General features: G+C 45.9%; 5 protein-coding genes across 7 annotated transcripts; 3 read left to right on the top strand and 2 right to left on the bottom strand.

The window, feature by feature from the left end:
* The first annotated feature begins 31593 nt into the window (after positions 1-31593).
* Positions 31594-57060, top strand: LOC139275661 (general transcription factor II-I repeat domain-containing protein 2B-like). Its single transcript, XM_070892828.1, has 3 exons — positions 31594-31657; positions 33518-33628; positions 56333-57060. The coding sequence occupies exons 1-3, from the start codon at positions 31594-31596 to the stop codon at positions 57058-57060; spliced, it is 903 nt and encodes a 300-aa protein (XP_070748929.1).
* A 12210-nt stretch (positions 57061-69270) lies between these two features.
* On the top strand, positions 69271-124269 carry ppp2r1bb (protein phosphatase 2, regulatory subunit A, beta b). The gene is made up of 15 exons (XM_070894453.1): positions 69271-69384; positions 88595-88685; positions 88813-88913; positions 93665-93897; positions 95061-95208; positions 97034-97189; positions 99664-99778; positions 102423-102493; positions 105640-105774; positions 108111-108284; positions 111621-111681; positions 118850-119004; positions 120198-120340; positions 121237-121328; positions 122596-124269. Exons 1-15 carry the CDS (start codon positions 69298-69300, stop codon positions 122610-122612), a joined length of 1779 nt encoding a protein of 592 aa, XP_070750554.1. The 5' UTR covers positions 69271-69297; the 3' UTR covers positions 122613-124269.
* Positions 124270-224058: 99789 nt separating this feature from the next.
* On the bottom strand, positions 224059-532699 carry LOC139276446 (alpha-1,2-mannosyltransferase ALG9-like). Of its 3 annotated transcripts, none has more exons than XM_070894450.1 (19): positions 532682-532699; positions 530243-530430; positions 527176-527332; positions 517186-517389; positions 512385-512543; positions 491942-492080; positions 489942-490076; positions 486448-486518; positions 485381-485469; positions 482918-483053; positions 481491-481578; positions 478524-478629; positions 415692-415814; positions 398865-399019; positions 379916-380045; positions 379489-379636; positions 375329-375458; positions 339226-339356; positions 224059-224732 (listed from the first exon to the last, which is right to left on the bottom strand). In XM_070894450.1, the coding sequence occupies exons 2-19, from the start codon at positions 530415-530417 to the stop codon at positions 224609-224611; spliced, it is 2400 nt and encodes a 799-aa protein (XP_070750551.1). In that variant the 5' UTR covers positions 530418-530430; positions 532682-532699; the 3' UTR covers positions 224059-224608. The 3 variants fall into 3 exon arrangements, with proteins under 3 accessions (XP_070750551.1, XP_070750550.1, XP_070750553.1); XM_070894449.1 differs by lacking the exon at positions 532682-532699 and adding an exon at positions 531607-532652; XM_070894452.1 differs by lacking the exons at positions 512385-512543; positions 517186-517389; positions 527176-527332; positions 530243-530430; positions 532682-532699 and adding an exon at positions 499488-499662.
* Positions 532700-554008: 21309 nt separating this feature from the next.
* On the bottom strand, positions 554009-563018 carry cryabb (crystallin, alpha B, b). The gene is made up of 3 exons (XM_070893129.1): positions 562558-563018; positions 557646-557768; positions 554009-554400 (listed from the first exon to the last, which is right to left on the bottom strand). Exons 1-3 carry the CDS (start codon positions 562762-562764, stop codon positions 554197-554199), a joined length of 534 nt encoding a protein of 177 aa, XP_070749230.1. The 5' UTR covers positions 562765-563018; the 3' UTR covers positions 554009-554196.
* A 1442-nt stretch (positions 563019-564460) lies between these two features.
* hspb2 (heat shock protein, alpha-crystallin-related, b2) lies at positions 564461-567133 on the top strand. The gene is made up of 2 exons (XM_070894447.1): positions 564461-564684; positions 566407-567133. The coding sequence occupies exons 1-2, from the start codon at positions 564591-564593 to the stop codon at positions 566868-566870; spliced, it is 558 nt and encodes a 185-aa protein (XP_070750548.1). The 5' UTR covers positions 564461-564590; the 3' UTR covers positions 566871-567133.
* Positions 567134-576716: the final 9583 nt, after the last annotated feature.

Here is a 576716-nt window from a genome sequence, read left to right as displayed (position 1 = left end):
ATCTTAAAAATCGCAATTCTGTCCATTTAATTTACTCCAGTGCAAGTGAGTGAGTTAAGTTTTTTTTTTTAGTTTAGTTTTTTGTCCAAAACGGGGCGTTGCCAGCCACTTCTGGGGGAGGTGGGACCAGTACAAACAGGATGGTCTGCATCTCGGCAGGACCGGAACCAATGCCCTAGGGGGAGTGTTTGCGAGTGCTGTTGGGGAGGAGTTAAACTAATATGGCAGGGTGATGGGAACCAATGCAGGGAGACAGAGGGAAACAAAAAGGAGACAAAAGCAAAAGACAGAAAGGAGATGAGTAAAAGTGGAGGGCAGAGAAACCCAAGGCAAAAAACAAAAAGGGCCACTGAATGTAAAGGGGCTGCAGGAGGGGTCAAAACTAAAAATCATGGTTTAAAAACTAGTATTAAAACACTCTACCTAAACGCACGCAGCATTCGAAATAAAGTAAATGAGTTGACGGCACAAATCATTACAAATGGGTATGATTTGGTGGCCATTACAGAAACGTGGTTGCAGGGGGGCCAAGACTGGGAATTAAACATACAGGGGTATCTGACGATTCGGAAAGATAGACAAGAAAGGAAAGGAGGTGGGGTAGCTCTGTTAATAAAGGATGATATCAGGGCAGTTTGAGAGACGATATTGGCTCTAATGAACAAAATGTTGAATCATTGTGGGTGGAGATTAGAGATAGTAAGGGGGAAATAAGGCTCCCAAATAATAACTTCACGGTGGGGCGGGCAATAATCAAGGGAATAATGGAGGCATGTGAAAAAGGAATGGCAGTAATCATGGGGGATTTTAACCTACATATCGATTGGTCAAATCAAATCGCACGGGGTAGCCTGGAGGAGGAATTCATAGAATACATACGGGATTGTTTCTTAGAACAGTATGTTACAGAACCTACAAGGGAGCAAGCTATCTTAGATCTGGTCCTGTGTAATGAGACAGGAATAATAAACAATTTCCTAGTAAAAGATCCTCTCGGAATGAGTGATTACAGTATGGTTGAATTTGTAATACAGATTGAGGGTGAGGAAGTAGTGTCTCAAACGAGTGTACTATGCTTAAACAAAGGGGACTACAGTGGGATGAGGGCAGAGTTGGCTAAAGTAGACTGGAAACACAGACTAAACGGTGGCACAATTGAGGAACAGTGGAGGACTTTGAAGGAGCTCTTTCATAGTGCTCAACAAAAATATATTCCAGTGGAAAAAAAAGGGCGGTAAGAGAAGGGATGACCAGCCGTGGATAACCAAGGAAATAAAGGAGAGTATCAAATTAAAAACCAATGCCTATAAGGTGGCCAAGGTTAGTGGGAAAATAGAAGATTGGGAAAATTTTAAACGACAGCAAAGAATGACTAAGAAAGCAATAAAGAAAGGAAAGATAGATTACGAAGGTAAACTTGCGCAAAACATAAAAACGGATAGTAAAAGCTTTTACAGATATATAAAACGGAAAAGAGTGACTAAAGTAAATGTTGGTCCCTTAGAAGATGAGAAGGGGGATTTAATAATGGGAAATGTGGAAATGGCTGAGACCTTAAACAATTATTTTACTTCGGTCTTCACAGTGGAAGACACAAAAACCATGCCAAAAATTGCTGGTCACAGGAATGTGGGAAGGGAGGACCTTGAGACAATCACTGTTACTAGGGGGGTAGTGCTGGATAGGCTAATGGGACTCAAGGTAGACAAGTCCCCTGGTCCTGATGAAATGCATCCCAGGGTATTAAAAGAGATGGCGGAAGTTATACCAGATGCATTCATTATAATCTACCAAAATTCTCTGGACTCTGGGGAGGTACCAGCGGATTGGAAAGCAGCTAATGTAACGCCTCTGTTTAAAAAAGGGGGCAGACAAAAGGCAGGTAACTATAGGCCGGTTAGTTTAACATCTGTAGTGGGGAAAATGCTTGAAGCTATCATTAAGGAAGAAATAGCGGGACATCTAGATAGGAATAGTGCAATCAAGCAGACGCAACATGGATTCATGAAGGGGAAATCATGTTTAACTAATTTACTGGAATTCTTTGAGGATATCACGAGCATGGTGGATAGAGGTGTACCGATGGATGTGGTGTATTTAGATTTTCAAAAGGCATTCGATAAGGTGCCACACAAAAGGTTACTGCAGAAGATAAAGGTACGCGGAGTCAGTGGAAATGTATTGGCATGGATAGAGAATTGGCTGGCTAACAGAAAGCAGAGAGTCGGGATAAATGGGTCCTTTTCGGGTTGGAAATCGATGGTTAGTGGTGTGCCACAGGGATCGGTGCTGGGACCACAACTGTTTACAATATACATAGATGACCCGGAAGAGGGGACAGAGTGTAGTGTAACAAAATTTACAGATGACACAAAGATTAGTGGGAAAGCGGGTTGTGTAGAGGACACAGAGAGGCTGCAAAGAGATTTAGATAGGTTAAGCGAATGGGCTAAGGTTTGGCAGATGGAATACAATGTCGGAAAGTGTGAGATCATCCACCTTGGGAAAAAAAAAGTAAAAGGGAATATTATTTGAATGGGGAGAAATTACAACATGCTGTGGTGCAGAGGGACCTGGGGGTCCTTGTGCATGAATCCCAAAAAGTTAGTTTGCAGGTGCAATAGGTAATCAGGAAGGCGAATGGAATGTTGGCCTTCATTGCGAGAGGGATGGAGTACAAAAGCAGGGAGGTCCTTCTGCACCTGTATAGGGTATTGGTGAGGCCGCACCTGGAGTACTGCGTGCGGTTTTGGTCACCTTACTTAAGGAAGGATCTACTAGCTTTGGAGGGGGTACAGAGACAATTCACTAGGCTGATTCCGGAGATGAGGGGGTTACCTTATGGTGATAGATTGAGTAGACTGGGTCTTTACTCGTTGGAGTTCAGAAGGATGAGGGGTGATCTTATAGAAACATTTAAAATAATGAAAAGGATAGACAAGATAGAGGCAGAGAGGTTGTTTCCACTGGTCGTGGAGACTAGAACTAGGGGGCACAGCCTCAAAATACGGGGAGCCAATTTAAAACCGAGTTGAGAAGGAATTTCTTCTCCCAGCGGGTTGTGAATCTGTGGAATTCTCTGCCCAAGGAAGCAGTTGAGGCTAGCTCATTGAATGTATTCAAGTCACAGATGGATAGATTTTTAACCAATAAGGGAATTAAGGGTAAGCAGAGCTGAGTCCACGGCCAGATCAGCCATGATCTTGTTGAATGGCGGAGCAGGCTTGAGGGGCTAGATGGCCTACTCCTATTCCTAATTCTTATGTTCTTATGTTATGTTCTTATGCTTGTTTTGGCCTTTTAAGCAAGTTTAGACAGCTAAAAGTTACTCCAAACTATAACTTAGGCCAGCGTATGTGGTCACTTGTGGCCGCACAGAAAATCCTTGCGGTGAGTTCAGAAATCAGCGCAGGTAGCCAGAGATCGGGGGGGAAGGGAAGTGAGAGGACCTTGCAAAGCACTCAGCACATTCACAACAACATTAAAGAAGCATAAAAACCATCATCAATAATAAATGAAAAATAAATAAATTACTAAAAAATAAAAAGTCCTACCTCGCCAAATGCAGCACTCACCGGCAAGCCCTTCGGCTAGGGTTAGGGGCGGGAGGTACGCAAGAAGCAGCAGGAGAGCCCTTCAGAGTACGACTCACCACACCGGCAAGCCCTTCGGCCAGGGCTAGGGGCGGGAGGCACACAAGAAGCAGCAGGCTGGTAGTGACCCATTGCGCATGCGTGCACACTCCACCGCGCATGCGCAATGCTTCCGGCACTCTCACACACGCTGGGCCCTAGCCCCGCCCCACTGCCGGCTCTGTTTATCCAGCACGGCCCTAGCTCCGCCCCCCACTGCTTGTGCTGCATCTCTGGAGGTGCGCTGTTTTAACCGGAGAGGCAAACTTGGGCCCATAGAGAGGTTATTAAACTGACATTAGAATTTCTCTTCTTTCTTGCTAATTTTTTTTTGTCATTTTTCCCTCTCTACACATCCTGATTCTGAAGGTGTTGATTCCTTCCTTCTAAAGGCATCAGGTGCCCTCGATATCTCACCCCAGTGGCCAAGTTTTGTTTGTGAGCATTAACAGTGAGAGTTGGCAGGTTGTTTGACTACAAGGAAGGGTAGGGTGGGGGGAGTGGGGGAGTAAGGGGTAGGGGGGTGTTCTAGCCCAATCGTGTCCTCACCTGATGTCTACATCAACATTGTCCGCATGCCCGACACAAGATTCCCAAAGCAAGCGCTCTACTCAGAACTCCTACATGGCAAGTGAACCCAAGGTGGGCAGAGGAAACGTTACAAAGACACCCTCAAAGCCAGCCTCCTTGTTAAAGTGCAACAGCCCCACCGACACCTAGGAGTCCCGGGCCAAAGACCGCCCTAAGTGGAGGAAGTATATCTAAGTGGAGGGTGCTGAGTACCTCGAGTCTCATCGTTGAGAGCATGCAGAAACCAAGCGCAGGCAGCGGAAGGTGTGTATGGCAAACCAGACTCCCCACCCACCCTTTCCTTCAACGATTATCTGTCCCACCTGTGACAGAGACTGTAATTCCCATATTGGACTGTTCAGTCACCCGAGAACTCACTTTTAGAGTGGAAGCAAGTCTTCCTCGATTTCGAGGGACTGCCTATGATGATGATGACATACATGCACTTCCAGAGCCAGACATGTGGACGTTACAACACAGAAACAGACTATTCGGTCCCACCAGTCCATGCAGTGTTTACCCTCCACACAAAGCAAATCGTTCTAATCACATTTACCCACCCTCATCCCATATCCCTTCAACCCCTTGTCCTATCCAATCGACCAGGTGTTGCTGTTTTGTTGGTGTTAGAAAGACTCCAGACAACAGAGAGTTAAACACTGTATTGTTATATGAAGAGGAAAGTAGTTCAATGTGATGCATTACATTGTCAGTGAGTACGATTACAACAGGGAAAGTATCCTCACATTGTGGGTAAAGGCAAGGCAAGCTCGAGTTACAAACACATTTGTAAAAGAGCAGTTGGTTGTCACATAACAGCAAAAAATACAGTCAGTCATGCTTTGATTCCAACATGAAGCACACTGATTATAATCAGATGACTTGCTGAACATGAGCCACAGATTGCATGAAAGATGCTTAGTATAATCTTAATATAAATCTGCAGTCAAAATTTCCAAAGAATTCTGTGTGATCATGCAGATTACTGGCAGGGTCCTTTCTCCGGAATAAAGAGATTTGCAATAGCTGCATTAAAATTTTTAATTTCACATTAATTTTTTTCTCCACAGGTAATCGCACAGCTTAACACAAAAAGCAAAGTAAATTGAATTAGTATTCTCATTTCACTTTAGAATTGTACAGCACAGAGGAGGCCAATTGGCTCATCGTGCCTGTGCCAGCTCTTTAAAAGAGCTGTCCAATTAGTCCCACGCCCTCACTCTCTCTGAGTTTGGATTGCAAAGAGATAAAGTAGAATATTGAAGTCAAAATGGAGAGCTGCCTGTATTGTTTTGAGTGACTGAGGGCAAAGCCCCCTCAATCAACCTACAACCAACAACCTTATGAAGGGGAAGTCATGTTTGACAAATTTGCTGGAATTCTTTGAGGATGTAACAAACAGGTGGATAAAGGGGAACAAATGGATGTGGTGTATTTGGACTTCCAGAAGGCATTTGACAAGGTGCCACATAAAAGGTTACATATAAGATAAAAGTTCCCGGGGTTGGGGGTAATATATTAGCATGGATAGAGGATTGGCTAGCGAAGAGAAAACAGAGTCGGGATAAATGGGTCATTCTTGGGTTGGCAAACCAGTAACTAGTGGGGTGCCACAGGGATCAGTGCTGGGACCCCAACTATTTACAATCTATATTAATGACTTGGAAGAAGGGACCGAGTGTAACGTAGCCAAGTTTGCTGACAATATAAAGATGGGAGGAAAAGCAATGTGTGAGAAGGACACAAAAAATCTGCAAAAGGACATAGACAGGCTAAGTGAGTGGGCAAAAAATTGGTAGATGGAGTATAATGTTGGAAAGTGTGAGGTCATGCACTTTGGCAGAAAAAAATCAAAGAGCAAGTTATTATTTAAATGGAGAAGGATTGCAAAGTGCTGCAGTACAGTGGGACCTGGGGGTACTTGTGCATGAAACACAAGCGGTTAGTATGCAGATACAGCAAGTGATCAGGAAGACCAATGGAATCTTGGCCTTTATTGCAATGGGGATGGAGAATAAAAACAGGGAAGTCTTGCTACAGTTGTACAGGGTATTGGTGAGGCCACACCTGGAATACTGCGTGCCGTTTTGGTTTCCATATTTACGAAAGGATATACTTGCTTTGGAGGCAGCCCAGAGCAGGTTCACAAGGTTGATTCCGGAGATGAGGGGGGTTGACTTATGAGGATAGGTTGAGTAGGTTGGGTCTCTATTCATTGGAATTCAGAAGAATGAGAGGTGATCTAATCGAAATATATAAGATTATGAGGGGGCTTGACAAGTGGATGCAGAGAGGATGTTTCCACTGATGTGGGAAACTAGAACTAGAGGGCATAATTTTAGAATAAGGGGCCACCCATTTAAAACTGAGATAAGGAGAAATTTCTTCTCTCAGAGAGTTGTGGATCTATGGACTTCGCTGCCTCAGAGAGCTGTGGAAGCTGGGACGTTGAATAAATTTAAGACAGAAATAGACAGTTTCTTAAATGATAAGAGAATAAGGGGTTATGGGGAGCAGGCAGGGAAGTGGAGCTGAGTCCATGATCGAATCTGCCAGGATCTTGTTGAATGGCGGAGCAGGCTCGAGGGACCGTATGGCCTACTCCTGTTCCTATTTCTCATGTTCTTATGTTACAAGTACAACGTCTAAAATCCGTCAACCTCGTGACTGAGACAGTGCCGATTTTTGGATTTTGCCAGATTTCGGACCTCAGAGTTGATGCTCCTCGCCGCCCATCGATTCACCGATTCTCGCGGCTGTCGATCCACCGATCCTCGCAGTCCGCCGATTCTTGTCGATTGCTGCCGATTTTTTGCAGGTTTTTACCGGTTTCCTCGTCCAATGTCGCCATCTTGGCCGCCTCAAAAATGTCCAGTTTTCGGACAATTCCACGGTTTTCAGGAGGTTGTACCTTTTTGCTTAACTTAACTTTTGCAGCATAGTCGAATCCATTAATATTAGTCAAAGTTTCTATTTCTGTCTGAGGCACTGGCTGGGTTTCCTGGCCCTCTTTTATTCATATTAGGTCAGCTTATTATCTACAGAATGTGTTGCAACGACCCAACATGACTTCTTCGGCAGCACCTCCCAAACCCGCGACCTCCACCACCTAGAAGGACAAGGGCAGCAGGCACATGGGAACACCATCACCTCCACGTTCCCCTCCAAGTCACAGACCATCCTGACTTGGAAATATATCGACCGTTCCTTCATCGTCACTGGGTCAAAATCCTGGAGCTCCCTCCCTAACAGCGCTGTGGGAGTACCTTCACCACACGGACTGCAGCGGTTCACAGAGGTCGCTCAAGGGCAATTAGGGATGGATGCCCACATCTCGTGAATGAATTTAAAAAAACATAACAGGGCGAAAGTGTGATGTATGTAGCACACAAATCACTGACTCCACACGGTCTGGTGTTGGTCTAACTGACGTGACCGTAGTCCTTTATTGAACAGCTCCAGAGTGCCCCACAGGTGTGGTGGGCAGCCTTTTATACTGCCTCATGCAGGTACTTTCAGGTCTCCCACCACAGCGCCCTCTGTGGTGCACCATTGTACTTATCATACATTTAATGTACCAGAGCAATACACAACATCACTGACCCCCCCCAGTTCAAAGAGCCGTTGCTAGAATCCCCTAAATCGAAAAACGCATTAGCCCATTGGTAACGTTGGTCACGGATCCACGTCCCTGAATTTAAACACAGTGACCGTTTAGCATTGAAATATTATTTCTTGTCATAAACCCATCATCCTACATTCACATGGCACACTTAGGCTCGCTCTAGCCTTACAAAAGTCCAAAAGTCTTTATGTGGGGACCGCAGTGGGACGCCCGGGAGCATTTCCCTTTTAAGATGCCATCTTGTGGCTCCCACGAGGCTTCCATTGGGCGCCGCCATCTTAGGTGTTCCTGCTGGCCTAGAAAGAAGAAGAAGAAACACAGAAGGAGGGAAAGGGAAACTCAGAAGGTGGGGAGAGGAAATTGGGGAAAGGTTTCAGGCATTTGTCCACGATCCTCTTCCTCTGATGCTGATGCTGGACTTACTCGATGCTGGCGCTCTCAAATTCGGCGTGGCGTTTCGTTACAGCTACCTCCGTGGCCGCCACCATCGCGGCCGCTGCCGCTGCCCGCTTGTTCCGCTGCGTGGGTCCCCCGGCCACCGATGGAGCGCAGCGCCCCGCCGGCCCGCACCCCAGCAATGGGCCCGCACCTGTAGCCTTGTGTGGAGACTAAGGCTGCAGGATTGCTTGGGGCCAGGAGTTCTGGGCTGGTGCTGCAGCTCCAGCTCGGTTGCCGTTGCCCTTTGGGAACCCGGGGAGCAGCAGCCTGTGGGGGAGTGAAGAAGCCTTCCCAGCTCCCACGGACCTTTCCCATCCATCTTCTGCCGAGGAGCGTCGCCCCATCGCCTGCAACGACCCATAAAGGTAAACTGTGCGTCTCGCCCCCGTGAGATGTCTGTACATCCGCTCTGCCGAGAACAGGTATCAGTTCCTTGGTGTAGGTACCCAGCTTCGCCGTGACCGGGACCAGCTTGGGTCGTGCAGCCGGGTTACCCCACAGTTTATCAAAAGTTCTCTGACTCATCAATGACGGACTCGATCCCGTATCCACTGCCATACTCACTGGAACTCTATCAATTTTTACTTCCATTATCACTGGGGGAGAATCGTTGGTGCACTTATACAGTCCCAACCCCTCATCTTCTTCTGCCTGCTCCCCGCTGAACAGTGGATCATCCCCCATCTCCTCAGCCACATGGTGAGTCCGATTTCTTTTACACATACGCTGAAGGTGGCCTTTCAGGTGGCAGGTATTGCACGTGTACTCCGCAAACCTGCACCGGTGAGCCCCATGGCTTCCTCCACAGCGCCAGCATGGTGCTGCTTGATTGGCCCCCCTCAGTGGACTCTGAGTTCCAGGACCCTGAGGTCCATGCTCTCTGCCCCGGGAAGAGCCACGTTCTGCAGTTTTGTCCGTGGTGGGCGCTATCCTGTGGACAGTGCCTGCCGGGTTCGAGACTGTGTGGATCATTTGCTTGGTGCTGCACGTCGAGGTCATATATGCCCGGCTGATGATGATGGCCTTTGTCAGAGTGACTGTGGGTTCCATGGCTAGCAGCTTGTGAAGGAGGCCCTCGTGGCCAATCCCCATAACGAAAACGTCCCGCAAAGCCTCGTCAAGGTGTGCCCCAAAATCACACGGCGCCGCGAGTCTCCTGAGGCCCGCAGCATATTTGGTGACATCCTGGCCCTCGGGTCTGCAGTGATGGTAAAATTTGTATCTGGCCGTGAGGATGCTCTCCTTCGGTTTCAACTGGTCATGAATGAGTTCAGTCAGCTCCTCGTGTGACTTGTCCCTGGCGCTCCCGGGTGCCAGCAAATCCCTGACGAGACAGTAAACCTCATCTCCACAACTGAAGAGCAATATCGCCTTACGCTTCTCTCTCTGTGCGTTCGTGTCCTCCGTCAGATCGTTTGTTGTGAAGTAGTACTCGAGCCTTTCCGTAAAGTCCTCCCAATCATTGCCCACGGTAAACTCCTTTAGCGAGCCCAGAGTAGCCATGGTTGCATGGAGTTCGTCCGCTTCCTTGTCACCAATGTGATGTATGTAGCACACAAATTACTGACTCCACACGGTCTGGTGTTGGTCTAACTGCTGTGACCTTAGTCCTTTATTGAACAGCTCCAAAGAGCTCCACAAGTGTGGTGGGCAGCTTTTTATACTGCCTCGTGCAGGTATTTTCAGGTCTCCCACCACAGCGCCTTCTGTGGTGCATCATTGTACTTATCATACATTTAATGTACCAGAGCAATACACAACTGATAGAGACAACTGTAGTCGGGTATGCACCTGACGATTTATGCTCCACCTGTCCATCCATTACTCCCTTGCCCCTTCCCTGGCCTGTTCTCCATGGGACATGAATGCAGATACCAGCCTTGTTGACATCAGTGAAGATGCTTTTTCCTATTCTATGAATGTCACGCCTGAGCGTGGTCGAGGGCATTGAACCCCCCCAATTGATTATGCCACAAAATAAGTTTGTATGCAATTGCACAATTTTGGGCTGGCTCAACCCTCAGGTGGACATAAAAAATCCCATGGCACTATTTCGAAGAAGAGCAAGGGAGTTATAAGAACATAAGAAATAGGAACAGGAGTAGGCCATACGGCCCCTCGAGTCTGCTCCGCTATTCAATAAGATCATGGCTGATCTGATCATGGACTCAGCTCCACTTCCCCGCCCGCTCCCCATAACCCCTTATCCCTTTATCAATTAAGAAACTGTTTATTTCTGTCTTAAATTTATTCAATGTCCTGGCCAATATTAGTCCCTCAACCAACACCACTAAAACAAAACAGATTATCTGGTCATTATCACATTGCTGTTTTTGTGCGCAAATTATCTACCACATTTCCTATCTCCATCATCATCATCATCGACAGTCCCTTGGAATCGAGGAAGACTTGCTTTCACTCTTAACATGAGTCCTTAGGTGGCTGAACAGTCCAATACAAGAACCACAGTCCGTGTCACAGGTGGGACAGATAGTCATTGAGAGAAGGGGTGGGTGGGACTGATTTGCCGCACGCTCTTTCCGCTGCCTGCACTTGTTTTCTGCATGCTCTCGGCGATGAGACTCGAGGGGCTCAGCGCCCTCCCGAATGCTCTTCCTCCGCTTAGGGCGGTCTTTGGCCAGGGACTCCCAGGTGTCAGTGGGGATGTTTCACTTTTTCAGGGAGGCTATATTACAACAGTGACTGCCCTTCAAAGGTACTTCATTGGATGTAAAGTGCTTTGTGATGTCTGGAGATCGAAATTTCACAAAAAGCACTCTGAAATGGAGTCTTAGCTTTGTAGAGAACAGTGACCCTGAATGCAAGTTAGCTGATTCCTAAATATTGGGATGAATTGGAGTGCAGAACCTATCTTGTCAATCATCTGCCAGCTTTTCACTGCATTCATTCCCTACCATTCCAGAGTGATTATCCAAACACACTCCAGTTTATTAGCTCGCTGCTGATTCTGCCAGCGTGTTTCATTTCTCTGTCTAATTAGGGTCAGATTACCAGCATAGATGCAGACGCTGCTTAAATATTCATGATGTTTCAGTGTACTGGGTATATTTTATCTCACATTTTTGCCTTGGGATACATGTTATCTCTTCTGTCAAACTCAGGAGTTGAATTATCACCAGGTTTAAAATCTGCTGCACCACATTTGTATCTGTATCAGGGGACCACCTACCTACGCTGCTTTTGAAGAATCTCATGGGAAAATGCTTCTTTGCTGTTAAGGGATTACTCCAGGGATAGTATGTCTAGGCTTTAACTCTATAACTCTCAGTCTTCAGGTAAAGGCCAAGGTCACAGGTCACAGAGGTTCAGTCTCTATTGGGTATGAAGTGTCAGCTGTAGCTCAGTGGGTAGCACCCTCACCTCTGAGTCAGAAGGTCAAAGGTTCAATTCCTACTCCAGGGATTTGAGCGCATAAATCTAAGGTTATGCTCCAGTGCAGTGCTGAGGGAGTGCTGCACTGTCAAAGGTACCGTCTTTCAGATGAGACGTTAAACCAAGGCCCCTGTCTGCTCTCTCAGTTGGACGTAAAAGATCTCATGGCACTATTTTGAAGAAGAGCAGGAGAGTTATTCCTGGTGACCAGGCCAATATTTATCCCTCAATCAACATGATAAAAAAAACAGATTATCTGGTCATTATCACATTGTTGTTTGTGGGAGCTAGTTGAGTGCAAATTGGCTGCCACGTTTCCCACATTGCAGCAGTAACTGTACGTCAAAAAAAGTACTTCATTGGCTGTAAAGTGCTTTAAGACGTCCGGTGATCATGTAAGGTGCTGTATTTAGCCCAAACCCTTGGACTGGGGCGTGGTGGGGTGGAGGGGATAGGAAAAAATGAAACAAATCATTCAGAGTTCCTTGTTAGCTCAGTGAGTAAATGTGGTGTAGTACTGGGCCACACAGGCCAGGAAAGGCCCAGGTTCCATACCCTTATTTACGTGTGTCAGCTGTGGCTCAGTTGTTAACACTTTTGCCTCTGAGTCAGAAGGTTGTGGGTTCAAGTCCCACTCTTGGGACTTGAGCATATAAATCTATGCTGACTCACCAGGGGAGTGCTGTACTGTCGGGGGTGTCATCTTTTGGATGAGACGTTATACTGAGGCCCCGTCTGCTCTCTCAGGTGGATGTAAAAGATCCCATGGCACTATTTTGAAGAGTAGTATGGGAGTTATTCCTGGTGTCCTGGCCAATATTTATCCCTCAATCAACATCAGGAAAACAGATAATCTGGTCATTATCACATTGCTGTTTGTGGGAACTTGCTGTGTGCAAATTGGCTGCCTCACTTCCTACATCATCATCATCATAGGCAGTCCCTCGGAATCGAGGGAGACTTGCTTCCAATCTAAAAATGAGTCCTTAGGTGGCTGAACAGTCCAATACGAGAACCACAGTCTCTGTCACAGGTGGGACAGATAGTCGTTGAGGGAAAGGGTGGGTGGGACTGGTTTGCCGCACGCTCTTTCCGCTGCCTGCTCTCGGCGGTGAGACTCGAGGTGCTCAGCGCCCTCCTGGATGCACTTCCTCCACTTAGGGCGATCTTTGGCCAAGCACAGCTTGGACACATGTTATGCTCCTCCTATACTATGTGGGAAGTCAGGGACGCTTCCTGTGTCCCTGACGACTATGTGTGCAGGAAGTGCATTCGCCTCCAGCTCCTGACGGACCACATTGCGGCACTAGAGCTGTGAGTGGATTCACTCTGGAGCATGCACGATGCTGAGAATGACGTGAATGGCATGTTTAGCGAGTTGGTCTCACCGCAGGTGAAGGGTACACAGCCAGATAGTAAATGGGTGACCAACAGGAAGAGCAGTGCAAGGAAGGTAGTGCAGGGGTCCCCTGCGGTCATCCCCCTGCAAAACAGATACACTGCTTTGGGTACTGTCAAGGGTGATGACTCATCAGGGGAGGGCAGCAGCAGCCAAGTTCATGGCACCGTGGCTGGCTCTGCTGCACAGGAGGGCAGGAAAAAGAGTGGGAGAGCTATAGTGATAGGGGATTCGATTGTAAGGGGAATAGATAGGCATTTCTGCAGCCGCAACCGAGACTCCAGGATGGTATGTTGCCTCCCTGGTGCAAGGGTCAAGGATGTCTGAGTGGTTGCAGGACATTCTGAAAAGGGAGGGTGAACAGCCAGTTGTCGTGGTGCACATAGGTACCAACAATATAGGTAAAAAATGGGATGAGGTCCTACGAGATGAATTTAGGGAGCTAGGAGCTAAATTAAAAAGTAAGGTCTCAAAAGTAGTAATCTCGGGATTGCTACCAGCGCCACGTACTAGTCAGAGTAGGAATCGCAGGATAGCGCAGATGAATACGTGGCTTGAGGAGTGGTGCAGCAGGGAGGGATTCAAATTCCTGGGGCATTGGGACCGGTTCTGGGGGAGGTGGGACCAGTACAAACCAGACGGTCTGCACCTGGGCAGGACCGGAACCAATGTCCTAGGGGGAGTGTTTGCTAGTGCTGTTGGGGAGGAGTTAAACTAATATGGCAGGGGGATGGGAACCTATGCAGGGAGACAAAGGAAAATAAAATGGAGGCAGAAGCAAAAGATAGAAAGGAGAATAGTAACAGTGGAGGGCAGAGAAACCTAAGGAAAAAGCAAAAAGGGCCACATTACAGCAAAATTCTAAAGGGGCAAAGTGTGTTAAAAAGACAAGCCTGAAGACTCTGTGCCTCAATGCGAGGAGCATTTGGAATAAGGTGGACGAATTAACTGCGCAGACAGCAGTTAACGGATATGATGTCATTGGCATCACGGAGACCTGGCTCCAGGGTGACCAAGGCTGGGAACTCAACATCCATGGGTATTCAACATTTAGGAAGGATAGGCAGAGAGAAAAAGGAGGCGGGGTGGCATTGCTGGTTAAAGAGGAAATTAATACAATCGTAAGGAAGGATATTAGCTTGGATGATGTGGAATCGGTATGGGTGGAGCTGCAGAATACCAAAGGGCAGAAAACGCTGATGGGAGTTGTGTACAGACCACCAAACAGTAGTAGTGAAGTTGGGGACAGCATCAAACAAGAAATAAGGGATGTGTGCAATAAAGGTACAGCAGTTATCATGGGCGACTTTAATCTACATATTGATTAGGCTAACCAAACTGGTAGCAATGCGGTGGAGGAGGATTTCCTGGAGTGTATTAGGGATGGTTTTCTAGACCAATATGTTGAGGAACCAACTAGAGAGCTGGTCATCCGAGACTGGGTGATGTGTAATGAGAAGGGACTAATTAGCAATCTTGTTGTGCGAGGCCCCTTGGGGAAGAGTGACCATAATATGGTAGAATTCTTTATTAAGATGGAGAGTGACACAGTTAATTCGTAAACTAGAGTCCTGAACTTAAGGAAAGGTCATTTCGACGGTATGAGGCGTGAATTGGCTAGAATAGGCTGGCAAAGGATATTTAAAGGGTTGATGGTGGATAAGCAATGGAAAACATTTAAACATCACATGGATGAACTTCAGCAATTGTACAGCCCTGTCTGGAGTAAAAATAAAACGTGGAAGGTGGCTCAACTGTAGCTAACAAAGAAATTAAGGATCGTGTTAAAACCAAGGAAGAGGCATATAAATTGGCTAGAAAAAGTAACAAACCTGAGGACTGGGAGAAATTTAGAATTCAACAGAGGAGGACTAAGGGTTTAATTAAGAAGGGGAAAATAGAGTACGAGAGGAAGCTTGCAGCGAACATAAAAACTGACTGCAAAAGCTTCTATAAATTTGTGAAGAGAAAAAGATTAGTGAAGACAAATGTAGGTCCCTTGCAGTCGGATTCAGGTGAATTTATAATGGGGAACAAAGAAATGGCAGACCAACTGAACAAATACTTTGGTTCTGACTTCACGAAGGAAGACACAAATAACCTTCCGAATGTCCTAGGGGACAGTGGGTCTAGTGAGAATGAGGAACTGAAGGATATCCTTATTAGGCGGGAAATTGTGTTAGGGAAATTGATGGGATTGAAGGCCGATAAATCCCCGGGGCCTGATAGTCTGCATCTCAGAGTACTTAAGGAAGTGGCCCTAGGAATAGTGGATGCATTAGTGATCATTTTCCAACATTCCATAGACTCTGGAACAGTTCCTATGGAGTGGAGGGTAGCTAATGTAACACCACTTTTTAAAAAAGGAGGGAGAGAGAAAACGGGTAATTATAGACCGGTTAGCCTGACATCAGTAGTGGGGAAAATGTTGGAATCAATCATTAAGGATGAAATAGCAGTGCATTTGGAAAGCAGTGATAGGATTGGTCCAAGTCAGCATGGATTTATAAAAGTGAAATCATGCTTGACAAATCTTCTGGAATTTTTTGAGGATGTAACTAGCAGAGTGGACAAGGGAGAACCAGTGGATGTGGTGTATTTGGACTTTCAAAAGGTTTTTGACAAGGTCCCGCACAAGAGATTGTTGTGCAAAATCAAAGCGCATGGTATTGGGGGTAATGTACTGACGTGGATAGAGAACTGGTTGGCAGACAGGAAGCAGAGAGTCTGGATAAACGGGTCCTTTTCAGAATGGCAGGCAGTGACTAGTGGAGTGCCGCAGGGCTCAGTGCTGGGACCCCAGCTCTTTACAATATACATTAACGATTTGGATGATGGAATTGAGTGTAATATCTCCAAGTTTGCAGATGACACTAAACTGGGTGGCGGTGTGAGCTGTGAGGGGGACGCTAAGAGGCTGCAGGGTGACTTGGACAGGTTAGGTGAATGGGCAAATGCATCACAGATGCAGTATAATGTGGATAAATGTGAGGTTATCCATTTTGAAGGCAAAAACACGAAGGCAGAATATTATCTGAATGGTGGCAGGTTAGGAAAAGGGGAGGTGCAACAAGACCTGGGTGTCATGGTTCATCAGTCATTGAAGGTTGGCATGCAGGTACAGCAGGCGGTGAAGAAGGCAAATGGTATGTTGGCCTTCATAGCTAGGGGATTTGAGTATAGGAGCAGGGAGGTCTTACTGCAGTTGTACAGGGCCTTAGTGAGGCCTCACCTGGAATATTGTGTTCAGTTTTGCTCTCCTAATCTGAGGAAGGATGTTTTTGCTATTGAGGGAGTGCAGCGAAGGTTCACCAGGGATGGCTGGACTGTCATATGAGGAGAGACTGGATCAACTGGGCCTTTATTCACTCGAGTTTAGAAGGATGAGAGTGGATCTCATAGAAACGTATAAGATTCTGACGGGACTGGACAGGTTAGATGCAGGAAGAATGTTCCCGATGTTGGGGAAGTCCAGAACCAGGGGACATAGTCTTAGGATAAGGGGTAGGCCATTTAGGACTGAGATGAGGAGAAACTTCTTCACTCAGAGAGTTGTTAACCTCTGCCGCAGAGAGTTGTTGCTGCCAGTTCATTGGATATATTCAAGAGGGAGTTAGATATGGCCCTTATGGCTAAGGGGATCAAGGGGTATGGAGAGAAAGCAGGAAAGGGATACTGAGGGAATGATCAACCATGATCTTATTGAATGGCGGTGCAGGCTCGAAGGGCCGAAAGGCCTACTCCTGCACCTATTTTCTATGTTTCTATGTTTCTACTCCCAGGTGTCAGTGGAGATTTTGCACTTTATCAGGGAGGCTCGAGGGTATCCTTGTAACGTTTCCTCTGCCCACCTTTGGCTCATTTGCTGTAAAGGAGTTACGAGTAGAGCGCTTGCTTTGGGAGTCTCGTGTCTGGCATGCGAACAATGTGGACTGTCCAGCGGAGCTTATCAAGATGCTGGGGATGTTGGCCTGGACGAGGACGCTAACGTTGGTGCGTTTGTCCTCCCAGGGCATTTGCAGAATCTTTTCCTCAGGCGGCCGAAGACTGCACTGGCGCACTGGAGGCGGTGTTGAATCTTGTTGTCAATGTCTGCTCTTGTTGATAAGAGGCTCCCGAGGTATGGGTAATGGTCCACATTGTCCAGGGCCACGCCGTGGATCTTGATGACTGGGGGGCAGTGCTGTGCGGCAGGGTCAGGTTGGTGGAGCACCTTTGTCTTACGGATGTTTAGTGTAAGGTCCATGCTTTCGTACGCCTCAGTAATACGTTGACTATGACTTGGAGTTCAACCTCTGTATGTGTGCAGACGCAGGTGTCGTCCGCGTACTGTAGCTCAAAGACAGAGGTAGGGGTGGTGTTAGATGGCCTGGAGTGAACAAAGTTGCCCAGGAACTTAGACACTTCGATGTCGACATCGCCGCCCTAATCGAGACCCGGCGGTCAGGGGAAGGCCAGCTCAAGGAACAAGGTGGAGGTTACACCTTCTTCTGGAAAGGGAAACCAGAGGAAGAATGCCTCCTCTACGGAGTCAGTTTCGCCATCAAAATTAACACAACACTACATTACGAATCAGGTCCAAACAGTAAACATGGTCCATTTGGAATAGTTGCGGCTGAGCCTTCAGGCAGCAAAGCGTTCACGGATGAGCTGCTGGTGCAAGGCTTGAACAATCGTTAAAGGGGCACGATCGCCCGCCCTCCTCCGCCGTTATGCTCCGGGTTCAGGTAGTTGCATGGCTTCCTCGTTGTCGTCCTCCTCTTTGTCATCTGCATCTTCCTCCTCATCATCAGCCACTATCAGCTCAGGTGGGTCTTCTACTATCAGTTGCTGCTGCCTCATGATGGCTAAGTTATGCAGCATGTAGCACACAACAGTGAACTGACTGACAATCTCAGGGGAGTATTACACGCAGCCTCCGGAATGGTCCAGGCATCGGAAACGCTGCTTCAAGATGCCAATTGTCCTCTCTACCATGCTGCGCGTCGCAATGTGCGACATGATGAATTCTCGGTTAGCATCCGTCCGGGTTACGTGTAGGGGTGTCATGAGCCAAGTGGCGAGACCGTACCCTTTGTCTCCCAGCAGCCAACTCTGCCCTTCTGGCTGCTGCTGAAACATGGCTGATATCGTGCTCTCGTGTAGGATGAACGCATCACGGATGCTCCCAGGGTATCTCGCATCAACTACCGTGATGTGATGCGTGTCATCACAGACGAGCTGCACATTAACAGAGCGGAAGCCTTTTCTGTTCCCGTACATATCCGAATCCTGCAAAGGTGCCCGCAAAGTGATGTGGGTACAATCAATGCAGCCCTGTATCTTTGGGAAGCCAGCAATCCTGGAGAAGCACACAGCCCTGTAACGCATCGCCTGGGCGGTCATGGGGAACGTAATGTAGTCATTCCTCCGGGCATATAGTGCAGCAGTCGCCTGCTGAATGCAGATATGTGTTGCATGTTGAGAAATGGCACAGACATCCCCAGTTGTGGCCTGGAATGATCCAGATGCATAAAATGAAAGTGCAGCTGTAACCTTTACTTCACCTGACAAAGCAGTCCTCCTGACGCTTCCAGGTTGCAGGTCTGCTTTTAGTAACTCACAGATCTTGGTTACAACTTCTTTGCGGAAAGGCAGCCTTCTGACACAGTCTGCATCACTCAGGTGCAGGTATGAACGCCTGTCTTGATATATCCGACGTGGGTAAGGCCTCCTGCCCATCATCCTACGTGCTCTGAAGTTCCTCATGCGATGATGTCGAATCAATTGTCTCCTCCGCAGCACCATCATGCAGAACGCTTGCACGGGGTATGGCATTTTCAATATTGCCCTCATAATTAAATTGTAGCTTTGCAAGAAGCTCAAAACAGCAGGACAAAGGACTTAAAGCTGCTTTCCTCTCTCACCCCAAGGTCGACGCCCAAGTATGGACCACACCCAGGTCTGTGCTTGCTCAATAGGCTTGCTTAGAACGGGAAGCTAGGCATGCAATGAAGACATTTGGGGCAACGAAGTCTAATGCAATTCTAAATTTTAGATGTTTTGCAAAGTACCACCCCACCACTGATCGAACATCTCACTGGGCTCGAGGGTCAGCTGACAGAATCGCTCCCTCGCCGGTACACAGGGGCTCGGCATCCACCACTACCCGCACCCCGCCCCACCCCCCCACGGGGCTTCTTTTGGAAGCTGCTGTATGTATAAGGGTTCTCATCCCTTCAGTTCGGCTTCCACCCACCCTCCCCCTCCAATCCAAGGGCTTCTTTTGAAGCAGAGCCCCTGTGTCCGGGTGAGGGAGCGATTCTGCCGGCTGACACTCCGACCCTCGAGCCCGGTGAGGAGACGTTCGGTGGTGACGTGGAACTTTGAAATAAATCAAAAATGTAAAAATTGCATTAGACTTCTATTTTCTCCCTTTTGACTTTGAAAAAATGTAGGTAAGCTTCACAATGCACATTCTTTGTCTGCTTGACTCTCTCCAAAACTTCGCTTAAAAACAATGGCGTCTTTCTGCGGCAATTTTTTAATGTGCGCTGGTTTTACTTAAGTGCCCAGAAAGTTTTTTGGGGAGTGGCCACATATGCCACCTTGGAAAAATGTAAGTTAGCCAACCTTGCTTAAATCTGAAAAACTGGCGCAGCCATCAGGTTACAAAGAAATACTAACCTGAAAAAATCGTAACTAACTGAGTTACACTGGCGCAGAAACTTTGGGGAAACTTGGATATTTTATTGGCCAAAAAAAGCGGCGTGCGCCAAAAAACAGCGCAGATAACGGGGGAAAATTGAGCCCATAATTACCATAGATGTGACGTCACACTATTGAAGCGTACCGTTTATTGATAATACAACTCTGATCAGTCCAGTGACCCGAAACTGCCATTCTGTCTAATGGTATGATGTACGTGAGAACACCAGAGGCAGGTCGGGGCCATAAAAGGAGCGGTGAGCAGCGGCCTGGGAGCAGCGTGGAGTCGTGCAGCTTCAGGGAGCAGCGCGAGCTGCTACGGCAGCGGAGTGACATCATCAAGGTCCAGGTCGGTGATTGGAGAGTGGGCAGGTACAGCAGGAGCGGCGAGAGACTGTGGAGGGATGTGATCGGGGCCCAGGAGAGGCGCGAGTTCGGGGCCAGGGGCCCAGGAGAAGCACGGGCCCAGCCCACACTGCGATATGCGTACGCACTAGGTCCGTGCAGCAGAGCTGGTCTCCAGTCATCTTGGGTAACCCTTGCCACTGGACCAAGACCTAGCTCTGTCAAGCCCGTGTGCTGGCTGATGTGCAACGGCCACCACACGTTAAAAAAATCCATGTACAGGCATCTTCCACTCTTCAAGATGTAGTTCAGGACCTGGAATATTAGGTCCTTCATTGGAACACCGGTGGACTTATCCTTTTTTGGCGTGGAAACAAGTCATCCTCGTTTCAAGGGACTGCCTATGAAGATGATGATGTGCATATATTCCAACGACTATGGCTCTGGTCAATTTGGGGAAGAGTTTTGTAAACCAGGAACCTTTCCGGGGATATTGTTTGCCTGGAGACACAGTATCTCATCTGGGGAATGTCCCCGGAAAATGGGGACGTACGGTCACCCTAGGTGAACATTGCCCCTACGTCCCCACTGACCTAACTACAGCTCTGAGTCAGGCACGAAACTAAAGCAGAATGTCACCATATACCAGCAGTAGATATCCCTTTTACACTTTTCATCAGATGATACATTTTCACACAGGTTATTTCTACAGCATCCTCCCAGGAGTATATATTTAATTACTGTGCAGCAACACAATGGAACAGATTGCTCTGACTGCGGTTATTTAAAAGAGCTCTGTGCAAAGCTCTCCATCCTATGGTACTAATACACCCGAATCTCCTGTTTCATATATGAACTCTCCAAAACCAATCGGGCTCAGCATTACTAACAGAAAGGCTCCACCGTACTAGAACATGCCTATTCTGGTCTGATTTATTTTTTGAGGGCTTCTCCCCTCCAATGAGCCAAACCGTTTTATTCCACATTTTCTTTCCCTGTCCTAACTCGCACCAAGACCCGCTCAACCAACACCCCCTGTGCTCGCTGACCTACATTGGCTCCCGGTTAAGCAACGCCTTGCTTTCAAAATTCTCATCCTTGTTTTCAAATCCCTCCATGGCCTTGCCCCTCCCTATCTCTGTAATCTCCTCCAGCCCCACAACCCCCGAGATGTCTGCGCTCCTCTAATTCTGCCCTCTTGAGCATCCCTGATTATAATCGCTCCACCATTGGTGGCCAGGCCTTCTGTTGCCTAGGCCCCAAGCTCTAGAATTCCCTGCCTGAACCTCTCTACCTCTCTTTCCTCTTTCAGAACATTCCTTAAAACCTACCTCTTTGACCAAGTTTTTGGTCGCCTGCACTAATTTCTCCTTATGTGGCAGTAAGTCGTTCTTTCCTTAGAGGTCTAGATGCAAGGTTTGAGTCTCTATTAAGGAATAATATACTGAGGGATTAAAGAAAGAAAGACTTACATTTATATAGTGCCTTTCACGACTGCCGGACATCTCAAGGTGCTTTACAGTCAATGAAGTACTTTTGAAGTGTAGTCACTGTTGTAATGTAGGAAACGCGGCAGCCAATTTATGCACAGCAAGCTCCCACAAACAGCAATGTGATAATGACCAGATAAACTATTGGTTATGTTGATTGAGGGATAAATATTGGCCAGGACACCAGGGATAACTCCCCCCTTCTTCGAAATAGTGCCACGGGATCTTTTACGTCCACTTGAGCGGGCAGAAGGAGCCTCAGTTTAACATCTCTTCCGAAAGTCAGCACCTCCGACAGTGCAGCACTCCCTCAGCATTGCACTGGAGTGACAGCCTAGATTTACGTACTTAAGTCCCTGGAGTGGGACTTGAACCCACGACCTTCTGACTGAGAGGCAAGGGTGCTACCCACTGAGCCACAGCTGACACATTGTAGGGAAAGTTTTCCTCTTGCCCAGCAGTGCCTGCGATTTACATCCCGTGTAACAGGAAACTCTTTGATTCCCTGAAACCTCGGTGTGGGGAGGATCCTTGATTACCTCAGGGCCCAGCATCTATTGGTGCATCCCTGTTGGAGTCCTCACAGAGTCAGATCCTGTAAAGGAGGCAATTCCCAATGCTGGCGGGGAAGCTAAGCTGTCAGAGTTAAGTGGGTTATAGACTTCTTCCTTTGATCTTAATAATAGCCCCTTTATTGTCACAAATCAGAGCTGAATTAATCCAGCGGGCAATGTTGCCTTTGAAACATGATCACTCATCTGCACAGGACATCCCAGTGACCCGGGGAGCTATCGAAGCAAAAGAACCTAAAACTTTGCTTACCCCACTGAGCAGGAGCCATCGGAGCCGCTTTTACATTGACTTTAGAAAGCTGCTTGTGTCACCAGTTCCCCACACTCAACACTCACGTACCGAGCGGTGGTCACGGGTAGCGTGGAGGCGTGCCACTACAAGGTACAGCGCGAGCTGGTGCAGGAGGGCGACGGCTGTGAAGAGTGACGTCATCAAGATCCAGGTCGGTGATTGGAGCGTGGGCAGGTACAGCAGGAGCGGCGAGGTCGGGGCGAAGGAGCGGCGAGAGACTGTGGAGGGACGTGATCGGGGCCCAGGGGCCCAGGGGCAGCACAGGCCCAGCCCACACTGCGATATGTGCGCGCACTAGGTCCGTGCAGCAGAGCTGGTCTCCAGTTGTCTTGGATAATCCTTGCCACTGGACCACGACCTCGCTCTGTCAAGCCCGTGTGGCTGGTGTGCAACGGCCACCACACGTTAAAAAAATGCACGCACAGGCATCTTCCACCCTTCAGAATGTAGTTCTGGTCCTTCATTGAAACACCTGTGAACTCATCCTTTTTTTGGCGTGGAAGCAAGTCATCCTCGTTTTGAGGGACCGCCTATAATTGATTGATTGATTGACCCAGCGACAATACCAATGTAAACTTGCGGGTTCACGAACTCCAGCCGCTGAGTAAACCCAGATTTTACCCAGGATACAATTTTAACCTACCTCGACTGGCGGGAATGGAGCACGGTGGGGGTTGGGTGGGGGAGTGGGGGTTGGGTGAGGGAGTGGGGGTTTAGGGGATTGCAAAATGGAAAGAAAGAAAGACTTACATTTATATAGCACCTTTCATGACCACCGGACGTCCCAAATCGCTTTACAGCCAGTGAAGTACTTTTTGGAGTGTGGTCACTGTTGTAATGTGGGAAACGCAGCAGCCAATTTGCGCACAGCAAGCTCCCACAAACAGCAATGTGATAATGACCAGATAATCTGGGTTTTTTTGTTATGCTGATTGAGGGATAAATATTGGCCAGGACACCGGGGCTAACTCCCTTGCTCTTCTTTCAAATAGTGCCATGGGATCTTTAACATCCACTTGAGAGAACAGATGGGGCCTCGGTTTAATGTCTCATCCAAAAGACGGCACCTCCAATGGTGCAGCACTCCTTCAGCACTGCACTGGAGTGTCAGTCTAGATTTTTATGCTCAAATCCCTGGAGTGGGACCCTCACCCTTCAGTCTCAGAGTCGAGTGTGCTGCCCACTGAACCATTGTGATGGCTTACTGCCCGGTTCCTGCACGAAATTAGCTAGCCACCAATTTACTGCTCACTGCAGCTCGGTGACTGAGGCACCACCGGAAGTTGCCGTGAGCTTCATAGACCTATGCAAATTGGCTTCCTATTATGTCATTGACTTTGACCTGAGTATGGTGGGGGCGGGCGAGGTTAGCGGAGGGGAGCGGGGGAAGCAGGTGAGGAGATCCACAGTTTGAGGTATTGGGAAAGAGAGACTTAGAGTAGGAGACTTGTTTCGATGAGTCCTTCTTTCAACACAGTGAAGATAGGGAGGGGGAAGAAACATATCGGATCTTACACTTCCAGATTTAGAGGAAAGTTCAGAAGAGCAACGACCTTGGTATCAATGAACAAGGGAGGACATAATCTAACGGAGGAGAGAAAACTAACTGGAAGGGAAGCGAGGGAGTGACTGCAGGAAATGAGACTTAATAGACTGAATCACTTAAAATGAAGATAATACAGGTGGCTCTTTGTTGTTTAAAATCAGAGCAATTCAATACAGATCTGGCTTTAGGCCAAAACAGTGAAATGCATCAAAAATGATCGGACTGGATGACAGTGTACGATCCAGATCGTTTTTCTTCGTATTGGATTATGAAAGAAAGAAAGACTTGGATTTATATAGCGCCTTTCACGACCACTTGACGTCTCAAAGCACTTTAAAGCCAATGAAGTACTTTTGGAGTGTAGTCACTGTTGTAATGTGGGAAACACGGCAGCCAATATGCAGATAGCAAACTCCCACAAACAGCAATGTGATAATGACCCGATAATTTGTTTTTTTGTTATGTTGATTGAGGGATAAATATTGGCCAGGACACTGGGGATAACTCCTCTGCTCTTCTTCGAAGTAGTGCCATGGGATTTTTTTACATCCACTTGAGAGAGAAGACAGGGCCTCAGTTTAATGTCTTATCCGAAAGACGACACCTCCGACAGTGCAGCGCTCCCTCAGCACTGCACTGGAGTGTCAGCCTAGATGTATTTTTGTGCTCAAGTCTCTGGAGTGAGACTCGCCCTCAAACACTCAGAGGTAAGAGCGCTACCCACTGAGCCACAGCTGACACATATTGGCCCCAAGTTTCGACAGACATGATTTGCTCCTGATTTTTCGGAGCAACTGGTGTAGAACGGAGTATCTTAGAAATCGGAATTCTCGCTATTTAGTTTGCTCCAGTTCTAGTCAGTTAGAACAGTTTCACTTTGGAACAGAATTTTTTTTTCAAAAAGGGGCGTGTCCGGCCACTTACGCCTGTTTTCAAAGTTTCGGCAGTGAAAACTTACTCCAAACTAACTTAGAATGGAGTAAGTGAAGATTTTTGTACACTCGAAAAAACCTTGTCTACACTTTAGAAAATCAGGCGCAGGTTACAAATCAGGCGTAGGGAATGGTGGGGGGGGGGGTTTAAAGGGAAGTTTACAAACATTAAACACTTCAGTTTTACAAATAAAGAGCCATAATAAATTATAAATACATTAATAAATCAACCAATAAATCAATCAAAAAAAATTGATAAGAAATAATTTTTTTTTTTAAACCAATAAATAAAACATTTTCTACTTACCGACTGCAGCACCGGGAGCCCTCCAACAGCGTGCTGGGATGCCCCCCCCCCCCCCCCCCCACCAGTGTGTCTCTGTCAGTGTCTCTATCTCTCTGTCTGTCTGTCTGTCTGTGTGTGTCTCTCATTCTCTGTCTGTCAGTGTCTCTGTTTCTGACAGCGAGGGGAGGGGGAGGAGGGGGGTAGCGGGAGAGAGCAGAGGGAGGGAAAGGGGAGGGATGGGGGAGAAGGGGGAGAGGGGTAGAAGGGGAGGGGGGGAGAAGGGGGAGGGGGGAGGAGGAGAAGGGGGGAGGGGGAGAAGGAGAAGGGGTGGGAGGGGGAGGAGGAGAAGGGGGTGAGGCAGGAGGTGGAGAAGGGGGGAGGGGGAAGAAAGGAGATTGGGGGGGAAAGGAGATGGGGGGGAAGGAGAAGGGGGGAAAGGAGATGGGGGGGGGAAAGGAGATGGGGGGGGGGAAGGAGAAGGGGGAGGGAGGCTGAACGGGCCGGGCCCGAGACTTTGGGCAGGGCCCGTCCCCAGCACCAGATTTACAGGTAGGTGGCGTTGGGTTGGGTCGGGTCGGGGGGGAGCGCGGGTCGGGGGGATGGTGGGAGGGAGGTCGGTTCGGTTCGGGTCGGGGGGAGGGAGGGAGAGGGAGGTCAGCTCGGGTCCAGTCGGGTGGGAGGGCGGGGGGAAGCGGGAGTTGGGTCGGGTCCAGTCCGGGGGCGGGGGGGGGGGGGAAGCGGGAGTCGGGTCGGTGTCGGGGTCGGGGTCGGGTCCGGGTCCGGTCCAGGGGCGGGGTGATGGGGGGGAGCGGGAGTCGGGTCGGGTCCGGGTCCGGTCCAGGGGCGGGGGGGCGGAGCGGGAGTCGGGTCGGTGTCGGGTCCGGTCCGGAGGCGGGGGGTGGGAAGCGGGTGTCGAGTCGGGTCGGGAAGAAGCAGGAGCTGGCCGTGGGAGGAGCCTTATGCACGCAGCCCCAGTGAGGCCATTCGGCCAGGGCTAGGGGCTGCGTACTTCGGCCCCTCCCACACAGTTTTGGGCGCCTGGAGCTACTGCACATGCGCGCCCACTGTAGCGCGTATGTGCAGAGGTCCCGGCACTGGCTCCGCCCCCTACAGCTCCTGCTGCGCTGCGCCGAGGGCCAGAGGACCTGCAGGGAGCTGGAGAATCTGGAAGTTTTTTTTAGGCGCACTTTGTGGCGCGAAAAACGGGCGTCCAGGTCGGGACTGCGCCGTTCTAGGCGCGGCTTGAAACTTGGGCCCATCGTAACTTAGTTTTGTATCACACACTAATCACAACTGGGCAACAAAGGAAATCAGGTTTAGAAAGAAAAGATACGAATACTGAAAATCAGAAATAAAAGCACTGGAAATACACCGCCGCTCCCTCTGCCACCACCTGAACAGGTCGAAGATCCTTCACCCGAACAGATGATGTTTCCCTGGTGTTGAAGTCACCCTGTGCAATTTTAGCAACACACTGGCAGCATTGTATGAAATCCCTCCGCCCTCTATGAGGCTATTAACTCTTTCAAGGCAATTTCCTAATCTCATTAACAAATCGATTACTAATGACTCACAATATTTGTCCTTCACAAGGGCTTGCTTGACATTTTGTAGTCTCGGGGGAGGCCCCATCAATATAGCTGAATGTATTAACATTGCAGTTTGAGTGCAATGTTTAGATTTAGATAACGTTGAACACTAAATGTGATCGATAAATAAATATGTGAACAATAAATATGAGAAATGTAGTATATAAGATAAACAGATAAATAAGCATTCTTTGTTCACACACAGAGTATTTTATTGAAAATCACTGGACTGTCTGAATCTAACCATTAACTGACTTTTTTTTAAACTGTTACTAAGAATTATAATTACATTTAACAGCTTCCTTGTTTAGCTCTTTCCTGCTCCAACAACATCTCTCTGCCACTGCAGGATTTCTCTTGTGATTATGAGGCAATGACGCACGCTGGGATTCACAGGCAGTGACCGTAGCCATTCTTCTTCTTTGCCTCGCACAGTCAGTAATGAAGACCAGCACAACCAAGCTATGCCCCTGTCCCGACCCAATATCCACATCAAGCAGGGAAAACTGATAGCAGTCAGAAGCAGGAGCCCTGGCCTCCCGAACCCAAGTACACTGAAGCTAATTGTCATATCCTTGCTGCTGTTCTGTGCGAGAACGCACCACAGGACAGAGATGGAGGTTAGGATGTTGTGTGTCTGTGTGGCTACACGAGCAGGAGTTCCGAGCGCTCGACTCGGAACTCCTACACGGCAAGCAAGCCCCAGGTGGGCAGAGGAAACGTTTCAAGGACACCCTCAAAGCCTCCTTGATAAAGTGCAACATCCCCACCGACACCTGGGAGTCCCTGGCCAAAGACCACCCAAAGTGGAGGAGGAGCATCTGGGAGGGCGCTGAGCACCTTGAGTCTCGTCGCCGAGAGCATGCAGAAAGCAAGCGCAGGCAACGGAAGGAGCGTGCGGCAAACCAGACTCCCCCACCCACCCTTTCCTCCAACCACTGTCTGTCCCATCTGTGACAGAGACTGTAATTTCCGTATTGGACTGTTCAGTCGCCTGAGAACTCACTCTTAGAGTGGAAGCAAGTCTTCCTCGATTTCAAGGGATTGCCTATGATGACACCAGACAGAGTTCCCAAAGCTGCCAACAAAGCTGGGGTTATCCCATATAAAACAGAAAATGCTGGAAAGGTTCAGCGGGTCAGGCAGCATCTGTGTAGAGAGAAACAGAGTTAACGTTTCAGGTCAATGACCCTTCGTGAGTTCTGGCGAAGGGGTCATGGACCCGAAACGTTAACTCTGTTTTTCCCTCTCCACAGATGCTGCCTGACTCACTGAGCATTTCCGGCATTGTCTGTTTATAATTCAGATTTACAGCACCCGCGGTGTTTTGCTTCTCTATTGGCATTATCCCATGTCTGGGGCTGTTATAGACTAATTGATGGAGATTAATTGCTATGATTAATAAACATCATTGTATCATGCGACGACCAGGATGATTGACGGTAAACTAGATGGCTCATGATCTTTTTCCTTCGAGCAACCCCTCTGTTCCTGTGACACACCAGCTCGTGCACCTACTCACTGAGCCATCTGATATTTGAGTATCCTTGATTTTGTAAAGATCTTCTAATTTGAAAAATGAATCATGGCACCATGGGTTGATTGAAGTGAGAGGGGTTAATGGGCCTGGCATTGCAGAAAGACTGAATTAATATCAGCAGAGATAGTCATTAGCCCAGGGTGCTTCAGTGATTAGGTCATCTCATATCTTGATGTTAGTCCATTTCTTCTGCAACATCAGGATTAGCAGCTCCTTCAAACCAGTTTCCCCAAATGATACAACCCCATCGAACTGTTCAAAGGGGCATCGTCTTCATAAAAGACTTAGGAGTCGAAATTCAGTTCATACCGCCACCCGTTACCATGCGTGGGAGGCGGCTAATGGGTGTAAGTGGTTTTGCCCTTGGTGGTTTCGAATCACCCCCCTTATAACAGTTCTAGACCCGGGAATTACAGTAGTGAACAGAATACTCAGTTATAGACAGATCTTTCGGTCTCAACCGTCACAATGCTTTTATTCAAGTTAAAGCACACACCTGCTTCCAGTAAAACACACCCTGGTGGTATGAAACAAAAAAAACCACAGTACAACGCACACAACACTGGCCCATCTGAACAGGCCCCTATCGTGAAGTACCCATGACTAAAACACCCCTGCTTGGCTCAATAGGGCACCACCGAATCTGTCCAACAGACTGTGCTTACGCCTATGATCCCGCGCAGAAACCTCCCCACTAAACCCCTAAGGCATGGTTGGGACACGCGACACCCCTTCACACTATGCAGTGGTCTTAAGGATGCGTGGGCTGGGATAATGCTCACCAGTTACTCTGGCTTATTCGCTGCTTCTCCCGATGAGCGAGGCTCTCTTTGCTCGGCGATGGTGGTTTCTTCTCTCTGTCCCAGAGGGAATGCTCGGTCCATGAGTGCGTTGAACGAAGCAAGCAAGCGTAGAAGAGGAGAGAGGGAGAGAGAGGGCTGCAAACTGCCATCTCTTATACTTGAAAAATGCTTCTGAATTGTCACGCCAAAACCCATTCCTTTGCCTGAGGCAGTCCAACTAAAAGCAATGAATCACATCTTCGGCCTGTGCCTTTGTTACTGGGCTGTTCCTGGGGATAAAGGCTCCAACGAGTCTGGGTGGCCAAATAGCTTCCTTTGTCCTGTGGTTCCCTTGCTCCGGGGCTCTCAGTCATTTCGATGGCTTGAGCACTGACCAGTTTACCTGTCCTCTCACTGATGGGTTCCCATTACATGACAAAGGGTCCTCCATCAGCCATCTTCCTGTGATTTCAGCCATTGACCCGTGTGTATTCCTGTGGAACATATCTGGACCTATCCCAGTCCACTGTCTGCTCTTCTGCAGTAACAGAAAATATGGAAACGCAATGTCCAAAACTTAAAGTCCAAAATTTTTTTGCTGATGCTCTCGATGTTTCTGCCGATTCTTACATGGGCGGCAAAGGCCGACCTTCGCCGGTGAGCAGTGTCCACGCCCCGGCTGAAATAGAGTCGACTCTTTGGCAGAGGTGCCAAGAGGCAATGCTGTGCCGACTAACGCCACCCACGTGATGACATCATCCAGCGTAACAACGCCTCTTTGATGCCTCTGTCGTGATATTTAGTTTGTACGGCTGCCTTACCGGCAGTCGACCGTACAGCCTGAAAAAAGTGTAGGTTAAAGAGCGGAGCTCGGGCAGTATTGACCAGAGAGCAAGTTAAGTATTATTTATTTATTTATTTCCTCTTTTTTTTTCATCAGTTGTAACAGTGGGGAAGTTTTGAGTTTTTTTCTTTCTTCAAAAAGGAGTTAGATGTAGTCCTTACTACTAGGGGGATCAAGGGGTATGGCGAGAAAGCAGGAATGGGGTACTGAAGTTGCATGTTCAGCCATGAACTCATTGAATGGCGGTGCAGGCTCGAAGGGCCGAATGGCCTACTCCTGCACCTATTTCCTATGTTTCTATGTTCCCGTTTCCCAGCGATCACGGTGGCAGCCTCCTGCTGCGAACTTCAGTCGGTCTCCTGAGTTCCCGCCCGAGGATGTGTGTGCAATGCTACTTTTTAGCGCTGCTCCCTCATCTTTGGGCGTAAAAGCTGAATTTGGCAGTTGGAGCCTGCACCTAACGCCCGGCGGTAAAATCACCGCTCAGGTAGTGACATCGCCTCAAGAACAGCGGTACCGAACATCAACCCCTTGGTTTTGTGTAGAGGAAGATCATCATCATCATAGGCAGTCCCTCGAAACAAGAATGACTTACTTCCACGCCAAAAAGGGATGAGTTCACAGGTGTTTCAATGAAGGCCCTAATATTCCAGTCCTGAACTACATGATGAAGGGTGGAAGATGCCTGTGCGTGGATTTTTTTTAACATGTGGTGGCCGTTGCACACCAGCCACCACACGGGCTTGACAGAGCTGGGACTTGGTCCAGTGGCAAGGGTTAACCAATACGACTGGAGACCTGCTCTGCTGCACGGACCTAATGCGCACACGTATCGCAGTGTGGGCTGGGCCCGTGCTGCCCCTGGGCCCTCGCCTCTCCTGGGTCCCGAACTCACGCCTCTCCTGGGCACCGATCACATCCCTCTACGAACTCTTGCCGCTCCTTCGCCCCGACCTCACCGTTCCTTATGGACCTGCCCGCACCGCAGTCAGCCGTCGCCCTCCCGCAGTAGCTAGACTATAGCACCTTTAACCCAGTGAAACAGCCGTAAAGCACTTCACAGTGGGTTCGGGCAGGGATTTGGAAGAAGAGTTGGTGGGAAGTGGCTGAAGGCATGATCAAAGAGGTAAGTTTAGAGGAGGCTTTTGAATCTGGAGAACGAATTGGAGGGGCAAATTGGAGGGGCTGAGGACGAGAATTCCACGGTCGAGCAGGTTGCAGAGGCAGGCTGGAACAAGGCTACAAATGGATTCATAAATGGGTTTGAGCTTCCTGAAAGCGGTGCATCATTTCTGTAGAATGGTATTACAGATATGTACAAGTGATATGGTCTGTGTTGTGGTGGAATGTAAATCATCATACTGTGAGTTCAAACAAATAAAGAAAGGCTTGCCTAATATTTTTTTCATGAAGATGCAATGCTTGTTAAAACAAGAGTGAAATTTAACAGAGACTTAGTTTCTTTGCAATGATTGAATTTCATTTTAGGCTGAGAGTCCCTTTGATTTCACATAAGCATTTCTATTAAGTCAGCTTATAGAACAGTACCTTTCAAATACGTATAAGGCACTTTTATGTTTAGTGTTCGGCCTTTGGAGAGCACCACTCAAATAGAGGCTTGTGACTTCCCTATGCTGCTCCGCGACTTCTGTTTCATGGTCCTGTTACTCATTAAAATGATCTTACAATCAAGAGGTAAGTGGAGACCGACAACAGGGCAAGGGAGACACAAACATGTACATGCCCGACTCTATTAGGCTTGAGAAAGAAAGAGCTGCATTGATATAGCGCCTTATCTTGTCCCTCAGCAATGTGTGAAAGGGCTGCGACATACAATGACTTACTTTGAAAGGCTGAGACTGTTGTAATGTCGGTAATTACAGAATCCATTTTGCACACAGCAGGATCTGACAAATAACTGGATGACAAGCCAATCTGCTTTTGGTGATGCTGTCTGAGGACTGAGGGCTAGGACTACTTCATGCCTTTCTTCAAGTAGGGTGCGATCTTTAACAGCCACCTGAACTGCTGGAATAGGCAGGTAGAACTTCAACCTAATATTGAAGGGTGGTATCTCCTGACACAGCAGTGCTGCCTCAGCACTGCACTGGATTTTTATGTATCATATGTTCTCAAGCCCAGGGTTTGAACCCCAACTTCACACTAGACTGTGCGAGTAACAAAGACGCAGAAAGAACGTGTGCGTATAAAGTGACCCATCGCCACCTCGAAGAGACCAGGTAACTCAGCAGAGACCAGGATCAAACCTAGACCCTTCTGCCACTCTTTGCTCTGAATCAGAAAATTGTTGGATTCAATGCCCTATTCTTGGACTTGAGCACATCCAGGATGAGACTCAAGTAGAATAATGCAGGAGGTGATCCAGAACTCTGCAGCCTGTGTCCTAACTCGCACCAGGTCCCGCCCACCCATCCCCCCTGTGCTCGCTGACTACATTGGCTCCCAGTTAAGCAACGCCTCCATTTCAATATTCTCATCCATGTTTTCAAATCCCTCCATGGCCTCGACCCTCCCTATCTCTGTAATCTCCTCCAGCCCCACAATCCTCCCGAGATGTCTGCACTCCTCTAATTCTGTCCTCTTGAGCATCCCTGATTATAATCGCTCAACCATTGTTGGCCGAGCCTTCTGTTGCCTAGGCCCCAAGCTCTGGAACTCCCTTCCTAAACCTCTCCACCTCTTTCCTCCTTTTAAGACACTCCTTAAAACCTACCTGCTTGACAAGATTTTGGTCATCTGCTGTAATTTCTCCTTATGTGGTTTGCCGTTAAATGTTTTGTCTTAGACTACTCCTGCAAAGCGTCTTGGGACGTTTTACTACACTATAAGTGCTATAGAAATACAAGTTGTTGTTGTTATTGTCGTTGTTGAGAGCTGCATTGTCAGAGAAGCCCTCCATTGGATAAGGCATTAAGCCAAGACCCTCTGTCTGTTCCAGCAGTTCAGGTGGATGTTAACGAGCCATTTGAGCTATTTGAAGAAGAGCAGAAAGTTCACTGTGGGGCCTAGCCGTTACTCCTCCCTCCACTGGTACCACCATAATTGTTAATTGTGGGGTCTTGCTACAAAATGGCTGCTGCATTTGCCTATATAACAACAGCCTCTGCATTTCAAAGTGTGTGAAGTGCTTTGAGGTGTTTCTGAAGAAAGGCAGAACAGTAGGAATTTCAGTTATTTCTAGTCATTTTGACCAGTCAGCCTTCTCAGTTACAACAGTAAGCTTGGCTAAAAAGCTACCCAATCCCTATGTGCTGCTAAGAAACGCTGTTTCTGTTTGCCGGAGGTAGTGAGTGAGCCACAACATTGCAAGAAGGATTTTGCTTCCTCTGATTTCAAGGACATCAGGTCATCTTCAAGCCAGCTCTGTGCATTAACGGTGTAGATCTGCAGCAGATTTGTAGGCCCAATTTTAGAACAGGGCATAGAGGCAGAGAAAGCCCATGTTTAATCACTGACTATGACCTGTTTTTCCATAATCACCTAATAAATAAAGTCTGCCTTTGTTGACATTTCAAGTTTCCCTGTGTATTTTAGCCAGGAGTATGACTTCATCATCAGGTGACAAGGCTGTTAATGATTCCTCCGCAGCAATCGATGGTTGCTCTCGGTTAGCGGAAAGCAGCTACTTTGAAACTTGCTTTTCCTGTAAGTGAGACGATTCAAATTAATTTGTGTTTGGAATCAAGCATGGGAAAATTCGTTGTGTCTCTTTGAGTGTAGCTATCTATGTGACTTTTAAAAACAAGAGAAAAAACTTCTTAACCACTTTATTTACAGTTGCCCTAACGGGTCCTGACACTGCCTGGTGTGGCACTGAGGCATACAGGCCAAAGAAAAAGCCTCACGTTCAATCTTTCTGCACCAACAGATGATCTCAGCCTGAGACCAACAATTCATATTCGCAACCCGAGGCTGCGAGGGGGAAAATGATTGTAAGACTCCCATTCCCAATAGCTATCCAGTGAACTCTGCTGGAAAGTGCACACATATTGATGCCAGGTGAGAACAGCATTAGCTGTGATGCCTTCCACAGTTGAATAAGAAAGACATGCATTTATATAGCGCCTTTCACGACCACCGGACATCATAAAGCGCCTTACGGCCAATGAAGTACATTTTGATTTGTAGTCACTGTTGTAATATAGGAACCGTGCTAGCCAATTAGCGCACAGCAAGCTCCCACAATTAGCAATGTGATAATGACCAGATAATCTGTTTTAGATGTCAACTGAGGGATAAGTATTGACCAGGACACCGGGGATAACGCCCCCTGCTCCTCTTCGACATAGTGCCATGGGATCTTTTATGTCCAGCTGAGAGAGTAGACGGGGTGTCGGTTTAAGTTCATCCAAAAGACAGCATCTCCTACAGTGCAGCACTCCCTCAGCACTGCACTGGAGTGTCAGCCTAGATTTTTGTGCTCAAGTCTCTGGAGTGGGACTTGAACCCACAGCCTTCCTGACTTAGAGACGAGAATGCTACTAACTGAGTCACAGCTGACACTATGACTGATACTGGGTCTTGGTTAGTCATCCATCATGTGTGAGGCCTGCACAGTGAGTGTTGGCAGCGTATTTGATCATGGGGGTATCTTGGCTGAGCGAGATCTTGTGCTTGACTAACATCCACACTTTCCATTAGGAATGACTGGCTAGAGACCTGGAGTAACATCACACGAGGGGAATTACAAGAGTACTGTCTTCAAGAAAAAAAAATTGATACTTCTTTTTAGGAGAGATGGCAGCACGAACTCCAAAGGCATCATTTAATCACAGTGACGTCCTGCACAAGGGATGCAGTTTTTATTTTTTTATATTTTTGCAGCGATTTGTGAGGTAAGGGTGTTGGTAATGTTTTTTGAATTTTTTATTGTTCCCCCTCCCAAGGCCTCGCTCGGGGCGCTCCCGGCCCCGCACTAAAGTTGGCGAAGATCCCGGTTTTGCGCCGCGAAAATAGTTCAACACCTCTCTTTGCTCTGCGCTCCTGGCACAGACCCCAAATGCCGAAACTTAAGTAATTAATCGGTAATGCTAATTGGGCGGTAATTTTCCCGCCCCACCTCTGTTTTCGCCGCGTAAATCGGAGAAGCCGCAAATCCAGCTGGTTATGTGCAATTTTCCTTTAACATTCCTGTGCCACAATTTACTGTGACGTTAAAGGCAGTACAATGACCCCTTTGTAGAAATGACCATAGCTCCAGGTGGAGGTAGATCAAACAATACTAATATGTGAGAACACGCTACAGATTGTAGGCAGAAATTGCACTGTGCATCATCGCACCAACGCCCTTCTCGATCTTCCTCGCTGCAATGCTCCATCTCACTCTCAATAAACTCCCACAGGAGTTGAACTAAACTATAGAACCAATAGGAACCTTCGTCGCCTCCAGGCTAGGTCCAAGGTCGTCCCATCCTCTGTTATCGAACTATAGTACGCGGACGACACTTGCGTCTGCACACATTCAGATGCCGAACTCCAAACCATCATCAACATCTTCACTGAGGCATATGAAAACATAGGCCTTACACTAAACACCCGTAAGACAAAGATCCTCCACCAACCTGACCCCGCCTCACAGCTCTGCCCCCCGGTCATCAAAATCCATGGCGCGGCCTTGGACAACGTTGACCATTGTCCATGCCTCGGGAGCCTACTATCAGCAAGGGCAGACATCAATGACGAGGTCCAACACCGCCTCCAGTGTGCCAGCACAACTTTCGGTCGCCTGACGAAGAGAGTGTTGAAGACCACAACCTCAAATCTGGCACCAAGCTTATGATCTACAGGGCAGTAGTGATACCCGCCCTCCTATATGGCTCAGAGATGTGGACCATATACAGTAGACACCTCAAATCACTGGAGAAGTACCACCAGCGCTGCCTCCGCAAGATCCTGCAAATCCCCTGGGAGGATATACGCACCAACATCAGTGTTCTCGATCAGGCCAACATCCCCAGCATCGAAGCACTGACCAGCTCCATTGAGCATGCCACATCATCCATGTTATGTTCATAATAAAGTAATGTAACTAAGTACTGTAGACATGAGTAAGTGTGACCTTAGCTCCTTTATTCAAACTCCAGAGTGTTGGTACAGCATGGGAGACCTGCTCATATAAAGTGCTACCAAGGGATGCTGGGATCCCTTGGGACTCCAACAGGTATGCCCTCTGGTGGCGGTATGATACAGATTACCTAGGGTTGCATACATAACAGTCCACATGCCCGACACGAGACTCCCTAAGCAAGCACTTTATTCGAAACTCCTACACGGCAAGCGAGCCCCAGGTGGGCAGAGGAAACGTTTCAAGGACACCCTCAAAGCCTCCTTGATAAAGTGCAACATCCCCACCAACACCTGGGAGTCCCTGGCCAAATACCGCCCTAAGTGGAGGAAGAGCATCCAGGAGGGGACTGAACACCTCGAGTTTTGTCAGCGAGAGCATGTAGAAACCAAGCGCAGGCAGCAGAAGGAGCGTGCGGCAAACCAGACTCCCCACCCACCCTTTCCTTCAACTACTGTCTGTCCCATCTCTGACAGAGACTGTAATTCCCATATTGGACTGTTCAGCCTCCCGAGAACTCACTTTTAGAGTGGAAGCAAGTCTTCCTCGATTTCGAGGGACTGCCTATGATGATGATGATGTATGTAACGCCTTCCTATAAATGACTTTAGTATTTTCATAAAGGCATTACCTTGTTTATTTTAAATGGGACAACACCTACGTTTAAACAGTGGGGGAAAGAATTTCATCCAAACACGTTAAGAGTTCAATCACTAATGTTCTGCAGCGTATTATCAAGGCAATTAGTTTATCCTCAGCAATACTGATCTGTCAATACACACGAGTTCTTTGTCCATGACGGAATACATTGTTATACTGTTAAACACAACGAGAACCATTCAACAAAAGAATAGATAAGTATATGCAAGTAGATTATTTAACTTGAACTGTGAACCCAGAACTGGAGGACACAAGGTTACAGTTATATGGGATGGGCTCACTCGATAACACAGTTGGTGCTGTGTCAAATAACACTTTTACAGGGAATTGGACAAATATCTGGTTAGGAACAGGAATTGAAGTTCGAAGGATAATTACAGATATGAGTAAGTCCAGATAGCAATAATGAAATGGTGTATGGAACGTAAGAAAGAAAGACTTGCATTTATTTATAAAGCACATTTCAGGACCACCGGATGTCTCAAAGTGCTTTACAGCCAATGAAGTACTCTTGGAGTGTAGTCACTGTTGTAATGTGGGAAACACTAATACAAGATACTGCGGATGCGGGAAATCTGGAATAAAAACAGAAAATGCAGCATTTGTGGAGAGAGAAACAGAGTTAACATTTCAGGTCAATGACCTTACATCAGAACTTGAATAGGTTAGTGTTGCGTATGCAATAACTCAATAGGCTTAGTACTGTGAACTCAATCAGGTGCGACCTGACTCTACTTTATTAGCTCTCAAAGTGAGAATTAAACATGGAGGCTTTCTTTATAAACAAGGGCTGCACGTGTGTCTGTGGCCCAATGACCTCCGACGGTCGCTCCCCCTGGTGGCAGGTAAACCCAGGTATACATACATTACAGTTAGAGATGCAACAGGTTTTAACCAAATGCAGAGGCAGGGGAAGTGGGGAGGGAAGAGCTAAAAGGGAAGGTCTGTGATAGGGTGGTGATTAAATGTATGAGTCCACCTGGAATGGTCACCAGAGGATGGTAGTGATAGGCCTCTTGGAGTTGCCAACTGCCACAGAGCTGCCAGAATAAATTCAATAAATCGTTCAAAACTTTTTGAATTGGATGACAAATTTTTTGCAATCGATTGCTGAGTGATCAAGCGCCCAAGCTTTAGGGCCACTTGAATGTTAAATACCCGGAGTGGACAGGCGTTACTTGGGCCCAGTGTTGCTATGGTGCAATTAGAACATAAGAACATAAGAAATAGGAGCAGGAGTAGGCCATACGGCCCCTCGAGCCTGCTCCACCATTTAATACGATCATGGCTGATCCAATCATGGACTCAGGTCACTTCCCTGCCCGCTCCCCATAACCCCTTGTTCCCTTATCGGTTAAGAAACTGTCGATCTCTATCTTAAATTTATTCAATGTCCCGGCTTCTGAGGCAGCGAATTCTACAGATTTACAACCCTCTGAGAGAAGAAATTCCTCCTCATCTCAGTTTTAAATTTGCAGCCCCTTATTCTAAGATTTAGCCCTCTAGTTCTAGTCTCCCCTATCAGTGGAAGCATCCTCTCTGTATCCACCTTGTCAAGCCCCCTCATAATCTTATATGTTTCGATTAGATCACTTCTCATTCTTCTGAATTCCAATGAGTAGAGGCTCAATCTACTCAACCTTTCCTCATAAGTCAACCCCCGTATCCCCAGAATCAACCTCGTGAACCTTCTCTGAACTGCCTTCAAAGCAAGTGTATCCATTTGTAATCATGGAAATCAAAACTGCACGCAGTATTCCAGGTGTAGGAAGACTTCCCTGCTTTTATACTAGTTGACAGGAAATAGTTCAGATCTGGTATTTCCATAATTTACATGTTATTACAATACACTCACCCGTATATGGGCGGATATATTGTATTTCCTCTTGTCACTTGCAGTGGGTAATCCCAGAGGTAGCAGGGGTGGACTTGGTATTAACAGGTGGTCACCATTTGCTTCAGTCCTTTCAAGTATGCGTCAAGTCAGCATAACTCAAGTAGGTAATTTATGCCGCAACATTTTGCCAAAGCAGTGAGCTGATTGAATATGATGCTTTGCAAGTGCAATATGACAGTAGGTCATATCTTATGTAAGGGATACCCAATTTGCTTGCTATTTCAAGTCTTACTCCAGAGACATGCGCACAAAAATTTAGGCTGACGCTCCCAGTGCTTGCTGAGGGAGTGCTGCACTGTCGGAGGTGCTGTCTTTTGATGAGACGTTAAACTGAGGCCCCGTCTGCTCTCTCAGGTGGACATAAATGATCCGATGGCACTATTTTGAAGAAGAGTAGGGGAGTTATCCCCAGTGTCCTCGCCAATGTTTATCTCTCAATCAGCATTACTAAAAACAGATTATCTGGTCGATATCACATCACTGTTTGTGGGAGCTTGCTGTGCGCAAATTGGCCCAATCCTTCAGTGTGCTGTGCAGCTAAAGTTGCGTGGCTCTCATTAAGCGATTTATCTTTGTTCCTGACCAGCCACTGACATCTAATATTGACTGACACCTCGGGCTTTTCAGTAATATTCCAGCTACTATCTGTCTACTTCCCAAAAAAAGCTACCCACGTTATCATTATGCAATCCCAGCGAATTGACGTAAAACAATCGCTATTTTCGGTGTGGGCTGAATGCACCCCGGAGTTCAAACAATACAACGTCGAAATTTCTCTCAATCAACATCATAAAAAGCAGATTATCTGGTCATTATCACATTGTTGTTTGTGGGAGCTTGCTGTGCATAAATTGCCTGCCGCATTTCCCACATTACAACAGGGACTACATTCCAAAAAATACGTAATTGTCGGTAAAGCTCTTTGGGGCATCTGTGGTCATGAAAGGCGCTATATAAATGCCAGTCTCGCTTTCATTTATTTATACCATGGACATAGACACAATGGGATAAATGGCCTCCTTCAGTAATGTAAACTTCCATGGAGAAATCTTTAACCACAAAACTATTTGGCTGTCTTGCTAAAGGGCATTAAATACATCATGACAGTATAGGAGATTAATACAGAGGGGGTTTTCATTGCATCAACTGTTTCAGCTCTGACTCTTTAGTGTATTTATTGGTAGCTGTGAGTACGAGAAGGCAACTTCCTTGGCAGTTAGTGATCAAGTTGCCAGCACAATTTAGCACGTCCATGCAAAGGGTTCATGGTCTGAAGAATGCTTTTGCTTAGTGGCCAACAGGAAAGAAAGACTTACAGTTATATAATAAAAACTGAAACTGCTGGAAATCTCAGCAGGTCACGCAGCATCTGTGGAGAGAAACATTATAGAGCACCTTTACAGCCAATGAAGTACTTTTGGAGTGTAGTCACTGTTGTAATGTGGGAAACGCAGCAGCCAATTTGCACACAGCAAACTCCCACAAACAGCAATGTGATAATGATCAGATAATCTATTTTAGTGATGTTGATTGAGGGATAAATATTGGCCAGGACACCGGGGATAACTCCCCTGCTCTTCTTCGATATAGTGCCAGGGGATCTTTTACATCCACCCGAGAGAGCAGACGGGGCCTCGGTTTAACGTCTCATCCAAAAGGCGGCACCTCCGACAGTGCAGCACTCCCTCAGCACTGCACTGGAGTGTCAGCTTAGACTTATGTGTTCAAATCCCTGGAGTGGAAGCTTGTGGGAAACGCGGCAGCCAATTTGTGCACAGCAAGCTCCCGCTGCGACCTATTGAGCCACGGCTGACACAGGGGAGGGGGCGAAGTCGCAGAGGCAGCTAAATGGATGGTCTCAACCTTAAATAAGTCCATTGCATTGTTGGAAGGAGCAGGGGAGAGAGGTTTAAGGATACAGTTGGTCATAGAGAAAAGAAGCCAGTGTTTACCTTTGCATTCTAGGATGATTCTGGAGTAGTGAGTGGTTACTTAAAGAAAGAATTTGCATTTATACAGCTCTTATCACATTCTCAGGATGTTCCAAAGCACTTTAAAGCGAATGAATTGCATTTGAAGTGCTGTGAGCATGGTTAAGTAGACAAACAAAGCAGACAATTTGCACACTGCAAGGACCAACGAGCAGCAGATGAATAAATGACCAGATAATTGTTTTTTGGTGGTATCAGTTGAGGGAGGCTACAGCATCTCTTTGCTCTTCCTCAAATAGTGCGATAGGATCTTTTACACTCACCTGAGCAGGCAGGGTTAACATCTCATCTGAAAGACGATAATCTGACAATACAGCAGTCCCTCAGCACTACACTGAAGTATCAGCCTGTATTACGCGCTCAAGTTTCTGATGACAATTTTCTGACTCAAGTAAGAATGCTGCCAGCTTAAACAAGTGGATACATTTAGGGACAAACATTTGTCTGTTTCTATATTTTCAACCGCCTAAGCCTCCATAGAGATTTCCAGGAATCAGATAACATTCAGGCTGCAAAAATACAACACGCTTTGATAGACTGAGGTTCCAGCATTCCCTAGGGAGTAATTCGAGGCCTTGAAGTCAAGTGCCTGCTCCAACTCTAGCTCCTTTTGCATCAGCTGGCTGAGAACCAGTTCTAATGCTCTGCTTCTCTGGAATCGCAGAGAGTGTCTCTGGCAAAGGAAATGTCCTGAACGCAGCAGAGTTTACTCTTTCGATTTCTTCTTTCAATTTGTGTATTCAATTGTGTCAGTCATGCTTCAGCGGGCAACACTCCCACCTTTGAGTCAGAAGGTTGTTGAGACTTGAGCACAAAAATCTAGGCTGACACTCCAGTGCAGTACTGAGGGAGTGCTGCACTGTCGGAGATGAGATGTTAATCGGAGGCCGTGTCTGCTCTCCCAGATGGAAATAAAAGATCCCATAGCACTAATTTTAAGAAGAGCAGGGGAGTTATTCCTGCTTCCTGGTCAATATAAATCAACATTAAAAGAAACAGATTATCTGGTCATGATCACCTTGCTGTCCGTGGGAGCTTGCTGTGCAATTTGGCTGCCGTGTTTCCTACATTACAACAGTGACAACACTTCAACAGTACTTCATTGGCTGTAAAGCGCTTTGGGGTGTCCTGAGGTTGGGAAAGGCGCTATATAAATATAAGTTTTTCTCTTTTGAATGATCAGGAAATGCTGCCCCGATGAAAATGTAGTACTTACAGAGTGATATCTAAGGACATGAATGGTAAGCTCAAGTCTGCTAACTCTCCAGATTGCAATCAGTGACTTGCATTTTTGAACTGTGTTTCTCACCTTTCGGATTGATTAACCAAAGCTACAGATATTCTCAAATAAAACACACACCTGATTTAAAATGTTGTAGGGGTTGATTTTCAATTTGCTGCCTTGGCAAAAAACTAGCGCAGCGGATTGAACATAAGAACATAAGAATTAGGAACAGGAGTAGGCCATCTAGCCCCTCGAGCCTGCTCCGCCATTCAACAAGATCATGGCTGATCTGGTCGTGGACTCAGCTCCACTTACCCGCCCTCTCCCCATAACCCTTAATTCCCTTATTGGTTAAAAATCTATCTATCTGCGACTTGAATACATTCAATGAGCTGGCCTTAACTGCTTCAATGGGCAGAGAATTCCACAGATTCACAACCCTCTGGGAGAAGAAATTCCCTCTCAACTCGGTTTTAAATTGGCTCCCCCGTATTTTGAGGCTGTGCCCCCTAGTTCTAGTCTCCCCTACCAGTGGAAACAACCTCTCTGCCTCTATCTTGTCTATCCCTTTCATTATTTTAAATGTTTCTATAAGATCACCCCTCATCCTTCTGAACTCCAACGAATAAAGACCCAGTCTACTCAATCTATCATCATAAGGTAACCCCCTCATCTCCGGAATCAGCTTCGTAAATCGTCTCTGTACCCTCTCCAAAGCCAGTATATCCTTCCTTAAGTAAGGTGACCAAAACTGCACGCAGTACTCCAGGTGCGGCCTCACCAATACCCTGTACAGTTGCAGCAGGACCTCCCTGCTTTCGTACTCCATCCCTCTCGCAATGAAGGCCAACATTCCATTCACCTTCCTGATTACCTGCTGCACCTGCAAACTAACTTTTTGGGATTCATGCACAAGGACCCCCAGGTCCCTCTACACCGCAGCATGTTGTAATTTCTCCCCATTCAAATAATATTCCCTTTTACTGTTTTTTTTCCCAAGGTGGATGACCTCACACTTTCCGACATTGGCTGCCCGTTACAGAAACTGCCCGATTTTCGGCTCCATTGATTTCCGTTGGGCGGTTTCTATAAGTGCCGGCCAATCCGAAATGTCAGTTTTACACCTGGGTGTCAAGATAAAAATCTATCCCATAGTAACGAGAGATGAGAAAGTAATGTATCATCATCATAGGAAGTCCCTCGAAAACAAGGAAGGCTTGCTTCCACTCCAAAAATGAGTTCTTAGGTGACTGAACAGTCCAATACGGGAATTACAGTCTCTGTCACAGGTGGGACAGATAGTCGTTGAAGGAAAGCGTGGACTGGGAGCCTGATTTGCCGCACGTTCCTTCTGCTGCCTGCGCTTGATTTCTGCACGCTCTCGGTGATGCGACTCGAGGTGCTCAGCGCCTTCCCGGATGCACTTCCTCCACTTAGGGCGGTCTTTGGCCAGGGACTCCCAGGTGTCAGTGGGGACGTTGCACATTATCAGGGAGACTTTGAAGGTGTCCTTGAAACATTTCCTCTGCCCACCTTGAGCTCCCTTGCCGTGTAGGAGTTCCGAGTAGAGCGTTTGCTTTGGGAGTCTTGTGTCAGGCACGCAGACAATGTGGCCCGCCCAGCAGAGCTGGTCGAGTGTGGTCAGTACTTCAATGCTGGGGATGTTGGCCTGGTCGAGGACTTTAATGTTGGTGCGTCTGTCCTCCCAGGGGATTTGCAGGATCTTGCGGAGATATCGTTCGTGATAATTCTCCAGCGACTTGAGGTGTCTACTGTACATGGTCCATGTCTCTGAGCCATACAGGAGGGTGGGTATTACTACAGCCCTGTAGACCATGAGCTTGGTGGGTAGTTCTGTCTTTTACTTTTACATAGAATTACATAGAATGTATAGCACAGAAACAGATCATTGGGTCCAGTTAGTCCATATTGATGTTTAAGCTCCACACGAGCCTCCTCTCACCCCTCTTCACCTAACCCTATCAAGATAACCTTTCTCCCTCATATGTTTATCTAGCTTCCCCTTCAATGCATCTACGCTTATTGCCTCAATTACTCCTTGTGGTAGCAAGTTCTAACCACTCTCTGGACAAAGAAGTTTCTCCTAAAGTCCCTATTGGATTTGTTAGTGACACCCTACAGGGAGCATGCATGCAGGTGGTAACACTACCCGGACAAATCTCCACAGGTAGGGATTGCATTGTGTCATGTTTTGCTGGTGATCTTGTGTACATGTGACAGAATGCTGAGGTACAGCGACATCAGCTCCTGCGTCGATAGCAGAAACATGGAGGTGTGGTTTAAGCACCAACAACTCCTGTGGTTCTGCCGCAATCAAAACATTTTGAGAGATCGACGTCAGTATTCACAATGGAATAAGTGAAACTTTGATAAGTTACATGTGGTGTTAATGCTTTAAATCTAATTGACCTCTTCCATGTAAATCGGATGGATAATTAGTGATGAGGTTAAAAAAAGAAAGGAAACACTAGAGAGGATACTTTTTATTCAAAGTGAATAATAAATAATATTGAACTAGTGTCAGCTATGGCTCAGTGGGTAGCACTCTCGCCTCTGAGGAAGAAGGTTGTGTGTTCAAGTTCTGCATGAGAGACTTGAGCACAAAAATCCAGGCTGACACTCCAGTGCAGTGCTGAGGGAGTGCTGCACTGTCGGAGGTGCTGTCTTTCAGGTGGACATAAAAGATCCCAAGGCACTATTTCAAAGAAGAGCAGGGGAGTTATCCCCGGTGTCCTGGCCCATATTTATCCCTCAATCAACATAACAAAAAGCAGATTATCTGGTCATTATCACATTGCTGCTTGTGGGAGCTTGCTGTGTGCAAATTGGCTGTCGCGTTTCCTACATTACAACAGCGACTACACTCCAAAAAGTACTTCATTGACTGTAAAGCACTTTGGGATGCCTGGTGGGCATGAAAGACGCTATATAAATGCAAGTCTTTCTTTTAAGTAGATCATCATCATCATAAGCAGTTCCTCGGAATCGAAGAAGACTTGCTTCCACTCTAAAAATGAGTCCTTAGGTGGCTGTACAGTCCAATACGAGAACCACAGTCTCTGTCATAGGTGGGGCAGATGGTCGTTGAGAGAAGGGGTGGGTGGGACAGGTTTGCTGCACGCTCTTTCCGCTGCCTGTGCTTGGTTTCTGCATGCTCTCGGCGACGAGACTCGAGGGGCTCAGCACCCTCCTGGATGCACTTCCTCCACTTAGGGCGGAACCCACAACCTTCTGACTCAGAGACGGGAGTGCTGCCCACTGAGCCATAGCTGACACTATTTAAGTATATATATTGGGGATAAATAGACATAGTAACAAACATAAATGATAAATACATACTCAGGATTAAAGAAATGCAACACTTAATTGGGTGAATAGGACAATACAAGAGAAATAAGTAAGAGAAGCAAGTCTCTACCCCACCTTTCCCCCAGTGACGCTGAAACCTTTGCCCACACATGCTCAGGCTTGCTGCTCCAACATTCCCCTCAACAGCTTGCTGTGCTCCACCCTGTATCAACTACAAGTACTTCAACACTCCTTCACTACATTAAATGCCTCTCCAATATCACCCTTGCCCTCATCAGCGTTCAGTGGCTCCCTGTCCACAGCTCAAAGAATTCAAAATCCTTGACCTAGTGTACAAGTGCCTCCCTGGTCTCGCCTCTCGCTGCCACGGCACCTTCCTCCAGCTCTATGTGTCGGCGCACTCTTCAACCTTCCAGATCTAGCCTCCGGTTCAACCCCTGACCCTTCTCTGCTCCACGTTCCGTCGCATAGACTTCAGTTGTCTTAGCCTCGCACTCTGTAAAACTCTCCCTGAACCCATCAGCCCAGCAACCTCCCTTTCCTGCTGCAGCTGTACAAAGTCCTGGTTAGACCACACCTGGAGCACTGTGAGCAGTTCTGGGCACCACACCTTGGGGAGAATACATTGGTCTTGGAGGGAGTGCAGCGTGGGTTTACCAGAATGATACCCGGACTTCAAAGGTTAAGTTACGAGGAGAGATTATACAAATTAGGGTTGTATTCCTGAGAATTTAGAAGGTTAAGGGGTTATCTGATTGGAGTTTTCAGGATAATAAGGGAAACAGATAGGGTAGACAGAGAGAAACTGTTTCTGCTGCTGGGAATTCTAGGACTAGGGGGCACAGTCTAAAAATTAGAGCCAGACCTTTCAGGAGTGAAATTAAGAAACACTTCTTGTAGAATTTACCAATATCTCGCAAAGATTCCAGGTACCTTTCCCCTGCAGAGGAGAAGAATCCCTTTCTGGGCTTTTAAAATGAGTTTAAAGGGGCAGACGAAGCCTGCGGGGGATAAAAGGGGATGCATTCATGGAGACCCCCCCCCCCCCCCCGCCAGTGTTTGGACTCATATGAAAGGGAATTCAAAATGGACCTAAATATCAGAAGTTTGAGGTCCCCTAAGCATCTATGGGAAGGAGCATATCAATTTTAAGATTCTACAACATTTTGGTAGCGAGAAAGAGTTACCAAATACAGGAGGTGGGGCCAAACTCTGAAGCAAATTTGTGCATTAAGGACCCCAGGCTATTCACCCTCTAAGAGATAATCAAATTACCCAATCAAGCACAATGGAAATCATGGTCAAGAAACTGGACAATCCTAAAACAATGCAAACCCAGTGATAGCACATTCTCACACCCTAATCGAGTTACTGCTGACAAAGGAGACATTTGAAAATCAATGGACAGAACAGTTTAAACAGAGCCCAAGAGATTTGATGGGAGATAACGGAGCTTTTTTTGGGGGGATATATCTATCCCCCAGTTTTACAAGGAAAAACTAGCAGAACACAGACTCGAAGAGAACACAGACTCGAAAGGAACACAGACAGACACAAGCAGCCGGAGTGAAGAAATGGAGTCATGAAGGAACCTACAAGAAATCGTCAAGGACCGACTGAGCACGAGGCCCATGAAATGGAAGGTTGTCAGCAAACAAATTGACAAAACCGGGCTACCACAACCAGCGAAACGACCAACCAACTCAGCAAAAACCGAAGAATCGACATTTATTTCCACTCTACAATCTACTTCTGAACGACCCAACGGGGGAGAAATTACCAAAAGGGACTAAATAAAACTATTCCTAACCAAAGAAAGTGGGTACTTATCCCATACATCCAAAACGCAACTTAGCGCATCAACGGATGCACCCCAACCAAAGACTACGCAGTCCGAAGTCCTCTCCTCCGTCCGGGGTACGGCTTGCCTAGAAGGCCAAGTGCAGCGAACCCCGAAACCGTGATTCAACGGCAACTGTCTAAAGGGATTGGTGGGCATAGCCCCTGAACCCTCAGAGCTATAACTTAGTTAGTTAGGGGAATTGGGAGGGGGGAGGCTGGGATAACTTGTGTAAATGTATCTGCATTCTCCTTTTTACCCCATTTAGAGTTTAAGCTGTATTCTTTTCCCCACAGGCTGTAATTTGACATTTTATTTAATGTGTTGTACCCCTCAGTGTGTATTGGTCTATGTGTGTTATTAAAGGTGTGCCTTTGACTTCTTTTTAAACACAATAAAGCCATACCTGCTTCCTACCTTGAAACTGATTGTCTGTCCAAGTCTGTCACAGTCCCTTCATAATTCCAGTGTCTAGAACCAAGGAGCGATTCGGAACCGCTCATATAAGATCAGAAGGGAAAGCTGACCCCCTGCAAACCACCCCTTACATTCTACAAGCCTTTGGCTTGGTGGAAGCTAAGTTCTGCCCAAGTGTCGCCCAAAGGACTGCTGGGATCCTGACGCTACTTTGGGCGGAACTTTCATGACAAAGTCCGGGAAAGACCGTTCGGCGGCAAGAAAAGGACTTACGCCATTAATATGGGCGGCAGCGGGCGGGAGCTCTCAATCTCGGCGGCAACTGCAATCCTCGGCAAAGTACCGCCAAGGATCGAGTCGGGCCCAGGGAGGGGGGAACAAATAAAAATAAAAAATGTCCAAAAATGTTTTTTAAAGAATCCTGAATCGCTGGGGAATAAAAATAAAGCGAAGTTGACCAACTTTTTTTGTAGGTCTTCATACTTGCCGTTGAGGTTAGACCTGCCTCCACGTGGTGGTCCTTCCCCCTGCTGCAGCGGACTCCCGCCCGGACCTAACTGGCAGGTCGGCGAGCGGGAGGACGCTTACGCACATTGCACGCCAGCGGACGTCAGCGGTCGGTCCCCAGCGGTCTTCCCTCCCCGCCGGTGGGAGGTCTCCACTAAACTCGCCCGGGGGGGGGGAGACTGCCCAGAAAACTCGGCGGCAGCGGGCAGTGAGTCCACCGAGTTCAGCCCCAAAGGGCGGTAGAAGTTTGCAACTCTCTTCCGCACTTGATGCTAGATCACTTCGGAGTCAAGGATGACTTGCTTCCACACTAATATGAGTTCTCAGGTGACTGAAGAGTCCAATGCGGGACCTACAGCCTCTGTCACAGGTGGGGCAGAGGGTGGTTGGAGGGATGGGTGGGTGGGGTGCTTGGGTTGTCGTGCGCTCCTGCCGCTGTTTGCGCTTGGCCTCCGCGTGCTCCCGGCGAAGAGACTCGAGGTGTTCGGCACCTTCCCGGATGCTTCTCCTCCACTTTGAGCGGTCTTGGGCCAGGGACTCCCAGGTGTTGGTGGGGATGTTGCACTTCTTCAAGGAGGCTTTGAGGGTGTCCCTGAAGCGTTTCCTCTGCCCACCTGGGACTCGCTTGCCATGTTGGAGCTCTGAGTAGAGCGTTTGTTTTGGGAGTCTCGTATCGGGCATGCGGACGCTGTGGCCCGTCCAGCGGAGCTGATCGAGTGTGGTCAATGCTTCGATGCTGGGGATGTTGGCCTGAGGAAGAACACTGACGTTGGTGCGACTATACTCCCAGTGGATATGCAGGATCCTGTGGATGCAGCGCTGGTGGTACCTCTCCAGTAAAGACAATGCTTCTTTAAACAGGCAGATTGACAGGTAAATGTTAATACAGACAAGCTCACTTAAATGAATAACTTTATAAAATAATAAATTGTTTAATGGAATATAATCTCAATGCATAAATTCCTTTTCTATCTTTATCAACGATAGCTATCCCTGTTAAATTAATAAAATGTTTAAATGAATTACCAAAGTCTGGATTCATTCATTGCCCTGCCTCGCTAAAACTGATGCGTTAAGTCCTTTTTGCCAGTCAATATGTCTTTTACAAGTGTTTTTGTCTCGGTGTGAAAATCGCCTAGTAACCAATTTAGTGATGTTTCAAAGTCTTTTTTCACATCACCAGGTGCTAGGGCTCCACTATTGGCAATCGATGTGATTGTTTAATGTAGGTGTTAAACTTCCAACTCGGCAGGCGCTGTTGCTCCAGCTTTATGATGCTTGTAACTTACCCATGTTTTAATGATCGACTTTGGGCCAGTCTTATGCCCAGCCTGAAAACCGCAATAAAGTATTGCAGAACTGGTTGCATGGATCTCAACCACGTTTATCTGGTCCCCCAGTGCTTACTCTGTTTCTGCATCATTGTCCTTCGCGACCGAGAAATACAGCCCAGATTCTCCAACTTCAGATTATTTCCTGGTAGATATGCTGTTATGAGCGCCGGGGTATGTTAAAGGTGCGATATAAAGGAGATTAATGATCGCAATGTCATCAGCAACAACAATTTGCATTTGATGCGGACATCATCATGCATCCACAGCATTGGGGGACATATTAGTTTAACATCTGTAGTGGGGAAAATGCTTGAAGCTATCATTAAGGAAGAAATAGCGGGACATCTAGATAGGAATAGTGCAATCAAGCAGACGCAGCATGGATTCATGAAGGGGAAATCATGTTTAACTAATTTACTGGAATTCTTTGAGGATATAACGAGCATGGTGGATAGAAGTGTGCCGATGGATGTGGTGTATTTAGATTTCCAAAAGGCATTCGATAAAGTGCCACACAAAAGGTTACTGCAGAAGATAAAGGTACGCGGAGTCAGAGGAAATGTATTAGCATGGATAGAGAATTGGCTAACTAACAGAAAGCAGAGAGTCGGGATAAATGGGTCCTTTTCAGGTTGGCAATCGGTGGTTAGTGGTGTGCTTCAGGGATCGGTGCTGGGACCACAACTGTTTACAATATACATAGATGACCCGGAAGAGGGGACAGAGTGTAGTGTAACAAAATTTACAGATGACACAAAGATTAGTGGGAAAGCGGGTTGTGTACAGGACACAGAGAGGCTGCAAAGAGATTTAGATAGGTTAAGCAAATGGGCTAAGGTTTGGCAGATGGAATACAATGTCAGAAAGTGTGAGATCATCCACCTTGGGAAAAAAAACAGTAAAAGGGAATATTATTTGAATGGGGAGAAATTACAACATGCTGCAGTACAGAGGGACCTGGGGGTCCTTGTGCATGAATCCCAAAAAGTTAGTTTGCAGGTGTAGTAGGTAATCATGAAGGCGAATGGAATGTTGGCCTTCATTGCAAGAGGGATGGAGTACAAAAGCAGGGAGGTCCTGCTGCAACTATATAGGGTATTGGTGAGGCCGCACCTTTGGTCACCTTACTTAAGGAAGGATATACTGGCTTTGGAGGGGGTACAGAGACGATTCACTAGGCTGATTCCGGAGATGAGGGGATTACCTTATGATGATAGATTGAGTAGACTGGGTCTTTACTCGTTGGAGTTCAGAAGGATGAGGCGTGATCTTATAGAAATATTTAAAATAATGAAAGGGATAGACAAGATAGAGGCAGAGAGGTTGTTTCCACTGGTCGGGGAGACTAGAACTAGGGGGCACAGCCTCAAAATATGGGGGAGCCAATTTAAAACCGAGTTGAGAAGGAATTTCTTCTCCCAGAGGGTTGTGAATCTGTGGAATTCTCTGCCCAAGGAAGCAGCTGAGGCGAGCTCATTGAATGTATTCAAGTCACAGATAGATAGATTTTTAACCAATAAGGGAATTAAGGGTTACGGGGAGCGGGCTCGATCAGCCATGATCTTGTTGAATGGCGGAGCAGGCTCGAGGGGCTAGATGGCCTATTCCTGTTCCTGATTCTTATGTTCTTATGTTCTTATTAACCTAACCTGTCTCTCCGGGAACTGATGGAATGGGGTGCAATGCTGCTTTTACATCCCGCCCGATTTTATTTTCCACTGAATTATCAGCTGTGGCTCAGTGGGCAGCACACTGGTCTCTGAGTCAGAAGGTTGTGGGTTCAAGTCCCACTCCAGGAACTTGAGCATAAAAATCTATGCTGAGGGAGTGCTGCACTGTCAGAGGTGCTGTCTTTTTGATGATTATATTAAACCGAGGCCTCACCTGCTCTCTCAGGTGGACGTAAAATATCCCATGGTGCTGTTTCAAAGAAGAGCAGGGGAGTTAACCCTGGAATGTTGGCCAATATTTATCCCTCAATCAACATAACAAAAACAGATTATCCGGTCATTATCACAATACTGTTTTTGGGAGCTTGCTGTGCGTGCATTGGCTACTACATTACAACAGTGTCTACACTTCAAAAAGTACTTCATTGGCTATAAAGCGCTTTGAGATGTCTGGTGGTTGTGAAAGGGGCTGTATAAATGCAAGTCTTTCTTTTTGAAGTCAATAGAGTAATATTGGGCAGGGCGCAAAAAGTGGGCGAGATATAAAAAGCTCAAACCTGACCCCAACCCGCCCACTTCTGGGTTTAATGGAGGTAGGACAGGGTGCGGACAGCCAACCCGCTGCCAGAAAGAGGGTTGGCCGTTTAAACAACAACAACATTTATATAGCGCCTTTAATGTGGTAAAATGTCCCAAGGCGCTTCACAGGAGTATTATGAGACAAAAAATTTGACACCGAGCCACAAAAGGAGAAATTAGGGCAGGTGAGCAAAAGCTTGGTCAAAGAGGAAGGTTTTAAGGAGCATCTTGAAGGAGGAAAGAGAGGTAGAGAGGCGGAAAGGTTTAGACAGGGAGTTCCAGAGCTTAGGGCCTAGGCAACAGAAGGCACGGCCACCGATGGTTGAGCGATTATAATCAGGGATGCTCAAGAGGGAAGAATTAAATGAGAGCAGACATGTTGGGGGCGGGAGCTGGTGGGGAGGGGTTGGGAGACTGGGAGACTCACATTTAACCTGATTTATAGTTTTAACTCCAACCAGCCAGGTTTCCCAGGCCTCAGGAAACGTCATCACCATAGGTAGTCCCTCGGAATCGGGGAAGACTTGCTTCCACTCCTGAAGTGCGTTCTTTGGTGGCTGAATAGTCCAATACGAGAGCCACAGACTCTGTCACAGGTGGGACAGGTAGTCGTTGAGGGAAGGGGTGGGTGGGACTGGTTTGCCGCACACTCTTTCCGCTGTCTGCGCTTGATTTCTGCATGCTCTCGGCGTTGAGACTCGAGGGGCTCAGCGCCCTCCCGGATGCTCTTCCTCCACTTAGGGCGGTCTTGGACCAGGGACTCCCAGGTGTCAGTGAGGATGTTGCACTTTATCAGGGAGGCTTTGAGGGTGTCCTTCTTAGCGTTTCCGCTGCCCACCTTTGGCTCTTTTGCCGTGAAGGAGTTTCGAGTAAAGCAATTGCTTTGGGAGTCTCGTGTCTGGCATGCAGTCTATGTGGCCCTGCCCACCGGAGCTGATCGAGTGTGGTCAGTGCTTCAATGCTGGGGATGTTGGCCTGAATGAGGACGCTGATGTTGCTGCGCCTGTCCTCCCAGGGGATTTGTAGGATCTTGCGGAGACATCGTTGGTGATATTTCTCCAGCAACTTGAGGTGTCTGCTGTACATGGTCCATGTCTCTGAGCCATACAGGAGTGTGGGTATTACTACAGCCCTGTAGGGAGGCGAGGACAACTTCGGCCAAAGGATAAGGGCCCTTACAGCACTGCTTGTGTGCCAGGGAGAGCAGGAGTGCTTCCCTTCAGTTCCCCAAGACATCTGATTCCCTGGGATTGGACCCCACCCCCATTAGACCCTCCCCCCGATTGTGAATAGGACCCTCTCTCCCCCCGCCCTGGCTCAGCCCTCACCCCCACTAGCAGCTGCAGGCTTCTTCCTGCAGCTGTGGCCTGCTCCGCTGTGCTCCCTGCCCAAGTGGAAGCTAAACCTGTTAATCTGTCTTTATTCTAAGCAGCGATCCTGTCGAAAAATACATCCGCTGTGGAGTTAAAACTGCTCAGCATGCGGGAAGTCTGGGCTTCTGGGTTTCCCGTATGAAACTCTGCCACCCCGCTCGTAAATCCCGGCCCTTTCAATGTCGTTTCCTTAGATGCTATAATGGGAAGTTGGTACAGGTGCAGCGTCGAGAATCCGGAACCCTCGGGACTGAGGCCATTGCAGATTCCGGGCTTTTCCGGACTTTCAATCGTCTTTCAGACGTCACGAATCAGGAAACACCCGAGCCCAGGTTCGGGTATTTCCGGATTTTGGAACGTCAGAAAGGGGGGGGGGGGTCCCACCAAGGAGGTGTTCAGGTGGGCCCCGTCGAGGAGGTGGTGTTCGGGCAGGCCGGCAAGGTGACCCCGAGGTAAGGGCAGGGGCGGTGAAGCGAGGCCCGAGGTCGGGGCAGGGGCGGGACTCCGAGGTCGGCAGGGTCGGTGGGTCCGGATTCCGGAACATTTTACGGATTCCAGACGACCCTGCCACCAATTGGTCTGGAGTCCGGATTGCGGAACATTCCAGATTCCGGAACTCCAGATTTTCGACGCTGTACCTGTATATGTTAATATTATGGAAAGGAATAAAATGGCTGAAGAGCCTTCTCCACACAAACCCCATTCTGTGAACTCACAAAGTCTCACTGACCTCTGTTCTTCGGGTCTTACCAAAATATACTTTTTAAGCCCCATCTTTATTTGAAATCCCAACTCTACACTATGTTTATGTATGGCCAACATTTGAGTCTTAACCAATACCACCAAAAACAGATGAACTGGCCATTTATTTCATTGCTGTTTGTAGTACTCTACTGTGTTCAAATTAGATGCCATGCATACGAAACATATGAAAAATGACAGACAGAAAAAGACACACTGGTGCCTCCAGCCTGTTCCATGCAGATACTCCCAACTGTAATGTATTTGCTTCATGTGTTCTTTGCTTCAGCATTCATAGAACTAGTTGGTTTATTAACAAAGGTTTAACAATCACACTACACATTACCAGTTCATCCACTGGGCTCACAACTGCATACCTCATCGTGGAGGACCTCGACCAGGGGTGGGCAAAGTACGGATCCAGCTCTCTCCGGCCTGCGGGCGCTCGAACTTTGCAGTCATCCGATCTTGCGAGGGCCCCCCAGAGGAGAGAGCTCGCTCAGGGTTACTGCGGCTGGGAATAGGCTGCGACCCTGAACCGGGGCAATTAAAAAAATAAAGCTTCCAGGACCGCCTGATGCAGATCTACTTCCCGTTTCTGTCTCGGAACTGGCCTAACGTCCTCCCGCGGCTCTCTCACGCTCTGACTGCGTGAACCGCTTTTCAAAAACCCGCCAAATCCGCCGATCTTCACTGGCTGGTGGGGGCGCTCCTGCGCGTGCGCACCGGATGCTCTTCCTCCGTCGAGTCATGGCTGCTCATCTCACTCCTATTAGTTTTACCAAAGAAAGACGCCACTTATAAACATTCCTCCACAATTTAATACAATGGCCCTGAAATTCCGGTTGAAAAAGCTTCCCGCGGGCAATTGCCTCCGACCGGAGAATTTTTACGGAAGTACCTGGTGGTCCCGGAGATGCCCTGGATTCCGTTAGGGAGGCCTACTCTTCCCATACTGTGAAGCGGGCTCCCGTCAGGAGGGTTCCCATGCAGAAGGTTCAGTCACGTGTAACTGCTCAGCCAATCAGGTCCAGTATTCCACAGCTTTCCCATTAATAGCACTGAGACTCGCGTACCTACGTGTCCTCAGTGCTATTAATGGGAAAAAATAAGAAACGTACACTCATAAAAATTAAAAAACAGACCTCACATAATTAAAATTAATTGAAATTAAAGTTAATAAATGCCTTAGAAAAAAATCAATATTTTTCTGATTTTTTTTTAAACTTTTGTAATTTGGTTTAAAAAAAAGCTACCTTAGTGAGCAGTTTTTAACAATAAAATGTGTTTATTTAATTTAATTTAATTATGTTTATGTATATTTTTAAACACTTACGACTGTAAAAGTAGGTTCTGCGCCTGCTTTTTCAGGCGCAAAGATTTTGAGGACATTTGCTGGGCAAGATATGCGTAACTCCCGCAATCTTGCTCAAGCAAATGTCCTCAGAGAATTGTGAACCTGTGGAATTCTTTACCACAGAAAGTTGTTGAGGCCAGTTCGTTAGATATATTCAAAAAGGAGTTCGATGTGGCCCTTACGGCTAAAGGGATCGGGGGTATGGAGAGAAAGCAGGAATGGGGTACTGAAGTTGCATGATCAGCCATGATCATATTGAATGGTGGTGCAGGCTCGAAGGGCCGAATGGCCTACTCCTGCACCTATTTTCTATGTTTCTATGTTTCCTCGTTCCCGATCTGCAGATGATCTGTCAAGCTCCAGCTTGACAGATCGGAAAAGCCGGTTTTCAGCGCATGCACATTGTGTGCTGAAAACCGGCTTTTCCGATGTCTTCCCGGGTCCGTAGAAACTTCGTTAGGACCCGGGGAGGCCGGGATTTCCAGGCCAATAAAATAGTAAAAAATTCTTTGTTACATAAAAAACCTTGCATCACATCTGCACTAATCACCCAATCTTTAAACATTGCAAATGGAAGGCAATAATTGGCAAATGTGAGTAATCCGTTCTTGAATTTTGAAAAAAGATGGGCAATTATATTTTTAATTTTCCTTTCAAAAATGAGCGATGCAAAAAAAAAGCGGATAGTGAATGCCGGGTTTTCTACAAAGAATGGACTGCAAAATATCTTTTCACAAATGTGGACTCGAAGGCTGTAAGCCTGATTTGTCAGGAAAGCCATTTTGAATCGCCATTTTTCAACCAAACATCTTAATTATGGCAGCAACTTAGCAACTGAGGAAAGGGCAAGAAACGCTGAGAAAATCGCGACAAACTTAAAAGCTCAGCAAAACATTTTTGTGCAACAAACTAAAGTTCAGGAAGCCACTGCAGAGGCAAGTTGGGTTCTGCCGTTTAAAACTGCCAAACAAAATTAGCCTTTTGCTGAAGGGGAGTTTTTGAAAGAATGCATGGTCAATATTGCTGGCATGCTGTGCCCCGAATACCCCCCAGAAATTTGAGGACATCAGTTTGTCACAAAGAACTATTACTCGCTGTGTAGAAATGATTGATGAAGACTTGGCTTCTGAGTTGAACAAGAAAGTAAAGTGCTTCACGTAGTTTTCATTAGCTCCCGATGACAGCACTGCCATCAATTATACAGCACAGCTCTTAATTTTTATCAGAGGAATTAATGACACACTTGAAATCACAGAGGAATTTTTATCAATGGAATCAATGAAAGGCACAACAAAGAGATGGGATTTTTACAAGAAGGTGGCTGCATTGAACGTCTGAAGCTACCAAGGAGTAAACTGGCAAAGTGACCACAGATGGATCACCAAATTTAACTGGGAAAAACAGCGGACTTTTAAAAAGAATTAAAGACAAAGTAAAAGAAGAAGGCACTGAGAATGAGGGAATTTTTCTGCATTGTATCATACATCAGGAGGCCCTCTGCAGCAAAGTCCTGAGCATTGATCATGTTGTTCGCACAGTAGTAAAAGTAGTGAACTGCAAAAGGGCAAGGGAACTTAATCATCAGCAATTCATTTCCCTTCTTGAAGACACTGACGCCGAACACCAAGACTTACTTTATCATTCAAATGTCCGCTGGCTTAGCCTAGGAAAAGTATTGCAGCGAGTGTGGGAGCTTGGAGATGAAATTTGCATTTTTCTGGAGATGCAGGGGAAAGAAAATGATTCCCCTGAATTAAGGAATTCCAATTGGGTGTGCGACCTCACTTTCGGTGTGCATATCTTGGCACTTTTAAATGAACTTAACGTGAAGCTGCAAGGCAAGAATGTGTTTGTACACACATTGTATTGTAGTGTGAAAGCTTTCAAGGTCAAGTTAGTCTTTTTTTCAAAACAAATGAAGAGTAAAGAGTTCGCTCACTCTCCAACACTGAAATACTTGGAAGTGTTGCCAGAGCAAATAGAGAAGTACAGCAACATTTTGAGTGCCTTGCACGGAGAATTTTCTTGTCAGTTCTCTGACTTTGAGAAGATAGAAGACACTGGAGCTGCTGTCATGCCCGCTGTCATTTGACTATGAGAAAGCTCTGCAAGAATTATAACTTGAGCTCAGTGATCTCCAGTGCGATTCCACCTTCAAGGAAAAATATCATTGAGAAAAACCGGACCAGTTTTATGCCTCCTTGAGTGAAACAAAGTTCCCAATATCTGCAAGGTGGCATAGAACATCCTTGTTTTGTTTGGCTCCACCTATGTGTTTGAACAAACATTTTCCCTGCTGAAATGCAACAAATCTCAGTACAGAGCCCAGTTAACTGACCAGCATTTCAGCTCCTTGATGCAGATTTCCACAACAGGAATAACACCGGACTTTGATGCCATTGTGAAGAGGGGTGACAAACTGCATTGTTCACATTAAGCAAAGAGGGCGTGAGAAGGGGGGTAAGTTTGGTTTCATTATTGTAATGCATAATTTCTTGAGCATGTATGGCCCTCCAGAGCCAAGTCCAAGGTACCACAGGTGGCTCAGCTGCACAGGGGGGGGTGGGAGGGACAAAGAATAAAAGAGCGATAGTGCTAGGGGATTCAATAGTTAGGGGAATAGAGGCGTTTCTGCAGCTGTAGATGTGACTCCAGGATGGTATGGTGCCTCCCTGGTGCCAGGGTCAAGGATGTCACAGAGCGGACGCAGGGCATTCTGGGGGGAGAGAGTGAACAGCCAGAGCTCATGGTCCATATCGGGACCAACGACATAGGTAGAAAGAGGGATGAGGTCCTGCAGGCAGAAGTTAGGGAGCTAGGAGAACAATTAAAGGGTAGGATCTCAAAGGTAGTAATCTCCGGGTTACTGCCGGTGTCACGTGCTAATGAGTACAAGAACAGAAAGATAGAGAGGATGAATACATGGCTGGAGAGTTGGTGCAGGAGGAGGGCTTTAAATTCTTGAGGCACTGGGACCGCTTCTGGGGGAGATGGGACCTGTACAAACCGGACAGGTTGCACCTCAACAGTGCTGGGACCAATATCCTCGCGGGAAGTTTTGCTAGTGCTGTTGGGGAGAGTTTAAACTAGCTTGGCAGGGGATGGGAACCTGAAAACAAATTCAATTAGGAAGGAAGTAAAGCTGATATTGGAAAGCAAGAATGTAGAAAGTGAATCTGTAAGACAGAGGAAACAGGGGTTAGTAAGTCACAATCAAGGAGGTCTTCCTGTGCTAAATGGTGTATACGTCAATGCAAGGAGTATAGAAGGTGGATGAGCTGTGAGCACAGGTAGACACTTGGGAGTATGACATTATAGCCATTACAGAGACATGGCTGAAAGAGGGGCAGGTTTGGTAGCTCAATATTCCTGGTTACACGATTTTTAGACAGGACAGAGAGGGGGTCGTGGTATTGATTAAAGAAACTATTACAGCTGTGAGGAGAGATGATGCTATGTTAGAGGGATCATCAAATGAGGCCATATGGGTCAAACTGAAAAATAAAAAAGGGGCGATCACACTGCTGGGCATATATTATAGACCCCCAAACAGTGGGAGGGAGGTAGAAGAGCAAATGTGTAGGCACATTTCTGTGAAGTTCAAAAACCATAGGGCAGTAATAGTACAGGATTTCAACTATCCTAATATTGATTGGGACAAATTTAGTGTGAAAGATATAGAGGGTGCGGAATTCCTAAAATGCATTCAAGAGAACTTTTTTAGTCAGTATGTAACAAGCCCAACACGGAAGGGGGCGGTTCTGGATTTAGTTTTGGGGAATGAAGCTGGGCAGGTGGAAGGGGTATCAGTGGGAGAGCACTTGGGTGCCAGTGACAATAATTCAGTCAGATTCAAGGTGGTTATGGATAAGGACAAAAATACACCAGGAATAAATGTCCCAAATTGGGGAAAAGCTAACTTTGCTAAGTTGGGAAGTGATTTGGCCACAGTGGACTGGAAACAGCTACTTGAAGGTAAATCAGTGTCGGAACAGTGGGAGGCATTCAAGGAGGCGATCCGGAGGGCTCAGGCCAAACATGTGCCCTTAAAGAAAAAGGGTAGGAATAACAATTCCAGAGCTCCCTGGATGTCTTGGGACTTACAGGGGAGGATAAAGAAAAAAAGGGATGCCATATACTGACGGCTAAACACTGTAGAATCTCTGGAAGAATATAGAAAGTTCAGAGATGAAATTAAAAAGGATATTAGGAATGCGAAGAGAGAGCATGAAAAATTATTGGCAAGTAAAATCAAGGAAAACCCAAAGATGTTCTGTAAATATATTAAGAGCAAGAGGATAACTAAAGGGTAGGGCCTATTAGAGGGCCTATGAGGGTAATCTGTGTGTGGATGTGGGTATGGTTCTTAATGAATACGTTGCATCTGGTTTCACAAAGGAAAGGGGCAATGCAGATACTGCTATCGAGGAGGACTGTGAAATTCTGGATGAAATAAATGTAGTGAGAGAGGAAGTATTAAGGGGTTTAGCAGCTTTAAAAGTGCGTAAGTCGCCAGGCCCGGATGAAATGCATCACAAGCTGTTGAGCGAAGCAAAAGAGGAAATAGCAGAAGCCTTGACCATCATTTTCCAGTCCTCTTTGGATTCTAGCATGGTGCCAGAGGACTCGAGGACTGCTAATATGATATCCTTGTTTAAGAAGGGAGAAAGGGATAGGCCGAGTAATTACAGGCCTGTCAGCCTAACCTCAGAGGTGGGAAAATTATTGGAAAAAGTCCTGAAGGACAGGATAAATCTACATTTAGAAAGGCAAGGATTAATTAGGGACAGTCAGCATAGATTTGTTAAGGGAAGATCGTGTTTGACTAACCTGATTGAATCTTTCGAGGAGGTAACCAGGAGGATCGATGAGAGTAGTGCATACGATGTAATGTATATAGATTTTAGCAAAGCTTTTGATAAAGTCCCACATGGCAGACTGGTCACGAAGGTAAAAGCCCATGGGATTGTGGAAATGTATTTTTTATCTAAGCTGATACCACACGGTATTTGTGTGCCCTTTGCAATATATATATAACAAAATGGAGTCCTGGTCCTTCCAGAACTTTCTGCATAAAATCAGTCAGCTTGCATAAACAGCTAAACCTGGTTTGAGATGGCTGATGGCCATCAGACAGCTAGGAGACAAGTCATGCTGAGCCAAGTACCCCCCCCCCCCCATGGTGCTCTCCTATTGTCCATACAACACCAGTTCCACTCCATCCCAGCCTTTTCGAAGTACTCAAACCACCAGCCATTATCACTTGTAGAGACCTCATCCATTTGATGCAAAAAGATAACTGACTAGGAAACTGGACAATCCTGACACAATGCAAGACAGGTAATAGCTCATTACCACACTCTCATGGAGTAATGGCCGGCTGGCCAACTAATAACCCTGACAAAAGGAAATATCTGGAAACCATGTCAGGACAAGGATGTAGTAATTAACTCTTTATCTGTATTCACTGACTGCGAGACAGAGCCAATACACAGGGAGAGGCCATAACTTGGGTTTTACTGTATAAATATCTTGTGAAACTGTACCATTGCGGAGGTGTTCACTTAGCCATTGACTGAGTGTGACCTGCCCCTTGCTAGCAAGTAAATTAAAGAAACTTCTGCCGGAGCTGTAAGTGTCGGAGTCATTTTTTTCGGAGCTCGAGATTTCGACAGTTACTTCTTGGAGGTTCCACCGAGATGCATACTCTCTGTCCTGTGAGTAAAACGGATACAGGCATAGTGCCTTTCCAGTGAAAGGCTTCAGTGGCCAAAACAAGGTGAGCCTTTTGCTCACAAGAAGGTTTCTTCACTGTTGAATCGCATATGTAATCTGTTGTCCACAGGGGAGGTACTGCAATCTACAAGACTCGACATTTAAAAGCTAAAGTTTTTTTTTAACCATTTCTTTCTCAGCTTGCAAGCAGAAGAGAATGGGTTCTGGAAAAATCTCGAAACAGCCCGGGGAAGGTTTCAGTAGGTAAGGTAGAAACAGCGCTAGTCGATCGAAAAAGGTTCCTGAAGGTTCTTATGTGATAAGGTTAGAAAAAAAAAGCGCTAATCGATCGAAGGTTCTTATGTGATAAGAGTTAATTGTTTTTAATTAGGAAAAGGTTCTTATGTGATAAGAGTAGGAAAAAAAATAGAAGTGCAATCGATCGAAGGTTCTTATGTGATAAGAGTTAGGGTAATGGAACCATAAGTTTTATAAGTTTTATTAAGATAAGTTAAGGACTCGGTCTGTAGTGGCGTACAACGCAGACTGAGAATTGATTATTTGTTTAGATAAAGTTTAAGGTTATGATTCGTATACTCGCGTGAATGTTGTTTGTCCTAGTTGTCCTTGTTATACTGTTGTGTGCAATACCTTTGTGCGACATTGCAATTAGAGAAACGGGAAGAGTCACTAGGGAAAATTGTGATTCGGAAAAAAAAAACAAGGATTGATTAAGAGAAGAAACAGTAACTGATTGATCAACTACGGTTGGTTTGTGCCAACATATCTCACACCACCCAGACTGAGCCCGAATTAAGAGCCTTTTCAGGCCACGTAACGGCCAGGAGAAGTGGGTGTAGAGAACTCGGTTGGCCGAAAGGATTGTGAGATCAGAAACTGTGGAGAATATTAATCATCCAGAATGGGTGCCGGAGCAAGTTAAAACACCACAAAAGGCACACCAGCCTATGTCATGCTCCAGAATTGTGGTCAGTCTTCAATTGACCAAAGAAAAAAAAAGGATAAAGTGGACTAAGGATGAAAACAGGCCATTTCCACCCGAGGGTTCATTTAATTTAGAGAGAACAACATGTCTAGAGGAGTGTCTTATAAACAGAGATCCAGGTAGAAGAGCTTAAAAAAAAAAGGAAAGTAATAGAAAAGGCCTGGGTTCCGATTCTTGTAAAATTAGAGGAAGTAAATCAATATGTAAAAAAAAAGAGAACCTGATAGTGACTTATGGATTCAAAAAAAAAATAAAGCTAGCCAAAAAAAAAAAGCTTTATTGAATGGAGAGAGACTTTTGTGAATGTCTTGTCTTTGAATGAGAGTTCTTCTGTGTTTTTTTTTCTCATGTGTCTGGAAACCTGTTTGGAAAGGTTGTGGAGCTGCCTGTTTGTTTTAGCTCCACCCACTTTTTCAAACAGAGTGAAGTTTTTAACCCTTCATAGTGTTGTCCTGTATGTGGGAAGTTTAAGACATTTTAAGTTAGAAACGCAGGTGTGGATTTATTCGGATGAGAAGTTACGGAGCTAGGAAATGCACAAAGGATAGGTTTGTTGAGACATGGTCCCGGTGGTTAAAAAAAAAGAGAATTTATTTGACACGCTCACTTACTTGTCGAAAGAAGACACGCAATCATTGATTATATTGGTAAGAAAAACATAAATTTAGTCTAGGAGTAAGATAAAGAACGGGGAAGGGAAGTTGTAATGCCTTTTTTAAAAAAAAAGCCTTTGTGGGTCTCTCGAGGTTCAGGCTGGGGAGTACACTCCCAGTGTCCTTGGTGTAAAATCTTGACGCGAAAGCTTCTAGCTCAGTAAGAGGATTTGTTTTTTTTGATAAAGAGTGGCAGTACAATAGTTGAATTGGGATTTTGAGATATTTCAGGTGATCTCCTTGATCAACATTTTGGGTGTATTAGAAAAATCTTGGGTTTGGAAGCCTTTTAATAAAATTAGAAAACAAGTACCTTACATTCTGTGATCTGTGAATCACTATAAACATAAATGAGAAGTCCATGTAACACACCGATTCTTCCGGTTCAGAAGCCTAATAGTGACAAATGGAGGTTTGTCCATGACCTACGAGCTGTGAATGAATCTACTATATTCTCACAATGCTTAAAGAAGGATTTGGAATGAACTATCCCGGAATGCTTTCCAGAACCTTAAACAGTCCCTCACTTCAGCACTCGCCTTGGGATTACCAGATTACACTAAGCTATTCAACTTATTTGTGCATCACAAGTCGGGTTTTGCACAATCTGTTTTGACTCAGTTACATGGGGACAGGCAGCGGCCGGTAGCGAATTTCAGTACCCAACTGGACTCTGGCACGCGGACTACCAGGATGTCTTCCTTCATTGGCAGCAGCTTATTATGCTATGCAACAGGCTCAGACAATAACTCTAAATCATCAGACCATTTTGTATATCCCACACTCTGTCGAGATTTTACTTACTAAGTGTGCCACCCAACACCTAACCTCCGCAAGAACCACTAAATATGAGGTCGAACTGTTATCAAATCCGAACCTTATCATCAAAAGATGCACTACCTTAAATCCAGCCACTCTACTCCCCACGGAAGAAGACGGCGAACCCCATTCATGTGAAATGGTAACCGAATTAGTGACCAAACCACGTATCAATCTAACAGATGTACCAATGTGTAACCCTGATCTAGTGTACTATGTTGACGGATCAGCCCTACGAAATGATAGGGGCCAACCTAGAGCGGCTTATGCAATTGTAACCCAGTTTAATGTTGTCGAAACAGCCTCTCTTCCAGACTCCTTTTCAGCCCAACAAGCCGAATTGTTTGCGTTAACTCGAGCCTGTATTCTGGCTGAAGGACAAACAGTTAATATCTACACTGATTCCAGCTTTCATTCACAGGTAAAGGAAGCTCAAGTCAAGCCAGCGGAAGGGAAGTGTCATAACCTGGAGCCAGGGGAATTCGTTTACATCAAGATTTTTAAAAGAAAAAGCAGTCTACAGCCAAGATTCGAAGGACCATACCAGGTCTTGCTGGCGACCAATACTGCAATCAAGGTAAAGGAAAGACCAACATGGATCCATGCATCCCATTGCAAACGGGCACCCGACCAGGAGGAAGGGAAGAAGGAACCAGAGGAACAGAAAAAGGAAGACTGAATAAGGAACTGTATGGACTATGGGAACTGATGGTGCTGGGCTTGACAGGGTTTTACTTTGCATTATTGATTATACCAGGGGTACAGACATGCCACCGAAGGGAACTGCAAGTAAACGTATTTATGGCACTGAGTCATAGGTATGCTCAAGAAATTTGTCGAGTCGTTGGATATGTTCCCATGTACCTGTCCACTCCGAAGGGGGTATTCCCCTGAGATCTGTCCCCTTTAACGAATCAGAAATGGTAGAATGGTTAATAGTGCAAAATAGGACAAACCTAACTAAGGGGCCAGAAACGAAGGAGCAAACAGAATGGAGGTCAGCAGGGTATAAACTTACAGCCTTCCAGGGATGGTACCAGCCCAATTATGGTAATAACCGTCAGCCTCCCTTCCTAAGCATTACTCCCAGAATAGGAAATCCTGAAGGTATAATATGCCTAGTGAGTAATGAGACTAAAGGACCAGAAATGGGACGCAGCAAGTGTTCCCAAATGACTAAATGGCAAGCCACAACTAATCCCACGGATGGGAGAAATATAGCAACCGTTGGCTGGACAATGGTCCATAACAAAGCCCCAGGTGAAGGGTGGGAAGGTGAGACCACTCGAATATGGATGGCGCGAAAGGACCAAGAGCTGACGTCCTATAATTGCACCTACTTTATTTGTGGCCATAAAGCCTACCCATGGTTACCAGCCAACTGGATAGGGTCCTGTTACTTAGGATATGTGGTACCTTTATCAGATCAATAAAGACTCTAAGGGATGCCGATGGAAGTCATAGACTTAAACGGGATTTGACATGGCTAAACTGAATATTCAAGGTAATGGTGCTACCCTATGGAATAGCATCAACCGAATGGCAGTTACGGGAACTGGCTAACTTAGTCGAATCAGTAGCCAACGCGACTTCCCAAGCCTTTGAAGGGGTGAATGATGAAATGGTAGCTATTCGAACAGTGGCTCTCCAAAATCGTATGGCCTTAGATTATCTCCTAGCCAAGGAAGGAGGGACATGCGCATTAATAGGTGGAGAATGCTGTACGTATATCCCAGATAAATCAGAAGAAATCGGCAGTCTAGCTTTATACATTAGGAAAAAGGTAATAGAGTATAAACAGATAGTTGGCCAGGACGGTATCATCTTGTGGGGTTGGGCATCGGGATGGTTGGGATCTCTAGGGAGATCTGTGGTACAGGGTTTGATCATATTCCTGCTGATAGTCTTCGCCCTGTATCTATTATTTGTCGTCGTTAAGTGTTGCTGTGCCAGGGTGGGAAAAACTATGTTACCTACCGAGACCATGGCTAGAGTTATGGTAGCAACAACTGCTGAAGGCTCTTTTGTGGAAATGGAAATGGAGAGACTGTACAAGATCAGAATGGATTAAGTTGTCCTTGTGAAGGACAAAATGGGGGAACGTGGAAATGTATTTTTTATCTAAGCTGATACCACACGGTATTTGTGTGCCCTTTGCAATATATATATAACAAAATGGAGTTCTGGTCCTTCCAGAACTTTCTGCATAAAATCAGTCAGCTTGCATAAACAGCTAAACCTGGTTTGAGATGGCTGATGGCCATCAGACAGCTAGGAGACAAGTCATGCTGAGACAAGTACCACCCCCCATGGTGCTCTCCTATTGTCCATACAACACCAGTTCCACTCCATCCCAGCCTTTTCGAAGTACTCAAACCACCAGCCATTATCACTTGTAGAGACCTCATCCATTTGATGCAAAAAGATAACTGACTAGGAAACTGGACAATCCTGACACAATGCAAGACAGGTAATAGCTCATTACCACACTCTCATGGAGTAATGGCCGGCTGACCAACTAATAACCCTGACAAAAGGAAATATCTGGAAACCATGTCAGGACAAGGATGTAGTAATTAACTCTTTATCTGTATTCACTGACTGCGAGACAGAGCCAATACACAGGGAGAGGCCATAACTTGGGTTTTACTGTATAAATATCTCGTGAAACTGTACCATTGCGGAGGTGTTCACTTAGCCCTTGACTGAGTGTGACCTGCCCCTTGCTAGCAAGTAAATTAAAGAAACTTCTGCCGGAGCTGAAAGTGTCGGAGTCATTTTTTTCGGAGCTCGAGATTTCGACAGGATCCAGGGCAAAGTGGCAAGTTGGATTCAAAATTGGCTTGGAGGTAGGAAGCAAAGGGTAATGGTTGATGGATAATTTTGTGACTAGAAAGGTGTTTCCAGTGGGGTTCCGCAGGGCTCAGTACTGGGTCCCTTGCTTTTTGTGGTATACATCACTGATCTAGATTTGAATATAGGGGGTATGATTAAAAAGTTTGCAAATGACAGTAAAATTGGCTGTGTGGTTGATAATGAAGAGGAAGGTCATGGACTGCAGGAGGATATCAATCTACTGGTCAGGTGGGCAGAACTGTGGCAAATGGAATTTAATTCAGAGAAATGTGAGGTAATGCACTTGGGAAGGGCTAATAAGGAAAGGGTATACATATTAAGTGCTAGGCCACTTCGAAGTGCAGATGAATAAAAGACCCTGGAGTACTTGTCCACAGATCCCTGAAATTACCAGGCCAGGTGGATAAGATGGTTAAGAAGGTATACAGAATGCTTGCCTTTATTGGCCGAGGCATAGAATACAAGAGCAGGGAGGTTATGCTTAAATTGTATAATACACTGTTTAGGCCACTGCTAGAACACTGCGTGCATTTCTGGTCACCGTATTATAGGAAGGAAGTGATTGCAGAGGAGATTTACGAGGATGCTGCCTGGAATGGAGAATCTTAGCTATGAGGACAGATTGGATAGGCTGGGTTTGTTCTCCTTGGAACAGAGGAGGCTGAGGGGAGACCTCATTGAGGTGTATAAAACTTTGACGGCCCTGGATATAGTGGATAGCAAGGACCTATTTCCCTTGGTGGAGGGGTCAATTACGAGGGGCCATAGGTTTAATGTGGTTGGTGGAAGGTTTAGAGGGGATTTGAGGGGAAGCTTCTTTACGCAGAGGGTTGTGGGGGTCTGGAACTCACTGCCTGGAAGGGTGGTAGAGGCAGAAACCCTCACCACATTTAAAAGATGCTTGGATGGGCACTTGAAGTGCTGTAATCTGCAGGGTTACGGACCTAGAGCTGGTAAGTGGGATTAGACTGGATAACCTCTTGTTGGCTGGTGCACATACGATGGTAAGTACTGCAGGGAATCGAATACGGCCAGGGTGAACTCCTGGACTAGTTTGACCGCTTGGATGGGTCGGAGAGGAAGTTTCCCAGATTCTTTTCCCCAATTGGCCTGGGTTTTTATCTGGTTTTTGCCTCTCCCAGGAGATCGCATGACTCCGGGTGGGGTGGAGTGTAAAATGTTGCGATACATGGGGTATCGCAGTTGTGTGGGGTGGACTGGTTAGGCCGAATACTCTTTACCTGTCCACCATTGTTCATAGGTTTATATGTAACCTTCAGGGCTGCTGACCTGATTAAAGGGGGCACTAAAACCGACACATTGAACAAATTAAACTTTTGACGGTAATCTTAAATCAAATTAAAATTTGGTTGCCGGGGGTGATGATGCACTCCAGTCCCTCCGCCTCCGGCGCCCACCTCTCGCCGAAGGCCATAAGTGTACTGGTGGACACCGCATGTTCCATCTCCAGGGACACTCTGGCTCGGATGTCAACAGCTCTACAAACCTGTGAGCATACTCACTGGTGCACACATTGCACCCACCCCACCATGCAATCCCTTGGGAGAGGCGAAAAACAGATGAAAAAACCCAGGTCAATTTAAGGAAAAAAATCTGAACAATTTCTCGCCGACCGCCTGAAGCAATCTGTACCAGTCCAGGAGATCACTCCGGCCCTGATCAATTTTATATGGTATCTCTATTGCACGAGGTGATCTCCGCCCTAGTCAGAAGCAGGTCCAGCTCTCGCTTGAAGGAATTCAGCGAATCAGCAAGACTATCATCATCATAGGCAGTCCCTCGGAGTCGAGAAAGACTTGCTTCCACTCTAAAGGTAAATGGCAAGATCCTATAAATCCCCATGGAGAACAGACGCACTAACATTAGCGTCCTCGACCAGGCCAACATACCCAACATTGAAGCACTGACCACACTTGACCAGCTCCGCTGTGCAGGCCACATTGTCCGCATGCCAGACACGGGACTCTCAAAGCAAGCGCTCTACTCAGAACTCTTTCACGGTAAATGAGCCAAAGGTGGGCAGAGGAAACATTACAAGGACACCCTCAAAGCCTCCCTGATAAAGTGCAACATCCCCACTGACACCTGGGAGTCCTTGGCCAAAGACCGCCCTAAATGGAGGAAGTGCATCCGGGAGGGTGCTGAGCACCTCAAGTCCCATCGCCAAGAGCATGCAGAAATCAAGCGCAGGCAGTGGAAAGAGCGTGCGGTAAACCTGTCCCACCCTCCCTTACCCCCAACAACTATCTGTCCCACCTGTGACAAGGACTATGGTTCTCATATTGGACTGTTCAGCTACCTAAGGACTCATTTTAAGAGTGAAAGTAAGTCTTCCTCGATTCCGAGGGACTGCCTATGATGATGATGTACAGTCCAATGCGGGAATTACAGTCTCTGTCACAGTCACTACTAATTCATTGGCTGTGAAGTGCTTTGGGTGATTGTAACTGTGTACGTGCTAGTTCTTTCTCTAAACTCTGTCACTTAATATACCAACACTACTTCACTACATAACATCTGAAAAGAACTGATGGAAGAAGGTCCTCCTCATTGTGTTCGTAATATCTATTAAATTAATTTACCAGAATGATACCCACACTCCAAGGGTTAAATTACGAGGCAAGATTACACAAACCAGGGTTGTATTCCCTGGAATTTAGAAGGTTAAGGGGTGATTTTATTGAAGATTTGAAGATATTAAGTGGCGCAGATAGAGTAGATAAACGATTTCCGCTGGTTGGGAAGTCTGGGACTAGGGGGTAGAGTCTAAAAATTAGAGCTAGAACTTTCAGGAGTGACACAAAGGATAGTAGGCATTTGGAATGCTCTTGCGCAAATTGTAACTGATGCTAGATCAATTGTTAATTTTAGATCTAAGATTGGTAGCTCGCTGTGAACCAAAGGTATTAAGGGATATGGGGTAAAAGCGGGTATGTGGAATTAGGTCGCAGATCAGCCATGCTCTCACTGAATGGCGGAGCAGGCTCGAGGGACTCAATGGCCTACTCCTGTTCCTATCATTCAAACCTTGGCAAGAACCAATGCAGTTTTTCATTCTGGCTTATCCCTTCCCCTGTCATTTCTTTCCTGCATCAAACATGGCATCGCGCCTCATGTCCTCACAGCGCGCAGGACGCAAGCGCGCGCTGGGCTCGCCAGGAGCGGGGAGGGCGGGACCCGAGCTTCCGCGCTTTTTTCATTGGCCCGCGGCGACTTCCGCTCGTGCTGCCGACTCCCGGGAGGCCCCGTACCGGACAAGATGGCGGCGGCGGAGGTGGCCGATGGCGACGACTCGCTGTACCCGATCGCCGTGTTAATCGACGAGCTGCGGAATGAAGATGTGCAGGTAGGCGGGAGTGGAGTGGGGAGGAGGAGGAGGGTTTTTGGAGGAAGGCGGTGGCGCCGCTTCTGCCTCACGGCCCAGCCTGGCCGCTTTCTAACTGGGGGCGTTGCCGCCGCCATCCCATTGTGGGCCTCACCCCCACTGCTCCCACCAATATTCGCAAAAGGCTGAAGCTGCCATCCGCGACTAAAAAGGCCGTCGATGATCAGCATTTGCAAAAGAAAAAATTAAGCATTAAAAGGATATGAGGACAGGAACCAGGACAAACTGGATAGCTGTCAGCAGGCCATGGGCAAAATGGCTGTCTGCTGGTGCGCAGACTTCTTGGACTAGGAGGACATTGCTCTCCAAACAAGGAGATTAATCCTGAGCACAAGCATGTCCCCCTTAAATTACAGGTCTCCTAATACATAGTTCTGTGATTTAAGGAAAAAATTCTTATGAACAGGATTTAAGTCTCATTGCTTAGGGAGAAGGTTCTCATAGTCTTTCTAAAAAATACTCCCATTTTATTTCCTTTAAGTAGCCAGAATGCAAACCATTTTCTGCTTGCAGGGGTAGGCTTTGTGCCATAATTCTGTATCTTCACTTAATTTTTCTGCAGAAACTCCTGTTTCATCCCCAAAGTGTGAATTTATTTGTAATTCATTCTGGGGATGTGGGCATTGCTGGCAAGGCCAGCATTTATTGCCCATCCCAAGTTGCCTTGAGAAGGTGGTGATGGGCCACCTTCTTGAACCCACGGTAACGGTTTGATACAACCGAGTGTCTTGCTAGACCATTTGAGAGGGCAATTAAGAGACAACCACGTTGGTGTGGGGCTGGAGTCACATATAGGCCAGACTGGGTTAGAACAGCAGGTTTCTTTCCATAAACAACATTAGTAAACCAGGTGGGTTGTAATGAAATTCCAACAGCTTCATGGTTTACTTTCACTAATCATTTTTATTTCCAGATTTTTAAAATCTTTACATCTGAATTTAGATTTGAATAACCAATTCTCTGGATTCTTCGTGCAGGCCTCTAGACTTATTAATCCAGTAAAACTACATTACTGTAAGATGTTTTTTGTAAAACTAAATGTGTCTGAAGGAATTTTGACAAGGCCATAACAGGACTTGAACATATGGAATCATACAGTACAGGAGACCAGTCATCCCATTGTTCTTGTGCTGGCTCTTTGAAATCCCTGCAATTTTTTCCTGTTCAAGTATGCATACAATTCCTTTTTGAAAGTTTGAATCCTCTTCCACCACCCTTTCAGGCAGTGCATTGCAGCTCACTGAATTAAAAAAAAACTTCTGGGGCTATTTTGCCAATTTTCTACCCTCATAATAGAAATAGTTTCTCCTTATTTACTCTTATCAAAACCTTTCATAATTTTGAACATCTCAATTAATGTTCTCATTAACCTTCTCTGCTCCAAGAACAATCCTTGGAGGCGGTGCAACGAAGGTTCACTAGATTGATCCTGGAGATGAGAGGTTGTCTTATGAGAAGAGATTGAATAGATTGGGCCTGTACTGTCTTGAGTTTAGAAGAATGAGAGCAAATTCTGGTGGTACATAAGATTCTGAGGGGGATTGACAGGGTAGATGCTGCAAGGTTGTTTTCCCTAGCTGGAGTGTCTATAATTGGGTGCATAGTCTCCGGATAAGGGGTCGGCCATTTAAGACTCAGATGATTAATTTTTTGAAATATCCACCCCCAAAAGGCTGTGGATGCTGAATCATTTGAGCATATTCAAGGCTGAGATCGATAGAATTTTGGACTCTAGGGGAATCGAGGGATATGGGGATCGGCTGGAGATGAGGTCAAAGATCAGCCATGATATTGAATGGTGGAGCAGGATCGAGGGGACGTATGGCCTACTCCTGCTACGAATTCTTATGTAATCCCAGTTTAGAAACAAAGAAACATAGAAAAATAGGTGCAGGAGTAGGCCAATCGGCCTTTCGAGCCTGCACCACCATTCAATAAGATCATGGCTGATCATTCACCTCGATACCCCTTTCCTGCTTTCTCTCCATACCCCTTGATCCCGTTAGCAGTAAGGGCCACATCTAACTCCCTCTTGAATATATCCAATGAACTGGCATCAATAACACTCTGCAGTAGGGAATTCCACAGGTTAACAACTCTGAGTGAAGAAGTTTCTCCTCATCTCAGTCCTAAATGGCTTACCCTTTATCCTTAGACTGTGACCCATGGTTCTGGACTTCCCCGGCATCGGGATCAATTTACCCGCATCTAACCTGTCCTGTCGTATCAGAATCTTGTATGTTTCTGTGAGATCCCTTCTCATTCTTCTAAATTCCAATGTATAAAGGCCCAGTTCATCCAGTCTCTCCTCATATGTCAGTCCAGCCATCCCGGGAAGCAGTCTGGTGAACCTTCGCTGCACTCCCTCAATAGCAAGAATGTCCTTCCTCAGATTAGGAGACCAAAACTGAACACAATATTGCAGCTGAGGCCTCACCAAGGCTGTACAACTGCAGTAAGACCTCCCTGCTCCTATACTTAAATCCCCTGGCTATGAAGGCCAACATACCATTTGCCTTCTTTACTGCCTGTTGTACTTATATGCCAGCTTTCAATGACTGATGCACTATGACACCCAGGTCTCGTTGCCGCCATTCAGATGATCTGGCTTTGCGTTTTTGCCCCCAAAGTGGATAACCTCATTTATCCACATTATACTACATCTGCCATGCGTTTGCCCACTCACCTAACCTGTCTAAGTCACCCTGCAGCCTCTTAGCATCCCCCTCACAGCTCACACCACCACTCAGTTTAGTGTCATCTGCAAACTTTGAGATATTAAATGTAATTCCTTCATCCAAATCATTGATATATATTGTAAAGAGGTCCCAGCACTGAGCCCTGCGGCACTCCACTAGTCATTGCCTGCCATTCTGAAAAGTACCCGTTTATCTCGACTCTCTGCTTCCTGTTTGCCAATCAGTTCTCTATCCACATTAGTATATTACCTCCAATATCATGTGCTTTGATTTTGCACACCAATCTCTTGTGTGGGACCTTGTCAAAAGCCTTTTGAAAGTCCAAATACACCACAACCACTGGTTCTCCCTTGTCCACTCTTAGTTACATCCTCAAAAATTTCCAGAAGGTTTGTCAAGCATGATTTCCTTTTCATAAATCCATGCTGACTTGGACCGATCCTGTCACTGCTTTCCAAATGTGCTGCTATTTCATCCTTAATGATTGAGTCCAACATTTTCCCCACTGCTGATGTCAGGCTAACCGGTCTATAATTACCCGTTTTCTCTCCCCCTTCTTTTTTAAAAAGTGGTGTTACATTAGCTACCCTCCAGTTCATAGGAACTGATCCAGAGTCGATAGACTGTTGGAAAATGATCACCAATGCATCCACTATTTCTATGGCCACTTCCTTAAGTACTCTGGGATGCAGACTATCAGGCCCCAGGGATTTATTGGCCTTCAATCCCATCAATTTCTCTAACACAATTTCCTGCCTAATAAGGATATCCTTCAGTTCCTCTTTCTCACTAGCCCCTCGGTCCCCTAGTGCTTCCAGAAGGTTATTTGTGTCTTCCTTCGTGAAGACAGAACCAAAGTATTTGTTCAACTGGTCTGCCATTTCTTTGTTCCCCATTATAAATTCACCTGAATCCGACTGCAGGGGACCTACGTTTGTCTTCACTAATCTTTTTCGCTTCACATATCTATAGAAGCTTTTGCAGTCAGTTTTTATGTTCCTGGCAACCTTCCCCTCGTACTCTTATTTTCCCCCTCTTAATTAAACCCTTTGTCCTCCTCTGCTGAATTCTAAATTTCTCCCAGTCCTCGGGTCTGCTGCTTTTTCTGGACAATTTATATGCCTCTTCCTTGGATTTAACACTAGCCTTAATTTCCCTTGTTAGCCATGGTTGAGCCACCTTCCCTGTTTTATTTTTACTCCAGACAGGGATGTACAATTGCTGGAGTTCATCCATGTGACCTTTAAATGTTTGCCATTGCCTATCCATCGTCAACCCTTTAAGTATCATTTGCCAGTATATTCTAGCCAATTCATGCCTCAAACCATCGAAGTTACCTTTCCTTAAGTTCAGGACCCTAGTTTCTGAATTAACTGTGTCACTCTCCATCCTAATAAAGAATTCTACCATATTATGGTCACTCTTCCCCAAGAGGTCTCACACAACAAGATTGCTAATTAGTCCTTTCTCATTACACATCACCCAGTCTGAGGATGGCCAGCTCCCTGGTTGGTTCCTCGACATATTGGTCTAGAAAACCATCCCTAATACACTCCAGGAAATCCTCCTCCACCGCATTGCTACCAGTTTGGTTAGCCCAATCAATATGTAGATTAAAGTCACCCATGATAACTGCTGTACCTTTATTGCATGCATCCCTAATTTCTTGTTTGATGCTGTCCCCAACCTCATTACTATTGTTTGGTGGTCTGTACACAACTCCCACTAGCGTTTTCTGCCCCTTGGTATTCCGCAGCTCCACCCATACCGATTCCACATCATCCAAGCTAATGTCCTTTCTTACTATTGCATTAATTTCCTCTTTAACCAGCAATGCCACCCCGCCTCCTTTTCCTTTCTGTCTATCCTGTGCTATCTGCGCAGTTAATTCGTCCATCATATTCCGAATACTCCTCGCATTGAGGCACAGAGCCTTCAGGTTTGTCTTTCTAACACACTTTGCCCCTTTAGAGTTTTGCTGCAATGTGGCCCTTTTTGCTTTTTGCCTTAGGTTTCTCTGCCCTCCACTTTTACTTTTCTTTTTTCTATCTTTTGCTTCTGCCCCCATTCTAGTTCCCTCTGTCCCTCTGCCATATTAGTTTAACTCCTCCCCAACAGCACTAGCAAACACTCCCCCTAGGACATTGGTTTTGGTCCTGCCCAGGTTCCGGACCTTCCGGTTTGTACTGGTCCCACCTCCCTCAGAACCGGTTCCAATATCCCAGGAATTTGAATCACTCCCTGCTGCACCACTGCTCAAGTCTCTCCGCATAACTGAAGTCCCTCATCACTGGTATCACTCTAGTAAATCTCCTTTTGAAGCATCATTACAGGTATGGTGCCCTGAATTGGACACAATATTACAGCTGAGACCTAACCAGTGATTTATAAAGGTTTACCATAACCTCTTGGCTTTTTAAATCGAGGCATAGAGTACAAAAGCAAAGGACCCATATGCTTATTTAACAGCCATATCAATTTGTCCTGCCACCTTCAGAGTTGTGTATGCGAACACTCAAGTGTCTCTGTTCATCCACCCCCATTGATCTAGGATGGCACTCCAGTGTCGTACCGAGGGACTACTGCATTGTCAAATTAAATGTTGAATTGAGGCCTGATCTGCAGATGAATATTGAAGATGCCATGGCATTATCCAAAAAGAGCTTTACTGTTTGAGAAGATTACAGTGTTCCTTGGTTTCCTGACATGCATTCTTCCCAAAATCAGCATGACAAAATAAAAATTCACTGGCCATTTTATTGCTGTTTGTGGATCCTTGTTGTGCTTAAAAAGGCTGTTGTGTACATCTGCAGGGCAAATAATTTTGTGAAGTTTTTTGATATGCTCTGAGGGACTTCACCTAATCACTAGATTTGGAGCAGATTGATTTTGGTGGGATGTCCAGTTAAGTAAGTTTTTGCTACAATTTGGCCATACTTTTGCTGAATTTACTGACTCATCCTGGTTCCACAGGTGGCAGGTGGTTGAAGTGGCCAATCTTTGTGTAAAGCTAGAAAACCAATAGACTATTTAATAGTGGAAGGTCACATAGCTAACATAGGAACAGGAGTAGGCCCTTCAGCCCCTCGAGTATTCAGTGAGACCATGGCTGATCTATAATCAAACTCCATATACCCACATTTGGCCCATAACCCTTAATATATTTTGTTAATAGGCGATCATTTAAAATTAACAATTGATCTTGAATCTATTGCTGTTTGCAGTAGAGACTTCCAAAATTCTACCATCCTTCGTGTGGTGAAATGTTTCCTAATTTCACTCCTGAAGGGTCTGGCTCTAATTTTATAGACTGTGTCCCCTGGTCCTGGACTCACCAACCAGTGGAAATAGTCCCTGTCTATCTACCTTATCTGTTCCCCTTAATATCCTGAAAACTTCGATCAGATCACCCCATAACCTTCTAAATTCAAGGGAATACAACCCTAATTTGTGTAATCTCTCCTCGTAACTTAACCCTTGAAGTCTGGGTATCATTCTGGTAAACCTACACTGCACTCCCTCCATTATATCCTTCCTCTGGTGTGGTGCCCAGAACTGCTCACGGTGCTCCAGGTGTGGTCTAACCAAGGCTTTGTACAGCTGCTGCATAACTTCTACCTCCCTTGTATTCTCGTCTCCGAGATATAAAGGCCAGCATTCCATTAGCCTTTTGATTATTTTCTGTACCTGTTCATGACATTTTAATCTATGTACCTGAGCCCCCAAGTCTCTTTGGATCTCCACTGCTTTTAGCTTTTCACCATTTAGAAAGTACACTGTTCTGTTCTTTTTAGGTCCAAAGTGGATGACCTCACATTTGCCGACATTGAAATCCATTTGCCACAGTTTTGCCCATTCACTGAATCCATCGATATCCCTTTGTAATTTTCTGCTTTTGTCTACAATGCCGCTTATCTTTCTGACATCGTAAAAGTTGGATATACAGGTACAACGTCTCAAATCCGGCAACCTTGTGACCATGCTGGTTTTTGGATTTTTCCGGATTTCAGACAAGCGCATACATATGCTACCGAGACTGACAAAGTACTAATGGTGGCATGGGTCGAGTCGAGGGTCATACTGCAAAACTCAGCAAGGCTTGGATCGATCGCACACCATTTAAAACATAACGGCAAAGCCGATAACTAGTCCGGCCTTCCGGTGTTTGGACAATAATTCTGGATTTTATTTTACTGAATATCAAATGGGTTTTCCTCAAAACTGTCCTGTTTTCAGACAATTCTGATTTTCGGGCAGCCGGATTTGAGAAGTTGTACCTGTATGACTTTTTATGCCATCATCTAAGTTGTTAATAAATACTGTGAATAGTTGAGGCCCCTGCACAGATCGCTGTGGGGCACCACTAGTCACTTTGAGTACCTGCCCATTATTCCTACACTCTGTCTCCTGCCGCTCAGCCAATTTCCTAACCAGCTCAATAATTTGCCCTCAATTCTGTGGGCTTCTGGAAGTATTTTATGAGGGACTTCTCTCAATGGCCTTCTGGAAGTCCTTATAAATAACATCCTTAGACATTCCCCTGCCCACTACTTTAGTCACCTGCAAAATGCAATCAGGTTTGTTAGGTATGACCTGCCTTTCATTAATCCATGCTGGCACTCTCTGATCAACTGAAAATTTGAGGTGTTCAGTCACCCTATCCATAACCAGCTCCGTTGGGCGGGCCACATTGTCCGCATGCCTGACACAAGACTCCCAAAGCAAGCGCTCTACTCGGAACTCCTACACGGCAAGCGATCTCCAGGTGGGCAGAGGAAACGTTTCAAGGACATCCTCAAAGCCTCCTTGATAAAGTGCAACATCCCCATCGACACCTGGAAATCCCTGGCCAAAGACTGCCCTAAATGGAGGAAGAGCATCCAGGAGGGCACTGAGCACTTCTAGTCTTGTCGCCGAGAGCATGCAGAAATCAAGCACAGGCAGAGGAAGGAGCATGTGGCAAACCAGACTCCCCACCCACCCTTTCCTTCAACCGCTGTCTGCCCCACCTGTGTCAGAGACTAATTCCCGTATTGGACTGTACAGTCACCTGAGAACTCACTGAGAGTGGAAAAAGTCTTCTTCGATTTCAAGCGACTGTCTATAATGATGAATTATAGTCTCTAGCAATTTCCCGACAACAGATGTTAGGCTAACTAATCTATAATTCCCTGATTCCCCTTCTCGCCATTCTTTAAAAAGCGGAGTGACATGTGCAATTTTCCAATCTAAAGGGAAGGTTGCTGAATTTGAGAACTTTGGAAGATTATAGTTGGGGCATCTGCAATGCGTTCACCTACTTCCTTTAAACCACTGGAATGGAAACCATCTGGCGCTGGGAATTTGTCACTCTTTAGTGCCATTATTTTCTTCATTACTGTTCTACTTGCATTAAATCCTAATCCTGTCCTCACCCGAAACCTATGCATGAAGTTTGTGACAAGGATCACTAGAGAGTGATCAAGAGCAGGAACCGTGGCTGGTGCTTCCCTCTTTCCCCCCCCCCCCCCTGACCATCTGCAGCATTCAGATAAGTCAGCACAGACTGAAGATCATACACTAATGACTTGCATTTATAAAGCATCCTTTAATGTTGTGAAACCTCCCAAGGTGCTTCACAGGAGCGTAATCTGACACAGATTGACACCGAGCCAAAGAGGTTTAGGACGCGCAACTTCAGAGCGTAGGACCATCCCAGTGTTTAATTGGGGGAAATTGCTGCTCATTCAGGACAGGATGTCAGACAAAGCAGCCTGCCAACCGAAGCCTTGGTGGGGTTGAGAGCAGTGGTGGTGAGGTGGAATTGAATGTTGTCAGCGTACATATATAAACTGGCATGATGACACAGAGAGGCAGCATGTAGATGAGAAATAGGAGAAGGCTAAGGATAGATCCTTGGGGCAGCCCAAAGGTATGGGATGGGAAGAGGTGTCATTACAGGCGATTCTTTGGCTGCAACAACGTGAATTTATGTAGTGCTTTTAGCGTAGCAAAACGTTCCAAAGCACATCATAGGAGCATTATCAAACAAGATTAGACACTGAGCCACAGAAGGAGATGCCAGGACAGATCACCAAAAGCTTGGTCAAAGAGGAAGTTTTTAAAGAGAGCATCTTGAAAGGAGAGAGAGGCAGAGAGGCTTAAGGAGGGAATTCCAGAGCTTGGGCCAAAACAGCTGAATGTACCAGTGGTGGAGCAATTAAAATCAGGGATGCGCAGGATGCCAGGATTGGAGGATTGCAGGGATTTCGAAGGCTTGTAGAGCTGGAGTAGGTTACAGGTAGGGAGAGGAGAGGGAAGGAAGGGATTTTAGAATTTTAAAATTGAGGCGTTGCTGAAGCGGTAGCTCAGCAAGTGCAGGTGATAGGTGAATGGGATTTGGTGCGAGTTAAAATACGGGCAGCAGAGCTTTGGATAAGCACAAGTTTCTGTAGGGTGAAAGACGTGAGACCGGCCAGGAGAGCATTGGAATAGTCAAGTCGAGAGATAACGGGCATGAGGATTTCAACAACAGACGGGGTAAGGCAGGGACGGAGCTGGGCGATGTTACAGCGGTGGAAGTAGGCAGTCTTGGCGATGGAACAGATATGTGGTCGGAAGCTCATTTCGGGGTCAAACCAAGGTTGCGAACGGTCTGGCTCAGCTTCAGGCAGTTGCCAGGGAGAGGGATAAAATAGGTGGCCAGGGAACAAAGTTTGTGGCGGAGACCAAAGCCAATGACGTTGGTATTCCCAATATCTAGTTGGAGGAAATTTCTGATCATCCAATACTAGATGTCGGACAAGCAGTGTGACAAATCAGAGACAGTGCAGGGTCAAGAGACGTGCTGAGGTAAAGCTGGATGTCAGTGTATATGTGGAACCTGACATTGAGATTTCAGATGATGTCGCTGAGGGGCATCATGCAGATGAGAAATAGATGGAAGTCAAGGATAGATCCTTGGGGCTCCAGAGGTAACACTGCAAGAGCAGGAAGAGAAGCCATTGCAGTTGATTCGATAGATAGGAATGGAACCAGGTGAGTGACGGTGAAGAGGCGTTGGAGGAGGCTGATGTGGTCAGGCGTGTCAAAGGCTGCAGACAGTTCGAGAAAGGATAGTTAACCACGATCACAGTCGCACACAATGTCACTTGTGACTAATAATGGTTGTTGCAGGACTGTGGTGGGGACTGAAAACCTGATTAGAGGGAATCAAACGTGGCATTGTGGAAAAAGATAGGCACGGATTAGGGAGGCAACAACACATGCGAGGACTTTGGAGAGGGGAGGGAGGTTGGAGATTTGTGGGTTTTTTGAAGGGGAGGGCAACGGTACCTGAAGCGAGGAAAGTGTTTACAGTATTAGCTAGCATGGGGCCAGGAAGGGAAGTTGGGTGGTCAGCGGTTTAGTGGGATGAGGGTGAGCGAGCAGGAGATAGGTCTCATGGAGAAGATACAAGATCCTATGAACTTCCTGGTTTGTGTGACTCAGCACCTCCAGTGGCTGGTGTATTTGTCATTAAGATTGACAAATAAGCAGCCAAAATTCATAAGACGGCATGACTGCACCTTGGAAATTGGGGAAACCTTTATTGCTGAAGCAAATATACTCCACGAAGATGGCTTATTATTTCATAGTCATTTGCTGCAGCGTTCCTGTCAGAATATTCAATTATGGGATCTCTGCTGGCACAGCTCCAGTTTCAGTTTTAGCACTGGAAGGGCAAGAGCTTTGCATGTAAAATTATTTACAGAGCGCAGTGGTGAGCTAAAGAGAGGTAACTATTTTTGGTTTGGGAATGGGGCTCCTTACCAGTTTAAAATAAGGATGGGTACTAAGAACTCTGAAGGTTTTTACAGGCAATTATCACATCATAGGCGGTCACTCGGAACGAGGATGACTTGCTTCCATGAGTTCACAGGTGTTTTGATGAAGGACCTAATGTTCCAGTCCTGAACTCCAATTGAGGGGGTGGAAGATGCCTGTGCGTGAATTTTTTTAACGTGTGGTGACTTGCACACCAGGCATCACATGAGCTAGGCATTTATCCAGTGGCAAGGATTAACCAAGACATCTGGAGACCTGTTCTGCTGCACGGACCTAGTGTGGGCTGGCCCATGCTGCCCCTGGGCCCTCGGCTCTTCTGGGCCCCGGACCTTTATTTACCGCACCTCCGCCACTATCTCTCATCGCTCCTCTGCCACAAACATTAATCACATCTCGCCACAAACTCTCGCCGCTCATCCGCCCCGACTGTCCCAATTATAAAAAGTTAATGAAAGCTGAGACATTGTGAGTACCATTCCCTTGGGATTGGCGGGATTGCGAAGCTGCTGAATTGAATGGAGGCCAACAAAGAAGGATGGAAACTGAGCAAAAACATCCAAAAAAGGAAAACCGAGAAATCACGACAAAGGAAAGAAGTGGAACTAATAAATGTGATCAAGAAAGTGACAAAAAACACTATTGCAAAGGATAGAAAAATAAATCTGGAGGAAGATTTCACAAAAATGGAAAGTGTAAAGTAAAAGTTGGTCTTGGTCAGAGGCCTATATGATGATGCAGCTTTTGTAGCCTTGCTTATCCCAGGACTCCTGACAGTGGGTCATCCTACTGTGGAGGTTGCCATCTATTAATCTTTGCAGATCTAATTTTGAGCAAAGGTCCAGGCCTTACTGGAGTTCAGTGCCCCACTGCACCTGTCGGCCATATTGAGTTACAATGTGGTAGAGATTAGTTTAGGAAGACAACGATTGAATCACTTGGAGCCATTCTTTGGAGGTGACTTGGCCACTGTAGTCTGCTTTGTGGTATGATAGCTTTGTAAATTGTCTCAAGTATCTGGTAGTTAAATTATATTTTAGCCGTATTCTCGGAAATGTACACATCATGCTTATTGGTATTTTGAAGTGTTTGAAGTGCAGCTGCAGAACATGGTGGAAGTACACATGCTGTCGAATGTTGCTGCATTTTAACGCGTCGAGATCATTAAGTTGGGAACTACTGACAGTTCTGTTTTGTAACAGAACGACGGTGTAAATTTCTTTCTTCCCAGGACTTTTGGTACTTTCTCTAGTTAAAGCAAGAAAGAGACTCGTATTTATATAGCACTTTTCACGACCGTATGACATACAATGAAACCTGTAAATTAAGGACAATTAAAGGACTTGCATCAGATGGTCATTGTATATAGAATAAATCAGATGAGCCAAATATCTCAGAATTGGCAGATTCCAGATATCTCGTGCAGCATTCCTTCCTTTTATTGCCCTCACCTAGGATCGGGGCTAATTCTAGAGCCCTGCCATCGGGATGTGATTTCAGTTCCTTTTCTTGTTGGTTTTCCCAGTTCAGTATTATCCTGGTGTTCTTTTCCATTGAGGGAGAGATGTCCTGATCAGTCAGACTCGCCCTCAGTCAGACTCGCTCCTTGTAGGGCTGGAGTGCCTGGGAGATCGCAGCCAAATTAGGAGGGGAATTAATGTCCTGCAGACTCCAGCCTGGGACCCCCTCCTGTGTGCTGCAGTTGCTAATGTTTGGAGTGCTGTGAGGTGGGTAGGGGGTTTGTTACCAGCTCACCAGTACTTGCCTTACTGGTGGAGCAGTGTTGCCAACTCTGTTTGGAGGCATTCCTGGAGGTTTGACCACGTGACACCAACAAGTCGCATTGAATTTCAGCGTTCGCTGTTATTACCCCATTGAAACTGACCACAACTTCAGGATATAGCGCATGTGTATCCTAACACGGAAATCCTGAAGTTGTGATCAGTCATTCACTGCTCTGACTCTGGCTGCGTTATGGCCCCCTTTCTCCCCCCCCCCCCCCCCCCCCATCTTTTCCCTCCCCCTCAAAATCAGGGAAACTGCCAATCTTGGGCTTTTCTGCAGTATTATCGCTGTTAAATACCCCACTAAATATTAGGTCTTCAATTAGGTGTAAATGGAATTTTACAACGTATTGACTGCAAAACAAATGCTATGAACCTAAAAACTCTAATTTTGTGGAGTGTCAAATTTCTCCTTAATAAATTACAATTTGAAGAAACATTAATGAAAAATTATATTTTTATTTCATATTTATTTCAGGTTTACCTTTTCCCCATGTGAGAGCCCCAATCTCTGTTTTGCTCACTGACACTTTTACAGTCTGAATAAAAGCAATGTTTTCACTTCCTGTTTCCCTGTCTGAGAATTCTGCATTGTGATTGGCTACTTGAACAGCTTGTTGATGTCACTGCAGCTTGCACTGGGGATTCCTCACTATTCTGCACACGTCGGACTTGTGCACCAATCTGTTTTTAGATGTTAGTTGAGGAATAAATAGTGACCAGGGCACCTAGGAGAACTTGTTAATACGGATTCTTTTTCCCTCAATCTGTTTCAGCGAATACACTGATGCGAACACCTCTGCCTTTTCTGTAAAAGACCTTTATTGAAGATTCTCTGGCCGGGACTTGTCAAGACAAAGGGACACTCTCAATCAGAGCCTGTTTACCTTCCCCTGGACAAGCCCTTTTCAGCACGAAAAGCACAGTAGATATACATTTTCAAAACAGAACACATTTGATTATCCAATCCCTTTCTGCCTCCCCTCCCCCCCCCCCCCCCCCCCCGGAGTACATCAAATGGCAGGCAAGAAAGTCTCCTAATTAGGGCTGGTGTCAGGTTAGTTATAGCTTTGCTACACTGTCTTCCCTTATCAGTAAAGAACCCAATTAGTTTCCCTTCCTCATCAGTAGAAGCTATTACTTTTCCCTTCCTATCTAGAATTGCTTTCTTTCTTTGTGCTGCCTTGCGGCTTTCTCATGACCCGTGTCTAACCTCAACTTCAACTCTTGGTAACCCCTTTTTTTTCTGTCGATTCTGCAGTTGTCTGCATCTTGACATTTCTTTAGCTATTTTCCCATGATTCCCTATCTCCATCCTTTTGCCACCTTCTCTATCCATCTACCACCTTCACAACCCTTCTTTACACATCCTCAAACTCTCCTGCACTTCTTTGAAACAGTGCTCCGGGATCTTTTCGCCCACCTGAGAGCGCAGACAGGGCTTGGTTTAATGTCTCATTCGAAAGACGGCACATCTGACAGTGCATCACTCCCTCAGTACTGCACTAGATGTTGGATGTTGCGCTCAAGTGTCTGGGGTGGGATTTGAACCCACATTGACTCAGCCGAGAGTGCTATCACTGAACCATGGCTGACACCGTTAGTTATTGTGCATAATGTGCTGTGTCAAGGGATTGAAGATTGCTGATGAGAATGGAGCTTCCCCAATCCCCACCCTATAACTTGGGGGTACTCATGCTTTTTGGAGCAGCTCACTAGTGTCCCGAGTTGAGATCAGTTCGCACACGACAAGAGCGGAGGGATGAGATGCCGAAGGGGGACATTTTTGGTCTGTGTGGCTGAGGTTTTCGCTGGATAAACTCAGAGCCATTGGGTGCTGGTAGCATTTATCCTGTCACAGGAGTTTCCAGTCGATGCCAGTCGATATTTTAAGTGTTCCTCTTTTAACCCGCCTTTTAAGTCAAGAAAGTGGCAGACGTGAGTTTCAGTACGTGCATACTGAAACGGAACTTGCGAAGTGTTTATACCCAGATTCTGACTTGCTTGGCAGCAGTCTTGAGAAATCGTAATTGATTTGTGACTCATTTGTACTCGCATGTTTTTATCTTTTGTAACTATTTAAAAACAGAACTTAAAAAGACCATTAGGTCCAGCAAAATGTCACTTATTTTAGGTCACCCCCACCTACCAGTCTACTCATTACACCATCCAATCCCTTCTGTCTCCAGAAATGTATTTTTATCTCTATGCTGTCTGCTGCAATGGGCTGCTCAGGCCACATACTTGAGAATTCTCTCAAACTTTAGATTAAAAAAAATACTGTTTGAACATAACATAAGAAATAGGACCAGGAGTAGGCCATAAGGCCCCTCGAGCCTGCTCCGCCATTCAATAAGATCATGGCTGATCTGATCATGGACTCGGCTCCACTTCCTCACCTGCTCCTCATAACCCCTCATCCCCCCCCATCGCTCAAGAAACTGTCTATTTCTGTCTTAAATTTACTTAATGTCCCAGCTTCCACAGCTCTCCGAGGCAGCGAATTCCACAGATTCACAACCCTCAGAAGAAATTTCTCCTCATCTCAGTTCTAAATGGGCGGCCCCTTATTCTAAGATCATGCCCTCTAGTTCTAGTCTGCCCCACCAGTGGAAACATTCTGCATCCATCTTGTCAAGCCCCCTCATAATCTTATACGTTTTGATAAGATCACACCTCATTCTTCTGAATTCCAATGAGTAGAGGCCCAACCTACTCAACCTTTCCTCATAAATCAACTCCCTCATCCCCGGGATCAACCTAGTGAACCTTCTCTGAACTCTCCCAAAGCAAGGATATCCTTTCGTAACAAGACTTCCCTGCTTTTATACTCCATCCTCTTCTGGCCCTCCCTTGCCGTTTAGACTAAGTTGTGGAACGTTGATCATAGTGCATAGGTGTCCAAATCCAAGGAAGGGGATCCCAGAGCATCAATGAAATTACTCGTTTTCTGTATGTTGTTTTGCCTCTATAATTAAAAAAAAACTTAATATCTGAAACAAGCAGAAGTTGCTGGAAATGCATAGCAGTTCTCAGTATCTGTAAAGAGGAAAGACAGGCTAACGTATTGGATCTCGGTCCAAGTTAACATGGATTTGTGAAAGGGAAATCGTGCTTGACAAATCTTCTGGAATTTTTTGAGGATGTTTCCAGTAGAGTGGACAAGGGAGAACCAGTTGATGTGGTGTACTTGGACTTTCATAAGGCTTTCGACAGAGATTAATGTGCAAAGTTAAAGCACATGGGATTGGGGGTAGTATGCTGACGTGGATTGAGAACTGGTTGGCAGACAGGAAGCAAAGAGTAGGAGTAAATGGGTACTTTTCAGAGTGGCAGGCAGTGATTAGTGGGGTACCGCAAGGTTCTATGCTGGGGCCCCAGCTGTTTACATTGTTCATTAATGATTTAGACGAGGGGATTGAATGTAGTATCTCCAAATTTGCGGCTGACACTAAGTTGGGTGGCAGTGCGAGCTGTGAGGAGGATGCTATGAGGCTGCAGAGTGACTTGGATAGGTTAGGCGAGTGGGCAAATGCATGGTAGATGAAGTATAATGTGGATAAATGTGAGGTTATCCACTTTGGTGGTAAAAACAGAGAGACAGACTATTATCTGAATGGTGACAGATTAGGAAAAGGAGAGGTGCAACGAGACCTGGGTGTCATGGTACATCAGTCATTGAAGGTTGGCATGCAGGTACAGCAGGCAGTTAAGAAAGCAAATGGCATGTTGGCCTTCATAGCGAGGGGATTTGAGTACAGGGAGGTATTTACTACAATTGTACAGGGCCTTGGTGAGGCCACACCTGGAGTATTGTGTACAGTTTTGGTCTCCTAACTTGGGGAAGGACATTCTTGCTATTGAGGGAGTGCAGCGAAGGTTCACCAGACTGATTTCTGGGATGGCGGGACTGACATATCAAGAAAGACTGAATCAACTGAGCTTGTATTCACTGGAGTGTTCAGAAGAATGAGAGGGGATCTCATAGAAACGTTTAAAATTCTGATGGATTTAGACAGGTTAGATGCAGGAAGAATGTTCCCAATGTTTGGGAAGTCCATAACCAGGGGTCACAGTCTAAGGATATGGGGTAAGCCATTTAGGACCGAGATGAGGAGAAACTTCTGCACCCAGAGAGTGGTGAACCTGTGGAATTCTCTACCACAGAAAGTTGTTGAGGCCAATTCACTAAATATATTCAAAAAGGAGTTAGATATAGTCCTTACTACTAGCGGGATTAAGGGGTATGGCGAGAAAGCAGGAATGGGGTGCTGAAGTTGCATGTTCAGCCATGAACTCATTGGTGGTGCAGGCTCGAAGGGCCGAATGGCCTACTCCTGCACCTATTTTCTATGTTTCATTAAAACCAGAGGATATATGAACAATATTTAAAAAGAGAACAAAACAAAGGAACACACAGACACACACACACAGACACACACACACACACCTCAAGTGAAAAATAAATGTTTGAATGGCAGAAGTTACAGTAGCGTGAGACAAAAGGAGGCATAATTACACAAATTAAAAATATTTATGAAACACAGAACGTGAGTATAGCTATGGAGGTGGGGACGAAACAGATAGAACTGGAAGCACTAAAATCTGGCAAAGCTAGGTCGGTTGCAATGGCTCAAGAGCCTGGGAGAAGATGAAAGCACGAAGTGGAATCTATAGTGAAGGTCTGGATGTTATTCGTCATTATTAAGGCCAGAGGGCTGCAAAGTGCCTCATAGAAAGATAATGTGCTCGAGTCTTGCTTTGAACAGTGTAGAAGACCAAAGACTCGGAGGCTGGAGTGGGGTGGGGAATTGACATGGCAAGTGATGGGCTGCTTGGGGTTGCACTTGTAGAAAGAGCGGAGGTATTCGGCAAAGCCTTCATCTAACCTACTTTTGGTCTGTCCAATGTAGACAAGGCAGCACCTTGAGCAATTAATACAATATACTTTGTTGGAGGAAGTACACATGGATTATGTGACTACTTTGCTGAAATGTGAACTCTGTTCTCTCCAGAGATGCTATCTGAACTGCTGTTTCCAGCATTTTCTGTTTTTGCACCAAATGTAGCTTTAGTTGTTTTTGGAGCATAACACTAAAGTTGGAGTCTTGTGACGTATTTGGTCAGCTACATAACCTCATTCGAGGTCAGAGACATAAGGAAAAACACATGTTCAAGTATTGTGCACGTGCACTTATTTGTGCATTGTACTCGTTCCAATGTTCCTGCTGAAATATAAATACACACACGCATCTTATTGGAAAGCCACTTCCAGTGGAACTGGTTCCAATATAAATGGCTATTAAACCTGGCAGATAGCCTTGCACTGCATACTGGCACATCTCATTCGTACTGGTGGTTACATCTCGTGCCGAGCAAGGGTCATATTTCAGTCAGTTTGACACCATTCAGACTCCTTTAACCGTACTGGAAGAATATTGATTCAGTTCCCCTGGTGCTAGTGCATGCAGATCAATGCCGTTTTATAGTCAGTCTGTTAAGGATTGGAAATGGTGTCACTATGTGGATTTTCTGATTTAAGCTGAGATGCAACTATACTCCGCCCTCTCAATATAGCCATGGGAGCTGAGCATTTTGTGTGTTCGAACATGATGCGTGCTACTGTGCATCTCCCTTAAGGCAGCATCACATGGAGCACGTCCAATTTAGGAGCAGCCTTTAGGAGCTCACCAGTAGTTACTTGCAGGAGTTTGTGTGAAATACCTGCAAGTGCTAAGAGTCACGGGGTTCGTTTCATAACTTGATGCGTGAAATAATTTTTGGAATGTACTGATCAAGGTATTCTGAGATGTTAATTGATTATATGCAGTTCAATATTTTATCCTGTTCTGGACACTGAATGGATTAAAAGTTCCCATCTAACGTTACAGTGGCCGCTTATTTTGCATTCTGGCTGTCCAGTTAGATTGAGATGATCTTTCAGTACAGCATGATACAGCACTCACCTAATTCATACAATTTACTTTGAGTATAAATACTATTTATACTAATACAGTAAATTTGTGTTCATGCAATGATAGTCCAACATTTCTACCCTGCTTTACAGAATGGAAAAGGCAAGCTACTAATTTCTCTAAGATGGTGAACTTAGTACAGGGTAGCTCATTCTATTTTTTCCTGTATCGATGCAAAGGGCTAAAATTTCCCGCAAGTTGAAGACTCGCTCAGTAGTAGAATTTGGAGGACGTGAAACAATCCCTGAATTTTGCAGTTCGTAGAGAAAGGTGAAGGGGCTGCAAATATCCCAATTGTGAATATTAATATCCTCAAAAAGTGAGGCAGAGCGGGTTCCCTAGTGAGTAGCTGAGCCATACGGAACAGGTCTGAGTTAACGGATTTCAGCGAGGACCATCGGTAGAGGAGCTAAAATTACTTGGCCAGAGAGGAGGGAGATCAGTCAGGGTTCTCGCTCCCTATTGCTAATTAGAAACCATGCTGGAAGCGTGTCTGTGAACATCAGGTGGTGATGGGTGCCCTGCAATGCCCTGCACGGTGGAATGACCAGCATTCACATGGCTAATGACCATTTGGACTGACTACCCGAAGGTCCCCATTGTCCACAAAAAAATACCCCAGCAAGGAATAATTGATTCAGTGCGTCAAACCATGAGATATCTAATCTTTTTGCCTTGAGTTAGCTAACTTTTCCTTTTGGAATAAGCTTATTTCCATGGTTCTCTGTTGCATGTCTATTTGTACTGATCTGCTGTAAATTGCCACTAAGCATAGTTACTTAAGGAGTTATCCCTCTGGCATATTTGTCTAATTCCATTTGATACAGGGAAAATTACTTGTATGGTCATTTTCAAAAACTGCTTTCAAGACCTAACTGGCATTCACAAATAAAATGTTTCCTTTTCTCAGCTGCGTCTGAACAGTATTAAGAAACTGTCAACGATTGCCTTGGCTTTAGGAGTTGAAAGGACCCGGAGTGAGCTCCTTCCATTCTTGACTGGTATGTACAAAGCTGCTAGTGTTTGCTACTATATTTTTATTCTTACAAAGGAACTGGCTAGCTGAAACATGTGCACCCGACCTGTCCTTTTAAACTGATTTTCTACTGGTTTCTTCTTTCGATGTAGATACCATCTATGATGAAGATGAAGTGCTGTTGGCCTTGGCGGAACAATTAGGAAGCTTCACCGTTCTTGTTGGGGGACCAGAATATGTTCATTGTTTGCTGGTAGGAAAGAACTTGCATTTATATAGCACCTTTCATGACCTCAGAACATCCCAGAGTGATCACAGTCAATTAAGTACTTTTGATGCATTGTCACTGTTGTAATGTAGGCAAACGCAGCAACTAATTCTTGCGCATAAACAGCAATGAGGTAAATGTCTAAATAATCCAATTTTAGTGATGTTGGTTGAGGGATAAATGTTGGCCGGACGCCGGGAGAACTCTCTTGCTCTGCTTCTAACTGCCATGGGATTTTTGGATGGTCACTCCGAGGGAGCAGATGGGGCCTTGGTTTAACGTATCGTACAAAAGACATAGAAATATAGAAAATAGGTGCAGGAGTAGTCCATTCGGTCCTTCGAGTCTGCACCACCATTCAATATGATCATGGCTGATCATGCAACTTCAGTATCCCATTCCTGTTTTCTCTCCATACCCCTTGATCCCTTTAGCCATAAGGGCCACATCTAACTCCCTCTTTAATATATCTAAGGAGCTGGCCTCAACAACTCTCTGCGGTAGAGAATTCCACAGGTTCACAACTCTCTGACTGAAGAAGTTTCTCCTGATCGCGGTCCTACATCGGGAACATTCTTCCTGCATCTAACCTGTCCAGTCCCGTCAGAATTTTATATGTTTCTATGAGATCCCCTCTCATTCTTCTAAACTGCAGTGAATACAGGTCCACTCGATCCAGTCTCTCCTCATATGTCAGTCCTGCCATCCCTGGAATCAGTCTGATGAACCTTTGCTGCTCTCCCTCAATCGCAAGGCCGTCCTTCCTCAGATTAGGAGACCAAAACTGAACACAATATTCCAGGTGTGGCCTCACCAAGGCCCTGTACAACTGCAGTAAGATCTCCCGGCACCTCTAGTTCACGGTTCAACACTCCCTCAGTACTATATTGGAAGTGTCGGCCTAGGTTACGTGATCCAGTCTCTGGAGTGGGTATTGAACCCATGATCTGCTGACTAGGTTCTTGGTAACACACAGGCAAGCTGTGTTTAAGCAAGTAGTTTTATTTTTGACATGAGCAATAATAAAGAAGAAAGACTGACTTGCATTTATATAGCCCCTTTCACAACCTCAGGATGTCGCAAAGCACTTTACAGCAATGAAGCACTTTTTGAAGTGTGATCATTCGTGTAATGTAGGAAACATGGCAGCCAATTGGCACATAACAAGGTCCCACAAACAGTGATGTGATGATGACTAGCTTGGTTTTGTTGAGAATAGAGCAGAATGCATCCAGTGACAATACTGTAATGTGATCAGCTTCGGACAAGGTTTCATCCAAGGTTTATTGAATATGACGATGATGCATTGAAATGTACTTAATTTGCTTTGTCGGAGTTAACTATTGAATCCCCAGGCCACCGCCTCCAGTTTTATCAGCTGATTAAAGCTGTGTTCCTTATTATTTTGTAACAACTGGTAATTGTTCCATTCTCCTCCCCATCCCTCCTAACACTAACCCATGCTGTTGTATAGTTCCATAGGTGCCAATCACCCTGCGATGCCTTGCATGGTGTATATTCTTCATGTGTAGCCTAGTTGTAGTGTCAAAAGTCTATTTTGCTATTGGGGTCATCACAGTCGAGCCTAATTTTGTCCTCACTCAATGTCCACAAACATAATTTCCATGGGGTTACTGGATCGGGTTGTGGATTGAGGACCCTGGCTGATCCCTTCTTGACCCGATGGCACTAAGACTAACTGCAGTTCTCTAACTGTCACTCAGCGCAGGAACTTCTTGTCTGTATTGATGAGGTATATGCTACATTTACGAGATGGCCTATTGGAACCAAAACACATTTCAATAAGATTTTATATTCTATGCACAAACACAAATCTGTCATATCCTTTGTATTGCAATACAGGAGTTATTTAATCTGAAATTGTTGTAATGGTGGACAAATAATTGAAGTGATCTGCATAATGTGGACAATGTAGAACATGATTCAGACTGAAGTGGTCTGATTTTCTATGTGGTGATGTCATGATTAGTTCTTTGTCCTGTGATTCTCCCTTATCTGCTCATTTCCCCCCAAGAAGTTGTTTTTGTAACTTCAGGTGCCAATAGCTGCAGTTCTAAACTAAAACACAAGCACGGTTATTGTTTGGGAAGTTGGCATTTTGGCAAACCCAAAATAAAACTGGTTTCAGATTTATAGATGCATTATAACCAACTGTGATAGAAACACAGAAACATAGAAAATAGGTGCAGGAGTAGGCCATTCGGCCCTTCTAGCCTGCACCGCCATTCAATGAGTTCATGGCTGAACATTCAACTTCAGTACCCCATTCCTGCTTTCTCGCCATACCCCTTGATCCCCCTAGTAGTAAGGACCTCATCTAACTCCTTTTTGAATATATTTAGTGAATTGGCCTCAACAACTTTCTGTGGTAGAGAATTCCACAGGTTCACCACTCTCTGGGTGAAGAAGTTCCTCCGCATCTCGGTCCTAAATGGCTTACCCCTTATCCTTAGACTGTGACCTCTGGTTCTGGACTTCCCCAACATTGGGAACATTCTTCCTGCATCTAACCTGTCTAACCCCGTTAGAATTTTAAATGTTTCTATGAGGTCCCCTCTCATTCTTCTGAACTCCAGTGAATACAAGCCCAGTTGATCCATGCTTCATTGCTGCACAGTGTGGAGAAGGAATATTAATGACTACAGGTTGAACCTCCCTTATCCAGAACCCTCGGGACCTGGCCTGTTCCGGATAAGTAATTTTTCCGGATGAGGGGTGGTCACTTTAAATTAGATGGTGCAGATACTGAGCAAGGGGATATCAGGCCTGGCTGGCTGGCTGGCTTGGGCTCGGGCTCGGAGTGCGACAGAGCGGTCATGGGGGGGGGGGGGGGGAGGTGGGGGGAGATCGCGGGGTCAGGCCAGTGATTGCGGGAGTCGGCAGCGAGGAAGGATTTCAATTTCTTCATGTCGGAGTTCTGCGCATACGCCACCCGGTGGCCAGGAATGATTCCAGATGAGGGGTGGTTCTGGATAATGGAGTTCTGGATAAGGGAGGTTCAAGCAGGAAGCTATAGACCAGTTAGCCTAACATCTGTGGTTGGGAAAATGTTGGAGTCCATTATTAAAGAAACAGTAGCAGGACATTTGGGAAAGCAAAATTCGGTCAGGCAGAATCAGCATGGATTTATGAAGGGGAATTTATATTTGACAAATTTGCTGGAGTTCTTTGAGGATGTAATGAACAGGGTGGATAAAGGGGAACCAGTGGATGTGGTGCATTTGGACTTACAGAAGGCATTTGACAAGGTGCCACATAAAAGGCTACTGCACAAGATAAAAGTTCACGGGGTTGGGATAATATATTGGCATGGATAGAGGATTAGCTAACTAACAGAAAACAGAGCGTTGGGATAAATGGTTCATTCTCTGGTTGGCAACCAGTAACTAGTGGGGTGCCGCAGGGATCAGTGCTGAGATCCCAACTATTTACAATCTATATTAACGACTTGGAAGAAGGGACTGAGTGTAATGTAACCAAGTTTGCTGATTGTACAAAGATGGGAGGAAAAGCAATGTGTGAGGAGGACACAAAAAATCTGCAAAAGGACATACAGGCTAAGTGAGTGGACAAAAATTTGACAGATGGAGTATAATGTTGGAAAGTGAGAGGTCAGGCACTTTGGCAGAAAAAAAATCAAAGAGCAATTGAGAAAGATTGCAACTGACACAGTATAGCGGGACCTGGGGGTACTTGTGCATGAAACGCAAAAGGATAGCATTGGCCTTTATTGCAAAGGGGATGGAGTATAAAAGCAGGGAAGCCTTGCTACAGCTATATAAGGTATTAGTGAGGCCACACCTGGAATACTGCGTGCAGTTTTGGTTTCCATATTTACGATAGGATATACTTGCTTTGGAGGCAGTTCAGAGAAGGTTCACTTGGTTGCTTCTGGGGAAGAGGGGGTTGACTTATGAGGAAAAGTTAAGTAGGTTGGGCCTCTATTCATTGGAATTCAGAAGAATGAGAGGTGAGGGGGTTTGACAAGATGGATGCAGAGGATGTTTCCACTGAAAGGGAAAACTAGAACTAGAGGACATAATCTTAAAATAAGGGGCCGCCCATTTAAAACTGAGATGAGGAGAAATTTCCTCTCGGGTTTGTGGATCTGTGGAATTCGCTGCCTCAGAGCTGTGGAAGCTGGGACGTTGAATAAATTTAAGACAGAAATAGACAGTTTCTTAAACGATAAGGGAATAAGGGGTTGTGGGGAGCGGGCGGGGAAGTGGAGCTGAGTCCATGATCAGATCAGCCATGATCTTATTGAATGGCGGGGCAGGCTCGAGGGGCCGTATGGCCTACTCCTGCTCCTATTTCTTATGTTCTTATTTAACCTGTATTACGAACACACACAACTTCAATCCCTAACATGCCAATACCTCATTTACTATAACGTTTGTGCAACATTCTGAGAGTGAGTCCTATACCTACCCCCATGCTTCAATGAGGATACCCACATGCATCCTTATTACATGAATGGAAATCCTTTTGTGGTCAAGCAAATAGTATATGAACCTTTGAAGATAATTTTTGTTCTCTTGAGCATCCATATGTTTGCATTTCAGTATCTCTGTTGTGCCTCATTTTTTCCCACTCATTATTCTTGTGAATTCGCTCAAGAATTTATCTTAAACAGCGCTTGCTTTAAAAATGTAATTTTAAGGGAAAAAAATCATGGCCATGCATTTCACTTTATTTTTTTTTTTGCTATACAGCCTCCCTTGGAGAGCCTTGCCACAGTGGAAGAGACTGTGGTGCGAGATAAGGCTGTTGATTCACTGAGAGCGATCTCCCATGAGCATTCTCCTGCAGACCTAGAAGTTCACTTTGTGCCACTGGTGAAACGCTTGGCTTGTGGTGACTGGTTCACATCTAGAACTTCTGCTTGTGGTCTTTTCAGTGTCTGCTACCCTCGGGTATCCAGCTCTGTAAAAACTGAACTGCGCCAGTAAGTATGTCTTTTACTTTGATTACTGCAGAAGTTCATGATGGATTATAGATTAAAGGTCGACCAGAAAACTTACAACTTTTATAGTGACAATCTTTCTACTTTATTGATGAGTTAGAAAGGTTTCCAATTCCAGTAAGTGGCTTTATTGGAGGTGGTAGGAGCTGTGTACTTCCATCATGGGATACATGACCGTGTATTAATTCAGAATGTTTTTTTTCTGGGAATAGCTGTAACTTGAGTACTCGTAGTAAGAATCTTGTTTAATGACATTTGAATGTTGGCTTTTTGTGGGTTGTTTTTTGGGAGGGAGAGGGGCAAGAGACTTCTTGTAAAATGGTCCTTTGGCATCACCCATTTGAAGCCATACCATTGCGATAATTGTGTAATTTACAAAGAGTACATTGGGAGTCATGTTTCAAAAAGCTCACAACTGAAATATTGCTAAAGTTGAGAGCTATTTGATAAGGAGGGATACAAAGAATTTCACTTGCCAAAAAAACGTAGCTTGCTTATTTGGAAAAGTGGAAATTTGCAGAACAGGAAGAGGCCGTTTGGCCTAGCATGTCTACCATCTCTTTGCTAGAACGAATCCAGAGCGAATCCCACTGCCATGCTCCCTCTACAGCCCTGCCTTTTGCTTTAAATATGTACAGAACTATATTTATGAATTGTTTGTGTATTGTACCAAATCTTGCCTTCCGTCCCCTCCCCTCTTGCACCACATCTAGTGTGGTCCAGTATCCAGCAGGTTTAGCCTTTTAATTGAAATGCTGCTTAGTGTAGTTTAAACTTTCATTCCCATTTAAAAACAACGCATTTACATGGATACCATAGGAAGTTTTGCAGTTGCCGAGTAAATATTTGTTTAGGCAGACTTTTTTTTTTCTTTTGCCATGTTCTAAATTGCCTTGGAGTGACCTTATTCGGGTCATTTTTGAAGCAAAGAATTCTGAGGGTGTTTAAACATTAAAAAGTTTGGAGTAAGTAAAATGTTTTTTTAGTAGTGTCTGACTTGCACTGCTTGGAAAAGTTTATGCAGAAAATCCATATTCTCGACTCTTGCACTTATTTTTCTACTTTTATTTTGGCTAGAAGTTGCACGTAGAAATTTGTAATATCACATAAACCAATCCTGGCTGACATTGATCTTTTTCTTGCAGGCATTTCCGTAGCCTGTGTTCAGATGATACACCAATGGTCCGCCGGGCTGCAGCATCAAAGTTGGGTGAATTTGCAAAGGTTCTTGAGCTGGAGTTTTTAAAAAATGACATTATACCCCTCTTCACTTCCCTGGCTTCTGATGAACAGGTATGTAGTTAAATTGCCTGACTTCTCTTTAGCTACCTCAATTCCTAAACTACCACAAAGGAATTTTCAGTCTTTATATTATAAGAGAACAATTTTCCACTAGATGCCATGATTATCTCTCTCAGTTCCGTCTTGCTGAAGTTGCTGTGACCCTCTTGTTCAAATCATTTCTGAATCCAATTACTTAAATCAACAAGAGCCCTGATTTGTACCACATGTACGTGATTGCCATGAAATATTTCTCCTATTTCACAGAGATGATATAATGGGGAACAGATGGTGCTTTTAGGAAACTGGTTCACAATCAACTCACTGGAGCTACTGCTCAATCTGTATACAAGTATAAGTTGTACTTTACTGTGTGGCGGGGGGGGGGGAGGAATATAAATAGAGTACATGGCGAGGCATCGAGGAATGTATACCAACTGAATTGTATACCATCTTGAGTTATCATCACGAACATAGTAAACATCCTCTCTGTGGGCACTTCCTGTTTACAAAACCTTACTTCCTGTTGTCACACTTTTTGTGCCACCCTTTTACCAGTGCAAGTTCCTATATCCACATTGATAATAGAACCTGCCCATGTAAACGTGTTGCGATGCAGTTGCACCATCCTGCCATTTCTGGCGCTGTAGCATTTAAGTTTGCGACTCCCAGATTCACCTCATGTACTGACTGGTGAGAAACTCTTAATGCTCCAAGTAATCCTGTTTCACCTGAAGACAATGCTTTGTCTTGGCTCCCTGTGTGCGACACCACAGTGGATCAACAAAATGACGACATATAGTTATATATTGGATATAATTAATATTTTGTGGCTAATCTCTTTAGAGCAAGTGGTCTGGGAATTAGTTATTTTCCACATATAATCTTATAAGGATTTTAGAGACCTTTAGTTAAATGTTGGTTTTTCAGCCAATGTGCACTCGGTTCAAATTTCCCCTATGAATAATCCACTTGAGTAAAGGACTCTGTATAAGTGGTCCACAGTTTACTCGGCTGGCAAATAGATGCCTGCCGTACTAGGAAGTTTAGAAGGAGTCCTGCATGAACATCGAGCATCCATTTTGAGTCCGGGGCTTTGAAAGGAAGATGGACGCTCCCTCCTTTGCCTGGCGTTCGATTAAGGGGTGGCTGTGGGAAGCTATGTTTTTTGCCACATTAACTTTACTTATTGTGGGCTACCCTGGCTAAGCAGGTTTATTCTGAGAGTAAATGAGCCGCATAGATCAGAAACATTCCAGGTTTTATCCCTGATCTGTGCTGAGTGACCTTGGCCAAGTTGGCAGGAGAGGCACTTTAATTGGCATCCGTTCTCCTGGCTTAAGTAGGAAATTGGGTAAGATTCCAAATTCTGGTCACTTGGAAATGCGCTTTTGTGGATTTGCGGTGAGGACAGGACCATGCTTGTCGCAGGGTCAAAGAGTCTACCATCACTCACTTGAGGCTCACAGGTGAACATTGTCCACATGGGTAGGTGACTGGTACCTTGAATCATACCTAGCAAGGAGTCACACTTCAGGAGTAGAAGGGAGAAAATTGGCTCTGCACCATGTGCCTTGATCGTGTACTATAATACACTGCTTCTGTCGAAGATGCGTTTGGATATTAATTCACTCTAAATCTCCATCACTTGCATGTAACCTGGCAAGTTGCTGCTACATGTTGGTTGGTGATGTCTGGGTCTAAATCTGTGAGCATCATTTTCAGAGTTTATTGAGGAAGTCAGTCTCTTGCTAAAGTGCATTTGTATAAATGTTCTGTTTTTAATTAAGAACAATCGTGAGCCTTGTTTTAAAAATCTTTTATTTTCATTCCACAGGATTCAGTGAGGTTGTTGGCAGTAGAAGCTTGCGTGAGCATAGCCCAACTACTGCCCCAGGAAGATCTGGAGGCACTGGTGATGCCGACTCTACGGCAAGCAGTGGAGGACAAATCATGGCGTGTTCGCTATATGGTGGCGGACAAATTTTCTGAGGTGTGTATTGTGATTGTATTAATGGAGCTGAATTCGCGGCCCCTATAGGGCTCCGTTAAGTTCCAGGTTTAAGCGTGCACAGCGCATGCACTGAAACCCGGAATTTGCAATCCTCTTAACAGATCTTGCGAATCTAACAGAAATGGGCATTTGCTGGCAGAAAGTTGGGCTATTTGCCCGTGAAATTCTTGAGACTGATAAAGACTTTTAAAAGACAGAAAAATATTTTTCCCAATAATTTAAACATTTTAAAAACCTGTGAAGTACGGTATGTTTATTTTCAGATGCTTTAAAGTATGTAAATTTATTTTTCAAAAAAAAATTAATTAAATTCTATTTTGATTCATTTTAAATATATGATGGTTTAACAAAATTGTGTATTTTTGGGGGTGCTCCCATTCATACTTATGATTCCGTATATGCGGAACTCATCAATTATGAAAGGGATACCCCTACTTCGGTTGGGCAAGCCCACGGGGTTCGGCGGCTTCGACCGCAATTTCTGCACCAATATATATTGATTGTTCATCGGTTTAAGCACAAATTTGCACCATTTCCTTTTCTGGGCCTCCTACAACTCCAAATTAAATTTGTAGCCTTTTTAATGGTCTATTTCTCTATGCCAGCCACACACACACTTTTTTTCATTCTGTCAAAAGTCATGAAAACATAGTTTTTACCATCAGTAACGGTGTTCAAATTCATTCGAAGTAAGAACATGCAGAATAGTCTGGCTTGTTTGTAAATTTCCATTATGAGAAAGACATGTAAAGCTGTGGGTGGGTGAGAGCGAGTGAGAGAAAGCTGCTGAGATTTTATTAGGTTCATCTAATTGACTTACTCTCCATATAATAAGTGCATAGATGTTTCAAAGCCTCCTTGATGAAGTGCAACATCCCTAACAGCAACTGGGAATCCCTGGCCCAAGACTGCCCTAAGTGGAGGAAGAGCATCCGGGAAAGCGCTGAGCACCTCTAGTTTCGTTGCCGAGAACATGCAGAAACCAAGCGCAGACTGTGGAAGGAGCATGCGACAAACCAGTCCCACCCACCCTTTCCTTCAACGACTGTGACAGACTGTAATTCCTGTATTGGATTGTGCAGTCACCTGCGAGCTCACTTTGAGAGTGGAAGCAAGTCTTCCTCGATTTCGAGGGACTGCCTATGATGATAAGTGCATATTGATGCACGTTTTTAAACCAGATCAAAACAGTGTAATTTAGGAAAGATGGTTGTTTACTCTTAGTATGATCTGAGATTTGGAAATCTGTTTTGTAATAACCATGCATTAAGTGCATCTGTCGAATACCAAAAGGATTTGCACTGCCTTGGGAATAATGCCATGGAGAGGCTGCACAGGAGATTTACTAGAATGATGCCAGGGATGAGGGACTTCAGTTATGTGGAGAGAGCAGTGAAGCTGATATTGTTGGACTTGGAGCAGCGAAGGTTAAAGGGAGAGGTGTTTAAAATTATGAAAGGTTTTGATAGAGTAAATAAGGAGAAACTTTCCATTGGCAGGAGGGTTGGTAACCAGAAGCAGATTTAAAATAATTGGCAACAGAGCCAGAGGGGCGATGAGGAGAACCTTTTTTACACAGCGAGTTACGATCTGAATCGCACTGCCCGCAAAGGTGGTGGAATTGGATTCAATAGTAACTTTCAAAAGGAAATTGAATATATAGTTGAATTGGAAAACTTTTGCAGGCTGCAGGAATAAGGCAGGGGAGTGGGACTAATTGCTCTTTCGAAGAGCTGGCACAGACACGAAGGGCTGAATGGTCTCCTTCTGTGCTGTAACCATTCTATGATTCTTGCTTACAAGCAAATGGTTAGATGGGGGGCTTGAAATTTGTACAAATTAAAGGCGACCTTCTGTGCTCTATGATTCTATGATACTGAATGTAACTTTACTATATCTCTGACAGCAATATGGATTGTTCTGTGTAAAGCAGGAAACAATCAGACCAAAAGCTTTATTTTGGCAAATGTTGCTATTATAAGGGGCTCTAGAGTATTGGGCCAAGAAGTAAATTGTCTTCACAAACAGGTTGTTTCAAATTCTATGCATTACGAGAAGCACTTACAAAATTGGTACCAATGCACAATTGGAAAATAAATTGCATTAAAGACAGTATAGTTTTGTGTAATAAGTTTCTTTTGTGACAATTTTAATTCAGTTTGCTGCTGTTGTCACCAGTGGGAGACCTGTAACCAAAGATACTTTCAATCTAGTGCTGTGCGACTCTAAATTCCCTGTCCACATACAACCCAATTTTAGAATAAGATTTATAACTACATTGCCGAGTTCTTTTTGAAGTTTAAATGAAAATATAATCTAGAACCCACCATTACACTTTAGTGGAAATCCTAGTGGCCGCTCTGTTTATGCGCGGGTATGTAGATTGTTGGTAATGAACCTCGCTCGCAAGCTTCCTTCCTTTTACCACTCATTTCATTCCTCTTGCCTAACAGCTTCAGAAAGCAGTCGGCCCTGAAATTACGGAAAATGACCTCGTCCCAGCTTTCCAGAACCTGCTGAAAGACTGTGAGGCTGAAGTCCGCGCAGCTGGAGCCAACAAGGTTAAAGGTAGGTTTGGAATTCTTTCTATTTCTCATCTTCCCAGCCCACTGTATTCAGTACCGTACTGAGGGGGTGCTGAACTGTCAGAGGGGCAGTCAGGTGGACATAAAAGATCCCGTGGCACTTCTTCAAAGAAGAGCAGGAGAGTTTTCCCCCGTTGGCCTGAGCCAGTATTTATCCCTCAACCAACATCACTGAAATGGATAATAAAAACAGAAAATGCTAGAAATACTCAGCAGGTCAGGCAGCATCTGCGGAGAGAGAAACCGAGTTAACTTTTCAGGTCGATGACCTTTTTTTGTCAGATCTGGATAAAAGTTAGAGCTCTTAATGTTTTTCCTGGTTCTGATGGAAGGTCATTGACGTGAAATGTTAACTCTGTTTCTCTCTCCACAGGTGCTGCCTGATCTGAGTATTTCCAGCATTTTCTTTTTTTATTTCCGATTTCCAGCATCTGCAGTATTGTATCACTGAAATAGATTATCTGATAATTATCTCATTGTTGTTTGTGGGAGCTTGCTGTGCCCAAATTGGCTGCCACATTACAACAGTGACTACACTTCAAAAAAAGTACTTCATTGGTTGTAAAACACTTTGGACCGTTCTGAGGTTGTGAAAGGTACTGTATAGATGCAGTTCTTAATCAATCATCTATAAGATATTAAATTCAGTATGTACATCAACCACTTCTCGTTTGGGTCTCACCATTTCTGAGGTGCCTCTATGTGGTATCGTGACTGGATTTCTTATAATTAATGAAAGTTGGCATGCAGGTACAGCAGGTGGTGAAGAAGGCAAATGGTATGTTGGCCTTTATAGCTAGGGGATTTGAGTATAAGAGTAGGGAGGTCTTACTGCAATTGTACAGGGCCCTTAGTGAGGCCCCACCTGAAATATTGTGTTCAGTTTTGGTCTCCTAATCTTAGGAAGAACGTTCTTGCTATTGAGGGAGTGCAGCAAAGGTTCACCAGACTGATTCCAGAGATGGCAGATCTGACATATGAGGAGACTGGATCGACTGGGCCTGTGTTCACTGGAGTTTAGAAGAATGAGAGGGGATCACGTAGAAACGTATAAAATTCTGACAGGCCTGAACAGGTTAGATGTAGGAAGAATCTTCCCGATGTTGGGGCAGTCCAGTCGAAGGATAAGGAGTAAGCCATTTAGGACTGAGATGAGGAGAAACTTCTTCACTCAGAGTTGTTAACCTGTGGAATTCTCTACCGAGAGAGTTGTTGATGCCAGTTCTTTGGATGTATTCAAGAGGGAGTTAGATATGGCCCTTACGGGAAAGCAGGAAAGGGGTATTGAGGTGAATGATCAGCCATGATATTGAATGGTGGTGGAGGCTCGAAGGGCCAAATGGCCTACTCCTGCACCTATATTCTATGTTTCTGAGAAACTACTGGGTGTCACAGCCCCCCAGTCATGCCTTCAGCTGCAGTTCTGTCACCTAGATGGAGATTGAGAAGCCCCTGATCCCCAAGTTTCAGAACTTGTAGTGTTTGAATATATCTAATGTTGGAGTGGTGCAGTTTGCATGCAGTCATATTGCAACTCTGAGATGATGGGGATTCTGAATCCTGCCTGTTTTGACCTAACAAGATATTTAGTATAAAAAACGAAAGCAAAATACTGCGGATGCTGGAAACACTCAGTGGGTCAGGCAGCATCTTTGAAAAGAGAGAGAAAGAGTTAACGTTTCAGGTCGACGACCCTTCATCAGAAGATACTTAATATGCTAATTTATCATCCTCTTTCAGGTGCTGATTGATCTGCTTTGTATTTCAGCATTTTCTGTTTTTATTTCAAACTTCCAGCATTTATGGTATATTTTTATCAGAAAATCTGAGCCTTGTGGTGCAGCTTTATGTTTGTTGCTCCTTGGGACAATCTTGCGGGTTCTTTTCAGGTGATTACATTACAGAACATGGATTTATAGTGGGTTTTTTGTAACTGAGCAAGTTCAGTACAAAAAGATGGAATCTTTGATCCTTCTGTGATTTTGTTTCCCCACTGCATGTTATTTTATCCACAGAATCTGCCTTTAATCTTGCAACTTGAAATTAGGTAGATAAATTATATTTGCTGATTTGAATTGTGTCTAATTGCCAATCACACTTGTGTAATGGCCACCGCCTTACTGCGAATTAGTATGGAAGTGGAGCTGACGCTGATAAACATCACTGAATCGGCCATCTGGCCTGCCTCCATAAATCAAATGTTTCAAATAATTCTCGTGCGTCTGCCAACATATTTTGCCGTCGTCCTCAGTGCTGCAGCTGGTCCTGTAGCGTCCATTGATGCCAAATCACTATTTGAATCAATTTGCATTCTTTGCACCAATACAGCTTTGCCAAGAGTAAACAAAGAGGGAGTTTGGCACTTTGATGCCTCCTTAAAAACTCTCTGTTTAAGCTACAAATGCCAGCCTTGTCATTCCTAAATTGTATCTTAATATATTTTTTTGTCACCCTCTTCCCAAAGGAATTCCAGTGCTATTTTTAAGCTGATAAATAAGGTTAGGTAGGCGTCTTAAACCGTCTACTGTGCATTATGCTTAATTTGTTTTAAAGGTAAAGGTTGAAGTTAAATGTCTTTGTTCTGTGAGAGAGCCATGCTTTTAATGGTACTATATATTATTCTGCAGATTTTTGTGAAAACCTGCCAGCAGATTGCAGGGAGACGGTCATAATGAACCACATCTTGCCATATGTTAAGGTAAAGTATTTTCTCACATTCCTGGCTGATTATGCCGCTTAAAAATGATGCAGCAGCTGAGTAGATTTGCCTTAGAAAAACCCAAACCCCTTCATTTTGGGGGTAGATGAGAAGCAGGTGTTAATAGTAGATATGTGTTTCTATGTCCGATCATTTTTGGTCACCTCCTTATAACTGAAAACCTTAATGTTTCTGAGCTGCTTGTTAATGTGGGAGTGACTTGTAAAGGCACTTTTTAATATTGTTTTGAAGCAGGGAAGGTTCAGAAAGGTACAGGGCCTAGTTTGCATAAAGAAGAAAGTATTGATGCTTGTTGTGAAATAACCTAATAACCTGAAATTAGTTTAGAATTTGCTCCATTTTATCCAAGGCTGGAGTGCTGCGATGTTGCATTTCAATTTTTTTAAATTGAGAAACGAAGGTCCAGGCCCTATAGTGGACAACACCACCAAAATGGAAAAGGGTGCAGGGAAAATGAGGTTAATCAGAAAGTAGTAATTCCGTGGTGCCAAGTATAGAGAAGTTGAGGGAGATGAGAAGTTCCAGAATTTTGCAGTCCTGGGAAATGATGACATAGAGTAGGAGACATAATTTCAACATAACGAGGATGCAGAGTGGAAGAAGAATGTGTGTGGCGGCATCTGCAGCTTAGCAGCAAAAAAGAGGAAGTTGAGATTACTGACCTCAATAGTGTCAATAAAATGGAGAACGGTTGCAACAGAGAGATTCGTGGCTACAGATGAGCGGGGTATCTCCTGTCATGAGCTTTTTCTTGAATCTTGTTAAGACGTGCAAGATGGAAACCATATTCATGCCTTGAACAAGACATGGGCTTTATAAAGAGTTAAAATTATGTTGTGGGGAATTGAAGTGTGAAAAGTCGATTGTTGGGGGAAGCTTTAGCAATATGGGTCATATGTCTGAGGATTCCATTTAAAGCCTGAGAAGATTTGAATCCAAGAATGTTTATAGAAGAGGGACTAAAGGATGGCGTCAAGTTGGTACCTATTGCTTGGTCTTGCGAGAGAACTGAAAAGCTGCATTGGTGAATCAACAAAAAATCGAAGCTCCGTCTTAGCTGTTGAGATCATCCTCCCCTCCTAATCCTGGTGTTTTTCAAGACTGAGCGATAAGTTTGAGATCTTTAAATTTCATTCCTTCTATTAGCTTGCCATGTTGGCTTATTGCTTAATGTATGAAAGATGGATGATTTCTCCCACCCCCCTACTCCAGGCTGAAATGTTAAGTTTATTTTAAGATGCCTGTGTATCTGATCTGCCCTTGCATTTGGGTGTTGTAATGATTCTAGGAAACTTGGATGTAAAAGCATTTCTTTTTTAGATTTCAGAAAATGTAATGAATTATACCTACTATTAGAAACAGAATTAGTCAGGACACAGTGGTCTACCCAAATTAATTTGAGAGTACTTATATCAACTTTGAGAGGAATTTGAATGTACTAATGTAACGTTGGTTAATAGTTTAAATTTGTGCTAATGATTGCAATCCTGTTGGAATAACATACAATTGTAACACTGGTTGCAAAGATTACTTGTACTAAATATACATATTTAGCACTGATTATATTCCCAACCTGCAAATTGTGTTCGCATAATGTACCAGTATATTGCCCATGATGTTGCCCATGGTCAGTTGGTGAATATGTTAAAGATACTACTGGTATTGGGAGAGAGAGACTACAACAAACATACTCCTCAGAACCACCTAGTAGCCTGAGCTTGTAACCACACCATACAGTGGACATGTTAACCCTAACCCTAACTTGGAAATGTTGACATAGCAATGGTAAGTGCTGATGCAAAAGTGTGACAAAAATCATGACCACATTAATTAAAGATTTGTGGGCGGAACTGCACACAATACAAGATTTTTTTCATAGTATACACACACAAATTCATTTATTGTCAAACTAATTTCTTTGCTTAGCAATTTTTTTTGATTCCATCCTTTCCTGAAGCTGCTGGCTCATTTTGAGGTACTAGTACTGGGCCACCGTCGAGTACCTTGGCATAGTATCAGTCCTTTAATATGCGATCCTGAACTGTGAATATCAACAAGCTCTTTGATTTGAGGAGGGATCAAGGCCCACTTCCAAACACTACCTTTTAAGCCTGAATACAATTAGTAAGTCCATTCTGTCTTTAAGCCAGTGTTTTTTTTTCCCCTTGCAAGTAATCTGACCATCTCAAATTGTGTGTTTAGATAGTGGTTGTCTTTGCTGCAATTCTCACGTGATTACGTAATCTGCTTTATATCTAGGGAGGTGGTTGACGGATCAATGGGCACATACAGGCGACTAGTCACGTGCATTGAAATGCATTGCGTGCCAGTTAGCGATGGGAGAATGAAGACCTGTTTGAATCTGTAGTTTTAGTAATCGTGAGGGGACTTTAAGACCAGATTTTGATTTAACACTTTGCTGGAATTGCTAGTTACATTGACCTATTCTGCTTCATTAAAGTTACATTTGAATGTTGTAGGTCCTAGTACATGAGAGTTTTATTGTTCTTCAGTTCAGACAAATGGATATCCTATCCTCATCTAGCATAAGGTAGTAATTCCTCAACCTTCCTCTGCCCTCCATGTAACTTGCATCAGGACCTGGAACTTTTGAAGTGCAATGTTTTAACTATTACGTATTTTAGTTGTTGCAAATTCATAGACCATAAAAGCAACCACTCGATCTTCTTTTAAAACTCTTAATGTTGCATGACTGTCCAATTTTGAAAGTGAAAACTCGAGTGTTATCTGAATCGGGGGAAGTTATATATTTTGGGTCAAAGTTTGATCACAGATGGAAAATTGTCGTCATTGTGAGTGGAGCTAAGAGTTTCACAAGGAAGCATCCAGAACCTAGTTTAATTACACTTTTGAGTTTCACAGGTTTAAAGAAAAATGGGAATTGGCCATTGTGATTTTGCATTCATAGAAATATGGACAAGAAAAGTTTAATTAGCACCCTACACAGATGTGAAGAACAGAAATGCCAAGTTTGATTTTGTCTAACGTTAGAGCTGTAAGGGACTGCCTATGATGATGATCTCATGTGTGAGTCTGTCTAACACTGCGGCCTGTGACCTGTCTGACTAGGCTTTTATTTCATGATTATATGGTTTATTTTTCAGGAACTTGTCTCTGATACTAATCAACACGTGAAGTCAGCTCTGGCCTCTGTTATTATGGGTCTATCCACCATCCTGGGCAAGGATAGCACAGTGGAACACTTGCTTCCTCTGTTTTTGGCTCAACTCAAAGATGAGGTAATGTTCATACCATGCAGCAAAACTAATATACTGATTTTAGAGGAGTAAAACTAATTGCAGTTATAGATAAACTAAAATTACTGCAATGGAACATTAAGTTGTCACAGTTGACTACTTCACACAGGTGATTAGTAAAACTGGTTTCACTGTATACTGCTTTGGAACTGCTGCTATTCAAAGTGGAGATGGCAGAAGGTCACTCTTTTACTGCCCATTATACAATTGTAGATAAGCACACCACTTGAATAATTATTAATCATGCATCTAGATGCTGGAACTTGACAGAAAAGCCTTATACTTTTAATCGCTAACTGAAGGTGATGAGGGTATACATGCTTATCTTGATGCAGGACCTTGGATTAATGCGATAGTATGTCAGAATGTAGACTAAAAATGACAGTGACGCACTATGCTGTTGGCTAATGTCACCCTGATTACTATTACCGTGAGAGATTCATGGAAAGAAAATGGCAGGCAACTAACATTCCCGCTAAGCTGCGCGGTGGTGGGGGGCAGCGGTCTGGAGGTCCCGCGCAGGCAGCCCACCAGATTTTCAATGGAAATAACTGGGCATGTGTGAAAATTTGAATGGGCTGCACAGTCCGTTAAATGGCCCATGCATGGGAAAAAAATGCAGGGAAATTGCAGTCAACCCATGGCCATATTGTTTGGTAACAAATGCTATAATCTGGCATTTGTAATGTTTAATACTAATTGCTTGTAACTATACCCTGATGTTTAACATTTTAAAAATGTTCTATTTTGTGCTGAATGTACAGAAAGGTCAACTGCAGTTGCCAGTGGATTCTCTCCAGCTGTGCAGTGTTAGTTTCATGAGTTTTAGATGGATTAGAGTTAATTTGCAGTACATTCTTCAGATGCAATGATTTTCTGGCATGGGAACGCGCCTGACCATGGTGCTGAACGATTTTATGGAGTTGCTTTGCTATGTTACAGAATTTTGTGTATTCTGCTGAAGGTGAATTGCTTAATGGTGCGAGGGGACTATCTTTTTTTGAAAACAATCCTATAACACACTGCATCCTCTTCAAACTTGGCTTGAAGTGATCTTTGAACAAAAATGCTGCCCAATGCAGTTACAAATCTGAATTTAGTTTTATAAGTAATCTTTATGGATCATTGCACATGGGACACTCTGTTTTTCTTGTTAATTCAATAGTGTAGAAAACACTTTGATCTTTCAGAAGTAGTTGACAGAAATTCCAAATGTGCATCTTTAAATGGTCTACTCTTAATTTGAGGTTGTTTAATTTGAATTATGTTCATTTGAATTGAAATCATGCAAAAAATGCCTTATGTTGTTTCATTAACATTTCTTAATTTGATACTGGATAATTTGATTTGAATTAATAGCAGACTAGTAACAAAGTAGGAACTGCATAATTATTGCTTATTCATTGTGTACGAATTAATCGCCACATGGTCGGTCAATCCTACTATTCAGAATAAATGAGGACGATGAAAGCTGGGGTACCCTTTGGTGCGACCTTTGAAATAACATTTCCCTGAATTAGAGATGCACAATGGGAAATATCTTTCCTTTACTATTTTTTTCTGATGAAGGATAGGAGGCTGTGCAAATATTTCCTGTGTAGGTTATAGTTTCTAACAGCAAAGGAATGATTTGTTTCTAGAAATGTAAAACCCTCAATCGTGCTTTGTGTGTAGAAGGAGATGACTTCAAAGTATTGATTATTCTTACTCTGAGCCTGCACTCAAAATACATTCCTGTTTAATTACTTGTCTGTTACTGGAAGCACTAAATTGGTTACAGTCTCGACCTCTTCTAAAACAAGTCTGTGTTTGTGGCCAATTGCTTGTCGACATTTTGGTTCCTCATTGTATATAATTTGTCAGTAAGCTTATTTAGTATGCTGGTCTCAAGGAAAAACCATGGTTTAGCATTGTGCCATTAAGCTTCTGTGACTCATTCAAGCTCCATTACTGTTAATTTATGAAATTGGCTGCAAACCTTGTTCACTTTTAAGGGTTCTGTCCGTAAAGCACCCTAGCAGCAAGTTCACTTCAGAACATTTAAGCTAAAGCAAAATACAATTTAGAGAAACTTTTGCAAACAATTTCCCTAATTTGACCATTTATAAAACTCTTAAGTATATCTCTATACTCCTTTTGTCACGGGGCCAATACCTTATGAATGTTTAAATAACTCTTTGGAGAGGAGGAAGAGTAGGAAAAAGCGACTGTTTGATCCATCTCGCATTCTGTTCCATCCTCAGCATCGTTTGAGGTAAGAACCGTTGATTTGCTTGGCTTATCATTTGTACCAAAGTAAGATTATCTTTCTCCCCTAGTGTCCTGAAGTTCGTTTGAATATCATCTCCAATCTGGACTGTGTGAACGAAGTTATAGGAATTCGCCAGCTATCTCAATCCCTTCTGCCAGCCATTGTGGAGTTAGCAGAAGATGCCAAGTGGAGGGTGCGTCTAGCAATAATAGAGTACATGCCTCTGCTTGCAGGACAGTTGGTAAGTTGAGTTTTCCAAATGTGTTTGTGACATGTTAATGGTCTAAAATGTATTCCCTAGATGGGACTTGCCAGTGCTTCAGAAAAATGTCTCTTTTAAAACTGAATTCTCAAAGATGCATTCACCTATATTTATGAAAGTCAATTCTTTTTTAAATTTGGTGAAAGAACTGACTTTGTGCATGCTTGAGTGACTGCTCCCTTTTGTGCCAAAAGAGAGTTGATAATGGTTGTTTACCTGCAGCAGACAGACCTAGAAAGTCCCAGTTTAATCTATACTATGTTAGCTGATCGATCTTGAGGTGGCAGTAGGGGTACTAAAATTGATCTCTGGCTTAGGAGGGTTCCTGCTCCTGATTCCTATACTTGAAATAAACCTCTAATTGCGCTTATGTTTTGTGATGACGAGATTGAGTTTGGTTGTGATGTTGACCGTGGTCAAATAGCCTGTCAATACAGCCTGCCTCTAATCTGATGCAGAATGGTCACTTGGGTGAAACACTGAAGGCTTACTGCTCAAGTGTCCTTCAGTGAGGTGGGTAGTTAAGTTATGCAGAATCACATCCTGCACATCAAGTGACACTTGAACTGATCATGTCTAACATAATATTTTGCTAAATTCAGGTAGCTTCATTTCAGTTGAAGATTGCACTTTTCCATCTTCTGTATTTGCATCATTTAGAAAGGAAGCAACTACTCATTAGAAATTGTGTATAAAGTTTGTAATACATTAATTGTTTGTGCATCATTTGAGTTTTGCCATAGGGTTTGGTCTGAAAATAACTACAGGTATAATTCAGCTAGATAGTTGAAGTGTGCAATAAGTGGGTTAGATCACATTTTGAGGGGGTAAGTCTGGGCTAGCAGTTACTATAACTTTGCCTCATGTTTCAAAACCTTTGGGCAGGACCTAGAAATTAACATAAGTATATAAGAAATAGGAGCAGGAGTAGGCCATACGGCCCCTCAAGCCTGCTCCGTCATTCAATAAGATCGTGGCTGATCTTCGACCTCAACTCCACTTTCCCACCTGATTCCCATATCCTTTGATTCCTTTACAGCCCAAATATTTCAGTCTCAGCCTTGAATATACTCAACAGCATCCACAGCCCTTTGGGATAGAGAATTCCAAAGATTTACAACCCTCTAGTAAAGAAATTCTTCCTCATCTCAGTCTTAAATGGCCGACCACTTATCCTGAGACTGTGACCACCTAGTTCTAGACTCTTCAGCCAGGGAAAACAGCCTCTCAGCATCTACCCTGTCAAATTAAAGGTGTACCCGTGCTGTAGTGATGAAACAAATTCAAGTAAAATTTGAAGTATTACCAAATTGCCCAGCAAGAAACCGTTTTTCTATAACTGCAATAAATAACTTATCTTCTCTGATATTATTGCCTTTGGCTACGATGCCAAAGATTGCTCCCTACAATCTGGAGTGTGCCTTTATCTGTCCAGCACCTATGTAATTGTAGTGACCCCAGAGTTGAACAGAAATCTTCCCTGTTGTATTTGGATTAGTTAATGTATCACATGCTCCCATGTGATCTTGACTTTGGAAAGCGGTAGAGTAAACATTCTATTAGACTTGCTTAGGCTGTAAGCTACCAAACAGACTTATTAACCAGCCAATAGCCATAGGAACAGTCACAAAGGCAAACTGTAAATTACAAACTTTACTGTTCCTCATCGGTGTTTTTAAAAAAAGTCACAACTCCTGTACTGATAATTTAAAAACTGGACCTGAGATAAAGTCCAGAATGTAGCCTCGCATGGTAATTTGCTGATGAGCTTCGACAGAGCCTCCCCAGAAGAACTAGTAAACTGGTTGATGGTTATCAAATTAAAAAAAACACCTTATGCAGCTCCTCACTGCAGAACTGACCACCAGATAGACTACAAAGTATTAACCTGTCCTCCCACAGCCTTTTTACAGACCTGACTCCAGTCTTTCCTGGATGGACAAAGGGGCATCAAGTATTTACCAGTTGCCACTTCCAATCGGTTTGCAACTCATCTCCCAGTATGTCTGTCTGTACCCAACCAAGGTTTTAAGCTGACAGTCAACCAAACGGAATAGACAAAATAATTACCCCATTGAAGTGACTTTTTGTGCACCCAGACCACAGTGTGTAATCTCTGCAGCCTGAGAAAGCAACGAGCAGCAGCTAAGATATTTAAAGTAACTGCCAGGTTTTATACAAAGATTTTAGGATAAATAGGTTTTCTTATTAGCAATGTGACCAAAACTCCCTGTCCATCATGCAGTGCTTACGTACTTTAAAGCTGTGGCAAGTAAAGAGATGATGGAGCCCTGTTGTAAGCAGTGTACACAGATCATAGATAATTGAAAATACAGCTGCATGAATACCCATGGGAGTTTTTAATTGGGTTGCATATGAAAATAAAGTAATCATAGAATCGTGCAATCATGCAGCCACATACTCTCTGGGAAAATCCTAGATTGTCCCATGTGATTGAATCCTCTCCAAAATATGAGTGTTTTAAAATCAATTGGATGGGGGAAGAAAATGAATAATGTGTTGCAATGTGAAGGGAGAGGTACTGCACTGGTACAGAAATACGGGACTTGTTGCTCCAGCAGTGCAGCGCAAGTAAAATAACCAGTCCATTTTTTTAAATTAATTGTTAAATTAAAAACATCTCCTGCTATGGGCCTGGCTTGCTGGTACTGTGCTTACCAGTTTTTCATCAGAGTTCGATGTCCCCAATCATTTAGTTACCGGAATGATTACCATGGAGTGACATGATGACGCAATGCAAAGCTGATTGCTGTAGCTTAATGGGTTTCTATTATTGCAGTCGGATATTTAAGTGCTATTACACACGGTGAATAATAAGCAAACCATTTCCTGTGGAAGGGGAGAGGACTATTTTGAAGGAGTGTTTTTTGTTTTCCTCTTGGATGATGGTCTTGTGTATTATCCTAATGCGAACCAACTTATTTAAGAATATACTTGATGCAAGTACCTTAAGTGAAATAACACAACTGAGTATATTTTGTATAACCTACTACTGATAGATCTAGTCCTGTAGAGTTCAGTGCGATAGTTTTGACCCTCTCCAATGCAGACCTGACGTTAAGTCACTGAAATTAGTTGTTGGGCATCTGCTAAATATGCTATTATTAGCTGGGCCTTGTACAAATATTTTTAACATGGGTTTAAAAAAAGCTGTGATGAGTATATTTGCAAAACATATGGGACACATGAATTATTTTGTTTGCCACTGAAGAGGTACACGAGTCTGCCAGACCTTCAAAGTGATGTATTTTGTCAGAATCTTCATTGACATTCTTTTTTTTTCAACCTATTTAGGGAGTAGAGTTTTTTGATGAGAAGTTGAATTCCTTGTGCATGACATGGCTGGTGGATCATGGTGAGTATCAGCTTGATAATTGCATTTTGCTGCTATAATGGTTCTGTGTAGTTACTTTCTTGAGATCCACTCATCAGTATTTTATTTTATTCAGCATCCTTAATTTTAGTTTTTCATTTTCTTTATAAAAAAAAATTCTATCATGGATTGAAATCTGCATGATATTGGGTTGCATTCCTCTTGTATTTTATCTTCATGTGGCATCTGCCAAACTGGCATGAAGCGCCAGTGACTTTTTTGATTGGAGTTTAACCAGCAAGGGGATACCTTGGTGATGTCTGGTGGGAATAGAAAATGTTGGCTTGGGGGAGGAGCTGTTGTGTGAATTTTGTGGAGGAGAGAAGCTAACCATCACTGACTGAAATATTGGGGACTGAGCTGTTGCAGTGGTGTTAAACTGTAGCTTTGCTGAACCACTTGTATAATAATTTTTCAAGTTTTAATTTACCTCTGCTTTGACACATGGCTGCAAAGTTGAAGATCTTGTGATCGATTTTTGACATCTATATACGTGGGTTGGGAACTATTTTCAAGTGTTTAGTTAAGGTTTGACGATCTGTGCTACAGTTGCAGGGCCTATTTAGGGCCCTGGGATGTTCACCTTTAGCACTTTCTAGCTGCATATTGTGTTAGATTAATTTCAGGATGCGTACCTGAGTTTGGAGATCCAGTTCCAAAATGATCCTGACAATATCAGGAAGATGGCAGGTTAGTCTCTCGTGTTTTAAATCAGATTGATGGCCAGAGTTGGCCAGAACAAAAGAAGTTTGAGATTTTAAATTCTGGCGTTTAAAAACCTCCTTTACACTCCCCAACTACTCCACGATATGATTTGAATAGATAATTGAAACGGCTTTAGTGCTGAATCAGTTCCAACTTCTAAACCAGCTGTATAAGAGAAGAATATACTTATGGATGTAATAAATTGAGTCTAGATTAAAGATTTGTGAATATTGCAGAATGGCCCAGCTGTGTCTCAGAATTATGGATGAAGGCTTATTTTTTCAAATGGTTTTTCCCTCTCCAAAGAACCACTTTTATTCCCTCCACTTCTATAGAGTAGTTATTCTAAATATATTCTGCATTTCGTCCCTTATAAATGTCTTATTAACAGTTAACTTGCAAATGTGTCTGTACTATAAGCAGCCTGTATTATAAATTATACTTTTCACAATTTTGATAGATTTTGTATGCACTTGATGTCTACTGCATTTAAAAAAAGAAATACTTCAAGAATATATTGTTACCGGACATATTCCGCATTCATTCATTAATCACTGCCACCCTTAAATTGCAGTAAAGGTTGGTGTCAAATGAGAATGTGAAACCCCAAATTAAATGTCTAAGTACGTGGATTAGTAGTGTTTGAGACTTGTGCATGTCCTGCTTGTGTGAAGTGACCGGTCTCTCATCATTCATACAACTGAATTCTGTGACTTTTTTAGAAGCCATTCCCTCCTCGTAAAATGTTAGCGATGTAAATTCAACGTTGCCCTTTATCGTGACTATCTCATCCAGTGCCTGGAGCTCCTTGTATTGCAGCTCGCCACTGACTAGTTGTTGGAATTCCATGCATAGGACAAATGTCTGAGTAGCGGTTGGCTGAATGTCAAGGTTTAGTTAAGGTTAATTTACAGTAAACATGCAACCTTTCTCTCTGGAATGTGTCACAGATACTGGCAGTAACCCATGCTGGACGACTAGAATTGCAGGCGGTCCCAGGGGGAGTCCGACAGATCAGCACTTTGCAGAACAGTAAACAACGCTAGGGAGACATGCAAAGTAGCAGGTTTCATTTAAATCCCTGTTTAGATTTTCTTTTTAAAAACCTTTGTTTCAAACAGTAAACAATTTTTTTTCTCCATCCTCTTATTAGCTTAATTGGAAAATTAATGTTTGGAATGCACACTGATGCTGTGAAATTAATGTAAAACCATATTTTAATATCTCAAGGAGGAACTGGAGCTATGTACACAGTCTGGTGTTGCAATATGTTGACGTGGTAACAGTGTACCATAGAGTAGCTAAATGTGGGTTTCTACTTGTAATTCCTCACAATGTTCCCAGCCTCAAAGGGGAACCTGGGGAGTGGTGAGAAAATGGTGAGTTACTTCTCTTGGAGAAAAAATTCTGAGGGGGCTAACTTCATTGTTCTCATTTTCCTCTAAGTGGGAGATTCAAATGGCCTTGACACAAATATGAGAATAGGCTGACATCCTTACTCAGGAAACACGGCATTGCTTACAGTCAGCGCTTCCTTTACTGGAACTTGGTAAACCACTCTGATCCCACATTGTCTATTAATGAGCCGAAAATTCTGGCGTTGCCGGGTCTGTACGAAGTGCGACAGGCCCGGTGAGGCCTCGCAAAAGCCGGTTTCGGGGTGCAATGCACATGTGCTGAAAACCAACTTTTCCCTTCTGTCAAGATTTCTAAAGACAGATCCTCCTTGTCCTTCAAACTCTTACGCCTGGTAAAAGCAGGCGCAAAGCTTACATTTACCAGCGTGAGTTTTAAAACATATAAAAAAATTCAATTAAACACACATTTTTATATTAAAAACCCTGTCCATTAGGGTAAGTTTATTTTTAACACTATTAAAACACATTAAAAAATTCCAAAAAATATCTCTTTTCTAAAACATTTAATTACATTTCATTCAATTAATTTTAAATGAGGTATTTTATTCTGTATTTTAGGGGGTTGTTCCCATTGATAGTAATGGGAATTAGTACAATGGCATTCCCATTTTTATCAATGAGGATACTGCATAGTGATTGGTGGTCCAGACCCACATGACCTGAATGACATCTTCCCGTGCGCTGCGCAGCGGATCTAGGCTCTGACTGGGACTACCAGGTGCTTTTGTAGATTTTTTTTCTGGTTCAGAGGGATTCGTACGGAGGAAGCCTCCGATCGCAATTTCCCCCCCCGATATATATGTAATACTGATGTGTATTTTAACCACCTGGTTTCATTTATAATCAAAATTTGTAAAATAAAACTGCAGTTATCCACAAGAACTGTTGAGCTGCTGAGTGTAATTTATAAAAATAGGTTTTTGTATTGGTTATGTTTTGAATGAATCCTTGCAGTGCTGGAAGCTAGGTGTACAGACATGATACATAAAGGGGTAATGTTTCCAATGAAACACTTTTTTTAAAAAAAAATTTAAATTACTTGCTTTGATTCTACTTTTATTTGGTACCAGGGTGGAGCTTAGCAATAGCTGTATGCTGCAATTGTTGACCCTTAAAGGGGCTAATTATCTTAAGTATCTGGAAGAATTTCTGGTGGTGGAGCAGACTCCTGTGTTTGTGTTATGACATTGTGTGTTATGACATTGTGCAAATGACTGGAGTGTTTTTGCTGTGACATTGCATTATCAAATGGGACATTTTCTTAGCCAACAAAGGCCTACCAAATAGTCTCTCTTTAATACCTTGCACCTTTGGAATTCTGTAACTGCAATATTTCCTTGCTGAATATTGCAGTGAAATCTGAAAGATTTATAGAGCTGTAGAATAACATTTGAGGCCTTTTTGAATATGAAAACTGTAGCATTGTAATCTATTTATTATAAAATTCATGGGAAAATAATTTTAATCAGGTCAACCTTAAATTCTGAGCTCTTTCTGACCATAACAGTGCCTCTGCAGGGCCAGGAAAAGCTCATAATGGGTCTCCATTATAATTGGTGCAGGAAACTATTATAGTCCTTGAAAGGGTTAATAACAGAGTTATCTCAGCCTTGTGTATAGTTGTGACCTTAGCAAACAGAAGTGCAGCTTTAATCTGGAAGACGGAGCAAGAGCATATGTGATCTGTCACCCAGACACCGATTGATAATTGGATTGAAGCATTGTTTCCTTGACAACCCTAAATGAAAAGTGTATTGATATCTTGTGGAAGGCTGTGCAGGCCAATTTCCACAATATGTTCGATGAGCACTCCAGTCATCTCCGTGTCTTTCTTTCTCATAAATGACAAATTATGAATTCATATGATCAGCACCATTTGTAGCTTTGCAACAGCTTTAAAAGAACAATCTGGAAGATCGCTACATCCTCGCTTTTTACTGTGGATGGTCATCTACTAAATAACCTATTTAAAACATTTTATATCTCGATCTATACTAGTACTTGTATTTTTATTAATAAGGAAAAACTCAATTACTCGTACCTGAAATATAAATCTTTTACATATGTGAAATAAAACCAATACCCCCCCCCCTTATGGACTGAAGTTTTGCTTCTTAAATGTCGCATCTCCTAATCCCGCATCTTGCATAATTTAGGAATTCAAGAACTTTATGCAATTGAGTAATGTAACTTTGAAATAAGAAAAGGCCATTCACTTTTCGCAATTATTCTTATCCTAGTTGGCTAGCTTTAAACAAAATATAGACTTCTGAAACAAAAAACGTTCAATACAACTTAAACATCGGCAAAATTGACCACATCTTACTCCCTTACTACCATTGTCATTGCATGGAACGGAGATTAGCTAACATTTTGATGTAGCTAAAGAGCTTTGCTCACTTGTCATAAATGCTCTTTAGGACTGTTGTGAGGGAGTATTGGAGCTCTCCATAGTACCGTGCCAGTAAAAGTGCTCACACCCTTGTAAGTTTGGGTTATTTTTTGAGCCATTTGTTTTGAACCGACAAAAAACAAGTGATGGGGAGGAGAAGGTGTACAACGGGAACAATAGCTTAGTGGTAATGTTACTGGGCTAGTTATAGTGGTAATGTTACTGGGCTAGTTATAGTGGTAATGTTACTGGGCTAGTTATAGTGGTAATGTTACTGGGCTAGTAATCCAAATAGGTCCATCATCCCTTTTGTGTCTCTAATCTCTCCTGCCTGCCACCCTATCACAGACCTTCCCGTTTGTTCGTTCTTCCCCTCCCCCTTTCAGTGTTTAAGAATGTGCTCTTTTCGAACATTCGGCAGTTCTGACATGGGGTCGTTGAGCCGAAACGTTAACTCTGTTTTTCTCTCCACAGATGCTGCCTGATCCGCTGAGATTTCCAGCATTCTGTCTTTATTTCAGATTCCAGCATCCGCGGTATTTTGCTTTTGTAGTAATCCAGAGGCCTGGACTAATGATCCAGAGGCATGAGTTCAAATCCCACCACGGCAGCTGGGGAATTTAAATTCAGTTAAATAAATCTGGAATATAAAGAAAAGCTAGTATCAGTAATGGTGACCATGAAACTACCAGATTGTCATTAAAAACCCATTTGGTTCACTAATGTCCTTTAGGGAAGGAAATCTGCCGTCCTTACCTGGCTGGCCTGTGACTCTAGATCCACAGCAATGTGGTTGACTCTTAACTGGCTTGCTCGACCATTTCAGAGGGCAATCAGTTGTCAAGAAGGCAGCTCACCACCACCTTCTCGAGGGCAATTTGGGATGGGCAAAAAATGCTGGATTTTCCAGCAGCACCCAAATTCTGTGAATTAATTTTAAAATAAAGATGCTCCAATATCCCATTTACTTGAGCAGCCATATTTGCATCATCCTGTAAACAAAGTGTTGTCTGTTGGATGCACCAAGACCTCTGAATGGAAGGGGCTTCTTCCAACCACAAGATACTGGCTTCATAAAATGTAAAATTTGCTGAACTCCCCATTGTTAGTCTTCCCCGATAGGGGTGTCCCAAGCCAGGCTGCCGTCGCTTTAAAGTTTCAGTCACAAATCTCACGCACGCACGATTATCTGTTCAAAAATCCGCTTAACAATATAGATTTGGCACAAAGGAACGGGGTTATTCCGTAGAACTTGTTGAAGCGATTCTGCAGTCTTAGTGGGGTGTGATTTTCCTCGGTTGTGTGCTGAAGCCTTCTCTCCCAAGACCAAGCTATAATGTAACAGAAGTTACTATGGCAGAGGGGGTTGCTGGGACAATTGTGATTAACAGTATTCTAAAATTGGCAGTCATCAGTTAAATGTTCCTTAGACCTCATAGTGACTGGCTTGGTTATACTGTTTGTACTGATGTACCGACGACATGGGTTTTGTAATGGTGACGAGTGCACGCAGTGCCAACATTGGTCTGAACCTGTAACAAGATAGCACTACGTTAACTCGCTGATTCTGGTTTTAAAAGGAGGTATTGACAGGTGCATGTTTTCTCAGAATTGTAGCACTTGTGAGGTGTAAGTGTGTCGGTGAATTTATCGCTGGTATCTATTTACCTCTTGTCTTGAGGACAGAAGTAGAATAAGTAGAACACCATGTACCCAGACACTGCAGGGTTGTGGTGTGGTAACAGCGTAAGCTCTTATCAATTACACTGCATGGGTGACAGCTGAACAAGTTATTTATTTAATTGATGCTAGAAGCCTCTTCTAAGACTTGAAAAGCTCAGATATACTTAACTTAGTGTGGCAGACATTTTAATTTCTCCCAACCTTATGGCCATTTAAATGTGGTTGGGTTTATCTGGTTGAATTGATGTACTGTTATCAGTCAAGAGATATTTCATACGGTTGGGACTGTATAGAACCTCTATTCAGATTTGTTATTTTTATAAAGCAAATGTGGATAATGTAATTTTTGTGTTTGAAGCTGTAAATAAAATGTTGAAAAATTTAATGTTTCCCAAGGTGCAAGCAGTTCTGCTAATAGGATCGGTTACCCAAAAACTGGCAGAATTCGTTTTATTAAAAGTAACTACAGTAGCACGTTTTAATCCAAAGATCCTGATCACAATGAATAAATTAGATTTGAGCCTGCATGTATTTATCCTGTCTTGGAGACAAATTACGTTAGATTTTGTGTTCCAATTGGGAATGTTGGAACAACGACCATTTGCTACATAGTGCACCTTGAATCAGTTCTTCTGTACTTATTGTATTGTCGGGCTGTTTTGCATTGTATTCAGTTGACCCATGCATGCACTTTAAAGGTGGTGTATGCATTTTTTAAATATGACAATGATGTAATAAGAAATTCTAACCCATTGTACTTTCCATGCACTCAATATTTTCCCTGTGTTAATATTGAACAGTTTGATATTTGAGGCTGCAATGCAAGCCTGCATTCAAGAAAATATTATTTTCATCTAAGAAATTTCTGCACATTTGTTGGTTTGAAACTGGGTAGTAGGCTTGTCTAGACCGTTCACATCATTAATTGACTATGGATTCTGCATTTTTCCAGTATACGCCATTCGAGAGGCTGCTACCAACAACTTGACCAAACTGGTGGAGAAGTTTGGCAAAGACTGGGCAGAGTCAACTATTGTACCTAAAGTCCTTGCCATGGCTAGTGATCCCAACTACCTTCATAGAATGACCACCCTGTTCTGCATTAATGTGAGTATCATTCTCTTCAGGCTTGTTTTAATCTTTTGAAAACTGCAGTAGTATTTCTATACACATAAAAACACAGTTTGAGTTCTGTCTTGAATATAATGAATTTTAGAAAAGTGAAATGAGTCAAATTCTGTTTTATGGTCCATGTAGGACCTCTATAGTGTCTGTTCTATGTGTGTATTTAGGTTCTGCACGAATCAATTAACAGTGTTTAACCTATTCCATTCAAGGGTATCACATCGTGCTGTGCCAGCATTGTTAAGCTGCCAATGTCAGGGGAAAACAGTTGCCCGTCTAGCAGTCTGTTGACTTACAATCCTAGAGCACTGCACCCTCGACCAAAATACTGAAGTTCAACTCTCTGCTCGAATGGAATGTCTAACTCTGGCATTCCCCAACTGGAGAGTTTGACAGTCTCCTGTTTACTGAAATGAACTGGTCAGAGAGACATTCCATCCAACACCATTTCTGTGTGCCTGCCAGTCTTTTCTGTAAAGGTAGTAATTAATGTTTATGGAGATGTCCATGTGAGGAGCTAAATACGAGAGGAGGGCAGAGTTAGCCTTTTTATTTTTGTCATTTTATAGTTGCAGGAAAATTAAATGTGGAAGGCACTGCTTTGGTTTTGATAGTTAACTGTTTAATTTGTATGCCATAGTTATTTAAACTAGTGTCCCTGGACTCTAGGGAGGCATCATAGACTCATCAAATTTCTATCTGTTATCCCAATTTCCTTAATTATTGACTTACTACCCTGTTATTTCTACTGCTGGTTACTAATAAACTCTCAATCATTTTATTTTGGGTAGTTGAGAAGCTCGCACATCTCTTTCTGAGCGCTTCTTTTGAATAAAATAGTGTGTTGGTGTATGTCCTTGTGGAGGATGGTGAATGTATGGAATAGACAGCCAAGGGAGGCGGTGCGGGCTGATTGTATTGGCACATTCGAGAGAGTGGAGAAAAATGTGGTAGAGGGATATGCCTATCGTGGGGCGTAATATTTTCTAAGCACAGTTGGATTGTGGTGGTCCTTTCTAGTCCTATACATTCCTCTGTCCCTGTAAATGTTTGGGGTTTTGTTGGGTCTGTGATTAATGCCTGTTGTCCAAACTCTGCTGGCCTCAGTATAATAAAAATGGTCAATAAAGTTGTGACTTTGTGAGTGAGCATTGCTTTTTCTGATGAATTTTCAGGTGCTGTCTGAAGCCTGTGGGCAGGATATCACAGCAAAGCAGATGCTGCCAACGGTTCTACAGATGGCGGGTGATCAGGTGGCAAATGTTCGCTTTAACGTGGCTAAATCGCTGCAGAAAATAGGACCGGTTTTAGATGCGAAGTAAGTTTTGTAGGCAATTACCAGTTTAAATTAACTGGGATTCAGAACTAAGACTAAAAGGATCTAGAATGGAGAATCTTGTTTACTGACGGTAAGGCGAGGACAACTGATCTGTGGCATCTAGTTTCTTGAAACTGTTGATTTTCCTGCAGCTGGAATGGAGCTCGAGACTTCAGTGTGACTGAGATTGTTGGCAGTGGTTATAGTTCTACAAACAGTTTGAGCAAATGCTTATAAATAGTTCCCTTCCCCCATTCCAATTTTCTCCCTTCCTGCGTCCAACATTACAATAAATTCTACAGGTACCAGTAGACCTGCAAAATTATTCATTTATCACACGAGCTTTTAACTGTAGGAGCCATTGCAGCTGAACCTAATTGTGTCCTCAGTCACATGCGCACATTTTCAAGAAAAGGCCACTGAACTGCAGATACTGATCGGGAGCGAAAGCCTTGTGGGGTCATTTTTAGTTTTCGGCAGTAGTGGAAAGCGTGCTGTCGTGGATTGGCCGCAAGTTATACAATTCGGCAGATTTTGTTCCCCATGGAAAGGGAGCTAATCCACTACTGCCCACTCTCTGCCACCACCAAAAGTTAAAATTGACCCCTTTAGGTGATTTTCTTTTGCTTCCCCACCCTCTAGCCCAAAGAAAGAGAGCCCACTTGCAGCTTCTTGCAGTACTTCACTGGCTGAGGTCAGCTAACGCGTTTCAGACCAGTGAGCAATCTCTAGTGGGGGAAGGAGGGAGCGGGGGAGAGGCATAAAGATAGATTTTAATCAAAGTACACTATCCAGTATAATAGTGGATTTCAATGTAATAAAATGAAATTGCTGATATTTCTGACATCTACTTTTCAATAGCTATGGAAGCTAAAATGTTTATTTTTAAATGGCAGCACTTTACAGAGTGAAGTGAAACCAATATTGGAGAAATTGAGTCAGGACCAAGATATGGATGTAAAGTACTTTGCGCAGGAAGCTATAACTGGTAAGTTGCTGCTTTGGATGCTATTTGGTGCTGGAATGGATATTATTCACGGGACATCGCCCTTCTGCCTTCTCGGGTGGGTGTAAAAGATCCTGTGGCACTATTCGAAGATGAGTAAGGGGTTCTTGTGTTTCAGTCAACATTTATCCCTCAACCAACACCACTAAACCAGTTTAATGGGTCCCTTTTCTTATTTGCTGTTTGAGGGATCTTGCTGTGCACACAATGACTGCCATTTCCCCCTACATTGCATCAATGACTGCAATTCAAAAGTAGCTAATTGGATGTGAAGCATTTTTGGACGTCCTGAGGCTGTGAAAGGTGCTATAGAAATGAGAGGTTTTTTTTCTCTGTGATCCTTTTCACCGATTTTGTGGTGTTCCATCAAAGATGCGAGGCTCCTACCTGTTCTACCTCCTGTGAGCCGTACTCAAATTTTTCAGAATTCTGAAGTACAGATAAAATGTTCAGTACTTTCAAAATTGAACAGGGTTAGTACAAGCTGGTAGGTTTTGAAGCAGCAGGAAGTAATGTTTGCTAACAGTTCTTCAGGAAGGATGTGAGGGACTTCAACTACGTGGATAGACTGGCGAAGCTGGGGTTGCTCTCCTTAGAGCAGAGAAGGTTGAGAGGAGATTTGATAGAGATGTTCAAATCATGAGGGATCTGGACAGAGTAGATGGAGAGGAACTGTTCCCATTGGCAGAAGGGTCGAGAACCAGAGGACACAGATTTAAGGTGATCGGCAGAAGAACCAAAGGCCACATGAGAAAAAACTTTTTTACGCAGTGAGTGGTTAGGATCTGGAATTCAATACCTGAAAAAGTGGTGGAGGCAGATTCAATTGTGGCTTTCAAAAGGGAATTGGTTAAGTACCTAAAGGGAAAAAATTGCAGGGCTACCGGGAAAGGTCGGGGGAGTGGGACTAGCAGAGCTGCTCTTGCAAAGAGCCAGCACGGGCTCGACGGGCCAAATAGCTTCCTACTGTGCTGTAACTATTCTATTATTCTAAGCAATGAATTAATCTGTAATGCACAAGAGATCTACCAACATTGGAAGGAAAATGAAGGATAATATCTCAGCCTAGACCGATTGTTGAAATCTCACCCAAAATGTTACTCTAATTTTTCCCCCCTCAAATTCTGGCTGACCTAGTGTGAATTTCGATCATTTTCTGTTTTAAATTCAGGTTGCCAGCATTCACATTTGTTTTCCCTTTTAATATTTAATCTGTAAAATAATGCGTACTTCTCTTTCCTTTATCTAGTGCTTGCTTTGGCATAGAAAGTAAAAGAATGAAATGAAGAAATTATCTCTCCATATTTGCAGAAAGACCCTGCCGTTGGTGCTGACGTCCTTGAAAACTGTGTGTTCCACTATTCCTTAAAAACCAAACCGTGAAAAATGTAAATGTATCATTGGTAGTGTCACTGGATTTTGGCTGCATTGGAGACTGTAGTTTCTGCGATTTGCTGCTGCCTAAATTTAGCTTGAGTGATCATAGTTGCGAGCTACATTTATTTATTTTCATCGGTTGTAGAGTACCCAGTGACATCATGTATCTAAAAGGTTTAGCTGTTGACTGCAAAAAGTGGGTGAAGTGGGATTGTGTTTTTGCTGGTGGTGTTTGCTCGAGTGACTACCCTGTTGCTAATGTAACCACCACTGTACCAAAACTCACTTGTATTCAACAGTTGCCAGCATGTTTCATCCCCTGTCTTCCCATCCCCTGTCTCCCCCCACCTCGGCCCAAAAAAGAATTTTTGAGTGCATCCAAATATCCCAATGGCAAATATAAACATTGATCATAAAACTGAAGATGTTGGAAATGCCCAGCAGGTCGGTCACCTGAAAGTGAAGGGTAGATTAGTGTTTGGGTTGGATTCCTAATGAAGGGTTCCACCTGAAATGTTAATCTGATTTTTCTCTTTTGGGTGCTGAATGACCTGCCATGTATTTCCATCTTTCTGACTTTTCTTTATCGTCAATCATTGTTGACTGCATAGACTTGTGGCAAATTTCTCCTATTTTTAAAAAAAACTACAGGTGTTCATTTTTATTGAAAAGGAGAACTCTTGTCCGATCTTCCAATCAAAACAGCTAAGAAATTGCCTTGATTTCAACGCAATTTAAATTAAATTGCCACCCCTCCTGCTTAAGTTTATTCATTTCGATCACTTAACATCGGTGCCAACAGGTATTGTGGGTATTTAGTCGTTTTGTAACCTTTACCCCTGTTACGCTGCATTGCTTTTGTACTTTATTAGTTATGTAGATTTTCCAGTTCTGCTCTGTTTCAGAGAAGACCGTGTGGCTGAGACTCCCTTGCAGAACAGAACTACAAGAAATCATGTCATTCCAGTTGACGGGGGGTAGTCGAATTTTGGAAGCTACTTCAATGCTGAAAATCGTGCGGTTTTACAGTTGGGAGTTGCTTTCAACATTGGTCTTTTTGAACAATTTTAGATCATGTTAGTTGGTTTAACCCATTTGCCAGTGGATGTTTTTTCTTAGTTTGTATATTACACTATTGTTTTGTTGTCACTCAAATAAAATGGAAAAAGGCAAACGTTGTTTTGTGTTGCAAACTTGAGAAAACTGCGGGGTTAGATTTTTCATGACTTTATAGACTGAAAGCCGTAAAAAGTGCATGGTATGCTGTATTTTGTAATTGTTTCCCGCTGTTTTGCTTTTAAAAATGATGTGTATTTTATTGCGGGGTCAGCCAAGAATAAACTGCGTTTGAGCTGTCTACCATGTACACAACCTTAAAGGAACCTTGTATACGTGTGATGAGAGCAATTTCATGAACCAGTGTTAGTCATCTGAGGAAGTTGGATTAATTTTGGTCCATAATTCATTGATGAGCTATGTGCTTGTGACAAGGTGAGCAAGTCCTCTGATAAACTGATTTTAAAAATAAATCCAGCATGCAACTTTACTACGGGCTGATCAAATTTATCTCCACTTGGGACAGTAAGAGTTGACTTGGGGTCGGAGGCCTATAAAAAGGCTGCGAGAAGCGTCGGGGAGTTCGTTGGAGAGGCGTGCTTGTGTAGCTACAGGGAGAAGACAAAAAAAAAGTTGAAAGAAATCAAAAGGTGACGTCACAGCCAAGGGGGTAAGTGATTGGTAAGTAGCTTTTCTTTTTTTTTCAGTAAATAACATTTAGCATTGTTGTTGCCAAATTAACTTATTCTAAGGGTAAGTCATGGCAGGAGAACTCGGACACATTTTATGCTCCTCCTGTAATATGTGGGAACTCGGGAACACTTCCGGTGTCCCTGACTACTACGTGTGCAGGAAGTGCATTGCGGCACTGGAGCTGCTGGTGGATTCACTCTGGAGCATCCATGATGCTGAGAATGACGTGAATAGCATGTTTAGCGAGTTGGTCTCACCGCAGGTAAAGGGTACACAGCCAGATAGTAAATGGGTGACCAACAAGAAGAGCAGTGGAAGGAAGGTAATGCAGGGGTCCCCTGTGGTCATCCCCCTGCAAAACAGATACACCGCTTTGGGTGCTGTTGGGGGGGATGACTCATCAGGTGAGGGCAGAAGCTGCCAAGTTCATGGCACCGTGGGTGGCTCTGCTGCACAGGAAGGCAGGAAAAAGAGTGGGGATAGTGATAGGGGATTCAATTGTAAGGGGAATAGATAGGCGTTTCTGTGGCCGCAACCAAGAATCCAGGATGGTATGTTGCCTCCCCAGGTGCAAGGGTCAAGGATGTCTCGGAGCGGGTGCAGGACGTTCTGAAAAGGGAGGGTGAACAGCCAGTTGTCATGGTGCACTTAGGTACCAATGATATAGGCAAAAAATGGAATGAGGTCCTACGAGACGAATTTAGGGAGCTAGGAGCTAAATTTAAAAAGTAGGACCTCAAAAGTAATAATCTCAGGATTGCTACCAGTGCCACATGCTAGTCAGAGTAGGAATCGCAGGGTCGCTCAGATGAATACGTGGCTTGAGGAGTGGTGCAGAAGGGAGGGATTCAAATTCTTGGGGCATTGGAACTGGTTCTGGGAGAGGTGGGACCAGTACAAATCGGATGGTCTGCACCTGGCCAGGACCGGAACCAATGTCCTAGGGGGAGTGTTTGCTAGTGCTGTTGGGGAGGAGTTAAACTAATATGGCAGGAGGATGGGAACCTATGCAGGGAGGCAGAGGGAAATAAAAGGGAGACAGAGGCAAAAGATAGAAAGGAGATGAGTAAAAGTGGAGGGCAGGGAATCCCAAGGCAAAATACAAAAAGGGCCACATTACAGCAAAATTCTAAAGGGGCAAAGTGTGTTAAAAAGACAAGCCTGAAGGCTCTGCGCCTCAATGCGAGGAGTATTCGGAATAAGGTGGACGAATTAACTGCGCAGATAGCAGTTAATGGATACGATGTAATTGGCATCACAGAGACATGGCTCCAGGGTGACCAAGGCTGGGTAATCAACATCCATGGGTATTCAACATTTAGGAAGGATAAACAGGAAAAGGAGGCAGGGTGGCGTTGCTGGTTAAAGAGGAAATTAATGCAATAGTAAGGAAGGACATTGGCTTGGATGATGTGGAATCAGTATGGGTGGAACTGCGGAATACCAAAGGGCAGAAAACGCTGATGGGAGTTGTGTACAGGCCACCAAATAGTATTGGGGACAGCATCAAACAAGAAATAAGGGATGTGTGCAATAAAGGTACAGCAGTTATCATGGGCGACTTTAATTTATATATAGATTGGGCTAACCAAACTGGTAGCAATGCGGTAGAGGAGGATTTCCTGGAGCGTATTGGGGATTGTTTTCTTGACCAATATGTCGAGGAACCAACTAGACGGCTGGCCATCCTAGATTGGGTGATGTGTAATGAGAAGGGACTAATTGGCAATCTTGTTGTGCAAGGCCCCTTGGGGAAGAGTGACCATAATATGGTAGAATTCTTTATTAAGATGGAGAGTGACACAGTTAATTCAGAAACTAGGGTCCTAAACGTAAGGAAAGCTAACTTCGACAGCATGAGGCGTGAATTGGCTAGAATAGACTGGCAATGATACTTAAAGGGTTGACGGTGGATAGACAATGGCAAACATTTAGAGATCACATGGATGAACTTTAACAGTTAAACATCCCTGTCTGGAGTAAAAATAAAACCGGGAAGGTGGCTCAACCATGGCTAATGAGGGAAATTAAGGATAGTGTTAGATCCAAGGAAGAGGCATATAAATTGGCCAGAAAAAACAACAAGCCTGGGAGAAATTTAGAATTCAGCAGAGGAGGATAAAGGGTTTAATTAGGAGGGGGGAAATAGAGTACGAGAGGAAGCTTGCCGGGAACATAAAAACTGACTGCAAAAGCTTCTATAGATATGTGAAGAGAAAAAGATTAGTCAAGACAAACGTAGGTCCCTTGCAGTCGGACTCAGGTGAATTAATAATGGGGAATAAAGAAATGGCAGACCAATTGAACAAATACTTTGGTTCTGTCTTCACGAAGGAAGACACAAATGACCTTCCGGCTGTACTAGGAGACCGAGGGTCTAGTGAGAAGGAGGAACTGAAGGATATCCTTATTTTTAGGCGGGAAATTGTGTTAGGGAAACTGATGGGATTAAAGGCCGACAAATCCCCGGGGCCTGATTGTCTGCATCCCAGAGTACTTAAGGAGGTGGCCCTAGAAATAGTAGATGCATCGGTGATCATTTTCCAACAGTCTATTGACTCTGGATCAGTTCCTATGGACTGGAGGGTTGTTAATGTAACACCACTTTTTAAAAAAGGAGGGAGAGAGAAAATGGGAAATAATAGACTGGTTAAACCTGACATCAGTGGTGGGGAAAATGTTAGAATCAATTATTAAGGATGTGACAGGATCGGTCAAAGTCAGCATGGATTTGTGAAAGGGAAATCATGCTTGACAAATCTTCTGGAATTTTTTGAGGATGTAACTAGTAGAGTGGACAAGGGAGAACCAGTGGATGTGTATTTGGACTTTCAAAAGGCCTTTGACAAGGTCCCACATAAGAGATTGGTGTGCAAAATCAAAGCACATGGTATTGGGGGTAATGTACTGGCGTGGATAGAGAATTGGTTGGCAGAGAGTCGGGATAAACGGGTCCTTTTCGGAATGGGAGGCAGTGACTAGTGGAATGCCACAAGGCTCAGTGCTGGGACCCCAGCTCTTTACAATATACATTAATGATTTGTATGCAGGAATTGAGTGTAATATCTCCAAGTTTGCAGATCACACTAAACTGGGTGGCGGAGTGACCTGTGAAGAGGATGCTAAGAGGCTGCAGGGTGATTTGGACAGGTTAGGTGAGCGGGCAAATGCATGACAGATGCAGTATAATGTGGATAAATGTGAGGTTATCCACTTTGGTGGCAAAAACATGAAGGCGAAATATTATCTGAATGGTGGCAGATTAGGAAAAGGGGAGGTGCAATGAGACCTAGGTGTCTTGCTTCACCAGTCAATGAAAGTTGGCATGCAGGTACAGCAGGCGGTGAAGAAGGCAAATGGCATGTTGGCCTTCATAGCTAGGAGATTTGAGTATAGGAGCAGGGAGGTCTTACTGCAATTGTACAGGGCCTTAGTGAGGCCTCACCTGGAATATTGTGTTCAGTTTTGGTCTCTTAATCTGAGGAAGGACGTTCTTGCTATTGAGAGAGTGCAGCGAAGGTTCACGAGACTGATTCCAGGGATGGCTGGACTGACATATGAGGAGAGACTTGATCAACTGGGCCTTTATACATTGGAGTTTAGAAGGATGGGAGGAGGGGATCTAATAGAAACGTATAAGATTCTGATGGGACGGGACAGGTTAGATGCGGGAAGAATGTTCCCGATATTGGGGAGGTCCAGAACCAGGGGACACAGTCTTGGGATAAGAGGTAGGTCATTAAGGACTGAGATGAGGAGAAACTTATTCACTCAGAGTTGTTGACCTGTGGAATTCCCTACCGCAGAGAGTCGTTGATGCCAGTTCATTGGATATATTCAAGAGGGAGTTAGAAATGGCCCTTACGGCCAAAGGGATCAAGGGGTATGGAGAAAAAGCGGGAAAGGGGTGCTGAGGTGACTGATCAGCCATGATCATATTGAATGGTGATGCAGGCTCGAAGGGCCGAATGGCCTACTCTTGCACCTATATTCTATGTTTCTATGAAGGTAACTCTCTGATTGATGGTCCAGTTTGTCGGTGCTGCATTACTGGCATAGCTGAACTATACATGAATAATTCTCCATCCTTTCTCGCTCTTTTGTTCCTCCTTTCTTTCCTCTTCATCCCATGTCCCTTCATGAACCTGTCCAGAATATATTATAATGGTTAACCAGTTGGCCCAATTTTGTGCTTTAGGATGCATGACTTACTAAGTACAATAAACTGGAAGATCGCTAGCAAAAGCTGAAAGCAGGTATGCACTCTGAACAGTTATCCTGGCAGCTGGCATCTGCTGCCAGCTGTTCAAAAAACCAAAATCAAATTTAATCTCTAATGTAACTGGCTGTGCTGCCAGGTTCCACACCGATAACTTAAAATACTCAATGTAATATTCTCATGAAATCTATTTTTCACATCCATAAAGTCGGCTGCCAATAATTGGCCTGTCTTCATAAATCGCCCAACACCAAAGTAAAAGAAATGCTGATGAACTGTTGGCAGCATCACACCATACAATGTTTTAAGCTGCATGGATCAAAAATTGGCAGCAGAACTTATGCTGTGTGCTACAGAGGTGCCCAGTAATGAAAGATAATTAACTCCTATTCTGTACAAGTGAAACATAGGGAATATTTTGCCAGTAAAATATGGAACAAATCATTGTGGGTAGCACACGCCTGCTACATATATAAAGTGGGATGTTAAAGGGCTCGTCTCCCAAGCATGTACTGTATTTAAAGCAGATCAGTAGTGACATGATTTTTTTTTTTTAAATGTGAAATTTCCACCATCCTTCAGTGTTCTATTTGTACTATATTTGAATATAAGGACTGGTACAAAAATTGTTTTGAATCAAATTTCTTCTGCGCATAAACTATACTGAGACAGTACTGACAGACATACTTAGAGCCTGTCGCCTGAGTGATAAACAGCCTTTGTGCTTGGCAGCAATCTTTTATGCAGACGTCAAGCTTACTGCTGTGACTGGTGGATGAAATGTTTCTTAATTTTAATCTCTGACATGGTGATGGAGTCATTCAGTTCTAGATTCTGACTGACAAGTGATACAATGCCATGTCGTGCTCAATGTCACTTAAACTGTTGAAATTTTGCATTGATCATCACATGAAGCATTTCAAAAAGTAGGACTGCTGCATAAGCTGGGCTGCATTTCACTGCCTTGACCCTGAGATTGAAAGACACAGGAAGCACCCCAGAAGTATTTTATAGCTGTTTTCATTTGTATGCACTTAATTAATAACACAAATTTAACTGACACCCCAACCATTGAATAAATAAGCATTTAGCTTCTGCTATCTGCTTTTTGTTCTGTGTTTTTTGAGTTAATTATCTCTACTCTGCAGGAAGGAATAGCCATGTAACCTCCCGGGTGTCTCTCAATCGCATATAACCTTTCAAGACCAGCCCTGGTTGACTCCCTCTGCTGTTCTGCCCTTCATTTCTATGTGGAAGTGCCTCACAATGAGAGCAGCCACCCTGTCCTGCAGGATGTTAGTACTTGACTGTTGTGGCATTGGGTACCTTTGGCATTTAAAAAATAATTCTTCAAATAGCTAGAATATCTGAATTTTCTGAACAGCTCTTTGCCTCTTGAAATACCAGAGCTGTTCTGTTTACAGGCTCTTTCATGAAGTGCTTTATTCATCTCTTTCTTTAATGTTGCTCACAATCACGCTGCCAAGAGACTGAGCCCATTAATAGCAGTGCTATATTGTGGCTGCATTGCAGGGGGCTCAATCCCACGGTGCTTTCGCTCTTCTGCACTGCATCAATTAAACAATGAATTAATTAAAAATAAGTTGATTCTTAACTAATGATCAGTATTTGCAATTACTAGTTCTATAATCCAGGTTATCGTAATGTTTCTTCAAAGAAGGACTTATTTAGAATTACTTTTTACTTGCTGCATTCATGTTGATTATATATTTGCTTTGATATATCATAGAATTACTTGGAAATTGGTCTATGCCGGTGTTTATGCTCCACACGAGCCTCCTCACAGTGCACCCTACCTCATCAAACCCAGACAGCATAACCTCCTATTCCTTTCTTCCCCATGTACGTATTGAGATTATTCTTAAATGCATCTATACTATTTGCCTCAACTACTGTTTGTGGTAGCAAGATCCACGTTCTAACTACTCGCTGGGTAAAGTAAGTTTTCTGCTGAATTTTTTTATTGGATCTAATAGTGATTTATGTTTATATCAGTTAGGGAATGATCTGCGAGGAATTACTGAGCCTAGCTCGTGTGTGGGGCCTAGATTGGTGCTTCAGCTCGCAATCTCGTTCAGACCAAATTGTTGATTCCCATTAGCATTTACGAAAAAGTAACTTCTTTAAAAATCTAAAAAAAATTTGCGAGTGAATTTTAAAATTGATGAGGCATAAAGGGGAAAGATGTGAGTTCATTGTTCTATCTGGCTGCAGTGAAGAAACAGTGGCCAAGGTCTATCACTGAATTTCAGCTTGGCTTTGTTGGTAGCTGCCCTGCCCCTGAGTCAAGGATGTCTCGGAGCGGGTGCAGGACATTTTAAAAAGGGAGGGAGAACAGCCAGTTGTAGTGGTGCACATTGGTACCAACGACATAGGTAAAAAAAGGGATGAGGTGCTACGAAACGAATTTAAGGAGCTAGGAGCTAAATTTAAAAAGTAGGACCTCAAAAGTAGTAATCTCGGGATTGCTACCAGTACCACGTGCTAGTCAGAGTAGGAATCGCAGGATAGCGCAGATGAATACGTGGCTTGAGCAGTGGTGCAGCAGGGAGGGATTCAAATTCCTGGGGCATTGGAACCGATTCTGGGGGAGGTGGGACCAGTACAAACTGGACAGTCTGCACCTGGGCAGGACCGGAACCAATGTCCTAGGAGGAGTGTTTGCTAGTGCTGTTGGGGAGGAGTTAAACTAATATGGCAGGGGAATGGGAACCAATGGAGGGAAACAAAAAGGAGACAAAAGCAAAAAACAGAAAGGAGATGAGAAAAAGTGGAGGGCAGAGAAACGCAAGACAAAGAACAAAAAGGGCCACTGTACAACAAAATTCTAAAAGGACAAAGGGTGTTTAAAAAAAACAAGCCTGAAGGCTTTGTGTCTTAATGCAAGGAGTATCTGTAATAAGGTGGATGAATTAACTGCAAATAGATGTTAACAAATATGATGTGATTGGGATTACGTAGACGTGGCTCCAGGATGATCAGGGCTGGGAACTCAACATTCAGGAAGGATAGAATAAAAGGAAAAGGAGGTGGGGTAGCATTGCTGGTTAAAGAGATTAATACAATAGTTAGGAATGACATTAGCTTGAATGATGTGGAATCTATATGGGTAGAGCTGCAGAACACCAAAGGGCAAAAAACGTTAGTGGGAGTTGTGTACAGACCTCCAAACAGTAGTAGTGATGTTGTGGAGGGCATCAAACAAATTATGGGTGCATGCAATAAGGGTGCAGCAGTTATAATGGGTGACTTTAATATGCACATAGATTGGGCTAACCAAACTGGAAGCAATACGGTGGAGGAGGATTTCCTGGAGTGCATAAGGGATGGTTTTCTAGACCAATATATCGAAGAACCAACTAGGGGAGAGGCCATCTTAGACTGGGTGTTGTGTAATGAGAGAGGATTAATTAGCAATCTCGTGCGAGGCCCCTTGGGGAAGAGTGACCATAATATGGTGGAATTCTGCATTCGGATGGAGAAGGAAACAGTTAATTCAGAGACCATGGTCCAGAACTTAAAAGAAGGGTAACTTTGAAGGTATGAGGCGTGAATTGGCTAGGATTGATTGGCGAATGATACTTGAGGGGTTGACTGTGGATGGGCAATGGCAGACATTTAGAGACCGCATGGATGATCGACAATAATTGTACATTCCTGTATGGCATAAAAATAAAAAAGCGAAGGTGGGTCAACCGTGGCTATCAAGGGAAATCAGGGATAGTATTAAAGCCAAGGAAGTGGCATACAAATTGGCCAGAAATAGCAGCGAACCCGGAGACTGGGAGAAATTTAGAACTCAGCAGAGGAGGACAAAGGGTTTGATTAGGGCAGGGAAAATAAAGTACGAGAAGAAGCTTGCAGGGAACATTAAGACGGATTGCAAAAGTTTCTATAGATATGTAAAGAGAAAAAGGTTAGTAAAGACAAATGTAGGTCCCCTGCAGTCAGAATCAGGGGAAGTCATAACGGGGAACAAAGAAATGGCGGACCAATTGAACAAGTACTTTGGTTCGGTATTCACTAAGGAGGACACTAACAACATTCCGGATATAAGAAGGGTCAGAGGGTCTAGTAAGGAGGAGGAACTGAGGGAAATCCTTATTCGTCGGGAAATTGTGTTGGGGAAATTGATGGGATTGAAGGCCGATAAATCTCCAGGGCCTGATGGACTGCATCCCAGAGTACTTAAGGAGGTGACCTTGGAAATAGCGGATGCATTGACAGTCATTTTCCAACATTCCATTGACTCTGGATCAGTTCCTATCGAGTGGAGGGTAGCCAATGTAACCCCACTTCATTAAAAAAAGGAGGGAGAGAGAAAACACTGAATTATAGACCGGTCAGCCTGACCTCGGTAGTGGGCAAGATGATGGAATCAATTATTAAGGATGTCATAGTAGTGCATTTGGAAAGAGGTGACATGATAGGTCCAAGTCAGCATGGATTTGTGAAAGAGAAATCATGCTTGACACATTTTCTGGAATTTTTTGAGGAAGTTTCCAGTAGGGTGGACAAGGGAGAACCAGTTGATGTGGTATATTTGGACTTTCAGAAGGCTTTCGACAAGGTTCCACATAAGAGATTAATGTGCAAAGTTAAAGCACATGGGATTGGGGGTAGTGTGCTGACATGGATTGAGAAATGATTGTCAGACAGGAAGCAAAGAGTAGGAGTAAATGGGTACTTTTCAGAATGGCAGGCGGTGAGTAGTGGGGTACTGCAAGGTTCTGTGCTGGGGCCCCAGCTGTTTACACTGTATATTAATAATTTAGACGAGGGGATTAAATGTATCTCCAAATTTGCGGATGACACTAAGTTGGGTGGCAGTGTGAGCTGCGAGGAGGATGCTATGAGGCTGCAGAGTGACTTGGATAGGTTAGATGAGTGGGCAAATGCATGGCAGATGAAGTATAATGTGGATAAATGTGAGGTCCACTTTGGTGGTAAAAACAGAGACAGACTTATCTGAATGGTGACAGATTAGGAAAAGAGGAGGTGCAACGAGACCTGGGTGTCATGGTACATCAGTCATTGAAGGTTGGCATGCAGGTACAGCAGGCGGTTAAGAAAGCAAATGGCATGTTGGCCTTTATAGCGAGGGGATTTGAGTACCAGGGCAGGGAGGTGTTGCTACAGTTGTACAGGGCCTTGGTGAGGCCACACCTGGAGTATTGTGTACAGTTTTGGTCTCCTAACCTGAGGAAGGACATTCTTGTTATTGAGGGAGTGCAGCGAAAGTTCACCAGACTGATTCCCGGGATGGTGGGACTGACCTATTAAGAAAGACTAAATCAACTGGGCTTGTATTCACTGGAGTTCAGAAGAATGAGAGGGGACCTTGTAGAAACGTTTAAAATTCTGATGGGTTTAAACAGGTTAGATGCAGGAAGAATGTTCCCAATGTTGGGGAAGTCTAGAACCAGGGGTCACAGTCTAAGGATAAGGGGTAAGCCATTTAGGACCGAGATGAGGAGAAACTTCTTCACCCAGAGAGTGGTGAACCTGTGGCATTCTCTACCACAGAAAGTTGTTGAGGCCAATTCACTAAATATATTCAAAAAGGAGTTAGATGTAGTCCTTACTACTAGGGGGATCAAGGGGTATGGCAAGAAAGCAGGAATGGGGTACTGAAGTTGTATGTTCAGCCATGAACTCATTGAATGGCGGTGCAGGCTAGAAGGGCCGAATGGCCTACTCCTGCACCTATTTTCTAGGTTGTGCTCAAGCTCTACTCCAGCATATTATCTAGGCTGCCACTTCAATGCAGTACTGAAGGAGTGCTGTATTGTAGGAGACAGCCTTTCAGATGAGATGTTAAACTGGGGCCCGATTTGCATGTTTAGATGCATGTAAAAAGATTCCATCTTTGACCAAGACACGTGTATCATGCATCTCGTGTTCTGTTTGTGGGGCAAATTGACGGCCATGTTGGTCACAAAGATCGTGATTACATTTCAAAAGTAATTCATTGGCTATGAAGTGTTTTGGGACATGGAAGGTAATCTATAAATGGAAATTGTTCCTTTGGTCTAACTCCCAGTGGCTGACATATAGCAGAGGTCTTGGGGTTGGGAGAGAGAGGAGAGGATTGAACAGTTTAAGCAGAAATAATGCTAACAAAATAGATTTGTATATGTATTTTTTATGTTCTACAGCCGTTGGCAACATAAAGAAAAGTTTAAATAATTTGCCCTGTTAAGACCAGGCTCCTTCTCAAGAAAATACAATACTGTCATTAAATCCATGAACCAGGCTAATTCAGCATATGTGTGTCCACACGTGCAATTGATTTTCATTGATCCCTTGTTACTGAAACGTCAGTTACACCCAAATGTCTTAACACAATAAATGCATTATTTCAGATGTTAAACAACCACTACAAAATAAAACACTTGGCTCAAAGGCAATTTACAAATGTTCTTGTCATGTGTGTGACCCAGATAATGAGGTTAGCTCCTAGGTGGTTTTGCCTTCTGAATTATTGTGTGCTAAGAGACAGTTTTGCCAAACTGGGTATAGAAATCCACTGGTCACCTTTTAGAAGTATATCTGCTAGATTTACATAAAATACCATTCTAATAAGACTATAGTAGACCATTATCTGATTTTTTTTTTTTACGGAATTGTTTTGCCAATGACTGAGGGTTTATCAATGGCTGAGCTACGCAAATCTGAGGTAGCTGATCGAAGTCAAGTTAGCAGAACATAAGAAATAGGAGCAGGAGTAGACCACCTGGCCCCTTGAGCCTACTCTGCCATTTCATCATCATAGACAGTCCCTCGGAATCGAAGAAGACTTGCTTCCACTCCTGAAGTGAGTTCTTTGATGGCTGAACAGTCCAATACGAGAGCCACCGATTCTGTCACAGGTGGGACAGATAGTCGTTGAGAGAAGGGGTGGGTGGGACTGGTTCGCCGCACGCTCTTTCTGCTGTCTGCACTTGATTTCTGCGTGCTCTCGGTGTTGAGACTCGAGGTGCTCAGCACCCTCTCTTGATGCACTTCCTCCACTTAGAGCGGTCTTGGGCCAGGGACTCCATTAATAAGATTGTGACTGATCTGATCATGGACTCAGCTCCACTTCCTTGCCCACTCCCCATAACCCTTATCGCTTAAAAATCTGTCTATCTCTGCCTTAAATATATCCAATGACCCAGCCTTCACAGCACTCTGGGGCAGAGAATTCCACAGATTTACAACCCTCTGAGAAGAAATTCCTCCTTATCTCAGTTTTAAATGGGCGGTCCCTTATTCTGAGACTATGTCCACTAGTTTTAGTTTACCCTACGAGTGGAAATATCCTCTCTGCAGCCACCTTGAGCCCCCTCATTATCTTACATGTTTTGATAAGATCACCTCTCATTCTTCTGAACTCCAATGAGTATAGGCCCAACCTATCTTCATAAGACAACGCCCTCATCTCCAGAATCAACCTAGTGAACCTTCTCTGAATAGCCTCCAATGTAAGTATATCCTTCCTTAAATACAAAGACCAAAACTGTACGCAATACTCTAGTACAGTTGTAGCAGGACTTCTCTGCTTTTATACTCTCTCCCCCTTGCAATAAAGGCCAACATTCCATTTGCCTTCCTGGTTACTTGCTGTACCTGCCTATAATTTTTTGTGTTTCATGCACAGGGACCCCCAGGTCCCTCTGTACTGCAGCACTTTGCAATTTTTCTCCATTTAAATTATAATTTGCTTTTCTATATTTCTGCCAAAGTGGATAACCACATTTCCCCACATACTCCATCTACCAAATTTATTGCCCATTCATTAGCCTGTCTATATCCCTTTGCAGATTTTTTGTGTCCTCATAATTTGCTTTCCCACCCATCTTTGTATCATCAGCAAACAGCCAATCCTCTATCCATACTAATATATTACCCCCTAACCCCGTGAACGTTTATCTTGTGCAGTAACCTTTTATGTGACACCAAATGCCTTCTGGAAATCCAAATACAGCACTGGTCCCACCCCCCCCCCCCCCCCCCTCATCCACCCTGCTAGTTACATCCTCAGAGTTCCAGAAAATTTGTCAAACATGATTTCCCTTTCATAAAACCATGCTGACTCTGCTTGATTGAATTAGGCTTTCTTAATAATGGACTGCAGCATTTTCCCAATGACAGATGTTAGGCTAACTGGTCTATCGTTTACTGCTTTTTGTCTGCCTCCTTTTTTAAATAGGGATGTTACATTTGTGGTTTTCCAATCCACTGGGACCACCCCAGAATCCAGGGAAGTTTGGTAGAATAAAACCAATGCATCCACTATCTCTGCAATCATTTATTTTAAGACCCTAGGATGTAAGCCATCAGATCCAGGGACTTGTCTGCCTTTAGCCCCATTATTTTACCGGGTACCACTTTATTAGTGGTTGTATTAAATTCCTCCCTCCCTAGCCACCGTCTTGGGCTGAACCAGATTGTTCACAACCTGTCTTATTTGACCCTGAACTGAGTTTCCGACTGCGTATCCTCTCCACCAAAACCGCCTCCATCCATCTGTAATATCGCCTGCCTCCACCCCAACACAGTCCATCTGCTGCAGAAACCCTCATCCATGTTTTTGTTAATTCCACACTCGATTATTCCAGTCTGCTCCTAACTGGCCTCCTCATCTTCCATCCTCCATAAACTTGAGCACATCCAAAGTTCTGCTACCAATATCCTAACTTGCATTCATCTATTGCCCCTTTGCTGACCTACATTGGCTCCTGGGCCAGCAATGCCTCAATTGTAAAATTCTTATCCTCTTGTTCAAATTCCTTCATGGCCTCACACCTCCCTATTTCTAATCTTCTCCATCCCCGCAACCCTCTGAGAACTCTTTCTCCAACTCCGCCCTCTTGTGCATCCCCAATTCCTTTTGCCACACCATTGGTGGACATGCCTTCAGCCATCTGGATTCCTAACTCTGGAATTTCCTTTCTAAACCACTTGGCCTTTCCCTGCTCCTTTGACCAAGCTTTTGTCACCTGTTCTAATACCTCCTTGGCTCACTGTCGATTTCTATCTGCGCTCTTGTGTAGTGCCTTGGAACGTTTTACTACGTTAAAGATGGTATAAAAATGCAAGGTGTTTTATTTATTCAGTGCCCTGGTCTTGGTTAATTCAATCGCTGCTGATCATAGTGCTCTCAGCCACTCTAGCTTTCTACCAAATTATCACTTGTGTAATACGTTACAGAAACTACAACAAAAAAAAAGCTAGGATAATGGGAATTATTCAAAAAGACTGATAACTGATATTTTCAGGTGACTTGGGGGAAAAAGATTACATTACCGGCAATTGAATTCCTTTTCGAAATTGACTAACTGCATTTTAAGGGATTTTTTTTGTGAAGTACTAAGTGGATTGTGATGTAGATCCCGAAGAAGTTACGACGGGAACCATCACAACATCCATGTAAACATCCAAAGGCACATCACAGCAGCATATTTTGAAACTAGAGAAATTCAAAAACGAATGTGCAAAATGGTTATGCAAAGCTTCAAAATGACAAGCTACTTACATAATTTCTACGCAAGACAGCAGCGAGTGCTTTTAAATGTTGAGCATGTTATTGAATTTCCACATCATACTCATGTAAAGGGAGGAAAGATCCACTTACTAGTGCGTCTGAGTTGTGTTGAATCTCTTCAGTGGCATCACAAAGGTTTGTGCCCATGAGTCTATTGAACTTCTGATACTAAACATATTGCAGGGGAAGTACAGAGGTACTTCTCAGAGGGAAATCTGAAAGCAGTGCACCCTGGGATGTACATGTGCAATTCCTAGTATCACAGGAAGGACCATTATGAAACATGTTTCTATCAATATTTGCCTTCTGTTATTTTGTTTAGTGTACCTTCAGTTTCTCTCTCTCGCTCACGTGTTCTCATTCTGCACAGTTGGGCAGAGGAGCCAGCCAGGTGTGGTTAAATTAACTGCTTTTATTTAACCACAGGAGCAGTTTCATCAAGGTCAGACCAACACTGCCAGCTACACTATCAAGTTAAGTAAACTGTTCATGAAATAGACATTCTCTCAGGGAACCAAAGGTCACGGATACATACACATTACCTGTAAACTAAAACACATTTACTGGGCTATTTTGGCCACATTCTTTCCAATTCAAAACATAAATTTCAAACATTTAACGCTCTACTTTATGGTTCGCCCTTCTATAGAAACTTAATCCTTTCAGCATAAGATCTAACTGTTCTTAACTGAAATCAGAATAATTGTTTCCTCCACTCTTTCTAGAAGTTGATATATATGTTAATCATTCTATAAAGAACAACTTCCCTATATTGGTCTTAAATTTACCGTATACGAATTTGAGTTCATAGCCCCTGTCTTTTTGAATGATGCTAGAATTTTTGCATCCAATCCTACCCAGCACACCATTCCAGATGCTATTCACTATCTGTAATGTTTAAATACCTACGGGTGAGGTTGAGAGACTCCTTGCAGTCTTAATAGATTCAATGCTAGGCATCTTTAATTCCTGCAGACTCTAGTCAGTCCTGCTTCCCGTATCCTAACTTGCACCAAGTCTCGATTACTCATCACACTTGCGCTCGCTGACCCACATTGGCTCCGGGTCCGGCAGTGCCTCAATTTTAAAATTGTTGTTTTCAAATCATTCAGTGACCTCACCCCTCCCTATCTCTGTAACCTCTTCCAGCCCTACCCCCCAAGATCTCGCCCCCCTCCAATTCTGGCATCTTGCGCATCCCCATTTTTCATCACTCCACCATTGGCGGCCGTGCCTTCACAGCCGAAGCTCTAGAATTCCCTCCCTAAACACTTGTTCAGGAACACCTTGGCACTAGAGCATTGTGATCATGTTAACGATAAATCTTTCAAAATGTTTTGAAGTTTCAAAGTGGTCCTGAGGGTGGAACTCTTGACTGGTTTTAATTCTGTTACTGTGCCAAATTTAAACTCTTCAATCACAAACCAACGTTGTTAAATTAATGCTAATATTGACCCCAATGGTAATATGTAATATATTATTCATGTTTACCAATGGAATATTGTTTTAAAATGAACAATTTGACCTTGACGTAACTGAATACCAAAGGCTAATATTTGCTTTACTTTTGAATGTTTAAGGAAAAATTGAGACCCTTTACATAGAAAAATAGGTGCAGGAGTAGGCCATTTGGCCCTTCGAGCCTGCACCACCACTCAATAAGATCATGGCTGATCATTCCCTCAGTACCTCTTTCCTGCTTTCTTTCCATGCCCCTTGATCCCTTTAACTGTAAGGGCCATATCCAACTCCCTCTTGAATATATCTAACGAACTGGCCTGAACAACTTCCCGTGGTAGAGAATTCCACAGGTTAACAACTCTCAGTGAAGAAGTTTCTCCTCATCTAGGTCCTAAATGGCTTAGACTGTGACCCCAGTATCTGGAACATTCTTCCTGCCTCTAACCTGTCCAATCCCGTCAGAATTTTATGTTTCTGAGATCCCCTCTCATTCCTCTAAACTCCAGTGAATACAGGCCCAGTCAATCCAGTCTCTCCCCATATGTCAGTCTTGCCATCCCGGGAATCAGTCTGGTGAACCTTCGCTGCACTTCCTCAATAGCAAGAACGTCCTTCCTCAGATTAGGAGACACAAACTGAATACAATATTCCAGGTGAGGCCTCACCAAGGCCCTGTACAACTGCAGCAAGACCTCCCTGCTCCTATACTCAAATCCCCTAGCTATGAAGGCCAACATGCCATTTGCCGCCTTCACCATCTGCTGTACCTGCATGCCACTTTTAATGAATGATATACCATGACACCCAGGTCTTGTTGCACCTCCCCGTTTCCTAATCTGTCGCCATTCAGATAATATTCTACCTTCCTGTTTTTGCCCCCAAGGTGGATAACCTCACATTTATTCACATTTATCCACATTATACTGCATCTGCCATGCATTTGCCCATCACCTAACCTGTCCAAGTCACCCTGCAACCTCTTGGCATCCTCCTCACAGCTCACACCACCACCCAGCTTAGTGTCATCTGAAAACTTGGAGATATTACACTCAATTCCTTCATCTAAATCATTGTTGTATATTGTAAATAGCTGGGATCCTAGCACTGAACCCTGCGGCACCCCACTATACACAATAATGTAGGAAATATTCTCCGATGCCATCTCTCGTTAACCCTTTCCACCTCTTTAAAATGCTCCTTAAAACCTAACTCTTTGAGCGAGCGTTTGGTAATCTGTCCAAATGTCTCCTTTGGCATCCTGTCAATTTTTGTCTGATTACGCTCCTTTGAAGCACTTTGGGACATTTTGCTATTTTAAAGGCACTATATAAATGCAAATTATTGTTGATTGTACTAAAACAAAATATTAATCATGCTAATTGGTCATTGCAATTTTTAATATTTTGCCTTGTTTTCCCTTCTACTTCTCCCTGCATGTCACAGGATAGCTGAGAAAGCAGACAGGTGGCAAACGTTCAGGCCTTTTTCCCCACACGAATGAGGACACCCCATGCTGACTCCCTCCTATTTTACTTTTTCTCTCCATCCTGCGCCTCCCTACAGTAGTAAAATTATGAGCAAAAGCTCTCCATTAAAGAGAGCCATGGCAAAACCCAAGAACTATTGCACCGGAGCATCAATGGCCAGCTGTGGCTCAGTGAGTAGCACTCTTGTCTGAGTTAGAAGGTTGTGGGTTCAAGTCCCACTCCAGAGACTTGAGCACATAATCTAGGCTGACCCTTCAATGCAGTACTGAGGGAGTGCTGTATTGTCACAGGTGTTAAACCGTGGTCCCGTCTGTCCTTTCAGGTGGATGTAGCACATCACTAATTGAAGAAGAGCAAGGAAAGTCAGTTGGGGATGTTGGTGCCCTTGTACCTGGTACTTCTCCTTGCATAACACTTCTGTTCTGGTTAATATTAATCCTGCAACCAACATGTAAAATACACATTATTTGGTCATTATTTTGTTGCTATTTGTGTGACCCTGCTGTGCATTAATTGGCTAGGTTACCTACATTATAACAGTAACCACATTTTCACAAAAAAAAATACTTGCCGGTAAAGTGCTCTGGGATGTCCTGAGGTTGTGAAAGATGCTATTTAAATGTTAGTTATTTCTTATTTCAACATACTGCCACCAAACTGTCCCATCAATGGCCTAGGCATTCTGCAAGTCTGCTATGATTCTTGGGTTTCCACCAACACTAAACATAAGGCCCTAAATCAGAAATGTGAAGATTCTTTTTCCTATAGCACCTATCCTTGTAGCCTCCGAGAGTAAGTTTGTCATTTTAATGCCATGGTTTGCACCCTCCTACTCCTTGCTGACCTCCCACTCAGAACTCCAGTGGACAACTGACCACCTAATGCCTGCTCCCAACCAAGCCTCGGGTCTCCTACCATCAAGGGCGCTATGCGGCGCCGAGCATGCGGCCAACATCTTGCCATAGGCAATTAGGTTCATGCAGCAGGGCCTGGTCCCCAGTTGTCTTGAACCCCCTTGCCACTGGACAAGACCTTGCTCAGCTAAGCCCGTGTGATGGCCGGTATGCAACGGCCACCCCACGTTAAAAGAATTCAAGCACAGGCATCTTCCACTCCGTTAACATGAAGTTCAGGACCTGGAACGTCAGGACCATCATGGACAACTCCAACAACGACAGGTCGGAACGCCGCACCACCATAGTTGCCGGGGAACTTGGGCACTTTGACATCGACATCGCCGCCCCAAGCGAGACCCGGCGGGCAGGGGAAGTCCAGCTCAAGGAACAAGATGGAGGTTACACCTTTTTCTGGAAAGGAAAACCAGAGGAAGAACGTCTCCTTCATGGAGTCGGCATCGCCATCAAAATGAGCTGGTCGACTGCCTCAAAGACACCCCCTGCGGGGTTAACAAATGCCTCATGACTCTTCGACTCACCCTAATCCGGAACCAATGTGCCACAGTCATAAGAACATAAGAATTAGGAGCAGGAGTCTGCCATCGAGCCCGTCGAGCCTGCTCCGCCATTTAAAATGATCATGGCTGATCTGGCCGTGGACTCAGCTCCACTTACCCGACCGTTCCCCATAATCCTTAATTCCCTTATTGGTTAAAAATCTATCTATCTGTGATTTGAATACATTCAATGAGCTAGCCTCAACTGCTTCCCTGGGCAGAGAATTCCACAGATTCACAACCCTCTGGGAGAAGAAATTCCTTCTCAACTCGGTTTTAAATTGTCTCCCCCGTATTTTGAGGCTGTGCCCCCGAGTTCTAGTCTCCCCGACTAGTGGAAACAACCTCTCTGCCTCTATCTTGTCTATCCCTTTCATTATTTTAAATGTTTCTATAAGATCACCCCTCATCCTTCTGAACTCCAACGAGTAAAGACCCAGTCTACTCAATCTATCATCATAAGGTAACCTCCTCATCTCCGGAATCAGCCTAGTGAATCGTCTCTGTATCCCCTCCAAGGCTAGTATATCCTTCCTTAAGTAAGGTGACCAAAACTGCATGCAGTACTCCAGGTGTGGCCTCACCAATACCCTATACAGTTGCAGCAGGACCTCCCTGCTTTTGTACTCCATCCCTCTTGCAATGAAGGCCAACACTCCATTCGCCTTCCTGATTAACTGCTGTACTTGCAAACTAACTTTTTGGGATTCATGCACAAGAACGCCCAGGTCCCTCTGCACCACAGCATGTTGTAATTTCTCCCCATTCAAATAATATTCCCTTTTACTGTTTTTTTTTTCCAAGGTGGATGACCTCACATTTTCCTACATTGTATTCCATCTGCCAAACCTTAGCCCATTCGCTTAACCTATCTAAATCTCTTTGCAGCCTCTGTGTCCTCTACAAAACCCGCTTCTCCACTAATCTTTGTGTCATCTGCAAATTTTGTTACACTACACTCTGTCCCCTCCTCCAGGTTATCTATGTATATTGTAAACAGTTGTGGTCCCAGCACTGATCCCTGTGGCACACCACTAACCACTGATTTCCAACCTGAAAAAGACCCATTTATCCCGACTCTCTGCTTTCTGTTAGCCAGCCAATTCTCTATCCATGCTAATACATTTCCGCTGACTCACGCGGGTACCTTTATCTTCTGCAGTAACCTTTTGTGTGGCACCTTATCGAATGCCTTTTGGAAATCTAAATACACCACATCCATCGGTACACCTCTATCCACCATGCTCGTTATATCCTCAAAGAATTCTAGTAAATTAGTTAAACATGATTTCCCCTTCATGAATCCATGTTGTGTCTGCTTGATTGCACTATTCCTATCTAGATGTCCCACTATTTCTTCCTTAATGATAGCTTCAAGCATTTTCCCCACTACAGATGTTAAGCTAACCGGCCTTTTGTCTGCCCCCTTTTTTAAACAGAGGCGTTACATTAGCTGCTTTCCAATCCACTGGTTCCTCCCCAGAGTCCAGAGAATTTTGGTATATTATAACGAATGCATCTGGTATAACTTCCGCCATCTCTTTTAATACCCTGGGATGCATTTCATCAGGACCAGGGAACTTGTCTACCTTGAGTCCCATTAGCCTGTCCAGCACTACCTCCCTAGTGATGGTGATTGTCTCAAGGTCCTCCCTTCCCACATTCCCGTGACCAGCAATTTTTGGCATGGTTTTTGTGTCTTCCACTGTGAAGACCGAAGCAAAATAATTGTTTAAGGTCTCAGCCATTTCTACATTTCCCATTACTAAATCCCCCTTCTCATCTTCTAAAGGACCAACATTTACTTTAGTCACTCTTTTCCTTTTTATATATCTGTAAAAGCTTTTACTATCTTTTTATGTTTTGTGCAAGTTTACTTTTGTAATCTATCTTTCCTTTCTTTATTGCTTTTTTAGTCATACTTTGCTGTCGTTTAAAATTTTCCCAATCTTCTAGTTTCCCACTAACCTTGGCCACCTTATACGTCATCAGTACAACGGATGAGACCAAAGAGGGTTTTTATTCCAACCTCGAAAAATCACTGTCCAGCAGCCCCGCGGGCAACAAGCTGATCCTCCTAGGTGACTTCAACGCCAGGGTTGGTAAAGACACAGCCCTCTGGGGAGGCGTGATTGGCAGAGAGGGGGTAGGGAAAGCCAACTGCAGTGGTACCCTACTCTTGCAAAATGTCTAGAACATGAACTTCTCATCACCAACACCCTGTTCTGTCAGAGGGACAAATACAAGGCACCATGGCAACACCCTCGCTCCAGACACTGGCACCTGCTGGACTAGGTCATCGTCTGAGCAAGGGATTGCAAGGATGTGCGCATCACCCGTGCCATGACAGGAGCTGACGACTGCTGGATGGACTTCCGCCTAATCCGATCCATCATCGACATTAACATAGCCCCAAAGCGGAGGGGACACCAGAAGCAGTGTTGCAAAAAAGTCAATGCTGGGGCACTTTAAGACCCAGCTAAGAGAGCCCTATACAGCCAGTGACTCACAGCTAACCTGGCATGCCTTGATGACCCAGAAATGCTGAAATGCCCACAGCGCTTGGTCTGCCCTCCAGGTCTCCATAACCAGTGCTTGCGAAGAGACACTTGGTCACTTAACCAGAAAATACCAGGACTGGTTTGATGAGAATGATCAGGAGATTCAAGAACTAATAGATTGCAAGCGCAGAGCATTTCTGAGCCTCAAGCAACAACCCAACTCGGGAGCAGCAAAGCAATTTTACAGGTGGCTCAAGGCTGAGATCCAACAAAAAACCCGGGACCTAAAGAACAGGTGGTGGATGAAGAAAGCACAGGAGATACAACAACTGGCCGACAGCCATGTTGTGCGAGGATTCTTCATCGCAATCAAGGCCACCTACGGTCCAATCACCACCCCACTGCTGACCAAGAACGGGGAAACACTCATCAAGGACACCGAGGGAGTCGGGGCTTGCTGGAAGGAGCACTTCGAAGTTCTCCTCAGCCGAGACTCTGCCTTTGCCTTTGACTCGAGTGTTCTCGACTCCATCCCTCAGCATGCGACCCGCCACCACCTCAGTGAAACCTCAACGTTGCACGAGGTAGGAAAAGCCATAAGACAGCTCAAGAACAACAAGGCTACGGGATCGAATGGAATCCCTGCTGAGGCTCTAAAGTATGGCAGAGAGGCACTGTTGACGTGAATACATGACCTCATCTCTCTCATCTGGAGGGAGGAGAGCATGCCGGGGGATCTCAGAGATGCAGTGAGCGTGACCATTTTTTTAAAAAGGGGACAAGTCCGACTGCGGCAACTACAGGGGAATCTCCCTGCTATCTGCCACTGGGAAAGTTGTCGCTAGAGTTCTCCTCAACCGTCTTCTCCCTGTGGCCGAGGAGCTCCTCCAGGAATCACAATGCGAATTTCGTCCCCTACGGGACACTGATCATGATCTTTGTAGCGCGACAGCTGCAGGAAAAATGCAGGGAGCAGCGCCAGCCCTTTATACATGGCCTTTTTCGACATTACAAAGGCCTTTGACACTGTCAACCGTGAGGGTCTATGGAGCGTCCTCCATTTCGGATGCCCTCACGACGACATGCCGGCTGTGATCCTTACCAGCGGATCCATTACAGACCCAATCCATGTCTGGACCGGGCTGCGTCATCGCTCCAACCCTCTTCTCAATCTTCCTCGCTGCCACGCTCCACCTCACAGTCAACAAGCTCCCCGCTGGAGTGGAACTAAACTACAGAACCAGTGGGAAGCTGTTTAACCTTCACCGCCTCCAGGCCAGGTCCAAGATCACCCCAACCTCTGTCGTTGAGCTAAAGTACGTGGACGACGCCTGCAACTACACACATTGAGGCTGAACTCCAGGATATAGTCGATGTATTTACTGAGGCATATGAAAGCATAAGCCTTACACTAAACATCTGTAAGACAAAGGTCCTCCAGCAGCTTGTCCTCGCTGCACAGCACTGTCCCCCAGTGATCAAGATCCATGGCGCGACCCTCGACAACGTGGACCATTTTCCATGCCTCGGGAGCCTCTTATCAACAAAAGGAGACATTGATGAGGAGATTCAACACCGCCTCCAGTGCAGCCTTCGGCCGCCTGAGTAAAAAGTGTTCGAAGACAAGGCCCTCAAATCTACCACCAAGCTCATGGTCTACAGGGCTGTAGTAATACCCGCCTCCCTGTATGGCTCAGAGGCATGGACCTTGTACAGTAGACACCTCAAGTCGCTGGAGATATATCACCAACGATGTCTCTGCAAGATCCTACAAATCCCCTGGGAGGACAGGCGCACCAACATCAGTGTCCTCGTCCAGGCTAACATCCCCAACATTGAAGCACTGACCACACTCGATCAGCTCTGCTGAGCAGGCCACATAGTTCGCATGCCAGACACGAGACTCCCAAAGCAAGTGCTTTATGTGGAGCTCCTTCATGACAAATGAGCCAAAGGTGAGCAGCGGAAACGTTACATGGACACCCTCAAAGCCTCCCTGATAAAGTGCAACATCCCCACTGACACCTGGGAGTCCCTGGCCAAAGACCGCCCTAAGTGGAGAAAGTGCATCTGGGAGGGCGCTGAGCACTTTGAGTCTTAACGCCGAGAGCGTGCAGAAATCAAGCGCAGGCAGCGGAAAGAGTGTGCGGCAAACCTGTCCCACCCACCCCTTCCCTCAACGACTGTCTGTCCCACCTGTGACAGAGACTGTGGCTCTCGTATTGTACTGTTCAGCCACCAAAGAACTCACTTCAGGAGTGGAAGCAGCTCTTCCTTGATTACGAGGGGCTGCCTATGATGATGATGATGTTTTGCTGAACTGAGAGCACTGGTGTGCTGTAGACTTGCACATTCAAGAAACACAGTTGAGAAGGTCCAAACTCATTTATGGACCCTTGGAGAAAGAAAGATTTCAACCCCCACACACTACTCTATATTCCAAGTCTGAGATGAGAAGACACCTATTTTACCACCTATTCTCATACATCTAAAACAAAAAGGAATTAAAAAGATTGCACCATATACAGGATAGGGGGAAAAAGTAAAAAAAGACCATTAGGTTCTTCAATTCTCACCTATCCATTAGACAGTGCAAACTCGTACATCACCCCGCGCGCCCCCTCCTCCCCATATTGCCAGTAATGCTTTCTCCTGGGTGAGATGCCAAACCAGGCGGGAAAAAAGTTCCGGATAATTTTGGGAATAACTGGAAGATTCCTCCCCTCTTTAAGGTGCAAGAGGGAGGGATTCAAATTCCTGGGACATTGGAACCAGTTCTGGGGGAAGTGGGACCTGTACAAAAGGGACGGTCTGCACTTGGGCAGGACTGGAACTGATGTCCTTGGGGTAACATTTGCTAATGCAGTTTGGGAGTGTTTAAACTAATATGGCAGGGGGATGGGAACCGAGGCAGCGAGACAGGGCAAAGTAATATGAAGTCAGAAACAGATGGTAGAAAGGTAAAAAGCAATAGTGGAAGGCCGAGTAAACAAAGGCAGGAAACAAAATGGGCCACACAACATCATAATTCTAAAAGGACAAAGGGTGTTTTAAAAAAAAAAAACAAGCCTGAAGGCTTTGTGTCTTAACGCAAGGAGTATCTGTAATAAGGTGGATGAATTAACAATGCACATAGATGCTAACAGATATGATGTGATTGGGATTACACAGACGTGGCTCCAGGATGATCAGGGCTGGGAACTCAACATCCAAGGGTATTCAACATTCAGGAAGGATAGAATAAAAGGAAAAGGAGGTGGGGTAGCATTGCTGGTTAAAGAGGAGATTAATGCAATAGTTAGGAAGGACATTAGCTTGGATCATGTGGAGTCTAAATGGGTAGAGCTGCAGAACACCAAAGGGCAACAAACGTTAGTGGGAGTTGTGTACAGACCTCCAAACAGTTGTAGTGATGTTGGGGAGGGCATCAAACAGGAAATTAGGGGTGCATGCAATAAAGGTGCAGCAGTAATCATGGGTGACTTTAATATGCATTTAGATTGGGCTAACCAAACTGGAAGCAATATGGTGGAGGAGGATTTCCTGGAGTGCATAAGGGATGGTTTTCTAGACCAATATGTCGAGGAACCAACTAGGGGGGAGGCCATCTTAGAATGGGTGTTTTGTAATGAGAGAGGATTAATTAGCAATCTCGTTGTGCGAGGCCCCTTGGGGAAGAGTGACCATAATATGGTGGAATTCTACATTAGCATGGAGAAGGAAACAGTTAATTCAGAGACCATGGTCCAGAACTTAAAGAAGGGTAACTTTGAAGGTATGAGGCGTGAATTGGCTAGGATAGATTGGCGAATGATACTTAAGGGGTTGACAGTGGATGGGTAATGGCAGACATTTAGAGACCGCATGAATGAACTACAACAATTGTACATCCCTGTCTGGCGTAAAAATAAAAAAGAGAAGGTGGCTCAACCGTGGCTATCAAGGGAAATCAGGGATAGTATTAAAGCCAAGGAAGTGGCATACAAATTGGCCAGAAATAGCAGCGAACCCAAGGACTGGGAGAAATTTAGAACTCAGCAGAGGAGGACAAAGGGTTTGATTAGGGCAGGGAAAATAGAGTACGAGAGGAAGCTTGCAGGGAACATTAAGATGGACTGCAAAAGCTTCTATTGATATGTAAAGAAAAAAAGGTCAGTAAAGACAAACATAGTTCCCCTGCAGTCAGAATCAGGGGAAGTCATAACGGGGAACAAAGAAATGGCAGACCAATTGAACAAGTACTTTGGATCAGTATTCACTAAGGAGGACACAAGCAACCTTCCGGATATAAAAGGGGTCAGAGGGTCTAGTAAGAAGGAGGAACTGAGGGAAATCATTATTAGTCAGGAAATTGTGTTGGGGAAATTGATGGGATTGAAGGCCGATAAATCCCCAGGGACTGCATCCCAGAGTACTTAAGGAGGTGGCCTTGGAAATAGTGGATGCATTGACGGTCATTTTCCAACATTCCATTGACTGGATCAGTTCCTATGGAGTGGAGGGTAGCCAATGTAACCCCACTTTTTAAAAAAGGAGGGAGAGAAAACGGAATTATAGACTGGTCAGCCTGACATCGGTAGTAGGTAACATGATGGAATCAATTATTAAGGATGTCATAGCAGCGCATTTGAAAAGAGGTGACATGATAGGTCCAAGTCAGCATGGATTTGTGAAAGGGAAATCATACTTGACAAATCTTCTGGAATTTTTTGAGGATGTTTCCAGTAGAATGGACAAGGGAGAACCAGTTGATGTGGTGTATTTGGACTTTCAGAAGGCTTTCGACAAAGTCCCACACAAGAGATTAATGTGCAAAGTTAAAGCACATGGGATTGGGGGTAGTGTGCTGACGTGGATTGAGAACTGGTTGTCAGACAGGAAGCAAAGAGTAGGAGTAAATGGGTACTTTTCAGAATGGCAGGCAGTGACTAGTGGGGTACCGCAAGGTTCTGTGCTGGGGCCCCAGCTGTTTACACTGTACATTAATGATTTAGACGAGGGGATTAAATGTAGTATCTCCAGGTGCGACGAGACCTGGGTGTCATGGTACATCAGTCATTGAAGGTTGACATGCAGGTACAGCAGGCAGTTAAAAAAGCAAATGGCATGTTGGCCTTCATAGCGAGGGGGTTTGAGTACAGGGGCAGGGAAGTGTTACTACAGTTGTACAGGGCCTTGGTGAGGCCACACCTGGAGTATTGTGTACAGTTTTGGTCTCCTAACTTTAGGAAGGACATTCTTGCTATTAAGGGAGTGCAGCGAAGGTTCATCAAACTGACTCCTGGAATGGCGGGACTGACATATCAAGAAATACTGGATCAATTGGGCTTGTATTCACTGGAGTTCAGAAGAATGAGAGGGGATCTCATAGAAACGTTTAAAATTCTGACGGGTTTAGACAGGTTATATGCAGGAAGAATGTTCCCAATGTTGGGGTAGTCCAGAACCAGGGGTTGCAGTTGAAGGATATGGGGTAAGCCATTTCGGACCAAGATGAGGAGAATGTTGGAAAATGTGAGGTCATCCACCTTGGGGGGAAAAAAAAACAGTAAAAGGGAATATTATTTGAATGGTGAGAAATTACAACATGCTGCGGTGCAGAGGGACCTGGGGGTCCTTGTGCATGAATCCCAAAAAGTTAGTTTGCAGGTGCAGCAGGTAATCAGGAAGGCGAATGGAATGTTGGCCTTCATTGCGAGAGGGATGGAGTACAAAAGCAGGGAGGTCCTGCTGCAACTATATAGGGTATTGGTGAGGCCGCACCTGGAGTACTGCATGCAGTTTTGGTCACCTTTTTTAAGGAAGGATATACTAGCTTTGGAAGGGGTACAGAGACGATTCTCTAGGCTGATTGCGGAGATGAGGGGGTTACCTTATGATGATAGATTGAGTAGACTGGGTCTTTACTCATTGGAGTTCAGAAGGATGAGGGGTGATCTTATAGAAACATTTAAAATAATGAAAGGGATAGACAAGATAGAGGCAGAGAGGTTGTTTCCACTGGTCGGGGAGACTAGAACTAGGGGGCACAGCCTCAAAATACCGGGGAGCCAATTTAAACCGAGTTGAGAAGGAATTTCTTCTCCCAGAGGGTTGTGAATCTGTGGAATTCTCTGCCCAAGGAAGCAGTTGAGGCTAGCTCATTGAATGTATTCAAATCACAGATAGATAGATTTTTAACCAATAAGGGAATTAAGGGTTACGGGGAGCGGGCGGGTAAGTGGAGCTGAGTCCACGGCCAGATCAGCCATGATCTTATTGAATGGCGGAGCAGGCTCGATGGGTTAGATGGTCTACTCCTGTTCCTAATTCTTATGTTCTTATGTTTTATGTTCTTATGTAAACTTCTTCACCCAGGGAGTGGTGAACCTGTGGAATTCTCTACCACAGAAAGTTGTTGAGGCCAATTCACGAAATATATTCAAAAAGGAGTTAGATGTCGTCCTTACTACTAGGGGGATCAAGGGGTATGGTGAGAAAGCAGGAATGGGGTACTGAAGTTGCATGTTCAGCCATGAACTCATTGAATGGCGGTGCAGGCTCGAAGGGTCGAATGGCCTACTCCTGCACCTATTTTTTTAATCCAGGAGCTAATGGTTACCCTTGACTGTTGCCTCCTTGTGAAGTAAAAATCAAATAATTGTGCAATGGCTTCTTTTAATGCAGGCTTATTTTTCTCCCCTTTTCTATAAGTGCAAGCTCATGTTTGATACATTTCAATGGGTGCTGGCAGCCCTTGATCCATTTGCTATTCTTCATGTGAGCCTAGACGGTGTTTAAGCAGGGTAGCCAACATGAGGGCATCACAGACAAATCTCATGCTGGTTTCACTTGTGGACCACCCAAGTGCATTTCCGGTGGGGGTTAGAAATTGGAAACTTAGCTACTGTTTCCCTTCTCCCCTGGCCCACCTATAGTGTTCTTACCTTGACTGAGACCAGGTAACTCAACACAGCCCAGTGACTGAACCGACAACTGTCCTGGACTGAATGGCCCAGTGCAGAAAATGTATCTGCCAACAGTTTCTCCATCACCATTTGTGAATCGAACTACTGTGTAATGAGAGCTTGTGAATCAATGTATGGAGTGAATACATGGGTTAAAGCTTTGTTACCCACTCAATAGGTCAATGTCAACAAAAAAATATTGCATTTACTAGTTACATATTTATTTATATTACATTTCCAAAGGACTTTTAATTCCACTCTTCGTGTTGATTAATTGGAGAAGTTATAAATTTTGAATTTGTGATTTGTTATCTTTTAATTGGTTTCTTGGCAGACTTACAAACTTAAACTCCTGGAACTCATGGCTGGTGAAACACGGGCCATTGTTGCTGACCAGGATGTCCGGCAAGCCGTGGTTCGCGAAAATCGCACGCAGACTCTCCACGGTGATGGATGTCATGCCCGAGTTTAATATGATGCGCTCGATCCATTTCGAGTATGCATCGACAACGATCAGGACCATTTTCCTATGAACGGGCCCGCATAGTCTACATGAATACGTGACCATGGCCTGGTGGGCCAGGGCCACGGGCTGAGTGGGGCCTCCCTGGGGGCATTGCCCAGCTGGGCACACATCGTGCACCTACGAACCCAGTGTTCCAGGTCTGAGTCAATCCCCGGCCACCATACATGTGACCGGGCAATGGCCTTCGTTAACACGATGCCAGGGTGCTCGCTGTGGAGTTCCCTGATGAACGCTTCCCTTCCTTTCTGGGGCATGACTACCCAGCTGCCCCATAGCAGGCAGTTGGCTTGGATAGAGAGCTCGTCCATCCATCTGTGAAACGGTCTGACCTCCTCGGGACACGCCCTGTGTGCGGGCGCCCAATCCCGAGTCAGAACACATTTCTTTATCATGGATAGGAGGGGGTCCGTGTTGGTCCAGAATTTGATCTGTCGGGCTGTGATGGGGGAGCCTGCGGTGTCAAAAGCCTCAACGGCCATGACCATCTCAGCGCTCTGCTCCGACGCTCCCTCAGTGGTGGCCAGTGGGAGTCTGCTGAGCGCGTCAGCGCAATTTTCGGTGCCTGGCCAGTGCCGTATGGTGTAGTCATATGCAGCCAGCGTTGGAGCCCATCGCTGTATGCGGGCTGACGCATTGGCATTGACAGCCTTGCTGTCGGACAACAGGGATGTTAGCGGCTTGTGGTCCATTTCTAGCTCGAACCTTCTACCGAAAAGGCACTGGTGCATCTTTTTCACACTGTAAACACAAGCGAGTGCTTCCTTTTCGACCATGCCGTATCCACGCTCTGCCTGGGAGAGTGACCTGGAGGCATAAGCCACCGGTTAGAGTCGGCCGTCATCATTACTCTGCTGCAACACACACCCAACCCCGTAGGATGATGCATCACACGTTAAAAGTAGTTTTTTTACAGGGGTCATACAAAGTCAACAGTTTGTTAGAACACAACAGGTTCCTCGCCTTATTGAAAGCCCGTTCTTGACAGTCCCCCCAAAGCCATTCACAACCTTTACGCAGGAGCATGTGTAACGGCTCCAACAATGTGCTTAAGTTCAGCAGAATGTTCCTGAAATAGTTCAAAAGTCCCAGGAATGATCGCAACTCCGACGTGTTGCCGGGCCTGGGCGCCCGGCGGATCGCCTCTGTTTTTGATTCAGTGGGCCGTATCCCCTCTGCGGCAACCTTCCTGCCCAAAAACTCGACCTCTGGGGCCAAAAACACACACTTGGCCTTTTTCAGCCACAAGCCTACGGTCCAGTCCGTGTAGCACTTCCTCCAGGTTGTGGAGGTGTTCCTCGGTGTCTCGACCTGTTATAAGGATGTCGTCTTGGAATACGATTGTTGCAGGAATGGATTTGAGCAAGCTTTCCATCTTTCTCTGAAAAATGGCTGCCACCGAACGAATGCCAAACGGACACCTGTTGTAGATAAATAATTCCTTGTGCGTCGTGATGGTGGTCAGAAGCTTGGATTCTTTAGCCAGTTCCTGAGTCATGTAGGCCGAAGTGAGGTCCAGCTTCGTGAACAACTTGCCACCTGCCAGCGTGGCAAAAAGGTCCTCCGCTCTCTGGAGCGGGTATTGGTCTTGCAGCGACACTTTGTTGATGGTGGCTTTGTAGTCGCCACAAATCCTGACCGAGCCATCTGCTTTAAGGACAGGAACGATGGGACTTGCCCAGTCGCTGAATTCAATGGCCGAAATTATGCCCTCTCTGAGCAGCCTGTACAATTCACTTTCAATTTCTCACGCATCACATACGACACCGCTCTGGCTTTGTGGTGCACTGGTCTGGCGTCTGGAGTGATGGGTATCACTACTTTGGTGCCCTTGAACGTTTTGACACCGGGTTGAAACAGTGACCCGAATTTTTGTAGGACCTGTGAACATGAACTTCGCTCTACAGGTGAAATGGCGTACACATCCCCCCCCATTTCCAATTCATCTCGGCTAGCCAACTCCTCCCCCAGAGCCATTTCCCAGCACGATCCAGAGTGGCAGCCGGTTCTGTGTTACCACCAAGTTTGCACTGCCTAGCACTGGGATGATCTCTTTGGTGTACGTCCGTAGCTGCGTGTCAATGCATTCCAGTTTGGGCCTGCTAGCTCTATGTGGCCATAGTCTCTCAAATTGTTGGGTGCTCATAAGTGACTGGCTAGCTCCCGTATCCAGCTCCATGCGCACCAGGATGCCATTCAATAAAACTTTCATCAGCATGGGTGGTGTTTTAGCGTATGAGCTGTGGGCATCAGCCACATGAACCCGCTGAACTTCAGCATCTATGGCTTTTCCCTAGGCATCATCCTGCATTGCAGACCACTCATCTGGTTCCTCTGTCTCGCAGATTAGCCTCGCTACAGCCTTTTTGCACATCCTGGCCAAATGTCCACTGACGTTACAAATCCTACAGGTATATTGCTGAAACCTGCGCACCTCCAGCATTGGCTGAGATTGTTGTTAATGAAAGGACTGTTACCAGGCATTCCTCTCTGATTGTTGTTAACAAAAGGACTGCTACCAGGCATTCCTTTCTGATTGTCCATTTTGTTGTTTCTAAGCACTCTGATGGTGGGTGTTAATGGTCCCATCGCAGGACGCATTGTTCCTCGTGATGATGTGAATTGCCGATCCACTTTCCATTGTCCCTGTTGCGGGCCCACCCTAGAATCTGTTGCTGCCTGGGTGGTTTCAAAATGCCCTTGCCTGCCTGCGGAGTCCCGAGCTGCATTCACAATGTTAACTCCCTGGTCCATCGCCATGTTGGGACCAACACTGCGCGCGTAAATTAGCTTGGTCTCCTCTTTCCCTGCCATGAGGGTCTGAGCTATCAACGCCACCCCTTCTAAAGTCAAGTCCTTGGTCTCTATGAGCTTCCTGAAAATTCCAGCATAATTAATGCCCTCAATGAAGAAATCCCTTAACATCTCCCCCCTGCAGGCGTCTGTGAACTTACAAACACTGGCCCAGCGCCGTAGGTATGCAATGAAGTCCGAGATGTTTTGTCCCTCCCGACGCTGGTGTGTGTAGAACCGGTGCCGGGCCATGTGTACACTACTTGCCAGCTTGAGATGCTCACTGATCAGCTGGCTGAGCTCTTCAAAGGACGTGTCCGCTGGCTTTTAGGGTGTGAGCAGGTCTTTCATCAACGCATACGTCTGTGGTCCGCAGCTGGTCAGTAGATGCGCCCTCCGCTTGTTAGCCGCTGCCGCTCCCAACCAGTCCTACGTGACAAAGCTCTGCTGGAGTCTCTCCATGAAGTCGTCCCAGTCCTCACCCACACAGTAACATTCCTCTGTGCTACTGGTGGCCATCCTCGTAGTTTGGTGATTCCCGTTTCTCGTCGCCAAATGTGGTGTCCCTGCACCTTACTACAAACTCACACGAGACATTACTGCAGACACAGTCACTACGTGACCTTAACCTTTATTCCCAGGACCAACAAGTACTGACCCTGGGTGGGACCTCCCCTTTTATACCTGGAAGCCCAGGTGAGGAGTGTCTCCTACAAGTTCACCCCCTGTGGTCAGGGTGTGCATTTCTAGGGTATAAGTACAGTGTACAGGAGATGCATGAAGGTTACAGTTACATGAAGAGTACCATTGCATGATGGTTACACACATGACAGTAAGGAACATGGGATTCACTTCTGGGAGAGACAGGTAACACTTACCCCCAAGAGAATAGTTCATTGAATGTAGATCTGATATTTGTAACAGCAACCCCCAATGTTCTCATCCATATCCTACCATTCATTTAACAGTGAGACACAAAAATACCTCAGAAAAAGCTTCTTCTCTTATTAGGGTGATCCCTCGCATTGAGGATGACTTGCTTCCACGCCAAAAAGGGATGAGTTCACAAGTGTTTCAATGAAGGACCTAATATTTCAGATCCCGAACTACATGTTGAAGTGTGGATGGAAGATGCCTGTGTGTGGATTTTTTTTAACGTGTGGTGACCGTTGGACACCAGCCACCACACGGGCTCGACAGAGCTAGGTCTTGGTCCAGTGGCAAGGATTGACCAAGACGACTGGAGACCTGCTCTGCTGCACGGACCTAGTGCGCACACATATCGCAGTGTGGGGCTGGCCCCGTGCTGCCCCTGGGCCCACGCCTCTGCTGGGCCCCGAACTCACGCCTCTCCTGGGTCCCGATCACGTTGCTCGGCAATCCCTCGCCCCGACCTCGCCGCTCCTGCTGTACCTGCCCACGTTCCGATCAGTGACCTGGATTATGGTGATATCCAATCCAGTTGCCCTCGTCACTGCCGTCGCCCTCCTGCGCCAGCTCATTCTGCTCCCTGGAATGGTATGCCACCATGCTGCTCCTTTTAAGGCCACGAGCTGCCACAGGGCTCTTTTTTTATGGGCTCAAAATGAGAAAAAAGTGCTCAGAACAAGCTATCAGCCCCTATCAGAGTCCAGAACCAGTTTAAAGGAAGAAAAGAGTTTACCAAATGTAAGATGAATAGAATTAATTATTTTCATGGATTTTTTTTTAAATGCAGAAGCTACTGCAATGTCTGTGCAGGTCAGTCTGTAGTCTTAAATAATTATACATCAGCTAGACTCCTGCAAACAATATCTTTCTAACACTGACCCCTACAGCAAATAATAACACTAACCCTAACCCTCCTCCTACTCTCTCCCATCCCTGTTTAATGCAATGTCTGCTGAAAGGTCAGTTAGTGGGTAAGGATTATTAGTATATTATTATTATTTTCGTGGTTGCTGTGCACACACAAATGTATCATGTGGTGGGAATAAAGACTAAAAACTAAATTGTAGGCACAGAGAAAAAAAAATCAGCTGTTGCCTGAACAGCACGTAATTCAATTTGTCAGCCCACTGTAAAGGGTGAGGTGAGCCAGTAGCCCTGGAGCAATTTGATGATCTCCCACTGAATTCACATTCTAACTACTTAATTTTATTTAATTCGCAGCAGCATATGAAATTATGAGCATGCTGATTCTGTTATTGTGCAAGTGACATCTATGTCCCCTTTGAACATAATTTCATCACTTCAAATAATCCAGAACTTAACTTGTTCCACCTGTAAAATTTTTTTCTTCTCTCCTCTTCCGAAGGTTCTGATTCATGCTGTGACATAGTCAAAACTTGCATTTATATAGCACCTTTAAAATAGAAAAACATCCCAAAGTGCTTCACAGAGTCATCAAAAAATGCACACCATAACAAATATTAGGAGTTTACCAAAGGCCTTGTTAAAGAGGTGGGTATTGAGGACATAGAAACATAGAAAATAGGTGCAGGAGTAGGACATTCGGCCCTTCGAGCCTGCATCACCATTCAATAAGATCATGGCTGATCATTCACCTCAGTACCCCTTTCCTGCCTTCTCTCCATACCCCTTGATCCCTATAGAGGTAAAGGAGGGAGATAGAGATGGTTTCATGGCATTGGTGCGATATAAAAAGTAAGTGGATTTACAGTTAGTGTACTCATGGTAAATGTGATCTCTTGGACTGGTTTCAATCACCTGCGGGATTTGTAGAGGAATTTTCCAGGTCCACCCCCCCACTTTATTGGCCCTGGGTTTCTCTTTTCCCCCCCCCACCCCCGGTGAGATTACGTACCTGCATGGGTGCAGTGGTTGTTGGTGGTATTTCTCCAGCGACTTGAGGTGTCTACTGTACATGGTCCATGTCTCTGAGTCATACAGGAGGGCGGGTATTACTACAGCCCTGTAGACCATGAGCTTGGTGACAGAAATCAAGCACAGGTAGCGGAAGGAGCGTGCGGCAAATCTGTCCCACCCACCCTTACCCTCAACGACTATCTGTCCCACCTGTGACAGGGACTGTGGTTCTCCTATTGGACTGTTCAGCCACCCAAGGACTTGAAGCAAGTCTTCCTCGACTCCGAGGGACTGCCTATGATGATTGGGTTGTGAGGATGTAGTGGGGTAGGAAGTGTCTAATCATAATGCTCTAGGCATCATGAGTGTGGGGCAGGTTTGATGGACCAGCTGGTCTTCGTGTGTGTGTGTGTGTGTGTGTATGTGTGTGTGTGTGTCCTCTATCTTCTCACTCCCAGACCCTCACTTTGTGTGTGAAACTTGACAGTGTGCAGGCTATCTGATCGTGGAGAGGGGGGGGAAGAGCATCCATACATGTACGCTTTCCACCGATTAGGAGTAGGAGCCTAGATTTTTGTTCCCCCTCTCCCTAGCCCAGGGTGCTGAACCAATCATCATACCTCGAGGCACACCTGGGTGAGACCAGTTTACCAAATGACTATTTGGGTGAGGTAATCCAATCATAGAATAAAAACAGAAAATGCTGGAAATCTCAGCAGGCCAGGCAGCATCTGTGGAGAGGAAGCAGAGTTAAAGCTTCAGGTCAATGAATGGTCGGACGAAGGGTCGCGAGCCGAAACGTTAACCTCTGCTTTCTCTGCTTACTGCCTGACCTGCTGAGATTTCCAACATTTTCTGTTTTTATTCCAGAGCAGACAATAAAAGAAGAGAACATCAATGAGGGCGGGAAAAAAAAAAGAGTCAGAATGACTTCAATTATCTTGCTGCAGGGGATTGATGGGAGCTGGCAAATTGGAAGAGTTGATCGCTGACCTTGGCAGCTAGGTCAATGTGTCTGATTGTCAGTAAAGTACAGGCTGCCTTTAACGCTTTTGGTGAACTTTAGTGGTCAACGAGGTGAGGGACATCAACATAGAAACATAGAAAATAGGTGCAGGAGTAGGCCATTTGGCCCTTCGAGCCTGCACCACCATTCAATAAGATCATGGCTGATCATTCCCTCAGTACCCCTTTCCTGCTTTCTCTCCATACCCCTTGATCCCTTTAGCCGTAAGAGCCATATCGAACTCCCTTTTGAATATATCTAACGAACTGGCATCAACAACTCTCTGCAGCAACACAAGTGAACAGTGGGATTTCCCATTTCACACACCAGTGCCAGCCTGGAGTTCAGCTATCGTACCATGAGCTATAGATGAAAGCCTCCGCTAACTCTATCTCAATCTCTGGAGCGTATCCTCACCGCGCCAATGTGAATCCCACTCCCACACCAGCCATCCAATTCACAACATCTCTGACAGAGCTCTTAATATTTCGGCACTGTTTTCCTATGACCAGCTCGATACTGCCCTCCCAGGGCTGCTGCAACAGTTGCATTTGTGCCTGAAGCCAGACAATCTGGCAGAAGCAACTAAAGTCCAGGAAGAAATGGGTCTGTGCTGCCACTGGACAAGAGAAGTCATTCGGTTTGTTTTACGAACTGTAGCTGGCAGGGAGAGCACCGAGCATTTGCCATTATCTGTGATTTTTAAATGCAAAAATACCTTTTGAGCCTGCCACTTCATTGAGGTGTTGTGCTTTGGGCCTGTGCCTGCAAAATCAGCCTCATTTATAGACTTTGAGCGAGCAGAGACTTTCATCCATTCTGGGCTAGAGTCTAGCCTGAGCCCGAGAGGTGAAAGAACCATTTGTTTAACCCACTGCATTGCTAGCATTGTGCTATTAACTTAATATTAAATCTCCTGTGTAGAGGATACTCGGTCAGCTGGAGTGAAGCATTTCATATGTTCTTAAAAAATATTGGCCTCAACACGGTATGAATCCTGTTAAAACCGAGTCTAAATTAGCATCATGAAAGAATCTCTTGTGTATGGAAATAAATTATCCAATGGGGAGTTGTGAATACCCAACTCATTTACCCATTATTTATCGTCCTCTGGCACCGTGCCCAATAAGCCAACTTTACGTGGAAGCCTGAAGACAGTATGCCAGCAGGCTATTTTTCTATAGAGCTACTTCTGTTCTTACCTGGTGCCACGGAATCATGATTTGCAGTGGGGTCCCCTGACTGATTTATTTTCTCTCCGCCTCCCTGCCCCCGCACAGTCAGGAGACGTTAAGGTTAATTATATTCTCTCACTTGCACCCGAGTTCAGATCAGCTAACTCAATACAGACTGGAGCTCAAACCCAGGATGGCCTGGTCTGTGTCGAGAAATTATACACCATACGTCCTTTAGTCACTGAGCCATTGGGAGACATCCTTCTGAAAACATTTCACTCTTCGAACATAAGAAATAGGAGCAGGCCATAGGGTCCCTCGAGCCTGCTCTGTCATTCAATAAGATCATGGATATGATCATCGACCTCAACTCCTTTCCCGCCCGATCCCCATATCCTCTGAAGGCCAAAAATTTATCTCAGCCTTGAATATGCTCAATGACTCAACATCCACAGCCCTCTGGGGCAGAGAATCCCAAAGATTCACAATTGAGTGAAGAAATTCCTCCTCCGCTCAGTCCTAAATGGCTGACCACTTATCCTGAGTGGCCCCTGGTTCTAGATTCTCCAGCCCAGGGAAACAACCTCTCAGCATCTACCCTGTCAATCCCCCTCAGAATCTTGTATGTTTCAATGAGATCGCCTCTCATTCTTCTAAACTCCGGAGAGTGTAGGCCCAATTCTGTGCCTCTTCACTGAGCATGTAGGCTGGCAGCCTGCTCCAAGGCCTCCGTCATTACTGTTCTGTAACCAGCCGCTGGGAAGTGTGAGCGAGCAGTCAGGATGCTTGTGCTCGAAATTTCCTCCATCCCTATGGAATAGCACCTAGCTCCTGATTGGCACTTCGTCCTGGAACTGACTTGGTGGGGGGTGGAATCAGATGAATGGGCAGTGTGTCCTATACAGCTTGATTTGTTTGGTGACATTCTTGCCTCTCATTGAATCATAGAATGAGACAGCACAGAAGGAGGCCATTCAGCCCATCGTACCTATGCGGACTCTTTGGTAGAGCTATCCAATCAGTCCCACTCCTCTGCTCTTTCCTCATAGCCTTGTCATTTCTTCCCCTTCGTATACTTATCCAATTTCCTTTTGAAAGTTACAATGGAACCTGTTTTTCCACCAACTTTTCAGTCAGTGAATTCCAGATCACAATAACTCACTGTGTAATTTTTTTTCCTCATGTCGGCTCTGGTTCTTTTGTCAATCGCCCTAAATCTCATTCATCACTCTTTTGCCGTTGGAAACAGTCTTTCCTTATTTACTCCATCAAAACTGTTATGTATGTATGTTAATGTATGTACTGTAACACTAGACCACTGAATGTACCTTCACCCTGTATATACTATACCTGTACCACCAGAGAGTGCTACTGCTGGAGACCTAAGGGTCACCTGTACACTGCCGGTAACCCAGTATAAAAGGGAGCTCATCTCTTGGTGTCCTCACTCTAGGAGCTGCAATAAAGGACTAAGGTCACTACAGTTCAAGTACAATACCCTTACCTCGTGGAGTCGTTATTAGAGTGCTTGCATATACTACAAAAACCATTCATGATTCTGAGCACCTCTTATCAATCTCCTCTTAACCTTCTCTGCTCCAAGGAGAACAACCCCAACTTCTCCAGTCTCTCCACATCACTGAAGTCCCTCATCCCTGGCACCATTCTGGTAAATCTCTTCTGCTCCCTCTCTAGGGCCTCGTCATCATTCCTAAAGTGTGGTGCCCAGAATTGAACACAATACTCCAGCTGAAGCCTAACCAGTGTTTTATACAGATTTAGCACGACTGTGTTGCTTTTAACCTCTATACCCCTATTAATAAAGACAAGGGTCCCACATGCATTTTTATCAGCCTTCTCAACTTGTCCTGCCATCTTCAACGATTTGTGTACATACACCCAATGTTACCTTTCATTTTGGGGGGGTGCATGGCCCCTTTAAGAGGCTGCGAGATCCATTAAACAGACCGCGCAAGCGCAGCTTTCCTTATTTAAAAGCTGGCTGCGTGGGAGCTGCAGAGCTTAAAGAGAACAATGCAGCCAACCCCAGGTCTCTCTGTTCCTGCATCCCATTTAAACCTGCCTCTCCTCATTCTTCCGATCAAATTGTATCACTTCACACTTCTTTGCATTACATTTCATCTGCCATGTGACTGCCCATTTCACAAGTCCTGCCTGTGTCCTCCTGAAGTCTGTTACTCTCCTCCTCATCGTTTACTACATTTCCGAGTTTCGTGCCATCTGCAAACTTTGAAATTATTCCTCGGTTTAATGTCCCATCCGAAAGACGGCACCTCCGACAGTGCAGCTCTCCCTCAATACTGCACCGGAGTGTCAGCCTGGATTTTGAACTCAAGTCTCTGGGGTGGGACTATGAACCCACAACCTCTCTCGCCTCGAGTGCTGCCCACTGAACCACGGCTGACACTGATCCCTTTATCAGAACAACCCAGGGGAAGGACAAGCCTCCTGCACTGTTCTGTACTCCGTGATCAGCCGTTGTTGGGCAACTTAGCAGAATGGCTCATCTGCGACTGTGTTTCCTGCAAGTACGAAAACTCTCTGGTCTCCAGCGACCCACATAGGCATTCACATTCTGAGCTGACGCAATTCACTCTTCAGCATTCTGCCATAACCTCGGGGAAAGTTACAATTTAGAACATGAGCAGCGTGAAGAGAGCAAAGGACTCCTCCTATTTCCAGAGCTGGCGATAATTAAACCTTTTACCATTAGGACCCATCAAGGCAAAATATCAGTGCTGTAAAATTGTGCAGTTGGTAATTTGAATAGAAATTTGTGTTCTGATTGCAATATAAAGGTGTTTTGCAAATTCCCAGTCTTGCAATTATAATGCACTACTGGATGTGTCAATCTCTCCAAATGAACTCACAAGGTTTTTAATATGCTTTTAACTACAGTTCTTAATTGAAGATATTTTAAAAAATGATCCTATAGGATTTTAAAAGTGGCCTATTGGAGTCAATTAGATTCTATAAGTCAAAGTATGAAATGAGCAGCTTCTCCTGTAGGATCCTTATGAAGATGATAAGGAAGTGTTTTTCCCTCGGGTACAGTGTTGGTGTGCTGGATTGCTGCACAAGGCAGTGTGAAGATGCTGCTTCGAACTCTGTGGTTCCCTATCTCAGCCAGGGCTGCTTGCTGCGCTGTACTGAGGCAGAGATACAATCATCGCTTCTGTACACCTCTATCAGATGTGGCAAGCACCACCCGTGAACAGTGTTAAGCGACACACCACACTGTGGTCTGTCACAACCACCAGCATCTCGCACAGTGGGTTAGCACAGTGGGTTAGCATTCCTTTCAGTGTGATGACTCCAAGGCCCTGGCCTCCTGAGGGTCACCATTGGCTAGCTAGTTGACCTCTGCACCCTGGACAGCACATTAAGAGCTAGGCCCTCGTGGACAGAATCATTAGGAGTGAGAACCATTCATACTGATATTATAATGTGACCTATTTTAGCGCATATCTCATAAAAATAAATAAAGCCCACATATCAGAATCGGTCTCACTCTTAGCTTACCCCTCATGTTGTTCACTTATACCAGATCACTCCAGATCTAAGTTGCCTGATTGCCTGGCTTTTATTTTGACCAGAGTACTGCGTGATATAGAAAGATTACATTTATATAGCGCCTTTCATGACCACCGGACGTCCAAAAAACGCTTTACAGCCAATGAAGCGCTTTTGAAGTGTAGTCATTGTAATATAGGAAACGCGGCAGCCAATTTGCGCACAGCAAACTCCCATAAACAGCAATGTGATAGTGACCAGATAATCTGTTTTAGTGATGTTGAGTGAGGGATAAATATTGGCTGGGGCATTTGATATTTGAGGGTGATGCTTCCTTTTTTTCCTTCTGTTTCCCTCAGGTTTTGCCACGCTATACGTCATCCTGTGGGTAAAAGGCCGGTGGGTATCTACACTGAGCCTTCTGCCAATGCCACTCTGCAGCCAGGGATCTGTGAGAACAAGTCCTCACGAGTTTTCATTCCCCTCCCACCACAGCTGAGGTTAATTTCCAGGTATGGGGAAAACATGCCCCAAGCACTAACCCCAGGAGATCGAATACACGATTACCATGCCACCCGTGTACTGGGGCAACTGTCACTGAAGAAACTGGGGGGGTGGGGACGGAAGAATTATTTACGTAGAATCTCTCTGCGGCTGATTATTCATGTTCAAATCTGCAACAGCGACGTCATAAGCACCTTCAACATCCTTCGAAGACGCCATGCTGCACTCCCAGCTGTACATTCACCACAGGGAGAAACGAGGACCTGGGGGGAAAGTGATGCTGGGAAACAAGCATCACAGAAGACCCATCAATGCTTTTGTTAATATTTACCAGTTTATTCATTTCACCTCATCGCCTTTCGTATCCATGATGGTGTCCTGCATTGAGAGTCTTGATCCTTAATTCTCTAGAATTTCGAAGAATGAGAGGTGACCTCATTGAAACATACAAAAATCTTACCGGGCTCGACAGGGTAGATGCAGGGAGGATGCTTCCCCCTGGCTGGGGAGTTCGGGGTCACAGTCTCAGAATAAGAGGTCGGCCATTTAGGACTGAGACGAGGAAAAATTTCTTCACTCAGAGGATGGTGAATCTTTGGAATTCTCTACCCCAGAGTGCTGTGCAGGCTCAGTCGTTGAGTGTATTCAAGACAGAGCTCAATAGATTATTTAATATTAAGGGAATCACTGGATGGTGCAGGAAAGTGGAATTGAGGTAGAAGATCAGCCATGATCCTACTGAATGGTGGAGCAGGCTCAAGGGGCCGAATGGCCTCATCCTGCTCCTAATTCTTTTGTTCTTAATCTAGGTCTCTGAATTCATATTAAAAAAAGACTCCAACAAGACTGATCTCCAATAATAATTCCTTGCAGCTAATACAAGTCCTTTTCCTTTTTTCACCCAGCTGCACGACACAAGACAAAAACCCACCTTCTCGGGAAAACTCGGAATGGGCCAGAATAAATGCCAGACTTGCCAGCAATGCTCGCATCCCGAGAATTAAAAAAATGTGGCGTAAAAACAAACTTAATAAGGAACTAGAATGTCAACTATCATGGACAACTAATAGCCGAGGTGTTTTAAGGCTTTAATCTCATCTCTAAGCTCAGGTGACAGTTCTAAAGTGCATCAGCTTCACTCTGACAGTTTATGACCTCAGCTGAACCCCTTTGTATTAGATTACAACCTTCTACTCACCTTGTGCTATTATTCTGGACATGTTGTACAAATATTCAAAACTTTCTAGGCTGCACGGCTATAATTGTTTAACCCCTTAACTGTCAGAACCTCTTTTCCTAAAAGTTGCTTTTATTTCTATCTACTGTTAGTACTGCAGCTCAGAATGTTATCCTGTAGAAGGAGAGGTCAAGGGTTTAGACTTCAGGGTGCCAATTTTTATTTGCCATCGATCCCCTCGTATGCACCCAGTTTTTGGAGCATTAGGCTGAGCTAAAAAGTGACCCGTGAATCGAGCTTCCACTTGTTCCCGCTAGTTATATCAATCCGGCTGGAATCGGCTGAAGTCACACATCATCCTGAGTTCGAAATCACCGTTCCTTCATCGGCGCTGGATCAAAATCCTGAAACTCCCTCCCTAACAGCACTGTGGGAGTACTGAAATAGAGCTCCCCCTAGTAGATATATCACAAGTACTTTCACCACACGGACTGCAGCGGTTCAAGAAGGCGGTTCACCATCAATCAGGGAAGGGCAATAAATGCTGGCCTTGCCAGCGACACCCACACCCCGCGAATGAAGAAAAGAAAAATTAGCGCTAAAGATTGCTGAATTTAAAACATGAGTTATGCCCAAAACCACAGTACAACAGTAACTACACTCCAAAAGTACTTCATTGGCTGTAAAGCTCTTTGAGATGTCTGGTGGTTGTGAAAGGCGCTATATAAATGCAAGTCGTTCTTTTTTAACATAATAAAACAATATAATGCTATTACACATTTCACTGTGTTAAATAAACAGGGTGTCACAGCCTAGAAATAATCGTTTGCTGATATTAGAAAAAGCTTAACACATTCATATGACATTTCTTTATCCACTATTTTATTAGAGGTGCTAAAAATAAATGAGATAACACCTCCGCTAAATAGCGAACAAAAGAATGTCATACAAATGCGTGAAGTATTTGTCCAACATCAATAGCAGCAATCAATTCTGGGTTCATTTGTTTGAAGGGACTTGCAATCTGCACTGCCTGTTTTAGTCATAAATCTCAGTGTTTAATCTCACTGCCAATGTATCCCCAGTGCTGACTGCTGAGCCAGTCATTCGATATTGCTGCAGGATCAGGAGGAGCACGGTTACATCCAATCTTCAGCCACCAGACCCTCTGCACAGTGCAACCTCCAGCATCTGAGCCTTGGCGCAAATTCATTCCTTTGGGCTTGCGTTCCGAAGTAGGCTCACTGTGTACTTAGGAGTTTGCAACTGCTTAAATAGTCTGGCACCACAATGTCTCTGACCATCCAAAACCACCCAGGCCTTCAGTGCTGGCAGTAGATTGCTTAACACTTTCATTCTTTGTGAGCAATTCTGAGCTACAGAAAAATCACATTTTCTCTTCAGTGAACTACTCCATGGAAGGACCCGGCAATGAATATGAAAGATAAGCGGAGATTTCAAACCTTAGGCAATATAACATATATGCATTAACTGGCTCCCAGTTAAGCAACGCCTCAATTTTAAAATCCTCATCCTTGTTTTCAAAGCTCTCCATGACCTCACTATCTGTATATAATCTCCTCCAGTCCTACATCTCCTCACCACCCCGCCCCCCCACCCCGAGATCACTGCGCTCCTCTAATTCTGGTCACCGATTTCAATTGCTCCACCATTGGTGGCCGTGCCTAGGCCCTAAGCTCTGGAATTCCCTCCCTAAACCTCTCCACCTCTCTACCTCTGTCTCCTCCTTTAAGACGCTCCTTAAAACCTACCTCTGTTCTAATATCTCCTTATGTGGCTTGGTGTCAAATTTTATCTGATAATACTCCTGTGAAGCACCTTGGGATGTTGTACCACATTGAAGGCGCTAGATAAATACAAGTCGTTGTTGTTAAATATATATCTGATCTGTAATTTGAAGTTTCCTGTACTGTTAATATTTCTGATTTTCTTTGATTAATATTTTATTTTAAATAAACAAAGTTTACTTTGGAAACAGGTGAACTGAAGACTCCATAGAAATAGGTAAACAGGCATTTGAACATTTACATACAAATTTCTCAAAACAAGTGTATAGCTGTCAATATTTTTCATCAAATGATTAGACGCTAGACCACGACTGTATCTTTTTGCATTTCCCAGTCTGGGCTTGAAGAAACAACATTCCCCTCTATTGACAATCCTCTTTGCGGCCTCAAACCCTCACATTTACCACAGGTTCCTGTGTTCGCCCCAAGCAGTTCTAGCAGATATTGCAGGAATTAAAGGGGCATGTGTTTGGAAAACCTTTTAATGTTTGCTTACACGGGCCTGCCTGTGAAGTGAGCAAGTAGAGGGAACTTTGTTCACAGAGACGTCCCAGAGGTCCGTTGGTCCATCCAAATCTGTTTTTCTGTGAGGGATTATCGCTCTATTTATACAGTAAGTGGAATCTTCTCCCTATTTATGTTGTGCCTGAGGGGGAGGAGAACACACTCCACCACACCACCATTGTCACAAAGGATAACCCTAAAGAACTCATGTAGTCAAAACAACAGGGGGAAAAAATCTGTTTAAAAAGCAAATTGCTGTTTAAATAGTAGACCCTTACAATTGGATAACTTCCCCATTACATGCCGGATTCTGAAGCACTGGGACTAACACGTGTCATCAGTCAGCTGGGGAATTGGAGGCAGCCGTGAATGGCCTCTGCTTGGCTCAGTTGAGCAGTAACTCAGATGCCGAACTTAACATCATTCCTGAGTTGCACAATGTCCCAGACCTTAGCTTGTCTTTGGTGTTAGTTACCTTGGTTGATTTTTTTTCTGACTTTTTTTCTGCCTTCTGTTGCCTCGACCCTAAGCTCTGTAACTCCCTGCCTAAACCTCTCTTTCCTCCCCACCTCTCTTTCCTCCTTCACGGCGCTCCTTAAAACCTACCTCTTTGACCAAGCTTTTGGTTGTCTGTCGTAAGTTCTCCTTATGTGGCTTGGTGTCAAATTTTTGGCCTTATAATACTCCTGTGAAGCGCCTTGGGATGTTTTACTACGTCAAAGGCGCTCTATAGATACAAGTTGTTGTTGTAACATGTCTCAGCGTTGGTGAGTATGTTGCATGCTGCAGTGAAGTCAACTCTGATTATGAGTCTCCTGCTGAGAGTGAGTCTGTGACACTTCACCGTACTACATTTCATGCAATAGATAAGCACTGGGAACGGGACGTTGATCCACAGGACGCAATGGCCCCTGCTGGGTGGGTCAGTGAGTATTTCGACAAAACATTTTTCAGGGGTTTAAGTGTCCATGACATGCCCCGTGACAGGTGCTAGATCCTTACTACACAGTATAAATGCACACGAGGCCCATGCTTGAGAGAAGGTCAGTCTGTGACCTGTCCTTTATTCCTTAGCACTCCAAGTGATGAAGGTGGGTGGAGCTTCCCCTTTTATACCTGAAGGTCCAGGTTAGGAGTGTCTCCCATCTAGTGGTCAGTGTTCTCACGGTGTATAACTTAGGTCAGATTATACATGGGTTACAATGCTGGTTGAATACATGACATCACCTCCCCGCCAAAGTCTTATTGGGATCACAGGTTAAGTCTCTCTGGTGGTTTACGCTCTCTTGTAGAGCGCCTGAGTTGGGGCTCCGGTTATTAGGCGCTGGCCTGAGTGTCTGCTGTTTGCGGTGCCTCAGGCCTATCCAGACTGCCCACAGTGACTGGGCTGTCCTCCCTTTGGTTCCGGTGTTCGGTCACCTGTGATGGAGTGAACTCTACATCGTGTTCTTCCTCTGCTTCTTCTATGGGGTTGCTGAACCTCCTTTTTGTTTGATCCATGTGTTTGTGGCAGATTTGTCCATTGGTAAGTTTAACGACCAGAATCCTATTTCCCTCTTTGGCAATCACAGTGCCTGCGAGCCATTTGGGCCCTGCAGCGTAGTTGAGGACAAAAACAGGATAATTTACATCAATACATCGCGCCCTCGCATTCCTGTCATGGTAGTCATATTGTGGCTGGCGCCTGCTCTCGACAATTTCTTTCATGGTGGGGTGTATAAGGGATAGCCGGGTTTTGAGCGTCCTTTTCATTAACAGCTCTGCGGGTGGAACCCCTGTGAGCGAGTGTGGTCGGGATCTATAGGCCAACAGGAGACGTGATAAGCGTCTTTGTAGGGAACCCCCTTGGATTCTGAGCATCCCCTGTTTGATTATCTGCACTGCTCGTTCTGCCTGGCCGTTTGAGGCCGGCTTGAACGGTGCCGTTCTGACATGGTTGATTCCATTGCCTGCCATGAAGTACTGGAATTCAGTGCTTGTGAAGCACGGGTCATTGTCGCTGACCAAGACGTCCGGTAGACCGTGGGCGGCGAACATTGCCCGCAGACTTTCTACCGTGGCAGAGGATGTGCTTGAATTTAAAATGTCACACTCGATCCATTTGGAGTAGGCGTCTACTACAACCAAAATCATTTTTCCCATGAAAGGACCTGCGTAGTCCACATGGATGCGTGACCAAGGCTTGGTGGGCCATGGCCAGGGGGCTAATGGGGGCTTCCCTTGGCACATTGCCCAGCTGGGTACACGTGTTGCACCTGCGAACACAAAGTTCCAGATCTGTGTCTATCCCTGGCCACCAAACGTGTGACCTGGCAATTGCCTTCATCATGACAATGCTCGGGTGCTCATTGTGGAGTTCTCTGATGAACCCCTCTCTGCCCATCTGGGGCATGACTACGCGGTTTCCCCACAGTAGGCAACCGGCCTGAATCGAGAGTTCATCCCTGCGCCTGTGAAATGGTTTAAATTCCTCAGGGCATGTCCTGTACGTGGCTGCCTAGTCCCCATTCAGGACACATTTCTTGACTAGAGACAATAGCGAGTCTCTATTTGTCCAGACTTTAATCTGACGGGCTGTCACGGGTGAGCCTTCGCTTCCGAAAGCTTCAACAGCCATGACCATCTCAGCACCATGCTCGGTAGCCCCTTTAGTGGTGGCTAGTGGGAGCCTGCTGAGTGCATCGGCGCAGTTTTCGGTGCCCGGTCTGTGCCGAATTGTATAGTCATAGGCGGCTAACGTGAGTGCCCCTCTGTATGTGGGCCAATGCGTTTGCATTTATGGCCTTGTTGTCGGCCAAAAGGGACGTTAGGGGTTTGTGATCTGTCTCCAGCTCAAATTTCCTGCCAAACAGGTATTGGTGCATTTTCTTTACAGCATATACACATGTGAGCGCCTCCTTTTCTACCATCCCATAACCCCTTTCTGCCTGGGACAGACTCCTGGAGGCATAAGCTACCGGCTGTAAATGAGTCTTGACATTGACATGCTGCAACACACACCCGACACCATAGGATGACGCATCGCATGTTAACACAAGTTTCTTACATGGGTCGTATAGTGTTAACAAAGTGTTGGAACATAACAAATTGCGTGCTTTATTAAAAGCCCTTTTCTGGCTGTCCCCCCAGACCCATTCATGACCTTTGCGTAGGAGCACATGTAGCGGCTCTAGCAGCGTGCTCAATTTGGGAAGAAAGTTACCAAAATAGTTCAGGAGCCCCAGGAACGAACGCAGCTCCGTCGTGTTACGGGGTCTGGGTGCTCTCTGGACCGCTTCCGTCTTGGACGCAGTAGGGCTGATCCCGTCTGCTGCTACCCTCATCCCCAGGAATTCTACCTCTGGAGCTAGGAAGACGCACTTTGCCTTTTTCAGTCGCAGACCTACCCGGTACAGTCTGCGTAGCACCTCCTCCAGGTTGTGGAGGTGTTCTTCAGTATCGTAACCCGTGATGAGGATGTCGTCCTGAAAAACCACCGTCCCTGGAATCGACTTGAGGAGGCTTTCCATATTTCGTTGAAAGATCGCGGCGGCCGAGCGAATCCCGAATGGACATCTGTTGTATGTCGTGATGGTGGTCAGCTTCTTTGACTCACTCGCCAGCTCCTGGGTCATGTAAGCTGAGGTCAGGTCCAATTTTGAAAAAAGTTTGCCACCGGATAACATCGCAAAGAGGTCCTCCGCTCTCGGTAGCGGGTACTGGTCTTGGAGTGACACCCGATTGATGGTGGCCTTGTAATCACCACATATCCTGACCGACCCATCCGCCTTGAGCACCGGCACAATCGGGCTCGCCCAGTCACTGAATTCGACTGGCGAGATGATGCCTTCCCGCAGCAGGCGGTCCAATTCGCCTTCTATTTTTTCCCGCATCATGTATGGCACCGCTCTGGCCTTGCGGTGTACTGGCCTGGCGTCCGTGTTTATGTGAATCACTACCTTGGCCCCCATGAAAGTGCCGATGCCGGGTTGAAATAGTGAGTTAAATTTGTCCAGGATCTGTGAGCATGATACTCGCTCCACAGAGGAAATTTCATTGACATCGCCCCATTTCCAGTTCATGACAGCAAGCCAACTCTTTCCCAGTAGTGCGGGACCATCCCCTGGGACAATCCAGAGTGGCAACCTGTTCTCTGAATATTTGTGGGTCACGACTACCGTGGCGCTGCCTAGCACCGGAATGATCTGCTTTGTGTAAGTCCGTAGCTGTGCGACAATCGGCGATAATTTTGGCCTCCTGGCCTTGGACGCCCACAACTTTTCGAACTGTTTGATACCCATCAGGGACTGGCTGGCCCCCATGTCTAGCTCCATTGATACTGGGATGCCATTGAGGAGCACTTTCATCATTATCGGTGACGTCCTGGTGTATGAACTGTATACGTGAACTTCAGCTTCCAACGATTTTTCCCAGCGTTCATTTCTGCAATTTCTGCAGGTACTTTGCTCATCTCTGCAAACTCCGGCTGAGTGTGTGCCTCCACGCCTCCAACATGAGCTGTGGTTGGAAACAAAAGGTCCCTTGTCAGTCAATCGTCCCTGACTGCCCCTGTTATTGACCTTGAGTGCGCCATTAACAGGTGTTGATGGCCCCATTACTGGCCGTATTGTCCCTTGCAATGGCGTGAATTGCAGTTCAGCTTGCCATTATCTCTGTCGAACTCCCCCTCTGGGTTCGACTACATGTTGGGCATGCCTGACTGCCCCTGTCTGCCTGGAGAACTGAGTGCTGCTTTAACAATGTTGAATCTCTGTCCCAACCATTCCTTAACACAGTACCTCTCGTCTGTTCTGCTAGTGGCCATGCTTGCGTAGTTTAAATCCCAGTTTCTTGTCGCCATTGATAGGTCCTTACTATACAGTATAAATGCACACGAAGCCCATGCTTGAGAGGTCAGTCTGTGACCTGTCCTTTATTCCTTAGCACTCCAAGTGATGAAGGTGGGTGGAGCTTCCCCTTTTGTACCTGAAGGCCCAGGTTAGGAGTGTCTCCCACCTAGTGGTCATTGTTCTCACAGTGTACAACTTAGGTCAGATTATACATGGGTTACAATGCTGGTTGAATACATGACAACAGGAGTATACTTAGGAGGGCAAGTGCCCTTTTCATGTACCATGCTCTCTTACATCGTTACACTGACATTCTTCAGAGGTTTTTGGTTGAGGACTTCTGAAAGTGCCTCTTCCATTGGCTTGTGCTGCCTCCCTTCTCTTGAGCATATAATCACATATCTAAGCACGGTGCTATAAATTCCACTCCCCCAACTCTTTTACATAGGATTACATAGGATATACGGCGCAGAAATAATAAGCCAACTTGTATCTATTTAGCATATTTAATATACTGTAACATTCCAAGGCGCATCACAGGAGTGTTATGAGTCACATAAGGAGAAATTAGGGCAGGTGACCAAAAGCATGGTCAAAGAGGTAGGTTTTAAGGAGCATCTTGAAGGAGGAAAGAGAGGTAGAGAGGAGGAGAGGTTTAGGGAGAGAATTCCAGAGCTTAGGGTTGAGGCAGCAGAAGGCATGGCCACCGATGGTTGAGCGATTATAATCAAGGATGCTCAGGAGGGCAGAATTAGAGGAGCACAGACATCTCGGAGGGTTGTGGAGCTGGAGGAGATTACAGAGATAGGGAGGGGCGAGGCCATGGAGGGATTGGCAAATAAGGATGAGAATTTTGAAATCAAGGCATTGCTTAACCAGAAGCCAATGTAGGTCAGCGAGCACAGGAGTGACCAGGCCATTCGGCCCAACCAGTCCATGACGGCGGTTATGCTCCACTCGAGCCTCCTCCCGTCTTTCCTCATCTAAATCTATCAGCATAACCTCTCTATTCCCTTCTCCCTCATACGCTTGTCTAGCCTCCCCTTAAATGCATCGATACTATTCGCCTCAACCATATTCTCACCACTCTTTGGATAAAGTAATTTCTTTTGAATTCACTATTTGATTTCCAATCTCCCCTTCTATCCTAAGCCATCTGGCTATCTTTACAGTGAAACATCTAGACTCAGTCTACATAGAACTCATACTGAAACTATATTTACTCATGACATTTGTTCTGTGACAGAGACCCATTCTGTTTGTCACCTTTCACATCTCTTGCCCACACATTCTATTATCTGTACTTTGAATGCTTTCTTGCTAAATGCCCTTTGCCTGTTGACGATAACCCATCTGTTGCAAAATATTTATTCTCAAAAGACCTGTGTATTTAGATTTTGCAAAGGCAAACAAATAAACTGAAATATATATCTGGCTTGTAGGGTCATGCTAACTGCAGTGAAATATATGATCATTTTCACGAAGGATATGAGTGAACTATTTTAAATAAGGAGTCTATATTTACTGCCAGGAGTTCCTGCTCGGTTGTGCTGGGTTTTTTTGGCGCAATTTGCCTGAGACGAGCGAAACCAGAGCAAAAGATCGTGGAATTTTAAGCGCAAATTACGTTCAGCGCGAATCAAGTTTCCGCCACTTTTTGCACTAGTTTAAAAACATTGTACTGGAAGCCGGACCCCGCCCACAACACTAGCCACGCCCCCAGGGTGAATTAATCAGCATTGGGAGTTTTTGCTAATTGCGCTCGTTTTTCGGGCCTTCGAGGAAGCTCTAAAATTAAGCTGGTTCGTTTGGGCACAAGGACACCAATAGGCACATTTTAAAAACCTTTTGGATATAATTTTTTTTTTAATTTACTAAGAAACTGACGACTGTACCTCAATATAATGAGCAACTGATTCTTTATATTTTTTAAAAGTCGTTACCAGTAACAAAATCCAATCACTCACAGGTGTTGGGTTGACACTGTGATAAACCCATTTTCAGTTACCAAGTTACCAAAAGAAAAGAAAAAAGAAAGACTTGGATTTATATAGCGTATTTCACGGCCACCGGACGTCTCAAAGCGCTTTACAGCCAATGAAGTACGTTTGGAGTGTACTACCACTTCTAAATATATCAAGGAATATTTTTTAAAGCAACATTTTAAAAAAAAATTTACGTTTTAAAACGCTGCCCGATTGCGCGGATTCACGACAGAGTTTTTGTTTGCCGATATGCAAATGAGTTTGAGCGGAAACGAGAGAGAGAGAGATAGAGAGAGAGAGAAAAAACACTTTTCAAAACTAGCGCAATTTTGGGCGCAATTTGTGCTCGTGTCACCGATTGCGCCCAAAGCGGGAACTCTACCCCCCATGTATATGTTTACTGCTTCAACAGATTGTTCTCTCATCTTTGTTGCAAGAAGTAGCTCACAGCACAGGGCCATCACCTGGATAGAGACGGGATAAAAGTGATCGCGCAAATAATTTGTATTATTACTTTTTTTTTCACGAAGTATGCCATTTTAATTCTAACCTTTAATTGAGCATGTGGGCATTGCTGCTTCAACATGAAACTTATTGGAAAAGTTTTTGTAAGATCTGTGTGTCTATGTCCTCTACAGAAATGTATTAATAAACTGCACAGAGACCACAGTTTGCACTCTGCCTCTACATGCACCGTACAATTGTTCTTGCTGGTTATATAATTAAGCAAAGCATGGTTAACGACTAGACAATATGTAACAATCTCAGAATATTCTTAAAGCAACAGTAATAGAGTAACTTTAGTCTTTACAGTAACGTCTACAGTTTTTCCACAACTAATTAAAAATACCAATAATTAGGGGGCCATTTGTCATTATGTATGACCTTGTGGCAAACCATTTAGCACAAAACTCAGTGCAGTACTGAGGGGGTGCTGCACTGTCGGAGGTGCCGTCTTTCACATGAGACTTTAAACCAGCGAGTGGTTATAATCTGGAATGCACTGCCTCAAAGGGTGGTGGAGGCAGATTTAATCACAGCAAAGGGAACCAGATGAGTACCTGACGGAAAAAAAAAATCAGGGCTACGGGGAAAGGGCGGGGGAGTGGGACTAGCTGAAGTGCTCTTGCAGAGAGCCGGCACGGGCTCGACGGGCCGAATGGCCTCCTTCTGTGCTGTAACCGTTCAATGATTCTATGAAAGCGAGGCTCTGACTGCCCTCTCAGCCCTGTCTTTGGATGTAAAAGATTCCATGATGCTTTTTGAAGAAGAGCAGGGGAGTTATAATTTATAATAATTTACTGGTTTTCACCACGTTAATAAAAAAAGTTCTTTTACACAAAGAAAAAACATTGAAAAAGAATTTAAGCAAAAGAAAACATTTGGACACAATAATTTATACACAGCATTGCACATTGGTAATAGTCATCCTGCTTTATCTTTCAGTTGTAAACAGCCAAGAGGACCAGGGGAGTTCTCCTCAGCGTCCTGGCCAATATTTAACCCTCAACCAACACCTAACCCCCCCCCCGCCCCCCCCCAGATTTATCTAATCATTATCACATTGCTGTTTGTGGGAGCTTGCTGAATGCAAAATTGACTGTCACGTTTCCTACATTACAACAGTGACTACACTTCAAAAAAGTACTTCATTGGCTGGAAAGCGCTTTGGGACGTCCTGAGGTAATCTGTTTCAGTGATGTTGGTTGAGGAATATATATTGGTTCGGACACCCCTGCTCTTTTTTGAAATAATGTCATGGGATCTCTCACACCCACCTGAGAGGGCAGCGAGGCCTTGGGTTTAACGTCTCATCTGAAGGACGGCACCTCCGACAGTGCAGCACTCCCTCAGCACTGCAGTCTCTGGAGTGGGACTTGAACCACACAACCTTTTGGACTCAGAAGCGAGCGTGCTACACACTGAGCAAAGACTGACATATGCGCAGGAGATGGGTGAGGTATGTGAGGGCAGTCGGCATGCACTGAACTGAACCCAAGTACGAGTCTGTGCCTTCAGGGGACAAGTCGGGATAATTGAAGGTTTTTTTTTGCTCCTTTTCAAAGCAGGTTCGCCAACCAGCGCAGGGTAGGAACAGGCTGGACTGATTATATTTTTTATCTTAAAAATTGGACTTTTCAGCCTCGGTGAGAAACCACCATCAGTTTCATAAACCTAATGATAGCCTTGTATTGGATCAGGATTGAATTTTGTCTGCAGTAATGGGAAGTCTATCAGTTAATGCGATACAGTGGGTTTCCTGCAGGGTTTATCACACTCGGTTATTACTGGTTGCTGCGGTGAATCAGTGTCAATTAAAAGATGGTAGATGAACAAAAATGAAGTAGGAGCTAGAGGTCTGGTCCAGTGGGAGCTACACATTTATTACACTGTGGGTCTATGACGCACGTTGGGTACTGAGAATGCACAAAGTTATTGAGCCAATATAAAAAAGCACTAATGTGAAATTAGGTTTCTTTGCGTCATGCCCGATCCAAGGTCAAAAATGAAAATGTTGCTTAACTGAACCGTGCTATTTTGCACTTGGAGACTGCACTCAGCACAGGTTAGCTACAACGCTGCACTGAATGCCAGCTGCTTGTCTTAACCTAAAAGCTTGCTCAGAATGTGAATAAAGATTAAAAAATGCTTCTTCCTTCACAGTCAGCCTGCATTCTCTTCACTAGCCACGGGTGAATTAAAGGACATTAGCAGCTCTCCACGTTATTTTAATGATCAGAGCGGATTTTTTTCTAACTAAATTCTCCCCGCTGCACTCTTAGTAATTGTTTCATTTTCCCGGTGCTCGTATTGGCCCACGGACAAGGCCAAGGGATCGTTTCTTTGGTTACTGTGCAAATGGGGGAGGAACAAAGAAGAATGTTTTAAACTCATTCTGCTAGTAAAAAAAATCTGTCAACAAAACCTGCGGCGAATTTCAAGCAAATCTTTGAAATATTGCGGTAAATATCGTGAGAATCGTAGAAACTTACAGCACAGAAGGAGGCCATTCGGCCCATCGAGCCTGTGCTGCCTCTGTGACAGAGTCGTGCTCAGTCCCATGTCCCCGCTTTCTGTCCGTAACCCTGTACGTTCCTCATCCTCCAGCATCCGTCCAACTCCCGCTTAAAATTATTGATCGAATCAGCTTCCACCACCTTTTCAGGTCGAGCGTTCCAGATCCCAACATCTCTCCGAGTGAAAACAATTCTTATCTCCCCTCTAGATCTTTTTCCAATGATTTTGAATCTCTGACCTCCGGTTATTGATCCATTCACCAGAGGGAATAGTTTTTCTCTCTCTACTCTATCACAACCTCTCATCATCTTGAAACCTCGTAACCTTCTCTGTTCCAAGGAGAACCAGTCCTAACTTTTCCAACCTTTCCTCATAACTGAAGTCCCTCATCCCCGGTAACATCCTGGTAAACCTCCTCTGTACCCTTTCTATGGCCTTTACATCTTCCCTGAAGCGCGGTACCCAGAATAGCCCACAGTACTCCAGCTGAGGCCTAACCAGTGATTTATAAAGTTCCAGCATGATCTCTTTGCTTTTATATTTTATTCCTCTAGTTAGAAACCCAAGTAATCCGTATGCTTTTTTGACCACCTTATGAACTTTCCCTGCCACCTTTAAGGATGTGTATATGTGGACACCAAGGTCTCTCTGCTCATTTACATTTTTCAAAATCGTGCCATTTATAGTAAATGGTCTTTCCGTATTAGTCCTCCCAAAGTGCATCACCTCACACTCCTGCCCATTTCACCACGCTGTCTGTCATCCTGAAGCCTCATCATGATCTACTAAGAACATAAGAACATAAGAAATAGGAGCAGGAGTAGGCCATAGAGCCCCTCGAGCCTGCTCCGCCATTTAATACGATCATGGCTGATCCGATCATGGACTCAGGTCCACTTCCCCACCCGCTTCTCATAACCCCTTATTCCCTTATCGGTTAAGAAACTGTCTATCTCTGTCTTAAATTTATTCAATGATCCAGCTACTACTTTGCCAAATTTCGTATTGTCTGCAAACTTTATAATGCTGCTCCCTACACTCGAGTCTAGGTCGATTATATAAATTGTAAAGAGTAATGGAGCCAAAATTGACCCTTGGGGAACATCACTGGAAACCACCTCCCAGTCTGAAAAGCATCCATCCAGCACTACACTTTGCTTCCTGTCACTGAGCCAGTTTTGTATCCATCCCATCACTTTCCCCTTAACTCCACGGGCTTCCATCTTCTTAACAAGCCTCCTGAGTGGCACTTTGTCAAGAGCCTTCCGAAAGTCCATATATACAACAAATATTTGTGTGCTGATAATGGTAAACCTGGGAATGAGACAACTGGTACATATTTTTGAAATACAGCTAAAAATATTGCATCAAAAGTCCTGTCAGACTTTATCGGTCCTGTAACCTGATTGACAATCATTTACCACCCGGTAAAAAAGGTCTGTGTCTTCAGCAGGCTTTTTATCCACTGGGTAATTTAAGCCATTTTGTTAAATAAGTGACTTGATGTCAATGGAAATTGAGCACCGACTAAGGACCCAAGCCATCGCACTCCCTGGAAATAAATTAATCCTTGGCACCGGACTATCTCTGCAAAATGGACCCAAGGATTGGAACTGTGGAGAAAATGGACCCCAGGAATGGAGCTCTTCGACAAAATGGAACTGAGTAACAGAACTCCCTGGGGAAAAATGGACCCAAGGAACCAAATTTCCTTTGCAAAATGGAAACGAGGAACGGAATTCCATGCACTCAAGGAATCAAACAATGGAAACTAGACCCAAGGGACAGAAATCCCTGAGCAAAATGTATCCCCGGTACTGAGAATGAAAAAACACTAAAACTGTGATGTGTGTACTTTTGGGGTCACTAGCCACTAGATGGCGCCACTGTTGGAGGCCATTGGGCTGCACGCATGTGTGTGCAGCCCAAGCATAAAAGGCCAGCCATTTTGTATATGAGCCACTTTGGGCCTTAATAAAGCAGAGCCAAGGTTATACCTCTTGGAGTTAAACAGTCTTAATCGAACAGTTATTGCATACACAACAAAATCACTTCCAAATCATTGCACGTTTGATTTAGTGCATTAGTGCTTTAACATTTTCTATCTACTTCTTTTGTACTCATCCCTTTTTAAATGAGTTGATTCTGTTGTAAATTCCCATGAAGTATTTCAATTTCATGGGTTGTCCAATTTACTGGACAAATTATGACTTGATGGTGTTACATATTTCGATGTAAATGCTGAGAACGCCAAGGTGAATGATTGATAAAGAATGCGCGAGTTTTCCATAAGGACAGGCTGGAGTGACCATGGGTGTGAACGAGAACAGGGGTAGAGTGGAGGTTGGTTGAGAGGAGGAGAGGGGTAAAATGCACAGATACTATCAGGCATGCTTCTCATCCTATCCTAGAATCATACAGCATAGAAGGAGGCCATTCAGTCCGGTGCCAAGGATTACTTTATTCCCAGGGAGTGCGGGTCCTTGGTCGTTGGTCAATTTCCATTGACATCAAGTCAACTATTTAATGAAATGGCTTAAATTACCTAGTGGATTAAAGTGGGTGGTAAATAATTGTCAATCAGGTTATAGGACCGCTAAAGTCTGATAGAATTTTTGATCCAAGATTTTTAGTTGTATTTCAAAAATGCTTGTCTTGGCCCTTTCAAAGAGCTATCCAATTAATTCCATTCTCCTGCTCGTTCCCCGTGGCCATGCTCATTTTTCCTTCAAGTATTAATCAAATTCCTCTTTGAGCTTTAATTCCTCCACCCTTTCAGGCAGCGCATTCCAGATCATAACAACTCGCTGCGTAAAAAAACCTCTCCTCATCTCCCCTCTGGCTCTGTTTCGAATTATTTTAAATCTGTGTCCTCTGGTTACCCACCCTCCTGCCAGTGGAACCAGTTTCTCCTTACTTACTTTATCAAAACACCTCATGATTTTGAATACCTCTATTAAAACTCCCCTTAAGCTTCACTGCTCTAAGGAGAACCATCCCAGCTGCATACGTACAATGCTGCATATCGACAACCACGATAGCTGGCAAGGAAGGGTTGTGGAGGTGTTGTAAGCATCATTCCTGATTGAAAAGGTCCCATAGCTTAATGAATACAAAATTAGGAGATTGTTCCCATTGCAGAATTCTTTTGACAACGCAAAATATTAACAACTGTACAGATACATGTGAGAAAGAGGCTATCTAACAGTCAGTGCTTCAGAATAAGTGCATCTTGCCAATAGATTCTGAGTTCAATTCTCTTAGTTACGCTTTTCTGGCTGCTAGCTTAGCTCCTTATTGCTTACCGCTTCTCACATCTCAAGTCTCATCGCCGAGAGCATGCAGAAAACAGGCGCAGGCAGCGGAAGGAGCGTGTGGCAAACCAGTCCCACCCTCCCCTTTCCTTCAACCACTGTCTGTCCCACCTATGACAGAGACTGTAATTCCCGTATTGGACTGTTTAGTCACCTGAGAACTCACTTTTAGAGTGGAAGCAATTCTTCCTCGATTTCGAGGGACTGCTTATGATGATGACTGCTTCATAATAAAAGATCAAGTTAAATTACCAGGACGTACAGCTTCATTGACATTTAAAAAGTTGTTACGAGAATTTGTCACGCATTATTTTTCAATAGGAAAGCTCCGGTTTGGAATGTGAACGTTTTGCTCCAAAGTCGATGTACACCTTGCATTGAAGATGTTAGAACAAGTGATTTTATCTTTCAGTGCACAGCTCCTTAGATCCTTCCTTATCTTCCCAATTTGTAAGTTTTCCGCGATTCGTGTTGACGGAGCTTGTGTTTCATTTCCCCTCCCGGTTTTTGCTGCAGTATCACAGGGAGCACTGGCAGCTGAGCCAACATGTGGGCTGCATACAGGAGCCTATTTTGTTTGTATGCACTGGCACAGGGAACCTCACCAAATACCAGCTCGCGTTGGAAATCCCGGGCAGTGGGTACGTACTCAGAAAATGATCCCTATAGAGTAAAGTCTCCACCAATATGTCTTAATCCCAACACGAGGAGAATAGCTCCTGCTGGACCACTTTCACCTTTCCTTTCCTACATAATTCCGTCTTTCGGATGAGACGTTAAACCAAGGGTCCGTCTGCTCTCTCAGATGGATGTAAAAGATCCCATGGCACTATTTCGAAAAAGAGCAGAGGAGTTATCTTGGTCAATATTTATCCCTCAATCAACATCACTAAAACAGATTATCTGGTCATTATCACGTTGCTATTTATGGGAACTTGCTGTGCGCAAATTGGCTGCTGCGTTTCTCACGTTGGACTGCACTTCAAAAGTACCTCATTGTCTGTACAGTGCTTTGAGATGTCCGGTGGTCATGAAAGGCGCTATATAAATGCAAGTCTTTTTTTATAATCATCATTTTGACTTTTCTGAAGCTTGACCTTTAGAAATAATTTGAGCCAAACTATGTTCCCATTAGAGGCTGCATTGAGACGCCTTCAAATTTGTTTTATTTTGGATCTTGTATCCATCAGAGAGATGAGACAATCTAAGAACATAAGAACATAAGAAATAGAAGGAGTAGGCCATACGGCCCCTCGAACCTGCTCTGCTATTCAATAAGATCATGGCTGATCTGATTTGGCCTCAACTCCACTTTCCTGCCTGTTCCCCATAACCCTTGACTCCCCTATCGTTCAGGAAGCTGCTTTCAAACCCATAGCTCAGAATGGCGCGACAGTGTGCCAACATATTGTGCCATCCATTCTCCGCCACTTCCTTGTTTAAAGTACTTAGTAAACATAGAAACATAGAAAATAGGTGCAGGAGTAGGCCATTCGGCCCATCGAGCCTGCACTGCCATTCAATATGATCATGGCTGATCATGCAACTTTAGTACCCCATTCCTGCTTTCTCTCCATACTCCTTGATCCCTTTAGCCATAAGGGCCATATCTAACTCCCTTTTGAATAGTGAGCGTCCATTTCTCAACATGCTGCAGAAAGATACAGGTTCATGCTACCTACCTCACTACATACTGACTCTCCAATCTCGGTTGGGCTGTGCGGGGACCAGGAGGGTAAGGGAAACCTGGTCTATCCTCTTTCACGTTCATGGACTTGACTAACTCGTTTTTATTTTCAGCCGGCACACCAGAAGATGTTGGTATCAGAAACTCAGTGTTCTTTCCTACATTACAACAGTTACTACACTTCAAATGCACTTCATTAGCTGTACGCTTTGGGATATCCTGAGGTTGTGAAAGGCGCTATATCAATGCAAGTCTCTCTTTTTCTTGGCCAAGCACTTATTTTGCTTTTCTGCTACTGTTACTTGATTATCTTAGTTTTTATTAAATCTGCAGCATCGATGTGCCACGATCCATTCCAGCAGCTGTTCAGAAACTGAAACTGTGAGAAATCCCCCCCCAGTGAGGCAGTAACATTCCTTTTAGAACAGTGTCAGCCGTGGCTCAGTGGGTAACACCCTCAGCTCGGAGTCAGAAGATCGTGGGTCCAAGTCCCACTCCAGGGACTTGAGCACAAAAAATCTAGGCTGACACTCCAGGGCAGTACTGAGGGAGTGCTGCACTGTCAGTGGTGCCTTTCGGATGAGATGTTAAACCGAGGTCCCGTCTGCTCTCTCAGGTGGATGTAAAAGATCCTAAGGCACTATTTCGAAGAAAAGCCGGTGTCCTGGCCAATCTTTCTCCCTCAATCAACATAACAAAAAAACAGATTATCTGGTCATTATCACATTGCTGTTTGTGGGAGCTTGCTGTGCGCAAATTGGCTGCTGTGTTTCCCACATTACAACAGTGACTACACTCCAAAAGTACTTCATTGGCTGTAAAGCGCTTTAAGACTTCCAGTGGTCGTGAAAGGCGCTATATAAATGCAAGTCCTTTCTTTCTGGTTAACTGCTTTAGTTGCAAAACTCTGATGCCACTGGTTTGGTCTTACAATCCAATGTATCAATGTTCGTCAGTGCAGAGCCAATAGCAATGTCTCGTTCCACTGGTGACACCCAATAACAATTTGCGGCAAATAATTAGTGATAATTCTAACAGGCCCCAGAACAACTGTGGTAAAGGTACATTCATACAGCACCGTATCACATTGAAAGCCCCAACCTAAACAGCTTCATGGAGCTATATTCTTTGTCCAAGCAGCAGCTTCTGTTGGCTTGCTCATATCCAAACCAAATCCTTTCCCATTGTCCTTTATTTTGATGTAGAACCTATAACAAGGTTGAACCGTTGTACAGTCCCTACTCTGACCACTGCACCATACCTAATCTAATACATATTTAAAGGGACAATCTAAGGTTTTAAGGAATCACTTCTAATTAAGATTTATTTCAAATCAAACAAAGAAGCCATTTTAGGCAGAAGTTGGTCTCAAGGCAAAGGACTGTGATCTAGATCAGTATTAGAAATATTGGAGGATATAATCCATCATCATAGGCATTCCCTTGGAGTTCTTTGGTGGCTGAACAGTCCAATACGAGAGTCACAGACCCTGTCACAGGTGGGACAGATATTCGTCGGAGGAAGGGGTGGGTGGGACTGGTTTGCCGCACGCTCCTTCCGCTGCCTGTGCCCGATCTCTTCACGCTCTCGGCGTTGAGATTCGAAGAGCTCATCGCCCTCCCGGATACACTTTCTCCACCCAGTCGGTCTTCGACCAGGGTCTCTCAGGTGTCAGTGGTGATGTCGCACTTTACCAGGAGGGCTTTGTGGGTGTCCTTGTAACGCTTTTGCAGCCCACCTTTGACTCGTTTACCATGAAGGAGCTCCGCATAAAGCATTTGCTTAGGGAGTCACGTGTCCGGCATGCGAACTATGTGGCCTGCCCAGCGAAGCTGATCGAGTGTGCTTCAATGCTGGGGATGTTGGCCTGGTCGAGGACACTGATGTTGGTGCGCCTGTCCTCCCAGGGGATTTGCAGGATCTTGCGGAGACATCGTTGGTGATATATCTCCAGCGATTTGAGGTGCCTTCTATACATCGTCCATGCCTCAGATCCATACAGGAGGATATAATCCAAAGCATGGTTGAAGAGCTGGAACTTGAGGATGCTTTTGAAGATGGGGCGAGAGGTGGCAAGGAGAAGGGATTGTACTATCAGGACAGGTGAAGTCTCTATCACTGATATTAAGTGGACGAGGTGGGTGGGGGCTGCGTGCATGTCATATTTTGGGGGTTTCTTTCACCCTTTGCCCCCTCCCACCACCCCCCCCCAAGATATTTTTGGATTATGTGTTTCAAACTATCTGTTGTTCAGATGTCAGCTGTGGCTCAGTAGGTCGCATTCTCACCTCTGAGTCAGAAGGTTGTGGATTCAGAGACTTGAGCACAAAAATCTAGGCTGACACTCCAGTGCGGTGCTGAGGGAGTGCTGTACTGTCGGAGGTGCCATCTTTCAGATGAGACATTAAACCGAGACCCCGTCTGCTCTCTCAAGTGGAAGAAAAAGATCCCATGACATTATTTCGAAGAAAAGCATAGGAGTTATCCCCGGTGTCCTGGCCAATATTTATCCCTCAATCAACATCACCAAAACAGATTATCTGATCATTATCACTTTGCTGTTTGTGGGAGCTTGCTGTGTGCAAATTGGCTGCCGCGATTGCTACATTGCAACAGTGACTATGGTACTTCATCGGCTGTAAAGCGCTTTGAGACTTCCAGTGGTCGTGAAAGGCGCTATATAAATCCAAGTGTTTCTTTCTTTCTATTCTCACAGTTGAGCGCCAACTCCCTAGATCGTTGAGAGTTTTTGCACTTGCCCTGATATCCAGATAAAATTCGTAGCAAGCTTGGGGAATGTACTAAGCACCCTTTCCCGAACAACTCTGGAGAGGGCTGGAAGGGAGATGGGGTTGGGACAAGGGTGAGGCAAAGCCTAGGGAGGAAGTGTCAATGATGGGCGAGGAGAGTGAGTCTGAGACAGCATAGCAGATAGTCTCAATCAGTACTGCTTCTTTTACAAGAATGGTTCCAGGGATGAGGGACTTCAGTTACGTGGGTAGACTGGAGAAGTTGGGATTGTTCTCCTTAGAGCAGAGAAGGTTGAGAGGAGATTTGATAGAGGTGTTCAAAATCATGAGGGGTCTGGACAAAGTAGATAGAGAGATACTGTTCCCATTGGCAGAAGAACCAAAGGCGACATGAGGAACAACCTTTTTACGCAGCGAGTGGTTAGGCTCTGGAATGCATGGCATGAGAGGGTGGTGGAGGCAGACTCAAACGTGGCTTTCAAAAAGGGAGTTGGATAAGTAACTGAAGGAAAAATTGCAGGGCTACGGGGAAAGGGCGGGGGGAGTGGGACTGGCTGAGGTGCTCTTGCAGAGAGCCGGCACGGGCTCAACGGGCCGAATGGCCTCCTTCTGTGCTGTAACCGTTCTATGATTCTTGCTTGGAAACAAATGGTTAAATGGGAGGGCTAGAAATTTGCACAAAATTAACGTGGTTTTCACACATTTGTGATGGCACCAATGTATTCTCTATTAAGTCCTGCTGGCACTGATGTTCTCATACGAACAGGAATACATTTGCATTGTAGTTGAAAATGTATCCCTTTGAGGTGCATCAGGATCCATCTGGTATTCAAATATTGTTCAGTCATTTATCTGAATCATTGGTTTCCTGCTTAGTGCTTGATAAAAAAAAGAATATTCATCTAAAAAGTGTCTGTAAGCGCACCATTAAAGAATTTAAAACAAAGCACTTATTCGGTCAGTCATTAATGATATTAAACACTGCACATTTGGAAGCAGTTTTCATTTAATTTGTGAAGTGATCCTTAAAGGTAGAAATATTCCATCAGATCTGCGGAGAAGTGGAATCTGCGGTACAGATTAACAGTTCTCTGAAGCTGACGTTGGTTGGATAGCCCAAGGCTGAGCTGGCAGACGTCACCTAGCCCAATTGTTCCATGCCATCATTGTGCTGTGCAGCTAAGGTTGTGTGGCTCTCGTTGAGCAATTTATCTTTGTTCCAGATCTATTATTGACTGACACCTCGGGCTTTTCAGTGATATTCCAGCTGCTATCTGTTCACTTTCGCCCCTCCTCCCAAAAAGCTACCCACGTCATCATTATGCAATCCCAGCGAGTTGGCATAAAACATGGCTACTTTTCAGTGTTTGCTGAACGCACCCCGGAGTTCAAACAATGAGCTTGCCATTGTCGGGTTTTCAAATATGCTGGCCTGGCCGATATTTATTCCCTCAATCAACATAACAAAAAACAAATGATCCGGTCATTATCACATTGCTGTTTGTGGGGGAGCTTGCTGTGCACAAATTGACTGCTGCATTTCCCACATTACAACAGTGACTACACTTCAAAAGTACTTCATTGGCTGTAAAGCGTTTCAGGACGTCCGGTGGTTGTGAAAGGCGCTATAGAAATGCAAGTCATTCGTTCTTTCAGGCAGTGCATTCCAGATCGTTACAACTCGGTACATCAAAAAATTCTCTTCATTCTGCCTCTGGTCCTTTTGCCAATTGCCTTAAATCTGTGTCCTATGGTTACCGACCCTTCTGCTGCTGAAAACAGTTTCTCCTCTGTTACTCTATAAAAAAACCCTCATGACTTTGAACACCTCCATTAAATATTCTTTTAACTTTTACCGCTCTAAGGAGAACAATCCCAGCTTCTCCAGTCTATCCATGTAACTGAAGCCCCTTATATAGCGACTCTATTGATGTAAATTCAGCTCTTTCGCTCTGTTGGGTTCAGTAACTCCTGGTGCCAACAGGTTTGTGTGATGCTGTCAGTATTCAGTGTGTGTAGGAGCTGTATTAACCACAGTACATGCAGCTGGGCCGGGAGCAAGGGTTGGTGAATGATGGTTTCATCAATTCGCCATCTTGACTCTGCATGTAACTCAGATTCCTCGCCATGGTAACTCCAACTAGTTGTACAGATGATGTAATCCCTCGTTTAAATGAGGAGATTTGTTTTTCAGTTTTAGTTCCACCACCTCAGGTTCCATGTCACGCATAAAAGCAATTGGTGAAGAAAATTGGCAAGTCATTTTACGCAGAAAATGTATTGTTTTTAAATAATTATTTAACGCAGCTTGAAGTAGCTGGAGTGGGTTGGTTCCAATGGTCAGGCAACATTGGTCAATGAACAGTTAAAGATATTCCAAAACCGAACAGATCAGATCATGCCAATAAAATGGGAGAGGCTAGTTTTAGGGCTTTTTATTAATAAGATACATCAGTTAAGGATAGGATTGGGCTTGGTTGTGATGCCTCTGTGTTCAAATAGCCTGTCACTGCCTCAGCTCACACATTAAATAATGGCCATTGGGTGAGGTTTCAGAGAATGCTGGTTCCCATGGAACTGTACCCCAGTAAGGAACGAAAGAAAGAAAGGTTTGCATTTATATAGCATCTTTCACGACCACCGGATGTCTCAAAGCGCTTTACAGCCAATGAAGTACTTAAAAAGGGATGAATACTTTCAGAAGAGGGAAGGGGAGCAGATTGGAGGACGGATAGGATCAAAAAACAAAATGCTCCAAAACAATTGTGGACCAGCCAGTCCCAGCACAAAGTAGTGTCTGATTACATTTGGGCCTAATACGAGCTGATGAAAATTACCCAGACCATTGGGTTGTGTAGTAGGCCGGCCTTTCAACTCTGGACCTGGTTTCAAATCCAACCCATGAGGAGACAGTGTCCTCTATCTACTGGTTGTGAGAGTCTGACATGGAAATTAATTTGGGCCTTATTAATCCAGCTGCTAATGGGCATGGGCCCCTGGGCACAAATAAGCTCCTCATTTACCATCAATTTGACAATCTTTCACTCACAGCAGAGAGCTTGGAGGAGGTGTTGTTGTGCTGGTGGAGGTTATAGAGATGAGGAAAGGCGAGGCCATGAATAGATTTGAATACAAGGATGATCATTTTAAATTTGAGGCATTGATTTTCCATGGAATGGCTCATGGGGTAGGCCGAGACCTGCAGCTGGTCAGCCGGCGACTAATGGACTTGAGTGCAACAAATGGAAAGAAAAAAGATTCTTGCCTTTGTTGTGGTGCTGCGGGAGGTCACGGCTTGACATCGGCGTGAAGCCGCTGTCTCTCCATTCCTTGGTCTGGTCAGGAGCTCACCTGAGTTTTTGGGGCCCGGTCTCATAGGTCTGCTTAAATGAAACTGTTGTGGCTGCTTTCTGTTTTTTCTTTTTGACATCTGATTGGTCCCTGCTCAACCAATCAGAAATCAAATAGGAATCATATGTTGATCTTGACATAATATTTTGTTATTTAATTATATGGATGGATATCGTAAGGTTCAATTATACTTCTTTTTCAGGCTAAATTCAATTGTTTTCTTCTTCAATTTTCATCTCCCTCTCCACCCCCCTCCTTAAGACACTGACTAATGCTTGGGTATTGTGCCGAGGTGCTGATCATCATCATAGGCAGTCCCTCGAAATCGAGGAAGACTTGCTTCCACTGTAAAAGTCAGTCCTCAGGTGACTGAACAGTCCAATACGGGAATTATAGTCCCTGTCACAGGTGGAACAGACAGTGGTTGAGGGAAAGAGAGGGTGGGACTGGTTTGCCGCACGCTCCTTCCGCTGCCTGCGCTTGATTTCTGCATGCTCTCGGCGACGAGACTCGAGGAGCTCAGTGCCCTCCCGGATGCTCTTCCTCCACTTAGGGCGGTCTTTGGCCAGGGACTCCCAGGTGTTGATGGGGATGATTCACTTTATCAAGGAGGCTTTGCGGGTGTCCTTGAAACGTTTCCTCTGCCCACCTGTCGTGTAGGAGTTTCCGAGTAGAGCGCTTGCTTTGGGAGTCTTGTGTCGGGCATGCGGACAATGTGGCCCGCCTAACGGAGCTGGTCGAGTGTGGTCAGTGCTTCGATGCTGGGGATGTTGGCCTGATCGAGAACACTGACGTTGGTGCGTCTATCCTCCCAGGGGATTTGCAGGATCTTGCGGTGCTGATAGCCTTCTGATACTCATTCAAGTAGCCATTCGTGATGTGCAAACATTGACCATGAGCATTGGCAGACTAACTGACCACTGAGGGATTCACAGCCGAGCCCAAAGCTGTCCATATACACAGTTTCCGGCAGGGGTCTATGGATTGCAACCAGGAGTTGATTCTGTGGACCTTCCACGCGTCTATCTCCATCTCTGCCTCTGTATCTGGTTAGTATCTACCCCGTCTCCATGTCTATCTCTCTGTAGCTGCGTGTCTGCCACTGTCACTGTCTCTGTGACTATCTCTACCTCTCTATGGCTCTCACTCTATCTCTAATATAAAAACAGAAAATGTGGGAATCGCTCAGTGGGTCAGGCAGCATGAGTGGAGAGAGAAACAGAGTTAATATTGGGGTCAAGTTTCGGGGCGCGCCTAAAACGGCGCAGCCCCGTGAGCCACGCCTGATTTCCGCGCTCAAAAGCGCGTCAAAAACTTATGGAGCTGTTCTCCGGTTCCCTGCTGCTCAAGTCCAGCTCGGCGCGGAGTGGCGAGATCTGCCGGGGGGGGGCCAAAGCGAGGCACCGATTCTGAGACTGCAAGGGGGGGGGGGCGGGGTGGGGCTACATCCGAAAAGACGACGTCGTGCCGGCAGCCCTGCGCACACCCGCTGGAGCTTGCTGCCGTCGTCGTGCGACTGACGCCGCCGCTGTCACCTGGCCGAATAGCCTGATGCTCCGCAGCTCGAAGGCTGCTGCTTCACACAGGTAGGAATATTAATGTATTTTTTATTTGCTTTATTTATAATTTTTTTATTCAGGATGGCTCTTTATTTGTATAAATGAGACTGTTGAATGCTTGTAAAATTTTAATTACTTCCCTTCCCCCCCGCCCCTCGTTCCCTACGCCTGATTTTCTAAGTGTATGCAAGGTTTTTCTGAGATTACAAAAATCTACACTTACTCCATTTTAAGTTAGATTGGAGTAAGTTTTCGCTGCCTAAACTTGCAAAACAGGCGCAAGTGGCCGGACACGCCCCCTATTGAAAAAAAAATCTGTTCTAAAATGAAACTGTTCTAACTCACTAGAACTGGAGCAAACTAAGTGCCGAGAATTGCAATTTCTAAGATACTCCATTCTAAACTAGTTGCTCCAAAAAAATAGGAGCAACTCAGGCCGAAACTTGAGCCCAATGTTTCAGATCGATGACCTTGCAGCTCTATCTCTATTTCTATTTTGGGCTGTGTCTCTAGTTATTTCTCCCTGGTTCTTTCTCTCTCTGTAATTGTCTCGGTTGCTGCCTATATCCCTACCTTTATTCCTATCTCTATATCTATCTTACCTCCACTAGAAGGTATGTGCCAGTATCTTATATTAAGTTGCCCTCGAATGCTTTCTTCTCATTCCGTAAGGGAACTGATTACACTTTTTGCTTTGGAATTCTCTACCCCAGGGGGCTGTGGAGGTTCAGTCGTTGAGTATAATCAAGACAGAGATCATAAAAACATAGAAACATAGAAAATAGGTGCAGGAGTAGGCCATTCGGCCCTTCTAGCCTGCACCGCCATTCAATGAGTTCATGGCTGAACATGCAACTTCAGTACCCCTTGATCCCCTTAGTAGTAAGGACTACATCTAACTCCTTTTTGAATATATTTAGTGAAATGGCCTCAACAACTTTCTGTGGTAGAGAATTCCACAGGTTCACCACTCTCTGGGTGAAGAAGTTCCTCCTCATCTCAGTCCTAAATGGCTTACCCCTTATCCTTAGACTGTGACCCCTGGTTCTGGACTTCCCCAACATTGTGAACATTCTTCCTGCATCTAAACCTGTCTAAACCCATCAGAATTTTAAACGTTTCTACAAGGTCCCCTCTCATTCTTCTGAACTCCAGTAAATACAAGCCCAGTTGATTTAGTCTTTCATGATAGGTCAGTCCCCCCATCCCGGGAATCAGTCTGGTGAACCTTCTCTGCACTCCCTCAATAACAAGAATGTCCTTCCTCAGGTTAGGAGACCAAAACTGTACACAATACTCCAGGTGTGGCCTCACCAAGGCCCTGTACAACTGTAGCAGCACCTCCCTGTCCCTGTACTCAAATCCACTCACTATGAAGGCCAAGATCGATAGATTTTTGGACACTAAGGAAATCAAGGGATATGGGAATAGTGCGGGAAAGTGGAGTTGAGGTAGAAGATCAGCCATGATCTCATTGAATGGTGGAGCAGGCTCGAGGGGCCAAATGGACTAATCCTGCTCCTATTTCTTAAGTCATGGCCGATATCCGGGTATCTCAACCTGCAGAATCATAGCTGCAAGCTTATACCTCCCATCCTGTTGGAGATGGTCACAGTTTTGCACTGATTCTTTTCACATGCCCAGGGTTACAACTATTTTTACCTGCTGAATATTTCTGTTCCCCGCACCTCTATGCTCCCTGAGTAAGATTAATGGAGTACATTAACACTGAATTCAATGGTAGATCTGTGCAACAGAACCCTTGTCCACTGGGAACTGCCTTAAGATTGTTGAATTAATTTTATGTAAGTTGTTTAATCAGCGATGAGGAAAATTTGTTTTCTTCTCAGTCTGGGCAAGATTCCAGCACCACCCAGAGACGGTTGGAGAATGTTGTTACAACACAGTCCATTGTGTCACCAATAATAAAAGTATCATATAATAAAAAAAATGAGTATTCTCAAATGTGCCCAATAGAATTTTTATAAATGGGAATGTGCCTTGCACTAGTTATCAACATAGTTCATTAACTGCGGTTCGAGTTCTTTCCCCATCATGCACTGCCCACTAGTCTGACCCTCGCTGACCCTGCTTTCTGGTTAAGCTGTAGCAAGGGGCATGTCATGTTTACTCCACTGCAATCTCCCCACTACGCTTCTTTTGCCGTTTTATTTTATTCGTTCATGGGATGTCGGCAAGGCTAGCATTTGTTGCCCGTCCCTCATTGCCCTTGTGAGCCACCTTCTTGAACCGCTGCAGTCCATGTGGTGAAGGTACTCCCACAGTCCTGTTAGGGAGCGAGTTCCAGGTTTTTGACCCAGCGACGATGAAGGAACGGTGATATATTTCCAGGTCAGGATGGTGAGTAACTTGGAGGGGAACGTGGAGGTGATGGTTTTCCCATGTGCCCGCTTTCCTTGTCCTTCTAGGCCGTAGAGGTCGCGGGTTTCGGAGGTGCTGCCGAAGAAACCGTGGTGAGTTTGTGGATCTTCCCGCATGTGAAATGGCGGCCCATGTCAGTATCTGCGAATTCTACATGCATTGCTTTGAGATGTTTCTGAGCGAGGGGATAAGGTTTTTTATAAATGCAACTTCTCTTCTTTCATATTCTCCCACTCTATTCCAAATTATTTGCGCATATCATCTTCTGCCATTTCATTACCTGAAGACCAATTTGGTTCATGGTCCATGGTGGCTGTCCATTTTGTTCACCTTGCTTTAATTTAAAACTTATGGGCTGGAATTTCGTTGGGCTTGTGCGGCTTTTGATGCCGCGGAGGGGCGGCATTGGGTATGCAAATGATTTCCAGCCATTGTCCAGTTTCCAGCGCCACGCTGGGACATTTGGTGCCGGTTTTGCGGAGGCGCGGAGCAGTACCACCCGGGAGCGTCGAGCCGGTGTGCAACGCCCCTGGTTGCGACAGCGTGGTGAAATTTGTCTGGAGTGGCAACCGTAGCGCCCCTAGTGGGACCACCTGAAAAACCAGGCAGTCAGAGCTGTCCCGGCAGCAGTGAGGCAAGGAATGACTACACGAGATAAGTGTTATGTATGCATGTTAAAGTATGTACTCGAACACTAGACCACTGAATGTACCTTCACCCTGTATATACCATACCTGTACACCAGAGGGTGCTGCTGCTGGAGATCTAAGGGCCACCTGGATACTGCAGGTAACCCAGTGTAAAAGGGAGCTCACCTCTTGGTGTCCTCACTCTAGGAGCTGCAATAAAGGACTAAGGTCACTACAGTTCAAGTACTACAACCTCACCTCGTGAAGTTATTACCAGAGAGTGCTTACATACACAATAGTAAGTGTGATGGTCTTTTTTTTGTTTTATTTTTATGATTTATCGTTATTTGAGGTGAGCAAGGATTTGGAAAGGTTTTTTGTGGTGATTTTTTTTCCAGGGAAGCCTCTCTTGGGACGCTCTTAAGCTGGTTCTTTAGCAACAGATTTTCACTTGCTCAGATGGCCCAATGCCCTGCGAGGGGTGCCCTGAGAGAGGCAACGCCTCCCTTGGCGTTCCGCCCCACTCGCAGGGCCCAGCTGGTGAATTTTGTGGCTGCAGACCATTTCCCGGCGCAAACTTTACCGCCCCGCCGCCATTATCGTCCGATAAAGCCTCCATCCGAAAATCCAGCCCATTATAAGTTACCTCGAAGCTCAATTTATGATATATGAACACAACTTGTTCTTAATTGCCAGTTCAGAGCTTTGTGGCTGTATTTCCCACTTGTCACTAATTTTAGTGAAAACGTTGCAGTGCTGATAGAAAGCACAGATAGACCACTCATCCATGTTCAGCACTTGCACTGAGGATTCATCGAAAATGGATAATTGAACATTAGCGTAAAGTCAACAAAACACTTATTCTTTTGCTAGTTATTACTGATCAACTCACAGTCAAATTGAAGCATTGGTGGGTGAAAAGCTTCTCTGGGTCAGACCTGCCTTAAGTAAGTTTAACAAAGGGAGAGATTTGGAAAGGTCACTACAGCAGCGCGAGAAGTGAATATTACTGAGGAGTTTTCCATTTGGCAGCATGGATGTACAGACTTTGGTGGGTATGCTTGGACACATAATCGAGGCTGACACTCCAGAGCTGAAGGAGTGCTGCACTGTGGGAGGTTCCGTCTTTTGGATGAGATGTTAAACTCCGTCTGCTCTCTCAGATGGACGTAAATGATCCCATGGCAATATTCGAAGAAGAGAAGGGTAGTTCTACTGGTGTCCTGGCTAACATTTAGCCCTCACCAATATCACTGGAAAAACTAATGATCTGGTCAGTTATCACATTTGGGTTTGGGGGACCTGGATGTACGCAAAATGGCTGTTGCATTTCTCCAGTTTGCAATGAACAATTTGAAAATATTTAATGCTTGGATGAGAGCCATGTACTTAAGCAGTCTCATTGCAGTCAAAGAGAAGAGGAAATCTTTCACTGACCTAAGTCAACCTCAGAAGAGCTGCTGAACTGTAACAGTGCAACATTTCTCTATACCTGCTCTTCGGTGTCTTTCTGAGTGAGCTTGTCAATTTAGCATCAAATTAGGTGTAGCTGCATGCAACGTTGCTGCTAAGCTGCGTGGCCATGCAGCTGTCTGGAGGTCCCGAGCAGGCTTTTCAATGCCAGATTTCGCGCATGCACGAAATTTTGAATGGGCCATTAAAGGAACCGTGCCCCCACCCCAAAAAAAATAATTAGGGGGAACATTGGTTGTGTGCTAGTTGTGAACACTAGGAACTGGACTGAGTGTGTGGAACCCTTACAACTATTTTTGTAAAACCATAAATCAAATGCCCCCTTATTAACAGGGGGCATTAAAATCAACAAATAAACAAATGAACTTTTTACCATACCTTAAATCAAATTAAAATTTGGTTGCCGGGGGTGATGATGCACTCCAGTCCCTCCGGCGCCCACATCTCGCGGAAGGCCGCGAGCGTACCGGTGGACACCGCGTGCTCCATCTCCAGGGACACCCTGGCTCGGATGTAACCGCGGAAGAGAGGCAGGCAGTCGGGCTGAACGACTCCCTCGACTGCCCGCTGCCGAGACCGGCTGATGGCCTCCTTGGCCATGCCCAGGAGCAATCCTACGAGGAGGCCTTCCGACCTGCCCGCTCCCCTCCGCACAGGGTGCCCAAAGATCAGGAGGGTGGGACTGAGGTGCAACGAGAATTTGAGGAGCAGCCCCTTCAAATATAGCCAGTGGAAACGTTCAACCCAACATTCTTCACTGGCTATGAACCTTGATGCCAGTTATGAAAGGCTTGTGTCCAATCCTCTCCGCCACCAATCTAAAAATGACTGCTACAAAGAATCATGGCTGATTCTAACATTCTTTTGTTTTTTTTCTGTCAAACTCAGGTCATTTTAACAATATTAAGCTGTTTATTTTAACAACTGCATATTCCTTTAGGTTCGTACTCCTGATGACATCATCTTTACTTTTTGTTTAAGGTGTCCAAAGATCATAATAAGAATATAAGAACATAAGAAATAGGAGCAGGAGTAGGCCATTTGACCCCTCGAGCCTGCTCCGCCATTCAATAAGATCATGTCTGATCTGATCATGGACTCAACTCCACTTTCCTGCCTGTTACCCATAACCCTTGATTCCCTTATCATTAAAAAAATCTGTCTATCTCCACCTTAAATATATTCAATGACCCGGCCTCCATAGATCCCTGGGGTAGAGAATACCATTGATTCACGAACCTCTGAGAGAAGAAATTCCTCCTCATTTCAGTTTTAAATGGGCGACCCCATATTCTGAAAATATATCCCCTAGTTCTAGGTTCCCTCGTCAGGGGAAACATTATTGCTTGTAACTTTTTGACGTTTAAAAGCGGATCTGATAGCTTAATTTATTTTCTAAATGTTCAAATGATTTAGACTTTCTTTATAGTAAGGGCGAAAGGAAAATGTTCCGCTCTGTACAATGCAAGTCAAGAGGAAGGACGACGGGAATCTGTGCATTAGGTATATGTTGTTCAGGATGAACAGTTCCTGAATTCAAGTGAGATTAATCAAGACCTTAATGCATCTCAGTATTTCTTTAAACATTGGGAGTCACACAGTACATCGAATCGCAACATGGAAACAGATAATTCAGCCCAACCATTCCATGGTGGTGTTTCTCCTCCATACGATCAGTAGTCCTAACCCCAGTTCCCATATCCCTTCATTTTCCTTTCCTTTAGCCACATATCTAACACAAAAAGACAGGGTCTCTGCTTCAGTCATAAAGTCCAGTTGTACACTCTGCAGCCTCATAACTCTCTGTGCAAAACCATTTTCTCCTGCTTCCTGTCCTAAACTTCCTACATTTAATCTTCTATCTATGTCCCTTTGTTCTAGATCCCTCAATCACTGAAAAGTCTTTTCTCTCTTGGCCAATATTTATCCCTCAATCAACATAACAAAAAAAGTCCAGATTATCTGGTCATTATCACAATGCTGTTTGTGGGAGTTTGCTGTGCGCAAATTGGCTGCCGCGTATCCCACATTGCAACAGTGACTACACTCCAAAAGTACTTCATTGGCTGTAAAGCGCTTTGAGACGTCCGGTGGTCATGAAAGGCGTTATGTAAATGCAAGTCTTTCTTTTTACTGTGTTTCATCCCTTCATAATTTTAAACATCCATCATCATCATCGAGGAAGACTTTAAACAAAAGAGGAATTTTAAACAGCGCCATCAAATCACACCTTAATCTCCTCGGCTCGAATGAAAATTGGCCCAGGACCATTATTGCAGGTGCAGAACAGAACTACCTTCAAGTGTGTGGAAGAACGAATAGTCCCTGAAGAGCTTACTAACCCAGCAAACAAATAATGTGTCAGTAAAGTGGTCAGAAGTTGTCATCTCCAGCTGTTGCCCAGATGTAGGAGGATGTGCAGAGGGGCCAGTAACAAAAACGAGGGGAGGGAAATGCGAAGAAAAGAGATAATCATTGAAACGTTGTGATAGCAAACCCACACATCACTTCTAAACAAGCTTAATTGAAAAAGAGGGAAAATAATTCAAGCACTTGTGCTTTGACCAGCACTGTGGTCTTGTTATTAAACCCTCAGAGATGATGGGCCATGAGGTTGCATTAAGCTGAATTACTTCACAAGCTAATACAAACTCCTGATTCATTCACTCTCCGCTCCCAGGAGATGTAATTAATTAGTCAACCAGAAGCTTTACACGCTCTATGAGTTGGCGTGGTAAAGGTTTATTTTGCATAAAGGTCAAGGTTGTTAATGTAGAACGTAAAGCCTTCAAAGAGTAGGGCTGCCCTGGGAGAGGGTCACAGCAAATGGAGAAGCATCTGTTCAACCCCTCAGCTTTCAGTGTTTGATTAGATGTTATGCTGTGCTGACTGAGTTAGGCCTCAGAGCGATTGCTATCTTCCATTCCATCATTAGTGCCATGCATGAATTAGAGGGAATATTTAATCTGTAGAGCTTGAGTCGCCTTTCATGAAATTGAGTGACCCCCAAATATATTCTGCCAGCTCTTCGCAAGCAAGTGAATTGGATTTTGTCTTGAAACATTATATCTATGGTACCTTGACTCAAGCAGTAAGGCAATGTTGCAGATAAATGCATATTTCTGCCCTAAGTCTGAAATGTTCTACTCTGTATTGGCCCTGAAACTCGTCCGAGTCTTAGGAACATAGGAACAGGGGGAGACCTTTCAGCCCCTCGTGCCTGTTCCGCCATTCAATGAGATCACAGCTGATCTGTGACCTAACTCCAGAAACCCGCCTTTGGCCCATATCCCTTAATACCTTTGGTTAACAAAAATCTATCAATCTCCGATTTTAAAATTAACAATTGATCTGGCATCAATTGCGGCAGAGAATTCCAAACTTCTATCACCTTTGAGTGCAGAAGAGTTTCCTGATTTCACTCCAGAAAGGTCTGGCTCTAATTTTTAGATTATACCCCCTAGTCCTAGATTCCCTAACCAGCGGAAATCGTTTCTCTCTATCTATCCTTTTTTTTCCCTTTTAATATCTTGAAAACTTCAATCAAATTATCCCTCAACCTTCTAAATTCCAGGAAATACAACCTTAATTTGTGCAATCTCTCCTTGTAATGTAACCCTTGTAGTCTGGGTATTGTTCTGGTAACGTTCTGGTACGTTGCACTCCCTATTGGAATTGTATCACATTAATCTTGTTAAAGGAGAAGAAAGGTGAAAGAGAGAAACTAGGAAAACATTCTAACATCTGTTGTGGGGAAGTTTATTGGAATCTATAATTAAGGACAGAGTGACTGAGCACTTAGGGAAATTTGAGCTGATTAGAGAGAGCCAACATGGATTTGTAACGGGTGGGTCATGACTAACAAACCTATTTGAATTTTTGAAGTAAGCAGGGAAATGCCTATGGATGTAGTTTATATGGACTTCCAGAAGGCATTTGATAAAGTTCCACGTAAGAGACTGTTAGCTAAAACTAAAGCTCATGGAATTGAAGGAAATTATTGACCTGGTTAAGAGATTGGTTAGGTGGTAGAAGGCAGAGAGTAGGGATAATCGTTATGTACTCGAACTGGGAGGGAGTGACTAGTAGTGTCCCACAAGGATCTGTGCTGGGGCCTCAACTATTCACTATATTTATTAATGACTTAGATAATGCAATAGAGAACCATATATCCACGTTTGCAGATGACACAAAGATAGGTGGCATAGTAAGTAGTGTGGACAGAGGCATAACATCACAAAGAGACATTGCTAGATTAAGTGAGTGGGCAAACCTGTGACAGATGGATTCCAACGCAGCTAAGTGTGAGATTATCCACCTTGTACCAAAAAAGGATAGCTCCGAGTGTTATTTAAGTGGTGAAAAGCTGGGAACAGTGGAGGTCCAAGGAGATTTAGGGGTCCATGTACACAAATCACTTAAATGTAGTAGTTAGGTAAAAGAAATAATCAAAAGGTTAAGGGAATGTTAGCATTGATAACTAGAGGACTAGAATATAAAGGGGAGGAAGCTTTGCCTTAGCTCTACAAAGCCTGCAATAGAGAACCATATATCCATGTTTGTTAGGTCACATCTGGAACACTGTACAGTTTTGGGCATCACACAGAAAGGATATATTGGCCTTGGAAGGAGTGGTGCAGCACAGATTCACCAGAATATTACCAGGGCTCCAATGGTTGGATTATGAAGAGAGGTTACATAAACAGGTTTGTATTCCCTGGAATATAGAAGGTTAAGGGGTGATTTGATTGAGGTTTTTAGGATTTTGAAAGAATTTGATAGGATAGATAGAAACTGTTTGTGCGAGTGGGGGAGTCTACACCAAGGAAGCATAACCTTAAAATCAGAGCCAGGTCCTGCAGGAAAGGAGTTAGGAAACACTTCTTCACTCAAAGGGAGGTAGAAGTGTGGCACCCTCTTTTCGGCCCTCACCCTCCGTTTACAAAGCTCTGGGCCTTACTGCTGCCACCCCAGGCCTATGCCACTTTTTACCAGGTGATCCTAGAAAGCAGCAGGAAGAGGGGTGGATTCGAATAAAATCGTCTGGAAAGCCGGGAACTGCTCCCTTCCTGAGGTGGGTAGCAAAAGAGTGGCCAGTTGGGGAGGCAAGGGGGAAGGAAATTAAACTTCGCGTGGGAGGCAGTGGTAGAGGCCTCCTCACCCTCCATTCCAGCCCAATGAATCTTTACATCGAATTGCATAGAATGTACAGCACAGAAACAGGCCATTCGGCCTAAATGGTTAATGCTGGTATTTATGTTCCACACGCACCTCCTCCTGTTATATATGCAGACTACAGATATACTCTCTGTGTAGTCACTGTATGGTTGCATTAGATGGAGACTTGTTTACCTGATGTACTATCAATAAGGTTTACACTGTGTATATACGATGCTGGCACCACTAGAGGGTGCAACTGGTGGAGACTGGGGTTTCCTGCCCTGGTGGCAGGGGCTGTATAAAAGGGCAGCCACTCACTCGAGTTATGAATAAAGGACTAAGGTTACTGCAGTTTAAGTATAACACATTGCCTCGTGGAGTCATTCATAGGTACATTACAGACTTAACGGGCCAGCCCACACTGCGATCTGTGGATAGTAGGAGCATGCGTGCGCACTAGGTCCGTGCAGCAGAGCTTGGCTTGGTTAACCCTTGCCACTGGATCAAGACCTAGCTCTGTCAAGCCCGTGTGGTGGCTGATGTGCAACGGCCACCCCGTTAAAAGAATCCACACACAGGCATCTTCCACCCTTTAGTATGTAGTTCGGGACCTAGATTGTCAGGTCCCTCATTGAAACACCTGTAAACTCATCCACTTTTGGTGTGGAAGCAGGTCATCCTCGATATGAGGGACTGCCTAATACTATACAGACATAACGCCTCCCACCCCTCTTTATCTAACATTACAACAGGGACTACGCTTCAAAAGTACTTTATTGGCTGTAAAGCACTTTGTGACGTCCGGTGGTCATGAAAGTGCCATTTAAATGCAATCCTTTCTTTAACCCCATCAGCATAACCTTCTATTCCTTTCTCACTCATATGTTTATTTAGCTTCCTCTTAAATGCATCTATGCTATTTGCCTCAACTACCCCTTGGGGTAACCAGTTCCACATTCTATTCCCTCTCTGGTAAAATAAAAGTTGCTCCTGAATTCCCTATTGGATTTATTAGTGACTATCTTATATTTATGGTCTCTGGTTCTGGTCTCACAAACAAGTGGGAACATCTTCTCTGCGTCTACCCTAGCAACCCTTTCATAATCGCAAAGACCTCCATCAGTTCAACCATCAATCTTCTCTTTTCTAGAGAAAAGTGGCCCAGGCTAGTCACAATTTCCTAATAGGTATAACCTCTCAGTTCTGGTATAATTCTTGTCAATCTGATTGTTCACCTTTTCCAGTGCCTCTATATCCTTTAGGGAGAACAGTGCACAGTACTCCAAGTGGTCTAACCAAGGTTCTATACATGTTTAACATAATTTCTCTGCTTTTCAACTCTATCCCTCCAGAAATGAACCCCCATGCATTGTTTGCCTTTTTATGGCCTTATTAACCTTTCTGTATATAGTTTTTATAAGGTGTCGGCTGAGGCTCAATTGGTATCACTCCCGCCTCTGACCAGATAATCTGTTTTAGTGATGTTGGTTGAGGGATAAATATTGGCCAGGACACCGGGGATAACTTCCCTGCTCTTCTTCGGAAAAAGTGCCATGGGATCGCTTACCTCCACATGAGAGAGCAGACGGGGCCTCTTGGTTGTGGGTTCAAATCCCACTCCAGAGACCTGAGCACAAAAATCTAGGCCAATACACCAGTGGAGTGCTGCACTGTCAGAGGTGCCGTCTTTTGGATAAGATGTTAAACCGAGGCCCCGTCCGTTATCTGCCTTCAGTTATCTCCACAGATGTTAACGGTACCTCAGGTTTATGATCCAGTGGGATATAGATCCTGCCCGCACGGACAGCTTGGCAATCAGCAGCAAAAATCACATTGTCGTGTCAAGGTCTAATACATTGGGCAAAGGGGCAGCTTATGGGCGGTAATTTGCCGTACTAAAGTACCGGGGTAGGGGGGAGCTTTATCGCAAGCTTGTGGAAGCGGCAACCAATAGATGGGAACGCCACAGTCCGTTGCCTATTGAATACTGATATCGCTCACTGAAAACTATTCTCCGCTACTGTCAGTTCACTGGAAATGAGAGATCAATCTCCAATCAATGAAGCTCATTTCTGTTCGAGGGAGGTTTTGTGTGTGTGTGTGTGTGTGTGTGTTTGCTGTAATGAGTCCAATAAATGCTCAGAATCAGATGTTAAACTTCTTGACATTGGTGCGTTCTTCCTTCAGCCCTTTATGAAACATATTGTGAAAACTGAGACATGTGGTGACATATATTTTATCTCTATGAACCTAGGGAGTAAAATTATAAATAGCATGAATACTAGTCAAATAGCAACACAGAAAAGCTCTGTTTCAAGGAATTACATGAAATATTGACTCAAACATATAATTTCTCAGGATAGTACCACACTTCTGATGAACCTTTGTCTCCTAATACACTTGTAACAGGAAAATAAAACCAATCCTGTCAGCAGTTTCCTGAATTGATTTAATGAGCAAATTAATGAGCGTGTGGTTCAATGACATGACGTTTTCATCGTTATTAAATGGTGTGGCAAAGTCCTGTCTGGTCCCTTTGTTTTTACCATTTGCGAGCTCATCGTCATCATAGTCAGTCCCTCGGAGTCGAGGATGACTTGCTTCCACTCCAAAAGTGAGTTCTCAGGTGATTAAGGAGTCCAATGCAGGACCGACAGTCTCTGTCACAGGTGGGGCAGACAGTGGTTGAAGGAAAAGGCGGTCGGGGTCCAGGGTTGATGCACGCTCCTTCCGCTGCCTGCGCTTGGTTTCTGCATGCTCTTGGCAATGGGACTCGAGGTGCTCAGCACCCTCCCGGATGCTCTTCTGCTATTCCTCCACTTTGGGCAGTCGTGGGCTCAGGATTCCCAGGAGTCAGTGAGAGCTACTTGAGTGCCAACCATCAGAGCAGTGGTGCTCATAATACACGCACACCCCGCCACCCCCTCAGCCAACACAAGCGTCAGACTTTCTGCACTACGTGCCTCGAAGCCTTCATTCCCCAGCTGTGGGATGTCGACCAAACTGGAATGAAGTATCGCGCTCTCTCCCTTTCATGTTCCCCAGCCAAAGGCAGCAAAGGGAATGCTATACAGAGCTTGGATTATCTCAGGTTCCACAAAGAAATGGAAAGGCCTTATTAAATTGGAACTCTTTGTTCCTGTGAGCTTTGTTTTATCTCTCCCTGGGGAAATATCTGACCTTCACGTGGTAACTCCCACAAATGGCACCGTGAGGTCCACTGCCGATACAGCCCCCGTGACTATTAGCAAGTGTTGTCGGCTGAAGCTTTTCAGAAATAATGAAGGAGTTTTGCAACTTGCCAGAACAACTTTCTGATACCAAAGAACCTTGAAATGAATAAAGAAAACTCTTCCAGTAGCAGGGGATAGCACACAGCCACTCAAACTTCAAAAACCCTGTCAGGTCCAAGTGATGGGCCCTTTAAATAGTGTCGCTGGAGCCGGCTCCCTGTTGCTGCACGTCACGTGAAGCCACCTGAAGCGTGTAGCAGGACGCCGGCTCCAGCAATGCTATTTAAAAATCAGGAGCTCGCTGTGTGGGAATTGCAGCAACAGATCTTCTTTCATTACTGTGTGCTGTAGTGTGTTGTTACAATAGTCTTGAGTAGGGTGCTACGGGCTGATGGTATAATTTGCTTGAGTAACAAACAATTGGAAGATAATGCAGCAAGCTTCCATGTAAGTTAATCCTGTCCCTTTAAAGAAAAATCAATGTATTTTGAGATGTGAAACATTCATTTAAGCACTATCCTGTATATAAATTTATGCACTATCCGGGCTATAAATAGAGCTGGAGCGCTGGGCCCTGGAACATCATGGGCCACCCCGACCTGTGTGAGAACACCACCGCAGGTCGGGGCTATAAATAGAGCTGGAGCACCGGGCCCTGGAACATCATGGCGGCGGTGCGGTGAATGAGGGTACGGGGTCCAGAAGAGCCGGGGGCCCAGGGGCAGCACGGGCCAGCCCACACTGCGATATGTGCGCGCACTAGGTCCGTGCAGCAGAGCAGGTCTCCAGTCGTCCTGGTTAACCCTTGCCACTGGATAAAGGCCTAGCTCTGTCGAGCCCGTGTGGTGGCTGGTGTGCAACGGTCACCACACGTTAAAAAAATCCACGCACAGGCATCTTCCACCCCCTCAACTGGAGTTCAGGACTGGAACATCGGGTCCTTCATTGAAACATCTGTGAACTCTTGTGGAAGCAATTCATCCTCGTTCAAGGGACCGACTATGATGTTGATGACATAATTCCCTCCCCCCTCCCCCTTCCTTCCAGTCCAGGGGGAGCTTGGGCTATTTACACTACCTTCAACTGCTGCCCGGCTGAGAATAGCTGTGTTACTACAAACTGGCAATTCAACCCAAGCCTTGCTGTTTGTTGTGGCTCCGTCATACCGCACCTTTGGCCATTGAGCTACGGACACTTTCAACCCAGTTCACGATGACTGTGAGCCCGCAAAACTAATCTGTTCAGAAACTGGTGCTGTGGCTCAGTGGGCAGCACTCTCGCCTCTGAGTCACAAGGTTATGGATTCAAGTCCAGGGACTTGAGCTCAAACAATCTAGGCTGACACAGTGCAGTATTGACGGAGTGCTGCACTGTCGAAAGTGCCTTCTTTCGGGTGAGACCGAGGTCCTGTCTGCTCTCTCTCTCTCGTGGACGTAAAATATCCCATGGCACGATTTGGAAGAAGAGCAGGGGAGTTATCCTTGGTGTCCTGGCCAATATTTATCCCTCAATCAATATAACAATGGAACAGATTATCTGGTCATTATCACATTGCTGTTTGTGGGAGTTTGCTTGTGCGCAAATTGGCTGCCACGTTGCCCACATTACAACAGTGACCACACTCCAAAAATTAATTCATTGGCTGTAAAGCGCTTTGAGATGTCCGGTGGTCATGAAAGGCGCTATATAAATCCAGGTCTCCCTTTATTTCAGTAATCTCACTCACAGGACGAAAGGTTTGGGTAATGGAAATCTACACTGGGGGCAATTGGAGGAGCACTTCTGAGATCAGCACATGGTTAGGACAATGTAGAGAGACCTTTACCTTGCATTTCTCTATGTGGTCTCATTTGAGAATGCTTAATTAGCACTGGGCAAAAGTAGAAAGTGTTAACAGTCAACTGATCAAAATATACAATTTTTAAAATATGATTTGCCGTGCTGTCTAAGCCCTAAGTTTTGGAATCCCCCCCACCGCCCCCCCTCCCCCGTTCCCCCTCAGGCCTCTCTGCATCTCTCGCTTCTCCTTTAAGACGCTTGGGTGCGGACAGGATTGGTCTTTGATAAGATGCCTCACTCGTTGTAACTGTTGTAGACTAGTGGACTGCTCCACCTAGTGGACTACTGATGTAATAACAACCACTGATGTAAGAACAATAAAAGATCATGTGGCGAGGTCATGTGATCACAGTTCTGTCAGGAGCCATCTTGTAATGTGTGTGCTTGTGCAGCTGTGTCTGAAGATGTCACAATAACCTGCCAAGAGTTAACCCTCTTACGTGGGCACTTGGGTGTGATACCGGAGGGTGATTACCGATGCTCCCTGTGAGCTGCGCTTTGTTCTGCGCGGCCTGTTTCGTTGAATGCGCGGCCCCTTTAAATTTCTGCGCATGCGCGGTATCTACAATGTAAAAACCGGTGAGCGGCCTGCGCGGGACCGTGCAGATTATTGCGCGGTCACGCATGTGCACAGCTTAGCGGGAACTTTGGTGTTTAGCACCCGCAGGGCTATATAACGACCTAAATCAGCCACTTCATAAGAGAAGGAGGGAAAGTTAGGGGGATTTTTTGCTTTAAATACTTGCTCTCTTAGTTAGCTGTGACATGATGTCTGCTGTCAATGTTACTCCAGAAATAACACCCTGAATTCTCTGACATCAGTGTTCTAGCTTTTGAACTCGGTTTTCTGCCAAAAGTTGAGACGTGTGAAACTCATCACATTCTGGCACTGACACTGCCAAGAATATCAGGAAGACTAAATGAGAAAAAGCTGTTTGACCTATCATGCCTGTACCTTCCACAATCCACGCCTGACTACCTAACACGTGGACTTTCCATCCCTGCCTCCTACCCAGATCGCTACAATCTCTTCCCAATTCTCATATGAATCAAACAGATTTGCTAATAGCTTTATAATCCGAAATCTCCTCTCACAGTATGAGCTCATACCGACTCCAAGATGCCAGCTTTGTTCAGACAGAAGTACTCTTCTTCTCTGTTCAAAGGTTATGAGTTCAAGCTCCAGTCCACGACTTGCTAAGGCCCTAATCTCTGGAATTTCTTCCCTAAACCTCTCTGCCTCTCCACTTTTCTCTCCTCCTTTGAGACGCTCTTTGACCTAGTATTTGGTCACCTATCGTAATGTCTCCTTCTTTGGCTCAGTGTCAATTTTTGTCTTATTATGCTTCTGTGAAGCACCTTGGGATGTTTTATGATGTTAAAGGGGCTATATAAATGAAAGTTGTTGTTTCTGTTGAATACTCAATCTAAATTGGTGCTTCAGTAGTATAGCTAGACTACTGTGGTGTGAAAGTGTGGCTGTTTGGAAGAGATACTGCGGCCGAAATTCAGTGCTACCAGAAAGCTGGTGATGTTGAGGCCTTTTTCCCAGATTAGTGCCACAAAGTTTGTGGCAGCCATTGTATCCAAATTCAGCTTTTTGACCACAAAGTGCCCCAGTTTTATTTCGCCCTTCAAACCTGAAAGTTTGCAGTCTTAATTGGAGCGTTATTCCCACGGGAAATTCACCCGTAGGGTGATGTGACAGCCGCTATTGCAGCACAGGCGCGAGGGAACGAGCGTATCGGTGCTGCTTTGGAGAGGTTGGCTGTGGCTCTGCAAGAGTTGACGGAGCGTCTAAGTGCAGTCATATCTGGTGACTTTCAGACTGTGGCTGTTCGCATGCAGTCTCAGCTGGGCGCCCCCCGAGACCTCAGCGTTGCTTTCGCGGCTGGGTCCACCATGGGCCACCTGCCGGTGTGGCTCCACAGCACCGGCCTGAGCTCCCTCAGATCGGTGGTGGCGGTATTGTGCCGCCCCTGGTGAGTTACTCAGGCTCCTCGGGCCAGGATACGGATGCTGCGCTCCCTCCGGCTCGCAGCATTCCTGGCCCCAGACCTGTCACTCCGCCAGTGCCTCCACGCTTGGCCTCGCCCGAGCCAAGTCAGACTGAACCCTCCCAGGAGGATGCTGACCAGTCTCCAGCCGGCCCTTCCAGGCCCAAAGCTGCTCGAGGGCATCCTGGAAGGACATCTGCAGCTTCCACACAGGGAACACAACAGCCTTCCCAGACCCGTGAGTCAGCCACAGGGGGAGACACTGAGGCGAAGTCGCAGGTTAGGCATGCGTAAGATCATCATAGGCAGTCCCTCGAAGTCGAGGATGACTTGCTTCCACTCTAAATATGAGTTCTCAGGTGGCTGAACAGTCCAATGCAGGAATTACAGTCTCTGTCACAGGTGGGGCAGACAGTGGTTGGAGGAAACGGTGGGTGGGGAGTCTGGTTTGCTGCACGCTCTTTCCACTGTCTGCACTTGATTTCTGCATGCTCTCGGCGACGAGACTCGAGGTGCTCAGTGCCCTCCCGGATGCTCTTCCTCCACTTTGGGTGGTCTTTGGCCAGGGACTCCCAGGTGTCAGTGGAGATGTTGCACTTTATCAAGGAGGCTTTGAGAGTGTCCTTGTAACGTTTCCTCTGCCCACCTGGGGCTTACTTGCCGCGTCAAGGTTCCGAGAAGAGTGCTTGCTTTGGGAGTTTCGTGTCAGGCATGCGGACGATGTGGCCCAACCAACGGGGCTGATCAGTGTGGTCAGTGCTTCGATGCTGGGGATGTTGGCGAGAAGACCGACGTTGGTGCGTCTCTCCTCCCAATGGATTTGCAGGATCTTGCGGAGGCAGCGCTGGTGGTACTCCTCCAGTACTTTGCTGTATGTAGTCCATGTCTCTGAGCCATATAGCAGGGTGGGTATCACTACTGCCCTGTAGACCATAAGCTTGGTGTCAGATTTGAGGTTCTGGTCTTCCTCAGGCGACCGAAGGCTGTGCTGACACTGGACCTTGTCATCGATGTCTGCCCTTGCTGACAGTAGGTTCCCGAGGTATGGAAAATGATTCACGTTGTCCAAGGCCTCACTGTGGATTTTGATAACCGGGGAGCAGTGCTGTGTGGCGGGGGCAGGTTGGTGGAAGACATTTGTCTCATGAATGTTTAGTGTAAGGCCCATGCTTTCGTTGGCCTCGGTGAAGATGTTGACGATGGCTTGGAGTTTGACCTCCGAGTGTGCACAGACGCAAGTGTCGTCTGCGTACTGTAGTTCGATGACCGAGGATGGGACAACCTTGGATCTAGCCTGGGGGGCGGCAGAGGTGGAACAGATTCCCACTTGTTACTGCTCGGAATGCTGAGCTGGGCGATATTTCCAGTCTGAGCCCCTGGATTGAGATTTCCGTTTTCTCTCTGTGAATTTCGGGCTCTCTATTTCTCTCTCTCTCTAGTTTATTTTCCCCTTTTCTCTTTCTCTATTCCTATTTCTCTATCTCCCAATCAAATTTTCTCATTCTATTTCTCATTCCCTTTCCTCACTTCTATCTCTTTCTCCTTTCTCTTTTGCTCTCTTCCCTCTCTCATTCTCTCTCCCTCTCTCCCGCGCTCTTTCCCTCTCCCTCCCTCTCTCTCCCACCCTCTCTCTCCCTCTCCATCTCTCTCCCCCTCCCTCATGCTCTCTCGCTCTCTCTCTCACCTCTCTCTCTCTCTCACCTCTTTCCCTCTCCCTCCCTCTCTCTCTCACCCTCTCTCTCCCTCTCCATCTCTCTCCCCCTCCCTCCCTCATGCTCTCTCGCTCTCTCTCTCACCTCTCTCTCTCTCTCACCTCTTTCCCTCTCCCTCCCTCTCTCTCTCACCCTCTCTCTCCCTCTCCATCTCTCTCCTCCTCACTCCCTCATGCTCTCTCTCTCTCTCTCTCTCTCTCTCACCCTCTCTCTCCCTCTCCATCTCTCTCCCCCTCCCTCCCTCATGCTCTCTCTCTCTCTCTCTCTCTCACCTCTCACCTCTCTCTCTCTCTCTCACCCTCTCTCCCCTTCAGTGCGGATTCTGTGCTGAACATCCTCAGGTTTGGATCTTACCTTCTGGTCTCTCTGTTCCCACGGCTCTGAGATCTCTGCCACTTTGCGCTGACGCTAAAAGCTGGCGGGGGCACCGTCAGCTAACGGGCCGGCTTCTTAATGGTGAAAATGGGTCCGGGGGCGGAGCGGCAGCGGTGCGCACTTTTAGCGCATCACTACCGCCGCAAGCCCCCCACCGTCACGGGAGTCGGCGGTGATCCACACCGCTGCAAGACCCCCCGGGCCGAATCTATGTCGGGACGGCCAGTTGAGCCCAAAACAGCGGCCACTAATACAAAACCAAGGGCTAGATTTCACATTATTTTTGAATACATACTGCCCACTTAACGTCCATTGTAACGCTGAAATGAGGTGTAACGCCCATATATCGCCCATTTAGGCACAAAATGGAAACTGACGCCCATTTCTCGGTCACTTATCGGCGAGCGTTACTTCCCCCATGTGTGTAACGCCGAGAAAAAAATAATATCGCCCATCCACCTTTTTGGGGCGGAATCATCAGAATGGGCGATCCCAACTCCCATAATATCAGCCAGCATTATTTTCGGCACGTAATTAAGGCCGAGATTTAGTAATAACGACCGTCCACTGTTTTTTGTCGTAAAGATCACATTTGCCAAAACTAACGGCCAGTATATTGCCCATCCTTACTTTCGGCACCTCGCACACATCTCGCCGACAATATTGCTTGCTGAAAAAACAGCTGGGAAAAAGTTGAACTACTCACAACGGTATGTACGCCATGTTCTAAATCACATGTCGCTCTGCTTCAACCTCGGGGGAGTTTGGATGTACTCTGGAGGTGTTTGGAGGCGATGTGAACATCTGAACAAACATCTTTTTATACTGTGGACGATTAAAATTTCCTAGGTGTCTTAGTGGGGACATTCATTCTTTGTGAACAATCAGTGTAAAATAAATAGCTATTGGAATGGGGCCTGTCCTTTCTCCCCCTCGCTTGTTGACCACGCACATGCTGCAGACTCGACAGCATCATGCGCCCAATGTAAGACATGACAGACCAATGAGGAGGACCAGACGTTATATCCCCTCCGCAAGTACAGGGAGAAGCAGCCTTATCTCAACCTGTGTGACACCACCTGCCTTTGGAGACTGCGCTTCCACAAAGAGGTTATCAGTGAGATATGCCAGCTCACCAGGGGAGATCTGCAGCCTGCCAGCACCATCGGGACTGCACTGTCCATCGAGGTAGAGTTCACCGCGGCACTGTCGTTCTACGCGTCGGGTTCCTTTCAGGCCTCAGCTGGCGATATTTGCGGTATATCTCAGCACGCCACACATTGCTGCATTAGACAGGTCACTGAAGCCCTGTACGTATGCACAGGATGGACTTTATCAGCTTCCCTATGACCAGAGAGGCTCAGACTGAGAGGGCTTTAGGATTCTACTGAATTGCAAACTTCCCCAAGGTGCAGGATGCAATAGACTGTACACACATCGCGATGCGGGCACCTTTTCAGGATGCAGAGGTTTTCAGGAACTGCAAGGGAATTCCACTCCCTGAATGTGTAATTGTCGACCACCAGAAAATTATTATGGCAGTGAATGCTAAATTTTTGGGCAGCATCCATGATGCTCACATCCTGCATGAGAGCACTGTATCTGACTTGTGTACCAATCAGCCACAAGGTCAATGCTGGATGCTTGGTGACAAAGGATGTAGCCTCACCACATGGCTGATGATCTCCCCACCCCCACTGCGTGACACCCACACCGAAGCCGAGAAGCGATACAACGAGAGCTACAGATCCACTCGCAATACCGTTGAGAAAACCATTGGAATGCTTAAGTAGCACTTTAGATGCCTAGACCACTCAGGAGGTGAGCTCCAATACCACCCTGAGCAGGTAGCTCAGGTGGTCTGCTCCATGCTACACAACTTGGCTATCAGGAGGGGACAAGAATTGCCAGAAGGGTCTGATAGTCCACCTCAGGAGAGAGAGGAAGAGGAGGACGAGGAGGTGGATGCTGACATCGGGCCAGGCAATCAGGCTGATGTTGAAGCCATGCCCCTGCCCCCCTGTAGACCACATGAAAGGGCCCATGGTGGCATCATAACTTCAAGACTCTTACGTCAGGAGCTCATAAATGAGCGCTTTGCTTGAAAGAACGTTGGTGGTATTTACAAAGCTGACACACTGTTGGATGTGCAGGTCATACATCAATGGTGGGCATCACCTTGGTAACAGTTAAAGTTTAAGTTGATTGAAGTTAAGTGTAATTATACCCTTTCATGTTAAGGAATCACCAGTGTGTAACGGTGCAGCTATCTGAGCCAATGCGCAATAAGGTTATGTTAAATAAAAAAACATTTAATCCGACCATTTGTATGAAATCGTTAATATATCTGTAAAAACCACCCCACCCAACCCCACCCACAACATATTTATTACATTTACATCATTACAATGGTCCCCATTTCCTGCAATACAGAACACAAATGCAAACCAACAAGGTAGCCCCCTCGCCCCTTGCCCCAACCCTCCCACCGAATTAGCAGCAGCAACCCAAAAATATGCCCCAGACAACACCTGCGGCCATGCACCTCACTTCCTCCCCACCCCGGTTCTCCTCCCCACCTCTACCCCTTCCTCTTTCCCTCCTGACTCCAAGCCGCCTGGCCGAAGAGCTCCTCAGGCGGTGCTTCATTGAGGGGGGGTGGGGGGGGTGACGGCCGAACCGCTGGTTGGACGGATACGGGAGAGGACGGTCCCAAGGTGGGAATGTGCTCCGAGCTAGAAGCAAGATGTTGGTCTTGGCTCTCGTGTGTCATTGGCAATGGGGGTGCAGCACCTTGGGGTACAGTGCCGCGCTCTGGGACCACTGGGATCCCTCTGCCACCAGTGTTCCTGCCCAACAGCTGCAGGGTCTCCTCCATCCCTTCCATGTTATGTATTTTTTGTTGGACAAAAACTCGGTGCCAACTATGTTCTTGGTGCTTAGTAGGCTTTTTGCTGCTGGTGAATCTCCCTCGAGCCTCCCACAACAGCCAAACAAGCACCCACCACACCCACACACGCTTTCAGTCCCTCTCTGCTCCCTCTCTCTCTGGCTCCTCTTCTGCACATGTAGTGATGACCCCTGACCTCCTGAATCACGGGAAATGAGCGTTGCCATGCCGTTGCTGAGGACGGCGACACTTTACGGCAGAAGGTCAGAGAGATTTAACGCTAACGCCCATTTCAGATCGCTCGCGGTAATGTCCGATTTTTAAAATGGAGGCTAGGGGCTTTGAAAATGGGCGACAAGCCGGCGATCTGAAAACCCCATTTTTACCGCCCACGCCGGAAATAACGCCCATTTTTGGGCGATCTGCACACAAGTGTAAAATCTAGCCCCGAGTGTTTAAATCACAGCAAAAGAAAATAAGGAAGGCTTGTTTTTATGAACTCAGGATGTTCCAAAGCACTTTAAAGCCAATGAAGTACATTTTGAAGAGTAGTCACTGTTGTCATGTAAGAAATGCAGCAGCCAATTTTCAAACAGCAAGCTCCCACAAACAGCAATGAAACCCAAAATGGGCGTTATTTCCGGCATGGGCGGTAAAAATAGGTTTTCAGATCGCTGGCTTGTCGCCCATTTTTAAAGCCCCTAGTCTCCATTTTAAACTTATAATCTGCTTTAGTGATGTTGGTTGAGGGATAAATATTGGCCAGGACACCGGGAGATTTCCCCTGCTCTTTGCCGAATAGTGTTATGGATCTTTTACGTCCATTAGGGAGGGCAGATGTCTCATTCGAAAGACGGCACCTCAGACAACACACCCTCATTACTTCACCATAGTGTCAGCCTGGATTACGTCCTCAAGTCTCTGCAGTGGGATTACGACCCCAGGTTGCTTTTGACTTGGAGGCGAGAGTGCTCCCACTGAGCTATGGCTGACAGCTCTACCACCAGACACAGTTCCAACTCTGGCGGAAGCCCGGAAAGATTGGATAGGCTAGGGTTGTTTTCTTTGGAACAGAGGAGGCTGAGGGGGGGATTTAATTGAGGTGTATACAATTATGAGGGGCCTAGATAGAGTGGATAGGAAGGACCTATGTCCATTAGCAGAGGGGTCAACAATCAGGGGGCATAGAGTTAAAGTAATTGGTAGAAGGATTAGCGGAGCTTTGAGGGGAATTTTTTCACCCAGAAGGTGGTGGGGGACTGGAACTCACTGCCTGAAAGGATGGTAGAGGCAAAAACCCTCATCACATTTAAAAAGTACTTGGATGTGCACTTGAAGTGCCGTAACCTACAGGGCTACAGACCCAGAGCTGGAAAGTGGGATTAGGCTGGATAGCTCTTTGTCGTCCGTGCGGACACGATGGGCCGAGTTGGCCTCCTTCTGTGCTGTAAATTTCTATGATTCTATGATATAATTAGGACAAAACTCTACAGCCATTGGTGGCTTTCCCTATGCCAAGGAGCCAGTTCCATTTGCCACTGGAGCACGGTGTGCACACAGGGCTCAGCAGGGCCTTTGGCCGTCCGTACTGGGTAATGGTGCAGTTTCTGCAGTGCCCATTAGTACGGGCTGTCCCTGACCTTCTGAACGTGCCGTGGTCTCACTGTTCTCGCTATGTTCTGACACACACTCCGCAGTGTAAAGGGAACTGGTCCACGGGGAGCAGAAACCTACTGGGCGACCAATGCTCCCTCTAAGCTACGCATGTGCGCGGCCATGCAGTAATCTGCAGGCTGCTCATCAGCTTTTCCATTGGAAATAAAAGAAAGACTTGCATTTATATGGCGCCTTTCATGACCACCGGACATCTCAAAGTACTTCACAACCAATGAAGTACTTTTGGTGTGGGAAACGCGGCAGTCCATTTGCGCACAAGCAAGCTCCCACAAACAGCAATGTGATAATGACCGGAGAAAGTCTGTTTTTGTTATGTTGATTGAGGGATAAATATTGGCCAGGACACCAGGGATAACCCCCCTGCTCTTCTTCAAAATAGTGCCATGGGATCTTTTACGTCCACCTGAGAGGACAGACAGGGCCTCGGTTTAACGTCTCATCCAAAAGACAGCATCTCCAACAATTTTTTGTGCTCAAGTCCCTGGAACATATAAGAACATAAGAAACAAGAAATAGGCTATACGGCCTCTCGAGCCTGCTCCGCCATTTAATGAGATCATGGCTGATCTGATCATGGACTCAGGTACACTTCCCCGCCCGCTCCCCATAACCCCTTATCCCCTTATCGTTTAAGAAACTGTCTATTTCTGTCTTAAATTTATTCAATGTCCCAACTTCCACAGCTCTCTGAGGCAGCGAATTCCACAGATTCACAACCCTCAGAGAGAAGAAATTTCTCCTCATCTCTGTTTTAAATGGGCGGCCCCTTATTCTAAGATTATGCCCTCTAATTCTAGTCTCCCCCATCAGTGGAAACATCCTCTCTGCATCCACCTTGTCAAGCCCCCTCATAATCTTAAACGTTTCAATAAGATCACCTCTCATTCTTCTGAATTTCAATGAGTAGAGGCTCAACCTACTCAACCTTTCTTCATAAGTCAACCCCTCATCTCCGGAATCAACCTGGTGAACCTTCTCTGAAATGCCTCCAAAGCAAGTATATCCTTTCGTAAATATGGAAACCAAAACTACACGCAGTATTCCAGGTGTGGCCTCACCAATACCCTGTATAACTGTAACAGGACTTCCCTGCTTTAATACTCCATCCCCTTTGCAATAAAGGCCAAGATACCATTGGCCTTCCTGATCACCTGCTGTACCTGCATACTAACCTTTTGTGTTTCATGCACAAGTACCCCCAGGTCCTGCTGTACTGCGGCACTTTGCAATCTTTCTCCATTTAAATAATAACTTGCTCTTTGATTTTTTTTTCTGCCAAAGTGCATGACCTCACACTTTCCAACATTATACTCCATCTGCCAAATTTTTGCCCACTCACTGAGCCTATCTATGTCCTTTTGCAGATTTTTTGTGTCCTCCTCACACATTGCTTTTCCTCCCATCTTTTTATCATCAGCAAACTTGGCTACGTTACACTCAGTCCCTTCTTCCAAGTCAATATAGATTGTAAATAGTTGGGGTCCCAGCACTGATCCCTGCGGCGCCCCACTAGTTACTGATTGCCAACTAGAGAATTAACCATTTATCCTGACTCTCTGTTTTCTGTTAGTTAGCCAATCCTCTCTCCATGCCAACATATTACCCCCAATCCCGTGAACTTTTAGCTTGTGGAGTAACCTTTTATGTGGCAGCCACATGAACCCACAACCTTCTGACTCGGAGGCGAGAGTGCTGCCCACTGAGCCACAGCTGACACTTTAGCCATGTTAACCACTGCCAAGCAACACAACAAGGATTTTTACTCTAACAGACCAACCAATGCGTTACCAGAGGAAATTAAACTTATTCAATCGGTTTAAAAGTGGACAGAACCAATAGGCCAGGCCAGCAGCATTTCTCAACAGGCCTTTAGAATTCAGCGCAACGTTACAAGCTCCCAGACAATTGTTAAGTGGGTTAGCTTCATCTGGGAGGGGGGGGGTGGTTAGGGGTGGGGTAGGGGGTGGGTGGGGTGAACGATATAGCAACAACAACAACAACTTGCACCTATAGCATCCCAAGGCTCTTCACAGCAGCAATTGTCAGATAACATTTGACACCGAGCCACATAAATATATATAAGGACAGGTGACCAAAAGCTTGGTCAAAGAGGTAGGTTTGCAGGGGGAGAGAGATTTAGGGAGGGAATTCCAGAGCTTAGGCCCTGGGCAGCTGAAGCAGATTATCACTGACAATGTTTCCATAGATTATTTTTTGTTAGAAACATAGAAACATAGAAAATAGGTGCAGGAGTAGGCCATCCGGCCCTTCGAGCCTGCACCACCATTCAATAAGATCATGGCTGATCATTTCTTCAGTACCCAGTTCCTGCTTTCTCTCCATACCCATTGATCCCTTTAGCCGCATGGGCCGTATCTAACTCCCTCTTGAATATATCCAATGAACTGGCATCAAAAACTCTCTGCGGTAGGGAATTCCACAGGTTAACAACTCTCTGAGTGAAGAAGTTTCCTCATCTCAGTCCTAAATGGCTTACCCCTTATCCTACGACTATGTCCCCTGGTTCTGGCCATTCCCAACATCAGGAACATTCTTCCTGCATCTAACCTGTCCAGTCCCGTCAGAATTTTATATGTTCCTACAAGATCCCCTTTCATCCTTCTAAACTTCAGTGAATACAGGCCCAGTCGATCCAGTCTCTCCTCATATGTCAGTCCTGCCATCTCAGGAATCAGTCTGGTGAACCTTCACTGCACTCCCTCAATAGCAAGAACGTCCTTCCTCAGATTAGGAGACCAAAACTGAACACAATATTCCAGGTGGGGCCTCACCAAGGCCCTGTACAACTGCAGTAATACTCAAAATCCCCTTGATATGAAGGCCAACATACCATTTGCCTTCTTCACCGCCTGCTGTACCTGCATGCCAACTTTCAATGACTGATGAATCATGACACCCACGTCTCGCTGCACCTCCCCTTTTCCTAATCTGCTGCCATTCAGATAATATTCTGCCTTTGTGTTTTTGCCCCTAAAGTTATCCACATTATACTGCATCTGCCATGTATTTGCCCACTGACCAACCTGTCTTGGAATATGGGTGACACTGGCATTGGCGACTATATTATCCATTCCCAGCTGCCCTGAGGACATTAGAAACATAGAAACATAGAAAATAGGTGCAGGAGTAGGCCATTCGGCCCTTCTAGCCTGCACCGCCATTCAATGAGTTCATGGCTGAACATTCAACTTCAGTACCCCATTTCTGCTTTCTCGCCATACCCCAAGAGTCAACCACATAGTGTGCAACTGGAGTCACATGTATCAGACCGTGGGAATCAGTTGGGTTTTTAGAACAATTCGGCTGTTTTTATGATCACTTTCTGGTACCAGCCCACAAATGACCTGATTTATTGAATTCAGTCTCACATGCGCCACGATCTCTGGCTTGCGAATCCAGAACCATTAGGCTGCTAAACTGGACTACGCACTTCTTAATTTCCCTAATTACATGTTAGGGTCTATGGTGACTGAGAACATTTGCTTAACTCACTGTTGATGAGACAAGAATGTTTGATCTCTGCATGTCCCTGTATCAACATACATAACACGTCTGTGCACATAGAATAAAAAGTTATTATTTCTGGCTCAATTCTATTTCCATTCTATATTTTCTGTCCTACAGTTGACTCCGTCCTTGTATATTTTTGTTTTGTAAACAGTAAAGTGTGAAAATAAATAGCTCAAAATATTCACAGGAATAATACAACACACATCCCAGAAACGCAAGTCCTTTGACATTTACTGTACTTGTATTTTTGTTTATATGAGGAGTCTTTATGAATGATAATGCAGCCTGAGTTGATAACTGCTCTTTCAACACAGGGCCGTTAATGTCAAGGATGGCCTCAAGTGCCTGTGAAGCCTGAGGCCTACAGCTGTCGCCAAGGTGACGTCTTCACTCAAAGAGCCGTCTCCAGAAAGTGGTTGGTTCATCAGTTTGCTGTTCTGGCCTGATTCTACTTTGCACCAACTCGAAGTGGTTCTGACAGGATTTCGTCAGAATGTCCCACTTTCCCGAAATCCCCAACACGCAACTAGAAAACTACAGACCTAAGCTGATGCATAGAGAAAAAAAAATACCAGCATCAGGTAGAGTAACGCCTCAATGCTGGGATTGTTGGGTGTACTCACTGAAAGTGTAGCTCTCATCTGCCCTCTTTTAATTGGAACATTTCTACACTAAATGGTGTAGTGGAGGTCAGTAAACTCAGGTAATTTGCAAATTCTACAGCAAACCTTACTCTGAGCACGAGTGCCAATGCAAAGCGCAGTACATTGCAGATGGTCTCTCGCAGGTTGGGGCCACCACGCTGCTCCAGGCCGCCACTCACCGCTCCGTTTTTGGCCCCGACCTGCGAGAGACTATCAGCGGCAGGTCGGGGCCATAAACGGAGCGCGAGCAGCCCCTGGAGCAGTGTGGTGGCACATGCCACTGCAAGATATAGCACCAGCTAGTGCAGGAGGGCGACGGCAGCGAAGAGGGCGACTGGATTGAACGTCACCAAGGTCCAGGTCGGTGGGCAGATACAGCAGGAGCGGAAAGATTGGGGCGCAGGAGCGACAAGCAATCGTGGAGCGACGTGATCGGGGCCTAGGAGAGGCGTGAGTTTGGGGCCTAGAAGAGGCGTCGGCCCAGGGGCAGCACGGGCCAGCCCACACTGCGATATGTGCGCGCACTAGGTCCATGCAGCAGAGCTGGTCTCCAGTCATCCTGGTTAACCCTTGTCACTGGACCAAGACCTTTCTCTGTCAAGCCCGTGTGGTGGTTGGTGTGCAATGGCCACCACAGGTTAAAAAAATCCACGCACAGATATCTTCCACCCTTCAACATGTAGTTCGGGACCTGGATTATTAGGTCATTCATTGAAATACCTGTGAACACATCCCTTTTTGGCGTGGAAGCAAGTCATCCTCGCTTCGAGGGACTGCCTATGATGATGATATGACATTGCAGATTAAGTAATGCGATAAAGTTGATGTGTATGTGTGGATATATCCGTGAAAAGAAAGACTTGCATTTATATACCGGACGTCCCAAAGCGCTTTACAGCCAATGAAGTACTCAGTTGAAGTGTAGTCACTGTTGTAATGCAGGAAACGCAGCAGCCAATTTGCGCACAGCAAGCTCCCACAAACAACAATGTGATCATGACCGGATATTCTGCTTTAGATGTTGCTTACAGGATCAATACTGACCCAGGACACCGGGGATAATACAAAAGCAAAATACTGCGGGTGCTGGAATCTGAAATAAAAACAGAAAATGCTTGAAATACTCAGCGGGTCAGGCAGCATCTGTGGAGAGAGAAACAGAGTTAACGTTTCGGGTCGATGACCCTTCATCAAAACTGGCGAATGTTTGAAATGAACAGATTCTTAAGGAGCACTGAAAGGGAGAGGGGAAGAAAGAACAAAAGGGAAGGTCGGTGATAGGGTGGAAGACAGGAGAAATTAGAGAGACAAAAGGGATGATGGGCCGACTTGAGATGGTAATGGCAGAAGTTAGAAAAAGGTTAGTCTAGATAGGGTGTGAATGGTGCAATAATCAACAACTGCCATGGGAGACAGAAATAATGTTTTTTTCATAAGATCAGGATGCTGGGGGTTGTTTAAACAAAGGAGGATAGGGATCCAAATACGGGCAGAGGTTATGGTCTGAAATTGTTGAACTCTATGTTGCGTCCAGAAGGCTGTAAAGTGCCTAAACGAAAGGTGAGGTGCTGTTCCTCGAGCTTGTGTTGAGCTTCATTGGAACAGTGTAGGAGGCCAAGGACGGAGAGGTCAGAGTGGCAGTGGAGCGGGGAATTAAAGTGACAGGCGACCGGAAGCTCAGGGTCACACTTACAGACTGAACGGAGGTGCTCCGCAAAGCGGTCACCCAATCTACGTTCGGTCTCCCTATGTAGAGGAGACCACATCGTGAGCAGCGAATACACTATACTGAATTGAAAGAAGTACAAGTAAATCGCTGTTTCACCTGGAAGGAGTGTTTGGGGCCCTGGATAGTGGGAAGGGAGGGGGTAAAAGGGCAGGTGTTGCATCTCCTGCGCTTGCACGGGAAGGTGCCGTGGGAAGGGGAGGGGGTGCTGGGGGTGACTGCGGAACGGAGCAGGTTGTCGCAGAGGGAGTGGCCCCTTCAGAATGCTGATAGGGGAGGGGAGGGGAAGATGTGATTGGTGGTGGGATCACTCTGGAGGTGGTGGAAATGGCAGATGATGATTTGTTTAACGAGGAGGCTGGTGGGGTGAAAGGTGAGGACAAGGGGGAACTCTGTCGTGGTTCTGAGAGGGAGGAGAAGGGGTGAGAGGTGCGGGAAATAGAACTGACACGGTCGAGGGCCATGTTAACCACGGCGGAGGAGAATCCTCTGTTGAGGAAAAAGGAAGACATGTCAGAAGCACTAGTGTGAAAGGTGGAGTCATCAGAGCAGATGCGACGGAGACGGAGAAACTGGGAGAATGGAATGGAGTCCTTACAGGATGTGGGGTGGGAGGAAGTGTAGTCCAGGTAGCTGTGGGAGTCAGTGGGCTTATAGTGGTTACTGGCCGAAAGCCTATCCCCGGAGATGGAGACAGAGAAGTCGAGGAAGGGAAGAGTCGGAGATGGACCATGTGAAGGTGAGGGATGGGTGGAAATTGGATGCAAAGTGAATTAAATTTTCGGCACCAATACAGTCATCAATGTACCGGAAAAGAGATGAGGGAGGGGACCCGAGTAGGACTGGAACAATGAATGTTCCACATCCCACGAAAAGGCAGGCACAGCTAGGACCCGCGCGGGTTCCCATGGCAACACCTTTAATTTGGAGGAAGTGAGTGAAGTTAAAGGAGAAGTTGTTCAATGTGAGAACAAGTTCAGCCAGGTGGAGGAGGGTGGTGGGGGATTGGGCCTCTGCTCGAGGAGGAAGCGGAGCGCCCTCAGGCCATCCTGGTGGGGGATGGAAGTGTAGAGGGATTGGACGTCCATAGTGAAAAGGAGACGGTTGGGGCCGGGAAACTGGAAACTGTTAAATTGATGGAGGGCGTTGGAGGAGTCGTGGGAAGGGACTGGACAAGGGGAGAAAAATAGAGTTGAGATAGGAAAAAATAAGTTCCGTGGGGCAAGAACAGGCTGAAACGATGGGTCTACCGGGGCAGTCCTGTTTGTGGATCTTGGTAAGGAGGTAGAAGCGGGCTTCTATTACACCGGGGATATCTCTCCTGCTCTTCTTCAAAATAGTGCCATGGGATCTTTTACGTCCACCTGAGAGAGCAGACGGGTCCTCGGTTTATCGTCTCAGCCGAAAGATGGCACCTCTGACAGTGTAGCACTCCCTTAGTACTGCACGGGAGTGTCAACCTAGATTTGGTGCTCAGGTCTCTGGAGTGGGACTTGAACCCACAACCTTCTGACTCCGAGGCGAGGGTGCTACCCACTGAGTCACAGCTGACATGTGTGGATATTGTGGACGTGTAGATATATATGTCCTGCATTGTATTTTCATAAATTATGCAACATTTTACATCACAGTACTTGCAAGTAGATATCCTTTTATGCAAAATAAGTTTCAGGCAGAAACTGGATATACTCTTGTAACCAAATCTATAATTCATTCTTTCATCTAATACCACAATGGCTCACTTCTCACGTCACAGGGAGCTACATTTCCATGTTTGGATCCCGTGCGGTGAAGTGACCCTTGAAACTGTTTATTGCAGGAAAATCAGCAGAATTTAAATAACAAATTTGATTTCCTTCACAGACTTGACTTTTTCCCCTTAGTAGCGTCACGATATTTTTGTTTATCTTTTTTTTGGAATTTTTAAAGTTAATTATTTTGTAAATTTATTTTTTAAAAAAATGAAATGGAACAGTGGCTAAGGACTGGGAAATTCCACTCCCATAGTGCCGAGCCTTGAGCGGACCCCAAGCCCCATACCTCCCCGAGCCTCCCTAAGCCGCTACCTCACCCCGCCCCCCCCTCCCTAAGCCCCCTACCTCACCCCTCCCTGCTCCCCTGCCCCACCACTGCCGCTGAAACGCTTATTCCCGCGGCACTATTTTGAAGAAGAGCAGGGAAGTTATCCCCGGTGTCCCAGCCAGTATTTATCTGGTTATCACATTGCTGTGTGTGGGAGCTTGCTGTGCGCAAATTGGCTGCTGCGCTTCCTACATTGCAACAGTGGCTACGCTCCAAAAAGAAATGAATTGACTGGGACGTCCAAAGAGCTTTGATGCGGCCTGAAGTGATGAAAGGCACTATACAAATGCAAGTCTTTCTTTCACTTAGCACATCTGAGACAGCCCAACCCTGAATTATTCAACGCTTTGTTTAGGTTTCACGTTTCTTGGTTCGGATTTGCCAGTGTATTTGTCCGCTATCTATATTTTATGTAGTTGGTCTTCTTACACACTCAGCCATTTGCGATCGTTTGTTCTCTTGCAGATTCACGTGCTTCACCCTACTGGAGAATGGCAGAACTGCATCCAACATTGTTCACAGCGAGCACATGCATTCTGTGAAACCTTCGGCCAACAGCAGAAGGATAATCTAGGAAACTGGTGTGAGTTGTGATGGTGCAGTGTCATTTTCAACTGGGGTAAGCTTGAAGGGGAAGGGAAGTTCTCTCTCCCTCTCGCAGTTGGAACATTCTTGCCTGAATAAATTCCAACACAGCTGACAGGCTCCCTGAGCGAGACGGGCTGCTTAGTTGTAACCTCGGGGCAATTACTTTAGTGCACCCTATCCTCACAAGGAATTGGTCTTCGTTCCAAAGTTACTTCTCACAGAGCTGGCAAAGGGAGAGAAGATCTTTATCCGAAGGGGGGTTGGTTGAAATTGCCCCCAAATCATTTCACTCAAACTCAGAACGGCGGAGCGAGCAGACGTTTGGTGTTAAACTCCATCACTCAGAGCCCAGAAATGAAAGATCAGAATGCTATGGTGCTGCACTTCCCAGTCCCTCAGCATTGTTATAGATATAAATATTCTTCCATAAAATGAGCAAAATTCTATTTGCTGCACCCCCAGAATCACCTCATCCTTCTCGTGTTGGTTACGTGGTGGGACTGCCAAGCAACCATAAGCCCCCAGTTTTGAATTCCAGCCTCAAACCAACCTAAGAACATAAGAATTAGGAGCAGGAGTAGACCATTCGGCCCCTCGAGCCTGCTCCGCCATTCAATTAGATCATGGCTGATCTTCTACCTCAACTCCACTTTCCCACACTATCCCCATATCCCTTGGTTCCCTTAATATTCAAAAATCTATCGATCTCTGTCTTGAATATACTCAACGACTGAGCCTCCACAGCCCTCTGGGGTAGAGAATTCCAAAGATACACCACCCTCTGAGTGAAGAAGTTTCTCCTCAGCTCAGTCCTAAATGGCCGACCCCTTATTCTGAGACTGTGACCCTGGTTCTAGACTCCCCAGCCAGGGGAAACATCCTCCCTGCATCTACCCTGTCAAGCCCTGTAAGAATAAGAATTGTGTATGTTTCAATGAGATCACCTCATTCTTCTAAACTCTAGCGAATATAGGCCTAGTCTACTCAATCTCTCCTCATTGGACAATCCCCCCCATCCCAGAAATCAGTCTGGTGAACATACAACGGTAGCAAGTCATGACTGGGCAAAGCTGGATGCCAGCTCTGGCAAATGTTGGTCACTGGAACACTCCACAGCAGCGGATACCGAACCAGCCCTGCCAATATGAGCAGGTGATAGAGCAACAAGAACAACCGTCATTGAGATATGAGTGGCTCAGGCCTTTCACTCTCCCTTGCCCTTCATTCATTCATTGGCGAAATGAGAAAGACTTGCTTCCACGCCACAAAAGGATGAGTTCACAGGTGTTTCAATGATATTCCAAGTCCTCAACTACATAGTGTCGGGTGGAAGATGCCTGTGCGTGGATTTTTTTAACGTGTGGTGGCCGTTGCACACCAGTCACCACACGGGCTTGACAGAGCTAGGTCTTGGTCCAGTGGCAAGGATTAACCAAGACGACTGGAGACCAGCTCTGCTGCACGGACTTAGTGCGCACACATATTGCAGTGTGGGCTGGGCCCGTGCTGCCCCTGGGCGCTCGCCTCTTCTGGACCCCGAACTCGCGCCTCTCCTGGGCCCTGATCACGGCCCTCTACAATCTCTCGCCGCGACCTCGCACCGCTCCTGCTGTACCTGCCCGCGCTGCAGCCACTGACCTGGTATCTGGCAGCAGCGAAGACCTAAACAAATAGTGACCTCGGATGAAAAAAAAAATCTCAGAAATTTCAACGGGCCACAATATGATTTTATTTACATCGCAGTTTTTTTTTTAAACCGTTCGGCAGTAAAGGAAACGTGTAAACTTTGCTGCCCAGCTCACGGTGACAAGAGACTCCTACTGGCTGTTTTCACCTCTGCTGTGGCGATCTTCAGCATGGACTCCAGCTGCTGGTTTGGATAGAAGCAGATGGGAACGTATCATCTCTCCGGGCAAACACAGAGCGATGCACGGATTTGTTTATTGGTTATGTGGAATGCATTTTAAATATATCCTCTGTGGGTTACAGCAGATGGCTCACAGCCCTGCCCAACAGTCACGACAAATTCTCAGGGAACATCCGGAAAAGGGAACAACGCAGTCAGTACACACAACGGACTTTTCTTACATAATTACAGGACAGGCAAGAAATAGAAACAGCCATTCATGAACCGAGACGAGAGGGACGCAGAGAGGCACAATTCCAAAGAGCTGGGCCATCTCTGATTCTGACTGAAATTTCTTCCCCCACCCCCCACACCTTCCTTCCTGTCTCTCTCTTGCAGGTGCATTGTTCTAGCCTCCGCTCTTTTTCCGCGCTGGCTTCGGTCTCCTGGGTTTCAGAATGGTATAGTTTGCGTACACTGTGTGCTGCTCGGACAGGAAGGGAATGTAGAAAGCGCGGAAGAGCCTCGATGACCTGAGACAAAAGAAAAACCAAAACGAAATCAGTGCAATCTACGCAAATGTTAAAATGGTACAAAACGGCAGTAGCAATAATTAATAACCATTCATTCATTTATTCATAGGCAGTCCCTCGGGATCGAGGAAGACTTGCTTCCACTCTTAGCATGAGTTCTTAGGTGGCTGTACAGTCCAATACGAGAACCACAGTCCCTGTCACAGGTGGGACAGACAGTCGTTGAGGGAAGGGGAGGGTGGGACAGGTTTGCCACACGCTCCTTCTGCTGCCTGTGCTTGATTTCTGCATGCTCTCGGCGACGATACTCGAGGAGCTCAGTGCCCTCCTGAACGCACTTCCTCCACTTAGGGCGGTCTATGGCCAGGGACTCCCTACAATAATGATGACTGGTTACACTAAAAAGGGCTTGCATTTATATAGTGCCTTTCACGACCACCAGATGTCCCGAAACACGTTACAGCCAATGTAATGTAGGGAAATGCAACGCGTAGCAAGCTCCTGCAAACAGCACTGAGAAAATGACAAGTTTTTAAAAAAATGATGTCAGTTGAGGGACAAATATTGCCAAGGACAGTGCCCTGGGATCTTTCACATCTACCCGATAGGGCAGACGGGGCCTCGGTTTAACATCTCATCCGAAAGACAGCACCTCTGACAGTGCAGCACTCCCTCAGCACTGCACTGAAGCGTCAGCCTGGATTATGAGCTCATGACTCCATTCAGTAGTAAATAGAGGGCAGTAATTTTCAGTCCCAATGGTACAGGATGCTCATGTTAAATTGCAGGAAGTGCTCATTGCTATCCAACATTCCTGACCCCGCTTCGGTTAGTTGGTAAGTTAACTTTCTGGTGTAATGAGCTATCTAGCCCAGGAGAGGCTGACTTTCAAACTCTACTTTGTAATGTGTTAGTGGTTCTTAACTCGGACAATGGTGGGAATGCTACAATCGGCCTGGGTGCCTTCAACATCAGCTCCTGACTGTTGCCCAGTGACCTCTTCTGGGAAGTGTGCAGGTGTGGACATTGAGGGAGGCACACATAGGCGAACAATCTGCTGACTTTCACTATTGAGACCCGTACACCCGAGAACTGCCACTTTGATAAGGCACCAATGGGACCTTGCTCCATGCAAGAGAGAACACAGTCAGGAACGGAAGGAAGAAAATGGTCAGGAAGCCAGGCGGGGGCGGGGGGGGGGGTGGCGGGGGGAAGAGAAAATATAGAGATGACCACCCTATAATGGATTACATTGAATAGCAATGACTCTGGTGACGTAGGCAAGCATCAATGAAAGGAATGACAGAGATGGGAACATTCACAAATTTTGCAAGTTTGGAATGTGATTTTGAGGTTCAGAAATCCAGCCAGTGCTGGGATGGTAAGTAACTTGCATCGCAGTTGTTAAAAAGAAAGATGAATAGCAATGGAGCTGGATAAGGTCCACAATGCAACGTAGTTCTGAAAAGACTAATTCAATAGCTTCAAGGTCTCGCTTCATCAAAATTAAGTCTGCCCATCCGTGATGCCCAGTTAATCTAGTTTTGGTGGTGTTGATTTAGGGAGAATGTTGAATGGGACACTGGTAGATATATCCTCTCCCTTGTACAGCGTCGTGGCCATTTAAGCGAACCACTGTGACCAGCTGACGAGGCCTCAGGAAAAGCAGCACTCCTTTAGTAATGTGTCAAGTCTCCAGAGTTTGACCCCCACGGGGTCCTAGGTCAGAGGTGAACGTACTATCAAACGAGTCAAGCTGACATGTACCTTGGAGATAATATATGTCGGGGTTGGAAAAACTAAATTGTTTCTGCTGCAACAACTTTGATGTCTATCAGAAAAAAATTCAATTTGCGCATGAAAGCATTCTTTTGATATTGCTTGAAAATAAACAGATCTTTGATTCATTATTCGGCAGGGAGGTCCTAAATGAAAACTGTTCCATGATGCAGCCAAGAACATTGACAGGATTACAGTAATAAGCTTTGCATGATCAACTGGAGAACCAAGTGATGTTCTACATTCCCACATTGCCCTTTAACCTTGTAGTCCTGCACGTCGGGAATGCAAAGTGCGGAAGTGTAACCGTCCTCCCTAGAATCTGCAGGCTGCGGAACCCAAGCTTGGCAAGCACCTAACCACCTTCGCCCAATTTATCCTATTTTCATTTCTTTCGAGAAGGGGTGGTGGGGTGAATTTTAACTCCTGGGTGGAAAGCTGGTAGAGCTTTGTGGGACCCCCGCCCAGGAGCTACAGCGACAGGCCAGATCAGTGCCAGCTGTGGCTCAGTGGGCAGCACACTTGCCTCGGAGTCGGAAAGTTGTGGGTTCACGTCCCCATGGCAGGAACTTGGTGCACTGGAGGTGGTGTTGGACTTCTGTCATCGACTTCGGCCCTTGTTGACAGTAGGCTCCCCGAGGGATGGAAAATGGTCCACGTTGTCCAAGGCCTCGTCATGGATCTTGATAATCGGGGGGGGGGGGGCAGTTCTGTGTGGCGGGGGCGGCTTGGTGGAGGACCTTTGTCTTACGGATGTTTAGTGTAAGGCCCATACTCTTGTACGCTTCGGTGAAGGTGTTGATGCTAGTTCGGAGTTCGACCTCCGAGTGTGCGCAGACGCAAGCGTCGTCTGCGTACTGTAATTCAATGACAGAGGATGGGGTGACCTTGGATCTGGAGGCGAAAGAGGCTGGACAATTTCCCGTTTGTTCTGTAAATTAGCAGCTTATTGAGGGTGAAATGAAGCATTGCAGCAAGGAAGATTGAGAATAGCATTGCTGCGTTGGCACAGCCTTGCTTGACCCCGGTCTGCACGTGTACTGGGTCTGTGGTGGATCTGTTGGTCAGGATCACGGCTTGCATGGCTTCGTGAAGCAGGCGGAGGATGGTGACGAACTTTTGACGGCAGCCGAATTTGAGGAGAACACTACATGGTCCCTCGCAGTTGACAATGTTGAAGGCCTTTGTGAGGTTGTGAGGTCAAAGGCGGCCATGTAGAGGGGTTGGTGTTGCTCCCTGAATTTTTCTTGACTTTGTCACGTGGTGAAGATCATGTCCATTGTGCCCCTTAGTGGGCGAACTCTGGGAGCAGCTCTTCAGCCACTGGGAGAAGGCGATTGAGGAGGATTCTTGCGATAACTTTCCCTATGGTAGACAGCAGGGAAACTCCTCTGTAATTACCGCAATCGGGCTTGTCACCTTTCTTGAAGATGGTCACGATTACAGCATCTCTGAGATCCCCTGGCATGCTCTGCACCTTCCAAATAAGAGAAATGTATTCATGCCAGTAGTGCTTCTCCGCCATGTTTTAGTGCTTTGGCGGGGATTCCATCTGCTCCTGAGGCCCTGTTGTTGTTCAGCTGTCGGGTGGCCTTTTCAACCTCATGTCGGGCTGGGGTTGTGCTGAGATGGTGGCGGGTGGCATGCTGTGGGATGGATTTGCGGATACTTGTGTCGAAGACAAGTCTTGGTTAAGGAGATCTTCGAAGCGCTTCTTCCGAAGCGCTGCCTCGGTGTCCTTGATGAGTACCTCTCCGTTCTTGGCCCTCAGTAGGGTAGGACCTTGGGTGATTAGCGCAGTCAAGACCACCTACGGCCCAAAGAATCCTCGCATGTCGTGGTTGTCGGCTAGGTGCTGGATCTCCTGCGCTTTCTCCACCCACCACCGCGAGTTTTATGTTGGACCTCGGCCTTCAGATGTTTGCAGAGCTGCTTTCTTGCTCTCGAGTTGTCTTGCTGTTTCCAGTTCAAGAACGCCTTGCGCTTGCGGCTTATTAGCTCCTGGATCGCCTGGTCGTTCTCGTCGAATCAGTCTTGGTGTTTCCTGGTCGAGTGACCGAGTGCCTCTTCACAGGTGCTAATTATGGATGCCTTGAAGGCAGACCAGGCTGTGGACACTCTGCGTCTCTGGATCACCAGGAGTTGGCAGGTTGGTAGTGAGGTGCTGGCTGAATAGCGCTTTCTTAGCAGGGTCTATGAGTGCCCCGGCGTTGATTTTCCTGCGGCAGTGTTTCTGTTGCCTCCACTGTTTTGGGGCTACATTGATAGAAATGACAAAGCGGATTAGGCGGAGGTCCATCCAGCAGTCGTCAGCTCCTGTCATGGCATGGGTGATGCGCATGTCCTTGCGGTCCCTCACTCGGACGATGTAGTCTAGCAGGTGCCAGTGCTTGGAGTGAGGATGTTGCCATGAGGCCTTGTACTTGTCTCTCTGATGGAACAAGGTGTTGATTATGACAAGACCATGTTCTAAGCATTTCGTCAGGAGGAGGGTACCATTGGAGTTGGTTTTCCCGACCCCCCTCTCTGCCGATCACACCTCCCCAGAGGTCCGTGTCCTTTCCAACTCTGGCGTTAAAGTCACCAAGGAGGATCAGCTTGTCGCCTGTTGTGACTCGGGACAGGGATTCTTCAAGGTTGGAGTAGAATTCCTCTTTGGTCTCGTCTGCAGCTTCCAGTGTTGGAGCGTATGCATCGATGAACGTAGCACACTGGTTCCGGGCTAGGGCGAGCCGAAGGGTCATGAGGCATTCATTTATCCCGCAAGGGGAGTCTCGGAGACAGCCAACCAGCTCATTTTTAACGGCGAAGCCCACCCCAATGAGGCGGTGTTCTTCTTCTGGTTTACCTTTCCAGAAGAAGGTGTAGCCACCTTGTTCCTTGAACTGGCCTTCCCCTGCCCACCGAGTTTCGCTTTGGCCAGTGATTTCTACATCGAATCATCCGAGTTCCCGGGCAACGATGGCAGTGCGGCATTCTGGTCTGTCGCTGTTGAGGTTGTCCATAGGGGGTCCTGATGCTCCAGGACCCTTCATTTTAAAGGTGTGGAAGATGCCTGTGCGTGAATTCTTTTAACGTGTGGTGGCCGTTGCACACCAGCCACCACACGGGTTTAGCAGAGCGAGGTTTTGGTCCAGTGGCAAGGGGATCCAAGACGACTAGAGACCAGGCTCCGCTGCATGGGCCTAGTACACACTTCTAAAAATAGAAAGACTTCAATTTATATAGCGCCTTTCACGACCACCGCTTTACCGCCAATGAAGTACTTTTGGAGTTCTGACGAAGAGTCATCGACCCGAAATGTTAACTCTGCTTCCCTTCCACAAAGCTGCCTGACCTGCTGAGATTTTCAGCATGTGCAGTATTTTCCTTTTGGAGTGTAGTTACTGTTGTAATGTGGGAAACGCGACAGCCAATTTGCGCACAGCAAGCTCCCACAAGCAGCAATGTGATAATGACCAGATAATCTGTTTTTGTTATGTTGATTGAGAGATAATTATTGGCCACGACACTGGGGATAACTCCCCTGCTCTTCTTCGAAATAGTGCCATGGGATCTTTTACGTCCACTTGAGAGGGCAGACGGGTCCTTGGTTTAACGTCTCATTCAAAAGACGGCACCTCCGACAGTGCAGCGCTCCCTCAGCACTGCACTGGGAGTGTCAGACTAGATTTTTGTGCCCACAACCTTCTGACTCAGAAGCGAATGTGTTACCCACTGAGCCACAGTTGACACACTGCTCCCTTACCGCCTGCTTCTACCAGGAGTTTAATTTCTCGCTGTGCTCTTTCCAACCTTTTAACATCCTGTACTATGGGCCTCGACTTTATACCTAGGTTTGTCAATTTAAAGGCGGGGTGGGGGGGAATAAATCAGGTTTGGGAATGAACTTGTAGCAGTTAAGAAATGGGAAAATGTGCAAAAGGTGTTGAGCACTCAGAGTTAAAGAGAAAGTAATGGTTACATGGGAGTTCCGTTAGTTACATGCTGTAATTTAATTGAGGGGTTCATATAATGGCCTAAATCATCAGAGTGGAGTTGGAGCAATTTATACAGTCGCTTGAATTTACAATCAGTTGATTATAACCTGGAACTCACTTCTCCCATTTTGTTTGGTCGGTATGGGACACTGGTGGTCTGTTTCATGTGGGACTTGGCTGTCAGTGCACTTTATATGTAATCGAGTTTACAAAATGGGCTTTGTGATAACAAAAGTTATTTAATGAGTTTTGTTAATACAGCACAGATCTGCCGCACTCTGTATACGTTATAAAGGAAATGTTCAGTGATTGTGACAATCTCACAGCACTTAATTGCTTGATGTCGAAACTACAGAAGATTCATTAAACTTTTCATGATGAATCATGTTTGAGCTTTGGAAATGATAAAACACACAATAGATGGCCCATGTCTACAGTTCATCACTTGGTTTCTCCACAGTCAAAGTAAAAAAGCAAATTAGTGCAGGATCATTAAACCAAGGGATTAACGCACTGAAAGAATGAATTATGGCTCTTGATGGGCTGCAAATTACAACCATTGCTCCAGGCACCAAACCGACTCTTACACACAAAAACGGACTTTTTCCACTAGACTCAACTTTCGCTTTCAAAGTAGAACGAGCAACGCTTAAACTTCTCTTTAACATAAAAGTCCAGATTCTACCTCTTACAGATCATAACCCGAAATATACCCAATTATTATCGTATCATTAATATTAGTGAAATCTGATCCCACATTAAAACATTAAGAGCAGACGCCACATAAAACAAAAGCAAAATAAAAACAGGGAATGCTGGAGATGTAAGACCGAGGGGTGACCCGATTGAAGGCAAAACCCCAACTTTGAAGTAAGACTATAGACGACTGAAAATCACAAACACATACACGCAGGCACACACGCACAGAGACACACGCACAGACACATACACGCAGACACACACGCACAGAGACACACACACACACACACACACACGCGCACAGAGACACATGCACAGAGACACACGCAGACACACACGCACAGAGACACATACACGCAGACACACACGCAGAGACACACACACACGCAGACACACGTGCACAGAGACACACGCACAGAGACATACACAGACAGACACACACACGCAGACACACACGCAGAGACATACACACACACGCAGACACACACACACAGAGACACATGCACAGAGACACACGCAGACACACGCACAGAGACACACGCACAGAGACATACACACACACGCAGACACACACACACACAGACACATGCACAGAGACACACGCACAGAGACACACACACACGCAGACACACACACACACACAGACACATGCACAGAGACACACGCAGACACACACACACAGAGACACATGTACAGAGACACACGTAGACACACACGCACAGAGACACAGGCACAGAGGCATACACAGACAGACACACACACAGAATTAGAGGCTAATGTTCTATTTTTGAAAAATGGATGAAATGTCTTTGTTTTTGGTGTCGAGATTATTTGATTGCTAACAAAATTCCTGGAATGTATGCTTTTGAAATGTGCAATTGCTGAGATCTGGACTTTATTAGCGGCAATGAAAGATAGCAGAGAATGGCGATGCCCTGCCATAATGATCCTGCAACACTTCTCAAACAGCGAATGCGTCAATTAACGGATATAAAATTCAGGGATAATCCATCGTGGAGTGCACAGTTGTCGTGTGAAATGACATTTCACTGAGCAGCCCCCGGCAATCCCGATGGCCTCTATAATGGAGCGTCACAAACATATTTTTGGTGGGAATGCCCCTCGAATGGGAAGAGAAGGCAACCGTGAGAATGTGTGATGAGAGATGGTCAACCATTACATGGATCTGGGAGCAAGGAAGAAAGAAATAACACTGCTTAATTAACAACACATTGCATTGCTTAACTACAACAACAACTTGTATTTATATAGCATCTTTAACGCAATGAAACCTCCCAAGGCGCTTCACAGGAGTATTATGAGACAAAAAGAAAATGACACTGAGCAGCATAAGGAAGAATTCGGGCAGGTGACCAAAAGCTGGGTCAAAGAGGTAGGTTTTAAGAGGCGTCTTGATGGAGGAAGGAGAGGTTTAGGGAGGGAATTCCAGAGCTTAGAGCCCAGACAGCTGAAGGCACGGCCACTAAAGTTTGAGCGATTACAATCAGGGATGCTCAAGAGGGCAGAATTAGAGGAGTGCAGACATCTCGGGGTGGGGGGGGGGGGGGGGCTGGAGAAGATTACAGAGATAGGGAGAGGCGAGGCCATGGAGGGATTTGAAAACAAGGATGAGAATTTTGAAATTGAGACGTTGCTTAACCGGGAGCCAATGTAGGTCAGCGAGCACAGGGGAGATGGGTGAGCGGGACTCGGTGCGAGCTAGGACACGGAATTCTGCCCTCTTGAGCATCCCTGATTATAATCGCTCAACCATTGGTGGCCATGCCTTCTGTTGCCAGGCCCTAAGCTCTGGAACTCCCTGCCTAAACCTCTCCCGCCTCTCTTTCCTTCTTCAAGATGCTCCTTAAAACCTACCTCTTTGACCAAGCTTTTGGTCACCTGCGTTAATTTCTACTTATGCGGCTCGGTGTCAAAGTTTTAATCTCATAACACTCCTGTGAAGCGCCATGGAACGTTTCACTATGTTAAAGGTGCTATATAAATATAAATTGTTGTTGTATATTTGCCATTAAAGCATCTCAACAGTATTTCTAAATCATTTTGTGCTCATCCACTTTGGGAAGGGTGGGAATTGTCAGAGCAGTTGCTAAATGCGGAGCCACAGCCTATTCGCGTTTTCCGCTGACATTACACTAACTTTGATTCACGTCACAGAAATGAAGGAAGTCCGAGATGTCGGGCCCGTTGTTATTCAGCGGAAGAAATATCCTGGTTACAGCCACAATTTTAAATTGGGATCGAATTGGCGATGAGTGCCTCAGTACTTTTCCACAAGGAGAAAGACTGGAGCTGTCAACAGCAGGAGACTGAATTATGGGCATAAATAGTGACAACGAAAGCAAAGCCATTAAAGTAAATGGAGCTGCGATTACTTTCAAGAGTGAGATACTTCAAAATCGGCAACATTCTGAAAGTAGAATCAGTGTCTCATTCCAAATGAGTAAGGGTTGTTGAAAAGCAAGGGTTGAGTCTGTATTAGTCAGCCGTGGCTCAGTGGACAGCACTCTCGCCTCTGAGTCAGAAGGTTGTGGGTTTGGGTCCCACTCCAGAGAACAAAAATCTAGGCTGACACTCCAGTGCAGTACTGAAGGAGTGCTACACTGTCGGAGGTGCCATCTTTCGGATGCGATGTTAAACCGAGACCCCCGTCTGGTTGTAAAATATCCCATGGCACAATTTTGAAGAAGGGCAGGGGAATATTTATCCCTCACTCAACATCACAAAAATACCCCAGATGTAATCACAATGCTGTTTCTGGGAGCTTGCTGTGCGCAAGTTGGCTGCTGCGTTTCCAACATTACAACAGTGACTACATTTCAAAAATACTTCATTAGCTGTAAAGCGTTTTGGGACGACCTGAGGTCGTGAAAAATGCTATATAAATGCAAGTCGTTCTTTCTTTATTAATAAATCTGCTTTTATAAAGAAACTATACACAAGATTCAAGCTGTGCCGGTCGGATCTTTCAGGTTCCCAATATATTACACAGTTGGTCTGCGTGCAAAGAGCAGGCGGCAGGATCACTGGTCTATTTTGGGCTCCAAATGTTGTGGGGATCTGGAACTCACTGCCTGGAAGAGTGGTGGATGCAGAAACCCTCACCACATTTAAAAGATGGTTGGATGGGTTACGGACCTAGAGCTGGTAGTTGGGATTAGACTGGATAACCTCTTGTTGGCCGGCACAGATAGGATGGTAAGTACTGCAGGGAATCGAATGCGGCCAGGGTGATCTCCTGGACTAGTTTCGATCGCTTGGATGGGTCAGAGAGAAATTTTCCCTGATTTTTTTCCCCCAATTAGCCTGGGTTTTTAATCTGTTTTTTGCCTCTCCCAGGAGATCACATGGCTCTGGTTGGGTTGGAGTGTAGAATGTTTCAGTGTAAGGGGTGTCGCAGTTGTGCGGGGCGGACTGGTTGGGCCGGGTGCTCTTTACCTTTCCGCCATTGTTCATTGGTTTATATGTAATCTTCAGGGCTGCTGACCGAGGGCCGTGCGGCTCTTTGTCGGCCGACGTGGACACGATGGGCCAAAATGGCCTCCTTCTGCGCTGTAAATTTCTATGTTTCTAAATGTTGTTCCTCCCATCAGGAGAGGTCTATGCGTGCAGTCAGGAAAGTCCACGTTAAAAAGACTCTTTATGAAGAGTCCCAGAAGGTTCAGCAGATGGCCAAGAACATCTTTTAACATGCACTCAAGTAATGCTCCGCTTGGTGACTGTGGAAAGCCCGAGCGAGTGGGGCAGCCTTCCCAAGAGGGCCTCCTACCGCTTGGCTTTCGCACATTCTGGAACCACATCAGGCCCCACCCCCAAGCCACCACTTCCACGCGGCAGGAACTGCTTCATATCGACGTAAAAGTGGCAGTATAACTGCAGTCTGACTCGCCGGACTCGAGCACGTGGCAGTACTGTTGGGAGTCCTGCATCGTTGGCAAAGAGATTTGGGGAGGAAATTCCAGAGCTTCGGGCCTAGGCAACAACATGTATTTATATAGCGCCTTTAACACAGTGAAACGTCCCAAGGCGCTCCACAGGAGCATTGTGAGACAAAACATCTGACACAGAGCCGCACAAGTGAAAATAAGGACAGGTGACCAAAAGCTGGGTCAAAGAGGTATGTTTTAAGGAGCATCTTGAAGTAGGAAAAAGAGGTGGAGAGGTTTAGGGAGGGAATTCCAGAGCTTGGGGCCTAGGCAACAAAAGACACGGCCACCAATGGTTGAGCGATTATAATCAGGGATGCTCAAGAGGGCAGAATTAGAGGAGCGTAGACATCTTGGGGAGGGGGGGGAGGGGATTCTAGAGGTGATTACAGAGATAGGGAGGGGCGAGGCCATGGAGGGACTTGAAAATAAGGATGAGACAGCTGAAGGCACGGCCGCCAATGGTGGGCCGAAGGACGTGAGGAATGCACATGAGGCCAGAGTTGGAGGAGCGCAGAGTTGTCGGAGGGTGAAGGAGATTGCAGAGTAATGGAGGGACGAGGAGTTGAGCATGAGCATGAGGCAGGGTGCAGCAGTCCCAGAACATTCGTAAAGCAACATTACCAATACGTTGGACATTACATCGGTGTACAAGGTACACGCCCATTTTCTCTGAAGATGTAAGACAAGGGTCAAAGCTAAATAATGGGATTTACACTCTCTTGCCCTACACAAAAAAGACGAGTTAGAATTTCAAATCACTTGGACAACAGTCAACATTTGGAAAATGGTTTTATTTTGAAGAGGCCTGCAGCATTTTGGACTATTAGGAAAATTGAGTGAAGCCTGCCTTTAGAGACCACATCACGTCAGTCTTAACAGTAAATTAATGATTTACATTTGAATCTATATTAGACATCTTTATTACAGTCCCAGAGGTGGTTATTAAAATGAGATTCTCACTAACAACCTTGCAACAATACCAGTCAAGGCGATTAGGCCCCGAAACCAACAGCACCTGATTATATTAATCACCTTTTTGTGTAAAAGCCTGCATGTTATCCCCTAATCCAAAGTCACATGAGATTTAAATGCTGGAGGTAATGAGTATAAATGAGAACTTATATGCGAGCAGTGTATTCAGTTTTTTTTGGGGGGGAGGGGGTGAGGGGGTGAGGAGAGAGAAGGCAAGCCAATGATGCACTGAATGATACCTTGAGACTGCAAAATATATCAAAAAATCACTGGGTTCATGAAAAGTATTCCTCACAGCTAGTGCCATTACCTCATTATGCGGCATATTAAAAGGATTTTTGTACAGATTATAACAGCAGCCTGACAAATGGAAAGGCAATCATTTTGAAGGTTTTGCTGGAGGATGCAAGTTAACTGCCATGGCAGAGTAAAAGAGGATATACGTACGTACAACTGGGAGCTGATACAGTGTAAACTTTTAATTTAAGACTAATGGCGTCCCTATACTCATAGCATAGATCCCATCATTCTGTTTCAACTGGGGCTTTACATGCATAGGCAGTGTAGTTAACATAAATGTTTAGCTTATTGTATCTTGAAACGTTCTCCTTCCTGCGGGTAGATTTACTGATTTATTATGACTGGACAGTATTAGATCAAGGTAGCGTGTATAGTCTATTCTTTCACTGCCTTCTCATCACTACAGTACTGGAACACAGCCAAGACTTAACTTCAGCCACTGACGCAAGTATCTCCAACTAGTGCAATCTTGTATTCGAGACATTTTGTCAGAAAAAGCTTACAACATTCTGCCACGATAGTAACAATGAGAATTAAAAAGGGCTGTGTGATGGATGATCAGTTTTAGCGATTCCAATTTATTCCTCCTGGTGTGCTGACAATAACGTCGCCAATTCTGGTCGGACATGTTCCTGGAGGTTTCATCACATGACCGCCTGGCTCCAGAGTGTCAGCTGTGGCTCAGTGGACAGCACCCTCGCCTCTCAGTCAGGAGGTTGTGGGTTCAAGTCCCGCTCATGGGACTTGAGCACAAAAAAATCTAGGCTGACACTCCAGTGCAGCGCTGAGGGAGTGCTGCACTGTCGGAGGTGCCATCTTTTGGATGAGACGTTAAACCGAGGCCCCGTCTGCTCTTTCAAGTGGACATTAAAAAAATCCCATGGCACTATTTTGAAGAAGAGCAGGGGAGTTATCCCCGGTGTCCTGGCCAATATTTATTCCTCAATCAACATAACAAAAAAAACAGATTATTTGGTCATTATCACATTGCTGTTTGTGGGAGCTTGTTGTGCGCAACTTGGCTGCCGGGTTTCCTACATTACAGCAGTGTCTGCATTCCAAAAGGACTTCATTGGCTGTAAAGCACTTTGAGACGTCTGGTGGTCATGAAAGGCGCTATATAAATGCAAGTCTTTCTTTTCTTGGTGCTGACATTGGGTAACTGAAACGGTAAAGTGCTCCACTCCTCAACACTAACTTTCTCATCTTCACTGGCACCAAAATTCACCGAGCATTTACAAAAAAAAAAACTTTTTTTACAGAAATATATCAGAATAAAAGTGAGCTTCCAGAATGGAACGTTCCTAATGCATCATTATTTTCCTACTTTGTGCAACCAATATAACATCTACAAATTAATACAAGACCTTGACGTGCAAAAAGCTAACTTCATAATCAGTCGCAGGGCTAGTGTGAGGGTTTTCAGCGAATCCCAGGGGCCGGCCAGGGCTGACTAATCAAATCAAGGCGGCAGATTGATTCAACCTGCTGCTGTACAGAACGGCAAATTATTCAACACTTCATGAATCTTCAATGATCCTCAAGTAAAACAACTTCCCAAGCTTTAAAGAACACACAGCTGAGCTAGAAAGATTAGTCAGTAATGAATAGGTCGAGGTGGGGGGGGGGGGGGGGGGTAATGTTGCAGTTGGTACATTTGTCCATCTGTTGGTTTCTTAAGATGCAGTGGGAACTCCATTTCCTCAGCACCTCCCGAGGCCCCTCACTGTGGTCATCGACACTTAAAGATCCGAGTTTAACTGCTCTTTTTTCTGCTAGCATTCAGACTCCGCTCTATTGCTATATAAAGAATGTTTCTAAACATATAGCTTCGTTGACAGGTGTAAGGATTCTTCCTATTGACCTGACACTGTCCATTGTCAGTTTTAACACTGTATCTGAAGTGATGCCAAACAGCTTGAGTATTGAACAAAAATGGGAATGTAGGCTAACCTCACAGTGGTGAGTACCACATTGGCATCGATTTGCTGGTTTTGTTCTTTACTTCCTCTCGGTTTCTACCCAGCCTCCTCTCCTGAGGTCACATGGTTCCAGAGGTACGAGTAGAGCTCGTCGCCAAAGTAACTTTTCTATAGGTGTCAGTCGTGGCTCAGTGGGCAGCACAGTCGCCTTGGAGTCGTGAAGATTGTGGGTTCAAGTCCTACTCCTACTGGCAAGGACTGCATAATATAGCGCCTTTCATACCTCAGGATGTCCCACAGCGCGTTATAGCCAATGAAGCGATGAGGGAATAAAGGGTTATGGGGAGCAGGCAGGGAAGTGGAGCTGAGTCCATGATCAGATCAGCCATGATCTTATTAAATGGCAGAGCAGACTCGAGGGGCCAAATCTCCTGCTCCTATTTCTTATGAAGTAATTTTGATGCCAGTGAATATGAGAAAGTTAGTGTTGAGGAATGGAGCACTTTATTGCTTCAGTTACCCAATGTCAGCACCAAAAAAAAGAAAGACTTGCACCAACGTCAGTGTTCTCGACCAGGCCAACATCCCCAGCATTGAAGCACTGACCACACTCGACCAGCTCCGTTGGGTGGGCCACATTGTCTACATGCCCAACACAAGGCTCCCAAAGCGAGTGCTCTACTCGGAACTCCTACACGACAAGCAAGCCCCAGGTGGGCAGAAGAAACATCTCAAGGACCACCTCAAAGCCTCCCTGATAAAGTGCAACATCCCCACCGACACCTGGGAGTCCCTGGCCAAAGACCACCCTAAGTGGAGGAAGTGCATCCGGGAGGGCGCTGAGCACCTCAAGTCTCGTCGCCGAGAGCATGCAGAAAGCAAGTGCAGGCAGCGGAAGGAGCGTGCGTCAAACCAGGCTCCCCACCCACCCTTTCCTCCAACCACTGTGACACAGACTGTAATTCCTGTATTGGACTGTACAGTCACCTGAGAACTCACTTTTAGAGTGGAAGCAAGTCTTCCTCGATTTTGAGAGACTGCCCGTGATGATGAAATGGCGGAGCAGTCTCGAGGGGTCAAATGGCCTGCTCCTACTCCTATTTCTCATGTTCTTGTGAAGTACTTTTATAATCAATGTTGCACTGTAGGAAATGTAACAACCAATTTGTGAACAGCAAGCTCCCACAAACAGCAAAGTGATAATGACCAGATAATCTGTATTTTTTTTAGTAATACTGTTCAAGGGATAAATATTGGATAGGACACCGGAGAGAACTCCTCTGCTGAGCAAAAAGAATATGGGACTGCATTTCCTTTTAGTCTCATGTATCAGAGTTTAGTAGTTTAATAGCATTCACTCTGTTATGACTTGTTCACTTGAGCACAAAAATCTAAGCTGACACTCGCAGTGCTGAGGGAGTGATGCGCTGTTGGAGGTGCCGTCTTTTGGATGAGACGTTAAACCGAGGCCCTGTCTGCTCTCTCAAATGGACATTAAGAGATCCCATGGCACTATTTGGAAGAAGAGCAGGAGAGTTATCCCCGGTGTCCTGGCCAATATTTATCCCTCAATCAATATAACAAAAACAGTTTATCTGGTCATTATCACATTGTTGTTTGTGGGAGCTTGCTGTGTGCAAATTGGCTGCTGGATTTCCCATCTTACAACAGTGACTACACTCCATAAGTACTTCATTGGCTGTAAAGCGCTTTGAGACGTCTGGTTGTCGTGAAAGATGCTATATAAATTCAGTTTTTTCTTTCTTATATTATACATAAGCCTTTCTGTGGACGCAAACTCTGTTGAGCATGCCTTTTGTTTCGCAAAGGCTTCCTATTTCAAAACTTTATTTCGATATAGGACTGATGGACCTCTTCCCTCAGAAGTGACTCAGCTAACACTCTAAAAATACCACAATAATTTGTCACAATGTTTGTCTAAAGTCCCAGCATTGTGACTCAATGGTATTTTAAATACAAATATATCAATTTCACTAGCTTGGGAAGGATTTAAAGCAGGGTATGTCTTGGTGTGTTTGTGCTAAGCTGCACAAGACTGATAAAATTGTTTTGATTTTTGCAATATTTCAAGTGGTGAAGAGTCACGGAGCATGGAATTAAAACAGGTTTGGTTGCCGTTGTACTTGTCCATTTATTCCTAACTTTAAATTCCACTAACAATTTGTTCTGCCACCAACAATGTGATGGGAAGATGAAAGAATTCAGAAGTGTCGGCTATACAAATATTACATTGTATGGTACTCGTTGCTGGTCAAGACCACTAACATGTGGCGTAATGTGTAATGTACTCTGTTGCCCGTGTCCTAACTCACGCCAAGTCTAATTCAGCCGTAAACCCTCTGCTTGCTGGCCTACTCTTCTCTTCTCTGAGGCAGTGCCTTGGAGTCGAGGATGACTTGCTTCCACACTAAAAATTAGTTCAAAAGTGACTGAAGAGTCCGATGCGGGACCTACAGTCTCTGTCACAGGTGGGACAGACGGTGGTTGAGGGGACGGTGGTTGGAGGGACGGGTGGGTGGGGTGCTTGGGTTGGTGAGCGCTCCTTTCGCTGTTTGCAAAGAGACTCGAAGTGTTTGGCACCTTCCTGGATGCTTCTCCTCCACTTAGGGCGGCCTTGAGCCAGGGATTCCCAGGTGTCGGTGGGGATGTTGCACTTTTTCCAAGGAGGCCCTTGAAGCGTTTCCTCTGCCTACCTGGGGCTCGCTTGCCGTGTCAGAGCTCTGAGTAGAGCGCTTGTTTTGTGAGTCTCGGATCGGGCATGCAGACGATATGGCCTGCCCAGCGGAGCTGATCGAGTGTGGTCAGTGCTTCGATGCTGGGGATATTGACCTGAGTAAAAACACTGATGTTGGTGCACCTATCCACTGGATTTGCAGGATCTTGTGGAGGCAGCGTTGATGGTACTTCTCCAGCGCTTTGAGGTGCCTGCTGTACATAGTCCATGTCTCTGAAGCATAAAGGAGGCGGTTATCACTACAGGTATTACTCTGTAGACCATGAGCTTGATGCCAGGTTTGAGTTCCTGGTCTACAAACATTCACTTCCTCAGGCGACCGAAGGCTGACATTGGCACCAGGTCTAGCAATGCCTCGTTTTTTAAAATTCTGTTCCTTGTTTTCAAATGCCTCCATGTTCTTCACCCCCCCCTCCACTTCCCCCATCTCTGTAACCTCCCCTTCCCCCCACCCCCACCTCTGTAACCTCCCCCCATCTCTGTCTCTGTAACCTCCACCAGCCCTACAACCCTTCGAGATCTCTGCGCTTCTCTGATTCTGGCCATTTGAGCAGCCCCGATTTTAATCGCTCAACCACTGGCAACCGTGTCTTCAGCTGGTGAGGAATTCCCTCCCTGAACCTCCCCGCCTCTCTACCTCTTCTCCTGGGATACGTCTTAATGTTATGAGGTGCCATGTTATCTTTATTATTTTACAGCCTATATGTTAAGCCCAGGGGCTATGAATCATCTTCACCAAGCAGCTGCGATTGAGGAACTCTAAGGTCGACAACAAGGGAATGAACAATAGGTTCAGCAACAGCAGCAATGGTCCTGCAGCACACTTGGTTAGACCACACTGGGCCCTCGGGTTACACACTGTCTGATCTCATTGCGCCCCCGGGTTACACATTGTCTGATCTCACTGGGCCCCCGGGTTACACACTGTCTGATCTCACTGCGCCCCCAGGTTACACACTGTCTGATCTCACTGGGCCCCCGGGTTACACACTGTCTGATCTCACTGGGCCCACCCCCGAGTTACACACTGTCTGATCTCACTGGGCCCCCAGGTTACACACTGTCTGATCTCACTTGGCCCCCGGATTACACACTGTCTGATCTCTCTGGGCCCCCGGGTTACACAATGTCTGATCTCACTGGGCCCCCGGGTTACACACTGTCTGATCTCACTGGGCCCACCCCCGAGTTACACACTGTCTGATCTCACTGGACCCCCGGGTTACACAATGTCTGATCTCACTTGGCCCCCGGATTACACACTGTCTGATCTCTCTGGGCCCCCGGGTTACACAATGTCTGATCTCACTGGAACCCCGGGTTACACACTGTCTGATCTCACTGGGCCCCCGGGTTACACACTGTCTGATCTCACTGGGCCCCCGGGTTACACACTGTCTGATCTCACTTGGCCCCCGGATTACACACTGTCTGATCTCACTGGGCCCCCGGGTTACACAATGTCTGATCTCACTGGACCCCCGGGTTACACACTGTCTGATCTCACTGGGCCCCCGGGTTACACACTGTCTGATCTCACTGGGCCCGCGGGTTACACACTATCTGATCTCACTGGGCCCCTGGGTTACACAATGTCTGATCTCACTGGACCCCCGGGTTACACACTGTCTGATCTCTCTGGATCCCCGGGTTACATACTGTCTGATCTCACTGGGCCCCCGGGTTACACACTGTCTGAGCTCACTGGACCCTCGGGTTACACACTGTCTGATCTCACTGGGCCCTCGGGTTACACACTGTCTGATCTCTCTGGGCCTCTGGGTTACACACAGTCTGATCTCACTGGGTCCTCGGGTTGCACACTGTCTGATCTCTCTGGACCTCTGGGTTACACACTGTCTGATCTCACTGGGTCCTCGGGTTACACACTGTCTGATCTCTCTGGGCCTCTGGGCTACACACTGGACCCTCGGGTTACACACTGTCTGATCTCACTGGGCTGCCTATATTTTGGTTACCGTATTATAAAAAGGATATAGAGACACTGGAGATGGTGCAGAGAAGATTTACAAGGATGATACCAGAAATGCGAGGGTGTACATATCAGGAAAGGATGGACAGGCTGCGTTTCTTTTCTCTTGAAAAAAGACTGCTGAGGGGTGACCTAATAGAGGTCTTTTATGAAAGGTTTTGATAAAGTGCATGGAGAGAGAGTGTTTCCACTTGTGGGGAAGAGCATAACTAGAGGCCATCAATATAAAAGATAGTCACCAGAAATCCAATAGGAAATTCAGAAGAAGATTATTTACCCAGAGAGTGGTGAGAATGTGGAACTCGCTACCACCGGGAGTGGTTGAGGCGAATAGTATCGATGCATTTAAGGGGAGGCTAGACAAGCATATGAGTGAGAAGGGAATAGAGGGTTATGCTGATAGATTTAGATGAGGAAAGACGGGAGGAGTCCCAACACCGGCATGGACTGGTTGGGCCGAATGGCCTGTTTCTGTGCCGTATATCCGATGTAATCCTGTCTAAGCACAAGCTCCCGATTCGAAGTGGGATTGATAAAAGTTGAGTTTCCTGTAAATCTCAGATTGTCCTCAAAATCACAAACAGCAAAGAGCCACGTTCAGCTTTTAAAAAAAAAGCGTTAATCTTTGTTGTTGAAAATCAAAACTATTTATCTGCTACATAGGCTGTATCATTTCAGCCCTCCCCCAGCACACTGCACATATATAAACAAAATCTTGCAAATGTGTGACCTTTATGACAGTTCTGTTTTTCACACAGAGCACTGTCGGCTATGACGCAAATCTAGAGAGTTGCTAAGAGAGAAACACAACGTGCAGTTCTTGATTAATTGATGAAATGAATGCCAAATCTGCAGTCTGAAGTAATGCTGAAAGGACTAGCAGACTTTGTGTCTCGGAGCCCTGCAAAGACCCCTTCGTTCTCTGCATGGGTTGCAGTCAGTGAAATGCACATTAACTCGGGGCCGAGGTGCTTTGCCTCGCTAAGCTTTGCGACCGAAAACAATGCTGGAATCATTAAAAAAAAACCTTGGGGGAGTATTTCTGGCACAAAGCTCTTGCTCCTTAAAAATATTCACACCAGAACTAGTCAGTAAACAATAAAACTCACTGCCCAACAATCTATTATATACACCGAATCACAGAATCTGTACGCCAAGATAAAACATCTTCTATCCATATGTTGTAGCTGAGGTATAAGAGCAATCATTTAAAGCAAATGATCACATTGCTATTCAATGACGTGCACAACATAAAATGTTCACTTTTATGAAAATGCATGTCAATAACATTTATTATCTTCAAAGAGAATTTTCTCCAGCCAAATTTATACAGAAATAGCAGTGCCTGCAGGTAACTACAGATCAGTCAGCCTAACATCAGCAGTGAATAGGTTTGTGGAGACCCAATAATATGGGGGATAAAATTAATGCTTACTTAGAAAGACATTGTTAATTAACGGCAGCCAGCAAAATCTGTAAATAAAAGAAAAGACTTACATTCATATAGCGCCTTTCATGACTTCAGGACATTCCAAAGCACTTTACAGCAAGCTCCCACAAACAGCAATGTGATAATTACCAGACAATCTGTTTTTTTAGTGATGTTGATTGAGGGATAAATATTGGCCAGGACACCGGGGATAACTCCTCTACTGTTCTTCAAAATAGTGCCATGGGATCTTTTACGTCCACCCGAGAGAGCAGGCTGGGCCTCGGTTTAACGTCTCACCCGAAAGATGGCACCTCCGACAGTGCAGCGCTCCCTCAGCACTGCACTGGAGTGTCAGCCTAGATTTTTGTGCTCAAGTCTCAGGAGTGGGACTTGAACCCACAACCTTCTGACTCAGAGGCGAGTGTGCTACCCACTGAGCCACAGCTGACCCACAAACAGCAATGTGATAATGACCAGATAATCTGTTTTATAGCGATGTCGAAAAGGCAAATTTTGTCTGATAAATTTACTGATAAAGGAAAGGCAGTGCAGGTTGCACATATTTTCAAAAGGGAGTGAAAAGGGACAAAAGAGGAAAGGCAGAGAGAGAAACGTCAATGTAAAAATGTCAGAGACAGGGTAATAGATTGCATGACTTTAACATTGGTCAAATTATCCTCCTGCCCTCTAACCCCATTTCAGCTGAAGACTACACTGGGTCTTCACTCCCCATGTGTGATGCCATGAAAGATCAACTTGAAGCTGGAAGTCTAAAATAAAATTTTGTAATTGAAAAAGGTTAGTTTTCATCTGAGAAAGACAGGCTAACGGTCCAGGAGATCAGAGGGCCACGGGTGGGTAAGCTGCTTCTTCTTCTGAGGCCGTCCCTCGGAGTCGAGGATGACTTGCTTCCACACTAATATGAGTTCTCAGGTGACTGATGAGACCAATGTGGGACCTACAGTCTCTGTCACAGGTGAGGCAGACGGTGGTTGGAGGGACGGGTGGGTGGCGTGCTTGGGTTGTCATACGCTGCTTCCGCTGTTTGTACTTGGTTTCCCCGTGCTCCTGTCGAAGGGACTCGAGGTGTTTGGCGCCTTCTCGGATGATTCTCTTCCACTTTGAGTGGTCTTGGGCCAGGGATTCCCAAGAGTCGGTGGGGCTGTTACATTTTTTCAAGAAGGCTTTGATGGTGTCCTTGAAGTGTTTTCTCTGCCCTCCTGACTCTCTTGCCATGACGTAGCTTGGAGTAGAGAGCTTGTTTTGGGAGTCTAGTATCGGGCATGCGGACAACGTGGCCCATCCAGCAGAGCTGATTGAGCGTGGTCAGTGCTTCGATCCTGGGGATGTTGGCCTGAGAGAGAACGCTGATGTTGGTGCGCCTATCCTGCCAGTGGATTTGCAGGATTTTGTGGAGACGGCGTTGGTAAGGTGCTTATTGTTAATGAAAATTTGCTTTCAGTGCTTTGAGGTGCCTACTGTAAAGAGTCCTGGTCTCTGAAGCATATAAGTAGGCAGTCCCCTGGGAGGACGGACGCATCAACATTAGTGTTCCCGACCAGGCCAACATCCCCAGCATTAAAGCATTGACCACACTTGATCAGCTCCGCTGGGCAGGGCCACATTGTCCGCATGCCAGATGCGAGACTCCCAAAGCAAGCCCTCTATTCAGAGCTCCTTCACGGCAAACGAGCCAAAGGTGGGCAGAGGAAACGTTACAAGGACACCCTCAAAGCCTCCCTGAAAAAGTGCAACATCTCCACCGACACCTGAGAGTCCCTGGCCAAAGACCACCCTAAGTGGAGGAAGTGCATCCGGGAGGGCGCTGAGCACCTCGAGTCTCATCGCCGAGAGCATGCAGAAATCAAGCGCAGGCAGCGGAAAGAGCGTGCAGCAAATCTGTCCCACCCTCCCTTGCCCTCAACGACTATCTGTCCCGCCTGTGACAGAGTCTGTGGCTCTTGTATTGGACTGTTCAGCCACTAAAGAACTCACTTCAGGAGTGAAAGCAAGTCTTCCTTGAATCCGAGGGACTGCCTATGATGATGATGGCAGGCAGTGTTCAAGGTATCAAGGCCATATGGAACAGGCTAGACAGACCAGTTGGGGTCTTTTCCTGTCTGACATTATTGTGCGTTTGTTCAGGTAGAACCCTTTATCACAATGTAGATGTGGGTTGATGAAGGACCTTCGTAATTCTGGCTGGGCCAAATGGCCCGTTTCTGTGCCATATATATCCTAGTTCACCAATGTATAATTATGGTTTACTCCATTACAGTATCAAACTGCTTTTTAAATGAATCCAACCCAGAAGTTAATTAAATGTATTGATTACCAAATGTGAAGAAGTTTCTGATATCAGTCCACAAGAACAGGAGAGTTATCCCCCCGTGTCTTAACAATATTTATCCCTCAATCAACATCGCCAAAACAGACTATCTGGTCATCATCACATTGCTGTTTGTGGGAGCTTGCTGTGTGCAAATTGGCGTTTCCTACATTACAACAGTGACTACACTTCAAAAGTACTTCATTAGCTGTAAAATGCTTTGGGCTGTCCTGAAGCTGTGAAAAGCTCTGTATAAATGCAAGTCTTTCTGTATCTGTCTTCTATCAGTTTTCCAGATTCCATTTTTCTACACAGTTATCCAATGTTCCCTTTCAAACATTCAGATTTCCCCGCAGGCGCGGTTTTCCCATTGTGCAGCAGGCAAGCAACCTGCACGGGACCCCCAGACTGCTGTGGGGTCCCGCAGCTTAACGGGAACATTGCTTATATCTATCAAATCCCTCTTGGTCATCTCCTTTTAGGCGAGTACCTTTCAGAAGCTGCCCGACCCACTGGTATATTTCCCGCATTAAGGCTGAAATCCCACCACTAATAATACATATACCCCGGAGCTAGACAATCTCCTCCTCGAGGTCACCTGCAACCACTCACTCCCGGTGCAGCATTTGTCCCTCCGCCATTATAGAAGTACATGCATGCTGGGCAACTCGATCCCTTTTCTTCTGCAGAAACGATTGTCGCACATGAACAGTTTGCCTCGCATGTTCTCACATTGAAACCACTCAGAAATCTTCTTGCAATTAGTTACTTCAGATGCAGTGGTTATTAAGTAGGCGATCACTAACATACCCGTGAGAATTTTGATTTCCAGTGAGTTGTTAAATATATATACAAATACTAACTTTAAAATGTAAACTCGCCCTATCGGAAAATTCGTTTACCCAGAATTGCCGAATCCCCGAGCAATCCGGATAAACGAGAGTTTCCTGTATAAACATTCTTGTTGTACTTAAAATGGAGTAGCCTCCTGTTACCCTGCTAGGCCGGCGTTTTAAAAAGTCGCATTTTAACTGAAAGCAAATTTTCATTAACAATAAGCAGTAGCTTCCAGAGAGAAGTTAGATACATTACATACAGCCACAAGTGGGAGCCATGTAATATCATCATAGGCCGTCCCTCAAATGAGGGTGACTTGCTTCCACAAGAGTTCACAGATGTTTCAATGAAGGACCCGATGTTCCAGTCCTGAACTCCAATTGAAGGGTGGAAGATGCCTGTGCGTGGATTTTTTTAACGTGTGGTGGCCGTTGCACACCAGCCACCACACGGGCTCGACAGAGCTAGGCCTTTATCCAGTGGCAAGGGTTGAACCAGGACGAATGGATTACAGCTCTGCTGCACGGACCTAGTGCGCACACATATCGCAGTGTGGGCAGGGAGCCATGTATGGATCAAGTGAAGGCCATGTATTCATCACATTACAGGAAAGATGTAATTGCACTGGAGAGGGTACGGAGGAGATTTACGAGGATGTTGCCAGGATTGGAGAATTTTAGCTATGAGGAAATATTGGATAGGCTGGGTTTGTTTTCTTTGGAACAGAGGAGGCTGATGGGAGACCTTAATTGGGGTGTATAAAATTATGAGGGGCCTAGATAGAGTGGATAGAAAGGACCTATTTCTCTTAGCAGAGGGGTCAACAACCAGGGGGCATAGATTTTAAAGTAATTGGTAGGAGGTTTAGAGGGGATTTGAGGGGAAATTTCTTCACCAAGAGGGTTGTGGGGGTCTGGAACTCACTGCCTGAAAGGGTGGTAGAGGCAGAAACCCTCACCACATTTAAGAAGTAATTGGATGTGCACTTAAAGGGTTACAGACCAAGAGCTGGAAAGTAGGATTGGGCTGGATAGCTCTTTGTCAGCTGGCGCGGACACGATGGGTCGAAATGATCTCCTTCTGTGCTGTAAATTCCTATGATTCTATGTGGGGCCATGCATGGAGCAAGTCGGGGTCATGTATGGACAATGTGGGGGTCATGAATGGACCATGTGGGGGTCATGCATGGACCATGTGGGGGTCATGAATGTACCATGTGAGGGTCATGAATGGACCATGTGGGGGTCATGCATGGACCATGTGGGGGTTCATGTATGGACCATGTGGGGGTTCATGCATGGAGCAAAAGAGAGAGATTTGAGGAGAAAATCAATCCTCTAGGCCAATCGTCAAAGACATAACCACTCGCTCGCAAATGATCTACCCCCAAAAAATGGTTCTCAAGTTGAAATTGCAGGTGCAAGTGGAGAACGTATCGATGATAGATTGAGCAGACTGGGTCTTTACTCGTTGGAGTTCAGAAGGATGAGGGGTGATCTTATAGAAACATTTAAAATAATGAAGGGGATAGAAAGGATAGAGGCGGAGAGGTTGTTTCCACTGGCCGGGGAGACTAGAACTAGGGGGCACAGCCTCAAAATACGGGGGAGCCAATTTAAAACCGAGTTGAGAAGGAATTTCTTCTCCCAGAGGGTTGTGAATCTGTGGAATTCTCTGCCCAAGGAAGCAGTTGAGGCTAGCTCATTGAATATATTCAAATCACAGATAGATTTTTAACCAATAAGGGAATTAAGGGTTATGGGGAGCGGGCGGGTAATTGGAGCTGAGTCCAGGGCCAGATCAGCCATGATCTTGTTGAGTGGCGGAGCAGGCTCGAGGGACTAGATGGCCTACTCTTGTTCCTAATTCTTATGTTCTTATTAATGTTGGGGGAATTCCAGAACCAGGGGTCACAGTCTAAGGATAAAGGGTAAGCCATTTAGGACCGAGATGAGGAGAAACTTCTTCACCCAGAGAGTGGTGAACCTGTGGAATTCTCTACCACAGAAAGTTGTTGAGGCCAATTCACTAAATATATTCAAAAAGGAGTTAGATGTAGTCCTTACTACTAGGGGGATCAAGGGGTATGGCGAGAAAGCAGGAAGGGGGTACTGAAGTTGCATGTTCAGCCATGAACTCATTGAATGGCGGTGCAGGCTAGAAGGGCCGAATGGCCTACTGCTGCACCTATTTTCTATGTTTCTACGAATCGTCAGCATGAGCATGACTTCAGACAGTTCCAATGAAGAAGTGAAGCAAAAGCAGAAAATGCTGGCAATGCTCGGCAGGTCAGGCAGCATCTCTGGGGAGGATTCAGGAGTTAATGTTCCAGATGTGGACTCCTCGTCAAAACTGGAGGATATTGCAGATAAACAGCATTTCAAAAGGAACAGAACAAAGGGAAGAGGGAGGGAATAATTGTGTGCACGTGTACACACACACACACACAGCAACCACACACCGCACACCACACACACGCACTCACACCCACACCCACGAAAACAAACAGGTTGACCTGCAAAGTGTTCAAGTGGAAAATTGGCAGAAGTGATAGTAGCGAGAGACAATAGGGAGCATAATGAGAGGAATCATGGAAATGAAAGATAGCTTACGAGACACAGAGGACATCTGATTAATGGGGAGGCAGGGGGGGTGGGGGGAATGAGGCAAATAGAAATGGAAACACGAAAAACTGTCAAAGCGGAGGAGGCGCGAGCTGTCCTGGAGTCTGTGAGAGGGAGACGGAAAAAGCAGATTAACACTAAAGCTGTAGACCACCTTGCCAGCTCGGTGTTTCAACAAAAGAGTCCCCACCCCAAGCAGCAACCCATTCTCCTGGAAACGTGGCACACCCACCCCACATCGCCAGCACATCCTGCCGGAGAGGCAGTGGGAGCTGTAGCTAAGATCTGACGTTTACAAAGGCAATAGTAAGGGCCAGCATTTTCTGTTTCTCTTCTGTTTCAGCTCTTTCAGCAACCGCAGTAGCAGAAGTCTTTATCCACGGATGCAGACGCACTTTGGGGTTGCAATAAGGACAGCCCGAGCCTGTTTTTATTGATGATTTCGCTGACTGGAATTCACGAGAAAATAATATTTCACAGTTATGTCCCTTTCTCACCTGTGTGAATTACTGTTCTACTTGGCAGCCAGGTTAGTTTTGTTAAAAATTACTTACATTGAATTTTTTTGAACTATAGACACCGATTCTAAATTATTATTGTTTTGGAATATGATTACAGTACATCGTCTCAAATCCGGCTGTCCGAAAATCGGAATTGTCCAAAAACCGAACATTTTTGAGAAAATCCCATTTGATGTTCAGTAAAATAAAATCCGGAATTATTGTCCGAAAACCGACGGGCCGGACTAGTTATCGGCTTCGCTGTTATGTTTTAAATGGTGGCAATCGGTCTGAGCCATGCCGAATGACCTTTGACCCGGCTCTTTGGAGGAACCCTGACAGATTGGAAAAGCCGGTTTTCAGCGCATGCACATCGTGCCCCGAAAACCAGCTTTTGCGTGGACTCGCCGGGTCTGTCCAGCCCGTAGATTTCCTTGTCCGAAATCCGGAAAAAATCCGATAAACCGGCACAGTCTCGGTCCCGGATGTGAGACGTTGTACCTGTACAAACAAAAGTTGAAATCTTTATCAGCCGAAATTCTTGCTCACGCTATTCTGTCGATGCAAAGGGGTTGAGTAAATTTTGCAGCTCATTTTTTTTTTTGTTGCTAATCTTCTGCCCTTCGCCCCACCAGCTGGAACTCCTGTTGGGGTGTTTGCCCACGCTTCCCAGCACGGATCCCTGGAAAGAAGCAGGAGCAGGAATTTTGGCTCCAAGGTGCAGGGGCAATGAGGGCGATCACAGCAGCTCCATCAGCGCCCAGGCCACAATCGGATCACTCGACAGAGACCAAAGATCAAAAGCTGGCGTCTTCCTGCCTTGCAGGGCTCAGTACCACAGCTCAGAATCCGTTCGCCACCGCGTCTTTTCCATAGAATGTACAGCACCGAAACAGGCTGTTCGGCCCAACCAGTCCATACTATGCTCCACTCGAGCCTCCTCCCACCCTTCCTCATCTAACTCTATCAGCATAACCCTCTATTTCCTTTCTCCCTCATATTCTTGTCTCATCATCATCATCATCATAGGCAGTCCCTCAGAATCGAGGAAGACTTGCTTCCACTCTTAGCATGAGTTCTTAGGTGGCTGTACAGTCCAATACGAGAACCACAGTCTCTGTCACAGGTGGGACAGACAGTCGTTGAGGGAAGGGGTGGGTGGGACTGGTTTGCCGCACGCTCCTTCCGCTGCCTGCGCTTGATTTCTGCACGCTCTCGGCGACGATACGCGAGGTGCTCAGTGCCCTCCCGGATGCACTTCCTCCACTTAGGGCGGTCTTTAGCCAGGGACTCCCAGGTGTCAGTGGGGATGTCGCACTTTATCCGTGAGGCTTTGAGGATGTCCTTGTAACGTTTCCTCTGCCCACTTTTGGCTCGTTTGCCGTGGATGAGTTCCGAGTGGAGCGCTTGCTTTGGGAGTCTCGTGTCTGGCATGCGGACAATGTGGCCTGCCCAGCGGAGCTGATCATGTGTGGTCAGTGCTTCAATGCTGGGGATGTTGGCCTGGATGAGGACACTAATGTTGGTGCTTCTGTCCTCCCAGGGGATTTGTAGGATCTTGCAGAGACATTGTTGGTGGTATTTCTCCAGCGACTTGAGGTGTCTACTGTACATGGTCCATGTCTCTGAGCCATACAGGAGGGCGAGTATTACTATGGTCCTCTAGACCATGGGTTTGGTGACAGTTTTGAGGGCCTGGTCTTCAAACACTCTTTTCCTCAGGCGTCTAGCCTCCCCTTAAATGTATCGATGCTATTCGCCACAACCACTCCCTGTGGTAGCAAGTTCCACATTCTCACCACTCTCTGGATAAAGATGTTTCTTCTGAATTCCCGATTGGATTTCTTGTGGACTATCTTATATTGGTGGCCTCTGGTTATGCTCTTCCCCACAAGTGGAAACATTCTCTCTGTATCCACTCTATCAAAACTTTTCATAATTTTAAAGACCTCTATTAGGTCACCCCTCCACCTTCTCTTTTCAGGAAAAAATGGACCCAGCCTGTTCATCCTTTCCCGATAGGTATACCCTCGCAGTTCTGGTATCATCCTTTTTCCATCCTCCCCAGCGCCTCTGTATTCTTCCTATAATATGACGACCAGATTTGTACACAGTTCCCTCCGAGGGAAAAGACAAAATGCTACAAAAAAAGATTATAATAAATGTGGGTGTGATCAAATTTCAAAGTCCCAGGGCACTGACTCCGAAAGAAATCTCTCAGTGGGCTCGGATGTGCTAACTAAAAGTAAAGGCCCTAAAATTATATGTGTTGAATGAGCCCTCCGGTGCCCTCCAACACTGACCTCACTGGAGTTTGTACAACCAGTGGGAAGGTACCTCATTTGTATGGGGCTAGTGCCACTTGGGGTGCATCTTTGGTGCTCACCAGCTCCATACCAGTAGAAATTCAGCCAACCACCTGACTCTAGGAGTTTACCTGGTCCCCGGCAATTCTTCGAACTCTCCAGGAAAGGGACCAATCAGAGAATGATATAGCACAGGAGGCCGCCATTCGGCCCATTGTGTTTGTGCTGGCTCTTTGACAGAGCTATCCAATTCTTCCCTCACCCCTGCTCTTTCCCTGTCTCTCTAATCTCCTCCAGCCCCACAACCCCCTGAGATGTCTGCGCTCCTCTAATTCTGCCCTCTTGAGCACCCCTGATTATAATCGCTCAACCTTTGGTGGCCGTGCCTTCCTCGGCCCCAGGCTCTGGAATTCCCTGCCTAAACCTCGCCGCCTCTCTTTCCTCCTTGAAACCTACCTCTTTGACCTAGCTTTTGGTCGTTGGCTTAATTTCTCCTCGTGTGGCTCGGTGTCAAAATATTTGTCTTGTGATATTCCTGTGAGGCGCCTTGGGACGTTTTACTATGTTAAAGGCGCTATATAAATACAAGGGGCTGGATTTCCGAGGGGTTTGTGACCGTGTTTTCAGCGCGTTTTGACCCTGCGCGGCGAAAACCCTCTCCTTGTTGCGGCGGCGATGGGACGTACCGCTGGACATGCAATGACGCGGATCGCGTTACCGTTCGGGTTTCGGCGCTCTCCCGACCCGTACGCCGCGCACAGAACAGCGACAGGTCTGAGTAGCTCTGCCAGCAGCGGTAAGTTAGAAAACCTGCAAAGAAAGGTAAGTTAAAGTTTTTTATTTTTTTAATTTTTTTGCAGCAATTATTTAGTTAAGGGTCTTGGTAATATTTTTAGAATAAAAAAAAGCTTCCCTCCCAGTGCTCCCGGCCCCACGCTAAAGTTGGCGAAACTCACGTCTTGCGCCGTGAATAATCGTGGAATGCCTCCCTTTGCACCTGGCGCAGACCCCAAAGGCTGAAAATTTGGCCTAAAATCGGTAATGCAGCGAAAAAGGTAACTTTCACGTATTGCCCAAAACCCCCGAAAATCCAGCCCAAGTTGTTGTTTGGTAAAAAGTGACCACAAAGGTGTTGGATTGTCGTTAAAAACCCAACTGGTTCATCAATGTCTTTTTTGGGAAGGAAACCTGCCCTGTGACCCTAAATCTCCCACTCCCACTGCCCTCGGAAATGGCCAACCAATCAAATGCATCGCCACCTTCACAGGGCAACTAGGTGTGGGCAATAAATGCCAGCCTTGTCAGTGACACACAAGACCTGAGAATGAATAATTAAAAAGGATCGACTATTTTGTTCACCACTGACTCGGTCAGCCATGAATATTATGTGTCTATCCAATGGATATTTTGATGGATTGGAGCTTGCAGGTTGAGTATATTGGCATGTAAAGGTTTTGTGGCACTGTGCTTGGGGCAATGTAGGTTCAAGGGTTGAAGTGATTTGTTCTGGATCTTTGCGGTTCAGCTGGTCCAAAATTTCTTTTTAGAAAAATCTATTGGTGACTAATTTGGCTAAGGTATATTCAAGGATATTATTCAAGACTGAGATAGATAGATTTTTTGGACCCTAAGGGAATCAAGGGATATGGGGATCGGGCAGGAAAGTGGAGTTGAGGTCAAAGATCAGCCATGATCCTAATGAATGGTGGAGAAGGCTTGTGGGACCGTATGACTTACTCCTGCTCCGAATTCTTATGTTCTTATCTTAAACTCTGTTCTTGAGGTTTAGGAATATAGGAACAGGAGTAGGCCATCGAGCTTGTTCTGCCATTCAATGAGATCATGGCTGATCTGTGAACTAACACCATATATACCTGTCTTTGGCCCATATCCCTTAATACCTTTGGTTAACAAAATGTGTTCAATCTCCGATATAAAATTAACAATTGGCCTGGCATCAATTGCCATTTGCGGAAGAGAGTTCCAAAATCTCTATCGCGATGTTGCCAGAACCCACTCGATTGAATGATGCCCTGCAACTCATTGGCAGCTGTCTATGATCCCATCGACAATGTGTGGGTTTTTGAAAAGTTTGCAAGATTATATTAGTTATCCTCACGGCAAACACCGCAGGCCATTCTTCGGTTGACAGGACAGACAGGCAACCTGCTTCCAACCACTGACCCACACATTTCACTTCGGGTCAGTAGCTCCCGGGCACGACCCGCCCCGAGGACAGTGGCGGGTGGGAAGTTTGACTGGGGCGGTACACCCATCACACGGTAATGCAGGCATCTTAAGGCTAGTTCCGGGAGGACAGAAACCCGACAGGGAGCAGAAACCTCACGTGGCCACCCTGATTTTAAAAGCGTGTAAAATAAACGTACTAATATGTACAGTTAAAAGTGTCAGCCGTGGCTCAGTGGGCAGCACTCTCGCCGCTGAGTCAGAAGGTTGTGGGTTCAAGTCCCACTCCCACTTGAGCAGAAAAAAAAAACCTAGGCTGACACTCCCAGTGCAGTGCTGAGGGAGTGCTGCACTGTTGGAGGTGCCGGCTTTCGGATGAGACGTTAAACCGAGGCCCCGTCCGCTCTCTCAGGTGGACGTAAAAGATCCCACGGCACTATTTCGAAGAAAAGCAAGGGGAGTTATCTCCGGTGTCCTGGCCAATATTTATCCCTCAATCAACATCACAAAAAAACTGATTATCTGGTCATTCTCACATTGCTGTTTGTGGGAGCTTGCTGTGCACAAGTTGGCTGCCGCGTTTCCTACATTACAAGTACTTTGGTTCAGTATTCACTAAGGAGGACACAAACAACCTTCCGGATATAAAAGGGGTCAGAGGGTCTAGTAAGGAGGAGGAACTGAGGGAAATCTTTATTAGTCGGGAAATTGTGTTGGGGAAATTGATGGGATTGAAGGCCGATAAATCCCCAGGGCCTGATGGTCTGCATCCCAGAGTACTTAAGGAGGTGGCCTTGGAAATAGCGGATGCATTGACAGTCATTTTCCAACATTCCATTGACTCTGGATCAGTTCCTATCAAGTGGAGGGTAGCCAATGTAACCCCACTTTTTAAAAAAGGAGGGAGAGAGAAAACAGGGAATTATAGACCGGTCAGCCTGACCTCAGTAGTGGGTAAAATGATGGAATCAATTATTAAGGATGTCATAGCAGCGCATTTGGAAAATGGTGACATGATAGGTCCAAGTCAGCATGGATTTGTGAAAGGGAGATCATGCTTGACAAATCTTCTGGAATTATTTGAAGATGTTTCCAGTAAAGTGGACAAAGGAGAACCAGTTGATGTGGTATATTTGGACTTTCAGAAGGCTTTCGACAAGGTCCCACATAGATTAATGTGCAAAGTTAAAGCACATGGGATTGGGGGTAGTGTGCTGACGTGAATTGAGAACTGGTTGTCAGACAGGAAGCAAAGAGTAGGAGTAAATGGGTACTTTTCAGAATGGCAGGCAGTGACTAGTGGGGTACCGCAAGGTTCTGTGCTGGGGCCCCAGCTGTTTACATTGTACATTAATGATTTAGACGAGGGGATTAAGTGTAGTATCTCCAAATTTGCGGATGACACTAAGTTGGGTGGCAGTGTGAGCTGCGAGGAAGATGCTATGAGGCTGCAGAGTGACTTGGATAGGTTAGGTGAGTGGGCAAATGCGTGGCAGATGAAGTATAATGTGGATAAATATGAGGTTATCCACTTTGGTGGTAAAAACAGAGAGACAGACTATTATCTGAATGGTGACAGATTAGGAAGGGGGAAGGTGCAGCGAGACCTGGGTGTCATGGTACATCAGTCATTGAAGGTTGGCATGCAGGTACAGCAGGCGGTTAAGAAAGCAAATGGCATGTTGGCCTTCATAGCGAGGGGATTTGAGTACAGGGGCAGGGAGGTGTTGCTACAGTTGTATAGGGCCTTGGTGAGGCCACACCTGGAGTATTGTGTACAGTTTTGGTCTCCTAACTTGAGGAAGGACATTCTTGCTATTGAGGGAGTGCAGCGAAGATTCACCAGACTGATTCCCGGGATGGTGGGACTGACCTATCAAGAAAGACTGGATCAACTGGGCTTGTATTCACTGGAGTTCAGAAGAGTGAGAGGGGACCTCATAGAAACGTTTAAAATTCTGACGGGTTTGGACAGGTTGGATGCAGGAAGAATGTTCCCAATGTTGGGGAAGTCCAGAACCAGGGGTCACAGTCTAAGGATAAGGGGTAAGCCATTTAGGACCGAGATGAGGAGAAACTTCTTCACCCAGAGAGTGGTGAACCTATGGAATTCTCTACCACAGAAAGTAGTTGAGGCCAATTCACTAAATATATTCAAAAGGGAGTTAGAGAAGTCCTTACTACTCGGGGGATCAAGGGGTATGGCGAGAAAGCAGGAAGGGGGTACTGAAGTTTCATGTTCAGCCATGAACTCATTGAATGGCGGTGCAGGCTAGAAGGGCTGAATGGCCTGCTCCTGCACCTATTTTCTATGTTTCTATGTTTCTATTATGACACTCCAAAAAGTATTTAATTGACTGTCAAGCGCTTTGAGACTCTGGTGGTCGTGAAAGACGCTATATAAATCCAAGTCTTTTTTTTTTCTTTTTATGCAACTTCCTATATTAATTGTATGCTCCTTTTAAAGAATTGGACAGCCATGTCAACAGCAAACCAGTGCACATTCCGTTTTTGGAAATTCAGAGATGGATATAAAATGGCGGGCTTTAATTGCAGGAGGGGAGTACGACATTCGATTATTTATAATTAATCATTAATTACAACATGCTGCGGTGCAGAGGGACCTGGTGGTCCTTGTGCATGAAACTCTTTTGGCCCAAAAAGTTAGTTTGCAGGTGCAGCAGGTAATCAGGAAGGCGAATGGAATGTTGGCCTTCATTGCGAGAGGGATGGAGTAAAAAAGCAGGGAGGTCCTGCTGCAACTGTACAGGGTATTTTTGAGGCCGCACCTGGAGTACTGCGTGCAGTTTTGGTCACCTTGCTTAAGGAAGGATATGCTAGCCTTGGAGTGGGTACAGAGACGATTCACTAGGCTGATTCCGGAGATGAGGGGGTTACCTTATGACGATAGATTGAGTAGACTGGGTCTTTACTCGTTGGAGTTCAGAAGGATGAGGGGTGATCTTATAGAAACATTTAAAATAATAAAAGGGATAGACAAGATAGAGGCAGAGATGTTGTTTCCACTGGTCGGGGAGACTAGAACTAGGGGGCACAGCCTCAAAATACAGGGGTGCCAATTTAAAACCGAGTTGAGAAGGAATTTCTTCTCCCAGAGGGTTGTGAATCTGTGGAATTCTCTGCCAAAGGAAGCAGTTGAGGCTAGCTCATTGAATGTATTCAAATCACAGATGGATAGATTTTTAACCAATAAGGGAATTAAGGGTTATGGGGAGCGGGCAGGTAAGTGGAGCTGAGTCCAGGGCTAGATCAGCCATGATTTTGTTGAATGGCGGAGCAGGCTCGAGGGGCTAGATGGCCTACTCCTGTTCCTAATTCTTATGTTATTATGTTCTTATTTCATACTGTACAGCAACTTGCATTTATATAGCACCTTTAACGTACCAAAACATCCCAAGGCGCTTAAGAGTAAGGTCCCGCTGGGAGCCGACAAGATGTGACCAGTTAAAAATGATTGTTTCCCTGCTTTGATGATTTGAGGTGGAGACATTTGTCTGTGCTCTCCCTACTGTTGGCCTCCGCCATTCCTTCTGCTGTATTAGATTGCAACCTTCCACAATATGACACTGAAATACTTTGCTACTGATGTTTTCGATGACGACCAGCTCACGTCTGTGTAGTCCTGAATGTCAGTGACAGTTTTGCTCAGACCGTCAGTGTGCTGTCTACTTTTGATGCACATTGTCAGGGAACCCTGCCCTGCTGCTGCAGACAATTTATTCAACGCAAGGTAGATCGGAGGTCAGCTTCCCCTGAAGGTCAAGCACTGAAGAAATAAATTGTTCAGCCCTGCACACACGTGCAACCTCATTGCACCATTATAACAGTTTATCGCTCAGTTTCACTAAATCAATTGAGCAGTGGCCACTTCCTCTGCGTGCTGCAGCACATTGAGAGAGTTAGGTCAAGTCCTTCAATAGAACTTTTATTTTAAACATTTGGTGCAACAACTTGTATTTATATAGCGCCTTTAACGTAGTAAAACGTCCCAAGGTGCTTCACAGGAGCGTCATCAAACAAAATTTGTCATCGAGCCCCATAAGGAGATATTATAGAGTAGATGACAAAAAGCTTGGTCAAAGAGGTAGGTTTTAAGGGGCATCTTAAAAGGAGGAAAGAGAGGTGGAGAGGTTTATGCGGGGAATTCCAAAGCTTAATGCCTTGGCAGCTGAAGGCACAGCCACCAATGGTGGAGCAATTATAATCAGGGATGGTCACAGGCCAGAATTGCAGTACTAAATTGCCACTTATTCCAGGGAGCAATGTATATTTCAGTATAGGGATGAAAACTTATTGCCTTGTGTAAAGTATTTATTTAAATCCTTTCCGAGGGATGCTGCAGAGTAATATTCTAATGTTACTTAAAGGAAAAGGACACGCACTATTCTCTCCAGACATCCAAGAATGTGTTCAAATCAAAACTCATTTAACATATTCTCACTTCTTTCTCTGGCTCGCCAAGGTGTAGAATTATTTACACCTATCCACTTCACTTCTTCCTATAATCTACAGATTCTAAATCTCCAAACTTGGTGTCACCTAATCTCTACTTCCATTTTACGCTTCTCAACCTTAAGTGTTTTTTTTATTCATTCACGGGATGTGAGCGTTGCTGGCAAGGCCAGCATTTATTGCCCATCCCTAATTGCCCCCTAGGTGGTGGTATTGAGCCACCTTCTTGAGCCGCTGCAGTCCGTGTGGAGAAGGTTTCAGTATACTTCTTTGTAGCGGTTTGGTACAACTTGCTGGGCCATTTCAGAGAGGCACTTCAGTCACCCACATTGCTGTGGGTCTGGAGTCACATATAGGCCCAGACCGGGTAAAGGCAGCAGATTTCCTTCCTTAATGGACATAGTGTCCTACACGCTGCACCTCTGCCTTTCACCTCAAGTGCCTTCATTTTCGAAGAGGGAGGAGTGCTTTCAACCGATGCAAAGTACTTCCCCTTTGATGTACAATTTAACAAGTGCCGAGCTTCAAGGAGAAAAGATGCATCACATCACCTTCCGCACCAGCGAGGACATGACAGCTCCTGTTGGCACCAATCCCTGTGATGAGCTCAGTTGACGTCAGCCACCAGATTGCCATCCTTATCATTCCCGAATACCGGCTTAGAGCTGCCATTCATTCCCAGTAATTACTGACTGAGTGCTGCTGTGTATTCAGCCAGCACGGAGTCAGAAAGCGAATAGCAGCTTCAGAAAGACATCCGGGAATATGAAGAATGCCGACACCCCCTCTCCACACCCCCCCCCCCCCCCCGCTTTAAATGCGAGCGTTCATTGACTGAAGCAATTGTGTTTGCTTACTGTGGAATTTTAAAATCCGGGCCCGGTGGGGGGTACAGAGGAGAGAAATCAGTCAAGTTCGGCACTCCTGATCATTTCCCATGCAAAATGCATACTGACCGAGAGCCAAGTTGGGCTCGGTTCTGATGACGAGTTCAACTGTCTGCCAGCACTCCCTGTTTCGGATACAGGAGGCTACTGGCGCCATCGGAGCCCAACCACACTAAGACTTGGGCGCCTTTAGCAGAGAGGAGCGGAGAAAGTCCGGGAGGAAAGTCAGAGGAACGACTGCTGCACCAGTGGCGACAGGAGTGGGGGAGGGACAACACTGTGACACTACTGTTTTATAGCGCAGTTGGTTTTGACACTTGCAGGTCAAACTACTTTCTCTGCGGAAGATCAGCCTCTCCCAATGGGATAAAAGATTGGTATTTCTGCGCCATGCCACAACATTGCACTTTGCGGAGATTAAATGAAATGGCAATGACAAAGCAGCTGTCTGCTCGGCATAATTAGTGCACGGTTCAGTCTGCTTTCTAATTCAATTACCAGGCTCATTTATCAACGCAATGAATTGTTCCACGTCTGAGAATTCACTTGCACTTGATGACGTCAATGGGAGAGTTTCCGCCTGTCCCTCTAGCCACTGGTTCAGCAACAGTGCACTCAGCTGCGGGGATGAGATACGAGTTTAAGTTTAAAAACACACACACACACACACACCAAATCACACACACACACATACACACATACCAAACCACACACACACACACACCAAACCATACACACACACACACATACACACACATACACACATACCAAACCACACACACACATACACACACACACCAAACCACACACACACACACACCAAACCACACACACACACACACCAAATCTCACACACACACACATACACACATACCAAACCACACACACACACACACACCAAACCACACACACACACACACACCAAATCTCACACACACACACATACACACATACCAAACCACACATACACACACACCAAACCACACAAACACACACACACACAGACACACACATACACACATACCAAACCACACACACACACACACACACACACACCAAACCACACAAACACACACACAAACACACACACACACACACAGACACACACACAAACACACACACAGACACACACACACACAAACACACACACACAGACACACACATACAGACACACACACATACACACCAAAGAAACCTAAATTGTCGATTCGCTCGCCAGCTTTGCATAATCTCACACGGTAGCTGCGGTGTGCCATGACACACAACCAATTAACCCTTTCGCTTTCAGGTTCCACTGCAGCCTAGCAACATCAGTGGGAGTTTGCATGGGATGTCAAGGCACCGCCTGACCAAAAGCTGCATGAAATCCAAATTGGAGCAGGCATGACACACATGCATATTTACTGACAGCGACATTCAAAGTCACTCCATCATGAACATCACCTTTGGACTGACTTGACATTTGTCGGCAGACATAATACTCAATTTTCCCCAGTGATTTGCGCCGTTTTTTTTTTGTTGAGCAGGCTGCTTCTTTTGGCCTCAGTTAAAAATCCAGTTTCCCCGATCAATTTGCACCAGCGTAACTCAGTTAGTTATGATTTTTTTTTCGGTACTTTTTTTTTCAGCCAAAGGGGGTGTAACCTGCCACCCACGCCAAATTCTGGCCATTTAAGGAAGTTTGGCCAGCTGAGAGTTACTCCAATTCTGCTTAAGCCAGCGTATGTGGCCTCTGTAGCAAAAACATCTGGAGAGTTAAGGAAATCGGTGCAGGTAAGGAAATCGGTGCAGGTAAGTGCAGCAGATGCCCGGTCAGCAACGTCAGGAGGGGTAAGAGAGAGCGGGGAGGGGAGCCTTTCGGGTATAGTTAGGTGGGGGGACCGGGAGGGAGGCCACTCGGCCTTGGATAGGGGCGGGGGAGCAGACCGGGAGGCCACTTGGCCAGGGCTAGGGGCGTGGGAGTGGAGCGGGAAGCCACTCGGGGCTAGGGGCGGGGGAGCGGACTGGGAGGCCACTCGGGGCTAGGGGCGTGGGAGTGGAGCGGGAGGCCACTCGGGGCTAGGGGCGTGGGAGTGGAGCGGGAGGCCACTAGGGGCGTGGGAGTGGAGCGGGAGGCCACTCGGGGCTAGGGGCGTGGGAGTGGAGCGGGAGGCCACTCGGGGCTAGGGGCGTGGGAGTGGAGCGGGAGGCCACTCGGGGCTAGGGGCGTGGGAGTGGAGCGGGAGGCCACTCGGGGCTAGGGGCGGGCGGGAGAGGGGATCAGGAGGCCACTTGGCCTTGGATAGGGGCGGGGGAGCTTGCTGTGCGCAAATTGGCTGCCGCGTTTCCCCACATTACAACAGTTACTACACTGCAAAAAATACTTCATTGGCTGTAAAGTGCTTTGGGACATCCAGTGGTCGTGAAAGGCACTATATAAATGCAAATCTTTCTCTTTTTTTATTTTGGAAAGTCTGATAAAAGACCAGAATATTAAGCATGAAACTTGCCTACGTTTGAAAATACTGCAAGTGTTGCACATTTCTGAACACATTTGACATTAATTTTAGTGGCAAGATACACCAAAAGGTATTTTACACCTCTGTCCCACTCTACTGTTGTCAGTGTCTGTTTACATCACAGTTCTGTACCAGCAAATCTCTCGTCAGCATTTTCTCTCCACATTGAGCTGTGCTTGTGCTTTCATTGCTGCATTAATCAATCGTCCCTTTTACAAGGATGGACCTCACGGAATCGAGCTTCGGAATAGCTCCCAAACACAACATATTTTCACTGTCTCCTGTCAATCCAGCAGTCTCTGAACTGTTCCTTTTGTTTCAGCCCTCCCTCCAACATGTACAAATCCTACACCAGCTGCTATGGAAGCCATAGAATCATAGAATGGTTACAGCACTATTTGGTCTGTCAAGCCTGTGCTGCCCATCAGCTATCCAGCACCAGCTCAGTATACGTAAAAGTACTGTCCAATGCAGACATAAGACCATAAGAATTGAGAGCAGGAGTAGGCCGTTCGGCCCCTCGGGCCTGCTCCGCCATTCAATAAGATCATGGCTGATCCGATCTTAGCCTCAACTCCACTTTTCTGCCCGCTCCCCATAAACCTTGACTCCCCTGTAGTTAAAGAATCTGTCTATCTCAGCCTTAAATATAGTCAATGACCCAACTTCCACAGCTCTCTGGGGTAGAGAATTCACAAAGATTCACGACCCTCTGAGAGAAGACATTCCTCCTCATCTCCGTCCTAAATGGGCGACCTCTTATTCTGAAACTATGCCCCCTAGACTTCAGCCATACAAATAAGGAAAGCCACGTGCTTGATCATTGAGCCCCAATTTTAACCCCTCCCCAAACCCCATGCATGACAAGAACGGGATGAACAGGCACTAAATTCGTGGCCGTTAGCAACGCACCAGCTTTCTGTCGCCCTTGTGCCATGCGCCATTTTGACAGGCGTGTTCTGGTCAGCGAGTGAGGCCTTCTCCCCAGGCAGGCGAGGGCCTCACTGAGATTCAGAAGTCGGGTTTTGATGATGTCATTCAGACCCCGTTGCTATCTCTTTACTTCCTGTCATGCGTTTGGCGCCCGGTGTAGGCCTCGCCATGGACAGCACTTCCAGGCCCTATAAGGACCCTTGGCCATTCCCTGCACTGAGCTTTTCCCTCCTCTCCCACGATCGTGTTTCAAGGAATGTTCCCGTTAAGGTGCGCGCGGCCACGCTGTAATCTGAAAGGTCCCGCGCAGGCCGTTCTCCGGCTTTCACGTTGTATATATAAACGGGCATGCGCAGAGATTTAAAGGTACCGCGCATTAAAAGAAACGGGCCTTGCGGAAGAAAGCGCATTTCGCAGGGAACGTCGGTTCAGAGCTCCTCTCTCCCCCTCGGATCCACTTACCCGACGGCTGGGGACCGTTACTGCGGCCTCCTGCCATACCCGCCCCACTCCTGTCGGCTGGCCTACTCCCCATTCCCGGCGGGAGTCAAGCCTGGACAACGTTATTGTGACCCGGGCCGCACATCGGCGAGTTGGGTCCGAGCCTGTCGCTCGCTCCGCTGGCCCCACACGGACCAGGGTATAAATCGGGGTTTTGGTCTTCGTCGAGTTAGCTCATCTCAGCTGGGGAGGCGAGTAGACTCTTGCAGTTGGGTTCACATGTCCCGGTCTCAGGGGGTGGAGGGGTACGGGGGGGGGGGTAAATCAGCAACTCCTGCTGTAAAGTGCAAATGTGGATGTTGGGTGAGGATTGAATTGAACTTGGCGTAATTTCCCAATAATTGAATAGACTGCTGACATTCCCCCCGGCTCCGCCCCCCCCCCCCCCCAATGAGTAAACATTTCTACTACAACAACAACTTGCATTTATATAGTGCCTTTAATGTAGTAAAAGCCCCAAGGGGCTTCACAGCAGCGATTATCAAAGAAAATTTGACACTGCATCACATAAGGAGAGGTTAGGGTAGGTGACCATGATGTCGGTTTCAAGGAGCATCTTAAAGGAGGAGAGAGCAGTAGAGAGGCAGAGAAGTTTAGGTTGATAAAATGAAAATCTGCTCTCTCTGTTGGTTGTAAAGGCCCTATGAGTTTGAGCCCACACAACAAATTTCCTTCCAATTTCTGCCTCTAATCTCTGTGAAAACCTGGTACAAAATCCAAAGACGAATCAAGGAATTTGATGGGAGCTGTGTGATGCTAATGCCCCTTTCATCTCAGACGCCTGATGGAGGGGGGGAAGCAGCTCTGCCTTTCAGTCAGAAACTAAGAAACGTCATTAATCGCTCCACCATTGGTGGTCGTGCCTTCAGCTCCCTAAGCCCTGAGCTCTGGAATTCCCTCCCTAAACCTCTCTTTCCTCATATAAGACGCTCCTTAAAACCTCTCTCTTTGGTCAAGCTTTTGGTCATCTGCCCTAATATCTCCTTATGTGGCTCGGCTTTGTTTGATAATAAGAACATAAGAAATAAGAGCACGAGTAGGCCATACGGCACCTCGAGCCTGCTCCGCCATTTAATACGATCATGGCTGATCCAATCATGGACTCAGGTCCACTTCCCTGCCCGCTCCCCATAACCCCTTATTCCCTTATCGGTTAAGAAACTGTCTATCTCTGTCTTAAATTTATTCAATGACCCAGCTTCCACAGCTCTCTGAGGCAGCGAATTCCACAGATTTACAACCTGTGAAGCGCCTTGGGATGCTTTGCTACATTAAAGGCGCTATATAAATACAAGTTGTTGTTGTAAATTGGCCATCGCACTTTGAATGGCGGGCAGGTGTGGAAAATGGACGAAAATGTCCAGTAATAGGGGCATTTCTGAGGGTCTGAGATAGCTTAGTACAGTAGTCGGTGCTTTATTCTATGCCTATCTGAAATGGGGGCGGGGACGGGAAATGATTGATGTTAGCACTGAGCGTCTGAAATCAAAAGCATTCAATCCGCCTGGATCAACATTTCTCACCTTGATCACAACATTCACAAGAAATTAAAATGACACCAGTTTTTCCTTGAAACGGAACGAATGTACGAGACACCAGAGAATCCTTCAGAATTACTACAGGCTTTACTGAAACAGGCCATCAAGGTCACTGTGTCTTATCCAAGGTAAAAGGACAGCAGTGCAGCTTAACTCAGATCCCTTATCAAAGCCCAAATTATTAAAGAAAAAATTGAAAGCATTCCAAACGGGTAACTACATTTCTGAGGGCCCTACTTCAGAACAGAATGAGATGCAACGATGAGAATTCTGTTCTATCTTTCACCATCTTTGGTCGAGATGGATTTGGTTCAATTGTCATTTAAGATCAGCTACCAGATTTACAACACTTACTTTCCATAGAATTTTCAAAAGAAAAGAAAATTGATTTGTTAAAATGAATGGATTCTACCAAGGATTTAGTTAATGACTTCTGAATTTCTCCCTTACAACCACCCTTCCCCCACAAAATCTTTTGATTTTCCCCTGTGGGCGTCATGGCAACTTATCAACTACGATTGAGAAGAAGTGAGGGACTTGACCACCGGGGAGGGTTTCGGCCGGGCCAGACTGCCCATTGGCGGCCCGGCCAAACCCAGGGGCAGTATTTTGCCGGCCGATCGGGAAGTCGGCCATCAAGAATGTTTGCATTGCGGCCGCGGCAGTGGGCCCTCCCCTTTAAGGGCGGCCATGCTGCTGGGCCGCACACAGCCGTCAGAGGGTGCACCGGCAAAAAAAACTATCGGGGGCACCGCGTGGGCGGGGGATCAACGGATGGAGCTGAATATCGGAGGACAATTATATTCTGCAGTCGTGTGGAATGCATGTTGGAGAACAGCAGCCTTGTGCGTCTGAAGTGGGCAAGCGGATTGAACGTTACCAAGGTCGGGGTCGCTGATTGGAGCGTGGGCAGGTACAGTAGCAGTGGCGAGGTCGGGGTGCAGGAGCGGTGAGTGATCGTGGAGTGATGTGATCGGGGCCCAGGGGCAGCACGGACCAGCCAAACTGCAATATGTGCACGCACGAGGTCTGTGCAGCAGAGCTGGTCTCCCGTCGTCTTTACCGCTGGACCAAGACCGAGTTCTCTCAAGCCCGTGTGGTGGCTGGTGTGCAACGGCCACCCCACGTTACAAAAATCCACGCACAGGCATCTTCCACCCTTCCATATGTAGTTCGGAGTATTAGGTCCTTCATTGAAACTCATCCCTTTTAGGCGTGGAAGCAAGTCATCCTCGACACGAGGGACTGCCTATGATGATTTCCCAAGCCTCCACCAATGCCACCTTGAACGTGCAACTGGGAACATTGCTTGAGAATGACTCAGACAAACAATTGTTCCAACCCGGCCTTTTGGAAGCTCCTGGGGCTTGCTGGTCTCCCCGAGGTGAGAGGGTTGTCCTACGAGAAGAGAGGGAGTAGAATAGCACTATATTCTCTGGAGTTTAGAAAACTGAGGGATGACCTCATTGAAAAGTATAACATTCTTAGAGAGGTTTGGCAGGGTAGATGTTGAAAGGCAGCTTCCCCTGGCTGGGGAGTCGAGAATTAAATCAAATCGGGAATTCAGAAGAAACTTCTTTACCCAAAGAGTGGTGAGAATGTGGAACTCGCTACCACAGGGAGTAGTTGAGACAATAAGTATAAATTAGTTTAAGGGGAGGCTAGATAAGCATATGAGGGAGAAGGGAATAGAGAGGTTATGCGGATGGATTTAGATGAAGAAAGACGGGAGGAGGCTCGAGTGGAGCATAAAACGCCGGCATGGACTGGTTGGGCCGAATGGCCTATTTCTGTGCCGTGTATCCGATGTAATATGTAAACTAGGGGGCATAGTCTCAGGATAAGGGGTCGGCCATTTAGGATTGAGATGAGGAGAAATTTCGTCACACGGAGGATGGTGAATTTTTAGAATTCTCTACCCCAGAGGGCTGTGGATGCTCAGTCGTTGAGTATATTCAAGACTGAGATCAATATGATGAGTCATCCTCCCCAACAGTACTCAAAGCAGTGTATCTGTTTTGCAGGGGGATGACCGCAGGAGACCCCTGCACTATCTTTCTTGCACTGCTCTTCCTGCTGGTCTTCCATTCCCTATCTGGCTGTGGGCCCTTCTCCTGCGGTAAGACCAACTCACTACACATGATACTCACGTCATTCTCAGCATCGTGGATGCTCCAGAGTGAATCCACCCTCAGCTCCAATTCCGCAACGCGGACCGTCAAGAGCTCGAGGCGGATACACTTCCCACACACGTAGCACCCAGGGACACCGGAAGTGTCCCCGAGTTCCCACATGGTACAGGAGGAGCATAACACGTGACCGAGCTCTCCTGCCATGTCTTAACCTTAGATACCCTTAAATTGGTAATAACAATATTACAATTCACTTACTGATATAAAAAATAAAAGAAAAGCTACTCACCAATCACCAGCCAATCACTTACCCCATTGGCTGTGATGTCACTTTTTGATTACTTTCTACTTCTATTTTGCTTTCTCACCTCAATTGGTCTGCCATTTCTTTGTTCCCCGTTATGACTTCCCCTAATAGATTGTTGGACACTAAGGGAATCAAGGGATATGGAGATCGGGCGGGAAAGTGGAGTTGAGGTCAAGATCAGACCAGCCATGATCTTATTGAAAGATGGGGCAGGCTCGAGGGGCCGAATGGCCGACTCCTGCTCCTGTTTCTTATGTTCTTACAGAAACATGCCTGGGATCTGAGCTCAAGTGCAACGAAGGAACAATCCTAGCACCTCAGGACAATGTGTCTGTGCTCGACATGTTGCATGACCTTACATCCAGCGGTAAGGTGTTCTGGACGGGCGGTTAGTCCCCAGCGCCCTGCAGCGATCCTCGGGCCCAGGTTTGTGGCGGCAGGAAGCAGCACCGCCCGGAAGAGCTGCACCCGGTGTGCGACGCCCCTGGTTGTGACACCGGCTTGGGTTTTGACTCTTGCCCGACCCGTCCGCCCTGCACTGACCGCCTGGGAAATCAGGGCGCTCCAACAATACCAATAGCGGAGAGGTAAGTAAAGGACTCCTCAGGTAAGTGAGGCTGTTTTTACTTTAAATTTTTTTCGAGATTTGCGTTGTGGTGGCGCGGGCAATGTTTTTGAGGCTGTTTATTTCTCCCCCAGGTGTCTCTTGGAGCGCTCCCGGCCTGGCTCTTTAGCTCGGGAGTTTCCAATGCTGGCGCTCAAGAGAGGTGTACAACGCCTCCCTTAGTGTATCCCTTGACCCAAGGCCCAGCTGCCCAATGTTACTTAATAATATATAGCGCCTTTAACGTAGTAAAACGTCCTGAGGCGTTTCACAACAGTGTTATAAGACAAAACAGATAAATTTGACACCGAGCCACAAAAGAAGAAATTAAGGCAGATGACCAAAAGCTTGTTTAAAGAGGTAGATTTTAAGGAGCGTCTTAAAGGAGGAAAGAGAGATAGAATGGCAGAGAGGCTTAGGGAGGGAGTTCCAGAACTTTGAGGTGCAAACTGTTCCCAGGCACAACCTTTACTGCCCTGCCCCCATTATGTTTCTATAGAGGTGGCCCTTACGGCTAAGGGGATCAGGGGGTATGGAGAGAAGGCGGGAGTGGGGTACTGAAGTTGCATGATCAGCCATGATCATATTGAATGGCGGTGCAGGCTCAAAGGGCCGAATGGCCTGCTCCTGCACCTATTTTCTATGTATTACCGCCCCGAAATCATCAAAGCCGAAAATCCAGACCAAAGTACCTTTCCTTGTACTTTGGGCAGCAGCGGATAGCGCCGGACACCGTTATTTGCGCAGCTGAAGCAAGGTGTAATGATTGCCACACAATCGCTGCAAGTTTATTAAGTGACAATGCGGAGCGGATTATTGGAAAACAGCACACTCAGTACACTTGACATTAATTAAACTGAACAACGTGTGAGCTGACTATCAAGTGAGGTCAGAAGCGCAGGCTTCCAGTCCTGTGCTGTGCAAGTAGCTGGTTCTCAGCATGCTGCAAACAGCTTCATATCCTGCAAGGGTCAGGTGCTAGCAATGCAACTGCCCACTCCTGCACAATGCACAGTCGACCATCCGACATACGGACATCCTACAGAAACGCGACGAATCGCACAATTATCTGCTTCGAAAACTCTTAACGGTATGCAAACAATGATTTTATTTGGTAGCTCACACTCTTAACTGTGTCTTTACCTTAATGTCAGTGCAGAAGTAACAGTGGAACCATGAATAAAAGGGGGGGGGGAATGGGCTTAAGCGAAGAGCTCTTTCAGAGAGCTGGCATGGACACGATGGGCCGAAAGACCCTCAGTGCTGTAAAATGTGTGGATTCAATGAATAGCAGAATTCAAGTGAAAACAAAAGTGTTTTTTTTCTTGTGTTGGCCGTGGCTCAGTGGGCAGCAAGCTCGCCTCTGAGTCAGAAGGTCGTGGGTTCAAGTCCCACTCCAGGGACTGGAGCACAATAATCTAGGCTGACACTCCAGTGCAGTGCTGAGGGAATGCTGCACTTTCAGAGGTGCCGTCTTTCGGATGAGATGTTAAACCGAGGCCCCATCTGCTCTCTCAGCTGGATCACATGGTCACTATTTTGAAAAAGAGCAGAGGAGTTATCCCCGGTGCCCTGGCCAATATCTATCCCTCAATCAACATAACAAAAACAGATTATCTGGTCATCGTCACATTGCTGTTTGTGGGAGCTTGCTGTGCGCAAAAGGGCTGTCATGTTTCCCACATTACAACAGTGACTGCACTTCAATAAGTACTTCATTGGCTGTAAAGCGCTTTGGGACATCTTGAGGTTGTGAAAGGCGCTATATAAATACAAGTTTTTCTTTTCTTTGGAAAAAAAATGATTTAAGGCAGGAATGATAATTTTCAAAGAAAAAATAGTTCACATTCAGTTAAGGAGGAGCTAATAAAAATGTATTCCCTGCCACAACTTCCTATACAGAATTACTTCACTTTCCTCTACACCACTCCAAGGGATATATTGTCTGCTGTTTGCTAATTTCAACAAAAAGAAAATTAGAAACGATTATAAAGTGGGGAAAACCTGCTTTACATCTATTTTTTCTCTGGTATTATTCCCGTCTGGAAAAATATTCATTTGTCTTAAATTCCCTTCCCATTATTTTAATGGGCGAGTTAACCCATTTACTTTACATGGGTTGAAGCTTCTACTAAGATAGCAGGGAGAGAAATTCTTCCACTCGTATTGCCCACTGCATAACCTTCGGGCCGTGGTATCTTTGCTCCGTGAAGCACAGAGGGCGTATCATCTGGCATCCTTGCAGTAAAGTAGATACCAGTAGAATGTAGGTTTCCCAATAAGTTGAACGTTGATGCATCTTTCCACAAAGAAAACACTGTTTAACTTCTGAGCTACAGTGACGGGTGGAAGCTATCAGCTCGAGTAGTTCAAGTGGATGCCCTTGCAGTGAAAAACAAGCGAGGTTATGTGGTGCTCCAACGTGATTGACACTCGGTGTCATCCTTTCTGTGATGTGACTTTATGCTGCTAATGTTGCGGGAGTGTTCCGGGAGGCTGAGCTCTGAGGGGATTGTAGCAGTCGAGTTTCCAGGAAAGGCAACTTCCAAGGTGATTTACGGATTGCTCAGACAGGAGGCGGAACACTGGAAAATTAGATTGCAGCGACTATGATATGAAGGAGTTAGCATTGTGACATTGGCAGACCATAATTTCATGACGCTAGTTCTTAGATAATAGGACATATAACTTATAAAAAACTGCCCATTAATGGATTCTGGGAAATTGTGGCTAATTTCGAAAGACTTTATTTGCAGTATAGATACAAAGATAGTTGGAGAGGAGAACATTATTATTTCAATGCTGTGTGTATTGGGAACTCATGTTAATATGGACCCAAATGAAATGTTATATTTCCCTGCAGTGTTAATATTGATTCATCACACTCAGAGGTTTTCTTTAATGCAGCATATCAATTTCTGATGGGCTGTGTCAGCACCTGCTCCTTATCAATGGGATACAACCTCTCCACTGAGAGAGACAGTACCTCTGGTAGTGCAGCACTCCCTCAGTAAAGAAAGAAAGACTTGCATTTATATAGTACCTCCCAAGGTGCTTTACAGCCAATGAAGTACTTTTGGAGTATAGTCACTGGTGTAATGTAGGAAACACGGTTGCCAATTTGTGCACAGCAAGCTCCCGCAAACAGCAATGTGATAATGACCAGATAATCAGTTTTTGTGATGTTGATTGAGGGATAAATATTGGCCAGGGCACTGAGGATAACTCCCCTGCTCTTCTTCAAAATAGTGCCCCGGGATCTTTTACCTCCACCTGAGAGGGCAGACAGGGCCTCGGTTTAACGTTTCATCTGAAAGACGGCACCTCCGACAGTGCAGCGCTCCCTCAGCGCTGCACTGAGAGTGCCAGCCTAGATTTTTGTGCTCAGGTACCTGGAGTGGAGCTTGAACCCACAACCTTCTGACTCGGAGTCAAGAGTGCTACCAACACTTAAAGACAGTGCGGCATTGCCTCAGTACTGCACTCGTGTGTTAGCCTGAATTGTGTGCCCAGGTCCTGGTGTGGGGTTTTAACCCACAACCTGTGTGTTTGAGAGACGAGAATGCTACCAACTGAGACTTGGTAGAGTCATGCAGCAATGAATGCACCAGCTTTGACTCCAGTTTGTACGCAGCTAGCCAACTTCAGTCAGGGCAGCGTTGTTCCCACTATAATTGGTTGCGACATCCCTTCATAAAGGGAAAACAATATCAGCCAGAGTTCCTACTCATGCTCTCTATGTACTAACCCAAGCTCTAATGTGCATATTTGCATGCCAAGATGTACCTGCAGCAACTCGCCAAGGCTTCTTCGGCAGAACCTCCCAAACCCGCAACCTCTACCACCTAGAAGGACAAAGGCAGCAGGAGCATGGGAACACCATCACCTGCAAGCTCCCCTTCAAGTCACACACCATCCTGACTTGGAAATGTATTGCGGTTCCTTCATCGTCGCTGGGTCAAAATCCTGGAACTCCCTCCCTAACAGCGCTGTGGGAGCACCTTCACCACACGGACTGCAGCGGTTCAAGAAGGCGGCTCACTACCACCTTCTCGAGGGTGATTAGGGATGGGCAATAAATGCCAGCCTTACCAGCGATGCCCACATCCCAGGGATGAATTTTTTTTTTTTTAAGTTGAGAATTGGATGTGATGCTCTCCAAAAGTCAAGTAGCCTGGCGATCGATCATGAAGAAAAATGTTCAATTGGACAACCGCCGACAATATGGAACCATCTACCATCATCTGTCAGTGTAGAGGAGGCAAGAAAAATTGAAAGAAAACGAAAAGAAGATGAATATCACTAATGATAGATCTGCGGTCTGATGGCCCGATACTCAGGAAGCTAGGCCCATGACCAGAAGCCTGATGCCTTTAAACTTGACCCGAGATGAATCACCAACATCTGCTTCAGGTGACCCCTTCCAATGAACTTATTCTATAAAAGCCGTAAGGTTGAGTTCATTTATAGTATAATCTTTTAAGGCTGATGCAAATTAACAACAGACTAGCACAGATGGGTACAAGTTCTTTGGGAGGCCACAGGGCTCGTGACCCTCTTAAAAGAAATAAAATGCTTTAACTGAATCAGAAGTCACACTTGTTAAGGGGAATTAACCCATTACGGATATGCTCAGGATGTTTATATACGTTCTTCTAGCTTTTGGTGTTTGCTATGCCCTTGCCACTGGACCAAGACCTAGCTCTGTCGAGCCCGTGTGGTGGCTGGTGTGTAACGGCCACCACATGTTAAAAAAATCCACGCACAGGCATCTCCCACCCTACAGGATGTAGTTCAGGATCTGAAATATTAGTCCTTCATTGAAACACCTGTGAACTCATCCTTTTTTGACATGGAAGCAAGTCATCCTTGATACGAGGGACTGCCTATGATGATGATGATATTGTTAGCAATAGGGAAATAAATACGGTGATTATCTGCACAAACATTTTTGTGTTCTTCTGCGAATGCACGTGGTTGGATCGTTCCCTTCTGCATAAAGCCCTCTGGCACCGAGGTCCAGCCACACATACGCAGTACCTCAGAGCTCAGCTCCGGGGATCGAGGCTCCAGAGAAGCTTGGGTCGAAGGGGATGAGATGGAGAGAGAGAGAGGGAGATACGGTGGAAAGAGAGAGGGAGATACGGTGGAAAGAGAGAGGGGCGGGAGAGGGAGACGGAGAGAGAGGGAGAGAGGGAGATTGAGAGAGGGGGGGGGGAGAGGGAGATGGAGAGAGAGAGAGGGGGTGGGGAGATGGAGAGGGGGGGGAGAGGGAGACGGAGAGAGAGAGAGAGGGGGGGAGACGGAGAGAGAGAGGGGGGGAGACGGAGAGAGAGAGGGGGGGAGACGGAGAGAGAGGGGGGGGAGACGGAGAGAGAGAGGGGGGAGATGGAGAGAGAGAGGGGGGGAGACGGAGAGAGAGAGAGGGGGGAGAGACGGAGGCGGGGCAAACAGAGAGAGAGAGAGCGAGAGAGGGGGGAGACGGAGAGAGAGGGGGGAGACGGAGAGAGAGGGGGGAGACAGAGAGAGGGGGGTAGATGGAGAGAGAGAGGGGGGAGAGATGGAGAGAGAGAGGGGGGGAGAGACGGAGAGAGAAAGAGAGGGGGAAGAGAGATACAGAGAGAGGGGGAAGAGAGAGCGAGATATAGAGACGGGGAAGCGAGAGAGAGGGAGGGGGAAGTGAGAGAGAGAGAGTGGGGGAAGTGAGAGAGAGAGGGGGGGAAGTGAGAGAGAAAGAGAGAGGGGGAAGAGAGAGAGAGAGAGAGAGGGGGAAGAGAGAGAGAGAGAGGGAAGAGAGAGAGAGAGAGGGAAGAGAGAGAGAGAGGGGGAGAGAGAGAGGGGGAAGTGAGAGAGAGAGAGGGGGGGAAGAGAGAGAGGGGGAAGAGAGAGAGAGGGGGAAGAGAGAGAGAGAGGGGGAAGAGAGAGAGAGAGAGGGGGGAAGAGAGAGAGAGGGGGGAAGAGAGAGAGAGAGAGGGGGAAGAGAGAGAGAGGGGGAAGAAAGAGAGAGCGGGAAGAGAGAGAGAGGGGGAAGAGAGAGAGAGAGGGGGGAAGATTGAGAGAGAGAGAGGGGGGAAGAGAGAGAGAGAGGGGGGGAGAGAGAAGGGAAGAGGGGGAGAGAGAGAGAGAGAGGGGGGTAAGAGAGAGAGAGAGGGGGAAGAGATAGAGAGAGAGGGGGAAAAGATAGAGAGAGGATCGGAGGGGGAGAGGGAGGGAGAGAGAGGGGGAAGAGAGAGAGAGAGAGGGAAGAGAGAGAGAGAGAGGGGGAAGAGAGAGAGAGAGAGAGGGGGAAGAGAGAGAGAGAGAGGGGGAAGAGAGAGAGAGAGAGGGGGAAGAGAGGGAGAAAGAGGGGGAAGAGAGAGAGGGAGAAAGAGGGGGAAGAGAGAGAGGGAGAAAGAGGGGGAAGAGAGAGAGGATCGGAGGGGGAGGGAGAGAGCGAGGGGGATGAGAGAGAGCGAGGGGGATGAGAGAGAGCGAGGGGGATGAGAGAGAGCGAGGGGGATGAGAGAGAGCGAGGGGGATGAGAGAGAGCGAGGGGGATGAGAGAGAGCGAGGGGGATGAGAGAGAGCGAGGGGGATGAGAGAGAGCGAGGGGGATGAGAGAGAGCGAGGGGGATGAGAGAGAGCGAGGGGGATGAGAGAGAGCGAGGGGGATGAGAGAGAGCGAGGGGGATGAGAGAGAGCGAGGGGGATGAGAGAGAGCGAGAGGGATGAGAGAGAGCGAGGGGGATGAGAGAGAGCGAGGGGGATGAGAGAGAGCGAGGGGGATGAGAGAGAGCGAGGGGGATGAGAGAGGGGGAAGAGAGAGAGAGAGATAGGGGGAAGAGAGAGAGAGAGAGGGGGGAAGAGAGAGAGGATCGGAGAGGGAGAGAGAGAGAGGGAGACGACGGAGAGAAGGAGGAGATGGAGCGAGAGTAATACTGGAGAGGGAGAGACGGAGCAAAAGGGACGGGGGGAGAGGGGAAGAGAGAGAAGGGGAATGTGGAGAGAGAGAGAGGGGGAGAGCGAGAGGGGGAGACGGAGAGAGAGACTGGGGAGAGAGAGGGAGAAATGGAGAAAGGGGAAGACGTGGAGAGAGTGGGTGGGAGAGAGGGGCAGAGAGGGAGGGGGAGATGGGGAGAGAGGTGGAGACGGGGAGGGGGAGATCGGAGGGAGACAGACATGGAGAGAGAAGGGGGATCTGAGGGAGAGATCAGAAGGAGGGAGGGAGAGAGAGAGGGAGATTGGAGGAAGGGAGAGAGGGATAGAGAGAGAGGGAGATTGGAGGGAGGGAGAGAGGGGTAGAGAGAAAGAGGGGGAGATTGGAGGTAGGGAGAGAAGGGGGGGGGAGAAGAGAGGAGGTCAGGAATGCAGTGGGGGGGGGGGGGGGTTGGTTAAAGAGCACAGAGAGCATGGTGGGAATGGTAGGAGAATGTGATCCAGTTCTGAAGGGGGGGGGTTGAGAGCAAGAATGTGATCCAGATGGTATGACTGGATGAAATCCAGAAGTCATGACACTGTCACTATTCACTTCATACCCAATAAACCGGTTAACGATCCATGACCCACACATGTGGTAAAATCCACCATTTTAAGAACAGGATACTGCAGCAAGACTGTTAAAAACTCTAATCCAGAGAACAGATTCCAGCAGGTGGGTAATTGTTATCCTCAGGGTATGTAGTTTGCAAAGGTCAGTGTATTGAAAGGTTCAGCTCCCACTCTGCAAGGAATAAATGTTGACTTCAGGAACTGCTTACAGACCATACTGAGAGAGAAGTTGGAATTAAATCCCTTAGAATTGTTCCACCACAACACATTCGCATTTTTTTTCTTAAAAGTTAAGCATCAGCTGGTTCAACACAGATTTATGGTCAGAAATGTTTCTATGTGCTCTCCTAATTATTGTTTTCTGTATTTATATGGTGTTTGCGAGCATTTAGGGAAGCCTGGAGGCGGGAAAGGAAAGACTCCAGGGTCAGATCCAGCGGGAAAAAGCGGAGTCTGGAACGAGAGGAGTGGGGAGAGAGAAGAAATGGAGATGTGAGTCAGAGAGATTTTTTTGGGGGGTCACCAGACTCAGGAGAGAGGGAGAAAGTCACGATGGCTCAGAGACACACGAGAGAGGGACCAGATTTTCTGTTAATAAAAAATGTTCTTTTCCCTTTGTTGCAGTAATGGCGGATAGGGGATCTCAACACAGTTGATGTTGGTGTCCATTAAGATCCAACCCACTGTGTGTGTGTTTTATTTGGTGATAAATTGCGCATGGAATCGCAGTTTCCTTTTTTCTAATTTCAAAAAGTTCTTCCGAGTAATAATAGAAAATAATAAATTGGACAGCTCGTTTTGGTTTTCTGTAATTCCCTTCACAGCCAAGAGGGGAATACTCATGGCTGTAATACCCATTTTTTTGCCTTGATTTTTTAAAATGTCTATTCCCAGTAGCATATCATTTATTATGAGGAGAAAGCCAGAGTGACAAATAGGGGTTAAAAGCCCTGGTCTCGTTACCCATTGGGGTTCCAGATACAGGGTGCACTGTTAGAGCTGCTCCACAAATAAAGAGAGCCTGTGGAACCCGCTGTCCCCGCCTCCCGGTTTTGGGAATCAGGAAACATCCTCTGACCATTTCTGCCCGTGGGTCTTCTCAAAAAACACATACGGAATGAAACAGTCTTGTCCCGCGAGAATAAATCGAAGAGGATTGGGTGCAAGGACGCAGCTGTGCTTCTGACTTCCCTTCGTAGTTCTTTTAAATAAAATAAAAATAAATAGGAGTTAAGTATTATTGGCTGTTTACAGAAAGAAGGAAAGAAAAAATGGAGAGAAAGAAAGAAAGGAAGGAACAAAGAAAGAAGGAAAGAAAGAGGGAAAGTAAAGAAAGACTTTTGCATTTATATAGCGCCTTTCACGACCACAGGACATCTCAAAGTGCGTGGCTTTACAGCCAATGAAGTACTTTTGGAGTTAGAGTTTTCTCAATGCTGGAAGTGTGTGCTGGAAATCATAGCAAGTCACCTAAACTGCATTTAGAGAACCGTGGAGAGACCACTTCCAGAGGTAACCTCGGCCTCACACCGCTTGCAGTCTCTCTCCAGCTGGTGCAAAGCCAGGTTTAAAAAGACTCGAAGGAAGCCCACGAAATAATCATCTCTCCCGGATTAAAATCCCCCAGCGCCTAGCTGCCGGTGAGTGGCACTCAGTGCAGGCGTGCATGAGCAGCGCTCCGCCCCGCCGGTGAAGGTGCAAGATCGAGCTGGCAGACACTCGGAATCGGTCAAACTGCTGCCTTCAGCGTGACGATGCCTTTCTTATACAGATAAACACTGGATAATATGCTGCCATATGGTAACATAAAAAGCATCGTTGCCAGCATGCACACCGATCAATTAGACTCGAGCTGGGGCGACTGCAAAATCAGTCTCCTCCTAAGCACATGGTCGCAATTTGCTTTTTGCAGTGCTGCACTCATTAACGCTCTACTGGGGATAGACATTCGGGATTTATCAAGATTACAATAGGGAAATCCTGACAACAGATTTCACAGTCTGTTCTGAATGGAAAATAGTTTTAATCTGACAAATTGTTCAACCGGCGTCATCATTGAAAGCCGTTTTTTTTAGACTTAAGTGAAGCAAAGATTTTCGCCCCCAAATCGCTGCTCTTTTCCTTAAGATGCTGACTAGTGGTGGCAACCATCCTGTGTGTGTCTCTTAACCCCACTGCCAGCTTCATTGGGCTTCCCTGGTATCTGAATCCACAAAAAAGGTCAACACGCTTCTTTTCTACTTGAGTTACGTGGCCTGCTCACTGTTTAAATGCTGTACTAACCCAGGGTCCGTGTGTTATCCTTTGTTTTACAATCTTACAGCATAGAAGGAGGCCATTCAGCCTGGCTTGCATGTATTGGTTGTTTGAGAGCGGTCCAATTTAGTCCCACACCCCAAGCTCTTTCCCCAGAACTCTGCAAATGACTCCTCTTCAAAGTACGTGTCCAATTGTCTCTTGAAAGTTCCCATGGAATCTGATTCCACCATCGTTCCAAATCTGAACAACCCTCTGTGTGAAGAAATTTCCCATTTCGCCTCTAATTCTTTCGCCAATTATTTTAAATCGAACACCTCTGGTTACCAACCTACTTGCCAGAGGAAACAGCTTCTCCCTACTGGCTCTATTAAAGCCCCTCATAATTTGGAATACCTCTATCAGGTCTCTTCTTAACCTTCTCTGCTCTAAGGAGAACAATCCCAGCCTCTCCAATCTCTTCACATAAGTGATGGGCCACATCCCTGGTATCAACCTGGTACCCTCTCCAAGTCTCGACATCTTTCCTAAATTGTGTGAAGACATTTTTCCCCCATCCAAACAGTCCATCTTTATCAAATAATACGGTTACAGACAATTAAGTCATTAATTTCTCCCTTTCAATAAAAACTCATCGTCCTCACATGAATGCCCAGTTGAGGACTGCAGTGCATGACAGAAGATAATCAGAAAAGATCTTCTCCCCCTGTAATGTATTTGTTTCATGGGTTCTTTGCTTAAGAATTCATAGCAACATCTTGCTATTAAGAACTAGTTGGTTTATTAGCAAAAGGTTTAACAATCACACTATACATTACCAATTCATCTCACAACCACCTGCCTCATTGTGGATCCCCTGAACCCAACTGGCTGGGGTTTTATTGAGTCTTGTTAATGTCATGTGACTGGCTAAGCCACTCCCAACTCAAACCTGTGAACATACTCACAAGTGCATACATTGCACCCCCCCCCCCCACTACAGGTTGAAACTCCCTTATTCGACACCCTTGGGGCCTGGCCTGTGCCGAATAAGGGATTTTGCCGGAGGAGGGGAGGTCAATGGCTCGGGGGGGTGGGGAAAGAGGCCCGAGGTCGGTGAGGAGGTCTAAGCCCCAGGCGGGCCCAAAGTGTCGGCGGGCCCTCAGTGGGCCGAGTATCCGTGTGTCCCCAGTGGGTGTCGGAACAGCCCCAAATTTGGGGTGGCGGTCGGCTGCATTCTGCGCATGTGCCCCCGGCTGCTGGAATCATGCTGGACGAGGGGTGTTGCTGGATAAGGGAGTCCCGGATAAGGGAGGTCCAAACTGTACTTCAATGCAAGTCTTATTTATTTGAAGCTACTTTAACAGGCATGCCGTGTGTTTTGGGGGACAGGACTCAGCCAATGTTATTTACAAAGACATGGGGATCTGTTCATAGAATCATACAGCACAGAAAGGGGCCATTCAGCCCATTGTGCCTTTGTTGGTCTTTGAAAGAGCGATCCAATTAATCCCACTTTCTCGCTCTTACCGCACAGCCCTGCAAATTTTTCCTTTTCAAGTATATATCCAATTCCCCTTTTTGAAAATGACAATTGAATCTGCTTCCACCACCCTTTTCGGCACTGCATTCCAGATCGTAACAACTCACTGCATAAAACATTTTCTGCACATCTCTCCTCTGGTTCTTTTCCAATTATCTTAACTCTGTGTCCTCTGGCCAGTGGTATTGATATCTCCTTATCTTCTATATCAAAACCCTTCAAATAAGTTTGATCACTTCTTTTAAATCTCCCCTTCGTCTTTTCCACTCTTAACGCCACCCGTTAAAGCTGGAGAGGGGTGGCGTTAGAAACGGAATTTCAACCCCTAAGATTCTGAAGGGGATTGACAGGGTAGATGCTGAGAGGTTGTTTCCCCTGGCTGGAGAGTCTAGAATTAGGGGGTCACAGGATAAGGGGGTCGGCCATTAAGGGCTGAGATGAGGAGGAATTTCTTCAGAGGGTTGTGAATCTTTGGAATTCACTACACCAAAGGGCTGTGTAGCTGAATTGTTGAATATATTCAAGGCCGAGATCGATAGATTTTTGGATTCTAGGGGAATCAAAAGATATGGAGATCGGGCAGGAAAGTGGAGTTCAGGTCAGTCAGCCATTGGCTTATTCAATGGCAGAGCAGATTCGAGAGGCCATACGGCCTACTCCTGCTTATAATTATGTAAGCCACTCTGGATTGCTTTCCAGTGACTCTGCCAACAGGGCGCACGTGAGGAGCTAAGGAGAGGAGTGGGCTAGGCTGTGATGCCAAATGAGAGTCAAGACTCAGATGAAGAAAGGCACCTGGGCAGAGTAGGAAATGGCACTTGGCTCCTCTGTAAACGCTTGCCAGCAGTGCAGCAATTGTAGGGAGTTGCAGGGATATGGGGAAAGAGCAATGGAGTGAGACTAACTGAACTGCTCTTCGAAAGAGCCGGCACAGACTCATTGGGCTGAATGGCCTCCTTCTGTGCTGTACCATACTAGGATTTAGGAGAGGAGGGAAGAAAAGTAACAAAATAAGTTTATTTTTAAATGAAGAAATTACTTTTTAAAAACTTGAAGAATTTCTTCATTTAAAAATAAACTTATTCTGTTATTTTAGGTTGACATTTTAACAAGGAAAGCACCACTTAGGGGATGTTTATAATCTCTTTTTAGCCAATATGCTTAATTCGTTTTACAGTCAGCTACTGTTGAATATAAACTGGTTGTTAAAGGGGGGCCTTCCGAGAACACTTCCGATCGATACAAGGCTGCAGTTACATTCCAATCCCAGCCTCAGTATAAAGCATTTCTCTTTGTATCGATGCCAAGAATTTGCACGCCGACTTTGAAGCAAAGTGAAGCTGCTTCACGGTGTCACTGGAGCTGCAGTCTTAATTAAAGTGAATGATGCTTCCATTGCCCTCAGACAGGAAATCCTCTTAACCGTGTACCCTGTGTACTGTTCTGGTGACCTCATCACAGACTAGGTATAACTTCCTTGGGAAAGGTACAAAGGTAAGTAACCAAGATGATTCCGGATATCCGGAACTCAACTTATAAGGAAGGTTTAAGGAAGTTGGGCGTGTTTTCTTTGGAAAAGAGGAGACTCAAGTGAAGTTTTCAAGATTATGAGGGAATCTTTCGGATGAGACGTTAAACTGAGGCCCCGTCTGCTGTCTCAGGTGGACGTCAAAGATCCCATGGTGATATTTCGAAGAAGAACAGGGGAGTTATCCCCCTGTCCCGGCCAATACTTTTCCTTCAATCATCATAACAAAAACAGATTATCTGGTCATTTATCACATTGCTGTTTGTGGGAGCTTGCCGTGCGCATATTTGGCTGCCGCACATCCTACATTATAACAGTGACCGCGCTTCAAAAAGTACTTCATTGGCTGTAAAGCGCTTTGTGACCACCGGCGGTCGTGAAAGGTGCTATATAAATGCAAATCTTTCTTTTTTTTTCTTTAAATGGTGATCTGGGCAAATAGTTCACTATGGTCGAGAATTAAAAAAACAAGCAGTTACGAGCTAAAAATGAGAAAGACGAGAGTAAGAAATCAGGTGGAAGCCTACTTTCACTGAAAGAAGCATAAATTAGTTCAAAGGCAACTAGATGTGTTTCTGGAGAGAGAAGGGATGGATGTGGAAAGTTATGATGAGAAGGTGGTAGCTGGGAGTTAAAATTCTATCAAAAAGGATTTTTTGGCTTAACAACTGTTACTGTAACTAAAACAGCTTTTCCCCACAGTCAACATCGATTGTGGAGTCTCTGATCTGTTCGCAGACCACTCACAAACAGTACAAATTGAAAGAAACTAAATCTTTTTTTAAAAACATTTAGCTGTGCGCCTTAACAGAAAACTTAATGGTGACATTTTCAAAAGAAAAGCTAAAACTCCTGATGGTCCGTTTACAGATTTACCAACTACACAGCAATCGATGGCAGCTATCAGGAGGCAGTTATGAAATATTGTCGACGGCAAGACATGGCCCAATATTTTATATGTGCACGTACTATATGGAGACAAAGAATCTGTAAAGGGATATAGACAGGTTACGGAAGAGGCGAGGGCCCAGGCAGGGGCAGCACGGGCCAGCCCACACTGCGATTTGTGTGCGCACTAGGCCCGTGCAGCAGAGCTGGTCTCCAGTTGTCTTGGTTAATCCTTGCCACTGGACCAAGACCTAGCTCTGTCAAGCCCGTGTGGTGGCTGGTGTGCAACGGTCACCAGACGTTACAAAAATCCACACACAGGCATCTTCCACCCTTCAGCATGTAGTTCGGGACCTGGAATGTCAGGTCCTTCACTGAAACGTCTGTGAACTCATCCCTTTTTGGTGTGGAAGCAAGTTATCCTCAATACGAGGGACTGGCGAAGAAGAAGACGAGACAGGTTAAGTGATTGGGCAAGAAGGTGGCTGATGGAGTATAATGTGGGGAAATGTGAGGTTATTCACTTTGGTAGGAAGAGAAAAACAGAATATTTAAAAAAAATATTAAGTAACTATTAAATATTGGTGTTCAGAGAGATTTGGGTGTTTTTGTACACAAAACACAAAAAGTTAACATGCAGGTACAGCAAGCAATTAGGAAGGCAAATGGTAATTTGGTCTTTATTGCAAGGAGGTTGGAGTATAAGAGTCTTACTGCAATTGTACAGGGCTTTGGTAAGACCACTCCTGGAGTACTGTGTACAGTTTTGGTCTCCATACCGAAGGAGGGATATAAGACAAGAATCAATCTAGTGAACCTTCGTTGCAGCCCTGCTCTCTGGAGTTTGGAAGAATGAGAGGTGGTCTCATTGAAACATATAAGATTCTGAGGGGGCTTGACAGGGTAGATGCTGAGAAGCTGTTTCTCCTGGCTGGGGAACTAGGGGGCATCGTCTCAGGATAAGGATTTGGCGATTTAGGCCAGAGATGAGGAGACATTTCTTCACTCGGAGGGTTGTGAATCTTTGGAATTCTCTGCCCCAGAGGGCTGTGGATGCTCAGTTGTTGGGTATATTCAAGGATGAGATCGACAGACTTTTGGACTCTGAGTGAATCAAGGGATATGGGGATCGGGTGGGAAAGTGGAGTTGAGGTAGAAGATCAGCCATGATCTTACTGAATGGCGGAGCAGATTTGAGGAGCCGTATGGCCTACCCCTGCTCCTAATTCTTATGTTCTTATACTAGAGATATCTATCTCTCTTATATAAATATATATATTAAAAAAATCATAAATTAATCCATGCTCCATTTCCGTTTAATAAATGTCTTTGCCAGGACTCTATTGTGACTATTGACCTCGGTTAAATTTGAACTATATGTAAACCACAAGACAGAGTTAATATTTTATACTAACGGCATACCTTCCCAGTAAATACACAAAGGAATTGAACAGCAGTGCAAACTGAAGTACAGAGCTATGTTGCCCCAGGAACATATTGTTTCATCTCGTCTGTGGATATAGTGTAAGCTAACACAAGGGTCACATTTTCAGAGAGAGATGTCAATTACACAATTCAAAACTTGGAGCTTTGTTTCTTTGGAGTGCACAGAGTGAACAATGGACGGCACTCGATATTGTGCCCGTATGGTCACAGGGTCACGGTCCAGGAATGACCAATGGTCAGAACTATCCCACTCGAGCTCTGCTTACCAGCATCTGGACAACTTAGGGGAGTATCTGACGGGCAACCTTTTGATCCCATCGGCCTGAGGGAAGATACGCCGTCTACCTACTGGCTAGGGGTATAGTCTAGGATTACTTCATGACAGACGAGGAGGAGAAAAAAAGTAGAAGATTGAGGCTGAACAATGTTTTTGTTGGCTAGATTTGGTGGAATGTTACTTTGGGTAATCTTTTGCTATGACTATTTAATTTTTTTAAAAGCATGACTATAAGAGAAACGACGTTACATTTGAGATGTTAAATATATGGATACTGGGAAATAAAATAGGAAATGCTATAATGCACAGCCAGACGACCTATTTCATGACATGCTCACATCTAAAATATTAACCCATCTTGTGATTAAAAAAATGCTGCAAATACAGATTGTGTCAAACAAACATTTAGTATCTTGGAGTTATTTAGCACTGGGAACAGTAGCATGGTGGCAATGTTACTGGATTAGTAATCCAGAGGTTGGGAGATACGAGTTCAAATCCCACCATGGCAGCTGGGGAATTTAAATTCAGTGAATTAAATAAACCTGGAATAAAAAGCTAGTGTCGGTAATGGTGACCAGATTGTTGTAAAAACCCATCTGGTTCAGTAATGTCTTTTAGGGAAGGGAAATCTGCCGCCCTTACCCGGTCTGGCCTAAATGTGACTCCAGACCCATAGCAATGTGGTTGACTCTTAACTGCCCTCTGATATGGCCCAGCGAGACACTCAGTTGTACCAAACCGCTACGACAAAGTCAGCACTGCGGGAGTACCTTCACCACACGGACTGCAGCGGTTCAAGGCGGCGGCTCACCACCACCTTCTCAAGGGTAATTGGGGATGGGCAATAAACGCCGGCCTTGCCAGCGACGTCTGCATCCCAGTTTAACACAATCTTGGAGTTGCAACTATTACAGATGTGGAATGTTTCAGCTCTCATCCCACCAAACAACTCAAAAAGCAGGTGTTTAAATGAAGGTGGCTGCTGCATTTCACGAGCTGGCCTGATAGTTTATGTGAGCAAATGAAGCAGAAAAAGGGAGAGTATGTCAGACGTCGGCTTGATAATACAAGGGAGGATCAGGCTGAATATAAAATGTACAGAGGAGAAGTGAAAAAGGAAATAAAGAGGAGCAAAGAGACAGTACGAGAATAGATTGGCGGCTAACATGAAAGGGAACCCAAAGGTCTTCTCTAGGCATATTAACAGAAAAAGGGTTGTCAGAGGGTGGGGCCGATTAGGGACCAAGATGGAGATCTGTTGGTGGAAGCAGACAGCAGGTACTAAATGGGCACTTTGCATCAGTGTTTGCCAAGGAAGAGGACTTTGCCAAAGCTATGGCAAATGAGGAGGTTGTCAGCATACTGGATGACATACAAATAGATAAAAAGGACGTACTGGAAAGGAGGGCAGTACTTAAAGTAGATAAGTCACCTGGTCCGGAAGGGACGTTACCTCGGTTGCTGAGGGAAGCAAGGGTAGAAATTGTAAAGGAGCTGGGCACAATCTTCCAATCTTCCTTAGATACAGGGGTGGTGCTAGAGGACTGGAGGAATGTCCTATGGTACACCTCGTTCAAAAAAGGAGAGAAGGATAAACCTGGCAATTACAGGCCGGTCAGTTTAACGTCGGTGGTGGGGAAGCTTTTAGAATCAATAATCCAGGAGAAAATTAACAGCCACTTGAACAAGCATAGACTAATAAAGGATTTGTTAAGAGCAAATCGTGTTTGACTAACTTGATGGGAATTTTTTGATGATGTTGATATTGTGTACTTTCAAAAGGTGTTTGATAAAGTACCACATTAGGTTTTTTTTTGGCAAAATTGAAGCCCATGGAGTAAAAGGGGCTGTAACAGCATGGATACAAAATTAGTTAAGGGATAGAAAACAGAGTTGTGGTGTGTTGTGTATCTGTAAAGCATGCACTCCCATGTTCCGCCACCAGAGGGCGCATCCCCTGAAGTCCCAAGGGATCCCAGCATCCCTTGGGAGCACTGTATATAAGCCGGCCCCTAAGGCCTGTTCCTCACTCTGGAGTGTCTTATTAAAGACTGAGGTCACTGTTACTTTAACCTCCCTGTGTGCAGCCTCATCTGTGTTAGGAACACAATATGGTGAAAGGCTGTTTTTTTGGACTGGAGGGAGTGGAGCTCCCCAGAGGTTCAGTACTAGGACCACTGCTGTTTTTGATATACATTAATGACCTGGACTTGAGGGTACAGGGCACTATTTCAAAATTTGCAGATGACACAAAACTTGGAATTGTAGTAAACAGTGAGTAATAGACTTCAGGATGACAGAGACAGGCTGGTGGAATGGGCAGACACATGGCAGATGAAATTCAACGCAGAAAAGTATTTTGGTAGGGATGAATGAGGAGAGACAGTACAAGTTAAATGGTACAATTTTAAAGGGGGTGCAAGAACAGAGAGATCGGGAGGGGGTGGCTGTTTGTGCTCAAATCTTTGAAGGTGACAGAGCAGGTTAACAAAGTAGTTAAAGCATATGGGCTAAACCTTTATAAAACACTAATTCGGCTCCAGCTGGAGTATCGTGTCCAATTCTGGGCAGCGCACTTTAAGGAGGATGTGAAGGCTTTGGAGAGGGTGCAGACGAGATTTAATAGAATGGTTCCATGGATGAGAGATTAGAGTAACTTGGATAGATTGGAGGAGTTGGGCTTGATCTCTTTAGAGCAGAGAAAGCGAAGAGGGGATTTGATCGAGGTTTTTAAAATCATGAACAGGTTATAAAGAGTAACATAGAAAATAGGTGCAGGAGTAGGCCATTCGGCCCTTCGAGCCTGCACCGGCATAAGGAGAAAGTTTCCAATGGCTGAAGGGTCGATAGTCAAAGGGCACAGATTTAAGGTGATTGGCAAATGAACCAGAGGCAGCATGAGGAAAAACAATTTACGCAACGAGTGGTTAGGATTTAGAATTCACTGCCTGATAGGGCGGTGGATACAGATTCAATAGTAACCTTCAAAAGGGAATTGTATAACTACTTGAAGGAGAATAAAATTGCTGGCATATGGGGAAAGAGCGGAGGGAGCGGGACTGTAGATTGGTCTTCAAAAGAGACGTAGCAGAGTCGATGGGCTGAATGGCCTCCTTCTGTGCCGTACTGCAGCGGCTCACCACCACCTTCTCAAGGGCAATTAGGGATGGGCAATAAATGCCGGCCTTGCTAGCGACGCCCACATCCAATTAATGAATTAAAAAAAACTATTCTATGACTAATACCTTAGGTTGTTTATTGTACTTGGACATTCCACACACGAGTGCTCATTAATTCACTGTAGTATTCAAAGTCTTATCTCTTCACAGTACGTCTATAACACAAGCCTATTCAGACCAAGCTTCTCCCTTACGGACTCCTAGCTATCTGGCTAGAATTCTCAGCTCTTCTCATGGACGGTTAATGAGGTGATGTCAACTATACTCCAAACTGGCCTTTGTATATCCATTGCAGAGTCATCTTTAAAGTGGCAATCTTGCTGATCTGACATAAAACTATCGACTAGTGCAGCACAGGGGGCCATTCGGCCCATCGACTCTGCGCCAGCTCTTTCGAAGAGCAATCCAGTCGGTCTCGCTCCCCCCGCTCGTTCCCCAAATCCCTGCAATTTTTTTCTCCTTCCAGTATTTATCCAATTCCTTTTGAAGGCTACTATTGAATCTATATCCACTGCCCGATCAGGCAGTGCATGTGTAACAAATGATAGCACCTAAACTTACCACTAAACGAGCTTACGCATCAACAGCTTGAACACATTATTCCTGTGTGATCAAACCTATAAAAGATACAATACTCTAGAGCTCCCTGGAGGACTTGTGATCTAGTCTTGTTGAGGCAAACGGATGCAGTTAAGGCAACACACTTGCGACCTCCTGGTGAGTCCGTTGTACCCGAGTTATAATCGGAACCTTATTTCATATAAATGGTTGTTTTTTATTATCTCATTGACTTAATTTAATAAAGAGTATTAACCACATATTTCAGTGTTTCCCAGCCCCCAAACTTGTATTAGAGGTAAAGGATGTATGACAATATCCTGTAATACCGCCACGCAAGGACAATAGGGATATATGCCTATATTCTATACATTGTTCGCATGCCAGACATGAGACTCCCACAGCAAGCGCTCTACGCGGAACTCCTTCATGGCAAACGAGCCAAAGGTGGGCAGAGGAAACGTTACACGGACACCCTCAAAGCCTCCCTGATAAAGTGCGACATCCCCACTGACACCTGGGAGTCCCTGGCCAAAGACCGCCCTAAGTGGAGGAAGTGCATTCGGGAGGGCGCTGAGCACCTCGAGTCTCGTCGCCGAGAGCATGCAGAAACCAAGCGCAGGCAGCGGAAGGAGCATGCAGCAAACCTGTCCCACCCACCCCTTCCCTCAACGACTATCTGTCCCACCTGTGATAGAGACTGTGGCTCTCGTATTAGACTGTTCAGCCACCTAAGGACTCATTTTTAGAGTGGAAGCAGGTCTTCCTCGATTCCGAGGGACTGCCTATGATGACAAAAACCCAACTGGGTGAGGTACCAAAGCATAGAAACATAGAAAATAGATGCAGGAGTAGGCCATTCGGTCCTTCGATCCTGCACCATCATTCAATATGATCATGGCTGATCATGCAACTTCAGTACCCCATTCCTGCTTTCTCTCCATACCTCTTGATCCCTGTAGCCGTAAGGGCCACATCTAACTCCCTTTTGAATGTATCTAACGAACTGGCCTCAACAACTTTCTGTGGTAGAGAATTCCACAGGTTCACAACTCTCTGAGTGAAGAAGTTTCTCCTCATCTCGGTTCTAAATGGCTTACCCTTTATCCTTAGACTGTGACCCCTGGTTCTGGACTTCCCCAAAATCGGGCACATTCTTCCTGCATCTAGCCTGTCCAATCCCGTCAGAATTTTACATGTTTCTATGAGATCCCCTCTCATTCTTCTGAATTACAGTGACTATAAGCCGAGTCGATCCAGACTTTCTTCATGTGTCTGTCGTGCCACCTGCAGAACTGCACCCCAGAGCGAGGCAACGTCATCAGGAAAAGGAGGCAGGACATCGGACCAAGAAACTGCACTGCACCCTTCCGAATGTTCTTCGATTGATTGTCTTGAAATTAATTTTGCATCACTTTTTTTTGTTGCAAAGTGTGACTGCACAACATAAATGTTGCCTATGTTTCTGAGGATGGGGCCTGTGCCCCACCCCCCCCCCACCGCGAGTTGTTCCATCCGTATTCATTGCGCGAGATGAACTGAAAAGGTTAAGTCAGAATGTAGCTGGGCGCTTTCATTAAACAAAAGGTTTATATGCCTACAGGAGAGCTCGAACCGCATTTTTATTAAAACAAGTGCACTGCTGCTGGAAAGCAATCGACCGCAAATGAAAGCACCTTGGAGAAATGGGGCACAAAGTCACCTTGTCACATTTCTTTTTGATCGCATAATTATGCCACCGAAAACCCAATTTCAGCAGCAGCGATAGTTCATTTGAAATCCTGCGGCTCAGCCCCTCTGGAGGTTTCAGAAGCCTCCCACTCCAGGAATTCTGCTCTTCAGCTTCGCTTCTGTGCCACTCGAAGAGATTACGCTGAAGACAATGCCTGGCAAATCCAATAACGCGTAAAGTATTGCAATCAGAATTTTAAAGAAAACTCTCAACGCACATGAGAACAAAAAACAAAACAAAAAAACTGGACCATGTCCCACGCTGCCACAGGAGCAATAAGATGCTGCCCTTTATCTTACAGTATATTTTGAAAAGAAAAATTAAAATGGTGCCTCACGATCAGGATCTATTCAAAATGATTTCCCGTAATGAATGGAGAATATAAAACAAAAGAACAACAAAGATAAAAGAAAAAAAAACACGATTCCTGGAAGTCTGAGATAAAAACGCAAGACAATGGAAGACGAAAAGATTAGGTCTTTAGTTAAAGAAAGAACAATTTATACACCAGCCTGTACTGCCTCTGTAGCTCCCAAAGTGCTTCATAGAAACATAGAAAATAGGTGCAGGAGTAGGCCATTTGGCCCTTCGAGCCTGCACCACCATTCAATAAGATCATGGCTGATTATTCCTTCAGTACCCCTTTCCTACTTTCTCTCCATACCCCTTGATCCCTTTAGTCAAAAGGGCCATATCTAACTCCCTCTTGAATATATCCAATGAACTAGCATCAACAACTCTCTGCGGCAGGGAATTCCACAGGTTAACAACTCTGAGTGAAAAAGTTTCTCCTCATCTCAGTCCTCAATGACCGACCTCTTATCCTAAGACTGTGTCCCCTGGTTCTGGACTTCCCAGCATCAGGAACATTCTTCCCGCATCTAACCTGTCCAGTCCTGTCAGAACCTTATATGTTTCTATGAGATCCCCTCTCATCCTTCTAAACTCCAGTGTATAAAGGCCCAGTTGATCCAGTCTCTCCTCATGTGTCAGTCCAGTCTGGTGAACCTTCGCTGCACTCCCTCAATAGCAAGAACGTCCTTCCTCAGATTAGGAGACCAAAACTGAACACAATATTCCAGGTGAGGCCTCACCAAGACCCTTATACAACTACAGTAAGACTTCCCTGCTCCTATACTCAAATCCCCTAGATATGAAGGCCAACATACCATTTGCCTTCTTCACCGCCTGCTGTACCTGCATGCCAACTTTCAATGACTGATGAACCATGACACCCAGGTCTCGCTGCACCTCCCCTTTTCCTAATCTGCCGTCATTCAGATAATATTCTGCCTTCGTGTTTTTACCCCCAAAGTGGATAACCTCACATTTATCCACATTATACTGCATCTGCCATGCATTTGCCCACTCGTCTAACCTGTCCAAGTCACCCTGCAGCCTCTTAGTGTCCTCCTCACAGCTCACACTGCCACCCAGTTTAGTGTCATCTGCAAACTTGGAGATATTACACTCAATTCCATCCTCTAGATCATTAATGTATATTGTAAAGAGCTGTGGTCCCAGTCCTGAGCCCTGCGGCACTCCACTAGTCACTGCCTGCCATTCTGAAAAGGCCCCGTTTATTCTGACTCTCTGCTTCCTGTCTGCCAACCAGTTCTCTATCCACATCAATACATTACCCCCAATACCATGTGCTTTGATTTTGTACACCAATCTCTTGTGTGGGACCTTGTCAAAAGCCTTTTGAAAGTCCAAATACACCACATCCACTGGTTCTCCCTTGTCCACTCTACTAGTTACATCCTCAAAAATTTCCAGAAGATTTGTCAAGCATGATTTCCCTTTCACAAATCCATGCTGACTTGGACCAATCCTGTCACTGCTTTCCAAATGCGCTGCTATTTCATCCTTAATGATTGATTCCAACATTTTCTCCACTACTGATGTCAGGCTAACCGGTGTGTAATTACCCGTTTTCTTTCTCCCTCCCTTTTTAAAAAGTGGTGTTACATATACCCTCCAGTCCATAGGGACTGATCCAGAGTCGATAGACTGTTGGAAAATGATCACCAACGCATCCACTATTTCTAGGGCCACTTCTTTAAGTACTCTGGGATGCAGGCTATCAGGCCCCGGGGATTTATCAGCCTTCAATCCCATCAATTTCCCTCACACAATTTCCCGCCTAATAAGGATATCCTTCAGTTCCTCCTTCTCACTAGACTCTCGGTCCCCTAGTACATCCGGAAGGTTATTTGTGTCTCCCTTCGTGAATTTGTTCAATTGGTCTGCCATTTCTTTGTTCCCCATTATAAATTCACCTGAACCCGACTGCAAGGGACCTACGTTTGTCTTCACTAATCTTTTTCTCTTCGCATATCTATAGAAGCTTTTGCAGTCAGTTTTTATGTTCCCGGCAAGCTTCTTCTCGTAATCTATTTTCCCCCTCTTAATTAAACCCTTTGAACTCCTCTGCTGAATTCTAAATTTCTCCCAGTCCTCAGGTTTGTTGCTTTTCCTGGCCAATTTATATGCCTCTTCCTTGGATTTAACACTATCCTTAATTTCCCTCGTTAGCCATGGTTGAGCCACCTTCCCCATTTTAATTTTACTCCAGACAGGGATGTACAATTGCTGAAGTTCATCCATTTGATCTTTAAATATTTGCCATTGCCTATCCACCGTCAACCCTTTAAGTATCATTTGCCAGTCTATTCTAGCCAATTCATGCCTCAAACCATCAAAGTTACCTTTCCTTAAGTTCAGGACCCTAGTTTCTGAATTAACTGTGTCACTCTCCATCTTAATAAAGAATTCTACCATGTTATGGTCACTCTTCCCTAAGGGGCCTCACACAACAAGATTGCTAATTAGTCCTTTCTCATTACACATCACCCAGTCTAGGATGGCCAGCTCTCTGGTTGATTCCTCGCCATATTGGTCTAGAAAACCATCTCTAATACTCTCCAGGAAATCCTTCTCCACCGCATTGCTACCAGTTAGGTTAGCCCAATCAATATGTAGATTAAAGTCGCCCATGATAACTGCTGTACCTTTATTGCACACATCCCTTATTTCTTGTTTGAATTCACATTCAGTCATTTCCTTTTCAAGCATGGTCACTGTTGTTCTGTAGGCAAGCACGGCCGCCAATTCTTTTTAATATATTCGGTTGTCGCTGGCAAGACCAGCATTTATTGCCCATCTCTAATTGCCCATGAGAAGGTGGTGGTGAGCCGCCTTCTTGAACCGCTGCAGTCCGTGTGGTGAAGGTGCTCCCACAGTGCTGTATGGGAGGGAGTTCCAAGATTTTGACCCAGCGACGATGAAGGAACGGTGATATATTTCCAAGTCATGATGGTAAATGACTTTGAGGGGAAGTTTGGTGGTGTTCCCGTGCGCCTGCTGCCCTTGTACTTCTAGGTGGCAGAGGTCGCGGGTTTGGGAGGTGCTGTCGAAGAAGCCTTGGCGAGTTGCTGCAGTGCATCTTGTAGATGGTACACACTGCAACCACGGTGCGCTGGTGGTGGAGGGTGTGAATGTTGAAGGTGGTGGATGGGGTGCCAATCTGGGGTCGAACTTCATCAGTCTTGTTGGCATAGCAAGATCCCATAAGCAGCAAATACTGTTTTTTGTGGTGCTTTTTGAGGGAGGAATGTGGGCCAGGACACTGGCGAGCTCACTGCGCTTCGCTGGACAGTGACATTGGACAACAGCGGAGCAGGCACACACAGCCTTGGTTTAGTGCCTCATCTAAATGATAGCACTCCTTCAGTTCAGCACTGAAATGTCAGCTTGGATTAAGTGCTTGTCTCCTGGAGTGGGGCTTTAACCCACAACCTTCTGACTCAGCAGGAAAGTGCTACCAAGTAGGACCCTTGAGCACATAAATCTAGGACGACACTCCAGTGCAGTGCTGAGGGAGTGCTGCACTGTCGGAGGTGCCATCTTTCAGATGAGACATTAAACGGAGGCCTCGTCTGTTCTCTCAGGTGGACGTAAAAGATTTCGAAGAAGAGCAGGGGAGTTATCCCCGGTGCCCTGGCCAATATTTATCCTTCAATCAACATAACAAAAACAGATTATCTGGTCATTATCACAGTGCTGTTTGTGGGAGCTTGCTGTGCACACGTTGGCTGCCGCGTTTCCTACAACAGTGACTACACTCGAAAAGTACTTCATTGGCTGGAAAACCACTTTGAGACGGTCCGGCGCTATATAAATCCAAGTCTTTCTTTTCCTTTTAGCAGAATTGATATTCTAAATGTTAAACTGTATTTCGGTTGTGCATTTCCACCATTTGATTTTGTCACAGCAATAGGTCTAAACACGCAGATTCTATTCCGATTTTACAAACATATGGACAGATAAAGACCCTCTGGGCCATCCAGCCTGACCCACACAATTAGATACCATATGAATCACAATCTATGCACTTTCCACCCCACCCAAAACCATGTGATATCCATGGGAAACGTGAAAAAAAACAACAACAAAAAAATCCCAATTTAGGGGGAAAATCTGGGAAATTCCCCCCCTCCCCCCCCAGCCAACAGCAATCAAAATTAGTCCATGAGATCACTTTAACCCTGATAATTCCTTAATTTTTCAAAACAGCAAAATAATGGAAAACTGCCCTGGTCCTACAAACTTGTCCACTTGGTGAACTGTAATGCTCAAGCCGAGAGTGTCAGCATTGGGTAATGGAACATTATTCTACTTATTGGAAGCCAATGACAGCATCAAACACTCCCGGGGTAAGTACAGCAGAAGTTAAATGCACAGCGAAATTCCCTCTACATCGTCCCAAGAATTTGCCTTTACCCCCACAAAACTCAGAACAGTGTCACCTATCACAGTAGTTTGAATTTATCCCCTTCCCTTAGTAAACTTCACCACCTCTCGAGTGAGATTGCGCTTTGCGTGCTAATTGCTGTCAGTTTTCGTACTGTGAACTCTCACTCTTGGATTGAAATTTAGCCAGCAGGATTACATAGGATATACAGCACAGAAACGGGGCGTTCGGCCCAACCAAACCATGCTCCATTCGAGCCTCTGGAGTAATCTAAACCGGACCAGTTGTATATTGTGGTCAGTGGTGAGCAAACGGCAACAGCCATTGGTTACACTTGCCCAAAGACTATCTCTGGCCTTTTGCACTGTAACGTCCTGTCAGCCAACTATCCAAAAAGCACAGCGCCTGTGTGACCAGGTCAAGCAACTGTGTATCACCTTGACCAATCAGATTGAAGAATGGTTACTGAGCAGAGCAGAGTCTGAAACAGGATACACAAGTTAGAATATTTAATTCAATTTCAAATCAGGTACAGAAAGCAACATAAAGCGATGGAAAGAAAGATGGGATTGAGAGAGATAAGAGAGACAAAAAAAGTTTTCTAAAATTATTTACATTTTAAATTGTTTTTCAACTATAATTGTAATGTATGCACTTGAGAGAATAAGAACATAAGAAATAGGAGCAGGAGTAGGCTATACGGCCCCTCGAGCCTGCTCTGCCATTTAATACGGTCATGGCTGATCCGATCATGGACTCAACTCCACTTCCCCGCCCACTCCCCATAACCCCTTATTCCCTTATCGTTTAAGAAACTGTCTATTTCTGTCTCAAATTTATTCATTGACCCAACTTCCACAGCTTTCTGAGGCAGCAAATTCCACAGATCCACAACCCTCTGAGAGAAGAAATTTCTCCTCATCGCAGTTTTAAGATCATGCCCTCTAGTTCTAGTCTCCCCGATCAGTGGAAATATCCTCTCTGCATCCACCTTGTCAAGCCCCCTCATAATCTTATACGTTTCGATAAGAGCACCTCTCATTCTTCTGAATTCCAATGAAGAGAGGCCAAACCTACTCAACCTTTCCACATAAGTCAACCTTGTGAACCTTCTCTGAACTGCCTCCAAAGCAAGTATATCCTTTCGTAAATATGGAAGCCAAAACTGCACGCTGTATTCCAGGTGTACCTCACCAATACCTTATATAGCTGTAGCGAGACTTCCCTGCTTTTATACTCCATCCCCTTTGCAATAAAGACCAAGATACCATTGGCCTTCCTGATCACTTGCTGTACCTGCATACTAACCTTTTGTGTTTCATGCACAAGTACCCTCAGGTCCCGCTGTACTACAGCACTTTGTAATCTTTCTCCACTTAAATAATAACTTGCTCTTTGATTTTTTCTTCCAAAGTGCATGACCTCATACTTTCCAACATTTTACTCCATCTGCTTTTCCTCCCATCTTTGTATCGTCAGCAAACTTGGCTACGTTACACTCAGTCCCTTCTTCCAAGTCGTTAATATATATATTGCAAATAGTTGGGGTCCCAGCACTGATCCCTGCGGCACCCCACTGGTTACGGATTGCCAACCCGAGAATGAACCATTTATCCCGACTCTCTGTTTTCTATCCATACTAATATATTACCCCCAAACCCCGTGAACTTTTATCTTGTGCAATAACCTTTTATGTGGCAGCTCTCATTCTTACTCACAGGTTTGTTGAGCTGGGAGTGGCTTAGCCAGTCACGTGATGTTCGCAAGACTCAATAAAACCCCAGCCTGTTGGGCTCGGGCTGTCCACGTTGAGGCAGTGGTTGTGAGCCTGGTGGATAAACTGGTAATGTGTAGCATGATTGTTAATGAACCAACCAGTTCTTAATAGCAATGTGTTGGTGTGAATTCTTAAGCAAAGAACCCAGAAGCAAATACATTACAATAATGGGAAATCTGAAGGAATGGGACTCCACATTTGTTAAAAAGTTAATTTTCTATGCCAGAGAGGTGTTGTTTGGCAGTAATTAAGACTTATCACCCCGTTAACTGGGTATTAGACTGGAATGGAGAAGCCCCGACTTTTTCTGGCAACTTTAATGCGTATATATTAGGCAAGGATAGCAACTTCATGCCGTTCCACATATTTCAATGCCGAGTCTCTCAGCGAGATACCGTTATCATGCAGCTTCTGGAGGAGCAGGGCATCTTGGTAGGCGAGGGGATTAACAGGTCACTGACCCAACTGAGGGGTTCTGACGATGTAACAACTACAAAGTCGATGCCCCCGTGCTGAGTTCTCTGCAATCTGTCCAGTGTTGGGTATAATTTTTATTTGTGCATACATGACAATTTACTAACTTTTTGGGCCGAAAGCCAAAGCTAAATATTTCATTATACCCTCGGGCTCGACTTTAAAAAAAAAATAAAATCTCTTCTCTGATTTCATACAAGCCATAGCCGGTAATCGATGATGACAGGAGGAAGTGACCTCTGTTCGATCACCCGCTGCTGCCGAGATTCTTTCCCACTAATTGCAAATTGGTGAACAATAGTTAAAGTGTTTTCTTTCACAACGGCTCATCTGCAGTCACATTTAATGGTTTAATTAATTGATTCACACTCTGATCTGCTCTAGTCAGGCGCATAGCACAAGTTAATTTATTGTGACGTTTCATTATTCTGGTGAAACTGTAACCTCATTAAGTTTATCAGTCCTCAGTGTTGGATGACTGATGTGTTCCCCATCTCAGAATGGAAATTAACTCCTGCAAACCGCAACAAAAGACCAATATAGGTTGCAAAGGAAGGAAGGCTTACATTTATATAGCGCCTTTCACGATCACAGGATGTCCCAAAGCGCTTTACAGCCAATTTGTGCACAGCAAGCTCCCACAAACAGCAGTGTGATAATGACCAGATAATCTGTTTTTTTTAAAAAGTGATGTTGATTGAGGGATAAATATTGGCCAGGACCCCAGGGACTCCTCTGCTCTTTGAAATAAAGCCATGGGATCTTTTACATCCACCAGAGAGCAGACGGGGCCTTGGTTTAACGTCTCATCTGAAAGATGGCACCTCCGACAGTGCAGCACTCCCTCAGTACTGCACTGTAGTATCAGCCTCATGTCTCTGGAGTGGGACTTGAACCCAAACTATCTGACCAGTGGTGAGAGTGCTACCCACTGAGCCATCCAGGTAGTCCCATGATATAATGACGATGGAGTTGTTGACTAATTGTAGCAATCAATCTCTAAACCTTCATTGTTCCACACCGTGAAAATACAGAACCCGTCAGTTCAAAAGTAAAACAATTAAATCCAGAGAGTGAGATGTCTGATTAGTGCTCGCATCAATGGGAACGCGGACTATTTTCACTTGTGAAAGTGGGTGTTAATAGCCTAAAAATAGGGTTGGTGGCCTTACCCCACCCGACCCCCTCCACCCCGTTAACCCTGACGATTGGCCCGCTGAGACTTTTACAGGATTCCCGGGACACCTCCTAAAACAAGCAGTAGGACTCTTTCCCGTGCGTGTCGGGTTCCTGATGGCGTAATTACGATGCCCACTGCAAGTTTAAGCTACACATAGAGGAGTTTGGTGCTAAGCCATGTAGGCCAGAAGGTCCCAGGCAATGTTCCCGTTAAGCCGCGCGGTCCCACGCAGGCCAGCTCACCGGCTACTCAATAGAAATAACTACGCCTGCGCGGACATTTGAATAGCCGGTTAAAGGGGCAGCGCGTTCCGGAGGGAACACTGGTCCCAGGTGTGATCCGCACTCTCTGCCGAGACTGCCGATCCTAGCTGCAGTGGCAATTGAGCCTCTGCACTCGGCCCTCAACTCTCTTTGGCCAGCGAGTGGATAGGCCAAGGTCCCACTGCTGATTCGCTGTCCAATGACTGCAGCAAAAGTACAGACATTGGATGGAACAGGATTGAGCTCAGGTGTGATGCCCTGTGCAGGTTCAATGTGGCAGGTTCAGATATGGAGAGCGAGCAGGTTGGCCGAGGAATCAGAACCGGTGCCTTTAGAAGAGCAGAAATTGGAATTAGGAAGAGCAGAAATTGGTAATGTGATTAATCAGCAGGATGTTAGTGAATGGCAGAGCAGGCTCGAGGGGCCGAATGGCCTACTCCTGTTCCTATTTCTTATGACACAGAAACATGCATTATGCAAATTTCCACCCTACCTGGTAACAATACCCCCCACCCCCCACAAGTCATTAGTGCTTCCAACAATTATCAGGGTTCAATCTGTATGACATCAGGCATTGCTACTTGTGGCAGCACCCCGTAATTAAATAAATAAATATAACCCCCCCCCTGCCACCCACCCCCCGCAAAAAGGCAGATGTGATTGTCAATAATATCCAGTTTGCTTAAGGAGGATCATTAAAGTTCAGACGAGGTGACGTATTAATGGTGCAGCAAGTGGCGTCAGGGTCATGCGGTTAGGGCGAGGAATGAAATGAACCAACGCTCCGACTCCCGATTGGTGATCCCTGCGGGAAGGTGCGAGTGTGCGGTCATGAAGGATTAGCTGTGAAGCACCTCACGGTCAAATATCCGGCAACTATCCCCAACTGGGCTCACACAAGAAGAATGGCGAGCTTCGGCGAGTTCCCAGGGGGGGTAGGACTCTAACACCCTCAGCGCAGGAGGGGGGGGGGAAAACATGAAAAATAAAAGTAAAGCTAACCAGAATAGAAACCTGGGCTGAGAACGGCAAAAAACATTTCTCTGGAGTAAGAATCAAGCGCAGCCTACCAATGCAACTCTGTCACCTTCACATCTGACTCTTCCTATTACACTTATTCAGGGTCTCTCTCGTTACACTGGGACTATTAATTATCCGCCACAAAGTAAGCTGGACAGGGTAGATGCAGAGAGGATGTTTCCCCTCGTGGGGGAATCTAGAACTAGGGGGTATCGTTTCAGAATAAGGGCTCGCCCATTTAAGACAGAGATGAGGAGGAATTTCTTCTCTCAGAGGGTCGTGAATCTTTGGAATTTTCTACCCCAGAGAGCTGTGGAGGCTGGGTCATTGAATATATTCAAGGTGGAGGTAGCTAGATTTTTGAACTATGAGGGAGTCGAGGGTTATGAGGAGTGGGCAGGGGAGTGGAGTTGACGCAAGAGCAGATCAGCCATGATCTTATTGAATGGTGGAGCAGGCTCGAGAGACAGTAGGGCCTACTCCGGCTCCTATTTCTTATGCTCTTAAGTATGTTTCTTAAATCGCATTGTCAGAGTATTTAATGCTGCTGGAACTATAAGGTGTAAAAAAAAAAATGTTTTTATATACTTTACATAATTTGAATACCACAGTTGAAAAAAAAATATGGGCCTTTATATTTCCTTTGTTGAAGTAAATAAAATTGATTAGAGACCTCTCCTCGGGGACCATTTGAGAATGGTGAGGTTGTCAAGGTGCACAGTGGCATGCAAATGAGGAGTGTCGCCATAGCAACCCAACGTTCTCCTGGCTCTTCCGACTGAGAAGCCTCTTCGATCAAGCTGTGCGTCGTTCACGGACATTTTAAAGCAGAATTTTTTGATTTCTCTTTATTTTGCTTGCCCCTCTCCCCAGAAGCAGGGGGAGCCTTCCCCGTGAGAGAGCCTGCAGCAACTGACCTCCACCGATCGGTCAACGGCCGACTCCAACCTTTCCTCAGCCGTCGGAGGGGACACATGGGCCCAGATGACGCGAGTGCATTAAGGAGTGACAGGCCCGCATCTGGCAAGCCCGAGGTGCCGTGCTGCTATTGGCCGGCCCACTGACCGTGACAGATGCGATGGGCACAGAACAAGCTTCACATTTATTGCTGCAAAGGCAGCAAGATAATTTTCAAAATATCAGGAAATGCACCCGAATCTTTCAAATGTCACAGAAAGTCAAACTCCAATATGCTACACATCTTTCCAATGGTTCCCCGCCTCCCCCCCCCTCCCGACCTCCCCCTCCTGCGTTTCATTTTTCGAGGCAAGAGTTCTTCAGCAATGCTCATTGTGTAAAGATTTTTTTTTTAATTCTCTCTCTCTCTCCCTCTCTCCCTCTCTCTCTCCCTTGCCCGAAGCCACGACTGGATAAGGTCGCGCAGCTGCAAATATTTCTCGGGTACCTCACCGAAGTGGCCACTTGTCACGCGGGACATGAGATGATGAGTGCCAGTAGGCAATTCGAACGCGTGGGGCATCACAGCAGGGCCTGATCACGTCCCCGCCAGACATGCTTCACGTGTGAATTTTCCAGCAAAGGCTCAGGAACTCAAGCTGATCATTATTCTTTCCCATCCTATCAGGGGAGCACTTGCGGCCAGTTGTAGTACTTGTACCACCACCCCATTTAAGTTTTGTTGGAGCTTGCTGTGTGCAAATTGGGGCCGCCCGTGTTTTCTACATTACAACAGTGCCTACGATTCAAAAAGTACTTCAGTGGCTGTGAAGCACTTTGCGATGTCCTGTGGTTGTGAAAGACGCTATATAAATGAAAGTTCTTTCTTAATGAAGGTTGATTAAAAGTTAAATCTTCGAGGCAATTATTGTTTTCTTGCAAACTATTATCCCAATGCCAAACCCTCCTTTCCTCTCCAAAGTCCTTGATTGTGTTGTCACCTCCCAAATCCGTGTCCATCTTTCCCACAATTCCATGTTTTAATCCATCCAATCACGTTTCCGCCCCGCCGCAGTACCAAAACGGCTCTCATTAAAGTCACAAATGACGTCCCTATGTGATTGTGACAAAGGTAAACTATCCCTTCTCATTGCTCTCAAACTGCCTGCAGCTTTTAACATGGTTGCCCCAACATAAGAAAAGAAACAGGAGCAGGAGTCGGCCATTTGGCAACCTCAAGCCTGCTCCGCCATTCAATAAGATCATGGCTGATCTCCATCCTCCTCCAACGCCATCCAGCTGGGTGGGACTGCACTCGCCTGGTTCCGCTCTTAGCTATCCAGTTGCAGCCAGAGAATCACCTGCAACCGCTTTTCTTCCCGCTCCCACATCATTACCCAAGGATCTATCCTTGGCCTCCTCCTATTTGTAATCTATATGTTGTCCCTCAGTGACATCATCCAAAAACACAGCGTCAGTATCCACATGTATGCTGATGACACCTAGCTCTAGCTCACCACCATCTCTCTCGAACCCTCCACGGTCTCTAAGATTGTCTGACTGCATCTCCGATATCCAGTACTGGATGAGCAAAAATTTCCTCCAACTTAATATTGGGAAGATAGAAGCCATTGTCTTCGGTCTCTGCCACAAACTCTGTTCCCTCTCCACGGACTCCATTCCTCTCCCTGGCATCAGTCTGAGGCTGAACCAGACCGTTTGCAACCTTGGTGTCGTATTTGACCGTGAGATAAGCTTACGACCACATATCTGCTCCATCACTAAAACTGCCTATTTCCACCTCCGTAACATCGCCCGACTCCGCCCCTGCCTCAGCTCACCTGCTGCTCAAACTCTCATTCATGCCTTTGTTACCTCTAGACTTGTCCATTCCAACGCACTCCCGGCCGGCCTCCCATCTCCCACCCTCTGTAAACTTGAGGTTATCCAAAACTCTGCTGCCCATGTCCTAACTCGAACCAAGTACCATTCACCACCATCCCTGTTTTCACCGACCTACACTGCCTCCTGGTTAGGCAACACCTCAATTTTAAAATTCTCATCCTGGTTTCAAATACTTCCGTAGCCTCTTTCGTAACCTTTTTTCCTCACATCGGTGCCGTTCCTCAGGTGCCAACCACCCTCTGGTACCTCGCCATGTGGCCGCCTGTCCCGTGTAAGCCTGAGTACTGGTACACGAAGATAGGGGGCGTCCAAAGTGAGCCAAATCCTGTCCATTCCCAAAGCCCATGCATGGAGGCTCTCCAACAGGAGTCACCGATAGCATTCCCCCACCCCCATTTTTTTAGGCTCGGGTTCGAAGGTCAATTACAGCACTTGCCGGAGAATAACTAACAGCGCACACCACAGACTGAACCCATGGCCTTCTGGTCTGCATGGCTAAGTAGGAGCTAGTGGATTTACATACTAGGCCTTCAGGGGAGCTATGGACAACAGTTCTTCTTAGGCAGTCCCCCGTAGTCGAGGATGACTTGCTTCCACACCAAGATGAGTTCTGAGGTGATTGATGAGACCAATGCAGGATCTAGTCTCTTGTCACAGGTGGGGCAGACGGTGGTTGGAGGGACGGGTGGGTGGGGTGCTTGGGTTGTCGTGCGCTCATTCCGCTGTTTGTATTTGGCTCCCGGTGAAGAGACTCGAGGAGTTCGGGGTGCCTTCCCGGATGCTTCTCCGCCACTTCGAGCGGTCTTGGGTCAGAGATTCCCAAGAGTCAGTGGGCATGTTGCATTTTTTTTCCAAGGAGGCTTTGAGGGGACAACAGTTATGAAATAAGTTGCTCCACATTTCCAGTTTATAACTGGGAGGAAGCTACACAACCACAGAGCTTGTTCCATTCCTGTGTATATTTCTAATTAACTGATACTGGCTCAGTTCTTTGTTGCAGCAGTGCAATCATTGTCAAAAGGTTAATGCATTCTGCAGACTAAAATGACTCGAAACCGTCAATCAAACACAATTTGGGCAGCTCAATTTGCTGGTTAATGTTCTCTTAGTACCAGGGGAAAAGCAGATAAAGTGGCCGTCATGGTTCAGCTCACACGTAACCCTTTGGGTGCCAAATCTAACTCACATTCTGTACATTACTTACAATAGCAGCTTACAATAGCAGCACCTCACCATCAAAAGGAGAATGCAACGATGGACAAAGTGTAATAGAGGGTATATTGCAATATTCTTTTGAATGCGACACCGCATCGATTTCAGAATCAAAGCCATTGCTAATAAGTGATCAGGCTGTGACCGATGCAAATCGTTCACTAATAAACAGAGCCCGTGTCAGATTCTCGACCGTGCAGAACCCTATCTATATTGTGTCTTTGTTCAGCCCTGAGCCTCGACATTGCGGTGCACAGAGATGTGAGCTAGGTCCAGAGCCACAAGTCTCCTCCCCGAGTTCCTGATCTCATCCTTCCCGGGACCTCCAACACTCGTCACTCTCAGAGGGACTCCTGATCTGTACCTGAACCTGAGGCCGCACCAACAACATGCATTTATATAGCGCCTTTAACATAGTAAAGCGCCCCAAAACGCTTCACAGCAGCGTAACCAGGCAAAAATAAATGAACACTGAGCTGAAGAATGAGTCATTAGGAGAGGTGATCAAAAGCTTGGTAATAGAGGTAGGTTTTACGGAGCGTCTTCAAGGAGAGAGGGGTGGCGAGATTTAGGGAGGTAATTCCAGAGCTTAGGACCAAGATGGCTGAAGGCACGGCCGCCAATGATGGGCAGTGTCGAAGTTGGAGATAACTTCTTTGTCTCTGCTTTGGCATTTCCATAATACTATTACTTGGACACTTTGTCGAAAATCAGGAATTTTGGCAACAGGGCACTCCCCATTGAAGTTGGGGGGGGGGGGGGAGGGAGGAGGGTGGTGAAGGAAAATCAGAAGTGGAGCCGTCGCCAGCTGCTCTTAGGCAGCTGGTTGCTGAGAGCAAGTCGCCTATCTGTCCCCGATGTCACAGGTAGTCACGGCCTGGAGATAGCAGCAAGAAAAGGCAAAGAATAAGTTGAAATGAATCTTGTTTGTACCTTTGAAAAGACAAATTAGCACTCGTTTTGGCATTTTAATATGGGGTATAAAGGGAATAATTATTCTAATGTGGGTGATTTAACATTAGGGAGTGCAGTGGCATGTGCCCAGTTCTCTTGGTCAGTTGCGTTCCTATATGGAAAGAAAGACTTACATTTATATAGCACCTTTCACGACCACCGGATGTCTCAAAGCACTTTACAGCCAATGAAGTACTTTTGGAATGTAGTCACTATTGAAATGTAGGAAACGCAGCAGCCAAATTGCGCACGGTAAGCTCCCACAAACAGCAATGTGATAATGGCCAGATAATCTGTTTTAGTGATGTTGATTGAGGGATAAATATTGGCCAGGACACCGGGGATAACTCCCCTTCTCTTCTCTGAAATAGTACCATGGGATCTTTCACGTCCACCTGAGAGAGCAGACGTGGCCTTGATTTAACGTCTCATCCGAAAGACGGTACCTCCGACAGTGCGGCACTCCCTCAGCACTGCACTGGCGTGTCAGCCTAGATTTGTGTGCTCAGGTCCCTGGAGTGGGATTTGAACCCACAACCTTCTGACTCAGAGGCGAGTGCGCTGCCCATTGAGCGGACATGGAAGCCAAGCACTGCAGATCCATGGTCTACCAATCTAATGTCAGGTTGAGGTCTCCTGCTGTGGATGCTAAATACACAGGGTCAATCCCACATGTGGTTCAGATAGTTGGGCCTCGCTATTTCACTTACTCATCTTGTGAAGACCTGCAGATAAATAAAAGAAGGGGTTGGGAAGGAGGAGAGCAGAGAATGGATGCTGCTCTCTCAGGACAGGAACAGAAGAAAAGTTAAAGCTCCTTGTAATACCTCTTCCACCGTTAGGCTTCACACTGCGAGCAGATCATCATGGGTCTGACCTGAAGTGTGATGTGGATCGTCAATGTGAGGCCAGGTTTACCCTTGAGCCGCAGAGCAAGAGATTTTGGAATTATTTTGCAAACTGGCACATGGGAACGTTGCAAGGTCTTTTCTGCATCCAGCTCAGATCATTTTTACAAACATCTGCCCGGGTAGGATTATGTAAACAGAAACGGTTCAGGCCAGAGATTAATGCGGGTGGCGTGGATCAGACTAGTGCTGGGGGGCTTTGTGTTTTTTTTGTTGGGTCAGAAATAGAACAGGACCAACATGTCTTTCATTGTGCGGTTTTAAATCGTTTTTTTAGGACTCCGAGCAGTGAGTTTGTCCAGTTAGCAGCTGAGGCATAAAGATCGAGAGGGTGTGGGTCAGGCTCGAACCTTGGCCTGAGCAGAGTTGGAGCCAGGTTTGTGGTAAGGGGTATAATATTAAGTGAAGTTTGTGGCTCAGTGGGCAGCACTCTCGCCTCGGAGTCAGAAGGTTGTGGGTTTCAAGTCCCACTCCAGAGACTTGAGCACAAAAGTCTAGGCCGACACTCCAGTGCGGTGCTGAGGGAGCGCTGCACTGTCAGAGGTGCCGTCTTTCAAATGAAACGTTAAACCGAGGCCCCGTCTGCCCTCTCAGGTGGACGTGAAAGATCCCGTGGCACTATTTCGAAGAAGAGCAGGGGGAGTTATCCCCTGTGTCCTGGCCAATATTTATCCCTCTATCAACATCACAAACAGATTATCTGGTCATTATTACAGTGTTGTGTGTGGGAGCTTGCTGTGCACAAATTGGCTGCCGTGTTTCCTGCATTACAACAGTGACGACACTTCCAAGAGTCCTTCTATATTTACACCTGTGCTTTCCATCCCATTCCACATCAACAACTTGCACTTATAGAAGGCCTTTTAATGTAGAAAAATGTCCCTCAGCGATGTTGGGATGATTCTTTCTAATTTGCTTCACCGAGTCGTAATCAAAAAAATAGACACCAAGGTAAAGAAGGAGGTACAAGGAGGAGTGCTGAAAACTTTGATCAGAGGTGGGTTTTTAAAAAGAGAGTCTTGGAGGGGGTGGGAGATTCGGGAGTTCCAGAGTGTGGGGAGTCTAGCTGTCTGAAGGCACAGCTGACAATGGTGGGGCAGAAGATGGGGGCTATCAGATGGTTGTCTAGCCCCTTTTTTTTTATTGCAGGGGTTAACTGGCAGAACATGAACTGCTTCAACATTTGTTCTGCCTCTAGCTTTGCTTGAGGCTGTTTCATTTGTGTCCTTCGATTGTCTGCTCACAGTCCAAGCAGAAAACAAGTGAAAAGACAAGTGAAGAGAATAAGGTAAAATAATAAAATTTAAAACAGAATTAAACATCTACATTTCAGGAGACAAAGAAAATATTATGTCTATAATGCATTTATGAATGACTCCACGAGGCAATGTGTTTTTACTCAAACTGAAGTGACCGTGGTCCTTTATTCGTAACTCCAGGGTGAGGCACAAGCATGGTGGGCAGCCTTTTATACTGGGTCCTGCACACCTATGCAGGTGACCCTCGGGTCTCCCACCGCAGTGCCCACAGGGGCAGGAAACCCCGGTCTCTACCAGTTGCACCCTCTAGTGGTGCCAGCATAGTATATACACAGTGTAAACCTTATTGATAGTATATCAGGTAACAAATCTCCATCTTATGCAACTATACAGTGACTACACATATCTATAGTCTACAAATATAACAGAAAAGACCTCTCCAAGGTGGGCCAATAAAGATAGTTGAAGAGAGCCAAAATGTTAAACGTTTCATAATGTTGCTACAGAATTTACAAAACGAGGCAATTGGCTGCCAACCTTTGCCAGTTTAAGTCTAGAATCAAACTGGGTGCCAGGAAACAAGTCATTATTTAAGTCTTCAATATAAACGTTTTCATTTTTCCGGATTTCAAGTTACAGCAGTTTTAACCCAACATGCCTGTTCTTTATCTCCTTTGCTTTCACTGGGCCACACCTTTACTGTAGCCGAGAGGATAGACAACTGGTTCTCAGGTCTCTGCCAATCCACCGCCGTGACACTACCAATTGGAGAGTTGCAACAGTGACGTTGGATCATAAGAACATAAGAAATAGAAGCAGGAGTAGGCCAGTTGGCCCCTCGAGCCTGCTCCACCATTCAATAAGATCATGGCTGATCTGATCTTGGCCTCAACTCCACTTCCCCGCCCACCCCCCATAACCCTCGACTCACTTATCGTTGGGATGACTCTCTAATTTGCTGCGCGAACAAACCTTGCGTTTGATCCACACTGTCCCACAGCAGTAGTGCAACCATGACTAGGTACTCAATGGTGTGTGTGTGTGTGTGTGTGTGTGTGTATGTGATTGAAAATAGAGCAAGCAGCCTACCATGCCCCCTCCCCCCTGCTAAAAGTTGATTGCAATAAACAGGCGCTCTGTACAGTTAGTAGAACAAATGCCAAGGGTTAAATTCTTACTCTGGGAAAAGCGAAGTGAACACACATATGCTTTGTTTAGTTGGTGATACGAGTACCTGCTTTATTTCTTCACTACTTACGTCAGTAATTCAACTTCTACTCCAGTGGACAGGGTTACAAGCGTCATTTCCAAATCCCGGAGGGATACAGTATTATACACAATTGGGCGTGAAATGCACTTAAAATTGCAATTTATTTTGACTAATTGGGTTCCAGCAATGTTATTGCTGTTCCTTAATCTTTAAGGTTGAAAAATTCTTTCTATGTTTCGAACAGAATTCTGCAGAATACTTAAAGGGGTACAGTGCTGGGTTACATTGTGCCCGTATAAAAATCCTTATTCTCTCACTTGGGTGCTGTTCTTGCTGACATTGGATATTTCCCCATTGAAACCAATGGGAGAAATCAACCTCAAGCTAATTAATCTCAATAGTTGAGGTTTCAACGTGCTTCCACTGCTCGACTTGCATTTCCACCATATATCTAACACTTTAACCCACTTCCTACAAAATGTGCTGCTTCAGCTTGGCTCGGTTGGTAGGAAGCACTCTTGACTCTGAGTTGGAAGGTTGTGGATTGGAACTAATTATCTAGGCTGATGCCCCAGTCATCATCATCATAGACAGTCCCTTGAAGCGAGGATGACTTGCTTCCACACCAAAAAGGGATGAGTTCACAGGTGTTTCAATGAAGCACCTAATATTCCAGGTCCCGAACTACATCCTGAAGGGTGGAAGATACCTGTGGGTGGATTTTTTAACGTGGGGTGGCCGTTGCACACCAGCCACCACACGGCTTGGTCCAGTGGCAAGGGTTAACCAAGACGACTGGAGACCTGCTCTGCTGCACGGACCTAGTGCGCACACATATCGCAGTGTGGGCTGGCCCATGCTGCCCCTGGGCCCTCGCCTCTTCTGAGCCCCGAACTCACGCCTCCCCTGGGCCCCGATCACATCCCTCCACAGTCTCTCGCTGCTCCTTCGCCCCGACCGCGCCGCTCCTGCTGTATCTGCCCACGCTCCAATCACCAGTATGGACCTTGATGACGTCACTCTTCGCTGCCATCACCCTCCTGCACCAGCTCGCGCTGCTCCCGGAAGTAGTATGCCTCCATGCTGCTCCCTGGGCCCCAGTGCAGTGCCAAGGGAGTGCTGCATTGCTGGAGGTGGCTTGCTTCATCTGACACCCGAAAGCAAAGCCCCATCTGCCTTTTCAAGAAGCGGGTAAAAATACCAGGGGGACAGGGGACCGGGCAGAGTTGCTCTGCACTCTATGTTAACAGAATCTTAAACCCATCTCTAACGAATTGCTTTACAGTTTTATTACACAATACACAAGAGGGAGATTGTGCCCCTCCTCCCCCCCGCCCCCAATTTCAAAGAGGAGCAAAGTTCTCAGAGTGTCATGGCCAACATTTCTCCCTCGAACAATACAGGCACCACCATGTAAACAGCCTAACTAATCATTCATCTCGCTGACTGTGGTGCAGAATGGCTGGTTGTGTTTGCTTACAGAACAGCAGTCACTGCTTTTCAAAGAATCAATTATTGTGTGCAATGTTTTGAGACGTTTCAGCATGATAAGGCCCTGTATTAATGCAAGTTCTATTATGCGATACCACGTTTATTTATGCATTGATAACATTTTCGCAGAGACAGTCGCACAACTGTAAAATACAAGAGCAGAACTGAGCTGCACAATCCAGGAAGATACTGGGAACAATCTGGATCTGAGCTAGGTTAGCGCCTTTCAGCTGGAGCAACAGTGGAGGTGCTTTAATTGGGAAGGGAGGACCTTGAGACAATCACTATCACTAAGGGGGTAGTGCTGGACAGGCTAATGGGACTCAAGGTAGACAAGTCCCCTGGTCCTGATGAAATGCATCCCAGGGTATTAAAATAGATGGCGGAAATTATAGCAGATGCATTCGTTATAATCTACCAAAATTCTCTGGACTCTGGGGAGGTACCAGCGGATTGGAAAGCAGTTAATGTAACGCCTATGTTTAAAAAAGGGGGCAGACAAAAGGCAGGTAACTATAGGCCGGTTAGTTTAACATCTGTAGTGGGGAAAATGCTTGAAACTATCATTAAGGAAGAAATAGCGGGACATCTCGATAGGAATAGTGCAATCAAGCAGACGCAGCATGGATTCATGAAGGGGAAATCATGTTTAACTAATTTACTGGAATTTTTTGAGGATATAACAAGCATGGTGGATAGAGGTGTACCGATGGATGTGGTGTATTTAGATTTCCAAAAGGCATTCGATAAGGTGCCACACAAAAGGTTACTGCAGAAGATAAAGGTACGCGGAGTCAGAGGAAATGTATTAGCATGGATAGAGAATTGGCTGGCTAACAGAAAGCAGAGAGTCGGGATAAATGGGTCCTTTTCGGGTTGGAAATCGGTGGTTAGTGGTGTGCCACAGGGATCGGTGCTGGGACCACAACTGTTTACAATATACATAGATGACCTGGAAGAGGGGACAGAGTGTAGTGTAACAAAATTTGCAGATGACACAAAGATTAGTGGGAAAGCGGGTTGTGTAGAGGACACAGAGAGGCTGCAAAGAGATTTGGATAGGTTAAGCGAATGGGCTGAGGTTTGGCAGATGGAATACAATGTCGGAAAAAGTGAGGTCATCCACCTTGGAAAAAAAAAACAGTAAAAGGGAATATTATTTGAATGGGGAGAAATTACAACATGCTGTGGTGCAGAGGGACCTGGGGGCCCTTGTGCATGAATCCCAAAAAATTAGTTTGCAGGTGCAGCAGGTAATCAGGAAGGCGAATGGAATGTTGGCCTTCATTGCGAGAGGGATGGAGTACAAAAGCAGGGAGGTCCTTCTGCAACTATACAGGGTATTGGTGAGGCCGCACCTGGAGTACTGCGTGCAGTTTTGGTCACCTTACTTAAGGAAGGATATACTAGCTTTGGAGGGGGTACAGAGACGATTCACGAGGCTGATTCCGAAGATGAGGGGGTTACCTTATGATGATAGATTGAGTAGACTGGGTCTTTACTCGTTGGAGTTCAGAAGGATGAGGGGTGATCTTATAGAAACATTTAAAATAATGAAAGGGATAGACAAGATAGAGGCAGAGAGGTTGTTTCCACTGGTCGGGGAGACTAGAACTAGGGGACACAGCCTCAAAATATGGGGGAGCCAATTTAAAACCGAGTTGAGAAGGAATTTCTTCTCCCAGAGGGTTGTGAATCTGTGGAATTCTCTGCCCAAGGAAGCAGTTGAGGCTAGCTCATTGAATGTATTCAAATCACAGATAGATAGATTTTTTATCAATAAGGGAATTAAGGGTTATGGGGAGCGGGCGGGTAAGTGGAGCTGAGTCCACGGCCAGATCAGCCATGATCTTGTTGAATGGCGGAGCAGGCTCGAGGGGCTAGATGGCCTACTCCTGTTCCTAATTCCTATGTTCTTATGTTCTTATGGCATCAGCGAAGGTAGATTGGAGAGGGAGATGAACAAACCCAGCCTGGATTTGATTACTGCCCAGTGGCTCCTGCCAAAGATTTCAGGTGAGAGTCATCATTGTCGTAGGCAGTCCCTCGGAATCGAGGAAGACTTGCTTCCACTCCTGAAGTGAGTTCTTTGGTGGCTGAACAGTCCAATACGAGAACCACAGACTCTGTCAAGGGTGGGACAGATAGTCATTGAGGGAAGGGGTGGGTGGGACTGGTTTGCCGCATGCTCTTTCTGCTGCCTGCGCTTGTTTCCTGCATGTTGAATTGGTCTCAACCAAGATGCATTCTACTTTTCCCTGTTGGAGGCTGTTTATTATGCCAGACACGAGACTCCCAAAGCAACCGCTCTACTCGGAACTCCTTCACGGCAAACGAGCCAAAGTGGGAACGAGGAAACGTTACACGGACACCCTCAGAGCCTCCCTGATAAAGTGCAACATCCCCACTGACACCTGGGAGTCCCTGGCCAAAGACCGCCCTAAGTGCAGGAAGTGCATCTGGGTGGGCGCTGAGCACCTCGAGTCTCGTCGCCGAGAGCATGCAGAAATCAAGCACAGGCAGCGGAAAGAGCGTGCGGCAAACCAGTCCCACCCACCCCTTCCCTCAACGACTATCTGTCCCACCTGTGACAGAGACTGTGGCTCTCGTATTGGACTGTTCAGCCACCTAAGGACTCATTTTTAGAGTTGAAGCAAGTCTTCCTCGATTCCGAGGGACTGCCTATGATGATGATGATTATGAAAGTGGATGGCAGCTGAAATCAGGAAATACATGGGGAATGTGGGGGTCAGGGGGATCACTGCCTAGTGATGTCCCACTGTGCTGGTTACAACCAGCAGTGCCCCACATTACAACAGTGACCACACTTCAAAAAAGTACCTCATCGGCTGTGAAGCGCTTTGAGACATCCTGAGGCTGTGAAAGGCACTATACAAATGCAAGTTCTTTATTTCTTTCTAACTACATCAACCCACGCTCACCATAACCAAAAAGGTATATTTAGTTTGACTCAATTCCACATCAAATAAGCACAAGTCAGTGCCAATAGTGATTCACATTTCAAACATCAATACTGAAGAAAAACATTTGAGAGTAGGAAACTGTGGGGGGGGGGGGGGAGGTGAAACTGTGGGGGGGGGGGGGAGGTGAAATTGGGGGTGGGAACCGAGTCGGGGTAGGGCCCGACCGCGAAATTCGGGTTGCCGCCCCTCACAGGAAGTGAAGCGCAATGTCACTCCACTTCCTGTTGGGGCGGTGTCCGGGGCGCTACTCGGGCGGGAGCCGGTAGCACCTCCTCCCCCATCCCCCTCCCCTCACCCTCCCGGGCGAAAACAGTTTGGTGTCCCAGAGGCACAAAGGGGAGGTGCAGAACAGGGCAATTTCGGCGCCTGGTCCTTTTGAGTACCAGTGCAACTTGTAGATTGCAATGTAGTGAACTTTTAAACATCCAAACAACAGCCATCGATGCGCCATACTGATCAAAGTAGTTGTTGAGATATTCTTAGCTGCACAGTTACAATAAGGAAGAACAGCTCAGTATGGAAAGTAATCAAAGTGAGAAAAACAAATATGGATAAATGTGCTCTCATTAGGTTTACTCTCAATAGCATAACTAAAACCGCCTTTTTCCACCTCCGTAACATTGCCTGCCTCTGCCTCAGCTCATCTGCTGCTGAAACCCTCATTCATGCCTCAAGACTCGACTCACTCCTGGCTGGCCTCCCACATACCACACCACGTAACCTTGAGGCCATCCAAAACGCAGCAGCCCGTGTCCTAACTCGCACCAAGTCACGATCACCCATCACCCCTGTGCTTTCTGACCTACACTGGCTCCCGGTTAAACAACGCCTCAATTTCAAAATTCTCATTCTTATTTACAAATCACTCCATGGCCTCGCCCCTCCCAATCTCTGTAATCTTTTTCAACCTCACAACCCCACAAGATGTTTGCGCTCCTCAAACCCTGCCCTCTTGAACATCCCTCATTATGGGCCCAACATTGGCCATGACTTGCATCCATTTTTTTTTTGGAGTAAGTTGTTTTTTCTGGCGTAAGTTAGAAAATGCCATTTTCCCCCAAAATTTGCTCCAGAGTAAGTCAGTTAGGTACGATTTTTTTTTTTTTTTTTTTTAAGGTCAGTTTTTTTTTTCAAAAAGGGGGCGTTCCCAGACACTTACGCCAGTTTTGGCTATTTATGCCACTTTGGCCAGCTAAAACTTACTCCAAATCGAATTAGGTCAGCGTATATGGCCAGCTCTGAAAAACCTTGCGGGCAGTTAAGAAAAAGCAGCGCACATTCGGCAGACATTAGGGCAGGGATAGGGGAAGGAAGGGAACTAGACCTCAACAACCAAGCACCAAACATTAAGGAAAAGCTCAAACCAATAAAATACAATAAAAAAAAGAAGTAAATCCTACCTTATCTTTAAAGTCTGCCCAGGAAAGGTGTGGGAGGCCACTCAGCCAGGGATAGGGCGCGGTGAGATCGGGGTGTCCCTTCGGCCGGGGATAGGGGCTGCGAGCATCGGGTCCTGCTCACAGCCCACAGGACACGCTGGGAGGGCAGGAGCATGCGCGCAGACTTCACTGCGCATGCGCGCAGGTGCCGGCAGTGCTTTCTGCACTGGCCTGTTGCTCCGCCTTCCCCCTTCAGCCGCCACGCCACGCCAGGACTCCGGAGACTGTACGGTGCGGTCAGGATGGGGCGAGTTTTTGCCGGCGCCGTTTGCAGCGCGCAAAGTCGGCGCGCTTGAGGTCAGTGCGCCGCCAAAACTGCTTGGGGAAAATCTAGCCCTATAACTGCTCAACCATCGGTGGACGTGCCTTCAGCTGCCTGGGCCCTAAGCTCGAGAACTCCCTCCCTAAACCTCTCCGCCTCTCTTTCCTCCTTTAAGACATTCCTTTAAACCTACCTCTTCGACCAAGCTTTTGGTCATCTGCCTTAATTTCTTCTTTTGTGCTCGGTGTCAAATTTAGTTGTTTTGTCTTGTAACACTGTTGTGAAGTGCCATGGGACATTTTACTATGTTAAAGGCGCTATATAAATACATAATATATTATTGATAATAATAATAGCTTGGTCCCAGCAGTTCTCAATCATTCATAACTTGTGTGGGAACCTAGTACACTGTCACTAAATTATTTTACTAGACTTTAAACTGTTTATTAATCCTTCTTTTGCCCCAGTTCACACTGGCACTCTTCATCACCCTCCACTCGGGTCATCCCATCTAGTTCACACTGGTATCCTTCCCCCTACCCCCTTCACATGGAGACTGTTCCCCCATCTCCTCTTCTGCACAGAGCCGGTTTTCTCCAACTCGTTCCTGGTTCCTATCTATTGCAGCTGCTCCAAGGAACACTGCTGTGGGCAAGAATTCCTGATCTCAAAACTATTGAGACCTTTCATTATCTCTCCTAATTATTATTGACCTCTTAAAATAGTAGATAGTTTATTGTTTTCATTCCCTCCTTATCTCCAGATGATGTTCCATGCTGACGTAATTTCATAGGGTCAGCAGCCTTACGTGCATGACTTTAGTCAGCGAGCATCAACAGGCTATTTGATTGTGGGGGAAACACAGCCCGCCGTGAGCCGGTCCTCCCGCCACACATGATGAATGAACACATGATCCAGAATAGCTGACCTGCTTAGGGAACTGGCTGAGCGGCAAAGGACAGAAAGCAGGGATCATGGGCAAGTACTCTAATCAGCAGGACGTGACTAGTGGTATCCCGTGGAGATCAGTGTTGGGGCCTCAACTATTCACCGTATTTATTATCAATTTAGATGATGGGATAGAAAGCTACATATCCGCATTTGCCGACGACATGAAAGATGAGCAGCATTGCCGGCAGTGTAGATGAAAGCATAACATTACACAGGGATATTGATAGATTAAGTGAATGGGCAAAACTGTGGCAAATGGATTTCAATGTAAGCAAATGTGAGGTTGTTCACTTTGGACTTAAAAAGGATAGAATCAGGGTACTTTCCAAATGGTGAAAAGCTAAAAACAGTGGAGGTCCAAAGAGACTTGAGGGTCAAGGTACATAGATTCATTAAAATATCATGAACAGGTACAGAAAATAATCAAAAAGACTAATGGAATGCTGGCCTTTATATCTAGACTAGAATACAAGGGAGGTAGAAGTTATGCTGCAGCTATACAAAGCCCTGGTTAGCCCACACCTGGAGCACTGTGAGCAGTTCTGGACATCACACCTTAGTGATATATTGGCCTTGGAGAGTGCGCAGCATAGGTTTACCAGAATGTTAAGTTATGAGGAGAGATTACATAAATTAGGGTTGTATTCCCTGAAATTTAGATGGTTAAGAGTTGATCTGATCGAAATTTTCAAGATATTAAGGGGAACAGATAGGGTAGATAGAGAGAAACTATTTCCGCTGGTTGGGGAGTCTAGGACTAGGGGGCATAGTCTAAACATTAGAGCCAGACTGGAGTGAAATTAGAAAACACTTCTACACATAAGAGGGACCAGAAGAGGGAACACCGAAGAAGAACAACCGGTCACATAACCAACGACCACGGGCCTACAACCTACGGTTACAGCAACTAACTGGATGGGTGATTGTATGTCTTCAGTCAGTTCTCTCAGAAGTCTTGCTCTGTAGTTTTTAGTTAGTTTTTGCATAATAAAACTGGCAATCGGGTTAAGGCTAAACTTTGCGACACATGTAGTCCTTTCCTGTAATTCACAAGGTCTACAAATCAAGGTAGAGTGAAAAACGAACACCCTACATAGTTAATAAGTGGGATGAGTGGTACTAAGGTGAATGATTAGCCATGATCTTATTGAATGGTGGTGCAGGCTCGAAGGGCCGAATGGCCGACTCCTGCACCTATTTTCTATGTTCTATGTTTCTATATAAATGGTGGTAGAAGTTTGGATCTCTCTTCTGCAAATGGCAATTGATGTTAATTTTAAATCTGAGACTGATAGATTTTGTTAACCAATGGTATTAAGGGATATGGGGGAAAGGCGAGTCTATGGAGTTAGGTTGCAGATCAGCCATGATCTCATTGAATGGTGGAACAGGCTCGAGGGGCTAAGTACCTTACTCTTGTTCCTATAATAGGTCAGTGGATAGGGATTATCCCTGCCCAATTCTTCCCAGTCCTAATCCAAATGTCGGGGCCCCATTCACACGCAAACATTACCTTAGCTGAACTGGATTATATGCAGGACGTGGAGGCATTATCTTGGGCTGACTGTTCTTTCAAATATGTACAATTGATGTCAAAAGGAACTGCCTTGCAGTTGTTAAAGTGCTGTACAGTGTCTTTCTTCAGAATGTTTGACATGACTAATATTTTACACAGACAAAACATAACAGACATAAAACATTTACTATACAAGTAAGCAACAGTGCCCACTGCTAAATCCTACAATATATAACAGAGTGGGAGACACACACGTGTTGCGAATATCGAGAATTACAATGAGCAGTCATAACAGTACTTGTACTTTTAAGTCAGGAACAAATTGGAACTTAATAAAAAGTAGCTGATACAAGACTAACAAGTACCGGACATGCCAGTTAATTGGCACCCTGATAATTGCAGTCCTGTACAGACTCCGATTTATTCTCCATACATTCTACTGTTTGCTTAACAGGAATAACTTGGAGGAGGAGAACATTTTGCCTACCACAGGGGTGCTCCCACTAAGAAGCCTCCGCTGTAGAGGGATCTGTCCATGCTTAATCCCTCGCTTTCAGTTAAATAACATTTTAATGAACTCAACAGCCATATAATCCAGGCAGGCGGCCACTTTGGAGCAGACCTCCATCACTCAGGGAGGTGCTGCATGATGCCTTGACAGCAGTTCCATGAAAGCATCTCTGGATGCTACATGAGGGTTTCAACAGCAGCACTGCAGGGCAAACTTGCTTCAGAAATATTAGTCACGGGACAAAATGTGGACAATTTAATGAACAATCATAACCACAAATCTCCCCACAGACAGTTATGGGAGGCAAAATTTCAAAAAAAATACAGGCAAAATGGTGGCCACAGAACAGTAATGTCACCAAAGCATGTGACTTCTAAATGGAACCAAACAGTATGTCCAATTTGGTTTTTAATTTATTCTATGTGCTACAAACCGCTGAGTTAACCGCAGCATCCTTGTTTGAAGGCTTGATACTCTACATTGATACAGCTTACATTTCCAAAGAAAACAATGAATAATGATTCAAACTGTCTCGTTATAGAACATATCGGGCTGCAGATAGATCGCCACATGCGTAGTTGACCACAATTTTGACTCGTGACCGGATAGCATCAATCAAAACTGGCACTAATCTACTGGAACAGCAAAACACATTCATTTGGGCAGTCAACGTGCAGAGATAAAGTCAATATTAAATCGTGTCCCCGGCTCCCTGATGGCTTGGCTGGTTAAGACGGTGAGTAGCTGAGCAATCCAGATAGGGTTCAGGTTCCAGTCTGTGCTGAGTTAGCCAGGGCATTGGCAGAGTGTGGGTAGGCGGAGTTTGTTTTCTTTGGAACAAAGGAGTCTGAGGGGAGACCTCATTAAGGTGTATAAAATTATGATAGAGTGGATAGGACGGGCCTATTTCCTTTAGCAGAGGGGTCAACAACCAGGGGGGGCGTAGATTTATAGTAATTGGTAGAAGGTGAAGAGGGGATTTGAGGGGAAATTTCTTTACCCAAAGTGTGGTGGGGGTCTGGAACTCATTGCCTAAAAGGGTGGTAGAGGCAGAAACCCTCACCACTTTCAAAAAGTACTTGGATGTGCACTTGAAGTGCCGTAACCTACAGGGCTACGGACTGAGCTGGAAAGTGGGATTAGGCTGGGTAAGCTCTTTGTCGGCTGGTGCGGACATGATGGGCTGAATGACCTCCTTCCGTGCTGTAAATTTCTCTGATTCAAGGGGCCTCGTTGGATTAGAAAGGAGAAAATGTCTAGGGTTCCTGCTCCTCAACACTATCCCACAACTCCCAATTGGAATATAGGGATGTTGCACGAGAACAGGAATGCACATAACTGCGCTGTCCTTCATGTTTGAATAGACCGCTCACCACCTAATTCCACCCATGGTTACTTGGGTGACTTGGCAAGCAGTGACTGGCATCTGTTGAACCATATTCCAGCCCTGAGTCAATGCCTTATGCAGAGGAGCAAGAGAGGGCATAAGACTGGCAGAAAGAGGCTGCTTTTTATTCCTTCTGATATTCAAGACGGGTAGATGGAGTCAAGATTTAGATCAGCCATGATCTAATTGAATGGCGGAACAGGCTTAAGGGTGAATGGCCTACTCCTATACTCCTATGTAAAGATAAATGGAGAAATGTAACTTCATATTGCAACAAAATGTTCCCTACAAGAGACATTTTCTCCTGCAGTTGGGGAAATATTAAAAACATAAGAAATAGGAGCAGGAGTAGGCCATTTGGTCCCTCGAGCCTACTCCGCCATGTAATAAGATCATGCTGATCTGATCTTGGGCTCAGCTCCCCTTCCTTGCCCGCTCCCCATAACCCTTTACTCCCTTATCGCTCAAAAATCTGTCTATCTCCGCCTTAAATATATTCAATGACCCAGCCTCCACAGCTCTCGAGACAGAGAATGCCACAGATTTACAACCCTCAGAAGAAATTCCTCCTCATCTCAGTTCTAAATGGGTGAACCCTTATTCTGAAACTATGCCCCCTAGTTCTAGATTCCCCCACGAGGGGAAACATCCTCTCTGCATTTACCCTGTCGAGCCCCCTCAGTATCTTATATGTTTCAATAAGATCGCCTCGCATTCTTCTAAACTCCAGTGAGTATAGGCCCAACCTGCTCAACCTTTCTTCATAAGTCAACCCCTTCATCTCAGGAATCAACCTCGTGAACCTTCTCTGAACTGCCTCCAATGCAAGTATATCCCTTCTTAAATAAGGAGACCAAAACTGTACGCCAGTACTCCAGGTGTGGCCTCACCAATACCCTGTACAGTTGTAGCAGGACTTCCTTGCTTTTATACTCTATCCCCCTTGCAATAAAAGGCCAACATTCCATTAATAACCGATTCAAGTAAAAACTGTCTTGTTAGATCCGTTAGTTACAGAGTGTTATTGTTATCTCGGAGGGAAAGCTAGAAATTATCCAGAACCCAGCTTCAGTCAAACACCCAATGAAGCAATTGGATTGAATTCATGATTGTACAAATTGCTCAGTAGAAGGAGCAAGCTTGATGGGCTAAGTGGCTTTTTCTCATTTCATACTTGACGGTCCTTAGTAGATTGACCTTGAACTCCCTTAGGTTAGGACAATGTCCTTTATGGGCAGAAATCAGTCTTCATGCTCCCTTCCCTTTGCATGCATTAAAACACTGTTCAGCTCAAAGCTCTCTTTAGTAGGATTCAACTTGAGTCTTCAATCCAATATCCAAATCAATAGAGTTCCCGTGTGTGATGGTCATCACAATGTATTTTACAGAACACAATCTATCATTTAGTGCCCATATTAGGTTAGAATGTGCAGCCAGCAGAGCTAGTAGCTGTAATGGTCAGTACATTCGCAAGATCTCCGTCTCTCACTGCCCATGTGTCCTCCTGAATGACATCAAGCGCTGTATATTCAAAAGCACACCTAAAAACTATGAGTGGGAAAAAAATCTTGCATTGTTCTACCCCTCCGCTATTGCAGGAGACCAAATTAAGATTGGCAGGTAATTAAATTGCTGACTGTCATACAGAAAGAAAGAAATACTTGCATTTATATAGCGCCTTTCGTGACCACCGGAAGTCCCAAAGCGCTTTACAGCCACTGAAGTATTTTTGGAGTGTAGTCTCTTCCCACAAACAGCAATGTTATAATGACCAGATTGTGTGATGTTGATTGAGGGGTAAATATTGGTCAGGACACAGCGGGGTTAACTCCCCTGCTCTTCTTCGAAATAGTGCCATGAGACCTTTTAGGTCCACTTGAGAGAGCAGGTTTAACGTCTCATCTGAAAGACGGCACCTCCGACAGTGCAGCACTCCCTCAGCACTGCACTGGAGTGTCAGCCCAGGTGGGAATTCACTGCATGAAAGATTTTTAAGGAGAGAATTCCAGAGTTTAGGGCCTAGGAAACAGAAGGCAGAGAGGTCAACAACCAGGGGGCATAGATTTAAAGTAATTGGTCGAAGGATTAGAGGGGAGTTGAGGAGAACTTTTTTCACCCAGAGGGTGATGGGGGTCTGGAACTTGGATGTGCACTTGAAGTGCCGTAACCTACAGGGCTATGGAGCAAGAGCTGGAAAGTGGGATTAGGCTGGGTAGCTCTTTTTCGGCGGCATGGACACGATGGGCCGAATGACTCCTTCTGTGCCATAAATTTCTATGATTCTATGAAAACAAAAGGTCAATAGATTCTGCTGCAGAATTTTACACTGAACTTTTCATTTAATTGTGTGTTGATGTTCGGTTAAAAAAGAATCGGTGGTCTTGTTCCAAGTGCAGAGGGATCGACTGTCAATGGCAATAATTATGCATTATGCAGTTTGCAGAGGCCAAAAGCATTGATAATGGCTGGCTGTTTAACATAACAAGAGACTTTCTGCCCACAGAGTGTTATGTCGGGCTGTAATTCACTCTTGAGCACCACTTGGCATGTCGAGCATGATTACCAAAACTCATCATCATCATCCTAGGCGGTCCCTCGAACGCTTCCACCAGTTCACAGATGTTTCAATGAAGGACCCGATGTTCCAGTCCTGAACTCCAGCTGAAGGGGTGGAAGATGCCTGTGCGTGGATTTTTTTTAACGTGTGGTGACCGATGCACATCAGCCACCACACGGGCTCGACAGAGCTCGGCCTTTATCCAGTGGTAAGGGTTAACTAGGACAACTGGAGACCTGCTCTGCTGCATGGACCTAGTGCGCACACATATCGCAGTGTGGGCTGGGCCCGTGCTGCCCCTGGGCCCTCGGCTCTTCTGGGCCCCTAACCCTCATTTGCCGCTCCTCCGCCACAAAATTCGCCTCACCTCCGCGCCAGCTCATTTTGTAGCCCCGACTTGCGGAGGTGTTCTCACGCAGGTCGGGGTGGCCCACAATGTTGTACAGTGGCGTACAAAAACTATGCTACAGGTAAACCCTAGCATCACACCTGGTCTCCTTATTTAAGGAGGGATATATTTGCATTGGAGGCAGTCCAGAGATGGTTCACTCGGTTGATTCCTGGGATGAAGGGGTTGTCTCATGAAGAAAGGTTGAGCAGGTTGGGCCCGTAGTCATTGGAGTTTAGAAGAATGAGAGGTGATCTTATTGAAATAAATAAGATTCTGAGGGGGCTTGACAGGGTAGATGCAGAGAGGATGTTTCCCCTCGTGGGGGAATCTTGAACTAGGGGCCATAGTTTCAGAATAAGGGGTCGCCCATTTAAGATGGCGATGTGGAAGGATTTCTTCTCTCAGAGGGTCGGGAATCTTTGGAATTCTCTGCCCCAGAGAGCTATGGAAACTGAGTCATTGAATATATTCAAGGCTGAGAGAGACAGATTTTTGAACCATAGGGGAGTCAAGGTTTATGGGGAACGGGCAGGAAAGTGGAGTTGAGGCCAAGATCAGATCAGCCATGACCTCAATAAATGGTGGAGCAGACTCGAGGGGCCGTATGGCCTACTCCTGCTCCTATTCCTTATGTTCTTATCTCAATACAAAAGCCATTTTTTTCCCCATGCCTCCCTCCTCCTCATTCTGATGTAACCATTTACATCTCCTCCAGACCCACATCTTTTGTTTCTATACTCGTCTCATTATCATCTCATTTCGCCTTGCAGCATCACCAGTGTTATCATTGAACCAGTCCTACCCTCCTCCCCACCCTATGACAGACCCTTTGGCTCTTTTCCTGCCCTCCACCCCCCACCCTGCCCGTTTCCCTGACTCTGCACTTGCTCAAAAGCTGTTCCTCTTGAACATCTTCCAGTTCTGACGAAAGGTCATCGCCCCGAGACATTAATTCAGTTTCTCTCTCCACCGATGCTGTCTGAGCGGCTGAGTGATTCCCAGCAGTTTCTGTTTTTATTACAATACGAAGGGGAGCGGGAATAGCAGAGTGAACTCTGGGAGCTGACTTACCACTGCCGGTTTCCTGCCTTCCAAATCAAAGCTGCGTTGGTCCAGAAATGTCGTTCTGTGGCGACCCGCAGTCTGGATGTTGCAACAGAGGAGAGCAGGTCTACCGCGAGATCATGCTGCCAATCGACTGGCACACAAGGCAACTCATCTACCCAACCAGTCGTCTCTAATTCCCCGCTCCATTCCCACTCTGACCTCTCCGTCCTCGGCCTCCTGCACTGTTACAATGAAGCTCAACGCAAGCTCGAGGAACAGCACCTCATCTTTCGTTTAGGCACTTTACAGCCTTCTGGACTCAACATCGAGTTCAACAATTTCAGACTATTTTTTTTCCCCACAATCCTCCCTTTTTGTCCCTCTTTCCCATGGCAGCTGATGATGATTCCACCATTCACACCCTATCTAGACTCATCTTTTGTTTCTTAACTTGTTCCATTACCATCTCATTTTTGCCCATCATCCCTTTTGTCTCTTAATCGCTTCTGCCTTCCACTCTATCACAGACCTTCCCTTTTGCTCTTTCCTCCCCTACTCCTTTCACTGCACTTGCCTTAAGAATCTTTTACATCTCAAACTTTACCAGTTCTGACTAAGGGTCACAGACCCGAAACGTTAACTCTGTTTCTCTACTCCACAGATGCTGCCTGACCCGCTGAGATTTCCAGCATTTTCTGTTTTTAACTCATCGACCAAACTCATTGGGCTCCCAGTGAGATTTTGTGCAGCCGTACACGTGCGTCCAGGAACAGAATCTTCTCCCATCAGCGTACACATTACAACCAGGACTCGAATACTGGTTTCCAATCTTGAGCCAGGTCCCCACTGCATATCCTGGCTGAGTATCAGTAAAACTCATTGCACATTAGAGCTGTCAGGTGAGAGCAGAGGCCACCGCTTTGATCAAACCCACATGTACCGTCATTATTGCCAGGGTGTTACTAACAATGTGGAGTTTCGACTCGCAATCCCCTTTCTCCACCCCGCCCCCTACCCCAAAGATGTTGTGCACTGCCGACCCCACCCCCTCAACTGTGACTTCCTGGGGACTTAAATGTAGATATAAACGGATATATATTGCTTCCTATCCTATGGACCAAATGATGATAAGTGAGCCAGGCCTTTATTACAAAAGGGATAGAGTATAAAAGCAGGGAAGTCTTGCTGCAGCTATACAGGGTATTGTGAGGCCACACATGGAATACTGCGTACAGTTTTGGTTTCCATATTTATGAAAGGATCATCATCATAGGCAGTCCCTCGAAGGCAGGATGACTTGCTTCCACGCCAAAAAGGGATGAGTTCACAGGTGTTTCAATGAAGGACCTAATATTCCAGATGCCGAACTACATCGTGAAGGGTGGAAGATGCCTGTTCTTGGATTTTTTTTAACGTGTGGTGGCTGTTGCACACCAGCCACCACACGGGCTTGACAGAGCTAGGCCTTGGTCCAGTGGTAAGGATTACCCAAGACTAACTGGAGACCAGCTCTGCTGCACAGACTGAGCGCGCACACATATCGCAGTGTGGGCTGGGCCCGTGCTGCCCCTGGGCCCCAGATTCACGCCTCTCCTGGGTCCCGGTCATTTCCCTCTACGGACTCTTGCCGCTCCTTCGCCCCGCCTGCTGTGCCTGCCTGCGCTGCAACTGGCTTCGTAGCCGTTGCCCTCCTGCAGCAGCACGGGCTGCTCCCTGCAGTGGTATGCCGGCACACGCTGCTCCCTCCAATGGCCCCGGCCTGAAAGGATATACTTGCTTTGGAGGCAGTCCAGAGAAGGTTCACAAGGTTGATTCCGGAGATGAGGGGGTTGACTTATGAAGATAAGGTGAGTAGGTTGGGCTTCTACTCATTGGACTTTAGAAGAATGAGAGGTGATCTTATCGAAACGTATAAGATTATGAGGGGGCTTGACAAGGTGGATGCAGAGAGGATGTTTCCACTGATGGGGAAGACTAAAACTAGAGGGCACGATCTTAGAATATGAAACTGAAATGAGGAGAAATTTCTTCTCTGAGGATTGTAAATCTGTGGAATTCGCTGCCTCAGAGAGCTGTGGAAGCTGGGACATTGAATAAATTTAAGACAGAAAAAGAAATTTTTATAAACGATAATGGGATAAGGGGTTACGGGGAGCGGGCAGGAAAGTGGAGCTGAGTCCATGATCAGATCAGCCATGATCTTATTGAATGGCGGAGCAGGCTCGAGGAGCCGTATGGCCTACTCCTGTTTTCTTATATTCTTAACTCCCTCTGTCGCTCGACAGACAAGGTCGTTACAATGTATTTGCTTCATGGGTTCTTTGCTTAAGAATTCATAGCAACACATTGCTATTAAGAGCTAGTTGATATTAGCAAAGGTTTAACAATCACACTACACATTACCAATTCATCCACCAGGCTCACAACCACCTGCCTCATTGTGGATCCCCCAAATCCAACTGGCTGGGGTTTTATTGAGTCTTATGAACATCATGTGATTGGCTAAGCCACTCACAACTCAACAGTTATCAGAGATCGACAGATTTTTGAGCGATAAGGGAGTAAAGGGTTATGAGGGGCGGGCAGGGAAGTGGGCCTGAGTCCATGATCAGATCAGCCGTGATCTTATTGAATGGCGGAGCAGGCTCGAGGGGCCAAATGGCCTACTCCTGCTCCTATTTCTTATGTTCTTATGTTCTCATCTTTACAACTATTTATTGAACCTGTAAATCAAATGCCTCCTTATTAAAGGGGCACTAAAACCGACAAATAAACAAATTAACTTTTGACCATAAACTTAATCAAATTAAAATTTGGTTGCCGGGGGTGATGATGCATTCCAGTCCCTCCGGCGTCCACCTCTCGCAGAAGGCTGCGAGCGTCTTAGCTCTACAACTCTTTTAGAGGAGACAAAATAAAACATTTAAATCAAATACCCTCCAATCTGGGGGGCCACTCCAAACATTTTCCAATGCCCTTTTTTTTGGGGGGGTTTTGTAGTTTCTTTGGGGGGCATTAAAATCGTATATTTTACAAGTGCCCTCTATAAAAGGGGAGGGGGACACTAAAACCCGGCAATTAAAACAAATTAAACTTTAAAACATATAAATTCAAATTAAAATTTGGTTGCCGGGGGTGATGATGCACTCCAGTCCCTCCGGCGCCCACCTCTCGCAGAAGGCTGCGAGCGTCTTATCTCTACAAACCTGTAAGCATACTCACAGGTGCATACATTGCAGTCGTGATAAATCCATGTGCAATTACACACATCACACACAGCTCTCAGCACTCCTAATTATTACTAGAGATGCTACATTTTTTATACATGCGTTTGCACATTTATTCTCTGTGCAAAATGATCTGATTGGCTGTTTATCACACATGTATGATAATTATGTCCATTGAGCAAATGGGAACATAAAGAAACAACTGCAATACAACACAGGATTGTTCACAAAACACCAGGGAGCCAGCATGTTATTGTACGCACGCCATCTGCACCTGCAAAAACGAATGAGCCATGTATGGTGTCAAGGACAGCCGTGTCCCAGTGGCTATCTGCAGACACAATGTTTTGGCAGCTACTTAAGCCTCAAAAGGGTTGGACCGGTCCTTGTGTGTGCCATTTGCGAAAATGAGTCAGCAACAGCAACAAGGGATTGGTGGCGAATGGGAGAGCACTCCTTAATCCAACCGTCTGCTAATAAGATGCAACGGTTTTCATTTGATGCCCAGTGCTCAGTCGCCCAGTGGTTTGATTCAGAACATCTGTCCTCGGTTGCAAGACAGGATCCCCGAAATATCAGCAGGAGAGCGAACCAGAGGTGGAGAATTTCCTGGGGGGGGAGGGGCGGGGCGGTGCTTGGCAGCTGCAGTGGGCCATTCATTGAGGGGAGGGAAGGAGTTGCTGGAAAGACTGGGAGATGGGATTGGTAACTCTAGATTTTTCTTGCTGAATCGATTCTTTTGTAGGTGTTCAGGGTCTGCAATGCGATGGTCCGTATCTCAAGAGAAATGTTCTTTCAGTTGGATTATAATTGGGTTGAATTTTGTTCTGGTCAAATGTGATTGGGCAGAAAGTTGACCGACGGTAAAACTTGCTTTTTTTCCCCTCCTAATTCTCCCTCCTTTCCTGAAGGTATTATCTTCTACTGGAATCCTGTAGGTTACGGCACTTCAGGTGCACATCCAAGTACTTTTTAAATGTGGTGAGGGTTTCTGCCTCTACCACCCTTGAGTTCCAGTGAGTTCCAGACCCCCACAACTCTGTGTGTGAAGAAATTTCTCCTTAAATCCCCTGTAAACCCATCATTTACTTTAAATCTATGCCCCCTGGTTGTTGACCCCTCTGCTAAGGGAAATAGGCCCTTTCTATCCGCTATATCTTGGCCCCTCATAATTTTATACATCTCAATAAGGTCTTCCCTCAGCCTCCTCTGTTACAAGGAAAACAAACCCAGGCTATCCAATCTATCCTCAAAACTAAGATTCTCCACTCCCGGCAACATCCTCGTAAATCTCCTCTGTACCCTCTACAGTGCAATCACGTCTTTCCTGTAATGCGGTGACCAGAATTGCGTGCAGTACTCCAGATGTGGCCGAACCAGTGTTTTGCATTCGCGCCAATAGTGCTTCTCCGCCATACTTTAGTGCATCAGCGGGGATTCCATTTGCTCTTTATGCCTTGTTCTTGAGCTGACGGATGGCCTTTTCTACCTCGTGCAGGGCTGGGGTTTTGCTGAGATGGTGGCAAGTAGCATGCTGCGGGATGGAGTCGAGGTCACTCGTGTCAAAGGCAGAGTCTCGGTTAAGGAGATCTTCGAAGTGCTCCTTCCAGCGAGCCCTGACTGCCTCGGTGTCCTTGATGAGTGTTTCCCCGTTCTTGGCCAGCAGTGGGGTGGGGCCTTGAGTGTTTGGGTCAAAGGTGGACTTCACTGCGATGAAGAATCCTCGTACGTCATGGTTGTCGGCCAGATGCTGTATCTCCTGTGCTTTCTCCACCCACCAGCTATTCTTTAGGTCGCGGGTTTTTTGTTGAACTTTGGCCTTCAGCCGCCTGTAGACCTGCTTGTTGCTCCCGAACTGGGTTGTTGCTTTTAAGTTCAGAAATGTCTTGTGCTTGTGGCCTATTAGCTCTTGGATCTCCTGGTCGTTCTCGTCAAACCAGCCCTGGTGTTTCCTGGTTGGGTGACCGAGCGTCTCTTCGCAGGCGCTGGTTATAGAGGCCTCGAGGGTAGAGCCGGTGCTGTGGGCACTCTGCATCTCGGGGTCATCGAGGGTCGCCAGGTTGGTAGTGAGGCTCCCCGCCGGAGCGGAACTAAACTATAGAACTAATGGGAACCTGTTCAATCTACGTCGTCTCCAGGCTAGATCCATGGTCATCCCATCCTCTGCCATCGAACTACAGTACACAGACGATGCTTGCATCTGTGCACACTCAGAGGCCGAACTCCAAGCCATCGTCAACACCTTCATCGAGGCGTTCAAAAGTATGGGCCTTACGCTAAACATCCGTAAGACAAAACCTCCACCAACTTGACCCCGTCATACAGCACTGCCCACCCCCCTCGGCCATCAAAAACCACGGCTCGGCCTTGGACAACATGGATCACTTTCCATACCTCACGAATCTACTATCAGCAAGGGCAGACATCAATGACGAGGTCCAACACCGCCTCCAGTGTGCCAGCACAGACTTGGGTCGCCTGAGGAAGAGAGTGTTTGAAGACCGGAACCTCAAATCTGGCACCAAGCTTATGGTCTACAGGGCAGTATTGATACCCGCCCTCCTATATGGCTCCGAGACGTGGACCATATACAGCAGACACCTCAAAGTTCTGGAGAAGTACCACTACCGCTGCCTCTGCAAGATCCTGCAAATCCCCTGGGAGGATAGACGCACCAACGTCAGTGTTCTCGCTCAGGCCAACATCCCCAACATCGAAGCACTGACCACGCTCGACCAGCTCCGTTGGACGGGCAACATTGTCCGCATGCCCGACACGAGACTCCCTAAACAAGTGCTCTACTCGGAACTCCTACACGGCAATCGAGCCACAGGTGGGCAGAGGAAACGCTTCAGGGACACCCTCAAAGCCTCCTTGATAAAGTGCAACATCCCCACCTACACCTGGGAGTCCCTGGTCCAAGACCGCCCAAAGTGGAGGAAGAGCATCCGGGAGGGCACTGAGCACCTCGAGTCTCGTCACCGAGAGCATGCAGAAACCAAGCGCAGACAGCGGAAAAGGCGTGTGGCAAACCAGGCTCCCCACCCAAACTTTCCTTCAATCACTGTCTGTCCCACCTGTGACAGAGACTGTAATTCCCATATTGGACTGTACAGCCACCTGAGAACTCACTTTGAGATTTCCTCGATTTCGAAGGACTGCCTATGATGATGATGATGAACCAGTGTTTTATAGAGTTCAAGCATAACTCCCCTGCTCTTGTATTCTATGCGTCGGCTAATAAAGGCAAGCATTCCGTATATGCCTTCTTAACCACCTTATCTACCCAGCCTGCTACCTTCAGGGACCTGTGGACATGCATTCCAAGGTCCCTCTGTTCCTCTACACTTCTCAGTGTCCTACCATTTAATGTGTATTCCCTTTCTTTGTTAGCCCTCCCCAAATGCATTACCTCACACTTCTCCAGATTAAATTCCATTGGTCATTGTTTTGGCCATCTTCCTGCCGTCCGCAGCTTTCTTCTTCATTATCAACCAGACAGCCGATTTTAGTATCATCTGCAAACTTCTTAATCATACCCTCTATATTGAAGTCTTGTTTATTGATGTACCACAAAAAGCAAGGGACCCAGTACTGAGCCCTGAGGAACCCCACTGGAAACAGCCTTCCAGTCACAAAAACACCCATCAACCATTACCCTCTGCTTCCTGCCTCTGAGCCGCGGAGGTCGAAAAGGGGTCACTGTCGGGCAGCGGGGTCGGTGTGAGTAGAGTGCTGCCGCTTCCATTGAATCGAGCCATCGGTGCCGTGTGGACTTGCTGCGTCGCGCTGGCCTGTCGCAACATCGCTTCCCTTCAGTTAAAGGGGAGGGCCGCTGCAAACTCTGCACAGAGCTAAGTTAAGCCCACTGGGCCACCAGGGAGGGATTCGGCTGGGCCAGCGGCCTGGTATCCAAGAGGGGAATGCCGGGCTGCCAGTTGGTCACCCGGCCGAACCCGTGGCCACCATTTGTTGGACTGCCTTCGAACTCAGCTCGGCCTTCATTGCGAGAGGGATGGAGTACAAAAGCAGGGAGGTCCTTCTGCAACTGTACAGGGAATTGGTGAGGCCGCACCTGGAGTACTGCGTGCAGTTTTGGTCACCTTACTTAAGGAAGGATATACTAGCTTTGGAAGGGGTACAGAGACGATTCACTAGGCTGATTCCGGAGATGAGGGGGTTACCTTATGATGATAGATTGAGTAGACTGGGTCTTTACTCGTTGGAGTTCAGAAGGATGAGGGGTGATCTTATAGAAACATTTAAAATAATGAAAGGGATAGACAAGATCGAGGCAGAGAGGTTGTTTCCACTGGTCGGGGAGACTAGAACTAGGGGGCACAGCCTCAAAATACGGGGGAGCCAATTTAAAACCGAGTTGAGAAGGAATTTCTTCTCCCAGAAGGTTGTGAATCTGGAATTCTCTGCCCAAGGAAGTAGTTGAGGCTAGCTCATTGAATGTATTCAAATCACAGATAGATAGATTTTTAACCAATCAGGGAATTAAGGGTTACGGGGAGAGGGCGGGTAAGTGGAGCTGAGTCCACGGCCAGATCAGCCATGATCTTGTTGAATGGCGGAGCAGGCTCGAGGGGCTAGATGGCCTACTCCTGTTCCTAATTCTTATGTTCTTATTAAACTAAAATGGAGGGGCAGGCAGGGCGGCCTCCCCTTTAAGGGCGGACGCGCCACCCAGCCACACACAGATTCCCGCTGGGTAAACCAGTCAGTGGCACTGACTGGCGGCGCCACTCCCACGGAGCAATTTCCCTCGGGGGTCAGAAAGGGGGTCACTGCCGGTCGAAAGGGGGGGGGGGGGTGGTCAGTGTGGAATGAGCGCTGCTCACATCCGTTGAATCGAGCCACAACATGAATTAGAAAAGCAAAGCATGTTCAGCTATACCTCTCATAGAAGCAAGGGCTAGGAACGTCAGCTGAATATGAAGTTCTCCTCAATCATTCAACGGCAAAACCTCAGCTCCAATAGAAAAACAATCTAATGACGCATTGACTGCGCACGTGCTTAGATGTGGGCTCAGTCAACCGGATTTAAAGCCGTCTTGTGCTCCAGGTTCCCACCAGGAGACCATGTCAAGACTGTTGGAACTTATTTCACTTCAAAGACGACCTTAATCAGCAATTAATTTACTTATGGGCTTAGCAAATGCCATTGCATTACAGAATAAATTGCCAGATTAAAAAGAAATGCGACAGCACAATTTCTGACCTAATTTTTGTTTTTAAAGAAACACTTTGATTTAATTATTAACTTCAAAAGAAGGTCACTGCATGAATGTTCTCTGTTTTGTGTCTCAAGCACTGAGCGATGCGTTTCCTGTTTTTGATGACATTCTGGTTTTACTTGGTTCTAAACACCTGAATGAGTTGTTATGATCGGGAACGCGCTGCCTGAATGGGTGGTGGAAGCAGATTCAACAGTGACTTTCAAAAGTGAATTGGATAAATACTGTACGGGTGGGTGCAGGAGCTCAGTGGTTATGTTACTCTACCAGTAATCCAGAGGTCTGGGCGAATAATCCAGAGACGTGAGTTCAAAATCCCACCACGGCAGCTGGGGAATTTAAGTTCAGTTAATTAAATAAACCTGGAATAAAAAGCGAGTATCAGTATTGGTGACCATGAAACCCATCTGGTTCACTAATGTCCTTTCGGGAAGGAAATCTGCCACCCTTACCCGGTCTGGCCTATATGTGACTCCAGACCCACAGCAAGATACTGGACTCTTAACTACTCTCTGAAATGGACCAGCAAGCCGCTTCAGGGTAATTATTGATGGGCGACACACATCCCATGAATGAATAAAAGTTGCCAATTTTGCTCCGCAGTAAAAAGAAAGAGAGAGAGAAAAAGAGAAGAGGAGAGAAAGAAAGTCTTGCATTTCTATAGCACCTTTCACAACCTCAGGATGTCTCAAAGCGCTCTACGGTCAATGACGTACTTTTGAAGTGTAGTCACTGTTGTAAAAGGGCATATGTGGCAGCAAGGGAACTGGATTCACTGGAAACAGTTTGATGATGTAACCCGATTACAAAAGTACAAGAGGGTGCAATCAGTCCTGATTTCACCATAGTGAAGTTGAGGGGAGCTGAAAGAAATTGAGATTATCTTGCTGATCAACGAACCTTGCTGAAGTGACAGCTGTGGCTCAGTGGGCAGCACTCTCGCCTCCGAGTCAGAAGGTTGTGGGTTCAAGACTCACTCCAGGGACTTGAGCACAAAAATTCTAGGCTGACACTCCAGTGCAGTGCTGAGGAAGTGCTGCACTGTCGGAGGTGCCGTCGTTCGGATAAGACGTTAAACCGAGGCCCTGTCTGCTCTCTCAGATGGATGTAAAATATCCCATGGCACTACTTCGAAGAAGAGCAGGGGAGTTATCCCCGGTGTCCTAGCCAATATTTATCCCTCAATCAACATAACAAAAATATGTTTATCGGGTCATCATCACATTGCTGTTTGTGGGAGCTTGCTGTGCGCAAATTGGCTGCCACGTTTCCCACATTACAATAGCGGCTACACTCCAAAAGTACTTAATTGGCTGTAAAGCACTTTGCGATGTCCGGTGGTCATGAAAGGCACTATGTAAATGTAAGTCTTTCTTTCCTGTGGAATTTCTGTGGAGTTTAATTTTTTTTTTAAAAAAGGTTAGTTGCTAGAAGTGTGCTAAATAAGTATCAGGCAATTCATGACGCATATCCAGACTGTGTGAGCTGGTGAGGGACTGCAAGAGCTAAGTAACGTCAGCAGATAACGAAACAAGGCAACTCTCGGGGCTCTGCGGCAACAAACACCTCCTGTCACATTCAGCAGCTGTGCTGAAGTTGGAGCGAGACACAGATGGCCGTGGCTGACTGTACTGTCGACAGGAACTGGAGCAAGACGCTGATCTCTGCTATCTCGAAAACCTGATGGCTCTGTGCTCCACCGAGACTGGATTATGAACTGCACTGCTTGCATTTACCTCTGAATACTAAATGGGTCTTTGAGGAGTTTGGGTTGCAGCTGACCTACGTAGATTGAAACTTTTTGAACCGTGAACAGGAAAACTTATAAAAGGTTCAAAGTCACAAAAGCAGAAATTTGAACGATTCCATGGAGCTCTCTTCTGATGAAGGGTTTCACCCAAACCTTCCTTTCTCTTACAGATCCTTGTGTTTTTTTTCCCCCCATTTAATTCTTTTTTTCACCTTTTCTTGGGATGTGGACAATGTTGGCATCGTCATATTCACTGTCCCTCCCGCGTTGCCCTGCAAGTATACAGGTGGGTCTTCTAGTGATTGCTTCTTGCAGGTCGGGGCCGTCATGATGCTCCAGGGGCAGTGAGAGACCATCAGCGGTGGGTCGGGGCCATAAAAGGAGCGGTGAGCAGCCCCTGGAGCAGCGTGGCACATGCCACTGCAAGGTACTGCTGGTGCAGGAGGCAGACGGCAGCGAAGAAAGCAACTGGATTGGACGTCATCAAGGTCCAGGTTGGTGATTGGAGCGTGGGCAGGCACAGAAGGAGCGGTGAGGTCAGAGCCCAGGAGCAGCGAGTGATCGCGGAGCGACGAGATCGGGGCCGAGGCGAGGGCCCAGGGGCAGCACGGGCCAGCCCACACTGCGATATGTGTGCACACTAACTCCGTGCAGCAGAGCTGGTCTCCAGTCGCCTTGGTTAACCCTTGCCACTGGACCAAGACCTAGCTCTGTCAAGCCTGTGTGGTGGCTGGTGTGCAACGGTCACCCCACGTTAAAAAAATCCACGCACAGGCATCTTCCACCCTTCAACATACAGTTCAGGACCTGAAATATTAGATCCTTCATTGAAACACCGGTGAACTCATCGAACTTGACTCTTTTTAGCGTGGAAGCACGTCATCCTCGATTCGAGGGACCACCTATGATGATGATGAGTGATTGCTTGTCCAGATTGCCAAACTACTGCAGACAGTATTACGAGTCAGTCGTGAGTCACCAGATAGGGGCGGCCGGTTCCCTTTCCTGAATTAGTGACCTAAACCAACAGTTTCCCACTAACATTTTCTGGTAGCAGTTCTGGTTTACTGAATTCTATTTCACAACTTGCTATGGTAGAATTTGAACTCTCCATCTCTGCATTTGCTAGTCACCCTAATGAACTGCAAATCAGTCTTTTCCTCCCAAATTGTACACTTTCACCATGAAATTCATCTCGGGCAGTGGACAGAACAACAAGAACATCAGCTTGAATTGAGCGGTTTCGGGCAGTATCGGATCATCCACCTGTTATACGCAGTGCCTGAAATTCAGCTCCACTCTGTCCTGAACCGGGAGCCAATGTAGGTCAGCTAGCACAGGGGCGATGGGTGAACAGGGCTTGGTGAGAGTTAGGACATGGGCAGCAGAATCCGGAGATTTTCTGCCCCATCAGGAGTCGAGAACTGGTGTAGATCCTCTCGGAAAGCGAATAGTATTTGATGGAGTCTACCACTAGGCTCAGCCGTGGCCAGGGAGACACCTAGATAGAGTGGATAGGAAGGACATAGTTCCCTTAACAGAGGGGTCAATAACATAGATTTAAAGTAATTGGTAGGAGGTTTAGAGGGGATTTGAGGAGAAATATTTTCACCCAGAGGATGTCTATTTAATCATCTTTGGAACAGAGGAGGCTGAGGGAAGACCATTGAGGTGTATAAAATGATGAGGGGCCTGGATAGAGTGGATAGATTCAATAACCAGGGGGCATAAATTTAAAGTAATTGGTAGGAGGTTTAGAGGGGATTTGAGGAGAAATGCTTTCACCCAGAGGGTGGTGTGGGTCTGGAACCCACTGCCTGAAAGGGTGGTAGAGGCAGAAACCCTCATCGCATTTAAAAAGTACTCAGATATGCACTTGAAGTGCCGTAACCTACAGGGCTATGGACCTAGAGCTGGAAAATGGGATTAGGCTGGGTGGCTCTTTGTCAGCTGGCACGGACACGATGGGCCGAACGGCCGCCTTCTATGCCGTAAATCTCTCTGATTCTATGACTTCAGGAACACCAGGGAAAATGGACAGCAGGAACTATTTGAAAGAGACAGGTCTGGGCCCCCACACACATGCAAAATAGGGATGTAAGGCAATTTCTATGCTTTATTTTACCTGTGAAAAGTTTGTCAAAGCCATCCCGCTAAATTTGTCAGAGGTCAGTGATGCACAGGTAATTGCAAAATTTCCTGAGGATAAAAAGCACAGACAACACGATGACAGACCAATGGGATGTCTCGGTGTTTTAGTGAATCACCTGCCTGGGTGGGCGGGGGAGAGGGGGCCTAGACTGCGAGCTGGAATGTTTCACTAAGGTCGAAAAAGACATTCAGTTTTCTCAAGGATGCCTTTCCTGCTGGCTGAAGCCCAGAGCAGATGCTGTGCAGCACTCCCTGTTCAATGTTCCAGTTGCTGAGTGGGTACATGGGGAACAAAGGGACCTAATTGGAGAGCCTACAAGCAGAATAAATCTGCTGGCTTACACTTCTCCACCGCTTAATTATTAAGTCTGAAGTTTAGCATAGAGCAGGAGTGCTCTCATCTGCTCTGGGCATGTCAGCATTTACCGCCCACAACCCAAATCTACACGTCTATTTGCGCTGACTCGCATCAGTTTGTGGAAACACTTGACTCATTTTCCGATGCGGTTTTCCATTCAGGACGATGACCTCCAAAAGAAATGGAAAGGTCATCAATGGAAAAAGCAAAAGAAAAGGCAGGGGGAGGTCTTGGGTGTCAAACATGCTGGATGACAGAGCAGGCAGAAGGCTGTGGGTTCAAGACCCACTCGAGACTCGAGCTAAAATCTAGACCGATTCTCCAGTGCAGTTCTGAGGGAGTGCTGCACTGTCGGAGGTGCCATCTTTCGGATGAGGAGGTTGAACCGAAGCCCCCTCAGGTGAACATAAAAGATCCCTTGGCGCTACTTGTAAGGGAGTTAGAATGGAAGAATAGTACAGCACAGAAGGAGGCCATTCAGCCCATTGAGTCTGCACCGGCAAGTTATCCCGGTGTCCCGGCCAATATTTATCCCTCAATCAACATCACTAAAAGTGATTATCTGGGTATTATCACATTGCTATTTGAGAGAGCTTGCTGTGCACAATTTGGCTGCCACGTTTCTTACATTACAACAGAGGCTCCACTCCAAAAGTACTTAATTGGCTGGAAAGCGCTTTGGAACATCCTAAGGCCATGAAAGGCACTATATAAATAAGAACATAAGAAATAGGAACAGGAGTAAGCCATACGGCCCCTCGAGCCTGCTCCGTCATTCAATAAGATCATGGCTGATCTGATCATGGACTCAGCTCCACTTCCCCGCCTAGTCCCCCTAACCTCTTATCCCCTTATCATTTAAGAAACTGTATATTTCTGTCTTAAATTTATTCAATGTCCCAACTTCCACAGCTCTGAGGCAGAAAATTCCACAGATTTACAACCCTCAGAGAAGAAATTTCTCCTCATCTCAGTTTTAAATGGGCGGCCCCTTATTCTAAGATCAGGCCCTCTAGTTCTAGTCTCCCCCATCAGTGGAAACATCCTCTCTGCATCCACCTTGTCAAGCCTCCTCATAATCTTATACAATAAGATCACCTCTCATCCTTCTGAATTCCAATGAGTAGAGGCCCAACCTACTCAACCTTTCCTCATAAATCAACCCCCCTCATCCCCGGAATCAACCTAGTGAACCTTCTCTGAACTGCCTCCAAAGCAAGTATATCCTTTCGTAAATATGGAAACCAAACTGTATGCAGTATTCCAGGTGTGGCCTCACCAATACCTTATATAGCTGTAGCAAGACTTCCCTGCTTTTATACTCCATCCCCTTTGCAATAAAGGCCAAGATTCCATTGGCCTTCCTGATCACCTGCTGTACCTGCATACTATCCTTTTGTGTTTCATGCACAAGTACCCCCAGGTCCCGCTGTACTGCAGCACTTTGTAATCTTTCTCCAGTTAAATAATAACTTGCTCTTTGATTTTATTTTCTGCCGAAGTGCATAACCTCACACTTTCCAACATTATACTCCATCTGCCAAATTTTTGCCCACTCACTTAGCCTGTCTATGTCCTTTTGCAGATTTTTTGTATCCTCCTCACACATTGCTTTTCCTCCCACCTTTGTATCGTCGGCAAACTTGGCTACGTTACACTCAGTCCCTTCTTCTAAGTCGTTAATATAGATTGTAAATAGTTGGGGTCCCAGCACTGATCCCTGCAGCACCCCACTAGTTATTGGTTGTCAACCAGAGAATGAACCATTTATCCCGACTTTCTGTTTTCTGTTAGTAAGCCAATCCTCTATCCATGCTAATATATTACCGCCAACCCCATGAACTTTTATCTTGCGCAGTAACCTTTTATGTGGCACCTTGTCAAATGCCTTCTGGAAGTCCAAGACTTTTTTTTCTATCCGATACTGGACTGAGGCAAGAGAATACACATGTGGAACAGGAGTAGAACCATCAGATCGGGAAAAGGATTAAGAGAATAAACAGGTCCAATTCAACAAGGGCGTACAGATTAATTTGGATCCCAGCAGAGGTCAGAATACATACTTGTGTGCAGTGTGCACGACTGCAGTATAATTTTAGTCATAATTTGATTTTTTAATTTCCCCTTAAAACAGATGAGAGTATTCGAGTTAAACACTGTACCATTGCAGTTTCCTGAAACTAGGCACACAGCAATTTAACAGGATTAAAGTTTACAAAAGAAATGCACCACGTCAGCATGATTTGTTTACATTCCGTCACTCCAAAATATGCATCGCTAATCCGCGGATTGTGGCTGTGGAGCCTGCAGGAGTTGTTACAAATTCGAAAACCAAGGTCTCGAGTACCGTAGCAACACGGCGGTAAAGGTCCTGCTAATCTGGGGTCTAGGCCGCTGGTGCCTCCTTCTCAAGGTCAGGTTTGCATCAATTGTTTAAAAGTATCTGCAGCTTTCTCCAGATTCAGCTGAGGCCCTTCACCCTTAAAGCAATGGAGCTCACAATGCAGCCCAGGAGCCACGCCTTCCTTCATCTCTAGCCCTGGCAAATATTGCTGGGGTGGGGAGTGGGGTGGGGCGGGGGGCTTTGTGCTTTACCCCTCTGCCCTTGCTGTTCTCCTATGAGACAAAGCATAAGAACATATGAAAGAGGAGCAGGAGTAGACCGTTTGGCCCCTTCGAGCCTCCTCCACCATTTAATAAGATCATGGCTGATCTGAATTTGGGCTCGGCTCCACTCCCTGTCCGCTCCCCATAACCCTTCACTCCCTTATCATTCAAAAATCTGTCTATCTCCATCTTAAATATATTCAATGACCCAGCCTCCACAGCTCTGGGGAAGAGATCTCCACAGATTCACGACCCTCAGAGAAGAAATTACTCCTCATCTCAGTACTAAATGGGCGGCCCCTTATTCTGAAACTATGCCCACTAGTTCTAGATTCCCCCACGAGTGGAAACATCCTCTCTGCATCTACCCTGTCAAGCTACCTCAGAATCTTGTATGTTTCAATAAGATCACCTCTCATTCTTCGAAACTCTAATGAGTATAGGCCCAACCTGCTCAACCTTTCTTTATAAATCAACCCCTTCATCTCAGGAATTAACCTTGTGAATCTTCTCAGAACTGCCTCCAATGCAAGTATATCCTTCCTTAAATAAGGAGACCAAAACTGTATGCAGTGCTCTAGGTGTGGCCTCACCAATACCCTGTGCAGCGAGCGAGTATTAGACAGGGCCTCAGCTATTCCAGCAAAAGTAAGATCGGCAATCTCCCAACGCAACACAATTAAAATCAAAAACTCACCACGTTGAGATATTATGGGCGAGGCACTTTGCTGTGTAATATGCTGGACTGATGCACTCCTGGGAGGCAAGACATTGTTCAGGCATATACCCCCAAACACAGCAAACACAAGATTATTTTTGGTGTGGCATCCTGTTGCCAGTGGAAGCGTAGCAAAATATTAGTAGATTGAGAGAAAACGCCAGAGATATGTTTTTAATAGTAGAGAAAGCAGACCGACTGGGCAGTAAATTAGGAGCAATCACATGGAAACCAATCAGGATTGTCAACTAGGAAGCAAGTCAAATCAATATTAACATAAATCGAAGTAACATAAATTTAATTGTGTTCGCTCCATGTTAGGCAGCAAGAGTCAGAATCGGTTGGCAGGTATAAACGTCCATCAAACTTGCAACATACTTTCAGCAACACACACAATAAATCTAAAAACAGGAGACTCAGAAAATACAATGCAGTCTCGGTGCTTGGTCAGGATTGTTGCTCAGAGACTGGCATATTCACTGTCTCTGGGGCTTTTCATTCAAAATCTGAGATATTTGACCAGCAGACTGCACGGCATGTACAAGTGTAGAAATCATGCCAACGGTCACAGTATGTCGTGTCAAACCACTTGCCCTACTTTTTGTGGGCTCAATTGTGCCATGAAATAACAGTTGTGTGGAAACTGAAAACCATCATTTATTAGGGTTATAGTTCTAGCCCTTGGCAAGAAGCCCCTTAGCATAACGGTTTTGCTATTTAATGGAATACAGGCTCACCTTGTGACATCCAAGAAGGGTTTGTATGCTACCGTCATCCATTCTTCTTTGTTTGCCGAATATCTGGGCTCCCGGGGAGTCTCTGTCTCTCTATCGAGATCGACCAAGTAATGGCACTGTTTGACGTCAACCTGAGGAGACCAATTTAAAATATGTTGTGGTAACTCTCAGAACATGTGCGACCGTTCAAGTGCAAATGAAAGTTGAGTGTGTGGAAAAGATGAATTTGCTTGTATACTGATACAATAAAACATTACATTCACTGCTTTAAGCCCATATCATTGCATCTTATTCAAAAAATATTTAAAAGATTTAGTTATATCTCATAGTAACACTCTTAACTCTGAGTCAGTAGACTGCGGGTTCAAGTTCCACTCCAGAACTTGAGCACACAATCTAGACCGACTGTTCAGCACAGTACTAAGGGAATGCTGCATTGACTGAAGTGCCATCTTTCGAGTGGTACATTTAACCAAAGCCCCGTTTATGGCTCGGTGCCAAATTTTGTTTGGTAACACTCCAGTGTAGTGCCATGGGCCATTTTATTGTGTTAAAGGCGCTATATAAATGCAAGTTGTTGATGTTGAGGTCCTGTCAATCAGACAGTTGTTATGTATACATTAATACATCAGTGGAATCAGCTTAAAATCTGAGTTTTCACTTGACTAGGTTCCGGAGGCAGCAAGAAATTTCACAGAATTTTATCACCTTAGACATGTTACTCGTCATTACTAATCTTAGAATAATTACATAACTTGTTTGCTGATAACAGCGAATTGGGGAGTATGGCAGTTTTGGCAAGGATTGTAAAAGACTGAAGGAAGATGTAGATATGCTACTAGGATGGGCAAATAGATGGCAAGTGCAATTCAATGTTCAGAAATGTGAAGTAATACATTTTGGAAGAATAGGGAAAAGACGACCCATCTTTAATAGTCATTCTTAATGGAGTAGAGAACTAGAAGAACCTAGGTGTGCACAAACACATTCTTTAAAAGGTGGCAGCGTAAGCCTAAGATAACAAAAAGGCAATGGAATCATTGGATTTTGTATCTAGCAGCACTGAATCCAGTAGCAAGGAGGTCATGTCCAAATTGTACTGGAATTTAGTTAGGACACAGTTGAATATCATGTATAATTCTGGACTGGAAAAGATATAAAACCAATGGAAAAGATGCAGCATCATTTCAATAAGATGTATAAAGAGAGACTTGAGAAGGTACGGTATTTTTCAGTTGAGTTGAGAAGGTTGTGTGACCTGATAGAGCACTTGAAGATTATGAAGGATTAGAACAGGATAAATAGTGATAGATTGCATTACTGCTCGGTGATATGGTAAGGAGCACAAATTTAAGATAATCACATAATGATTTAAAGGGGAGGTCAGATAAATTTATTTGCAGAGGGACGTTAGAATGTGGAATTGTCTTCCACAAACCATCGTCAAAGCAGAGTCCATAAGTAATGTTACAAAGAAGATTATAGAACTGTTTGAAAAATAGGAACATTAAAAAGGTATGAGAATTGAGCAGGGAACTGGGATCAGACAGAACTGCTATAGCTGGGACAGGCTCAGTGGGCCAAATGGCCTAGTCCAGTTCCTATAAAACAGGCATGCTCAACAGGCATCCGCGAACAGTTTTTGAGGGGTCTGCAAGATTCTACACACCCACTCGGTCCCCCAGCCCCTCTTCCTCTGGAGCTCACTTCAATTACCTGAGGAGTATGAGCTGAGCATGCGGTGCCAGCTAGTGGATATGCAGCAGGTAAGAGCTCTAAAAGGAGCAAGTAATAAACCCCAGGACTGCTGCCCAGCAGACAGATAGCAGAGTGCAACGCAGCGAGATTGAACTAGGTGGCTCATTTGGAGAAAAACAGCAGCACAGATTTGATGTGTCAAATGGCCTAGTTATGTGCTGTAATACTTCATGACACTCCTGTGCAGTGCTGAGGGAGTGCTGCACTGTCGGAGGTGCGGTCTTTCGGGTGAGACGTTAAACCATCTGCTCTCTCAGGTGGACATAACAGATCCCATGGCACCATTTCGAAGAAGAGCAGGGGAGTTATTCTCGGAGTCCTGGCCATTATTTATCCCTCAATCAACATAACAAACACAGATTTTCTGGTCATTATCATGTTGCTGAGAGCTTGCTGTGCGCAAGTTGGCTGCCGCGTTTCCTACATTACAACATGACTACACTTCAAAACGTACTTCATTGGCTGTAAAGCGCTTTGAGACGTCCGGTGGTCATGAAAGTCGCTATAGAAATGCAAGTCGTTCTTTATGTGTATGTCAGAAGGAAGCGACTCAATGGCTTTGTCTCGTTTCTTTCTGTAAGCATCTAATTCAATTCCTCCCCCTCAGGTGGCATTTCATGTTAGAAATGTTCATCAAGGTCATTAACATCTTCTATTCCCTTCCAGCTGCCCAATTCTAAAGAGGGAACTCAATATCTCTCGTTTCTTTGTTTTAAGTTTCCGTGTTTTCCTCTGCTGGTGGCTCTGCAAAGGCAGGACATGACTGAAATTCATCAACTGGGGAACTTTGCACTCAGTCTCCTTGAAGTAAGGTGGATTCACACTGCTTTAGGTAAAGCCGCATTTGGATAATGTGTTCTCCATTTATGCTGCACCAGGCTTGTGAATAATGTAAATGAACTTGAGAATAGTGTCAGCTGTGGCTCATGGGGTAGCCCCCTCGCCTCCGAGTCGGAAGGTTGTGGGTTCAAGTCCCACACCAGGGACTTGTGAACACAAATCTAAGCTGACACTCCCAGTGCAGTGCTGAGGGAGTGCTGCACTGTCCGAGGTGCCGTCTTTTGGATGAGACGTTGAGAGCAGACGGGGCCTCGGTTTAAGTGGATGTAAAAGATCCCATGGCACTATTTCGAAGAAGAGCAGGGGAGTTATCCCCGGTGTCCTGGTCAATATTTATCCCTCAATCAACATAACAAAAACAGATTATCTGGTCATTATCACGTTGCTGTTTGTGGGAGCTTGCTGTGTGCAAATTGGCTGCCGCGTTTCCTACATTACAACAGTGAATACACTCCAAAATAAAAGTATTTAATTGGCTGCAAAGCACTTTGAAACATCCGGTGGTCGTGAAAGGCGCTATATAAATGCAAATCTTTCTTTAAAAGATGTACAGTAAAGGTGATAATGTGGAGTGGTTACATAGTAATTAGGCCCCACTTTTAATTTGAGGTGGGAGTCGTACGGTTGGGGGCCGAAATGGAGGGCAAACAGTCTGGAGCTCTGCAATGTTGAAGTCCAGGAGAGTTTAACTCCCGGAGCTTTATCTGCATGGGCCCAGTGAATCTGCTGCCCGAAATCGGCTCAGCTAACAAGAGTGTATTTGAGCAACACAGGACAGGAAAGTCTGATCTGGATTGTGTTGGCTTGGCTGATCTCAGCCAAGGTTGCAGTCGAGCCTGTGCTCCAGGCCTCAGCCTCAGGAATACCTCCACCCACCCCAGACTTTGCCACTCCCAGTTACCGGGTAACAGGAAAAAAAACTTTGCTCCATTCCTGCTTCAACTTGGGTCTTGTGTCACACTTCCAGTTCCCATAATCCAACCAACTGCTCAACTTTCTGGTGTCATGTTGCAATCTTTGTCCAACTGATGATCTCCCATCTCCCAGACTCCCATTGAACATCACCGTAATCATCATCGTAGGCAGTCCCTCGGAATCGAGGAAGACTTGCTTCCACTCCTGAAGTGAGTTCTTTGGTGGCTGAACAGTCCAATACGAGAGCCACAGACTCTGTCACAGGTGGGATAGATAGTCGTTGAGGGAAGGGGTGGGTGGGACTGGTTTACCGCACGCTCTTTCCGCTGCCTGCGCTTGATTCCTGCATGCTCTCGGCCGGACTCACAATGGTAAAGGAGAGACCCCAGAAGTATCAGAACGTGCTAAAATGGATTACAGGATATTAGGGGTACAAATAGGGCTAAGTAATCACGAAAGAAGTTAAGGATAATGGTAAAAACTCTCTCAAATCAGCATGGTAGAATAACTTGATAAGTTAGGGGATTTAACATTAACAATCCTATGGGTGAGATGTTGGTATATGCTACAGTTCCGAAGAAAAAAAACTCTGGACACTGGATAGCATGAAGAAATCGCTGGGCACTGGACTGGAAGCAGGCAAGCAGTATCTATCTTTAAAAAGGATGACAAAACTGATCCATTAGCCTTATATAACAGGTAAAATAATAGAACCTAGGCTGGAGAAGTAATTGTACATTACCAATTTAATAAAAGGCAAGCGTGGATTTGGCTGTATATCCTGCTTGAGAAGCTCCTGGATATCTTTGAGGACATTGTAAATAAAATGGAATAAATAGCAGTCTTTTGATAAAGGTCCACATGACAGACTTCCTAATGAACAAAAAGTCACAGAACCCCAGGGTAGAACAAGGAAACTGGTTAAAGTAATAGGAAAATAAATAAATACTCGGGATAGGTGTAACAATGTCATATGAGGGGTGGGGAGATGGGGTGTAGTGGGGAGGAAGACAAAACGTTGAACATGTCAGCTGTGGCTCAGTGGGTGGCACACTCGCCTCGGAGCCCAAAGGTTGCGGGAGTCCCACTCCCGGGACATGAGCACATAAATCTAGGCCGCACTCCAGTGCAGTGCTCAAGGAGTGCTGCACTGTCAGAGGTGCCGTCTTTCAGATGAGACGTTAAACCGAAGCCCTGTCTGCTCTCTCAGGTGGACATAAAGATCCCATGGCACTATTTCGAAGAAGCTCAGGGGATTCTCGAAACATAGAAACTTAGAAAATAGATGCAGGAGTAGGCCATTCGGCCCTTTGGTCCTGGTCAATCAACATCACCAAAACAGATTTTCTGGTCATTATCACATTGCTGTTTGTGGGAGCTTGCTGTGCACAAATTGGCTGCCGTGTTTCCACATTTAAACAGTGACTACACTCCAAAAGTACTTCATTGGCTTTAAGACATCCGGTGAGTGTGATAGGCGCTATATAAATGCTTGCTTTGAATCTACATAAATAACGCGGACACAGAAACCTACTGTAAACTGGTCAAACTGACTGAAAAAAATCGGGAAAGTAGTAGAGACAAATAGTAAGTGAATTACAGTACAAACAGGAATCTGTTCAACCTCCACCGCCTCCAGGCTATCCTCCGTCATCGAATTACAGTACATAGTCGACACTTGCGTCTGCGCACATGCGGAGGCGTACGAGAGCATGGGCCTTACACTAAACATCCGTAAGACGAAGGTCCTCTACCAACCTGCCCCCACCACACAGCACTGCCCCCAGGTTATCAAAATCAACAACGAGGCCTTGGACATCGTGGATCATTTTCCATACCTCGGGAGTCGACTGTAAACAAAGGCAGACATCGACGACAAGGTCCAACACTGCCTTTGATGTGCCAGTGCAGCCTTCGGTCGTCTGTGGAAGAGTGTGTTTCAAGACCAGGACCTCAAACCCGGCACCAAGCTCATGGTTTACAGACCAGTCGTGATACCTGCCTTCCTATATGGCTCAGAGATATGGACTATGTACAGCAGGCACCTCAAAGCACTGGAGAAGTACCACCAACGCTGCCGCTGCAAGATCTTGCAAATCCATTGGCAGGATAGGCACACCAATGTCAGTGTTCTCACTCAGGCCAACATCCCCAGCATCGAAGCACCGACCACGCTTGATCAGCTCCGCTGGACGGTCCACATCGTCCTCATGCCTGACACAAGACTCCCAAAGCAAGCGCTCTACTCAGAGCTCCGACACGGCAAGCGAGTCCCAGGTGGGCAGAGGAAACGCTTCAGGGACACCCTCAAAGCCTCCGTGAAAAAGTGCAACATCCCCACCGGCACCTGGGAATCCCTGGCCTAAGACCACCCAAAGTGGAGGAAAAGCATCCGGGAAGGCGATGAACACCTCGAGTCTCTTCACCGAGAGCAAGCTGAAGCCAAGCATTGGCAGTGGAAGGAGCGTGTGTCAATCCAAGCTCCCCACCCACCCTTTCCTTCAACCACCGTCTGCCCCACCTGCGACAGAGACTTAGGTCCTGCATTGGCGTGTGCAGTCACCTGAGAACTCATTTTTAGTGAGGAAGCAAGCTATCCTCGACTCCGAGCGACTGCCTAAAAAGAGTGCCTCGCAAAAATGTTTAGACTGGTTACACATTTGGACACATGGCAAATGATATTCGGCAATGGTAACTAGGTCACAAAAAAGGAAATACAGGAATATAATTAACAGAATTGAATTAGCACAGGAGATCTTAAAAAGGAGTGTGTGTGTTATAGTAAGCATCACATTTAATGTCCAGATAATGTGATGGAGCAATTGAAAAAAGTCAAAAGAATGCATTTCAGTCCTCTGGCTAGAAATTATGCTGCAGTTTCACACAAAGAAGACGATGTTCCGTTTTGGTCACGTCACAACAAAAACATACTTGTGTGGAGACCCATCAACTACCGGACAACTTTGTACAAAGACGCAAGGTGTTTATATGTATAGATAAGTGTATGTAATAATACCCAATAATGATATAAGCCATCAATACCTGCTTCCCTCTCTCTTCCTCTCCTCCTTCCTACAGAACCGCCTGGCTTTTTCCTTCTTTACCCACCTCCTGCCCCCCCTCCCCCTCCCCCTCCCCCGCCCCCTCCCCCTCGGGTGCGATGAGCCTCGACTCCAGTTTCCCATAACCAGTCCCTCAGGATCCTTACACTTGCGTCAAAAAGGTTACACAGAGGAGCGATAAGACTGATTCCAAGCGGAAAACGAATGAGCTGTCAGGAGACATTGAGAAATATTTCGCTTTAGGCTCCAGAGGAAATGTCCTACTTATTTAAATACCATTTAAAATGTTGTATATTTTGATGAGGTGCCTCTTTTATTTAAAAAAAATCACTTAAAAAGTAAACTTAGGACAGACACCAGGAAAAATGTTTGGGATAATCTAAAGTCCAAGATTCCAAATGGAATTAAATGCCATAATAGGACAGGTAATGTACTAGAGGGATGAGCTTCAATACGTCAAATGGCCTCTTCTTATCATTAACTTTTCTTGTAACTGGACACTTGGATGTTCAGCACACACTGAACTGCAAGGAGAGACAGAGCATTCAGAACAACGAAGGGAAGGGAAGGGGAGGGGAGAAAGCGGGTCGAAAAAGGAGAGAGATAAATTGTTCTGGATTTTCTCCTGTTCTCTCTTTATGTGGCAAGACCCTTACTGTGTGATTTACGAACTGGGGCAGCCATTCTGCCTGTATGCAAACTAGATGCTTCAGCACCAAAGAAAACCTGTTCAGAAACAATCTATTTAGAATCTTCAGTCTTTGCTGTCTTTACACCACTTTATATAGCACCATAACCCAGGTCGTTGATTGTAGCGTGGGCAGGTACAGCAGGAGCAGCGAGGTCGGGGTGAAGGAGCGGCGAGAGACTGTATAGTGATGTGATCGGGGTTTAGGGGAGGCGTGAGTTCGGGGCCCCAGAAGAGGAAAGGGCCCAGCACACACGGCAATATGTGTAGACACTAGGTCCATGCAGCAGAGTTGGTCCAGTGGCAGTAATCCTTGCCACTGGACCAAGACCTCGCTCTGTCAAGCCCGTGTGGCTGGTGTGCAACGGCCACCCCACGTTAAAAAAATCCACGCACAGGCATCTTCCACCCTTCAACATGGAGTTCGGGATCTGGAATATTAGGTCCTTCATTGAAACCTGTGAACACATCCCTTTTTGGGATGGAAGCAAGTCATCCTTGATACGAGGGACTGCCTATGATGATGATGATGATAAGTGCTGTAGAGTAAATGACAGTATAGAGCCCAAAATGGCAGATAACTATTGGTGTTTAAGTTTGCTCAGACTGCTGAAAGAAAGGCATCGCTGATAACTTACAAGATGTATTAAATTTATCGACCAGTTGAACATGCATTATTTTCCGAGACCGAGTCAAAATAGTTATTAAGACATGCTCCATTTACAAAGATCAAGAGTTAAGACGATTCAGAGTGTCAGATTCTTATCAATTAAGCATTACAGTACCAATACCCAACATCTATGCTTTGAACTAGAATAATTGTAGGCATCAGTTGACAGTTAACAAGAAACACTTCTACACACAAAGGGTGGTTGAAGTTTGAAACTCTCTTCTGCAAACGGCAATTGATGCGAGATCAATTGTTAATTTGACATCTGATTGATAGCCTTATGTTAACCGAATGTGTTAAGGGATATGGGCCAAAGGCAGATCAGCCATGATCTCACTGAATGGCGGAGCAGGCTCATGGGGCTGAATGGCCTCCTCTTGTTCCTAGGTTTGTCACTGCTAGTTTCCCAACAGTGGATTCAATGGACCGTACCCATGCACTCATTAACAAGCTGAAAACACACGTGCGGACTATAACAGGAAAAGTTTGCAGACTATTAATATGCAGATGGTAGAGTCAGGGATATTATCACACACGTGTCTCCATGCCAATGTCTTGGCCGTATCCAAGACTCCACCTCTCCCACCCCACCCTACAGGTGCATCTCACGCACCCCCATAGCCCCCTGCGGCTGGAAAATTCAGAGCCTGCTCACCCATCACTGCAGCCATATTGCCCCCTCAGCTCCCCGCCCCAGCGAAAGTAGCCAATCTGCTCTACGAAGGGGGAAAAAAAAATGCCACCCTTTCTTTGGAGGTCCAGACCACTTTCCTGGACTGGACCCCAGCTGTGGAGCCCACTTTCACCCATCAGGATATGCCAGGTCCAGACTGAACCAGGAAAGTGGGAATTTCCAGTGCAGTGTATTTGTTTCATGGGTTCTTTGCTGAAAAATTCACAGCTACACATTTGCTGTAATGAACTTGGCTGGTTTACTAGCAAAGGTTTAACAATCAAACTGAACACTAACAGTTCATCCACCAGGCTCACAACTGCACGCCTCATCGCGGGGAACCTGAACTCAATTAACTGGAGTATTATTGAGTGGACATCACATCACTGACTGAGCCACTCACAGTGCAACAGCTCCAGAAACCTGTGAGTATGTTCACACGTGCATACATTACACCCAGCAGTCTTCATCCCCAGTTCTGATCCCTGACATTTTCCCTCCGAGGGGCGTGTGGGAAACTCCCTGCTACCTTCACTCATGCTGGATAGTGTCTGCATGTGGCCCTGAGCAAACATGCCCTGCTCTCCCCCTGGGAGGTACTTGGGGCTGGATTTTCCGGTCTTTTACACTCCGGGTTTTGCCCCGGAGCGGCGTGAAAGGTGGCGGAGAGGTCTCCTGTGCTCCGCCGCGATCCTCCGGTCTGGTTTAGCGATGGCACGGAGCAGCACCGCCGGGAAGAGCTGCGCCAGGTGTGCACCGCCCCTGGTTGCGACACTGCCGCGAGTTTAGAGTCTTGCACGACCCGTCCGCCCGGAAGTGCGCCCGCAATGACCGACTCGGAAATCAGGGCGGTCCAACGATGCCATTGGCTGAGAGGAAGGTAAAGTACTATAAACTAAGTGCGAGTGTTTTTTGTTTAAAATGTATGTGTGATTTGTGTTGCGGCGGCGTGGGCAATGTTTTAGGAATGTTTTTATGTTTTTGGGGGTTTACCACCCCACTCCTTCCCCCCCAGGTGTCTCTCGGAGCGCTCCTGGCCCAGCTCTTTAGCTCGGGAGTTTCCCATCCTTGTGTCGAGAGAGGTGTACAAACCTCCCTTAGCGCTGCGCCTCCTGACTTAGGGCCCAACTTCCCAAACTTAGATAAAAGCGCAAACTATTCCCGGCCGCTAACTTTCCCGCCCTGCCGCCACTATCGCCCCGAAAACAGAAAAGCCGAAAGTCCAGTCCTTGAACTTTGGATTCCTACCATTTTGATCCCACAAGTCAAATGCATACAGGAACGTCTTGCTTGTTGAGGGGATACATTTCCACTTTGAGAATTAGGCCTCGGCACTCAAATTGTGTCACCAACAGTAACCCACCAATTTCAATGGGTTGCTGTCGACACTGTAACCAGATAACCTCAGCATAGAGTCAGGTGATTAACACCGGAACGTGAATGTAAACAAAGTTCGGAGACGGATTCTGTTATGAAACCGAGTTAAATGCAAGAGCTCCTTCTTGTAAATAAGTCTGTTTAAAACCAAGGAAAACCATGACCTACTGATAAGATAGTGTGTCAGCCAGAAACTCTTGACTCTGGCATCCCTTTAATTATGTGTTTCATTGAATTTGAAAAATATTGAATGCATCAGCTGAAGGTATTTCAAAAAGGTTAGACAAAGATAAGACTTTCCCAAAGCTATGTTCTCTAAGGATTGTCTGAAATGGTTTTAGAAACCACAATTCTTTTGTATTCATCATCATAGGCAGTCTACTCCTGAAGTGAGTTCTTCGGTGGCTGAACAGTCCAATATGAGAGTCACAAACTCTGTCCCACCTGTGACAGATAAGTTGTTGAGGGAAGGGATGGGTGGGACTGGTTTGCCGCACGCTCTTTCCGCTGTCCACGCTTGATTTCTGCATGTTCTCGCCGTTGAGACTCGAGGTGCTCAGCGTCCTCCCGGATGCACTTCCTCCACTTAGGGCGGTCTTTGGCCAGGGACTCCCAGGTGTCAGTGGGGATATCGCACGTTTTCAGGGAGGCTTTGAGGGTGCCCTTGTAAAGTTTCCACTGCCCACCTTTGGATCGTTTGCCGTAAGGAGCTCCGCATAGAGCACTTGCTTTGGGAGTCTCATGTCTGGCATGCGGCCTGCCCAGCGAAGTTGATCGAGTGCGGTCAGTGCTTCAATGCTGCGGATGTTGGCCTGGACGAGGACACTGATGTTGGTGCGCCTGTCCTCCCAGGGGATTTGTAGGATCTTGCGGAGACATCGTTGGTGATATATCTCCAGTGACTTGAGGTATCTTCTGTACATCGTCCATGACTCTGAGCCATACAGGAGGGCGGGTATTACTGCAGCCCTGTAGACCATGAGCTTGATGGTAGATTTAAGGGCCTGGTCTTCGAACACCCTTTTCCTCAGGCGGCCGAAGGCTGCACTGGTGCACTGGAGGCTGTGTTCCATCTCCGCATCAACGTCTGCTTTTGTTGATAAGAGGCTCCCGAGGTATGGGAAATGGTCCACATTGTCAAGGGCCACGCCGTGGATCTTGATGACTGGGGGGGCAGTGCTGTGCGGCGAGGACAGGCTGGTGGAGGATCTTTGTCTTACGGATGTTTAGCGTATTATTTCCACATGGTTACAATTCCTGGCAGACAAACACTGTGAAGTTTAACAAATTAATTGGCCCCAATACAATCTCTGGAGCCAGCCTGGTCTTTATTACAGACAGCATCATTTATCACGCCTGCATTGATCTCTTTGACACCTTTCCCTTTCAGTGCTGGTCAAGCAAACTGTGAGAGCAGCACTGTGATTAACAGTGTAAATAACCATTGAAAGGAGAGGGTGACCGATAATAGGCACAGCTCCCATCACGACAGGGAACAGTGGGCCAAACTTAGCGCCACAGACTAACTGGCTCCAAAGTGGCTGCCTTGCTCAATTCGGGCCTAAAGCCGAATCCTGTTTGGTGCCAGCCTGCTTTTGTTTTCCCCAACACGGAATAATTCAGAGACCAAGCTGGCAGGAAATCAAAAGGTTTTTGCATCCCAATAACTGGACCAGCTGAACGTCTGCGTAGCAGCAGTTAGTTCAGAGTTGACATCCTATAAAACATGATTTCAGGGGGGAAAAAAAACAGGAACTGCACAGGTGCCTGAAACAGAAAGGTGACAATCTGAGCAGTTAACTTATTTTTATTTGTCAGGTGCTAACTGACCTTATGTGCCCTTGCAGCAATCTCTGCTTTTATTTCAAATAACAGACTTCACGATTCAGACAGCAATGCTAATGGACAGTCAGCCTTACAGTTAAAATATCCTGCTCCCACCAATGCACATTTTACCAACGTGAACTCATTTCCTTTCACAAGCATTCAGGTTCAGATTAAGTGGCCCCTGGGCAACACAAACCTCAAATTTTTGCTGGTATAACAACAGTCATTGCGTTCCTGTGCTCGCTGACCTACATTGGCTCCCAGTTAAGCAACGCCTCAATTTCAAAATTCTCATCCCTGTTTTCAAATCCCTCCATGGCCTCGCCCCTCCCTATCTCTGTAATCTCCTCCAGCTCCACAACAACACCCTCCTCCCCCCCACCCCGAGATATCTGTGCTCCTCTAATTCTGCCCTCGAGCATCCCTGATTATAATCGCACAACCATTGACAGCTGTGCCTTCTATTGCCAAGGCCCTAAGCTCTGGAACTCCCTCTCTAAATCTCTCTGCCTCTAACTCCTTTAAGACGCTCCTTAAAACCTACATCTTTGGTCACCTGCTCTAATTTCTCCTTATGTGGCTTGGTGTCAATTTTTTTTTTCTTATAATACTCCTGTGAACGTTGGAATGTTTTACTATGTTAAAGGCGCTATATGAATACAAGTTGTTGTTCCAAAAAAGTATTTAATTGTACAAAGCTCTTTGGGATGGTCTGATGCTGTAATAAACATCATTATTTCTTTCTAATGATAAGCTGTTAGATACACTTTCTAATAGTTTTCTAACAACAACAATTTGGCTTTCTATTACGCCTTTAATGTAGTAAAACATACCAAGGTGCTTCACAGGAACGTTACTAAACAAAATTTGAGAGCGAGTCACATATTGAGATATTAGGACAGGTAACCAAATGCTTGATCAAAAAGACAGGTTTTAGGAGCGTTTTAAAGGGGAGGAGAGAGGTAGAGAGGCAAAGAGGTCTAGGGAGAGAATTCCAAAGCTCAGGGCCTTGGCAGCTGAAGGCACGGCCACCAATGGTGGAGCGACTAAAACCAGGGATGCAAAAGAACCAATGGCATTAGGCCATGCACTTCCAACGAGGAAGTGTTTATATTTTGATAGTCCTTTCCAAATACCCAGAAAGACGCTGCCTTGAGGGGAATTTATCTGTTGCAATGGTGGAGTTGTGCTTAAACAAGCCTACATCCTTAGGCCACAAAATGTAATTCCCGTGGGGAAGTGCTCCAAATAAATATATTCCAAGGTCAGCTAGAGGCTAATTACAATTGCTGAGGGGAGTTGGTGTTGCATACAAAACCTCATCTCCTTCTCTCGAGGAGTTACTAGATTTTTAAGTCCAGCAGAGACCAGAGGCTTACTTTCTTTTTTCTCACACTTTAAAAAATAAAATTGCTCATTTGTGATTTGTTGCTGTTTTATGTATAATGTTTCAGCCAATCAGAAGCAAGCATGACATAGACTTTGCATCAGTGACACTTCCCGGAATGTTTTTACATCCTTAATCCAAGATTCCCACAACCATTTACAATTAACTACCAAATAATAATCTTAGACTCGAAAACAAAAGTATTTGTAATCCTTCCCTGGAGTATTCTTTAGCAAAATATAATGTACTGTTGTCAAACTTTCACTGCTGTAGTATTTTGACAAGTACAATAGTCATTGCAGTTACTGTGGTTTTTTTTTATTGAGACAATCAAAGTATAAATTGCAATCACATCACTTGCTGCCATGAAATAACTTAAATAACTCCCAATCTGGTGCTGCGTGCGTGTGTGTGTGTGTGTTGTGGTGTGTGCAAGGATCATTTTCCACTAGGAACATAAAGATGCCAAGCTTGATTCAGAAGTAATCTATTCACTTTCACGACTAAAGTATTACGACCATTCGGTAAGAAGAGAAAAGCCACAAAGTAAAATTAGATACTTTAGCAATCTAGATATCAATTCGTGTTGTGTTGTGGAGGGTTGTGGAGTGTGTGTTATGGCGCATGTGTGTTATGGTACGTGTGCATGTGCTGTGGTGCGTGGGCGTGTATGCTTGGTGGGGATGGAAATTCTGGCAGATGTATTGCATTTTTGGTTGAGCAACGCCTCGATTTCAAAATTCTCATCCTCGTTTTCAAATTTCTCCATGACCTCGCTCCTTCCCATCTCTATAATCGTCGCCGGCCCCACAACCACGCCCCCCACCCCGCCCCCCTCATCCCCCACGAGATATCTGCACTCCTCTAATTCTGCCCTCTTGAACATCCCTGATTATAATCACTCAACCGTTGGTGGCCGTGGCTTTGCCTTCTATTGCCTCGGCCCCAAGCTCTGGAATTCCCCACCTAATACTTTTGCCCTCACTACCTCGTGCCTTGGGATATTTTACTATGTTAAAGGCATTATATAAATATAAGTTGTTGTTGTGGGACTTGTACTTGTACGTGTGCGTGTGTTGTGGTGCCTGTGCTGTAGCGTGTCTGCATGTATTGTGGCGCGTGCGTGTGTTATGGTGTGTACACGCACCGAGGTGGAGAACGTGCATCCGGGAGGGCGTTGAGCTCTTCGAATCTCAACGGCGAGAACGTGAAGAGGCCAAGCGCAGGCAGCGGAAGTCCCACCCATCCCTTCCCTCGACGAAAGTCTATCCCACCTGTAACAGGGTCCGTGGCTCTCTTATTGAACTGTTCAGCCACCAAAGAACTCACTTTAGGAGTGGAAGCAAGTCTTCCTCGATTCCGAGGGACAGCCTATGAAATGGGCGTGTGTTTATGTTTGGTGTGGATGGAAATTCTGGCAGATGTATTGCATTTTTGGTTAGCACTTGTCAAATAGCTTACAATGCTGTACCAAGACGTTTTTATCCTTATTATTATTTTTATTAGGAGTGCCATAGGGAAGAAAAACTTTCTCCTATATGCCTCCTGGTAGCATATTCCAGGAACACCACTGGCAGCATTCCATGGAGATAAGTGTGGAATCTCCAGCAGGGGTATGAGAAAAAAAGTACCACTGTTTTTATGTATATGGGAATTTACAACTTTGATTTACCTTGTACATTTTCACTGCATTTGTGAGTATTAAGGTCCAGGAACGACTCTAGAAACAGTCAGTGCTTCCTGCCCAATCGTCAGGTTAGGGTTAGTGGAAGAATTCATGCAACGCTACAACTAGGAATGGAATGGTTCACGGATACTAAAGAACAAAGAAGCTGGGGGTGCATTAAAATAAACACTCACAACCCCGCAACCAACATTGCACTAAATATCCCAACAAGTTAAATTCGGGAAGCTGTTGAACTGTAAATATATTAAGAGTTGAAAAACAGCAAAGGAGTTCAGTTGCACCCGCAAACTAATCCAATCTTAAAATGGCGCTGGATGAGGGATGAGGTAATGCAGTGAATTATACAGCGGTCTTCATCCCTTGGGATGTGGGATCAAGATCAGACCAGGCTGATTGGATAAAGGTCTCCGCTGTGAGAAGAGCCAAGATGAAACTAGTACAGACTGGCAGTGTCACGGTGCAGTCACTGGACCACTGGCATGGAGAAAAGAGGGAAAAAAAGCAACTTGATCTCTATTTAGCACCATTTGCCCCAGAAAAAAATGAAAAAAATAAAACTGGACAGGAAGTGCAGACTAGTAACTAAGGACATGCCAAGCTCACTTAAAGGCTAATGATTCTGGCCAGATCCTGAGTTCGACTAGAGGGCACTTTCTGTTGCTGAAGATGTTTCTCCGTAGACTGGCAAATGCTTGTAAATCCCAGGTTCCCCAATGTCGGGGGAAAAAAAACATGAAATCAACATCTTGCTAAATAATGCTTTGCATCTGTAACAACATTTAATGTTCGAAGCAGCAAAGACTCAAAAACTTTACTCATCGCTATACAGTTAAGTTACTCAGTTGGTACCATGGGAAGTAACAAATAGGTGAAACCGAGTTTAAGTGGGTAATTCAATCCGAGTGTTGATTTTTCTAAACTTCTTGAGTTGCGATGAAGGACGTCACCAGAAATATCCGATTGAATTACTTCCATGTAACTCACTGCCAACTGATCCCTTATCTTACAAGTATTGGAGCTCTGGCTGTGTTTCTCTTTTATGTTCATGTGCTGACATTTGGAACAAAGTAAACAGCGACCACAGCCAAAGCAAGCCAAGTCCCACAAGGAAGGTGAGGAGCCGTGGAAACTAGAATAGAAGGCAGACAAAAACACTGCACCATGTTCTTAGAGTAAGAGGGCAAAGGGAGAAAATTGTTCCCATAACTCCAAGGTCATTATTGGTGTTTGATGCAGATGGAGTAGATGGGCTGTCAGTGGCCATGTCAAAGTGACTAGAAAGATACGGCGAAAGGAAATAGAATTACGGCTGCAACAAGCTTCAAAACCCTTTCTTCCCGTTGTATATTAAGTATTTCGTCCTGGTCTGGTTTTGTGAAGTGGTCACACACATTAAATCGTCATGGACACATATGCAAAGCATTTCAGCTTCTTCCTCAACTTCAGATTTGAATTTTTGTTCATTAAATTGAAAACCCACTTTGATGAAGCTATGGGTCCGATTGAAGTATCGGAACAATCGTCTTACTGAAGATTATTCCCAAGTGTTGAACCAAACTTCAATAGAAATGTTCAATTGCTCCTTTACACTTGCTGCAGATTTATTAATGCTTGTTTCAAATACATAATGTCACCGAAAATCGATGCCTTTGCAGCGTATTTGCGCTCCAATGTTGACATGGGATGACGAGCAATGCGCAGTCACAATTATCCCACTGCCCAACTGCAGAGAATCTTCAACAAAATGAAGAGAAAAAAATTTGAAGGATGTGTTACTCTCGGCCACTTCCATGCACCTTCTACAGGCCAGTTCAAGATTGAGACGGACTTCCCCATTGCCGAGTGGATAAATGCATTGCCCACACTACTCAGCCACACAGACTAGAAGATCCCAGCTTGGATTCTGCCAACTCCCTGTTTAACACTCTGTCGCACCTCCCGACTTCCCAAAGCCTTTCCACCATCTACAAGACACAAGTCAGGGATGTGATGGAATACTCTCCACTTGCCTGGATGAGTGCAGCTCCAACAACACTCAAGAAGCTCGACACCATCCAGGACAAAGTAGCCCGATTGATTGGCTCCCCATCCACCACCTTAAATATTCACTCCCTCCACCACCGTGGCTGCAGTGTGCACCATCCATAAGATGCACTGCAGCAACTCCCCTAGGCTTCTCGGCAGCACTTCCCAAACCCGCGACCTCTACCACCTAGAAGGACATGGGCAGCAGACGCATGAGAACACCACAACCTCCACGTTCCCCTCCAAGTTACACAGCATCCTGACTTGGAAATATATCGCCGTTCCTTCATCGTTGCTGGGTCAAAATCCTGGAACCGTCTCCCTAACAGCACTGTGGGAGAACCTTCACCACACGGACTGCAGCGGTTCAAGGTGGCGGCTCACCACCACCTTCCCAAGGGCAATTAGGGATGGGCAATAAATGCTGCCCTTGCCAGCGATGCCCGCACCCTGGAACGAATAAAAAATAATCTCTACAATCAGGTTTCCACCCCTGCTGTAGCACTGAAATGATCCTCAGCAAAGTCACAAATAACAACCTCTGTGACCATCGGTGCATTATCCACTTTCACTCTCTCTGCAGCATTCCACATGGTCAACCACACTGTCATGTATGTACATGCTGGTTGTAGCCACCAGATGGTGTCATTGTTGGAGGCCACTGAGCAGCACACACATGGTGCTGCTCTGGTATAAAAGGCCAGCCATTTTGTGAGTCAGGCACTTTGGGCCGTAATAAAGCAGAAACAAGGTTGTACATTGTTCAGTTTGTATCTTTACTGCAGACATAACACACACCATCCTCCTTCAACATCTCCTGTATTGTGTAGCTCAGTGGGATGGTGTTCACTTGGTTTCACTCTTGCCTATCCAATCACAGGCAAAGCATCTCTGGAAATTATCTATCTTCGCCTGCCCGTACCCTTACCTCCAAAGACCCTCAAGTATCTATCCGTGGCCCTTCCTCTTCCTCATCCACATGCTGCACCTTGGTGACATCATCCGTAGACTTGGGGTCAGTTTCCAAGTGTTTGCTGGTGACACTCGGCACAACCACTCCACCAACTTTCTCGGCCCGTCCACTGCCTCGGTATTGCCAGACTGCTTGTACCACATCCAGTCTTCGCTGAGCCAGTTAAAAAGTCATCATCTTCCCCTCTACTCTTGCAATCTCCCGCCTCAGCTGCCTCGGGCCAGACCAGACTGTTCCCATCCTCGGTGTACAATCTGACCCGGAGCTGAGCTTCTGATTGTATTATACGCTCCTTCACAAAGACTGCCGACTCCCACCTCCATAACACATCACCTGCTTCCGCCCTAACTTCAGCCCATCTCTACTGAAAGCCGCACTCTTGACTGTGTCACCCCCAATGACACTATTAAAACACGCTCCTGGCCGGCCTCCCAACTCCATCTCATCCAATACCCGGTTGCCCGTATCTTACCACGCACCAACCTTTGCTCATCTATCACCATTGTCCTTGCTCCCTCTCCCCCAATGACTCAAAGTTGATCATTCTTATCCTCATGTTTAAATCCCTTTATGACCTCACCCCTCTCCCTCACCTCTCCTCTTCTTCCTTCAACCCTATATTATAGATGACAACCTCTCTTTTATTCCCCGACTCTGGCCTCTTATGAATTCCCGCCCCTTCCTGTTGAGGTCGATGATCAGCCATGATCTTATTGAATGGCGAAGCAGGCTCAAGGGGTCGTAGGGCATACTCCTGCTCCTATTTCTTATGTTCTTATGTTCCTTCCTCCCACCACTGGTGGCGGTGACTATAGCTGCCTCGGCTCCATGCCCTGAAACAGTTCTAACGAAAGGTCATTGACCTGAAACATTAGCTCTGTTTCTCTCTCCACTGATGCTGCCTGACCTGCTGAGCATTTCTGGCATTTAATGTTTTTATTTCAGATTTCCAGCATCCGTCATATTTTGCTTTTGTATTAGAGACAAATTACCAGAGTTGTCAATGGCCAACAGCAGAGGAGAGAAAATTGACAAAAAAATAATTAAAATAGCCTTTGCAAAACTAGAGTAGGCTACACCATCTAAATTCAGAGATGTATACAACTCATTTGAATTTATTTATTGTACATATACTTCCACTGTTAATGATTTTTAAGTACAATACAGTAGCATAGTAGTTATTTTACTGGACTAGTAATCCAGAGGCCTGGACTAATGATCCGGGGACTAGAGTTCAAATCCCACCACGGCAGCTGGGGAATTTAAATTCAGTTAATAAATAAATAAATAAATAAATAAATAATGAATAAAAAGCTAGTATCAGTAATAGTGACCATGAAACTACTGGAATGTCACATCAGGTTCACTAATGTCCTTTCGGGAAGGAAATCTGCCGCCCTTACCCGGTCTGGCCTATATGTGACTCCAGACCCACAGCAATGTGGTCGACTCTTAAATGCGGCTCACCACCACCTCCTTCTCGAGGGCAATTAGGGATGGGCAATAAATACTGGCCCTGTCACTGACGCCCACATCCCATGAACGAATAAGTTTTTTAAAAAGTGCTTCTAATTCATTCAAAGGAAGGGATCTTCCTCACGCTGTATAACATCACGCACACTATGACAGTGTTGGAGGGCATTACTGAGTGGAAACCCGACACAAACGTTGGGATCGCCACTTGTGGAATTCCGATAGCACTGTATCAAAATCACGTGGCACCATCTCCCCAGATCTAATTCATTCCATCGCAGTAACTCAAAAGTGAGGCACTCCTCACATTTCTCGGAGCAAAAGGTGGTAGAAACTTGCAACGCTCACCCACAAACGGCCGTGGACGCTGGGACAACTGGAGCTTTCAAGACCGAGACAGATGGGCTTTTGTTAGGTAAGGGTATCAAGGGATATAGAGCTAAGGCAGAGAAACAGAATTGAGGTACAGATTGAATTGAATGGCAGCTCAGGTCCCGGAGGGACCTATTCCTAAGTCTTCCCGTCATCCGTCATCTTTAGGGGTTTTCGACCATCCATCATCATCGGCAGTCCCTCGGAATCGAGGAAGACTTGCTTCCACTCTAAAAATTAGTCCTTAGGTGGCTGAACAGTCTAATACGAGAACCACAGTCCCTGTCACAGGTGGGACAGACAGTGGTTGAAGGAAAGGGTGGGTGGGGAGTCTGGTTCGCCGCATGCTCTTTCTGCTGCCTGCGCTTGATTTCTGCATGCTCTCGCCGATGAGACTCGAGGTGTTCAGCGCCCTCCCGGATGCACTTCCTCCACTTAGGGCGGTCTTTGGCCAGGGACTCCCAGGTGACGGTGGGGGATGTTGCACTTTATCAGGGAGGCTTTGACGGTGTCCTTGTAACATTTTCTCTGCCCACCTTTGGCTCACTTGCCGTGAAGGAGTTCCGAGTAGAACATAAACTTTGGGTCTTGACCTTCCATCTAGTTTTCTCAATTATAAAAAAAGATCTGTTTACTACCTCACCCACTAAATGAAATCAAAACCACGGGGAAATAGCGCACTATATCCATCATATGAGTGAGATCCTACAGTACAAATGGACCAACTATGGGGCTTATATATAGTTAATAGACGCAAGTCAGCTTTTCCCATCAGAGGGATCCCACGCAATATAATCTTATTAAAAAGGAGTCTGATGCAGGTCTACATCATAACCTCAGATGAAATTATGGAAAGAATTATATTTATGTTTTATTGCTCTTTACATAATGGTTAAACCCCGATTAATGTATTATTGATAGTACAAAGCCGCTCCTATTTTTTTATTAAAGTAATGCTCCATGTGTGCACAATACCAAGTAGGATTTAAGCCAAACATACTAGAAATTAGACACAATACTAGGACCACCACCTCGCTTTTCAGCCAAAATGCCTGGGGAAAAAAATCTACAGCCATGTATAATGGCACTCCGTCGATTATCACAGCTCCCCAGAGAGCAGGAGATTCGATTTTAAGATGGACTGATTATTCCACACAGTTTCATGGCCTCATAGAGTTAGGGAGCTCGAGAGAGAGAGAGGAAAGTTTGCGAGCCAGAGAGGCGCACACACAGTGCTGGAAATGCCAGAACATACAAGGGAACAGCACCTGCCCAGGAAGAGGTGAGTGCGCTCCACAGAGTAAGCTACATAGCCCATTCGGCCCATCGAGCCCGTGCCGGCTCTCTGCAAGAGCACTTCAGCTAGTCCCACTCCCCCACCCTTTCCCCGTAGCCCTGAAAATTTTTTTCCTTCAGGTACATATCCAATTCCCTTTCGAAAGCCACGATTGAGTCTGCCTCCACCACTCTTCTAGGCAGTGCATTCCAGATCCTAACCACTCGCTGCGTAAAAAAGTTTATCCTTATGTGGCCTTTGGTTCTTCTACCAATCACCTTAAATCTGTGTCCTCGGGTTCTCGACCCTTCTGCCAATGGGAACAGTTTCTCTCTATCTACTGTCCAGACCCCTCATGATTTTGAACACCTCGATCAAATCTCCTCTCAACCTTCTCTGCTCCAAGGAGAACAACCCCAGCTTCTCCAGTCTATCCACGTAACTGAAGTCCCTCATCCCTGGAACCATTCTTGTACATCTTTTCTGAACCCTCTCTCAGGCCTTCACATCCTTCCTAAAGTGCGGTGCCCAGAATTGGACACAATACATCAGTTGAGGCCGAACCAGTGTTTTATACAGGTTCATCATAATATCCACGCTTTTGTACTCTATGCCTCTATTTATAAAGCCCAGGATCACGTAAGCTTTTACAACCGCTTTCTCAACCTGCCTTGCCACCTTCAACAAGTTGTGCTCACATACCCCCAGGTTTCTCTGTTCATGCACCCCCTTTACAATTGTACTCTTTAGAATATATTGCAGTTGCATACAGTTACTTGGGGCTCAATTTTCCCCAATGTCGTTTTTTGGCGTATTACAAGAGTTACGCCCGTTTGTTTTGGTCCCGACTACTCCAAAAAAAATAACTTGCAAATTTCCTAGTTCTATTTTTTGAAATTGGCGCTGCGCAGCCTGTCCTTTAGCTTCGGGAGCTGGAGTCTAATGTCTGCGCCGAAAAAAAACGATGTCCCCACTTCTGCACATTGCGGGAAAAAAATGCCGCTTTTTACGTGACTGCTATAGGTGCACATGCCCAGTACAGCTCCCGGTCTGCATTCGGCCATTTTTAAAGAGCCAGTTGTATGTGAGAACTTTAATGCTCATTGGAAAAATCGGAGCTGCAATACAATATGCAACACGGCACTGCATTCACGGACCAAGAATTTCTCACAGGATGAAGTGGAGGCACTAGTTACTGTAATTGAGGCCAGATGGCACGAGATGGACACCAGCAGAGGTCACACAAAAGTTTTACCAAAAGAAAAGAAACGCTGGAACCAACTTGCAGAAGATTACTGTGCAATGGTGACCACCCCGAGGTCTGGAGGCCAGGGCAAAAAGAAGTGGCAGGACCTTGGTCAAGTAGTTAATGTAAGTAATATTTTCATTTAGTCACTGGAATTGCAATTGTAAACGTGACCACCCAGCAGAAAGACACCCTCTCTAAAAAGTTATATTTTCATCTTTGCAGAGGAAGATGACACACAACAAAAGGGGGAGACCCAGCAAATCTGCACCCACTGACACCCTTGGAAGAGAGGGTCGCTGCTTTGATGGGTCCTGCCTGGAGAAAAGCAACCACCACTGCACAAGCCGGGCCCACACTCGAGGGAGAGGTTAAGTCCTGCAAATTCCACAGTCTGGCTTTGCTAAATGTTAAGTACTGCGCGGGCTAGCCATGGTTCGGTTCATGGGGATGTCTCCATCAGCTACGCTTCGGTTGATGCAATGTGCTATCATTCATCGTGATCCTTCAAATGAGCCTGCTGCCTGCGCTGTGTGAGCCTACTCATGCCACCCACCCTGTCCCCTCCTCTGCTGCTACCAACCATTTGTCTGTTCTGTTATATTTTGCAGAACTTGAGGCCAACCCTGACGCGGCTGAAGCTGATGGAGAAGAAGATTCAGACGCGGACAAGCCTGAAGAGGAGAACATCTTCCAATCCCACCTTCCAGATCAAGAGTATGGGGGTGAGGGGAAGGGGGAGTGGAAGGAGGAGGGGGAGGATGAAGCCCCCACTGTTGTACTCACTCTGGAGGAGGTGCAGGTGCCGCCCATTGAGGTGCTAGGCCCTTTCCTGAGTGGTACGAGTGTTGGGACATTCCATGGTTTCTCACAGTCCGAGGCTGGGGATTCCAGTGGGATGCAGCGAGCCACACCCAGGGCCCCACCGTCCGAGGCTGCGGGTCCCACTGGATTGCAGCGAGGCACACCCAGGGTGAGGAGGGGAAAGAGAGCTCGACAGCACTCTCCTAAGGTGCAGAATCTAACGGATGTGGTTCAGATGATGGCAATGAGTAGGGAGAGCATTGACCTTACGCGACCACTCCTGGACACCATCAGTGGGGTGGGTGATGAGGTATTGGGACTGTTGCGAGAAGTAACAACACTCACGAGAAATGGGAACACTGTCCGGGAACATGGGGGAGGGAAGGTTACAGGCAGCTGATACACTGTTGGTGAACATGAGGGAGGGAATGTTGCAGGTAGTTTAGACACTGTCAGGGCACAATCAATGCAGCCCTGTACCTTTGGGAAGCCAGCAATCCTGGAGAAGCCCACAGCCTTGTCACGCATTGCCTGAACGGTCACGGGGAACTTTATGTAGTCATTCCTCCAGGCATATAGTGCAGCAGTCGCCTGCCGAATGCAGATATGTGTTGCATGTTGAGAAATGTGGCCTGTAATGATCCAGATGCATAAAATGAAAGTGCAGCTGTAACCTTTACTTCAACTGACAAAGCAGTCCTCCTGACGCTTCTAGGTTGCAGGTCTGTTTTTTCTAACTCACAGGTCTCGGTTATAACTTCTTTGTGGAAATGCAGCCTTCTCACACAGTCTGCATCACTCAGGTGCAGGTATGAACGCCTGTCTCAATATACCCGACATGGGTACGGCCTCCTGCCCATCATCCATCCTATGTGCTCTGAGGTTCCTCATGCGATGATATCGAATCAATCGTCTCCTCCACAGCACCATCATGCAGAAGGCTTGCATGAGGTATGGCATTGTCAGTATTACCCCCATAATTAAATTGTAGCTTTGCAAGAAGCTCAAAACAGCAGGACAAAGGACTTAAAGCTGCTTTCCTCTCGCTCCCTCCCCAAGGTCGACGCCCTAGTATGGACCATACCCTGATCTGCGCATGCGCAATAGGCTTGCTTAGAATGGGAAGCTAGGCATTCAGTGAAGATATCTGGGGCGACGAAGTCTAATGCAATTCTTCAATTTTAGATTTTTTTCAAAGTTCCACCCCACCACCGATCGAATGTCTCCTCAAGGGTCAGCCGGCAGAGTCGCTCCCTCTCCCAGACACAGGGGCTCGGTGTCTACCCCCGAGCTTCTTTTGAAGCTGCTGTATAGTCTAAGGGTTCTCATCTCTTCAGTTCGGCTTCCACCCCCTCGGGCATCCTTTGAAGCTGAGCACGTGTCCGGGTGAGCGAGTGATTTTGCCGGCAGACACTGCGACTCTCGAGCCCGGTGAGGAGATGTTCGGTGGTGATGTGGTACTTTGAAATAAATCAAAAATTAAAGAATTGCATTCGACTTCCAATTTCTCCCTTTGAATCCGAAAAAAATTAAGCGTCATGATGCATATTCTTTTTGTCTTCTTGACTCCCTCCAAAATTTCACATAAAAACAATGGCGTCTTTCTGCGCCGATTTTTTAATGTGCGCCGGTTTTTCTTAAGTGCCCAGAAGGTTTTTTTCGGGAGTGGTCACACACACCGTCCTAGGAAAAATGTAAGTTGGTCAAACTTGCTTAAAGTTTGAAAATCTGGCGCAGATATCAGGTTACACTACGATGCAAAAAATACTAACCTAAAAAAATCGTAACTGAGTTACACTGCCGCAGAAACCTTGGCGAAACTTGGATATTTTAATTTACGTCAAAAAAAGTGGAGCACGCCAAACAATTGGCACAGGTAACTGGGAAAAATTGAGCCCATAGAGTCGACAAGAGTCTACAGCCCAGAAACAGGCCATTCGGCCCTATACCGGCGTTTATGTCTACATGAGCCTCCTCATTAAATGGCAGAGCAGGCTCGAGGGGCCGAATGGCCTGCTCCTGCTCCAAATTCTTATGTTCTTATGTTCGCCCACCTCTCTCTATCTAACTCCAACAGCATATCCTTCTATTCCTTTCTCCCTCATATGCTTATCTAGCTTTCCCTTAAACACATCTGATATTTGTCTCAACTACTTGTGCTAGCGTGTTCCATATTCTTGGCACTCTTTGGATAAAAGTAAAGTAGTTTTTCCTGGTATTTGTTTTAAATTTATTTTTCACCAACTTACCTCCTCTGATCATGCTTTCTTCACTCATGCAAAATCTAAACTAAATGGCAAGCAATTAATGGCAAGCATCTTTCCTTTGACACAGATAGACCCACAAACACACACACACATACACACAAACGTATATTTTTGGAACGCTACTGGAGTCCTGCCTGAAATAAATTTTTGGTCACTGTAGGCCGTTCCTACAGTAATGCTCTATTTTAAAGAGGGCCACACACACACACACAGAAATGGCAGCTTTGAACCCTGGCTAATTGTCAGCCATTCCAGCTGAAGTCCATTGGGACAACTGTAGCACTCGAACAACCTCCTGACTAAGATCAGCTGACAGGAAAGATTGGGGACTTTGATTCTCATTTCAAAACTCTTTGTTTGAAACTTGCTCTTGCCTCCAGTGTTACTGAAGCTCAGTTACTTCTGAAACTATTAAGCGTGCTCGCCATACCGACTTAACCACAAGACAATCACCCCTTCCTATCAACCCCAGTGACCTTAAATTACAGGTAACTGTAGCGTAGTGGTTATGTTACTGGATTAGTAATCCAGAGACCTGACCTTTTGGCTAAGATCATGCGTAACTGACCTGACCAGCCACCATGACCTCCGGGTGGTTTCTCCCTGGTCAGGAAGGTATATGCTTGCTTTTTTGGAAACAGGAGGTGGGTGGGGTGGCTTGACCCATCCACCTCCACGGAGGTGTGTGGGGTGGCTTGACCCATCCACCTCCATGGCACGAACCTGGTATTGCAGTACTTCCAGGAACGGTGCAGTGGCTCTAGGCCTTTTGGCTAAGAGCATTGGCGCAGAGTGATCCTTGGCATGTGCAAGGTGACCTCTGGCGTTTGTGATTTGACAAAGAATTGGAACGATTGGCTACGAATTTAAAAAAAAAAAAAAAAATCCAGAGACCTGAACTAATGATCTTTAGGCAACATGAGTTCAAATCCCACTATGGCAGCTAGGGAATTTAAATTGAATTAAATAAATCTGGAATTTTTTTTTTTTTTTTTTAAAAAGCTAGTGTCAGTAATGTTGACCATGAAACTACCAGATTGTCGTAAAAACCCATCTGGCTCACTAATGCTCTTTGGGGAAGGAAATCTGCCATCCTTACCTGGTCTCGCCTATATGTGACTCCAGACCCACAGCAATGTGGTTGACTCTTAACTGCCCTCTGAAAAAGCCCAGAAAGCCACTCAGTTGTTCAAGGGTGATTAGCGATGGGCAATAAATGCCGGCCTTGCCAGCAACGCCCACATCTCGTGAACAAATTTTTTTTAAATTCCAATCTTGTGCGAATATATAGAGCATTGCATTTTAACATCCCTTAGCTAAATGAAGTGCAAGAGAATGTTACACTTGAACAAACCATGTAACAAATGTACCAAGTCTGCATTTGCAGACATTTATCACATCATTATCAACAGCCAATGTGAATGTCAGAGTTGGTGACACAATCTGATCTATCTTACAATGCAAACAGCCCATTAAACAACAGATCACTTGGCTATTCACGTGTGCAGCCCTTCCATTTCAACAGCCGATTGCACAGCTATTTGCTGATTCATATCTACTACGCAACTGTCTGAGCAAGACTAAAAGGATGTGATTGTAACAGTTTGGGAGAAATATTAGGATCATGGAGCTAAAATCATCATCATCATAGGCGGTCTCTCATATCGCAGATAACTTGCTTCCACACCAAAAAGTGATGAGTTCGCAGGTGTTTCAATCAAGGGTGACGTGATCGGAGCTAAAAACTGTAACACTGACCTACATAAAACAGTCTTATTCACTGTGTGCACCACTGGGTAAGTTGGTAAATGGGTGTGTGACTGATCCCGGGGGCGGGAGGGTTCTTAAGAAATAAGATAGGTCATTTGGCCCCTTGAGCCTGCTCCGCCATTCAATAAGGACATGGCTAATCTTCTACCTCAACTCCACTTTCCCTCACTATCCCCATATCCAAAAATTTATCGATCTGAGTCTTCAATATACTCAATGACTGGGCCTCCACAGCCCTCTGGGATTCCAGAGATTCACCACCCTCTGAGAGAAGAAATTTCTCCTCATCTCAGTCCTAAATGGCCGACCCCTTATTCTGTGACAGTGACCCCTGGTTCCAGACTCCCCAGCCAGAGGAAACATCCTCCCTGCATCTACCCTGTCCAGCCCTGTAAGAATATACTAAGTTTATTGATGTCAGCCCCAATGGCAGGAAACATTCCATACAATTATTCTCAGCTTGGGTGGGAGGAGAAAAAAAATCAAGAGGAGAAAAAAACAACAGCCAGGGCTCGTATCCCCAATTACTGTCCAGGAAGAGTAGGTGTGTGTCGGTGTCATCGGAAGGCAACTCAGTTATCATGCCCTCCACAGGTGAGCAGCCTGTCAACACTTGCAGCGTGAACAATATCTATTCGGCTCAGGGACTGGAGGACTGCTGGGGTCTGTGGACTGCACCTCCACAGGATTTAGGGCCTGCAGGAGACGGAGGGCAGTGGAGAAAATGGGCAACAAATGACTGCATTGCAGGACAAGTATCACGGTGTTGTAGCTAAATTAGACTCTTGTCACTCACACCATCGTAAATGAAAGGGATGAATCGGCCTCGGGGTTGTTCTATGTCCCTTGGCATCGTCCCTCGTCAGACCAAATCCCCAGGCCACAGGGCAATTTCAACCCACATTCATTTGGAAACGTTGCTCCAGGCGGCTTAATATTCAAGAGACTTCAAGCTGGCAAAATCACTCTTGAAAAATCGAAAATAAATGGCAAGCAATTAATGGCTCCCGTCTTTATTTTGAAACACACGCACACACGTGCTCATGCACACACCACACACACATGAACACACCACACACAAAACATGCACATGCATGCACACACAATGTACACACCACACACACGCACACACGAACACGCACACATATATTTTTGGACGTTACTGGAGTCCTGTCTAAAATATATTTTTGGTCACCATAGGCTGCTACTTCAGTAATGCTCTATTTTAAAGAGGGCTGCACACGCACACACAGAAATGGCAGCTTTGAACCCTGGCTAATTGTCAGCCTCTCCAGCTGAAGTCCATTGGGACAACTGTACACTCGAACAACCTCCTGGCTAAGATCAGCTGACAGGAAACATTGGGGACTTGATTCTCATTTCAAAACGCTTTTTGTTTGAAATTTCCTCCTGCCTCCAGTGTTACTGAAGCTCGTCTGACTGCAGACTCTGGGTACCGGCTAGCAGAGTAAGCTTAATCACCTTATATTTAAAAAATTGTAATTTAGTGAAATAACAACATACCGAATGAACGAGAGGTTGAGAGGGACCATGTGTTAGGGAAGAAGAAACTCACTGCAATGTGCCTTCCATGTAATTGATATATTCAACAACTTACATTAGTATAGCGTAGTTAACATAGTAAAACATCCCAAGGCACTTAACTAGAGCGATAACAGTAAAAACATATTTGACACCGAGCTACAGCAAGAGACATCAGGACCGATAATCAAGAGTTTGGCCAAAAAGGTAGGTTTTAAGGAGCATCTTAAAAGGAGGAAAAAAAGAGAGGTAGAGAGACGGAGAGGTTTAGGGAGAAAATTTCAGAGCTTGGGGCCACGTCAGCTAAAAGTATGGCCACCAATTGTAGAGTGGTTAAAATCAGGAATGTGCAAGAGGCCAGAATTGGAGGAGCACAGAGATCTCGAAGGCTTGTAGGGCTGGATGAGATTACAGATGGGAGGGGGCGAGGCCATGGATGCTGTTGATGTTATAGTCAGTCAATAAGCTCTCCACTTTCCAACCAAAAATCTTATTTGTAAAATTACAGAACAAGTGCTTACCTAACTTGCTATTTGCTCATAATCAGATGTAATTCAGACAGGAATATTAGACTGCATTCTCTGACTATAATCTCAGACAATACTGAGAAGAAAATACAGCCTAATTCACATGCTTCTATCACTATTGAATGAAGTCAGCCTGTGTAGAATTCTTTAACCTAAGCACGCACAGCTTCACTCTTGCCGGAGTGTTTGTTGACAAGCGAATGGTTTTGCTGTCGAGGTTGGTGTGTCCTTTCTTTCTGGACTGCAGCGCCATGCTCCACTGCTCTCACACAAGCACTGGTTACAACGTGCATCAAATGGTGATCTCCGTGGACTGAGTGCTACAGTTCACTGCGTTGCAAGGGGGAGATCCTCGCACATAGCAGAGAAAATTTACGGCAGCAGCATTTGAAAACAAACCTCAAAGGTTAAACGGAGAACAACTGCTGGCCTGTAGGATGGAAGGCGTGCACACAGACAACAAAGATATACGAGTACTCGTAGCTCAAAAAAAACATGTTCTACTTTCTTTTAAAAGATTCCAAAAAACAAATTTCTCTTTACGTCATCCAAAGATGTGCAATAATTGACCATATTTGAGGCCTTGAATACCACGGGTACAAATCTCAGATAAGGTACTGGTTTTTCCCCAGATCATAGTTATACCGCACTTGCTGTGAAGTCCAACTGGTTTAGGAGGACTAAATCCTGCAGGTGATCTCTTGCCTTCAGTGTACTCCTTTTCTTTTTCTGCTGCCAGCCCCCAAAAAATACCAGATTTACGGAGTTCGATTTCATAACCTGGTCGTGGTGGGATTTGAACTCTGGGCCTCGGGATTGCTGACCCCTGCCATAAACACCAGGCTACCTTACTGATGCTGGGTGCCCATTTCTGCCTGGCCGTTTCCATTTTATAATGTGCTTCTTGCTGCAGCACTCTCGGCTCGGAGTCCGAAGGTCGAAGGTTCAAGTCCCACTCCAGAGACTTGAGCACAAAAATCTAGGCCGACACTCCCAGGGCAGTGCTGAGGGAGCGCCAGACCCGTTACCTCTTGACCTCGGAGTTAATACTACAGACCCCACCATATAAAACATCCACATTAAAACCGGGCAAGTCACTTATACCTGCCAAAAAGGAATGACCATTATCCATTTACATTAATGTAAATTTCGAAGTTGTTGGTTACAGCGTCTGAATTGCTCCTTTTATTTCCGGCAGTATAGCGGTGTAAGAAAGAAAAGAAAAGACAGACAGATGGATGGACAGATAGACTTGTATTTCTATAGTGTCTTTCACGACCTCAGGACATCCCAAAACGTTTAAAAGCAAAATAGGTACTTTTGAAGTGTACTCGCTGTTGTAATGTAGTAAATGCAGCAGCCAATTTTGCACAGCAAGCTCCCTCAAAAATAAATTAGATAATGACCAGATAATGTGTTTTAGTAATGTTGATTGAGGGATAATTATTGGGCCAGAACAGCAGGGAGAATTCTCCTGCTCTTCTTTGAAATAGTGCCACGAGATCTTTTACATCCACCTGAGAGCGCAGACAGGGATTGGGTTAACTTCTCATCCGGAAGATGGCATCTCCGACAGTGCAGCATTCCCTCAGCACTGCACTGGGAGTGTCAGCCTAGATTTCTCTGCTCAAGTCTCTGGAGTGGGACTTGAACCCACAACCTTCTGACTCAGAGGCGAGAGTGCTGCCCACTGAGCCAGGGCTAACACTGCAACATCTGTTGCATGTGATTCACTGCTTCTCGCATCCCCAACTGCTGAACCTACACCGGCCTGTGCAAGAGGCACTGGCAGTCGGGACAGTAAGGGAGTGTGTGTGTGTCAGAGACTTGGTAGCTCCACCTCCAACCCACAATCCCATCTGGGAGCATGGGATTGGCGAGTTTACTCCTTCCTGTTGTGTTCTTGTACCATCTCTAGTATTTGGGGCTTAGATACGTATGACCAGTGCTAGCTTAGGGATCTGAGCTGATTTCTTGAGTTGTCAAGTCAACCCAGGAGTAGTGCTCAGATCCAGTTTCAATGCAACTCAAGAGTTAGAACACAAGAATATAAGAAACAGGAGCAGGAGTAGGCCATTTGGCCCCTCGAGCCTGCTCCGCCATTCAATAAGATCATGACTGATCTGATCTTGGCCTCAACTCCACTTCCCTGCCCGCTCCCCATAACCCTCATCATTCAGTAATCTGTCCATCTCCACCTTAAGTATATTCAATGACTCAGGCAGTGGTGAAATTATTGCCAATTTCCAGATGTTCATCCCCTAGACCGAATCCTATTTTGCAGACAGCTGTCCCTCTCCATCACTGGGTGGGTACCTCAATTCTGCCGGTATTTGGGTTTGATATTCAGTAACGGCGACCATAATTGCACAATAGCCCAGTACCGTTCCTGCTCAGTTAAAACTTTCCAATGCTCGCACTACACAACAATAAGTCTGAGAAAGTTCGATCAAACAGCTTGTGAAATAAAACGCACCTGATTGCGGACCACAAAGACCAAACGTGCCTTCGACAATTTGTTTTGTATACCATTGCCATGCAAATTATATGACAAATAATAATGATAACAGAGAATTGCTAAGAGGGAAAATTAGAAATTAAAATGAATTCCCCCCTCCTCCACAGCACCATCGTTCCACCTGCAACCTGAACTCTCGCACCTAAGCAGTTAATATTTCACAGGTAGCCAAGCAATGACATTTCATAGAAATTTACAGCACAGAAGGAGGCCATTTTGGCCCATCATGTCCGTGCCGGCCGACAAAGAGCTATCCAGCCTAATCCCACTTTCCAGCTCTTGGTCCGTAGCCCTGTAGGTTACGGCACTTCAAGTGTACATCCAAGTAGTTTTTAAATGCGATGAGGGTTTCTGCCTCTACCACCCTTTCAAGCAGTGAGTTCCAGACCCCCACCACGCTCTGGGTGAACAAAATTCCCCTCAACTCCCCTCTAATCCTCCTACCAATTAATTTGAATCTATGCCCCTCTGCTAAAGGAAATAGGTCCTTCCTATCCACTCTATCTCAGCCCCTCATAATGTTATACACTTCAATAAGGTCTCCCCTCAGCCTCCTCTGTTCCACAGAAAACAACCCCAGCCGGAAATAAAACATTGTTTCAGAGCAGTTCAGATACTTCTTTTACATAAATTGGCTCACTGTCAGCATTCCAAATGAAGCTTCTTGCCAAAGAGTTGTCATGGCAACACTTCTCAGTGTCTGTCACAGAATGACGGGACAGCCGAGGTAATAAAGAGGCTTCTCTAAATACACAAGATGCGTTATATTTCTGCGCTCACACCGTTACATCTTTAACAGCAAGGTAGCCCCCGTCACGAAGCTGAGGCTTATCAGAAGCTTTTCGGGCTTCAACATGCTGACAGATGATATCAATAGATTTTAATTATCGGACACGTAAAACAAAGAGCAAACACTTGGTGAGACTGGAGGCTGACTGACTCACTCCCGGATCGAGGATTGTTGAAGCAGTTGGTGCTATAACAAGGACCAAAAGTATGAATCAATTCGAGAGTGAAGAGCATAATCAACAGAAATTGCCTCAATTAAATACGAGCTGTAGTCCTGGAATAAATGACGTTGATTGAAGTTGAGTGCAACGCCATTGCTTGTACATCTGATTCATAAATGCCAACTTATGATGCAGGGTATGACAATCAAACAGAGCTTTCTAATCACCAAAAGTGAGAGACATAAAGATATTTTCACACATGTGTAAAGGTGATGGGAAATAAGACTTAAAATCAAAAATAGATGTTGGATAAAGTAATTTTGATTTCGAAAAACTGCTGTTTAGCTGTGATCCATGTCTTATAAATGCTCATTGCCTATTGACACAACAACAACTTGTATTTATATAGCGACTTCAATGTTACAGAAGCATTACAAAACAAAATTTGACACCGAGCCACAAAAGGAGATATTAGGGCCGATGAGAGGTAGGTTTTTAAGGAGCGTCTTAAAGGAGGAAAGGGGGGTAGAGAGGCGGAGAGGTTGAGGCAGGGAGTTCCAGAGCTTGGGGCCTAGGCAACAGAAGGCACGGCCACCAATGGTTGAGCGATTAAAATTAGGGATGCTCAAGAGGTTAGAGGAGCACAGATATCTCGGAGGGTTGTGGGGTTGGAGGAAATTACAGAGATAGGGAGGGGCAAAGCCATGGAGGGATTTGAAAACAAGGATGAGTTTTTTAAATAAATCGAGGCGTTGCTTAACCAGGAGCCAATGTGGGTCAGCGAGCACAGGCGTGATGGATGAACTGGACTTGGTACGAGTTAGGACACGGACAGCAGAGTTTTGGATGACCTCAAGCTTACGGAGGGAAGAACATGGGAGGCCAGCCCGGAGTGCATTGGAATAGCCAAGTCCAGAGGTAACAAAACAGCACGGATGAGGATTTCAGCAGGCAGATGAGCCAAGGCAGGGACGGAGCCAGGCAATGTTACGGAGGTGGTCATTTATATCGTCCCCTTGAAGATGGGGTTCACGTGGGAACATAATCAGCTCGGTTTCGTCCCTGATTGGGTGGTGATCACCATCCACTGCAAAGTACTTGTGCAGGGAATGCGGTTAAGAATAGCACCAGACATGGCGATGATGGTCTTCATGGTGAGATAGTCTGCTGACACTCACGGTCAGGAGCCATCCATAAAAGGAGCCCTTTTGGATGCCACCCGTGACACTGTACCCAGCAAGGTTCACCACATTCGGCACAAGAGGGGGAAAAGCTAAAGAAAAGGATCTTTGTTGTCAGGGCCAGCATGGTGAAGCACACAGACAAAACATCTTTCACACTGCAAAAAAAAACATGAACTCTCATTTGCCGGCAGACATTTTCTAAGGAAGACCAAACGCTATCGAAGGTGCTGAAATGTGTTTGAGCATATTTTCTGACAGATTTCAATATAATTAAACCAGCATATCCCATTTGTGAAAGGAAACTGCTTTCTGACGGCAGGATATCACTTAGAACATTTGTTTAAAATGTAAAATGTTTTTTTTAAGTTAATGAAGTGAAAAGGCTGTTAATGGAAGCACTGAAGGTCGAAGGATTACCAGCATGCTCTGTATATTAATAAGAAACTCCGTTATCTGATGACAGGAAGTCACTTCTGAGATCCGGCTAAACTCGGATAAAGACAAGTTTTGAACACAATGAGCAATTATCCACAGACGCAGCGAAGAAAATCATACCGTACGACATCTTCCCACTGAGAGACTGCTGGGAGAGGAGGAGGGAGGGCAGAGAAGGCATCAAACAGCCACAAATTATCAGCAGCTTAATCCTGCAATAAATATGCTTTCTCATGAATATATTGTCCCATTGAAGCACTTAACCGGGTTCAACACAACTTTCCCAACCCAATTATGATCCTAACTCTTCTTCTGTAGAGTTAGTTGCTATTTTTAAACTTCCAAGAATACAACAGACTTGCATTTATATAGTGTCTTCAACATCAAGAATTTCCAAGGCATTTCACAATAGGAAAAAGATGAGGAACTTACAATGGGTGACGAAGGGAGAGGTTAGGCGACCAAACACTTGGTCAAAAAGATGGGGTTTTGAGAAAGTTTTTAAAGGGAAGAGAGGAAGAGGAGAGGCTTAGGGAGGGAGTTCCAGAGAGAGGCAATTGGAGGTTCTGAAGTGAAGGACCAGGGGGAGGTGATACAAGGGTGGAGGAACATAGCATGGGGTGAGGTCATGGAGCAACTCGAAGACAAGGATTGGGATTTTGAATTGCATACTACTTCGCTCCCTACACACTATTTTAGCTATGAGGAAAGATGGGATAGGCTGGAGTTAATTTCTTTGGAATAGAGGAGGCTGAGGGCAGACTTAATTGAGGTGTATAAAATTATGAATGGAATGGATAGCAAGGACCTATTTCCCTTAGCAGAGGGGTCAGCAACGCGGGGGCATAGATTTAAAGTAGTTGGTAGGAGGTTTAGAGGGGATTTGAGGAGAAATCTTTTCACCTAGAGGGTGGTGGGGGTCTGGAACTCACTACCTGGCAGGGTGGCAGACACAGAAACCCTCATAGCATTTAAAAAGTACTTGGAGGTGCACTTGAAGTGCTATAACCTACAGGGCTAGGGACTAAGAACTGGAAAGTGGGATTAGGCTGGATAGCTCTTTGTCGGCCGACGCGGACACGATGGGCTGAATGGCCTGTCTCTGTGCTGTAAATTTCTATGATTCTATGATTCAGTGTGTGTCAGTCGGGGCTGGAGAAACAGCTTTTTAGCTGAATGCATTCAGTATGCTGATGGATAAAATCTTCCTGGAAAAATGTTCACCCTCGTATACGAGGGTGATCTTCTGAGGTTGGCTGTGAGGTGCATTGATGGTGCTCAATACAGTGAACAGTACTCCACGTCTAACCCAAGCTATAGCTGCCTAAAAGTATTTGATGTCGATTCTGGCTATGTGAGTTGGAAGCATTCCATTCCCCTGTCTTAACATCCCTTGGGTTCCAGTCCCACTCCAGGGACTTGAGCACATAAATCAAGGCTGACACTCTAGCGCGGTGCTAAGGGAGCCCTGCACTGTCGGAGGTGCCGTCTTTCAGATGTGATGTTAAACCGAGGCCCCGTCTGCTCTCTCAGGTGGACGTAAACGGTCCCGTGGCACTATTTCAAAGAGGAGCAGGGGAGTTATCCCTGGTGTCCTGGCCAATATTTATCCCTCAATCAAGATAACCAAAAAAACATTATCTGGTCATTATCACATTGCTGTTTGTGGGAGCTTGCTGTGCGCAAGTTGGCTGTCGCGTTTCCCACATTACAACAGTGGCTACAAGTACTTCATTGGCTGCAACGCGCTTTGAGACGTCCGGCAGCTGTGAAAGGCGCTATATAAATGCAAGTATTTCTTTCTTACCTTCATGAATATAGAATTCACAACAACAAAAATAAAGCCCTTTCACTTACGTATCTGGATGTTTCCTCAAGGTTTTGGTCATTCATGTCTGTAGGATGGATCTGAGTTGCCGTTGGTCCTTTGGCATAGGATTTTGGGAGCTGGCCGCGGAACTCTGACGTAATGAACTGGAGCTGCCAGCTGGAACACAAAACGCAAAACTAGGTCTGCTGTTGGGACTGAAAACAAAGCTTTGCAAGCTATCGTCTTTCTTTTATAATACAATTACAGAAATCACCACTCATTAGGGTCAGCACGGGGTGAATGCAGGCTAGGCACTCTCTCCCACACTCTGGAGCTATACTCGCCCTGTATAGGCCTTGAGCACAAAAATCTAGGCTGACACTCCCAGTGCAGTGCTGAGGGAGTGCTGCACTGTCGGAGGTGTCGTCTTTCGGATGAGACAGTAAACGGAGATCCCGTCTGCTCTCTCAGGTGGACGTAAAAGATCCCATGGCACTATTTTGAAGAAGAGCAGGGGAGTTATCCCCGGTGTCCTGGACAATATTTATCCCTCAATCAACATCACTAAAACAGATTATCTGGTCATTATCACATTGCTGTTTGCTGTGCGCAAATGGGCTGCTGCGTTTCCCACATTACAACAGTGACTACACTCCAAAAGTACTTAATTGACTGTAAAGCGATTTGGAACATCTGGTGGTGGTGAAAGGCGCTATATAAATGCAAGTTTATCTTTCTTTTCTTTCCTACTGGTGTCTTTTGGAGCTGGTATCTGAGCTCTTCTATGGCAAAATAAAGGATACAAAACGTGATTAATGTTTTGTATGGTGCACACTATATGTATCAGAGATTCTGAAATACACAAGGGTCACGTGTTCAGCAAAACAATCCAATAAAAGATTGGGGAGATGTGGAATACCAACACAAAAGAAAGCAGAACAGAGCTCTTCAACTTTGTTCACAGTGACAATGACCAGCACAAATCACCACACCAGCCCCTGCACGTACGTTGATGATGTACGGGTGTTACTGGTCTCATCATACATAGTTGCCACTAGAAACAACCTAGAATGGGGTAGATCAGTTGTTTGAGCTTTGGACTAGGAGGCATCAGATTTGAGTACCTGCAGAGCTCACGCAGCCTTCCATCCTTTGGGGGTTGGTAAAGTGAGCGCCATGTGGGGAGACAAGACACCACAGAGAGGACTCATTGAAGTCATCATCATCATAGGCAGTCCCTTGAAATCGAGGAAGACTTGCTTCCATTCTAAAAGTGAGATCTCAGGTGACTGTACAGTCCAATACGGGAATTACAGTCTCTATGTCACAGGTGGGACAGACAGTGGTTGAAGGAAAGGGTGGGTGGGGAGTCTGGTTTGCCGCACGCTCCTTCCGCTGCCTGCGCTTGATTTCTGCATGCTCTCGGTGACGAGACTCGAGGTGCTCAGCGCCCTCCCAGATGCTCTTCCTCCACTTGGGGCGGTCTTTGGCCAGGGACTCCCAGGTGTCGATGGGGATGTTGTACTTTATCGGGAGGCTTTGAGGGCAACACCTGCAAATCCCCTGGGAGGAGAGACGCACCAACGTCAGTGTTCTCGATCAGACCAACATCCCCAGCATCGAAGCGCCATTGTAGGATTAAAAGAAAAATGGCTGAAAACACTCAGCAAGGCAGCATCTCTGGAGAGAACAGAGCAGCTAACGTTTTTGGTTCGGACGCTTTTTCAGAACAGTTATCCTGATTTGACGGTGGGTGGCGGTCGAGAGCTAAACATTGGTCAGGACACCGGAACTCTCTGTTCTCCTTTGAATATAATCACTCAACCATTGGTGGCCACGCCTTCTGTTGCCTAGGCCCCAAGCTCTTGAACTCCCGGTCTAAGCCTCTCCGCCTCTTTCTTCCTTCAAGACGCTCCTTAAAACCTACCTCTTTGACCAAGCTTTTGGTCACCTGCGCTAATTTCCACTTATGCGGCTCAGTGTCAAATTTTTAGCGCATAATACTCCTGTGAAGCGCCTTGGGATGTTTCACTATGTTAAAGGCGCTATATAAATACAGGTTGTTGTTGTCGAATAGTGCCATGGTCTTTTATGTCCACCTGAGAGTTGGTTGAAGGTCTCACATGAAAGACGGATCTCACGTGTGTAAAGGTCGGATAGCCAGGTGGTGAATGTTAGAACACTGGAGCCTTGGGTTTAATTACTTACAGCCTTTATGTACGGATATACACATTACATACAGTCCAGCTCCCAGTCTATTCTCATATATACGAGAGCAAGTGAGTCCCCAATTAATTCCCACTAGCTGCATACAACAAACACACAATTGCTATACACCACTTAAGAACAACTAACAATGTGTAATTGAAACTGCTCTCCCTCCGTCTCTCAAACCTGGGCTATTCCAGGATGTTCTGCCCCCAGCAGCAGATGGAACACATCACCAGTCCTTCAACTAAAAAAAAAGTAAATGCTAATTGAAAATTTTAAATATTCTTCATTCATATCGTGACAGATTGTTGAAATAAATCTTGTGAAGTGCATCAAACTGTGTAGACACAACACTTTCAAACTTACAGTACATCCTCCCTTTACTGTTTTGCATTCCTTGTTTTTTTTAAGGTTTTTCTTAAGGCAACCACCAGAAGATGGGAATAATTCTGCTGTGCGCATTTCAAGCTGGGTAATCACCACCGATCACATCCATTAATCAGCCGAAATTCCCCTGTTCTGCGCCTCCAGTTAGCGCCTCCAGGGGGTGCTACCAGCTCCCGCGAAACGGTAACATCCCCGCCGGTAGTGCCCCGGGTCGTCGCACCACTGCCGATGACATCATCGCTGTGCACAGCGACCCCTTTTCGCCCCCTGCGGCGGGAATTGGCCAGCGCCCCGTGAGGCCGCCACAGGCGATGCCCGCCCCAGCCTCACGGGGCGCCAACCGGGTCAGTCACCCATTGCGGGGCAAACCTTAAAGGGGAAGGTCGCTGCACCGCGCGCCATCTTTGTCCCCCACCCCACCACCCCACCTTACCAGTCGGGCCGCTCGCCGCTCCTTTCGCGGGGTCCATCCCCCACCCAAAATATTACATTTGACACCGAGCCATATAAGGAGATATTAGGGCAGGTGACCAAAAGGTGGGTCAAAGAGGTAGGTTTTAAGGAGCGTCTTAAAAGGAGGAACGAGAGGTAGAGAGGTGCAGAGGTTTAGGGAGGGAGTTCCAGAGCTTGGGACCCAGGCAGCTGAAGGCACAGCCACCGATGGTTAAGCAGTTATAATCAGGGATGCTCAATCGGGCTGAATTTGAGAAGCGCAAACATCTCGGGGCTGAAGGAGATTACGTTTCTTTTGCTGATCAGCATCCCAGTTAAAAACTTTTGCTAGAAAACCGCCCAACCCAATGGTTTTTTAAAAAATTCATTTGAGGGATGTGTGTGTGTCGCTAGCAAAAACCAGCATTTATTTCCCATCCCTCGTTGCAGGCACACCCATCCCACTGACATCTGCAAGTACTCGTACATAGCTATTCTCTTAAAAAGCATTATTAAAACTCTCTTTTATGTGCCCCAATTCCATATTATGAGTATGAGGGGAGATTGGGTCGACTAGGCCTGTATTCACTAGAGTTTAGAAGAATGAGAGGGAATCTCATTGAAACGTATAAAATTGACTGGGTTGGATAGACGGGATTCGGGGAGGATGTTTCCCCTGGCTGGGAAGTCTAGAACAAGGGGTCACAGTCTCAGGATACGGGGTAGGAAATTTAGGACTGAGATGAGTAGAAATGTTTTCACTCAGAATGTGGTGAACCTGTGGAATTCTCCACCACAGAAGGCTGTGGAGGCCAAGTCAATGAATATATTTAAGGAGGAGATAGATAGATTTCTAGACACAAAAGGCACCAAGGGATATGGTGAAAAATCAGGAATATGGTGTTGAGATAGAGGATCAGCCATGATCATATTGAATGGTGGTGCAGACTCGAAGGGCCGAATGGCCTACTACTGCTCCTATTTTCTATGTTTCTATGTATTATAATTTAGATGGAGGGTCCGTGATTACTAATCCATTTGAAAAGGGGTCCTTCGACCAAAAAAGATTCGGAGAAAGACTGCATTAGACAGACATGGTATGTTACCTGCTGAACACAAACAGCAATGACATAATGTCTAAGCACAGAACCGAGAGCCTGCAGATAAAGTTACTCACTTGTCAGGTAGGAGGAAGCTACTGGGGAAACGATACCATTCCTTGCCAACACAAACGTTGACTGGCCTCCCCTCCGGCACCGTGTGAATGCTTGGGTCTGTGGCAATCCTGTGGAATTCTGGGTAAAGGTCAAGTGGGGCATGGTAACCTGTGAATGAACAGCGAGATAACATGATGGCAATTCCTTCCATGACCTCAATTTATTTAGCCCGTCAGGAGAATTTCAAGGGGGGAAAAAAAAAAGCCAGGTTACATTCGCAAACTTCTTGTTCAGAAAACAAACCAAAACATTCCCGGGATACAAGCAAACCGGGCCGATCCAGAACAGCATAGAGGATGGTGAAAATACAAGTTGGCAACACCAGAGTGGGGGTGAAGGAGAAAGTTCCATCGCACACAACCGCCACAAATACTCCCAGCCACTAACCTCGGAATAAAGCCACGGAGCGGGAGAGAGAGAGAAATCCAAACAAGATGACTGTGCCCAAAGCCAGCCAATTAGAGGAGACGGTATAATGCTCGAGACGGTAACGCTGGAACAAGAAATGGTAGGACTTCTGTGAAAAGATGGATAGTGTCACAGTTAATCATTAGCGCAGAAGGGTGAGCATCATGGGGGGCCTGGGGCCCACATCGAGAAGCTTCAATCCAGGTTAACATTTACCCCCCCCAGTTGCTGATGCCAACAGCTCCTGGGTGTTCTGATTTAGGACTTATCCATCGGAGGCAACCATGCCAAGCGCCACCTTTACCAGAACTAAAATTCTACTCAATAAACCATGAAGAAATGCAAGTGCAAAGAGAGCCAAGCTGCCTGGATTTTGTGGTCAGATTGTCAAGGTTTCGAGGGCTGCATGTGGTATATTTTGGAGACCCAGGTTGTATTTTACACAAGGGCTATATTTTGGCCACCCTTAACGCAGACTGTAAACTAATTGTGAAGTAGACTTGCTAACCTACCTACCAATGCAAGCTGTCAGATGATGCACCAACAGGAAGGTACATGGTGTGTGCAGCCAAGTTTAGTAACTTCACACACACACACAGCTTCCTCTACAGTTTATAACATCACTGCACACAGAGTTACATATATGACACACACGTGCTTGAACATTCTTAGTGATACTCTGAGTTTCAGAGAAAGTCACCACTCTGATTGAGAGGCTGGCACAATTCTTGCAACATTATTTAATGTGCCTGATCCGTGCAAGGCAAAGGCAAAACAGGTTTATAGAACGGAGACATGCACTCAAGCCCACATATTTGAACATTCCAGATTGTAATGGATATCTGAAAGTCTTAGTTTGCTGTTAGCATGTTACAGCAAGCCCCATTACATGCAACACTGATTAATAACATCACCCGTCCCTTGTGACTGAAAGCATTTATCTCTATTCTACGCACATTCTCATCACGTTACCAGCTGACAACACTCACCGAGTACAAGCACGGGTGGAGAGGCACTGAAGACGTCTTTTCACGTATACTGACTTTATATTCAATTATATTTACCATTTGGGTGCACAGTAAGTGCAATATATAAACAGAGAGTCCGGATTGTCTGAGGAAGGGGTAATTCTTTGTAATCATTGGGCTGTAAATTGCGGCTTCTCCGGGTATGTACGATGTGCACACGCCCCCGAACAGACCCTGCAAGTTCTGGGTTTAGGCGCATGAAGCACACGGGCCTAAACATGGCACTGACGACCGGTCAAAATTTCCTTTGACACATTGTAAGCATTCCCAGGAGAAGGGCCTCCGCAGGCGGATATTTGGGCTGTTCGCCCAACTCCTGCCCAGCAAATGTCCTGCTTTTACCAGCGTAAGAGTTTTAAAAGATAGAAAAATAAAATGTTATCACTAATTTTTATATTAAAAACCCTGTCCATTAGGGTAAGTTTCTTTGTAACACTATTAAAGCATATTTAAAAAAATTTTTTTTATACATTTTTCTCTAAAACATTTAATTTAATTTCAATTAATTTCAAATGTGAGGTGTTTTTTTATTTATTATGTTTCTTTGTTTTTGGGGGTATTCTCATTGACAGTAATGGGAGCTCCGTACAAATGGAAGTCACCATTACGATCATTGAGAATACTCCATTTTCATTGGTGGTCCAGGCCCACGTGACCCCAGGATGCCCGTACGCTCCTGGAATGCATGGGCCTCTGTGCTTGGCTGCGTTTCTAGGCCTTGGAGCCGAAGTCTTAGTTCCTCCGAAACCACCAGGTACTTCCGTAAAAAAAAAAAAAATTCGGTCAGAGGCATCCGCCCGCGGGAAGCCTCCGACCGCAATTTCTGGCTTGTTTATCCCAGCGGTCTATTTTAGTAAGAGGCACTCTTTCTGTCAGTTAACCTCTCTCACCCGCAACCCCTAATCCCTGGTTGAAAGAGCTGGCTTGTATTTGAATCAATGGCGACGTCCTGGCAGTCAAATGGCTGCCTCTTAACCTACGTGATCAGCGCAACTCTTGAGCAAAGTGCAGCTCCAAAATTGCAGGCCTCCACCAGGCTAGAAATTATGTACAAAAATGAGGCGCTCTCCAACTGAGCAGGAGATATTGCGATCTGTTTTTTAAAAAGAGAGCGATGAAGGAGCAGACAGTACAGAGGCTTGCCTTTCCTGCTACTTCAAGGGCACTTGATCGAAACCAGCCCATTAGTATCTTTAATCAAGCAGTGTAACATACACTTCACTTTATTTTCAACACCACTGAAGCACAACAAATACACAAATTAGTTTTGAGAGGACAGGTCATGCTTATGGGTTTGTAATTTTGAACGGGAATGCTACTCAGGAGAAAGGCTGCTTTCACCTGCGTTCAGCCGCATTGTGTTCAAGGTTGAAAAAGGAACGAGGCAAGGGTCGTCGGGTTTTGGGGTACATCACCTAGTTACTTCTGTCAGAAACCCGCATCGCATTTAAAAAGTGCTTGGATATGCACCTGGCCAATATTTATCCCTCAATCAACATAACAAAAAAAATCCAGATTATCTGGCCATTATCACATTGCTGTTTGTGGGAGCTTGCTGTGCGCAAATTGGCTGCCGCGTTTCCTACATTACAACAGTGACTACATCCCAAAAGTACTTCATTGGCTTTAAAGCGCTTTGAGACGTGCAGTGGTTGTGAAAGGCGCTACATAAATCCAAGTCTTTCTTTGAAGTGCCTTAACCTACAAGGCGACGGACCAAGGCTGGAAAGTGAGATTAGGCTAGATGGCTCCTTTTTGGCCGGCAGAGAAACACGATGGGCCGAATGGCCTCCTTCTGTGCCGTAAACTGCTATAAATCTTTCTCATCAAGTCCCAATTGATTATTGTTTCCCTTTCTCTCAAGAGCCCATGTCATTGCCCTCCTAGCTCCCGGAGGAGGCACCGGGGAACAGAAGTAACATTTCAAAACAAAAATACTATTCAAAACTGAAGCAACATTTGAGTGGAGGGGCTCTGTGCAAATTGTTATGTTTACAATAACTCCACCAGACTGTAACTCTTAACCTCAAACCGTTGTGACCTTGGTCTCTTTATTGTAACTCCAGAGTGAGGAGGCAGTGTGGTAGACTGCCTTTTATACCTGCTTGCCCAGGGTGCAGGTGACCCTTGGGTCTCCCACAGGTGCGCCCCCTGGTGGCAAGTCTTGCACATTTGTGTTATGTATGTAAACATTGCCAATCATGAAAGGGGCTTTTCTCCTTAAATGACTTGCGGCACATTTCCTGAATTTTTGGGTTTGTATTTCCTGTAATGACCTTTCCTCTGTGTGTTTTTGCCTTTAATATCATCCCTCCCCATCTGCTCATGAATATCCATTGCGACAAATTTATTTCAGTAACATTTTCAGATGCAATATAAATACGCACATCTCCATTCTCCTTGCGCTCAATATATATCCACATACTCTGCAGCTGTGTTGATGCGACACGATCTCCCTTTGGTTGGACACGTTTTGCACCTGTTCCCATTCCATCTGCCCTGAAGAAGCACCACGCTATCCCACTGTATATACTGTCAGGAATACTTTGCATCATTTTCTGTCCGACTAACGGATTTTGAAGGGGACATCTGATTAAACTGCATCTGCAGATGGCCAACAATTTACTGCAGGATTGGAGAGACGTTCTCTTTCCCTACAGCTAAATCTGTTGTTAAACAGAACCCCAGCTGTCCAGTTTAGAGAGCTGACCTTTTATTTCCATAGTACGCCAATGCTCACTGAAGGAACAATGCTAACATATTGCCCAACTGATAAAGGACAGATCGCGAGCATATTCTAACCCTCCCTTTCAAACAGACAGCTCCATACTTTTCTCCCCTCTTTTGGAATCATGCAGGAATCAACTTGCCATTGAGGGAGTACAGCAAAGGTTCACCAGATTGATTCCCGAGGTGGCAGGACTGACATATGAGGAGAGACTGGATCAACTGGGCTGTATCCACTGGAGTTTAGATGAATGAGAGGGGATCTCATAGAAACATCTAACATTCTGACGGGATCCAGAACCAGGGGTCACAGTCTAAGAATAAGGGGTAAGCCATTTAGGACCAAGATGAGGAGAAACCTCTTCACCCAGAGTGTGGTTAACCTGTGGAATTCTCCAACACAGAAAGTTGTTGAGGCCAGTTTGTTAGATATATTCAAAAGGGAGTTAGATATGGCCCTTATGGCTAAATGGATCAAGGAGTATGGAGAGAAAGCAGGAAAGGGGTACTGAGGTTAAATGATCAGCCATCATCTTACTGAATGGCGGTGCAGGTTCGAAGGGTCGAATTTCTATGTTTCTATGTTTCTAACTGATAATTGGCATTTTTCAAATATGTGTTATTAAAATACTACGGTTTCTGGTTCTCATTGTTCGATAAGTTTAAAAACGATACTCTTTTAAGTTTATTTTGTTTATAGACAGCAGTGGCTCCGTAATATCATACGAGCAGAGACACGCAGACATTTGCGGTCAAATTAGTATCTTTATTGCAACTGTGCTTGTTTAGACTGTCATCATCATCTTAGTCTATAGAATCAACGCTGATGTTCTCCCCCCCGCTCCACCTTTCTCTCCTTCCCTACCTCTCTTCCTCTGCCCCCTCCCTTTTTCCCCATTCCCCACCCCACCCGCCCCTCCCTCCCCCCACTCCCTCTCCCCCTCTCCCCCACCCTCTCCCCCCTCTCCCCCACCCTCTCTCCTCCCCCCTCCCCCACCCTCTCTCCTCCCCCACCCTCTCCCCCACTGTCTCCCCATCCCCCTCTTCTCCCCCACCCTCTCCCTCTCTCCCCCACCCTCTCCCTCTCCCCCTCCCACCCTCTCCCCATCCCCCTCCCTCTCCCCCACCCTCTCTCCTCCCACCCTCTCCCCCACTGTCTCCCCATCCCCCTCTCCCCACCCTCTCCCCACCCTCTCCCTCTCCCCCTCTCCCCACCCTCTCCCTCTCCCCACCCTCTCCCTCTCCCCCTCTCCCCACCCTCTCCCTCTCCCCCTCTCCCCACCCTCTCCCTCTCCCTCTCCCCCTCTCCACACCCTCTCCCTCTCCCCCTCTCCCCACCCTCTCCCCCTCTGCCCCCCACCCCCACCCTCTACCTCTCCCCCTCCCCCCCACCCTCTCCCCCTCCCCCCCCACCCCCCGATGTGCGAATTAACTTGCCAATGTGAAGACGAGCATCGGATCCTGAAACAGATACATGCAGGAAACCACAGAACAAGAAATGGCCCATCCAGCGCACTCTAACCAGAAGTCCTCCCCAGTCTTTCCCATCACTGACTCTGCTCCCATTGCATCTATTGATAAAAATAAGAACAAAAGAACATTGTTGCTACTAGGATTTTGCTCATTACAGGTTCCAGGCACCGACAATGGTACTTTCTGCAGGCTCGAGTCTGTATTCGTTTTAAGCCACATGAAATTTACTTTCATCGTTAATCATTTTGTATTTCTCTTGGGATGCTGTTAAAGTGTCATATTTGTGTAAAAGTGATATACAACTCCCGACTGATGGATTTGTATTATACATTGCATTTTACTGATGCTTTTTGAACAGCACACATTAATCCTCTGCATCATCCATCAATATGATCTTGATGTTGTTATCCCCTTAGGGCGCCATGTGGGCCCCACTTGAGTAGAATTCCAGGGCAGTGTCAAGTCAGGTTTAAAAGTGCTCGCTGGGTCTCTTCAACATCCTGGGCACTCGTGAAGCCGATGGGGTTTTTTCCCCCGCAAATAAATGTTTTGAGAAAATGGTCAGTCCTGATCGTTCTCTCGCGACATTTAAGGTTTACTGACTGTGAGACCAAGTTTTGGATTTGCAGTGGGAGCTTTCTCACGGCTGCAAGTTGCGAATTCGCAGCGCAATGTACAAAAGGGGGCGAGGGTGGGGTGGGGCAGGGCGGGGCCTGCTGCCAGGACAGCTTCCATCCTCACACTGGTAACAAGGTACAAGGGCAGCCTCAAAGAACATATCATCAGAACATAAGAAATAGGAGCAGGAGTAGGCCATTCGGCCCCTCGAGCCTGCTCCGCCATCCAATAAGATCATGACTGATCTGATCTTGGTCTCAACTCCACTTCCCTGCCCGCTCCCCATAACCTTTCACTCCCTTATCGTTCAGAAAATCTGTCTATCTCCACAAATATAATCAATGACCCAGCCTCCACAGCTCTCTGGGGTAGAGAATTCCAAAGCTTCACGACCCTCAGAAGAAATTCCTCCTCATTTCCGTTTTAAATGAGCGACCCCTTATTCTGAAATTATGCCCCCTAGTTCTAGATTCTCCCACGAGAAGAAACATCCTCTCTGCATCCACCTTGCCAAGCCCCCTCAGCATCTTATACATTTCAATATCACCTCTCATTCTTCCAAACTCCAATCTACTCAAACTTTTTTCATAAGACAAGCCCTTCATCTCAGGAATCAACTTAGTAACGTTCTCTGAACTGCCTCCAATACATGTACAGGTTGAACCTCCTTTATCCGGAACCCTCGGGGCCTGACCTGTTCCGGATAAGGGATTTTTCCGGACAAGGGGTGGTCACGTTAAATTGGATGGTACAGGTACTGCACATGGGGATATTGGGGCTGGCTGGCTTGGGGCTGGGAGTGCGGCAGAGAGATAGTGGGGGGAGGGGGGGTGGATCGCGGGGTCAGTGCAGCGATTGCGGGAGTCGGCAGCGAGGATGGACTTCAATTTGTTCATTTCGGAGCTCTGCGCATGCGCCCCCCGGTGGCCGGGAATGGTTCTGGACGAGGGGTGGTTCCGGATAAGGGAGTTCTGGATAAGGGAGGTTCAACCTGTATATCCCTCCTTAAATAAAGGGATCAAACTGTATGCAGTATTCCAGGTGTGGTCTCACCAACGCCCTGTACAGTTGTGCCAGGACTGTCCTACTTCCATCCCCTTGCAATAAAGGCCAACATTCCATTTGCCTTCCTAATTACTTGCTGTACCTGCATGCTAACTTTTTGTGTTTCATTTACAAAGACCACCAGAAAGAATTTGAATTTATATAATGCCTTTCAGGACCTCACGAGTGCTTCACAGCTAATACTTTTACAGAATCACTTCTAAAGTGCAGCCACTGTTGTAATAAGATATAGGAGCAGGAGTAGGCCATATGGACCCTCGAGCCTGCTCCGCCATTTAATACGATCAGAGCTGATCCAATCATGGACTCGGGTCCACTTTCCTGCTCGCTCTGCATAACCACTTATTCCCTTATCAGTTAAGAAACTGTTCATCTCATCTCTTACATTTATTCAATGTCCCAGCTTCCACAGCTCTCTGAGGCAGCGAATTCCAGAAATTTACAACCCTGAGAAGAAATTCCTCCTCATCTCAGTTTTAAATGGGCGGCCCCTTAATCTAAGATCATGCCCTCTATTTCTAGTCTCCCCCATCAGTGGAAACATCCTCTCTGCATCCACCTTGTCAAACCCCCTCATAATCTTATACGTTTCGATTAGATCACCTCTCATTCTTCTGAATTCCAATGAGTAGAGGCCCAACCTACTCAACCTTTCCTCATAAGTCAATCCCCTCATCTCCGGAATCAACCTAGTGAACCTTATTTGAACTGCCTCCAAAGCAAATATATCCTTTCGTAAATATGGAAACCAAAACTGTACGCAGTATTCCAGGGTGGCCTCAGCAATACACTGTATAACTGTAGCAAGACTTCCCTGCTTTTATACTCCATTCCCTTTGCGATAAAGGCCAAGATTCCATTGGCCTTCCTGATCACTTGCTGTACCTGCATACTATCCTTTTGTGTTTCATGCACAAGGACCCCCAGGTCCCGCTGTACTGCAGCACTTTGCAATTTTTCTCCATTTAAATAATAACTTGCTCTTCGATTTTTTTTCTGCCAAAGTGCATAACTTCACACTTTCCAACATTATACTCCATCTGCCAAATTTTTGCCCACTCACTTAGCCTGTCTATGCCCTTTTGCAGGTTTTTTGTATCCTCCTCACACATTGCTTTCCCTCCCATCTTTGTATCGTCAGCAAACTTGGCTACGTTACACTCAGTCCCTTCATCCAAGTCGTTAATATAGATTGTAAATAGTTGTGGTCCCAGCACCAATCCCCACGGCACCCCACTAGTTACTGATTGCCAACTTGAGAATGAACCGTTTATCCCAACTTTCTGTTTTCTGTTGGTTAGCCAATCCTCTATCTATGCTAATATATTACGCCCAACCCAGTGAACTTTTATCTTGTGCAGTAACCTTTTATGTGCACCTTGTCAAATGCCTTCTGGAAGTCCAAATACACCACATCCACTGGTTCCCCTTTATCCACCCTGTTTGTTACATCCTCAAAGAGTTCCAGCAAATTTGTCAAACGGGACTTCCCCTTCATAAATCCACGCTGACTCTGCCAGACCGAATTTTGCTTTTCCAAATGTCCTGCTACTGCTTCTTTAATAATGGACTCCAACATTTTCCCAACCACAGATGTTAGGCTAACTGGTCTATAGTTTCTTGCTTTTTGTCTGCCTCCTTTTTAAATGTAATGTGGGAAACACGGCAGCCAAATTGCACACAGCAAGCTCCCACAAACAGCAGTGTGATAATGTGATCATCTATTTTAGTGCTGCTGGTTTGTTGGTTAAATATTAAGAGATTTGTATTTATATAGCCTCTTTCATGACCACCAGACGTCCCAAAGCACTTTACAGCCAATGAAGTGCTGCTTGAAATGCAGTCACTGTTGTAATGTGGGAAGTAGGACACGAGGGATAACTCCCCTGCTGTTCTCCAAATAGTGCCGTGGGATCTTTTACGTCCTGAGAGAGCAGACGGGGCCTCGGATTAATGTATCATCTGAAAGACAGCACCTCTGACAGTGCAGCATTCCCTTAGTACTGCGCTGGGAATGTCAGCCGAGATTTTTGTGCTCAAGTCTCTGGAGTGGGACTTGAACCCACAACCTTCTGAACCACAGCTAACACCTCGAAAAATGGACAACATTCGACAACCTCACATGTAATTAATATTGTGCTCCAGGGCTCAGAGATGGCAACACTGCTGTACTGTAGTGCATTACATATGTGAGTTGATATTAATGAAGATTGAAAAATAAATGTTAATGCCAGGCTGCACAGTGTGTTGGTCAAAGACTTTGTCGAGGATACTAAAACTGCTACTTTGCAAACTGCTAAATACAATCATTTCTTTCCTGAGAGTTTATTAATTCCCAAGTTCAGAGAACTGAAGACATTCAGAAATTCAAAAAGTGCAGCATAAAATATTCAACAGCTTCCATTTTCAATGCGGTTGACAAGTTACAAAGACAGCGAGCCCAATTTAATAATTAAACGCAGGATCATATTTGTGGTTTTGTGCCACTGCAGCACATTTCATTCTAGTTGTCCTTTAATTTGAACACACTTTTTTGAGGGACTTTTCTTTTTAAACTCAAGAGTTCGCAGTCAGATTTAGTGCTACCTTTATTCAGTCTTCTTAGCGACAGGGCACACTGTCTACATGTCCCTCCTAGTCATGCCTCTAGCTGCTCGAGAACACAGCAGTCAGTACTCACTGGGGGCTTACAGACTGCAATTTCCAAATAATTATACAGGCACAGATGATGCCGGTGTTTGGAGAATACTGCTGGGACACTTAGTTCTGCATCTCTGATTCATGTGCCTGCACAGCTTTTACTGGATAGCAGATAGCGTAAGTAGTATGGTGGTTCATAAGAATACAAGAATTAGGAGCATGAGTAGGCCATAAGGCCCCTCGAGCCTGCTCCGTCATTCAATAAGATCAAGGCTGATCTTCAACTTCACTTCACATTCCCACCCGATCCCCATATCCCTTGGTTCCCCACGAGTCCAAAAATCTCTCTCTCTCAGCCCTGAATATACTCAACGACTCAGCATCCACAGCCCTCTGGGGCAGAGAATTCCAAAGATTCAAAACCCTCCAAGTGAAGAAATTTCTCCTCATCTCAGTCCTAAATGGCCGATCCCTTATCCTGAGACTGTGCCCCCTTGTTCTAGACTCTCAGCATCTACCCTGTCAATCCCCCGCAGAATCTTGCGTGTTTTAATTAGATCACCTCTCATTCTTCTAAACGCTAGAGAATATGGGCCCAATCTACTCAATCTCTCCTCAAAGGACAACCATCTTATCCCAGGAATCATCGCTGCAGCGTAGGGTTCAATTGCCCATTAAAAACAATCCAGGCAGCACGACAAATATTAAACCGAGGATTTCAACATTAGCGCACACACAATATTCCAAACAGTGGGATGATATCACACTTGAGTTCCCACCATGGGCTGGAGTGGTACGGTAGTGCAGGGGTTATGGTACCGTGTAGATATTAGCAACCCAGGAGTCAGGAGTTAAAATCCCATGGGCCGTGTAAAATCCCATGTAAAATTAAATTCAATAAATCGGGTAATTTGTGGGCCGGCAGCAGGAAGATGACCAGTGAAAACTGGATTGGGAATCCCTTACGTATCATAACTCGCTCCAAGTCCCACTCACCTATTGCCCCTGTGCTCACTGACCTACATTGGTTGCTGGTTAAGCAACGCCCCAATTTTAAAATTCTCATCCTTCTTTTCAAATCCCTCCATGGCCTCACCCCTCCCTCTCGCTGGAACCTTCACCAGCTCTACAAGCATTAGCGATCTCTGCGCTCCTCCAATTCTGGCCTCCTGTGCATCCCTGATTTTCGACGCTTCATCTTTGGTGGCCGGGCCTTCAGCTGCCTGGGCCCTGAGCTCTGGAATCCCCTCCCTAAACCTCTCTCTCTCTCTTCCTCTAAGCTGTGGCTCAGTAGGTAGTGGTGTGTTCATACTCTATTTATTTATTACAGCTCACAGGACGGGCATTAGGACCCTGTGGGAGCTCTTCACAGTTGCTGTATTCATTCTGGTTCATGCTGATTTGGGACAACTTGTTGGGTTGTTGTAACAAAGCACACGGTTTAAGTTACTTTACTCCTGGCTCAGTTTGTCAGTTATTTACGCGTGCACAACAGGTGCAACACTCGCCTCGGAGTCAGAATATTGTGGGCTCAAGTCTCACTCCAGGGATTTGAGCACAAAAAGAACATCTAGGCTGACACTCCCAGTGCAGTGCTGAGGGAGTGCTGCACTGTCGGAGGTGCCGTCTTTCGGATGAGAAGTTAAACCGAGGTCCTGCCTGCTCTCAAGTGGACGTAAGCGATCCTTTGGCAATACTGTATTTCGAACAAGAGCTGGCGAGTTATCCCGGTGACCTAGCCAATATTTATCCGATAGCGCCCGAGACGAAGTTCGAGGCTGAAAGAATCCAGAGTTGAACCTCGTGACTGTAAACTTGTAGGGAGCTGGGGAAACAGGTATGCATCTCCAAGGGTTCATCTTAGTAAGATTTCACTTCTTTCCAATTCTCTCCTTTCCCCACCTGGTTTTCTCTCACCCTCCTGACTTCAAGACGCAGTATGGGTTAACAGATGCTCATCACTTAACTGGCCATTTATAGAACCATAGAGTACAGCATAGGAGGAGCCCATTCGGCCCATCGAATCCGTGCCGGCTCTTTTGAAGAACAATCCAATCGGTCTCGCTCCCCCTGCTCTTTCCCCAAATCCCAGCAATTTTTTCTCCTCCCAGTATTTACCCAATTCCCCTTTGAAGGCTACGAATGAATCTGTATCCCCCGCCCCATCAGGCAGCATGTTCCAAATCCCAAACACTCAGTTTCCTCATGTTGCCTGTGATTCTTTTGGCAATCATCTTAAATGTCCTCTGGTTATCGTCTCTTCAGCCAATGAAACAGTTTCTCTTTATTTCCTCTATCGAATGATTTTAAACAACTCTATCAAATCTCCTTGGCCTTCTCGGCTCTCAGGAGAACACGCCCAGCTTCTCCAGTTTCTCCACCTAACTGTAATCCCTCAGTTCTGGAACCATTCTAGTAAATCTCTTCAGTACCCTCTCCAAAGCCTTCACGTCCGTCCTAAAGTGTGGGCCGGGCCTGGACGGCGAGTGCACACGAGCGATCCGAGTATGTGGCGCGTCACAGCCAAGCATGGTCCGGTTCTCTCCGAAAATCCGCACTCCAAGGATCACCGGATAGAGTTCGGGAACGGAAAAGCTGGTTGATTTACCCCAAGCCGGGATTCGCTGTGGCCAACCTCGCCAACAGCCCCTTCCTGCTCCGTGTAGCTCAGCTACTCGTTGCTATAACAACCGAGGCTTTGGCAGTGCCCGAGATTTCAATCCTTATGTGGACATGGACGGTGCCACAATTAGGAGAGAGACAGCTCACAATGAACGAGAGCTTTGAACTGGAAGATCCCAGTATAATTTGCACCCTGTAAACAGACAGGTATCAGCACCAATGCCTTGAATTAAATAACAACGAACCGAGGACCAATAAGATATTCACAAGATCAGAGTATTTTTCCCTTCAGGAACAACAACAGTGCAGAAAACACGGTCAGAAATGTGAAAACATTATTTAAGTACCATTTCACTGAAGCTGTATAATCTAACCTGTGATCTCTGACAGAAATGTATTCTACATTTTATGTAGGATTCTTTTTAAAAATTACATCCCGCAATTAGACAGTTCACAATCTGTCACTTTAAAAGACAGCGACAGGGTTACTGGTGTTTGATGGAGGCAGCATGTTCAATGCTTGCTTTTGTTTATACTCCAAGGTCTAATAGCATTGCGGCATCGTCCTCCTGTGCCTGTATGAGCCGAAGGAAAGTTGTTTCAAGAATTCCAAAGATGTCTAATGTGTGACGATTGCAGAATACTAATTTTCCCATCTCGGCTTTTCGTGATGAATGTGACTCTACATGGGAATTTTATGTTCTTTTGAAATGCAGCCAGTTTTCGGTGGGAAACAGAGTGCGTTAAATACAGAGGTGTCGAGGGCAGTCACTGGTTCAGTCACAACCACACTGCTCACGGGCAGATTCACCACTCAACCCCCAGTCAGTCTTCATTCTCATCATCATGTAACAAAATTTGCAGATGACACAAAGATTAGTGGGAAAGCGGGTTGTGTAGAGGACACAGAGAGGCTGCAAAGAGATTTAGATAGGTTAAGCGAATGGGCTAAGGTTTGGCAGATGGAATACAATGTCGGAAAATGTGAGGTCATCCACCTTGGAAAAAAAAACATTGGGCCCAAGTTTCCACACGATAATAAACGGGCGCCCCTCCGAGCTGGGCGCCCGTTTTTCGCGCCACAAAGTGCGCCTAAAAAAACCCTCCGTATTCTCCACCTCCCTGCAGGTCTTCTGGCCCTCGGCGTGGCGCAGCAGGAGCTATAGGGGACGGAGCTAGGACCCTGCGCCGAAAACAGTGTCAGGAGCTCTGCACATGCGCGCTACAGTGGGCACGCAAGTGCAGTAGCTCCAGGCGCCCGAAACTGTGTGGGAGGGGCCCGAAGCACGCAGCCCCTAGCCCTGGCCGAATGGCCTCACTGGGGTTGCGTGAATAAGGGTCCTCCCACGGCCAGCTCCTGCTTCCTGCCGACTCCCGCTCCTGCTTTCCCCCCCGCCCCCCCCCCCGCCTGGATCCGACTCGACCCGCCTGTCGCTCCTGCTTCCGCTCCCCCCCCCCCCCCAGACCGGACCAGACCCGACTTGACCCGTCCGCGTCTGCCGCTCCCGCTCCCACCCAACTCTAATCTCGCCCTCGGACTGGGTCCGACCTGACCTCCCCCTCCCCGACCTGACCTCCCTCTCCCTCTCTCCCCCGCCGACCCGAATCGAACCTCTCTCCCCGACCCGACCCAACGCCACCTACCTCTGGTGCTGGGGACGGGCCCTGCCCGAAATCTCGGGCCCGGCCCGTTCAGCCTTCGGTCCCGACGGCAAACCGCTTCCTAAAGGCCTGCCTGAAGAACTTTCACACAGGTAGGAACATGGTTTATTTAATCTTTTCTTTGCTTATAAATGTTTATTCAGGTTGGATTTATTTGTATAATATTTGTATAAGTATAAATAAGGATTTATTATAGAATTTAATGACTTCCCTTCCCCCTCCCCCCCTCGTTCTGGACGCCTAATTTGTAACCTGCGCCTGATTTTTTAATGTGTAGAACAGGTTTTTTCAGTTCTACAAAAATCTTCACTTGCTCCATTCTAAGTTAGTTTGGAGTACGTTTTCACTGTGGAAACTTTCAAATCAGGCGTCAGTGGCCGGACACGCCCCCTTTTGAAGAAAAAATTCTGTTCCAAAGTAGAACTGTTCTACCTGATGAGAACTGCAGAAAAAAAAATGTGGAGAATTGCGATTTCTAAGATAGTCCGTTCTCCACCAGTTGCTCCTAAAAATCAGGCGCAAATCATGTGGAAACTTGGGCCCATTAAAAGGGAATATTATTTGAATGGGGAGAAGTTACAACATGCTGCGGTGCAGAGGGACCTGGGGACCCTTGTGCATGAATCCCAAAAAGTTAGTTTGCAGGTGCAGCAGGTAACCAGGAAGGCGAATGGAATGTTGGCCTTCATTGTGAGAGGGATGGAGTACAAAAGCAGGGAGGTCCTGCTGCAACTGTACAGGGTATTGGTGAGGCCGCACCTGGAGTACTGCGTGCAGTTTTGGTCACCTTACTTAAGGAAGGATATACTAGCTTTGGAGGGGGTACAGAGACGATTCACGAGGCTGATTCCGGAGATGATGGGGTTACCTTATGATGATAGATTGAGTAGACTGGGTCTTTACTCGTTGGAGTTCAGAAGGATGAGGGGTGATCTTATAGAAACATTTAAAATAATGAAAGGGATAGACAAGATAGAGGCAGAGAGGTTGTTTCCACTGGTCGGGGAGACTAGAACTAGGGGGCACAGCCTCAAAATACGAGTTGAGAAGAAATTTCTTCTCCCAGAGAGTTGTGAATCTGTGGAATTCTCTGCCCAAGGAAGCAGTTGAGGCTAGCTCATTGAATGTATTCAAATCACAGATGAATAGATTTTTAACCAATGAGGTAATTAAGGGTTATGTGGAGCGGGCGGGTAAGTGGAGCTGAGTCCACGGCCAGATCAGCCATGATCTTGTTGAATGGTGGAGCAGGCTCAAGGGGCTAGATGGCCTACTCCTGTTCCTAATTATTATGTTCTTATTATGTTCTTACGGTTAAGGGGATCATGGGCCATGGAGAGAAAGCAGGAAATGGGTACTGAGGGAATGATCAGCCATGATCTTATTGAATGGCGGTGCAGGCTCGAAGGGCCGAATGGCCTACTCCTGCACCTATTTTCTATGTTTCTATCATCATCATAGGCGGTCCCTCGTATCGAGGATGACTTGCTTCCATCCCAAAAAGAGATGAGTTCACAGGTGTTTCAATGAAGGACCTAATATTCCAGATCCCAAACTACATGTTGAAGGGTGGAAGATGCCTGTGCGTGGATTTTTTTTAATGTGTGGTGACCGTTGCACATCAGCCACCACACGGGCTTGACAGAGCTAAGTCTTGGCCTGGTGGCAAGGATCACAGTGTGGCAGTGGCCAAGACGACTGGAGACCAGCTCTGCTGCGTGGACTTAGTGTGCACACATATCGCAGTGTGGGCTGGCCCCTCCTGACCTTGGCAACGTCCAATTCAGTCGCCCTCTTCACAGCCATCGTCAGGGCGTGAGTCTGCGTCCGTGTGTGTTTTTGTGCATGTGTTAGGCCCATGCAGCAGAGCCTGGTCGCCAACCTTCTTGGATCCCCTTGACACTGGACCAAGACCTAGCTCTGTGTGGTAGCCCGTGTGGTGGCTGGTGTGCAACGGCCATCACACGTTAAAAGAAGTCACGCACAGGCATCTTCCACCTTTTAAAATGTTCGGGAGCTGGAATAGAACTCATGTTAGTGTGGAAGCAAGTCATCCTTGACTCCGGGGGACTGCCTAAGAAGGGTAAGCGGGAAGCACACACCTGTAGCACTCACAGCAGTGGGCAGGGACACACACAGACACGCACACACACGTTAACCAACCTCCTGCACGGTTGGTGTGTTTTCTATTGCAGTTTTCAATCTGTCGATAATGCGGTAATACTGGTTATAAGTGGTTCTAAAAGTGGTTATAATACTGGACTGTTACTAATCCAGAGGGCTGGACTAATAATCCAGACAGCAAGAGTTCAAATCCAACCATGGCACTTTGAGAATTTGAATTCAGTACAAATCTGAAAATAACAAGCTGGTATCAGTATGAGTGACCATGAAGCTGTCAGCTCGTCATAAAAGTCCAACAATTCACAAACCTGCATCCACGAAGAACTGGGTGACGGATTGCCCAACTCATTTATAACCAAGGCTTGCAATTTTCATGGAAAACGAAACAGAATTATGGACTAAAATCCCAATATATACTCGCAGAAATGTCAGAATCCCATGCAATAAAAAACACAATGACTTATTCAATTCCCATGAAGCAATGGCTGTGTTTAGGGACCCTTACCACCCATGCAGGTGGAATATATTAATCCGAGATATCAGGTGCAATTGCCGTCCAATCCTACTTTTTCCCCATTTATGGCAATGATAAAGGAGGAAAGTATCCTTCAGCCAACTTCAGTGATGTGGATAGACTGGAGAAGCTGGGGTTGTTCTCCTTTGAGCAGGGAAGGTTGAGAGGAGATTTGGTAGAGTTATTCAAAATCAGGAGAGGTCCCATTGGCGGAAGGGTCGAGAACCAGAGAACCAGAGTGCATGGATTTAAGGTGATTGGCAGAAGAACCAAAGGCGACATGAGGAAAAACTTGTTTTATGCAGCAAGTGGTTAGGTTCTGGAATGCGCTGCCTGAAAGGGTGGTGGAGGCAGATTGAATTGCGGCTTTCAAAAGGGAAAACCTGAAGGAAAAAATTTGGCAGGGCTACGGGGAAAGGGCAGGGGGACGGGACTCGCTGAAGTGCTCGTGCAGAGAGCCGGCACGGGCGCGATGGGTCGAATGGCCTCCTGTGCGGTAACCATTCTATGGGCCCAAGTTTGCCCCCCCACCACCCGCTTAAAAGGACGCACCTCCATGAGGTGCGCCGACTTTGCAGAAGAAAAACCACGCCGAAAACTTACCTCGGTATTCTCCTCGCTCCTGGAACGTCGCAGGCCCTTGGCGTCGGGCAGCATAAGCAGTGGGAGGTGGAGCCAGGTCCCGGCGCTGAAAACAGTGCCGGGACCTCTACACATCCGCGCTAGAGTGTGCGCGCATGTGCAGTAGCTCCTCGCCCCCACAATCTCTGCAGGCTGTGTGGGAGGGGCCTGTAGCACGCCGCCACTAGCCCTGGCCGAATGGGTTCCCTCATTGGCTTTCCCTCCCCCCGATGGCTAATCTTACTCTTCTGATTTGATTTCTCTTTTCTTCAGCGAGCTGGATACGACTTGCTTAAAGCTTTGTTGTGCCTTTTTTGAATCATTTTTTTATCAATGTTCCGGTCATAAGCAACATACTCCCATGCATCAGCTGGCGAACCATATATCTTTTGAACTGACCACAATGAGAGCAGTTACTGAGCTTCGAATCATTGTAGAATACCTTCTTGGGTTGTCTCGTACTAGGCGTTGGGAACCAAGTAACCAGCCCACCCGAGCTGGGCCTTTGTCATCATTTCCCCTATGCCGCGTTCAGCCTCTCCCCCCCCCTCCCCTTACCGATGCCACGTTGAGCCTAGCCTCTCGGTGTGCATCTTACTGGCCCTAGCCCCGGCCAAGTGAGCTCCCTCATCGGCGGCCAGCTGCTAGTGTTTTTCTGCAGTAAAGCTTTGCTGAAGGTAGGACTTCTATTTTTTTTATTTATTTATTGATTGTAAATCAAACAAGAATCACATAACCATTCAAGTTTACTCTTCATCTGCTTTCAAAAGGAATTCTGTAAAATAGTTTGGCTGAAACTCTTATTTACAGGACTTGCTCTAATGTATTTACTAGTTTACCAATCCATTTTTAATCTAGTTGTTTAGTGCTTTTTAAGTCTTAGTGCTAGGTGCAGGTCCTCTCAGCTTCCTTGCGTTTGTTATTTGTTATTGAATGTTTATTTTTGTGCTTTGATTAGTGCTTGGTGCTTTAAATGTACTTATGTTTCTTTAATGTTGTTGTGAAGGTGTTTAGTGCTTTGCAAGGCCCTCTCACTTCCCTTCCCCCCCCCGATCTCTGGCTACCTGCGCTGATTTCTTAACTCACCGCAAGGTTTTTCTGTGCAGACACAAGTGGCCACATACGCTGGCCTAAGTTAGTTTGGAATAACTTTTAGCTGTCTAAACTTGCTTAAATGGCCGAAACAGGCATAAGTGGCTGGCAACGCCCCCTTTTGAAAAAAAAACGAAACTAAAAAAAAAAACTAACCCACTCTACACTGGAGCAAATTAAATGGGCAGAATTGCGATTTTTAAAGATACTCCAAAAAAAGTTAATTGCTCCAAAAAAAGCGAAGCAACTCCTGGGCAAACTTGGGCCCTATGATTCTATAACTTCAGCCAGGGCAGGGGTGAAGGTGTGCGGTTAGAAGCAACACGCCATTGCGGGCATGGACGGCAAATGACCGGGCCTCTTTTATCTGAATGCTACCAGGTGACCCTTGCCTAAAATGCACATATGTTTGGATGCCAGTTGAAAATAAGATTGGTCTCAGCAACCATGTTCCTCCCATCCACAGTTAATCAGCATACCAACCTTCAATGTGCAGGGTCACGAGTGGGAGAACACAGGCATTGGAGAAGACTACTATCTAAGGGCTCATACTGCAGCATGAATGATCAGAGTCAGACAAATAAGGGGGTAAGCGGAAAACAAATTGGGGGGGGGGGGCCTGGGGGGTCAACACAATTTGGTTTAATATCAAACATTGCCATGGAAACAATTCCTTCCACCGGATTGTACCAAGAATGGGGGAGACTGGATCCAGATCAGACCAAACGTTCAGCACACTAACCTGTAACGCTGACAGGGCCACTGCCCCACAGAGGCAGAAGAGGGGGTAGATGGGAAAGAGGAAGCGCTCCTCTTTGTGAGGCCGGGTGAAGAAGACCAGAATCCAGATGTACATGGGCGAGAGAGTCAGCCAATAGGGTCTGCCAAGGTTGTGCACTGCAACAACAGAGAATCAATATTATACGTAAAGCACGGCAGGAATTCAGAGAGAGAAATATCTGGATGAGTTGATGGGTGGAAATAGTCTTTCCTCGCGTGTTAAATTTTAAATTAAACTAATGCAACAAACTTGCAATTTTGACAGTGCGGGTGTTTTTCTTTACATGATTGAAAGCAATGTTCTCATTTGGCTGTGTGGCGGTCTTAAGCTCCTGCCCAGGCCGTCTGCTCAAGTGGAAAAACCATGCCCGCGCAGAAATTTGAATGAAGCGCGCAGCCCCTTAAAGGGGCCACGCTCCCAAGGGAAAGTTAGAGGGAATATTGATTGTAAGGCATAAAGCAAAGATCCCCAGTGAGACATTTTGGACAACAGGCCTTTGGATAATGGTTTACGGACAGCCATTGTGTGGTAGAAAGTAACAGGAACATATAATTCACCTCTGGCATTCCTTATTGCCAATATCAATGACTTTTGTTCAATCAGAAATCCTTAGGATGTGTTGTATACATTTATCAAACATTAATGCCGCACAGTTTGGAGTCCAGGGTTACTTTGTGCAGTTTTTGCAGTAATTGTCGCTTTGTGATCTATTTAATAGTTTTTTTTATTGGAATTGCTCGTAGTTAACATAGTCATATCCTACAGAAATGCTATTTCAGTGAGCGAGTGTTCAAGCCATGGAACGGACTCCCTGGGGAGATGATGGAAGCAGTTAGTATTGATTCATTCAAATGCAAATTAGATAGATTTATTTCACAAAATAACATTTCGGAATACAGCATACAATAATGAGAGACATGACTTGTGGTGAGTGTCGCCTGCTTGGGAGGGAAAGATGAGTTTGGAAGCAGTGTTTCCGTTAATCGGCTTTAAAACGGTAATAGCCGCACATGCACGAAAAATTGAATTTTAAAGTGCCCGCGCATCCAGCACAAACTTACAGGGAACCTATGGTTCTCAGAGTCCACCACTGGGGGCTTTCTTGTGTCATGTCTGGGTCTGTTGTAGACTAAGAAAGAAAGACTTAGATTTATATAGTGCCTTTCACGACCACCAGGCGTCTCATAGCGTTTTGCAGCCAATGAAGTACTGTACTTTTGGAGTGTAGTCACTGTTGTAATGTAGGAAACGCGGCAGCCAATTTACTCACAGCAAGCTCCCACAAACAGCAATGTGATAATGACCAGATAATCTGTTTTACTGATGTTGATTGAGGGATAAATATTGGCCAGGACACCGGGGATAACTCCCCTGACCTTTTTCGAAATAGTGCCATGGGATCTTTTACATCCACCCAAGAGGGCAGACGGGGCCTCGGTTTAATTTCTCATCCGAAAGTCGGCAGTGCAGCGCTCCCTCAGCGCTGCACTGGAGTGTCAGCCTAGATTTGTGTGCTCAAGTCCCTGGAGTGGGACTTGAACCCACAACCTTCTGACTCAGCGGCGAGGGGGCTACCCACTTAGCCACAGCTAATACAGTGATAATTAATAAAGACGGATTGCTGTGATTAGTCAACAACTCCATTATCGTTGCATCACATGACTACCAGGATAGTAGACGGCAAACTAGATGGACCTTGGTTTCTTATTCATCTAACAATTCCTATGTTCCAATGTTCATACAGTCTCTTTTTCAAGTACAGGTCATACAGGTTCAGAATGTACGATATAGTGATAGGCTTATTCCCTGTGGCTCTTTCAATAGTAACGTTACTGAGAGCCATAGGGCTTGCTATTGTGAGTGGCTGCTGTGGCTGTGTGCTTCAGTGTTGGATGTACAGTGAATCATTTTTGGTGTTGGTGTTGAGAGAGATTTGGGTGTCTTTGTGCAAGAAACACAGAAAGCTAGCATGCAGGTACAGCATGCAATAAGGAAGGCAAAAGGCATGTTGGCCTTTATTGCAAGGGGGTTGGGGTATAAGAGTCAGGAAGTCTTGCTGCAATTGTACAGGGTCTTGGTGAGACCACACCTGGAGTACTGCGCACAGTTTTGGTCTCCTTATCTAAGGAAGAATATACTTGCCTTGGAGACGGTGCAACGAAGGTTCACTAGATTTTCACTTAAAGGGTTGTGAATCTTTGGAATTCTCTACCCGAGGGCTGTAGATACCGAATCTCTGAATATATTCAAGGCTGAGATCGATAGATTTTTGGAGTCTCGGGGAATCAAGGGATATGGGGATCGGGCGGGAAAGTGGAGTGGAGGTCGATGATCAGCCATGATCTTATTGAATGGTGGAGCAGGCTCGAGGGACCTATACCTTCTCCTATTTCTTATATTCTTATGCGATCAGTATAATTTAATAGCTCAGAGAACCTCCAGACCAGATCGGTCGAGACACACCTGGCTAGCCGTAGCCGAGCTGTGTGTGTTTGGGGAGTTGGGTGGTGTCGGTGGCCCTGGTTGGCTAATGGTATTAGGCCGTTGAATGGGAGTTAGATTGGCAGAATTTCTCCTGGTTCAGCCTCAGCTGGTAGATTTTTTTTTCAGACTGGGTAATTTTCTACCGAGTTTTGATCCTCCCCAAACATCCCCGCCCAAAGATTGCAAGTTAGAAACATTAAACTGAAAGGGAAAAAAAGCATTTTGGCACTAAAACGTTCAGAATAAACAACCCATTGAAAACATCACTTCAAATCATCAAAGAACAAAATCAAAAATCAATGTGTTTGTGACCCACATTCAAACCCACTTCCCATAATCACTCGTGCAATAGTTTAGATAACTGGCTGGTTAGGACCAGACTGCTGTTACCATACCAACGCACCAAACACCAGTAAGTACTGTGTCAATGGTGCAATTAAGAAGTCAGTCTGTCTGTGAGAGAGAGTCTGGAATCAAGCAGAGAGCTGCTGAATCCTGATGTATGTAAACAGTTCAAATCCCTAACACTACAACATAAGATCACAAATATCACATAAATATCTCCGCTGCATATTATGTCAATAAATTATCTTACTTTTCTTATTGAGAATGGTACAACGGATTACTAGGACCTCAAATCTGGCACCAAGCACATGGTCTACAGAGCAGAAGTGATACCCGCCCTCCTTTATTTGCCTCAGAGACATGGACTATGTACAGCAGACACCTCAAAGCGCTGGAGAAGTACCACCAGCGCTGCCGCCACAAGATCCTGCAAATCCCTTGGCAGGATAGATGCACCAACGTCAGTGTTCTCCTTCAGCCAACATCCCCAGCATCGAAGCACTGACCACGCTCGATCAGCTCGATTGGACGGGCCACACTGCCCACATGCCTGACACAAGACTCCCAAAACAAGCGCTCTACTCGGAGCTCCGACACAGCAAGTGAGTCCCAGGTGGGCAGAGGAAACGCTTCAGGGACACCCCCCCAAAGCCTCCTTGAAGAAGTGCAACATCCCCACCGACACCTGGGAGTCCCTGGCCCAAGACTGCTCAAAGTGGAGTAGAGGTATCCAGGAAGGTGCCTAACACCTCGACTCTCTTCGCCAGGAGCACGCGGAAGCCAAGCGCAAACAGCGGAAGAAGCGCACGACAACCCAAGCACCCCACCCACCCGTCCCTCCAACCACCCTCTGCCCCACCTGTGACCGAGACTGTAGGTCCCGCATTGGACTCATCAGTCACCCGAGAACTCATGTTAGTGTGGAAGCAAGTCATCCTCGACTCCAGAAGAAGCCTAAAACAATCTGAATAGGCAAGACACTGCAACATAAAAAAGTTGTAAAATGAAAAAATTAGTTTGAGAAAAGACCCCCTGAAAATATCAACCAGAACAAAACTCTTGAAATAAATGAGAAAAAGCAGGTAATCAAACGGTGCGAATGAACGGTCACAAGAGATCATTGATCTATTCACCAATGTGCACAATATGGTCCTGGCATCGCTCAACGTGCCATCGGCAGTCTCTGGCCGACACACAAGCTGCATTCTGGCACCAGAGTCACCATCGAACAGTACGTGAAATGAGGAAGCATCAATGGGTAGCAACTCTCGCCTCTGGGTCGGAAGGTTGTGGGTTCAAGTCCCACTCTAGAGATTTGAGCACATAATTCTAGGCTGACACTCCCAGTGCGGTGCTGAGGGAGTGCTGCACTGTCGGAGGTGCCGTCTTTCAGATGAGACGTTAATCCGAGGCCCCGTCTGCTCTCTCAGGTGGACGTAAAAGATCCCATGGCGCTATTTCAAAGAAGAGCAGAGGAGTTATCCTCGGTGTCCTGGCCAATATTTATCCCTCAAATCAACATAACAAAAATAGATTCTCTGGTCATTATCACATTGCTGTTTGTGGGAGCTTGCTGTGCGCAAATTGGTTGCCGCATTTCCTACACTACAACAGTGACTACACTCCAAAACGTTCTTCATTGGCTGTAAAGTGCTTTGAGACGTCCGGTGGTCATGAAAGGTGCGATATAAATCCAAGTCTTTCTTTCAGATTGATGACTGAAAGTAGACAATGTTTGCAATATTCCACAGGCAAAGACGCAAGCGAACGCAAACTCTGGGCCGTGGTTAGACTTATTCGAGACCAGCACCTTCTTGGGGAGCAGTGTTTTGTGACAGTGTCTTACTCGGTCAGGGAGCCCTGCTAACAGCGATTTCTCTGGAATTCTCTGCCTCAGAGGGCTGTGGATGCTGAGTCTCTGAATATATTCAAGGCCAAGATAGATTTTTGGAGTTTAGGGGCAATCGAGGGATATGGAGATCGGGCAGGAAAGTGGAGTTGAGCCCGAAGATCAGCCATGATCTTACTGAATGGCGGAGCAGGCTTGAGGGGTCGTATGGCCGACTCCTGCTCCGATTTCTTATGTGATGTTCTTAAGCACATGTACGTTGCTTAACTTGCCTGTGTGGGAATGCCAAAATGTGGTGAACAATAGTAAAGGCTGAACTAATCAAAGATGCTCAAGCTATTTTGCCTTGATAGGCTGCATAAGTGTGTATCATGGAGAACCCCAGAGCCAGCGATAACGTTTCAACCCATATTCAAATTTTTTGCATATATTTCACATTGTTAATGCGAATAGATCTTAGTCTCTCCTTCAGGATTTACCCATTAAACAATGCCACAACTCTTTCCAAATCTCCACCTCAAAAATGTAAACATGGCAAAACAGCAAGTGACATCAATGCAAATAGAACTCAGCTGCCTGAGTTTTTAAGGGGACACGTTTATTAATCACAGCAATAATCAGGGGCAGATGTGGCTGAAGGTTGGACACCCTTTCTATCAAGCATTAGAGAAATGGTGTCTTCTGTACATCGTCCATGCCTCTGATCCATACAGGAGGGAGGGTATTACTACAGCCCTGTAGACCATGAGCTTGGTGGTAGATCCGAGGGCCTGATATATATCACTGGTCGCTGGAGAGATATCACCAACGATGTCTCCGCAAGATACTACAAATCCCCTCGCTGCCATGCTCCACCTCACAGTCAACAAGCTTCCCGCTGGAGTGGAACTAAACTACAGAACCAGTGGGAAGCTGTTTAACCTGCGCCGTCTCCAGGCCAGGTCCAAGGCCACCCCAACCTCTGTCGTCGAGCTACAGTACGCGGACGATGCCTGCGTCTGCGCACAAACAGAGGCTGAATTCCAAGTCATAGTCGACGTATTTACTGAGAATTACGAAAGCATGGGCCTTACGCGAAACATCCGTAAGACAAAGGTCCTCCCACCAGCCTGTCCTCGCCGCACAGCACTGCCCCCCCGGTCATCAAGATCCACAGCGCGGCTCTGGACAACGTGGACCATTCCCCATATCACGGGAGCTTCTTATCAACAAGAGCAGACATTGATGACGAGATTCAACACCGCCTCCAGTGCGCCAGTGCAGCCTTCGGCCGCCTGAGGAAAAGAGTGTTCGAAGACCAAGCCCTCAAATCTGCCACCGAGCTCACGGTCTACAGGGCTGTAGTAATACCCGCCCTCCTATATGGCTCAGAGACATGGACCATGTACAGTAGACATCTCAAGTCGCTGGAGAAATACCACCAACGATGTCTCCGCAAGAGCCTGCAAATCCCCTGGGAGGACAGACACACCAACGTAGGGCGTCCTCGTCCGGGCCAACATCCCCAGCACTGAAGCACTGACTGCATTCGATCAGCTTCGCTGGCCAGGCCACACGGTTCGCGTGCCAGACACGAGACTCCCTAAGCAGATGCTTTATGCGGAGCTCCTTCACGGCCCTGGGTGGAGAAAGTGCATCCAGGAGGGGCGTTAAGCTCTTCGAACCTCAACGCTGAGAGCGTGAAGAGGTCAAGCGCAGGCAGCGGATGGAGCGTGTGTCAAACCAGTCCCACCCGACCCTTCCCTCGACGAATGTCTGTCCCACCTGTGACTGAGTCTGAGGCTCTCGTATTGGACTGTTCAGCCACCAAAGAACTCACTTCAGGAGTGGAAGCAAGTCTTCCTCGATTCCGAGGGACTGACTACGATGATGGAGAGAAATGGAAAGGCCGTTTAATGAAAACCAGAGAGGTCTCTGATACAACCTGAAATATCTGGGATCCCTCTCGTTATATTAACCCTTTGTTCAACCTTCTGTTAGTTGCAGTTATACCACACCCGTACAGGGCGGTGCCAAACCATCGACTCGAGGTGGTCTCAGACACACTCGAAGATACCGAACCGGTCCGCCATAAACTGGAGTTATACTACAGATTCTGCAGCAGCCCAACACAAAAATGTGTCAAATCGACAGGGAACGTGCAGTCTTTCCTATCCCACTACAGGTTCAGACCGGAAAAACCAACAGCTTACACGTATAGAGCAGCTTTCGCACAATGAAATGCTCACCGGTACTTTACAGGGTGAGGAGCGGATGCCAAGCAGGTAGTGGGAGAGAGAAAAATGGGAGTTAACCAGAAATACAGTCGCACACGTGTTTCGAGCAGGATTTAGCTGGTGGTAGGGGAAGAGACGCAACAAGGCACACGGTGACCCAGTTGACATATATAAAATACAAAGACACCACCTTCCCTCCTGTGACGCAGATCAGATTTGTCAGTGGGTAGCACTCTCGCCTCTGAGAGACTGGAGCACAAAAATCTAGGCTGACACTCCAGTGCAGTGCTGAGGGAGTGCTGCACTGTCGAAGGCACCATCTTTTGGATGAGACGGTAAACAGAGGCCCCGTCTGCTCTCTCAGGTGGACGTAAAAGACCCCATGTCGAAGAGGAGCAGGGGCGTTCTCCCCGGTGTCCTGGCCAATATTTACCCCTCAATCGTCATCACTAAAACAGATGATCACATTGGTGTTTGTGGGAGTTTGCTGTGCGCAAATTGGCTGCCACATTTCCCACATTACAACAGTGACTACACCTCAAAAGAGCTTTGGGGCGTCCTGAGGTCATGAAAGGTGCTATATGAATGCAAGTCATTATTTCTATCACAAACACACACACACACACACACCAGGTAGCACTTCTCAGCTTAAATGAGCAAACTCAGCAGAGACTGATTAAACCTGCAATCTTCATGGTCTTGATGGTTCGTTACCACACCAGGAGATGCATGGACTCCTATATCCGTGTACAGTACAACTCCACTTTAAAGAAACTTTTCTGAGTACAATTTATCAGGAGTGGTGTCAACATTCCTGATGGCTTCTGGAAAGAAGTTAATTTTGCCCTCCCAAGCCTCTAAAGGTTGCCGTGAGATCTACGAGCAGGTGCGCAAGAGTAACCCAGAGTGGCACGTTCTCCACCTTTCCAGGCTATTCCTGGCACCTGCTCAGGACCTCCCCGTTCTGGTACAGCCGAGATCAGTAACTCACCACATGAAGGAGCATGGGCACAAATATAGGAAACAGGAGACTTTGGGAATGGAAATAGCCCATTTTTTGGTTGATCTCAAGCACAATTTCACATCCTATCCCTCAATCTCCTTTTCTCTAACTCCCTTACACTATTTTCTTCAACGGCTGGGTTGAATAATCATTTCTAAATTATGTCCTATAGTTCTTGAACTCTTCTTAACATTATCAATACCTTTCATAGTTCTCAAAAGCCACACTGCTTCATCACATTGCACCATGCTGGGTCAGTGAAGAAATTTAAGGCAGAGATAGACCGTTTCCTAACCGATAAAGGAATAAGGGGTTATATGGAGCGGGCAGGGAAGTGGACCCGAGTCCATGATCGTATTAAGTGGTGGAGCAGGCTCGAGGGGCCTTATGGCCTACTCCTGCTCCTATTTCTTATATTCAAACTACAATTTGCAATATTCTCTCTTTGTAAGAGCTTCCCCCTAGTGGACTACTGTGGTAATGCAACTATTGGTGTAAATAATAAAAAGGTCATGTGGCAAGGTCACATGATGACAGTTGGCACCATCTTGTAGAGTGTGTTTGTTTTTGTTAGTGATGTTGTAAGAAAATATCACACCTTTGAAGAACAATTGATCAATTTTAAGCGACTAAGATTGAGTATCTGTATAGAAACACAGTGCAGATCTCCTGCTCTTTTATTCAATAAACCAATAAACCCAGTAAAATGGGTTGGTCAGCCTGTACGACTATTCAATTCCAGGCAAGTTCCACTGCCTGTCTGGGATTCACCAGTCAAGACAGATTTTCTGGACCAGTAACATAATATGGTTAGAAAATCTACAGAGTAAATCGAAGGAAAGAAAAGACTATGGGAGTATCATCAACTCAATGTAATTTAGTGAACCTGATTATAGAATCATAAACGTTTACAGCACTGAAGGAGGCCATTTGGCCCATCGTGTTCACACCGGCCGACAAAGAGCTATCCAGCCTAATCCCACTTTCCAGCTCTTTCCGTAGCCCTGCAGGTTACGGCACTTCAAGTGCACATCCAAATACTTTTTAAATGCGGTGAAGGTTTCTGCCTCTACCACCCTTTTAGGCAGTGAGTTCCAGACCCCCACCACCCTCTGGATTAAAAATATTCTCAACACCTTTCTCATCCTTCTACCAATTACTTTAAATCTATGAACCTCTGGTTATGGTCCTCTCCGCTAAGGGAAATAGGTCCTTCCTATCCACTCTATCTTGGCCCCTCATAATTTCATGCACCTGAATTAAATATAGGGGCCGATATTAAAAATGGAGAGAAGTTAATTAACAAATGATTCAAAAACAGGCCACTGTAAAGTTATAGCTTTAAACGCACGTTGAAAGATAATTCCAATGTTTTAACCTTAACCAGAAGGGCAACAAATAACCACTAAACGATTGCGAGTGCTCTTGGAGTTACACTGATGGAACTTGTTTGCAGCATGTAAAGATGTCACTTTGCAACAGACAGAAACATAAGTAGCGATTTACTAAATGTCAGCGAGGTGAAGTTGGGTTTGAAATGATGAAGCCAGGCATTATACGCTGCACTTTGCTGACAGACTGTTGGCGTTGTACCGATTATCCTCCGAGGCCGTTTAACATCAAGGCCCTCTTGGAGCCACTGATCAGTTGTGAAAGCATCGGAAGAAAAACACAAGGCAGTCGGAATCAGTCATTCTTTGGGAATCTTGAGAAGGCTATGCCTCCTTTCACCAAAAGGACAGGTACTCGGATAGGAGGCCATTTAGTCAAAACAAGCTTCATCATCATAAGCAGTCCCTCGGAATCGAGGAAGACTTGCTTCCACTCTAAAGATGAGTCCTTTAGGCGGCTGAACAGTCCAATACGAGAACCACAGTCCCCGACACTGGCGGGGCAGATAGTCGTTGAGGGAAGGGTTGGGTGGGACAGGTTTGCCGCACGCTCCTTCCGCTGCCTGCGCTTGTTTTCTGCATGCTCTCGGCGACGAGACTCGAGGTGCTCAGCACCCTCCCGGATGCGCTTCCTCCACTTAGGACAGTCTTTGGCCAGGGACTCCTAGGTGTCGTGGGGATGTTGCACTTTATCAGGGAGGCTTTGAGGGTGTCCCTGTAATGTTTCCTCTGCCCACCTTTGGCTTGTTTGCTGTGAAGGGGTTCAGAGTAGAGCACTTGCTTTGGGAGTCTCGTGTCTGGCATGCGAACAATGTGGCCTGCCCAGTGGAGCTGATCAAGTGTGGTCAGCGCTTCAATGCTGAGGATGTTGGCCTGGTCGAGGACGCTAATGTTGGTGTGTCTGTCCTCCCAGAGGAATCCTTCAAGAAATACCAGTACCAAAATGCAAATATTATATATTGCCATGCAAAAAAATATAAAAAATGAATGATCAACAGTTCCAAGCTTTGTTTCAGTTGCTTTTGTGGTTTTCAGGACAGGCCAGATGCTTCTCCAGAGAATTATAATTTAAGAATTCTAAAAAGGAAGGGAGATCAGCCAGTTGTCGTGGTGCACATTGGTATCAACGACATAGGTAAAAAAAGGGATGAGGTCCTACGAAACGAATTTAAGGAGCTAGGAGCTAAATTAAAAAGTAGGACCTCAAAAGTAGTAATCTCGGGATTGCTACCAGTGCCACGTGCTAGTCAGAGTAGGAATCGCAGGATAGCGCAGATGAATACGTGGCTTGAGCAGTGGTGCAGCATGGAGGGATTCAAATTCCTGGGGCATTGGAACCGGTTCTGGGGGATGTGGGACCAGTACAAACCAGACGGTCTGCACCTGGGCAGGACCGGAACCAATGTCCTAGGGGGAGTGTTTGCTAGTGCTGTTGGGGAGGAGTTAAACTAATATGGCAGGGGGATGGGAACCAATGCAGGGAGACAGAGGGAAACAAAAAGGAGACAAAAGCAAAAGACAAAGGAGATGAGGAAAAGTGGAGGGCAGAGAAACCCAAGGCAAAGAACAAAAATGGCCACTGTACAGCAAAATTCTAAAAGGACAAAGGGTGTTAAAAAAACAAGCCTGAAGGCTTTGTGCCTTAATGCAAGGAGTATCCGTAATAAGGTGGATGAATTAACTGTGCAAATAGATGTTAACAAATATGATGTGATTGGGATTACGGAGACGTGGCTCCAGGATGATCAGGGCTGGGAACTCAACATCCAGGGGTATTCAACATTCAGGAAGGATAGAATAAAAGGAAAAGGAGGTGGGGTAGCATTGCTGGTTAAGGAGGAGATTAATGCAATAGTTAGGAAGGACATTAGCTTGGATGATGTGGAATCTATATGGGTAGAGCTGCAGAACATCAAAGGGCAAAAAACGTTAGTGCGAGTTGTGTACAGACCTCCAAACAGTAGTAGTGATGTTGGGGAGGGCATCAAACATGAAATTAGGGGTGCATGCAATTAAGGTGCAGCAATTATAATGGGTGACTGTAATATGCACAAACTGGAAGCAATACGGTGGAGGAGGATTTCCTGGAGTACATAAGGGATGGTTTTCTGGACCAATATGTCGAGGAACCAACTAGGGGGGAGGCCATCTTAAAACTGGGTGTTGTGTAATGAGAGAGGATTAATTAGCAATCTTGTTGTGCGAGGCCCCTTGGGGAAGAGTGACCATAATATGGTGGAATTCTGCATTAGGATGGAGAATGAAACAGTTAATTCAGAGACCATAGTCCAGAACTTAAAGGCGGCTAACTTTGAAGGTATGAGGTGTGAATTGGCTAGGATAGATTGGCGAATGATACTTAAGGGGTTGACTGTTTTATGGGCAATGGCAGACATTTAGAAACCGCATGGATGAACTACAACAATTGCACATTCCTGTCTGGCGTAAAAATAAAAAAGGGAAGGTGGCTCAACCGTGGCTATCAAGGGAAATCAGGGATAGTATTAAAGCCAAGGAAGTGGCATACAAATTGGCCAGAAATAGCAGCGAACCCGGGGACTGGAAGAAATTTAGAACTCAGCAGAGGAGGACAAAGGGTTTGATTAGGGCAGGGAAAATGGAGTACGAGAAGAAGCTTGCAGGGAACATTAAGATGGATTGCAAAAATTTCTATAGATATGTAAAGAGAAAAAGGTTAGTAAAGACAAACGTAGGTCCCCTGCAGTCAGAATCAGGGGAAGTCATAACGGGGAACAAAGAAATGGCGGACCAATTGAACAAGTACTTTGGTTCGGTATTCACTAAGGACACAAACAACCTTCCGGATATAAAAGGGGTCGGAGAGTCTAGTAAGGAGGAGGAACTGAGGGAAATCCTTATTAGTCGGGAAATTGTGTTGGGGAAATTGATGGGATTGAAGGCCGATAAATCCCCAGGGCCTGATGGACTGCATCCCAGAGTACTTAAGGAGGTGGCCTTGGAAATAGCAGATGCATTGGCAGTCATTTTCCAACATTCCACTGACACTCGATCAGTTCCTTTAAAAAAGGAGGGAGAGATATAACAGGGAATTAGACCGGTCAGCCTGACATCGGTAGTGGGTAAAATTATGGAATCAATTATTAAGGATGTCATAGCAGTGCATTTGGAAAGAGGTGACATGATAGGTCCAAGTCAGCATGGATTTGTGAAAGGGAAATCATGCTTGACAAATCTTCTGGAATTTTTTGAGGATGTTTCCAGTAGAGTGGACAAGGGAGAACCAGTTGATGTGGTATATTTGGACTTTCAGAAGGCTTTCGACAAGATCCCACACAAGAGATTAATGTGCAAAGTTAAAGCACATGGGATTGGGGGTAGTGTGCTGACGTGGATTGAGAACTGGTTGTCAGACAGGAAGCAAAGAGTAGGAGTAAATGGGGACTTTTCAGAATGGCAGGCAGTGACTAGTGGGGTACCGCAAGGTTCTGTGCTGGGGCCCCAGCTGTTTACACTGTACATTAATGATTTAGACGAGGGGATTAAATGTAGTATCTCCAAATTTGTGGATGATACTAAATTGGGTGGCAGTGTGAGCTGTGAGGAGGATGCTATGAGGCTGCAGAGCGACTTGGATAGGTTAGGTGAGTGGACAAATGCATGGCAGATGAAGTATAATGTGGATAAATGTGAGGTTATCCACTTTGGTGGTAAAAACAGAGAGACAGACTCTGAATGGTGGCAGATTAGGAAAAGGGAAGGTGCAACGAGACCTGGGTGTCATGGTACATCAGTCATTGAAGGTTGGCATGCAGGTGCAGCAGGCGGTTAAGAAAGCAAATGGCATGTTGGCCTTCATAGCGAGGGGATTTGTGTACAGGGGCAGGGAGGTGTTGCTACAGTTGTACAGGCCTTGGTGAGGCCACACCTGGAGTATTGTGTACAGTTTTGGTCTCCTAACCTGAGGAAGGACATTCTTGCTATTGAGGGAGTGCAGCGAAGGTTCACCAGACTGATTCCCGGGACTGACCTATCAAGAAAGACTGGATCAACTGGGCTTGTATTCACTGGAGTTCAGAAGAATGAGAGGGGACCTCATAGAAACGTTTAAAATTCTGACGGGGCTAGACAGGTTAGATGCAGGAACAATGTTCCCAATGTTGGGGAAGTCCAGAACCAGGGGACACAGTCTAAGGATAAGGGGTAAGCCATTTAGGACCGAGATGAGGAGAAACTTCTTCACCCAGAGAGTGGTGAACCTGTGGAATTCTCTACCACAGAAAGTTGATGAGGCCAATTCATTAAATATATTCAAAAAGGAGTTAGATGAAGTCCTTACTACTAGGGGGATCAAGGGGTATGGCGAGAAAGCAGGAATGGGGTACTGAAGTTGCATGTTCAGCCATGAACTCATTGAATGGCGGTGCAGGCTCGAAGGGCCTAATGGCCTACTCCTGCACCTATTTTCTATGTTTCTATGTTAAGAAACTCCAACAGGCATCTCCCTGCACTTCTCATGAGCGCCTCTTAGTGGCTGGTTCAAGAATAGCATCGACAAGCAACCAGGAAGCATTGCTTACTCAGATTGGTGTCGTGCAGGTGGGGAGGTCAGATGGGAAATCAGCAAAATAATGTTTTTTTTAATAAAAGGAGAGCAAATAAACACACAAATTCTAGGCTGGAACCTCCATTATCCACCAGGATGGAGGCCCACCTACCAACCATCAGCTGTGGATACTGATAACTCATGGTTAACCGAGAGTCTAACATGTTTTAAGAACATCAGAAATAGGAGCAGGAGTAGGCCCTACGGCCCCTCGAGCCTGCTCCACCAGTCAATAAGATCATGGCTGATCATCGACCTCAACTCCCATTGATCTCCATATCCCTTGATTTCCCTGGACTCCAAAAATCTATCTATCTCAGCCTTGAATATACACACTCTGCCTCCACAGCCCTCTGGGGTAGAGAATTCCAAAGATTCACCACCCTCTGAGTAAAGAAATTTCTCCTCATCTCAGTCTTAAATGGCCGACCTCTTATCCTGAGACCGTGACCCCTTGTTCTCGACTCCCCATCCAGGAGAAACAACCTCTCAGCATCTACCATGCCAATCCCCTTCAGAATCTTGTATGTTTCCATGAGATCACCTCTCATTCTTCTAAACTCCAGAGAGTATAGGCCCAATCTACACAACCTCTCGTCATAAGACAGCCATCTCATCCCAGGAATCAATCTAGTGAACCTGCATTGTACCGCCTCTATGGCAAGTATATCCTTCCTTAGATAAGGCGGCCAAAACTTTGCAAAGTACTCCAGGTGTGGTCTCACCAAGGCCCTGTTTTGCTCTTACAGCATTTGCAGGATCAGAGATATGATTCAGGCTCTTGACGTAGTTCAGCTGCAAACATTAAACCGAGCCCCCGCCTGCACACTGCCAATGCGACAAGTTCAGTGGGTTTTTAATACAAGGGCTGAGATGAGGAGAAATTTCTTCACTCAAGAGGATGGTGAATCTTTGGAATCCGCTACCCCAGAGGGCTGTGTATTCTCAGTCGTTGAGTATATTCAAGGTTGAGGTTAATAGAATTTTAGGCACGAAGGGAATCCAGGGATATGGGGATCGGGCGGAAAAGCAAAGTTGAGGTAGAAGATCAGCCATGATCTTATTGAATGGCAGAGCAGGCTAGAGGGGTCGTCTATGTTCCCTGTAATATTTTGGGGGGCATGGTCCCTTTAAAGTGGCTGCGCAGCCCATTCAAGTGTTCACACGCGAGCGGAAATGCCAGTGAGCGACCACGCAGCTGAAACAACTTGCATTTATATAGCGCCTTTAACATAGTGACATGTCCCGTGGCACTTCACAGGAGTATTATGAGATTTTAAAATTTGACACCCGAGTTGCAGAAGTAGAAATTAGCACAGGTGACCAAAAGCTTGGTTTTAAGGAGTGTCTTGAAGGAGGAAAGAGAGGTAGAGAGGCGGTGAGGTTTAGGCGGGGAGCTCCAGAGCTTGGGGCCCAGGCAACTGAAGGCATGGCCACCGATGGTTGAGCGATTATAATCAGGAATGGACAAGAGGGCAGAATTAGAGGAGCGCAGACATCTCGGGGGGTTGTGGGACTGGAGGCGATTACAGAGATCGGGAGGGGCGCGGACCATGGAGGGATTTGAAAATAAGGATGAGAATTTTCAAGGGAACATTGGCTTCCCCCTCCTCCTAGTTCCCAAGTTACATTTGGATTTTCGGTGTTGAACTATTTGCAGCCCCACTTCAGCAAACGATTGCGTTGTTTTCATCTTTCACTTGATATTTAACAACTCACACTGGATCAAAGCAACATCTGCCAAACCCAACATAGATCGGCAATGGGAGATTTAAAACGTCGGTATGTTCTAGGCCTGTCTCACTGCAGTTCAAGACCAGGGTCACCGACTGCCGTTGTTGTAAAGGAGATAGTAAAAAAAAACATTTATGTTCGGTTAAATAGTGACATTTCGGCACTGAAAATTATTCACATTTTTTTCCCACACCCCACAAAGATTAAAAAAAAGAATATTTGAAGAAGTTAAGAAAGTAGGTTTTGATTAAATTTGCCTAAAGAATGCTTTCCTGTGCTGTGCTCACTCACATACGAATGCTGAAGGTAAACCACTAGCACCCCCTAGTGGGTGATATTATATAAATCTCATTGCCAAGTCTCCCTCTTTGTCTTGCGCCCGACGGTATATGAAATGTAAAGAGAACAAGGCCAACTAAGACAGCAGTAATCAAAAAAATTAAACTCCATTTCAAAGTGAAAAGCAAATACCCTTATTTGGGGAACTGAGCTATTTAAGACCCAGTGGGGCCGAAATTCCCCCCCCACCCACCCCAAATTTAAGCGCACTTACTGATTTAGAAGTTTTTTTCTACACCCCAATCCACGGGGCGGGTTTTGCTCCGATATTCAGGTCTTTGTTCTATATTTCTGGTCGGGGCGGGGTGGGGGGGGGGGGGGAAGAGCCCTTGCAGTGGGTCGGTCCCCCCCCAACGAGTCGTCAGCGCGCGCTGACACGTCCCACGTCCCCCCCCCTTCAGTTAAAGGGGAGGGCCGCTGCGAACTCGAGCGGTTTAGTTAGGCCCACTGGGATACCGGGGAGGGTTTTGACCGGGCCAGCGGCCTGGCGCCCAAGAAGGGGCGCAGGGCTGCCTGCCTGTTTGTTGGCGGCCCGGCCGAACCCCGTGGGCATCTCCGTCGGGGCAACCTCGGAGTTGGGCCGACAATTAAAACAAAATGGAGGCACCCGGCCGAGCGCCCTACCCTTTAAGGGTGGAGGCACCGTCCAGCCACACACGGGGAAAGCGGTCAATGGATGAACTGGTAATGTGTAGTGTGATTGTTAAACCTTTCTTAATCAACCAACTAGTTCTTAATAGCAATGCGTTCTTAAGCAAAGAGCCCATGAAGCAAATACATTACACAAAGCAACACAATGATTTTCTGCAAGAGCTCTGGTTATAATTGAGTTAGTCGCTTACCATTGAATCGTTGGAGCAGGAACTCCATGAGGCTGGTTAGAGGCAGGGCACAGAGAGCCAAAACGAAAACCACATTGAAATTCAAGCACCCATTGATGAAGTAGAATGGCCAGGGTTCTGTCCCTGAAAGGAAGGCAAGAGAGAACAGTTAATGTCCCATAACTCAGCTGATTAAATTGCAACATAGCAAGCTGACATGGCCTTCATTCCTGTATTTCCATTTCACTGCTGAATTATACAGTTATATATTGGTAGTCTGTCATATCCGACAAAGACGTTGATGTGCTAATCATCAATGGCATGTGTCTTCAAGTGGCTGTATAGGCCAATTCTGGATGCACATAGTCTCTTGCACGTCGGACAAGGGAAGTTCGATGTGCTTGATGCTGACAGTACTGCCACCTGGTGTCGTCTATCTCTAGTGTCCCGCAGGCTTTGACATCGACTTTCCTCGAAGGTCTGGCAGGCAGTCTCGTGAGGGTTTGCCACTGGAGTTTATTAGCTGCTGTATTCTCGAGGTCCTTTGGTCGGATGCCACAGTACTGGAGGTTAGCCTTGATGCAATCTTTGTAGCACTTGCGGGGGCGCCCCTGGTGTCTTTGGCCTTCACAAAGCTCGCCGTGAAGAAGCTGACGAGAGATCCTTGACTCATCCATGCGGATGACATGTCCAGCCCACCGGAACTGGGCTCGATGCTAGTTGATTGTGTTCTCTCCAGAACCTCAAAGTTTGACACCCAGTCTTGCCAGCGTATGTGGAGTATAGATCTGAGACTGCACATATGGAAAGCTTCCAACTTTTCGATGTGACGCCTGTGTCCACGTCTCACATCCATAAAGGAGAGATGAGAGAACGACTGCTCTATACAGTGACTACACTTCAAAAGTACTTCATTGCCTGTAAAGCACTTTGGGAAGTCCTACGGTTTTGAAAGGCGCTATATGAATGCAAGTCTTTATCTGCATGATAGTTACAGATTTATTTTTGTGACAGTAAAGTAACCGAGCCATAAAGAACAGTAATTCCCAGGCTCTGTCCCCATCTGTGCCAAATTAGTTCATCATGGAAGGAAGGATTTTCACCCAATGAAGAACCTGCAGTTGTATAGCAACTCTCACGTCTCAGGATGTCCCAAGCTCTTGCCAGTTCGCCGGCCAGGCTTCCTCGTCAGGGCTAAGGTAGACTCCCAGATATCGGTTGATGTGTTGGCAAACAGCAATATTCCACAGGGAGCAATGCAATAAATGAGCAAGTAAGCTGTAGTAGCGATGTGGATGGAGGTGTAAATGTTGGCCTGGACGCTGAGGGGACTCCTGTTATTAATCAATTAGTGCGAGGGAACATAGGAACAGGAATAGGCCATTGGGCCCCTCAAGCCTGTCCCGCCATTCATGGCTGATCTGCGACCTAACTCTGCCTTTGCCCCATATCCCTGAATAGTCTTGGTTATCAAAAAGCTATCAATCTCAGATTTACGGAATTTGCGGAACAGAGTTCCAAACTTCTACCACCCGGTGTGTGTAGAAATGTTTCCTAACTTCACTCCTGAAAGGTCTGGCTCTAATTTTTAGATTGTGCCCCCTAGTCTTGACTCCCCAAACAGTGGGAATAGTTTCTCTCTGTCAACCCTATCTGTTCCCCTGAATATCCTGAAAACTTTGATCATATCACCCCATAACCTTCTAAATTCTAAGGACTAAAACTCCAGTTTGTGTAATCTCACCTCGTAACTTAACCCTTGGGTCCGGGTATCATTCTGTTAAATCCACGCTGCACTCCCTCCAAGGTCAATATATTCTCCCTAAGGTGTCCAGAACTGCTCACAGTGCTCCAAGTGTGGTCTAACAAATGCTCTGTATCGCTGCAGCATAACTTGACAGAAGGTCGTGGGTTCAAGTCCCACTCCAGGGACTTGAGCTCATAAATCTAGGCTGACACTCCAGTGCAGTGCTGAGGGAGTGCTGCACTGTCGGAGGTGCCGTCTTTCGGATGAGACGTTAAACCGAGGCCCTGTCTGCTCTCTCAGGTGGATGTAAAAGATCCCATGGCACTATTTCAAAGAAGAGCAGGGGAGTTATCACCAGTGTCCTGGGCCAATATTTATCCCTCAATCAACATCACTAATCTGGTCATTATCACATTGTCGTTTGTGGGAGCTTGCTATGCGCAAACTGGTTTGCAGCATTTTCCACATTACAACAGTGACTAAAAAGTACTTCATTGGCTGTAAAGCACTTTGAGACATCCAGTGGTCGTGAAAGGTGCTATATAAATCCAAGTCTTTCTTTCTTCTACCCCTTTGTATTCTAGGGGATCTTTAAAGTCCATCAAAGCAGTTTAACATCTCAAGTGAAAGACAAATAGTTTTACTTTAAACAAACATTTGTATCTAGTCTGCATTGAGATTTTTTTTTAAAAGAGACTGCAGTTTTGAATGAACCAACAAATTAGACTTAAACATTGTGTTAGACTAGGTGTTACCCACAATTCGGCGAGAGATTGCTCATCACTTAGAAAGCAGCACTATCACTACTTCTGGGACTTTTTAAGGTAAATTGTGTAGCAGATCACAGTACATACAACAATTACAGAAATATGCAGGCTGGAGTGTCATGTCAGATTCCAATCATTGCGTCATGACAACATTCACGTATTCTGTGCTCTCTCCCCCCAGTGCCAATGCTCTCTCTTCCCCTGCTCCCACCCGACCCCCCTCCCATCCCACTTCTACCAAAGTCTGGCGGCAAACAGATTGGATCAGGAACCCACTATCCTCAACGCAGTTCTTGTCGCTAGGTCCAGTGGGAGTTCTCACATGAAGAATCCCGGTCTATAGCAGAGAGACGCTGGGATCAGAGACAGGCAATGCTTTGATGATCGCAAATCCCCAGTCCAGTCAACTCACAGCCAGGGGAGTGGGGGGGGGTGGGGAGGAGAAGATCATTAGATGGAAATAAGGGGGTTAAATGGATAAAAAAAAGACTTGCATTTATATAGCGCCTTTCATGACCACTGGACATCTTAAAGCACTTTACAGCCAATGAAATATTTTTGGAGTGTAGTCACTGTTGTAATGTGGGAAATGCAGCAGCCAACTTGCGCACAGCAAGCTCCCACAAACAGCAATGTGCTAATGACCAGATAATCTGTTTTATGTTATGTTGGTTTGAGGGATAATTATTGGCCAGGACACCGAGAATAACTCCACTCCTCTTCTTCGAAATAGTGCCACGGGATCTTTTACGTCCACCTGAGAGGGGCCTTGGCTTAACAAAAGACGGCATCTCCGACAGTGCAGCGCTCCCTCAACACTGCACTGGAGTGTCAGCCTAGATTTTTTTTGTGCTCAAGTCTGTGGACCCACAACTTTCTGACTCAGAGGCAAGAGTAAGCAAACGTGATGGGGGATTTTAAATAATAATGTTCAAGTCTTCATTTCAAGAATCCAATATTCCTTCCAGTCTATTAGTAACTTTGAGACCACTAATCATATTCTCCTTTCACGCTTATAAAGTGATTTTAAGATGGTTTCAAAATGGGTCCCAAGAGATCGTACTTTTTCCCCGGCTTAGCACTTGCTCTCTCACGAGCGTCATTATAAAAATGTTTCTGTTAGTCATGCTCCTCTCAAGCTGCAATGACTGGAATGGGAGCTATTTTCAGTAACAAGGATCTTAACTCTGAGGGAGAGAGTCAGTCACTGATGTCTTGCTGCCGTGTGAATTTCTCAATTATTCTTCTTTGTTAAAATCCAAAATAAAAACAGAAAACACCATCTGTCACCCCAACTGAGGCATCCACAGAATTCGTCTCTCTTTCCGATGCTGTCTGCCCGGTTGCGCATCTTCTGCTTTTGCATAAAGGTCATTTTGAGCCAAGCATGAGTGATCCTCCCCCTCCTCCAGCAATAGCGCACCATTGCTACACAGAGTGTACTCCCCACAGGATGAACGACAGCACCTCCCAAACCCGCAACCTTCACCAACTAGGACAAGAGCAGCAGGTGCACGGGAACACCATCACCTCCAAGCCACGCACCACCTTGACTTGGACAGATATCACCATTCCTGCAGTGTCGCTGGGTCAAAGTCCTGGAGCTCTCTACCTAACAGTACTGTTCGAGATTGCAGCAGTTCAAGGTGGCAGATCGCCACCACCTTCTCAAGGGCAAGTAGGGTTGGGCAATAAATGGCAGTCTTGCCAGCGACACCCATATCCAAGAATACATTTTTTTTTAAAAACATAGGTTAACTGTAAAAGTGTAATAATTTCATGCAAATATATTTAAATTAATAGTAATTAAAAATAGGAAAGTGTAGAATATCTTTTTGAATGGGACCAATTTTAGGAAGTGTTTTGAGCAAGACAGAAAGAATGTGTAGCTCCTCATTCACTGAGGTGCTATCAGTCCATTGAGGTAGTTTTCAGCGAGTGATAGAAAGTGTATGGTATGATAGAAGACACGCACTACCCCAGTAACAACACCAAGCTTACAGCAACCCTTACTGCACCAGTGTGACATTTCCAACTCCGCTAAGCAACGTTGGTGTAAAGGAAAAAAAGAGAGATTATCTGGTCATTATCACGTTGCTGTTGGTGGGAGCTTGCTTATGCAAATTTCCCACATTACAACAGTGACTCCACTCCAAAAACGCACTTCATTAGCTGTAAAGCGCTTTGAGACATCTGGTGGTCGTGAAAGGCGCTATATAAATCCAAGTCATTTTTTTTTAAATCAATGAAAAATTTCAAGGCAATGTTTATTAACACTATGCCAATTATACAATTGAGACAACTCTAAATCACCTTACTGTGAAAGTCTCCGTTCTCTCCACTCCAGAGTTAGAGATTTTTAAAAATATATTTTCTAAATTGGGTTTTTGATTTTATGAGAAATCACCTTTAAGCCTCTGAAGTGCTCGCAATTGCATTTCCCTGGCAGATTTAGGACCAATGTCAGGAGACTTTATCTCATGCAAAGAGTGATTAGCACATAAAATAAATTTCCAGATAGGGCCATGAAGGCCAAACAATTGGAAGAATGTTAAGAGATAATTGGATGCTGTGGTCGGGAATGACGGACTAGCAGGGTTGAATGTTCTTGTTTCTTGCTCATCTGTAACTATTTTGCAAACTATGCAATGTCAACCTATTTGGCCTCCCAACATGCAGTAGTCAATAAATCTGTATTCAAGGTTCCTGCAATTTTCTTTTCTCTTCACATGTTATCTTCCCTTCTCTGCCCACCTAACGTGAAGGCAGCAACTCATGCTTCGGTATGATTGACAGGATCTTGGGTTCTCTCCAAATTCCATACATGGAAGTGTCATCATCATAGGCTGTCCCTCGAAATCGAGGAAGACTTGCTTCCATTCTAAAACTGAGTTCTCAGGTGGCTGTACAGTCCAGTACGGGATTTACAGTCTTTGTCACAGGTGGGGCAGACAGTGGTTGAAGGAAAGGGTGGGTGGGGAGTCTGGTTTGCCGCACGCTCCTTCCACTGTCTGCACTTGGTTTCTGCATGATCTCGGCGATGAGACTCGAGGTGCTCAGCGCCTTCCCGGATGCTCTTCCTCCACTTTGGGCGGTCTTGGGCCAGGGATTCCTAGTTATCGGTGGGGATGTTGCACTTTATCAAGGTGGCTTTGAGGGTGTCCTTGAAACGTTTACTTTGCCTACCTGGGACTCGCTTGCCATGTAGGAGTTCCGAGTAGAGCGCTTGCTTAGGGAGTCTCGTGTCGGGCATGTGGACGATGTGGCCCGCCCAACGAAGCTGGTCGAGTGTGGTCAGTGCTTCGATGCTGGGAATGTTGGCCTGAGCGAGAACACGGATGTTGGTGCATCTATTCTCCCAGTGGATTTGCAGGATTTTACGAAGGCAGTGCTGGTGGTACTTCTCCAGCGCTTTGAGGTGTCTGCTGTATATGGTCCACGTCTCAGCCATTTAAGAGGGCCTGTAGACCATGAGCTTGGTGCCAGATTTCAGATCCTGGTCTTCAAACATTCTCTTCCTCCGGCAACCGAAGGCTGCACTGGTGCACTGGAGACGGTGTTGGACCTCGTCATCGATGTTCGCCCTTGCTGATAGTAGGCTCCCGAGGTATGGAAAATGGTCCACGTTGTCCAAGGCTGCGCTGTGGATCTTGATGACCGAGTGGCAGTGCTGTGTGGTGAGGTCAGGTTGGTGGAGGATCTTTGTCTTACGGATGTTTAGTGTAAGGCCCATGCTTTCGTACGCCTCGATGAAGGTGTTGACGATGGCTTGGAGTTCGGCTCGAGTGTGCGCAGATGCAAGCGTCGTCTGTGTAAAGTAGTTCAATGACAGAGGATGGGATGACCTTGGATCTAGCCTGGAGGCAGCGGAGGTTGAACAGGTTTCCACTGGTTCTATAGTTTAGTTCCACTCCAGCAGGGAACTTGTTGAGCGTGAGATGGAGCATTGCAGCGAGGAAGACCGAGAAGGGGGTTGACGCGATGACGCAGCCCTGCTTGACCCCGGTCCGGACGTGTATTGGGTCCGTGATGGAGCCGTTGGTCAGGAGCACAGCTTGCATGTCATCGTGGAGCAAGCGGAGGATGGTAACAAACTTTTGGAGGCAGCCAAAACGGAGGAGGACGCTCCATAGTCCCTCCCGGTTAACAGTGTCAAAGGCCTTTGTGAGGTCAAAGAAAGCCATGTACAAAGGTCGATGTTGTTCCCTGCATTTCTCTTGTAGTTGTCGCGCAGTGAAGATCATGTCCATTGTACCCCTTAGTGGACAGAATCCGCATTTCGACTCTTCAGCCACAGGGAGAAGACGATTGAGGAGGATTCTTGCGATGACTTTCCCAGTGGCCGACGGCAGGGACATTTCTCAGTAGTTGCCGCAGTCAGACTTGTCCCCTTTTTTGAAGATGGTCACGATTATGGCATCTCTGAGATCTCCTGGCATGCTCTCCTCCTTCCAGATAAGAGAGATGAAGTCATGCATTCGTGCCAATAGTGATTCTCCGCCATACTTTACTGCCTCAGCAGAGATTCCATCTGCTCCTGATGCCTTGTTGTTCTTGAGCTGACGGATGGCCTTTTCTACCTCGTGCAGGGCTGGGGATTTGCTGAGATGGTGGCGGGTAGCATGCTGCGGGATGGAGTCGAGGACACTCGTGTCGAAGGCAGAGTCTCGGTTAAGGAGATCTTCGAAGTGCTTAATGAGTGCCTCTCCGTTCTTGGCCAGCAGTGGGGTGGGGCCTTGGGTCGTAGGTGGACTTGACTGCGGTGAAGAAACCTCGCACGTCATGGCTGTCGGCCAGCTGCTGGATCTCCTGTGCTTTCTCCACCCACCATCTATTCTTTAGGTTGCAGATTTTTTTGTTGGACCTCGGCCGTCAGCCGCCTGTAGAGCTGCTTTAGGTTCAGAAATGCCTTGCGTTTGCGGTTTATTAGCTCCTGGATCTCCTGGTCGTTCTCGTCTCAGGGTCATCGAGGGTCGCCAGGTTGGCAGTGAGGTGCTGGCTGTATAGGGCTTTCTTAGCAGGGTCGTGGAGTGCCCCGGCATTGATTTTCCTGCGGCAGCGTTTCTGTTGCCGTCGCTGTTTTGGGGTTATATTGAAGTTAATGACGGAGTGGATTAGGCGGTGGTCCGTTCAGCAGTCGTCGGCTCCTGTCATGGCGCAGGTGATGCGCACGTCCTTGCGGTCCCTCGCTCGGATGATGACGTAGTCAAGCAGATGCCAGTGCTTGGAGCCAGGGTGTTGCCATGATGCCTTGTACTTGCCCCTCTGACGGAACAAGGTGTTGGTGATGACAAGGTCATGTTCTCGGCATTTTGAAGTGTAGACAATGGTCATCTGCAGGCTATTTCACCATTTCGCGAAGAGGACGAAGAGGGTATATATATATATATATATATTTTTTTTTAAAATTCATTCACGGGATGTGGGCGTCTCTAGCAAGGCCAGAGTTTATTGCTCATCCCTAATTGCCGTTGAGAAGGTGGTGGGTGGCGAGCCGCCTCCTTGAACCGCTGCAGTCTGTGTCTGTGCAAAGGTACTCCCATCGTGTTGTTAGGGAGGGAGTTTCCAGGATTTTGAAGCACCGAAGATGAAGGAAGGGCGATATATTTCCAAGTTAGGATGGTGTGTAACTTGGAGGGGAACTTGGAGGTGATGGTGTTCCCATGCACCTGCTGCCCTTATTCTTCTAGCTGGTAGGGGTCGCGGGTTTGGGAGGTGCTGTCGAAGAAGCCTTGGCGAGTTGCTGCAGTGCATCTTGTAGATGGTGCACACTGCAGCCACGGTGCGCCGGTGGTGGAGGGAGTGAATGCTTGAGGTGGTTGATAGGGTGTCGATATACAGCCGAGCCCAATCCTAACCTCATCCCACAATATCCAGATGTGTACACTTTTCAGCAAGGGGGCTAAGGGATAAGCAGCAAGGACTCTTCATTGATGTTCCCCTCCACCCCAGCTAGTTCAGCACAGATCAACAGTTGATCCTAGGATCTCTGTTCTGTACGGCTTCACACCACACCAAGCAGGACTTGCCCAAGGTTCATCGCAAGAAGCCTCAGTGGTATTCTACAGTTAACTAAAGCCACTTTTAAATTGCTCTTTTAATTCAGATTCTGGGAGCTTGGTGACTCTACAAGTCTGCCAACAGGCTACAGCAAATGGATCCAACAACCCAAAGCCAGCTCCTGATAAAAGATACTGCCTTGGCTAAACATAAAGAAAAGACTTGCATTTATATACAGGCAACTCTCGATTATCCGCACACTGATGCAACGGGAAACCATTGTAACGGCATTTAAATTTCCGTGTGTGTGTGCCTTTCGAATGTTGCCTGTTGAGCCCTTGCTTTTAAGCACTCTGCCTTGCCTCAGCTCCCACTGCTGCTCGCACACAGGTCCACTGCCTCTCATAATTCATTAAAATGCCATGAACAGTTACAGGAAGTAATCAACAAGCTTAATGGTCTTTAGATCTAGAGACGCTATAGCTATTGGTTAGAGCACACCTGCAGTACTGTAAGCATTAACTGTAATGTCAACTCGCTCTGACGGAGAAATCGTTTACCCGGCATAGCCCAATCCCCGAGGGACCCGGATAATCGAGAGCTGCCTGTAGTGCCTTTCACATCTCAAAGCGCTCATCAGCCAATGAAGAACTTTTTGAAGTGTCGTCACTGTTATGTGAGAAACACCACCTTCCCGGCTATCCCATATCCCTCGATTCCCTCAATACCAACAATCTATCGATCTCAGCCTTGAATACACTCAACGACTGAGCATCCACAGCCCTCTGGGGTAGAGAATTCCAAAGATTCACCACCCTCTGAAGAAATTCCTCCTCATCTCAGTCTTAAATGGCCGACGCCTTATTCTGAGACCATGCCCCCTGGTTCTAGACTCCCCAGCCAGGAGAAACAACCTCTCTGTATCCACCCTGTGAATCCCCCTCAGAATCTTCTATGTTTCGCCTAAACTCCAGAAAGGATAGGTCCAATCTACTCAATAGTCAGAAAGGAGATAAATTGGGAGCAATTCCTATTTATGCTCTTGCAATAATTGAACCCACTGACTCAACATTTTTCCAACTACTGTACACTGACAAACAGGAGAGGGGAGGGACGAAAGCAGAAGTGTTTCCAGTAATGACGATCAACTCGAGGTTTTTTTTTTAAAATGTGTGCGCTGAGCAGAGTTGAAGCTTTTAAACTATCTGGGATGACAAAGGAGACAGAAAGTTATCGCTGTGAAATGATCTTTTCCCATCCAAAGCTGTAAATTATCCCACAATAAAATGAATTAATAGGCTGTAAAACTGAAAGCGGTGGAAGAATGGGCTATTTAGGACAGCGGCGGCTGCTGTTAATCCCACGGAGTTGGAGCCAAAGATCTGCAGCAGGAGCACAGCTTGCTGCACCTGATGAAGAAACAGTCATTTGTTCCTGGGCACTGCGCCCCCACTCAGCAGCAGAGTCCCACCCACCCAGCTACTGTGCCCATGCTGAAGGTTAGGGCAGCAGGGGTGTGAGGCTCAAAGACCCGTGGTCTAAAAGCACTGCTTTCTCCATTTAAACACCAGCAGCAGGGTACTCCTGGAAGCTCTGTCGATGGCCTTTAGTTGGTTTTATCTTGCAATTAGCTTTGAAATACTCTGACGATCACTTGGAATCATAAAATCGTACCACAGAAAGGGGTCAATTGGCACACTGTGCCAGCTCTCAAAGAGCTCGCCACTTAACTCATACCTCTACCTTTTCCCCACTTTGTCCACCAGCTGGTGACGCAGTGGGTAGCACCCTCGTCTCTGAGTCAGAAGGTTGTGGGGTTCACGTCCCACTCCAGCGTCTTGAGCACAAAAATCTAGGCTGACACTCCAGTGCGGTGCTGAGGGAGTGCTGTACTGTCGGAGGTGCCGTCTTTCGGATGAGACGTTAAACCGAGGCCCTATCTGCTCTCTCAGGTGGGTGTAAAAGATCCCATGGCACTATTTCGAAGAACAGCAGGAGAGTTATCCCCGGTGCCCTTGGCCAATATTTATCCCTCAATCAACATCACAAACAGATTATCCGGTCATTATCACATCGCTGTTTGTAAGAGCTTGCTGTGCGCAAATTGCTGCCTTGTTTCCAACATTACAACAATGATTACACTTCAGAAGTACTGTAAAGCACTTTGGGGCGTGCGCTATATAAATGCAACTCTTTTCTTTCTGTGCTACATTGGTCCGACAATGCCTCAATATCAAAATTCTCATTTTGGATTTCAAATCTCTTCATGGCCTCACCTCTCCCCATCTCTGTAACCTCCTCCATCCCTAGAACGTTCAAAGATCTCTGCGCTCCTCCAATTCTGGTCTCTTGAGCATCCCCGATTTTCATCGCTCTACCATTGGCGGCCGTGCCTTCAGCTCCCAAGGCCCTAAGCTCTGGAATTCCCTCCCTAAAACTCTCTACCTCTCTTCTCATTTAAGTCGCCCTTTAAAACCTACCTCTTTGACCAAGCTTTTGGTCATCTGTCCTACTATCTCCTTATGTGGCTCAGTGTCAAATATTGCTCAACAGCACTGCTGTGAACTGCCTTGTTAAAGGCACTATACAAATGCAAGTTATTCACACTGTTGTTAGAAATCAAGTGACACGTGCATCGAGTACATGGACCTGGCAATATCTCCACGGAAACACGGCAGCCAATTTGTGCAAAGCACGGTCCCACAAACAGCAATGAGATAAATGACCAATTAAACTGTAATGGTGTAGACTGAAGTACAAATGTCGGCCAGAGTACCGGGGAGAGCTCTCCTGCTCTTTTTCCAATTGTGCCATGGGATCTTTGACATCCAGCTCAGAGGGCAGACAGAACCTTGGTTTAACGTCCGAGAGTGCCGCACTCCCTCAGTACTGCGCTGGAGTGTCGGCCGAGACTGTGTGCTGTGGAGTGGGGCTTGAACCACAACCTCCCAAATCAGGCACAACATGCTGCAGTGCAGAGGGACCTGGGAGTCCTTGTGCATGAATCCCAAAAAGTTAGTTTGCAGGTGCAGCAGGTAATCAGGAAGGCGAATGGAATGTTGGCCTTCATTGCGAAAGGGATGGAGTACAAAAGCAGGGAGGTCCTGCTGCAACTGTACAAGGTATTGGTGAGGCCGCACATGGAGTACTGCGTGCAGTTTTGGTCACCTTACTTAAGGAAGGATATACTAGCTTTGGAGGGGGTACAGAGACGATTCACTAGGTTGATTCCGGAGATGAGGGGGTTACCTTATGATGATAGATTGAGTAGACTGGGTCTTTACTCGTTGGAGTTCAGAAGGATGAGGGGTGATCTTACAGAAACATTTAAAATAATGAAAGGGATAGATAAGATAGAGGCAGAGAGGTTGTTTCCACTGGTCGGGGAGACTAGAACTCGGGGGCACAGCCTCAAAATACGGGGGAGCCAATTTAAAATCAAGTTGAGAGGGAATTTCTTCTCCCAGAGGGTTGTGAATCTGTGGAATTCTCTGCCCAAGGAAGCAGTTGAGGCTAGTTCATTGAATGTATTCAAGTCACAGATAGATAGATTTTTAACCAATAAGGGAATTAAGGGTTATGGAGAGCGGGCGGGTAAGTGGATCTGAGTCCATGGCCAGATCAGCCATGATCTTGATGAATGGCGGAGCAGGCTCGAGGGACTAGATGGCCTACTCCTGTTCCTAATTCTTATGTTCTTATGTACTTATGTTGTACCGCTGAGCCATGGCGTACACCATCTAAGCAAACAATGTTATTTACGCAAGTAAATTGTGTCCACTGGTTCCATTCTCATATGGATTTCCTTCTAGTATGAAGGCAGCTCGAATGATATCGCATCCCAGCGATTGCACTTTCACCTTGTTCCAGCTAACCTGAAGACCAAGGCTGGATGTCTCTTTGTCAAAGATTCATAGGGCTTCAATGAGGTTGTCCACAGCTTCAGCCAAGCACACTTTGTTGACAGCAAAGTCCAGATCTACAAAAAAATAAGGTCATTGCCTAGGCTGGCCTTACACCCATGTTTTTCCTGTTACTGACTTCATGGTGTAGTCAACATTGGGCAAGAAGAAGTTTGGGGCAAGAACACAGCCATATTGTACTAAAGCTCAGAAAGCTTCATTAATACGTATATTGGTTGTTTTTGTGGGCATAAAACTCTCTGATTAATAATATAATTTGGTAGGGATAACTAGATTGTAGTAGGAAACATAGACAGTCTCTTATTCAGCCAAAAGCTTTGTTCAAATCAATGTAAGCAACATTGTATTCACATCATTTGGCTGCCACTTGCCGTGAAGGAATTCTGAGTAGATCGCTTGCTTTGGGAGTCTTGTGTCCGGCATGCGGACAATGTGGCCCACCCAATGGAGCTGTTCGAGTGTGGTCAGTGCTTCGATGCTGGGGATGTTGGCCGGGTCGAGAACACTGGTGTTGGTGTGTCTGTCCTCCCAGGGGATTTGCAGGATCTTGCGGAGGCAGCGTTGGTGGTATTTCTCCAGCGATTTCAGGTGTCTTCTGTATATGGTCCACGTCTCTGAGCCATACAGGATATAGTTTCCCCCGAGTTCATTCTTGCATGCACAGCTGGTGCAGGCGACTGATAGTGCCTTCATCAGCGTTCTTCAGAGTGATGTCACATATGCCAAGTACTGTTCTATTCCTTAAGCTCCCCAGGGCGGGGAGTCTCTCTAGACATGAACATGTCAATTCTTCCATTTCTGACTCAATCGTTGATCCCTCGAGGTGTGGATGTCAGCAGTTCATAAAATTTTAGCCCTTCTTCATGATAATGTGTGAAGCATTAATTAATTCACACACACATACAGAAACCTCACTTAGATATTACTTGGTTGGTTCACAAAATTTCACATCTTTCACTTAATGAGAACATGATATAAATTGACTAATAACTGAAGGATGTGGAATGGGGCTGCTGCAAATCAGAGGAGTGATCATAATGAGGCTAGGAATATTTCGATACTATATGCTAAAAGACAAGAATACGAGAAATAGGTAGGACGTTCATTAGGATCTGATTCAGAAAGAGCTAGATTTAAAATGTTATTTAGACCCTTTATCAGAACTGAAAGATAAGGAAACCCCTTTATTGGGTTGAATGAAATAAAGAGAATGGAAACAGGTGAAAGTCAAGAGTTAGGTGTGCTAACTACGGTCAGAAATAAGCGGGTTCACTCTCGCCTTTATAATTCTTTTCACAGTCTAACTGAGATAATTGAAAAACAGAGAAGTTATGTTAAAATCTGATAGAACCTTGTTTAGACCACTCTTGGGAGTACTGTGAACAGTTCTGGTCTCCATATTATAAGGAGGATATAGAGGCACTGAAGAAGGTGCAAAAAAGATTTGCTAGAATGATACCAAAATTGCGAGGTTATATCTATCGGGAAAGATTGGGCAGGCTGGGGTCTTTTCTCTAGAATCGAGAAGATGGAGGGGTGATCTGATAGATGTATTTCAGATTATGAAAGGGTTTGATAAGGTTGAGGTAGAGAAGATGTTTCCACTTGTGCAGGAGACCAGAACAAGGGGACCATAAATACAAGTCACTAATAAATCCAATAGGGAATTCAGGAGAAACATCTTTAGCCAGAGAGTGGTTAGAATGTGGAAGTTGCTACCATAAGGAGTAGTTGAGGCAAATGGCGTAGATGCAATTACAGGGAACCTAGATTAATACATGAGGGAGAAATGAATAAAAGGACGTGTTGATGGGTGAGATGCCCGTGTGGAGCATATACACAGGCACGGACCTGTTGGGCTGAATGGCCCGTTTCCATGCTGTAAATACTATGTAATCCAGGAGACAGAGTGGCAAGCTTAGAGTGGAGGAGGTGGATACTGGGATTGTAGAACCACCAAAGGTGGATCTGAAACTGCTAGTGAAGGTTATTATCAAAGAGAAATGGAATTGGAGAAGCTACTCATAATTAAGGGAGACCAATCACAAGAACCTGACTGTTTGCAATCAAGGATACGGAGGGAAGAAATAATGGTGGCTGACCATTTTGAAAAATTCTGTGTAGAGGTGAATTGTGCAGGAGGGTGCAAATGTGAAACCCTTCTTTAAAAAGAGCAGGGATAAGCCAAATAAATGATAGACTAGTTAGTCTTGCTTTGGTTATTGGTTAACTAGTAGAGTCTGGAGTAATCAGTGGTAGCATTGCCACCTCCAAGTCAGCAGAGTTGGGCTTGGGTCCCACCCCAGGTACAGACAGTCCCAACAACTAGAGTGGGCTCAGGTCCCACTCCAGGTACAGACAGTCCCAACAACTAGAGTGGGCTCAGGTCCCACCCCAGGTACAGACAGTCCCAACAACTAGAGTGGGCTCAGGTCCCACCCCAGGTACAGACAGTCCCAACAACTAGAGTGGGCTTGGGCCCTACCCCAGACAGTCCCAACAACTAGAGTGGGCTTGGGTCCCACCCCAGGTACAGACAGTCCCAACTAGAGTGGGCTCAGGTCCCACCCCAGGTACAGACAAACCCAACAACTAGAGTGGGCTCGGGCCCCACCCCAGGTACAGACAGTCCCAACAACTAGAGTGGGCTCAGGTCCCACCCCAGGTACAGACAATCCGAACAACTAGAGTGGGCTCAGGTCCCACCCCAGGTACAGACAATCCCAACAACTAGAGTGGGCTTGGGTCCTACCCCAGACAGTCCCAACAACTAGAGTGGGCTTGGGCCCAACCCCAGGTACAGACAGTCCCAACAACTAGAGTGGGCTCAGGTCCCACCCCAGGTACAGACAGTCCCAACAACTAGAGTGGGCTTGGGCCCCACCCCAGGTACAGACAGTCCCAACAACTAGAGTGGGCTTGGGTCCTACCCCAGACAATCCCAACAACTAGAGTGGGCTTGGCCCCCACCCCAGGTACAGACAGTCCCAACAACTAGAGTGGGCTTGGGCCCAACCCCAGGTACAGACAGTCCCAACAACTAGAGTGGCTTGGGTCCTACCCCAGACAGTCCCAACAACTAGAGTGGGCTCAGGTCCCACCCCAGGTACAGACAATCCCAACAACTAGAGTGGGCTTGGGCCCCACCCCAGGTACAGACAGTCCCAACAACTAGAGTGGGCTCAGGTCCCACCCCAGGTACAGACAGTCCCAACAACTAGAGTGGGCTCAGGTCCCACCCCAGGTACAGACAGTCCCAACAACTAGAGTGGGCTCAGGTCCCACCCCAGGTACAGACAGTCCCAACAACTAGAGTGGGCTTGGGCCCTACCCCAGACAGTCCCAACAACTAGAGTGGGCTTGGGTCCCACCCCAGGTACAGACAGTCCCAACTAGAGTGGGCTCAGGTCCCACCCCAGGTACAGACAATCCCAACAACTAGAGTGGGCTCGGGCCCCACCCCAGGTACAGACAGTCCCAACAACTAGAGTGGGCTCAGGTCCCACCCCAGGTACAGACAGTCCCAACAACTAGAGTGGGCTTGGGCCCCACCCCAGGTACAGACAGTCCCAACAACTAGAGTGGGCTTGGGTCCTACCCCAGACAGTCCCAACAACTAGAGTGGGCTCAGGTCCCACCCCAGGTACAGACAGTCCCAACAACTAGAGTGGGCTCAGGTCCCACCCCAGGTACAGACAGTCCCAACAACTAGAGTGGGCTCAGGTCCCACCCCAGGTACAGACAGTCCCAACAACTAGAGTGGGCTTGGGCCCCACCCCAGGTACAGACAGTCCCAACAACTAGAGTGGGCTTGGGCCCCACCCCAGGTACAGACAGTCCCAACAACTAGAGTGGGCTCAGGTCCCACCCCAGGTACAGACAATCCCAACAACTAGAGTGGGCTTGGGCCCCACCCCAGGTACAGACAGTCCCAACAACTAGAGTGGGCTTGGGTCCTACCCCAGGTACAGACAGTCCCAACAACTAGAGTGGGCTCAGGTCCCACCCCAGGTACAGACAGTCCCAACAACTAGAGTGGGCTCAGGTCCCACCCCAGGTACAGACAGTCCCAACAACTAGAGTGGGCTTGGGCCCTACCCCAGACAGTCCCAACAACTAGAGTGGGCTTGGGTCCCACCCCAGGTACAGACAGTCCCAACTAGAGTGGGCTCAGGTCCCACCCCAGGTACAGACAATCCCAACAACTAGAGTGGGCTCGGGCCCCACCCCAGGTACAGACAGTCCCAACAACTAGAGTGGGCTCAGGTCCCACCCCAGGTACAGACAGTCCCAACAACTAGAGTGGGCTTGGGCCCCACCCCAGGTACAGACAGTCCCAACAACTAGAGTGGGCTTGGGTCCTACCCCAGACAGTCCCAACAACTAGAGTGGGCTCAGGTCCCACCCCAGGTACAGACAGTCCCAACAACTAGAGTGGGCTCAGGTCCCACCCCAGGTACAGACAGTCCCAACAACTAGAGTGGGCTTGGGTCCTACCCCAGACAATCCCAACAACTAGAGTGGGCTTGGGCCCCACCCCAGGTACAGACAGTCCCAACAACTAGAGTGGGCTTGGGCCCAACCCCAGGTACAGACAGTCCCAACAACTAGAGTGGGCTTGGGTCCTACCCCAGACAGTCCCAACAACTAGAGTGGGCTCAGGTCCCACCCCAGGTACAGACAATCCCAACAACTAGAGTGGGCTCAGGTCCCACCCCAGGTACAGACAGTCCCAACAACTAGAGTGGGTTCAGGTCCCACCCCAGGTACAGACAGTCCCAACAACTAGAGTGGGCTCAGGTCCCACCCCAGGTACAGACAGTCCCAACAACTAGAGCGGGCTTGGGCCCTACCCCAGACAGTCCCAACAACTAGAGTGGGCTTGGGTCCCACCCCAGGTACAGACAGTCCCAACTAGAGTGGGCTCAGGTCCCACCCCAGGTACAGACAATCCCAACAACTAGAGTGGGCTCGGGCCCCACCCCAGGTACAGACAGTCCCAACAACTAGAGTGGGCTCAGGTCCCACCCCAGGTACAGACAATCCCAACAACTAGAGTGGGCTCAGGTCCCACCCCAGGTACAGACAATCCCAACAACTAGAGTGGGCTTGGGTCCTACCCCAGACAGTCCCAACAACTAGAGTGGGCTCAGGTCACACCCCAGGTACACACAGTACCAACAACTAGAGTGGGCTTGGGCCCCACCCCAGGTACAGACAGTCCCAACAACTAGAGTGGGCTTGGGTCCTACCCCAGACAATCCCAACAACTAGAGTGGGCTCAGGTCCCACCCCAGGTACAGACAATCCCAACAACTAGAGTGGGCTTGGGCCCCACCCCAGGTACAGACAGTCCCAACAACTAGAGTGGGCTCAGGTCCCACCCCAGGTACAGACAGTCCCAACAACTAGAGTGGGCTCAGGTCCCACCCCAGGTACAGACAGTCCCAACAACTAGAGTGGGCTCAGGTCCCACCCCAGGTACAGACAGTCCCAACAACTAGAGTGGGCTTGGGCCCTACCCCAGGTACAGACAGTCCCAACAACTAGAGTGGGCTTGGGCCCTACCCCAGGTACAGACAGTCCCAACAACTAGAGTGGGCTCAGGTCCCACCTCAGACACAGGCAGTCCCAGCAAGTAGAGACGAAATCGTGGGCTCTGAAGCTTCTTTTTTGAATTCATTCACGGAATGAGGGCATCGCTGGCAAGGCCGGCATTTATTGCCCATTCCTAATTGCCCTCGAGAAGGTGGTGGTGAGCTGCCTTCTTGAACCGCTGCAGTCCGTGTGGTGAAGGTGCTCCCACAGTGCTATCTTTGTCGTAGCGGTTCGGTACAACAGAGTGGCTTGCTGGGCCATTTCAGAGGACAGTTAAGAGTCAACCCCATTGCTGTGGGTCTGGAGTCACATATAGGCCAGACCGGGTAAGGACGGCAGATTTCCTTCCCTAAAGGACATTAGTGAATCAGATGGGTTTTTATGACAATCCAGTAGTTTCATGGTCACCATTACAGATACTAACTTTAAAAAAAAAATAAATACCAGATTTATTTATATAACTGAATTTAAATCCTCCAGCTGCCGTGATGGGATTACTAGTTCAGTAACATAACTACTACACTACCGTACTCTGGAAATATTGGATTGACTGCCAGCGAGGTTACTTGCGTCCGATGGGTGCGCGAAGGTGACCTTCTCCCCACTCCAAGGGTAGATGGGGCTCTTTAGACTTAGTTGCTATCCATCTAGGAGACGGTACACTGAAGATTTTTTTTTAAATCACAAGGACGACAACAGGTCACACCTCGGCTACTATTCCCTAATGAGCGGCTCAAGAATCTCTTATGAGTTAGGAACTGCGCTTGGGCCGAACACAACGGCCTGATGGAGGAGTAGAGACTACAGTGCAGGATAAATTATGAAACATTTGGAGATATGAGCTGATCAGGGCCAGTCAGCATGGAGGCCCGTTATGCTAGAATAACCTTATAGAATTCTCTGAAGAAATACAAGAGGTTAGATAAAGGGAATGCAGTGAATGTAGTATAAATTTGGTAAGTTAAAGTAGATAAATCAACAGGACTGGATGGGATGCATCCTAGGATGCTGTGGGAATAAGAACATAAGAAATAGGAACAGGAGTAGGCCATACGGCCCCTCGAGTCTGCTCCGCCATTCAATAAGATCATGGCTGATCTGATCATGGACTCAGCTCCACTTCCCTGCCCGCTCCCCATAACCCTTTACTCCCTTATCATTTAAGAAACTGTCTATTTCTGTCTTAAATTTATTTAATGTCCCAGCTACCACAACTCTTGAGGCAGCGAATTCCACAGATTTACAACCCTCAGAAGAAATTTCTCCTTATCTCAGTTTTAAATGGGCGGCCCCTTATTCTAAGAGCAGAATTGAGGGCAGAAATCGCGGAGGTCCTGGCTATAATCTTCCAATCCTTCATAGATACGGGGGTGCTGCCAGAGGACTGGAGAATTGCAAATGTTCAAAAAAATGGAGTAAAGATGAACTCAATAACTACAACCCAACCAGTTTAACCTCGATAGCGGGGAAGCTTTTAGAAAGTGATCAGGGACAAAATTAACAGTCACTTGGATAGAGGTGGATTAATTAAGGAAAGCCTTTGGATTTGCTAAAGGCAAATCGTGTTAAACCAACTTGAGTGAGGTTGTGATGAGGTAACAGAGTGGGTTGATGATTTTGACGTGGTTTACATGGATTTCCAAAAGGCGTTCGACCAAGTGCCACATAACAGGCAAAACTGAAGCCCATGGAATAAAAGGGACAGTGGCAGCCTGGATACGAAATTGGCTAAGTGACAGGAAACAGAGAGTAGTGGTGAACGGTTGTTTATCGGACTGGAGGAAGGTGGTTTTCCGCAGGGGTCAGTTCTCGGACCACTGCTTTTCTTGATATATATTAATGACTAATGAGTGGGGGTGTACAGGGCGCAATTTCAAAATTTGCATATGACACAAAACTTGGAAGTATAGTGAACGGTGAGGAGGCGAGTGATTGACTTCAGGGAGACATAGACAGGCTGGTGAAATGGGCGAACACGTGGCAGATGAAGTTTAACGCAGAAAAGTGATGCGTTTTGGTAGAAAGAATGAGGAGAGGACATATAAACCAAATGGTACAATCCTAAAGAGGGTGCACAAACAGGGCGACCTGGGGGTATGTGCACAAATCAGTGAAGGTGGCAGGGCAGGTTGAGAAAGCTGTTAAAACAGCTCATGGGATCCTGGCTTCATAAATAGCGATAGAGTACAAAAGTCTGGAAATTATGATGAATCTGTATAAAACACTGGTTCCGTCTCAACTGGAGTATTGTGTCCAATTCTGGGCACCACACTTGAGGAAGGATGTGAAGGCCTGAGAGAGGGTGCAGAAATGATTTTAGGAATGAGGGACTTCAGTTTCGTTGATAGACTGGAAACGCTGTGGTTGTTCTCCTTGGAGCAGAGAAAATTGAGAGGAGATTTGTTAGAGGTGTTCAAAATCATGACGGGTCCGGACAGGATAGAGAGCAACTGTTTCCATTGGCAGAACCAGAGGACACAGATTTAAGGTGATTGGCAAAAGAACCACTTTTACGCAGGGAGTGGTTAAGATCTGGAGTGCATTGCCTGAAAGGGTAGTGGAGGCAGACTCAATTTTATCTTTCAAAAGGGAGTTGGATATGTATCTGGAAGGAAAACAAATTGCAGTGCTACGGGGAAAGGGCGGGGGAGTGGGACTAGCCGAGAGTTAGCATGGGCTGGATGGGCCGAATGGCCGCCTTCCGTGCTGTAACCATTCGATGATTCTATAAGTTGACATTTGATAGGTACCATCCTAGAGACCTCAGGCAAAGGTAATGGCGTATGGAATTAAGGGGAATATGACCATGCGGATAGAGACGTGATTGGAGGACAGAAAGGGCAGGGGTAACGGAAACGTTCTTGGGCTGGAGTTCTGCCGGTGCTCCGGTTAACAGCTATCCTTCAACCAACATCAAAAACAGATGAGCTGCTCATTCAGCTCATTGCTGTTTGTGGGACCTTGCTGTGCGCAGATTGGCTGCCGCATTTGCCTGCAAAAGAACAGCGAGCAAACTTCAAAAGTATTTCATTGGCTGTAAAGCCATTTTGGGACTTCCCAAGCAGATATAAAGCCACTATACGTGACACAGACACATGGGCAGAATGTGGATTGGGCAGACGCGTGGCAGATGAAATTCAACGCAGAAAGGCGTGAGGTGATACATTTTGGTCGGAAGAATGAGGAGAGACAATACAGGCTAAATGGTAGAACTTGAAAGGAGATGCAAGAAGAGAGAGACTTGTGGCTGTTTGTGCACAAACATTTGAAGGTGGCAGGGCAGGTTAATAAAATATATGGGATCCCAGGCTTTATAAATATAGAGGCACAGTATGCAAAAGCCAGGAGGTTATGCTAAACCTATATAAAACACCACACTTTAGGATGGACGTGAAGGCTTTGGAGAGGGTACAGAAGAGATTTACTGGAATGGTTCCAGGGATGAGAGATTACGGTTATGTTGATAGACTAGAGAAGCTGGGGTTGTTCTCCTTAGAGCGAAGGCGGCCAAGGAGAGATTTGATGGAGGATTTTTAAATCATGAAGGGTTTAGATAGAGTAGCTAAAGAGAAACGGTTTCCATTGGCTGAAGGGTTGATAACCAGAGGGGCACAGATTGGCAAAAGAACCAGATGCAATATGAGGAAAAACTATTTTTCTACGCAACTAGTGGTTAGAATTTGGAATGCACTAAGGTGGTGGATACATATACAATAGTAGCCTTCAAATAGGAATTGTATAAATACTCAAAAGAGATCAAATTGCAGGGATATGGGGAAAGAGCGGGGGAGTGGGACTGAGTGGATTGCTCTTCGACAGAGCCGGCGCGGACTCGATGGGCCGAATGGCCTCCTGTGCTGTACTGTTCGATGATTTTATATAAAATCAAGTACTTTGCTATTGGCCCGTTTCCAAAAATAACAGCAACACCGAAGCACTGTCCTGGTGGCTCTGGAGCTTCTTTTCAGATTTCCCGCATGGAGGTCGGACTTTTCCCCTAAAAAAAAAACGGCGGATTTGGAGCGTGGGGGCCGCTAAAAGTGTTAAAAGTGGAATTCTCAACCTGATCCCGCCTCTAACCCGCCCACTTTCGGTTTTGCCGGGAGGCGGGATATGGGCAGGGTGGCGCTGGGCGACCCAGATCTGGCATTCAAATCAGGCCCTGCTGTTAAAGTCAGCCTCCCGGGACTCCCTCCCGTCTCAGAGGCCCCGCCCCCAACCTGCGCCTCCCTTCAGAAAAATTCCAGCCGTTGTGTTTTCCTTCATTTTTTTTTTTAGGTACAGACACTTTTAACTTTTGGGTTCTGAAGGCTCTTTTGCAACCTCTGGAAACACAAGTAACCCTTAAACAATTTGAAAGGAATCAAAAGAACTAATCAAGTTGCATTAAATTAAGACAAAAGCATTTGAAAAAAATAAAGCTGGAATAAAGAGCTGAATCAGAAAACTATTTTCACTAAATTTATCCCACCCCCCCTCCCCCCTAATTGATTCCTGGCTGAACCATTTTGTTTTTGTAAATAAGCACCATGACTACTTTAAAAGTCAAGATTTTACTCATTAAAATTGCAGTTTTAACTTTGGATGACACATCGCCACTGGTAACACAGGTTTTCATCATGCCCCGTTTTGCGGCAATATATTCGCACCGTGTATAAATATAGCTCCACTGTATCGAGATCAAATGCAATGTTACCACGGATTGTACACACGATGATAGGTGGGTGGGAATGATGAGAAAATAATCCTGTCCAGGGCTTCAGATAGTATTACAACCCGCGATCGTGAAGATGGAGTCATTTGCTGTTCTTCCAACCATGAGCTGCGATTATTTTTAATGCAATCACTCCCACGCATCTTATATATAGCAGCATTATTTTTAATCCACAAAATGAGGTCTGACATTGCGTGTGGAAAGCATCTTTTTCTCTCCTCAGAAGGTTGTGGGTTCAAGTCCCACTCCAGGGACTTGAGCACATAAATCCAGGCTGTCACTCCAGTGCAGTACTGTGGGAGTGCTGCAGTCTTTCGGATGAGACGTTAAACCTGCTCTCTCAGGTGGACGTAAAAGATCCCATGGCACTATTTCGAAGAAGAGCAGGGGAGTTATCCCCGGTGTCCTGGCCAATATTTATCCCTCAATCAACATCACAAACAGATTATCTGGTCATTATCACATTGCTGTTTGTGGGAGCTTGCTGTGCGCTAATTGGCTGCCACATTTCCCACATTACAACAGTGACTACACTTCTAAAAGCACTTCACTGGCTGTAAAGCACTTTGGGACATCCAGTGATCGTGAAAGGTGCTACATAAATGCAAGTCTTTCTTTTTATTTCTCATGGCGACCAGCATCGAAGCAGACACCAGCGGCCGAGATTCTACATTCAGTTAAAAAGAAAAAACTGCAGGGCTCTGCTCGTGTCTCAGTTGGTCAAGGTAGTGACCAGCTAAACCACACAAATCAGGAATGTCCCACAGTCGACTCCGGGTCTGGGCTGATTTAGCCACTCAACTAGGTGTTGCAGAAAGGCCAGGGTTCCTGCTTGCTTGGCAAAGGCAGTTACTCTCTGAAGCAATTTGACATAAGTGAATGGTGTGCAATGACCCCCGTAAGCTGCGCTGCCTCCCCTAATGCTTGGCCCATTCTCATTTCTGCGCATGCGCAGTATCTACAGTACAGGAGCCAGTGAGCGGCCTGCGTGGGGCATTGCCAAGGACCGGATGGCCCAACGAGACAGTTGCTTGCTAGGCCACTTCAGAGGACAGTTAAAAAAAAGTCAGCTAAGTTATCGTAGAGGCCAGACCGAGCAAGAACAGTACTTTTCCTCCCCCTAAAGGAACTGAGCGAAAAATGTAATACATTGTTGTTATAAAGAGAATTTCCTTGACAATCACTACGCAGTGCGAGGTGACAGAGTGCGAGGTGTTCGGGCACAGGAAGCTGCTCAGAGTGCAACGACCCAACGTTGAGGAAAACCCCTGACGTGAAATTTTGCAACAGAAAGCACAAGAACCTGCTACAGAATCTTGGGATTTAGATAGCAGTTATAAAAGCAATGCTCCCGTTAATTTTTAGGGGGTGCGTGGCCCCTTTAAGGGGCTGAGCGACCCATTCAAAATACCACGCATGTGCGTTTCTTCCTATTGAAAAGCCGGAGAGCCAACTGCGCAGGAGTTCCAGAGCACTGCACGGCCACGTAGCTTAAAGGGAACATTTGGTACATGCAGTTCTTGTGGAGTGGAACACCAACTGAGCCCTCTGTTAGGTCATTGCCTCATAATCACGCTCAGATAGCCATAATTCTCTGCATCTTTTACGGCTGGTCCAATTTGCATTAAATGTCTCACTGTAGAAATTAAAATTGCCTTTGTCTTATCTGTGCAGCCAGACAGGCCCATACCTGCCCAGACATGATGAAAACTCATTAACCAGAGAACGAAATGCAACACAAATATTAACTGTGTCAACAATACTGATCCCTTCTCAAGGATCAGAGGTGCCTCTGTCAGTCGACATTCTTGGTTCGATTTTCCTCCCCTCAAAGATGTGGCTCATGTTGGGAGTGTGGCTTTAGGGGTTAGTAGCACGAGAGTCCTTCAGTTATAAGCATAGACAGCGGATGTCAGAAAGCTTGTTGACTAATGGGAGAGGAGGAAGAAGGGGAGACATTACAATTGGGTGCCTTCCAGCCGAGGTCAATGGATCGCGACCATGACTGATCATCCAAGGAGAGAGGCCAATTGTAGATCTGCTCAGTACTGCCGACAACAGCAAGGCAAGGTTTTAAAACATTTTAAATGATCTTAATATGGTGCTATGGAGGAGCAACAATATTGTAGACTTTGGCCAACCTGTACCCACCGCCCCCGTCACCCATCCCCCCCCCCCCCCACCCCAACCCCCACCCCCCCCCCACGTTCGCCTCCCCAACTCCCAGGACCAACTCGAGGGCCGCTGCCGCCCAAAATTGGTCCAAAGGAATCGAGCGAGCTGCATCAGCACTCCCAGCGTTACTCAGATCAGGTCAGAGAGACAATTTTGGATGAGGCTTGGGCCTTGGGCTTCTGGTTCACGTCGATCATTTTGGGCTCGAAAACCAGTCTGAAAGAAATTCTCCCCCAAACGGACTTTCATCAATGGCGTGCGCCGGCTTTTCTGCACCCTGCACACAATATACACTAAACCCAACACAATCACACGGAAGAGTTTTGATGAGTTTTAGCTAAGAATGAAAAATAAAGAGAAAGCAGAGATTTCATTTTACTTTCATTATGTTGAACTCATCGATTTAAACACATTCACCGGCGCCATTATATTTTAGTCCAAATGCCTGCGGTGAGAAAACTGGCATAAATCCAGAAAATTTGACTTAACTGGGAGGGCGGAGCTATAATAACCAACTCTGCACTTTTTCAGCGAGTGTATTGGCAGAGCAGCACAAAAGTCCCAGAAAATTATGGCATGCCTTAACTCACTTATGCTATAATACTATTCCTAGGTCTTTTACAGTGTAACACAAAACCACTTCAGCTGTGGTTCATTGGGTAGTACCCTCGCCACTGTGTCAGAAGGTTATGGGTTCAAGTCAAACTCCAGGGACTTGAACACATAAATCTAGGCTGACACTGCAGTGCTGAGGGAGTGCTGCACTGTCAGAGGTGCCGTCTTTCGGATGAGGCGCTAGAGCAGACGGGGCCTCGGTTTCTCAGGTGGATGTAAAAGATCCCATAGCACTATTTCAAAGAAGAGCAGGGGAGTTAGCCCCAGTATCCTGGCCAATATTTATCCCTCAATCAGCATCATTAAAAAGATGATCTGGTCATTATCACATTGCTGTTTGTGGGAGCTTGCTGTGCGCAAATTGGCTGCTGAGTTTCCCACATTACAACGGTGATTGCACTCCAAAAGTACTTCATTGGCTGTAAAGTGCTTTGGGGTGTCCGGTGGTCGTCAAAGGTGCTATACAAATGAAAGTCTTTCTTTTTTTTCCTGTTCTGTAGATGTGCATTTCAATGGTGGAGGACTCCAGGAAATTGAGGCCTTTTCTATAAAACGGGTATCACCCCTTGATGTTGTGTAATTAAGTTTTTTTTAAAGTATGAAAATGGGAGCTACGATCACAATAATTCAACATTCCAGCACAATAAGTTGAGTAAAAAGAAAGTTGGCCCAGATTTTCCAATTGGTGTTAATGTTACACGTTAAAATAACAATCAGAAAATATAGGCTGTTGTGTCTTAGAATTCACAATGCCACAAGTTCAAAAGATAGGCTTTCATTCATTAAATTCGCAAAATGTGTTTCAGCACAAAATACGCTTTGTGCCATTCTCGTAAATGTGCACTATTTGCAAGATCTATATTTTGCATTTGACTCAAGTGTTTCTCCAGTTTACAAGTGGTGTTAGTTTACAACATGCTTAATTCAGTTACATTAATAAATCAAGTTCCTATCAGTATTTTGAAAGGAAAGTTTGAACGAGTAATCTGATATAAATGACAACCAATGTTTGAACGTGGGATATTTATACATCGGTATCCAACACATGGTGCCAGCACCAGATCCCAATAACTGGCCCTCAATGCCCCAAGATCATTGCTCTTTCTATTTGCACATTTCTTCGACTCAGGAGTTCATCTGTTTGAGATTCCCCATCCAGAAAGATTGAAAAAGACAGTTCCCCTCATTAGTAAGTTTCTCCCAATTGGGCAGCCACACCCATCAATCCTCGGAGTTTCTGTGGGAATTTCCGTGGAGCTGGAGCCAATGAAAATTGAAACAAAGGCCAAGGGGCCAAGGGAGCGAGCGGCAGTGAAACAGGCCAGATTGGCCAGAGGGCCACGGAGGAGCAGAGGGGCTTGGCAAGTAGTTGTACAGGCTGCACGAGGCCAGGAAGTAAAGAGTACCAGATGTAGGTGGGCGACAGAGCACCAACCAGGCAAAACAATGGCGAGCATGCAGCCAGACAATTGTTATGCACGACCCTTTCCACACAGGAACATTAACATAGCCCCAAAGCGGAAGGGACAGCAGAAGCAGTGCTGCAAAACAGTCAACGCCGGGGCACTTAAAGTGCCCAGCTAAGAGAGCCCTATACAGTCAGCGCCTCACAGCTAACGTGGCGTGCCTTGATGACCCCAAGACGCAGAATGCCCAGCCCTCCAGGCCTCCATAAACCAGTGCTTGGTCACTCAACCAGGAAACACCAGGACTGGTTTGATGAGAATGATCAGCGGAAACATGAGCTAATACATAAGAACATAAGTAGTAGGAGCAGAAGTAGGCCATATGGCCCCTCTAGCCATTTAATACGATCATGGCTGATCCGATCATGGACTCGGGTCCACTTCCCTGCCCGCTCCCCATAATCACTTATTCCTTTATCATTTAAGAAACTGTCTATTTCAGTCTTAAATTTATTCAATGTCCCAGTTCTCTGAGGCAGCTGTGGAATTCCACAGATTCACAACTCTCAGAGAAGAAACTTCTCCCCATCTCAGGTTTAAATTGGGGGCCCCTTATTCTAAGATTATGCCCTCTAGTTCTAGTCTCCCCCATCAGTGGAAACATCCTCTCTACATCCACCCTGTCAAGCCCCTTCATAATCTTATACGTTTCGATAAGATCACCTCTCACCCTTCTGAATTTCAATGAGTAGAGGCCCAACCTGCTCAACCTTTCCTCATAAGTCAACCCCCTCATCCCCGGAATCAACCTAGTGAGCCTTCTCTGATCGCAAGCGCAGAGTATTTCTGAGCCTTAAGTAACAACCCAACTCGGGAGCAGCAAAGCAGCATTACAGGTCCAACAAAAAACCCGGGGCCTAAAGAACAGGTGGTGGATGGAGAAAACACAGGAGATACAACAGCTAGCCGACAGCCATGATATGCGATGATTCTTCATTGCAGTCCAAACTCCCAAGGCCTCACCCCACTGCTGGCCAAGAACGAGGAAACACTCATCAAGGACACTGAGGCAGTCAGGGCCCGCTGAAAGGAGTGGATGGAATCCCTGCTGAGGCACTAAAGTATGGCGGAGAGGCACTGTTGGCACGAATACATGACCTCATCTCTCTCATCTGGAAGGAGGAGAGCATGCCGGGAGATCTCAGATGCAGTGATCATTACCATCTTTAAAAAAGGGGACAAGTCCGACTGCGGCAATTACAAGGGAATCTCCCTGCTATCAGCCACTGGGAAAGTGGTCGCTCGAGTCCTCCTCAACTGTCTTCTCCCTGTGGCCGAGGAGCTCCTCCCGGAGTCACAGTGCGGATTTTGTTCCCTACGGGGCACAACGGACATGATTTTTACAGCGCGACAGCTGCAGGAAAAATTCAGGGACCAGCGCCAGCCCTTATACATGGCCTTCTTCGACCTTACAAAGGCCTTTGACACTGTCAACCGCAAGGGTCTATGGAGCGTCCTCCTCCGTTTCGTATGCCCCCAAAAGTTCATCAACATCCTCCGCCTGCTCCACGATGACATGCAGGCCATGATCCTTACCAACGGATACAGTACAGACCCAATCCAGTCCGGTCCGAGGTCAAACAGGGCTGCGTTATCGCCCCAACCCTCTTTTCAATCTTCCTCGCTGCCATGCTCCACCTCACAGTCAACAAGCTCCCCGCTGGAGTGGAACTAAACTACAGAACCAGTGGGAAGCTGTTTAACCTGCGCCGTCTCCAGGCCAGGTCCAAGATCATCCCAACCTCAGTCGTCGAGCTACAGTACGCGGACAACGCCTGCATCTACGCAAATACAGAGGCTGAACTCCAAGTCATAGTGACGTATTTACTGAGGCGTATGAAAGCATGGGCCTTACGTTAAACATCTGTAAGACAAAGGTTCCCCACCAGCCTGTCCTTGTCGCACAGCACTGCCCCCCAGTCATCAAGATCCACGGCGCGGCCCTGGACAATGTGGACCATTCCCCATACCTCGGGAGCCTCTTATCAACAAGAGCAGACATTGATGACGAGATCCAACACCGCCTCCAGTGCGCCAGTGCAGCCTTCGGCCACCTGAGGAAAAGAGTGTTTGAAGACCAGGCCCTCAAATCTGCCACCAAGCTCATGATCTCAGGGCTGTAGTAATACCTGCCCTCCTGTACGGTTCAGAAACATGGGGCTAGACTTTCACTTCACATCGCCCATCTATGGCCCAAAATGGACCTCTATTGCCCATTTTGAGCAAAAAGTGGAAACTAGGCCCAAAATATCGCTGGAAAAATAGGCCCCTAAGTTTCCACTTTGATCGCTGACATGATCGCCCACACAAGGCCCATCCCAAGTTTCAGCACTTAGCATGCACTTCGCTGGGCCGGTGCAAGGCCCAAAAGAGTGCTCAAAAATAGTTGCTTTTTCAGGGCCTTAGAGAGGGAAATGGGCACTACGGACCGCCATTTTTAGCCTCTGAGGAAGGTGGAGAATTGTTCTGAATTATTTAGAGTGTAAAATTGATGCAAATTGTACTCAGAAATTTGGGACAGGGAATATAAATAGGTATTATCACCTTATTTATGCATATATTGGAATTATTTATTAAATTGCTTTTACATTGTGAAGTTATTTAATGCTATTCTGTGGGGAAACAGAATAAACAAACAAATCTGCATGAAGAACTATACGTTGTAAAACTTATGTAAGTAAGAGAGAAGGTTCAAATGTTGTAGGACATTTTTTTTTATTAACAAAGAAGTAATGAACAACACCCTCCCTCCAACCCCCCCCACCAACCCACCTTTCCCTCAAAATCCCCAAAACATTACAAGAAGAAATGAACATTTTACAGAACAAGTGGCCATTTAAGTAATGACAAGTGACCATTTAAGTAATGACAACAAGTGACCATTTCAGAAAGAATGGAAATGGAACAGTTAAGTAATGATAACAAATGAACATTTAACTTTATGCTGGGTTGCGTAAAATTTAGTTATGTTTAAATGTAACCCAATAATATTGCAGATTCTAGTTACTATTTAGATCATTAAATAATACATAAATATAAATTTCAACTACTCTCACAGCTGCCAGTAGGCTGTTCCACCGTTTGCAGCACCGGTCCGGTGTGCGTGTTTCATTGGAGGCCGATGTGACTACGTCGGCTATTTCGGACCAATTCCTGCGATATGCATGGGGTGGAGGTTTCCCCTGCCCACCCCGTGTCAGATCCTCCCACCTGGAGTGGACAGCATTTACGAGGGCCTCACTTGCCTCTTTGCTGAAGGGTTTGGCCCTTCTCGTTCCTGCACCTCCCTCCATTCTTTAAATTTATCTGTAATTTGGATAAGACTTTCTGACCTGCTTCCTTTCTCCTCTCTCTCTCCCCCAGACCCACCCAGAGCTTCTGAGCACGTGTGAAGACCCTGGACCTCAAAACATGGGAAGAAGCATCAACCTGAAAAAAAAATCAACCTGCACATGCGCAGTAATGCGTTGCTAGGGAAGCTTTTTTTTTCATTCACTTCCGTTGTCTTTGGGCGATCAGGAGATCGCCGAGAAATGACATTGCCCATTTGACATCGCTGGGCTAAGGCAGAGTGGAAAAATTGCCCAAAAAAAAGGGCCTCGAGCCGGCGATCAGCACGGGCGATAGGTCCCGCATCGCTGGAACAAGGCCCATTTTTTTCGGCCTTAACCTGAAAGTGGAAAGTCTAGCCCATGGACCATGTACAGTAGATACCTCAAGTTGATGGAGAAATACCACCAACAATGTCTTCGCAAGAGCCTACAAATCCCCTGGGAGGACTGACGCACCAACAGTAGTGTCCTCGACCAGGCCAACGTCCCCACCATTGAAGCACTGACCACACTCGATCAGCTTCGCTGGGCAGGGCCACATTGTCCGTATGCCAGACACGAGACTCCCAAAGCAAGTGCTCTACTCGGAGCTCCTTCACGGCAAACGAGCCAAAGGTGGGCAGAGGAAACATTACAAGGACACCCACAAAGCCTCCCTGACAAAGTGCAACATCCCCACCGACACCTGGGAGTCCCTGGCCAACGACCGCCCGAAGTGAAGGAAGTGCATCCGGGAGGGCACTGAGCACCTCGTGTCTCATCGCGGAGAGCATGCAGAAATCAAGCGCAGGCAGCAAAAAGAGTGTGCGGCAAACCTGTCCCACCCACCCCTTCCTTCAACGACTATCTGTCCCACCTGTGACAGGGACCATGGCTCTCGTACTGGAATGTACAGTCACCTAAGGGCCCATTTTAAGAGTGGAAGCAAGTCTTTCTCGATTCCGAGGGACTGCCTATGATGATGATGAACGCCTGTTTGTTTTTTTTCCCCCCAACGCCAATCAGGAATAACTTGTATTTATATGACGCCTTTAACGCAATGAAACATCCCAAGGCTTCACAGTGGTATTTTGAGACAAAAAATTTGACATCGAGCCTCATACGGGCAAGCTTGGTCAAAGAGGTAGGTTTTAAGGACCGTCTTGATGGAGGAAAGAGAGACAGAGAGGTTTAGGTAGGGAGTTCCAGAGCTTAGGGCGGAGGCAACAGAAGGCACGATCACCAATGGTTGAGCGATTATAATTAGGGATGCTCAAGAGGGCAGAATTAGAGGAGTGCAGACATCTCGGGGGTTTGTGGGACTGAAGATTACAGAGATAGGGAGGGGCGAGGCCATGGAGGAATTTTTAACAAGGATGAGAATTTTGAGATCGAGGCGTTGCTGAACCGGAAGCTGCGACAACACTAAAGCCCTGCGAATTTTTGAAAATCTTCTGATGAAATACTTCCGAGCTCCAGAAGAAATTTAAAATGGAAGGATAAATGTTCTTCATGGAGGCCCCTGGTCTCATCGGGAACGCAGATTATGAAATGGCTAGCATTCCACGAATTCCTTCCAGATTCCAATTCTGGGCACCGCACTTTAGGAAGGATGTGAAGGCCTTCGAGAGGGTACAGAAAAGATTGACGAGAATGGTTCCAGGGATGATGTGGACAGACTGAAGAAGCTGGGGTTGTTCTCCTTGGAGCAGAGAAGGTTGAGAGGAGATTTGATCGAGGTGTTCAAATCATGAGGGGTCTGGACAGAGTAGATAGAGAAAAACTGTTCCCATTGGCGGATGGGTCGAGAACCAGAGGACACAGATTTAAGGTGATTGGCAAAAGAATCAAAGGCGACATGAGGAAATACTTTTTTTTTTAAAACACAGCGAGCGGTTAGGATCTGGAATGCGCTGCGTGAAAAAGTGGTGGAGGCAGATTCAATCGTGGCTTTCAAAAGGAAATTGGATAAGTATCTGAAAGAAAAGAATTTGCAGGGCTACGGGGCAATGGTGAGGGAGTGGGACTAGCTGAGGTGCTCTTGCAGAGAGCCAGCATGGGCTCATAAGAACAAGAAGAAATAGGAGCAGGAGTAGGCCATACAGCACCTCGAGCCTGCTCCGTCATTTAATATGAACATGGCTGATCCGATCATGGACTCAGGTCCACTTCCCTGCCCGCTCCCCATAACCCCTTATTCCCATAATCGGCTCGACGGGCCAAATGGCCTTCTTTCATACTGTAACCATTCTATGATTCCCGATGTGCACTCCTGGTTGGTGAGCCTCTGTACTAGGAGCACGCAATCAGAACATGCACCCTGTTATTTTCATGCACAGCACACTCACTAGTTGTGGCAGGTGGATCAAACATGTTGGACAACCCAATTTATAGTGGCTATCTAAACACGCACCAGTGCAGCTCAAAGGAAGGCTCTTCCCTCAGAGTTTCCATCCCTTCTTTCCTATTTTCCTCCCTTCTTATGAGAAAGAGGTGAAGCCAAGTTTGCTGACAATACAAAGGTGGGAGGAAAAGCAATGTGTGAGGAGGACACACAAAATCTGCAAAAGGACATAGACAGGCTAAGTGAGTGGGCAAAAATTTGGCAGGTGGAAGTATAATGTTGGAAAGTGTGAGGTCATGCACTTTGGCAGAAAAAAAATCAAAGAGCAAGTTATTATTTAAATGGAGAAAGATTGCAAAGTGCCGCAGTACAGCGGGACCTGGGGGTACTTGTGCATGAAACACAAAAAGATAGTATGCAGGTACAGCAAGTGATCAGGAAGGCCAATGGTATCTTGGTCTTTCTTGCAAAGGGGATGGAGTATAAAAGCAGGGAAGTCTTGATACAACTATATAAGGTATAGGTGAGGCCACACCTGGAATACTGCGTGCAGTTTTGGTTTCCATATTTACAAAAGGAAATACTTGCTTTGGAGGCAGTTCAGAGAAGGTTCACTAGGTTGATTCCAGGATTGAGGGGGTTAACTTACGAGGAAAGGTTGAGTAGGTTGGGCCTCTACTCATTGGAATTCAGAAGAATGAGAGGTGATCTTATCGAAACGTATAAGATTATGAGGGGGCTTAACAAGGTGGATGCAGAGAGGATGTTTTCACTGATGGGGGAGACTAGAACTAGAGGGCATAATCTTAGAATAAGGGCCCACCCATTTAAAACAGAGACGAGGAGAAATTTCTTCTCTGAGGGTTGTAAATCTGTGAAATTCGCTGCCTCAGAGAGCTTTCGAAGCAGGAACATTGAATAAATTTAAGACAAAAATAGTTTCTTGAACAATAAGGGGATAAGGGGTTACGGGGAGCGGGCCAGGATGTGGAACTGAGTTCATGATCAGATCAGCCATGATCTTATTGAATGGCGGAGCAGGCTTGAAGGGCCGTATGGCCTACTCCTGTTCCTATTTCTTATGTTCTTATCAGTGCTTCCAACAGTAATGGTGCTGAGATTGGGAACTCGGAGGTGCCGAGATTGGGAACTCGGTGCCTGGGCAATCGCAGCTACAAAGTCAGAAATTTCCCCCACTCTAAAGTGCCCTGTGCATTGGGCTTCAACATGTCATGTACATTGTGTGCATGTTTTTCTCATCACTGGTTTGCCTATGTTTTCAATCGTTACCACAGTTTCCTCGAATATATACTTTGTATGGAATATTTTTATAATAAATATACGAATGTTCATCACTTTATTCTAGCTATCACGGGTCAGAGGATTAAAATTGGAAGGATTTGAAAATGTTCAAAGTTATTCAAAAGATGCAAATCCTTCCATCAGCAGATACCACAGGAGTCACTTTATATGCACAAAAGATAACGGCACTTAAATGCTGGTAAAGACGGATCTGGAATGTAAATGGGGTGAGAGAAAGCTTGGTGCCTGTTTACAGCTAAGCTGCATGGTCAGCAAACTGGACGATTAATGTCACTGCTGGTCATTCCCAGTTGCTCAGGTGACATGCTGTTGGTTTGCTTTGAATTCGCTACGGGCGTTCTGTCTGATGTTTTCACAGTGAGTGAATCAGATGCCATTCTAAGCCTGGAGTCTTTAATCTTCTTTCATGATTCACTGAAGGTGCAGTGGATCTCAGTTTAGAGCAAAGTCCATCATCGTGTCCCATGGGATTTGCATTTTGGACGTCTCTATTTAAGTGCGTCTTTACACTACAACAGTAATATTGTGACGCTTCGCACTAGTGCTGCAATTTTAGTGTAAATGCAACTCGAACCCGGAGTCCAGCCCGAATCGTACGCCAGAGTGAAGGGGAGCAAGGCATCCTGGATTAAGAATCTCACTGCTTAATTTCAGAGTCGATTCTTAACTCCAAATTTAAATTACACAAGTTTAGTATCATTGTGAAGCTGAAAATTCTTCTTGCACATAATCTCACAATATGCTCATTTTACCCATCCTTATATATTGAACCAATTACAGCGACGGCAATACTTAGACAAGCAACACACGATTGTTTTTCTCTTTTGTATAACCTACACCACCACAAAATCTTCACTAATATTTTTCCAATTTACCCTGCTTTCTTATTTGTGGACTCTTCTCGTCATATTTCAAACTATTATGTCAGCTGTGGCTCAGTGGGCAGCTCTCTCACCTCTGAGTCAGAAGGTTGCGGGTTCAAGTCCCACTCCAGGGACTTGAGCACATAAATCTAGGCTGACACTCCAGTGCAGTGCTGAGGGAGCGCTGCACTGTCGGAAAGGTGCCATCTTTCGGTTGAGACGTTAAACCGAGGCCCCGTCTGCTCTCTCAGGTGGACGTAAAAGATCACATGGCACTATTTCGAAGAGTAGGAGGTGAGTTTATCCCCGGTGTCCTAGCCAATATTTATCCCTCGATCAACATCACTAAAACAGATTATCTGGTCATTATCACATTGTTGTTTGTGGGAGTTTGCTGTGTGCAAATTGGCTGCCGCGTTTCCCACATTACAATAGTGACTACACTCCAAAGGTACTTCATTGGCTGCTAAGCAGTTTGAGACCTCTGGTGGTCGTGAAAGGCGCTATATAAATGTAAGTCTTTCTTTCTTTACCATCTCCTGCGGCTCTTCTTGAGCTTGAATAGTATCCAGTGCCACTTCCCGTGCCTTTTTCCACCAGCAGTGGCCAACAGTGCCAGGGATGAGGGACTTCCGTTACGTGGAGAGACTGGAGAAGCTGGGGTTCTCCTTGGAGCAGAGGAGCTTTGATAGAGATGTTCAAAATCATGGGCCCAAATTTCCCCAACTCCTTTTTGTGGCGCACTCACCCGAGGTGCAGCGCTTTTGTCCACCTCCAAGGGCGCCGAAAATCTTCCTCCCGATTCTGGCCGCTCCCCAGCTCTCCTCAGTGATGGCGTAGCGTGGCCCGGTGGATTGGGGGCGGAGCCAGGTCGCAGCGCTGAAAATAGTGCCGGGACCTCTGCACATGCACCCTAGAGTCTGCGCGCCTGTGCAGTAGCTCCTGGCAGGCCGAATCGGTGAGTGCCGCTGCAGGCCGTTTGGGAGGGGCCCGAAGCACGCCGTCCCTAGCCCTGGCCGAATGGCCTCCATCATCGGCGGCCCACTGCATTCCCTAAGGTAGGACTTCTATCTTTTATTTGTTACTGATTGATTGATTGTTTATTACATTGGTCTTGGTGCTTTAGGTGCAGGGTTCCTTCTATTTTTTAAATTTGTTAATTAATTGCTTATTACTTTTTGGGCTTTGTTTAGTGCTTTACATGTATTTGTGTTTCTTTAATGTTGTTGTGAAGGAGTTTAGTGTTTTGCAAGGTCCCCTTCCCCCCCCCCGATCTCTGGCTGCCTGCGCTGATTTCTTAATTCACCGCAGGGTTTTTCAGAACGTAAACTTACGCTGGCCTAAGATAGTTTGGAGTAACTTTTAGCTGTCTAAACTTGCTTAAATGGCCAAAACAGGCGTAAGTGGCTGGTAACGCCCCCTTTTGAAAAAAAAAAGGAACTTAAAAAAAAAAACTAACTAACTCACTTACACTGGCGCAACTAAAAATGGGGAGAATTGCGATTTTTAAGTTACTCCCAAAAAATCTAGTTGCTCCAAAAAAAAATGGAGTAGCTCCTGCGGAAACTTGGGCCCAAATAAGGAGAACCTGCATTGAGTGGCAGAAGGGTCAGTAACCAGAGGGCACAGATTTAAGGCGACTGGCAAAAGAACCAGAGGGGGGGGGATGAGAAACCTTTTTTTAAAAAATACAGCGAGTTATTGCGATCTGGAATGTACAGCCTGATAGGGTGGAGGAATCTGGTTCAATAGTAACTTTCAAAAGAGAATTATATAATGTGGGAAGAGGGGAATGGGGCAAATTGGACAGCTCTAGCAAAGAGCCGGCACAGGCGTGATGGGCCAAATGGCCTCCTCCAGCGCTGTATCATTCTATGATTCTATAATGCAACACACTTGCCAATTAAAGCCTTCGCTCGCAGACAGTGAAAATAAGTTTTATAATTGGTGCCTGTGCTAATTACCAAACAATGCAGGCGGACAAATTAGAAATCAAATTATATATTAGAGATAATAAGAACACGAGTAGTCATTGGCTCAACAAGCCTGCTCCTTCCAGACCATATACAATCCATTCTATCTTAGAAGATTGGGTTGAATCTAAGAAAAGATTCTGCAAAGTTTTTCTTTAGTCCACCCAAAAGTTCAAATCAATCAAAGTCCAGAATATCTCTCTAATCTTACATTCTACATTATTCAGTTGTTTCCAATAGTTTGATGATGTAAAACCACCTACTGGAGACCTAAAACTGCCTCGCCTTGTTAAAGATCCTTGCTATTGGGCAAGGATAGGATCAGGCTCAGCTGTGAAGACCCTGCAGTCAAATAGCCTGCCGTCACGCATGAACATCCGCTTGGGCAGAGCACCAGCTGACAGGGCACCAGCTGACAGCCCTCGTCACCTTCTGGAAAGGAGCAACAAATTGGAGAGAGATTCTTCAATGCAAAGTTCAATCTGATTTTCCAAAAGCATGGGTTTTGAAATCATCTTTTTTTGGCAGGGTCATTTTCCATCGTGACTACTGGCAGAAACCAAGCCAAACTAATTAAAAATTAAGTGGTTCACTTATCGTTCCTAAGACAGTAAATGGATTTGCAATCTGCTGCATTCGTCATTTGAATTTAAGCCAAATATAACACTCGCGCGCTCTCTCTATCTCACACACACACGCACAGCACCCCCCAACACACACACACACACACACACACACACACACACACACACACACACACAGAGCCCCCAATCACAAGGACAGTGATAAACAGACGAGATAAACTGGAGAGGGGGCACTACACAGCAACAGGAAAGGGATTTCATCAAGCAAAAAGGAAAGTTGGCCCAAAAATGTCTTCCATTATCTGACCATTGCCCATGCAGTGCTGAGGAGACTGACTGAGTAAACAAAGTTCATCTTGAATTCCCAGATTCATATTTTTCTTAAAATCGAAAATTTTATTCCTGTGCACTTTGTACACCAGGTTTTGACAAAGCACTCAATGTATACTCCGTGTGGTCATCAGCATCATCATAGGCGGTCCCTCGGAATCGAGGAAGACTTGCTTCCACTCTTAAAATTAGTTCTTAGGTGGCTGTACAGTCCAATACGAGAACCACAGTCCCTGTCACAGGTGGGAGATAGTCGTTGAGAGAAGGGGTGGGTGGGACAGGTTTGCCGCACGCTCTTTCCGCTGTCTGCGCTTGATTTCTGCATGCTCTCAGCGACGAGACTCGAGGTGCTCAGCACCCTCCCGGATGCACTTCCTCCACTTAGGACGCTCTTTGGACAGGGACTCCCAGGTGTCAGTGGGGATGTTGCACTTTATCAGGGAGGCTTTGAGGGTGTCCCTGTAACGTTTCCTCTGCCCACCATTGGCTAGTTTGCCATAAAGGAGTTCAGAGTAGAGCGCTTGCTTTGGGAGTCTCGTGTCGGGCATGCAGACAATGTGGCCTGCCCAGCGGAGCTGATCAAGTGTGGTCAGTGCTTCAGTGCTGGGGATGTTAGCCTAGGGACGAGACGCTAATGTTGGAGCGTCTGTCCTCCCAGGGGATTTGAAGGATCTTGCGGAGACATCATTGGTGGTATTTCTCCAGCGACTTGAGGTGTCTACTGTACATGGTCCATGTCTCTGAGCCATACAGGAGGGCGGATATTACTACAGCCCTGTAGACCATGAGCTTGGTGGCACATTTGAGGGCCAAACTGATGTAATCTAAGGCTGTTGCTTCCAGGGAATTCTATCCCGCTTCACTCTGGAATCGGATCTGGCCCTGACTCCAAATATACACTTCTCTTGCCTCATACCATTATCCCTTTTGTCATTCAATCTCTCCGGCCTTCCAGCCTTTCCCTGCCTCTGTACTTGCTTAAAACCTATTACATCTCTAACTTTTTCCAGTTTGGACAAAAGGCCATCGAGCTGAGACATTAACTCAGTTTCTCTCTCCACAGACGCTGCCTGACCTGCTGAGTATTTCCAGCATTTTTTTGGTTTTATTCCAAACTTACACTGCAAGTTTGGCACTGGCGTGAAGTGAAAATGACAAATGCACACTTAACCTTTGACACATTCCCCGATTACAGTACATAAGAAATAGGAGCAGGAGTAGGCCATTGGGCCCCTCGAGCCTGCTCTGCCATTTAATATGATCATGGACTCGGGTCCACTTCCCTGCCCGCTCCCCAGTAATGCTATTAGTGATCCATAATTCACCAGAACACAGTATTTTTAAAATACTTACATCCAATGAAATATTCAATAAACTTTCAAATGTTCTTATTGACATATGGTTCCCTCAGGACAGAAGTGGCATAACTACCATACTGGTATCTTGGGCGAACTGAGCACATCAATGAGAAATCGTTTTTGAAACAAAATTTTCATTCACGGAGATACTATAATTAACATTTGGCACTCAAATTTCATTAACTATAAGCTGGGTTGTTCTCCTTGGAGCAGAGAAGGCCAAGAAGAGATTTGATAGAGATGTTTAAAGGGTTTAGATCGAGTAAGTAAAGAGACACTGTTTCCAATGGCTGAAGGATCAATAACTACAGATTTAAGGTGATTGGCAAAAGAACCAGAGGCAACAGGAGGAAAAACTTTTTTGCGCAATGAGTGGTTAGCATTTGGAACGCACTGCCTGATAGGGCGGTGGATACAGATTCAATAGCAGTCTTCAAAAGAGAATTGGGTAAATACTCTGTTGTGTATGCATAATGTATGTACTGTAACATTAGACCACTGGATGTATCGTCACACTGTATACACCAGACCTGTACCACCAGAGGGTGCTACTGGTGGAGACCCAAGGGTCACCTGCACACTGCAGGTAACTAAGTATAAAAGGGAGCGCACCTCATTGTGTCCTCACTCAAGGAGCTGCAATAAATGGACTAAGGTCACAACAGTTCAAGTACAATACCTTACCTCATGGAGTCATTACTAAGAGTGCTTACATATATAACATACTCAAAGGAGAAACAATTACGGGGATATGGGGAAAGACATGGGGGAGTGGGACTAACTGGGTTGCTTTTCGAAACAGCCGGCGCAGACATGATGGGCCGAATGGCCTCCTGTTCTGTACTATTCTATGATTTTTGAAAAGGAAAAGGCATTGGGTTTGTTCAACCTACTGTGGTATGTATGCTTGTCTCGTCAATTTGTTTCTTAATAGACTGTCACCAATTCTCAGTGGGACTGCTAAATGGGACACCCCAGATGTGAATCATTTCGCCTCAGTTTTGGAAATCAAAAACAAAACTAACAGTGGCCCCGAGAGAGGCTCGATTTCTGTCAAATTTCAGCTGAGTTTGCAAGCTGTTCAATGTCCCTCCGGGATGCAGAGGCATCAGGCAGGCAGAGTGCTCTTTAATGAACATATACATAAAATTATAATTTAAAAAGCTCTTATTGTCCTTTAACCCTCTCTTACTCAAAAAACTGAAAACTGTCTTTTTATATAATGATATTTGCAAAGATGTTTACATAAGAATTAGGAGCAGGAGTAGGCCGTTCGGCCCCTCGAGCCTGCTCCGCCATTCAATATGATCATAGCAGATCTTCTACCTCAACTCCACTTTCCTGTACTGTCCCCTTATCCCTTAATTTCCAAAAATCTATCCATCTCAGTCTTGAATAAACTCAACGACTGAGCCTCCACAGCCCTCTGGGGTAAAGAATTCCAAAGATTCACCACCCTCTGACTAAAGAAGTTTCTCCTCATAGAGTCCTAAATGGCCGACCCCTTATTGTAAAACTGTGACCCTTAGTTCTAGACTCCATGCGTGACAAGGGAAAGCATGCTTGACAAATCTTCTAGAATTTTTTGAGGATGTAACTAGTAGAGTGGACAAGGGAGAACCAGTGGATGTGGTGTATTTGGACTTTCAAAATTTCAGGAGGAGGGAAGCTGAAGTGAATGTTATATTTAATGCTAGAGTCTAGATAGAAAGAACGCATTCAGTTCATCAAACAAACCTGTATTTATTTGCACCATTCACGAGACATCTAAATGTGATCCGTAGCCAATTTTTGAAGTGTTGTTTTGCAGACAAACGAAGAGGCAATTTGTGCACAGCAAGGTCGCACAAATAACGAGGAGATGGATGATCAGTTAATGTGTTTGGGCATTGTGGCTCAACGGCTGGGCATAGCAGTGATGGGAGGGGAATAAACTGGAGGTCATCTAAAACTAGGCTGGCTGTGCCTTATAATCACCAAGTCCCACTCACCCATCACCCCTGTGCTCGCTGACCTACATTGGCTTCCGGTTAAGCAACGCCGTGATTTCAAAATTCTCATCCTTGTTTTCAAATCCCTCCATGGCCTCGCCCCTCCCCATCTCTGTAATCTCCTCCAGCCCCACAACCCCCCCACCCTCCCCCGAGATGTCTGCACTCCTCTAATTCTGCCCTCTTGTCCCCGATTATAAATCACTCAACCATCGGTGGCCGTGCCTTATGCTGCCGAGGTCCCAAGCTCTGGAACTCCCTCCCTAAACCTCTCTGCCTCGCTACCTCTCTTGCCTCCTTCAAGATGCTGCTTAAAAAAACCTCTTTGACCAAGCTTTTGGTCATTTGGCTAATTTCTACTTATACGGCTTGGTGTCAAACTTTTATAGCATACTAGTAATCCAGATCCTGGACTATTGATCCAGAGACATGAGTTCAAATCCCACCACGGCAGTTGTGTTGAATTTAAATTCAATTAATTTTTTTAAAATCTGTAATTAAAAGTTAGTATCAGTAATGGTGATCATGCGATCATTGTCTTAAAAACCCATTTGGTTCACTAATGTCCTTTAGGGAAGGAAATCTACCGCCCTTACCCAGTCTGGCCGATATGTAACTGTATGTCATCATCATCACAGGCAGTCCCTCATATCGAGGATGACTTGCTTCAACGCCAAAAAGGGATGAATTCACAGGTGTTTCAATGAAGGACCCAATATTCCAGGTCCTGAACTACATCCTGAAGGGTGGAAGATGCCTGTGCGTGGATTTTTTTAACGTGTGGTGGCCGTTGCGCACCAGCCACCACATGGGCTTGACTGAGCTAGGTCTTGGTCCAGTGGCAAGGGTTATCCAAGACGACTGGAGACCTGCTCTGCTGCACGGACCTAGTGCACACACATATCGCAGTGTGGGCTGGCCCGTACTGCCCCTGGCTCCGAACTCACACCTCTCCTGGGCCCCGATCACGTCCCTCCACAGTCTCTCCCCACTCCTTCGCCCCGTAACTATACGTGGTAGAATCTTAACTGCCCTCTGAAATGGCCCAGCGAGCCACTCAGTTGTATTCAAGGCGGCGGCTCACCACCACCTTCGAGGGCAATTAGGGATGGGCAATAAATGCCGGCCTTGCCAGCGATGCCCACATCCAGTGAACAAATAAGAAAAACACTTTCAAATTTAGAATTGCCAAATCTTTACTATAGAAACATAGAAAATAGGTGCAGGAGTAGGCCATTCGGCCCTTCTAGCCTGCACCGCCATTCAATGAGTTCATGGCTGAACATGCAACTTCAGTACCCCATTCCTGCTTTCTCGCCATACCCCTTGATCCCCCTAGTAGTAAGGACCTCATCTAACTCCTTTTTGAATATATTTAGTGAATTGGCCTCAACAACTTTCTGTGGTAGAGAATTCCAAAGGTTCACCACTCTCTGGGTGAAGAAGTTCCTCCTCATCTCGGTCCTAAATGGCTTACCCCTTATCCTTAGACTGTGACCCCTGGTTCTGGACTTCCCCAACATTGGGAACATTCTTCCTGCATCTAACCTGTCTAAACCCGTCAGAATTTTAAACTATGAGGTCCCCTCTCATTCTTCTGAACTCCAGTGAGTACAAGCCCAGTTGATCCAGTCTTTCTTGATAGGTCAGTCCAGCCATCCCGGGAATCAGTCTGGTGAACCTTCGCTGCACTCCCTCAATAGCAAGAATGTCCTTCCTCAGGTTAGGAGACCAAAACTGTACACAATATTCCAGGTGTGGCCTCACCAAGGCCCTGTACAACTGTAGCAACACCTCCCTGCCCCTGTACTCAAATCCCCTCGCTATGAAGGCCAACATGCCATTTGCTTTCTTAACCGCCTGCTGTACCTGCATGCCAACCCTCACTGACTGATGTACCATGACACCCAGGTCTCGTTGCACCTCCCCTTTTCCTAATCTGTCACCATTCAGATAATAGTCTGTCTCTCTGTTTTTACCACCAAAGTGGATAACCTCTCATTTATCCACATTATACTTCATCTGCCATGCATTTGCCCACTCACCTAACCTATCCAAGTCGCTCTGCAGCCTCATAGCATTCTCCTCGCAGCTCACACTGCCACCCAACTTAGTGTCATCCGCAAATTTGGAGATACTACATTTAATCCCCTCGTCTAAATCATTAATGTACAGTGTAAACAGCTGGGGCCCCAGCACAGAACCTTGCGGTACCCCACTAGTCACTGCCTGCCATTCTGAAAAGTACCCATTTACTCCTACTCTTTGCTTCCTGTCTGACAACCAGCTCTCAATCCATGTCAGCACACTACCCCCAATCCCATGTGCTTTAACTTTGCACATTAATCTCTTGTGTGGGACCTTGTCGAAAGCCTTCTGAAAGTCCAAATATACCACATCAACTGGTTCTCCCTTGTCCACTCTACTGGAAGCATCCTCAAAAAATTCCAGAAGATTTGTCAAGCATGATTTCCCTTTCACAAATCCATGCTGACTTGGACCTATCATGTCACCTCTTTTCAAATGCACTGCTGTGACATCCTTAATAATTGATTCCATCATTTTACCCACTACCGATGTCAGGCTGACCAGTCTATAATTCCCTGTTATCTCTCTCCCTCCTTTTTTAAAAAGTGGGGTTACATTGGCTACCCTCCACTCCATAGGAACTGATCCAGAGTCAATGGAATGTTGGAAAATGACTGTCAATGCATCGGCTATTTCCAAGGCCACCTCCTTAAGTACTCTGGGATGCAGTCCATCAGGCCCTGGGGATTTATCGGCCTTCAATCCCATCAATTTCCCCAACACAATTTCCCGACTAATAAAGATTTCCCTCAGTTCCTCCTCCTTACTAGACCCTCCGACCCCTTTTATATCCGGAAGGTTGTTTGTGTCTTCCTTTGTAAATACCGAACCAAAGTACTTGTTCAATTGGTCCGCCATTTCTTTGTTCCCCGTTATGACTTCCCCTGATTCTGACTGCAGGGGACCTACGTTTGTCTTTACTAACCTTTTTCTCTTTACATATCTATCGAAACTTTTGCAATCCGTCTTAATGTTCCCTGCAAGCTTCTTCTCCATTTTCCCTGCCCTAATCAAACCCTTTGTCCTCCTCTGCTGAGTTCTAAATTTCTCCCAGTCCCCAGGTTCGCTACTATTTCTGGCCAATTTGTATGCCACTTCCTTGGCTTTAATACTATCCCTGATTTCCCTTGATAGCCACGGTTGAGCCACCTTCCCTTTTTTATTTTTACGCCAGACAGGAATGTACAATTGTTGTAGTTCATCCATGCGGTCTCTAAATGTCTGCCATTGCCCATCCACAGTCAACCCCTTAAGTATCATTCGCCAATCTATCCTAGCCAATTCACGCCTCATACCTTCAAAGTTACCCTTCTTTAAGTTCTGGACCATGGTCTCTGAATTAACTGTTTCATTCTCCATCCTAATGCAGAATTCCACCATATTATGGTCACTCTTCCCCAAGGGGCCTTGCACAACGAGATTGCTAATTAATCCTCTCTCATTACACAACACCCAGTCTAAGATGGCCTCCCCCCTAGTTGGTTCCTCGACATACTGGTCTAAAAAACTATCCCTTATGCACTCCAGGAAATCCTCCTCCACCGTATTGCTTCCAGTTTGGTTAGCCCAATCTATGTGCATATTAAAGTCACCCATTATAACTGCTGCACCTTAATTGCATGCACCCCTAATTTCCTGTTTGATGCCCTCCCCAACATCACTACTACTGTTTGGAGGTCTGTACACAACTCCCACTAATGTTTTTTGCCCTTTGGTGTTCTGCAGCTCTACCCATATAGATTCCACATCATCCAAGCTAATGTCTTTCCTAGCTATTGCATTAATCTCCTCCTTAACCAGCAATGCTACCCCACCTCCTTTTCCTTTTATTCTATCCTTCCTGAATGTTGAATACCCCTGGATGTTGAGTTCCCAGCCCTGATCATCCTGGAGCCACGTCTCCGTAATCCCAATCACATCATATTTGTTAACATCTATTTGCAAAGTTAATTCATCCACCTTATTGCGGATACTCCTTGCATTAAGACACAAAGCCTTCAGGCTTGTTTTTTTAACACCCTTTGTCCTTTTAGAATTTTGCTGTACAATGGCCCTTTTTGTTCTTTGCCTTGGGTTTCTCTGCCCTCCACTTTTCCTCATCTCCTTTCTGTCTTTTGCTTTTGCCTCCTTTTTGTTTCCCTCTGTCTCCCTGCATTGGTTTCCATTCCCCTGCCATATTAGTTTAACTCCTCCCCAACACTAGCAAACATTCCTCCTAGGACATTGGTTCCGGTCCTGCCCAGGTGCAGACCGTCTGGTTTGTACTGGTCCCACCTCCCCCAGAACCGGTTCCAATGCCCCAGGAATTTGAATCCCTCCCTGCTGCTACTGCTCAAGCCACGTATTGATTTGCGCTATCCTGCGATTCCTACTCTGACTAGCACGTGGCACTGGTAGCAATCCCGAGATTACTACTTTTGAGGTCCTACTTTTTAATTTAGCTCCTAGCTCCTTAAATTCGTTTCGTAGGACCTCATCCCTTTTTTTACCTATGTCGTTGGTACCAATGTGCACCACGACAACTGACTGATCTCCCTCCATTTTTAGAATGCCCTGCACCCGCTCAGAGACATCCTTGACCCTTGCACCAGGGAGGCAACATACCATCCTGGAGTCTCGGTTGCGGCCGCAGAAACATCTATATATTCCCCTTACAATTGAATCCCCTATCACTATCGCTCTCCCACTCTTTTTCCTGCCCTCCTGTGCAACAGAGCCAGCCACGGTGCCATGAACTTGGCTGCTGCTGCCCTCCCCTGATGAGTCATCCCCCTCAACAGTACCCAAAGCAGTGTATCTGTTTTGCAGGGGGATGACCACAGGGGACCCCTGCACTACCTTCCTTGCACTGCTCTTCCTGCTGGTCTTCCATTCCCTATCTGGCTGTGGACCCTTTCCCTGCGGTACGACCAACTCGCTACACGTGCTACTCACGTCATTCTCAGCATCGTGGATGCTCCAGAGTGAATCCACCCTCAGCTCCAACTCCGCAACGCGGTCCGTCAGGAGCTGGAGGCGGATACACTTCCCGCACACGTAGTCGTCAGGAACACTGGTGTCGGCCCCGAGTTCCCACATGGTACAGGAGGAGCATAACACCCGACCGAGCTCTCCTGCCATGACTTAACCCTTAGATAGGCAACAACAATGCTAAAGTTTACTCACTGTTATAGAAGAGAAAAAAGAAAAGCGACTCACCAATCACCAGCCAATCACTTACCCCCTTGGCTGTGACGTCACCTTTTGATTTCTTTCTACTTCTTTTTTGCCTTCTCTGCTCGCTGCAGCTGCACAAGCCCCGCCTCTCGGACTGCCGCCGCCTCTCGCTGCCGCCGGGCCTTTATCGGCCTCACCAACCATATCCCTTGCGAACGCAGGAAGCTGCACTGACATAACTTCCAGATCAACCTGACACCATAACACGCAACACAAGCATCGAATTGGTTTCTTTTAGTGTAATGGAATGATAATGTGGAGTAATCCCCGGTAGACTATATTCATTATGCCAGATCACGAAAAGGTGTTAAATTACAAGCTGCCATCTGCTGGTGCACAGGAAAACTAATGAAGTGCAAGATAAAGATCACAGACACACGTCTGAACTAACTTCCTGATTTAATGGAATAAAGGCTCTTAAAGTTTCAGTGTGCGTTTTTTGCTCTCAAGCCACCGAATTGTCGTTTTTCAGTGTACGGAGATTTCAAAATAATTCCGGTCTTGCTCCTTTGCACAGTTACTCAATAAAAATCTGGGTTTGATTCATGGCAGCACTCGCAGGGCCCTGGAACAGCTGAAACTAACACCGGAGAGACCAAGACTGGCTTCAATGAGTTAATGCATCCAACGATAAATTAGCATCAGTACATAATGCTTTAATTAACCCAGATGGTACTTCAGCCTCGACTGTCTTAGTTCTACTCTTACCACACACAGTAATACATGTCCAACTGAAGGATATTGCGAATTCGGCCAGCTTCTGGCTCGGATCCAGCAACAATATGCATTTAGAACATAATGTATTTGCTTCATGGGTTCTTTGCTTAAGAATTCATAGCAACACATTGCTATTAAGAACTAGCTGGTTTATTAACAAAGATTTAACAATCACACTGCACAGTACCAGTTCATCCACTAGGCTCACAACTGCATACCTCATTGTGGATGACCTAGACCCAACTGACTGGGGTTTTATTGAGCCTTGTGAACATCACTTGTCTGGGTAAGCCACCCACAATGACACAGCTCTACAACTATTTTGAGCAAAATTTTAAATCAAGTGCCCCTTTTGTAAGATGAGGAGAAATGTTTTCACTCAGAGAGTGGTGAACCTGTGGAATTCTCTACCACAGAAGGCCATGGAGGCCAAGTCACTGAATATATTTAAGAGGAAGATAGATAGATTTCTAGAAGCAAAAGACATCACAGGGTGTGGGGAAAAAGCGGGAATATGGTGTTGAGACAGAGGATCAGCCATGATCATATTGAATGGTGGTGCAGACTCGAAGGGCCGAATGGCCTATTACTGCTCCTATTTTCTATGTTTCAATGTAAGGGCATTGGAAACCACAAATTTCCAAACAAACACAGACAAATTAAACTTTAAACAATAGTAATCAAATTAAAATTTGGTTGTCGGGGTGATGATGGACTCCAGTCCCTCCGGCGCCCACCTCTCGCGGAAGGCCGCGAGCGTACCGGTGGACACCGCGTGCTCCTTCTCCAGGGACACCCTGGCTCGGATGTAATCGCGGAAGAGAGGCAGACAGTCGGGCTGAACGACCCCCTCGACCGCCCGTCGTGCAACAGTTCTACAAAACCCGTGAGCTTACTTACAGGTGCATACATTACAGGCGCCTTTAACCAAAGTCCCAAGGCACGTCACAGGAGCGTATTGGGCAATATTTGACACCAAGTTACACAGAACATATTAGGAGAGTTGACCAAAGACCTGGACAAAGAGGTAGGTTTTCAAGGAGCATCCTAGAGGAGGAGGGAGAGGCTAATGGGATGCTGGCCTTTATAGCTAGAGGACTAGAGTACAAGGGAGGTAGAGGTTATGCTGCAGCTGTACAAAGCCCTGGTGAGACCACACCTGGAGCACTGTGAGCAGTTCTGGACACCACCCCTTACATTGGCCTTAGAGGGAGTGCAGTATAGGTTTACTAGAATGACACCTGGACTCCAAGTATTAAGTTATGAGGATAGATTACACAAGTTAGGTTTTATTCCCTAGAATTTAGAAGGTTAAGGGGTGAGCTGATCAAAGTTTTCAGGATATTAAGGGGAACAGATAGGGTAGATAGACAGAGTCTATTCCCACTGGTTGGGAGTCTAGGACTACGGGCACAGTCTAAAAATTAGAGCCAGACCTTTCAGGAGTGAAATTAGGAAACACTTCTACACACAAAGGGTGGTAGAAGTTTGGAACTCTCTTCCGCAGATGGCAATTGATGCTGGATCAATTGTTAATTTTAAATTGGAGATTGATGCTTTCGGTTAACCAAAGGTATCAAGCGATATAGGCCAAAGGCGGGTATGTGGAGTTAGGTCGCCAATCAGCCAGGATCTCATCGAATGGCGCAACAAGCTCAAGGGGTTGAATGGCCTACTCCTGTACCTATGTTCCTAGGCGGCAAGGTTTAGCGAGGGAATTCCAGTGCTTGGGGCCTGGACAGCTGAAAGCACGGCCGCCAATGGTAGGGCAGAGGAAGAGGCCAGGATTGGAAGGAGGCAGAATTCTCGGAACTCTGCCACAAATGTGCACAATTGGATTTACAATGCAGAGTATCTAGGGATTGACCAAGTACAATTGACATTATTCCTAAAGATATCCACAGGCTAGGACATCATACCAAACAGGATAGTGTGTATTCCCGATCTAGCAAAAGAAAATGCACAGCGAAGCCTGTGAGCATGCTTCAAGCAATGGATGTTAGAGAAAGATAAAGCTGCACGATCTATACAATACTCCTTGTAATGTTTAGCTATTCGAATTGACTTTTCCTGCAGCATTATATTTTCAATACTGCAATAAGGGATGGGAGGCTAAATAAGTTTAACTGATCAAGCAGGGTCTTTGGGAGATGCTTGGACCACTTTGCATCATCCAGTGCCCACAAATAAAGCACAATCTCCTGAGATTAAATACCATCGGGCAGGGAAACCTTCCCTTTAAGCTGTGCGTGCACAAAGTTCTCGGCAGCTCTCAGACCGTGAGCCGGCTTTTAAATAGAAAAAACGCGCATGCGTAGAAACTTGAATGGCCCACACAGCTCGTTAAAGGGGCCGCGGGGCCCCCCCCAAAAAATGAGGGTGAAAATTGGGGCAGGGTGATTCTTTATACACCCTTCCAGTCAATTGCCTATATCAGTTGATGAGTTAGCAACTGGAACAAGACTGGTTTAAAACATTACAACAATTGGGACGGGCAAAGGCCACTTGACCTACCAAGCCTGCTCCTTCTACTGGACGGCATAATTACCATAATCACGGACGTCCTGCCCAGATTGTGAGTAAAAGCAAGTCACGCACCTGCTATTGCGTTCACGGCTCTCCTTTACACTTGTAACAGCCAACATAACAACAACTTGTATTTATATAGCGCCTTTAACATAGAGAAATGTCCCAAGGCGCCTCACAGGAGTATGGTGTTAAAAAATTTGACACCAAGCCGCACAAGTGGAGATTAGGGCAAGTGACCAAAAGCTTGGTCAAAGAGATAGGTTTTAAGGAGCGTCTTGAAGGAGGAGAGAGAGGTCGAGAGGCGAAGAGGTTTAATCAGAGAGTTCCAGAGTTTGGGGCCCAGGCAGCAGAAGGCACGGCCACCGATGGTTGAATGATTATAATCAGGGATGCTCAAGAGGGCAGAATTAGAGGAGCGCAGACATCTCGTGGGGGGGTTTGTGGGGCTGGAGGAGATTACAGAGATAGGGAGGGGTGAGGCCATGGAGTGATTTGAAAATAAGGATGAGCGTTTTGAAATCGAGGCGTTGCTTAACCGGGAGGTAATGTTAGTCGGTGAGCAAAGGGGTGATGGGTGAGCGGGACTTGGTGCGAGTTAGGACACGGGCTGACAAGTTTTGGATCACCTCAAGCTTACGGAATTATCGGCATAATGTCGATTAGAAAAGGTAGTTAGCACAAGCAGAGACTTGAGTTAGTTTCATGAGCAATATATTGCTCGCAACTGAAGCAATAGGATAAGGGGGGGGGGAATTTCATGACTCATTCCTCCTCCGACAGCTTATAATTGAAGCTCATCCAGGTTCTGCTTCCCGACCCGTTCTGCTCGGTTTAAGCTGACAGATCAGAATTGAAATGAGCAGGGACTAGATGCGTCACAGAGGCAGCTGACAGAACCAGTGACGCACAGCTTCTGCTGGTCAGTGTGTTACAGCCTGCTTTATCCATTATGATTCACCTGTGCAAACAGCCAGGAAATTAATTATTCACTGCGTATTCATTCACTGCTCAGAGGATTATTCATCAGGAAACAGTTGGATTCTACACGATGCAAATCCGTCGCCCAAAGATTTTCTTTCTGCAAAATCATAAACCGACAAGATCGCAGCACCTGAAAATGACATTTCAATCTCTGCAACCTGGATCGAGATTCAAGCAAAGAACTCCAGGGGTCCTTCTCCAGTGGAAACTGATCTTTATAGTTTATTTTTATTAATGTCAGCAGTATAATAAATTGAGATTTATATATATAAAAAAATCTATACATACATGTATGTACACACTGTGTGTGTGTGTAACACACACACACACACACACATATACATACATTTATATATATATAAAAAATAGAGGTGCATATATTATATATGTACACACATACACATACATATTCTCCCATGATTTAAGTGTAAGGTAATTAAAAACAGAAAATGCTGGAAATACTCAACAGGTCAGACAGCATCTGTGGAGAGAGAGAGAGACCGAGTTAACGTTTCAGGTCGATGACCCTTTGTCAGAACTGACCAAAGGTCACTGACCCGAAACGTTAACTCTGTTTCTCTCTCTACAGACGCTGCCTGACCTGCTGAGTATTTCCAGTATCCGCAGTATTTTGCTTTTATATTTCATTTAAGGTAATTAATTTGCAGAAGAATCGGAAGGGAGATGAGGAAAATTTTTTTTTAAAACGCAGCCAGTCGTTCTGATCTGGAACGCGTTGCCTGAAAGGGCGGTGGAAGCAGATTCAATCGTAACTTTCAAAAGGGAATTGGATAAATATTTGAAGGGGAAAAGTTTGCAGGGCTATGGGGAAAGAGCGGGGGAGTGGATAGCTCTACCAAATTGTTGGCACTGGCAGGATGGGCCGAATGGCCTCCTTCTGTACTGCCTCCTTCTATGATTCTAGGTTACCCATACGGAGCCAGAGAATTTACAGCCAGGTTCAATCTGCACATATCATGGATTCTACCCCACATCCTACCCTACATAAACTAGAGGTGATCCAAAACTCGGCAGCCCGTGTCCTAACTCACACCAAGTACCGTTCACCCATCCCCTGTGCTCACTGACCAACATTGGCTCCCGGTTAAGCAACGCCTTGATTTCAAAATTCTCATCCTTGTTTTCAAATGGCCTCGCCCCTCCCTATCTCTGTAATCTCCTCCAGCCCCCACAACCTCCCCCCCACCCCCCCACTAAGAGATGTCTGCACACCTCTAATTCTGCCCTCTTGAGTATCCCCGATTATAATCGCTCAACCATTGGTGGCCGTGTCTTCTGTAGCTTAGGCCCCAAGCTCTGGAACTTGCTGCCTAAACCTCTCCGCCTCTCTTTCCTCCTTCAAGACGCTCCTTAAAACCTACCTCTTTGACCAAGCTTTTGGTCATCTGAGCTAATTTCTCCTTATGAGGTTCCAAATCAAATTTTTTCATCTCATAATACTCCTGTGAAACACCTTGGGACATTTTTCTACGTTAAAGGCACTATATAATTACAAGTTGTTGCTGTTACCCATACGGAGCCAGGTTCAATCTGTACTTATCATGGATTCTACTCCACCCCCATGGTAATCAGGCAAAACTCCCATTTGGTCATTCACCCACACATTGCTACTGCTCAACACTGCTCTGCTGCCTTCCAAATAGCGTTCTTCCCCGACTCCCCCACCGTCACCACTCCTAGCCCCAGCAATCGAGCATCACCTTGGCCTGTGGATCAGTTGGTCTCAGTCCTGCCTGGAACGCTAACCCTGTGTCCGCAAGATACCTATCCTGCTAAAATCGGAGTGATCAGGAATGAACTCGCTCGCAATGCACACCGATGTTGGCTTGGCAACAGATGACAGAGCATTGTAAACATCACAATGCGCACTGAACATGCAGCACTGAACATGCAGCACTGAACACATGCATGCGTTCAGTGCTGCATGTGCAGTGCGCATTGTGACGTTTACAACTGGGAATATTCACATGCAGGGCAAAACGCTAATTGACCACTGGGCTGTGCCAACACAGCTTCGATCAGCTTCGTTGGGCAGGCCGTATAGTTCGCATGCCAGACACGAGACTCCCTATGCAATTACTCTAGGCAGAGCTCCTTCACTGCAAACGAGCCAAAGGTGGGCAGAGGAAACGTTACAAGGACACCCTCAAAGCCTCCCTCGTAAATTGCAACATCCCCACCTGACACCTGGGAGACCCTGGCCAAAGACTGCCCTAGGTGGAGAAAGTGCATCCGGGAGGGCATTGAGCTCTTCAAATCTCAACACTGCGAGCGTGAAGAGGTCAGGCGCAGGCAGCGGAAGGAGCGTGCGGCAAACCAGTCCCACCCCTCTCCTTCCCCCGACAGATATCTGTCCCACCTGCGACAGGGTCTGTGGCTCTCGTGTTGGACTGTTCAGCCACCAAAGAACTCAACTTTAGGAGTGGAAGCAAGTCTTCCTCGATTCCGAGGGGCTGCCTTTGATGATGATGATGATGATGCTATGCCAACACACAGGAGGGCCCAAGACAAGTTCCATTCTCCAGCTCCAATCCCTCACCTGGAATAGTTTTTTTTTTAAAAGAATTACATAGGTTGGATTACACAACATGATCAATAAAAACTGCCTACAACATTAGTGCTTTCTTCTCAGATCTGTCCACTCTGGATGCATTGTGGATTTGAATCCCTTAATTTTCAAATCTGAATGATTTACACATCACAGAAAAATACTGCACAGGTCAGCGGGTGAAAAATCCCTGCAACCTTATCAATCAGAAGCACAATTGGAAAGCTGTGCAAGTCTTTAAAAGGGACTTTCTCCAGAGTCTTTATATTTACTTTTAAAATATTCTCCTCTCCAAAACCAAACAGTGAGGGTTGGCAGGCTATTTAACCCTGGAGGCATCACAGCTGCATGGAGTAGGGTAGCATAGTGGTTATGTCACTGGACTAGTAATCCAGAGGCCTGGGCTAATGATCCGGAGACACGAGCTCAAATCCCACCACGGCAGCTGGGGAATTTAAATTCAGTTAATTAAATAAATCTGGAATGAAAAGCCAGTGTCAGTAATGGTGGCCATGAAACTAGTGGACTGTCGTAAAAGCCCCCCCTGTTTCAATAATGATATTTAGGGGAGAAAATCTGGCCTATATGTGACTCCAGACCCACAGTGATGTGATTGACTCTTCACTGCCCTCTGAAATGGCCCAACGAGCCACTTAGTTATATCAAACTCCTCCGATAAAGTCAGCACTGGAGCACCTTCACTGCAGCGGTTCAAGGCAGCGGCTCACCACCATCTTCTCAAGGGCAATTAGGGATGGGTAATAAATGCCAGCCAGCCCACATTCCATGAAGGAATAAAGAATGTTTTTAAAGCCTTGCCTTCAGGCCGTGTTCACACTTTCTCACTGGAGTACAAGAGTAACCAAACCAAACCCATTTTTTTCTTTTTCAACTATTAGCATCCCCAGAGCTCTCGGCGTTCCTCCAATTCTTGCGCCTTTCCGAATTCTTTCACCCCACCATCGGTGGCCGCGCCTTCTGTTGCCGAGGCCCCAAGCTCTGGAACTCCCTCCCTAAACCTCTCCGCCTCTCTATCTCTCTTTCCTCTTTTAAGAGGCTGCTTAAAACCTGCCTCTGGCCAATGTTCCCACTAAACTGCCGGCCAGCAATTGGGAAGGTAGCATGCAGACCGCTCACTTGCTATTCCCTCCAAGATACCGCATGTGCGGCCTCCAATTCAATGGGACCGTGTACAAATTTCTTTTTAAACCGGGAACATTGCCTCGGACCAAGCTGTCTTAATATCTCCTTCTTGAGCTCGGTGTCAAAGTTTGTCCCATTACGCTCTTGTGAAGCGCCTTTGACATTTTTCTACATTAAAGGTGCTACATAAATGCAAGCTGTTGTTGTAACATGTGTTTTCTTTTTATTACAAAAGCATAGCCAGAAATATTCAGGCAGAAATTAACATTCAGCCTCGATTCATTTTTTTTAAAAAGACAAGCAATGTTTCTGTCTCAAAAGCACCACCCTATGGCAAGGCAGAGCAGTGCAGCAGAAATAACTCACGAGTTTAATCCTATAAATTAACCCTTCTGCAGAGCCACCAAGAAGTTAAACCTTCCTGCATAATCCGATAACCAGCAACGGCACCTCTTGGGAGTTTACTATTTCCCAAGAAAACTAAACATCAATTTCACAGAATCAGAGAAATGTAGGGCACAGCAGGAGGCCATTCGGCCAGTCGTGTCTGTGCCGGCTGAAAAAGAGCTATCCAGTTTCATCCCACTTTCCAGCTCTCGGCCATAGCCCTGTAGTTAACAGCACTTCCTGTACATATCCAAGTAATTTTTAAATGTGGTGAGGGTTTCTGCCTCGACCACCCTTTCAGGCAGTGAGTTCCAGACCCCATCACTCTCTGGGGGGAAAAAGTTCTCCTCAACTCCCCTCTAACCCTCCTACCAATTACTTTAGCTCGTTACCTCTCTGCTAAGGGAAATAGGTCCTTCCTATCCACTCTATCTAGGCCCCTCATCATTTTATACACATCAATCAAGTCTTCCTGCAGCTCCGCTGTGCAGTACATGGTACACACAAACTTATTTACTATCTCTCCTTGAAGGTACCAACTCATGCTGCTATATAGTTTCACTGCCAGAACATACATCTGGTATTCCATCCCAGTGGCCATTCTTCACGTATGAAGGCAGACAGTAAGTGCTAGTATGCTATTTGGCCATGGAAGGCAACACAGCCAAGCACAATCCCGTTCCTAACAGAGAGCCGCACACATACATTGCACACATTCTGGGATAAGCGACTACATGCAATCAGGAGCTGGAGTCCTGGCTGCTTTTCCCCTTCCCAGGAGCAACAAGACTAACCTCAGGTACCTAAACGTCATCATCGGCGGTCCCTCGAGCGAGGAGGACTTGCTTCCACATCCTCACCGTTCCTCCGCCACAAAAACACTCGCCGCATCTCCGCCACGGTCTCCCTCCGCACCAAACATTCAGCGAACCTCCGCCACAATCACCCACCAAATCTCAGCCACGATCCCTCATCATTCCTCCGCCCCGATCACTCGTCGCAAGTCTGCCCCAACCTTCTATTATTTGAATGGGGAGAAATTACAACATGCTGAGATGCAGAGGGACCTGGGGGTCCTTGTGCATGAATCCCAAAAAGTTAGTTTGCAGGTGCAGCAGGTAATCAGGAAGGCGATGGAATGTTGGCCTTCATTGCGAGAGGGATGGAGTACAAAAGCAGGGAGGTCCTGCTGCAACTGTACAGGGTATTGGTGAGGCCGCACCTGGAGTACTGCGTGCAGTTTTGGTCACCTTACTTAAGGAAGGATATACTAGCTTTGGAAGGGGTACAGAGACGATTCACTAGGCTGATTCCGGAGATGAGGGGGTTACCTTATGATGATAGATTGAGTAGACTGGGTCTTTACTCGTTGGAGTTCAGAAGGATGAGGGGTGATCTTATAGAAACATTTAAAATAATGAAAGGGATAGACAAGATAGAGGCAGAGAGGTTATTTCCACTGGTCGGGGAGACTAGAACTAGGGGGCACAGCCTCAAAATACAGGGGAGCCAATTTAAAACCGAGTTGAGAAGGAATTTCTTCTCCCAGAGGGTTGTGAATCTGTGGAATTCTCTGCCCAAGGAAGCAGTTGAGGCTAGCTCATTGAATGTATTCAAGTCACAGATAGATAGATTTTTAACCAATAAGGGAATTAAGGGTTACGGGGAGCGGGCGGGTAAGTGGAGCTGAGTCCACAGCCAGATCAGCCATGATCTTGTTGAATGGCGGAGCAGGCTCGAGGGGCTAGATGGCCGACTCCTGTTCCTAATTCTTATGTTATGTTCCCGCTCCTAAACAGTGAGCAGCTAAAAAACAACAAACTTTGCTCTTGGCTCAAGAGAGCCATCCTGTGGTAAGCAGGTGCGCTGCAGCAGAAATAAAAATGGAATTCACTCTTCAAATTATCCTTCTTTCAGAATCGCCATGTAGTTAAAATCAACTCATACACATTCTACCATCCAGTAATGCAGCTTTTAGCAATGTGAGCTTTCCCAATAGATTAGTGCATGGATTACGATATTCATAATACAGGATCAACGGAAAACCTAAAGCTTCAGCATTTTGTCCACCTAGTGACCCACGTGCCAACGTAAGGTACCATCATTAAGAACTGGTTCATGAGCTCAAAGTTGATGAAATATTATTTCACAACAACATGAGGGGCAGCAAATACACAAATAAGATTTACAATTAAACAGTCAAAATTATTAAAAAGGATTCCCACTATTCATTTCCAGGTTGGGAAAAAAGGTCTAACTTTTATTTACCGTAGGATTTATTAATAAAAGTACATCAGGGTTTGGGTGCGTTGCCATCACTGAATCGGCTCTGCTGAGAATTCTGCTCAAATGACTATTCCCCTAATTATTTACAAAGGTGAAAAGAACGTGTTCTCACTGACTGGCACCATCCAGTCTGATTAAACCTGACTGTAAAACCAAATACAGCCCAGGCCTCTTTATCCAAGGTTGCTTAATTCAAATTATAGTGCAAAATCATTCTGAAATGGGAGGGAGAACAGCCAGTTGTCGTGGTGCACATTGGTACCAACGACATAGGTAAAAAAAGGGATGAGGTCCTACGAAAAGAATTTAAGGAGCTAGGAGCTAAATTAAAAAGTAGGACCTCAAAAGTAGTAATCTCGGGATTGCTACCAGTGCCACGTGCTAGTCAGAGTAGGAATCGCAGGATAGCGCAGATGAATACGTGGCTTGAGCAGTGGTGCAGCAGGGAGGGATTCAAATTCCTGGGGCATTGGAACCAGTTCTGGGGGAGGTGGGACCAGTACAAACCGGACGGTCTGCACCTGGGCAGGTCCGGAACCAATGTCCTAGGGGGAGTGTTTGCTAGTGCTGTTGGGGAGGAGTTAAACTAATATTGCAGGGGGATGGGAACCTATACAGGGAGACAGAGGGAGACAAAAATGAGGCAAAAGCAAAAGACAGAAAGGAGATGAGGAAAAGTGAAGGGCAGAGAAACCCAAGGCAAAGAACAAAAAGGGCCACTGTACAGCAAAATTCTAGAAGGACAAAGGGTGTTAAAAAAGCAAGCCTGAAGGCTTTGTGTCTTAATGCAAGGAGTATCCGCAATAAGGTGGATGAATTAACTGTGCAAATAGATGTTAACAAATATGATGTGATTGGGATTACGGAGACGTGGCTCCAGGATGATCAGGGCTGGGAACTCAACATCCAGGGGTATTCAACATTCAGGAAGGATAGAATAAAAGGAAAAGGAGGTGGGGTAGCATTGCTGGTTAAAGAGGAGATTAATGCAATAGTTAGGAAAGACATTAGCTTGGATGATGTGGAATCTATATGGGTAGAGCTGCAGAACACTGAAGGGCAAAAATCGTTAGTGGGAGTTGTGTACAGACCTCCAAACAGTAGTAGTGATGTTGGGGAGGGCATCAAACAGGAAATTAGGAGTGCATGCAATAAAGGTGCAACAGTTATAATGGGTGACTTTAATATGCACATAGATTGGGCTAGCCAAACTGGAAGCAATACGGTGGAGGAGGATTTCCTGGAATGCATAAGGGATGGTTTTCTAGACCAATATGTCGAGGAACCAACTAGGGGGGAGGCCATCTTAGACTGGGTGTTGTGTAATGAGAGAGGATTAATTAGCAATCTCATTGTGCGAGGCCCCTTGGGGAAGAGTGACCATAATATGGTGGAATTCTGCATTAGGATGGAGAATGAAACAGTTAATTCAGAGACCATGGTCCAGAACTTAAAGAAGGGTAACTTTGAAGGTATGAGGCATGAATTGGCTAAGATAGATTGGCTAATGATACTTAAGGGGTTGACTGTGGATGGGCAATGGCAGACATTTAGAGACCGCATGGATGAATTACAACAATTGTACATTCCTGTCTGGCGTAAAAATAAAAAAGGGAAGGTGGCTCAACCGTGGCTATCTAGGGAAATCAGGGATAGTATTAAAGCCAAGGAAATGGCATACAAATTGGCCAGAAATAGCAGCGAACCTGGGGACTGGGAGAAATTTAGAACTCAGCAGAGGAGGACAAAGGGTTTGATTAGGGCAGGGAAAATGGAGTACGAGAAGAAGCTTGCAGGGAACATTAAGGCGGATTGCAAAAGTTTCTATAGGTATGTAAAGAGAAAAAGGTTAGTAAAGACAAACGTAGGTCCCCTGCAGTCAGAATCAGGGGAAGTCATAACGGGGAACAAAGAAATGGCAGACCAATTGAACAAGTACTTTGGTTCAGTATTCACTAAAGAGGACACAAACAACCTTCCGGATATAAAAGTGGTCAGAGGGTCTATTAAGGAGGAGGAACTGAGGGAAATCTTTATTAGTCGGGAAATTGTGTTGGGGAAATTGATGGGATTGAAGGCCGATAAATCCCCAGGGCCTGATGGACTGCATCCCAGAGTACTTAAGGAGGTGGCCTTGGAAATAGCGGATGCATTGACAGTCATTTTCCAACATTCCATTGACTCTGGATCAGTTCCTATGGAGTGGAGGGTAGCCAATGTAACCCCACTTTTAAAAAAGGAGGGAGAGAGAAAGCAGGGAATTATAGACCGGTCAGCCTGACCTCAGTAGTGGGTAAAATGATGGAATCAATTATTAAGGATGTCATAGCAGCGCATTTGGAAAATGGTGACATGATAGGTCCAAGTCAGCATGGATTTGTGAAAGGGAGATCATGCTTGACAAATCTTCTGGAATTTTTTGAGGATGTTTCCAATAAAGTGGACAAAGGAGTACCAGTTGATGTGGTATATTTGGACTTTCAGAAGGCTTTCGACAAGGTCCCACACAGGAGATTAATGTGCAAAGTTAAAGCACATGGGATTGGGGGTAGTGTGCTGACGTGGATTGAGAACTGGTCGTCAGACAGGAAGCAAAGAGTAGGAGTAAATGGGTACTTTTCGGAATGGCAGGCAGTGACTAGTGGGGTACCGCAGGGTTCTGTGCTGGGGCCCCAACTGTTTACATTGTATATTAATGATTTAGACGAGGGGATTAAATGTAGTATCTCCAAATTTGCGGATGACACTAAGTTGGGTGGCAGTGTGAGCTGCGAGGAGGATGCTATGAGGCTACAGAGTGACTTGGATAGGTTAGGTGAGTGGGCAAATGCGTGGCAGATGAAGTATAATGTGGATAAATGTGAGGTTATCCACTTTGGTGGTAAAAACAGAGAGACAGACTATTATCTGAATGGTGACAGATTAGGAAAAGGGAAGGTGCAACGAGACCTGGGTGTCATGGTACATCAGTCATTGAAGGTTGGCATGCAGGTACAGCAGGCGGTTAAGAAAGCAAATGGCATGTTGGCCTTCATAGCGAGGGGATTTGAGTACAGGGGCAGGGAGGTGTTGCTACAGTTGTACAGGGCCTTGGTGAGGCCACACCTGGAGTATTGTGTACAGTTTTGGTCTCCTAACTTGAGGAAGGACATTCTTGCTATTGAGGGAGTGCAGCGAAGATTCACCAGACTGATTCCCGGGATGGTGGGACTGACCTATCAAGAAAGACTGGATCAACTGGGCTTGTACTCACTGGAGTTCAGAAGAGTGAGAGGGGACCTCATAGAAACGTTTAAAATTCTGACGGGTTTGGACAGGTTGGATGCAGGAAGAATGTTCCCAATGTTGGGGAAGTCCAGAACCAGGGGTCACAGTCTAAGGATAAGGGGTAAGCCATTTCGGACCGAGATGAGGAGAAACTTCTTCACCCAGAGAGTGGTGAACCTGTGGAATTCTCTACCACAGGAAGTAGTTGAGGCCAATTCACTAAATATATTCAAAAGGGAGTTAGATGAAGTCCTTACTACTCGGGGGATCAAGGGGTATGGCGTGAAAGCAGCAAGTGGGTACTGAAGTTTCATGTTCAGCCATAAACTCATTGAATGGCGGTGCAGGCTAGAAGGGCTGAATGGCCTACTCCTGCACCTATTTTCTATGTTTCTATGTTTCTATCATGATGGGGCCGGAATTCGGGAACGCCAGAAAGCTGGTGCACCCAAGAGTTTCCCGCCTGGCTTTACTGCTGGGATCCATGAGGCGGCCGGGTGATCGATTTTCGGGACTTTGAAAGTTGGACCTAGTGGGGGCGGGAGAGCGACAGGAAGGCAGGCTGAGGGGCTGGATTTGGTCGGGACCGGGACTCCGCGGCTGTCAATCAGCGGTGAAGCGCTGGTGACGTCACCACGCTCTCCCCCCACCGTTAAAGGGGAGAGATTCGGTCACTTTTTAATCTCCGACCACTGAGTCATCAGGGAGGGTTTCAGCCGGGCCGGCGGCCTGGCACCCAAGACGGGGGTACCAGGCTGCCCATTGGCGGCCCGGCCGATCCCGGGGCACGATCTCGCCGGCCGATCGGGAAGTCGGCCGGTAAAAATAAATACCTGGCGGCCGGGCAGCGGGCCCTCCCCTCTCGCAATCAGTGCGGAGAAGGTGCACTGACACAGTAAGCGGTTGTGGGCACCGCATGGCGGGGGATCGATCGATTTTGCTGAATTTCAGGCGGATTCTTTTTTTTTTTTTTTTTACAGGTGAGGGAGAGTGTTGGTGCGCGTTATGATGATGCACTTGCAGTGGTCATCAGCATCGGGCTGGAATGGGGTCAAGGCCGAAAAATCCCCGACCTGAATTTGGGTCGGGACAGCCAGTTGGCCACAAAAGCAGCGGCCACGGGATTCTACCGCAAACTCGGAGACCCTGAATTTCGGCCCCGATGAGTTATCAGGAAGAGACTGTTAAGGCAAAATAGCAATCTGATTGAAACAGCGTCTTTTTTGTTTTAATCATTCGAACACATTGGCCTGGAAATCCCGGCCTCTCCAGGTACATACGGAGTGTGTACAGACCCGGGAAGGCATCGCAAAAGCCGGTTTTCAGCGCACAATGCGGATACGCTAAATACCAGCTTTTCCGATCTGTCAAGCTGGAGTTTAACAGATCCTCCATATCTCGGGAGCAAGGGCATTCGCATGGGCACGATTGCGGTATTTACCCATATCTTGCCCGGCAAATGTCCTCAAAATTCTTGCGCCTGATAAAAGCAGGCACATAGCCTACTTTTACAGGCGTAAGAGTTTTAAAACGTACAAAAATATAATTAAATTAAATTTAAAAAACACATTATTTTCAAAACCTACGTTGAATTTATTTTAAACCATAATTAAAAATAACTTTTTAAAAACTCGGAAAAAAAATGTTTCTCTAAGATCTTTATTAACTTTCATTTCAATTCATTTTAATTACGTGAGGTGTGTTTATTGTGTTTGTTTTTTTTTCTCAATTAATAGCAATGAGAACTCATAGATACAGAATTCCCATTGCTATTAATTGAGAATACTTTATCTGATTGGTTGAGCAGTCACATGTGACTGCACTGTCTGCATGGGAACCTGGAGGACGGGAGCGCGCTTTGCAGCGCGGGAAGAGAAGGCCTCCCCACCGGAATCTCACGCTCCTCCCGGACCACCAGGTACTTGCCCCCGCGGGAAGCCTCCGACCACAATTACAGCCCCAATATGTCTCTTTTTAGCAGTGAAAGGGCTATCAGACGAGAAGTTCCTCACACATTCACTGGCTGTTCGTCAAAATAAATAATCTCTAGATGTGGCCCTTACAGCTAAAGGGATCAAGGGGTATGGAGAGAAAGCAGGAATGGGGTACTGAAGTTGCATGGTCAGCCATGATCATATTGAATGGTGGTGCAGGCTCGAAGGGCCGAATGGCTTACTCCTGCACCTACTTTCTATGTTTCTAAGTTACTCAGAACAGGCCTGGGTTCGGTTTTGTTGTGGTTCCAGTTTTATTTTTTTTTAAATGCTGATTTGATGGTGTTTAGAATCATTACCAGGTAGCAGAAACGGCCGCCTACAATCACAAAGCATAAAAATTGGTATCCTGTTTGTTTTGCCTTTAAAATCTCATTTGAAACATCAATGTAGCAGAGGGTCAAATTGGTCAGGAATCACTCTGTTATAGTTACTTAAACTAATGCAAGAATAAAACCATATCTTCAAAGCCAAACTCACGCCAACTTTAACAGAAAGCATACTTTAACATAGGCACACTGCGGCTTTTAATATTTAACCATGTTTACAGAGAGCTCTTTTAACGACACATACCACACACAAGCAAAAGCTTACCATAAATGTCAGGCCCATGTGGAGTAAAGACATTGTAAATAACTATGCCCAGAGGGGCAATCACCAACTTTCCATAGTAATAGCTGTCCACAACCACAAGGGGGAGCTGCAACACAAACCAACAATTATATCCAGGTTTTTGATATTTTTTAGATAACATTCAGGCAACAAGCAGCAAAGCTCATCATCAAACTGTAAAGGCATTCATTCATTCATGCTCCCATCCTGGAGCAGGGATGGCATTTAACAAGGAGATGGGGGGCCCACAAATAATATAACCCTGAATAAGGATGTATGGGAGGGTCCTGCATATCTAACCTTATCGTCATATCCTTCTATTCCTTTCTCCCTCATGTGTTCATCGAACTTCCTCTTAAATGCATCTATGCTATTCACCTCAACTACTCCACATTCTAACCATTCTCAGAGTAAAAAGGTTTCTCCTGATTCCTTCATGGATTTATTGGTGATTCTCCTATATTTATATTTTACTTTTTGTCCTTCCTTATCATGAATGACCAACCAGAGATTTACCCGATACAGCTGAGGATCCCTTTAAATAATGCTGGTACCCGTACAGCCTCCTTTGCAACTTGCCGCCAACAAGTTGTTGTCAGGTTTAAGAATGAATGAAACAGCGCTCCTGGCTCGTGTGGACCGGTTGGGCCGAATGGCCTGTGTCTGTGCTGTAATCTCCACGGCTGGGAGAATGGGCTCCAACTGTCCCCGGGTTAATATTAATGTATATAGGGCACAGCAATATCATACAGGGCAGACAAGAATCTGGCAAACCCTGCAACTTATCATAGGGCAGCAGAAGACAAATGCATCATTGGTGGCTTTAAGAAGATCGGCTTGGGTTGAGGCAATGAGAAGAGTGTTTTGGGAGAAACTACCAAAATCTCGTGGAAGGGGGTAAAGATCCGAACTCAACTCTCATCGCCCCCTTACACAAATTTCCCAGAGGACTTTTAAGGAGACTGACTGGACTCGCTGGGAATAGGGATTATACACTAATATCATCTGCAGTATTATCAGAGGAGACACTCGGAACTTCCCTTCAACTCATCCCAGAATTCTGGTATAATCATATTTTATTTTAATTTTAAAAATTCTCTCAGCTTGGGCAAGTGGCTCGAGTCCCTACAAGGCCCTCCGTTGCTGGGGTGGGGGGGGTGATGGGAATGTTTACTTCCCATTGGGCAAATGGCAATTCCGCTCTGTAGCCTTCTCAATGGTTCAGTTGGGAATCTCAAGGGAAGATGCGTTTTCCCATTTCACATACCCAGCGACAAAAAAAAACATATACCACTATGCGTCGCCCCCAAAACATAAAACACGTCAAATATTCTTATGTTTGGCAGTCTGAAGAGACGCAAGAAATAGGAGCAAGAGTAGGCCATTCGGCCTCTCGAGCCCACTCTACCATTCAATAAGATCATGGCTGATCTTCTACCTCAACTCCACCTTTCCCCACTATCCCCATATCCCTTGATACCTCCAGAGACCAAAAATCAAATTCCAAAGATTCACCACCCTCAGTGAAGAAATTTCTCCTCATCTCAGTCTGAAATGGCCAACCCCTTATTCTGAGACTGTGACCCCTGGTTCTAGACTCCCCAGCCTGGGGAAACATCCTCCCTGCATCTACCCTGTCAAGCCCCTTAAGAATCTTATGCATTGAGACACAGGTGAGATGTCCAACACATTGACTGTACTTGTATGTTCTACCATGATCTAGCAGGAAGCATTTTCCATATAGTGCAGGCCCATCTATAAAGTTATTTGCCTCTTGAAAGCACCACGGGGGAGGAGTGGAAGGAAACCGACCACTTAGGAAGTGTCCTGAGGAGCAGGCTGTCTGCTATCGAATTTTCCATATAGTGTAGGCCCACCTATACAAAGATGGGACGATACAAAGATGAGAAGAAAAGCAATGTGTGAGGAGGTCACAAAAAATCTGCAAAAGGACATAAACAGGCTAAGTGAGTGGGCAAAAAATTGACAGATGGAGTATAATGTTGGAAAGCGCACTTTGGCAGAAAAAAAATCAAAGAGCAAGTTATTATTTAACTGGAGAAAGATTGCAAAGTGCCGCAGTATAGCGGGACCTGGGGGTACTTGTGCATGAAACAAAAAAGGATAGTATGCAGGTACAGCAGGTGATCAGGAAGGCCAATGGTATCTTGGCCTTTATTGCAAAGGGGATGGAGTATAAAAACAGGGAAGTCTTGCTACAGCTATATAAGGTATTGGTGAGGCCACACCTGGAATACTGCGTGCAGTTTTGGTTTCCATATTTACGAAAGGATATATTTGCTTTGGAGGCAGTTCAGAGAAGGTTCACTAGGTTGATTCCGGGTTTGAGGGAGTTGACTTATGAGGAAAGGTTGAGTAGGTTGGGCCTCTACTCATTGGAATTCAGAAGAATGAGAGGTGATCTTATCGAAACGTATAAGATTATAAAGGGGGCTTGACAAGGTGGATGCAGAGAGGATGTTTCCACTGATGGGGAAGACTAAAACTAGAGGCCATGATCTTAGAATAAGGGGCCACCCATTTAAAACCGAGATGAGGAGAAATTTCTTCTCTCACAGGGTTGTAAATCTGTAGAATTCGCTGCCTTAGAGAGCTGTGGAAGCTGGGACATTGAATAAATTTAAGACAGAAATAGACAGTTTCTTGAACAATAAGGGGATAAGGGCTTATGGGGAGCGGGCGGGGAAGTGGAGCTGAGACCATGATCAGATCAGCCATGATCGTATTAAATGGCAGAGCAGGCTCGAGGGGCCGTATGGCCTACTCCTGCTCCTATTTCTTATGTTATGTTCTTAAATAAGCTGCTTCTTATATGCATGCGTGAGATGCTAGCACAAAGGGTGACCTATACTTAGAACTAGAACAAAACCTATTTTGTAAGTAATTCTCGATTAAGCCCCTGGACAATGCTCCCAGTTTTGTACCTACCAGAAAGAGCAGCAAAGCCACTATTGCCCAGGTAACGAAACTCTGGAACTTCCTCTTCAGTACCAGCAGGTCAAAGGCTATTGGCAACCTAAAGAGCAGCAGATAAACGGGTCATGAGTCGAGATTTACAAAACGCATTTTAGAATTTGTTTTTAAAAACAGCTCGGAAAACTGAGCATTTAGCTTAAGAAAAAACTAACAGTTGTATTTCAGGAAATCATACTGGGATTTCTGTACAGAGCTAAATACAACGGGTTCTTTTAAAAAAAAAATGCTGGAAATACACAACAGTTCTGGCCACCTCTGAAAGGAGGCAAGAGATTGGTTAACATTTCAGGAAAAGACCCGCCTTTGTCCGAGTCTGCTCCAATTGGTCACATGCTGAATATTCTCAGCATCTCCATTTTTATTTCGGAATCCAGTGGGTTTTTCTTCATCTCACAAACTTGTCGACTAAATGTTAAAAAGGCAAAAATCAACATCAAATTTTTATAAAGCAAAATAATAAATGCAAGGTGGCCAGAGAGCAAGAGGAAGAATTTCTGTTGGACAGTTCTGTTGGACAGAAACGACAAGGGTTTCTTTCAAGAATCTTTGGAGAAACAAAGATCATAAGAACATAAGAATTAGGAACAGGAGTAGGCCATCTAGCCCCTCGAGCCTGCTCCGCCATTCAACAAGATCATGGCTGATCTGGCCGTGGACTCAGCTCCACTTACCCGCCCGCTCCCCGTAACCCTTAATTCCCTTATTGGTTGAGATCAAATGAAGTTATTTTAAAGAATTAACACTTTTATTGCTCAATTCTTGCAATCCTTTTGTTTCAATCTCGATTCTTGTGGCACCAAAGGGAGACCGGGACAGATGGTGTAAAGGAGCTGAATTAGTCTCGGTCATTAACGGAAGTCTGTTTTAGTGCCACATTCACACCTTTAGTTAGCTACCTCACATTACTGCATTCAATAACTTTTCCAAACCAGTGCTCCCCTCCCGATGTAACCCTATGAGTTATCTCCTTTAGTATTCAGTACTAAAGAGGGGATTACAAATGGGGGGCGGGGGGGAACTTAAATACTAGCAAAGCATGTGGTTGTGATATGGAACACGCTGCCTGAAAGGGCAGATTCAATAGTAACTTTCAAAAGGTAATTGGATAAATACATGAATGGAAAAATTTGCACGTGAGTGGGATTAATTGGATAGCTGTTTCAGAGCCAGCACAAGTACGATGGGCAGAATGGCCTCCTTCTGTGCTGTATCATTCTATGATTGAACCCATTCCCCAAGGATGGGCAGCTTTAAGTAAGGCATGATCATACTGAATGGTGATGCAGGCTCGAAGGGCCGAATGGCTTACTCCTGCACCTATTTTCTATGTTTCTATGTTGGTTCCAACACTCAATAGTGCCCCGGTGAGACATCCTTACCCAAGAGCCGCACTGAAGGGCCAGCCCACAATGGCTCCAGCCGCCACTCCCAGTACAGCCACGCCATTCTTATCCGTAAACCAACCAGTCATTGCAATTAGCGTTGTGTACATGCAGAAACTACTGGGGAGGAATGCTGAAAACGAGAGAGAGAGAGAGAGACATCATCAAATAAATCGATTAGCTAACCACATTACTATTCATGGTTATTGAAGAAAAGGCTATATATGAGTCAACAATAAGTGGGACCTTCAAACTTCAGCCCCTGGACCCTGGAAAACGGGTCCCTGAAGCCCTTGCAATGTAGACTTTCTATTCTTTTATTTCTTATTCACGGGTTTGTCTTGTTCTTTATGAGTCAGCTGTGGCTCAGTGGGCAGCACCCTCGCCTCGGAGTCAGAAGGTTGTGGGTTCAAGTCCCACTCCAGAGACTTGAGCACACAATCTAGGCTGACACGCCGGTGCAGTGCTGAGGGAGTGCTGCACTGTCAGAGGTGCCGTTTTTCAGATGAGACGTTGAACCGAGGTTCCGTCTGCCCCCTCAGGTGGATGTAAAAGATCCCGTGGCTCTATTTCGAAGAGGAGCAGGGAAGTTATCCCCAGTCTCCCGGTCAATATTTATCCCTCAATCAACATCACTAAAAACAGATTATCTGGTCATTATCACATCGTTGTTTGTGGGAGCTTGCTGTGTGAAAATTGGCTGCTGTGTTTCCATTACAACAGTGACTACACTTCAAAAAAGTACTTAATTGGCCGTATGTGGTGTTGTGAACGGCACTATATAAATGCACATCTTTCTTTCTTATTTGAAGTTTGCGGTTTGGGATGGATTTGCTGAGTTCTGTTGTCACAAAAATATGCAAAACCTAAATCACATCCCCAAGTACCAGCAATGGGAGATATATGCAAATAACTGGGAACGTGGATTTAAACTTTATATGTAGCTTGAGGTTCCATCACATGGTTTCCTGCAATCATGGAGAAAGCTGGAAGAAAGAATCCTGTATTCACTTTCCATTGATTTCAAAACCACTGGGGTAACGCACGGCAACAATGAAGTATAAAAGTTAGCGTTACTCTGCAGCCGGGATTTACAGAACCTCCTCACTGCACCGTTCCCAAATCTCACCCATGCCTTCAAACTCTCAGCGCTGAATAAACCGTGTGCCACACGGGCGGGCAAATCAACAACCAATTTCTTCTCCTCCCTGACCCTGCTTTTGCCCCTGACCTTGCCCTACATTACACCAGTGACTGCACTTCAAAAAGTACTTCATTGGCAGGAAAGTGCTTTGGGACATCCAGTGGTCGTGAAAGGCGCTATATAAATGCAAGTCTTTCTTTCTTCTTTCCTTGAACCTGACCCTGAATGTGTCCTCCCACGCTGGCTAACGTACCCCGGGTAGAGACAGGCCAACAGCGTGTTGATAGGGCCCCTGCTATTCTTGATTCAACTGCTGGGAGCATGCTCTTGGCGACGAGACTCGAGGTGCTCAGTGCCCTCCCGGATGCACTTTCTCCACCTAGGGCGGTCTCTGGCCAGGGACTCCCAGGTGTCAGTGGGGATGTTACACTTTATCAGGAAGGCTTTGAGGGTGTCCTTGTGGCGAGCCAACTCACCTTGCCCCAGGATATGATAGAGATTGGGAATCCACAAGCAAGCTCCCTTTCTAACTTAGATACAGAAGATTTAATTCCAGCATAACTGATGGAGCCAAACACTGAAACATGAGGTGCTATTTTCTCATGAAGTACTAATTAAGATCGAGGACGCCAACGTTGGTGCGTCTGTCCTCCCAGGGGATTTGCAGGATCTTGCGGAGATATCGTTGGTAGTATTTCTCCAGCGATTTGAGGCGTCTACTGTACATGGTCCATGTCTCTGAGCCAACATTCCCAGCATTGAAGCACTGACCACACTCAACGATCTCCGCTGGGCGGGCCACATTGTTCGCATGCCTGACACAAGACTCCCAAAGCAAGCGCTCTACTCGGAACTCCTACACTGCAAGCGAGCCCCAGATGGGCAGAGGAAACGTTACAAGGACACTCTCAAAGCCTCCCTGATAAAATGCAACATCCCCACCAACACTTGGCCAAAGATCACCCTAAGTGGAGGAAGAGCATCCGGGAGGGCACTGAACACCTCGAGTCTCGTCGCCGAGAGCATGCAGAAAACAAGCACAGACAGCGGAAGGAGCATGCGGCAAACATGTCCCTCCCACCCTTACCCTCAACCACTGTCTGTCCCACCTGTGACAGAGACTGTAATTCCTGTATTGGACTGTACAGTTACCTGAGAACTCACTTTTAGAGCGGAAGCAAGTCTTCCTCGATTTCGAGGGACTGCCTATGATGATGACTAAACAACTTTAATTTGTTTCTCCCTGCGCAGTTCTCGGGCTTGTATGGAACTTCACATTCCTCTGTCCATACACTCGAGTCTTTCTCTTTACTCACCAGCTGCTGAGCAGAACATTCCGGTACTCAGAACCAAGAACGCCAGCATTAGACGCCCAACATGAAGCCCAAACTTCTTGCAAACAGCTCTAGAACACAACCAGCAAACATAGTTATAGCAATAATATATGTATTTTTTTAATTAAACGTATTTAATTAGCCGAGCCTAGTGGTGGGGTACTAGGTTTGATCCCTGGTCACAGTTCCATTAACTCCCAGTTGGGAACTCCAATTCGCTACACTTTCAGCTGTGGCTCAGTGGGTAGCACCCTCACCTCCCAGTCAGAAGGTTGTGGGTTCAAGTCCCACTCCAGAAACTGGTGCACGCAATCTAGGCTGACACTCCAGCGCAGTGCTGAGGGAGTGCCGCACTGTCGGAGGTGCCGTCTTTCGGACGAGACTTTAAACCGAGGCCCCGTCTGCTCTCTCAGGAGTACGAAGAAGATCCCATTATTGAAGAGGAGCAGGGGAGTTGTCCCCAGAGTCCTGGCCAATATTTATCCCTCAACCAACATCACTAAAAAAAGAGATTATCTGGTCATTATTTCAACAACTTGAATTTATATAGCGCCTTTAACGTAGTAAATCATCACAAGGCGCTTCAGGAGTGTTTGAAAACACAACGAGAAATGAGGACAGACTTGGTCAAAGAGGTAGGTTTTAAAGAGCATCTTAAAAGGAGGATGGCGAGGTATAGCGTCAGAGAGGCTCCAGAGCTTAGGACCTTGGCAGCTGAAAGCTTTATTCTCTACCCCAGAGAGCTGTGGATACTCAGTGTTGAGTATATTCAAGACTGAGATCGATTGATTTTTGGACTCGAGGGAAACCAAGGGAAATGGTGATCGTGCAGGAAGGTGAAGCTGGAGGTCGAAGATCAGCCACAATCTTACTGAATGGTGCAGCGGGCTCGAGGGGCCGAATGGCCTACTCCTGCTCCCATTTCTTATGTTCTTATCCGCTGAATATTTCCAGCATTTTCTGCTCTTGTATCGAATTTGCAGCATTGGCATTTTTTAAATGTATCAAACGGGAACACGGTAGGCTAATAGATAAATTGCTTGACTTACTTGTAAAAGTACAGCTCACAAATGCAGCAGAAAAAGGCTAAAAGACATCGTAAGAAGTAGAAGACAAGAACCTGGAAACAGAAAACCCTTCATATTAAATGGGGGGAAGCACGAGGTCAAAGGCCAATTACTGAACTTCAATTATAAAACAGGGTCTCTGTTCTCTCTCAGTGCAATATTCACGGGATGATGTAATTAATGGCAATTCTATAAATTCCCTTCACGTTGATGCTCTTCCTTTGCCTCCTAGCAAAGCATACACATCCTTATTCCCGAATACAGATAGTTCCACACTTAATAAAATATTGCAGGGGCTCATGATATGGTCTAGAGATGATCGTTAAAGTTGGAAGATTTTATATGTTTGGAAATAATAATGCACTAGACCTAATTTGGGCCAAGACTACACTGTATAAATGGCAGAAAGCTGAGACAACGTGTTCTATGAATATATAACTGATGCCTAAAACATTGCACTTCAAAGAGAGCAATTTCGGTATCAATATTTCATCAAACCGAATCACAGGTTAGACCTCTGCTGGACGATTGGGTCCAATTCTGTGCACCACACTTTAGGAAGGATATCAAGGCCTCAGGGAGAGTGCAGAGGTTTACTCAAATGGGACCAGGGATGAGGGACTTCAGTTATGTACAGAGACTGGAGAAGCTGGGATTGTTCGCCTTACAGCAGTGAAGGTTAAGGGGAGATTTTATAGAGGTGTTCAAAATTATATGGGATTTTGATAAAGTAAATAAACTGTTTCCACTGGCAGGAGGATGGGTAAACAGAGGACACAAATTTAAGATAAATGGCAAAACAACCAGAGATGAGATGAGGAGAATTTTTTTACGCAGTGAGTTATGATGATCTGCAATGCACGGCCCGAAAGGGTGGTGGAAGCAGATTCAATAGTAACTTTCAAAAAGGAATTGGATGTTGAAAAGAAAGAAAAGACTTGCATTTATATAGCACTTTTCACGACCACCGGACGTCTCAAAGCTCTTTACAGCCAATGAAGTACTTTTGGAGTGGAGTCGCTGGTGTAAAAGGAAGAATTTGCAAGGCTATGAGGAATGAGCAGGGGCAGTGCGACATATTGGATGAGCCGAATGGTCTCCATCGGTGACCATACGGCGTGGCACTGAGCCATTCGGACCAGCAGATCCCAAGTTCATTCCCAGACTGTTCAATGCCGAGATGTGGGGAACCCTCATTAGGCCAATGCAGAGGACATTAAGAGTAGCATAGGGAATGTAGCATGGTGTTAATGTTACTGGACCAGTAATCCAGAGGCCTGGACTAATGATCCGGTGACAAGAGCTCAAATCCCACCAGGGCAGCTGGGGAATTTAAATTCAGTTAATTCAATAAATCTGAAATGGTGACCATGAAACTACTGGATTGTCATAAAAACCCATTTGGTTCACTAATATCCTTTCAGGACGGAAATCTGCCGTCCTTATCTGGTCTGGCCTACAGGTGACTCCAGACCCAAAGCAATGTGGTTGACTCTTAACTTTAACTACCCTCTGAAGGACAATTAGGGATGAGCAATAAATGCTGGCCTTGCTAGCAATGCCCACATCCCATGAACGAATGAGAGAGTCAACCACGGAGTGTGGACGAGAGTCAAGTACTAGCGTGACTAGGTACAGGTCTACCTCATGTGGGAACATGACATTAGTGAACCAGCTGAATTTTTCCAACACTCCTGCGACTTTCAAGCTCATTTTTGACCTGGCACTGGTCCAGATGTATGGAATTCAATCTCACAATTTATAATCAAGGGGTTTGAACAACTACTTGTATTTATATAGTGTATTTAACATAGTAAAACGTCCCAAGATGTTTCACAGGAGTATTAGAAGACAAAAAATTTGACACTGAGCCACATAAGGAGAAATTAGTGCAGGTGACCAAAGCTTGGACAATGAGGTAGGTTTTAAGGAGCATCTTAAAAAGGAGGAAAGAGAGGAAGAGAGGCGGAGAGGTTCAGGCAGTGAATTCCAGAGCTTGGGGCCTAGGCAACAGAAGGCACGGCCACCAATGGTTGAGCGATTATAATCATGGATGCTCGAGGGCGGAATTAGAGGAGCGCAGACGTCTCGGGGGGTTGTGGAGCTGGAGGAGATTACAGAGATAGGGAGGGGCGAGGCCATGGAGGGATTTGAAAACAAGGCCTAACCGGGAGCCAATGTAGGTCAGCAAGCACAGGGGTGATGGGTGAGCGGGACATGGTGCAAGTTAGGACACGGGCAGCTTGACCTCTAGGTTGCTAGCCCAGTTCCACAATCACTACACCTGTAAATAAATATAATGCCGAGTTAGCCAATCTCTGGCTGAGTTTGGGCTGGAAAAAAAAATGTAAATGTACCGTCACCCATTCCGTGTACTGTATAGTGACACATGTAATGTAATTTGTCGAATGTACTACAGTGTATCCCGTATTGTATCGAATTGTACTTGAAATGAAAAGCAAGGAAATGTATCGAACGGAACTGCCGTCAGCACTAAAATGTAGTGTATGGGATTGCTGACCGCAGCTAAATGTACTGAACTGTTTTTGAATGTACTGTACAAATTTTTATATGAATAAAGTATATTTTGAAATTAAAAAAAAGAGAGGGAGGAATATGCCAGGATTGCCACTCATTACACAGTAGCACATGCTGGAACATGCACGTGGAATGAACTGGCTCAACTGTGATGCACTCTACTGTTGAATAGCCTGCCAGCACAACGGTCTGGGCTCACACATGGTTAGTGGCCACTTGAGCAATGTACTGGCGGGCAATAAACGAAACCAACAGTCAGCATCTTCGGGCAAAGAGACATAGTCAGCACAAAACACGGGACTCGATGAAGTTATGCTTCAGTTGCACAAACCTCTGGTTCGACCCCAGTTAGAGTTCTGCGCACAGTTCTGGGCCCTGCACCTCAGGGTGGACATATTAGCCTTGGAGGGGGTGCCGCAGAGATTCACCAGAATGATACCGAGGCTAAAAGGGGTAAATGATGAGGACAGGTTGCATAGACTAGCCTTGTATTCCCTTGAATATATTAGATTAAGGGGTGTCCTCGTGGAGATGTTTAAGATAATTTTGATAGGATAGAGAAATTATTTTGTCTGGAGGGGCACAACCTTAGAATTAGAGCTACGCTGTACAGGGGTGATGTCAGGAAGCACTTCTTCAACAAAGGGTAGTGGACATCTGGAATTCTCTCCCCCAAAAAGCTGTTGAGGCTGAGGGTTAGTGGAAAATTTTAAAACCGAGATGGATAGGGTTTTGTGAGGTAAGGGTATTAAGAGATATAGAGCAACGGCTGGAATATGGAGTTGAGGTGTAAATCAGGCATGATCTAATTGAATGGCAGAGCAGGCCCGAGGGGCTAAATGGCCGACTGTTCCAGTGGACCAATAAAGTCCTCAACTATAAAAGTTAGTTGAACAGCAATCAGTTCACAAACATAGAACCTTTTATTAACAAAGCACCTTGTTGGTTTGCAAAGCTTTTGCGTGGAACCATGCGGGTAAAACGTGTAGCCACAGATAGGCGTAGGAACGAATGGCATACACTGGGGAGTACTCCCAGGTCTGGAATCCTGTGCCATACAGCAGAAAGTGAGTCTGAAAACAAAAACAGGAGATGTTAATCACCTGTACTTTCTACAGATTAATCACCTTCCAGCAGTATATCACATTTCCCCACCATTCTCCTTAACACTGTATTCCTCTTTACACAAAGCAAAATCACCCCATTGCAAATTAAATAAACTGTGATTCTGTTTTAGGGCTTGATTTAGTCAGATGCCCAAAAGATTGCCATAACTGACACTCAGCCACACCACTACCAAGCATTCCTTTCTTAATGTTGCCCTCCTTATTCTATATACGCCTCCTGCAGCAAAGTGTCCAGGTAACTCTCCCCCTCCCTGATGCATTGCAATGTCTTCAGCTCGTATTCCAGCTCAATAACTCCAAGCCGAAGCTCCTCGAGTTATAAGAACATAAGAATTAGGAGCAGGAGTAGACCATCTAGCCCCTCGAGCCGGCTCCGCCATTCAACAAGATCATGGCTGATCTGGCCGTGGACTCAGCTCCACTTACCCGCCCGCTCCCCATTGCAGACACTTACTGCGGATGTGGATCGCGATGCTCTCTGCCAACTCCCACATGCTGCAGTTACGACACACCACCTGCCCTGCCATCATACTAACCTTGTTTTGTACATCTTCTTGTGCCACAGATCATTTCCTAAGCAGACAGGACAGGAAAACATCTCGTGCTCTCTCCTCCCACTTTTCCTGGCTCTTCCTTCCTTCCTCCCTCCCTCCTGGAAAGTGCTTTAACTATTACGGTCTCTTGACGAGAACAGGAACTCATCGTCAAAAGGGGCCAACCTATGTTCTCACACTGTGATGCATGGACCACAGAATGTAGCATGGAGTGGGGTTTAGGAGACAGCTCACCTTCGAGGGAGTGCTCAATAAACTCTGATTGTACTGAAAGAAATCTGCATTAAACAACACTGAGAAACTGTACACTGCGATTAATTGGGGAAAGTTATTTCTTCACTTCAGAGTTTCTGCAACAAACTTACTTTACTGAAAAATCATGTCAGATCCCTTGGGCTAATCAATCAGCATCATCATCATCATCATAGGCAGTCCCTTGAAGCGAGGATGACTTGCTTCCACGCCAAAAAGGGATGAGTTCACAGGTGTTTCAATGAGGGACCTGGTCCCAAACTACATATTAAAGGGTGGAAGATGCCTATGCGTGGATTTTTTTTAACGTATGGTGGCCGTTGCACACGGGCTTGACAGAGCTTGGGTCTTGGTCCAGTGGCAAGGGTTAACCAAGACGATTGGACACCAGCTCTGCTGCACGGACCTAGTGCGCACACATATCGCAGTGTGGGCTGGCCCGTGCTTCCCCTCACCGCTCCTTCGCCCCTCCTGCTGTGCCTGCCCGCGCTGCAATCAGTGACCTGGCTTCACAGCCGTCGCCCTCCTGCAGCAGCACGCGCTGCTCCCTGCAGTGGCCCTGGCCTGCTGATGGTCTTGCTACTGCTACTTCCATTCCATTCCATTCCATTCTGCTACTTGTCCCTTGACTCCACATCCCTAAACGGTAATTGGGCTAAACAGTAGCACAGGTACGACGTCTCGAATTCCAAATTCCGAAAAACTGACATTTTTTTTGGAAAAGCGCACCGCAGATGGAGTCGTCCGACGTGCGATCAGTCCGAGCCTTGCCGAATGACCCTTGACCCTGACTCACGTGCTCCCCTCGACCCGGCCCGGCCCGAGCTGACTCACGCGCTGTTTTAATGTCTGACCCGAAATCCGGAAAAACCCAAAAACCGGCACGCCTCAGTCCCAAGGTTGCCAGATTCGGGACGTTGCACCTGTATTACTAAACAAGACGAGTCAGCAACTTTGAACGCCTCTCACATTTCAACCATGAAATTTGGATTCCGAAAAACTTACTGGCTCCCAATAGTTGAACGTTTCGTCACAGTCTGAAATGTTACTGAGTAACGCTGCGCAGAAGCGTGCAGAGATGAGACATTTAAAGGCCGTAGCTCCCTCGGGTGCCCACACTTGTCCTGGCTTAGCACCGGATTGCCTGGAGAGGAGCAAATAGCGAAGGTAAGGGGTGATAGACTGAACTGGGTACAGGCTAAAGGGACAACAGGATTTGGTGTGGGACATCGAAGAAATAAACTATTAGAAAGGTAACAAAGTTAATGTAATGCCTTATCACATTATCACAAAATGACTCAAAGCACGTAACACAGTGAACCACTTATTGAAATGTGGTGATTGTTATGGAGGCGAATAAGACAACCAGTTAGAGATCAGCGACCAATTGATTTATTTTAGTGGTGTTTGTTTAAGGGCTAAACGAGGGCTAACTGTTGGCTAGGATACTGGGAAACTTCCCTATCCTTGCCAACACTTCAACAATGGTCTCACTTTAACATTTCAATCGAAGGACAGTATCTCCAATCATTGAGCAAGATGTCTTTACTCTTATACTCTAATCAATTGTAATAAAGGCCAACATACCATTCGCTTTCCTGATTGCTTGCCTGTTAACTTTCTGTGATTCGTTTACAAGGGCACCCAAATCCCTCTGAATACCAACATTTCCCAGTCTCTCACCATTTGAGAAATATCCTGCTTTTCTATTTTTCCCACCAAAGTGAATAACCTTACATTTGTCCACATTATATTCCATCTGCCACCTTATTGCCCGATCACATAACCTGTTTATATCCCTTTGCAACCTCTGTGTCCTCCTCACAGGTTACTTTCCCAACTAACTTTGTATCGTCAAAGGGGAATTGGACAAGTTTTTGAAATGAATGTAATTGGGCAGGAAAATTAGCTTAGAGTAGATAGCCCCAGTGAAGAGTTAGCACAGGTGCGATGGGCTGAATGGCCTCATTCAGTGTTGCAATTTATATGAATCTATTAAACTATCCAACATTTCTTTATAAAAGCTTTGTAATCTCCAAATTTTCTTGTGTTAGTTCTATCCAAGTATTCACAAACTATTTGAACAGACCTTTTTGAGCAACATAATTTAGCACAATTGCCATGCAACAGCAGAAAGAGGGAGCAGGCAATCTCTGCTAATATCGCTCTTTAACCCATAGGTGGTGTGAGAGATTAAAGTAATCTTATGTTTCCCTATAGAAAAAATATCCAGTTTCTGCTCCCCAAAACAGTGACAGCAAGGGTTGGGGAGCTTACATGGAGGGGGAGATTGAGGCGAGTGAACTCAGAGGAGAGAACGTGATGAATTGAGACGGAGGTTGAAATCACCGAGGATGAGAAGTCACTTGGTGCAGAGGCTGAGGGAGGAAAGCAGTGAAGATATCTCAGTAATAACAACATTTTTACTTGTGTGGGCGCTAGAGAATGAGAATTTTAAATGAGAGGTGACAAAGGAGGAATAAAGTGAGATGCTCAAAGGAGGAGAATGTGTCGGAGGATTAGGGGGCAGGCCAAGGTGTGATTTGGTGATGAGAGCCACACCGCCACCACGGCGGTCTGAGCGGGGCAAGCGGTGGAAGGTATAGCCAGGCGGGCTGGCTTCATTTAAGGGTAAGGTGTCAACACCCCTCAGCCAAGTTTCTGTCAGGGCCATGATGTCGATGCAATCATCCACGATAAGCTCATGACAAGCGAACGGGTATCCTGGAGGGAGATGCGGAGAAGGTTGGTGATGGCTGCCCCACTACCAGCGTCCACAGGGTCAGAGCTGGGGGCCCGGGGGGGGGGGCCGGGGTTGAAAGTTAGACGAAGAGATTATTGGCAAGATTAACCCCCAGCGGGTGTGCTGGGTGGGAAGGTCGGTGAGAGAGTAGGATGGGACAGTTGGCTGGGGGTGGGGGGAAACAGGACAGTTGTGGTTGCTTCTCGTGAGAAGGCAGTGACGAGTGCCAAGGTGGACCTTTCGTAGGATGCCAAGAGAGGCACAGAGAGAAACTGATGGCTTATCTAGGAGGGAGTCAAGCCTGGGATGGCAGCTGGGGATTAGGAAGATCAAAGAGTAATGAAGGATTGGGGTAGGGATTTGGGCGGGCAGAGTATCCAAGAGAGGAGAGATGAAAGGAGGCATGACCTGGAGAGAGCAGTCAGGGAGGGAGAGAGAAAAGGAAAGGGTGGGGGTGGTGGAAATAGAAGTGAATGGCTTGGGTCTGGAGCAGGAAACAAAGTGCGTACGCGAATGGACACAGCGAAAAGCTCCGGTTACATAGGCCTGGCTATGTAGTAATTAATGGGCTAATATTTCCTGGTAGTAGCAGGGAATAGGCTGGAGACAATAGTAGGGAGATCAGAGTCAGAGGTCCCATGGAGGGACCAAGTCGACGTAGGCACGATGGAGCCGGCACAGAACATCGATGAACCATTGTCCAAATTCAGAGACAGGTGCAGCAGGCAAGTAAAGTCCAGAAGCTATCTGAAAGGTAGAGAATTGGAGGATGGAGGTTATTGCCGTAGGAATGAGAATTGGTGTTGGTGCAGAAAGATGATGGTGATATTGACGTCACCATAGATCAAAGCCGTGGCCACATAAATCCACGAGCCAGTGACCAGCAAGGTTAAAAAAGCAGTAGAACGAGTCTCCGGAACAGTCGCTGCAAGCCCGAAACCAACAAAGCTGAAAATCCGGCAAAACTAGATCAGCAGAGAGACAGACGCAGTTTAAAAGTTATAAAAAAAAATCTTTCAACACAGTAGGTGAGTCTTGCGGTGTAATCCAGTGTAGTCCAGTGCAAAAACGCAATGATGTAATCCAGTGTAGTCCAAAGCAGAAACATACTCTAGATGTCCAGAGAAGTCTAAGAGTTTGGATACCAATTTGAGAAGAAAATTCAGCAGCTTGAAACTTGAAGTAACTGAACAACAGAGCAGGGTCACACCAGCTGTATCCAGGTGACTGGGGAATATCAGCAGAGTTCCAGAAATTGATAAGAGCTCAGTGAGTACTGTATGGCTGCGGAGGTTAGAGAGATTGGGGGAGTGCAAATTTAATTAATTCAATATCGAATTTAATTAATTACAATAGACCAGTTAGCCTAACATCTGTCATTGGGAAAATGCTGGAAACAATTATTATTAAGGAAGTAGTAGCAGGACATTTAGAAAATCATAATTCAATCAAGCAGAATCAACATGGTTTTATGAAAGGGAAATCGTGTTTGACAAATTTACTCGAGTTCTTTGAGGATGTAACGAGCAGGATGGATAAAGGGAACCAGTAGATGTAGCGTATTTGGACTTCCAGAAGGCATTCGATAAGGTGCCACATAAAAGGTTACTGCACAAGATAAGAGCTCACGGGGTTGGGGGTAATATTAGCATGGATAGAGGATTGTCTAACTGGCAGAAAAGAGAGAGTCGGGAAAAATGGGTCATTTTCACGTTGGCAAACTGTAACTAGTTGGGTGCCGCAGGATCCCAACTATTTACAATCTATATTAATGACTTGGATGAAGGAACCGAGTGTACAGTTGCCAAATTTGCTCATGATACAAAGATAGGTGGGAAAGCAAGTTGTGAGAAGGACACAAAAAATCTGCAAAGGGACATAGATAGGTTAAGTAAGTGGACAAAAATTTGGCAGATGGAGTATAAGATGGGGAAATATGTGGTTATCCACTTTGGTAGGAAGGATAAAAAAAGCTAATTATTATTTAAATGGAGATGACAAAATGCTGCGGTAGAAGGATCTGAGGGTCCTCTAATATGAGACACAAAAAGTTAGTATGCAGGTACAACAAGTAATTAGTAAGGCAAATGGAATGTTGGCCTTTATCGCAAGGGGATGGAGTATAAAAGTAGGGAGACTTGCTACAACTGTACAGGGTATTGGTGAGGCCACATCTAGAGTACTGCACATAGTTTTGGTCTCCTTATTTAAGGAGGGATATTCTTGCATTGGAGGCAGTTCAGAGAATGTTCACTAGGTTGATTCCTGAGATGAAAGGGTTGTCTTATGAAGAAAGGTTGAGTAGGTTGGGTCAATACTCATTGGAGTTTAGAAGAATAAGGGTTGATCTTATTGAAACATACAAGATTCTGAGGGGGCTTTACATGGTAGCTGCTGAGAGGATATTTCCCTTCGGGGGGGAATCTAGAACTAGGGGGCATAGTTTCAGAATAAGGGGTCGCCCATTTAAAACAGAGATGAGGAGGAATTTCTTCTCTGAGGGTCGTGAATCTTTGGAATTATCCAGCCCAGAGAGCTGTGAAGGCTGAGTCATTGAATATATTCAAGGCTGAGATAGACAGATTCTTGAACTATAGGGGAGTCAATGGTTATGGGGGAACAGGCAGGGAAATGGAGTTGAGGCCAAGTTCAAATCAGCCATGGTCTTATTGTTGAATGGCAGAGCAGGCTCGAGGGGCCAAATAGCCTACTCCTGCTCCTATTATGTTCTTATTTAATTAAATCTAGAATTTTAAAAAGGAAAACTTTTAATTACCTAAATACTCCTAATTACCTAAGTGAGGAAGGGTCCACAGGATTGTAGGGCTGGGGCAGGGAGCACTTGATTTAATGCTTTATTGTTTTACAGGTACAACTCAAAATAGTTGTAGGGCTGGGGGAGGTAACTGAGATGGGGGTGGTGAATTTAATTAATTAAATGTCAAATTTTAAAAACTGCATGTAATTAAATCTTGAATTTAAAAAGGAAAAAACACACTCCTAATTGCCCGAGTGAGGAGGCTGTGTGGGATTGTTGGACTGGAGGAAATGACAAAGATAGAGGGGCACATTTAATTAATTAAATCTCAAATTTAATTAATTATATTTCATTAAATCGCAAAATTTAAAAAGGGAAAATGCACGCCTAACAGCCGGAGTGAGGGGGGGGATTATGGGGATGGTAGGGCTGGAGGAGGTAGCAGAGATAGGGAAGTGGGGGGGAGGGGCACATTTAATTAATTAAACAATTGTACATCCCTGTCTGGAGTAAAAATAAATCGGGGAAGGTGGCTCAACCGTGGCTAACTAGGGTAATTAAGGATAGTGTTAAATCCAAAGAAGAGGCATATAAATTGGCCAGAAAAAGCAGCAAACCTGAGGACTGGGAGAAATTTAGAATTCAACAGAGGAGGACAAAGGGTTTAATTAGGAGGGGGAAAATAAGAGTATGAGAGGAAGCTCGCTGGGAACATAAAAACTGACTGCAAAAGCTTCCATAGATATGGGAAGAGAAAAAGATTAATGAAGACAAACATAGATCCCTTGCAGTCAGATTCAGGTGAATTTATAATGGGGAACAAAGGAATGGCAGACCAATTGAACAAATACTTTGGTTCTATCTTCACGAAGGAAGACACAAATAACCTTCCGGAAATACTAGGGGATCGAGGGTCTAGTGAGAAGGAGGAACTGAAGGAGATCCTAATTTGGCGGAAAATCGTGTTAGGGAAATTGATGGGATTGAAGGCCGATAAATCCCTGGGCCCTGATCAGCTGCATCCCAGAGTACTTAAGGAAGTGGCCCTAGAAATAGTGGATGCATTGGTGATCATTTTCCAACAGTCTATCGACTCTGGATCAGTTCCTATGGACTGGAGGGTAGCTAATGTAACACCACTTTTAAAAAGAGAGAGAAAACGGGTAATTATAGACCGGTTAGCCTGACATCAGTAGTGGAGAAAATGTTGGAATCAATTATTAAAGATGAAATAGCAGCGCATTTGGAAAGCAGTGACAGGATCGGTCCAAGTCAGCATGGATTTATAAAAAGGAAATCATGCTTGACAAATCTTCTAGAATTTTGTGAGGATGTAACTAGTAGAGTAGACAAGGGAGAACCAGTGGATGTGGTGTATTTGGACTTTCAAAAGGTTTTTGACAAGGTCCCACACAAGACACTGGTGTGCAAAATTAAAGCACATGGTATTGAGGGTAATGTACTGACATGGATAGAGAACTGGTTGGCAGACAGGAAGCAGAGAGTCGGGATAAATGGGTCCTTTTCAGAATGGAGGCGGTGACTAGTGGGATCCCACAGGGCTCAGTGCTGGGACCCCAGCTATTTACAATATACATCAATGACTTGGATGAAGGAATTGAGAGTAATATCTCCAAGTTTGCAGATGACACTAAGCTGGGTGGCAGTGTGAGCTGTGAGGAGGATGCTAAGAGGCTGCAGTGTGACTTGGACAGGTTAGGTGAGTGGGCAAATGCATGGCAGATGCAGTATAATGTGGATAAATGTGAGGTTATCCACTTTGGTGGCAAAAACACGAAGGCAGAATATTATCTGAATGGCGGCAGTTTAGGAAAAGGGAAGGTGCAACGAGACCTGGGTGTCATGGTACATCAGTCATTGAAAGTTGGCATGCAGATACAGCAGGCAGTGAAGAAGGCAAATGGTATGTTGACCTTCATAACTAGGGGATTTGAGTATAGGAGCAGGGAGGTCTTACTGCAGTTGTACAGGGCCTTGGTGAGGCCTCACCTGGAGTATTGTGTTCAGTTTTGATCTCCTAAACTGAGGAAGGACATTCTTGCTATTGAGAGAGTGCAGCGAAGGATCACCAGACTGATTCTCGGGATGGCAGGACTGACATATGAGGAGAGACTGATCGACTGGGCCTGTATTCACTGGAGTTTAGAAGGATGAGAGGGGATCTCATAGAAACATATAAAATTCTGACGGGACTGGAAAGGTTAGATGCAGGAAGAATGTTCCCGATGTTGGGGAAGTCCAGAACCAGGGGACACAGTCTAAGGATAATGGGTAAGCCATTTAGGACTGAGATGAGGAGAAACTTCTTCACTCAGAGAGTTGTTAACCTGTGGAATTCTCTATTCCAGAGTTGTTGATGCCAGGTCATTGGATATATTCAAGAGGGAGTTAGATATGGTCCTTAGGGCTAAAGGGATCAAGGGGTATGAAGAGAAAGCAGGAAAGGGGTACTGAGGGAATGATCAGCCATGATCTTATTGAATGACGGTGCAGGCTCGAAGAGCCAAATGGCCCACTCCTGCACCTATTTTCTATGTTTCTAAACCTCGAATTTAATTAATTACATTTCATTAAATCGCAAACTTAAAAAAGGTAAAAACACACGCTTAATTGCCGGAGTGAGGAGGGGTTATGGGAATGGTAGGGCTGGAGGAGGTGGCAGAGATAGGGAGGGTGAGGGGGCACATTTAATTAATTAAATCTCAATTAATTACAGTTCATTAAAACTCGAAATTAAAACAAGGGAAAACACACGCCTATTTGCCGGTGTGAGCAGGGCTCCCTGTGAGAGAGATACATTGTGGCGAGGAAGGATGAATGAATGTAGCAAGGTCGATTGTAGCAATGTGGATGTAGCGAGGGCAGCGCGCACGCGCACTGAGCGCATCTGCCTGTGGCAGCCCCGGGGAGAGCAGCAGTCGGGGCGCAGGCACCGCCATCGTGGGCACTGTAAAATTCCCCAGCATCGCCCCCGCTGTTAACCGGCGTCCCAGCCGGTTGTTGCAGGCGCAGCCTCTGTTGCCACTCACCCCTTCCTGTTCTCCTCTTCCTCCTCCGCCTTGCTCCTCTCCTCCCTGGGGAGCCGGCCGCTGTCTGTACCCGCGGGCAGGCTCCCGTCCTGGGACTGCCTCCTGCCGCCTCGGCGCCTCACCTTCGAGGCCATTGCCTGGACCACCCGGGCTACGGCGACCGGCGAGGCTCAAGCCGGCACCAGTACGGCGGGCGGAGAGGCTCAAAATTCCCCTTCGCTACCAAAAAGCGGTCGCGTTCCACCTGTGCTGTCCTCGAAAGAAAGAAATGTGGTGCCTCTTGCTGCCGAATTTCCCGTGCACTTTTTTTTTGGGGGGGTGTCACTTAACCATTTCTAAAATAAGTTACGTTTGTCAACCTAATTAGTTCCACGCTTCCACGGCTTTTCATTAAATCTTATTTAAATATTTGCCGCAAATAAATACTTTTTTCGTTTGCTTTTTGGGGGTAATTTTCCCCCTTGTGTTGTGTCGCAGGCATCCTGCTGCTCCAAGACTCTGTGGCAATATATAGTCAGAGGAAATAAGTGCTGGGAGTAATTCCCCTGTTGTGTTTTCTCTCCTTGCGGGTTGTGCTACACATTGTAACCCCCCTTCCCCCCCACTTAAATAATTTGTCACGTTTATTTATGTCTTATAATTTTTGTCTTGTAATACTCCTGTGAAGCACCTTTACTACATTAAAGGCACTATATAAATACAAATTGTTGTGTACTTACCTTTCAACTTAATTGTAGTTCTGCTATGAACATTTGTTGTGTTGTAATCAATCCCACTGTCTGTCCTGAGACCTCAAAACTATGGAATTCCTTACCCTTAAAATCTTAGGAACGAGGAAAGATGATAATCTGGTCAATTTCCACACCCCCCCCCACCCTGCCCCTTCCAAAATAAACCTCATCAAACACCCACTCTTTCATATCTATCAACTTCAAAATTTTCATCCTTGTTTACAAATCCCTCCATGACCTCGCCCCTCCCTATCTCTATCATCTCCTTCAGTCCCGTCCCGCCCCCCACCCCCGAGATGTCTGCGCTCCTCAAATTCTGCCCTCTTGAGCATCCCTGATTATAATCACTCAACCATTGGTGGCCGTGCCTTCAGCTGCCTGGGCCTTAAGTTCTGGAACTCCCTAAACCTATCGCTTTCTTCTTTTAAGATGCCCCTTACAACCTACCTCTTTGACCAAGCTTTTGGTCACCTGCCCTAATTTCTTTTTGTGTGACGCAGTGTAAAATTTTTTTGATGTCTTATAACACACCTGTGACACTGCCTTGTCCTGGATGGTGTCGAGCTTCTTGAGTGGTGTTGGGGCTGCACTCATCCAGGCAAGTGGAGAGTATGCCATCACACTCCTGACTTGTGCCTTATAGATGGTGGAGAGACTTTGGGGAGTCGGGAGGTGGGACGCTCACCGCGGAGTGCCCGGCCTCTGACCTGCTCTTATGACCACAGTGTTTGTGTGGCTGGTCCAGTTGGATTTCTGGTCAATGGTGACCCCCAGGATGTTGTTGGTGAGGGATTCGGCTATGGTGATGCAGTTGAATGTAAGGTGGTGGTCCAAGTGTAATTATAACAATAACCAGATTCATTATTACTTTCTGAATTGTGTGCTCTATCCCTCCGCGTAGTCACCCAAGATTCAGTCATCTCTCCTTACCATCACCACACACTACACACTAAGTTTCAGTGAGCTTTGCATAAATACCTCAGACTCCGATCCTTGATGTCTTGAGCCCAGCGCCATTTTGTTTTTATTCACACTGCTTATTTCCCTTCTCTAGTCTCATTACCTTGCACTTATGTGTCAGCTGTGGCTCACTGGGTAACTCTCTCACCTCTGAATCAGAAGGTCGTGGGTTCAAGTCCCACTCAAGAGACTAAATTGGCTGTAAAGCACTTTGGAATGTCCGGTGGTTGTGAAAGGCGCTATAAAAATGCAAATCTTTCTTTTTTTGTTCACATTAAATGCCATTTACCATTCACCAACCTACTTTCCAAAACTATCCAAATCCTTTTGTATTTGCTCTGCGTGTTTCCCTCTTGTTTGAAACTCTTCCAACTGCCCCCAGCTTGGTGTTGCTTGCAGCTTTGTTTCTGTGCCTAACTCCAAATCAAGTATATAAGTGTAAGAAGTGATGGCCCCAGCATTGATCCCTATGGCACCCTGGGAGTGACTTTCCCCATCCCCACCCCGACCCCGCCAGGTTAACGAAGATCCGTTTGCAACCACTCTCTGCTTTCCAAGGTTTAACCAAATTGATGTCCACTTCAGAAGCTTGCTTTTTATTCCATACTTTCCCACCTTGTGCATTAATTGTTATGCAGTATTCTCTCAAAAGGATTGCTAAAATCTAAATATATCACACCAACAGAATATCTTTTCTGAACTAGGCCTATTATTTCCTCAAACACCTCCAGTAAATTCACATAAATCCACAGTGACTCCCTCTTACCAAACCTACTGAAGTGTTTCAGGATGCCTTCTAATACTTTACATTCTAATACTTAGGGGTATATGTGTACAAATCATTGAAGGTGGCAGGGCAGGTTGAGAAAGCAGTTAAAAAAGCTTACGGGATCCTGGGCTTCATGAATAGAGGTATAGAATACAAAAGCGTGGAAATTATGATGAGCCTGTATAAAATACTGGTTCGGCCTCAACTGGAGTATTGTCCAATTCTGGGCACCGCACTTTAGGAAAAATACTTCGGTTCTGTCTTCGCGAAGGAAGGTACAAATAACCTTCCGGAAATACTAGGGGACCGAGGGTCTAATGAGAAGGAGGAACTGAAGGAAATTCTAATTAATCAGGAAATTGTGTTAGGGAAATTGATGGGATTGAAGACCGATAAATCCCCAGGACCTGATAGTCTGCATCCCAGAGTACTTAAGGAAGTGGCCCTAGAAATAGTGGATGCATTGGTGATCATTTTCCAACAATCTATCGACTCTGGATCAGTTCCTATGGATTGGAAGGTAACTAATGTAACACCACTTTTTAAGAAAGGAGGGAGAAAGAAAAAGTGGAATTATAGACTGGTTAGCCTGACAGCATTGGTGGGGAAAATGTTGGAATCAATTATTAAAGATGAAATAGCAGCGTATTTGGAAAGCAGTGACAGGATCGGTCTGAGTCAGTATGGACTTATGAAAGGGAAATCATGCTTGACAAATCTTCTAGAATTTTTTGAGGATGTAACTAGTAGAGTGGACAAGGGAGAACCAGTGGATGTGGTGTATTTGGACTTTCAAAAGGCTTTTGACAAGGTCCCACACTAGAGATTGGTGTGCAAAATTAAAGCACATGGTATTGAGGGTAATGTATTAACATGGATAGAGAACTCGTTGGCAGACAGGAAGCAGAGAGTCAGGATAAATGGGTCCTTTTCAGAATGGCAGGCAGTGACTAATGAGGTGCCGCAGGACTCGGTGCTGGGACCCCAGCTATTTATAATATACATCAATGATTTAGATGAAGGAATTGAGAGTAATATCTCCAAGTTTGCAGATGACACTAAGCTGGGTGGCAGTTTGAGCTGTGAGGAGGATGCTAAGAGGTTGCAGGGTGACTTGGACAGGTTAGGTGAGTGGGCAATTGCATGGCAGATGCAGTATATGTGGATTAATGTAAGGTGAATGATCAGCCATGATCTTATTCAATAGTGATGCAGACTCGAAGGGCCGAATGGCCTACTCCTGCACCTATTTTCTATGTTTATATGCGAAGCCTTCGAGAGGGTGCAGAAAAGATTTATGAGAATGATTTCAGGGATGAGGGACTTAGTTACGTGGGTAGACTGGAGAAGCTGGGGTTGTTCTCCTTAGACAGAGAAGGTTGAGAGGAGATTTGATAGAGGTGTTCAAAATCATGAGGGGTCTGGACAGAGTAGATAGAGAGAAACTGTTCCCATTGACAGCAGGTTCGCGAACCAGAGGACATAAATTTAAGGCGATTGGCAAAAGAACCAAAGACGACATGAGGAAAAACTTTTTTACGCAGCGACTGGTTAGGATCTGGAATGCACTGCCTGGTGGAGGCTGATTCAGTCGTGGCTTTCAAAAGGGAATTGGATAAGTACCCAAAGGAATTAATTTGCAGAGTTACAGGGAATGGGCGGAGGGAGTGGGACTAGCTGAAGTGCTCTTGCAGAGAGCTGACACAGGCTTGATGGGCCGAATGGCCTTCCGTGCTGTAACCATCTATTATTCTACCTACAATGTTAGGCTCACTGGCTTGTATTTTCTTGAGATTCCCTCATACCACTTTTCAAAGGTAGGTTGGTTGGTTTATTAACAACTTTTCAATCCTCAGATACTATTCAGGATTTCTTATAAATAGTGGTAAGGCTAACATCCCCAGCATTGAAGCACTGACCACACTCGATCAGCTTCGCTGGACAGGCCACATTGTTCGCATGCCAGACACGAGACTCCCAAAGCAAGTACTCTACTCGGAACTCCTTCACGGCAAATGAGCCAAAGGTGGGCAGCGGAAACGTTACAAGGACACCCACAAAGCCTCCCTGGTAAAGTGCAACATCACCACTGACACCTGGGAGTCCCTGGCCAAAGACTGCCCTAGGTGGAGAAAGTACATCTGGGAGGGCCGTTGAGCTCTTCAAATCTAAACGCCGCGGGCGTGAAGAAGTCAGGCGCAGGCAGCGGAAGGAGCGTGCGCCAAATGAACAAAAGCATGGTCAGAGAGGTAGGCTTTAAGCAACATCTTAAAGGAGGAAAGAGAGGTAGAGAGGCGGCGAGGTTTAGGGAGGGAATTCCAGAGCTTAGGACCACCAATGGTTGAGCGATTTAAAATCGGGGCTGTTCAACAGGCCTTCGATTCTCTTCGCTCCTCCATTCAATAAGATCATGGCTGATCTTTCATCTCAACTCCACCATCCCACACTATCTCCATATTCCTTGATTCCCTTAACCTTCAAAAATCTATCGATCTCTGTCTTGAAAATACTCAATGGCTGAACATCTTCAGCTCTCTGGGGTAGAGAGTTCATGGAGGAGAGTATAAACAGCCTCCCCAGGACAGAAGCTGAATTTTGGGGGAAAGGCAGGGCATAGAAAGTACTAAAAGGAATAGAAATTTAAGATAATGTGGTCACTGGTTGGCTGAGAAGCCGAAAGGAAGACCCTTTCCACCGCCGAATGTCTGTCCCACCTGTGACAGGGTCTGTGGCTCTCGCATTGGACTATTCAGCCACCAAAGGACTCACTTTGGGAGTGGAAGCAAGTCTTCCTCGATTCCGAGGGACTGCCTATGATGATGATGGTAAGGTCGAGACCAATTTCACTAACCACTTCTTTAAGTACTCTTGTACGAGGTCCACCTGGGCCAATTGGATTGTCTTCCTTTCGGCTTCTCAGCCAACCAGTGACCACATTATCTTAAATTTCTATTCCTTTTAGTACTTTCTATGCCCTGCCTTTCCCCCAAAATTCAGCTTCTGTCCTGGGGAGGCTGTTTATACTCTCCTCCATGAACTCTCTACCTCAGAGAGCTGAAGATGTTCAGCCATTGAGTATTTTCAAGACAGAGATCGATAGATTTTTGAAGGTTAAGGGAATCAAGGAATATGGAGATAGTGTGGGATGGTGGAGTTGAGATGAAAGATCAGCCATGATCTTATTGAATGGAGGAGCGAAGAGAATCGAAGGCCTGTTGAACAGCCCCGATTTTAAATCGCTCAACCATTGGTGGTCCTAAGCTCTGGAATTCCCTCCCTAAACCTCGCCGCCTCTCTACTTCTCTTTCCTCCTTTAAGATGTTGCTTAAAGCCTACCTCTCTGACCATGCTTTTGTTCATTTGGCCTAATTTCTCCTATATGGCTTGGTGTCAAATGTTTTTGTCTTATAATACTCCTGTGAAGCACCTTAGGACGTTTTATTACGTTAAAGGTGCTATATAAATACAAGTTGTTGTTGTAAAGCACACTGGGACATTTTACTATGTTAAAGGTGCTATACAGATATAAGTTGTTGAAGGGCCGAATGGCATACTTCTGCTCCTATTTCTTATATTCCTATAACACAACTCTCTGACACTGTATGCCTATGTACTCCTAAATTAATGATCACACTCAGATCGCGAGACAATTATGGATGTAGATATCCTGCAGCACGTATGCTGCATAAATCACTAGCCTTGCTCCTGGTCCAGTCATAGTCTATAGTCCTATTCTATGCTACTCTCGACTTCATTATTTAGATGTAATTATCAATACCTGCCTAGCTTTGCAGACTCAAGCCCACTCTGTCTCATGCCTGAACACTGGTTGTGTCCAAACTGGTTTCCTTACCTTCTCTCCTCAAAAGAAAATAGCCCAGTCAGCATCTTATTTAATTGGCCTCGTAGACCAGGAATGTCTGGCTGTTCAAGTGAACATTAAAGCTGTACAGTGAAGATGTTAGGGTTGGTATTCTGAATGAGAGAAAATCAGCCCAAGGGCGTCCCTTGACTGATATTGCAGTGCAACAATTGTCAGAGTGCCATCTTTTGGTTGAGACGTTAAACCGAGGTCCCACTTGTCTGTTCTAATGATTCGGCTGGATTCTAACAATCCTGTTGCACTATTCAAAGAGCCAGGAATTCTCCTGCTGTCTAGACTAACTATCCTCTCTCAGCCAACGTCGCCATGAACAGATTATTTAATTAGTCATCTCATTGCTGATTTGCGCAATCAGCTGCTGTATTTTCAGACACATCAAAAGTCACTGCACCTGAAAGCAGTTCATTGTTCGTGAAGTGTTTTGATACATTGAGAGACAAGATAATCATAGATTTTTACGGCACAGAAGGAGGCCATTCAGCCCATTGTCTGTGTGCCGGCCGTCAAAGAGCTATCCCAGCCTAATCTCACTTTCCAGCTCTAGGTCCGTAGCACTGTAGGCTGCGACTCTTTAAGTGCATATCCAAGTACTTTTTAAATGTGATGAGGGTTTCTGCCTCTACCACCCTTTCAGGCAGTGAGTTCCAGACCCCCATCACCTTCTGGGTGAAAATAATTCTCCTCAACTCCCCTCTAATCCTACCAATTACTTTAAATCTATGCCTACTCGTTATTGACCTCTCTGCTAAGAGAAATTGGTCCTTCCTATCCACTCTATCTAAGCCCCTCATAATTTTATACACCTCAAGTCATCCTTTAGCCTCCTCTGTTCCAAAGACAACCCCAGCCTATCCAATCTTTCCTCAGAGCTAAAATTCTCCAGTCCTGGCAACATCCTTGTAAATCTCCTCTGTACCCTCTCCAGTGGAATCACGTCTTTCCTGTAATGTGGTGACCAGAACTGCACGCAGTACTCTAGCTGTGGCTTTACCAGTGTTTTATACAATTGAAGCATAACCTCTATGCTCTTATATTCTATGCTTCGGCTAATAACAAGATGCTCTATCGATGCAAGTCTTTCTTTCATCTGAACCTATCTTGTGATCTATGATGCAGTAAGTAGGAACAAGCTAGCAATAGACAAGCTTACAGCACAGAAGGTGGCCATTCAGCCAGTGTCTCTGCACCCCTTTACTGGAGCAATCCAAAACTAATCCCATTGCCCTGCATCCTGCTCCGCTTCAAATGTTTATCTACTCTTTCCTTAAAATATGCAATGACCATTGCTTCAACTGGTCCATAAGGCAAAATTCCTGGATGAGAGGGCTGTCTTATGATGAGAAATTGTGTAGTTTAGAAGAATGAGAGGTGATCTCATTGAAACATACAAGATTCTGAAGGGGATTTGACAGGGTAGATGCTGACAGGATGTTTCCCCCGGGCTGGAGAGTCTAGAATGAGGGGGCAGTCTCAGAATAAGGGGTCGGCCATTTAAGACAGAGATGAGGAATTTCTTCACTCAGAGGGTGGTGAATCTTTGAAATTCTCTACCCCAGAGGGCTATGGATGCTGAGTCTCAGAATATATTCAAGGCTGAGATAGATAGATTTTTGAAATCATGGAGAATCAAGGAATATGGAGATCGGGCGGGAAAGTGGAGTTGAGGTCGATGATGAGCCATGATCTTATTGAATGGCGGAGCAGGCTCGAGGGGCCGAATGGCCTACTCCTGCTCCTATTTCTTATGTTCTTAAGTTTCAACAGCTCTGCGTAAAATAAATCTGACCTAACCTCTTTCGTCACTGTACCAGCCATTTGCTGCATGTACAGTATTAATTTTATGCATAAAATGCACTTAAAATGTTTCAAATTCCCTTTTCAAGAAAGTCTTTTTGTGCTGCTTTATTTTGCAATAGACCCCTCTGCTCTTTGGCCACAGCCCTAAAACAGAAATCAAATTCTAGAAGATAATAATATGACTCAGTTAATAAGCGAGGTACTTGCTTGTACAGGAAAGAATAATTCCCCCACACTGCCGTGCTGTCAATAGGAATTGTGTGAGGTTTTTAATCTAATGTTCACTGTGAAAAACATTCAGCGGTACAATTATAGGTTTGTCCCTCCAAATTTGGGGTGCATCTGGAGAGCATTTTGAATTACTTAACACCGAGGTGAAATATTGTTGGTCACAGGTTCATCACTGGAGACGATCATAGCGAGAGAAGCCCGAGGAGATGGATTAAGACCATTGAACAAGAAGCATATCGCAACCATTGACTTTTATTTTCTCAAGTGCAATTTTTTTCCTGAAGCATATTGGTATCACTAGCTAAGTATGTGCACTGGCAATCCTGCACTGCAAGAGGTAAAAAAATAAATGTTTCTAATGTCCTTTAGGGAAGGAAATCTGCTGCCCTTACCCGGTCTGGCCTATATGTGACTCCAGACCCACAGCAATGTGGTTGACTCTTAACTGCCCTCTGAAATGGTCTAGTGAGCTACTCAGTTGTATTCAAGTGGCGGCTCACCATCTTCTCGAGGGCAATTAGAGATGGGCAATAAATGCCGGTCTTGTCAGCGATGCCCACAACCCCAAGGAATGAATAAATAAATAAGTCCAAGGCTTTTTGTTATCTTAGAGTTACTTGAAAACTTTGCTGGAGTTCGTCTCGGAAATGCAGTTGCATTTGCAATGCCTGCTGATAGGACAGCGCCTTGTCACATGACTGGTACGTCAGCCTGTAACAGTAGCTCGTACGTTTGGTTTGAGCGTGCCAGAAACTGTCGACCAGCTTCATGGCTCTCACCGACTCCCTGCTGACTCGCCTAACCACCGCATGCAGCTCCAACTCGTCCAGTTTCCCGTCAGCATCAACCCAGAAGCTGACATCGTGCGTGTAGGAGGGCGGGTGGAGTGAGAAGCCACTAAAAGGCCTCAGCTCTGCTGCGCTGATCTGGCTTCGGAAGCGTTCGTCGAATGACCACAGCATCCTCCAGTCATTTATATGATGCAACGCCATAGACAGCAGGTCAAGGTTGATGGAGGTGACACAGGCACTTAGCTCACCGCCGGTCTGTTTAGAAGGAATGAGAACCAATTTTCCAACAGCCGGATTGGTAAAGTCTGGCTGTTCCACGTCTCGAAAACAAACATTCCAACTTTTTCCACTGGCCTCCTCTTGAAATGTGACCGATCTTAAGCTCGTGTCCATCTGGTGGACTTGAGAGGCGGTGGTGCTCGACGCTGACTTTATGAGGAACGAAATGGCACTCTCCACACAGCGCATAAACAGAGGGAAAAAATCTGGTTGTCTTTGATCACTGAAAGCGCCGACCAGAACCATCTGGTGGGACACTGGCATAGCTCGCGGTGTAATTGGGCACTTGCTGAAAACTGTGCCGCTCAGCACATAGATTACTTCAGCTCTGAAGTCCGGCCTTTGCAGAACGTCGCACACCGATCCGACCAGAGTCGGCCGGAGATAGCACCTCCTGCCACCCTCGCTCACGTCGGGGACCCTGGCCTCTTTCAAAAGAAAGCCGTCCCCATTCTCGCTCCCCAGGCTCAGATCAGACATTGGCGCTGACAGATCGCAGCGGCGAGGCTCGGCTGTCTGTGGGCACTCACCGCCTCTCGATTCATCCTCTCCACAGCCGGAGCATCTCACCCAATAAAGCTCAGCCTGACAGCCCTCAGATCCTCCACGGGTGTCCTCCGCCTTCCACAGCAAAGGAAGGTTGTTCTCCAGTTCCTGCACAGCCACTGTGGCTGCAATCTGCTTTCTCAGCAACTCTTTAATGATATTTGCGGGATGGTTTGAACCTTTCTGAAGAAAATTCCTGCAAAGATTTTTTTTAAAAAAACTCCGTTAGAACACAACTGTCAAAGGCCAATATTTCTCCAAGGTTCTCGAACAAGGCGGGTGGGAGGAGGACGGTCTGGCCGAGAACGAGAGGCACCGATGCAGCCTCGCGTGGCCAGAGGAAGTACATTATGGGACAGTCATCAAACAATGGACTCTGGACTTATTAGAGCTGGTTCTGGTGGATAGTAACCGATTACTTAAAAAAAAATGTTCCTGGGTTGTGGGCGTCGCTGGCAAGGCCTGCATTTATTGCCCGTCCCTCATTGCCCTCGAGAAGGTGGTGGTGACAACTGAGTGGCTTGTTCGGCCATTTCAGAGGGCAGTAAAGAGTCAACCACATTGCTGTGGGTCTGGAGTCACATATAGGCCAGACCAGGTAAGGACGGCAGATTTCCTTCCTTCAAGGACATTAGTGAGCCCGATGGGTTTTTACGACAATCCGGTAGTTGACTGGTCGCCATTACTGACACGAGCTCTTTTATTCCAGATTTATTTAATTAATGGAATTTAAATTCCCCAGCTGCCGTGGTTTGAACTCACGTCTCCGAATTATTCATCCAGGTCTCTGGATTACTTGTCCAGTAACGTAATCACTATGCTACCGTACCTTTGCTGCATCAGCAGCTCCGATCGGTCATACCCATTTCTAGAAATCAGCGGGGATTCAAAAAAAATCTAATGCTGAGCTGAGGTCGCCCCATAAGCCACCTTCTCTGGCTACATGAGGCTGCATCAGTTAAAGTGAAAGATATTTCTGTGGCATCTCCTCACTACTGCATGAAAGTAGAGACCCTTGAAGCAATCGTCAGTTTGAGGTACACAATCCCTACATGACTGAAGGCAAGGTGAGAATTTTGTACTTCTCTCAATCTCCCCCTCAACCCCCCCCCCCCCACCCCACACTCCACCACCATAACTGCCCAGATTTTGAAGCCGATAGGATTGAACTCTTCTTGGGGCCTACAAAATAATCTCTCTTAGAAAAAGGAGGGAGATCTTACTGCAGTTGTACAGGGCCTTGGTGAGATCACACCTTGAATATTGTGTACAGTTTTGGGCTCCTAATCTGAGGAAGGACATTCTTTCTATTGAGGGAGTGCAGCGAAGGTTCACCGGAACGGCAGGACTGACATATGAAGAAAGACTGGATCGACTAGGCTTATATTCACTGGAATTTAGAATGAGAGGGAATCTCATAGAAACATATAAAATTCTGATGGGATTGGACAGGTTAGATGCAGGAAGAATGTTCCCGATGTTGGGGAAGTCCAGAACCAGGGGTCACAGTCTAAGGGTAAGGGGTAAGCCAGTTAGGACCGAGATGAGGAGAAACTTCTTCACCCAGAGAATTGTGAGCCTGTGGAATTCTCTACCACAGAAAGTTGTTGGGGCCAGTTCGTTAGATATATTCAAAAGGTAGTTAGATGTGGCCCTCACGGCTAAAGGGATCAAGGGGTATGGAGAGAAAGCGGGAATGGGGTACTGATTGCAAAAATGATCAGCCATGATCATATTGAATGGTGGTGCAGGCTCGAAGGGCCGAATGGCCGACTCCTGCACCTATTTTCTATGTTTCTCTATGAATGGGACACGAAATACTGAAGAGAGGGGCTTGGCCAAAAAAATGTGAACACCTCTGCTCTAGTTTTACATTTTCTGCAATTTATTAAATAGTTCATTTTATGTACTGTATACAATAGGATCCCCTTTGTCCAACTTTGTTAATTGGTTCACTCACAAAGGCCATAGGTTAGGCGAGAGTCTGATGCATTGAAATGCTACCCGGTCTGCTCTCTCAGGTGGATGCAACAGATTGCATGACACTATTCTACGAAGAGCAGGGGAATTCTGCCCGGTGTCCTGGCCAATATTTATCCCTCAACCAACATCACTAATACCAATTATCTAATCATTATCTCATTGCTGTTTGTTGGACCTTGCTGTGCGAAATTAGTTCACACATTTCCTACATTACAACATTGACTACACTTCAAAAGGTACATCATTGGCTGTAAAGCAGTTTGGGGCGTCCTGAGGTTGTGAAAGGCGCTATATAAATGCATCTCTCTTTCTTTGAATTAAGCAACATTCACTGTCCAGGCTCACAGGTAACAAATGTCTCTTTGAGTAAGCTACCTCCTGTTCGAGCCAGCAAGGCTGCTGCCCTCAGCAAGAAAACTGGAAGAGGTTGGGAGATTTCTGATCGTAGTCAGGCCTTTTGGGAGAGGCACCAATAGATAATTGCCATCTGAACAACATTCAATGGAAAATCATGAATAGCTGTCAAGTTTAATGATAATTCTTAGCTACAATTTAATGTTTAAAAAGGGGCACTAATGGTAAAAATACATCAAAGAGGTGAAAAAAATAGAGAATGACGCTATATAAATGCAAGTCTTTTTTAAAAATTCGTTAAACATTTTAGACTAATGTGGACTAAATAGTTTGATGCTTGGGTCAAAAGTTTTCACCTGACTGCAAACGGGGATAATTCCAGCCTTGTGGGAGAATTTGCTCTCTGTGCTATTTTAATGGCAAAGTTAACCCAATAATGCACAACTCGATTTCACACCAACGTTATTTTCCTTCGGTCTGGATATGTCGCGGTCTCAGTAAATATATTAAATAAACACATTAAGCAGCATCTCGAATTCTGCATTTTTGCAGCGTGCATTTCTTTGGCTTGACCTGTTTATCTTTTCAACAAGTTCCTCGGGGACCTGGAAGGAACAACGCTCACTCCCAATCATGGTTTCCATAACAACTGGCTTCATCTTGCTGAAGGGCAAACTTCGAGTGAACACGTGGGTTAGAGCTCGATCAACATGGAAGGGCTTATCTTGACTCCTGAAAGAAAAATTCAAAAAGATGCCATTTAACACGTTTTACAAGGGAGGGAATGTAATCAATACTGTGAAAGCAATTTGAGAAATCTGCTCCTCATGACTGCACATGGATACATAAAACAACAGTTTTAGTTTCAAAGTCAACATTCTCCGTGTGACAGGAAGGTGTTGAGATGTGTACATGAGAACTTGTCCACATAATCAAGGCTGATTCTCGAATACAGTGCAGAGGGAGTGCAGCATTGCTGAATGAGATGTTAAGCCAATGCCTGGTTTTGGGGGATGTTAAAAAAAAAAACAGGTTGTCCTGCTTAAAAATCATCCTATCAAAAAATAGATCAACGGGTCATTCATCTTATTGCTTTGCCACATCCAGGATAGCTGCTCCGTTTGTCTACAAAAACTACACTGACTGTACTTCCAAAAAGTAAAGAAAGACTTGCATTTATATAGCACCTTTCACGACCTCAGGACATCCCAAAAGCACTTTACAGCCAATGAAGTACTTTAAGTTGCTCCTTAAAACCTATCGCTTTGCCCAAGATTTTGGTCACCTGCCCTAATATCTCTCTAAATTCTGCCCATTAATGTTCCAGTGAAGGTGCTATATAAATGCAAGTTGTTGATGTTGTATGTGGGGGGAGGTATGTGCCACAGTGCAGGCAGAGATTAAGTGACCCCCCCACTCCCGACCCAAAAGGTAAAAAAGACTTGCATTTCGATAGCACCTTTCACAACCACCCGACAGCCCAAAGCACTTTACAGACAATGAAGAATTCTTTTGGAGTGTAGTCACTGTTGTAATGTAGGGAAATGTGGCAGCCAATTTGCACACAGCAAGCTCCCACAGACAGCAATGTCATAATGACCAGATTAGTGACGTTGATTGAGGAATAAATATTGGCAAGGGAATCAGGGAGAAATCCACTGCACTTCTTCGAATTACTGCCGTGGGATCTTTTACGTCCCCTTGAGAGAGCAGACGGGGCCTCGATAAAACGTCTCATCTGAAAGAAGGCAACTCCGACAGAGCAGCACTCCCTCAGCACTGCACTGGAGTGTTAGCCTAGATTTGTGTGCTCAAGTCCGTGGAGTGGGACTGGGGGCGAGAGAGAGAGAGAGAGAGAGAGAGAGCGAGAGAGAGAGAGAGACTGGGGGGCGAGGGAGAGAGAGAGAGAGACCGGGGGCGAGGGAGAGAGGGAGCGAGACCGGGGGCGAGACCGGGGGCGAGAGAGGGAGCGAGACTGGGGGCGAGAGAGGGAGCGAGACTGGGGGGCGAGAGAGGGAGCGAGACTGGGGGGCGAGACTGGGGCCGAGAGAGAGAGGGAGAGAGACTGGGGGCCGAGAGAGGGAGAGAGACTGGGGGCCGAGAGAGGGAGAGAGACTGGGGGCCGAGAGAGGGAGAGAGACTGGGGGCCGAGAGAGGGAGGGAGACTGGGGGCCGAGAGAGGGAGAGAGACTGGGGGCCGAGAGAGGGAGAGAGACTGGGGGCCGAGAGAGGGAGAGACTGGGGGCCGAGAGAGGGAGGGAGACTGGGGGCGAGAGAGGGAGAGAGTCTGGGGGCGAGAGAGGGAGAGAGTCTGGGGGCGAGAGAGGGAGAGAGACTGGGGGCGAGAGAGGGAGAGAGACTTGGGGGCGAGAGAGGGAGAGAGACTGGGGGCGAGAGAGGGAGAGAGACTGGGGGCGAGAGAGGGAGAGAGACTGGGGGCGAGAGAGGGAGAGAGACTGGGGGCGAGAGAGGGAGAAAGACTGGGGGCGAGAGAGGGAGAGAGACTGGGGGCGAGAGAGGGAGAGAGACTGGAGGCGAGAGAGGGAGAGAGACTGGGGGCGAGAGAGGGAGAGAGACTGGGGGCGAGAGAGGGAGAGAGACTGGGGGCGAGAGAGGGAGAGAGACTGGGGGCGAGAGAGGGAGAGAGACTGGAGGCGAGAGAGGGAGAGAGACTGGGGGCGAGAGAGGGAGAGAGACTGGGGGCGAGAGAGGGAGAGAGACTGGGGGCGAGAGAGGGAGAGAGACTGGGGGCGAGAGAGGGAGAGAGACTGGGGGCGAGAGAGGGAGAGAGACTGGGGGCGAGAGAGGGGGAGAGACTGGGGGCGAGAGAGGGGGAGAGACTGGGGACGAGAGAGGGAGAGAGATTGGGGGCGAGAGAGGGAGAGACTGGGGGCGAGAGAGGGAGAGAGACTGGGGGCGAGAGAGAGAGAGAGACTGGGGGCGAGAGAGGGAGAGAGAGACTGGGGGCGAGAGTGAGAGAGAGTGGGGCCGGGGGGGAGAAAGAGAGTGAGAGAGACTGGGGAGAGTGAGCGAGACATGGGGGTGGCGGGAGGGGAAGAATGAGAGAGATTGGGGGGAGAGGGGCAGAGTGAGAGAGTGAGAGAGATTAGGGGGGACAGTGAGAGAGACTGGGGGAAGGGGAGTAGAGCGAGCGAGAGAGAGACTGTGGGGAGAGCGAGAGAGAGAAAGACTGTGGGGAGGAGCAAGAGAGAGAAAGACTGTGGGGAGGAGCAAGAGAGAGAGACTGGGGGAAGAGAGAGAGAGAGAGAGAGACTGGAGGGGGGGAGCGGGAGAGCGACTGGGGGCGGGAGAGAGAGAGGGAACTCGGGGAAGACGGATCACGTTCCTCCAATCTCCTACAAGGAACATCGTTGGAGTGGATGATAACCAAAACTCACAACACCAGCGGATTGGAAAGCAGCTCTGTTTAAAAATGGGGGCAGACAAAAGGCAGTTAACTATAGGCCGGTTAGTTTAACATCTGTAGTGGGGAAAATGCTTGAATCTATCATTAAGGAAGAAATAGCGGGACATCTCGATCGGAATAGTGCAATCATGCAGACGCAAGATGGATTCATGAAGGGGAAATAATGTTTGACTAATTTACTGGAATTCTTTGTGGATGTAATGAGCATGGTGGATTGAGGTGTGCCGATGGATGTGGTGTATTTGGATTTCCAAAAGGCATTCGATAAGGTGCCACACAAAAGGTTACTGCAGAAGATAAAGGTACGCGGAGTCAGAGGAAAAGTATTAGCATGGATAGAGAATTGGCTGGCGAACAGAAAGCAGAGAGTCGGGATAAATGGGTCCTTTTCGGGTTGGAAATCGGTGGTTAGTGGTGTGCCACAGGGATCGATGCTGGGACCACAACTGTTTACAATATACATAGATGACCCGGAAGAGGGGACAGAGTGTAGTGTAACAAAATTTGCAGATGACACAAAGATTAGTGGGAAAGCGGGTTGTGTAGAGGACACAGAGAGGCTGCAAAGAGAATTAGATAGGTTAAGCGAATGGGCTAAGGTTTGGCAGATGGAATACAATGTCGGAAAATGTGAGGTCATCCACCTTGGAAAAAAAAACAGTAAATGGGAATATTATTTGAATGGAGAGAAATTACAACATGCTGCGGTGCAGAGAGACCTGGGGGTCCTTGTGCATGAATCCCAAAAAGTTAGTTTGCAGGTGCAGCAGGTAATCAGGAAGGCGAATAGAATGTTGGCCTTCATTGCGAGAGGGATGGAGTACAAAAGCAGGGAGGTCCTGCTGCAACTGTACAGGGTATTGGTGAGGCCGCACCTGGAGTACTGTGTGCAGTTTTGGTCACCTTACTTAAGGAAGGATATACTAGCTTTGGAGGGGGTACAGAGACGATTCACGAGGCTGATTCCGGAGATGAGGGGGTTACCTTATGATGTTAGATTGAGTAGACTGGGTCTTTACTCGGAGTTCAGAAGGATGAGGGATGATATTATAGAAACATTTAAATCATGAAAGGGATAGACAAGATAGAGGCAGAGAAGTTGTTTCCACTGGTCGGGGAGACTAGAACTAGGGGGGCACAGCCTCAAAATACAGGGGAGCCAATTTAAAACCGAGTTGAGAAGGAATTTCTTCTCCGAGGGTTGTGAATCTGTGGAATTCTCTGCCCAAGGAAGCAGTTGAGGCTAGCTCATTGAATGTATTCAAGTCACAGATAGATAGATTTTTAACCAATAAGGGAATTAAGGGTTATGGGGAGCGGGCGGGTAAGTGGAGCCGAGTCCATGGCCAGATCAGCCATGATCTTGTTGAATGGCGGAGCAGGCTCGAGGGGCTAGATGGCCTACTCCTGTTCCTAATTCTTATGTTCTTATGTTCTTATGACACTCACTATTCACTTCATACCCAATAAACCTGTTAACAATCCGTAAACAATGCCTGTCCCACCTATGGTGGGGTGGGGTGGGGAGGGGAAAGGATGCACTTGCGCTGGGGTAAGGCACTTTGGCTGGCCCTTGCTGTCTTCTGGGGAGCTCTGTCCTCTGTCGTTTCAGGAAGTCAAAGTGGATCAAGTTACAATTTGCAAAGTCAGTGAGACCTTGGGATGGGCGGATCCAGTGATACATTCCTGTGAAATTTCAGGGTGTGGCTTATCCCCCAAGGGGACCAATCATAGACAAGGGTGGAGCATGGTGGCCATTTTTGCAGTACAAATAAACACGTCCATATTAAAATGGCTGGAACATTTGCTCAAGGTGCCTGCTGCAGCACCTGTACTTCACTTTGCAGATATTATAATGAGGAATAAGGAAACCATGTTCACACACAGCCACATGCAAAAGACATTGGGCACTAAATGTAGCCATGCATGAGCCTGCGAATCACCTACCTATACCCTGTGCTGGTGTAGCCAGAATAATGGGCGCAATCAAAAGGCCGCACTTTACTCAAAATGAACCCCGCTCCTGCAGCCATGGCAACTATTTGCCAGCTGTTGTGCCATTCGCGTGTTGGTTGATCAGCAGTGGTCCCTCCCTGGCCCCTGCACAGGGTAACTTCAACATCACCCTTCACAGTCAGAATATCTGCGCAACTAAAAGAAAAAAGACAATAATGTCATTACTGCTGTCAGCAAAGCAAGTAACATTCAACCGCAGACAGTGAAGAGACGCAAAAGGTTACATTAAACGCACACGAGTTACTTTATTTAAATTCGGAGACCGAGGTGAAGGGCCGAGGCCCAAAGTAGAGTACAGCGGCAAAGTTGAACAGCAAATCAGTGATTTGGTGATGTGAAGCTTAGATTTTAAAAGCCTGAAGATTTATTTATTTCTGGGATGAGGGTGTCGCATTTATTGCCCACCCTAATTGCCCTCGAGTAGTTGGTGGCAAGTCACCTTCTTTAATACAGTGGAGTTTCACAGGGCAGTTAAGAATCAATCATTGCTGTGGATCAAGAGTCAGATGGATGAAGGATTTCCTTCCCTAAAGGACATTAGTGAACCAGATGGGTTTTTACGACAGTCACCATTACTGATAGTAGCTCTTTATTTATTTAATTGAATTTAAATTCTGCAGCTGCCGTGGTGGGATTTGAACTCATGTCTCTGGATCATTAGTCAAGGCCGCAGGATTACTCGTCCAGTAATGTACCCACTTATGCTACCGTACTCCTAAGTGGAGGACGAGCATCCGGGAGGGCGCTGAGCTCCTCGAGTCTCGTCGCCGAGAGCATGCAGAAAACAACGCAGGCAGCGGAAGGAGCGTGCGGCAAACCAGTCCCCACCCACCCCTCTCCTTCAACCACTGTCTGTCCCACCTGCGACAGCGACTGTAATTCCCATATTGGACTGTACAGTCACCTGAGAACTCACTTTTAGAGTGGAAGCAAGTCTTCCTCGATTTCGAGGGACTGCCTATGATGATGATGACTCTGTCATAGAAGGATGCCGGCGATCTTCCATCTGGATGCCCATTTCAGCTAACTAGCAGGCTATTATTGAGGCCCAAGTGCTAAAGAGGAAATTAACGCAATAGTAAGAAAGGACATTAGCCTGGATGATGTGGAATCTGTATGGGTAGAGCTGCGGAATACCAAAGGGCAGAAAATGCTCGTGGGAGTTGTGTACAGATCATCAAACAGTAGTAGTGAGGTTGGGGATGGCATCAAACAAGAAATTAGGGATGCGTGCAATAAAGCTACAGTAGTTATCATGGGCGACTTTAATCTACATATTGATTGGTAGCAATATGGTGGAGGAGGATTTCCTGGAGTGTATTAGGGATGGCTTTCTAGACCAATATGTCGAGGAACCAACTAGAGAGCTGGCCATCCTCGACTGGGTGTTGTGTAATGAGAGAGGACTAATTAGCAATCTTGTTGTGCGAGGCCCCCTGGGGAAGAGTGACCATAATATGGTAGAATTCTTTATTAAATTGGAGAATGACAGTGTTAATTCAGAGACTAGGGTCCTGAACTTAAGGAAAGGTAACTTCGATGGTATGAGACGTGAATTGGCTAGGATAGACTGGCAAATTATACTTAAAGGGTTGACAGTGGATAGGCAATGGCAAACATTTATAGATTACATGGATGAACTTCAACAATTGTACATCCCTGTCTGGAGTAAAAATAAAAAGGGAAAGGTAGCTCAACCATGGCTAACAAGGGAAATTAGGGATAGTGTTAAATCCAAGGAAGAGGCATATAAATTGGCTAGAAAAAGCAGCAAACCTGAGGACTGGGAAAAATTTAGAATTCAGCAGAGGAGAACAAAGGGTCTAATTAATAGGGGGAAAATAAAGTATGAGAGGAAGCTTGAGGGAATATAAAAACTGACTGCAAAAGCTTCTATAGATATGTGAAGAGAAAAAGATTAGTGAAGACCAACATAGGTCCTTTGCAGTCAGAATCAGGTGAATTTATAATGGGGAACAAAGAAATGGCAGACCAATTGAACAAATACTTTGGGTCTGTCTTCACTAAGGAAGACATAAATGACCTTCCGGAAATACTAGGGGTTCGAGGGTCTAGCGAAAAGGAGGAACTAAAGGAAATCCTTATTAGTCAGGAAATTGTGTTACAGAAATTGATGGGATTGAAGGCCAATAAATCCCCATGGCCTGATTGGCTGCATCCCAGAGTACTTAAGGAAGTGGCCTTAGAAATAGTGGATGCTTTGGTGATCATTTTCCAACATTCTATTGACTGTGGATCAGTTCCTATGGACTGGAGGGTAGCTAATGTAACACCACTTTTTTTAAAAAGGAGGGAGAGAGAAAACAGGGAATTATAGACCGGTTAGCCTGACATCAGTGGTGGGGAAAATGTTGGAATCAATTATTAAAGATGAAATAGCAGCGCATTTGGAAAGCAGTGACAGGATCGGTCCAAGTCAGCATGGATTTGTGAAAGGGAAATCATGCTTGACAAATCTTCTAGAATTCTTTGAGAGTAGACAAGGGAGAACCAGTGGATGTGGTGTATTTGGACTTTCAAAAGGTTTCTGACAAGGTCCCACAAGGTGCAAAATTAAAGCACATGGTATTGAGGGTAATGTATTGACTTGGATAGAGAACTAGTTGGCAGACAGGAAGCAGAGAGTCGGAATAAACGGGTCCTTTTCAGAATGGCAGGCAGTGACCAGTGGGGTCCCGCAGGGCTCAGTGCTGGGACCCCAGCTATTTACAATATACATTAATGATTTAGATGAAGGAATTGAATGTAATATCTCCAAGTTTGCAGATGACACTAAAGCTGGGTGAGGTGTGAGCTGTGAGGAGGATGCTAAGTGGCTGCAGGGTGACTTGGACAGGTTAGGTGAGTGGGCAAATGCATGGCAAATGCAGTATAATGTGGATAAATGTGAGGTTATCCACTTTGGTGGCAAAAACAGGAAGACAGAATATTATCTGAATGGTGACAGATTAGGAAAAGGGTGGTGCAATGAGACCTGGGTGTCATGGTACATCAGTCATTGAAAGATGGCATGCATGTACAGCAGGCGGTGAAGAAGGCAAATGGCATGTTGGCCTTCATAGCAAGAAGATTTGAGTATAGGAGCAGGGAGGTCTTACTGCACTTGTACAGGGCCTTGGTGAGGCCACACTGGAATATTGTGTTCAGTTTTGGTCTCCAATCTGAGGAAGGACGTTCTTGCTATTGAGGACGTACAGCGAAGGTTCACCAGATTGATTCCCGGGATGGCAGGACTGACATATGAGGAGAGACTGGATCAACTGGGCTTGTATCCACTGGAGCTTAGATGAATGAGAGGGGATCCCATAGAAACATATAAAATTCTGACGGGATTGGACAGGTTAGAGGCAGGAAGATTGTTCCCATTGCTGGGGAGTTCCAGAACCAGGAGTCGCAGTCTAAGAATAAGGAGTAAGCCATTCAGGACTGAGATGAGGAGAAACTTCTTCACTCAGAGTGGTTAACTTGTGGAATTCTCCACCGCAGAAAGTTGTTGAGGCCAGTTTGTTAGATATATTCAAAAGGGAGTTAGATATGACCCTTACGGCCAAAGGGATCAAGGGGTTTGGAGAGAAAGCAGGAAAGGGATACTGAGGTGGAATGATCAGCCATGATCTTATTGAATGGCGGTGCAGGCTCGAAGGGCTGAATGGCCTACTCCTGCACCTAATTTCTATGTTTCTATATGTTAAAATGGAGCAGGCCACCACCCCCCCCCCCCAACCTCTCTCCCCCCCCTGCACCCACCCCCCCTCCAGCCTTTCACTTCACCCCCTACCAGCCTCTCTCTTACCCCCTCAGCAGCTTCTCTCTTCCTCTCCTCCCCCCCACCCACTCAGCCTCTCACTTCCCCCTCTCTCAGCCTCTCTCTCCACCGCCCCCCCTCCCCCGCTCAGCCTCTCTCTCTCCCTCAGCCCCTCTCTCTTCCCACCCCTCCAGCCTCTCCCCCACCCAGCCTCTCTTCCCCCCACATCCCCAGCCCCTTTCTCCCCCTTTCCCCCCCAGCCCCTTTCTCCCCTTCTCCCCCCAGCCCTTTTCTCCCCCTTCTCCCCCCAGCCCCTTTCTCCCCCTTCTCCCCCCAGCCCCTTTCTCCCCCTTCTCCCCCCAGCCCCTTTCTCCCCCTTCCCCCCAGCCCCTTTCTCCCCCTTCTCCCCCCCAGCCCCTTTCTCCCCTTCTCCCCCCAGCCCTTTTCTCCCCCTTCTCCCCCCAGCCCCTTTCTCCCCCTTCCCCCCAACCCCTTTCTCCCCTTCCCCCCCTAGCCCCTTTCTCCCCCCCAGCCCCTTTCTCCCCCTTCCCCCCCCCAGCCTCTCTCCTCCTCTCTCCCAGCCTCTCTCGCCTCCTCCCTCCCAGCCTCTCTCGCCTCCTCCCTCCCAGCCTCTCTCGCCTCTCCCCCCCCAGCCTCTCTCTCCCCCTCCCCCCCCAGCCTCTCTCTCTCTCCCCCTCCCCCCCCAGCCTCTCTCTCCCCCTCCCCCCCAGCCTCTCTCTCCCCCTCCCCCACCCAGCCTCTCTCTCCCCCACCCCCACCCAGCCTCTCTCTCCCCCTCCCCCACCCAGCCTCTCTCTCCCCCTCCCCCACCCAGTCTCTCTCTCTCCCCCTCCCCCACCCAGTCTCTCTCTCTCCCCCTCCCCCTCCCCCTCCTCCAGCCTCTCTCTCTCCCCCTCCCTCTCCCCCAGCCTCTCTCTCTCTCCCTCCCCCCTCCCAGCCTCTCTCTTCCTCTTCCCCTCCCCCCGGCACTGCAGCTCCCAGACAGCTGGCCTGCACATCCAACTGCTTCCCGGCCAGGAGTTAAAATTCCACCATGGGAATATCTGCATTTCCACCTAATTGGTGTCAGAACCAAATCCCTTTGGTGCTTGGTGACATATTCCTCTTGTCATAATAGACCTTTTGCAGAAGAAAGCTGGCCACTGCGCCAAATGGCTCTCAGCCGAACTCTTAATTGACTTTTACAAACAAAATGTATTTTCATCGAAAAAATTACCTATCTATTCAACTGAATTTGAAAGCCATGAATCTCATCTGTAACGGCTTGTGTACTTGCACTGAAGTAATAACTGTGGCAGTAACCAAGATGTGAAATGTGACCGCAAGTTTCCTATACTAAAAATAGACTTATCATTAATGAACAAACTCCATATTTATCAGTGTATGCACGGGGCATGGAGCAGGAAACCTAAAAATCTTCAATTTAAAAAAGACTGTCTTTCAGTTCAAGAGCCCATTTGATGATAAGTGACAGCCATTGGCTGGCGAGAATTTGACGGCATCTCGGCATATATTAATATCGTTGCAAAACTAAACCTCTTAAATTTTAATTACAGCTACATCAAGCCTCAGTCAGCATTTATTCATTAAAAGAAAAGTGACCTCATGCTGTATGTTACTGAAAACAAATTACTTGCATTTCTATCGGTCGTTTTGAAGTGTAGTCATGTTGTCGTGTAGGAAACATGGCAGCCACCAGCAGTGAGACCAGCCCTTACTCTGTTCATCATCTCCAATCAGAGTTTTCTTTTTCTTCTTCCAGATTTGTTTTCTGTCCTGAGACTGCCATCTTCACAATGAATACTTGTATAGTTATAAATACTAAAAGCGTGACCCCGAGCTTCTGGTCACCAGTCACTTTAATTCTCCGGCCCACACCCACTCCGACATGTCCTCCATGTCCTCGGCCTCCTGCACTGTTCCAATGAAGCTCAACGCAAGCTCGAGGAACAGCACCTCATCTTTCGATTAGACACTTTACAGCCTTCTGGACTCAACATCGAGTTCAACAATTTCAGACCATAACCTCTGCCCCCATTTTTTCGTAGGGCAACTGTTAACAATTATGCCGTTCCCATTTACACCTCTTCGAGACCCATCTTTTGTTTCTTTACTTGTCCGATTACCATCTCCTCTCTCCTTGCACCATCATCCCTTTTGTCATTTAATCGGTCCTGCTTTCCACTCTCTCACAGACCTTATCTTTTGTTCTTTCCTCCCCTCCCCTCCCCCTTTTCCCTGCCCCTGCACTTATTGTTACATCTCTTAACTTTCGCCAGTTTTGTCGAAATTTCATCAACCTGAAACATTAACTCTGATTCTCTCTCCACAGATGCTGTCCGACCTGCTGACTATTTCCAGCATTTTCTGTTTTTATTTCAAATCTGCAGTATTTAGCTTTTATACTAGTTAGAAGTATTGTTCCCTCACAAACTAATGATGCAATCTCAGAATGACTTCTCCTTTACCGACACTCTCACTGTCCACTGTGGTCACCACCTATATAAACATAGAAAATAGGTGCAGGAGTAGGCCATTCGGCCCTTCGAGCCTGCACCACCTATAGGTCGCATTGACTGAGGCTGAGATGGTGGTGCAAGCAAGCTGTGAACTGGGAAGTCACAGCTTTGGCCATCACTCAAGTTCATCTAACTCAGTCAAGCACGTTAAATTAGTTCTCAGCCAAGTTATTTAGCATTCATCTCAGATAGTGGAAAATCTGACACTGCCTGCCCCATTTTATTCTTCTTGGTTGAGTGAATGGAGTCTTGGAGGTTTCCTGATGGTTGTCAGCCGTGGCTCAGTTGGTAGCACTGTCGCCTCTGAGTCAGAAGGTTGTGAGTTCAAGTCCCACCCTAGAGACTTGAGCACAAAAATCCAGACCAACACGCCATTGCAGTACTGAGGGAGCGCTGCCCTGTCGAAGGTGCTGTCTTTTGGATGAGACGTTAAACCGAGGCCCCATCTGCTCTCTCAGGTGGACAGAAAATCTCCCATGGCACTATTTTGAAAAACAGGGGAGTTATCCCCGGTGTCCTGGCCAATTTTTAATCCCTCAATCAACATCATCAAAATCCCACCACCCCAGCTGGGGAATTTAAATTCAATTAATGAAATAAATCTGGAATTAAAAAGCTACCATCAGTAATGGTGACCATGAAACTACCGGATTGTCGGAAAACCCCATCTGGTTCATTAAAGTCCTTGAGGGAAGGAAATCTGCCGTCCTTACCCGGTCTGGCCTGTATGTGACTCCAGACCCACAGCAATGTTGTTGAGTCTTAACTGCCCTCTGAAATGGCCCAGCGAGCCACTCAGTTGTACCAAACCGCTACGAAAAATAATAATAAAACCGGACGGGCCACCCGGCATCGTCCTTGGCACTGGCTATGGACATGACAATGGCACACCTAGCCCAGTCGACCCTGCAAAGTCCTCCTCACCAACATCTGGGGACTTGTGCCAAAATTGGAAGAGCTGTCCCACAGACTAGTCAAGCAACAGCCTGACATAGTCATACTTACAGAATCACACCTTTCAGCCAAGGTCCCAGACTCCTCCATCACCATCCCTGGGTATGTCCTGTCCCACCGGCAGGACAGACCCACCAGGGGTGGCAGCATAGTGGTATACATTGGCCTTGGAAGTCCTCAACATTGACTCCAGACCCCATGAAGTCTCATGGTTTCAGGTCAAACATGGGCAAAGAAACCTCCTGCTGATTACCACCTATCGTCCCCCATCAGCTGATGAATCAGTATTCCTCCGTGTTGAACACCACTTGGAGGAAACACTGAGAGTAGCAAGGGCACAGAATGTACTCTGGGTGGGGGACTTCAATGTCCATCATCAAAAAGCAGAAGCAGCATGCTATAGACAAGACTAAGCGATCCTATTAAAGCTCTGTAGACACGCCACATCCAGTCGTAAATGGTGGTGGACCATTAAACAATTAACGGGAGGAGGAGGTTCCATGAATATCCCCATCCTCAATGATGGTGGAGCCCAGCACTTGAGTGCAAAAGAAAAGGCTGAAGTGTTTCCAATCATCTTCACCCAGAAGTGCCAAGTGGATGATCCATATCATCCTCCTCCTGAGGTCCTCCCCATCACAGAAGCCAGTCTTCAGCCAATGCGATTTACTCCACATGATATCAAGAAACGGCTGAATGCACTGGATAGAGCAAAGGCTATGGGCCCCGGCAACATCCTGGCTGTCATGCTGAAGACGTGCTACAGAACTAGCCTCATCTCCAGCCAAACTGTTCCGACACAACTAAAACACTGGCATCTATCCGACAATGTGGAAAACTGCCCAGGTATGTCCTATCCACAAAATGCAGGACAAATCCAATCTAGCCAATTACCACCCCATCAGTCTACTCTCAATCATCAGTAAAGTGATGGAAGACGTCGTCAACAGTACTATCAAGCGGCACTTACTCACCAATAACCTGCTCACCGATGCCCAATTTGGGTTCCGCCAGGACTACTCGGCCTCAGGCCTCATTACAGCCTTGGTCCAAACATGGACAAAAGAGCTGAATTCCAGAGGTGAGGTGAGAGTGACTGACCTTGATATCAAGGCAGCATTTGACCAAGTGTGGCATCAAGGAGCCCTAATAAAACTGAAGTCAATGGGAATCAGGGGGAAACTCTCCACTGGCTGGAGTCATACCTAGCATAAAGGAAGATGGTTGTGGTGGTTGGAGGTCAATCATCACAGCCCCAAGACATTGCTGCAGGAGTTCCTCAGGGCACTGTCCTAGGCCCAACCGTCTTCAGCTGCTTCATCAATGACCTTCCTTCCATCATAAGGTCAGAAGTGGGGATGTTCGCTGAGGACATTCACAACTCCTCAGATAATGGAGCAGTCCATGCCCGCAAACAGCAAGGCCTGGGCAACATTCAGGCTTGGGCTGATAAGTGGCAAGTAACATTCATGCCACACAAGTGCCAGGCAATGACTATCTCCAACAAGTGAGAGTCTAACCACCTCCCCTTGACATTCAACGGCATTACCATCGCCGAATCACCTACCATCAATATCCTGGGGGTCACCACTGACCATAAACTTAACTGGACCAGCCACATAAATACTGTGACTAAAAGAGCAGGTCAGAGGCTGGGTATTCTGCGGCGAGTGTCTCACCTCCTGACTCCCCCAAAGTCTTTCCACCATCTACAAGGCACAAGTCAGGAGTGTGATGGAATACTCTCCACTTGCCTGGATGAGAGTAGCTCCAACAACACTCAAGAAGCTCGACACCATTCAGAACAAAGCAGCCCGCTTGATTGGCACCCCATCCACCACCTTCAACACTCACTCCCTCCACCACCGGCGCACCGTGGCTGCAGTGTGCACCATCTACAAGATGCACTGCAGCAACTTGCCAAGGCTTCTTCGGCAGCACCTCCCAAACCCGTGACCTCTACCACCTAGAAGGACAAGCGCAGTAGGCGCATGGGAACACCACCACCTCCACGTTCCCCTCCCAGTCACACACCATCCTGACTTGAAAGCATATCGTTGTTCCTACATCGTCGCTGGGTCACAATCCTGGAACTCCCTCCCCAACAGCACTGTGGGAATACCATCAACACAGACTGCAGCGGTTCAAGAAGGTGGCTCACCACCACCTTCTCAAGGGCAATTAGGGATGGGCAATAAATGCTGGCCTGGCCAGCAAGGCCCAAACCCTGTGAACGAATTATTTTTTTAATGTTTTTTTAATTGTTGCTGCATTTCTTACATTACAAGTGACTACACTTCAAAAGGTACTTTGTTGGTTGTAAAGCACTTTGGAATGCCCGGAGGTAGTAGAAAGGCGCTATATAAATGCAAGTCTTTCTTTTCTTTTTGTCTCTGGTGACCTTTCCCCTCCACATTCTCTTGCCCAAACCCTTCACCCCACGTATACCACAAACAGTTTCAGAAAGATACAAATGGCCTGCAACTATAGAACGAGATTAAATACATCTAAATAAGACACCAAGAAGAGACTGAGGTTGTGATTAGCTACAGATGAGCTACACTGAGGTGTTCCTTGCTGAAGCGGACCTGGGTATACCCAGTGCAATCACTGGACACTAAGCAGAGCTTATGGACTCTGATGCACATCTTCAGAACTCACCTCAGAAAAAAGTTAGCCAGAAGTTCTCTGTTCTTTTTCACACCAGCCTTCCTGCCACAGTGAGGGAAGTTGAAGATAATCCTGTCAAACAGCCTGTCTTTCAAGTACAGACATTCCTGAAGGTTGGTGCAGTCCACTTGAAAGTAAACCTCTGCTCCTGAAGGATAATGGTTGAGGAACACTGCATTAATACGCTGCTGCAATCATTTGTTATCTCCCAGGTACATTATGGGACAGGTTTAGAGCATATCCAATACCTGTTATATTATCATATAAACTGGAAGGGACTAATTTTGCCAAGCACATACTACAATCCTCAAAACTGAACATTAGAGATATGCTATCTTACGTTGCACCCAGCTATGGTTATAATATACAATCTACTTATAATTATATTAAAATGAGTAGATACGTCATGTTACCATACCCTGTTATGCCTCTAAGTGGCACGTCGGTTGGGATTTCCCATGATGAAGTGAGCTGATACCTGTCACAGGCTCCCTGTCACACAAGTAAGTTCAGCTATTGAGCCACCATATTGCTCACCATAGCTATTTCAGATACATTTCAGGTAAGTTTTTTTTTTAAGTTTTCCCTTTTTTACTTATTCAGTAATTAGGTAAGTTTAAATAATTATGAATAATGGTGCCTTATCATAGAATCACAGAAATTTACAGCGCGGAAGGAGGCCATTTCGTCCCATCATTGCCCTGCCGGCCGACTAAGAGCTATCCAGCCTAATCCCAACTTCCAGCTCTTGGTCCGTAGGCCTGTAGGTGCACATCCAAGTATTTTTTTTAAAATGTGGTGAGGGTTTCTGCCTTTCAGGCAGAGAGTTCCAGACCCCCACCACTCTCTGGGTGAAGAAATTTCCCCTCATATCTCCTCTAAACTTCCCCTCAATTACTTTAAATCTATGCCCTCTGGTTTCAGTGATGAAATATGGCTCAGAGACGTGGACCATATGCAGTAGACCCCTCAAATCGCTGGAGAAATACCACCAACGATGTCTCCGCGAGATCCTGCAAATCCCCTGGAAGGAGAGACGCACCAACGTCACTGTTCTCAATCAGGCCAACATCCCCAGCATCGAATCACTGACCACACTCGACCAGCTCCGCTGGGCGGGCCACATCATCCACATGCCCAACACAAGACTCCCAAAGCAACCGCTCTACTCGTAACGCCTACACTGCAAACGAACCCAAGGTGGACAGAGGAAACATTTCAGGGACACCTTCAAAGCCTTCTTGATAAAATGCAACATCCCCACCATCACTGGCCAAAGACCGCGGAGGAAGTGCATCCAGGAGGCCGCTGAGCACCTCAAGTCTCATCGCCGAGAGCATGCAGAGACCAAGCGCAGGCAGCGGAAAGAGCGTGCGGCAAACCAGTCCCACCTACCCCTTCCCTCAACCACTGTCTGTCCCACCTGTGACAGAGACTGTAATTCCCGTATTGGACTGTACAGTCACCTAATAACTCACTTTTAGAGTGGAAGCAAGTCTTCCTCGATTCCGAGGGACTGCCTATGATGATGACAAGTAGATGTTTGTAACCCATTAATGCTTAACATGTCTGGGGTGTGATAAAAGTTAAATGGTACTTCAACCAAACTGCAATGCTTCCTGTTGATGGCTGAACTATAGAAGGTTTTTGTGATTAAGTAGGAGAATCTAAGAGCCAAATGAGGTTCTCAAAATAAAACCCAAGGTGCAAACAATTCTCAATCCATCTTCCTGCAACTGAACACCTCCTTTAAAAACAGATTAATGTCTACTGCCAAAAGGTCATTGATCTGAAATGTTAACTCGGTTTCTCTCTCCATAGATGCTGCCGGACCTGCTGAGTATTGCCAGCATTTTCTGTTTTTATTTATTATTGGTGTAATGTCTTGTCAGTTTAACTGGTATCCAAATCCAGCAAAAGCATTTAAGTTAAGCTGATTACTGTTTACAGTATGCCTCAATTCTAACTACTAGCCAACGAGCAGACAGAGAGCAAGTATTGCTGGGCAAAAAATAGAAATCGGAGGTAAAGTGGAGGATAAAGGAGAGACTCCAACCCTTACCCACGATCCTACTCTCGGCGCCAGTCCGTGTGTGAGTTGCAAGCAGAGCCTGACTGGTGGAAGCGGCAGCCTCCTCGCACCGAGACACACACACACACAGGGGTGGGGGGGGGGGAAATGCCGGCTCAGCCCAGCGCTGCAGCCTTCAGAGCATGCACGCCTGCCGCCAATCAGGCAAGGAGAGGCGGCCTCGGCAGTGAGGAGCACATATCAAACCACAGCGCCAGCCAGTGTGTAAAACCTCCAGCTGGCCAGGGCCAGGCGGTCAAGATTTGTCATCCAAAATGCATCACAGGTACATTTAACACGTGGAGCCACACTTTTATTTTTCAATGAATGCCACCCACACCGGGACTGATGCCAGACCAGGAATCTTTCCGGAAGAGTGTGTCCCGGACTAGAGAGGTACAACCTGTTTCATCACTTTGTGAGAATGCATTTGGATGAAAGATAACCAATCTTTCCCTTTCAGAGTCGAGTTCAACAATTTCAAACCATAACCTCTGCCCCTATTTTTTTTTCTGTTTTTTTCTCTTTCCCACGGCAGCCGTTGATGATTCTGCCATCTTTGTTTACACCCTCTCTAGACTCATCTTTTGTTTCGTTACTTGTCCTATTACCGTCTCCTTTTGTCTCACACCATCATCCCTTTTGTCATTTAATCTTTCCTGCTTTCCACACTATCACCGACCTTCCCTTTTGTTCTTTCCTCTCCTCCCCCTTTCCCTGCCCCTACACTTGCTTAAAATCATGTTACATCTCTAACTTTTTCCAGTTCTGACAAAGGGCCATCGACCTGAAACTTTAACTCTGTTTCTCGCTCCACAGATGCTGCCTGTCCTGCTGCGTATTTCCAGCATATTTCTCGTTCAGATGTTGACTGACCTGCTGTACACTTCAGGTTTTTATTTCGGATTTCAGTATTTGCAATTTTTCTTTTATCACTCTCGCTGCACACCAAACAACCCCTCTTCCCCAACAGGAGCACCCCCTTACCTTTTCCCAACAAGTGGGCAATATTTTTGACAGCATTTTCATGCTTAGTTATTTCGTTTTCACATTCGTAGCAGGTTGCAATGATCCGGGTGTCGCTGTGCACACGATCACACAGAGCAGCAGAGAAAGAGAAATTCCCCTCACCCACAAGCAAGGTGCTGCCTCCCTGTCTCATTGTCTATTCCAGCCTGAAGAGACAATAACAGGAAAACATTTCAAAACGATTCTCTAAAATATTAATGGATGCAACTTCTGCCAACGAACTGGAAGCAGACTGTGCCTGTAACATGAGAGCAAGTTTGTTAAAAAAATTAAATGCCGGGGAGCAGGCTAGTTCAGAAATGCCAGTCAAAAATGCTCTGTGGAAAAAAAAACATCCGGTTCCAGATTAAAGCGCAGTATGCTTCTGAGCAGCTTCCAGTCGTTGGCAGGAGTCACTCCGTATATGAAACGCCTTACACACACAAAATAACATGACCATCATTGTTGAGTCTGCGATCAGTGATGGAACCTTTACTTTCTATTAAATTACTTTCTGCTCATTTTTGTTTTCAAATCCCTCCATGGCCTTGACCCGCCCTATCTCTGTAATCTCCTCCAGTCCTACAACTATTTTGTTGTAATCTGTAAAACATATATCGTTATGCCCTCTGATTAAAGATGGAGAGGGAGGCACTAAAACAGAAACTTTCAAACAAGTGCCCCTTGTTTTTTTGTTTTTTGGTTTTTTTTTTGAGGGCACCAACTAACAAATTAAACAAGTGCCCCTGGCTAAAAGGGTGGGGGGGGGAGGCACTAAAACCGCCACAATAAACAAATTACATTTTGGACATCAACTCAATTCAAATCAAAATTTGGTTGCTGGGGGTGATGATGCACTCCAGTCCCTCCGGCGTCCACCTCTCGCGGAAGGCCGCGAGCGTACCGGTGGACACCGCTTGCTCCATCTCCAGGGACACCCTGGTTTCGATGTAGCCGCGGAAGAGAGGCAGGCAGTCGGACTGAATGACCTCCTCGACCACCCGCTGCCTGGACCGGCTGATGGCCCCCTTGGCCATGCCCAGCAGTCCTACGAGGAAGCCTTCCGACCTGCCCACTCCCCTCCGCACAGGGTGCCCGAAGATCAGGAGTGTGGGACTGAAGTGCAACCAAAATTTGAGGAGCAGCCCCTTCAAATATCAGAAGCCTCAGAGATCTTGGCACTCCAATTCTAGCCTCTTGCGCAACCCCTGATTTTAATCACTCCAGCATTGGCAGCCATGCATTCAGTTGCCAAGGCCCGAAGCTCTGGAATGCCCTCCCTAAACCTCTCCACCTCTCTCACCTCCTGTAAGACGCTCATTAAAACCCAAGATTTTGGTTACCTGTTGTAATATCTCTTTATGTGGCTCGGTATCAAATTTTGTTTGATAATGCTCCTGTGACGCACGGGATGTTTTACTACATTATAGGTGCTATATAAATACAGGTTGCTGTTGAATGTTGGACTGATCAGGCTGAAGGATGCTAGTGCTTCAAACTTTAACACTCTTCAGTTCACACATCCAGGCAACGTGAAGTTCTCTTAGATCAAGTGCAACATGGCATTGGGTATGGTAGCATAGTGGTTACATTACTGGACTAGTAATCCAGAGGCCTGGACTAATGATCCAAGAGATGTGAGTTCAAATTCCACCACGGCAGCTGGGGAATTTAAATTCAGTTAATTAAATAAATCAATAATGGTGACCATGTACTGCTGGATTGTCCTTAAAAACTCAACTGGTTCATCAATGCCCGTTATGGAAGAAAATTTGCTGTCCTTACCCGGTTTGGCCTATATGTGACTTAATGGCCCAGCAAGCAACGCAGTTGCTACTAAGTATAACAGCACTGTGGGAGGTACCTTCACCACATGGATTACAGTGGTTCAAGAAGGCAGCTCACCACCACCTTACCTTATCAAGGGCAATTTGGGATGGGCAATAAATGCTGGCCTTGCCAGCAATGTCCACATCCTGTGAACAAATAAAAAAAGATGCAGCGTTATAGTTCCCACTACACCTCATGAACAACCAGAAGATCACCCCTTGCACCCAGTGTAACACTGCAATGAGTGGCCTTGTCCTTTGAGTATAGCCCCGAATAATGGGCTTGTTTTGTGCAATGGGTAAAGTCCCGAAAGAAGTATGCCTCATCTTCTGTCCCTGCACGGCTCCGGAGAACACAGCACGTCCCCTTCCACCACCGCCGGCCGGCCTTCCGCACTCAAAACCAGGGGAACTTTCAATCAAGCTCCGAGGCCCGGCGCAGCAAACAACTTCACAACAAGCCCCAGCGCAAACTCCCGAGCCGGGCCAGGCTGGCCGGACACCCCCTGCGGGAGCCCAGAACATCGAGAGCAGCCACGGAGCCCCGATTCCAGCCAGAGTCTCTCCCTAACCTGTCCCACCAACTCACCCGCCCGATAAACAGCGACACAATGCGCATGTGGTGCAGTAACCAAAGGGCAAGTTCCGCACCCTGCCTCTTGCTGCACTGGCCGCCTTCCTTCAATACTTTGCATGGAATTCCAAACCAATTCTCCCCTCTCCTCTCCCTTCTTTATTTCCAGCTGCATACCTTCCTTTTAATTCACTCCTTTCCTCCCTGCTCGTTTTTATTTCATTCTTCCATTCCTTTCTTTTCAAAACTAAGCGGTGGCTCAGTGAGCAGCACCCTCACCTCTGAGGCAGAAGGTTGTGGGTTCAAGTCCCACTCCAGGGACAATCTAGGTTTACACTCCATCAGACTGTACTTGTTAATCTGCTTGTATACATAGAGCACCATGTACTGAAAAACACCTGTGTTGTGCCATGTATAATGAAAGTCTCTGCACTGTTTAGTAAAGAAATGTAAATGTATCCTCACTCGTTCCATGTACTGCTTTCATCTGCATATGCTACATGCAACGTGATTTGTGATTGGTATTGGAATGTAATGTAAACCTGTTCTTATCTGCTCCATGTAATACCCTTATTTGCACAGTACTACATGTAACGTGATTTACGGTTTGTACTAAACTGTACCTTGAAATGAAATGTACGCTAGTGCATTGTATGGAACTGTGCTGTCAGCATCCAAACGAATTGTATGGAATTGTTGACTGCAAGATACTGAACTATTTTCCAATGTATTGTGATAATTTTATATGAATAAAGTATATTTTTGAAAAAACTCCAGTGCTGAGAGAGTGCTGCACTGTCGGAGGTGCCGTCTTTTGGATGAGACGTTAAACCGAGGCCCCGTCTGCCCTCTCAGGTGGACGTAAAAGATCCCACAGCAATATTTCAAAGAGGAGCAAGGGAGTTATCCCCATGTCCTAGCCAATATTTATCCCTCAATCAACATTGCTGGAACAGATTATTTGGTCATTATCAGGTTGATGTTTATGGGGGCTTGCTGTGCGCAAATCGCCTGCTGCGTTTCCTACATTACAACAGTGCCTAGCCTTCAAAAGTACTTCATTGGCTGTAAAGCACTTTGGGACATCTGGTGGTCGTGAAAGGTGCTATATAAATCCAAGTCTTTCTTTTAAGCAAGTGCAGAGGCAGGGAGAGGGGGGAGGGGCAGAAATAAGAAAAGGGAAGGTCTGTGATAGGGTGGAAGGCAGGAGACGACAAAAAGGATGTAGGTTCACAAATGTTTTACATTTCCCATAGTGCTTTAATGCTGGGGATGTCCCCAGCATTGAAGCACTGGCCACACTCGATCAGCTCCGCTGGGTAGGCCACATTGTTCGCATGCCAGACACGAGACTCCCAAAGCAAGTGTTCTACTCGGAACTCGTCCACGGCAAACGAGCCAAAGGTGGGCAGAGGAAACGTTGCAAGGACACCCTCAAAGCCTCCCTGATAAAGTGCAACATCCACACTGACACCTGGGAGTTCCCGGCCAAAGACCGCCCTAAGTGGAGAAAGTGCACCCGGGAGGGCGCTGAGCACCTCGAGTATCGTCGCCGAGAGCAAGCAGAAATCAAGCGTAGGCAGCAGAAGGAGCGTGCAGCAAACCAGACTCCCCGCCACCCCCCTTTCCTTCAACCACTGTCTGTCCCACCTGTGACAGAGACTGTGGTTCCCGTATTGGACGGTACAGTCACCTAAGAACTCATGCTAAGAGTGGAAGCAAGTCTTCCTCGATTCCGAGGGACTGCCTATGATGATGACATTTCCCACAAAGGGTCAACTATCAGCATAACAACTAAAGAACAGAATGAATCCACGCGAGCTGTAGTTCAGATGAATCATCAGAAAGTTGTGCACAATAAGGAGTCTGGGTGTCAGTGTGTGATCCACCCTGCCGGCTCTGTGATGTAATTAACAAAAGAATTTGGGTACCTGGGTCTGTCGCTGCATTCTGTTACCAAAGCAACCGATACATGGCCTGTGGCTCAGGTAATTGCAGACCCATCATCATTCACACTCCTGTAAGGAGAGCCTGCACTCACACTCCACCATGCCGGCGCCCCTCCAGTCTTTATTTCTCTCAGAGCGAGAGGTATGCCCTGTTATCAGGAATGTACCGAGCTTGCACGGATTTGTCAGTGACCGCACCAGTGACGGACAGAACCGTTACACTCCAAAAACTCTCATCGCAAAATGGTACGAAGAGAGGTGTGGACTCGATGAACTCAGGAAAATGAAGCCTTTGCCAAGTCGGGTAATCAATGTTTGCCTTGGCTTTCTTCATTGTTGTAGACGAGCCTTGTTGGTATGGAGGATTAGAATGTTTCACTTCATTAAAACATATATCCGAAAAAATTCCATGGGGTTGGGGGGGAGTGAGTTCTCCTTAAAGTTTACAACCCTGTACATAAAATTTACTTTGTTGTTCTTTAAGATGTGGAGAATATTTTTTATTGTGTCTCAACAACAACAACTTGTATTTATATAGTGCCTTAAACATCTCAAGATGCTTCTTCTTCTTCTTAGACAGTCGAGAATGACTTGCTTCCACACTAATATGAGTTCTAAGGTGACAGATGAGGCCAATGTGGGACCTACAGTCTCTGTCACAGGTGGGGCAGGTGGAGTTGCAGGGCTGGCTGGGTGGGGTGCTTGATTTGTCGTATGCTCCTTCTGCTGTTTGTACTTGGCTTCCACGTGCTCCCAGTAAAGGGACTCAAAATGTTCGGCACCTTGTCGGATGCTTCTCCGGCACTTCACAAGAGTGTTAGAAGACAAAACAAATGCATTTGACACCGACAGAGATTCAACATTGTTAAAGCAGCACACAGTTCTCCAGGCAGACAAGGGCCGTCAGGCATGCCCCAACATGTAGTCGAACCCAGAGGGGGAGTTCGACAGACACAATGGCAAGCTGAACGGCGATTCACGCCATTGCAAGGGACAATGCGGCCAGTAATGGGGCCATCAACACCTGTTAATGGCGCACTCAAGGGCAATAACAGGGGCAGTCAGGGACGATCGACTGGCAAGGGACCTTTTGTTTCAAACTGCAACTCATGCTTGAGGCGTGGAGGCACACACTCAGCCGGAGTTTGCAGAGATGAGCAAAATACCTGCAGAAATTGCAGAAATGGACACTGGGGGAAATCGCTGGAAGCTGAAGTTCAGCGAGTTCATGTGCAGCACGTATACAGTTCATACACCAGGATGCCACCGATAATGATGAAAGTGCTCCTCAATGGCATCCCAGTATCAATGGAGTTAGACACGGGTGCCAGCCAGTCCCTGATGTGTATCAAACAGTTCGAAAAGTTGTGGGCGTCCAAGGCCAGGAGGCCAAAATTATCGCCGATTGACGCACAGCTACGGACTTACACAAAGCAGATCATTCCGGTGCTAGGCAGCGCCACGGTAGTCTTGACCCACAAAAATTCAGAGAACAGACTGCCACTCTGGATTGTCCCAGGGGACGGTCCCGCACTACTGGGGAGGAGTTGGCTTGCTGTCATGAACTGGAAATGGAGCGATGTCAATGCAATTTCCTCTGTGGAGCGAGTATCATGCTCACAGATCCTGGACAAATTTGACTCATTATTTCAACCCAGCATTGGCACTTTCATGGGGGCCAAGGTAGTGATTCACATAAACCCAGGCGCCAGGCCAGTACACCACAAGGCCAGAGCGGTGTTGTACGTGATGCGGGAAAAGATAGAAGGCGAATTGGACCGCCTGCTGAGGGATGGCATCATCTCGCCAGTTGAATTCAGTGACTGGGCGAGCCCGATTGTGCCGGTGCTCAACGCAGATGGGTCAGTCGGGATATGTGGTGATTACAAGGCCACCATTAATCGGGTGTCACTCCAAGACCAGTACCCACTGCCGAGAGCGGAGGACCTCTTTGCGACGCTATCTGGTGGCAAACATTTTTCAAAATTGAACCAGACCTCAGCTTACATGACCCAGGAGCTGGCGAGTGAGTCGAAGAAGCTGACCACCATCACGACACACAAGGGGTTGTTTGAGTACAACAGATGTCCGTTCGGGATTCGCTCGGCCGCCGCGATATTCCAACGAAATATGGAAAGCCTCCTCAAGTCGATTCCAGGGACGGTGGTTTTTCAGACCGACATCCTCATTACGGGTTACGATACTGAAGAACACCTCCACAACCTGGAGGAGGTGCTACGCAGACTGGACCGGGTAGGTCTGCGACTGAAAAAGGCGAAGTGCGTCTTCCTAGCTCCTGGGGATGAGGGTAGCAGCAGACGGGATCAGCCCTACTGCATCCAAGACGGAAGCGATTCAGAGAGCACCCAGACCCCGTAACACGATGGAGCTGCGTTCATTCCTGGGGCTCCTGAACTATTTTGGTAACTTTCTTCCCAAATTGAGCACGGTGCTAGAGCCGCTACACGTGCTCCTACGCAAAGGTCGTGAATGGATCTGGGGGGACAGCCAAGAAAGGGCTTTTAATAGAGCATGCAATTTGTTATGTTCCAACAATCTGTTAATGCTATATGACCCATGTAAGAAACTTGTGTTAACGTGCGATGCGTCGTCCTATGGTGTCGGGTGTGTGTTGCAGCATGTCAATGCCAAGGGTCAGTTACAGCCGGTAGCTTATGCCTCCAGAAGTCTGTCCCACGCAGAAAGGGGCTACGGGATGGTAGAAAAGGAGGCGCTCGCATGTGTATATGAGGTAAAGAAAATGCACCAGTACCTGTTTGGCAGGAAATTTGAGCTGGAGACAGATCACAAACCCCTAACGTCCCTTTTGGCCGACAACAAGGCCATAAATGCAAACGCATCGGCCTGCATACAGAGGTGGGCACTCAAGTTAGCCGCCTACGACTACACAATTCGGCACAGACCGGGCACCGAAAACTGCGCCGATGCACTCAGCCGGCTCCCACTAGCCACCACTGAGGGGGCTACCGAGCATGCTGCTGAGATGGTCATGGCTGTTGAAGCTTTCGGAAGCGAAGGCTCACCCGTGACAGCCCGTCAGATTAAAATCTGGACAAATAGAGACCCGCTATTGTCTCTAGTCAAGAAATGAGTCCTGAATGGGGACTGGGTAGCCACGTACAGGGCATGCCCTGAGAAATTTAAACCATTTCACAGGCGCAAGGATGAACTCTCGATTCAGGCCGATTGCCTACTGTGGGGAAACCAGATGGGCAGAGAGGTGTTCATCAGAGAACTCCACAATGGGCACCCGGGCATTGTCACGATGAAGGCAATTGCCAGGTCACACGTTTGGTGGCCAGGGATAGACGCAGATCTGAAACTTTGTGTTCACAGGTGCAACACGTGTGCCCAGCTGGGCAATGCGCCCAGGGAAGCCCCCCTTAGCCCCTGGCCATGGTCTGCCAAGCCTTGGTCACGCATCCATGTGAACTACGCAGGTCCTTTCATGGGGAAAATGTTTTTGGTTGTAGTAGACGCCTACTCCAAATGGATCGAGTGTGACATTTTAAATTCAAGCACATCCTCTGCCACGGTAGAAAGTCTACGGGCAGGTGACCAAAAGCTTGGTCAAAGAGGTAGGTTTTAAGGAGTGTCTTGAAGGAGGAAAGAGAGGCGGGGAGGTTTAGGGAGGGTGTTCCAGAGCTCAGGGCCCAGGCAGCTGAAGGCACGGCCACCGATGGTTGATCAGTTATAATCAGGATGCTCAAGAGGACAGAATTTGAAGAGCACAGATATCTTGGGGGGTTGAGAGGCTGAAGTAGATTACAGAGATAGGGAGGGGCGAGGCCATGGAGGGATTTGTATACAAGGATGAGAATCAGTGGTAGTGCTTTCACAGAGTCAGATGGCTGTGGGTTCAAATCCCACTTGAGCACAAAAATCTAGGCTACCACTCCAGTGCAATATTGAAGCAGTACTGCACTGCACTGAGGGAGTGCTGCACTGTTGGAGGTGTTGTCTTTCGGTTGAGACATTAAACCGAGGTCTCATCTGCTCTCTCAGGCGGATGTAAAGGATCCTATGGCACTATTTCAAAGAAGAGCAAAAGAGTTCTCTCAGTGTCCTGGCCAATATTTATCCCTCAATCAACATCAGTAAAATAAATGATCACATTGCTGTTTGTGGGAGCTTGCTGTGTGAAAATTGGCTATCACAGAGATGCTTGTGGATCTGTACCTCACCCACATGAATCAGCAGGTTCAAGAGAGGAGGGGAGAATACTGGAAAGGATAGACTAACGATTGTGATGTAATCAATGCAAGTTTATCAAATGACATGGTGACAGGTCCAAGCAGAGACTGAACAGTGTCTAGCACAGAAGGACATAGTACAAGCAGCCTTGGACCTGAAGGCAAAGCCATTGGAGAAACACTGGTATCTTAAAATGATTTGTTTAACCATGTTAAAAATTCTAGGGTATAATATATCAAGCCTGAAATTGTAAAATAAACTTAATACAACAATTGACAATGCAAATGCTTTGTAACTGGCACTGGGGATTTAAATTGCAAACATGTATTGGAAAATCTTTTCCAATTGTTGCACAAACTACTCCCAATTAAAAGTTGCTTAGTTCATATCATCTGATAATTCAGTTTTTTGTCACAAAATTCTCACTTTCCTGTGCTATTTCTGGATGCTTACTGAAATTGATTGGATAATTCATTTTTTTCTAATACAAAAGTGACCATATTATCAGGAGTAGACAGTATCTGATAAATACTGAAACTATTTATATGTATGTTTTAATCCACTGATAGGGGAGACTCGAACTAGGAGGCATAATCGTAGAATAAGGGGCCATTTAAAACTGAGATGAGGAGGAATTTCTTCTCTGAGGGTTGTAAATCTATGGAATTCACTGCCTCAGAGAGCTGTGAAAGCTGGATCATTGAGTAAATTTAAGACAGAGATAGACAGTTTCTTAACCAATAAGGGGTTATGGGGAGCGGGCAGGGAAGTGGACCTGAATCTATGATCGGATCAGCCATGATCGTATTAAATGGCGGAGCAGGCTCGAGGGGCCGTATGGCCTACTCCTGCTCCTATTTCTTATGTCCTTATGTTCTTATTTAGCTTGCTTTTCTTGCAGTACGAATTTACCTATCGTACGATATATGGAGATTCATATAACAAGCCGGAGAAACGTCGTACAGGTAAGTGATAATGGATACTTCATCATAGACGTAAGAAAAAAATATAAGCAAATATTAGTCGACCAAGAACGTGCCTCTTATCATAGACTGAAGAGATCAGTTTTACTGGTAATAATTACAAGGCCATTATGTTTTGAATTTGCAAAGCTTATCAAGCCTTTCCGAATTCTCACAAATAAATTCTATCTAATAAATTAATGTTGGCCTATCTAAAACCAACCTAGATACATGTGGTGTCATGCTTGTAAGTCACCATCATCATAGGCAGTCCCTCGAACGAGGATGACTTGCTTCCACATGAGTTCACAGATGTTTCAATGAAGGACCCGATGTTCCAGTCCTGAACTCCAATTGAAGGGGTGGAAGATGCCTGTGGTTGGATTTTTTTAACGTGTGGTGACCGGCGCACATCAACCACCACACGGGCTTGACAGAGCTGGGCCTTTATCCAGTGGCAAGAGTTAATCAGGACGACTGGAGACCTGCTCTGCTGCACGGACTTATTGCGCACACATATCGCAGTGTGGGCAGGCCTGTGCTGACCCTGGGCCCTCAGCTCTTCTGGGCCCCGAACCCTCATTCGTCGCACCTCCACCACAATCTCTCGCCGCTCCTCCGCCACAAACACTCGCCGCACCTCCGCCACGATCCCCCACTGCCCCTCCGCCACAAAAACACTTGTAAGTAGGACCAACAGGGAATACACCATTTACAACAACAACAACTTGTATTTATATAATGCCTTTAATGTAGTGAAACGTCCCAAGGTGCTTCACAGGAGTAGTATGAGATTTAAAAAATTTGACACCGAGTCACATAAGTAGAAATTAACGCAGGTGACCAAAAACTTGGTCAAAGAGGTAGGTTTTAAGGAGCGTTTTGGAGGAGGAAAGGGAGGTAGAGAGGCAGAGAGGTTTAGGCATTGAGTTCCAGAGCTTGGGATCTAGGCAACAGAAGGCACAGCCACCAATGGTTAAGTGATTATAATCAGGGACAAGAGGGCAAAATTAGAGGAGCACAGACATCTCTGAGGATTGTGGGGCTGGAGGAGATTACAGATATAGGGAGGGGTGAAGCCATGGAGGGATTTGAAAATAAGGAGGAGAATTTTGGAATCAACAATAGCGTCGACTAAATTTACAGAGAATGATACTGAAAGTGGTTGAGAGAAAAAGGGATCTAGGTGTTATTGTGCACAGATCACTGAAGGTTCACGACGAATGCAGAGGAGCCATAGCCAAAGCAAGCGGGGTATTGTGCTGTATTAATAGAACCATTCTGTGCAAATCAAAGGACACATTCTGTCATTGAAGAGGTTGCTGGTTAGACCACAGCTGGAATACCACTGGAGTTTTGTTCCCCTCACATGGCGGGTGATATACTGACCTTGAAAAAAGGTTCGGAGGAGAGCTACAAGAATGGTTCCAAGCTTAAAGAACTTTAGTTAGTCAGATAGGCTTAAACACCCGGGTCTATTTACTTCACAGCAGCTTAGATTTAGAGGTGACCCGATAGAGGTATATAACAACAACAACTTGTATTTATAATTAAATGTCCCAAGATGCTTCACAGGAGTAGAATAAGGCAAAGAATTTGACACCAAGCCAGATAAAGAGAAATTAGGGCCAGTGACCAAAAGCTTGGTCAAAGAGGTAGGGTTTAAGGAACGTCTTAATGGAGGAAAGAGAGTAGAGAGGCGGAGAGGTTTACGGAGGGAGTTCCAGAGCTTGGGGCCACCAGAAAGCACGGCCACCAATGGCTGAGCGATTATAATCAGGGATGCTCAAGGCAGAATTAGAGGAGCGTAGACATCTCGGGGTTTGTGGGGCTGGAGGAGATTACAGAGATAGGGAGGGACCAGGCCATGGAGGGAAGTGAAAACAAGGATGAACCAGGAACCAATGTAAGTCAGTGAGCACAGGGGTGATGGGTGAACAGGACTTGGTGCGAGTTAGGACATGGACAGCAGAGTTTGGGATCACCTCTAGTTTACATAGGAAATAATAAAAAGGCTGGATTACGTGCCTATTGCTAGATTATTATTTTAGTTTGATAGATGGGGAAGTGAGATAGTGGACATTTAAACTATGCAAAAATACAAATAGGCTGGATGTTAAGCTGAGAGTAGTCAGAGAGGAAGTTTCCAGAGGCTTTATTAGGCCTGTTTTTTTGTCAATCCTATAAGATTACATGGTTGGTGGGAGGAAGTGTTCAGTCAAGATGTTTCAGTCATCATGAGTGTGAGGAAGACTTAAAGGACCAGCTGGCCTTTTCCTGCCCGTCGTCTTCATATGCTTGTATTAATTCATATCAGCACCACTGGGCTTGGGAAGAGAAAATGTCAGCTGGGCATACAGGTCCTGACTCCTGCTGAAAAATGCATGTGTGTGCATGTCAGGTAATGACAGCATTGGGCTGAGCTGTCGTTGTACTATTTGTTGAATGGACGCGACTGCTGCCAACGACAAAAAGTTGGAACGCATGCGCCGTTCCAATGGTCTCTTGGCTGTACTTGCCGGATTTCGGAGTCAGCAGGCATTTTGAGATAATGGAAATTGTGTTCGTTTTGCCGGTCATTAGAGTAGTTCACAGACCAGCTTCTCAAATGTGGCCACAGTCCCCAAAGGTTTAGGAAAGGACAGTAAATGCCCATAAAACGGGTAAAATGCTAATGAGCACAATTGGACGGGAAGACTTGGAATGTCGGCTATGTTCAATGTGGAACCGTCTCTAATTCAAAAAGGCAGTCGGGCAGTGAACATTATCCTGCTACTTGCGTGTTTATAAATCAAACTACTAATGGGAAAATGATGCGCGTTTTAAAATTTTATTTGCATTTCTTTACAATAAAATTATTTCCAACAAGGGAAAAAAAATCGCTAGAATTTGCATTAACGCAGATCTCCGTCTGGTGGGACTGGACGGTTATGCACAGAATGCCTCTGCGCAGTTTCCGGTAGCTTCCGGTTCGTTGGCAGAAGTCACTCCGTTGTTGAGCAGGCTCCCGATCAAATGTCCATACCTCGGCATATCTTCAGAAGCCTTCAGAAAAGGGTAGAAGAAACTTGGAGAGGAATTGCATCTTACTCATTAAACCTATAAGGTGGCACGCCAAGCATGCGGAATGTGGGAAGAATGCAGAGACTAGGGAGGGGAATTATAAGAAAAATAAGAAATAGGAGCAGGAGTAGGCCATTTGGCCCCTCGAGCCTGCTCCACCATTTAATAAGATCATGGCTGATCTGATCATGGACTCAGCTCCATTTCCCTGCCTGCACCCCAGAACCTTTTATTCCCTTATCACTCAAAATCGAGGGTATAATCAAATGAAGGTATCAAGGTGGAGGGAACTATATAAGAAGGATCCTTGGGGCAGAAGGGTGTTGACTGAATGAATGGCTACTGATGGTGGATGAAAAAGGCAAGGGGAATTCTGGTGTTCAAAGACCAGAGAGTGTGTGCAGGGATCTAAGGCATAAGGAGGTAAGTAAGGTAGGGTGGTACAGGGCCAGGGAGAGATTTGAAAATAAGGACGCAAAGTTTGAAATTGACACACTGGGGTAAGAGAAGTTAGTGGCACCTAGAAAGGATGGGGCACATAGAGAGGGTGGGTACACCTAGAGTGGATAGGGTCACTTAGAGAGGGTAAGGGCACCTAGAGAGGGTGGGGCACCTAGAGAGGGTAGGGGCACCTAGAGAGGGTGGGTACACCTAGAGAGGGTGGGGCACCTAGAGAGGGTGGGGCACGTAGAGAGGGTGGGAATGCCTAGAGAGGATGGGTGTGGCTAGAGAGGATGATGTGGCTAGAGAGGATGGGGCACCTAGAGAGGGTGGGTATGCCTAAAATGCCTTTTGCATTGAATATGCTTACTAAACCCTACCTTTAACGCATCAAAATGGTTGCTAAAGTGTCAAACACATCAGTAATATGTTCAAAAATAACACTTGCCTGGAAACTATTCCAACTGTAATATGCTGTTCTGTGAGCCAGGCTTTCCGACACATTAGGAAATATGGTGTCGCAGTAATGTTGTCAACTACCCACAGGAAAATATATTTTGTGCCTTACATATATATAATTATAATACTGTGTAAATCTGGGAGAGTTGGCAAATGTAACAATATAAAAAATAAGAGCAGGAGTAGGCCATATGGCCCTTTGAGTCTGCTCTGCCATTCAATAAGATCATGGCTGACCTTCGACCTCAAACCCATTTTCCTGCCCAATCCCCATATCCCTTGATTCTCCAAGAGTCCAAAAATCTATCTATCTCAGGCTTGACGATTTCGCATCCACAGCCCACTGGGGCAGAGAATTCCAAAGATTCACAACCCGCTTAGTGAAGAAATTCCTTCTTATTTCAGTCTTAGATGGCTGACCCCTTATCCTGACTCTCCAGCCAGGAGAAACAACGTCTCAGCATCTACCCTGTCAATCTCCCTCAGAACCTAATATGTTTCAATGAGATCGCCTCTAAATCTTCTAAACTCCAGAGAGTATAGGCCCAATCTACTCAATCTCTCTTCACAGGACAACCCTCTCAGCCCAGGAATCAATCTAGTGAACCTTTGTTACTCTGCCTCCAAGGCAAGTATATCCTTCCTCAGATAAGGAGACCAAAACTGTGCACAGTACTCCAGGTGTGGTCTCAGCGAAGCCCTGTACAATCATAGCAAGATTCTATTACTCTTGTACTCCAGGCTATTGACAAGGGGAGTTAAGAATATGGAGACACAGAGAAAGATGTTGTGGTAGAGAACTGATGCAGCAAAAATATACAAATAGAACTACTTATTTGAAACAACGATGATCCCATAAGGCTGGAGTAGGTGCCAAACCAATAGCCTCTGCTGTGGGTCCGGTTGCAGAAGCACAGACTCTCGAATTTCGAGGCCAGAAGGAGACTGTTCAGGCCTCAATGCCTTAAATAATGCCAGCTCTTCAACTGGAGCTGTCCAATCAAATTTCCCTGCCACTTTCCCAGCTATTCAGTTAAGTGAGGCACTGAATTTAAATCTATGGAGAGGGCCGGGTGAAAAGCAATGCTCCCTGTGAGCTGCACTTGTTCTGTGTGGCCTGTTTCTTTTAATGCGTGGTCCTTTTAAATGTCTGTGCATGCGCGGTATTTACAATGGAAAAGTCGATGAGCGGCCTGCGCGGGACTGCACGCATTACTGCACAGCCGTGCAGAGGGAACATTGGTTGCAAGTGACGTAAAAGGCACATGTGGGGTAATGTAACCTAGACACCTGTCTGTATGCGTGCGATTACACATTGCTATGGCGTATCTTTCTTTGGTTAGATTGAAAAATATAATAAAACTTGATTAACAAAAAAATAAACTTTAAACTGTATTAACATCACTGTGTGTAAAATGATTCTTTCGTCTAGTATATGAAAGGGAGGCACATGTTTATCCTGGGCACCAACCAGAATTGACCCCTTCTCCCTTCAAAACCATCCCGAAGAGCAGGTACAAGCTGGACTACGTGGACCCTGCGCGCCTATTGAATCTTCCCACAGGGACCGGATCGGACACAATGGAGAGCAAGCCGTTACAATATTGTGGGCCCCCTGCTCCATCAGATGCGGACGCAAACGCAGAGAAGTATGAGTTGTGTGGTTCCTACATTCCTCTCAAACCTTGCTCACTGACAGACCCAGCTGCAATGGAAAACAGGCTAACGGAATTGCCAGGATTTTGTGGCTATTACGTTCCGACCAAAGGTCCTTTAGGACAGTGCACAGCTGAACACTGTACACCCTGCTTGCCTACAGCAGCTCTTCCAGGGCCAGGCTTGGCTGCGTGTTGTGGCCCCTCCATTCCCTGAGGGGCGGACTTGGCCATGGTGATGAATAATCAGTGAAGACCATAATGATGAAACTTGCAAGAGTCAAAATAAAGAGACCTTTTGTTTTTTTTTAATGAGTAGACTGAAATGGCTCATTTAATAAACAGGGAATCATTGTGCCTAATGTGCTGAGTTAAGAGATTTATTTAATGTGTAAAAATTCTGTGATTCAGCCCATGATGAACTGTCAGAAACATGTTGCGACTGTATATGGAAATGAATGTGGGATATGATCCACTCAGAGGTGTCAGACTACTGAACCCATGAGCCGAAACAGTGAGTTAAATAATCTGCAACAGGACTGGATTCAAATATGTCTGCATTTCTACCACTTGTGTTCCCGTAGGAATGTAATAAATAGGTTTGTAATAGAAATAAAGAGTTGCATCTTTCACGACCTCCAGACCTCCCAAAGTGCTTTACAGTCAATGAAGTACTTTTGGTGTGTAATCACTGTTGAAATATGGGCAATGCGGCAGCCAATTTGCACACAGCCAACTCCCACAAACAGCAAAGTGATAATGGCCAGATAAACTGTTTTTTGTTATGTTGATTGAGGGATACACTGGTGGCATCTCCGACAGTGCAGCGCTCCCTCTGCACTGCAATCTCTTGACAGTGCAGTACTCCCTCAGCACTGTAATCGCTTATAAACCTGCATAAAACATAGGAGGTTTACCATTACTACCTGGCTGAGTATTTGGTCATTCTGGTTGTTGGATGATTGCTTTTTCGAGTAAAGTTCTAATGTTAAAGTAATCAAAGGCTAACAGTTCAGCTAATTTCTGTTGAGAATGTCATAAGCACGCCAGTGTGCTTGTTTAGAATTAAATCCCCCTTATTCAAAGATTGACGCTGTAATTTATTTGGTGAAATTTGGCCAAGTGTTGTATGCAATTTTACAGTGCGGATAACTGAAGGTTGTGAATTAACATTTTCGGGCAGGTTTTTTTGTCAGAGCTAAGCCTACAAACAATTAAAATTGACTTGTGCAGTTTTGTCATGGCTGTGATAAGATAGGTGTGACAAACTACTGAATAATATTGTCTCGAAAAGTCTTTTATCAACACTGTATTTGAATATTTAAATTGTAGCTCAGCACTGTTGTTTCACCATGCATCCTCCTTCAGCTGGGAGCCCAGGCGATCTAAGGCAATGAACCAGGTTCACAACCACTCTGTGACTGGCCTATTGGCAGGTGTAGGAGAGAGGGAAAGAGTACAGGATCGATTACATGTCTGGGAATGCACAGCTAAGACAGTGAACCATTGAAAACTTCAGCTGACTTCAGTCACAAAATATAGTGATTTCTCTTATAAGTAACATAAAACATAAGAATTAGGAGTAAGCCATTCAGCCCCTCGAGCCTGCTCCGCCATTAAATGAGATCATGGCTGACCTTCGACCTCAGCTCCACTTTCCTGCACTATCCCCATATCCCCTGATTCCCTTAATTTTCAAAAATCTATCGATCTCTATCTTGAATATACTCAATGACTGAGCCTCCACAGCCCTCTGAGGTAGAGAATTCCAACGATTCACCACCCTCCGAGTGAAGAAATTTCTCCTCATCTCAGTCCTATATGGCCGATCCCTTCTTCTGAGACTGTGAGCCCTGGTTCTAGACTCCCTAGCCAGAGGAAACATCCTCCCTGAATCTACCCTGTCAAGCCCTGTAAGAATGTTGTCACCTCTCATTCTTCTAAGCTCTAGAGAATATAGGCCTAGTCTACTCAATCTCTCCTCATAGGACAATCCCTCCATCCCGGGAATCAGTCTGGTGAACCTTCGTTGCATCCCTCCATTCCTTAGGTAGAATTACATTACAACAGTGACTACACTTCAAAAGTATTTCATTGGCTGTAAAGTGCTTGGGACGCCCTGAGGTCATGAAAGGTGCTATATAAATGCAAGTCTTTCTATTTCTTTCTAAAACTGAATACTGGAAATGTGAAATACGGACAGAAAATGATGTAAAACCGACATCAGCTGAAAAGGGAGAAGGTAGGTTAACATTTCAGATTGAGGTTCTTGCACGTTCTTGCATCTGAAAGCACAGATTATATACGTCCTTTGTTTTTCACTCTGACCTCAGGCATTTGCGACCATACAACAGTGATTACACTTCATAAAGTAAAGTACCTTGGGACATCCAGTGGTCATGAAAGGCGCTAGATAAATGCAAGTTGTTCTTTCTTTCCATTTATCAATTCTCATTTTCTATCAGCAGGTGAGTTATCGCCAGTGTCCTGGACAATCAACATCATTAAAACACATTATCTGGCCATTATCAGGATGTTGTTCGTGGACGCAGCGAGGAGCGGAGGTCGGGACCGGCAAGGAGCAGAGGTCGGAACTGGCGAGGTCCGGGGTTCAGAACTGGCGAGGTCAGGACAGGCGAGATCCAGAGTTCGGAAGCGGCGAGGAGCAGAAGTCGGAACCAGCGAGATCCGGGAGGTCGGGACAGGAGAGGTCCAGAGGTCGGAACCGGTGAGGAGCAGAGGTCATGAGGGGCGAGGAGCGGAGGTCATGAGGGGAGAGGAGCGGAGGTCGGAAGCGGTGAGGAGCGGAGGTCGGGACTGGCGAGGTATGGTGGTCGAGATCGGCGAGAAGCGGAGGTTGGGACCGGCAAGGAGTGGAGGTCGGGAGGGGTGAGGAGCGGAGGTCGGAAGCGGTGAGGAGCGGAGGTCGGGACTGGCGAGGTATGGTGGTCGAGATCGGCGAGAAGCGGAGGTTGGGACCGGCAAGGAGTGGAGGTCGGGAGGGGTGAGGAGCGGAGGTCGGAAGCAGCGAGGAGCGGAAGTTGGAAATGGCGAGATCCGGGAGGTCGGGACAGGAGAGGTCCAGAGGTCGGAACCGGTGAGGTGCAGAGGTCGGGACCCGGCGAGGAGCGGAGGTCGGGAGGGGTGAGGAGCGGAGGTCGGAAGGGCGAGGAGCGGAAGTTGGAAATGGCGAGATCCGGGAGGTCGGGACAGGAGAGGTCCAGAGGTCGGAACCGGTGAGGTGCAGAGGTCGGGACCCGGCGAGGAGCGGAGGTCGGGAGGGGCGAGGAGCGGAGGTCGGAAGCAGCGAGGAGCGGAGGTCAGGAGGGGCGAGGAGCGGAGGTTGGAAGCAGTGAGCAGCAGAGGTCGGGAGGGGCGAGGAGCGGAGGTCGGGAGGGGCGAGGAGCGGAGGTCAGAAGCGGCGAGGAGCGTGGGTCGGGACCGGCGAGGCCCGGAGGAGTGGAGAGGTCGGGAGTGGAGCAGCATGGACCAACGGTGGGGTCAAGGCCCAGGGAAAACGCAGCATGGACCACTAACGAGGTTGTGAGATCGTGAGGCCTATACTGCTTCCTATGAATCCCAGGGAGAGAGGTCCTGTGGGAAGGAGGCCAGTAGGAGTATGTTTGTGTGTATGGATCCCCTTGCCACTGGACCAAGACCTTGCTCTGTCAAGCCCGTGTGGTAGCTGTTGTGCAACAACTACCCCACGTTTAAAGAATTCACGCACAGGCATCTCCCACCACTTCAAATGAAGTTCGGGACCTGGAACGTCAGGACCTTCATGGACAACCCATCAGCAACAGACTGGAATGTCATACTGCTATCGCTGCCCGGGAACTCAAGATGTTTCGATGTAGACGTCGCCGCCCTAATCGAGACCCGAAGGGAAGGGGAAGGCCAGCTCAAGGAACAATGTGGTGGTTACACCTTCTTCCGGAAAGGTAAACCAGAAGAACGTGCCTCCATGGGGCGTGCTTCTCTGTAACAAATGAGCGAGTTGGCCGTCTCAGAGACTCGCCTTACAGGATAAACGAACGCCTTATGATCCTTCGGCTCACCCTAGCTCGGATGCAATGCACTACGGTCATCAGTGCGTCCACTCCAACATTGGAAGGTACAGACGAGACCAAAGAGGAATTCTACTCCAGCCTCGAACAATCCCTGTCCCGAGTCACAAGAAGCGACATGCTGGTCCTCCTTGGCGACTTTAACGCCAGAATTGGAAAGGACACAGACCTCTGGGGAGGTGTGATCGGCAGAGAGGGGGGTCGGGAAAACCCACTTCGACGGTACCCTCCTCCTGACGAAATGCTTAGAACATGGTCTTGTCATAATCAACACCTTGTTTCGTCAGAGCGACAAGTACAAGTCTTCATGGCGACACCCTCGATGCAAGCACTGGCATCTGCTAGACCACATCGTCTGAGCGTGGGACTGCAAGGACGTGTGCATCACCCGTGCCATGACAGGAACTGATAACAGCTGGATGGACCACCACCAAATCTGCTCGGTGATGTGCATCAATGTAGCCCCAAAACAGTGGAGGCAACAGAAACAATGCCGCAGGAAAATCAACGCTGGAGCACTCAATGACCCTGCTAAGAAAGCGCTATTCAGCCAAAACCTCACTACCAACCTGGTGATTTAGGGACGCAGGGTGTCTATAACCTGGTCTGCCCTCAAGGCCTCCATAACAAGCACCTGTGAAGAGACACTTGGTCACTCGACCAGGAAACACCAAGACTGGTTCGACGAGAACGACCAGGAGATCCAGGAGCTAATAAGCCGCAAGCGCAAGGCATTCTTGAACTGGAAACAGCAAGACAACCCGAGAGCAAGAAAGCAGCTCTACAAACGTCTGAAGGCCGAGGTCCAACAAAAAACTCGCGACCTTAAGATCAGATGGTGGGTGGAGAAAGCGCAGAAGATCCAGCAATTAGCCGACAACCACGACATGCGTGGATTCTTCAGCACAGTCAAGACCACCTATGGCCCAAACACCCAAGGTCCTACCCCACTACGGGCCAAGAACGGAGAAGTACTCATCAAAGACAGAGAGGCAGTCAGTGCCCGCTGGAAGGAGCGCTTCGAAGATCTCCTTAACCGAAACTCTCTTCAACATGAGTGTACTCAACTGCATCCCGCAGCATGCAACCCGCCACCATCTCAGTACAACCACGGCCTGGCATGAGATTAAAAAGGCCATCAGGCAACTGAAGAACAACAAGGCCTTAGGAGTAGATGGAATCCCCGCTGAAGCACTAAAACATGGCGGAGAACCACTACTGGCACAAATACATGAATTCATTTCTCTTATTTGGAAGCAGGAGAGTATGTTAGGGGATCTCAGAGATGCCGTAATCGTGACCATCTTCAAGAAAGGTGATAAGTTCGATTGCGGTAATTACAGAGGAGATTCCCTGTTGTCTACCACAGGGAAAGTCATCGCAAGAATCCTCCTCAATCACCTTCTTCCTGTGGCTGAAGAGCTCCTCCCAGAGTCGCAATGCGGATTCTGCCCACTAAGGGGCACAATGGACATGATCTTCACCGTGCAATAAATCCAAGAGAAATACAAGGAACAACACCAACCCCTGTACATGGCTTTCTTTGACCTCACAAAGGCCTTCGACACTGTCAATTATGAAGGATTATGGAGCGTCCTCTTCAAATTCGGCTGACCTCAAAAGTTTGTTACCATCCTCAGCCTGCTTCACGATGACATGCAAGCTGTGATTTTGACCAATGGATCCACCACAGACCTAGTACATGTGCAGTCCGGGGTCAAGCAAGGCCGTGGCATCGCACCAACACTCTTCTCGATCTTCCTTGCTGCAATGTTCCATCTCACCCGCAGTAAGCTCCTCGCTGGAGTGGAGCTAATCTAGAGAACAAAAGGGAAACTGTTCAACTTCCGTCGCCTCCAGACGAGATTGAAGTTCATCCCATCCTCTTCATTGAATTACAGTACGCAGACGACGCTTGCATCTGTGCACACTCGGAGGCCGAACTTCAAACCATCGTCAACACCTTCACCGTAGCGTACGAGAGCATAGGCCTCCGTAAGACAAAGGTCCTCTACCAACCTGCCCCCGCCACACAGTACTGCCCCCTGATTATCAAAATCCATGATGAGGCGTTGGACAACAGGGGCCATTTTTCATCCCTCGGGAGCCTACTGTCAACAGGGGCAGACGTCGCCTTCAGTGCGCCAGCGCAGCCTTCGGTCGCCTGTGGAAGAGTGTGTTTGAAGACCAGGACCTCAAACCCAGCACCAAGCTCACGGTCTACAGGACAGCAGTGATATCCACCCTCCTACATGCTTCTGAGACATGGACTATATACAGCAGGCACTTCAAAGCTGAGGTACCTCCGCAAGACCATGCAAATCCATTGGCCGGAGATGAGGGGGTTGACTTATGAGGAAAGGTTGAGTAGGTTGGGCCTCTACTCATTGAAATTCAGAAGATGAGAGGTGATTTTATCGAAACGTATAAGATTATGAGGGGGCTTGACAAGACGGGTGCAAAGAGGATGTTTCCACTGATAGGGGAGACTAGAACTAGGGGGCATTATCTTAGAATAATGGCCGCCGATTTAAAACTGAGATGAGGAGGAATTTCTTCTGTCAGAGGGTTGTAAATCTGTGGAATTTGCTGTCTCAGAAAGCTGTGGAAGCTGGGTCATTGAATAAATTTAAGACAGAGATAGACAGTTTCTTAATCGCTAAGGGAATGGGGAGCAGGCAGGGAAGTGGACCTGAGTCCATGATCGGATCAGCCATGATCGTATTAAATGGCGGAGCAGGCTCGAGGGGCCCAATGGCCTAATCCTGCTCCTATTTCTTATGTTCTTATAGATGCACCAATGTCAGTGTTCTCGTTCTGGCCAACATCCCCAGCATCGAAGCATGGACCACACTCGATCAGCTCTGTTGGGTGGGCCACATCGTCCTCATGCCCGATACAAGACTCCTAAAACAAGTGCTCTACTTGGAGCTCCGACACGGCAAACGAGCCCCAGGTGGGCAGAGGAAACGCTTCAAGGACACCCTCAAGGCCTCCTTGAAAAAGTGCAACATCCCCAATCACAGGCCAAAGACGGCTCAAAGTAGAAGAGAAGAATCCGAGAAGGCGTCGAACACTTCGCGTCACTTTGCCGGGAGCAAGCAGAGACCAAGCATAAACAGCGAAAATAGCACACGACAATCCAAGCACGCCAACCAACCGGCCCTTCAACCACCGTCTACCCCACCTGTGACAAAGACTGTAGGTCCCATATCAGACTCATCAGTCACCTGAGAACTAATTTGTACTCAACTCAGAGGGACTGCATAAGAAGTTATTAGTGGGAGCTTGCTGTGCGTAAGTTGGCTGCCGGTTTTCCCACATTACAACAGTGACTACACCCCAAAAGTACTTCATTGGTTGCAAAGCGTTTTGCGATGTCCAGTGGTTGTGAAAGGCGCTATATAAATGGAAGTCTTTCTTTCTTTCTCTGACTGCACAAATTGCTCTACATTTCCAATGGCCTCTTTGCCAACATTCACAAACCCTGATGTGACAAACAGCATTAAGTGCACGCCTCCTATTCTCATTAAAAGTTTCTCATTCAGAATACCATCTCACTTTTAAGAAACAGGACCTTGGCTTCTGATTTCTTGGTGAAATTTGATGTTATGGAATAGAACATTCACTATAGTACACATCTAGCTATAATATGCAAAATGGTCAGCTTCGAAAATAAATTCAAAAAGGAAGTTCTTAAGGACAAATAAAGATGTATCACAGTGAAGTGCAAGAGTCTAATAGGTTCTTTGGTTTGGGTCCAGTATGTCTATTACTAGCTACATTTCTTAATGACTAAATGCACACACTTAATTCGTCTGTTCGTATGCGTTGTTCTTATAAGCATTGATGGGACACTAATAAATGGTCACAGAGGTGTTAAATAATGTCAAATGAAATGCCGTTGTCTTTTCTATGACGAACAATGTATATAAATTTGGTTAATTAATATAATTTAATTTTGTATTGTATTATTTACTAGGTTTACCACTATGATACCCAGACTTCAAAGGGTTAAATTCCGAGGAGAGATTACACAAATTAGGGTTGTATTCCTTAGAATTTAGAAGATTAAATGGTGATTTGATTGAAGTTTTCAGGATATTAAGGGGAACAGATAGGGTAGACAGAGAGAAACTATTTCCGTTGGTCGGGGAGTCTAGGATTAGGGGGGGGGGCATAATCTAAAAGTTAGAGCCAGACCTTTCAGGAGTGAAATTAGGCAACACTTCTACACACAAAGGGTGGTAGACGTTTGGAACTCTCTTCCGCAAATGGCAATTGATGCTGGATCAATAGTTAATTTTAAATCTGAGATTGGAAACTTTCTGTTAACCAAAGGTATTAAGGGATATGGGGCAAAGGGGAGTATATGGAGTAGGGTTGCAGATCAGCCATGTTCTCATTGAATGGTGGAGCAGGCCTGAGGGCTGAATGGCCTATTCCTGTTCCTATGTTCCTTGCTATGTTGCTACCACTTTAGAAACCAGTAAAGACAAAGTCAAAGCAGGCAAACAGGAACTATGCAATGGGTTGTTCAAATAGTTAACTTTATTTAAATGAAAGTTTCGCTAAGGCAGGAAAGATAAATGTTTATTGCAGTCTATCAGAGTTTAAGGAATGTGTGATTAGATAGCAATACAAAAATGTTACATTGAAAGCAAAAGGCAATACTTTAATGGCTTGAAGTCATTCCGCACTGAACTGAACAGAAAGGATCTACTTTTGCTGAGGCCCAGCGACTGCGGGCTTTTCCTCTCGGGAGATGGGCACAGATCGCTCAGGGACATCAGCCACCTTCCTGGGACCAGTGATCGTAAGAACCCCATCTGCAGACAGGGAGCAAGTGATCAGAGCCGGATCAACTCCTGCTGGGACCTTGTACTTCCGGTGAAATTCCCTAGAAACATAGCCATGTTCATCCTGCAGAATAAAAGAGTGAGTATTAAAAGTGGTGGTCGCTCAGTCCTTGCAAGGATTGTCTGAAAAAAGATATTCCATTTTCTTTCGTTTTACCATTTTGTAAAAAAGTGGAATACACTGACAGTAAGGTCAAATTCCGGACAATCCAAGTTGCTCAGATATTGTGGGATTTCTCATTCATGGTTGGTATAGTTCTGAAAGTTTCTGGATGCTTCAAAATGCAAGGTGAAGGCCACAAAACAGTGCAAATAAAGTCAGTCACTCTCTGCTCCCTTTAAGTGAGACAGCTTAGTGTAGAAATTTTTCTTTTATTATTCCGTCATGAGATGTGGGTGTCGCTGGCAAGGCCAGCATTTATTGCCCAAACCTAATCACCCTCAAGAAGGTGGTGGTGAGCCGCCTTCTTGAATACAATTGAGAGCCATGTAAGGCCATTTAAGAGTTAATCACATTGGTGTGGATGTGGAGTCAAATAGACCCAGTAAGGACAGCAGATTTCATTTCCTAAACCAGATAGGTTTTTACAACAATCCGATAGTTTCATGGTCACCATTATTGATACTAGCTTTTTATTCCGGATTTGTTTAATTAATTGAATTTAAATTCCCAAGTTGCCATGGTGGTATTTGAACTCGTATCTCCAGATCATTAGTCCATGCCTCTGGATCACGAGTCCTGTAACATAACCACTATGCAACCGTACCCCAATTTACCAGAGCATGTTTGTAACTGTCAAGAAATAATGATTGTATACTCGGTGTACTGGCTGGTGTTGGTGTACAGGAATTGTGGGCTTGCAATTCAGAAATGCTTAATAGCAACACCCTTTCAAACAGATAAATATCTTTGGAACATTTCCAAGTATTAAATCTGTAGAAATACAGTTTCATTGTGTATGAACTGGTAAATTAAATCATGCAACGCCACAGAATGCCTCTCCAATACTTCATTTATATCCAGGGCAAATATCCCATTCAACTGGAAGAGCTTTAGTTTCAATCAATCTGCCTCTGTGTTGAGACTGCTGAGTGCACTAGGCACATTATCCCCCAAAAAATAATTATTTATAAAATCAGTACATTTTATGGCTCAATGGCTCAGCAGCTTTTACTGACAATAGAATGCTAACTACACTTCAAAAGTGAGTCGTGGGCTGTAAAGTGCTTTGGGAAGTACAGACAACATGAAAAGTGCTATACAAATGCAGGAATTTCACTATTTTGATCCTCAATTTGCATTTAGTTTGTTGATCTCAGCCAGGACCATGATAGAAGTTCCAGAATTGGCCTCAGCACCCTTGGATTGGAAGTCAGAGAAATTTACGCCCCAGATTGTGTGGGCCAATAAAAATCTATCCAGCCTAATGCCACTTGGTGTCAATTTTTTAGATCCCATAATACTACTGTGAAGCGACTTGGGACCTTTCACTACGTTAAAGGCGCTATATAAATACAAGTTGTTGTTGATTTTCTAGCTCTTGGTCCATAGCCTTGTAGTTTACGGCACTTCAAGTGCATGTCCAAGTCCTTGTTCTATGCAGTGAGGGTTTCTGCCTCTACCACCCTTTCAGGCAGTGAGTTCCAGACCACCATCCCCCACCCCACCTCTGGGTGAAAAAAGTTCTCCTCAACTCCCCTCTAAATCCTTCCACCAATTCGGGATTAGGGATGGGGAAATTGGTAGTGTTCCTGCTCCTGATCGCTATCCAATCTCCTCTGCTGGAATTGTGCACCTGTAGACATTGAGTGAAGACAGGCTTAGGCTCAGCGGTGATGCCACAGTAGTCAAATAGCTTGCCGATAACCACTGCAATGGCTCACGCTTGCACAATGGTCACCTGGGTGGAATTCAATCGTGAAATATCAGATATTAACAAAAGATTCGTGTTTCACTCACAATTTTTGATGTTATCTGAAGCCCTTGACTACATTACAGTCTTGTAACTGAGTTCCAGGAATGCTTCTATATTTAATTTTGCAAAACAAGAGCATGTGATGGCTTAGTTCAGCATAAAAGAGTGTTGTATTGCTGTATTTCAGTGGAGGGAACACATTCCAGTTCTCAATTTAGACTGAGCTATATTGGGGTATCTGTCAACTTGTCACAGGGAGCCACTAACTTCATCACAAAAGATTTTTTAGCAGATATTATATTTACCTAAAGTGCAAACCATGGCTTGTCCAACACCAATGCTGAAATACTTCTGTGTTTTTCGTGATGGCTGTGCAAATTCAGAACGTTTCACAACTGAATATGAACACATTAAAGTGCTGCAAAAGCACCTGGCATTCCTCCAGTGGCCCGATAGCAGATACGGTTAATATTACTGTGCACCACTACAGCTGTGAGGCAGAACCCGCTAACACTGAGGTAAACAAAGTGGGTAGGTTGGGTGGAATCATTCCATCAATAAAAAAAAGGTATTCCACAGGAGTGTCAGTGTGCCTCAGTTGGTAGCACTCTCGCCTCTGAGTCAGAAGGTTGTGGGCTCAAGTCCCACTCCAGAGACTTGAGCACATAAAGCTAGGCTGACACTCCAATGCAATGCTGAGGGAGCGCTGCACTTATGGAGGTACCATCTTTTGGATGAGACGCTAAACCGAGGCCCTGTCTGCTCTCTCAAGAGGACGTAAAAGATCTCATGGCACTATTTCGAAGAAGAGTAGGGGAGTTAATCCCCGGTGTCCTGGACAATATTTATTCCTCAATCAACATAACAAAGAACAGTTTATCTGGTCATTATCACATTGCTGTTTGTGGGAGCTTGCTGTGCACAAATTGGCTGCTACATTACAACAGTAACTACACTTCAAAAGTACTTCATTGGCTGTAGAACGCGTTGAGACGTCCGGTGGTTGTGAAAGGCGCTATAGAAATCCAAGTCTTCCTTTAGTTGCAAAACCTTTTCTTCTGTTCAAAATTGTAAGGGCCTGGTTTGATGTGTATTGCTTCAGATGATGTTGAAATCTGGTTATAGCCCTAGCTTCAAGTCACAATGGGGGATGAGATTTTTAACCACTGGCTATGGACGTTTCTGGTCCCAGCCAACTCAGCACCTTGTGCAGGGAGTGGCATGTAATTTATCTTCCTCTCACTCAAAGTGCGACTCCTACAATTTAAATCCAGACCAGCCTTTGCACTGAATGCTCTATGAAGCTCTCCCTGCTAACGAAAGTGACTGCAAACACAGGGAAAGTCTAAGGTGCTATAAAAATAGGGGGTGAAGGGGAAATATTAAAATGTACCTGACGTTCTTCATGTTGAGCTTGGACTTCAATAAAGTCTCCCAGAATTTTGACTCGCAGTTCTTCAGGAGTGAAGTGTTTAACATCAAGGTGAATTGCAAATTTATCCTTGTCCAGTCTCAACTGCAAGAGATAGAGCACATATGCTTAGTTAAGAATCAGACGCTCGCTGCCAAATTCCTAAGCTTTTTTCTTGTCATCAATATTATGGTGATAAAATGACAAACCAGAACTGGGATCATGAATGTCTGTGGCTCAACACTAATGACATTGCTATCTCTCTCTGGAAATTGTTTCAGTTTTGCTCAATCAGAAGTCAATTTGCAAGATCAGGGTAAACATCTGGTCAACTTTTCACGAGCTGTATGTCTCAACCATCGTGGCTGAAAGAGCACATTATATTTTCCTTTGTAACTGGTCACATAATATATACTGCATGCATACAACCTGTAATTAACAACGAAAAAAGTGCCATTTCCCAGTAAACTTGGACTAAAGCTTTTACAAAACACTTTAATAATCTTTTGTGAATGATATATGTCTAATACAACCTACAGCCATATAAACCTCCAAGCACCAGCCTCTCAGAAGTTGCATAGATTTTTTAAGATGGATCATTCAGTCTCTTGACTGTTTTCTTAAATATACTTTCTGTGAGAACAGGGGTATTTTCATTCTCCAGTACAAAAACGTTAAATTTCCTCCCCATCAAATGAAACAGCGCTGATCTGAAACGTTGGAGCTTACAGATTCTAGATTCTGTGAGTTAGCGCTCCTGATGCAGAACTTTGTGCAACGGAAGTGCATATCAGGAATTCCGGCTCGAAAGAAAATCGTTGCGTGCTGCTGACCTCCATGCTCGAATTCCTGATACACATTGCACAGGGAGTGCGAATTTGTAGAATATACCCCATTGATTAAGGTAAACGTCCACTCACTTCACCATCAACACACACAGTGTGTACTATCTACAGGATTGCGCTGTAGCAACTCGCCAAGGCTTCTTCGACATCACCTCCCAAAGCCGCGAGCTCTACCACCTAGAAGGACACGGGCAGAAGGTGCATGGGAACACCATCACCTCCAAGTTCCCCTTCAAGTCACACACCATCCTGACTTGGAAATATATCGGTCGTTCCTTCTTCATCACTGGGTCAAAATCCTGCAACTCCCTCCCTAACAGCACTGTGGGAGTAGCTTCACCACACGGACTGCACTGGTTCAAGAAGGCAGTTCACCACCACCTTCCCAAGGCCAATTTGAGATGGCGATAAATCCTGGCCTTGCTAGTGACACACCTATCTGGAAAACGAATAAAAATAAAGAGTGGATAACCAAAAGGCTGCACCATGACACAGGAAAACCCAGCAAGAAAGTTGGGTATAAGTGTAGCTGAGTGAAAGGCAAATTTAAAACAAATAGGGAGATAAACTAAAGCCCGATGAACATTTGGAATAATCATCAAGCAAGTTAATGGAGACAAAAATATTGGGGTTATTCAAAATGCAATTATGTGCTGTTAAGATTAGAGTTGCACATTTTCTAGTCGTTCGTAGTTTTTTTCTACATGGGAGGTGCTGTCGATAAAGCCTTGGCGAGTTGCTGCAGTGCATCCTGTAGATAGTACAGACAGATACATGGTGCACCGGTGGTAGAGGGAGTTGATTTTTAAGGTGGTGGATGGAGTGACGATCAAGCGGATTGCTTTGTCCTGGATCGTCCACGTATGAAGCGAGTATTCTACCACACTCCTGACTTGTGCCTTGTAGGTGGAGAGGCTTTGGGGAGTCCAGCATTGAGCCACTCACCACAGAATATCCTGCCTCTGACCTCCTCTAGTAGCTATGGCATTTATTTGGTTGGTCCAATTGACAAGCCCCAGGATGTTGATGGTGGAGAGTTTGGCGATGGTAATGTCTTTGAATATTAAGGGGAGACTCTGGTGGAGATGGTCATTGCCTGGCACTTGTGTGGCTCGAATGTTGCCATTTATCAGCTCAAACCCAAGTTAATGGGAAGAAACTCTCTAGCATTATGTACTGGAGAGTTGAATTTTGATGGTCCATATTTTCTAATTCTAAGCTTTTCTTATGATATTGATTCACACCAATGATTCCAGAGATGTCAAATATATCTGATTCCTGGTGCATCATGAAGGAGAGGTGCCAACTGGAGGGTAAGTGTTTCTGTTCAGTGATGGAGGGAGAAAGAAGAAGAAAAATATTAGAGGATGATGTTATTCCTGCATACCTCCTGGCAGCTGGCTCAAGAACGACACAGAGTTGGCTGAATTCTGCAAGTGCATCAAACCATTCAGTTTTGATATCTGGATGTTTGAGGACACAATCACTTCCTTTAGCTTTAGTCTGTGCCATGGAATTTTGCTGGCCAGCTTGCAGTGGATCCTACTGGAACATTTTTTCCATAAACAACATTCTGGCACATGGACTCAACCCACAGAACAAGGGACAAACAAAGTCATCTGAAAAGACAGCTTATGTGGCACAAAGACAGAAATTGTTGGGCAATGTTAACCCATTCCGAGGTGAAGAATTGTTCTTAGAATGGCACAGAACATGCTCAGATTATCTAAGGCTACCATCTGCTCTCTCAGGTGGATGTAAAAGATCCCATGACACTATTTCGAAAATGAGCAGGGGAGTTATCCCGGTGTCCTGGACAATATTTATTCCTCAGTCAACATAACAAAGTCTGCTGTGCGCAAGTTGGCTACTGCGTTTCCCACATTATAACAGTGACTATACTCCAAAAGTACTTCATTGGCTGTAAAGTGCTTTGAGACGTCTGGTGGTCATGAAAGGTGCTATATAAATTCAAGTCTTTCTTTCTTTAGAAGAGTACATTTTCCGAGCTTTTGCCATCCAGTACCAGGATCAAGCAGATCCAGAGTAAAGCTTCCTTTCCCCTGTTGCAACAATGCAACTTAACCTTAATTCAGAATGTCAATACTACTCAAAGTCAGTCATCCTTGTGGCCTATTTGAGTGAGCTTTCAAATTAGTTGCCATTATTTCCAAATTTTAATCATTTTTGTCTTGCGGACGCATGCTTATTTGAAATTGAAACCACTACAAAATCATTTCATTTAAAAAAGAAAGGTAACACAGTTGGATTCAAACCTACATCCTACATCTGCAACGATATTCACCCTGACAGCAGCAGAGACTATCTGCTCCTGGCCCTGACAAACCATTGTGCACAGGTCCAGGATGTGTGAGACTACCAAGGAGCATCTCCGACTGCTTGCCTATGCTTCCATCTTGGTATCTGCCCAGGTGGGCACCATCGGATATTGGCTGCTTCGCTAACGGCAATTATCAAATTGTTATTTAAAGCCATCCATATTCAATTTGGGCTAGCTTTTTTCTGTTATTAGTTTGTAGAATCATAGAAATTTACAGCACGGTAGGAGGCCATTTTGAACTATTGTGCCCTCCTTCTCGGGGCGATGCTTGTAGTTCTCCTGGTACCATTAGGCTTCATTGGCCTCGAACAATTCTTCTTCCATTAGCCTAAGCAGGATTCATACCACTACGATTAATTGTGCCATCAGTCCCCAATTCTGAAGTAAATGTTGCTTTAAAGGATACAGTCTACCTTCAATCAGTCTGATGAACTGGAGTTACAAACCATTAAGAGGACAATTTGAGATAATTGGCAAAAGAACCAAAGGGGCGATGAGGAGATTTTATTTTAACGCAGCATTGTGATGATCTGAACCGCATTGCCTGAAAGGGTGGTGGAAGTAGATTCAATAAAAAGAAAGACTGGCATTTATATAGCGCCTTTCACGACCACCAAATGTCTCAAAGCGCTTTACAGCCAATTAAATACTTTTGGAATGTAGTCACTGTTGTAATGTATAGTAGCTTTCAGGAGAGAATTGGATATATGGTTGAAAAGGAAAGATTTGCAGGGCTATGGGGAAAAAGCGGGGACTAACTGGATAGCTCTTTCAAAGAGCCGGCACAGGCATGATCAGCTTAATGGCCTCGTTCTGTGCTGTAAGACTCGATGGTGAAGATATGTAACTGTTGTGCTTAGAGCATTCACTAATGAGAAATACCAATAACATTGTATCTATCCAGTCTATATCAATATCTATACCATCGAGGGAACATAAAAATTGAGCTGCGTAGTCAATCCATTTCCAAATTGCTGTGAAATCAGCTAACATGGGTGGGCTGTTCAAAGTGATACAACCGTAGTGTCATGTATTGACCAATACTAGTTTTGCAATGCTATCAGAAAATGCTGAAAATACACAGCATGTCTGTCACCGACTAAAAAGAGGAAAATCAGTTTAACAGTTCTGACTAAGGGTTTCAACTGAAACATTAAGCTAAGTTTCCTCTTTTCAGGTGCTGCTGGATCTGTTATTTCCAGCACTTCCTGTTTTATTTCAGACTCCCAGCATTAATACTGGGTCTGTTGGGCATTAATATGTTCATTAATAAAGTAAAGCCGGGCGCCCAAGCCTTTGATCCTCGTGGGATGCATAGGTGAATGAGTAGCCTTGGGGGACACATGCAAGATCAATGTTCCCATTAATTTTCATATATTTCAAGTTGCTGATGCAAGCAGATCTTGATGTTCTGATTAAGGATCTATCCACCACTGAGGCGACAACACGAACAACTTATGAACAAATTCCTCTCATTTACCATTAACCGCACTAATAATCTATGTTAATTAGTTTCCTATTTGTGATATATGTGTTCATTGTCTTCCTCTTTATGATCTATAAATACATACAGAACAATTGGACACATTCATTATTGTTACGGAACAGGCAATCTGTCGGCAGAGTTTGATTTGAGCAGTTCAGCTGTATTTTAAACAAACATTTTTGCCAAGCAACAGAAAAGGACACAGGAACTTTAAGCACATACCTCGGAAAGTCCAGTCTGTACCCAACTCGGCATCCTGGCCAAGGGAGCTCCCAGCCTCCAGTAGAAGGGGCTGAGCATGGATGAGAAGCTGGGGAAGAGGTCGGGATCAAGGTGCTCCCCGAAATTCTGGTCAAAGATACGGGAGGGGAAGATCGAGCTTGGGAAGAGGGAACGCCGTAGCCATGGATGCTGAATCGCAATGTCCATCTTTTCTTCTCAGTGAAAGGCAGGAGGACGTATATCTGTGTAACTGTGCTGACTTCAGTCCGAGAGCTGCTTGAAGGCCAGCTGGTATCTGAGTTCTTTATATACACAATGACACCCAACCCATTGAACTTTCTGGAAAACCGATGCAAGGCTGATTGACTCTGTCCTGTGATTTCATTCTTTAGGGATTTATTATTTTTGGGATTAGAAGGGACACAAGCAGTGGGCCAGTCTTTCCACTGTTGGACAATGCCCTGCTGATCAGTCCCTTCCTCTGCTGGCAGAGCTTCAGAATGCTTCCGAAGATGACCTCATGGCATTTGAAAAGAAGCTATTGTATTGGGAGGAATATTATGATGTTTCAGTTTTTTTATTAATGATTAAAGATTTTAGCTTCTTTGTGTGTCTGTCTGTGTGCTGGGTTATCTGAGTGCTTAATTCAAATGGTGACGATGTTAATCACAAATGTTGCAGTCCATAAATAGACTAGTGGTGCTAAGCTTCTGATGTCACCTACATGGATATGTGTAGCTTCTGGCTGCACTGAACCCATTGAATTGTATCATTCCACATTGCTACATTATTGAATAATAATCTGGGCTGGGTCCTTCCATTCCCTCACCATATATTGTCCATTCCAGAGTTTTTGGAAAGCATTATAAAGGAAGGAGGCTGGAGGAGGGACTAATTATATTAGAAAAGCAAATCTTGCAACAAAAAAAATGACCAAAACAGGTGAGTTATTTGAGAAAATGCTACACCTCCTTCCATTAAAACAAGGTGATATTACTCCAGTATGTTTTACTTCAGATATAGAGTTGAGCAATTATTTCACTCGTTCTTGTCTTGAAATAAATTAATAATTGTCAAGCCGTTTATCCTTCGTTAGGAATGAAGTCATTACAATATTCTAAAAGTTAGAAATTACTGTGTGGGCTTGCAGATATAATTATCCGTCACAGTGTAACTATTAATTTCCAAAATTTAAAAAAATCCATTCATGGATTTTATATTTTGAAAACACAGCATTAAATTACAAGTAAGACATTTGGGGAAAAGGTTTGTTAATATTCAAAACAAGTTTCTACAAAGACACCACACAAAGTGCAGTGGGAACGCTGCAGCCCTTTCGTTGTCAGCTTAGAGAAAGAATCTGATTGTATTCGAAAGCGAGCATTGTATAAATCGGACACACGCTTGCCGGGTGATCGTGGCAGTGTGATTTGTTTAAAATAAATGTCCCTCGAATAATGCCTTTAGAAATCGATCTGCCAGTCATGATCCACGAATGCGTGTCATTTCTACAGAAATAGACAAGTACCAGACAGATTACTGGGTTCTTAACTTGTTTATAAATCCCTACTAACCAAATGTAGTTAAATGATTGTTTTTTTATTATTATTTTCCGTGGTATGGTCGAATTGTTGCTGGTAATATATGTAAATGACACCTTTTATTTATGTTCCTTTAATGGCTAAAGTTTTGTTTGACAAGTGGTCCAAAGCTGGTGTTGGGGCAAACGCCACAAAAGATGCACAGTAGGATACGAGCAAAGAACAAACATGAAAATTATTATTTATGGTTGAGGGCGTGCGATCGTTTCCCAGAGGAGATCCCCTTTCCACGAGGAAGGTTCCAGCCTCTTCAGTGCCCTGGTTTATTTCTGTCCGGGTCTAATTTCCCCTCCCTCAGGAATGTCCTGACACAAACAACACACCAAGGTTTCTGAGACGGAGTGACCACAGTCTGATCTCTGGGTCAGGCAGAGCAGTCGAGTGTGTTTCATTTTCTGCTTCTCTGCTCCCACTCACTCTCTGATCCTTACAATGGAAGACAAGACGATTCCACATGCTTATCCCATGAGTGTAGAATACGAGAAGGAATCACCGACCACAATTTACGACCAGAACTTCGGGGAAGGTAAGTTTATTTTCGCTTTTAACCGTAAGGTTTCAGTATGAACAAGGCAACCCTGCCTCCCCTTGCTTGAAATTCAGTTTGCAGAAATAAACACGTCTCAATTTACTTGAATAGATCTGTAGCCTGTCTTAGTCGCACAACCGCACGGCTTGCAATTGTCAGATGCTGACAGGTTGCAAATGGGGACAGGAAACATACTGGGTTACACTGACAAAATAAGCAGTGCGCACATGTCAATGTTCTTTACAATAACTTGAGTGAACTCTTCTAAATTGTTAGTTACTGATTGTCCAGTTCTCTATTTAACCCAATTTTCTGCCCTCCTTCTGAAAATGCTGATTCATGGTGGGGAATTCATTTTATTCATTCATGAGATGTGGGTGTCATTGGCAAGGCCAGCAGTTATTGCCCGTCCCTAACTGCCCTTGAGAATGTGGTGGTGAGCCGCCTTCTTGAACCGCTGTAGTCCATGTGGTGAAGGTACCCCCACAGTGCTGTTAGGGATGGAGTTCCAGGATTTTGACCCAGCGACGATGAAGGAATGGCCGATGTATTTCCAAGTCAGGATGGTGTGTGACTTGGAGGGAACGTGGAGGTGGTGGTGCTCCCATGCTCCTGCTGCCCTTGTCCTTCTAGGGGGTAGAGGTCGTGGATTTGGGAGGTGCTGCTGAAGAAGCCTTCGTGATTTGCTGCTATAGATAGTAGTAGTAGTATTAGGCAGTTCCTCGTATCAGTACACACTACAGCCACGGTGCGCCGGTGGTGGAGGCAGTGAAGGTTTAAGGTAATGGATCAATCAGGCTGCTTTGTCCTGAATGGTGTCGAGCTTCTTGAGTGTTGTTGGAGCTGCATTCATCCAGGCAAGTGGAGAGTATTCCATCACACTCCTGACTTGTGCCTTGTAGATGGTGGAAAGGCTTTGGGGAGTCAGGAGATGAGACACTCGCCGCAGAATACCCAGCCTCTGACCTGCTCTTGTAGCCACAGTATTTATACGGCTGGTCTGGTTAAGTTTCTGGTCAATGGTGACCCCTAAGATGTTGATGGTGGGGTATTTGTCAATGGTAATGCTGTTCAATGTCAAGGAATGGTGGTTAGATTCTCTCTTTTGGAGATAGTCATTGCATGCCACTTGTGTGGCACGAATGTTATTTTCCACTAATCAGCCCAAGCCTGAATGTTGCCCAGGTCTTGCTGCATGCAGGCACGGACTGCGTCAGTCCACTGTTCAGTCCAGCAGTTCAGAACTGCCATTGCCATTTTTTACCTGCAATTCTTTATCTATTCCCTGGTTTGCACCGAATGATTTTCCAATAGTTAATCACTGAGCAGTGCCATCGGGAGGTGACATTGAGTGGCAGATAGGCCACTTTCTTACATGGTGTAGGGGGCACATCTAAAGCTAACAGATCCTGGGCTGTTTGTGTACAAATGCAAATTGCACTGGGTGGGGGGGGGTTCTGGGACCAGATTGCAGACCCGCACTAGTGGCCCATGGTGTGTGGAGATCTGAAACAGGACCAGGGGAAATAATGTAATTACATTTTATTTTTATTGTTTGGTGAAATTTTTTCCTCATTGATCAGGTTATTAGAAAATAAAACCATGGTTAATTTTAACCATTATCAATCTATATATCACTGATAGGGCAGTTCTATGATGTATTATCAAAGTTATATTCTCTATTATTTACAGTTTGATAACTTCCAATAAATTCCTCAGGTTTGTCACCAGAAGATATTTTAGCTCCTACATTGTACCACGGTTATTATATCCGACCGAGGATCAATAAACAACTGGACAGAGGCTTTTCAGAGATTGCAACAAAGGATCATAAATTTCAGGCATTCCTGGACGTCTGCCAGTTCCTGCCAGACGAGATCTCAGTTCGGACAGTGGACAACCTGCTGGAGGTGTCCGGAAGACATCCTCAGAAATTGGACAGCCACGGTTTTATCTCCCGAGAGTTCACACGCACCTACATCCTGCCCCTGGATGTGGACCCTCTGCTGGTGCGAACGACACTGTCCCATGATGGCATCCTGTGCATCGAGGCACAGAGAAAAGGAGGGGAGATCCAGCCCAAAGTGAACAACGTGAAAATCAATGTTGAATCGCTAACCATAGCTGCAGAGCCTGAGGTAGACAAAAATACAGAGAAGCAGAAGGATAAGACTAGTTCCTGAAGGAAGAAGAGAGGCTCCTCTTTACATGATTGATATTGATATCAGGCTCTTTGTGGACACATCTGCGTCTACTCTACAAAACAGGGTGAATTATTACAATGGCTAGGTTGCAAGTAGCTGACATTTTGTCAACTAATATTAAATTGTCATTAAACCTAAAAAAAATTACTAATTTTGAAATATGTTGATATCTGCTGTATATATGAAGCGAGAAACCCTAATTATTAATATCTGTCACAAATAAACTCTAATGATTAGTGTAATGATTAACTCCCGCCTCCAATTTTTTTTCCCTTTGCCTCTCCTCTCTGGAAGAAGGTGACACATATTGGAGCAAATTTACACAGGGTGTCTGTCCTCAGCTACCTTCCCATGTTTTTCTTCGCACAATAGGCTAGTCAAATATGGGGCTTTCATAGCTCAGCCTGAAGCTGTCCATACAGGTACACTTGCCAGAGATTAGAAATAAATATTTGCAGTTATATAGCACCTTTCACAACCACCCCACCACATGTCCCAAAGCACTTTATAGCTAATTAAGTTGTTTTTGAAGAAAACGCAGCAGCCAATTTAGACACAGCAAGCTCCCACAAACAGCTATGTGATAATGACCAGATAATCTGTTTTTTAGTGATGTTGATTGAGGGATAAATATTTCCCGGATACCAGGGATAACGCCACTACTCTCCTTTGAAGAGAGCAAACGGAGCCTCAGTTTAACGTCTCATCTTAAAGACAGCCACCTCCGACAATGCAGCACTCCCTCAGCCTAGATTTTTGTGCTCGAGTCTCTGACTCAGAGGCGAAGGTGCTACCCACTGAGCCACTGGGTGACACTGTTACAATGCAATAAAATATTTAAAAGCTAAAACTACAAATGTTGGAAATCTAAAATAAAAGCAGAAAATACACAGCAAGTCCACAAGCAACTGAAAACAGAAAACACAGATTAACATTTCCAGTAGCGATCCTTCAGTGGTTTTGACCAATGGTCTCTGACTAAAACGTTAACCTATTCTTTTCCTGCTCCTAATTGCACACCAGGAATCCTCCTGAAAGTGCCTGTATTTGGCTGTCAAGTGAGGCTTTTATTTCCAATGCACTGCCTGTCATTTTTAGGGGATGCAGTCTGAGCTCATGTTGAGTAGTTGTCCCTATAGTCTAAAGTCCCCAAACGTGGTGCTCCCCAGTGGAGCACCATGCACAGTTTTGGTCTCCTTACCTGAGAAAGCACCTACATGCCTTAGAGGCGGTGCAACAAAGGTTCACTAGATTGATTCCTGGGATGAGAGGGTTGTCCTATGAGGAGAGATTGAGTAGATTGGGCCTATACTCTCTGGAGTTTAGAAGAATGAGAGGTGATCGCATTGAAACATATAAGATTCTGAGGGGGTTGACAGGGTAGATGCTGTGAGGTTGTTTTTCCTGGATGGGGAGTCTAGAACAAGGGGTCACAATCTCAGGATAAAGGGTCAGCCATTTAAGACTGAGATGAGGAGGAATTTCTTCACTCAGAAGATTGTGAATCTTTGGAATTCTCTACCCCAAAGGGCTGTGGATGCTGAGTCATTGAGTATATTCAAGGTTAAGATAGAGAGATTTTTGGACTCTAGGGGAATCAAGGGATATGGGGGTCAGGCGGGAAAGTGGAATTGAGGTCGAAGATCAGCCATGATCTTATTGAATGGCGGAGCAGTCTCGAAGAGTCATATGGCCTACTCCTGCTACTAATTCTTAAGTTCTAATGCTTGAAGGGAGTGTACTCAGAGAATCAGCACTTACAATGCTGTAGCCCTATTTCATTATGAGTCCTTCTCAATTGTACTACTATTGAGAATTTCTGCTACTGTTCTTCAGCTCTGCTTTCTCAAATGCAGATATAATCTATCACAGAAAAATAACTGATGGCCTTGACATCAATGGAAATATATGCCCTAGGGCACCCTCGTAGGGATGTTTGTAGCATGTGGTGCATTTTGTAGAGGATAGGCTAGGGTCTTTTGCACGCTGCCATTCTAACTAGTTGCCTCAGCTTCCCCTGCCCTAGAAGCTGATTTTGTCCACTTTCATGTACTTACCTGTTAAAAAGTCAATGTTTTGGAAGTTATGGAGAAATGCTTTAAGTACTCCCTAATGAGGTAACAACACGTCTAACACGGGTTAAGTGTTTTAACATGCCAATTTTAGAAATGTGGGTGAAAGTCAATTAAACACATTCCACTAACACTAATGTAAGACAAGTGCGAACACAAATACTCAGAACAAGTCAAACTCCTAATAGAGAGTTAACTGCCATCTGCCATTGCATTGAACAGTCCACTGAACCAGGTATTAAAACATCATTGAATTATAGAATGGTTACAGTGCAGAAGGAGGTCATTCGGCCTGTCGAGCCCATGCCGGCTCTCTGCAAGAGCACTTCAGCAGTACTGCTCCCCCGCCCTTTCCATGTAACCCTGCAATTTCTTTTCCTTCAGGTACTTATCCAATTCCCTTTAGAAAACCACGACTGAGTCTGCCTCCACCACCCTTTCAGGCAGTGCAACCACTCGCTGTGTAAAAAAGTTTTTCCTCATGTCATCTTTGATTCTTCTGCCAATCACCTTAAATCTGTGTCCTCTGATTCTCGACCCTTCTGCCAATGGGAACAGTTTCTCTCTATGTACTCTGTCCAGACCCATCATGATTTTGAACACTTCTATCAAATCTCCTCTCAATCTTCTTTGCACTAAGGAGAACAACCCCAGCTTCTCCAGTCTATCCACGCAACTGAAGTCCCTCATCCCTCAATCTCGTAAATCTTTTCTGCACCCTCTCTAAGGCCTTCACGTCCTTCCTAAAGTGCGGTGCCCAGAATTGGATACAATACTCCAGTTGGAGCCGAACCAGTGTTTTATAAAGATTCAGCATAATTTCCTTGCTTTTGTACAGTAAATGTGTTGATGAAAAGCAACTTTTGTGTAAATAGGGTCACCGAGGAAGATATCGAGGTAGAAATTCGTCTCGGGCAGTGGAGCCACACGGGCAATGCCAGTTCGGCCACCCGTTATATGCAGCACCTGATATTCAGTCACTGGAATGAATCCCATCATCTTTTGTAGTTGTGTGCCTAGTTTTTATAATCATTTTTAACAAGGCATTGTAAACATTTCACTCATTGATACTGATCCTGATAAGGTCCAGTGTTGGTAATTAAAATTTGTTTCCACCCTTTCATTCTGAACTTCATTTGTAGCTTTTGAACTGCACACCATTTCCGCACTGTATAAAATCCAGAAAATACTTTCGTTTCTGTAAGGTTTAGAACATATATGTACTGTTTAAAATAGAATATATAGAACTGCAGAATGTTTTTTTTTCAGTGATGTGAATAAACTACAATTATTACAATCGTGTCCAAATTTACTTTGGAGGAACAACGTTATGGGACTTCGATGGACTAAATTATACTGATGTCTTTACATAAAACTTTGAATTGAATTTATACAGAAACTGAAGAAGATAAATACTTCTCTTCAAAAAGGTAATTAAAATAGTTCTAGTTGAGAATTTGAACTTTTTCTTTCATTTAAAACTAAGAGGAAAAAATGTAAGATAAAACTGAAATTTACAAAATAATATTCATTATAAAACATGGATACAAGTGGATTGCTTCTTTTCTCGAAGCCCCGGTTTCATAAAAACACAGAATCATGTTAATCACACCTGCAAAGGTCTTAACATTCACATGTAATATTAACCTTCATTTGGCTCAACTTTCATACTGAAAATGTATTCACTTGCTCTTTCACGTAAGATCTACAAAGCTAATCTACTAAAAAAAAACTAAAAGTAAGATATCCAAACGAAATAGAAAAATCGATGGACTTCCTGGACTGAAAAGTAAATTAGAATATAATATTGGGCTTTCTTTTACCATTAGTGTTTGGGGAAAATGGTACAGTGCTAACTGAAGTAAAGTAATTTCATCTGGTAGTACTGTTAAAATGGATGACTACTAGGCTTCGATGGAGTGCAATGAAGTTTCACCAGACTGATTCCTGGGGGGGATTGTCCTATGAGGAGAGATTGAGGAGACTAGGCCTATATTCCCTAGAATTTAGAAGAATTAGAGATGATCTCATTGAAACATATAACATTCTTACAGGGCTTGACAGGGTAGATGCTAGGAGGATGTTTCCCCTGGCTGGGGAGTCTAGAACTAGGGATCACAGTATCAGGATACGGGGTCGTCATTTAGGACTGAGATGAGGAGGAATTTCTTCACTAAAAGAGTTGTGAATCTTTGGATTTCTCTACTCCAGAGGGCTGTGGATGCTCAGTCATTATATTCAAGACGGAGATTGATAGATTTTTGAATATTAAGGGAATCAAGGGACATAGGGTTAGTGCAGGAAAGTGGAGTTGAGATCGAAGATCAGCCATGATCTTATTGAATGATGGAGCAGGCTCGAGGGGCTGGCATGGACATGATGGGCCGAATGGCCTCCTTCAGTGCTGTAAATTTCTATGATTCTATGTATGGCCTACTCCTGCTCCTATTTCTATTGTTCTTATGTTCTGATTTCCTGATACATCGAAGTGACCTACTGTCAGTGGTCAGAGATAAGGGCAAGCTCATTGAAAAAGGGAGTGATACTACCGGGTGACTGCCTGATTGCCTACGTTTGTTTTTGGTTACCACCAGATATAACTGGCCTTGTGTTCACTGCTGCCCCTAATTTCTTATTTCCTGGATGAGCTTCATAAGTATTCTCCTCAGTAGATCTGGATTCTAGTTTCGCATAGAAGATATTTCTTAAAGGAATATACTCCAAGGCAAGGCTTTTCAATGACTTTGGCTTACAGTTTTCCTAACTACAATATTGATCCATGTTAATTTTTACCCTATTACGTTTCCTGTGGTAATATTCATGGTGAATCAGATGATACACTGATTTATAATAACAGGAGTATCATGTTGAAGCAGATTCCACAAGGACCTTTAAAATCAAATGAGATAGTTACTTAAAAAAAAGGTTTAAAGGGTTTGGGGATGGAATAGGAGATTGGGATGGTGCATGTTGAGAAAATTACTGAAGCATATTATTTCTATGCCATATATTTCTATGATTCAATATTATGTTGAAGCTGTGTTTAAGATGCCCTTTCCCATTAGGTCTACACAATCTAATTGCTGTAAGTAAACACATCCTGAGGTCAGAGTTTAATTGGTATTTTGTAAAGGAAGGTTGCAGATTGGAATGTAAATTTTCAGCATCAGGTATGAAATAATAGCATGAAATTTACTTTTTTTTAATATACCTTTGACACTTTGAAGTGTGATGTCTGAAGTATGATGATGCTCTCAAAACATTTGGACATAATTGTAATGTATGCACCTGTGAGCATGCTCACCGGTACGCTCGCGGCCTTCTGTGAGAGGTGGGCACCGGAGGGACTGGAGTGCAACCAAATTTTAATTTGATTTGAAATGTCTAAAGTTTAATTTGGTTATTGTGCTGGTTTTAGTGTCGCCCCCCCCCCCCCCCCCGCCCCCCTTTTAGCCAGGGGGCACTTGATTTAAAGTTCTACTCAAAATAGTTGTAGAGCTGTTGCAATGTGAGTGGCTTAGCCGGTCACGTGATGTTCACAAGACTCAATAAAACCCCAGTCAGTTGGTTCGAGGTCATCCACAATAAGGTATGCAGTTGTGAGCCTAGTGGACAAACTAGCTGCCAAGAGGTGCCTGAGCCCAGCCTGACATGTTTTGCTCTTTGATGTTCACTCCCTCCCCCTGGGGTCATCATCTAGCTGTCACTCGGTGCCCCTCATTGCTCGGTAGACCAGATAAGTTCTGAAAATGCCAACTTGAGCCTGTGTACTGTCACTCTATCACACTCCATCTTGGCACACCAACATATTGGACTATTCACGAAAAGTAAAACACTGGGGATGCTGGAAATCTGAAACATCAACCAAAAATGGTGGAAGCACTCAGTAGGTAAGGCAGCATCAGTGGAGAGAGCAGACAAGAGGATTCATATAAGGACTCTTCATTTCTTGTCATGCAAAAACAGTTGGATAAAACTGACATTATTAAAATACTCATTTGAAGTGTGCGAAAAGCTAAATACTACATGAGCTCTAACTTACTGGAAAAAATAGTATTCTGTATCACTTATAAAGCTCCTGCAGCTGTTACAGTCATATTTTTGGACCCTAGCTGGTGATAAACAGCCTTGATAGCAGCTGAAGTACCAGAAAGAAGCAATGTATCTGGGCCAAGATAACAAAAGCTTGATTATATATTTAAAAATAAAACTCTTGGATAAACTGCAGATTATAAAACCTTACAGGGGGTTTAATTTAAAGGACAATTTCACTGAAACTTACTGTTAAAATAAAGCTATGATATTCATTTACATAGAAACATAGAAACATAGAAACATAGAAAATAGGTGCAGGAGTAGGCCATTCGGCCCTTCTAGCCTGCACCGCCATTCAATGAGTTCATGGCTGAACATTCAACTTCAGTACCCCATTCCTGCTTTCTCGCCATACCCCTTGATCCCCCTAGCAGTAAGGACCTCATCTAACTCCTTTTTGAATATATTTAGTGAATTGGCCTCAACAACTTTCTGTGGTAGAGAATTCCACAGGTTCACCACTCTCTGGGTGAAGAAGTTCCTCCGCATCTCGGTCCTAAATGGCTTACCCCTTATCCTTAGACTGTGACCCCTGGTTCTGGACTTCCCCAACATTGGGAACATTCTTCCTGCATCTAACCTGTCTAACCCCGTCAGAATTTTATATGTTTCTATGAGGTCCCCTCTCATTCTTCTGAACTCCAGTGAATACAAGCCCAGTTGATCCAGTCTTTCTTGATAGGTCAGTCCCGCCATCCCGGGAATCAGTCTGGTGAACCTTCGCTGCACTCCCTCAATAGCAAGAATGTCCTTCCTCAGGTTAGGAGACCAAAACTGTACACAATACTCCAGGTGTGGCCTCACCAATGCCCTGTACAACTGTAGCAACACCTCCCTGCCCCTGTACTCAAATCCCCTTGCTATGAAGGCCAACATGCCATTTGCTTTCTTAACCGCCTGCTGCACCTGCATGCCAACCTTCAATGACTGATGTACCATGACACCCAGGTCTCTTTGCACCTCCCCTTTTCCTAATCTGTCACCATTCAGATAATAGTCTGTCTCTCTGTTTTTACCACCAAAGTGGATAACCTCACATTTATCCACATTATACTTCATCTGCCATGCATTTGCCCACTCACCTAACCTATCCAAGTCGCTCTGCAGCCTCACAGCATCCTCCTCGCAGCTCACACTGCCACCCAACTTAGTGTCATCCGCAAATTTGGAGATACTACATTTAATCCCCTCATCTAAATCATTAATGTACAGCGTAAACAGCTGGGGCCCCAGCACAGAACCTTGCGGTACCCCACTAGTCACTGCCTGCCATTCTGAAAAGTACCCATTTACTCCTACTCTTTGCTTCCTGTCTGACAACCAGTTCTCAATCCATGTCAGTACACTACCCCCAATCCCATGTGCTCTAACTTTGCACATCAATCTCTTGTGTGGGACCTTGTCGAACGCCTTCTGAAAGTCCAAATATACCACATCAACTGGTTCTCCCTTATCCACTCTACTAGAAACATCCTCAAAAAATTCCAGAAGATTTGTCAAGCATGATTTCCCTTTCACAAATCCATGCTGACTTGGACCTATCATGTCACCTCTTTCCAAATGCACTGCTATGACATCCTTAATAATTGATTCCATCATTTTACCCACTACCGATGTCAGGCTGACCGGTCTATAATTCCCTGTTTTCTCTCTCCCTCCTTTTTTAAAAAGTGGGGTTACATTGGCTACCCTCCACTCCATAGGAACTGATCCAGAGTCAATGGAATGTTGGAAAATGACTGTCAACGCATCCACTATTTCCAAGGCCACCTCCTTAAGTACTCTGGGATGCAGTCCATCAGGCCCTGGGGATTTATCGGCCTTCAATCCCATCAATTTCCCCAACACAATTTCCCGGCTAATAAGGATTTCCCTCAGTTCCTCCTCCTTACTAGACCCCCCGACCCCTTTTATAACCGGAAGGTTGTTCGTGTCCTCCTTCGTGAATACCGAACCAAAGTACTTGTTCAATTGGTCCGCCATTTCTTTGTTCCCCGTTATGACTTCCCCTGATTCTGACTGCAGGGGACCTACATTTGTCTTTACTAACCTTTTTCTCTTTACATATCTATAGAAACTTTTGCAATCCGTCTTAATGTTCCCTGCAAGCTTCTTCTCATACTCCATTTTCCCTGCCCTAATCAAACCCTTTGTCCTCCTCTGCTGAGTTCTAAATTTCTCCCAGTCCCCAGGTTCGCTGCTATTTCTGGCCAATTTGTATGCCACTTCCTTGGCTTTAATACTATCCCTGATTTCCCTTGATAGCCACGGTTGAGCCACCTTCCCTTTTTTATTTCTATGCCAGACAGGAATGTACAATTGTTGTAGTTCATCCATGCGGTCTCTAAATGTCTGCCATTGCCCATCCACAGTCAACCCCTTAAGTATCATTCGCCAATCCATCTCAGCCAATTCACGCCTCATACCTTCAAAGTTAGCCTTCTTTAAGTTCTGGACCATGGTCTCTGAATTAACTGTTTCATTCTCCATCCTAATGCAGAATTCCACCATATTATGGTCACTCTTCCCCAAGGGGCCTCGCACAACGAGATTGCTAATTAATCCTTTCTCATTACATAACACCCAGTCTAAGATGGCCTCCCCCCTAGTTGGTTCCTCGACATATTGGTCTAAAAAACCATCCCTTATGCACTCCAGAAAATCCTCCTCCACCGTATTGCTTCCAGTTTGGTTAGCCCAATCTATGTGCATATTAAAGTCACCCATTATAACTGCTGCACCTGTATTGCACGCACCCCTAATTTCCTGTTTGATGCCCTCCCCAACATCACTACTACTGTTTGGAGGTCTGTACACAACTCCCACTAACGTTTTTTGCCCTTTGGTGTTCTGCAGCTCTACCCATATAGATTCCATATCATCCAAGCTAATGTCCTTCCTAACTATTGCCTTAATCTCCTCCTTAACCAGCAATGCTACCCCACCTCCTTTTCCTTTTATTCTATCCTTCCTGAATGTTGAATACCCCTGGATGTTGAGTTCCCAGCCTTGCTCATCCTGGAGCCACGTCTCCGTAATCCCAATCACATCATATTTGTTAACATCTATTTGCACAGTTAATTCATCCACCTTATTGCGGATACTCCTTGCATTAAGACACAAAGCCTTTAGGCTTGTTTTTTTAACACCCTCTGTCCTTTTAGAATTTTGCTGTACAATGGCCCTTTTTGTTCTTTGCCTTGGGTTTCTCTGCCCTCCACTTTTCCTCATCTCCTTTCTGTCTTTTGTTTTTGCCTCCTTTTTGTTTCCCTCTATCTCCCTGCATTGGTTCCCATCCCCCTGCCATATTAGTTTAACTCCTCCCCAACAGCACTAGCAAACACTCCCCCGAGGACATTGGTTCCGATTCTGCCCAGGTGCAGACCGTCCGGATTGTACTGGTCCCACCTCCCCCAGAACCGGTTCCAATGCCCCAGGAATTTGAATCCCTCCCTGCTGCACCATTGCTCAAGCCACGTATTCATCTGAGCTATCCTGCGATTCCTACTCTGACTAGCACGTGGCACTGGTAGCAATCCCGAGATTACTACTTTTGAGGTCCTACTTTTTAATTTAGCTCCTAGCTCCTTAAATTCATTTCGTAGGAACTCATCCCTTTTTTTACCTATGTCATTGGTACCAACGTGCACCACGACAA

This window comes from Pristiophorus japonicus, chromosome 11, assembly GCF_044704955.1.
Source record: "Pristiophorus japonicus isolate sPriJap1 chromosome 11, sPriJap1.hap1, whole genome shotgun sequence".
Lineage (NCBI taxonomy): Eukaryota > Metazoa > Chordata > Chondrichthyes > Pristiophoridae > Pristiophorus > Pristiophorus japonicus.
The sequence above is the reverse complement of the archived record's forward strand: the minus strand, read 5'-3'. Positions and strand labels throughout refer to the sequence as shown.

Bases quoted from the DNA above. Each gene is read 5' to 3' on its own strand.
- ppp2r1bb (XM_070894453.1), top strand. From the start codon at position 69,298: ATGGCGGCGGCGGAGGTGGCCGATGGCGACGACTCGCTGTACCCGATC. The intron at 95,209-97,033 runs GTATGTAGTTAA...TTCATTCCACAG, and splicing joins CCCTGGCTTCTGATGAACAG to GATTCAGTGAGGTTGTTGGC. The intron at 97,190-99,663 runs GTGTGTATTGTG...CTTGCCTAACAG, and splicing joins TGGCGGACAAATTTTCTGAG to CTTCAGAAAGCAGTCGGCCC.
- hspb2 (XM_070894447.1), top strand. From the start codon at position 564,591: ATGGAAGACAAGACGATTCCACATGCTTATCCCATGAGTGTAGAATAC. The intron at 564,685-566,406 runs GTAAGTTTATTT...TAAATTCCTCAG, and splicing joins CGACCAGAACTTCGGGGAAG to GTTTGTCACCAGAAGATATT.
- cryabb (XM_070893129.1), bottom strand. From the start codon at position 562,764: ATGGACATTGCGATTCAGCATCCATGGCTACGGCGTTCCCTCTTCCCA. The intron at 557,769-562,557 runs GTATGTGCTTAA...TATCTCTTGCAG, and splicing joins TACAGACTGGACTTTCCGAG to TTGAGACTGGACAAGGATAA. The intron at 554,401-557,645 runs GTACATTTTAAT...TTTATTCTGCAG, and splicing joins CTCAACATGAAGAACGTCAG to GATGAACATGGCTATGTTTC.
- LOC139276446 (XM_070894450.1), bottom strand. From the start codon at position 530,417: ATGAGACAGGGAGGCAGCACCTTGCTTGTGGGTGAGGGGAATTTCTCT. The intron at 486,519-489,941 runs GTGCTTTGTTAA...TTCTGTTTCCAG, and splicing joins AAGCTTTGCAAACCAACAAG to GTTCTTGTCTTCTACTTCTT. The intron at 379,637-379,915 runs GTTAGTGGCTGG...GTTCATTCACAG, and splicing joins CTCCGTGGCTTTATTCCGAG to GTTACCATGCCCCACTTGAC.
- LOC139275661 (XM_070892828.1), top strand. From the start codon at position 31,594: ATGCTGCTCCGCGACTTCTGTTTCATGGTCCTGTTACTCATTAAAATG. The intron at 31,658-33,517 runs GTAAGTGGAGAC...TGTGTATTTTAG, and splicing joins AATGATCTTACAATCAAGAG to CCAGGAGTATGACTTCATCA. The intron at 33,629-56,332 runs GTAAGTGAGACG...AAACTGGCAAAG, and splicing joins CTTTGAAACTTGCTTTTCCT to TGACCACAGATGGATCACCA.